This window comes from Hyperoodon ampullatus (genome assembly GCF_949752795.1).
Source record: "Hyperoodon ampullatus genome assembly, chromosome: 18".
NCBI lineage: Eukaryota > Metazoa > Chordata > Mammalia > Artiodactyla > Ziphiidae > Hyperoodon > Hyperoodon ampullatus.
In genome coordinates, this window is record NC_136931.1 from 14,045,301 (window position 1) to 14,622,016 (window position 576,716).

The 576,716-nt window shown below is 41.1% G+C and overlaps 4 protein-coding genes and 1 pseudogene across 6 annotated transcripts; all 5 read right to left on the bottom strand.

Moving 5' to 3' along the window:
* Positions 1 to 25,049: 25,049 nt before the first annotated feature.
* On the bottom strand, positions 25,050 to 25,897 carry LOC307065883 (E3 ubiquitin-protein ligase SIAH1-like; the record flags this gene model as incomplete). The annotated part of the gene is given in 2 exon segments (XM_079722882.1): positions 25,050 to 25,633; positions 25,636 to 25,897. Coding segments are annotated over 2 exon segments (846 nt in total).
* Positions 25,898 to 28,074: 2,177 nt separating this feature from the next.
* On the bottom strand, positions 28,075 to 28,985 carry LOC307066786 (TBC1 domain family member 14-like; annotated as a pseudogene). Its single transcript has one exon. The product of its transcript is annotated as a TBC1 domain family member 14-like (transcript).
* Positions 28,986 to 65,697: 36,712 nt separating this feature from the next.
* LOC307066229 (protein VAC14 homolog) lies at positions 65,698 to 88,329 on the bottom strand. 2 transcript variants are annotated; one of them, XR_013811365.1, is made up of 7 exons: positions 87,983 to 88,329; positions 71,662 to 71,812; positions 70,945 to 71,052; positions 70,280 to 70,389; positions 69,890 to 69,996; positions 66,687 to 66,849; positions 65,698 to 65,918 (listed from the first exon to the last, which is right to left on the bottom strand). XR_013811365.1 is itself a non-coding variant. In XM_079723331.1 (6 exons), exons 2-6 carry the CDS (start codon positions 71,752 to 71,754, stop codon positions 66,821 to 66,823), a joined length of 447 nt encoding a protein of 148 aa, XP_079579457.1. In that variant the 5' UTR covers positions 71,755 to 71,812; positions 87,983 to 88,329; the 3' UTR covers positions 66,455 to 66,820. The 2 variants fall into 2 exon arrangements, 1 of the variants encoding a protein (XP_079579457.1); XM_079723331.1 differs by lacking the exon at positions 65,698 to 65,918 and having other exon boundaries at positions 66,455 to 66,849.
* A 6,730-nt stretch (positions 88,330 to 95,059) lies between these two features.
* Positions 95,060 to 454,447, bottom strand: HYDIN (HYDIN axonemal central pair apparatus protein; the record flags this gene model as incomplete). The annotated part of the gene is made up of 85 exons (XM_079723315.1): positions 95,060 to 95,758; positions 97,355 to 97,579; positions 107,053 to 107,283; positions 111,489 to 111,639; positions 112,484 to 112,647; positions 113,504 to 113,716; positions 115,376 to 115,595; positions 116,379 to 116,656; positions 119,345 to 119,503; positions 121,266 to 121,464; positions 123,339 to 123,508; positions 123,951 to 124,172; positions 124,634 to 124,841; positions 125,272 to 125,419; positions 128,146 to 128,311; positions 129,359 to 129,497; positions 129,969 to 130,181; positions 131,348 to 131,555; positions 132,309 to 132,406; positions 134,969 to 135,129; positions 138,169 to 138,387; positions 140,422 to 140,564; positions 142,553 to 142,831; positions 143,058 to 143,160; positions 146,526 to 146,715; positions 146,828 to 146,979; positions 148,889 to 149,124; positions 149,845 to 150,049; positions 156,152 to 156,269; positions 158,107 to 158,345; positions 158,864 to 159,032; positions 160,653 to 160,752; positions 162,454 to 162,553; positions 166,620 to 166,805; positions 167,428 to 167,613; positions 167,718 to 167,877; positions 171,009 to 171,128; positions 172,004 to 172,186; positions 172,382 to 172,590; positions 174,473 to 174,694; positions 176,749 to 177,348; positions 179,737 to 179,895; positions 181,753 to 181,898; positions 184,275 to 184,458; positions 186,387 to 186,524; positions 197,315 to 197,532; positions 200,615 to 200,785; positions 203,687 to 203,860; positions 204,332 to 204,511; positions 207,058 to 207,226; positions 212,695 to 212,934; positions 217,115 to 217,264; positions 217,594 to 217,785; positions 217,936 to 218,063; positions 218,283 to 218,419; positions 218,845 to 218,972; positions 220,566 to 220,684; positions 222,377 to 222,554; positions 231,885 to 232,022; positions 234,235 to 234,444; positions 234,688 to 234,807; positions 236,674 to 236,731; positions 237,390 to 237,527; positions 268,448 to 268,761; positions 278,670 to 278,813; positions 283,393 to 283,536; positions 285,386 to 285,659; positions 288,763 to 289,001; positions 314,717 to 314,869; positions 316,260 to 316,424; positions 319,103 to 319,238; positions 321,428 to 321,528; positions 324,025 to 324,260; positions 331,330 to 331,397; positions 341,076 to 341,299; positions 352,075 to 352,193; positions 368,688 to 368,787; positions 385,283 to 385,466; positions 392,325 to 392,526; positions 411,364 to 411,488; positions 420,865 to 421,064; positions 435,863 to 435,997; positions 439,263 to 439,382; positions 452,389 to 452,514; positions 454,313 to 454,447. The coding sequence occupies 85 exons, from the start codon at positions 454,445 to 454,447 to the stop codon at positions 95,276 to 95,278; spliced, it is 15,294 nt and encodes a 5,097-aa protein (XP_079579441.1). The 3' UTR covers positions 95,060 to 95,275.
* An 80,811-nt stretch (positions 454,448 to 535,258) lies between these two features.
* Positions 535,259 to 537,559, bottom strand: CMTR2 (cap methyltransferase 2; the record flags this gene model as incomplete). Its single annotated transcript, XM_079723709.1, has 1 exon — positions 535,259 to 537,559. The coding sequence occupies one exon, from the start codon at positions 537,557 to 537,559 to the stop codon at positions 535,259 to 535,261; it is 2,301 nt and encodes a 766-aa protein (XP_079579835.1).
* Between the last annotated feature and the right edge of the window lie 39,157 nt (positions 537,560 to 576,716).

The following is a 576,716-nucleotide window of genomic DNA, read 5'->3' on the forward strand; positions in this document are numbered from 1 at the left end:
GAACTGATCAGGTAATTCCAGATTAACTAGTTAAAAGTCACATTCCTGGGAGAAGCTGAAACTACAATTAGGTTAGTTATTAAGTCTTGATTTGCTGACGTGGGTTTAGCACAAGTGACTCAGTTTGGGCTTTTCTTTTTTTTAACAATGTGAACATAACACTGGTGGTACTTTTTTCTGAGTGAAAAGCACTCACTTAAAGCTTATAACAGTTTTGAAAATGGAGTGTTATTCTCAATCCACAGATCAGAATCTATGGGACACAAGTGAGGGGTTATAGGTGGGTAGAATTCTGAGATGGCCCCTAAGAGTCCCTCCCTTTTGGGTATATGCCCTGTGCAAAACCCTCCCTTCAATTGTGATTGAGTCTTGTAAATATGATGGACTGTCATTCTAACAAGTATTACGTTATATAGAAGAGATTTTGCAGGTGTAATTGAGGTCCCTAATCATCTGACTGTGAGTTACTAAAAAGGGAGATTATTCTGAGTGGGTCTGAGCTAATCATGTGCGGACTTAAAAGCCATTAGAAGAGATTTTAAGCAGGAGGGAGATTCTCCTGCTGACCTTGAGAAGTCAACAGTAACAACAGTGAACTGTTTATGACAGGTCATTTGGTAAGGACCTGAGAATGGTCTCTAGTTGCTAAAAATGGTCCCCTGTTGTCAGTTGCCAAGAAAATGGGACTTCAAATGGCTGCAAGGAAATGAATTTTGTCAACAGACTGAGAGAGTTTGGAAGAGACTCTTTCCCCAGTTGACTCTCCAGATGAGGATGCAGCTGGCTGGTTCATTAGCAGGGGCTTTTGAAGATGGAATTTTAAGAAAAGGGTTGGCAGGTATCTAAACACATATAGATCTAAGCTTTCATAAATGCTTCTCTGCCTTAAGTCTAGAGGAAGAAATTCTTCTTGATGAGCCAGTAAGTTCTGCTGAAGTTTTCTTTTAGATTTTGGAGACAAGAATTTAACAACAACTTTGTGGTTTGTTACAAGATGTGTTTCAAAGCTGTAAGTTTTTTTTTTCTAAGAACTACTTGTCTGTAGAAAGCCTTATTTCTCCCCCATCATTTCAGCGTTTACTTTTTCATAAATGAGACCTCTGTGAGACCATCAGCATTGAATGAGATACACATTGAACCATGTTCGGCATCTGGTTTCAATTATTTTAGATTCAAGGGATGATCTAAGAAACGAGGAGCCTCAGCTGAATTAGTTTGATTCTTCTAACGGTTTGGACTCAAAGCACCTGCCCATTTTCCCATCCGCCTTCAGATTTAGGGGAGATTAAGAACTTAAGGTAGAGAATCTTTGAGACTGTTACAGAAAATTTAAAAAATTCAGGTCTTTGTTCGTTAACCGGTCAGATGGAATTTGGGGGTCAGAAAGAACTAGAATGGTAAATTTAATTGCAACTCAAGTTGCACCCAATATTTAAAGACTACTAAATGTGCATGATACAGTAAAAATTCACACGGTAAGAAATTACTAAATGTCTAGAAATCCAAATTTTCACCTTTTTCTGTTTTTAGTACCCGCTCCCCGGGTGACAAAGTGGTCTCAAGTTTCCGTTACCCCTCCTTACCCAACAAGGGGTGGTGGTACTACACGCTTACCTTGGGGAAACAACTTTCCCTTTATAACTGGACAGGAAAATCGTTTGGTGACAGAGAAGGCTAAAGGAAACGGAGGCCGGTGGCGTGACCGTAGCACAGGCCCGCGGTTACTCTTGAGGAGACGGCCTCAGCCCCAAACCACCCGGACCACCTACACCTAACAGGACCGCTTTTCCCGCCGAGTCTCGCCCTCTGGCCAGTGTCACTACAGCCCGCCCACCCGAAGCCGTCGTCGTGGTAACGCTGTTTGGTCCCACCCCATCCCTTCGCCCCGCCCACCGCCTTGTATATTAGTAGTCAGCCGGGCTTCGATTGGCCCATCCGTCCTTCACTCTGGGAGAGGTTCCGGTCTGCGGGACTCTGGAACTCGTATTTGAATTTGTGGCGCCGGGAGTTCGTGAGGTGAGGAAAGGAGCTGGGCGTCTTCCTGGAGCCGACCAACTCTGTGGTGAGTGACCCTGAGGGGAGAAGGACGATAAGGGCGGCCGAAGTGCAGGGACGCTGAGTCAAACAACCTCCCTCCCTGAGGCAGCCCCTTTCCTCGCAGCCTCTAGGTTCTTCTCTCACGTAGTTTTCCTCGCGAGACAACTTTCTCACGTAGTTGTCTCAGAGACAACGCTCCCGCCCCTCTTCTGTCGCCCCTGGAGGGAGGCTTCTCCTGACGCTCCCTTTTCCTTTTCTTTCGCGAACGGTGTCTCTCAGTTCCTTCCCTCCCCAGCAGCAACCCTCAGACCCTGCCGTGCTTACACCTCCCGCAAGCGTACTTGACTCCCCCCGACCTCTTTCGTAATTATATCCGGCTCTCCATCACCAACACTGTCAGAAACTTTCTGCCTGCCCTTGACAGTGTGGAAAAGACTCCTGAGCAACTTGAAGCGCGGTATAAAGCGCTACAGAAATGTAAGCTCTTGTCCCAGTTGTTGACTCTGAATGAGGATGGATTCATATCGAAAAAAGGACTATTTTGTTCCTGGTCGGACCCTGTTGAGACATACTTTTCGTATTGGCGTTATGAATACTGTCTAGACCTTAAAACAGAACAAAGCCAATAGGTCTGTTGGAGTACAAACTTTGAGGCTTGATCCAAAACATAAAAACAACCACTGGTAGAAAAGACTTCTTTTCATTAATTTCTGTGTTTATTATGATCTGACTCCCCCCCACCCAGCCCCCACGTACTGAATTTCAAATTGAGGTCAGAACCATTTAAGGAGTTTTACAGTGTAAACGGACATCTTTTCCTATGTCCCCTGTGTTACTATGAAAATCTACTTTCTTTCCAGTTTGATAATTCAACTTCATATTCTGGATGTCCAGCCTCTGGAAACAGAGGTTCTTAACCTGGGTGTGTGTGTGTGTCATAGTCCCCTTGAAGAACCAAGAAAACCTTGGAGTTTTTTACAGAATATGACGCATAGAAATTTTATACCAATTTCAGGGAGTTTTAAAGTCCACTTTGAAGTACGGATATCCGAAGGACCTCAGTCCAGTTCTAGAGGTTTATTTCTATTTTTTAAAAAAGTATAAGTAGTTAAACAGCCAAAGTAGCTAAGTGTTTTACTTCTAAAAAACGGCCGTCATTTAATTTGAGTTGTTTTAAGATATGTAGTTCTCAAGGAAGTGGGGGTTGAGAAGGCTGAAGCAGTTGTGTTAGTGTTGCCAAACCAAACTTGGATTTGCTCCACCGTGCACAGTAAAGCCAATCTACTGACACTGGGCTGTGGTGAAGGAAAAAAAGTGCAGCATTTATTGCAGGCACCAAACAAGCAGTCAAGGTAGGTAATGCTCAAAAGGCCCAAATTCGCTGATGGCTTTCAGGGAAAGGTTTTTAAAGACAGGATGAGAGAGAGGGTTGCCGGGTGTATGATCAGCTCATGGACATTCTTCTAATTGGTTGTTGGTGAGGTAATTAGGAGTCGATATCATGAAATCTTCTGGTTCCAGCTGGTCTGGGTCAGCATGCGGTTAACTTCTTCCACCTGGTGTGGGTTTCAGCATCTGCAAAAGAGCGCGAAGGATATGGCTCAGAACATTATGTATAGCCCTTAAGGAGGAACTAAAGGTCCTTGATTTTGTTTTATGGCTGAACTATTATTATTTTGTCTTGCTTGATTGTCTTCCTTTGTTTCTGTGTCTTCTCACTTCTGATTAAATTTTGTTCTTTGGGACTTGGGGAAGGCCTGGGAGGCTAAAGCTTTTCTGCAAACTAGAGGCAGGTGGAGGACATGGGGGAGAGGAGAATCTGTGCTGGGAAGGCCCCATAGGATCCTACTCAGATACATTAGTAGCATAGCTTCAAAATGAGCACTGAGTTAAGAATTTTAGAGAAGACACTGAAATGCTTTTTAAAGTTATAGGAAGGTCATTCACAGCTGAGGGTGTGGGCACACAGGCATACAAGAAGAAAATTGATAAGATTTTGTATCTTTTTGAGTTAACATAACAAGTAGGAAAATTCTTGTTTTATTTCAGAGTTCAATTTGATATTCAATTTTTACACGTTTTATTGGAGTATAGTAGATTTAGTTTCAGGTGTACAGCAAAGTGAATCAGGTATACATATAAAAATTGTTGATCAACAGGGAGTTAAAATAATTTATGTGGCTTAATTTTTTGGATGTTTTATATTAAAATAATTTTTATTGTGAAAAATAATGCGTCCTGAATATAATTTATATTGTCAAGCATTATTTTTTTTTAATTAGAACTTTAGTTCACCTGAAAGTGTGTGTATGATGTGATAAATAGCTTTTACTAAAACTCTTTCATTGTTCCGTTGCTGTTTAGAAAACCATGGCTCATGGGCCAAATTTGGCTCACCATCTGTTTTTGTAAATAAAATTCTGTTGGAACACAGGCACATCCATTTGTTTACTTGTTGTCTGGCTGTTTTTGTGCTACAACGTCAGAGTTGAGTAGTTGTGACAGAGACTGACTATACGGGCTTCAAAGCTTAATATATTACTGTCTAGCCCTTAACAGAAAAACTTTGCCAACCCCTGAAATATGACATCCTTTCCTCACCAATTGGATAATGTCATGTTCCCATATAGTTTCAATATATATGTGTTTGTTTTTGACCTTTTCTAGTCTATTGCATGTGTCTAGCTCTGCACATATAGCAGCGTTTTAATTACTTTAGCACTAAAATAAGACAGTATCCAATAGGTTAACTGCTTCCCTTACTCCCTATACCAAGTTGTTCTTTGCCTTATTTATTCTTGGCCCTTGGATCCTTCATGCTATTTTTTAAATTTTATTTTATTTTTATTTATTTATTTTTGGTCGCATTGGGTCTTCGTTGCTGCGCGCGGGCTTTCTCTATTTGCCGTGAGCGGGGGCTACTCTTTGTTGTGGTGCTCCGGTTTCTCATTGCGGTTGCTTCTCTTGTTGCAGAGCACGGGCTCTAGGCACATGGGCTTCAGTAGTTGTGGCACGTGGGCTCAGTAGTGGCTCGGGAGCTCTAGAGAGAAGGCTCAGTAGTTGTGGCGCATGGGCTTAGTTGCTCTGCGGGATGTAGGATCTTCCTGGAGCAGGGCTTGAACCTGTGTCCCCTACATTGGCAGGTGGATTCTTAACCACTGCGCCACCAGGGAAGTCCCCTTCATACTAACTTTTATGATCAGCTTATTAAATACCATGAGAAATCTTTTGGGGGTTTCAATAAGAATTGCTTTGAATATACACGTTAATTTGGGAAGCGTTGTCATCTTTACAATATTCAGTCTTTCCATCCGTGAACATAGTGTATCCTGATTTTTTTCATGTGTTTTATTTTTTATTTTATTTTATTTTTGGCCATGGGGCATGTGGGATCTTAGTTCAAACCCACGCCCCCTGCAGTGGAAGTGCAGCGTCTTAACCACTGGACCACCAGGGAAGTCCCTGTTTTCATATCTTTTAATGTGATATTAAGATTGTTTAGAGTGTTCATAAGGGAGATTGGTCTTGGTTTTGCTTTCTTGTGATTGTCTGGTTTTAGAATTAAGACAGTGTCTGACTTCTTTAAATGACCTGAGATGTGTTGTATTCTTCTCTATTTCTTGAAAGATTTTGTATAGGTTTGGTATTTTTTTGTTAAATATTCGATAGAAAACACCAATGCATCCATCTAGACCTGGCACTTTATTTGTGAGGCGGTTTTAATGAAATTTAAAAAATGAGAGTAAATTCTATTTGCCTATAACTTACCATTTCTGGTACTTTATTTCTTCTTGTAGATTCAAGTTTTCATCAGTATGAAAAACTTCCTTTCACATTGCTTATGGTATGGCTTGTTGGTAATGAATTCTCTTAGTGTTTTTTTTTTTTTTTTTTTTTTTTTTTTTGCGGTACGCAGGCCTCTCACCGCTGTGGCCTCTCCCGTCGCGGAGCACAGGCTCCGGACGCGCAGGCTCAGCGGCCATGGCTCACAGGCCCAGCCGCTCCGCGGCATGTGGGATCCTCCCGGACCGGGGCACGAACCCGCGTCCCCTGCATTGGCAGGCGGACTCTCAACCACTGCGCCACCAGGGAATCCCTGTTAGTGTTTTTTAACTTGAAAATGTTTTTAGTTAATATATATTCTTTTAAAGGTGTGACTCATGTCTTGTATTATGGCCGACTTGGCCCTTGCCTTCCTTACCTCTGTCACATCCAGTTCCTTGCCTAGACGTTTGGAATCTTGTCTCTTCTTCCACATCTTCCAAAGCATCAATCCCACTACTCCACTCCTCTTTAGAGTCAACTCTGACCTCAGCCTCACTTGGGGCTTAAGGTTAAGTTTTTTGAGAACAGTGGGAGTAGCGGCATGTGACCATAGAAGGAGGGGCCTGAGAACTGGACCCAAAATGACAATCAGTTTTGGACAGGGAAACGTAGGAGATGAGTAGGAAAAGACAGACGAAGAAACAGAACACATGGGAGAAGCACCTGAGGGCATTTGTGTGCACCCAAAAGAAAATGTGCGAGAATGTACCTGCAAAATTAATCTTAAAGGAACCACGTTTTGTGCCAAAAAAAATACTAATTCCCTATGTGACCTCAGGCAATTTTTTTCCTGTCTAAAGCATAAGCTTCTCCTTAAGATGAAGGGGTAAACCAAGTTGATTTCTGAGAACCTTCCAGAGCTAAGATGCTGTGACAGTGACCTGTGGGTCACAGAATTGATGCGAGTGAATGGACTGCCTTTAATGAGTCTAAACCCTCAGCCCAGGGAGCAGAGATCCAGGGATGAACTGGAGGGTAGGGAAATGGAGGAGAGAGGAACTTGAGTACAAAACTTTGTGTACATGTGCACTGCTCTGGCAAAGGGTCCAGAACTATCAGCGGGGTCGGTGGCTCAAAGGGTCTGAAGATCTGGATCTTGGAGACTTTTCTGTTTTGGAAACTGCATGGATCCGAGACCACCAAACCCAGCCCTCACCTTCCCTTCCAGCTCCCAGCAAGTCAAAATCTATTGATCCAGGGAGAGAGGAGGTTTTTAGTTAGATGTTTGGAGTCATTCTTATCTTTGTTCTCCTGTATTTAATGTCTTTTATTTTTTTTCCTGGCTGCTGCTTTTTTAAAAAAGTCGGTTTTATTGAGGCTTAATTTACATATGGTAAAATTCACTCTTTTTAGGAATATAGTTCTTAGAGTTTTGATAAATGTAAACAGTTGTAAACTACCACCATAATCAAGATACAGAGTATTTCTGTAAGTTTATAAAGTTCTCTCATGCTCCTTTATCAATTCTCAGACCCCATACCTATCCTCTAGCAATTGCTGATCTGTTATCTGCCACTATAGGTTTGCATTTTGAGAACATTATGTTAATGGAATTCTGTATGCCTTTTATGTCTGGCTTCTTTAACTTAGCATAATGCATTTAAGATTCATCCATGTTGTTGCATGTATCAGTAGTTTATTCCTTCTTATGTGTGAGTAGTACTCCATTATACATATGTACCATAATCTGTTTATCCATTAGCCAGTTAATGCACATTTGGGTTGTTTCCAGGCTTTGGCTATTAGCAATAAAGCTGCTGTAACCATTTGCCTACAGGTCGTAAATCTTTATTTTTGCTGGGTGACCACCTAGGAATGAAACTACTAGGTCATATGATAAGTGTATGTTTAACATCCTAAAATACTGCCAATCTTTTTTCCAAAGTAGCTATTCCATTTGTTTTCCTATCCGCAGCACATGACAGTTCTAGTTATTCTACATTCACATCAGCTCTTGATGATGTTAGTAGTTTAAATTTAACTATTCCATTCCATTCTATCAGTGTATATTGATGTTTCACTGTAGTTTTTTTTTGTTTTTTTTTTTGTGGTACACGGGCCTCTCACTGTTGTGGCCTCTCCCTTTGCGGAGCACAGCCTCCGGACGCGCAGGCTCAATGGCCATGGCTCACGGGCCCAGCCGCTCCGCGGCATATGGGATCCTGCCGGACCAGGGCACGAACCCGTGTCCCTTACATCGGCAGGTGGACTCCCAACCACTGCGCCACCAGGGAAGCCCTCACTGTAGTTTAAAAAAAAGTTTTTTTAAAAAAATTTTGGCTCTGCTGGGTCTCTGTTGTGGCACAAGGGCTTCTCTAGTTGCAGCACGCAGGCTTAGTTGCCCCCCGGCATGTGGGATCTTAGTTCCCCAACCAGGTATCAAATCCACGTCCCCTGCATTGGAAGGCGGATTCTTAACCACTGGACCACAAGGGAATTCCCTCATTGTAGTTTTAATTGCATTTCTCTGAGGACCAATGGTGTAGAGCATCTTTCATGTATTTATTTTCTATATATATATCTTCTTTGGTGGAGCATTATTAAACTCTTTTGCCTATTTTTTGGATAGCTTTATTGTGTTATAATTAACTACAGCAAATTACATATAATTAAATCATAGTTTTTTTTTTTTTTTTTTGCGGTACGCGGGCCTCTCACTGTTGTGGCCTCTCCCGTTGCGGAGCACAGGCTCCGGATGCGCAGGCTCAGCGGCCATGGCTCACGGGCCCAGCCGCTCCGCGGCATATGGGATCCTCCCAGACCGGGGCACGAACCCGTATCCCCTGCATCGGCAGGCGGACTCTCAACCACTGCGCCACCAGGGAGGCCCTAAATCATAGTTTGATATGTTTTGGCCTATGGATACACCCATTAAATCATCACTACAATCAAATTAATGTACATGCTACAACATGGATGGACCTTGAAGATGTATGCTTAGCGAAAGAAGCCAGTCACAAAAGGCCACGTACTGTATGAGTCTGTTTACATAAAATATCCAGAATAGGCAATCCATAGAGACAGAATGTAAATTAGTGGTTGCCAGGCACTGGGACAGGGGAGAACGGGGAGTGGGTATGGGTTTTTGTTTTTTTTTTGAGTAGACATGGGGTTTTGGGGGGGATGATGAAAATATTTGGAATTAGATACTTGTGATGGCTGCATAGGTTGTGAATATTCTAAAAAACTACTGAACTGTGCAGTTTAAAAGGCAATTTTTATGGTATATGAATTATATCTTAATAAGGCTGTTCAAAGAAAGGGAAAAAACTACTAGTTGTGATCCATTTATGGGTTATTCAAACAACATTGTTTATAACTGCAAATACATGGAAACTAACTTAATGTCCATCAGTAGACGAATGAGTATAGAAAATGGTTGCATACTCTCAGAATGAAAAAGTGAAGAAGGTATTAAAATAATGAAGTGAAATATGTATCAGTATGATGAACCTCACAGGCATAGTTTCAGCAAAAAAAAAAAGATCGCAGAGTAATCTCTAACAGGTATAATACCAAATTAAAGTTTAAAAATATGTTGTAGAACACAATCTAATTTATTAAAAGTATAAAATTGAACATGGGGATCATAAACATCAGTTTCCAGGTAGTAATTAGTTGTGGAGATAACTAGTGGCATTTACTTGTAGTGGAGGAGGGGAAGAGAAGAAGGATGTCATTAAGGAAGAATTTGTAGTGTGTTTAAGCTATATTTGGCAATGTGTTACTTCTTAAGCTGTATGATAGGTATATAGGAGTTAGTTTTACTTGATTTTTACTTTTAGAATATTTCAAATAATTTTTATAAGAAAATACAAAGGACACAACAAAATGGAGGTAGAACCTGGAAGGAATAAATAAGGTAAAATTTTTCTCCTTACAAAAGAGCACAGGGACTTCCCTGGCAGTCCAGTGGTTAAGACTGCATGCTTCCAGTGCAGGGGACGCGGGTTCAATCCCTGGTCGGGGAACTAAGATCCAGCATGCGTGGCCAAAAAAATAAAATAAAATGAAATAAAATAAGCCCTGACGACTCTCAAAAAAAAAAAAAACACAATAGCAAATGTACCACTGAGGATAGATAACAACCAATTGAGAAAAGGATGTTGGGGGAAGACTGATTTGCATTCATGAAGTCGTAATCATATAACTTCTTTTAGAGAAGTTGTGGTTTCCTTTGGAAATACTACACCAAGCAAAAATGTAAAGCATGATGACCTGAACGCAATTTCACTAATGCATATTTTGTAAAGTGGTTCTGCTCTCAGAAGTCAATCAAGTAGTCTTGGAGGAAAACAAGGATGTGGGGTGTGAGGAAAAGCCATAAGGAGATCTTTCTTACATGGCAGAGGAGCTCAGTTAAAAGGTAATCACCTAATCAGGAGGTCCCATGAAAAACAGATAACACAGCTGAAACGAGGGTAAATTGAATGGTTTCTAGTTGGTTTATTGGTATCAGTCCCTATTCTGGTTTTAGGGAATTATAGAGACTTGATCCCTGTCCTCAAGGAGGATAGGAATTTATTCTAACTACACCATCAAGCCTGTTACCTGGAAAGAGAAATTTTTGTAGAGAGGGCTTTATAGGAGGTATAAGTTCAGAGTGCTAGGGTCATTTAAAAAGCACTACTCACAGAGAAATGAAGCAAACAGGAGGCCCAAGGGGCTTCCAGAAACCCAGACCTGCAGAATATGGATAGAAATTATTAGAACTCTGTACAGCTTCTTAAATTTAGAGACAGTCTCTGGTGTGGGTTGAATTGTGTCCTTCCCCACCCCCCCGCCCCAAAACATGTTTAAGTCTTTGACCCTTGTTATTTGTGAATATGATTTTATTTGGAAATAAGGTTTTTGAAGATTTTATCCAAGTTAAGATGAGGTCATCCTGGATTAGGGTAGGTCCTGATCCGGTGTCTGGTATCTTTATAAGAGAAAGAAGAAGGAGATTTAAATACAGAGACACAGAGAGCACATATACTGAGGGAAGATTCTGGCCATGTGATGATGGAAACAGATTGGAATTACGCAGCTGCAAACCAAAGAACACAAAGGATTTTCGGCAACCACTAGAAACTAAGAAGAGGGAAAGAGGGAGCCTTCTCTCAAGTCCTCAGAGGGAGCATGGCCCTGCTGCTACTTTGATTTCAGAATTCTAATCTCCAGAACTGAGAGAGGATAAATTTCTGTTGTTTTAAACCTCTCAGTTTATATGGTAATTTGTCACTGCTGTCCTAATACATTCTTCATCTTCATTACTTTTGCTAGGCACTGCCTGGTTCCCTACAGCAATTAGCAATAAAATACTTTAAAATGCAAATGACTACTGTGCTTGCTTGGTGAGACATAACTTAAAAGAAAAACACTGGGTAGGTAAGATTTTTTGTTTTTGCATAATGGAGGAAAAGATAACCTAAAATACCCTCTCCTACAAACATATATATATATATATATATAAAAGTATATATATATATATATAAAAGTAAAGTCCCCAGGGTCCAGAAACAAAGTGCTGGAAGAAAAGAGCAATAAGCCTGCAGGCTGGTCAAACTGCTATACTGAGAGCAAGGAGATACAGGTCTCAGTAATCAAGAGGCTTGAGTTTTATTTTTTTAAATTAATTTATGTTTGGCTGCATTGGGTCTTTGTTGCTGTGCATGGGCTTTCTCTAGCTGCGGCAAGCGGTGGCTTCTCTTGTTGCGGAGCACGGGCTCTAGGGGCGCGGGCTTCAGTAGTTGTGGCTCGTGGGCTCTAGAGTGCAGGCTCAGTAGTTGGGGGTGCATGGGCTTAGTTGCTCCGCGGCATGTGGGATCTTTCTGGACCAGGAATTGAACCTGTGTCCCCTGCATTGGCAGGCGGATTCTTAACCACTGTGCCACCAGGGAAGTCCCGAGGCTTGAGTTTTAGAGGCATACAGCCTCAAGAGATGAGGTCTTGGGGTCCTGAAGAGTCAAGTGGTTAGAAATCAGATCCCTGCAATTGGCCCTTCTTTATTTAATATAATTACTAATATATTAACAATTAAAAATATGTTGATTTGATATTTACCATCTTATTATTTGTCTCATTTTTTTCTTTTTTGCTTTCTGTTGAATTGATTTTTTAAATAATTTCATTTCCCGCCTCTGTTCTATATTCTTGATTTATCAAATCTATCATTGCCTTACATTTACTCTCATGTTTTCATATTTTGCTATTATTTTATATTTTAATTTTCTAGATATTTAAAATACCCTAAGACGTTATTGTTACTGTAGATTTACCTTTTTTTGTGACTTTCCATTCCTTCCTCTCCTAGCTTCCATTGGTGGGATCATTTTCCTTCTGCCCGAACAATGCCCTTCAGTATTTATTTGAATATGGATTTGTTGAGGACAGATTCTCATAATTTTTCATATATCTGAAAACAGTCTTCATTTCACCTCCATTGATGAAGGGTAGTTTTGTCAGTTATGGATTGATTGATTGTTTGGTTTTCCCATCCCTTTGAGGGTGTAATTCCATTGTCTTCTGGTCTCTACTGTTTTTCCTTAGAAGTTAGCTATCAGACTTCTACACTTTTAAAAGGAACTTACCTCTTTGACTCCGTTTAAGACTTTCTCTTTTTGATTTTCAGTAGTTTTAATATGGTGTGCCTAGGCTTATATATTTTTTTATAATGCATACTGTTTATCCTTTTGTAGGGTTGAATCATGGCTTGATATATTTTTACCGGTTTTGTAAAATTCTTGATCAGTTCTTCTCAGACATAGGTTCTTCCCCATTCTCTCCCTTTACCCCAGAAAGTTCTCTGGTGCCATTTTCAGTCATTTTCTATCCCTTCCCCTCCAACCCTAGGCAATGACTAATGTGCTTCTTGACTTTATAGATTTGTTTTGACTTTCTCTAATGTCATATAAATGAAATTATACAGTATGTACTGTTTTGTATCTGGTTTCTTAGTATTATGTTTTTGATGTTAACTCCTATTTTAGTGTGCATCAGTATTGGTATTTCTATGGAATGAAATTCTTTTTTTTTGCTGCGCCACATGGCTTACGGGTTATTAGTTCTCCACCCAGGGATGGAACCTGTGCCCCCTGCAGTGGAAGCACAGAGTCCTAACCACTGGACCACCAAGGAATTCCCTGGTGTTTCTGTATCTATGTTTATATATTATAATTTGTTTATCCATTCGTATGTTGATTGACATTTGGATTGTTTCCAGTTTGAAGCCATTATAAATAAAGCTGCTGTGAACATTGGTATGCAATCTTTGGGTTAAGTACCTAGGAAGTGGAATTGCTGGATCACACAGTAATTGTTTGTTCAATTTTATAAGAAACTGTCAAACTGTTTTCCAAAGTATTTATATGATTTTATGTTTGCTTCAGGAATGTATGAGAGTTGCAATTCTCCATATCCTTGTCAACACTTAGAACTATTAATTATTTGAATTTTAACTGTTCTAGTGGATATTTGTATCTCTTTGTGGTTTTAATTTGTACTTTACTGGTGTCTAATGACATTGACCATGTTTTTATGTGTTCATTGGGTATTCAGGTAGTGTTCAGGATGTGTCTATCCAAATCTTTTGCCAATTTAAGAACTGGCTTGTCTTCTTTTTATTGAGATATAAAAGTTCCTTATATATGCTGTATAAAAGTACTTGGTCAATTACACATGTTCAGGATATCTTCTAGTCTGAGACTTGCATTTTCATTGTTTAATGATGTCTGTTCTAGAGGAGAAGTTTTTAATTTTGATGATGTCCAGTATATCCATTTATAATTTCATGATTGATGCATTTTGTGTCCTAAGAAATCTTTGTCTACTTCAAGGTCACAAAGATTTTCTTTCTGGGATTTATAGTTTCAGATTTTGTATTTAGATCTCTGATCTATTTTGTGTTAATTTTTGTGTGAGGGGAGGGTTAAGATTCACTTTCTCCATATGGATATCCAATGCTTCTAGTACCATTTTTACCTCTCCGAACTGAATTACCATTGATTCTGGTAAGGAAGGAGTACCACCTTTTTGAACAACCCTTCTGTGGTAACAGTTATAATCTATCGAAAAGATGGAAGTTTAACTACTTGAATAAAATGGAGAACAACCAAAAGCAGGCAGAAACTGGAGGAGTATCTGTTTGGAAAAGGGGAATGGCACTGCATGAATTTCCCATGTGTATCACATTTATTACTCCAATATGCAGGCCAAGCTAAAACTTAAATAGGATTTTCGAGAGCAGGATTTGGGGTGACTTCAGCAGCTGGAAAGTGAGTAAGGAAATGACAGAATCACAAAGGGGAGCTCTAAATTTTGTTTATAAACTCACCCATAACATCACCTGACTTCTGAACTGGGCATGCATGAGACTGTTTTCAGGCAGTCCAGGTAAATCCAAAAGACCTGAACAGATACTTCAGCTGTTGCCCGTTAAAGGAAAAACAGTTTGGTGTTTGACTTCAGCTGAGTTAACTGCTTGTTGCAATAGAAATATCAGTGTTATTCAGAGAACCACAAAATAATGCAGAATCTCTACAAATCATTCAGAATGCCCAAGATATAGTCAAAAAAATCTAGACATACAAGGAAATAGGAAAATGTGAATTTTGTCCAAGAGAAAAGGCAATAAATGGAATCTGACCTCAACACGATTGAGACATTGAATTAGAACATAAGGATTTTTTATGCCTTTTTTTTTTTTTTGGCCGTGTGACATGTGGTATCTTAGTTCCCTGCCCAGGGATTGAACCTGTGCCCCCTGCAGTGGAAGCGTGGGATCTTAACCACTGGACGGCCAGAGAAGTCCCTAGAACATAAGGATTTTAAAGCAAACATCATAAGTCTGCTCAATAATATAAAGGGAAATTTGTTGTAATAAATTAAGAAATAGGAAATCTCACCAGAGAAGTAGAAACTATTTTTAAGAAGTGGTGTGGGACTTCCCTGGTGGCGCAGTGGTTAAGAACCTGCCTGCCAATGCAGGGCACACGGGTTCGAGCCCTGGTCCAGGAAGATCCCACATGCCGTGGAGCAGCTAAGCCCGTGCACCACAACTACTGAGCCTGCACTCTAGAGCCGGCGAGCCACAACTACTGAAGCCTGTGCACCTAGAGCCCATGCTCTGCAACAAGAGAAGCCACCGCAATGAGAAGCCTGCACACCACAACGAAGAGTAGCCCCCGCTCAACGGCAACTAGAGAAAGCCTGCGCTCAGCAACAAAGACCAACTCAGGCAAAGATAGATAAATAAATAAATTTATTTTAAAAAAAGTGGTGGTGGGGAATTCTAGAGTTGAAAAAAACAGCACCCCCCACCCCCCAAATCAGTAGATGGGCTTAACAGCAGATTTGCATAACAGGAGAGTTCATGAACTTGGAGACAGACCAATAGAAATATCCAACATGAAGACAACAGAAAAAAGACTAATCAAAAGTGAACAGATGGGAACTATACTCACTATTTTGTATAAGAGAAAAGAATCTGAAAAAGAATAATATACATACATGTATATGTGTATATATATCTGAATCACTGTGCTATACACCTGAAACTAACATGACATTGTAAATCAACTATACTCCAATTAAAAAGTGAACAGAGCCTCAGTGACACATGGAACAATATCAAGATATCTAATATACACCTAATTTGAGTGCCAGAAGAAGAGGCTGAAAGAGAGGGGCAAAACAATAATAAGAATATGAAGAGACAATGAAAATTTACTAAATGAGGTGAAAGACATAAATTTACAGAGTGCAACGAAAAGCAGGACAAATACAAAGAAAATGACAGCGAGGCTTGAGATTGTAGTCAAACTGTTTGAAAACCAAGATTAAGAAAAAAATATTGAAAGCATCTAGGGTAAAATGACACATTACTTATAGAACAGAACAGTATGAATTAGCATTCATTTTTCTCATAAACAGCAGAGGCCAGAAACCAAAGGAATGATGTCTTTAAAGTATTGAGAGGAAAAAAAAAAAAAACCAAACCAAACCCTTGTTAAACCTTCATTCTCTCTTCAGCAAAAATATCTTTTGAGAATGAAGGTCAAATAAAGCATGCTTTATTTATTTATTTTTTTGGCGGCACCACATAGCATATGGGATCTTAGTTCCCTGACCAGGGATCGAACCCGTGCCCCCTGCAGGGTAAGTGCAGAGTCTTAACCACTGGACCACCAGGGAAGTCCCTAAATAAAGCATGTTTTAGATAAGTAAAAACTTAGAGAATTTTCTGCCTTCAGGTCTTCACTATAAGGAATGCTGAAGGAAGTTCTAAAATACCTTGGCACCTTTCTTGAAAATCAATCAACCTAATGTGCATTATTCTATTCCTGGACTCACTGTTCTGCTGATTTATATGGCTATCCCTTATGCTGCTACCATATACTGTTTTGAAGTTAGGTATAATAATTCTCTAAGTCTGTAATACTTAATATCTAGTAGTGTCCCTCTTTTATTTTATTTATTATTAGTCATCCCTTTTATACATATCAGTGTATACATGTCAATCCCTCTCTCCCAATTCATCACACCACCACCGCCACCCGCCGCTGCTTTTCCCCCCTTGGTGTCCATACATTTGTTTTCTACATCTGTGTCTCAATTTCTGCCCTGCAAACCGGTTCATCTGTACCATTTTTCTAGGTTCCACATATATGTGTTAATATATGATATTTGTTTTTCCCTTTCTGACTTACTTCACTCTGTATGACAGTCTCTAGATTCATCCACATCTCTACAAATGACCCAATTTCATTCCTTTTTATGGCTGATTAATATTCCATTGTATATATGTACCACATCTTCTTTATCCATTTGTCTGTCGATGGGCATTTAGGTTGCTTCCATGACCTGGCTATTGTAAATAGTGCTGCAATGAACACTGGGGGGCATGTGTCTTTTTGAATTATGGTTTTCTCTGGGTATATGCCCAGTAGTGGGATTGCTGGGTCATACGGTAATTCTATTTTTAGTTTTTTAAGGAATCTCCATACTGTTCTCCACAGTGGCCGTGTCAATTGACATTCCCACCAACAGTGCAAGAGGGTTCCCTTTTCTCCACACCCTCTCCAGCATTTGTTGTTTGTAGATTTCCTGATGATGTCCATTCTAACTGGTGTGAGGTGAGACCTCATTGTAGTTTTGATTTGCATTTCTCTAATAATTAGTGATGTTGAACAGCTTTTCATGTGCTTCTTGGCCATCTGTATGTCTTCTTTGGAGAAATGTCTGTTTAGGTCTTCTGCCCATTTTTTCATTGGATTGTTTGTTTTTTTAATATTGAGCTGCATGAGTTGTTTGTATATTTTGGAGATTAATCCTTTGTCCGTTGATTCGTTTGCAATATTTTCTCCCATTCTGAGGGTTGTCTTTTCGTCTTGTCTGTAGTTTCCTTTGCTTTGCAAAAGCTTTTAAGTTTCATTAGGTCCCGTTTATTCTTGTTTTTATTTCTGTTACTGTAGGAGGTGGATCAAAAAAGATCTTGCTGGGCTTCCCTGGTGGCGCAGTGGTTGAGAGTCCGCCTGCCGACGCAGGGGCCACGGGTTCGTGCCCCGGTCCGGGAAGATCCCACATGCCGCAGAGCGGCTAGGCCCGTGAGCCATGGCCACCGAGCCTGCGTGTCCGGAGCCTGTGCTCCGCAACGGGAGAGGCCACAACAGCGAGAGGCCCGTGTACCGCAAAAAAAAAAAAAAAAAAAAAAAAAAAGATCTTGCTGTGATTTATGTCAGAGTGTTTTTCCTATGTTTTCCTCTAAGAGTTTTAGAGTGTCCAGTCTTACATTTAGGTCTCTAATCCATTTTGAGTTTATTTTTGTGTATGGTGTTAGGGAGTGTTCTACATGTTTTACATGTAGCTGTCCAGTTTTCCCAGCACCTCTTATTGAAGAGACTGTCTTTTCTCCATTGTATATCCTTGCCTCCTTTGTCATAGATTAGTTGACCACAGGTGCGTGGGTTTATCTCTGGGCTTTCTGTCCTGTTCCATTGATCTATGTTTCTGTTTTTGTGCCAGTACCATATTGTTTTGATTACTGTAGCTTTGTAGTATAGTCTGAAGTCAGGGAGTCTGATTCCTCCAGCTCCGTTTTTTTCCCCTCAAGATTGCTTTGGCTATTTGGGGTCTTTTGTGTCTCCATACAAATTTTAAGATTTTTTTGTTCTACTTCTGTAAATAATGCCATTAGTAATTTGATAGGGATTGCATTGAATCTGTAGATTGCTTTGGGTAGTATAGTCATTTTCACAATATTGATTCTTCCAATCCAAGAACATGGTATATCTCTCCATCTGTTGGTATAATCTTTAATTTCTTTCAACAGGGTCTTACAGTTTTCTGCATACAGGTCTTTTGTCTCCTTAGGTAGGTTTATTCCTAGGTATTTTATTCTTTGTGTTGGCAATGGTAAATGGGAGTGTTTCCTTAATTTGTCTTTCAGATATTTCATCATTAGTGTATAGGAATGCAAGAGATTTCTGTGCATTATTTTGTATCCTGCAACTTTACCAGATTCATTGATTAGCTCTAGTAGTTTTCTGGTGGCATCTTTAGGATTCCCTATGTATAGTATCATGTCATCTGCAAACAGTGACAGTTTTCCTTCTTCTTTTCCGATTTGTATTCCTTTTATTTCTTTTTCTTCTCTGTTTGCCGTGGCTAGGGCTTCCAAAACTATGTTGAATAATAGTGGTGAGAGTGGACATCCTTGTCTTGTTCCTGATCTTAGAGGAAATGCTTTCAGTTTTTCACCATTGAGAATGAAGTTTGCTGTGGGTTTGTCACATACGATCTTTATTATGTTGAGGTAAGTTCCCTCTGTGCCCACTTTCTGGAGAGTTTTATCATAAATGAGTGTTGAATTTTGTCAAAAGCTTTTTCTGCATCTATTGAGATGATCATATGGTTTTTAATTCTTCAATTTGTTAATACGGTGTATCACATTGATTGATTTGCATATATTGAAGAATCCCTGCATCCCTGGGATAAATCCCACTTGATCATGGTGTATGATCCTTTTAGAGTGTTGTTGGATTCTGTTTGCTAGTATTTTGTTGAGGATTTTTTTGTCTATATTCATCAGTGATATTGGTCTGTAATTTTCTTTTTTTGTAGCGTCTTTGTCTGGTTTTGGTATCAGGGTAATGGTGGCCTCATAGAATGAGTTCGGGAGTGTTCCTTCCTCTGCAATTTTTTGGAAGAGTTTGAGAAGGTTGGGTGTTAGCTCTTCTGTAAATGTTTGATAGAATTCACCTGTGAAGCCATCTGGTCCTGGACTTTTGTTTGTTGGAAGATATTTAATCACAGTTTCAATTTCATTACTTGTGATTGGTCTGTTTCTTCCTGGTTCAGTCTTGGAAGGTTATACCGTTCTAAGAATTTGTCCATTTCTTCCAGGTTGTCCATTTTATTGGCATACAGTTGCTTGTAGTAGTCTCTTACTATGCTTTGTATTTCTGCGGTGTCTGTTGTAACTTCTTCTCTTTCATTTCTAGTTTTATTGATTTGAGTCCTCTCACTCTTTTTCTTGATGAGTCTGGCTAATGGTTTATCAATTTTGTTTATCTTCTCAAAGAACCAGTTTTTAGTTTTACTGACCTTTGCTATTGTTTTCTTTGTTTCTAGTTCATTTATTTCTGCTCTGATCTTTATGATTTCTTTCCTTCTGCTTACTTTGGGTTTTGTTTGTTCTTCTTTCTCTAGTTCCTTTAGGTGTAAGTTTAGATTGTTTATTTGAGATTTTTCTTGTTTCTTGAGGTAGGATTGTATAGCTATAAACTTCCCTCTTAGCACTGCTTTTGTTGCATCCCATAGGTTTTGGATCGTCGTGTTTTCATTGTCATTTGTCTCTAGGTATTTTTTGATTTCCTGTTTTATTTCTTCAGTGGTCTCTTGGTTATTTACTAACGTATTGTTTAGCTTCCGTGTGTTTGTGTTTTTTACGTTTTTTTTCCACTGTAAGTGATTTCTAATCTCATAGCGTTGTGGTCAGAAAAGATGCTTGATATGATTTCAATTTTCTTAAATTTACTGAGGCTTGATTTGTGACCCAAGATGTGACCTATCCTGGAGAATGTTCTGTGTGCACTTGAGAAAAAAGTGTAATCTGCTGTTTTTGGATGGAATGTCGTATAAATATCAATTAAATATTATCTGGTCTGTTGTGTCATTGAAAGCCTATGTTTCCTTATTAATTTTCTGTTTGTATGATCTGTCCATTGGTGTAAGTGAGGTGTTAAAGTCTCCTGCTATTATTGTGTTACTGTCAAGTTCCTCTTTTATAGCTGTTAGCAGTTGCCTTATGTATTGAGGTGCTTCTATGTTGGGTGCATATATATTTATAATTGTTATATCTTCTTCTTGGATTGATCCCTGATCATTATGTAGTGTCCTTCCTTGTCTCTTTTAACATTCTTTATTTTAAAGTCTATTTTATCTGATATGAGTATTGCTACTCCAGCTTTCTATCGATTTCCATTTGCATGGAATATCTTTTTCCATCCCCTCACTTTCAGTCTGTATGTGTCCCTAGGTCTGAATCTCTTGTAGATAGCATATATATGGGTCTTGTTTTTGTATGCATTCAGTGAACCTGTGTCTTTTGCTTGGAGCATTGAATCCATTCACTTTTAAGGTAATTATCAATATGTATGTTCCTATTACCATTTTCTTTATTGTTTTGGGTTTGTTTTTGTAGGTCCTTTTATTCTCTTGTGTTTCCCACTTAGAGAAGTTCCTTTAACATTTGTTGTAGAGCTGGTTTGGTGGTGCTGAATTCTCTTAGCTTTTGCTTGTCTGTAAAGCTTTTGATTTCTCCATCAAATCTGAATGAGATCCTTGCCAGGTAGAGTAATCTTGGTTGTAGGTTCTTCTCTTTCATCACTTTAAGTATATCATGCCACTCCCTTCTGGCTTGTAGAGTTTCTGCTGAGAAATCAGCTGTTAACCTTATGGGAGTTCCCTTGTATGTTATTTGTCATTTTTCCCTTGCTGCTTTCAATAATTTTTCTTTGTTTTTAATTTTTGTCAATTTGATTTGTATGTGTCTCGTCGTGTTTATCCTTGTGTTTATCCTGTATGGGACTCTGCACTTCCTGAACTTGGGTGGCTATTTCCTTTCCCATGTTAGGGAAGTTTTCGACTATAATCTCTTCAAATATTTTCTCGGGTCCTTTCTCTCTCTCTTCTCCTTCTGGGACCCCTATCATGCGAATGTTGTTGCGGTTAACGTTGTCCCAGAAGTTTATTAGGTTGTCTTCATTTCTTTTCATTCTTTTTCCTTTATTCTGTTCCGCAGCAGTGAATTCCACCATCCTGTCTTCCAGGTCTCTTATCCGTTCTCTGCCTCAGTTATTCTGCTATTGTTTCCTTCTCGTGTATTTTTCATTTCATTATTGTATTGTTCATCTCTGTTTGTTCTTTAATTCTTGTAGATCTTTGTTAAACACTTCTTTCATCTTCTCGATCTTTGCCTCCATTCTTTTTCCAACGTCCTGGATCATCTTCACTATCATTATTCTGAATTCTTTTTCTTGAAGGTTGCCTATCTCCACTTCATTTAGTTGTTTTTCTGGGGTTTTATCTTGTTCCTTCATCTGGTACATAGCCCTCTGCCTTTTCATCTTGTCTGTCTTTCTGTGAATGTGGTTTTTGTTCCACAGGCTGCAGGATTGTAGTTCTTCTTGCTTCTGCTGTCTGCCCTCTGGTGGATGAGACTATCTAGGAGGCTTGTGCAAGTTTCCTGATGGGAGGGACTGGTGGTGGGTACAGTTGGGTGTTGCTCTGGTGGGCAGAGCTCAGTAAAACTTTATCCACTTGTCTGCTGATGGGTGGGCCTGGGTTCTCTTCCTGTTGGTTGTTTGGCCTGAGGCGACCCAACACTGGAGCCTACCCAGGCTCTTTGGTGGGGCTAATGGCGACTCTGGGAGGGCTCATGCCAAGGAGTACTTCCCGTAACTTCTGCTGCCAGTGTCCTCATCGTCACGGTGAGACACAGCTACCCTCCGCCTCTGCAGGAGAGCCTCCAACGTTATCAGGTGCGTCTGGTTCAGTCTCCTCTGGGGTCACTGCTCCTTCCCCTCGGTCCCGATGTGCACACTACTTTGTGTGTGCCCTCCAAGAGTGGAGTCTCTGTTTCCCCCAGTCCTGTCAAAGTCCTGCAATCAAATCCCACTAGTCTTCAAAGTCTGATACTCTAGGAATTTCTCCTCCTGTTGCCGGACCCCCAGGTTGGGAAGCCTGACGTGAGGCTCAGAACCTTCACTCCAGCGGGTGTGCTCCTGTGGTATAAGTGTTCTCCAGTTTGTGAGTCACCCATCCATCAGTTATGGGTTTTGATTTTATTCTGATTGCGCCCCTCCTACCGTCTCACCGTGGCTTCTCCTTTGTCTTTGGATGTGGGGTATCTTTTTTCGTGAGTTCCAGGGTCTTCCTGTCGATGATTGTTCAGCAGTTAGTTGTGATTGTGGTGTTCTCACAAGAGTGAAAGCATGTCCTTCAACTCCACCATCTAGATCCTTTCAGTGTCACTCTTAGCTTCTTATGTTTCTCTAAGGCACCTTTGTGACTGTGGGCCCTTTTCCCATGTAAGTTTTAGAATCAACGTGTCAATTTCTACAAAAACCTGTTTGGGAGTACCCTGAATCTGTGTTAGACCAAAAAATTGGTAATTATCTCAGTAAGAAATATGATTTTTTCAGTCATGTGGTATCTTCTTTCATTTATTTGCATCATCTTTAAATTCTCTAGGTAGCGTTTTGTAGTTTTTCTTGTATAGGTCTTGCAGAAATTTTGTTAAACTCGTCCCAGAGTAGGTCATATTTCTTGACAATATTGCAAATTTTGTTTTCCTTTAATTTTTTGCTAATTGCTAGTATTTAAGAATGCTTTCGATTTTTGTATATTAATTTAAAATTCTGTGACCTTGCTAAAATTCACTTGGTTTACATTTACAATAATTTATCTGTGGGCTTCCCTGGTGGCGCAGTGGGATGCAGGGGACACGGGTTCGTGTCCCGGTCTGGGAAGATCCCAAATGCCACGGAGCGGCTAGGCCCGTGAGCAATGGCCGCTGAGCCTGCGCGTCCAGAGCCTGTGCTCCACAACGGGAGAGGCCACAACACTGAGAGGCCCACGTACTGCAAAAAAAAAAAAAAAAATTTATCTGTGATGTTCTACTTCTTTCTTTCCTATATGTATGTCTTTTATCTATCTATTTATCTATCTATCTATCTACCTTTATTGCATCATCTTGGACCTCCAGTATGATGTTTAATAGAAGTGATGGTACATCTTTGCCTTATTCCTGATCTTGGGGATAAAATGTTCAGTCTGTCTCCATTAAGTATGATGAAAGCTACAGCTTTTTCATAGTTGTTCTTCATCAGGTTGAGGAAATTCCCTTTCATTCCCTATTTTGCTGAGTTTTCATCACTAAGAGATGTTGAATTCTGTTGAGTGGTTTTTCTGTATCAGTTGAGGTTATATGATTTTCTTCTTTATTCCATTAATATGGAGAATTACGTTGATTTTTAACTCTGAAGCCTACTTTGCATAGCTGGAATAAACTCCATTATTATTTGTTGTTATTACTATAATCATTTTTATATTGCCAAGTTAGATTTCCTAATGTTTTGTTAAGAATGTTTGTGTCTAATTTTGGGAGAATATTATGGTTCTTTGATTTTCTTTTCCCCTGTAGTGGTTTTGTATGATTTTGGTATTGTTGGTGTCATAAAATGAGATGGAAAGTGTTTCTTCCTTTTTATTTAAAAAAAAAAGTCTGTGAGGAGTTAATGCTACTTCTTCCTTAATGTTTGGTAATATTAACTGAGTGGAACATACAGAGTTTCCATATACCCTGTGTTTCCACATATGCACAGCCTCCTCACTGTCAACATCCTGCACCCAGAGTACATTTGCTTTGATTGATGAACCTACATTGACACATCATTATCACTCAAAGTCCATAGTTTACAGTTTGTGTTCACTCTTTTTTTTTAAGTTATTTTTGATGTGGACCGTTTTTAAAGTCTTTATTGAATTTGTTACAATATTTTTTTAATTTGCCAGATATTCTTTTAGTGAGAATTATAAAAGACCAAAAACATTTTTTTTTGCAAACTGCCTCTTTTTTTTTTTAAACAAATGACTTGCTTTTAATTACAAATACTGTGTGAGACAATGCCTTCTTTTGCAAAACCAATAAATACAAGAACAAATTTTAAACATATGTGATTTGTCCAAGATATTTGGGGGGAGGAGGAGAGCCTGATTTCTTTTTCCAGTATTTAAAAAAAAAAAAATCAGTACTCCCTAACCTCACAAAGAATAAGCTTGAAGGTATGACTCAACTGGAGAAAAGAGAGAGAGAGAGAGAGAGAGATCACTTTATAACTGCTTTAAATATCTTCTGATAATTCTTCCGATGTTACCTTTCCTTTCTGAAACTCATACTTCACAAAATAGTTGAATTTAAAATATTCCTAATGAACTGATTAATGGGGGAAAAATGTATTGAACACATGTATAAATTTTACCATAAACAATTATGCATATCAAAAAGACACTAACTTTAAAAAGGTACAAAAAAAAGTGAGGAAAAACCTGAATTACAGAAAAGAAAGTCAAATTTATTTAATGAAAAACTAGAATTAATAAAAATTAGCAAATACACACAAAAAAATATACACACACAGCAGCACTATTTATTGACTCACATAGGGGAAAAGCAGTGGTCCAAGACCACTCAACATGGCTTGTCAGTTAAAGGAAAAAAAAACCCCAAACACACACACACACACACGCACACACACACACACACACTCATGCACGCACACACACACACACAAAAAAACAAAAAAACAAGAACCCAATATTTTTTAACAGTACACTCAATCTACAACAAACACAAATTCAGAATTATTTTACAATGCTTCCTTTCTTAATACAAAAGATGCCCTTCTTGGGTGTATATATATATATTTTTTTTCAGTGGTTTACTGTTGACTTATTTTTAAATATATTAGTGTTAGTACATGCAACTGTTTCCTGTATTTAACAGCCTTTCCTTTCATTTACCTTCATGTGTCTAGCTTCCACCTACCAAAAGCTTCTGGTTGGTAGGCAGACAGGTACCTTATTCTCTGTGAAACTGAATGCAACGGTGTTAAACACTGGCCAGAAAATGTTTGATTGCCATTTCAACACATGGAAATAGTTACATTGATGCCTAAATATCCATTTTCTGCAAAAAGCTGTGCAATGCTGGTGTCAAAGACTAGGCAGTCACTATTCATAATGGCTGTTGCAATTCCCTCATGAATAGATCGAGGAGTGGCTTCCCAAGTCAGTCGCCGCCTATGACCATTTAGCTCAAGTCGATAAGCAAAATTTTCAGCTTGCTTGCGTGTTCCTATCAGCTGTACAATTGCAAAGAATTGCTGGTGACCATCGTATTTTTCCTGTTTCTCCAAGACTAACATGAAGTGAAAGCCAAAACAGGACTGCATCATCACCCAGACAACAGCTCCAGGAAGATTAATGTCTGGAGCAAGGAAAACTATATCCTCTCCCTGTAGGGTTGTAATAGACTTATGCTGATGCATCAGATGCGGCATTACAGCATCCAAAGAGCCTTGCCATTTACAGGAAGCACCAGGGCACGGACAGGAATAAGGCCTTAACTCACAGAGCTCTTTGTGGTTTGCTTTTTCTGTGTGTGGCAGAGTTATTTCACATCCAGAAGAGGCATATTTACAAGGGAAAAGTACTGAATTGGCCACCTCTCCATAGCCAAGTTGCGAATGGATCCCAACAGGCCCCGGCAAGTTGGACAACATGTGAGCTTTGGGCGACAGTTGCTACAAACAAGATGGCCACTCTGACACTGAAGAATGGGTGGTAACACATAGTCAAAGCAGACCAGACACTCAAAAAGACTTGCCAAGTCATTGTTGGACGCAGTTGTGCCAGTCAGGGCAGGTACCCTCTGGGATGGTGTACACTTTGAGGTTCCAGTAGGTAATGCTGTTGCAGTCTGACGGCTCATTTACAACATTGGGGGTGAGGGATAGAGCCAACAGGTAAAGAACTCTTTACAAAGAACTCTTTGTACCCTAGAGTTCACCAGTGTTGCTGAAGCATTCATCAGTACAGTGATAAACATTATTTAAGAAATAAATGCCATCTCCGCCATGTTGGCCGCACACCCCAGGACCCTTCACAACAAAGACCGGCACCTGGGCTCAGGGCGCGCCGGGCGCCTCCCCTAGCCGGGCCGGGCGGCGAGGAGGCCCTTTGTTACAATATTGCTTCTATTTTATGTTTTGGTTTTTTGGCCAGGAGGCATGTAGCTTCCTGACCAGGGATCAAATCCACACCCCCTGCATTGGAAGGTGAAGTCTTAACCATTGGACTGCCAGGGAAGTCCTGGTGTTCACTCTTGGTGTTTTGTATTTCATGGGTTTTGACACAAGGATAATGACATGTATTCACCATTTTAGTATCATACAGAATAGTTTCACTGCCTAAAAATCCTCTGTGCTCTGCTGATTCATCCCTCTCACCCCATCCCCCAACCTCTGGCAACTTCTGATCTTTTTATTGTCTTCATAGTTTTACCTCTGCAGAATATCATATGGTTGAAATCATATAGTATGTAGCCTTTTCACATTGGTTTCTTTCACTTAGTAATATGCATTTAAGGTTTCAACATGAGCTGTCATGCTATGAAAAGACATTTCGTTTAAGCCTTGAATAAAATTTCATTGTATTGATGTACCACAGTTCATCTGTCCACCTGCTGAAGAGCATCTTGCTTGCTTCCAAGTTTTGGCAATTGTGTATCAAGCTGCTATGAGCATCCATGTGCAGGTTTCTGTGTGGATGTGAGTTTTCAGTTCCTTTGGGTAAATATCAAGGAGCACAATTGCTGGGTCTTATGGTAAGAGTATTTTAGTTTTGTAAAAAAAAAAAAACCTGCCGAAGTATCTTCCAAAGTTGCTGTAGTATTTTGCATTTCTACCAGCAATGAATGAAAGTTCCTGTTGCTCCACATCTACACCAGCATTTGGTATTATTAATGTTTTGGATTTTTGGCATTCTTATAGGTGTATAGTGATTTCTAATTGTTTCCATTTGCAATTCCCTAATGCATTATGATGTTAAGCTTCTTCTCATGCTTTTGTGCCATCTGTTTATTTTCTTTGGTGAGATATCTGTTAAGATCTTTTGCCTGTCTATTAATGGGTTCCTTTTTTTTATTGAGTTTTAAGAGTTATGTTCAACAACTGTCTCTGGTTGGTTTTGATAGATTGTCTTGGGGGGAGACCACTTTTTGTACTAGTGAGCTCTGAGTAAGTTCAATAATGACAGCCTTACATGTGAAGTCTTTCATGTCCAATAATGACCCTTCTCTGGGAACTCCAACTTCTTGGACTGCCAGACTTGGTTGTGGCTGTTGTTTTTCAAGATTCCTGTGCACCTGGGGATGGGCAGATGTGCACAGGGAAATTAAAATGCCACAAAGCTCATTGTTCTTACTGAGATTCAGCTGTTTTCCTTGAATAATCATTCCCTAGATTGCTGCAAGTCTTTGGTTAATTTCTAGCATTTTGAGAAAGTTGATTTTGACAGTTTTTGCTAGTGTTCTCATTGCTTTTATGGAGGAAAGTGTTTTCAGAGCTTTTTACTCTGAGATTTTCAATGATGTCCACTGTCCTTTTGTGAGCAGTAACCTAAATTTGTAAGTTAGTGTTTTGAGACCTGGAAGAAATTCCTTGCCTGTAGAACAGGAGGACAAGAGCTCAATTAAATGACCAGGGAAAGTAATATGCTATATGCATATCATGTCAGTTTATAATATATCTTATAGGTGCTGGATCTAGATGAGTCAAATTTTGCTCAGTGAATAGTGAGTAGTTAAATCTTATCACCATATAACATGTAATGCTTTGTATCGCCAGCCCAGCACCCCCGCCAGCAGCCACTTCATGGCCTGATGTCTGTACTGTTCCACAGTGACACCAGCGCTTGTGGCCTCAGCTATGAGCTCTCACCTCCAAAACCTTGTTCCCAGCGAGAATTCAGCGGCGTCGGGGTTTGGGACAGAAGCAACAAACGCCGAGAGTCCCAAAGGCTCGCTTCCAAGATTTGTCTACGGTGCAGACAAATCGGCTTTATTTAAGGGACTGAGCCTCGTTTCAGATGATGTTCGGACTTTACCTTCTAGAAGTAAGCCTTTTGTCTCCAATCAATTAGGTAGATGTTTGGAGTTAAGTTGTTTTTCTTGAGATGAGCAAATAATTTTGGCAAATTTCCTTCAACAAATACCTCAAACACAGCAGAATAAGTCAACATAAGGCCGTGGTCCACTTGGAAAAAAGCCATTTGACAGGGTTTATTCAGAAGTTTAGAAAAAGCAATGAAGGCATCTACAGTAAGTTCAAGATCAACACGGCTGCTATGAAGGCCATGCCCTGAACATAACCCACATCCTGTTGGTAACAAGTGTAAGCTCCCAAAATGCTGTGTTGTGATACGGGCCACCTTGCTGGAAAATGCAGAGATTAGGGAATGTTGTGGAAATGTCTAGTTTAATAAACTCCAGACTGGCTTCTCTGTCTGCTGCTGAAAAACCAGCATCTTCATTCTCCACTTCAGAGCCTCCCGTGCTAAAGGACCACCACTGCTCCTTGGCTTGGGCAAGACAGATGTCAAAGAGCTCCTGGATGATGTTTAACTCGTTGCCAATGGCTAAGCTCCAGACTTTGCCTCTCACACTGGGAGGGATTCCCTGCCACCATAAATCTCTAACTTTTCCTAGAGTACTGTTTCCCACTTAGGCAAAATCTCATTATTCCAAGTGAGGACGGCATTTCCGATACTTCTAATCTGCATCTTTCTTCCATCTGCTTTTTCCTTCTCTGGGCTTCTTTCAACTCTCATTTTTTGGCCTGAACCACCATTTCTTCATACTGTTTCCTGTGTTTCTGAGCTTTTTCAGCTAGCTTTGCTGAGAGATTTTCTGGTCTGTCTTCCAGGATGAGTGTGGTGGTAGAGAGAGGCTCAAAGTCAATATTCTTCCTCACATTCTGCTTTGGTGAGGGTGGCCTGCTAGGTCGTCCAGGCTTGTTTTCATATTCCAAGAATGCCGAAGGGCTCAGAGGCGAGCGGCCGGCGCCTCCAGGCCCGAGTCAGCGAGTGAGTGGGACTCCATGGTGGGACCTTGGGCTTGGCTCCGGTGGCTGGTTGGGGCGAGGAATTACTATTTAAATCACAATCTAATATCCTTTTCCACCTGAAACTTTTTGCCATCTGAAATATCTCTTGATAGAAAAGGTATGTATCTTGTTTCTTTCTTTTCCCTGAATATTTTATAAATAGTGTTATATTTAAGATTACTATCAGGTTTTCATTTGAATTTCCTGAATGTATAGCAGGGACTTTTTTTTTTTTTTTTTTTTGCGGTATGCGGACCTCTCACTGTTGTGGCCTCTCCCGTTGCGGAGAACAGGCTCTGGACGCACAGGCTCAGCGGCCATGGCTCATGGGCCTATCCGCTCTGCGGCATGTGGGATCTTCCCAGACCGGGGCATGAATCCATGTCCCCTGCATCAGTAGGCGGACTCTCAACCACTGTGCCACCAGGGAAGCCCTAGCAGGGACATTTGATCCTTTATTACTAGATATTTTTTTTCTTTCTAGTTGTTGCTGCATATGGAGTATTATGGGGAGAGAAGAGGGGAGGATTGATTTGTGAAAGATAGGTTGTCGTGGCTAGACAAGTCATGTGTAGGTCAAGTTGTTTGAGGGTGACCTGCTAATGTTGTAGAAAGATTTCATTGTCGTTTTATGTTTTATTGAATTAAATTATACACACAGGGTAAATGAAAGGTGTAATGAAGTTGGTTTTGTGGTGTTTCATTCAATGTGATGGACATTTTATAAGTACACTGAAAATATTGGGAGAGGATTTTAAATCTGTCTACTTTTTATCATCTATGAATTTTACACAGAACTACAATATAGTTAATCATTTAAAATTCTAGATTTGTTTTGCTCTGTTGAATTTGATTGAGTTATATTTAGATTTAAAAGTTAGAATGGGGCTTCCCTGGTGGCGCAGTGGTTAAGAATCCTCCTGCAAATGCAGGGGACACGGGTTTGAGCCCTGGCCTGGGAAGATCCCATATGCCACGGAGCGTGTGTATATATATATATCCAGATCAAGATGTAAAACATTTTCAGAGATTTCCCTGGCGTTCCAGTGGTTAAGAATCCACGCTTCCAATGCAGGGGGCGTGCCCTGGTCGGGAAACTAAGATCCCACATGCCACCATATTTGCAAATGAAGCAACTGACAAGGGCTTAATTTCCAAAATATACAAACAGCTCATACAGCTCAATAACAAAAAAACAACCCAATTGAAAAATGGGCAGAAGACCTAAATAGACATTTCTCCAAAGAAGACATACAGATGGCCAACAGGCATATGAAAAAATGCTCAACATTGCTAATGATTAGAAAATGCAAATCAAAACTACAGTGAGGTGTCTATCACCTCACACCTGCCAGAATGGCCATCATCAAAAAATCTACAAAGAATGAATGCTGGAGAGGGTGTGGGGAAAAGGGAACCCTCCTACACTGTTGGTGGGAATGTAAATTATTGCAGCCACTATGGAGAACAGTATGGAAGTTCCTTGAAAAACTAAACATAGAGCTACCATATGATCCAGCAATCCCACTCCTGGGGCATATATCCGGAGAAAACCATACTTAGAAAACATACATGCACCACAGTATTCATTGCAGCACTATTTACAATAGCCAATACATGGAAGCAACCTAAGTATCCATCAACAGATGAATGGAAAAAGAAGATGTGGTATATATGTACAATGGAATATTACTCAGCCATAAAAACACGAAATAATGCCATTTACAGCAACATGGATGGATGTAAAGATATCACACTAGCGTGAAGTGAGTCAGAGAAAGACAAATAGCATATGTTATCACTTATATGTGGAATCTTAAAAAGTGATACAAATGAGCTTATCTACAAAACAGAAACAGACTCAGACAGAAAACAAACTTATGGTTATCAAGTGGGAAAGCGGGAAGAGGGATAAATTAGGAGTTGGGGATTAACAGATACATGCTGCTATATATAAAATAGATAAACAAGGACCTACTGTAGAGTAAGGGAACTATATTCAATGTTTTATAACAACCTATAATGGAAAAGAATCTGAAAAAGAATATATATATATATATAAAGAATATATATATGTAAAGAATATATATACGTAAAGAATATATATACATAACTGAATCACTTTGCTGTGAAACTAACACAATATTGTATATCAACTATACTTCAATTAAAAAAAGACCTGTAGTACCAAGAAACAAAGAAAAAAATTTTTTTCAACTACTGTATATTTACTTCATATAAATGTCTTGTGAACATTTTACATCATGAGTTTAAATTTTCTGTTCTGTGGAGATATTTTTACACTTTAAAAATTATTTTAAACATATTAAACATGGTTATTATATAATCTGTGTTTGATAATTCCAAAAAATGAACTCGTAGGTTTGTTTTTGCTGGTTTCTTCCATGATGCATAGTTTGTTCCACCAGATAACATTTGTGTTCATTGCAGTCTGGCTTTTTTCAGTGTGACTAGTCGCATACAACTAAAAAAAATTTTTTTATTGGAGTTTGCTTTACAATGTTGTGTTAGTTTCTGCTGTACAATGCAGTGAATCAGCTATATGTATACCTATATTCCCTCCCTCTTTGACCTCCCTCTCCCCACCCCATCCCACCCAACTAGGTCGTCAGAGATCACCGGGCTGCGCTTCCTGTGCTTTATAGCTTGTTCCCACTAGCTATCTATTTTACGCATGGTAGTGTATACATGCCCATCCTAATCTCCCAATTCATCCGACCATCCCCTTCCCACCCTGTGTCCACATGTCCGTTCTCTATGTCTATGTCTACCTCTCTATTCCTGCCCTCCAAATAGGTTCATCTGTACCATTTTTCTAGATTCCACATATATGCGTTAATATATGATATTTGTTTTTCACTTTCTGGCTTACTTCACTCTGTATGACAGACTCTATGTCCATCAACATCTCTACAAATGACCCAATTTCGTTCCTTTTTATGGCTGAGTAATATTCCATTGTATATATGTACCACATCTTCTTTATCCATTCATCTGTTGATGGACATTTAGGTTGTTTCCATGTCCTGGCTATTGTAAATAGTGCTGCAGTGAATATTGTGGTACATGTCTCCTTTTGAATTATGGTTTTCTCAGGGTACATGCCCAGCAGTGGGATTGCTGGGTCATATGGTAGTTCCATTTTTAGTTTTTTAAGGACCCTCCATACTGTTCTCCATAGTGGCTGTATCAATTTACATTCCCACCAATACTGCAGGAGGGTTCCCTTTACTCCACACCCTCTCCAGCATTTATTGTTTGTAGATTTTTTGATGATGGCCATTCTGACTGGTGTGAGGTGATACCTCACTGCAGATTTGATTTGCATTTCTCTAATAATTAGTGATGTTGAGCATCTTTTCATGTGCCTCTTGGCCATCTGGATCTCTTCTTTGGTGAAATGTCTATTTAGGTTTTACACCCATTTTTTGATTGGGTTGTTTTCTTGATATTGAGCTGCATGAACTGTTTGTATATTTTGGAGATTAATTCGTTGTCTGTAGCTTCGTTTGCAAATATTTTCTCCCATTCTGAGGGTTGTCTTTTCGTCTTCTTTATGGTTTCCTTTGCTGTGCAGAAGCTTTTAAGTTTAATTAGGTCCCATTTGTTTACTTTGTTTTTATTTTCATTACTCTAGGAGGTGGTCAAAAAAGGTCTTGCTGTAATTTATGTCAAAGAGTGTTCTTCCTATGTTTTCCTCCAAGAGTTTTATAGTGTCCGGTCTTATATTTAGGTCTTTCATCTATTTTGAGTTTAATTCTGTGTATGGTATTAGGGGGTGTTCTGATTTCATTCTTTTACATGTAGCTGTCCAGTTTTTCCAGAAACACCTATTGAAGAGACTGTCCTTTCTCCATTATATGTTCTTGCCTCCTTTGCCATAAACGAGGTGACGATAGGTGCATGGGTTTATCTCTGGGCCTTCTCTTGTACCTTTGATCTATATTTCCGTTTTTAAAAAAAATAATTTTATTTATTATTTTTGGCTGCGTTGGGTCTTTGTTGCTGTGTGTGGGTTTCTCTAGTTGCGACGAGCGGGGCTACTCTTCATTGTGGTGTGCGGGCTTCTCATTGCGGTGGCTTCTCTTGTTGTGGAGCACAGGTTTTAGGCATGCGGGCTTCAGTAGTTGCAGCACATGGGCTCAGTAGTTGTGGCACGCGGGCCGTAGAGTGTGTGGGCTTCAGTAGTTGTGGTGTTTGGGCTCAGTAGTTGCAGGTGCACAGGCTCTGTGGCACGTGGCCTTCAGTAGTTGTGGCACATGGGCTCAGTAGTAGTGGCTCACAGGCTCTAGAGTGCAGGTTCAGTAGCTGTGGCGCATGGGCTTAGTTGCTCTGCAGCTTGGGGGATCTTCCTGGACTAGGGATCGAACCCGTGTCCCCTGCATTGGCAGGTGGATTCTTAACCACTGCACCACCAGGGAGGTCCCATATATTTCTGTTTTTGTGCCACTACCATACTGTCTTCATTACTGTAGCTTTGTAGTATAGTCTGAAGTCTGGGAGCCTGATTCCTCCAGCTCCGTTTTTCTTTCTCAAGATTGCTTTGGCTATTCGGGTCTTTTTTGTTTCCATACAAATTGTAAAATTTTTTGTTCTAATTCTGTGAAGAATGCCATTGGTAATTTGATAGGGATTGCACTGACTTTGTAGACTGCTTTGGGTAGTATAGTCATTTTCACAATATTGATTCTTCCAATCCAAGAACATGGTCTGTTTCTCTGTCTGTGTCATCTTTGATTTCTTTCATCAGTGTTTTATAGTTTCTGAGTACAGGTCTTTTGCATCCTTAGGTAGGTTTATTCCTAGGTATTTTATTCTTTTTGTTACGATGGTAAATGGGATTGTTTCCTTAATTTCTCTTAGTGTATAGGAATGCAAGAGACTTCTGCACGTTAATTTTGTGTCCTGCCACCTTACCAAATTCACTGATTTGTTCTCATCATCTTCTGGTGGCATCTTTAGGATTTCCTAGGTATAGTGTCATGCCCTCAGCAAACAGTGACAGTTTTACTTCTTCTTTTCCAATTTGTATTCTTTTTATTTCTTTTTCTTCTCTAATTGCCATGGCTAGGACTTCCAAAACTATGTTGAATAAGCATGGCCAGAGTGGACATTCTTGTCTTGTTCCTGATCTTAGAGATTTCCTCTAAGATTTCCTTTCAGTTTTTCACCATTGAGAATGAAGTTTGCTGTGGGTTTGTCATATATGGCCTTTGTTATGTTGAGGTAGGTTCCCTCTGTGCCCATCTTCTGGAGAGTTTTTATCATAAATGGGGGTTGAATTTTGTCAAAAGCTTTTTCTGCATCTATTGAGATCATATGTTTTTTATTTAATTCGTTAATGTGGTGTATCACATTGATTGATTTGCATATATTGAAGAATCCTTGCATTCCTGGGATAAATCCCACTTGATCGTGGTGTATAATCCTTTTACTATGTTGTTGGATTCTGTTTGCTAGTATTTTGTTGAGGATTTTTGCGTCTATGTTCATCAGTGATATTGGTCTGTAATTTTCTTTTTTTGTGATACCTTTGTCTGGTTTTGGTATCAGTGTGATGGTGGCCTCGTAGAATGAATTTGGGAGTGTTCTGCCCTCTGCAATGTTTTCTAAGAGTTTGAGAAGGATAGGTGTTAGCTCTTCTCTAATGTTTGATAGAATTCGCCTGTGAAGCCATCTGCCTGGACTTTGTTGGAAGATTTTTTTTTTTTTTTTTCCTGTACGCGGGCCTCTCACCCCTGTGGCCTCTCCTGCTGGGGAGCACAGGCTCCAGACGTGCAGGCTCAGCGGCCATGGTTCACGGGCCCAGCCACTCCGTGGCGTGTGGGATCCTCCCGGACCGGGGTGCGAACCCACGTCCCCTGCATCGGCAGGCAGACTCCCAACCACTGCGCCACCAGGGAAGCCCTGTTGGAAGATTTTTAATTACAGTTTCAATTTCATTACTTGCTATATGTCTGTTTATATTTTCTAATTTTTCCTGGTTCGGTCTTGGAAAATTGTACCTTTCCAAGAATTTGTCAATTTCTTTGAGGTTGTCTGTTTTATTGGCATATAGTTGTTTGTAGCAGTCTCTTACAATCCTTTGTATTTCTGTGGTGTCAGTTTTGATTTATCCTTTTTCATTTCTAATTTTATTGGTTTACGTCCTCTCCCTTTTTTTCTTGATGACTCTGGCTAAAGGTTTATCAATTTTGTTTATCTTTTCAAAGAACCAGCTTTCAGTTTTATTGATCTTTGCTATCGTTTCCTTCATTTACTTCTGCTCTGATCTTTATGATTTCTTTCCTTCTACTGACTTTGGGTTTTCTTTGTTCTTCTTTCTCTAGTTGCTTTAGGTGTAAGCTTAGATTGTTCATTTGAGATTTTTCTTATTTCTTTTTTTTTGCGGTACGTGGGCCTCTCACTGCTGTGGCCTCTCTCGCTGTGGAGCACAGGCTCCGGACGCGCAGGCTCAACGGCCGTGGCCCATGGGCCCAGCTGCTCCGCCCCACGTGGGACCCTCCCGAACTGGGGCACGAACCCGCGTCCCCTGAATTGGCAGGCGGACTCTCAACCACTGCACCACCAGGGAAGCCTGAGATTTTTCTTATTTCTTGAGGTGAGAATGAATTGCTATAAACTTCCCTCTTAGAACCGCTTTTTCTGCATCCCATAGGTTTGGGGTCATTGTGTTTTCATTGTCATTTGTTTCTGTGTATTTTTTTTTTTTGTTTATTCTTTGGTTTCTTCAGTGATCTCTTGGTTACCTAGTAGTGCACTATTTAGCCTCCATGTATTTGTGTTTTTTACAGGTTTTTTTCCCTTTCATTTATTTCTAATCTCATAGCATTGTGGTTAGAAAGGATGCTTGATATGATTTCAATTTTCTTAAATTTACTGAGGCTTGATTTGTGACCCAAGATGTGATCTATCCTGAAGAATGTTCTCTGTGCACTTGAGAATAAAGCGTATTCTGCCATTTTCGGGTGGATGTCCTATAAATATCAGTTAAGTCTATCTGGTCCATTGTGTCATTTAAAGCTTGTGTTTCCTTATTTTCTGTTTGGATGATCTGTCCATTGGTGTAAGTGGGGTGTTAAAGTTCCCTACTATTATTGTGTTACTGTCGATTTCTCCTTTTATGATTGTTAGCATTTGCCTTATATGTTGTGGTACTCCTATGTTGGGTGCATAATTATTTATAATTGTTATATCTTCTTCTTGGATTGATCCTGTGATCATTAGGTAGTGTTGTTCCTTATCTCTTGTAACTGTCTTTATTTTAAAATGTATTTTATCTGATACGAGTATTACTAGTCCAGCTTTCCTTTGATTTCCATTTGTGTGGAATATCTTTTTCCATCCCCTCACTTTCAGTCTGTATGTGTCCCTAGGTCTGAAGTGGGTCTGTTGTAGACAGCATATATATGGGTATTGTTTTTGTATCCATTCAGCCAGTCTGTGTCTTTTGGTTGGGGCATTTGATCCATTTACATTCAAGGTTATTATTATTATTATTAATTTTTTTTTTTTTGCTGTACACGGGCCTCTCACTGTTGTGGCTTCTCCCGTTGTGGAGCACAGGCTCTGGACGCGCAGGCTCAGCGGCCATGGCTCACGGGCCCTGCCGCTCCGCGGCATGTGAGATCCTCCGGACCGGAGCACAAACCTGTGTCCCCTGCACCGGCAGGCGGACTCTCAACCACTGCGCCACCAGGGAAGCCCTCAAGGTTATTATTGAAATGTATGTTCCTATCACCATTTTCTTAATTGTTTTGGGTTTGTTTTTGTGGGTCTTTTTCTTCTCTTGTGTTTCCCACCTAGAGAAATTCCTTTAGCATTTGTTGTAAATATGATTTGGTGGTGCTGAATTCTCTTAGCTTTTGCTAGTCTGTAAAGCTTTTGATTTTTCCATTGAATCTGGATGAGATCCTTGCTGGGTAGAGTAATCTTGGTTGTAGGTTTTTCTCCTTCATCACTTTAAGTATATCCTGCCACTCCCTTCTGGCTTGCAGAATTTCTGCTGAAAAATCAGCTGATAACGTTATGGGGATTTCCTTGTATGTTATTTGTTGCTTTTCCCTTGCTGCTTTTAATATTTTTTCTTTGAATTGAATTTTTGTTAGTTTGATTAATATGTGTCTCGGTGTGTTTCTCCTTGTGTTTCTCCTGTATGGGACTCTGCACTTCCTGGACTTAGGTGGCTGTTTCCTTTCCCATGTTAGGGAAGTTTTTGACTATAATTTCTTTAAATATTTTCTCAGACTCTTTCTCTTCTTCTTCTGGGACCCCTATAATTTAACTGTTGGTGTCTTTAATGTTGTCCCAGAGGTCTCTGAGACTGTCCTCATTTCTTTTCATTCTTTTTTCTGTTCTCTTGTGCAGCAGTTATTTCCACCATTCTGTCCTCCAGCTCACTACTTGTTCTTCTGCCTCAGTTATTCTGTTATTGATTCCTTCTACTGTATTTTTCATTTCATTTATTGTGTTGTTCATCTCTGTTTGTTTGTTCTTTAGTTCTTCTAGATGTTTGTTAAATACTCCTTGTATTTTCTCAATCCATGCCGCAATTCTATTTCCAAGATTCTGGATCATCTTTACTGTCATTACTCTGAATTCTTTTTCAGGTAGATTGCCTATTTCCTCTTCATTTATTTGGTCTTGCAGGTTTTTACCTTGCCTTTTCATCTGTGACATATTTTTTTGTCATTTCATTTTCTTTTTTTTTTTTTTGATGGGTGGGATTGTGTTCCTGTCTTACTGGCTGTTTGGCCTGAGTCTTCCAGCACTGGAATTTGTAGGCTGTTGGGTAGAGCCACGTCTTGGTGCCAAGGCGAGGACCTCCAGGAGACCTCACTCCGATGAATATTTCTTGGGGTCTGAGGTTCTCTGTTAGTCCAGTGGTTCTGACTCAGAGTTCCCACCACAGGAGCGTAGGCCTGAACACCAGCTCTTGAACCAAGATCCCACAAGCTGCGTAGGGGGAAAGAAGAGCAGAACAATAATAAAGAGTAAAAACTGGGGCTTCCCTGGTGGCGCAGTGGTTGAGAGTCCGCCTGCCGATGCAGGGGACACGGGTTCGTGCCCCGGTCCGGGAGGATCCCACATGCCGCGGAGCGGCTGGGCCCGTGAGCCATGGCCGCTGAGCCTGCGTGTCCGGAGCCTGTGCTCCCCAACGGGAGAGGCCGCAGCAGTGAGAGGCCTGCGTACTGCAAAAAAAAAAAAAAAAAAAAAAAAAAAAGTAAAAACTAAGATTAGAAAACTAATAGATATGTTAGAAAAAATAAAAATATAAGTGAAACAACAACCTTTTACTAAAAGGTAAAATAGAATCACAATAGCAAAAAAAAAAAAAAAAAAAAGACAGAAAAGGCCTTGGCTGTGGGGGATGGGGCTTAGGCAGGGGTGGGATTTAGGTAGGAGGCAGCCCTATGATTAGGATCCACAGGGCCAGAAAAGGCCCCAGGGGTGGGGCGTGGGGTGGGGGCAGGGCTTAGGCTCAGTGCCTCACCCAGGCGACCCACCCAGGAGAGGCCCAGGAGTGCCTGTGGCCCAGGAGGGTGGAGCACCAGGTCTGGGACCCCAGCAGGCTCCCTGGGCCCGAGTAGGCAGGGGAAACTAGTCTCCCCTGATCCTCCGATCCCGGCGGGCCCCTCCCCCTCACCTTTTCTATTCTTTCCCCCTCCCCACCCATGCCCCTAGGACCCACGGGGCTGTAGGGGGCCCTGGAGGGTGAAGGAAGGGATTGCAGCAGGCTTTCCAGGGCCCTGAGTGTGCAGGGGTGGGGTGGGGAAATGCCCACTGTGCCTCCCCTGATCCTCTGATCCCAGAGGTCCCCTCCACCTCCACCTCTCCTATTCTTCCCACCCCTCCCTCCTACGCCCCAAGGACCAGTGCAGCTGTAGGGGGCATTGGAGGGGGAGGACCCAGCCTGGGAGCCCAGCAGGCTTCCCGGGGCCGATTAGGCAGGGGAAATGCTAGCTGCACTGCCCCCTGATCCTCTAAGCCACCAAGGGTCCCTCCAGATGTGGGAACCCCTCTCCTCTCCCAGCCACCCCTCAGGGGCACCGGTCCTGTCTGGCCTCCACTTCTCCTCCCCCCTCAGTCCCTGCTATGTCCTACTGGGTAGCTCGGGGATTCCTCCCATATCCTCGGGCGTGGAGGACCTCCACCAGTGTCCCGTAGGTGCCCTAGCTGTGGGGAGATGCAAACTCTGTATCCTCCCACTCTGCCATCTTGACTCCACCCTTCCAGTCACATACAACTTTATATTCATTTATTTATTTGGACCCATTTGGGTGATGTGAATTTGGTGTGTATATTTATTTGACTGCTAGGTTATGTTTACAACTTGTGTTTTATGTTTTCCTCTGTTTTGCTCATTGCCAAGATAGATTTTGTTACAGTCCCTTAAGCCCAGACTCCTGGATTACCATTACTTTGTGGGCCTAACTCTTTGATTTCCCAGCTTCATGGGAGGAGAGCCTCTTGTTAGACTCTTAGATGGTGTTTGTGTTTGTTTTCTATCCTTCATTCCAAACCAGATCTGTACATTTTAACTTTGGTCAAAATGGTTGACCAAATATCCTTAGGGCAAAAGCAGATTTAGCACTAAATTCTGATTTCCCAGTTTTCTTTAGATTTTATATGAATAATTTCTTACTATTTTTATCGACTGGGATGCTTTTAAGATGTTTTTGTATATTACCTTGCATTTTTAGTTGCTTTCAGTGATGGAGTTGGTTCAGATGCTCTGGTTCTCTGCTTTGCCTGAAACAATTTTCTGTTTGATAATAAAATTTTGGAAAGCCATTCGTATGAACTTTCTTCTCTTAACATTTTCCTCCCACTACACACCCACATACCCACACCCGAACTCACACCTTTAAAAGGAGTTAGATTCTTGTACTTTAAAAAAAAAAAAATCTTTTGATGTTCCTACTACCTGGTTTCTTTTATAAATTTATTTATTCATTTATTTATTTTTGGCTGAGTTGGGTCTTTGTTGCTGTGCGCAGGCTTTCTCTAGTTGCAGCGAGTGGGAGCTACTCTTTGTTGCGGTACGTGGGCTTCTTATTTTGGTGGCTTCTCTTGTTGCAGAGCACGGGCTCTAGGCACGTGGACATCAGTAGCTGTGGCTCAAAGGGTCTAGAGCGCAGGCTCAGTAGTTGTGGCGGACAGGCTTAGGTGCTCCGCGGCATGTGGGATCTTCCCAGACCAGGGCTCGAACCTGTGTCTCCTGCATTGGCAGGCAGATTCTTAACCACTGTACCACCAGGGAAGCCCAGAGTCTTATACTTTTAAAACTTTACTTTTAGGGAAAAGGTTTATGAAGTGCATCTGGTGTTGTCTGTAAAGTTGAGTTTTATTTTTTGGTGCAAGACTATAATTATTATTGGTAACATTCTTTAGACTCTATGAGGCCCTTAAATAGTTTGCAAAAGGTAGACATTTAGGCTGCAATCAACATATCTGCGATATTGGTGTAATTCTAAGAATTTACTCAAGTCATATTTTCTTTAACAGTGAAAAATAAGTAAATGTTTAGCATGAAAAGCAGGAACAGTCTCCCTTTCTATTTTTGTTCCACCCTTAGCTCTATTTGCTGAATGGTTAGAAATTTGGTAAATTGATGGAAGTGTTTTATGAGTTTGTATACTCATGTGATTAAGTTTTATAAGTAGTTTTGGAATTTATTTTATCTTTCTTTTTTTGAATTTTAATTTATTTTATTATACAGCAGGTTCTTATTAGTTATCCATTTTATACATATTAGTATATATATGTCAATCCCAATCTCCCAGTTCATCACACCACCACCACCTCCCTCCACCACTTTCCCCACTTTTTGTCCATACGTTTGATCTGTACATCTGTGTCTCAATTTCTGCCCTGCCAACCAGTTCATCTGTACCATTTTTCTAGGTTCCACATATATGCGTTGATGTATGATATTTGTTTTTCTCTTTCTGACTTACTTCACTCTGTGTGAGAGTCTCTAGATTCATCCATGTCTCTACAAATGACCCAGTTTCATTCCTTTTTATGGCTGAGTAATATTCCATTGTATATATGTACCACATCTTCTTTATCCATTCGTCTGTCGATGGGCAACTAGGTTGCTTCCACGTCCTGGCTGTTGTAAATAGAGCTGCAGTGAACCTTGTGGTACATGACTCTTTTTGAAATACAGTTTTCTCAGGGTATATGCCCAGTATTGGGATTGCTGGGTCATATGGTAGTTCTATTTTTAGTTTTTAAAGAACCTCCATACTGTTCTCCATAGTGGCTGTATTAATTTACATTTCCACCAGCAGTGCAAGAGGGTTCCCTTTTCTCCACACCCTCTCCAGCATTTATTGTTTGTAGATTTTCTGATGATGCCCATTCTAACTGTGTGAGGTGAGACCTCATTGTAGTTTTGATTTGCATTTCTCTACTAATTAGTGATGTTGAGCAGCTTTTCATGTGCTTCCTGGCCATCTGTATGTTCTCTTTGGAGAAATGTCTATTTAGGTCTTCTGCCCATTTTTTCATTGGGTTGTTTGTTTTTTTAATATTGAGCTGCATGAGTTGTTTATATATTTTGGAGATTAATCCTTTGTCCGTTGATTCATTTGAAAATATTTTCTCCCATTTTAACGCTTGTCTTTTTGTCTTGTTTGTAGTTTCCTCTGCTTTGCAAAAGCTTTTACGTTTCATTGGATCCCATTTTTGTTTTGTTTTGTTTTATTTCCATTACTCTAGGAACTGGATCAAAAAAGATCTTGCTGTGATATATGTCAAAGAGTGTTCTTCCTATGTTTTCCTCTAAGAGTTTTATAGTGTCTGGTCTTACATTTAGGTCTCTAACCCATTTTGAGTTTATTTTTGTGTATGGTGTTAGGGAGTGTTCTAATTTCATTCTTTTACATGCAGCTGTCCAGTTTCCCAAGCACCACTTATTGAAGAGACTGTCTTTTCTCCATTGTATATCCTTGCCTCCTTTGTCATAGATTAGTTGACCACAGGTGGTTGGGTTTATCTCTGGGCTTTCTATCCTGTTCCACTGATCTATATTTCTGTTTTTACGCCAGTACCATATTGTCTTCATTACTGTAGCTTTGTAGTATAGTCTGAAGTCAGGGAGCCTGATTCCTCCAGCTGTGTTTTTTTCCCTCAAGAATGCTTTGCCTGTTTGGGGTCTTTTGTGTCTCCATACAAATTTTAAGATTTTTTGTTCTAGTTCGTGACAAAATGCCATTGGTAATTTGATAAGGATTGCATTGAATCTGTAGATTGCTTTGGGTAGTATAGTCATTTTCACAATATTGATTCTTCCAATCCAAGAGCATGATATATCTCTCCATCTGTTTGTATCATCTTTAATTTCTTTCATCAGTGTCTTATAGTTTTCTGCATACAGGTCTTTTGTCTCCTTAGGTAGGTTTATTCCTAGGTATTTTATTCTTTATGTTGCAGTGGTAAATGGGAGTGTTTCCTTAATTTCTCTTTCAGATATTTCATCATTAGTGTATAGGAATGCAAGAGATTTCTGTGCATTATTTTGTATCCTGCAACTTTACCAAATTCATTGATTAGCTCTAGTAGTTTTCTGGTAGCATCTTTAGGATTCCCTATGTATCGTATCATGTCATCTGCAAACAGTGACAGTTTTACTTCTTCTTTTCCGATTTGTATTCTTTTTATTTCTTTTTCTTCTCTAATTGCCATGGCTAGGGCTTCCAAAACTATGTTGAATAATAGTGGTGAGAGTGGACATCCTTGTCTTGTTCCTGATCTTAGAGGAAATGCTTTCAGTTTTTCACCACTGAGAGTGAAGTTTGCTGTGGGTTTGTCATATATGGCCTTTATTATGTTGAGGTAGGTTCCCTCTATGCCCACTTTCTGGAGAGTTTTTATCATAAATGGGGGTTGAATTTTGTCAAAAGGGTTTCCTGCATCTATTGAGATGATCATATGATTTTTCTTCTTCAATTTGTTAATATGGTATATCACATTGATTTGCGTATATTGAAGAATCCTTACATCCCTGGGATAAATCCCGCTTCATCATGGTGTATGATCCTTTTCATGTGTTGTTGGATTCTGTTTGGTAGTATTCTGTTGAAAATTTTTGCATCTATATTCATCAGTGATATTGGTCTGTAATTTTCTCTTTTTGTCGTATCTTTTTCTGGTTTTGGTATCAGGGTGATGGTGGCCTCATAGAATGAGTTTGGGAGTGTTCCTTCCTCTGCAATTTTTTGGAAGAGTTTGAGAAGGATGGGTGTTAGCTCTTCTCTAAATGTCTGATAGAATTCGCCTGTGAGTCCATCTGGTCCTGGGCTTTTGTTTGTTGGAAGATTTTTAATCATAGTTTCAATATCAGTGCTTGTGATTGGTGTGTTTATATTTTCTATTTCTTCCTGGTTCAGTCTCAGGAGGTTGTGCTTTTCTAAGAATTTGTCCATTTCTTCCAGGTTGTCCATTTTATTGGCATATAGTTGTTTGTAGTAATCTCTTATGATTCTTTGTCTCTGCTGTATCCATTGTTACCCTTTTTCATTTTTAATTCTATTGCTTTGAGTCTTCTTATTTTTCTTGATCAATCTGGCTAATGGTTTAAGAGTTTTGTTTATCTTTTCAAAGAACCACCTTTAAGTTTTATTGATCTTAGCTATTGTTTCCTTCATTTCTTTTTCATTTATTTCTGATGTGATCTTTATGATTTCTTTCCTTCTGCTAACTTTGGGGTTGTTTTGTTCTTCTTTCTCTAATAGCTTTAGGTGTAAGGTTAGCTTGTTTATTTGAGATGTTTCTTGTTTCTTGAGGTAGGATTGTATTGCTTTAAACTTCCCTCTTAGAAATGCCTTGGTTGTATCCCATAGGTTTTGGGTTGTCATGTTTTCATTCTCATCTGTTTCTAGGTATTTTTTGATTTTCTCTTTGATTTCTTCAGTGATTTCTTGGTTATTTAGTAGTGTATTGTGTAGCCTCCATGTATTTGTGTTTTTTACAGTTTTTTCCCTGTAATTGATTTCTAATCTCTTAGCATTGTGGTCAGAAAAAATGCTTGATATGATATCAGTTTTCTTAAATTTACTGAGGCTTGATTTGTGACCCAAGATGTGATCTACCCTGGAGAATGTTCCGTGCGCACTTGAGAAGAAAGTGTAATCTGCTGTTTTTGGATGGAATGTCCTATAAGTATCAATTAAATCTATGTGGTCTATTGTGTCATTTAAAGCTTGCGTTTTCTTATTAATTTTCTGTTTGTATGATCTGTCCATTGGTGTAAGTGAGGTATTAACGTGCCCACTACTATTGTGTTAGTGTCGATTTCCTCTTGTATAGCTGTTAGCAGTTGTCTTATGTATTGAGGTGCTCCTGTGTTGGGTGCATGTATATTTATAATTGTTACATTTTCTTGGCTTGATTCCTTGATCATTATGTAGTGTCCTTCCTTGTCTCTTGTAACATTCTTTATTTTAAATTTTATGTTATCTGATATTAGTAATGCTACTCCAGCTTTCTTTTGATTTCCATTTGCATGGAATATCTTTTTCTATCCCCTCACTTTCAGTCTGTATGTGCCCCTAGGTCTGAAGTGGGTCTCTTGTAGACAGCATATATATGGGTCTTGTTTTTGTATCCATTCAGTGAGCCTATGTCTTTTTGTTGGAGCATTTAATCCATTCACGTTTAAGGTAATTATCAATATGTATGTTCCTGTTACCCTTTTCTTTATTGTAATGGTTTGTTTTTGTAGGTCCTTTTCTTCTCTTGTGCTTCCCACTTAGGGAAGTTCCTTTAGCATTTGTAGAACTGGTTTGGTGGTGCTGAATTCTCTTAGCTTTTGCTTGTCTGTAAAGCTTTTGATATCTCCATCTAATCTGAATGAGATCCTTGCTGGGTAGAGTAATCTTGGTTGTAGGTTCTTCCCTTTCATCACATTAAATATGTATGCTACTCCCTTCTGGCTTGTAGAGTTTCTGCTGAGAAATCAGCTGTTAACCTTATGGGAGTTCCCTTGTATGTTATTTGTCATTTTTCCCTTGCTGCTTTCAATAATTTTTCATTGTCTTCAATTTTTGTCAGTTTGATTTGTATGTGTCTTGGCGTGTTTCTCGTTGGGTTTATCCTGCCTGGGACTCTCTGTGCTTCCTGGACTTGGGTGCCTATTTCCTTTCCCATGTTAGGGAAGTTTTGACTATAATCTCTTCAAATATTTTCTCTGGTCCTTTCTCTCTCTCTTCTCCTTCTGGGACTGCTATAATGCGAATGTTGTTGCGTTTAATGTTGTCCCAGAGGTCTCTTAGGCTGTCTTCATTTCTTTTCATTCTTTTTCCTTTATTCTGTTCCATGGCAGTGAATTCCACCATCCTTTCTTCCAGGTCACTTATCTGTTCTTCTGCCTCAGTTATTCTGCTATTGATTCCTTCTAGTGTACTTTTCATTTCAGTTATTGTGTTGTTTATCTCTGTTTGTTCTTTAATTCTTCTAGGTGTTCGTTAAACATTTCTTGCATCTTCTCGATCTTTGCCTCCATTCTTTTTCCGATGTCCTGGATCATCTTCACTATCATTATTCTGAATTCTTTTTCTGGAAAGTTGCCTATCTCCACTTCATTTAGTTGTTTTTCTGGGGTTTTTTGTTCTTGTTCCTTCATCTGGTACATAGCCCTCTCTGCCTTTTCATCTTGTCTATCTTTCTGTGAATGTGGTTTTTGCTCCACAGGCTGCAGGATTGTATAGTTCTTCTTGCTTCTGCTGTCCGCCCTCTGGTGGATGAGGCTATCTAAGAGGCTTATGCAAGTTTCCTGATGGGAGGGACTGGTGGTGGGTACAGCTGGGTGTTGCTCTGGTGGGCAGAGCTCAGTAAAACTTTATCCACTTGTCTGCTGATGGGTGGGGCTGATGGGTGGGGCTGGGTTCCCTCCCTGTTGGTTGTTTGGCTTGAGGCGACCCAATACTGGAGCCTACCTGGGCTCTTTGGTGGGGCTAATGGCAGACTCTGGGAGGGCTCACGCCAAGGAGTACTTCCCAGAACTTCTGCCGCCAGTGTCCTTGTCCTCACGGTGACCCACAGCCACCCCCTGACTCTGCAGGAGACCCTCCAACAGCAGCAGGTAGGTGTGGTTCAGTCTCCTATTGAATCACTGCTCCTTCCTCTGGTTCGCATTGTGCACACTACTTTGTGTGTGCCCTCCAAGAGTGTAGTCTGTTTCCCCCAGTCCTGTCGGTGTCCTGCAATTAAATCCTACTAGACTTCAAAGTCTGATTCTCTAGGAATTCTTCCTACCATTGCTGGGCCTCCAGGTTGGGAAGCCTGACGTGGGGCTCAGAACCTTCCCTCCAGTGAGTGGACTTCTGTGGTTATATGTGTTCTCCAGTTTGTGAGTCACCCACCCAGCAGTTATGGGATTTGATTTTATTGTGATTGCACCCCTTCTACCACCTCATTGTGGCTTCTCCTTTGTCTTTGGATGTGGGGTATCTTTTTTGGTGAGTTCCAGTGTCTTCCTGTCGAAGATTGTTCAGCAGTTAGTTGTGATCTATATGTAGTATTGATAAAAGTAAAACCTTTTGACATTATTATGTGCCATGTTCTGTGCTAAAGTCCTTTCTATGGCTCAAAGAAGTTATATAACTTGGTCAAACAATAAGTAAGTTGCTAGGTTGGGATTCAGAGGTTGGTTGTGTGACTGCCAGCTATTGTGGTATTCTAACCCTTTTCATATGTTATTTATTTGTTCTAGGTGGTTTTACCCCCATTTTACAAATGAGGAGCCTGAATTCAGAGTCAGTACTTTGCCCATTGACACATAGGGAAGGAGTGACAGAGCTGGCTGTGTTAGACTTCAAAGTATATTTTCTACTACATACTACTAGTTATTTTTCCTTTATACTTTTCAACACATCTCCTGGTTTTTGTTAGAAATTTTGGAATTGGAATTTGTCTTGTGATTTTCCCTTATGATTTTGGAGAGAAGCATGTTGAATAGATAATTGGAGTAGGTATCAGGAGACTTGAATTCCTATATTATCTCTGATTCTGGCCATATGACATTGGACAAATCAGCTTTTTAGGTCTTATTTATAAAATCAGGGGATTGGATTGGATGATTTTAAAGGTTTCCTCGAACTCTAAAATCTAATTTAACTCTATTTTGACTTAATTTTTATACTTGTTCTTTTTAGCACAGATAGAATTTTTTTTTTTTTTTTTTTTTTTTTTTTGCGGTACGCGGGCCTCTCACTGCTGTGGCCTCTCCCGTTGCGGAGCACAGCCTCCAGACGCACAGGCTCAGCGGCCATGGCTCACGGGCCCAGCCGCTCCGCGGCATGCGGGATCCTCCCAGACCGGGGCACGAACCCGCGTCCCCTGCATCGGCAGGCGGACTCTCAACCACTGCGCCGCCAGGGAAGCCCACAGATAGAATTTTACCACCTATATTTTCACATATTAAATATTATATTTTATTAAAGTTAGGGGTCAAGGAGCTCTTGTATTCTTTATTTGCACTATTGTATCCAATGTTGAAATTCAATAATGGGAAGAAATTCCATATAAAGTAGTAATTAGGACTTCCCTGGTGGCACAGTGGTTAAGAATCCGCCTGCCAGTGCAGGGGATATGGGTTTGAGCCCTGGTCAGGGAAGATCTCACAGGCCATGGAGCAGCTAAGCCCATGTGCCACAACTACTGAGCCCACATTCCACAACTACTGAAGCCTGCGTGCCTAGAGCCCGTGCTCCGCAACAAGAGAGGGCACCGCAATAAGAAGCCTGCACACAGCAACGAAGAGTAGCCTACGCTCGCCAGAACTAGAGAATGCCCGCTCAGAGCAACGAAGACCCAACACAGCCATAAATAAATAAACAAACAGCAACAAAGATGCAACACAGCCATAAATGAACAAACAAACATAAATAATAAGAAAAAAGAAGTAATTAGTCTCATATAAGGACACTCTTTCTTTTAAACTATTCAAGATTGTCTTAGTTTTTACAGTCAGAAAGAGAGGCCACTGCAATGAGAAGCCCGTGCATGGCAAGAAAAAGTAGCCCCCACTCGCCACAACTAGAGAAAGCCCGCATGCAGCCACAAAGACCCAACACAGCCATAAATAAATACATAAATAAGGAAGGAAGGAAGGAAGAAAGGCAGGAAGGAAAAAAAGAAGTAATTAATCTCATATAAGGATACTCTTTTTAAAAACTATTCAAGATTCTTAGTTTTTACAGTCAGAAAGTATAATCCTGGAAATTTTAATATTATAAAAGGAAATAAATTATTTAAAATAGAAAATGTGTCCACCAAAGAAGACAGGAATGGGTGACTGCCACTTTCAAAGCACTTGCAAGTTCTTACCTGTACAATATACTAATAACAATTATAGTAATAAGTAACATTTGTTGAGAATTAATTTTATGCTTCATATTGTACTAAGTATTGGATTGGCCAAAAAGTTCATTCGGGGTTTTCCATAACATGTTAGGTAACATCTTATATATAATTAATATTATATATACATTGCATCATTTAGTACTCATGAACACCATATGATGTAGGTACTATTATTGCTCCCATTTTACATAGTAGGAAAAAGAGAATTAATGAGGTCAAGCAATTTCTCCTAAAGCTACATTGTTTATAAGTCATGAAACTGAGTTTTGAACCTATAGAGTGCCAGAGTTTGTCCTCATATTTACAAAATGGAGCGTAATTGTAAGAAGTGACCAATTCTAATGCTTGTCAACACATGAAACTTTTTGGGAAAGAGTGGGTCTGATGATTTGTGATGAATGGTAGTTTCCATGTTCTCAGATTTGATCACTGCCAGTTACATATTTTATTGATATAGTCATAAAACAAGTAATAACTTTTGGATAATTTTATAACAGCACTTATCTTCCAAAGAGTTAATAAATTTCTTATAAGTTATAGGAAACATTCTTTGGAGTTTGGGATGTAGATTGGTGTGTGGGGGGTGTATGCACACAAGCACACACATGTGCATGGATTGGTAGCTGTACATCAGGGTAGCTAATCATCCCAGTTTGCCTAGGCTTGGGTTTCTAGATCATGGAACTTTCAGTGCTAAAACTAGGAACCTTGCAAAAACAAGTTAATAGGCAATTATGTATCTTCATATACTTGTGTGTGTGTGTGTGTGCATCTAAAGTAATGGTAGTGGAGCTACAAGGAATTCAGATCTTGCAGAGCATAAAACAGCTCTGAATTCAGTGCCTAGACTGTTACCTGTTTTATTAGCAGAAAGCTCCGCCTCCTATGTTTTCCCCGTTTCAGATAACCTTTTCTTGTCATGAAGAAATTAATTTCTTTGTTGGAATCATTGCAAGTAAACTTGATAGCAGTAGTGTTATTGAGGCAGCTTAGTGATTTACTAAGTACAGCCTCTTCATAAAAGGTGAAGCAGAAATAAATTTATTGATCATTACCAGGATTTCAATAACCTGTTGAACTACCTGATTTTTTCCCCTTCTCATAAAGCCCACTATTTTTATTTCTCTTTATACCTTTGCGTTAGTTGTTTCTTTTGAAAACATTTTTACGTGTATTTTCACATCATGTAAACAGTTTTTTATGTGTATTTGGTTTTTTCTAGAGTATAGTTTGAATGTCTAAAAAGCTGTTATTAGATTAAACTGCATGAAATTGCCAAGATTTGACTGTTTTTGACCTCTAGCAATGGCATCTTCGTATGGATCAACTAATAGTTAATTCATCTTTTCGTCATTTGAAAATATTAGGCTACTAACTTAAGTCTAAGCAGCATATTCCATTGAAACCCTGGTTAATGTTATGGAGGAACTGAAATGAACTTTGGCTTATGACTCTGTGCTGCCCATTTGCTGCAAATACATTTTACAAAGTATAGCTCATGTGGAAGAACTGAGCATTGCACAGCCATTAGTAGTATTAGAGATTTAAAAATTTATTTTAACCAAAGGTTAAGACCAAATTTAATGACTGTTCTTTCTCTTTTTTAAAAAATTGGAGTATAATTGCTTTACAGTGTTGTGTTTAGTTTCTGTTGTACAGTGAAGTGAATCAGCTATATGTATACATATATCCCCTCCCTCTTTGACCTCCCCCCGCCCCCCATCCTACCCATCTAGGTCATCACTAGATGTGGTAGTCTATATACTACACCTGGTAGTATATATATGTCAAAGCTACTCTCCCAATTCATCCCACCCTCCCCTTCCCCCTCTGTGTCCACATGGCTATTCTCTACATCTGTGTTTCTATTCCTGCCCTGCAAATAGGTTCATCTGTACCATTTATCTGTATTCCACATATATGCGTTAATATACAATATTTGTTTTTCTCTTTTTGGCTTACTTCACTCTGTATGACAGACTCTAGGTCCATCCATATCTCTACAAATGACCCAATTTCATTTCTTTTTATGGCTGAGTAATATTCCATCGTATATATGTACCACATCTTTATTCATTCATCTGTCAATGGATATTTAGGTTGTTTCCATATCCTAGCTATTGTAAATGGTGCTGCAGTGAACATTGGGGTACATATGTCTTTTTGAATTATGCTTTTCTCAGGGTATATACCCAGTAGTGGGATTGCTGGATCATATGGTAATTCTACTTTTAGTTTTTTAAGGAGCCTCCATACTGTTCTCCACAGTGGCTGTATCAATTTACATTCCCACCAACAGTGCAAGAGGGTTCCCTTTTGTCCCCATCCTCTCCAGCATTTACTGTTTGTAGATTTTTTGATGATGCCCATTCTGACCTGTGTGAGGTGATACCTCATTGTAGTTTTGATTTGCATTTCTCTAATAATTAGTGGTGTTGAGCAGCTTTTCATGTGCTTCTTGGCCATCTGTATGTCTTCTCTGGTGAAATGTCTATTTAAGAGTTCCGCCCATTTTTTGATTGGGTTGTTTGTTTTTTTGATATTGCATTGCATGAGCTGTTTGTATATTTTGGAGATTAATCCTTTGTCCATTGTTTTGTTTGCAAATATTTTCTTCTATTCTTTGGGTTGTCTTTCCGTCTTGTTTATGGTTTCCTTTGCTGTGCAAAAGCTTTTAAGTTTAATTAGATCCCATTTGTTTATTTTTGTCTTTATTTTCATTACTCTAGGAGGTGGGTCATAAAAGATCTGGCTGTGATTTATGTCAGAGTGTTTTTCCTATGTTTTCCTCTAAGAGTTTTATAGTGTCCGGTCTTACATTTAGGTCTTTAATCCATTTTGAGTTTATTTTTGTGTATGGTGTTAGGGAGTGTCCTAATTTCATTCTTTTATATGTAGCTGTCCAGTTTTCCCAGCACCACTTATTGAAGAGGCTGTCTCTTCTCCACTGTATATTCTTGCCTCCTTTGTCGTAGATTAAGTGACCATAGCTGCGTGGGTATATCTCTGGGCTTTCTATCCTGTACCATTGATCTATATTTCTGTTTTTATGCCAGTACCATACTGTCTTGATTACTGTAGCTTTGTAGTATAGTCTGAAGTCTGGAAGACTGATTCCTCCAGCTCCATTTTTTTTCCTCAAGATTGCTTTGGCTATTCAGGGTCTTTGGCTATCGTAAAATTTTTGGTTCTAATTCTGTGAAAATGCCATTGGTAATTTAATAGTGATTGCATTGAACCTGTAGATAGCTTTGGACAGTATAGTCTCATTTTCACAATATTGATTCTTCCAATCCAGGAGCATGGTATATCTGTCCATCTGTTTGTGTCTTCTTTGATTTCTTTCATCAGTGTTTTATAGTCTTCTGAGTAGTCTTTTGCCTCTGTAGGTAGGTTTATTCCTAGGTATTTTATTCTTTTTGTTGCCATCGTAAATGTGATTGTTTCCTTAATTTCCCTTTCTGATTTTTCGTTGTTAGTGTATAGGAATGCAAGAGATTTCTATGCCTTAATTTTGTATTCTGCAACCTCACCAAATTCATTGATTAGTTCTAGTAATTTTCTGGTGGCATCTTTAGGATTTTCTAGGTATTGTATCATGTCATCTGCAGACAGTGATAGCTTTACTTCTTCTTTTCCAATTTGTATTCCTTTTATTTCTTTTTCTTCTCTGATTTCCATGGCTAGGACTTCCAAAACTATTTTGAATAATAATGGCCAGAGTGGACATCCTTGTTTTGTTCCCGATCTTAGAGGAAATGCTTTCACTTTCAGTTTTTTACCATTGAGAATGATGTTTGCTATGGGTTTGTCATATATGGCCTTTATTATGTTGAGGTAGTTTCCCTCTCTGCCCACTTTCTGGAGAGTTTTTATCATAAATGGGTGTTGAATTTTGTCAAAAGCTTTTTCTGCATCTACTGAGATGATTATTTGGCTTTTATTCTTTAATTTGTTAATATGGTGTATCACGTTGATTGATTTGCATATATTGAAGAATCCTTGCATCCCTGGGGTAAATCCCACTTGATTACGGTGTATGGTCTTTTTAATGTGTTGTTGGATTCTGTTTGCTAGTATTTTGTTGAGGATTTTTGGGTCTATGTTCATCAGTGATATTGGCCTTTAATTTTCTTTTTTTGTGATATCTTTGTCTGGTTTTTTGGTGTCAGAGTGATGCCGGCTGCATATAATGAGTTCAGAAGTGTTCCTTCTTCTGTAATTATTTGGAATAGTTTGAGAAGGATAGGTACTAAATCTTCTCTAAATGTTTGGTAGAATTCACCTGTGAAGCCATCTAGTCCTGGACTTTGTTTGTTGGGAGTTTTTTTTTTTTTTTTAAACATCTTTATTGGAGTATAATTGCTTTACAATGGTGTGTTAGTTTCTGCTTTATAACAAAGTGAATCAGCTATACATATACATATATCCTCATATTTCCTCCCTTTTGCATCTCCCTCCCATCCTCCCTATCCCACCCCTCTAGGTGGTAACAAAGCATCAAGCTGATCTCCCTGTGCTATGCAGCTGCTTCCCACTAGCTAGCTATTTTACATTTGGTAGTGTATATATGTCAGTGCTACTCTCTTACTTCGTCCCAGCTTGCCCTCCCTCCTTCCCATGTCCTCAAGTCCATTCTCTATGTCTGCGTCTTTATTCCTGTCCTGCCCCTAGGTTCATCAGAACCATTTTTTTTTTTTTTTTAGATTCCATATATATGTGTTAGCATACGGTATTTGTTTTTCTCTTTCTGACTTAATTCACTCTGTATGACAGTCTCTAGGTCCACTCACTTCGCTACTGTTGGGAGTTTTAAAATTACTGATTCAATTCCATTACTGGTGATTGATCTGTTCATATTTTCTATTTCTTTCTGGTTCAGTCTTTTTTCCTGAGGTAGGCTTGTATTGCTTTAAACTTCCCACTTAGAAATGCTTTTGCTGTGTTCCATAGGTTTTGGATTGTTGTGTTTTTGTTTTCATTTGTCTCCAGGTATTTTTTGATTTCCTCCTTGATTTCTTCAGTGATCCAGTGGTTTTTTAGTAGCATATTGTTTAGCCTCTACCTGTTTGTGGTTTTTTGTTTGTTTGTTTGTTTTTTCTTGTAGTTGATTTCTACGTTGTGGTCGGGAACGTGCTTGATACGATTTCAATTTTCTTCAATTTACTGAGGCTGGTTTTGTGGCCTAGCATGTGATCTATCCCAGAGAATGTTCCATGTGCACTTGAAAAGAATGTGTATTCTGCTGCTTTCAGATGGAATGCTGTATAAATATCAATCAGGTCCATCTGGTCTAACGTGTCACTTAAGGTCAGTGTTTCCTTATTGATTTTCTGGCTGGATGATTTGTTCATTGATGTAAGTGGGGTGTTGAAATCCCCTACTATTATCGTGTTACTGTTAATTTTGCCTTTTATGTCTGTTAGCATTTTCCTTATATATTTAGGTGCTCATACGTTGGGTGCATGTGTATTTACAATTTTTATATCTTCTTCTTGGGTTGATCCGTTGATCATTATGTAGTGTCTTTCTTTGTCTCTTGTAACATTCTTTATTTTAAAGCTTATTTTGTCTGATATAAGTATTGCTACTCTGGCTTTCTTTTGATTTCCATTTGCATGGAATACTTTTTTCCATCCTCTCACTTTCAGTCTCTGTGTGTCTTTAGATCTGAAGTGAGTCTCTTGTAGGTAGCATATATATGGGTCTTGTTTTAGTATCCATTCAGCCAGTCTGTGTCTTTTGATTGGAGCATTTAGTCAGTTTACATTTAAGGTAATTATATGTGTGTTCTTATTGCCATTTTATTAATTGCTTGGGGGTTATTTTCGTAGCTCATTGTTTCCCCCTTTCTTTTGTTGTCTTGTGAGTTGATGACTCTATTCAATGTTATGTTTACATTCCTTTTTCTTTTTTGTATGTATATCTTTTATGGATTTTTGGCTTTTGGTTACCATGACGTTTTTATGTAGCAGCCTTTATATATATGTGATTGTTTTGAGTTGCTGATCTCTTAATTTCAAATGTATTTTTAAAAACCCCCTGCATTTGTACTCTCTTCTCACAATTACTGTTTTTGATATCATATTTTACATAGAATTGTTTTGTGTGTCTCTTCACTACTTATCGTGAATATAGATGATTTTACTACTTTTGTCTTTTAATCTTCCTGCTAGGGACTTTGCTGGTGGTGAGGTACACTTGTAACATATAATATTGTACATCAACTATACTTCAATATAAAAATTAAGGGGACTTCCCTGGTGATACAGTGGTTAAGAATCCTCCTGCCAATGCAGGGGACACGGGTTTGAGCCCTGGTCTGGGAAGATCCCACATGCTGTGGAGCAACTAAGCCCATGCACCACAACTACTGAGCCTATGTGCCATAACTACTGAAGCCCACCGGCCTAGAGCCTGTGCTCCACAACAAGAGAAGCCACCGCAATAAGAAGCCTGCGCACTGCAACGAAGAGTAGCCCCTGCTCGCTGCAACTAGAGAAAGCCCACCCACATGCAGCAACGAAGACCCAACGCAGCCATAAAAAAAAACAAAAAACAAAAACAAAAAACAACAACAAAAAATCTTCCTTCTGAATTTGTGCATGGGTGATTTTTTTAAACCTTTATTGTATGTTTGCCTTTACCATTGAGCCTTTTTATTTTGTAATTTTCTTTTTTTAAAAAAATTATTTTACTTTATTTTTGGCTGCATTGGGTCTTTGTTGCTGTGCATGGGCTTTCTCTAGTTGCGGCGAGCAGGGGCTATTCTTTGTTGTGTGTGGGTTTCTCATTGTGGTGGATTCTCTTGTTGCAGAGCATGGGTTTTAGGCGTGCGGGCTTCAGTAGTTGTGGCACGTGGGCTCAGTAGTTGTGGCGCATGGACGGGCTTAGTTGCTCTGCGGCATGTGGGATCTTCCCGGAGCAGGGCTCAAACCTGTGTCCCCTGCATTGGCAGGTGGATTCTTAATCACTGCGCTACCAGGGAAGTCCCACATTTTGTAATTTTCTTGTTTCTAGTTGTGTTCTTTTCTTTTTTGCCTAGAGAAGTTTCTTTCTTTTTAAAAAAAAAACATTTATTTATTTGGTTGCACCAGGTCTTATTTGCGGCAGACAGCCTCCTTAGTTGTGGCTCGTGGACTCCTTAGTTGTAGTACGTGGGCTCCTTACTTGCGGCATGCGGGCTCCTTAGTTGTGGCATGCAAACTCTTAGTTGCAGCATGCATGTGGGATCTAGTTCCTTGACCAGGGACTGAACCCGGGCCCCCTGCATTGGGAGTGTGGAGTCTTATCCACTGCACCACCAGGGAAGTCCCTTTTAAAATTTTTATTTATTTATTTTTTATTTTTGGCTGTGTCGGGTCTTAGTTGTGGTGTGAAGGCCCTTTGTTGTGGTGTGTGGGCTTCTCTCTAGTTGTGGCACCTGGGTTTTCTGTCTCTAGTTGTGGTTTGCAGACACCAGAGCGCGTGGGCTTTGTAGTTGTAGCACGTGGGCTCCAGAGTGCATGGGATCTGTGGTTTGCGGTACGTGGGCTCTCTAGTTGAGGTGCGTGGGCTCAGTAGTTGCCCCACGGCATGTGGGATATTACTTCTCCGACCAGTGATCAAGCCCATGTCCCCTGCATTGGAAAGCGGATTCTTTACCACTGGACCACCAGGGAAGTCCCTAGAGAAGATTCTTTAACATTTGTTGTAAAGTTGGTTTAGTGGTGCTGAAATCTTTCAGCTTTTGCTTGTCCTAAAGCTTTTGATTTCTCCATCAAATCGGAACAAGAGCCTTGCTGGGTACAGTATTTTGGCTGTAGGTTTTTCCCTTTCATCAGTTTAGATACATCATGCCACTCCCTTCTTTCCTGCAGAGTTTCTGCTAAAAAATCACTTGATAGCCTTATGGGAGTTCCCTTGTATATTCTTTGTTGCTTTTCTGTTATTGCTTTTAATATTCTCTTTTATCTTTAATTTTTGTCACTGTAATTCCACTGTGTCTTGATATGTTCCTCTTTGGGTTCATCCTTTATGGGACTCTCTGCACTTCCTGGACTTGGGTGACTGTCCTTTCCCAGGTTAGGAAAGATTTCAGCTATTATGTCTTCAAATATGTTCTCAGCCCCTTTCTCTCTCTCTTCTCCTTCTTGTACCTCTATAATATGAATATTTTGCACTTGATATTGTCCCAGAGGTCTCTTAAACTGTCTTCATTTCTTTTCGTTCTTTTTTCTTTTCTCTGTTCGGCGTCAGGGAATTCCACTACTCTTGTCTTCCAGGTCACTGGTATGTTCCTCTGTGTCATTTAGTATACTGTTGATTCCTTCTAGTGTAGTTTTCATTTGTTTTATTGTGAGCTTTTTCTCTGGTTGTTCTTTATATTTTCTAACGCTTTGTTAAAAACTTCTAACTTCTCCCTCTGTGCATCCATTCTTCTCCCGAGTTCTTTAATCAACTTTACAGTCATTACCCTGAATTCTTTCTTGGGTAGATTGCCTATCTTCACTTTACTTTTTTCTTCTTCTGGGGTCTTATCTTGTTCCTTTGTCTGGAAGGTGTTCTTCTGCTGCCTCATTTTGCCTAGGTTGCTGTTTGTATTGTAATGTATCTGGTAGGTTAGTTATGGTTTCCTGACCTTGGAGAAGTAGGCTTCTCTAGGATACATCTTGTATGTCCCAGCAGTGTGTTCCCCAGTTGTTACCCAAGCTATATGCTCTTGGGGTTCCCCCTTTGAGGGCTGTGTGGGCCCTTCTGTTGTGGTGGGCTGACTATATGGGTGTCTGGTAGGCTTGGTTGGCCCCTAGCCCTGCTGGTTGCCAGGCCCTGCCTTGTGCAGAGGATGCCGGCTGCTGGTTACCAGGGCCTGGTCCAAAGCAGCTGACTGCAGAACCCCAGGGGGCCCTGGGGCTAGTGCTGGCTCACTGGTGGGCAGAGTCAGGGTCCAGAAGACTCTGGGGCTGTTGCCCGCCTATTGGTGGGTGAAGCCATGGCTTGGGGTTAGTGCTGAACTACTGGCAGGCAGAGCTGAGTCCTACAGTCTGATTGCAGGGCCCTGGGATCCCAGAGCTGGTGTCACACAGCTCATGGGGGGAGACCAGTTCCTGACACAGATGGGTTAGGGTCCAGGGTGTCCCAAAGCCTGTGTTGACCTGCTAGTGGACATGACTAAGGCCCAGCTGGTCCTAGGGTGGGGTCTGTCCTTCTGTGGGTAGGTGGTGTCTGCAGCCTGCAGGACTGTGGTTTCCTTGTGTCTGGTGTCTGACCCGTGGTGAGTGAGGCTGGTCTAGAGGCTTGTGCAGGCTTCCTGGAGGGCTAGGCCGGTGCCTGCCCACTGGTGGGTGGAGCTGTGCCTTGGCCCTCTGGTGGGCAGGGCCGAGTCTAGAGGCATGTCTAGAGGTGGCTGTGGGCTTAGGAAGTCTTTAGACAACCTTTCTGCTGATGGATGGCTCTGTGTCCGCCCGTCATCCCCCAGTTAGTTATCGGCTTGAGTCATCCCAGCATTAGCACCTACAGGATGTTGGGTGGAGCCAGGACTTGGCATTAATGAGTTAGAGGGAGGATCCCACGGTGGCACCTGCACACACGAGTGTCCATGCAGTAGAGAGCTCCTAAGAATGCTGCTGCCAGTGTCTGTGTCCCCAGGGTGAGCTGCAGCTCCCCCCCGCCTCTCTGAGAGGCTCTTCAAGACAAGCAGGCTCCTATCAAATTATTGATTTTGCCCTGGGTCCTGGTGTGTGTGAGATTTTGTGTGTGCCCTTTAAGAGTGAAGTCTCTATTTCCCCCAGTCCTGTGGGACTCCTGAAATTAAGCCCTGCTGACCTTCAAAGCCAAATGCTCTGGGGGCTCATCTTTCTGGTCCAGGACCCCCAGGGTGGGGAGCCCAGTGTGGGGCTCAGAACTCTCATTCCTGCGGGAGAACCTCTGCTCTATAATTATTCTCCAGTGTGTGGGTCACCCACCCTGGGGGTACGGGACTTGATTATATCACAAGTCTGCCCCTCTGACCTGTCTTGTGTGGGTCCTTCTTTATGTCTTTAGTTGTAGAGGCTCTTTTCTGGTAGGTTCTGGTCTTTTGCATCGATGGCTGTTCTGCAGATAATTGTGATTCTGGGGTGCTTGTGAGAGGTGAGCTCTCAGGGTCTTTCCACTCCTCCATCTTCGCCCATCTCCCATGTATTCTATTTATAATACGAAAAACACCCTGGATACTGACATAGTCTTTGCTGCTCCTCTGGTCTTTGTAGCCTCTTCAACGCAGCAGTCTGACTGGCCTTTTTACAACACAAAGTTACATCACTCTTCTCCCTCGGCCATTGCAGAGGAGAAGCTCTGGCTCCTACAGTGGCCTATGGGACCTATACAACATGCCCCTTTGCCTTATTTGGCGTTTTCTGCTACTTGCCTCCCTCTGACAGGGCTCTGCTCCAGCACACAGGCCTCAGTTGTTCATATTTAAGAGGAAGCAAATTATGTGATACTGTACTCTACAGTGTGGGTCATATATATTGATCTTTTCTTCTTGGATGATCAGGTTCTTCATATACAAGTACGCATACCATGATATGGGAATCAACTGTATTGCATGGAATCGTATGACAGAGTGTGGTGGACTTGTGGTTCAGTGGCTAACCCAGTATATAAGCACAGTTATACCCACGGATTAGGGTTGCAACCTCAGTTATTTCTGTTACTCTGAGAATGGACAGTGATCTCTTATAATTCTCAAGTAGAAAAGTAACTAACCATTTTGTCTAAGCCCTTATAAGGTAAGTATTTCATCTCAAGGTTGAAAGAACCCCTGTTTATGGGCTCAGATAATGGTATTTTATTAATTTAACTAAACTGCTTTAATGTATCAGTTTCAGGGAAGTGTTTTCTTTGAAATGAAAAGACTTGATCACTCACTCAAAGGGGGCATTGGCGGCTATTCAGTTGATCATTTTCATATCAACTATAGGAAAGCTTCAAGCCAAACCTTGCCTGGCCTTCTAATTTGTAAGCATAGCTACCTAGTGACCTCTGACATGCAGGTTTTCCTCTGCTATGGTATTTGGATAAAGGGGATGTCATTGCTCTTGAGAAAGAGGATGCAGGTGAAAAGAAGTGCAGAGAGCTCATTTAGTAACATTGTACAGATCAGGGGAGTCACTATTAGGCACGGTAATAGTTACAACTATAAAACAGAGCAAAAATTCTTTGAATTTAATATGAGAATCTTGATACAAGGAGGCATGAATCTTACATAGGCTTTGTGGCACATGGAATGATTCAGGGCATATAGAGAATCAGCACACAATACAGAATAAGGGTGACAAAACACGAGCATCTAAAACAGGATCAGGATGGGAACATTCCTTTCATCCATACTTACTCTTGAGTAAAGAGCAGAGGGAGTTAACATTGGAATCACATTCTATGTTATTTATAATTTATGGAATAAATTTGTTGTATATGTTGTATGTATATACTGATTGATTAGTAAACTAAGAAACAGGAAAGAGGTGGGAAGTTGTGACTTTTCCAAGAGCAGAATCTATAAAAAGCTAGAGTAGAGGAAAGAAGGAGGAAAGTAGTAGACATGAAGGAAGGATCTTCATTAAGATCATAAATTGCATAAGATGCCCCCCGGCCCCATTTCATCCTAGTATTTAATCAGATCCTCCTCTCATTGCCTTCTCTTTGTGACCCGGTTTTCTTTTAACAACTTTATTGAGATATAATTCAATACCATACAATTCACTCATTTAAAATGTACAGTGCAATGATTTTTTTGTTATTCACGGAGTTGTGCAACCATCACCACAATCAATTTTAGAACATTTTTTTCTTAATTAATTAATTAATTAATTTAGGGCTGTGTTGGGGCTTCGTTTCTGTGCGAGGGCTTTCTCTAGTTGTGGCAAGCGGGGTCCACTCTTCATCGCGGTGCGCGGGCCTCTCACTATTGCGACCTCTCTTGTTGCGGAGCACAGGCTCCAGACGCGCAGGCTCAGTAGTTGTGGCTCACGGGCCTAGTTGCTCCGCGGCATGTGGGATCTTCCAAGACCAGGGCTCGAACCCGTGTCCCCTGCATTAGCAGGCAGATTCTCAACCACTGCACCACCAGGGAAGCCCTAGAACATTTTTTATTTTCCCAAAAGGAAACCCCATACTCATTATCAGTCACTCTCTATTCTCCCCGAATATCCCAGCCCTAGGCAACCACGTGATCCAAGTTTTACAAGTTGTTGATTTGAAATTCTCTGCTGCCTTCCAAGGACATTCTACTTCAAACCATTTGATTGATCACACAGGTACAGTCAGAAAACTAATCTCTTTGTTGATATGTCTTGTAAATCAAAGAGAGTGACATATAACTGCATTCTTAGATATATCTCATTATATACAGCTTCTTAATCATGATTTTCAAGTTTTTTTTTTATATCATAGATATAGACCTGTTAAATATACCCTCAAACTCAACCCCTGACTGATCCTATAAGTAAGCTGTAGGGGAAGCTAAAGTGTCCTCAGTAAGTTGCCTTGCACATATGGAACCAGAATAAGGAGGCTAGTTACATGGTTCAAACATGGAGTGGCACCATTCTCTTAGTCAGAATGTGGTAGGCAGAATAATGCCCCCACCAACCCCCGTAGATACCTGTGTCCTAATCCCTACAACCTGTTACCTTATACAGCAGAGAGGACTTTGCAGATGTGATTAAGTTAAAGTCCTTGAGATGGGGAGATTAGATTGGACACGCCTAGATAATCCATCATAAACCCACATTTCTTTATAATGGGAGAACCTTTCTGTGGTGAACGGGTGATGGGATTATGGAAGAACAAGGGATAGGGCAGTATGGGAAGAGCTCAACCCACCACTGGTGGCTTTGAAGATGGTGGCGAGGGGCCATGTGCCAAGAAGTGCTGGTGGCCTCTAGCAGCTGGAAAAGGCAAGGACGTAGATTCTCTCCTAGAGTTCTCAGAAGGGAATACAGCCCTGCTGACACCTTGATCTTAGACCAGTGAGACTCATGTCAGACTTCTGACCTATAAAACTGTACAACAATAAATCTGTATTGTTTTAAGCCACTAAATTTGTGGAAATTGGTTACAGCAGCAATGAAAACCTAAAACACAGACCTCTAGGTTTCTTATAATATGGATCTAGGCAGTAAGCCTTGGGCAAGCACACCTTCTCCTAGAACAGTGCAGGTGGGCCTTGCCCATGTTTGCCTCAGTGGCTCTTCTTTCTTTGTATCTCAGGTGTCTTCCTCGAAGCCCTTTCTTGAATGACTTATTTATTAAAATGCATTTAATGAGAACATAGACTTAAGAGTTAGGTGGGCCTGGGTTAAATTCTGGCTCTGCCATTTTACTAGCTGGGTAACCTTGGACAGGTGACAATATTCTAAGCCTTGGTTTTTATGAACAAAGTGAGAATAATAATACCTACCCTTTGGGGATGTTTGGAGGATAAAATGAGATAATATATGTAAAATGGCACAATGCTTGATAAAGAGTGAGCCCCTAATACATGATAGCTGTTACTGTCTTCTCCTAAAGGCTAGAAGGAATTTGCCAATAGCATGCATTCTAACACTTGCTCAGGTACAAATATATTAAGAACTATTCGTACAGCTGTTGTGTTTCAGTGACTGTGCCACAGGATTCTGTTCATAGCCCTAAGTGTCCTGATATTGAGCCTTTTAACTGAAAAAGGCTTACTTTTGGAAACTTCAATGAGTAAGTTAAAACCACCTTTGGTTTATAGTGCAATATGTAACATCTTTTAATATTTCCTTTCTTCTTCAAGCCAAGGTGAAATAGAATGCATTAAAGAAAACCTGCAATTGTTTCTACAGTTTAAAAAAAAAATCCTAATGACTGGAATAATTTCTTCACTTTAAATCCCTACTGCCCAGCAAATGGCTGACACATAGTAGGCAGCAATAAGTGTTTATTGAACTGAACTAACCTGGCCTCTAAGCACTTAATTCTTTCACAACCTGTTTTATCTCGTTTGTTGCTAGTCTAATGTAGGCCTGGTTTTTGGGCCTTGCCTATTAACAGCAGTTTTTTGTTTTTGTTTTTTTGCGGTACGCGGGCCTCTCACTGTTGTGGCCTCTCCCGTTGCGGAGCACAGGCTTCGGACGCGCAGGCTCAGCAGCCATGGCTCACGGGCCCAGCCGCTCCGCGGCTTGTGGGATCTTCCCGGACCGGGACATGAACCCGTGTCCCCTGCATCGGCAGGCGGACTCTCAACCACTGCGCCACCAGGGAAGCCCTAACAGCAGTTTTGAATGGCTCTTTTTGCTCCTGTCTTTTCCCTCTTGATCTTCCACAGTACCACCAAACTAGGCAATGACTGTTGTACAGTATATCCTCTTCTATTTAATCTTCTTTATCTTTGTCCCATTACATACTCCTAATAGCCATATTTTAAACTCAATGTTTCCCCACTTTTTATGGCATGGTACACTTAGAAAATGATGATATTTGTGTGGTACACTGGGGTAGGAAGCAAGCCATCTTATGACTGGAGGTTTTGGATTCTAAGGGCTGAGTCACCCTCTCAGTACAGCTGTCACCTAATTTGGGCACACCAGTATGCCTTGGTATACTTATTGGGAAGCTCTGCTTAATCTAGCATTTCAGACTGGCTGCAGTTGGAATTCATTCTTTCTTTTACATAGATATTTAATGAGCACTGTTTGTGTCCACGCTAAGCTCTAGGGGAAAGGAATTGAGAGCACTGTATCAGGTATTCTTCTACATGAGCCCTCAGTTCCAGGCAGACACATCTGTGTACTGGCCTCCAAATGGGCCTTCAGTATTCCTCTCATACATTTGCTTATGTCTTTTTTGTTTTTGAATAACCTGTATTTCCTTTGTCATCTCTGAAACTTCCTCCTGTCTTCTCCATGATGCTGTCCCTAATACAGTTAAAATATGCCAGTTTTGTTTGTTGTATTTTATTACATTATTAACTCATTCAAGTTTGGTGCCCTCTGTAAAGCCTGTGTTCTTTGTATTAATTCTTATTCACTTACTTTCTATTTGTCAGTATTTTCCCTTTATAAATGTTCCTATTGTTCTTATCATGATATGTATCCTGCTCACTCTTCCTACAACTTTGTATCATATAAATTCTGAGGAATATTTAATACTGTTACAATAAATATAAAATAATATTCATTGTGCATATATATTTATCAGGTAATAGCAAATGTTTTTTGTGCTCTTATTTGGACCAGGCATTATTCTAATAGCTTTATGTATATTTAACGTATTTAGTCTTCACAGCAGCCCTATAAATATAAAATATTTTTACATCTCCATCTTACAGATGAGGAAGTTTGAGGCACAGGTTAGTTAAGTAACTTGCCAAAAGTTGTACACTATTAAGTATCAACGCCAGGATTGAAATGTAATCAGTTACAGTGGGCAGTGTTGACAATGAGCCCATACTAATAAAACATTCTGTAATACTGTGCTGCAGAAAAGCCAAGTTATGTATGTATGAGCAGTCCAGTATGTATTTAATACTAAACATGCCCACTAAGGTGAGTTAGGCTATATTACAGGAAGAAAGAGAAGTTGTAGTCATAAGAAATATACAATCTAGAGAGTATGATAACATGTAATCAGCAAATGGTCAGTGATATAGAAATCAATAGTTAATAAGAATATTATTTATGGAGCATCGACTGTATGTGCCAAGAAATGAACTGAGTACTTTGCATATTATCCCATCGAAGTGTTATCGTAACACTATTGAGTAGTTGCTATCAACTCTATTTTATAGATGAGGGAAAAGAGGGACTTCCCTGGTGGTGCAGTGGTTAAGAATCCGCCTTCCAGTGCAGGGGACATGGGTTCTATCCCTGGTCAGGGAACTAGATCCCACATGCATGCCGCAACTAAGAGTTCCCATGCCACAACTAAGGAGCACATGTGCCGCAACTAAAGGAGCCGGTGAGCTGCAACTAAGACCTGGTGCAACCAAAATAAATCTCAAATAGGTAACCTGCCCAAAAGTTACTGAGCTGGGAAGTGGTGGAGCTGAGGCTGGAATCTGGGCCCATCTGCCCTGTTTTCTTTTCACTGTGCTGTCCTCCTGCCTCTCTGATGGTAGGTGCCCTGGCAGAAGGGCAGGAGAGACACAGGCGAGCCACTGTTAGAATGTAGTTAGAGCTGTGCTTCACTTTGGAAAACAGTACTGTGATAATGGTACGTTTTTTCTTCAAATTAGAATTTGAGGAAGGAATATAACCAATATTCTGGAATAAACCCAGTAAAAGTATTCGTTTTTGTTAAACCATTACCTTGTTGTGATCTTGGCTAAGCTTCTTTCTCTTTTTGTACTTCAGCTCTATCTTTTATAACATATATGTGGTTAATAGGTATCTATTTATATCCAAAGATGTTTTATGATGTTAGGAGTACTGTTCAAACTCTGGAAGTAAGTAGTAAGTACTACACAAATACTAAGTTTTAGTTCTTAGTCTGAGTATTGACATTTGATACCACCATGTTTTCCCTTTATAGCATCACACCTTTACTTCTTTTTTTTTTCATTCCTAGGCAATATGCACATAGTTTATCAACATGATCACAGTCTTTAGAGAAGCTAAAGTTTTAAAGGGGTACATTTTTTACCATGCTTTATAGTATTGTCCTGCCCATTTCTTTTAGAATACAAACCAATTCAAAATGCCCTACAGAGCATTTTAAATTTACAGAGCCTGTGGAACACTGCCCATTTTTGCAAATGGAAGGTCAGAAACAGTTACTTGCTATACAGCAATCTCCACACAGGCAGCATCTGCATCTCGGTCATATTTGTATTTCCCAAGAGGCTTTGCATGGTGGGGGGGAGTGCTTAATAAATATTGGTTGAATAATTGAGTTGTTGTTTTCTACCTTTCTTTAACCTTCACAGTTCAATTTGTTCGCTTAAAAGAACTTCTCATCACAATTTCTGAAAGCTTAAACACTAAGGTTTGTGTTTATGTAGGTATGTAAAATGACAATTAATTAAAAAATGCTGTTTTATGTTTTAGCTAGTGAAAAATGATGGCCTCTCTTTTATGACTTCTATAAACCAGTAAGAGATCTGAGCACCCAAAGGCTTATGTTATTGTTTAAAGATTCTTTTGAATTTTCTAAAAAACATTAGAAAAAAAACCCCTCACAATTGTGCAGAAAGTCTGTTTTATTTTTATTTTTTATAAATTTATTTATTTTTGGTTGTGTTGGGCCTTTGTTGCTGTGTGTGGGCTTTCTCTAGTTGCAGCGATCAGGGGCTACTCTTTGTTGCGGTGCGCGGGCTTCTCACTGCGGTGGCTTCTCTTGTGGAGCACAGGCTCTAGGTGCGTGGGCTTCTGTAGTTGTGGCACGTCGGCTTCAGTAGTTGTGGTGTGTGGACTTAGCTGCTCCGCAGTATGTGGGATCTTCCTGGACCAGGGATCAAACCCGTGTCCCCTGCATTGGTAGGCAGATTCTTAACCACTGCACCACCAGGAAAGTACCCTTAATTTTTTCATTGAAGTATAGTTGATGTACAATATTATGTTACAGGTGTAAAATATAGTGATTCACAATTTTTAAAGGTTAATGCTCCATTTATAGTTATTATGAAATATTGACTATACTCCCTCTGTTGTAAAATACATCCTTGTAGCTTATTTATTTTAGACCTGATAGTTCGTACCTCTTAATTCCCCACCCCTATCTCGCCCCTCTCCCCACCTCCACTGGTAACCACTTGTTTGCTCTCTGTATCTGTGAGTCTATTTCTTTGTTATATTCACTAGTTCATTGTATTTTTTAGATTCCACATATAAGTGATATCATAGTGTTTGTCTTTCTCTGACTTATTTCACTTAGCGAAATACCCTCCAGGTCCATCCCTCTTGCTGCAAGTGGCAAGTTTTCATTCTTGTTTTACAGCTGAGTAGTACTCCACTGTATATATACACACCACATCTTTATACATTCATCTGTTTTTTTAAATTTTTTATTTTATATTGGAGTATAGTTGATTAACAATGTTGTGTTAGTTTCAGGTGTACAGCAAACTGATTCAGTTATACATATACATGTATCTATTCTTTTTAAAATTCTTTTCCCATTTAGGTTATTACAGAATATTGAGCAGAGTTCCCTGTGGTATACAGCACACCTTTACTTTGCTATGTCTTTTTTTTCCCTCCTGACACTGACAAAGAGATTTGTTCATAGAGAACTCACTCTGAAGATGACATTATATCTCAATGGCTTAGGCTCCATATGCAGTTTCTTCTCTGTCTTTAATTAAACTTGTTTTTTTCAGTGCTGTAGCTGGGAGCACTGTGTTGACACAACTCATTCTTGTACAGAACAGATTAAAATGTCAGTGTTCCAATGTTCTCATCTGTGAGAAAAAGAAAATACTTGGGATATTTTATTTATAACTTTTAAAAGACTCCTCTGTGAAGAAAGATAACTTGTAGGCTGGAAAACCATTTGACAGTTAAAAGGACAGAACTCTAATATTAGTCTAACAAAAAAGGGGGAAAAAGACTGAAAGTTTACTAAAACTCTTTTCTAGGGATTTAGAACACATCTTTCTATTTCCTTCTTAATTTTCACTTAATTGTATCTTTTAATTCCCTAGTGTTCTGCTTAATCCTTCTAGATGCTGTGTATGCAGAATATTGACAGTTTCCGCAAAAGACAGTTAGTCAGTCATTGCAGTAAACGCACATATCATGTGGAAGGAGGGCTACTAGTCAAGGGAAATGGAGTTGGCGTATTGAGCCTTTAACCTTCATATCATAAGTCTGAATGTATCTGTTTTTACAATGGAGTCATTAATATTTGTTAGCTAGTTACTGGTGAATAGGTCCGCAAATTCACCTTGCTACAGCTTGAGACTCTTTTCTGCCTATCAGGTGTTCACAGGATATAAGCTACATCAGTTAACGCTGGGTGCTGTGCAAATTTTAGAAGTCACAGTAAAGAGACAGGCTTGCTGCAAATTGATAAGGTAGGGACTTAATAAGAGGAGCCAATATTAATGGAACACTTGCATGCATCTAGAATATTTAAAAGTGTCTCTATGTATTGATGTATTGACTGTCTAATCTGCACAGCTCTATGAATAGGTGATATTATCTTCGCTGTACAGATGGGAAACGGAGGCCTGCAAATGTAAAGTAACTTGTCCAAGGCAACACAAGAAATGGAGAAGCTGGATTTGAATCCAGGGAGTCTGGTTCTGCAGCCTATTCTATTAGAGAGTTTCTGAAAGTTTATTAACTCTTGATATTGTACGGTTTGGGAGCTTTTACTCTCTGGTGATGTTGCCTGAGTGGCGTCCTGAAAAGTAGGAGCTTGCTGTGGCTCCCCCCTGTCCCTTTTCTTTTCTCCTCCATTACTTGCTGAGTCCCATTAATTCTAGACAACATCTCTCAAATTTGTCCCATTTTTCCTATCACACTGCTGCTACCTTAGTTCAGGCATCTTTGGGACATAGCAGCAATCTCCCGATGTCCCTCCTGTCTCCATTCTAACTAAGTGTCTCCCTGTCCACCCCCGCAACTGATTATCCGCATTGATCCTATAGTAAATCTTTATAAGAAACCAATCTGATCAGGTCCTTCACAGGATTAAATGTAAAATAATACCTAGTTACAGGCATATATCACATTTTACTCATCCATTCACCAGTTGATAGACGTTCGGGTGGCTTCTACTTTGTGGCTATTACGAATAACGTTGTTATGAACATTCACGTAAAAGGTTTTGTGTGGACATAGGTTTTCATTTCTCCTGGATATATACCTAGGAGTGGAGTTGCTGGGTCAGATGTTTTTTTGAGGAGCTGCCAGCCTGTTTTCCAAAGCAGCTGTCCCACTTTACGTTCCCACCAGCAGTGTATAAGGTTTCTAGTTACCCCACGCTCTTGCCAACATGTTATTTTCCTTTTTATTTTATTTGATACTTGCCATTGATACTAATACTAATGGATGTAAAGTGGTATCTTTACGTCCACTAGTATTAGTGGCTAAGGATGTTGAGCATCTTTTTATGTGCTTTTTGGCCATCTGTATATCTTCTCTGGAGAAATGTTTATTCAGATCTCATTTTTAAAAACTGAGTTTACTGGAGTAATGAGAGTTCTTTATATATTCTAGATACAAGTCCCATATCAGATATATGATTTATAAATATTCTCTTCCCTTTTGTGGAATTGTCTTTTCACTTTCTTGATAGTGTCTTTTGCTTTTTTCCTTCTATTTCTTGGCTATGAAGTGTGGCATGCGGGATCTTAGTTCCTGGACCAGGGATCAAACCCGTGCCCCCTGCAGTGGAAGCATGGTGTCTTAACCACTGGACCACCAGGGAAGTCCCTTGATAGTGTCTTTTGAAGCATAAAACTTTTAAATTTTGATGAATCCCCAAATACCTGTTTTTTCCTTTTGTTCCATGTGCTTTTGCTGTCATATTTTAGAAGCCATTGCTCAACCGAAAGTCATAAAGATTTACCCCTAAATAGAATTATATAGTTCTAAATATAGTACTTAGGCTTGTGATCTATTTGGACTTTTTCTTTGTGTGTGTATGGTGTCAGGAGGGGGTCCAACTTCATTTTTCTGCATGCAGGTATCCTGTTGTTCCAGCGCTATTTGTTGAAAAGACTAATTTCCCCCACTGAATTGTTTCGGCACCTCTTAAGAAAAATATCTGACCACAAATGTAAAGGTTTATTTATGGATTCTCAGTTCTATTTGATCTATCCATCTATTACTGTAGCTCTGTAGTAAGTTCTGAAATTGGGACGTATGAATTTTCCAATTTTTTTCCTCTTTTGAAAGGTAGTTTTGCCTATTCTGGATCCTTTGCACTTCCATATGAATTTTAGGATCTGAAACATTTCTGAAAAAAAATGCAGCTGTTATTTTGATATCGACTGAATTGAATATGGAGATCAATTTGGGAAGTATTGTCATCTTAAGTCATCTAATCCATAAATGTGGGATGTCTTTACGTTTATGTTGGTATTCTCTAATTTTTCAATGTTTTGTAGTTTACATTCTATAAGAATTGAACACTTTTGCCTAAGTTGTGGGACTGTATTTCATTTTGGTATCTGTTTTTCTAAATTATATACACAAGCATCATATATTGTTTATACAGTAAAAAGTTATGCCATAAGGAGAACACTGTTAGTATTACTATGGATTGCTAAATCATGAATTAGGATATATAGTAAGGTCCCCCATTTTTAATTCCTGAACTTGGTTAGTTATGCCTTTGTTAGAGAATTGGAATCTCTCCCACAAGGACCCACCACTCCAGGACCCACTGTCACACTGATTCACACTCCCACGAGGACTCTCTCTGAGATGGGGAGACAGAAAGGTGCTTCTGAGGAGGTGGTGGCGGCCTTGGGGCCTTTACACACTCACCTGTGGTCTGGCAGTGGATCACCAGGATGTTGGCCATCTCAGCAAACTTAACACTGGAGGGGTTCTTTTTAATTTCCTTCAAGAATTCTGCAAGGACCACCTCACACCTACCAATGAGCAAAGGAGAAAGGAGACAGCTCATGCAGCCAGAGCCAGAGGAGCCTCCACCAGTGCCATTTCTGCTGTGCTCTGTGGGACACACTTGTCAGATGGACATTTTTCAGAGGCTGGGGGTGGATGATCTCCTAGCTCCTCAAAGCAGGAAGCACACGAGCCAGGAAGAGGACGGTGAATTTCGTGTTCTCCGCCGCCGCCGGTCTGTTGGGTGTGGGGTACGCGTACGCGCCGAGGGGCCCCTGCAGCCGCCCGCCCCTCCCCATCTCCACTCACATTTTCCGAATCTCTTTGCCGTTGTCACCCAGGATCTGGAAGAGTCCATCCAGGATCTCCGGCAAATAATCCAGCAGGTTAATGTCTGGCACGGACTCCAGAACCAGGATCTGCCCCAGGGGAGGAAACCATCAGGGAAAGTCACCAGCCAGAGAACCTGCATCTCCTCGCCCATCCTCTGGACTGGCCAGCGAGAAGGGGCCCTGCTGAGGCACTTTCCACGGCACTGTGGGTGTCCCATGGGGGAGGGGGTGCTAGTAGCTGTTGTTTCTGTTCAATGGGCAGGGGAAATGGGCAATTTAACCCCAGGGCAGTTCAGATGCCCGGGGACGGGGCGGGGGGTGTGGGAGGGAACCCATGGAAAAGGTGGGCAAGGCTAGAAGAGGTGTGACAGCTGGAGGAGCACAGCTGGCTTCAAAGGTAAATCTGGGTGTTTCCGGAGACAAGGAAGGAACCACATCCTCTTCAGAGGCAAACGTGATGGGCTTTGGGGGCAGAGCTGAATAAATGTGTGTTCGGATTATCTGGTGTCACTGGCTCCTAGAGGGATAACAATGAGGCATCCCCGCAGCCACAGGAAGTGCCCAGGTGAGCCAGAGAGCAGACCTCACTCAACTAGAGGCTCCTTACGGCTGGAGAAGGAGTGTCGCGGGGCCGGACCTTACCCAGGAGATGATGAACTGCCGGGCGTACTGGTTGTTGGAATAAATCCTCTCCCGCAACAAGGGGATGAAGCCCACCAGGTCGAACTTGTTGCTCTCCGTCACGATGTCCTGTGGGTCAAAGGCATGAGAGCCGCCTGCTGGGGGCGGGGCTGCCTGACCTGGCTGAATCCCTGGCCCGGGCTGGCTCCAGGGGTCAGGTGGACACAGAGGAAGATGACGGAGCCTGAGTCAGGCAGGAGAGGCCCCCGGAGCATCCCTCCTCACACAGGCCAAAGGACCAGCAAAAAGGATGCACTGAAAGCAGGAATCAGGGTCGAGAGAACTAATCAAAAGGCAAAACCCTGCATCTCTGTGGTCTGGATCGAATGCCCTGGTGAGCTGAGCATAAACTGCCCCTGTCACTGGGGGCAGGGTGGGGTCAGCATGAGGGGACATTAGGGTGACAGAATGGTTCTGTATTTTGATCCTGCTGTAGACATAACTCTGTACTCTCATCATAGAGCTGTATACTATTCCATTAACTGCAAGTGAAAAAATTTTTTTTAATTACGAAGAGCATCAAGACCCAGGGTGCAAGGCTGCAGAGCCAGCCTTGTGGTCTGAGATGTGGAGAGGATGGCAATAAAGAAATCACAAGTCTGCAACACCCTGCTGGGGCTCGGGGGTCAGGGTCAACGCCCTGGCTGGTGTGTACGTCCCTCCAGGAGAAGGGCTCACCTTGCCCAGCACGATGGAGCAGGCGGCCAGGCTGATGAGGCCCCCTTTCCGGCTGTGCGGGTGCTGGGACAAGGCAAACTCCTGAGACAGCATCTGGATCACATGCCTGATCTGCACGGTGTTGTTCTGGGCCACGAACTCCCGAACCAGCCTGGAGAGGGAGCAGAGAGGGGCTGCAGGACCAGCGGGATCAGGCTGCTCCTGCTGCTGCCGGCTCTGGGGCCCGGGGCTGGGGTGAGGGAGGGAGATGACCTGTTTAGAAAGAGGAATTGGGAGTCAGGCATCTCAGGGCAGGGCTTTCCCAGTTCTGCTGCTGACTGGGAGGCGTTGGCTGGGTCACAATCCTTTCCCTTTTCTGGGTCTCCGTTTCCCTTTGTCTACGACGGAATGAAGAACAGTGAGCAATCTCACTTCTGGGAATCTGAGAGAATGCAAGTGAATGTCCTGCTGGGGCCCCAAAACTGTAGTGATCCACCATCTTCATTCAGTACTTGCTCAGTGTTGCAAGCAGTTCATACACCCAAGTGGTCCTCTGTGTCTGTGTCATTGTTTCTAGGGATCCACAAACAAACAAGTATGTGTAGCAACATGACACAAGCAACACCACAGAAGCAAGAACGCCGCAGGTAAGTCTCCCTGGGCTGACGGGGAAGCGCCATCTGAGTCAAATCTTAGTACCATTAACAGGCCTTTTCCAGTAAAGAAAGGAAGGCAGGGAACCTCAGGCACAGGGAAAAGCCCGGCTAAAGGCGGGGCCCCGAGAAGACACGGTGCATTTAGGGAGGGTGAGGAGTCTGGTGTGGGGAAGGGGTGGCTGGGGACAGTCGCGCCGGTGAAAGGTTTCCAGCAAGGGGGTGACATATTTATGTCTACGTTTTGACCAGAGAGGCTGCCCCGGGTGGGGGTGGCCTGGTTTGACAGAGGGAGACTGAAACATCTCCAAGGGAGAACACCGCAGCTATCAGGGTCAGGAAGGGGACCTGAAATACGGCTGAGGCAGTGGGAAGCAGCGGGGAGAGGGGAGAGGGCAGGAAGGGTAGAGACGCCTGCAAGGTGCCCACCTGGGGGCTGATGCTAGCAGGGAGAGGGTCTGAGGGAGGCAGCGCCTGTGCTCACCCTGGGGGGATGCCCCCAAGGCAGGCCCCGCCCGAGTGGGGGCGAGCACAGGGAGGCCCAGCTCCGTCAGGCACCAGGGTCTCCTTTCAGAGCCCAGTGGACGTGAAGACACTCTGCCCTGCGGAGGCTCACAGCGTCTCTGCGGTGAGAAGCCTCATGTGGGCAAATGGTGGCGTGAGGGGCCCAGACAACCACTGGGGAGCTGCGGCCTGGGGGTCAGGGACATCCTCCCAGGAGTGGGAACCGAGCTGGGCCTCGGAGGAGGCAGGGACCCTGAGAGAAGGAAGCAGGTGTTCCGGGCAGGAGGAAATGTGTGGGCAAAGGCAAGGAGAGAAAAATAGCCAAATGTGCCTGGGGTCCAGAGAACAGGAGGAAATCAACTGGGATGAGCTGGCCTGGCAGCTCAGGTTCAGGAGAAGGGATCTCACGTCATGGGTAACGGGGAAGCTGTTTACGGGTTTTGAAGAGATGGTGAAAGGGTGTTTTAAGAAGCCCTGAGATGGGGCTTCCCTGGTGGCGCAGTGGTTGAGAGTCCGCCTGCCGATGCAGGGGACGCGGGTTCGTGCCCAGGTCTGGGAGGATCCCACATGCTGCGGAGCGGCTGGGCCTGTGAGCCATGGCTGCTGAGCCTGCGCGTCCGGAGCCTGTGCTCTGCAACGGGAGAGGCCACAACAGTGAGAGGCCCGCATACCACAAAAAAAAAAAAAAAAAAAAAAGAAGCCCTGAGATGGATGGGAAGGGGGAGACGGTCCCATCATCAGCTGGGAGGGACTAGGACCCGAGTAGCAGCTGAAGGTGTGACGAGGGAGGCCTAGAGATCACAGACTTGTCAGAGTAGCTGCCTGGACTCATTGCCTAACTGCTCTGTGCCCATCACAGCAGGTACACGGCTCACCGACGGCATAAATGGGGGTCTCAAGCGGCTCAAAGAATTTTAAGGACAGTCAAGTCCAAAAGGTATTAATTAGTTTGTGTGGTTCCAGCTCAGTGTCAGGAACCTGCTAGTAATTAGTGCTGTTTAAATAAACGTGCTGTCCTGTGAGGCTGTGACCACTCCTGTAAAAAGGCTGTTCAATGGGGATTACAGGGCTTGATAAAGATTCAATCCCGCAAGTCGTAGGGGGCATCTATCTATTCTGTGCCTGGGACTGTGGCCACAGGTGAATCAAACAGGCCTGACTCCTGAGCTGGCGGATGTGGGAGCAGAAACAGGGATTCCAGGAAGGGGCTGCGCAGATGGTCTGTGAGGGGCCTCTTGCTTTGATCTTTATAGGGTGTGATTCCACCAAGCCCACCCCAGGGGGCTGAGGGCTGTGGATGAACCAAGGGCCTGGGGGGGGGGAAGCTAGTTCCATAAGTGCCCCCTCCCTTAGCAGTGTAATAAAGCGCAGCAAGGATGGCTCTACACAAACCCGTTGTTTTCTCAAACAGGACAAACCAGCCAGACGAGGCCCAGTGATGTTTCAGAGCGCTCTGACTATTACGACAGACACAGCCTCTTGAGAAAAGCCCTGCAGGTGTGCCAGAGAACAGCCAGAGCATTGGTGGTTCAGTGGTAGAATTCTCGCCTGCCACGCGGGAGGCCCGGGTTCGATTCCCGGCCAATGCAGTGCTGCTTTTTGGCCTCTTCCTGGCAAGCTCCCCCAGACATCCTGCTGCAGGATCCAGCTCCTCAATCACGCCCAGCCTGCAGCAGCCAAGGGTGCTGCGAACCTCTGAGCACACTTCCTTGCTTCGTGAGCATGAACAGCAGCTGGCTTCTCCACAGAGGCACCCCTGGCTGTGGGACCCTTCACCCCGTAAGGGGACTCCTGCTGCACCCCCTCAGCCTTGGCCCGTCTCCAGCAGGAAGCTGTGCTGAAGCCTGTGAGCTGTAAAACAGCTCAACACACCACGTGAACGTGGGATGGGAGGACCCACACTTCAGAGAGGAGGAAGTCCCCAGCGTCTCAGTGGGCTTTTTGCTACTGAGAAGGAACGACTTGAGCTCTACTTCCTGTCCTGACGTCTGAAGGCAAATCAACTTCTCACGCAAACACATAACGCACACACACACACACGCACACACACCCTCCTCCTGCCTTCTCTCCTGCTCTGGAGCCTAAGCCTCTGCCGTTGCAGCTGTGCTGATGTGGCCTTCCATTCTGTGAATCAGTGTACAGACAAGGGGACTGGGGTTAAAGGGAGGTGCTCACACAGCTGCTCACAGCTGGAGCATTGGTGGTTCAGTGGTAGAATTCTCGCCTGCCACGCGGGAGGCCCGGGTTCGATTCCCGGCCAATGCAGCAGCAAACTTTTTTTTTATCATCCTAAGAGACTGGATTTGACATTTCACACTGCCCACAGCATTGGTGATACAGTCTGAGAAACCTAGAATGACTTTTTTCTAGCTTGAGTTTTCCACGCCTGTTTCCTAAATTCCACAGAGACCTAGATCTTGTGTCCCCTTGTTCTTGAGGAGTCCAGGATGTGGGGATCACCAAAGCCGCTGAAAGCAGCTGTGCCTCCCCTCCTGCCCAGACAGGCAGCCCGGGGACTCTGACTGCAATGCCCCTGGGGAAGCCAGGCCGTGTGTGTTTCTGCTCCGTCCGTGTTAGAGCAGCCCTGAGAGTGGGAGTAATGACATTCATGAGGCTCCAGCAGGGCAGCAAAGAAGACCCAGCCCTGCTAGCAGCACAGTCCGCCCTGGAACCACCTCCTCGCCTGTCTCCTTGTTTCAGGTCACAAACGGTCCCTGAGCCACCGGAAAGGGCCCTCCTCCCCACCTCCCCACTTGAGAGTCGGCAAAGGGGACGCATTCCCTGCCCCTGAGGGGCTCTCTGCCAGAATCCCGTGGAGGGGAAACAAGAGAGGCCTCAAGGACTTTCATGCAAAACAGAGAAAAAAAATCTGGTGAGGACAGTGCAAGGTAAGGAGGGGTCAGGCGAGAAAGAGCACAACCGGCAGCTTTCGTGGGGAGGGAGTTAGGTGTGGCTTCACGAGGGTCAGCTTTTGCAAGGGGTTCTGAAGGATCAGTAGGTGTTCATTCAGGGTGAGGAAGCCCAGACAGAGGGAACAGCATGAACCAAGGCTCAGAGGAAGGACAGAGGCCCTTGGATTGGCAGCACAAAGCACACAGGTGGAGCAGACGTGGGTGACAGGGCCAGAGAGGCTGTGCCCACTCACGTGCTTGGCAAAGGAAGTGGCCGTGAGCAGCCACGGAAGGTACGAGTGATCTGCAGTGGTGGGTGGTAGGATTTGAACAGCGTTTAGGGAACTCTGAGGACTGCAAAGGCTGACAGAGACCAAACGGTGGGAGAGCACGAGGAATGGGGCACTAACGTCGGGTGACAGCGGACAAGTGTGACAGGGTCTCCTGAAGGGGGAGGAGGTGGGCAAGGGGTATATCTGTGTTCAGAACCCCCCGACATTCCCGTTCGCTCTACACCAGCTGCAAGGTCCCCCCACCCCGAATCTTACCAGGACGCAACTCAGGGCACCCCAGGCCACTACTAATACAATGGCCCTTTCAGTTCCCGAGGGCCTGGAACCCCAAGTCTCTATCTGCTCTTGGAGGAAGAATATTATCAGTGTCCAGGAGAGCGAGACAATGACCAACGGTGGTTGCCTGTGGAGGGGAACCCTGAGAACATGTTCTCACCAAAACCATCAGTTCTTAGAGCACTGGGCCTGGCCCTGTGGGTCACCCCGGGGCCACAGCAGGAAGACCTGTCCCACGAACCGAGCCCACGCTCTCTACCTGACAGTCAGGGTGATCAAGACAGGGCCGGCTGACCCCTGCAGTCTCACTGCTCAGCTGCCCAGCACAACTTTCCTCTCCAGTAAGGGCTTCTTACTGGGCCCTGCTATGCTGCTCCTTGGACACTTCCTGTCCATTCCACTCCATGGGGAAGCTCCCGCTCCCGTCCACATCCTAGCCAGCCTTCAAAGTCCAGTTCACATCCAACCCCCTGCTTTTCCCGACCATCCCAGGAAGGACCACTCCTCCTCTGCACGCTGAAGGACTCGGCGACCCTGCAGTCTGTGCCCAGCACTGCACCATCGAGTGTCACGGGTTCTTTCTCACGTGTTTCATGTTTCTAGCTCCACAGCTCCAGGCCAGAGTCCCTGAGGATAGACTGGTGCCACGATTCTCTGCCTCTTGAGCGCCAGCCCTCTTCCCGCGTCTAGAGCTCCCCACACAGTAAGTGAGGAATCAGTAAGCATCTGCCCAGGGACCCACCTGTGCCGGTGGGCGGGGCCGCAGGGCAAGCTGTAGGGAAACACGGGCAAAGCCCCACGCTGCCGTACTGGTGACAAGGGGTGGCCTGCTCATCTAGACCTAACCTGTTGGGTAAATCAGAATTGTACTTGGACCGGCCTAACCCCTAGTTTACAATTCAAGTTAGGAGGGACAGAGGGCACCACTACCAGGATCTCAAACGCACACTGAGAAGGACCAGGTCCCCAGGGCGTGGCTGGGGACAGATGCCGATGCCAGGATGTGACTTGACATGCGTTTGCCTAGGGGTGAACCAACCCCTTGGGGGTGCCCCAAATAGTCCCCGTCAGCAGGACCTGGTCTCTCCACAGGGCACAGGCAGAGAGAAAAAGCAACTACAAAGGGAAGCAGAGGAAGTGAAGTTTGAAATCCGGGCGCCCCCAGTTCCAGGCTAGTGTCTCTTCAAAAGAACACCCCGTCTCCTCTTTCATCTCCACGTTGTGAGCCACAGCTGGGGGATCTCAACTAGTTCTGAAGTTAATATTTGGCCCAGAAACTTATGATCACAAATCCCAGTGACCTTTGCTGACATTAGGGTCACATGCATCACTGTTCTATGTCCCAGAGAAGAGATTTGCTTCATTCCTCTAAAAACTCTGGCTGACGAAGTATCCTCTAGAGATTGCTCAGAGCCTCCATTCTCAACTAGTCAGAGGTGTCGCAGGATGGCAAGAACAGCCATTCCCAGGAGGCACAATGCCCAGTGCTGGCCAGCTCCAAGCTCTCTACACTGCTCTCAACTTCACAAAGTGCCACACCGACTACCTTGTCCCTGACTGAGAAGGAGCCACAGACAGGCCAGGACGCATTTGGAATTGTCTTTCTCCCAAGGAGAACTTATGGCCACGTCTCAGCAACACAACTGAGACAGGAAGGGGGCAGGGCACAACCTTTACAAGAATGACATAGCCATTGAGGACACGACATAAACTGGTTAGAACCAACTAGGTCCAAGATGGCAGCTGATTGACTTCCACTAACCTTGAGCCTCAGTACAGGCTCACTGTAACACATCAGCAAGCTAAATGACACACGCACAGGTGCCATGTCAATTCCGAGGCGGACAGTAAAAGGCCAAAAGGGGGTGGTGGCTCCATTCTTGGAATAAGCCTCTCACACGTGAGCCTATGAAGTTACCCACCCCTATAAAAACTGACACCCTGGGGCCTCTTCTCACCTCTCTCACCTTCTGAGATGGCCCACACTCTGTCTATGGAGTGTGTATCTCCCTGAATAAACCTTTCACTTTACTATGGCTCGCTCTTGAATTCTTTCCTGCACGAAGACAAGAACCCACATTCGGCGGCCATCCCAGGGACTCGTCTGAGACCTGGGATGTGACCATCCTCTTGCGCCCCACTTTCTTTCTTGCAGCAAAACCACAGCCCCGCACTGGGCCCCTCGGCCTCTGTAACGCAGCTCGGGGACAACCACGGGGAGGACTGGGGAGCTGACCACTTCCCACGAACACACTCTTAAGTATTCCAGGGGGTGGTTATTCCTCACAGCAACGTCCTTCTGTAGTTATTATCATCTCATCATTTAGATTTGAAACAGAGCTTCAGGGAAACCATGTCCCTTTCTTGAGGTCACAGAGGATCTGAACCTTGGCACCTACAAAGCCCAGGCCCCCTCAACTGTACACCAGTTCCCCTCACCCATCTTCTTAAAAGCATGTCAGCTGCAAAGTGCACGCATCCAATTACAGAGGGTACTTCCCTCGTGCAGAACTCAGGCCCCAACTGAAGTGCAGCTTTCTCCATGCCTTTTCGCCACTGTCTAGTATTAGAGGTCTCTGAAGCATTCCTCCATCACACACGCGTGTACATACAGATGAGGTACATACCTGAGATGTTGAAATGAAGGTCTAGGGGTGGTCTTCTACCATTAAGGCAGGAAAGAAGTAACCACTTGCTGAGCACTTACTACATGCTGGGTAATGTGGTGGATGCTTTACACGTGTTATCTCATTTAAACCTTAAAATAAGCCACGGAGCTAGGTACTATAATACCCATTTTACAGATGGGGGAAACTGAGGCTCAGAGATGTTAATGAAACACACAACATCACACAACTTATGGATGGTAGGTGCAGAAATCAAACCTTGATTTTTCTGACACCAGGTCTGAAATCTACCACGTTACATTATCCCCTCTTCAAACATCAAAGCTCCCACCTGTTGGATGCCTACTGGGTGCCAGGCACTTTACATGCATTATTTCATTTAACCCAACCTCATTTTATTTGTTGATGTCCAAATGGCCTGGCCAGGAGGTGGCAGAGGTTTCAGCCACTGCACGCACATTTCTGTGTCTTTAGCGGAGACAGCCTTGGCTGTGAGTTTGCACTGTTTTTAGAGGATTACATAAGATAATGCATGCAATGTGTTCTGCACTGCATATACTCCTGTAACAGTATTAGTGCACAGTCACAATCAGACAAACTGTGATCTTAAACACACCATACAAGATCATATTCCTTCATTAACCGCCGACTGAGAACCTGCTTTGCTCCTGGCTCCAAGTAGGACAGAAAGATAATCCAGAGTTGTGTTTATTCCTGTGCTGTAAAAATTTCAGCCTGGACTTTGGGCTGCCTTTTTTACCCTGGCAAGTCCAATGATCCACCTCAGTTCTCTATGTGACATTGCTGTAATTGGGCAACATATCCAGGCAGTGATTTCGCAAACAGAAGCTGGCGGGCAAACATCTCCTCCATCTGCTTTGCTGAGTATTTAAGTAACCTGGTTTCCACTTGCTCACTACTCCCCAATAACTGAATAGGAAAAGCAGAACATCTGCCTCTGAGGAAAGGCTCAAGAGCTTCTGAAAAGGCCCAAGAGTGAGTTAAGTAACAAAATATACTGAGCATCCACTGGGTATAATCAGTGGAAAAACTGTAAAGAAGAAACGAGTCCGAGACAGCAGGAGGCACGTTTGGATCTCAGGTGACAGTAACTGTGACCACTGAATAAGCACTTTCCTCACACTGTAACACAACCTACAGGTACTCTTATTTTTTTTAAATTGAGATATTATTCACATGCCATAAATTCACGTGTACAATTCAGTGGGTTTTAGTATGTTCACAAAGTTGAGCGACTGTCGCCACAATCAGTTTTACAACATTTTCATCATCCCACAAAGATTACCTCATTAGTAGTCACTACCCATATCCCCCAATCCCCTTCCCTAAGCCCTAGGCAACCACTAATCTACTTCCTGTCTCTGTGGATTTGCCTATTCTAGGCATTTCATATAAGTGAAATCATACAATACATGGCCTTTTGTGACTGGCTTCTTTCACTCAGCATGTTTTCAATGTGCATTTTTTTCTTTTAAGATGAGTTAACTGAGGCACAGAGAGGTTAAACCCAAGGTCACAAACTCAAATGCTTACAGGGGCCAAGAGACACAAGTGAGAAGGCCAAGGGAGTAAGACAGGCTGTGCTGAACTTGTCAACACAGGAAGCAAACTGGGGAGCCCAAGTCTTGGCTGGGGTAGGAGGTTGGACCCCTGGGCCCCTTGATCTGCTGTTTGGGAATGTGGGCCCCACAGAGCCACATCTTCCCATTCCTTAAGAGAACCCAGAAACTCGAATTTTACTATGAAATTTGTCAGTTTAAAAGACCCTGGGATCCAGGCCAAACCAAACAGGTCTGTTGGCCGGACACAGCCCCTGGATGCCAGTCTGTGATCCCTGAATGAAGCAATTTGCTGAGGTCCCACTGCTGGTAAAGAGCAGAGCTGTGTGGAATTCTGATCCACACTGTAAAAATTACCTTAAGCCAGTGGGTAATAAATAGTGTCTCCCTACAGAAGTGGTAGGCTCCAAAGAGCTAGGTCAAACTCAGCAGTTCAACCTTGATCTGATCACAAAGCCCCAGGGTTCCTTTAAGAGATGCCAGAAACCTGAAATTCACTGTGAAATTTCTCAATTTAAAATACCCTTCAGGGGCTTCCCTGGTTAAGAATCTGCCTGCCAGTGCAGGGGACACGGGTTCGACCCCTGGCCCAGGAAGATCCCACATGCTGCGGAGCAGCTAAGCCCGTGAGCCACAACTACTGAGCTTGCGCTCTAGAGCCTGTGAGCCACAACTACTGAAGCCTGTGCGCCTAGAGCCTGTGCTCCGCAACAAGAGAAGCCACCACAATGAGAAACACGCACACCACAACGAAGAGTAGCCCCTGCTTACTGCAATTAGAGAAAGCCTGCGCACAGCAACGAAGACCCAACACAGCCAAAAATAAATAAATAAAATAAATAAAAAAATTAAATACCCTGTAAAAAGTCAGCAGAAGGAAGGAAATAATAAAGATCAGAGAGGAAATAAATAAAATAGAAATTTTAAAAAAATTCTAAAAATCAATAAAACTAAGAGCTGGTTATTTGAAAGGTTAAACAAGATTGAGAAACAGGGAACCCTCCTACACTGTTGGTGGGACTGTAAATTGGTAAACCACTATGGAGAACAGTATGGAGACTCCTTTAAAATCTTAAAATAGAACTACCATATGATCCAGCAATCTCACTCCTGGGCATATATCCAGAGAAAACCATAATCTGAAAGGATATATGCACCCCAGTGTACAGTGCAGCACTATGCACAATAGCCAAGGCATGGAAGCAACCTAAATGTCCATCAACAGAGAGATGGATAAAGAAGATGTGGTACATATACACAATGGAATATTACTCGGCCATAAAAAACAGCAAAATAATACCATTTGCAGCAACATGTCTGGACCTAGATAGAGATTATTATACTAAGTGAAGTAAGTCAGACAGATAAAGAAAATTTCATGTGATATCATTCATATGTGGAATTTAATCTAAAAAAAGATACAGGGCTTCCCTGGTGGCGCGGTGGTTGAGAGTCCGCCTGCCGATGCAGGGGACGGGGGTTCGTGCCCCGGTCCGGGAAGATGCCACGTGCCGCGGAGCGGCTGGGCCCGTGAGCCATGGCCGCTGGGCCTGCACGTCCGGAGCCTGTGCTCCGCGGTGGGAGAGGCCACAACAGTGAGAGGCCCGCGTACCGCAAAAAAAAAAAAAAAAAAAAAAAAAAGATACAAATGATCTTATTTACAAAACAGAAACAGACTTATAGATATCAAAAACAAACTTATGGTTACCAAAGGGGAAACATGGTGGGGAGGGATAAATCAGGAGCTTGGGATGAACACACGCACATATAAGATAGATGACCAATGGGGACCTACAGTACACCACAGGGAACTCTACTCAATATTCTGTGATAAGCTATATGAGAAAAGAATCTGAAATAGAATGAAGATGTGTATATGTATAACTGAATCACTTTGCTGTACACCTGAAACTAACACAACTGTATATCAACTATACTCCAATAAAAATTTTTTTAATAAATTTATTTTATTTATTTATTTTTGGCTGAGTTTGGGTCTTCATTGCTGTGTGTGGGCTTACTCTAGTTGTGGTGAGCAGGGGCTACACTTCATTGTGGTGCGCGGGCTTCTCATTGTCGTGGCTTCTCTTGTTGCGGAGCACGGGCTCTAGGCGCACGGGCTTCAGTAGTTGTGGCTCGTGGGCTCTAGAGCGCAGGCTCAATAGTTGTGGTGCATGGGCTTAGTTGCTCTGCAGCATGTGGGATCTTCCCAGACAGGGCTCGAACCTGTGTCCCCTACACTGGCAGGTGGATTCCTAACCACTGCACCACCAGGGAAGTCCCAATAAAATTTTTTTTAAAAGATGCTCAAAATCGCTAATTATTAGAGAAATTCAAATCAAAAGTACAATGAGGTACCACCTCACAGCAGTCAGAATGGCCATGATTAAAAACTACAAATAACAAATTCTGGAGAGGGTGTGGAAATAAGGTAACCCTCCTGCACTGTTGGTGGGAATGTAAGTTGGTGCAGCCACTGTGGAAAAACAGTATGGAGGTTCTCAGAAAACTGAAAATAGAACTACCATATGATCCAGCAATCCCATTCCTTGGCATATATCCAGACAAAACTCTAATCTGCACCCATATGTTCATAGCAGCACTATTCACAATAGCCAAGACATGGAAACAACCTAAATGTCCATCGACAGATGAACGGATAAAGATGTGGTACATATATACCATGGGATAATAGCCATAAAAAAGAATGAAATAATGCCATTTGCAGCAACATGGATGCAACTAGAGATTATCATACTAAGTGAGGTCAGAAAGAGAAAGACAAATACCATATGATATCACTTATATGTGGAATCTGAAATATGACACAATGAACCTATCTACAAAACGGAAAGAGACTCAGGGACACAGAGAACAGACTTGTGGTTGCCAAGGGGGAGGGGGTGGGGGAGGGATGGAGTGGGAGGTTGGGATTAGCAGATGTAAACTATTATATATGAAATGGATACACAACAAGGTCCTACTGTACAGTGCAGAGAACTATATTCAGTATCCTATGATAAACCATAGGGTATTTTTAAAAAAGAATATTTAAAAAATATTCTTAAAATATTAAAAACAAAGAATGTATATTTATGTCTAACTGAATCACTTTGCTGCACAGCAGAAATGAACACAACACTGTATGTAAATCAACTACACTTCAATAAAATCAATTAAAAAAAAAGCAACAACCCCACCCCCAAAATAAAACAAACAAAAAAAGACAATAGCAAAATCACGCTTACCTCAAACAATGAAAACATGCCAACCCTTCCACAAGAGAGGCAGGAAAAAATATATTATTAAAAAAATACCCTGGGATCCAGGCCAAACCAAACAGGTCTGCCGGCAGGACACGGCCCCTGGCTGCCAGTCTGTGACCCCTGGATGAAGCAATCTGCTGGGTGGAATTCTGACGCACACTCCAAAATCTGCCTGAAGTCACTTGGTAATAAACAGTGTCTCCCTGCAGAGGTGGCAGGCTCCAAAAGGCCAGGTCAAACTCAGCAGTTCAACCCTGATCTGATCACAGAGCCCCAGGGATCCCGGCTCCCCACGCCACCCTCCCCACCCTGCCTTCCCCAGCAGGCAGGGACTCATCCCTCAGGAGCTCTGATCCTGGAGCCCCTCCTTGGGCTTCGGGGTTCTCAGGGCGCAGGGCCTGGGCACGTCCATTTGCTGGCTTTGGGAACTCAAAGTTCAGGAACACCAGAGACTTGCCAGTGAGCCCACCCGGGGTCACCACGAAGGGCACCATCTTTCCCAGCCTGCAGTGAGGGCCCTGTCACCGCAGTGAGGGAGCACCCACCACACTTATCAGAGCGCCTGCTGGCATTTCTCCCCCACCCTAGACTCTCCCAGAGAGCAGGGCCTGGGGTCTCACCATCCCTGTCCTCGGGACTCATCAGGGACTATAACCCCTGACACCCAGGGCCCGCAAAACCTGCCACAGCCATTCTAAAATCTTAGCCTCAGGGCCTTATCCTTGAGAAAGCTGTGTGGGTGTGTTGGAGCCAGGCTGTGGGGTAAAGCCTCTCCAGGACTGTGCACAACAGGCTCACATATTTAGCCATCAGATCCTGGTCACCTAACACAGCCTGGTCTTGAGAGTCTAGAGTCTGGGGTCCTTCAGTCGAGCCAAGCATCCGTCTCTGCGTTTTTAGTGTCTGAGGCCTGTCATCAAGATAAAACACCCTCCTCTTATTAGGAATTTTAATCCCTCACTCCAGCACCCCATGCAGTACTGGTTCTGCCACCCGAGCAGATGGTATCCAGAAAACAGAAAGTGGCAGTTAAAACTACCATGGGGGTGTTCAAGTATGAAACTTATTAAGTATATGTTCCGCTTTCAGAAGGGAAAACGATTCATGTAGTGGGGAAGCCTTTTGAGACAGAAGAACCTGAGTTTTTAGATCCAGGTTCTAGCTGTGAAACCTTGGGATGATTCCTTACCCTCAAGGAGCCTCTGTTTCCTCATCTGTGAAATGGGGTAACACTACCTAGCTCATAGGGCAGCTGCGCAAAATAAATGAGATGAGGGATGTACAAGGGCCAAATCTTCCTCCCCCCCAAATAGGGCAGACAGCGTTTTACACGTGATCACTTTTTGAAATGATCAGTGGTATGGACTGAATTGTTCCACCCTGCCCCCTAATTCATACAACCCTGGTGGCAGTATTTGGAGATAGGGCCTATAGGGAAGTAATTAAGGTTAAATAAGGTCATATAGGTGTGGCCCTGATCCAATAGGATCAGTGTCCTTATAAGCAGAGACACTAGAAAGCTCTCAGGTGAAGCACGAGTAAGTCCCTGTCCCTGATATCAAACAGGACACTCCTCATCCCAAACATGTCTGAAGAAGACTCCAAACTGAGTGTAGTCCTCTAGTCCAGTGCTTCTCCAACGCTAATGTGCACCAGGGATCATGTTAAATATGCAGATTCTGATCCATAGGTTTGGGGTGAGGCTGGAGAATCTGTTCCTAACAAGCCCCCAGGGGGTCCTGATGCTGCTGCTCTGCGGGCTACACTTTTGGGTAGCAAGGTCCTTAGACTGCAATGTTATTTCCCCACCAAAAATGTATGAACATTCATTCATTTAGATGCCAACCGTCAAATGCTGCCAGGCACTGTGCTAAGTGCTGAAGATAAATAAAACAGGGTCTCTGCTCTTAAGGAGTTTATAGTCCAGTGAAGGCCCTAAGGGGTTTCCCTGATTCCACAAGCCAAGGGCAATGTCAAACACAAAACGAACCCCATTAAAGACAAAGCCCTTCCAGAATAGCCTGCAGAGTGAGAGCACTTACACAAGATGTGTTGGAGGCAACAATAATGCTGAGATGAACACCTCTATTCAAGGACTCAACCGATGACTCAAGCTATAAATAAAACTGAACATTCCTGGGAAACAGAGCGGGTGATGGACAAAACAGGTGTCACTAGCGTCAGCTGATAAAACCACGGATATGGAGCCAAGTCTATACATCAGCTCTGGGTCTCCTACTCATTATAGCAATACTTATCATTACGACTTGCTGGCACTGGCGAGAGTCAGGGTAGCCACCACTAGTGGTGGGAAAAGAGAGCATTCTAGAAAGTGGTGCTTGATGAGAGAAGCAGCTAGGTGGTTCTGGACACACTGGATGTTAAAGCTGAATGGGAGGGTACTCTTAGCAAAATCCAAACCCTTTAGCCAAAGAGGAAACTAAAACCCAAAGCAGTTAAAGCAGTGGTTCTCAACCGGGGTGACTGTCCATTCCCACGGGACATTAGGCAGTTTGTCTGGAGACATTTTTGATTGTACAATTGATAGAAAGCTACTGGTGTCTAGTGGGTAAAGATCAGGGATGCTGCTAAAAACCCTATAATGCACAGGACAGCCCACCACAACCAAGAATTATCTGTCCAAAAATATCAGTAGTGCTGAGGTTAAGAAACCCTGAGTTAAGGAATTTGCTGGAGGTCAAAGAATGAGTGTCACACAACAGACTAGATTAGAGCTGTACAAAGCATTCTGCAGTGATGGAAATGTTCTAAAATCTGCACTGTCCATTATGGCAGCTGACAGCCACATGTGGCTACTGAACATGTCAGATATGGGTAGTGTGACTGAAGAACTCGATTTAAATTTTTAATTTTGTCTTTAATAATTTAAATGTAAACATCCAAGCATGGCCAGTGGCTACCCTATTGGACAGGGCAGGACTACAGTCCGTATTTCCTGACGCCCAGACTGGCATTCTTTCAGTTTCACAGCCTGCTCTTTTCCACTCCTCCGAAATTACCCACCCACCAGACTTTATCACAAAGATTTGGCTGGAAAAAATACAAAAGTAAAATAACAGCAGACAAATCTTAATAAAATGTTCACAAACATCTTGTTTTGTAGATTGCGAAAAAAGCAAAATGTCAGGTCATGGTTACACATACGGTTGTCCCCCGTCATCCGAGGTTTCAGTTACCAGTGGTCAACCGCAGGTCCAAAATATTAAATGGAAAATTCCAGAAATAAACAATTTCTAAGTTTTAAACTATATGCTGTTCTGAGTTGAAATCTATTGCTGTCCCACCAGGACATGAATCATCCCTTCCTCCAGCACATCTATGCTGTATATGATATCTACCCATTTAGTAGGGTTATCAGATCAACTGTCAGTATCGCGGTGCTTATGTTCAAACAGCCCTTATTTTACTTAATAATGGCCCTAAAGTGCAAGGCTAGTGATGCTGGCCATTGGGATATTCTCTTACTGTGCCTAATTTATAAATTAAACTTTATCATACATATGTATGTATAGGAAAAAACAGTATATATAGAGTTTGCTACCATGCAAGGTTTCAGGCATCCACTGGGTGTCTGGGGACGTATCTCCCACAGATAAGAGGGTCCTACTGAACACGTAATGAGACTGCAGAAACAAGAAAGGTCAAATTATTCCTACTTCCGCTTGCAGGGAAGCGTGATATGACAGAGGTAAAACAAACAACTCTCTGAGCCTTGAGGTTTTGGACCTGATTTCTCCACTTGGTCAACTAACTATCCCTTTCACTTCTCAGAAGCTGGGTAAGAAATGAGGCAGGTCAACATCCTTAGCAAATTCTCACGCTTCCCATCTCCCTCGCATCAGAGGCCAGTCTCTGATTTGCTCGTTTTGATAGAGACCACACTGAGGACGCACCATGTGCCAGGCACTGTGTTAAGCACCAGATATACGTTATGGCGCTTCATTCTCACCGCAGCCCTAAGCAGCACACATACATTACGTCGCTTCATTCTCACGGCAGCCCTTTGGGGCATCAGTAGGTTAAAGAACTTGGCCCAAGTCACATAGTTAGAAGCAAAGCTGGGACTGCCAATCTCCTGCTCTTAAGCACGGCCCTAAGGGCCTGAAACCTGGAGTAGCAACACTGGCTGCAAAGGCGTGAGGAGCTGCCCGGAGGAGCGGGACCCCTGCAGAGCCAGGACAGAGTCCCGGCTCCGCTCTCCACGCCCATCCCGGGTGCCCGCGGCTCTTACCTGTCTATCTCCAGCGCTGCCACCTTCAGCTTTCGCAGAGCTTGTCGTTGAGGGCGCGCATGGTGTTGGGCGTGAGCGGCGCGAAATCCTTCTCGGGGTTCATGGTGGCAGCTCGGGGTGACCCCCGGAGCCCCGCGACTCCTCAGCCTGCGGCAGCCCGGGCCGCGCCGGGGCTAGGGGAGTCTGCGGCTCCGCGCTGCCTCCGGCGCCGGCTCATGGACCACGCCGCCCCGGGCCGCCTGTCTCGCTCCGCCGCCGCGCGCCGCCTCGGAACCGGGGCCGGGTCCCCGTCTCCGCACACCTACCCTCGACTGCCCAACCGGTCCGGAGTCCCACTTGGGGCCCGCACTGCAGTTCTCAAAGGGCAGCAGCCATGTTACTTGGATCAGGTGACTCTGCAGCAGCTTCCGCCTTCCGCCGCTAGGACCCGCCCCTCTCCAGCCACGCCCCCGCACGCACCTGCAGGGGATTTGGCCACGCCCCACAAGGCTTCACCTTCTCCCCTCACACTCCAGCTTTCGACCCCAACAGTCTGAGTCTGGTTTGAGACCTGCTTAATGGGGCCTGTATTACATGCAGTCAACTGCCCGCACGTCGTAGGCTTGGCACTTGGTGGGCTTCTGTAGATGTTCGTGAGAACGAAGGGGCTCCTGGAGCCTGACTCGCTTAGGATAATTTATTCTATACTTACTGAATCTGCTAGTTCATTCACTACTTAGTCACCAGTCAATATCTCATATGCCAAAGTTTCCCGCATTGGAGTAACACCATCTTGATTTTCGCTATGTCCTAGCCACTTGTACTGTTATTTTAAAAGTACTTTCTAATCAACTCACTTAAGAAAAATCTTAAATTCGTTCTTTAGCCTTGCTTATGCCTTAAAATCATGGGCTTGAGTAGTGACATATTTTTCTAAAACATATAAATTTCAATTAAAAACAGAACTATCTGCCTACCATCTAAAATCTCAGGTACCAACAGTGGCTGTCACCCCACCATTTGGGACTCAGGATGTGTTTATTATGCTCTGATACCTTGGAGGGCTGGGTTACAGACAGCAGAAGCCCCAAATGTGTTGATTGCAGGTCTCCAGGTGGATCCACTATAAAGCGGCCCCTCCAAGTGCTTTGAAGTTTCACACTAAATGGTGGAACAGAAGTTGAAGCTGTGTGATAAAAACTTTAAAAGCACTTTATGGATGCAGTGTGGCTAAAGATACAGTAACAGGGAGATGCATCAGAGTTCCTTATCATAAGCTTCCATAGTGGACAGGGATTTAGGACAAAGCTATAATACCATAGTGGAACTCAATGAGGATTAATATTGTTAAAAAACAAAATTCAGCTGAGTAAATTTGAGGATCTAATTGGCTTTATTCAACAATTCATGACTCTGGCAGCATCCCATCTAGCAGACAGGAGCTTCAAGGAGCTCAACAAAATGGAAGGCTTTTATAGGCAGAAGGGGGTGGCAGCTAGGAATGAAGTAGATTGTTTCAGGCATGTCACCTTCCTTTGGGGAAGGGGGGTGTTTATCATGCAGATTACTTCACCAGAGCTGATCAGGTAATTCCAGATTAACTAGTTAAAGGTCATATTGCTGGGAGAAGCTGAAACTACAAGTAGGTTAGATATTAAGTCTTGGTTTGCTGATGTGGGTTTAGCACAAGTGAATCAATTTGGGGCCTGTTTCTTTTTTTTAACAATATGAAATAACACTGGTCGTACTTTTTTCTAATGAGTGAAAAGCAGTCATGTAAAGCTTACAACAGTCTTGAAAATGGAGTGTTATCCTCAGTCAACAGATCAGAATCTATGGGACACAAGTGAGGGGCTATGGCTCATAGAATTAGAAGATGGTCCCTAAGAGTCCCACGCTTTTTGCTGTACACCCTGTGCAATCCCCTCCCTTCAACTGTGATTGTCTTGTAAATATGATGGACTGTCATTCTAACAATTGTCATGTTATATAGCAGAAGATATTTTGCAGATCTAATCAATGTCCCTAATCAGTTGACTTTGAGTTACTAAAAAGGGAGATTATCCTGGGTGGGCCTGACCTAATCAGCAGAGGCCTTAAAAGAAGTTAGGAGAGATTTTATTTTTTTTATTTTTATTTTTTTTGCGGTACGCGGGCCTCTCACTGCTGTGGCCTCTCCCGTGGCGGAGCAAAGGCTCCGGACGCGCAGGCCCAGCGGCCATGGCCCACGGGCCCAGCCGCTCCGCGGCATGTGGGATCCTCCCGGACCGGGACACGAACCCGCGTCCCCTGCATCGGCAGGCGGACCCCCAACCACTGCGCCACCAGGGAAGCCCAGGAGAGATTTTAAATGGGAGAGATATTCTCCTGCTGGCCCTGAGGAGTCGATAATAACAACAATGAACTGTCTATGATGGATCACTTGGTAAGGACCTGAGAGTGGTCTTTTGTTGCTAAAATTGGTCCCCTGTTGTCAGTTGCCAAGAAAATGATACGTCAGTGAAATGGCTGCCAGGAAATGAATATTGTCAACACACTGAGGGAGTTTGGAAGATAATCTTTCCCCAGTTGAGCCTCCAGATGAGGATGTAGCTGGCTGGCATGTTGATTTCAGCCTTTGGGAGCCTGAGCCAAGAACCCAATTTGGTACCTTTTGGACTCCTGACCCATGGCAACTGAGATAAGACATTTGTGTTGTTTTAAGCTGCTAGATTTGTGATAATCTGTTATGCAGCCATAGAAAACAAATACAGGAGCTATCCCCACACTCAGCAAGTCATGGAGGAATTGGGTCTAGAAAAATCTGTGGAAAATGTGCTTTCCTTTACTGGTGGGGTTTTCACAGCTTTTAAAACCCTGGCCAACACAATCTGACAAATGAAGGTGGGTGCACCAACAACCTGAAAACTGCCCCAAATACAGATTCATCTCCAGAAGAAAATGTATTGCTTAATAGCTTCCTCCCCTTACCTTGATACCAAGTAGCACTGATAAGGACATTTCTAAATGTCTTGCAAAGTTTATGTCTTTAGAATTCTGATGATGGTTGAGGTAAAACAATGCAAAAAAAATCAATGGGAATGATTTGGATCTATTTCTCTAGTGTGTATTTATTTCCACTAGATCCATATCTAATATAATATTTCATCTGTTTCTTTTGCTGTTTGGTTTGGCTTTTTCTTAAGGGTGAACTGAATTTCCCATGGGTCATAATGTGATACAATTTTTTAATAATTGAAACAGTAAGGAAATGTTTTTTTACCAGAAGGAACTCTTTTCTCCTGAAATCACATTCTGGCCTAGGTTGCTAAGAAACCAGTTTTTCATTCAAGGCCGAAACCAATGCTTTGTCCTACCTTTAGTTCAGAAGTTCCTGAAAATAACTGTTATTTTTTTTTCTGACATCTTGGAAAATGTTAGCTAGTTAAGGTTATTTATGCATAATTGGACTGGCGTTGGCACTGAGAATAAAGCCCAAGGGCCACCATTGCCTGCTCCATGTGCTCACTTCTCCTCTGTCCGTGGTGGCCAGGCCTGCCGTGCTCAGACTCTTCCAGACTAGTGGATAATTAGTATGTCTGGTTGCACAGTGGCCATCAATTCACAGTTATAACTCATCTGCACATATGTGTGATGAGGCCTGGTTGGTGTTACATAACTTATGGGCATTGTTGCAAGAGGGTGCTGGTGACACTGTAAGAAACTGAACCCGAATCTTGAATTGCACAAAGCAGTTTCTCCAACAGCAGTGTGATTTTGCTGGAGTGTCAGGGCAACATGTTGAGGGTATGAGAGGTTTGGGAGATCCCAAACTTGGGATTTCTTCAGATCCAGCAGGCCCTCATGACGTCACAGTATAATCACCTCTGACCTGAGGCAGGACTCACCCAAAGAAGTGGTTAGACTTAGGATGCCACACTCACCAGGGCCTCTGTGTCGAACAGTGTCAGGGGGCCTCATTCACATTGTTTTCCGTGTACAATGATCTCTGGAATGGTGCCACCTGGGCCCTGATATTTTCTGAACACCCCCCAGTGAGATGTCTCCCGGTTTCCTTTGCTGAGAATGCATTCTTTCAAATGTAACTTCCACTAGCTTTCGTCAGGATGCTTGTTTTCACCAAGCCTCCCCTTCAGCTCTCTGTTGAGCGACATTCTAAACTTGCCAATGTGAAACGATTTTGTCATTGCCTTTTTTGAGGCCAAGAAAACATATGAACCACCTATAGGAAAGCGATGTACCTCATCTCAAGTCATCCTGGAAGGGGGTTCATGCTGGGGCAGGGTCTGAGCTGGGTGCTTGGTCCCAGGGAGGCCGGTCTGCCTCCTCACTCCAGGCCTGAGGCTTGGGCTCTAGACTCAGTGGCTTGGGGGGAGCTGGAGCGGGGCTGAAGGAGGGGAGTTGCCCCTGGCCACCTAAAGGCACCATTTTGCAGGTGGTGACACTGGGAAGTGGCCAGTTTCTGTAGCAGCCAGTGTCTGGGGTGGTGGCTGGAGCCCTGCAGCCTCAAGGGAACATATCTGAGTCCTGACCTTCACAGTTAAAGGAATCTTTTTTTTAAAATTAATTAATTAATTTTTGGCTGCCTGGGGTCTATTGTTGCTGCACACGGGATTTCTCTAGTTGCGGTGAGTGGGGGCTACTTTTCATTGCGGTGTGTGGGCTTCTCATTGCGGTGGCTTCTCTTGTTGTGGAGCACAGACTTCTAGGTGAGCGGGCTTCAGTAGTTGTGGCTCACGGGCTCAGCAGTTGTGGCTTGTGGCCTCTAGAGCGCAGGCTCAGTAGTTGTGGCAAACAGGCTTAGTTGCTCCGTGGCATGTGGGATCTTACCAGACGAGGGCTCGAACTCGTGTCCCCTGCATTGGCAGGTGGATTCCCAACCACTGCGTCACCAGGGAAGTCCCAGTTAGAGGAATCTTGAGTCTCATCACGCTCCGACTGTGACCGTGGGTGCTTTAGCCAACTTCTACACGGCTTCCTCCGTCTTTCCTGCAGTCTTAACGATTGTTTATCATACTAGGTTTAGAAGTGTTGAAAAGGTACCCGTTTAGAAGAAGGTGGTGGTGGGCCAATTGCTCCCCTCCCCCCAGCTCTGCCTCTGGGGAGTGGGTGGGACGAGGGACTTTGCGGGGCGGGCAACCATTTCAGTCACTTCGGCTGAAAGCAGAGTTGGAGAGACTCCTCTCCAGGGCTCTAATGAAGAGCGTTAGGGCTGTGGATTCAGCAAAGTCTCAAGTTCTGCTGGCGCCGTTAAAGCAGTACTCTGCATTGCAGTGTGCACACAGACCCCCTGGAGGTGTCATTAAAATGCAGATTCTGACTCAGTAGGTCTGGGGCCGGGCCTGAGAGCCTGCATTCCTAGCAAGGTCCCATGTGATGCCGATGTGAGGCAGTGGCTTCAGATCAGCAGCAAACATCGCCCAGGACTTGACAGAAATGAGAATTCTCGGGCCCGCCCAAACCTACTAAATCAGGCCCTCTGAGGGTGGCCCAGCAGTCTGTGGTTTAGCAAGTCCTTGGGGCGATTCTGATAGATACTAAATTTGAGAACCGGCGGTTTCTTCAGACTCCGTGTATTTGCCGGCTAGAGGACCAGCTCGTTGGGCTCTGTGCCCTCTCAGTTTGCTGCTTAGTGTGTTGTTTGCTCGTTTAATCACTGGGCGTATCTGTCATCTTGTTCTTTGTCTTTATTCCTATCAGCAGGGCCTTTAGTGGCTACAAAAATGAACTGTTAAGTGTGCGTCTGCAGATGCTTTAGGACAGGCTTCATTTGGTACTAGCTGTGTGTCAAGTGTAATGGGCTGAGGGGCGGCGGGAGGTAGAAAGAGATGGATGAATCTGTCCATTAAACACACACCACTGTAAAGCAATTATACTCCAATAAAGATGTTAAAAAAAAAGGATATGTGCATCAGAAAAAAAAAAAAAACACCTCTAGTAGCTATAAGGTCTTGTTAAAACACAGGTTGCTGGGCCACAACCCTGGAGTTTCTGACTCAATAGGTCTGGGATGGGCCCTGAGAATTTGCATTTTTAATAAATTCCCAGGCAATGCTGGGGCTGCAGGTCCAGGGATCATTTTTGAGCGCTACCTCTTTGGAGCATCCATTCCCAAATGGCCATCTTCTTTTATGCCTCCATCTTCTCTTGCGGGTGGGCTGGAGGGGATGAGAAGAGGGCAGGAGGTGGACGCCGGGGACCCTCAGGCATAGGTGAGTGCGTGCATTTGTGCAGAAGCAAGTCCACTCCAGGGCCAGTCTTTAACCACCTTTATTTCAACAGGCGGTGCCAACAGGTAAGTGGCTCTACTAATACCACTGCAGGCCCCGGGGGAGAGTCTGCACATGCCCGCTTCTCCTTGGAGGTGGGGCTTCCACGGTGCTTTCCTTCTGAAGAAAGGCGCCAACTTAGAACGTCACCCGTTATGCGCGCACAAAATGGCTGCAGTTTAAAATATATGACACTGGGACGTGGTCCTCTCTCTAGAAGTAGATTCCTGACTGGTTGCACCATTAATGGCCAGGTGGGTTTTGATCTGTAGCACTGGTTCTCAACACTGCCACACAAGCTGAAAAGAAATGATGCCATGTCCCTCCCCAGACGGATTAAATCAGTATTTGGGGAGGTGGGGTCTGGACCAGAATTAGGTGGAGAATCACTGCTCCATAGGCTGAGGGCTGTGCTCAGGGCTGGGGGTGGGGAACTGGGGTGTCTATTAGCATCCCTCCAGGACCTGGCCTTCAGCAAGAACTTTCAGAGACGGAGGGAGCATCCCGACCTCTGTTCCTGTAATAACTGTCCTAATGTGTCTGCTCATTGCTTTGAAAGTAGTGACTTATTTGACTTTTATGCGAAAGCAGAATAAGATACCACGTCCAAGTAGAGTCATGGCTTTAAAAAGCCATGGGTTTTAAAAAGAAACTGTGGGGCCCCAGAGTCATACACTGCTAAGTGCTGTATGATGGAAGGTCGTGAGTGTAAGACCTGTGTCATCTTATTAAACATGAGCATTATTACATAGTGCTTGGGCTTTGGAGATATATTAAGAAACTAAATGAAGAGACTTGCCCTTGCCAAGTAAAATATAGCTCTGTTTCTTGTAGTTACCATGTTTAATATGGAATATCTATATTTCATACAGATATCTGGAATTCATATAATGCAGAAATAGGTGCCCCTGTAACTGAATTGGAGGATAAAACAGTACCTTTAGAATCCTGATGATTTTCTCTATTCTTCGCAGGGCTAGAACAACACGTAGGTATGAAGGCTGAGGAGATGGCTTTTCCATGATGCCACGGGCCCTGGTTCCCACTACGGGGTGATCCCCTTCAGGTAATAAACCCATTTAATTCCAGTGTCGCTGCCTTCGCCGGGAGGGCAGGCTACAATCAGCTTGCTGGTGATGGGTGTTTTGCTACCTGATGGGTTTCCTCCAAAGTGGACCGTGATGTTGTTGGTCTTCTTGGGCTTCACGGAGTCTACGGCGCGGACGGAGAAGGCCGGGTTCTCCACCGTGAAGGACAAGGTGACCGGGTGGAAGAAGACGTTCTTGAAGGGGATGACTATGTTGTCCCCGGCTCGGATCAGAAAGGGGCCTTGCGGCTTGGGGGGCAGGGCCACTCCGAAGAGGGGGATGATGTACTCGCCGCCCACGAGCGATGAGAGGCTCAGGAGGCCCTTGCTCTCGCCCAGGCGGCTGGGCTCGAAGTACACCTCCACACTCACCTCGGTGCCGCCCTGCACCCCGGGCGCCGCGTAGATGAACTTTTCCGTGTGGAAGTCTGGACAGTCGGTCTGAAAGGAGAACAAACGCACTCGGCTCATCCAGGACCCTGAAGAGCAAACCAGCAGTTCAGGTCCATCCCCAGCCCTCCACCCTCCGACATGAGCAACCTACGCTTGCGTGAGGACGGGCAGGTTATACAAAAGCTGTGCCCTTAAAACTCCCTTGAAGAGTAGGTGTTACTAGTTTATCCCTGTTTTACTACAAAGAAACCAAGGCCAAGAGGTGTTAAATAGACACACAGCGGGACGATATGGGTGGCAGGCCTGGGCGCTGCTCCCCCGTATCCCTTGCTTCTTTCCTTCCACTGCCCCTGGAGGACCAGAGATTCTGGCTCCTTGTGGACGGGTGGGACTAGTTCTGGACCATAAGTTGCAAGTAGAAGTGCAAGGTGTCCCTTCCACACTAGAGCATTTATTTGCCAGAGCAAGTCCCTCTGGGGTCTTTTCACCCCTCTGCTGCTAGGACTGGAAACATCTGAGATAGTGGTTGCCCCTCAGCCTGGATCCCCGAGTGGCTGTGATGAGCAGAGTCCCCTGCTGACCTTCCCTGGATAGAGAAGCACGAACGGGAGGCAAACCTTTGTTGTTTTAAGCCACTGAGATGCTGGGGCTGTTTGTTACTACAGAATAACCAGGCTTCTCCTGACGGATGGGTATGATCAAGAGCCTATGCCTCTTTAAAAATCGTGAATCACTACGTTGTACACCTGAAACTTATAAAATCCTGTACATCAACTTACCGCAGTTAAAAATAGAGCCTATGCCTTGTGACCATGGCCATGGGACTCTGATGATAACTGGGCACATGGCCACCCAGTGTAAGGCTACACTCCTAGCTCCCCTTGTTGCTGGGTGTGGTCACATGAAGTTTTCTTCAATGGAATGTGAGTGGAAGTGATGTATGCAGCTTCCCCGTTTTCCCCTGGTAGCTGGCTGCAATGTGGATGTCACAGTAAACCATCTTGGTCTGTGTGCACCGAAGCAACTCCCCACAGAGGGAAGAGCGTCAGGAAAGAACATTCTGGGTGCCTGATGTCATGGAGCTGCCATTCCAGCCCAAACTGCTTACGCCCACACTGCTATCTGAGAGAGGAATAAACTACTACTTTGTTGGTTTGCGGGGCTTTCTGTTTCAGTAGTTAATCCTATATTCACACTGATTTAATAGGTAACATATATGGAGCGCTTACCATGGGCCAGGATTAGTTTTATATACCTATTTAAAACTCCTGACAGCTATCCTGTGAGAGTGTTAGTAAACTATTCATACAAAGAGTAAACGGTGAAGCCAGGATTCACATCCAGGTCTGTTGGATTCCACAGCCAATACTCATGATCACTAAGCTCTATTGTCTCACTGTACTGACCACTGAGTATGTTGTGGGAAGCAAAACTCCCCCTACCCCAACCCCAGTTTGTTATGCTAGAAAGTCTGTGAGGAAGAACCCAGGCCTGGTACTTTTTGTTTCTAGCTGGCAGTTTCCAACTAGATAAAGCACCTGAGTCTGAGTTTCACATTTCTGCACCCACCGTGTCCCCCTCCCATTATTTTGGAGCCCAGACTTCTGGAAAGCGAGGGCAGAGGGTGAGGCAGGGGCTGCTCACCCTGCAGTAGTATTCTGTCTTCTGCCGGGCGTAATTGGTGAACTTGGCAAAGATGCTCTGGCCACTGCCGAGAACAGCCTGGAAGTGGACAGGCTTTTCAGGCAGTGCTGGCGTGGTCTTCAAACTGAGCTCATATGGGTAGTAACCCAAATCACTGTTGTACAGTGTTAGTTTCCCGAAGGTTTCTCCAGCTTTCAAGGGCTGGAATTCAAATGAGAACGTGCCCTGCAAGAGAAGACGAAGGCTCCTGTGACACTGAATGTCTGACCCATCCTCTGCCCCCCGGTGACCTCGCAGCAGGTTGGTAGCAGATGCTCATACTGACCTTGAGCCTGGGGAACCTCTGTCCAAACCAGCCCACTTTTCCTCCCCTGGACCCCTTCTACCTTTCCCTAGTCTGGGTATTTCTATATCTGGACTCTCTTTGAATCTAAAAATAGGTACTGGATCCTCTCTTCAGAAGCATAATTATGGAGATGGGGGTGGGTGGGCTGGAGGAGCAGGAGTGGGCTGAAGGTCAGGCAGTTCTTTCTTTGCTCATAGCCCATCTCTGAACAGTTTCCTGGGTTCTATCATCATTTGGGGGAGGCCTTCTCCTTCCTCTATTATCATCCAAAGCAAAACAAAACAAGAACCAAGGAGTACTGCTTATAATAGCAAAACAAGGGAAACAATTCAAATGTATTAGCAGTAAGAGATTGGGTAAATAAAGTATTCTTTATTCACATCAGTGGAATATTACGTAGCCATTACAAAGGAAGAGGCAAAGCTCTAAGCGTTGAAATAAAAGGTGTTGGTAATATTTTAAGTGGAAGAAAGAAGGTTCTAGAAATGTATATAAAGCTCTAGAAATGTATATGAGCTTATTTTTGTGGAGAAGATTATATGTCTATGTATGTACAGAAAAGAGACAAGGGTATGTCGAATTGTTACCAGTAGTTATCTTAGGTTGGGGGAAATGGGACTGTGGGGACTTTTACTTTCTATTTCATGTACTTTTGTAGGGTTAAAATTTTGTTTTTATCATGAGTAGGTTCTTTTTTTTTTTTTTAACTACTTCTGGGCTTCTCTGGTGGCACAGTGGTTAAGAATCTGCCTGCCAATGCAGGGGACATGCTTTGAGCCCTGGTCTGGGAAGGTCCCACACGCCACGGAGCAGCTAAGCCCGTGAGCCACAACTACTGAAGCCCGTGTACCTAGAGCCCGTGTTCCACAACAAGAGAAGCCACTGCAATGAGAAGCCCATGCACTGCAACGAAGTGTAGCCCCCGCTCGCCACAACTAGAGAAAGTCCGCGTGCAGCAATGAAGACCCAACACAGCCAAAAATAAAATAAATTTATAAAAAAAAAAAAAGAAAACTACTTCTTCCTGAACAATAAAATAAAGAGGATATCACTAAAATTATTGTAGATGTTTAACAGAGAATACAGTACAAAAATTTACATGATCTTACCACAATTAAAAAAATTTGGATGAAAACGGACAAATGTATAAACAAATATAAATTACAGAAACAGACTCAAAAAGATAAAGAAAACCCATATAGTCCTATAACCATTAAAGATATTTAATCAATAGTAAAACAAAAAATTTCCCTTAACAAAATTCCAGATCACAAAGCTTTACTTTTAAATTCTACCAATCTAATATTCCACAAGTTCTTCCAGAGAAAAGAAAAAGAGGAAACCTACCTCAACTAACATAATCTTGACATCAGAATCCAACAAGGAGAAAGGAAAATTGGATGCTAGTTTCTCTACTGAACACATATACAAAATGTCTAATAAAAATGTTATCCAACTGATCCAGCAACATATAAAAAAGAGAATACTACATGACTAAGTTGGGCTTATTCCATGAATGAAAAGTTGGTTTAACCCTGGAAAAACCAATCAGTTGCCACATTAACAAATTAAAAGGAAAACAATCAAATGAGCATCTCAATAGATGCAGTAAAAGTATTTGATAAAACTCAACATCCATTCATAGTGTTTTTTAAAAAGCTCTTAGCAAACTAGGAATAGAAGGAGATATCCTTAATCTGATAAAGGGTACCTATAAGAAACCCAAAACAAATATCATAATAAATGGTGAAACTTTGAAAGCTTTCCCTTCAAGGTCAGGAACAAGACAATGCCTTCTGTTGCCTTTCTGGTCAACATTGTTCTGGAGGTCCTAGATAGCCCTGTAAGGCATGAAAAAGTACTTAAAGGAAAAGGTTTAGAACAGAAGAAACAAAATTGTAATTACTTAAAGATGACATGATTGTACATGTACAAAATACAAGAATCTACAATTTAAATTATTATTAAGTGAATTTTATTTATAAGATGTTTGGGTAAAAGGTGATATACAAAAATCAGTTATATTTCTAAATGATTGCAACAAATATTTAGAATATGAAATTTTAAAAAGATGCTATTTATAATAGCATCAAAATATACAAAACCTAGAAATAAATCTAACAAAAGATGAGTAAAGCCTCTACATAGAAAACAAAAAACATATTATTGAGAGAAATTAAAGAAGACTTAATGGAGATTTGCTCATGGGTTGGAAATCTCAATACTATAAAGATTCAAATTCTCCCCTATGACAGACAGGCTCCAAGATGGCCCCCAGTAACCCCTACTTCCTGGTATTCACACCCTTGTATAGTCCTCTCCCACACTGAACCAGGTTGGTCTATGTGACCACAAGTATGTGGCAGAAGAGATGGCGTGTCACTTCTGAGATTAAGAGGAAAAGACTGTGGTTTCTGTCTTGTGCACCCTCTTTCTTCTTTGCTGCCTCACTTTCTTTTATTTTTTTAATTTTTAATTTTTTTGGCTGCGTTGGGTCTTCGTTGCTGCGCACGGGCTTTCTCTGGTTGCGGTGAGCGGGGGCTACTCTTCGTTGTGGTGAGCGGGCTTCTTATTGCGGTGGCTTCTCTTGCTGCAGAGCATGGGCTCTAGGCAGGCAGGCTTCAGTAGTTGTGGTACGTGGGCTCAGTAGTTGTGGCACACGGGCTCAGTAGTTGTTGTGCATGGGCCTAGTCGCTCTGTGGCATGTGGGATCTTCCCGGCCCAGGATTAAACCTGTGTCCCCTGCATTGGCAGGCGGATTCTTAACCACTGTGCCACCAGGGAAGTCCTCTCACTTTCTTTTAGATCGCTCACTCTATGGTACGTGAGCTGCCTCGTTGAAAGCAGCTCGCAGGAGAGGCCACATGGTGAGGAACTGAAGCCTCCAGCTAACAGCCAGCAAGGACCTAGGACCTTTCCAGCAACCAACCACATGAATGAGTTTGGAAGCAGATTATCCAGCCCCAGTCAAGCCTAGGGATGCCTAGAGTCCTGGATGACAACTGACATCCTCATGAAAGCCCCTGAGCCAAAACCACCTGGTTAGGTGGCTGCTTTTAGATTCCTGATCCTCAGAAACTGTGTAGGTAATAAATGTCTGTTGTTTTAAGTTGCTGAGTTTTGGAATAATTTGTTGTGGATCAACAGAAAACTTATACATTCTTTTTTTTCCCTTCTGCACCACGCAGCTTGTGGGATCTTAATTCCCCAACCAGGGATTGAACCCAGGCCCTTGACAGTGAAAGCGTGGAGTTTTAACCACTGGACCACCAGGGAATACCCCAGAAAACTTATACATTCTTAAAATAATCTATAGACTTAATTTAATCCCAATCAAAATCCCAAGAGTCTTTTTTTTTAAAGGAACTTGACAAGCTGATTTAAATATATATATGGAAATGCAAAGGGCCAAAAATGCAATGCTATTCTTGCCAAGGTACTCTTGAAAAAAAAGAATATAAGAGATTATTAAGTCTTAATATAAAGTTAGAGTGATTGCTTGCTTGGCCATATATCAAACTATACTAAAAAACTGTAATAATTAGGATGCCGTGGTATTGGTACAAGTTCAGAAATTGAGTCATTATTATATTATAGGAAACCTAGAACAGATTCATGCATATATGGACATTTGATTTATTTCACAAATGGCCGTGTAAATCAGTGCGGAAAAGACGGTCTTTGTAGTAACACAGTCTGAGATGATTTATATTCACTTGGAGAAAAAGGAAACTTGACTGTTGCCTCACATCATACATAAAAACAAGTTCCAGGTTTTGAGCAAGATGATAGCAGCAGCCGCTGCACAGCCTTCCCAAATCCCCCACAAGACACTCAGACCAACCAGCTTAACGACAACATCTATAACATAACTAAGTGAAAAGATAAGCTACCAACACCAAAAGATGGGGGAGTGGGGCTGATTACTCACAGCCATGAGACCGGTGTGAGTAAGCCACTGTCTGGGAGGAGTGAGGGAGACAGCAAAGGAACATCAGTCTGAGAGCCAGGGAATCACCCTAGATTGAGGGTCCCACTCAACCTGGGAAACTTGACAGGACAACTGACAACAGCAGCCTAAGCTGGAAGGATGATCTCAGGCTCTAGTTTATCGCTAACTGCAAACATGCCACAATAAGATTGGGTGACGTGGAGCAGCTTAAAACCAAGTTACTTAAACTCCCTTCTAAGACAAAACCTTGTGCCAAGAGAAACCTCTGAGAGTAGAATCTGTTTGACTGTGACTGAGACACTGAGGGCAAAGGAAAGATAAAGCTCAGATAAAGGTGGGGAGAAAAAAGAAAAAAAACCCTAAACAGTACAAAGCTGTATTTTAAAAAATATTTGTGGTAACAACAGAAGAGAGCATCTTAGTTATGTGAAGCTACAAAAGGTATCCAGGGCCACCTTTTCCTTCTAAAAGCATGGAAAAAGATAGAATGCACAACAGAAAAGGAATAAAAAAGGTGAATGATGAGCAGAATAATATTGCTATAGACAATGAAGACATGCCAGGAAGAGATCACTACAAAACAAAGAGAAAAAGAAAACACAGAACAGATAAGATAAACAGAAAGTACAGATTTGCATGTACACCTGAATACGTCACTATTTACACTCAATATAAATGGTGTGAATGCTCAAGTGAAAAGGAAGCCTTGCTAGACTGGGTTAAAAAACCAAATCCATCTCATCTGTACACTGTTTATAAGAGACACATTTAGATTATACGGATAGAGAAAGATTGAAAGTATGATGATTAAAAAACCCCCACACCATGCAAATGCTAACCAAAAGAAACCTATATTAATATTAGACAAAATAGATTTTAAGGCAAAAAGTGTTACTACAGACAAAGAAGATCACTTTATAATGAAAAGAGTTTCAAGCCACCAGAAAGACATTATAATTTTTATTTAACTAGTAATAAAGCTTCACAGTATATACATAAAGCAAAACATGATAGAACTACAAAGATAAATAGACAGATCCACAATCATAGTAGTATATGTTAATATCCTCTCCTAAAACTGATCAAACAAGCAGACAAAACTATCAGTAAGGCTAAAGAAAACTGAGCAACAAAACAGCAAACACATTCTTTTCAAAAAGAGATGGAGGATTTAAAAAAAAGACTATATTGGGGGCTTCCCTGGTGGCGCAGTGGTTGAGAGTCCGCCTGCCGATGCAGGGGACACAGGCTCGTGCCCCGGTCCGGGAAGATCCCACAAGCCGCGGGGCGGCTGGGTCCGTGAGCCATGGCCGCTGGGCCTGTGCGTCCGGAGCCTGTGCTCCGCAACGGGAGAGGCCACAGCAGTAAGAGGCCCGCGTACCACCAAAAAAAAAAAAAGAAAAAAAAAAAGACTATATTGGGCAATAGAGCATGTCTAAAAAAATTCTAGAGTACTGAAATAATATGGAATATATTCTCTGACCACAAAATAATTTTTAAAAGTGGTAACTAGAAAAATCCACATCTTTGGAAATTAAGAAACTTCTAATAAACCAGGAGTCAAAAAAGAAGTATTAATAATAGTGAAAATTAGAATACTTTTGAACTTAATGATAAAAAATACTACATATAAATATAAATACTTGTATGCTGCAGCTAAAGCAGTACTTAGAGGGAGATTTATAATCTTAAGTGCGTATACTAGAAAATAAAGAAGACTACAAGTTAATTCCCTAAGCGTTTATCTTTGAGATTAGTTAAAGCAACACTAACCCAAAGGAAGCAGAAGGAAGGGAATAACAAAGATAAGAGTGGAAATCAATCAACTAGAAAGCAACCATACAATAGAGTGTAACAACAAAGCCCAAAGATGTTTTTTGGGGAGAAAAAAAAAAAGTTGAGAAACCTCTAGCAAGGTTTGATCAAGAAACAAAGAGAGAAGGCACAATAACCAATATTAGAAATGAAAAGGGGACGTCACATAAAAAAGGTAATAAGATTCGTGCTGTGAGACCTAAAGTTCTTATGAGGTTGTCTAAAATGAAAAGACACGTCAGCCGGGCCTCTGGTAGCTCCCTGTGTGCTAAATGTGTCAGTGACAGGATCAAACATGCTCTCCTTATTGAGGAGAAGAAAATCGTTGAGAAAGTATTGAAGGCAAAAGCACAGAGTCAGAAAGCTAAATTAAAAATGAAGCTTTTTTTGACAGTCTCTTCAATAAGTGGTGCTGGGAAAACTGGACAGCTACATGTAAAAGAATGAAATCAGAACACCTCCTAGCACCATACACAAAAATAAACTCAAAATGGATTAAAGACCTAAAAGTAAGGCTGGACACTATAAAACTCTTAGAGGAAAACATAGGCAGAACACTCTTTGACATAAATCACAGCAAGATCTTTTCTGACCCACCTCCTAGAGTAGTGAAAATAAAAACAAAAATAAACAAATGGGACCTAATTAAACTTAAAAGCTTTTGCACAGCAAAGGAAACCATAAACAAAACGAGAAGACAACCCTCAGAATGGGAGAAAATATTTGCAAGCAAAGCAACCGACAAGGGATTAATCTCCAAAATACACAAACAGCTCATGCAGCTCAATATCAAGAAAAACAAACAACTCAATTGAAGAATGGGTGGAAGACCTAAATAGACATTTCTCCAAAGAAGACATACAGATGGCCAACAAACACACAAAAAGATGCTCAACATCACTAATTACTAGAGAAATCCAAATCACAACTACAATGAGGTATGACCTCACGCTGGTCAGAATGGCCATTATCAAACACTCTACAAACAATAAATGCTGGAGAGGGTGTGGAGAAAAGGGAACCCTCCTGCACTGTTGGTGGGGATGTAAATTGATACAGCCACTATGGAGAACAGTATGGAGGTTCCTTAGAAAACTAAAAATAGAGCTACCATATGATCCAGCAATCCCACTTCTAGGCATATACCCAGAGAAAACCATTCAAAAAGACACATGCACCCCAATGTGCATTGCAGCACTATTAACAATAGCCAGGACATGGAAGCAACCTAAATGTCTATCAACAGAAGAATGGATAAAGAAGATGCGGTACATATATACAATGGAATATTACTCAGCCATAAAAAGGAATGGAATTGTGCAATTTGCAGAGAAATGGATGGACCTAGAGAATGAGTGAAGTAAGTCAGAAAGAGGAAAACAAATATCATATAATATCACTTATTTGTGGAATCTGGAAAAATGATACAGATGAACTTATTTGCAAAGCAGAAATAGAGACACAGATGTAGAGAACGGATGTATGGATACCAGAGGGGGGTGGTGGGATGAATTGGGAGGTTGGGATTGACATATATACACTACTATGTATACGATAGATAATTAATGAGAACCTACGGTATAGCACAGGGAACTCTGCTTGATGCTCTGTGGTGACCTAAATGGGAAGGGAATCCAAAAAAGAGGGGATATACGTATACGTATAGCTAATTCACTTTACTGTACAGCAGAAACTAACACAACATTGTAAAGCAACTATACTCCAATAAAAATTAATTTTTAAAAAATGAGGCCTTTTTGAGTACCAAAGAAAATCAAAAAAACAAAAAAAAGGTAATGAGGATAGTAACAACGTTATACCAATATTTTCACTATATCGATGAAATGAAAGTGCTCTTATTACTGACTCAAGAAGAAACAGAACATCTAAATAGTCCAATAACCCACTGAAAGAATTAAATCAGTAGTAGACAATCTTCCCATAAAGAAAACACCAGTCCTCAGTGGCTTCACCGGTGAGTTCAAAGAAGACATAATTTCAATCTTTTATAAACTCTTTCACAGAATTGAGAAAGCGAGCAAATTAGCAAAAGTGACACCCAAACTGGACAAAGAGTATGAGGAAGGAAAACTGTGGTCCATTCTCATTCATGAACACAGAGGCAAATCTCCTACACAGACTATTACCCAACTAAAATCAATCTGTATGTAAAAAGGGAGTTATCAGTTTATTAGGAGTCTATCAGATCGGTAAACTTTAAAAAATTCTGACAATACCAAGGGTTGGTGAACTCGCACTGCTGATTGGCAGTTATCTACTGATTGGAAGTTAGAGGCAGGCACACCCTATGACCCAGGGATTCCACACCTGGGTGTACACTGTGGAGAAATACAGGTGCTTGTGCATCAAGAGGGCGCTTGTGCAAAAGAACCATAGCAGCATTTTCCACAAGAGCCAAATGTTGAAACCAACACAAATGTCTGGCCATAGTAGGATGGATATCTAATTTGTGGTCTAGTCATTTAGGATAGTCTACAGCGGTGAGGATGAATGAACCTCCGCTGTGGGCAACGGCACGGAGGACCGTCACAATTCACAACTCTGAGCGAAAGAAATAACACATTACAGAATGTATATAGTATGGTTTCTTTTGCATAAAGTTCAAAAACAGGCAAAACTAAACTATATTGCTTAAAAGCAAGACATGATCATTACAAAATAAGGATAGTGGCAACTTTTAGGAGTGAGGGAGAGAGGGATGTCTGGGGAGGTGGCAAGTTTTTATTTCTTGGCCTGGGTATTGGTTTAACAGATATTTATTTCATAAGTTTTTGTTTAAACAAACATGTTTGCATGCATATACATGTTTATATGTACACATACATATATGTATATGTATGTTTTATATACTTTTCTGTATAGTTCACAGTGAAAAATATAAAAATACAATAAAATAAAGGGCATGGAGACTCTCTCTGAAGAACAAAACAGACAACTAGATTCTGAAAGTGAAGGAAGAGACAGAGTGGGAGGGCAGGGAACAGGCCAGGTGGGTTGAAGTTGGGGCAACAGAAGAGATTTTGATGGAATCCGGACAGTGAGAGTTTGGAGTGACAAACTGATGAAAAGAGCATTTATCTTCCCACCAGTTAATAACTCTGGACCATGTCTGCCCAACCACTGTCAAAGCCTTCTTGTGCCACCTCCCTGAAGTGGTCTGCGCATAAACAAGCCCACAGACACATGTGTGTGTTGTACACTTGATACACTATTACGTGTCCCTTGCTGTCCTTTTCACCACATATATTCTATGTGACTTATGTAATCAGGAAAAACAAGAAGAATATTTTAAATTTGAGCAAGGCAAACAAACACATAATAGAGACAAGTCCCTTTTCCATGCCTGAACCAAAGCTCTATGTGGCCCTGGCTTATGCGAGGACTTGGGCAGCAGAGGAAAGGAGAGAACAGGAGCGTGGTCGATCCGTTGACCATCCCCTGCCCTCCCGACCACCGCCAAGGCTGGCCCAACTAAGGGATGCAGAACGTGGATCCAGAGGCCCCCTGGGCGGAGCCTCCAGCACGGATAAGGGGGCGGGGAGCCCCTGGCAGGCAGGGCCATACCTCAGAGTTGGCTGGCACCACAAACTGGGAGGGCAGGCTGATGTCGGGCACCCTGCATTCCGTGGAGAAGGTCACCGAGTAGGGCAGGGGGTTCTCCACCTTGATGGAGGCCGATGTGCTCTGCCGGACAGGGCTCACCATCTCGATGGTTTTGATGATGCCTGAAGGGATGACCCTGAAACTCACCGTGTAGTATAGGAACTCGCTGGTCACCTCGTTTCGGAAGATCACCTGGGTTCACAGAGAGAGTGGAAGGAAGTGGGGCAGAGTGGAGGGGTTAGCCCAGGGTCCTCCGCCGTCTACACGGTCCTTCTCCCTGTTCGCAGTGTGTGGACGCATGAAGCACAGGGACCAGGCTGACACAGGCCCTCCCAGCCCCTGTGAACCCTGCCAGCCAGCCCTTCTCTTCAGGTATTCCGCTCTGGCTTCTCCCAGGTGAGAGGGCATGAAGGAGCCTGGGTTGCTTTAGGAGAGGCTAGAGCAGCACCGTCTAGTGCTGAAGATGAAGGTGTCCCCAGTGGGGACAGCTGAGTGGCCCTGGAGAACAAGCAAGACCTCAAGAGGTTCATGTTGGGGTGGGCTTCACTCCAATTCCTGCTGCTGCTGGAATAGTTAATAATATTAATAATAATGATAATGATAATGATAGCATCTAACACTTGATTACTGTGTACTAGGCACTGGAAGTACTTATTTAATTCATACAGTTTGCAGGCAACATGACTATTCCCCTCACCGGTTTTTCTAAACATGAGCAAACGGGCTTTAGCAAGTTATTCTCTTGCCCAGGGTCACCTGCAGAGTAGTATCAGAACCAGGATTTGAACCCAGGTTGGCCTGACTCCAGAGCTCACACTTGTAACTGCAGTGCATCGTCCCCTCACCCCTGTGTCTGACCTGTTGATAAGCTGCTCCCCTTTTTCAGTTCTTTCCCTGGATGACTGATGATGTTGAGCATTTTCTCATGCGCTTCTTGGTCACTCACATATTTACTTCTGTGACGCAGAGTCTACTCCAGTTTTTTGCTTTTTTTAATACCTTGAGTTGTTTATCTTATTACAATAGGTGGTAATAGTTCTTTACATACCTGCCTTTTTACTTTCAATCTCTTCCTGTCTTTAAATTTAGAGTGCTCTGATACCCTCTGTATTTTAATTGGCGTGTTTAGTCTTTTACATTTAAAGCAATCATTTATGTGTTTGCGTTGAAGTCGGCCCTTTTGCTATTTCTTTTCCATTTGTCTCTTATTTTTTCATTTCTTGCTTGCTACTTTCCTGCCTTCTTTTGGATCAATGTGTAGTCTTTTGTAATATATTTTATTTCCTCTACTGGCTTCTTACCTATATTTTTAAATAATAGATTTTTAGTAGTTGCTCTAGAGCTGACAACACAGCAGTCAGGAAATTGTCCCAAGCCAGAGAGGACAATCACAGGACTCATTTCATAAGTTTCTCTTCTCTCTGATGGATTGCAGTATTGTGCTGCCTGTTGTCCGATGCCTAAGAAGAGTTACCTCAGATATTTTGTCCAGTTTTATGGTTGCTTATGGTGAGGGTCTAGTTACTCCAACGTAACTGGAAGCAAAAGTATTTTTGACTTTTAAAACACTTTTAGGTTGTTGTTGTTCATTTCAGTATATATGTTACTGTAAAGAGATCCTGTGATCTGGGTTTGTTGTCATTTTTACCCAAAATTTTACTTGTATTTTATTTTTTATTTTTTAAAAATAAATTAATTTATTTATTTATATTTTTGGCTGCGTTGGGTCTTCACTGCTGTGCATGGGCTTTCTCTAGTTGCGGCGAGCCGGGGCTACCCTTCGTTGTAGTGCACAGGCTTCTTATTGCAGTGGCTTCTCTTGTTGCAGAGCACGGGCTCTAGGCGCAGAGACTCTAGAGCACAGGCTCAGTAGTTGTGGTGCATGGGCTTAGTTGCTCCGCGGCATGTGGGTTCTTCCTGGACCAGGGATCAATCCCGTGTCCTCTGCATCGGCAGGCGGATTCTTAACCACTGCGCCACCAGGGAAGTCCCTTCACTTGTATTTTAATAAATATATTTGCTGGTATTTTTCTGTTCATACCTACAGTTTACAAACAGCTCTAATTCTCTCCCTACCCTTCTCTATGAATGAGAAAATCTCTTATCTCCCCAGTTGCTTCCAAACGAAAGAAAATTTTTTTCATTGCCTTAGTTTATCCCTCCCCTTGCTATTTCCTATATTGAGGTCATATGAAATATTAATTTCAGATTTCTTTTCAACAATTATTTGAAATTACCTATCAATTTAATTTTGATTCTTTGTTCATTGTATCCTTGTACTTTCCTCTTGGATTCATTTACAAGAGGAATCATTTTGCTAATTAGAATTAATGTTTCATATTTTCCACTGTATCTGTTAACATAAATTGTCTACAAATTAAAAAAAGAAAAAATTTTAATTTTGTAGCACTTCTTTCAGATAGGGATTGTGTATATGGGTTGGTTACTTTGAGTCTTTGCATGTTTAAAAGTGTCTTTATTTTGCTCTCATGATAGTCTTGTCTGGAAAAAGCATTCGAAATTGAAAGTCATTCTTAACAGTTTGAATAGCTTACCCTATTGCTTTTGGTATTCAGTGTCACCACGAGAAATCTGATGTTATTGTGAATATTACTTCCATCTATTTTCTCTAGAATTATTTAGGACTTTCTCTTTTATCCCAGTTTTCTGAAATTTTGTTCTCATGTACTTAGATGTGAGTCTGTTTTTCATTCACCTTGGTTGGCAACTTGGTGGGTTCCTTCAGTTAGAAGACTCAGACTTTGTCAAATAGCTCTGGACATTTTTTTCTTCAGTTATTTCGTAGAGTATTTTCTTCCTTTTGTTATCTTGTGTTTCTGTTTCAGGAGCTCCTATTAGATGGGTATTAGAACTTCTTGATATATATTTTATGTCTCATATTTCCTTTCAGCTTTACTGAGATACAATTCACATGCTATACAATTCACCCATTTAAAGTGTATAATTTAGTGCTTTTTTAATATATTCACAAAGTGATCCAACCATCCCCACGCTCAATTTTAGAACATTTTCACCACCCCCAAAAGAAGCCCTGTCCCCAGTAACAATCATTCCCACTTCCCCCTAATCCATCCCTTATAGTCCTATGCACCACTAGTCTGCTTTCTGTTCCTATAGATTTGCCTATTCTGGACATTTCATTTCAACAAAATCATATAATATGTGGCCATTTGTGACTGACTTCGTTCACTTAGCATAATGTTTTCAGCGTTCATTTCAGTGTTGCATGAATCAGTACTTTGTTCCCATTACTTTTTATTGCCAAATAAGATTCCATTGTATTTATCCATTCACTAGTTGATGGAAATTTAGGTTGTTTCCATTTTTTGGCTTTTATGGATAATGATGCTATGAACATTTATGTACAGGTTTTTGTGTGGACATATGTTTTCACCTATTTTGGGTATAAATGGCTGAATTCTATGGTAGCTCTATGTGTATCCATTTGGGGAACTGCCTGTCTTCTAGAGCAGCTGCACTACTTACACTCCCACCAGCACTGCATGAAGGATTCAGGTTCTGCACACCCTTGCCAGTACTTGTTATTATTTCCTTTTATTCTTGACGTTTCTTTGCACTCACATGCCATTTTTTTCACTTTAAAATCTTTCCCTAGGTGGTTCCATCCTCCATCTTGGCTTCAAGTACTACCTGTAAGTGGATAATTCCTCTATAATTCTCTTCAGCCCTGACATCTCAGTGAGCCTCTGACCCATATGCTCCTTTTCTTTACAGCACTTAGGCCATTTTATAATTATGCATTCATAGTGCAATTATTTGATGAATGTCCATCTCCCTCCACTGGACTGTGTGCTCCAGGAGAACAGAGACTGTGCCTATTTTTGATCATCGCTGCATTACCAGCACATAGTATATAGCATATGGCACATGTGCTCAAGAGATGCTTGTTCAATTGACGAATGAATTAGGACAAACAGCTCACGTGTGAAAGACCCTGAGGAGTCTTAGAGTCGATGGCTCTAAGTTGAATCCTGGCTCTGATGTTACTAGCTGTGTCAAGGGCTCAGCATGATGCTGGACACTCTGTAAGCCCTCAGAAAAGGGATCTTTTGTTATTATTTTTGTGGTCTGGTGTTTGCTGGTCCACTGTTACCTACTGCTTAAAGATTTTCAAGATTCTGCCACCGTGAAGGCTTGGAATGGACCTACACGTTGGCTGGCTAGCCCTGCAATCTGGTCTCATCTTGAAGAGTCTGGGAATCCTGAATGCCTTTGCCTGGTCCCTCTAAATGGTCAGCCTAACAGGATAACGCTATGCTGGCTGTGAGAGGGCATCTTCACTCCCAACACGGGGATCATCAGCCTCAGGGTCAAACCTCCGGGGTCCCAGGGCAGTGCCTTTAACATGTGGATACCTTTGCTGTGTACAGTCCCTCCTTGTGGGAAAAGAAGTTCAGCTTGTAGTCTTTCTTGGAGGCAGACAGCACATCAATGTAATCAAGACCCTTTAAGGTGACACTTAGGTCGGGCTTCTCCGGTTTCAACATTTCCACAATGACCCGGAATCTGGGGGAGCACAGGGGTGCAAGAAGAGAGGACAGACAAAATGAGACAGTTTGCCCAAAGGGAAGAAGGCAAGGTGCCATCTCCACTCTTGATTTCATGGAAAGCACACGGGTCCAGGGTTCTAGTCTCCACTCTGTCACTAACAATAACAGTAACTACCATTTACTAACTGCCTATTCTGTGCCAGAACTGAGTCGGTGCACCACACGTGTTACATTACAGGCTTTTAGTCCTCACAGTGCCTGTTGGAGGTACCTCGCGTTATCCTCTCCATCTTACTAGGGAAGAAACTGAGGCTGAGAGAAGGAAGATGACAGCTCGGTTAACAATGCCTAGTTATTGGCAGAACTAGCATTTCAGCTGGGGTCTGGGCCTTCATCCACTATGCTGAGCAGGCAGTTCTCTTCTCCCAGCCTTTGGCTTCTTTTCCATAAAAGAAGGGGACCAGGCTGGTTGGCCTCAAGCTCCTCTAGGTCTTCTGTTCTTCTCCACTCTCACTGCAAGTACAAGATCCAAGGGACGTCCTTCTCTGGCCAGTGGCTTAGGTGATAAGACAGGGCTTTCAATAATAACAACCACGATTATCGTTTTGATAATAATAATGACAGCTAACATTTACTGAGCACTTATTTTGTGCCAGGCTCTGTTCTAGGAGATTTTCAAGTTATCAGCTGCTCATAGAGAGTGCTGAACAGGAGACTCTCTCTGGGGCTCAGTTACGCAATGCCTGGCCACTGCACAGAGCTTTGACTCTTTGGCCCACACTGTCCTCTGGGGGCCCTGACCAGGGGAGGCGCTAGGCTCGACGGTGCGAGTCCTCCCCCCGTCTCCCCCACTCCCTCACCTCTGGGGCTTGTTCAGCCAGTTGGTGATTTGCAGGAGCTCAGTGTAGGGCGTCTTACATGGCACTTCACGGTAGATATTGGCCACGGCTTTGGGGAGCTCGGAAGTCCCATGCAGTTCATACAGCCAGCCGGTCCCATCTGGGAGGGGGAAGAAGAGGGTGCCCTAAGAGAAGAAGAAATGTGGTCAGAATGACACAGAGGGTCCTTTATTAGCCACCTCTCAGGCATGGCAGTAGCACAGGATTAATGGAGGCTCTGCAAATAAGCATAACACTTTTGGAAAGCAGCTTGGGAATATGTTCCCCAGAGTCATAAAAATGTTCATGTATTTGAACCAGGGATCCCAGCCCAAGGAACTCACCGAAGAAAAACCCCTACAGCAGAAAAAGTTACATATATACATACACGTGTATATTAGAACTACTTATATTGATGAAAATTTAGAGATAACTTAAACATCCAATAACTGGGGATGTTAAATAAATTATGGAACTGTCATTCAATGAAATATTAGTCAGTCGTTAAAAATGATTATCACAAAGATTACATAGTTAAATAGAAAAGTGCTCATGATATAATGTAAAGTAAAAGTAAACAGGATGCAAAACTGAGGATGCTGTGATGGCAGCTATGGCTGTATTTGAATAAGGATTGGTAGCGAAGACAGAAGAAAACAGTTCTTTTTGGGGAGGGGAGGTGGAAGACTGTGGCTTCTTTTCTTTTTTTGATTTTTATTACAGTCACTATGATGCTATCTGTTCACTTAAACTAAGTATTAATTGCTCGATGCTTAGTTGAGGACTCCATTTTAGAACTGAGCCCCTGGTTCCAAGAGAATCCCCTCAACATGAAAATACACGGACGAAAAGGGAAGTTTTGGACTTGATAAGCTTTGGACATGATTCCTCGTGGATCCAATATCATTTGTGGGGTCCCCTCTTGTCTTAACATTCTCTCTCACACAACTCCTCCCTCCAACCATGCCAGGAAAACAGTGGGGGAGGTGGGGCTCAACCTACCTGATGCTTGCGGTTCTCCACATTCAAGGTGCGGGGCCGGTAGGTAATCTCATAGGGCTTGTTTTGCTGATGGGGCTCCAGGGAGATGAACTCGGGCCCCTCCCAGTGCTCGCCTTCAAAGATGGGGTGCAGATTCCAGGTCTGGTTGGTGCGGTTTGAAAGCATGATGGTCTGTGTGTGCTTGGAGCGTACCTGGCAGGTGAAATTCACCAGCTGGAAGAAAACAGGCACCTTAAGCAGGCAGTGGAATTTACAAATCTGGAGTTCAAGGAAAGGTTCAGGCCATATATATATATAGATATCTATATCTATATCTGTAGATATATAGATATATATATATTTGGGTGTTGTCAGTATAGCAATGTTTTTTTCAGGCCAAGAAACTGCATGAAATTATCAAGAAGTAAGTGTATTTAGGAAAAAAAGAAGGAACTTCAGGACTAATTCCTGACTGGCATGTTCCAATGTTAAGAAAAATCAGAAGAGGAGACGAGAAGAAGCAGCTAATAAGGTGGGAGGAAAACCAGGAGAGGGTGGTACCCTGGAGGCCATGTAACGAAGGAAGTGCGTGAAAGAGGAGGGGCTTGTTCAAGGTGTCAAATGCTATCGACAGGTCAAGTAAGATGAGCGGTGAGAACTAGCCATTGAGCTTAGTAACATGGACAATGTCGCATTGGTGTGAAGAGAGTCAAAGAGATCACCAGTGGGACAAGAATAGAGTTTAGCAAGAGACCCACACATATATTATCAATTGGTTTCTGACCAAAGTACAAAGGCAGTTCAGTGGAGAAAGGATAATCGATTAAATAAATGCTGCTGGAACAACTGGATATCCATGTACAAAAAAATGAATTTTGATTCATGTCTTACACTACATACAAAAATGAACTCTAAACAGACTGAAGGTCTAAATTTAAAACTTGTGTCCTGGATATACAGAGAGCTCTCAAAACTCAATAGTAAGAAAACAAACAACCCAAAGAAAAATAGAAGATCTGAACAGACACTTCAACAAAGAAGATATATGGATGGCAAATAAGTACCTGAAAAGATGCTTAACATCATTAGTCATTAGGAAAATGCAAATTAAAAACCACAATGAGATATCACCATGTACCTGTTAGAACGACTAAAATTTTAAAAAACTGACCATATCAAGTATTGGCAGGGATGCGGCACAGTGGAAATGTCAGACGTGGCTGATGGGAATGTAAAATGACACAATCACTTTGGAAAACAATTTGGTAGGTTCTTAAAAAGGTAAACATATACCTACCCTATGACCCAGACATTCCACTCTTACATACTTATCCAAGAAAATGAAAGCATATATTCTTGCCAAGACTTGTACATACACATTTATAGCATATTGCATGATTCCATTTATATAACACTGTTGAAACAACAGGAGATGGAGATCAGGTGTCTATGACCATAAGCAGTGTTGCCAGGAACTATCAGGTTTCCACTGTTAGGTTTCCAGGAACAGGGCTAGCAGAGGATTAACCCAAGCCCATTTTTTAACCATAGAGAAAGTGAAAGGTGTTCACCCCTTACTTACAGAGCTTATGACAGAATCTGATCTAGCCAGAGATGTCAATACAACTTTCCCTGTGAATGAGATGCTTGAGTTGAGAGCTGAAGAATAAATAGGAATTAACTAGATGAAGAGGGGGAAATGAATATATCAGCGGTGGGAACAGCATGTGCGAAGGCCCTGTGGTGGGAGGGAGCAGGTCTACATGTTTGATGTGGGCACCAAGGACTGTTTGAACAGGGCCACTTGTTTCTAGAAGGCCTGACTGAGTTCTCCTGTGGGGCTTGCTGGGCCCACTCTGGCCACTGGCCCGTCTGTGGGCAGCACCTACTGACCTCTTTTACCGAAGGTGGTCCCACGCAGACTCCAGACAGGGTTAGGCTCAGAGGACTGCCACCCTGGATGAAGCAGAGCAAGTTTTTATGGAGGGTCTCCTTGTCCACCTCAGTAGGATGGTAAGTCACTTCGAAAGAAACCTCCATGCCTGCGGTGATATAGCCCTCTTCCGGGCTGATGGAGAAATGAGGCTCAAATTTTCTGGCATCCCATTTAAACCTTTTCCAAGACAAAAGGACACAAAGTAGTTTACTAATATCCTTGGGGTGTCCTCAATCCTGCTGAGACAAGAGATTTTGCCTGTGCTTTTAGCTGGGAGGTTCATCCCCTCGTGCACTCCCTGGGGCCTGAGAGGAGGAAGACTACTGGGCAAAGCAGAGGCAGGTGGGACAAAGGCCAGGTCATTCCTGGGTGGGATCTCTAGGCTCTCCCTTGGGGCTGAGCAGGGTGGGAAGTGGCACACTGGGGGGCACGTGCATGAACACGCTTACACATGTACCCGAGGTCACACAGCTAGGATGTGGCCGGGCCGGGACTGGAACCCTCCCGAGACTGTGGCCATAACCGCTCCCTGCACTGCCTGTCAGGTCTGATCAGGGGGTGGAGATGATCCCTTCACATGAGAGTTGCCCCTATTCTTGGTGGCCCTGGGATCCAATGGCCCTGTGTGGTCACCCCTTCTGTGGTCTGGCACTTGGTCCAGGTAGGAGACAGAGGGTGGATGGTGCAGACCAGTGATTCCAGTGCCAAGGCTGCCATACCACAGCCTCAGGGCACTGTTCAACTGAGGTCGGTGTGAAGGGTGCCCCCTGCAGGTGTGTGGTGCGCAGCGGGCACGGCTATGGCAGCATTCCCCAAGTAGTGCCTGGGTGGGTCCCTGCTGGCAAGTCATATAACCACTTTGAGCCTCAACTTCATCTGTGCAATGGGGACAATATATTAACCACTTTAGAGGGTCCTGGGATAGTTAAATGGGAATCCAGGCCCAGAGGGCTCTCCTACCTCGCACCCACGTCGCCCGTGTTCAACATGAGGACGCGACGCGTGGCTTGTGTCTGACACACGACTGGTCCGAAGGGAAGATGCTCCTGGTCCAGGGAGATCTCCAGGGCCTGGCAGCAGCCGCTGAGGAGGAAGAGGGGCCGCAGGAGCCCCATGCACTCCATGAACACCTCTTCGGAGAAGGGAGGGACACGCTTCTTTGGGGCGAAGTTGACTTCCAGCTTCCGGACCTCTTTGGGCTTCAGAGTGATGTTGCGGAATGGTGTCAAGGTGATGACCTGGATAAAATGACAGCGAGTCTCAGAAGCTGAGGGTCGGGTGCCCCTGAGGCTCCATTTCTGGGGGTCATGCTGCTGGGACCGTATCAGGCCAGGTGTAATATCATTCTGCTCTCTCACCAGCTGTGTCACCTGTGGTGAGTTACTGAAACTTTCTGTGATTTACTCTACGGTGAAGATCCAGATCGCCGTACAAAATGTGTGGCACGTAACAGGCATTCAATCAGTGTTAATTCTCTTTCCAACCCCTTGCAAATAACCCCTGTTCTCCGGTGGAGGAAACAGTAAGAGCAAGTAGAAAAGACTCAGCGCTCTGGTGGTTTTCAAGGCGCGCTCCCTGGGCTCCCTGTATCACATTTCCCAGTGTGCTGGTTAAAAGGTAGACTCTTGGGTCCTGCCCCAGCCCAAGAGAACCAGTCACCTTGGGAGAGCTTGGAAACTGCATCTGGGGACTCATGTGTTCTGAAGTTTGAGAACCACTGTTAGAACTTGAATATAAGGGGCTGCTCTCTCCTCTTGGTCCTGGTAAAAATCAAATCAAAATCAGCTTGAAGGAAGTCAAGCCCTTTTCATCCTCGAGCTCCCTTTGGTACGGAGTGCTGAGCAGTCACCAGGAAGTGGACTGTGGCGGGCAGGGAGGGGTGGGTGGGTGGGGGAGTGACATAATGGCTGAGAATCACAATAGGAAAGTGACCTTAGAGATTTCTCAAAACACAATGATGGAAGTGACCTCCCGGGGTGACAGTGCTGGTTCAGGCCATTCTGGCAGCGTTTGTCTCAGCACCTCAAGAGGCAGAACTGGTGCAGCTGAACTGTGAGGGGCCCTGACCCACTGGAATGAGGACTTTACTTTGGATTAATGAGGAAAGGGAAGCAGCAAGTTTTCCCTCTTTCTCTGGATGGCAAAGTGGGTGATGTGGGGTCCGGGGACGAGATGCCCACTGGGTGTCCTGCTTTGGTTGACCTCTCACAGCCAGTGTTCCTGTATCCTGCAATCCTCAGACAGTCCACAACACTCCTACCACATTGAATCACACCTAGGATTCCAAAAGCATCAACCCCTTTGAGCCTATATAATCTTGCCTGCCAGAAGCACTCCTCCTCAACCTGTCTGCCTGGGAGATACCTCTTCATCCTGTAAAACTCAGTTCAGTCCTCTCTCCACTGTGAGACCTTCTGTAGCCCACCGAGCCCTCCTCTGAGCAGCCCTGGTCCTGAATCACACCCTGCTTCTGCAGCTTCTAGGCTTTCCTGGGACTGTTCATGTGTCTGTGACCCCAAAAGATTGTGAACTCCACCAGACCAAAGTCTATGTCATATTCACCTTACTATGGACTGAATTGTGTCGTCCCAAGTCCATATGTGAGTAGTATTTGGAGATGGGGCCTTTGGGAGGTAATTGGCTTAGAATGAGGTCATGAGAGTGGGACCCTAATGATGAGATTAGCGCCTTATAAAAAGGGACACCGGAGAGCTGGAGCTTGCTGTCTCTCTGACATGTGGGGACACAGTAAGAAGGTGGTCGTCTGCAAGCCAGGAGGAGCGTCCTCACCAGAAACTGCCTATGTTGGCACCCTGATGTCAGACTTCCAGCCTCCAGAACTGTAAGAAAATAAATGTCTGTTGTTTAAGCCACCCAGTCTGTGGTGTTTTGTTATGGCAGCCCAAGCTAAGGCACACCTTTATATTTCCAGCATGTAGCACGGATTTACTGAGTAAATGTAAGAATGAATTGAATGAAGGAATGGATATAGTCCACCCTCAAAACGAAATACACCTGGTCCATTTTCAAAGGGCCACCCAAACACTGTAAGATGGGTAGATGGCAGCCAGGACTGTAGCTTCTCTATTTAGGGAGCTCGAGGACATGGATTTGGCAACAAGCATGCTTCTTTCACACAGCGGATTGAAGTGTAAAGAGGGACAAGCTTTTGGGGGCAGATGAGTGATGTATATCGAAACATACTCTTCCTTTTGGTCCAAGAAGCCCACTCCTAGGAGTATGTATTAAGCAGAGAGTCATGGATTCACAAAGAGTTTTGTTTACATGGATATTACAATGCTGCTTATAAAATAAAAAATCAGGAACACCTGAAATGAGCAGAAACAGAGGATTGGTCCATCTGCATAATGGAGATATAGAGGAACAAATGATACTGAATGTTTAGGAGCTATTTCAAGTTGGGATAAGCAGGTTTCAAAACAATCTGAACATTAATATTTTATTTTAAAAATGTGTAGGAAAAACAGGGGAAAGATAGGTACCAAAATGTTAAGTGATTATTTCTGGGTATGCGATTATAGGCGAAATGTTCTGCTTTGTGATTTTCCGTATTTTTCAAATTTTCTGCTGTGATGATATACATATATTCATTAGAGCCCAGATCTTCTGAGTCCATCAAGGGCAGTTCTCTTTCTACATCACTGTTGCCCTCTAGAGGCATGTAACCTCTCCAAGCCTTGGTTTCCTTACATGTAAAATGAGAATAATAGAAGCACCACCCTACACTGTTTCTGTGAGGATGACCAGAGGCAGCACAGGAGGAGCTCTCAGAACTGCCTGGCACACTGAAGGTGCATGAGAACCGTGAGGTGTCAGTGTTGCTACCACGGTCATCCCTGTCATCGGGGCGGGGGGTGGGGGGAGGGATGGGGCGTGAAGATGCCACTAGGGGCCCGAGCACCAACCTTGGGTTCCTGGAGTTCTGGAATCGAGAACAGCACTGACAGGTTAAATGTGAGCTGGGCTTGGCTGTTGCTCATGACGGAAATCGTTTTCTTCACCACTTGTCCAGGCAGGACAGCTCCTAACTTCACAATCTTATTGGCTGGATCGAGAACTAAAATCTGTGGGATAAGAAAGAGGGCAGGGAAGGAGGGTTCATCAGTTAATGAGAAAAAGAAATACGATACGTGTACCCTGGTGAGGCAAGGCTGGGTCCCTCTCTGTGTCCCTCATTCTTCACATTGGATGGGCATTTGCCCACTCAACAAACATTTATGTGCTTAAAATGCCCACTAAACAACTTGTTGCACAATCACATAATTACGGCTGGGTTCAGAGATGTTAGGAAGGAAAAGCTCAGGGTACAAGGGGCTGAGCCAGCCTGGGGGTGAGGGAGGCTTCCCTGAGGAAGGCATGTTCCTACTGAGAGCTAAAGGAAGGGTGGGATCCTGTGGGTTTGCATCAGGGTGGTGTGGGGCTGGATCCCGAGGGAGGAGACACGCTGTGGCGAGGCCCTGAGCTGGAGGGAGTGGACTGGTCAGGCCCGTGGCTGGGAGTGAGGGGGAGACACGGGAAGACAGTTCGGAGAGGGGTCAGGTTTTCTTCTGGGAGAAGTGGGAAGCCAGTGCAGCCTGGAGTGGCCCCATCAAGTGTGTATCTTGGGAGGGTGCTCTGGCTCACTCCTCTGTGGAGACGGACTGGAAGAGGGCAGGAGAGAGAGCCTTGAGGAGTGAGAGGTGATGGCGGCAGCGGAGGTGGGAGAAGCAGGTACATTTCAAAGTCCGCATCTAAAGTACTGATCAAAATGCTGGCCTGGATCAGGCCAAGGTCAGGCTGGGCCTTGTCCTCCAGGATGACGTGGCCCACACGAATAGCACCCACTGGTCACTGTCATTTGACCAGTCACTAAACTGCACCCCTCCCCTACACACTCCTTCTATCCTGCCCATATGTTTCCATTTTGTGCACAAAGGCGAGGGTCTCCAGTCCCTCCCTGTGAACTCCTGGAGGTGAGAGAACATGCTTAAGTCTCCTCTGCAGGATTTCTGCAAAGCACCTGACACAATGGGTGCTGAACGAGTGGTGAAAGAATGAACACTCGAATGAATCAATGACATCAGAAGAGATCCCATCACGGGCTCAGGTGCAGACACACCAGGTGGCCTGGTCCTGCTGCTCTCTGGCTTGATGGGAAGGCTGCCGGGAATACACCCCTCCCATTTTCTCTTGGTTGCTGAAATGCCCCATGCCTTGCCGAGGATCTTGGAAGGTCTTCAGTTTTCCAAAACTTCCTATTAAATGCAAATACTCCCACCAGACAGACACCTTAAACGTTAACCAGACACTGGGAGGAAAGGGATTAGCAGCAGGACCGGACCATTCCCTTCCTATGAGGAGCACCTGGTTAGAAGGAAGGCCCTCAGTCAAATAGGATCCTGGGAGGTGTGGCTGGCTGGAGAATGTCAGTCTGTGTGGTGTTTAGGAAAGATGTCCCATAACTGAAAGGTACGTCTGCATACAGAGCTTAAAACAAGTCTCACCTCATAACCTGAAAACACTACACGCCCTAATGTGGGACGAAAAGGACATGCTTGGGATGCTGCATCGGATAGTCTCAAACTTCTCCAAGAAAGAGAGTGTTTCTCCAGTGATCTCCTGTGATTACTTGTATCCTTTGATACAGTAAAGTTTGGTATTGAATGAGATCTATGTGATTCACTTGGGTCTGATCTGACGATTCACTCCTTGGTGGGACTGGCTGACCCCCTGACAGAGCAGCTTGGGGGCAGGAGACTTTGAAGGGGTGGCAGGTGGGCTCAGGCGGGCAAAGAAGGGCAAGAAGGAGGGGGGCCAAGCCCGAGGATCTCCCCAACTGGCTCTTACCTTCATGTCAGTGCCTTTCCCTTTGATTTCAACTACTTGTTGTGAGAGCCCATTGATTTCAAAGGGGATGAGTTCTCGATAATGGATACTTTCTCGAGGATAAAAGATGATGGGAATCTCCAATGTCTTTCCTGGCTTCACCACATCAACTCGGAAGTTCACCTCGAGGTGGCTGGTGTTGGTGTACAAACACTCTAAGCTGGAGAAGATCAGGAGGAAGGTGTGTAAGCTCTCGGATGCCTGACCCAGAGGGGGAGATTTTGTCCCTTGTTTCTCTGAGCTGGATCCACTGCTGGATGTCCTGCCCAGTTGTCTTGGAGTCCAAATGTAAGGGCTGGAAGGGACTTCAGCAGGGATCCAGCCCGTGGTCTCCTGGGCACCGTCGAGTTACTTCCCCCAGATCACATCCAGAGATCCTGGCAGAGCCAGGCCTCCAATGCAAAGTCTCATGACCTTTTGCCCAGTGCTCTTTTCACTTTCTTTATCCTCTCTTCCTTGATAATGCAGCTCACGGTTTTGTACCCTTTCATAAGAAGGAAGGGCTTCCTGAAGTAACTGGGTGGTAAAGCACAGTGCGGAGGAGTATGTGTCCAGAGTCAGACAGACAGGAGTGTGGATCCGGGCTCTAGCCCTACCTAGCCATGTGACCTGAGAACAGTTTACTCAGCCCATTTGGGTCTCTGTTTCCTCCTCTGTAAAATGCGGGTAGTGATGGCTACCTCATAAAGTTGTTGTGAGGAGTAAATGAGATAAAGTGACTAAATCAGTCACTAGACAGGGCACAGAGGAAACATTCCATAAAGGTGAGCTATTATTATTATTGCTAATTGCTCAATTAGAAGGGACCTTCACAGATCATGTCCACCCTCCTTCACTTGTGGGTAGGAAGCACGTAGACCTCCATTACAGCTCCTCCTCATCTGCCTTCCGGGTATTTAGAGAAGGACTCTAGCTAAGGCAATAAAATAGAGCGCAATGCCTTAAACAAAGTAAGACTCAGATTAAATTAAATCAGGCAAGGAGGAGTGTAGGTAATAAGATTTTAAATTAGTATTTAAAATTACATGACACTTGTAATTTAACATTCAGGAGAATCATCATCATCATCACCAGCACCATCACCACCATCACCGCCACAACAGTAGCAGCAGATTAAAAAAACGGAGCATTTCCTATGTTCCGGGCACTGTTCTAAGTACTCCCTCTAAAGGAACTAATTTAATCCTTCTAATAGCCCTATGGGGAGGTACGACTATCCCCCGCTTCAGGCAAGGAGACAAAGGCACAGAGAGTTTAAAAATTTTGCCCAAGGTCACATAGCTAGGGAAGTGCTGGGATTTGAACCTAGACCTGTGCTGTGTGATATGGTAACCACTAGACACATGTGGCTCTTAAAGTTAAAATTAATTAAAATAAAATAAAATAAAATAAAATAAAGTTCTGTTCTGCAGTGGCACTAGCCACATTTCAAGTGCTCCACAGCCACGTGCAGCTATAGGCTACTGTACTGGACAGTGCAGATATACATAATTTCTGACACTGAAGAAAGTTCAATTGCAGAGTACTAATCTGGAGAACTTTGGATAAACATAGGTCTCTGGGCCAGTTTTGTTTTCTTAGGTCTGGAATAGGGCCCAGAAACCTGGACCGGAACATTCTACACAGGGATGGCACAGAGAGGCTGGATTTGAATCAGAAGGCTCAGGCTCAGTTTAGATCTGCCCTTTACTGCAAGGTCACTGGCCTGAGAAATTAACTTTTTAACTCTCCAAACCTCAGTTCCCACATCTATTACATGCGGAAAATAAACGGAAGCCATCAAACCTCTTGTCAGGTCATTCGGCATTGCCCTCCTCATTTCCAGAAGAGGATTTTTTTTTAGCAGAGTAGCTCATGGCTATCCAAGTATGAGTGTTAGCGGTGGGGAAAGGAGACTCAGGATTCATGCCCACCTGTGTTTGAGGCTTTCCCATAATCCTTCCTTTTCTGTCCTGGCAGGACCTCACCTGTGTGGAGGCTGTAGGACCCACAGGAGTGGCAGAATCATCTGGAAGCTCTGGGAAGTCTGCTTACCTCATAGACGTCTCTTCCTTGTTGGTGACAACTAGGATTTGTTTGTATGGGGGCATCCCAGCTTGGTAGATGAAGCAGGTCCCAAAGTTGTAGCTGGTGAAGGAGAAATGGACGGCTGGGCTCACGGCACAGCCTGAGATGCTGCACAAAAATGTTGAACCGTGGCTGATCTGTGGGAAGGGAATGGCAGGTGGAGTGTGATTAGAAGTGAGAGGAAAGGGCCCTTACGCCCTCAGGTGAAGGAGGGAAACAGTCGAGCGCTTAAAACAAATTCAGGTCTCAGGGCTCCACCTGCAGAGATTCTGATGAACAGTTTACATATCTAAGGAAAGCAAGGTGGACTACTCTGCAACTGGGCCTGACACTGGCTCTCGCTTTGCTCCTGCAGCGATGATTCAGCTTGAAGGCGGAGGGGTGTGCAGAGACTGCCAGTCCTTACCCAACATCTGCCTCCCAGGGCCTCCTCATTAGCAGGACTCTGGCTGCCAATGTGCCTGGGAAGCATGCTTGACTTCCCATCCTTCCTTGCAGCTAAGGGTGGCCATCAGACATAGTTCTCAAGACAGAATGCTGTGAATGCATTCAGTGTCGGACAATGTTAAATGGTCTCACCTTGATTTTGAGTTCCAGGCCCTTCAAGACACATTTCTTAAATGGCTGGAAAGACAGGGAGGCGTGTGCACTCTGCCCCACATCCACACTGCCATCCATGGGTGAAAATTCCAAGTACTGCAGCAGGGACTTGGGGCCGGATAGCTCTGCCTGGAAGCTGACATTGAACTTTCCGGTGTTGATAAAGCTGAATTCACACTGGACACGTTCATTCAACTCCACCTGAGAAAGAACAGAGTTGAATGTTGAGTGAATGCAAACCATGGTTCCCTGCTGTGGGGTCAGGATATGCTACATGTTGGGGGAAAATACCCTTTGGGAAATAGTGATGGCAGATGATGTTCGTGAGTCGAGTATCATTAGCTCAGAGAGTCCAGCAAGAGCTACTAAGTGAGCAGAGTGAGATGACGATTTAATTCTTAGATCTCACTTGGTAGCAAAACATCCTTCTGTAGGTTTAAGACAAGCATTTCCCCCTTCTCTCCCATCTCTCCACCCTCTGAAGAGTAAAATAAGCTTTCACATCAAAACCATACACATTCTGGGGGTGGAGCTGCTCCTGGCATGTTTCTGTTCTCCTGGTCTCCCCGGCATTTGAAACAGAGCTTCAGCTACTACTCACTTGAACTGCTTTTCCCAGCCAGTGTGGAAACAGAGAGAGCGAGGCCCTCTCACATCTTTACCTCATGGAAGTTGAGAGCGGTGGTCTGGTTGGGAGTCAAGAGAGTGGTGGTGCCAGTCTTGTCCTTGCACTTGACCTCTACATTCATAGAGTAGCCCTCAGCCTTGACATTTAAGGTCAGAGGGTGGGCTTTCTTTTTCACATTGCAGATCAAATTGAAGTTCACTTCTCCTTCCTGCTTTGGTGTGAAGAAAATATCAATTGGAAACCTGGTTGGGGAAGAAGACAGCAGATGAGATAACTAGACCAACCTGTTAAAGAAGGTTGACTACTAAACTACTATACACTAGGAGGAAAAGGCATCCTAACTCCAAATCACGATGAATTTTGAAGATTTGCCAGGCACGGCAGGCCACTGCTTTATGGATTTGCAAACACAGTGGACAGCAAGGAAAAGAATATAAACAGAAGAAAATACTGAGAACAAGAGCTTAAAGTTCCCCGTGCTCTACGATTCACGAGGAAAATTCACAACAGGGAATAAGTAGGAGAGAGATGGACTTGTAATGTCTAAGTTTTCGAGTGGGGAGCGACCTCAGGGACGGGGCACCCGAAGGGAAACCAATTCTCCTGGCTGGCGGGCCTGGGACCCTGCCATGCTGGGCGAGTGCAGTCCTGGGGGCCTTCCTTTCTGTTTACCTGGACAGCGGTGGGACCCAGCCTTCCATGGGACATACGAGCAGGCTGTTGCTGAAACCTTCAGAATAGCGGGAGGTGTCCTGGAAGGCAAAATGGAACCTCTTCTCCTCCTGGTTGGTGATCTTCACGGTCTCCCTGGACTCTCTGCCTGGGGTGGGGGAGGAAACACCGCCCTCAGGGAGGCCTCGTGCCAGCTCCTGACCCACCTCAGGAGGCACGAGGAAGCCTTCGCAGAAGAGGCTCCGCGGCTTCCTTCCCTTCCTCTTCCCAGCTCCTCGGCCTTTGGCCTCCTCTCTTCCTTGTTTTTGCTCTACAAGGCTCCTTCCTCCCAAAGGGACTCTATCTCTTCCTTCTAGAACTTTACCCCATCAACTGCCTGTTCCTCTTGGGTGGCTGCTCTGCCTGGGTCACAGCTCTCCTGGGATCCTCCTTGTTCCTTCAGACCCAATGCCTTCCTGCTTTTGTTAATGGGGGCTGGTAGGCCCCTCAGCTCTGCCCCTATCTCTGCAAACAACCCCTGCATCGGACTCTTTCGAATTAGGCTTTGGGTCTGTCACGAGTGTGCTGACAGGGCCCTGACTAATACATCTCCTACCACTGTTTTGCTTTTTCTTACTTTCCTTGACTATTGTAGAGCATTTATTTTTCCACATGAACTTTAGAATCATTTTTTCCAACTCCCCCCTCACCTCAATCATTTTGGAACTAAGGTTGCCAGATTTAGCAAATAATTTTTTAGTGTAAGTATGTCCCAAATATTGCATATTGCATGGCATTCTGAACTATTATTCAGTGTTATCTGAAATTCAGATTTAACTGTGCATCCTGTATTTTACCTGACAACCCTAGTTGGGATTTTAATTGAAACTCAATTAAATTTGCATTTAATTTTGGGAGAATTGACAAATGTTCAGATCTTGTTTGGGGGCATTTTAATAAGATTTTATAGTTTTATTCATATAGGTCCTGTGCTTTTCTCGTTACATTTATCCTTAGCTATCATACAGGTCTTATGAATGGAATTTTTTGTTTGTTTCTAGGTGCTTACTGCTAAAAGGAAGAGAAACCACTGATTTTTGCACACGTCTTGCATCCAGCCATTCCTACATTATCTTGTTGATTCTAGTAGTTTTGCTTTTCTCTAGAGTCTCTTGAGGTTATCTATGTATGAAGTCATCAGCAACAGCAAAATGAGATAATTTTGCCTCTTTTTTCCCCAATGTTTATGTCAATTATTTAATTTTCTTGTTTTACTGTATTTGCTAAAATCACTAAGAAAGTGTTCAATAATGACGGTGATAATGAACATCCTTGCCTAATTCCTGATTTTAATTGAAGTGACTTTAGTAGTTTATTACCAGATAATATCTGCCCCTTGATTTTGGTTAATCTTCTTTATTTATGTTTTTCCCTCTATTCCTATTTTACTATTAGAGCTTTTGTTGAGAATGTCTGCTGAATTTTAGCAATGACTTTTTTTTTTTTTTTTTTTTTTTTGTGGTATGCAGGCCTCTCACTGTTGTGGCCTCTCCCGTTGCGGAGCACAGGCTCCAGACGCGCAGGCTCAGCCGCCATGGCTCATAGGCCCAGCTGCTCCATGGCATGTGGGATCTTCCCGGACCGGGGCACGAACCCGTGTCCCCTGCATTGGCAGGCGGACTCTCAACCACTGCGCCACCAGGGAAGCCCCAGCAATGACTTTTCAGTATAAATCAGTATGATCACCTGGTTCTTCTTTAATCTGTTGATGTAACAATTATATTGAAATGCACCATCATTGCATTCCTAGATTAAACCCTGTTTCTCTTATTATTCTTATGCTACATTTCTCATTTATTTGTTCAAAACCTTACTAAATGCCACAATCTCCTCCTATCTGTTTATATGTATCAGTATAAGAAATGTATGGAAGTAAGACACATCATATTGTTAACACTGGTTTCCTTTGACAGAAAGGAAAGGATGAGATAGAATGGGGGGAATGATATTACATTTTTCCTTATACAACACCACATTGATTGACGTATAAAGAATATTACTTTTATAAATAATAAAATCTAATGAATTACTAAAAAAATCCTCTGACTTTAGTTGTATTTTACACACACACACACACACACACACACAAAAGATCACATCCATGTGATAGATTCACAGTGTTATAAGGGACTTGCTAATCACTTCCTTTATGTCCTTCAAGTCTCACCTCAAATGTCACCTTCCCACTGCCCACTAGCATTCCTTGTTCCCCTACCCTGCTTTATTCTTCTCTGGAACACTTATCAACATCTGACACGCTATACATTTTGCTTTTTCGTGTTTGGTAGTCTGCTTCCTGCTACTAGAATGTAACCATCATGACGGTTGGGACTTGGGCTTTGTCCATCGCATTCCCAGCTCACAGAAGAGTGCCTGGCTCACACAGGGGGCTCAGTAATATTTGTTGAGCTGGATAGAAGTGTGAAAGGGTGGCAGAGAAATGTGATCACTTTGGCACAGAAGAAGAAGCAAACAGATACAGCCATAATCTGGGGGCACATGCAAGCAGGATGGGGCTGATGTGGGGATCTGGAAATAAACATCGTCAGTCCAGGCCCCAGAGGAATCTTCCAAGTAGGCTCTGCAGCAAGCCTCCTAAATTTCCTTAGGTTATTGGTGTGTGGGTTTAGAAGACACTTGATGGAAATTAGATTGAGAGGTTGAATATTTTGTGGCCTTGTGAATAGTGATAGAGGCCCTCTGACACGCTTCTAGAAGGCACCAGGAAGAGCTCCCCGCCCATGTCTGCTCCTGCAGCACACTGCTGGGTTGGTCCCACGCCCCTCCCCCACAGGTCATGCCAATTCTAAATATAAACCAACAGGGCAGCCTTACCAATGAGGAGACAACTGAAGTTGAGATGTGACTTGTCCAGACTGATGAGAGGGTCAGTGGCTTTGCCTACCAGCAGGAAAGGGACTGTGATGTTGTGTTCGGGGATTAAGAAAGTCCAGAATGCTTCCGAGATGTCCAGATGGAAAGGTGTGAACTGGAAGATAATCTGAGAAGACAGTTTGGAGCATAGCAGTTAGAGGCACTTCTGTGTGTTTACTCCATGTGCCCTTAGAGGCTTGCCAGCCCTGGAGTTATGCTGGCTGACATTACCAGGTCATCACTTCCTTTCTACCCTCTTTGTAAGGGCACATAAGTTTAGCTGTACCAGCAACATCAATCTCTATTTGCCCAGCCCACCAAGTATTTCTAGAGGGGTCTACCCCACTCACAGGCTCTGCTGGCTAGGCTGCCATATTTCATGCCATGTCTTTGGATGGCATGTGAAAATGGAAAGATTCAAGGTAGAAGCTTGTAATTTGGGCTTTTTCTGAAAAGTCTGGGAGAACTGGCAATGCTGAGCCCACTGCTCTGTATGTTGACCTTCCAGAGAAGCACTGTGGCCAGCCAGCCCTGGTGCCCATCATTCCCTATCACTGTCCCCTTGGCCTGCGTCATCCATTTGTATGGTCTTCCTGAAGGCAACTGAATTCGGAATTTCCGTTTCATGGATTAATTTCTGCCTCCAAGACTCTCTGTGGAATTTACAGGACATAGGGCCCACGGATCTGTTTTGGCCAGCAAGTTCGTATTTCTTTAAGTCTGTCCCTCTGCTCTAAATCACTGTGTGGACATTAGGACTAAACCATGGAACATGACTCCACTTTTCTGTTTTGCCCTTTGGCCTGACCAAGTAAAAATACATCTGTGTCCTTTCATTGCTGTCAGTCCCTTGGACAAAAATAACTCTTTACTTCTTATTCTTGTATGAGTCCTAGTAGAGTCCCCAGGCATTGGTGTCCAACTCTCCTTTCCTTGCTTTAATAATCTCAATTTTTAAAACTTCTGTTTCTCCACGGCCAACCAAGAGAGCTCGGGTTTGTCTTGTCCATGAGGACTGCCTAACACATAGAGTAGCCACTCAAGAAACACCTGTTGATGGACACACCCTTAGGCTGTTCTCCCTAACTGTACCCATGCTCTACCTCAGACCTGCTATGCAGAGGGGCATAGAATTAATAAAGTCCTGGGTCAAGCGGTCCCCATTCATACACACCTCAGCTTTCTTTTCAGGGAGGATGAGGCCCTTTTCTGTAAGGCATGTGAAGGCTGGAGGGTTCTGGAGACTTTCAATTTCTTCAGAGACCCAGCAGAAGGAGTAGGTGCTATTGGTCGGGTTCAGTATTGTAAAAGTCCTGGCCGAGGGGGGAAGAATCGATAGCAGAGAGTGAGAGAGGGGCTTGAAGATTAAGAGAAACTTTCCTAGACTGTTCCCTAGCACACTTCCTTTATGTGGGAATCAGAACTGTTCTGAGCACTTCGTTACTGCAGAAACAAAAACTGCATCTCACTTGGGGATCCCAAGTGTGGCTAGAGTTCTGGACTTTGGAATAATAATGACACCAAGGGCTCTTCTGTCCCAGTGATCCTCTGTGGTCAAGGCAGTGGTCAGGGATCCTATTTTTATGTCTTCCAAGTTTTCCAGAGTGTCAAAACTAGGGAGACAGAAGTCAGCTTCCTCACGGAAGCAGTTCTCTAAAGTCAAACCCCAGGATAGCAAGCATGCTTCTACGTGTCAGTCTAGCTTGCTACTCTGAATGCCTCCTCTGAGTTTTTAGAAGGACTGACGGATATGAACTCAACTAGTGCAAACCTAAAGGACTCACCGGAGATTCTTCCCTCCTATGCCCACGCTGGTGAACTCAATCACCCGGGTGTTTGGATCCAGAGCCCCACCACTAGGCCCTCGGAGAGCTGGGTTGCGCCGATGACCGCTGATGTAGTCCGAGTCTTTCAGGTCAAAATGGCAGAAGGGCAGGGAGCTCCGCCCTTTTGCTGACAGGACTGGGCCTTGCTCTCCAGGTGGCAGGTTAGGAATCCTGAGAGGATAAGGTTATTTTGATCTATTTTTAACTTTTTAATCGATTTTTGCTTTCGTGGTTGAAAATGAATATGACACCCCCAGAATGTGAACTCCATGAGAGCAGAGGCTGGGTCTGTCTCGGTCAACAATATAACCTCAGTGCCTTGAACAGTACATGATACATAGTAGGTGGTCACTAAGTTGTGGAGTGGATGGATGCATGAATGGGCAGAGTATGAGGGGCCTGAATTCTGGTTCCTTCTGTGTACCTTACTATGGCCTCATGTTATTTCCTTTGCCAATGGTGAGAAAACCTCCCTGCTGTAAGGTCAGCACAGAGTCTTTCCCTCTGGGCTCTTTCATAGGCATCTAGTGGGATACGAAAAAGGACTCAGACATCCTTAAAAAACTACCCTGAGCTCCTTGGAGAAAGTACACTAGTTGTGAGCAGACCTCGAGCCCCAGCACCAAGCTTAGGTGGCCCAGGTGTGGGAAAGGTCCCTGCAGTGTGATTGCAGGGTGTCTATAGGTCTTATTGTTCACATAGGTCTCTGCCACCCTATGCCATGGGTCACAGACTTCCTCTAAGGTAGGTGTTCTCCATGGAGCTGGCCGGGGAGTGGGTACCACATCAGGGACTTTTGTTACCAGATGTTACTGGATTGACTCTCCTCTAACTGGACCTGGGTCCCATCTGCCCCTCGTTTACTATGTACCAGGTCCACCTCCTCCATCGCCACCACCATCTAATGTTTATCGTACTTATTGCGTGCCAAGCACTGTTCTAAGCTCTTCACTTGAATTAGCTCATTTAGTCTTCACAACTCTACAAGGTGGGTATTGTCATTTGCATTTTACATAGGAGGAAACTGAGTCTCAGAAAAGGTACAAGAAAGCTTTCCCAAGTTCATGCTTGCCCCAGGACTGGAACCCAGCTGGCTGCCCACCATCCTGTTGCCCAGAGGAATCCTGTACGTGGCCGGGAAGGGGAGGTGGGTGGGAGGCAGGGTCTACAGAGGGTTGATGAGCTATACCAAAGACTGGATTCTCCTTGTTCTCCAAAGGGAAATGTGGTAACGTGGGGCTGAGGAGGGGTCTGGGGCTGGAAAGAATGGTGGGCGTGGTGGGACAGAAGAGGGGCTACGAGCTGCAGCGCTTTGTGCTGGGAGATCATCTCCTTACTGGCAGAAAAGATGGCTCTCGAAGTCTCCAGCCTCCATTGGGGAGAATTTCACTTTGAGCTTCTGAGTCTTCCCCACGGGCACCATGCCCGAGACGGGCTCCACAGAGAAGGGTGGCAGGGAAGCTTTGTTCCAATGGTCCATGGCACTGTCCAGGGTGCTGCCCGTGTGCAGCATGCCCTGGCTAAGCTGGTCATTTTGGGAGAAACCTGGGGGCAGATAGAGCGCGAGTGATATTCTGCACCTGCAGTGGGAGGGCAGGTGTAAGGCAGCCCACTCACAGGCCCTGGGCACCCTCTGTGGGCTCACCTCTGCTAGCGGGTATACTTTGGGCCCCGGGGCCTAAAGAATGGGCTCCCATCTCTCACACGAGACTCATGAAAAATACCTCCATTAATTACATCAAGTTTTCATGTTTGTTTCCTTTTGGCTCAAGGGGGTGGGTAAAGTAGATGTCTGTGGGTCATGTGCCTCAAGAATAATGGGCTGTGAACATAATTTTTGGAGAATCATTGCTTTAAAGCAGGGGTTCATAATCTGGGGGCCCATGGAAAAGGGCTCATTAGCAAGGTCTGGGAATCTCCAAGTTGAAAGAGAATTAACGGATAATTGCCCACTAAGTGTTGGGCTCTTTTTAAAGTGCAAATTGGGCATGGGTGTGTATTTTCCTGGGGAGACAGTTCATAGCTTTCATCAGTTTCTCCAAGAGTCTGTAATCTTCTAGAAGGTTAAGATCTAAAAGAAAAGATGCCTAGGGATCTGTGTGGGCCCCAGGAAGGCAGATCTCAGCTCTTGAGTCTCTCAGGCCCTTTTGGCTCTGCAGGTGCCAGGAGGCCTCTGCTCTGCTTCTCCTTTGCTTCTCAGGGGGCCGTTGGAGCAGTGCTTGCATCTCCATGAACAAGGCTCCTGTACTAACTGGGGACCCAGTTCAAGCCCTGGGTTTTACCCGTCACCGCATTTACCTTGGTGATCTGGCATTGCAAAGCTGACAGCCTTTGCCGTCTCTTCTGAGATCCAGCTGAATTCCAGCTGCACGTTTCCTGAATTAATCAGTTCAAACCTGAAAACAGATCAGGGAATGGAAGTGAGAAATGTGCTTCAGATTTTTGTCCTGTCTGCACATCATCTGTACTGTTAACTTTTTTAAGTCAAGTCATTTCGTTTCTTAAATATTTCTTCAAAGACAAGTTTTAAGCAATTTTATCTGAAATCATGCATGCGATATACTAGTTATATTTCCTTCTAAAATACACACACAAATATATATATAGCCATTAAAAGTAAAAGTATGCAGATGTTTAGCACTTAAATCATCTTGCATACTACCGGCAGCCTGTGCAATGAGCTCTCAGCCTGCATCAAGGTAATCCTGAAAAATTCCCATGAGAGAGGAAACAAACTCTATTTCACAAGACAGCACCTCCCTCACGTGCAAATTCTAAAGCCTCTCCTTTCCTGAATCACTTTCCACCAGAAACAATGTCCTTGTGGTCAGAAACCCTTTGACTCCTGCCTCAGATGCCTTCTCTGGCTGAGACACATACTTGTCACAAATTCTCAATTAGTGGAGACTTTTCTTGTCTCAAGTTTCCCTGCTCTAAGACAAGAACTGGGAGATAGAGGCTTTTTCTGGAATCACGATTAAACTTGGTCACAGTCACAGCAAGAGGATGAGGCCTTGATGTAAGAAAATGGTTGTGCAAGAGAAAGAAACACACATGCTCTTCCCAGTTTTAGGGGAGAAGTAGGAGCTGAGAGTTGCGGGGGCGGGGGCAGTAGGTCTAAAGGTGGGGTTTAGGGGTTAGATTCCCATTATCCGGTCCAGGTAGACCATGTAGCTGTGCCTGAAGTCAAGTGCTTTGGCCTCAGGGGCTTGTGTGAATTTATGAATTGTGTGAATTTATGAGCACTGGTCTTTATCCTAAAGCAAATTTTTATAAAGAGGAGAAATCTCAGTGGCACAGAATACTTTTAGTAAAACGTATTCTTGGTTTAGGTCCAGGAGTGAACAAATGCTCTGTAAAGGGCCAGAGAGTAAGGTTTTTGGCTTTGTGTGCCAGAGATTTCCGCAGCAACTGCTCCCTCTGCTGTGGAAGTGCAGAAGCAGCCGTGGACGATAATAAACAGACGGGCACAGTTGTGTATCCACATAACTGTATCTATAAAAATAAGCAGGGCTTCCCTGGTGGCGCAGTGGTCGAGAGTCCGCCTGCCGATGCAGGGGACACGGGTTCGTGCCCCGGTCCGGGAAGATCCCACATGCCGCGGAGTGGCTGGGCCCGTGAGCCATGGCCGCTGAGCCTGCGCGTCCGGAGCCTGTGCTCCGCAACGGGAGAGGCCACAACAGTGAGAGGCCGCATACCAAAAAAAAAAAAAAAAAAAAAAAAAAAAAATAAGCAGCTGGCTGGGTTTGGTCCATGGGCCAGAGTTTGCCAACCCCTGCTGTAGGTGAAATGGCCTTCAGCAGAAGATCCCACTTCCTGCTTCCTACCTTTTGGTTCTATAATAATTTGAGCGGACGCCTTAAGTGCCACAAATGCAGAATGAGTTGAACAAGTTAATTACTAATTTTTACAATGCAGAGATGTCAGTGGCTTACACTTTTGTGTTTGCAGTTCTCAAAGAATAGTCACAGGCTTTCTCTCTGTCTGTGTTGCTCTCTCTGCCTGAAGGCCCTTTTTCTCACTTCCTCACCTGGCCACCTCCTATTTCTCCTCCAAAGTTCAGCTGGGCCACCACTTTGTCCGGGAAGCCTTCCCAGACACTTGTCTCTCCCCATATCTTGGTCTGCTTTAGGTACGCTTCCTGCAAACTCAGAGCACTGTACTGCAACCATCAATTGAACTACTTTCACCCATTTCCCCCAACACCCACTATGAGCTCTTTGAGAGCAGGACCCACAGCATCCTTGTATCACCTGAGTGTGGTTAAAGGGTTAACATAACCCTTTCTCCTTCTAAGGACAATTTCGACTTTGAATTAATTTTCTAGTTCTGCTTCCGTGAAAGCCTGATAAGAGAAATGTCAGCCATACTATTAGACAACTTTGTTTATAGTAAAAATGACCCCTGATTGGTAAGTTGCTTTGGGCGGGACTGGGAGGAATCATGACTCCCTGGAGGGAGGCCATAGCACTGGGGTTCTCTGAGTGTAGTGACTCTTGTAACTGGGCATGTCCCTTGCAGGGATCCTGGAAGCTATAGCCATGGAGTGGTTAGGAGAAATGTTGGCTTCTGTTGGTCACGGCCTTCTAAGCTAAGATGGACCCCACGCCCGCTAGCGTAGGTATCGTCCAAGCTGTCACCTGGGGCAGGGGCAACAGGAATAGTTCCTGGGTGGTGATACAGGCTGTTGCAAGGACTGTTCCCACCGAAGCCCATTGCCTGATGCCACCTTCCCGGTAAGACTGTGTTTCCAGGTCTACATCTTGATTTCCAAGTGTGAACTTCAATAGTTTTGTGGGTCTGAATGTTTCATTGGACCTACAAAGACCCTCTGGTGCGCAGATGTGATGTCTGGTCTATGCTGTTGTGGACACTGAATAAATGTTTGATGAAGGAGCCAGTGAATGATGGAGAGAAAGAACTTCTCTGAGAGTGTCAGGAGGCTTTTGATGACTCACTCAAACACTCGGGTCTGGGGAACCAGTGTCTCCTTAAAGTGCACGTCGCTCGTCTGGCACTTGTATGAAGCGAAATTCACATTGGCACTGATCTGCAGCTGCAGTTCTTGGTAGTTTTCTTCTAGTACTGAGTAAGCAGGCTCAGGATCCGTCTCTATCACCTGTAACAAAGGCAGCCGTGTCCTCAGTGATGCAGAGCCACCTGCCTCACAGGAATAATGGGGAGATAAAACAGTGCTTCCTTCTACCCAGGCAAATGAGAACCAACTCACAGACTCAAGTTCCAGAAGAAATGATGAGGCCAAACCTATAATCTAGAAACAATAAATGCTGGAGAGGGTGTGGAGAAAAGGGAACACTCTTGCACTGCTGGTGGGAATGTGAATTGGTACAGCCACTATGGAGAACAGTATGGAGGTTCCTTAAAAAACTACAAATAGAACTACCATATGACCCAGTAATCCCACTACTGGGCATATACCCTGAGAAAACCATAATTCAAAAAGAGTCATGTACCAAAATGTTCATTGCAGCTCTATTTACAATAGCCAGGAGATGGAAACAACCTAAGTGTCCATCATCGGATGAATGGATAAAGAAGATGTGGCACATATATACAATGGAATATTACTCAGCCATAAAAAGAAATGAAATTGAGCTATTTGTAATGAGGTGGATGGACCTAGAGTCTGTCATACAGAGTGAAGTAAGTCAGAAAGAGAAAGACAAATATCGTATGCTAACACATATATATGGAATTTAAGAAAAAAAAATGTCATGAAGAACCTAGGGGTAAGACAGGAATAAAGACACAGACCTACTAGAGAATGGACTTGAGGATACGGGGAGGGGGAAGGGTAAGCTGGGACGAAGTGAGAGAGTGGCATGGACATATATATACTACCAAACATAAAATAGATAGCTAGTGGGAAGCAGCCGCATAGCACAGGGAGATCAGCTCGGTGCTTTATGACCACCTAGAGGGGTGGGATAGGGAAGGTGGGAGGGAGACGCAAGAGGGAGGGGATATGGGAACATATGTATATGTATAACTGATTCACTTTGTTATAAAGCAGAAACTAGCACACCATTGTAAAGCAATTATACTTCAATAAAGATGTATAAAAAAAAAGAAATAGGAAAGGAAGAAATTGAACAACAAGAAATTACTGAGAGCATCACGACTGCACAGGCATGAGTTCTGGAGTCAGATACCTCCAAGAAGGTAGAATAAAGGAAATCATAAAGGTAGGAATAGATATTCATGAAACAGAAAATAAATCTAAAACAGAGAGGACCAATGAAACTAAAAGCTGTTTATTTGAAAAGATTTAGAAAACCTGTGGTGAGAATGATCAAGAAGAAAAAAAGAGAAAATACACATAACAAATATCATAAATGAAAAGGGAGATATCACCATCCATCCTACAGATATTTAAACAGACGATAAGAAAATACTGTGAATAATTTTATGAAGATGCATATGAAAACTTAGTTGAAGGGGAAATTCCTAGAAAAATAATTTAATAAAATGGACTCAAAAACAAATTAAAAAAACTAAAGAGTCTTATTACTATTAAAGAAAATGAATGGTAGTAAAAAAAAATCTTTAAAAAGACCTAAATAGATATACCTTGCTAATGGAAAGGATGAATTAATGTTATAAAATTATCAATCCTTCCTAAACTGATTTATAGATACAATCCAATTCCAATCAAGTTTCCAACAGGGTTTTCACAGTACTTGTTTAAATGGATTCAAAAATTATTTAGAAAAATAAAGGGCCAAGAATAAGCAAAATACTTCAGAATAAAACAGTATGGAGATAATCATGAAAAGATTCATTAAAGTCAAAATATGAGCGATAAATATGGCAAGCACATTTGCAGACAAGGACAGGAATAAAAGAGATTATCAAAAATAAAATGACTAATACTCTTATTTTTCCAAGATAATGCTCAAGTGCTTTCCAAAGTGGGCTGTACCAATTTATACTCCTACTAGCAAAGAGACACTTTGGAAATGCTTGGGCATTTTCTTGGAAAGCTGAGCATTCACACATCCTGTGACTCAGCAATTCCACTTCCTGTGACTCAGTTTAGGAATATAAACTCTTGCAAATGAACACCGTGTGACATGAACTATAATGCTCACAGAAACACTGTCCACAGTAGCAAACCCCAACTAATTTTCAAAAGAAGAATGGGTAAATAATAATGCAATTCTGTATAGCAGTGGCATGGGTGTGCTACAGCCGCCTGCAACAATACAGAGGACCACACGCAATGACCTTTAAAAAAAATAAAGTTAAACACTACACCTAAACAATATGCCTTTTAGAATGCATACATTAATTTAAAAAAGAAATAAAAACAAAAATCAAGGGAATGAGATCCCAAGGTAGTGACCACGTCTTAGAGAGAGGCAGAATATGATGGCTGAGAACCACCCAGGTAACCCTGGTTATACTTCCTGTGTTGGGTGTGGGTTCGTCCCTGTTTATTATATTATTAAAAAGAAACCAACAAAGGGATAATTAAAGGAGGGGCACGCATGGACCAAAGATGAGATTCTGACGCAAACAAGAGATTATAATTAACTTAATTCTGGACACTGAGGGAAAAAGGAAGTAGCTAAAAGACTAGCCATGAGGTTTCTGAAGAAGAAAAAGGTGGGAGGATTTGCTCAACTACAAACTAGATATCAAGACTTAAATGGGAGGGACTTCCCTGGTGGTCCAGTGGCTAAGACTCTGAGCTCCCAGTGCAGGGGGCCTGGGTTCGATCCCTGGTCAGGGAACTAGATCCCGCACACCACAAATGAAGATCCTGCATGCTGCAACTGAAGATCCCACAAGCCACAACGAAGATCCCGCATGCATGCGGCAACAAAGATCCTGCATGCTGCAACTAAGACCCGGTGCAGCCAAATAAATAAATAAATTAATTAATTAATTAAAAAAAAAGACTTCAATGAGAGCTCTACCAATTAAGGTGTGTGGTTTGTGTGGTCCATGTAGTGCGGATGGCAAGTGGCTTGCTTGGAAGTTCAGTTCACTGCTTTGGAAACCCAGGTCAGGTGGAACAGGGACCATTTCCTTTTTCCACGAAAGAAGGAAATGATGAAACACTGAGCTTGAGGGCAGGAGGCATCCAAGCACGGCAGGCTTGGCCCGACTGGGGCTTGGTGTACCTACTCACTTTTCGTTTTGTAGTGAAAGTCCCGGGCGTGTTTCTGAGCACGTCCACCCACTGGACCGTGCGCATGCGGTCGTCCCAGTCGGGGACCTGGTCTGCAGGGAGCTGAAACATGATCTTGGAGAGCTTGCACTTGATCCCCATCTTCTTCAGGTTGACGGGCACGTCTGACTTCACGGTCACCGCTATGTCCTTGGCACAGCCAGGGTGGAGGTGGCCCGCCTGGGGAAGAGCCTTGCGTTAGTATTTTGGGGAGTTCAATCCTGAGGACTTCTGATGCCTCATGGTGCCACTCTAGGGGCAGGGTCAAAAGTCTTGGCAAAAAAATAACGCATCATTCAAGCCCGTATATGTAGACCATCTTAAATATGTACAAGATGTTCTTAGAAATTTAATCATAAAAACAAGCAGCTAATATTTACCAAACTGCTACATGCTTCAGGCACTATGCTAAACCTTCACAAAATTCTACTAACCCCCACGACAGCCCTATGGGATGTACAGCTATCACCCCTATTTGATAGACAAGGAAACTTGTAACTTGCTCAAGGTCATACCATTAATGTTAGAAGAACTGGATTCAGACCCAGGCAGTATGGCTCCAGGTACCACACTCTTAACCACCTGTACTTCTCAACCATATGACCTATACAAATTATGGACAGATGTACACAGTACCTTAGCAGTTCTCAGAGTGCGATCTACTGACCCTTGGGGGCCCCAAGATCTTTTCAGGAGTTCACAAGGTCAAAACTATTTTCATCATAATACTAAGATGACATTTGACTTTTTCATTCTCATTTTCTTGTGAGTATATAATGGAGCTTCCTAGAGGTTACATGACATACGATACTGCATCAGATTGAATGCAGAAGCAAATATGAGAATCCAGCTCTCTTCTACTAGGCCAAATATTAAAGGGACTTGTAGAAATGTAGAACACTGCTACTCTTCTCGCACAATTTTGTTTTGGAAAATAAAGCCGTTTTCATAAAAATATGGTATTTATATTAACATGTAATGGGTTTGTTATTATATTTTAAATGAACAAATACATGTTTTTAAAGATTCTCAGTGTTAACTTCTAATGTGGTAAATATTGATAGACATAACCCACATAAACAAAAGCTCTTTGAGGGTCCTCAGTAATGTTTAAGAGTATTAAGGAGTCCTGAGACCAAAAAGGCTGAGATTTGCTGAAGTGTTCCAGATATATGGGAAATCCAATTTGGTTTGTAGAATAAAATCATTTGTGATTGAACATGCATAAATGCACATACACATACCCAAATACATACTATATATAGTCCTATATATATAGTCCTTTCCTGTTTCTAATAGATAAGAAACCCCTCCTCCTCTGGAAAGTAAAGGGAGAAGAAAGTTTAATACTTCCCAAGGCTACAACTATGTGTGTGTGTGTATGTGTACACACGTGGGTGTATACCCGAGTGTGTGCCCGTGGCTGTGTAAATGGACCATAAGAAGCTTATCTCTACCTTCTTTGACTATCACTTCATATCTCTCCAGGAAGCAAAACACTTCTTCCTGATAGCACCCTAATTTAAAGGTGAAAAAGTGGGTCCCCAACCCTCCTCGCTCTAACCCCCTAGAGTTCTGTGCTTGAACAAACTCAGTGGCTGAAACAGAGCAAGAGGCCATGGATACATCCAGTGTCCTGGGAACTCAGAAGTGAACGTCTATGAAAAACAAGTGCTGGCCAGAGGTGAGGCTCTGCTGCCACGTGGTCCTAGGCCTTGTTCGAGGTCGAGCTTTGGTTAGCAATTCATAAAACGTGTGCTGTGAGACACTCAAAGAAGGAGTTAGAAAATTCCAGGTAAAACAAAGTTGACTAGGTTTTAATATGCTGAAGGGCATCTAGAATCTGTAGGAGAAAGATGTAACATTTTCTAAATCTCTGTTGTCCACAAAACCGCCACCCCCATTTTAGCTTTTGATGAAGCACATTTGCAGGACAAATGCTCCAAACACACACCATGGGGGACACAGGTCTACACTTGGGGATGGGAAGACTGGGATCCGTCTTCATCCATGGAGGTCTCCATGGAATTCCTCAACATCAGTCTTGGTGACCTCATTCTCTGCTCTTAGGCCAGAGGGGACATTTCTGGTACCAGGTCGGAGTGAGGGATGCATCCATCCCATCCTATGTATCTGTGGGAATGGGCTGACAATCAAACTGGGGTTGGCTTAGGCCTAAGGGAGTGCAGAAAACAAGGACTGGTTTTCACTTACCTGTGGGGAGAAAGAAACTGTGGCTAAAAGGGGCCATTCGAACCGTATCACATTCACTTGGCTGTGATTAGTGATTGTGAAGCTCACGTTATAGCTGTTTCCAACGTGGCAGTCCCCAAACTGGATGTGGTTCACCAGAGCAGCTAGGGGACAGAAGCAGGGGGCAGTGAGTCCCCTCTTGCCTCCTCTGCAGGCTCACTTCCCCATGGAGGCAGCTCCTGAAAGACATTGTGCCTCACCCTCATGCAACCCCACCTTCCTTGGATGGTTATACTGGAAACGCCTGGAGTCCTTCGCCAGCAAGCTTTCTCTCCTATAGGGGAGTCTACTTATCCACCCACCCACCCACCCACTCTGGCCCTCACCTCCATTTGTACAAAGGAAAACATAGCTCCCCACTGCCCGCCCGCCAACTCCATTTGTTTGGTGAAACAGTAATATTAAGGGCTGGAATTGCCACACAGAATACAGAAGTCCCCATTAAATCTGAATTACAAGTAAATGATGAGTAATTTTTAGTATAAGTACGTCCCATGCAAAATTTTGGGACACAAATATACTAAAAATTATAGTCTATTTAAAATTCAAATTTAATATCTAAAATTCAAATGTAATGGGGACTGCTGTGTCCTGATTTTCTAAATCTGGTAACCCTATTATAAGTATGAGATCTGATTTCTGAACTAGGGTTCACTGCTGGCTCCTGCTTGACCCCTGATAAGAAAGATGCCACCCTGTAGCTACAAACAGAGGTGAACACCAGATACAAGAGAAGCACTGATTTTTTTTTTTTTTTTTTTTCTTGCGGTGTGTGGGCCTCTCACTGTTGTGGCCTCTCCCGTTGCGGAGCACAGGCTCCAGACGTGCAGGCTCAGTGGCCATGGCTTACGGGCCCAGCCACTCCGCAGTATGTGGGATCTTCCCAGACCGGGGCACGAACCCGTGTCCCCTGCATCGGCAGGTGGACTCTCAACCACTGCGCCACCAGGCAAGCCCAGGAGCACTGATTTTAACCCATGTTGTATGGACTGCCTAGGGCTACATTCCAGGACTATAATTAAACTCCTAGAGAAACTGTGAGACTGTGTTTATAACTCACTTCATAGCAGTCAGCCACACAATTAGGGTGTTTAGCAAATGGTTTTTTATAATAATGAAGAAGTAAATATTTTCCTACCCAAAGAATATAATTGGGCTTCCCTGGTGGAGCAGTGGTTGAGAGTCTGCTTGCTGATGCAGGGGACACGGGTTCCTGCCCCGGTCTGGGAGGATCCTACATACCGTGGAGCGGCTGGGCCCGTAAGCCATGGCCGCTGAGCCTGCACGTCTGGAGCCTGTGCTCCGCAACAGGAGAGGCCACAACAGTGAGAGGCCCACACACCGCAAAAAAAAAAAAAAGAAAAAAGAAAACAAAGAATATAATCAACCAAATGAAGCCACAGTGCTTGATAAACTGCAGAGCAGCATGTCTTAAGCTCTAATGTTCACACAGATCACCTGGGGATCTTGTTAAACTGCAAATTCTGATTCAGTAGGTCTGAGGTGCTAGGAAGGCATCTGAAATTCCCATTTCTAACAACTCCCAGGTGATGCTGATGCTGTAGGTTCTCAGACAGCGCATTGAGTAGTGAGGCTGCAGAGAACGGTCTTCTAGAGATGGCACAAACCTACACCTTCTCTAATTAAACCAGCCTGCCATTTCTCTTAGAATGTCTAGGGTACATGATACAGATGAAACAGAGGATGCCAGTGCGAGCCAGCTAAAAGATACAGACAGGGAAAACTACAGAGAGACATGTATTCACTTTTTAGTTAATCTGGAATTTGAATTTCTCTTATTAGCTAAATTGGAATTTGAGCTCAAAGAATAAGCTCCCTAAGGGACAGGCTCTCTTATTAATTACTCTTTGGAACTCCAGGCACATGCACACTGATGCTCAACAACTGTTCTTTGAGGGAACACATGGATGAATGCAGTGATTGAGTCAGGCATGAAGGAGCATACAGTAACAAAGAGGAGATTCAGTCCTAAATTCCCAGGAAGCTAGCCAACCTGTTATTTAAATTTCATTCTTATTTAAAATGAATCACAAGCCAACAGGTGTCAACACCTCACTGCTGCTTCTCTCACCTGCCACAAAGTCTTCCATCGTGTTTTCCTCGATGATCTCAGAGATATCTGAGGCCTCCTGGCTGGAGGAAGCCACCAGCCCGTGGATGTTGTCCAAGGTGATGTCATCCTCGTAGCCCTCTCCCACCATGTGGATGACCGTCTCCTCGTACTGGTTGTTGATTACTGACAAGTGGATGATGCCTGCCATTCTCCCAACCTTCTGGGCGTGGAAAACAACATCAAATTCAGCTGTGTCTCCAGGAGGAACAACCAGGGAGGCTGTGTGAGCCTTCTTTGCTGCAACGAGAAGAGAGAGACATGATCTAGAACCAGATTAAAGGAAGACGTATCCATAAAGACCTGGACTCAAGGGAAAGCAGCCCTCACGTGGGAATGAGCCTCACCTAGAGAGGCCACTGGTGATGAGACTGGGCATCTGACTCTGGCTGGGTACACGTTAGTCCTCTAACAAAAGAGCTCCTGGGACCCATTGCTCTCTAGAAGATATACTTGCCCTACTTACCTTTTGCTTGTGGTTTGTTTTCCTCTATGATGTAGATGTAGGAGGTGGATGGCTTCCCCTTCAGGGAGAAGACTCCTAGTTGGTCCTGCAGGTCAACATGCAACTGGCATAAGGGAAATAAGATTGAGTGTTAAGCTTACAGGCTGCTCATGAGTTCTGAATTGAAGTGAGATACTGTGCTGTTGGGGGAGTACCCCAAAAAATCATTGAACCTAGTGCTCACTTTTTCGAGTTTCTTACTAAGAGAGACATAATAAATATTATACCTGGAGCGGACAAACAAAAATTTAGCTCAGTCCTTGCTATTCAAATAAGGAACCAGAGGTCCAGAGAGTATAGGTGACTTTCCGGATTACCCAGTCAAAACGGGGTTGCCAAGGTCTCTGTTATTGACAGAGGCAGTTGTGAAATATACACTAGACTAGTAAAATGGAAATGAATATTCATCATTCTATGAGGGCTTGCATGAATGTGAGTTCCTAAAAACCAGTATCTTCTAGGTACTAACACATAAGTTGCCTGATAGTGTCATGCTGAGCGTCCTACCAAGATAAGAAGAAAACCAAGGTGGACATCTGACTTACTTGGAGAAAAGGGATGCTTTACAGCCCACTGGGAGCCATGTAGCTGATTAAAAAAACCTAAAGCCATATATCATATTTTATGTATGAGGAACCAGCAGACATTTTTAGAAGATAGTAATGCTGGCACCATCATGAATAAGATTGAACAATATAAAAAATGAGGCACGAAGAAGAAATAGTGACATCACATAGAAGCTTCTGAGATAAAAAAATATATATTTAGAAATAAACTTAATAAGAAACTATACAGAGGAAACATATGAAAAAATATTGACATAAAAGGAGATGTAATAAATGGGTTGGAATCCTAAATGTTGTCCCTGGTGGAGAGCCTAAATACTCTAAAAGTAGAAATTCCCCCCTAAATAATTCATAGGAATCCCAATAGGATTTTGTGAGGAACATTATAAAATGATGTCTAAAGTTCATCTGAGAGACTGTTAAAAAATCATTAAGAAAGATTAGAAAAACAGGGAATGGGTGCTAATACATTTTATAAAGCTACAATAATGGAAACCATGCAGGGTAATGGTAAACTAGGTAATGTGGACTCAAGACAATAAAGAAATGCAAAACAAAACCCAAACAAACAGCACCCCCCCACCCCCACCCCCCGCGACTTCAGAAGCATCACAGAGCTAAGAAGATAATGAAAAGTAACCAGACCAACGTCTGGGATGTCTAGAGAGGCCAGCCTAGCCTTCTGGGCTGTTTTTGACCTGGGGCATTTGCCAGTCGGGAAGAGGCAGATGGGAGGCTGAACTGTGCTTTTCTGATGGTCTCTTGGTGTTAAGAGGGCAAAAGTCCTGTGAGGGGTGGGAGTGTTTTCTTTGCTCTAGACTAGGACCCCAAAGGTCTGCACAGTAAGACAAAAGTTAGGCTGGATATAAAGCAGCTCTCCCAAGGATAGCAATCCTGCTCAGAGTTATCTGTCTAACACAGAAAATCTCAAGCCCTAAAACCAGTTTAAGGTGATCCTGCATTTCTAGTGCCCCCAAGTGCTAGGCAGAAGCAAATGAAAATTGTCTCTGAAGAAAAATACATCCTTAGCCTAATTATTTCTAAATTAACTTTTCAAATATAATACAACACATGATCAAAAATAACCAGGCACATGAGGAGACAAGACAACATGGGCAAAAATGAACAGAAGCAGCAGATATCAGAATTAGACCCACTGGGGCTTCAGATTTTGGAATTATCAGGTATAGACTGCAAAATGGCTGTGATTACTGTGTTCAAGAAATAAAAGTCTGACAATTTTGGGATGAAACTAGAAATCATAAAAACTGGTTGTGCAGATTTGAAAAACAATCTAATAAAAATTCTAGAACTGAAAAATATAATAACTCAAGAGCTGAATGGAAGGTTAATAGAAAACTAGATATAGCCAAAGGGAGAGTTAATGAACTGAAGGCAGGACAAAAGAAATCATGCAAAATGAAGCCCAGAGAAAAATGGATGGAAAATATAGTGAGATTGTGAGACATAGAGGAGAGGATATAATGAGAAGACCTTCCATACATTGACGTGGCTTCCCAGAAGGAGAGACGAGACAGAATGGAATAGAAACAGTATTTGAAAACACATATAGGAATTTTCCAAAACTGACTCAAAACATCAACTGCGGAGTCCAGAAGCCTGGTGAATTCCAAGAAAAATCAATTAAAAGAAATCCATACCTAGACACATCATAGTAAAACTGCAGAAAACAAATACAAAGGTACAAAGCCAGGGGAAAAAGACTGCCTTAGAGGAACATTTTTGACTTATAAGCTGACACCTCAGCCATAACAATGGAAACCAGAATACACTGGAATAATATCTCCCATTTGCTGAAAGAAAACAACTGCCAACCCAGAGTTCTACAGCCAGCAACATTTACGTTAAAAATAAAGGATAAATTGAGATTTTCAAATAAAAACTGAGAGAATTCACCACTAGCAGACTTGCATTAAGGAAATATTGAAGAGTATTCTTCAGTAGGTAGAAAAAGGATCTCAGATGGTAGGTTGGAGATGCAGAAATGGAGAGCAATAAAAATGCTAACTTCTGGGTGAATCTAAATGAGTCCTAACCACATCAACAACAACAACAACAGTAATAATGTCTTGTAGAATCCAAAGCCCTCCACAAACTGTCCCCTCACTGTACCCTTCTATTTTTATCTCTCACTGTTCTTCAACCTATACCCTATGCTCTCACAAAGCTGGTGCTTACTAGTTCCTATTTGTACCTTATAATTTTTTTTTTTTTTTTGCTTCTGTGCCTTTGTCTTTGCAGTTTTCTTTCTTTGCCTAGGCTTCACTCACTGCAATGCCCACTTACTGAAACCCAGCTATATCCTTTGACGCCCAGCTCAAATGTCATTTTATAGTGAAATTTTCCTGGATTCCCCTAGATGGGAGTAGATTACTTTCAAAAGTCCTACAGTTCTTTGTATAACATTTACACAATTTATCACTCTTTTTTTTTGTAAAATAAAAACATAATTGCTGAACCAAAAGTCCCTTCTGACGTTATATCTCTCACCCCTGATGAAGTTTCTTTCTTTTTTCCTTATTACAAATGCAATGTTCATTACAGAAAAAAAGTGAAAAAATAAGGAAGACACTCAGAACACCCATAATCCTACCTACTCAGCTTGGTATATTATCATTGCTCACTGCCTTGCACAGTAATTATCAGTGTACTATGTATCAGTGTACTATGTAATCAGACCACGCCTAATTCCCCTCTGCATGTCCCATGTCTTACCCAGGTTAACGTATGAGGAACATCAAAGAAGTCCTCACAAGTTAGGGATGGCAGAAACCCCAATGTCAGAGGTCTTGCTTCTGAATGATTCTCCCTTTTCACCCCATGCTTCACCCTCCAGCAGTACCTTGGCAGGGATGGTGCCACTGTTCTTGAGGACAAGAGGCAGTGTCTCTGAATGACCAAGCAGAAGCCTCTTAAAGAGGAGCAAGGGGTTTCCATATTGGTTATGGAGAATCGGCCGCACAACGGTCACTCGAGGGAGGTTCCCCTCTCCAACAATATCAAACATGAGGCTTCGATTCTTGGCCAGGTTGCTGCAGGGAACAGAAAGATCAAGGCCTGTCAGTCTAGCATGGCAGGAATGACATTTCACAGAGAGTGTGGCCTGCTGCCCTGCTGGAGGCGGGGGAGCTGGGGAGCCGGTACCTGGGCAAGCCGTCCAAGGTGGCCTCAAAGATACACTGGTAGGTCTGCATGGCCTGTGGGGTGAAGGACACCGTGGCAAAGGCATGCGAGTGGCTGGCAACACACATCTTGTTGGGTTCCACTTCAAAGATGTCAGTGATGCGGGCAAAGATCTGGATGGGGGCGGGAGGAAGCAGGGATCGGTGTGTGTGCCACTTTGCATTTGCACAAGGCTTGCTGCTCACCTCTACAAGCCCTGCTGTGACATCTCCCTCCTCTAAGCTCTGCAGTAGGCATGTCCCACTGCTTGCACAGTCATGATCCCGGAAGGAGCGGCCTGGGTACTCAGGGACCCACCCCTGAGCAATAATTGGCCAGACCTGTGATCTTGGACTCAAACAGATGAACTAAACCATATCTCAGATAGTCAGATCCCCTGGCCACCCCACCACCCCACCCACACAAATAAATTAAGATGCCAGAGACCCCTGGTGGTTGCTGACGTGGGGCTGAGCTGGAAGCCAGACTAGAGAAAGGAGCAATGGAGACACCACGTGTGAGAAACACATGGCTCTTGGCAGTTGGGGAGCCACAGCTGGTCTTCTGAAAGCTGAATTTCGGGTGACAGTTCCAGTCCCACAGACCTCTGGCTACATGCTGTGTTCTGCCCTGTGTGTGAGGTCTCGGATTCACTGAAGCAAACCTTGCTATGTTGGGGCCATCCTGAGTGGGTTTCTGCTCCTTCTAACTCCAAGAGCTTTGGCTAGAACCACCTTCTGCAGCATTTTCTCTGCTCCTGTCTTAGGGCAGTGTCTGGGGAAGACTGTAGGGACTGTAGGGACCCCTGGAACGGCCTCAAAAGGATTTTTTATTCTCATGGGAGGCAGGTGGGATTCAAGACTGACTATTCCTTCTTGTTCTTAAGCTGAGAGCATAAGGTTTCTTTTCTCTTTCCAAGGAATAATCTGCAAATTAAGGAGGAAGATGACAACATAATGCCTGCAAATCCCTGTTAAAAACCGATCTTTGTTTAGAAATCAGGCTTGCTCACTTTTTACGTTTTTAGAACAGAATAGGGAGAAAGCTGCCCTTTCCTGTCCCAAAAAGGTCAGAAAGTGATAATAGTCTCTCAACCCGTGTCCCTCTGCGGTGACAGTCCCCCGGAAATGCACACTACTTTCGGCTCTAGACTAGACTAGCCCTCTCGGCCATCTCCCTACCACCATCAGACATGAGAACAATACCAACTCTGGGGCACAAGGGCCGCCTGGGCCGAGATTCTATCATCCGGCAGAGAACTGATGTGGCTGAGCTGACACTAGGCAGTGTTTGCAGTACACTGACTAGAAGTTACGGGTGAGTGAAACCCACTGACTCAGCCCTCTCTTTTGGTACCCTGAATTTTCTGTTCCACTGCGAGGGAAAAGGGTCTTAGTATGGTCGGACTCAGACAGGGAAGGCAGTTTTGGTCTGGCAGACCCCGAGATGGACACTTATTATTTACCTTGCACGTAGATGAAGCTTGGCTTTAAACCAAGCCTTATATCCCTAGGCTCTGGGACCTAGGGGAAGAATTTAGCATTTCTGAGCCTCAATTTCCCCAACTATAAAATGGGGATAATAATACAAAATCTGATACTACAAACTTCTGAGGATGAAATGAGATAATAAATAAAAATCACTTAGCACAGTGCTCAGCATACAGCAGGAGGTCAATAAATGCTCACCATTTCACCTTACACTTATAGTCTGACACCCCCCAACTCTCCCTCGCCAGACCAACATGCCACCTGAGCAGGCTTCATGACCCGATCTTTGGCTCTCCCCACAGTGCTTTGTCCTGTAGACACAGGAGTGTTTGATGGAGGAGTGTGCTGCTCCGTTGTGTGAACCAGTTTATCACAGAGGTACCCAGAGGAGACGCCCACTGGGATAAACATATGTCCCCTCATATGACTTCCAGGGGGCCTGAGAGCCAGATAATCCCCATTCACAATACAGGCTCCAGAGCAGGGGTTTCCAGGAGCTCTTGCCCTGGCTTTATGCCAACCATGGTGGGCCAGGGCCACTGGGGCTACTCACCTTGTTGGAGATGGGCTTAACCACAATGTTTACGTCACAGGCGATCTTTCCCACGTTGGAGATCTTGAAGCGAGCCTTGGCCTGATGGCCCACCAGGACATTGCAGAAGATGAACTTGTTCTCATCCTCCACAAACAGGCCCCCGCTCTCTATGGTCTGCAGGATGCTGTACAGGTTGGCGCTGGTACAGAGTTGGTGCTCCTCAAATATCAAGGTGGTGTTGTCGGTCACGAAAGCTGGGGAGTGGAGGGAAGACTGTGAGGTGAAGGCTGAGAGCTCGATTCCTGCTCTCTGTAATTCCTAATTTGGAGGTTTAGACTCCAGCAAAGGACAATTATAGAGGGGAATTCACACAAGAAGGTGTGAGGGATGGGACAAATTCTGTCTTCTCTTCCTCTTTTGGACTGCTTTTGCTGGTCTCCAGACTCCAACCACCTTTTCCTTCCAATGGTAAGCAGGATAAGGTCCGGGGTGAGCTGAGGAAGGGAGGAGGCATTTGGCCCACTTTGGTGAGAGGCTGCAGGGGACCTACAGCCAGCGCAAGAGGAGCTGTCTCCGTGCTTCACCTGAGATCTTTCTGGGTTAAAGTTGTAATACACTCAGTCATTGACCACTGTTCTCTGTGCATATGTTACAGGGAGTGGCCTGGCCATGAGCAGGATTCAGTGTTTCTGGGTTCTGTGCCATATCCCATTGCACCATGATTCCCAGGTAACACTATCCATCTGAGAATCCCAGACCAAACTCAGGAAGACCAGGAGTTTAAAGCTGCACATCCCCTTCTAGGTGTGCACGCCCTTAAGTCTATAAGGAAAAATACGACTGAAGACACCAGAGGAAGATCTAAGGTCCCAAAGGAAGCCCAGCCACGTCTATTAGGCATCTGCAAGGGAGGGGGGTGCTACAGAGGAAGGAAGGTCTTGTAAGGGGTGCTGTCCCATCTGAGTGCCCAGTACCTGGCTGACAGGCTTCGGCCAACAGGCTGTACGGAATGCCAGCGGGCTGGTCTCTTGGGTCTCGGTCAGAGATATCAATCGCTATACATTCCTCACATCTTCCCACAGGGTCAGCCACACAGTCAACGGTCACGACCTGCATTCCTCCGGAAGGGATGGAGCCACACCCAGGGTACACGGTGAACATGCCGTGGGTGAAGCGAGCCTGCAGGAAGGGTGGGAGGGGCAGGAGGGGTAGAGGCAGCGTGGGTGGCAGAGTCTGAGCCCTTCCACCAGAGTCATGAGATGGTGTCAAGAGGGACTGGATGGGGGCGGGGCTCTCCCCACAGGCTCTCTCTGGGCCCAGCTCTTCTCCTGGAGGCAGGGAGAGTCTGGGGGGGTCTTCAGGGACGGGCTCTCTCGGCACTTCTTTCTATGCACATTCCTTCTGAACAGTCATGGTTAAGTGGGGGTCTAAGGGAACAGACACATTCTACATAGTACAACACTTACCCAGATGGGAAACAGGGGTTAGGATTATGGACTTTTGAGTCAGATGCTCCTGGGTTTGAATCGCAGCCCTGCTGCGTATTAACTGTTTGACCTTGGACAAGTGACTTCCCTGAGTCTTATTTTATCAGTAAAATGAAGCTAAAGACTTTACCCTGAGATCACCGGAGGCTTCAATAAAAGAATGTGTATGAAGCAATTAGCAAAGCATCTGGCACAGAATCTGTGCTCAAAACATGGGGTGTTGGGCCTCCCTGGTGGCGCAGTGGTTGAGAGTCCGCCTGCCGATGCAGGGGATACGGGTTCGTGCCCCGGTCTGGGAGGATCCCATATGCCGCGGAGCGGCTGGGCCCGTGAGCCATGGCTGCTGAGCCTGCGCGTCCGGAGCCTGTGCTCCGCAGCGGGAGAGGCCACAGCAGTGAGAGGCCCGCATACCACAAAAAAAAAAAAAAAAAAAAAAAAAAAAAAAAAAAAAAAAAAAAAAAAAAAAACATGGGGTGTTATCATGCACTTCTCTGGTTCTTAGGAGCTTCCTTCCTTTCTTATTTTTTTGCCCTCAGGCTTATTGACATATCATTGACATATAACATTGTATAAGTTTAAGGTGTATAACATGATGATTTGATACCGTATATATTACAAAATGATTACTTCAATGACTTTTAACAGCTACCAGGAACAGCAGGATTTCATTCCTCCATCTTTCTGGAGCCCCTCCCTCCATACACACCTTAATTGTAGTGTTCACCATGTTGCTTGTCAATTGCTTATCTACCCTCTGCCTTTTATAAGTGTTTAAAATATTTCCTCTACATCCTTCTAGAACCATATCAGACGATGTTATAACTTTTTCTTTGATAAACGTAATTTAGAAAATTCAAGAGGAGAAGGAAAGTCTATTGAATTGACCCACATAATTGCTTGCCATGTTTTTTCTTCCTTCTTGGTGCTCCATGATTCCTTCTTTTATTGTTTACTTTTTGTTTAGAGAACTTACTTTAGCCATTCTTTTAGGAGAGATCTGCTGGTGACAAATGATTTTAGTTTTCCTTCATCTGAGAATATTTTGATTTTCCATTCATTTCTGAGGGACACCTTTGCTGGATATAAGATTCTGGGTTCACAGTGATTTGCTTTCCGCACTTGCAAAATGTTGTGCCATTTCCTTTTGGCTCCTATGGTTTTTGGTAAGAAATCTGCTGTCACTAAATAGTTTCCCCCCCTATATGTAAGTATGTAAGGAGCCAGTCCTCCCCCATTGCTTTCAAGATTTTTTGTCTTTAGTTTTTAGAAATTTGACTATGATGTGTGTTGCTGTGGATTTCTTTGGGTTTGTGCTGTTTGAGATTTTCCCAGATTCTTGTATTTGTAGGTTTAAATATTTTGCCAAATGTGGGACGCTTTTAGCCATTTTTTTCCTTGAGTACCTTTTCAACCCTACCTATTTCTTTTTCTTTTCTTTTCTCTCCTTTGTATTTATTTATTTGTTTTTTTGGTGTCGTGATCTTTATTTATTTGTGGATTTACGTTATTAGTAATGTTTTAAGACAAACATGAATTTCCATTCTTTGAAAACAAAACAGCTTTGTAGAGGTTTATTCTGAATTATTTTACACAAAATAAAAATAAGGAAATATTTTTGTACATTCACATGATAGGACAGTTCATAGGAATCAAAATTATATTTATGAAAGGTTTTAATGACTTAGGAAAATGCTTATGAGAAAGGTAGGTGAAAAAATACTATAAAGTTATTAATATATTACCTCAATTATGCACATATGCCAAATATTATCAGTAACTAACTCAGGGTGATGGGATTAGGCTTTGTTTATGCTTCTTTCTATCAATATTTACTTTTCAACTAGAGTAAGAAAAGACTATTTTCCTTTTATAACAACACTAAAAAAACACTAAATGAATGAAATAGATAATCAACAAGGACACACTGCATAGCACAGGAAACTCCACTCAATACTCTCCAATAACCTACATGGGAAAAGAATCCGAAAAAGAACAGACACACGTGTATGTACAACCAAATCACCTTGCGCACACCAAAACTAACACAACACTGCAAATCAACCATACTCCAATATTAAACAAAACAAAACAAAACGAAACACTAAATGAGAGATTCACGAGGAAAAGCCTCCATCTATGGTTGCTTTCCATTTATCCAAAGAGATGAGATGGAGGAGGCAATGTACCAGGTTTATTCAGGCTGATCAGTCCCACCAAATGGAAGAGAGGCAGCGTGCTCAACTCTCCCCAAATATGCCTTCCTAGTTTGGCTCCTAACCCTTCTCCAAAGAATCTCACTCCTTCTTTCTCTCCTTTCAATATCCCCTACCCTGACCCCACCATCACCACAAATTCCATCAGACTTTTCTCCAGGGTAGAATTAGCTAGTCCACCATTGCTCAATGACCAGTTATCATTTTTCTTCACTTGCATATGCTTTTAAAATAGCGTATTATACATCCTCCGTATTATATATACATATATCCTACAAGGACATTATAACACCCTTAAACTAAGTGGAGACTTTGTAACAGAGTTTGGGCTGAACCCTCTGCTCCACTTGCTTGCATGCCAGCTGTGTTCTTTCCTTACTTCTCTGGTGAAGTAGTAGCCAGAATGTAAACAGCCATCCACGAGCACCTCCTCCTTACCCTACCTGTGTCTATACAGGGACTTTCTGACCTTATTCTCTCAAATGCACTAATGTCGTATATTTCTAATAACATAGCATACAAATTTTTACATTATTATAGCTCTACAAACACTGTAACCCAATAAAGCTTATTTCTTGAACTATTAAGCAACTAAGCAGTGTAATTACTAATACATTTCCCTCTTTAATACAGTACACTTTCTTTCTGGAGGTAAGAGTGGAGAAGTACAGCAGAGAGGAAGGAAGGAAGAAAAGAAGAAAGAGGAAGAGGAGGAACCATGGAGAGCGTCCTGAAGTTGTAACTACTTCGGGAAAGTAGCATAAAATAAAGCCTCTCAAAAGTGACATAAAAAATAGAATGCTTCTATTCTCTTTGTGTCACTCATCACCCAGTAGTCCTGGGAGGCCCTGAACTACAGGGTACGAACCCCTGCTTGAAGCAAAATAAGAAAGAGTATTGCTACACCTTCTGATAAATTTTAATTAGTGCTGTTCATCATATATTTTTAGCTCTTTTTTTGGACACATGCTTATTACATTAAACCATGTGACTTCTTTAGTCAATGAATTGTGAGCGGAAGTAAAGGGTGTCACTTTCAAGAGGTAATTTTAAGAGACAATGTATAATTTATCACACTTTCCGTCTGCCATGGCAACCCAAAAGCCTGGGTCTGAGTGTACGGGCAACCCAGCGCAGTGTCCTCCTTCCTCTCCCATAGACATTAGTGAGAAATATTGAATAGAATTTTGTTGTTTAAAGCTATGATAACTTTTAGGGTTGCCTGTTACCATGACAATAACAGACCCTGACTGATACTTATACCGGTTTAAGTTAATAGCAAATGCTGGCTTGCTCCGCAGCCCTACCTATTTCTTACCTCTTTCTGGAACTCTGATGACAGGGTTGTTAGATTTTTTGTTATAGTTCCACAGGTCCCTGAGGGTCTGTTCATTTTTTTCCCATTAGACTAAACGGACTTTCAGTAGACTCAAAACAGTCTATTTTCTCTTTTTCTTTAGATTGGGCATCCTAAGACACCTAAGATTGGACACCTCTTGTAAAGATGTCAACATCCTAATCCCTGGAACCTGTGAATATATTACCTTACATGGCAAAGGGACTTTGTTGATATGATTGAATTAAGAACCTTGAGATAGGGATAGTATCCTGTACTATCCTTGGCCCAATGTAATCACAAGAGTCCTTAGAAATGGAAGAAGCAGACATAAGAGAGTTAGAGGGAGATGTGACTATGGAAGAGGCTGGAGTAATGTGATGTGAGAAGGACCTGATCCACCATTGTTGGTTTTGAAGATGGAGGAAGGGAATCATGAACCAAGGAATGCAGGTATCCTCTAGAACATGGAAAAGGGAAGAAAGTGGATTCTCTCCTAAAGTCTCTAGAAAAGAATGCAGGTATCTTGCCAATACCTTGACTTTAACACAGTGAGACCTGTGTCAGACTTCTGACCTACAGAACAATTTAAACAAGAGAAACAATTTGTATTGCTTTAAGCTACTAAGTTTGAGGTAATGTGTTATGGGAGCAATAGGAAACAGACACAGGAATTTCTATTTTTCTGGCTTCAAGTTCACTGAGTCTTTCGTTTCCTCCATTCTGTTGTTGAATCCATCCACTGAATTATAAATTTTGGTGATTCATTTTTTTCAATTCCAAAATTTCCATTTGGTTCTTCTTTATATTTTCTCTTTCTTTGCTGAGACTTACTATATTTTTATTTCTTCCAAGCATATTTGTAATGGCTTTTTGAAGCATTATGTTGGTTGCTTTAACATCTTTGTCAGATAATTCTAACATCTTGGTCATCTCTGTGTCGGCATCTGTTGCTTATCTATTTTCACTTAGTTTGAGATCTTCCAGGTTCTTGGTATGCTGAGTGATTTTCAGTTGAAACCTGGACATTTTGGGTATTATATTGATGAGACTCTGGATCTTCTTTAACTTCTGTTTGAGCTGGCTTTCTCTGACACCACTCTGGCAGGGGAGGGGGGAAACACTGCCTTGTTAGCCAGGTGGGGATAGTAGTCCAGATTCTCCACTTGGACTTCTTAGGGTGGGAGTTCCAGTTCCCCACTAGTCTTTGACTAATAATTTCCCTTGTGGGGAGGGGTAAGAGTGTCTCATTACTGTTCTGCTGATTCCATGGGGTAGGAGGTCCCCTGGGGGGATGAGAAGGTTGTCTCATTACCACTGGGTTGGAGTGGAAGTCAAGGCTCCCCATGTGGTGTTGCCATTGACAATGGTGGAGGTGATGGTGGGTAATGAATGTCTGGCTCCCTACTGAGTGTTCTTGGACATCACTTTGGCAGGGGCTCAGGGCACTTCATTATAGCCTGGATTGAGGGAGAAGTCTAGGCTCCCCACTGGCCTTTGCTTGAAATATGTGAGGTAGGACCACAGATTTCTCTGTCATGTTTGACTGTAATATTACGGTTCTTATCTGAAAGTTTTCTGTCTTGCTAGGCTACCTTTTCTTGGTCCTTTGGCTAGTGGGAGAAGGCTTTTGTTGGGGCCTTTTTTGGTCTGTGCTTGTTGATGTTTCTGGATTGCTGGTTCCCTCAGCACCTGATCTAGGGTATATGAAGCAAAAAGAAATCTCAGGGAACTCATCACTGTGATGTCTACTGGGTCCCAAGGACCCTAGCTGGTGTGATTTTTTTCTCTCCATTTTTCAGTCTTCTATGTTTGTTTCATACATAATGTCCATGGTTTTTAGTCGTACTTAGTTGGAAGACTAGGGAGAAAGATGTCTACTTCACCTTACCAGATGTAAAAGTCTTCAAATCTCCTTTTATTTAAGCCAATCTGAATGGGCTTCTATTTCATATCAACAAATGATTCTTGATTGAAATACTTATGAAAAGTAGAAACTAATTTTAAAGCAATGAGGAGCCAATGAAGGTTTTAAAGCAAAAGAGGATATCCAAATTAAAAGCCATAACTCCTTATTTCAAGATGAAAGTGATATTTCACTATAACTATTTAATATTCCTGCCATAGTAGGAATATTCAAAATTCAAATCCTGCTATCCTAGGGAGGTATTTGTTGCTAGAACTAGTAGGCAGGTTTCTGTTGCTAGAACACGGGGTTTCTGTGAAAAAGGAAAAGGGTGCTCACCTGGTTTGTGACATTTGCATCTTTCTGAGCAGAGTCAGAGAACTTGGTTGCCTTAGAAGGTCCAGTCCTGTAGAAGCTTTCGCTTTCCTGGGATCTTGCACGTCTAACATGGCTGACACTGATTAAAGAAGCAAGAGTATACCCTCAGGTTAGGGTGGTCACTAAATACCACCTGCCTGTCTGCTTGCAAGATCCCTTCTCCTTGAAATGGAGGAAAGGGCCTTTCCTTGCCCAAGAGGGCATCGGGGAGCATAGTCAGCTTACTCATTATCAGCCAAACTCATTTAACAGTTGTGAAAAAAGTATGCAGAAATTATACGTATTAAATATGATTCATAAGGACATTAAGGATTACGGCAAGTAAATAATAATTTTAAATGTTTACTTGAGTTCACTGGAAAGTTGTGTGTGGAACTTATTTGTAGACCTCAAATCTTTTATCACTTAAAAAGCGCAATGGCAAATAGATTAAATTCTGTCCCTCTTCTTCACGTTTAGAGTCACAGTGTTTTTAAGACTTAGTGTAAACAATAACACAAACACAGGTTTTGGTAGGTGTTCACTTCACTCGAAACTAGTTTACCCAATAATTGGTTTTTTAGAGGCCAGTTCACCTAAAATACTCAAATGTATTTGAGGTACAATTTTAAACTTTTGAGAGTTTTATATATTTGAGCATTCACTTGCTTAATGACCAGAACAACTGGAGTTTGAATGCTTTGCATGAATTTGTGTATGCTAAGATGAAAAATAAATTAAAATTAAAACCAATTTAAAGCAAAACAAAATTATAATATCTATAAATAAACATTATTATATTATAAAATAAGTAATAAAAAATTAGGTTGAAATTAGATTTGGAAGAAAGAGACTTTAGACAGTTTAATTAAAAATGTCTTGGGCTTCCCTGGTGGCGCAGTGGTTGAGAGTCCGCCTGCCGATGCAGGGGACACAGGTTCGTGCCCCGGTCCGGGAAGATCCCACGTGCCGCGGAGCGGCTGGGCCCGTGAGCCATGGCTGCTGAGCCTGTGCATCCGGAGCCTGTGCTCCGCAACGGGAGAGGCCACAAGAGGGAGAGGCCCGCGTACCGCAAAAAAAAAAAAAAAAAAAAGTCTTAATATGTTCAAACTTTGCCAAAATGGAAGAGAAGATCGACAAAAATATAAAACAATTACAAACAATGTAAAGCTGTATGTCTGATTTAAAACAATTAATTAGAAAGTCAATCTTAAATTACTAATTATTTAGAAAGTCAATTCATTTGAAAGTCAAGACAAAGTACCTGGGAACTGGTAAAAAACCATCCCTAATTTGTCAAAAAAAATATGACAAATAAAAGCCAAAAGCACTCAGAAAGGTAAATTGTTTTGATTAATTGATTGACAGCCACCTTTTGAAGAATACAGAGTTTTACTGTTGGAACAATTATTAAGTTAGCTGTTGTAATAAAGTGTCTTCATGGGGAGAAGGTAAAAACAGTCCCAGGAAAGAAGGCCTCACCAGGCTTTCTCTAGTCCAAATTTCCAGGGTACCCTTTGCCATCCCCCATCATGAAGCACAGCTATGATTTCTTTTGATTTAGCTTGCTGTTATAAATCCTACAGAATGACAGACAGGACAATGACTTACTGGTAAGTAATGTAGCACACTAGGAGCACCAGGACAACAGACACAATCCCATGCAGAAGATTTTACATTTGTTCAATTAAAATGTATCATATATTGGACAGCAGTTGGAAAGCATGTGAAGTTTGGGGTCAGACATGTGGGTTCAGAACTGAGATCCACTGATGATTTCTTCCATAATCTTGGATGAGTCACTTCTAAACCTTAGTAACCTTACCCACAAAAGGGGATTGGGGGTGAATTTAGATAAACTATATGAAAGCTTATTGTAAAATATAAAGCACTAATTAACCAGGGAATGGTGTGAGTTAAGAAAATACTTGTCTTACACTTTCTTTTGATGGAGGGAGCTCTCCCCTGTCAGCCTATAAAGGGTGTATTTGAAATCGATTACACCTTGATTTTCTATGGTGAAGGAGGAGCTTTTACGCGTGCCACAGATCAAAGCCCCGAAGTTGATGATGGAGGAGGGGCTGATGTTGTATTTGGAGAACACGGCATTCACAGAAAACTTAATTGGGATGCTGGCAAGGATTTCACCTTCTTCTGACATATTGGGCTCAATAATCTAGAAAGGGAAAAAGGATTGGGAAGATGTCAGCCACCACCACAACTCCAGAATTTCCATGACTGTCCACTTCATTCCATATTTTCTTCATTGACATGAAGCCAGGTTCTCTATATCATTCTCTTTATATTTTTGCATCATCAATACAAGTAAATGCTAACATAAAACTTACCGTGTACCAGCCATGGGTCAACATGAACCACGTGTGCCTCCCATTTTCACTTCCCTTCTCTTCTTTTGCACTTGAAACTCAGTTTCCCTATCTCTGGTCCGGTCTCTTCTGAAGACCAGGGGCCACATTTCTGCTCTGGGGTTGTCAATTTCTGATGACTCTGCATACCTCCCACACGACCTACCCGTGCCTGTAGTTCCCTAAGCCCTGGTGTATCTTCTCTGGCTGCCACCAGGTCAGCACTCCCTTTCCCCTCCTGGAGCATGGGTTAGACAGTGTATGCTTCCTTTCGGCGTGAGTCCCACGAGCCTGCCACCGTGTGAGTCCTCCCTTTGAGCTCGCTTACCTGACAGCGCAGAACTGGCTGGTGCTCGATCTTCACTTCCTTTTTTGCATGGAAGAGCACCTGGACATTTGTGGGTTTTTCCGTTGTGGTCAGTGAGCCCTTCTTGGGTTGGACTGAGATCATGGAACTTATATTGGTTGCTGAAATCCCTAAGGAGTCCACAGAAAAGCTGAGAGACAAGAATAAAAAGTCAGTTTTAGTCATTATCTAGGGAACCCAAGACACTAGAGATGAGACTCTAGACTGTTAAGTGCCTGCCATGTCCCCAGCCCTGTTTAACCACTATGCGTAGCAGTGTTCACTGTGCTTTGTACTCTGTGACCACCCCTCCTTAGCCAGGACTGACCAGGCCAAGCATTGGTGCTTGAGGCAAAGACAGCCATCTCTAGCCTGCGGTTAAGAGGGGTCCTTGCAGGAGAGCTGTGTCTAACAGGAACACGTGATGCTGGATAAGGACCAACTAAATCAATTCATTTCTCTCCCTCCCTGTCTCTCTGTCTCCCTTCCTTCCTCCCTCCCCGCTCCGAGACTGAATGCAGCACACATAGAGGCAACAGGGATGCAGAAGCCAGAGGATCTAAGGAAGGAGAGAAAGGGCGGGGGCAGAGGTCATGCAACAGAGGTGTTCAGAAGTGAGGCCACAGCCCAGTGCAGCTGAGGTGGGGGGTCACAGAGAAAAGCTGACTCATGAGATGCCGGGGGACTGGAGCTGGAGCAAGAAACTGAAGCTGAGGCGAGACACCTGGAGTTGCCGTGGGGACCCACATGTTATCCCCAGTGGGGTCCAGGAGACCTGGCCCTTCGTTGCTATGTGCATGGTGCCTGTGCTTCCTCACTGCCCTGCACATCCCTTCAGTGAACCCTGATCACTTACTCTAACCCGAGGGTGACTCTGTTCCATGAAGCCTAAAAGAGGAGAGCTGACGCCCTGTCATAATCGAAAACAAAACTCACAACGGGCAGGATTCCATTCAGCACTAATTCCAAAGTGACTTTGGCTTTCTTCTAGGTTTGTTTAGCTTTTATTTATATTTATTTATTTCAATTTAGGGTTCTAAGGAACGGTAGTATTGAGGTGGGACTGCTCTAATTTCGGCAATCTTTGAACTAAAGCGAAATTATCATGAATACACTGAATGCCTCCAAGTCTGCCAGGGGGAAGTTCCTTTATCAACTCTGAATTCTTCTGGGGGAAGGATGACCTTCCATAAAATCGATTGGCCACAGGTGCTGGTACTGCCTGAGGGACCTCCTCCCTCCCTGCACCCAGCGTCACTCTTTCCTCTCCGAGGAATCTCCCTTATTTAGTGTTTCAGTTTTAATCTCAAGGATGAGCACAAGCTGGAGCTCTATTCCACCGGGCCGCCACTTGGAGTCTATAATACAGTAGTTCTTAAAATTTAAAAAGAAAACTGGAAAATCCCTAGGTCTTAACATGAAATCCTACGTAGACCGCCAACTTATGAAACAGAGAGGAGCTGAGAGGAGGGCAGGATGGCTTAAGGCCAGGGCCGCCATCTCCGGTCTCTCACTCCACCTCTAAGACCATACCTCACCCCAGTATCTCCTCTTCCCAACCTCCCCCTGAGGCTCTCCCCCAACCCCCAGACCCCTGTGGCTCCAGGCTGTAGAGCAGTTGGGATTCTATTCATCTGAAGCCAAGAGAAGCTAACAGCAGAGATGGTTCTTGTGATTTCCCTGATCGACTTTTTAAAAAAACCTCTCAGGAAACACACTTCTTGCCATGAGTGGATGTGGATGACCACGTGCTGGATGATTTTTAGGTTACCTGAACATGACCTCGTATTTCCCACGGTTCTTCAGTTGCAGGGGCTGCTTCACCTCCTCCATGACCCTCACAATCCCAAAATCGAGGCCTCCTTCAGCTCCTGCAGAAGCCAGGGGCCGGGGTGGGGAAGGGTGGGAAGAGTGGGCATGGCAGTGAGAAGCAGGGGAGCTTCCGGTTGACGTTCACACGGAAAATCCATGGCGACAATTTCAGAGAATCTGTTTTCTGAAAACACCCTGCCTAGAAAAGCCTCTTGTAATTGAGCCTTAGTAAACAGACAACAGACACTGCTCTTGCGCCCAGTTCAATGGAGTGGCTCCCTCTGGCTTCTATCCTAGGACCACTGTTCTTCCTTTCATGTCTCTCATTAGCTAAAACTCCCAGTGTTGAAAAAGATTTTTGAATCATCTGTATAATATTCAGAATTGGGATATAACGTATACATCTGTATTGTTATACTTTGCATTACGTCATAAACATTTCCCCAAACAATTAAAAACTCCCCATGAGTGTGATTTTATTTATTTATTTTTTTTTTGGCGGTATGCGGGCCTCTCACTGTTGTGGCCTCTCCTGTTGCGGAGCACAGGCTCCGGACACGCAGGCTCAGCAGCCATGGCTCACGGGCCCAGCCGCTCCGCGGTATGTGGAATCTTCCCGGACCGGGGCATGAACCTGTGTCCCCTGCATCGGCAGGCGGACTCTCAACCACTGCGCCACCAGGGAAGCCCCATAAGTGTGATTTTAATGGCTGTATAATATACCATAATACAGCTGTTTCATAATTTACAATATTATTCCTACAATAATAATATTCCATTATAGATAGACATTTAGGGTATTCCTAATCTTCCATTATTATAAATAATGCTGCAGTAAGTGTTGTTGTACATAAGACTAATGACATCCAGGCAAATATATAGCTTTAACATTCTATGAGTCTTGCTGAGTAGGAGACCTGTCGGAGGAAGGAGGGCCCTAACCTGGGTGTTGGCGCAGTGTGGTAGGCAGAATAATGCCCTGTACCACCCCCACTCCATCCCCTGCAAGATGTCCACGTCCTAGTCCCTGGATCCTGTAAATATGCTAGCCTACATGGCAAAGGGGAACTACGGTATTAGATGGAATTAAGATTGCTAATCATCTGACTTTAAAATAATGGAGATTATACTCGATTCTCTGGGTGGGCCCCAAGTAATCACAAAGGTCCTTAAAAGTAGAAAAGGGAGACAGAAGTGGGAGAACCAGAGAGATGGCAGCGTGAGAAGGACCTGACCCAACATTGCTGGCTTTGAAGATGGAGGAAGGAGACCATGAGCTGAGGGACGTGTGTGGCTTCCAGAAGGTGGAGAAGGCAAGGAAACGGGTTCACCCCCAGAGACTCCAGAAGGGGACGCAGCCCTGCCAACACTTAGCTTTTAGCCCAGTGAGATCCATTTTGGACTGCTGACCTAAAGAACTGTAAGATAATAAATATGTATTGTTTTAAGCCATAACGTTTGTGGTAATTTGTTAGGGCAGTGGTAGAAAAGCAACACAGGCAGGCAGATAAGAGCTCACTCTCAGATGACTGTTCAGAAGAGAGCTCTGCAAATTTTATATTTTGACCACGGCTTGTTGTCTCCAGTTGGAGAAATTAAGATTCATAGTAACACTGCTAACATCACTTGAACTTGCATGATTACTATTTACCTAAATTCCACCTCTCTCCCCAACAACCACTGATCTTCCTCTACACAAGAAACATACTGCCTAAAAGATGTGACCTCGAAACACCCTTCCCTTGAAGGGGTCAACAGACCTTTGGGGAAGGTGATGTCCAAGGCAACGTCGTAGGACTCTGCAAAGATCAGGATGTTTTCAATCTGAACAACACCAACGAGGTTGTCTGCGTCTAAAACCTGTCGGGGTAAGAGAAATTCTTTTGTAAAAGCAAGAGCCACAAGGTGCTTGGAGCCTGAACTATGGAACATGCTGGAGGAATCGTGAAGAAGGGGCTATGGTAAGGAACATTTCTGAAATGTATTCAGCTTTTGTTTTCACTGAGCATTTGGTATAGGATGAGTGTTCTTCCTAACACCCTTTGGGGAAGGTTGGTGTAGACAATCAATACAAGGATGGGGAAATGGGACTGCATTTTCCAACCTGTCCACTTACTGGGTTTCAATTATTTGCACGATTGTCACTACCTTACTGAAGTTTGGGTTGTGAGTATACATTGCAGGAAAGTGTTCTTTGAACTTTCAAGTCAAATAAACCTGAAGAGCATTTTTCTGACAGTTGAAATGAAAAACTTTTATATTCTAAATTGTCCTTGCTTTACTAATTTTATAAATCTGAACCGTTCTGTTCTTTGTCTCTGATTCAACCTATGAGTCAGATTTTTCATATGAAATAAGTGCTAGATTTTTCACACAAAATAAGCGTTTAATGTTTCTCTTTTGGAAATTTCAGATTTAAAAAAAACGAACATCATTACTATTGGAAATGTTTAAAAAAAAAAAAAGCAAGACTCCTAGCCTCCAGTGCCACCCTGTCCCTTCTGCTGTCATCCCTCATGGTAGCACCTCCCTCACTGTCCTGAAGAACATCTGAACTGGTATCAGCTCTCAGCTGGATCCAACTGTTGACTCTTGAGACTAATGATGGGCAATAAAGGGTCTGTGTGTCAAGGGGAAGAGCCACTGGGCAGTGGGTGTGGCCCTCCTGCATCCGCCTGGACACCACCTGCCTCTCTGCTGAAGCCTCAATTTGAAAAACTAAGTCACCAGCTCCCCATTGCTTGTGTTTTAGGTGCCAACGGGGAAATATGTAGCTGTCACCAAAAAAGTTTTAATGCAGAGTTTCCATCTTATCTTTCATCAAGCATTTTGCCAGTGTTTCACAGAGCAAACCTGACTGCTTAAGTTGACCTTCTTTCTTTTGATGCTCAAACTCTGACGGAGATGACAAGAAGGGCTGGCAGCAGGAGGGAAAAATAAGACAAAGAACTTGGTTTATCAGATCCAGAATTTATATAGTTCTTTCCTACTGATAGATACCAAGTACCCAGAGCATTCTATTTCCTTTGCTTCCCTGCTTGGGGGTGGGGGGCAATTAAATTTTGTAATTGAGGAAAATAAGAAGGAAAATTTAAGAGGTGCAAAAATCAATTAGAGTTCACCACAGCGCTTTTCAAAGGGACCAGAAAGCAAGGCATTTCCTCGTGTAGATGTTGAAGGAATGTAACCTGGGGAAGGGAAGCCTTAGACCACTTTGGGGGCCTGAGGGGAGATCCACTATGTCTGCTTTGGTTGGAACATATAGGAATGTGATGTCAGTTGTTAAATTACACAAATGTTTCCATACCAGTTGATAAACAGCTGTCATGATGACTTCTCCAAGTGTCCCCTTGATGCTTGCCTCCTGCACCCTCACGCTTCATCATGGGAAGCCCTGGGCTCCCCATGATCCATTAACTAAAGGATGAAGCTGACACAGCTGGGACCCTACACCTGCTGTGTGGCCTGGATTCATTGTGCAGAGACCCCTGTCTGTGTAGAGACTGGTATTAAAAATGCTGACTGTCACCTCTGGGATTCATATACATTTGTGGATTGAACGAATCTATCAATATCTGTTTTCAGCTATATGAAGGGCTGTCAGGGGTAGGTGATAAGACAGATTAATTAGATCCATTGACTGGCCCCCAAAAGTAGAAACACGATTAATGTGTGTAAATTACAGGGAGAAATCTGAGTGCAACCCAACAAGGCATTAACAGTCAGACATGTTCAAAGGAAGATCAGGCTACTCGGAGATACTTGGTAAGTCTTCTATCCCTGGGGGTATTCAAAGAGAAGCTTGGGTGACTTCTTGCTTGTTGCATTATCAGCTCAGGCATCAAAAGTCAGTGACATTCATTCATTCAACAGATTTTACTGAGTGCCTTTTATTATTTTTATTTATTTATTTATTTATTTGCAGTACGCGGGCCTCTCACTGTTGTGGCCTCTCCCGTTGAGGAGCCCAGGCTCCGGACACGCAGGCTCAGCAGCCATGGCTCACGGGCCCAGCCACTCCGTGGCATGTGGGATCCTCCCGGACTGGGGCACGAACCCGTGTCCCCTGCATCGGCAGGCGGACTCTCAACCACTGCGCCACCAGGGAAGCCCACTGAGTGCCTTTTACATCCAGGCCTGTGCTAGACACTGGGGATATGATAGGGTAGTGAGTTGAATCATGGCCTCCAAAAGGTATGTCCATGTCTTAACCCCTGGAACCTGTGAATGTGACTTCATCTGGAAAAAGAGTCTTTGCAGATGTGATTAAGTTAAAGATCTCTAGACGAGATCATCTTGGATTATCCAGGTGGGCCCTAAATTCAGTGACAGTGTCCTTATAAGAGACGGAAGAGGAGAAGACACAGACAGAGGGAAAGGCCATGGGAAGACTGAGGCAGAGATTGGAGTGATGCAGCCACAAGCCAAGGAACATCTGGAGCCACCAGAAGCTGGAAGAGGCAAGGAAGGGTTATTCTCTAGAGCCTTTAGAGGGAGCACGGCCTTGCAGATACCTTGCTTTTGAATTTCTGGTCTCCAGAACTGTGAGAGAATAAATGCCTGTTGTTTCAAGCCACTCATTTGTGGTCATTTGTTACAGCAGCCCTAGGAAACTAATACAGATGATGAGCAATTCAGGCAAGATCTTGCTCAGTGGAGTTCACATAAGGAAGTTAAGAAAGAAACAGGATAATGTCCGAATGGGGTGGGTGCTCTGAAGGACTGGAGACAGGGTGAGCGATTGCACATGATGAGGTTTCCTCAGTGGGATGATTAGGAAAAGCCAGCTGAGGCAGTGCTGTTGAGCAGACCCTAAGACAGAAGCCAATCCCCACAGAGCATAGGGACAACCTTCCTGGCAGGGGTGCTGCAAGGTCAGGGCCCTGAGGCAGGAAAAACCTGATGTGGATACAGAGGCAGGCAGGTACTCAGAAGTAGTTGAGGACCCTGGGCTTTATTCTTAGTACAATGGGAAGACAGCCCAGTGCTTTAGGAAGGAGTGACCTGATTTTTTTTTAAATTTATTTATTTTTATTAGTTTCTGCTTTATAACAAAGTGAATCAGTCATACATATACATCTGTTCCCACATCCTTTCCCTCTCGCGTCTCCCTCCCTCCCACCCTCCCCATCCCACCCCTCCAGGCGGTCACAAAGCACGGATCTGATCTCCCTGTGCTATGCGGCTGCTTCCCACTATCTATCTACCTTACGTTTGGTAGTGTATATATGTCTATGCCTCTGTCTCGCTTTGTCACAGCTTACCCTTAGGAGTGACCTGATTTGACTGACATTGTAAAGATCCCTCTGGACACCTGCGGGGAGTGGGAAGAGGGAAGCTGGCTAGGAAGCCTCTGCGGAAGTCCAGGTGAGCGACACAGCAAGCGGCCTGCACGAGGGTGGTGGTGGCAGTGGAGACAGGGAAGGGCATGGGCAGGAGATACACTGGGAGACAGAAGTGACAAGACTTGTTGGAGGACTGGGATGGAGGGGGAGGCCAACAGGAAAACGGAGGAATCAAGGGTGACTCCTGGGTGTCTGCTGGGAGCAACTGGGTGGAGGCTGATGTTTCCTGAGTTAGGACTCTGAGGGGTGACCGGGTTTGGGGGTCTTAAATCAGAGATCTAATGCTTCTCGAGGAAAAGTAACACCATTCGTTCATTCATTTACTCACTCATCCACTCTGCACTGATTGAGTACTCTGTTCTTGCCACTGGGAAATCAGCCATGAACAAGACTGCCTTTATGGAGCTGACAGTTGTAAGCAGAGCAGGATATTGTGGGTTGGGGGGTGTCAAACAGGGATCAGATGGGAGCGTGTAACACAGAGACCTGGCTTGGTGGGTATGTGTGTCGGTGTGTGTGTGTCAGGGAACCCAGTGTGTACATAGTTTGGTGACCAAGTCTGAAGATGTATGAAGCCTTACCTCCAACCGAATCGCCTTCTTGATGTTGATGGGTTTGGAGGGTTGGAAGTGCACTTGTAGGCTATGCTCAGCCTTGGGGGCTATGGTCCCCTGCATCGCGGACACGGTGAAGTCTTCACCCAGGTGCTCCAGGCTGGTGATCCTCCAGGCCAGGGGCAGTAGTGTGATGTTGCGGAGAAGAACTACCTTGAAGTCTTTCCTGCAGAGACCAAGAGAAATTTTGCCAGTTTCCAATGATTTTGATTTATTATGGCAGGTCAGAAAAAGCACGTCTGGTTATTCTACTACTGCTTGTTCACTAATAAGTATTTATCAGGGAATGGGGCCTACCTGTGATGATCAAGGAATGCAGGATACAATATCAATATTCTCTCCCAGCTTCCTCAGAAATAAACATTTTCTATTTAGAGTAATACAATTCCAGTGAATGAATATGTAAGTTCTAGGTTTGGTCTAGTGTTCTGTGTTTGTCCTCTAATTTCTAGAACCAAGATTCTTAACCTTTTAGGGTAATGGACTAAAAATCTGGAAAAAGGTAGTCCTTCTTCTGAGAAAAATGCAAATATGCACACACTTTGGCAGTTGATCTTAGGGGAGTCCTTAACCATTTTGAAGTCCATTCACTGAACCCAAGGTGACAACCTGTGAACTCAGAGGGTTACTAACTATGCTGATTTGCACAGGACCAGAAGTTTCCCAGGATGCAGGACTTCGAATACTAAAACCAGGCAAGTCCCAAGCAAATCAGGATGAGCTGGTCACCTTAGAACTAAAAGTTCTTTAAATGTCATTCTGGTCCTGGTATCACCCAGAACTCTGACCTGTGCAGCAAGAGCCGGTCAAAATGCAATTGTCTGGGGTCCAGCTCCAGTTCTGGGCGGACCCCCTGGCAGCTTAATTTGAAGACGGCTGGCTTGGGGTTCTCCTTGATGCAGCAGACAATGCTGTCTTCAAAGACACCAACTGCGGTAGGGTAGGCCCAAACGTTCAGCTTCTAATGGGAGAGTCAAAACAAAGTACGTTTACACCGAGGATACCAATCCCTCAAATTTCCCAAGAAAGCCTTGCCCTGGTAGACTTGTATCCATGTGACTGTACCTGCTTCTCACTGGGTTTCAGAATCATGTTGACAGGCTCCAGGAAGTAGGTGTTTGCTTTGACATCGTTCTGAAAACAGAAGGACACGTCCACGACCATTGGGGAACTGTTCAGGATTGTCAGTGTCTCCATGTTTCCCGGGAACAAGGATGACTTGTACCTGGAAACAAACAAAAATTAGGGATGGGGATGTGAGGATTGGCTGAGAATTCAGGTGGAAAAGGAGATTGTGAGGCATAAGGCAATTTCAAAGGATAATGTGGCTACACAGAGGCAGTGTCATGGAGGCTAGGAACACAAGCTTTGTAGTTGTGAAGACTTAGAGCTGTGATGTGACCAGCCCCCGCTCCCATCCCAAGCCTTGGTCTCCTCATCTCTAAGATGGGATGATAATGTCCCTTAGGATTTTCATGACTATTAAATGAAATAGTGCACCTAACGCTCTGAGGACGGCTGCAGATATCAAATACCCAATAAATGGTAGTTATTACTATTGCAAAGATTTCTGACTGAAAAATCTGTAGCTCTCTCCTTCCCAGTGCTTATATTTCCAGGAGAGATGATAATCTGAGTAACCTGTTATTTCAAATCTGTCTTAGAGATGACCTCATTTACCACCTTCTCCTACACCTGCGCAGGATGCTACTGTTCCGACACGGATTGTAACTGTTCACTGTTACAAGGTTGTTTCTGTTCCCTTAGTGCCTTAGGGAGAGATCCATGGGGTGGAGCACTGTAAGCACTGGAAGCTGCCCAGTTAATGGTACCAAACAGAAAAGGAACCACAGAGGCACAAGGAAGATTAAGGAACACACACATCGTAGGAGGTCACAGCACAGGTCAGGAAAGCAGGGCACCATAGTACCCACTGGTGCCCAGAAACAGTCTGAAAAGCTCTCTGGACAGGCTAGGATGGAGGAGGGAAGGAGAGGGCATTGCAGAGACGAAAACAAAGTCCGAGAGACGGAGCAATCTCTGTGTAACCGCCAGAGTGGTGGCGGCCTCCACACCTCGCTGGTGATCACCACCACTGAGCACTCTGCTAAAAGTTCCATGTGTACTAACCAGTTCAGTCTTCCCAAAACTGTGCAGTAGGTGCTATTATTTTCCCACTTTGCAGATGAGGACATTGAGGCTCAGTAGGACTTAAAAGAATAGATGGATAGGGCTTCCCTGGTGGCATGGTGGTTGAGAATCTGCCTGCCAATGCAGGGGACACGGGTTGGAGCCCTGGTCTGGGAAGATCCCACATGCCGCGGAGCAACTAAGCCCGTGCACCACAACGACTGAACCTGCGCTCTAGAGCCCACGAGCCACAACTACTGAGCCTGCGTGCCGCAACTACTGAAGTCCACGTGCCTAGAGCCTGTGCTCCGCAACAAGAGAAGCCACCACAATGAGAAGCCCGCGCACTGCAACGAAGAGTAGCCCCCGCTTGCCGCAACTAGAGAAAGCCCACACGCAGCAATGAAGACCCAACGCAGCCAAAAAAATAATAAATAAATAAAATAAATTAATTAAAAAAAAAGAATAGATGAATAATACTTGTTTCTGGACCACTGTAATCGCCCTCCTGGATCCCCGCTGTCTGGCCCCATATCCTGGTTAATTCCAGTGCTGTTCTGAATACATGCCTCTCTGAATGGCCATCATTTCCCTGAATCTGACCTCCAGGCTGCTCTGTACATCATGTCCATCAACCTGACTCCCACTCCTTCTCTCGCCTAAGTCCTTCTACTGGGCTTTGAAGATCCTCTCCATCAACAGTCGACACCCTTCACCTTCACTTACTAGTTCAGCACCTTAGGAAATAAACTGGCGGTTATGAAGGGAATGGAGAACTAAGTTGGCTCATTAGTTTCACCAAGTAGGCATAGAGATAATCATTCTCTACTTATCACAATAAATGCTAGACTGAATTAAGACATGGTTGAGACCCTGGTTCTATTTTTGGTCTCACCTCCCTGCCTATACACTAAAAAACTTATATATAACTGAAAAAACTAGTATTACTAAATATTTCTGATCACTGACCTTACCTGGGCCCCCAGTTCTACCTTATAATCTTAATCTATTTCTCTAATATTCTCCTTCTCCCACTTTGCACAAAACCTGTTTCATACCTTCTCCATTTTCTCAACATTTTAAACTTCCTTCCACTTGCCTCACTGTTAGGGATGACCTCACATCATTCATCATGGAGAAAACAGTTGCGTGGGAACCTCCTCACCATGCCAGCCAAATCTGTAAACCTACCTGCACCTGAAGCCGTCTCACCTCCCTCCAACCTAGCATGAGATGATGGTCCCTCTTCCTGGCAAAGGCCATCATCTCCACATCTCGTTGTGGTGTTTCAGGGAGCTGCACCACTGTTGGCCTTTATGTGCTCTGGAAACTCTAGCCGCTTCCTCGCTACTTCCCCTTGACATCCAAACATCGTAAGAACAACAGCGAACGAACAGCCTTCCCTGCACTCCACGTCTCCCTCCCGTCCTCAACTCCCTCTATCTCCCTTCACAGTCAAGCTTTCCCAAAGAGCTATCTCCACACTCTGTCTCCATTCTCTCACCTCCCATTAACTCCTCAACTCATGTTACCTGGGCTTCATCCTCAGAAATCCCCCGCAAAGGGCTCTTGCTGAGCCTCCTGTGACTTCCGTGTTGTTGAACCCTGTGGATGCTGATGGTCTCATCTTTCCGCCCTCTCTGCCACAATCTACATAGCTGACCACACTCTCTTCTCATGGCTCCTCCGTAACACCACCCTTTCTCGGTTTCCACCAATAACTCTGGCCCTCTTTCTTATCTTCTTTGCTGGCCTCTCCTCTTGTGAGTGGTGGAGTCCTTTGAGGCTCCAACCATGGTCCTTCTCTCCTTATTGTGTCCTCTCATCTTAGGTGACCTCATCGACACCTGTGGCTTTTGTTGTCTTGAAGATAGACTCTCCTCTGAGAACCAAAACTGTATAGGCTATGCCCTGCTTTACGTGGCTACTGGCTGTATCTCCCAAGCATCTCAAACTTAACATATCCCAAAGTGCACACTTGACCCTACCTTCCCCTACGAAAACCTGGTCTTCTTCCAGGCTTCCCCATCTGGGAAAATGGCACCCCCATTAATTTGGGACCTTAGCAGAAACTTGGGGCACAAGAACCCAGTTCTCCTGATTTGTGGTTCTGGGCTAACTGAGGCAATGTTAGTAAAAGCTACGTCTCCATAGGAACCCTGCTTGTACTATTCATGAGTCCATCCCAGGGGTGTGAAATCTTCTTTGAAATAATGGAACACTTACTTATCTCTTGATTTTCCACAAAGCAGTGGCCCGAAGTCAAACCTCTCCAGGCTCACAATATACTTCTTAAAGATGACCTCATTTGCCTTCATGTCCCTCTTCTGCTGAGGGAAGACCACTCTGAACACAGGGGAGGAAGAGGAGAGGAGAGCTGTCTGAATTGCCTCCACATGATGTATACATGAACCCAACACTCCTTGTTCAGCAAAGGGTCCAGGTGTCTGGAGACAGAACGACTCTTAATTTGAGAACATTTATCGAGCCTTTATTCCTGTACCCTCCCATCCCCAACCTCGAGTGAAGATAGTACAGTTTGAACTTGAGAAAAAAGATTCCCAGTGGTGTCTTTTACTGCTGATGATGGGTGAGCTGGATCCTTTATCAGCTGATGGGGTTGATGATGGAGCTGAGCAGGATTTCCTGTTCTAGTGTGCCCAGCTAGAAAAAGTCCTGAGAAACCCTATGGAAAACTAGTTCTGGTGGATCTTAACCAGCTTCTGAATTCTCTGTCCAACGTGGTCCCTTGGTGAGAACTGCAAAAAAGCTCCTCTCGGTGGACAAGCTATAAAAGGCCCCACTAGCTTGCTCAGTCAGGTACCTTTATGTGGTGCATAAGGGACTCAGTGTCTGGTAGCTCAGGGAAAAATCTCTTGCCTGTGGAGATTCACACATATATGGATATTATAGGATAAAAAGTCCCACAGTAAACATAAAATCTGTTTACATTTACTATATAGTTAAATAAGCAAACTAACTTATCACAGGAAGACTTTCCCCCCCTCTTCACTCCTATTAGCTTTCTCTTTATTTCAGTCTCATGGTACCATATCATTCCTGTGACTTAGTCAATGTCCAGGACTTTGGAGCCCAATACAAGAGGCCTGAGATGCTGTCCCAGTTCCACATTTGTATTAAGAGCCACCTTGTTCAGGGCACCATGGGGGAAACGAAAATGTATCTGTCAACCTTTTCTTTTCAAAACAAAGTACACTTACTTTGGGTCTTCGCAAATGTATGGGTAAGTGCAGACACCTCGGCAATAAAGCTGGTATTGGCGGTGAGTTCCAAGGATCTCAAAGTTAAACGTTTGGTCAAAGATCCCAAGATCATTGGAAGAGAAGTGCACTCGCAATGTCACCTCACCATTGGCTGGTACGATCCACCGGAAATGGTTCAGCCTGAAAATGACCACACGGGCTTTTAAAGTGAGAACGCTTCCTTTGGGCCAAGAGAAGACAGGATTGGTGCCTGGGAGGAGTCCGGTCCTGCTGGGGTTATAGGCATGACCACCCTGTTCCCATCTGGTGCTGTGACAGCCACACCCTCCATCTGGGGCTTCAGCCTTCCCCTCCCTGGGCTGCTCGGAGGCCCACCTGGGGAATTTCTCCTGTGAATGTTGCCCAGAGAAGTTGTTCTGCTTTACGTCCGACAGGGGAGCAATGGTTCCAGAGGTTCCCCCAGAAAGGCCCTTCCTGTTGGAGGCCATGCGACGTTTCTCCTTCTGAGTCTCGCGGGTCTGATCTGTTTTTTCTTTACTTTTCTGTCTGCTCCCCTTAGATGAGGTGGTTTGCTCCTCCTGGGTCTTAATTAAAAATGAGCACCGGGTCTTAAACATTCATCTTATGAACACAGGAGCAGGAGACAGAGACACCCATGCCATATGCCTGCAGTCTGCAGTGACCGCGCTGCAGGTTCAGGAGGCTGGAGGCTGCCTAGAGCAGCAGGGCCCAGCCTGTGACACTAGGGTACAAGGGAAGAGGTAGAGTGGAGAGAGTCTAGTGCTTTCCTTGGCACCTCATTCCCTGAGAAGGAGGCCAGAACTCCAGAGGACGTTTGAAGCTGGCAGGGAGTATGTTCCTATATTGCATTTTGTTGTCGCATTTCCTTAATATCTTTTAATCTAGACCCCTCACTCCCTCCCAATCACACTGACTTTTGGCAGAGACCAGATCTGTATTCTTACAGAATATTCCATAGTCTGCACATTTTCTAAGTATTCTCAGAGTGTCATTTAACTTATTCCTTTATTTCCCGCATTTCATGTAAACTGAAAATTAGATTTAAAAGCTTGATTAGATTCAGAGATGATGCTGTGTACACCACACTCCATCACGATGGGAGACAAATAATGTCAGGCTGACTCCTGATTACAGACGCAAAGTGCGTTTGTGTGGCTGCAGCGGTGCCCGCCAGATCTTGGCCATGGCAAAGTGGACCGTCCCCTTTGCAACCAGCCGGTCACCTGTGGGGTGATGCTCTGGCTCAGAGTGAGAGTCTTGTTCCCTGACAAAGCAGCACTGTGGGTATCCACTGGCGCTCCTTAATCAATTATGTCCTTGGGTACACCAGTACTTTTTAAATTCTACCATTCCTCCTATAATTTTAGCTGCCATTCTTCTAGAAAGAAGCGATTTCCTTCATCAGTTGGAGATGAACTAGAGTTCCTCCTAAAACCGGAAGTTAAAGAAGGCTAAACTCTTTTCTCTTAATGGTCAATTTTCAGAAGGGAGGTTGGTGTAATAGTCACCTCTGATGGTGGCAATATTTTCTTCTTCATCTTTTTTATTGGACTCTGCTCAAGTAAGGCCTGCCCACTAATGCTGTGACCTCAGATGTTGATTTCCTACTTACTTATTAAACTGAAGTTTGGGGCTCTCTGTTACCTAACTGAGCTGTAGGCGGGGCCTACAGGTGACTTTATTTGCTTCTGATTTTATTTGTTTTTTGCTGACATGCATGGTTTATATGAAGGAGGTTGTGTGGGGAGATTCAAATTTTGGGCCCCCATACTCCTCTGGGAATAAAAAGCCCCTCCATAATTTTTAATATCCATGCATTCTGCATATTATCAGTGAAATCTATTTTTCCTTTGTGATTTATTCCACTAATTGTATATGTAATATATATTTTCTACTTTTACATGATTTCATTTTGATCGCTTATATTTTTAATCCAGGTGGAATTAATCTTACTGTATTGTGTCAGGCAAGGAGATTAAAAAGCAACTTTACCCAAAATATCCAATCTTCCCCATATAATTTAATAACCTGTCCTTTCTCTAATGGTGCGTGTTGCCTTAACTTGTATCTGTTGATTCTTGTATTCTTATGCACTGTGTGAATTACCTTGGCTTCACAATACATTCTGATATCTCTTTAAAAGAGAGAGTTTTGCTGCTTACTTTTTCTTGCAGATGAGCTGCAGAGTGATTCGACAAGTTCCCTAAACCATCCACAGGAATTGCAAAGGTTGGAAGGTAAGAATCGGTCATTTTCAGTCTCTTCTTAGGGGAGTAGGAAGAGTCAGACCTGGGGAAGGTGCAGCTTAGGGAGGCTCAGGCGGAATCCCCAGAGAGTAGAGGGAAACACCCCAGTGAGCACGACACCCAACACTGCTTTTTCTGGCCACGTGGAGGGCCCGACTGAACTCCCGCCAAGGTCAGGAGGACAAGCTGCTCCCTTTACCTTTGAGGAGCCTGGGGTGGCTGAAAGCTCTGCTTCTGCTTCCACTTCTCTTTTCTCCTCCATCAGGGAGAGCTCTTTGGACGGTGGAGTTACAAACACGAAATGCTTCAGGATTTCTGTCATGGCCAAAGGCAGCCGCTTCACAGGGTAGGAGATGAGTGAGAATAAGGTAGGCGGCGGGATGGGTGGTCCAGAGGAACCCAGGCCCAAGAGGTCTAGGATCTAAAGGAAAAGCCCAAGATTAATTTCCTGTGCAGAGGGTGGGCTACCCCTAACTGCCTCCCTGAGTGAGCACAGGTTGCTCAGACTCTCCCTCCTTTCTCTCAACTTTCTGATGCCCTGTGATGGGCTTGGGTCAGGGACAGCATGTAAAGGGTCTCTGACACAGCTCTGCAGGTCCTTCCAGATCCCCACGCCCCCAGACCCGGCTGGGGCTCTTGCTGTGGGCTGTGGGCTCCCTCTCTTATCATAACCCTCGTCATTTTATTATAACTGCCTGTCTTTGCAACTGGACTGTAAAGCCCATTAGGACCAGAACCAGGGCGATACAGCACATGGCCTAGCACACAGTAGGCACTCAAAAACAATCTCTGTTTAAAGAGACCAGCTCCTAAGGTTCTGATGTCTATAGCATAGAGTTGTTTCATTTATTTTCAGATCCCCTGTTAATTTTTCTTTTACCTTTTAGTGTTCTCTCTTTCCAAAGGTGAAAGAGAGTTAGGGCTGGAGCAGGTCATATACAGAAAAGAAAAAAAAAACCCACCAAAGATTCTGGGAATGGGGTAAAAGATGGGAATGAAGAGAGAAGTAAAAAAAGAGACTTGAGAGAGAGACAACTTATCCCTATAGCATTTTCCCATTCTACTCTGATATTTGATAAATGAGAGCATTCTCCAGAGCAGATGGCTTGAAAATCTAGTAGTAACTTCCTTCTCAGCTTGTAAAACCCTCCGAATAAGGATGCTATCCCCGATTAATTGTTGTCATCACAACAATTAGGCCATCTGAGTGCCCATTCTATGGACTAAATGGGCTATTAGGCCTAGCAAGTAACTACCTTCATGTAATCTTGTGTTTCTAATTCTCTGGGTCAGACAGCAGAAGACACTTCCTGACTAACATGTAGCTAGAGTTAACTCCCAGGATTTAGAACATCTGTGAGGAAAGGGATGAATAATTTGTACCACTTATTAAATTAACAGAGGCAGGGAGTTCTTTAAGCTACAGTCTGACCTAGGACTCCTCTCTGGCTCCACTCCCTACCTTTTAAGGTTGCATCTAATTTCTGATAAAAACTAAACCAGAGGGACTTCCCTGGTGGCACAGTGCTTAAGAATCCACCTGCCAATGCAGGGGACACGGGTTCGAGCCCTGGTCTGGGAAGATCTCACATGCCGCGGAGCAACGAAGCCCATGTGCCGCAACTACAGAGCCTGCACTCTAGCACCCGCAAGCCACAACTACTGAGCCTGTGTGCCACAGCTACCGAAGCCCATGTGCCTAGAGCCCGTACTCCACAATAAGAGAAGCCACCGCAATGAGAAGCCCGCGCACCACAACGAAGACCCAACACAGTTAAAAAAAAAAAAAAAACTTATTAAAAACAGAAACAAAAACAAAAAAACTAAACTAGAGGTGGGCAAACTGTGGCCCTCTAGTGAAATCTCACTTGCTACCTGCTTTTGTAAATCAAGTTGTATTGGAACAGAGTCACGCCCATTCATTTACATATTGTTGGGGGTCAGGACAGAGACTGTATGACCTGCAGCCTTAAATATTTGCTTTCTGGTGTTTCACAGAAAAAGTCTGTCCCTGGACAAAAGGCTATCATAACCATCCCTTCCAAACCACTGCCAAAGGGGCTTCTAGATATGCAATGGTTTTGTTTCTAGCAAGAAAAAGCTGTCTGGTAGCATAATTTCTGTCACTGGGGGAAGCCTGTGGGAAAGAAATTTTAGAATAGTAGAGCCACTTGCGTCACCCCAAAGTATACCTGCCTTGCCAACCCCTAACACAGGATTGTCAATGTTAAAAATCAACTTTACAGGTGGCTTTTTACGAGGTTAGATGGAATAGTTGAGATCTGTGGAACTCTGTATGGATGTTTCACCACATAGAAAAAGGTCCTTTTAGGCATTATTGTCTTATATCCAAAGGGGCATCGGAGATTAATGGAATAAAAATAATGGGATACGGATTTTGTGTTGAAAGCAACACTTTTACGAGGATTAGCACCGCACAGCTCCCTGGCTCCCATCCTGGAGAAGAGCCCGTACCTGCTCCTCTTTGGGAAGCCTGTCATTCTCCAGGGCCTGCTTCCAGCGCGAGCCTTTGGAGTCGGGCATCTGGATGTGTATGAAGGGCACACCGAGATCCTTCTTCCCTTCGTGGCCCTCCTCCTTGCCCTCGCCGTCGCCGTCGCCGCGCTCCTCCTGAGCGCGGAGCTTCTCTAGCCGCTCCCTCTCGGCCCTCGCCCGCTCCAGGCGCTCCCTCTCCCGGTCCTTGCGGCCTCGGCGCCCACCCGACGACGGAACCTGGCGCTGGTCGGTTCCGTCCTCACGGCTCGCATCCTCGGCCGCGGTATGATGCAGCAGAACTCCTTCCTTCCGGTCCCAGTGCGTGAGGATGTTCTGGATATCCTTCAGAGACAACTCATAGGTCTTAAACCTCTGGGCCATGTCCTTGTCAGTGTCCTTCGGGAAGTCCCCTTCGCTGTCCTCTTGTTCCTGGGCAAGAGGAAACCCAAGCATGTTGATATCTGACAGCTGGTTCTTCTTCTTGTTCAATTCTTCCTTCTCCGCAGCCACCTGCTCCCTAACAGAGGCTTTTCTTTCTTTTGCGTCATTCTTCAGCTCTAGTTTGGAAGAAGTAAGAACCTAGGAGGCAAAACACATAAATTATTCTTAAAAGAGTTCTTTAAGGGAGAGCAAATCGCATAAAGAAGAGCAAGAGGGTGTTTAGTTTTGTAAGAAGGGCTCATACAATCCCAGGCACCTCGCATTCACACTAGGGCTGTGCCTAAGAAAAGCCTGGGGGCCTTTCTCAAAATATCCGCTCTGTGGTCCTTCCTTGTCATACAGCTGGCTGGGGCCTGGCATTATGCACTTGGTAAAAGGTGCACAGCAACTGTGATGTGCACTTGTGGTTGAGAGCTGCTGTTCTGAAGTATCAGCGGGAAAGGATCCCCAAAATGATCCTCTGTTCGGGAGAGGCCAGAGCGTAGAGGTCCAATCCTGGTCGCACTGCTTGCTAGCTGTGTGATCTTGAGTGAGCAATTAACATCTCTGTCCTATCTGTATAATGTTGACAGTAATATTAATAAGTACCTCAGAGGACTACTGAAGATTAAATGTGTGAATACATGTAAAAAGCTTATAAGAGCGTCAATCCCAGTTCCTCCCACCGCACCCCTCTCCCCTTTGGTATCCATACATTTGTTCTCTACACCGGTGTCTATATTTCTGCTTGGTAAATAAGGTCATCTGTACCATTTTTCTAAATTCACATATATATGTTAATATATGATATTTGTTTTTCTCTTTTTGACTTACTTCACTCTGTCTGACTCTCTCTAATGGACACATATACACTATTGATACTATGTATAAAATAGACAACTGATGGGAACATATGGTATAGCACTGGGAACTCTACTTATGCACTGTGGTGTCCTAAATGGGATGGAAATCCCAAAGGGAAGGGATATATGTATATGCATGGCTGATTCGTTTTGCTGTGCAGTAGAAGCTAACACAACATTGTAAAGCAACTATACTCCAGTAAAAATAATTTTAAAAAAAGCTTATAATAGTGTCTGCCACAGAGTAAAGGGTCTGTTAATGTCAAGTTATTAAAATTATATAGGTTATGTGTATAATCAGTATTGTTGGGAACAGGTGAGGGTCTAGAATCTGGCTGCACTCCAGCCTTTTAAACAAACCTGCATTTATATAATGAAGCTGGCATAGAGGAACCAACCTTATTCTCTTTCTTACTGCCCTTTTAAACCTGCTTTGTGGGCTCTGATTTTCTCTTCTCCAATGAACTCCTCTGGGAGGCTTCACAGGCTTTTGGGTCATTCTTTGATGACATAAAGTCCAGTTCAGTCTAATGATCACTGTCTGCAGTACAGCCCAGTGACAGCTCTGTTCCTGCCTGAGTTCAGGCTTGGAGGCAGCGGCCCAGGTTGGCTACTCACCTCACTGCACTGCATCAACTCCTCCTCCACTTGTCCCTCTCTACAGCCTTGAGAGAACCGCTGGCAAGGCTGTCTGCCGGCGGGGGTGGCTCACCTTAGTTGTGTAGGGAGGGGAGGGGCTTGGCGCCTACTGTATTATTCCCCATCTGTAGGTCACTGCCGAGACACTGAGAGTTCTGTTTGGACACCCTGTTCTAAGCAGAAGTGGATTTTGCGTGGACGAATAGGCCTGCTGAGGGGAGGACTTGTACCTGGAAGGTTGCGGGAGTCTGAACTCCAGGTCTGCTTGTTTTTTGTGCTTGTTTTGGTGCCGAAGTTCTGTGCACTCAGACCCTGCTCCTTCCTGAGCTCTACCTGATGGGGATCCCTTGACACTGAGTCCTTTGCCCTTATGTCTACCTCCTGGGATCAGTCTGCACCTCATCTGGGAGTCTGGCTTTAGTTTCACCCTCAGAACTCCCGATGCTGGAACGGCCGCTGTGCACACCAGCTAGCCACACCCCTCGGCCACCAGCGCCATCCTGGGCATAGCTCTGGCCGTTCTGCCCTTCCCGTAACACGGAGGGCAGAGACGTGACAGCTGAGCTTGGCAGGCTGATAAACGCAAGGACAGCTTATGCTGGAGCATCTCCCTTGACTGTTGTCAAGGATCAGCCCTTGGTTGAACACACTGACTTGGTGGCTCACTGGAGGCAACTCTTTCCTACTAGCCTATTTAGCACCATCCAGGGGACTGTAGGGGACAGTGGAAAAAGCCAGGTCTGTGCTCACGCACGACCGGTATGGCTTTATCCTGTTCAACCTCAGATGGGGTTCATGTCTATGAACCTCCGAGGGAGAGCATGATGCAAAAGGGCAGGATTATGTGAAGCATAAGACAGCACTGGACACAGAGTCAGTGATCAACAAATGTTGGTCCCTCTCCTCCTACCTTCTGCACCACCACAACATCTACACAGTCTTGGGTCAGTTTTTTAGAGGGGAAGTGTGCTGGGTTGACTGGCCGGTTGCAGTGGTGGACCACTCTGTGCCTGCCTTTTGCTAAGGGACAAGTGAGGGTTGCTACCTGCCGACTTGGTATCTGAGATTTCTTCATGGGCTGCTCCTCCTTTACGGGTCCCTGCTTTGGCTTTTTGTTCCTCCGTTTTAGCTCATCTTCTTCCTTCTGCCGCTCAAGCTCCTGCTGTAGCTTCTTTTCCTGCATCTCCTTTGCCAGTCTCTCCAGCTCCCTTCATCAAGCCAGGCAGAGAAAACAGAGTCCAGAGGCCCTCCTGCCCGAGCCCCTCCCCTGCCTGGGATCACGTGGTGGGAGAACATGGGGCAGAGCTTTCTCGGGCACAAAAAGAAGGAACAAAGAAAGCTGGGTATACAGGAAGGAAGGAAGAAGGAAGGGAGGGAAGAGAAGGAAAGAAGGAAAGAAAGGAGGAAAGGATGGCTCACATCTAGCTTTGAATGGTCATTCAGCAAAACTGATAATTGAAGCTCAACTAAGAGGAATTCTCAACTAATCTGTATTTCTATTCCAAACTCCTTTCATAGGAGAGTGAGGCAAGGGCTGGAAATAAGCTTGATGTTAGCACTTTTAAAAAGCAACTTCCAAAGATCATTCTGATACCGGTACAGATGAGGCCCAGCTTCCTTCCTACACTCATGTCGTAGGTTTAGATAAGAAGAAATGGTGTTTTTAAAAGCAGTCCCCACCCTGGCTAGCTCAGAGCCATGGTGCTGGAGCTGAAGGCCACATTCCTCTCTTTCCTTCTCTTTCTTTCCTTTCCAGCTATGGATTCAAACGTGTTTGCCCTGCTGCTCATGGCAGAGAGGGCACCAAGCCTGGGCACCAAGTACAAACAAGGGTGTAGGGGATAGCATTTCTGAAGATATGAAATCCATGTATTTTCATCTCTGGAAATCCCTAGCTGTTCCCGGCTGCTGTGGCTCTCTGTCCACTGAAGCTGACTCATCATGACTTCATTACTTCGTGTGTGTGTGTGTGTGTGTGTGATACAAACAAGTCACTGCTGACCTCGGAGGATCAGATTTGCATTTCCTAAGTCCACTGTGAGATGAACGCCTGAAAGTAATGACCTGGATGAGAAAGAAAAGCGACTCCTTTGAAATCCCAAAGCTGGGATTTTCAGACCTCTGGAGGACTGGGCACGTTTACAGTAGACCATGCAGGAGAAGGGATGAGGGCATATGTACTGCATACTGCAGAGGACATAAAAGCTCTTTTGGGGCCAGTGGGAGGAGTCTGGAGGTGGAGGGAGCGGACAGAAGGGGGTTAAGTGGTAGGCAAGCATCCTGGCCTTCCCCCTCCAATGTCGGAATCCTAAGGAGGGGTGGGAAACAGACCCCCCCCTTGGCATGTTTGAAGATCTGAGGGCAGAAAGGACGTATTTCTCGCTGCCCACCTCTATCTGAGATGGCCTGAGATAGTGGCCTAAGTCTCTTGGGTGGTGTGGAGGGGATCCAGTCGTTCCTGTTTGGTCCCCAGGGATAGGCACAGAAGGTGGCTGAGAGGACTGGCTTGGGAGCCTGCCCAGGGTCTCTGGTAAACTGCCCAGGCTGAGGATCAAGTGAGAGAGGCGGTCAGACCTCAGGGAATGGACAGCACCACCAAAGGCCAAGATGGAAGCCAGGGAAGGAGGAGAAATGGCTGAGTTATGCAAGGGCAACCACCATGCCCATGTCACAAGAATGTCCCCTGGGTCACCAGCTGTGGATACCTGAGCACAGAAGTTGATGAGCCACAGTTGTCACGGGGAGCCAGCAGGAGCCCCAGGACAGCACAGGGGCCAGAAGCCCCTCCCCTCATCACATTACATAACCTTTCCCTGAGTCCCAGCTGTCCCCAAGAAAGAAGGAAAGAGAGGAGAATGGAGACCTGGCAAGGCTGCAGCAACCAGCACCCTGGATGTGCAAGATATGTGTTTCTGCTCTCAGCAATTCGCCCTCCCGGGTCTCCTGTGGCCATTGCTCCCCCGCTCCTCCATCCCGATGACCTCGGTGTCTGGGGTAGGACGTGCGCCTGACAGAAGCTGCTCCCTGGGGCTGCGCTTCCGTTCTGACAAGCCCCTGACACTGACCTTCTCTTCCTCTCCTGGAGGGCCTGCTGGACCTCTCGATTGAACACTCTTTTCTCCTCCTCCGTCAAGGCATCATATTCTTCCTCATCCATGTTTTGCAGACGCTCCTTCTCTCTCTGAAGCGCTTCCCTGCGTTTGTGCTCTGTCGGGGGAACAAACAGGAAGGTGGGGAAAACTCACTCAGCAGCTTTGGCTGCAGGGTCCCCCTGTGGTTTAGCTCTCAGCCTAAACAGGCTGCGGAGGGTGTGTGACAGTGAGAGGTGGCTGGTGCCACAGGCAGCATTCCTAATCGCTGGTGCAGTTTCCTGCATTCACACAGTTCCCAAATTGGTTTCCATCTGTGGCAGGCTGAATAGAGGCCCCAAAGAGGTCCCCGTCCTAATACCCAGAACCTGTGAATATGCTACCTTACATGGCAGAAAGGACTCTGCAGATGTGATTATATTAAGGACCTTGAGTTGGGGAGATTATCCTGGATTATCTGAGTGGGCCTAATACAATCACAGAGACCCACTAGAGGGAGGCAGGAGGGTCAGGCCCAAAGAAGATGTGACAAAGAAGCAGAGGGAGAGAAGTAGATGTGACAGTGGAGGCAGGGGTCAGAGAGCTGCGAGGCAGGGACCAGGAGCCAAGAAATACAGGTGGCCTCTAGAAGCTGGAAAAGGCAAGGGAAAGGATTCTCCCCTAGAGCCTCCAAAGGAATGTGGCTCTACTGACACCTCAATTTTAGGACTTCTGACCTCCAGAACTGTAAGATAATAAATAAATAAAACTGTAAGATAATAAATAACTGTAAGATAATAAAACTGTAAGATAATAATAAAACTGTAAGATAATAAATCTGATAATAAAACTGTAAGATAATAAATAAAGATAATAAATAAATAAGATAATAATAAACAGAGATTTATTACTTACTTCACCAAGTTTGAAGTAATTTGTTATAGGAGCAAGAGTAACATACCACCCACTGACTTTACCTATTATTAACATATGCCACCAAAGTGCTCAGGGCGAAACAACCACCTGCAGACCAAGGGGAACCACCTTCCACACCCTACAGGTCCTGAAGTGTGGTTCACACTCGGCACGAAGGCACTGAGCTTCTTCTGCACCCTCACCAGCACCACATTCTCACCTGACATTTCTGTAAGGTTGAGCTTTGGGCTCGGAGATCTACATCCTGAGTTCTTTCTCTGACACTTACTGAGGGATAGTAACAGGTCAGAATGATAATTCCTCCTTCATAGGGCTGTTGTGGAGATCATATAAGCAATCGTGTAAGGCACCTAGCCCAGCGCCTGGCACATTCATAAATGTTCAAAAAAATTAGATTTTAATATAATAATATTGCTACTGTACGCTCCCTCAGTATTTTAAAAAATGATTCAGGGAATAGGAGCCCATATGGCAACTGTGAAAAACTAAAACTTCAATCTACAGATGATTGAGAAAATGAAAAGAGATACTTTTTTCCAAAAGTTGATCACTGAAGGGAAACGAGCTTTCTGGAAAACTAGGAATCTAGATGTTGAAATACTGCTGAGAGATGCCTGGTCGTTCTTTCTAATTTTTCTCTGCATGAGAATAAAAGGAAGCAATCTTTGAGTTCTGTTTAAGAACTAAGAGAGCTCAGTGTTTGCAAATGTTTCCTTAAATGGAAAAGCATTATGATTGGTGTAGATTGTTCTAGAAGAGAGAAGTAAGGCTGAGTTAGGTAGGGCAGTGATGCGGCCAGCTGGGTCTGCTTTTGACTCAACCGGGAACTTAAGCTAACATTACTTTCTTTGTGTGTGTGTATGTATTTTTCAATCGTTGAAAATTTTTTCCACACCACTGATGTAATGACAAAAAAGAAAAGCGTTCAGAGTTACACAGACCTTACTGATTTGCAATGTGACCTTACACAAGACTTTGGATACCTCTGAGCTTCATTTTCCTCATCTGTAGAATTGGGGCAGCAATCTTCATAGGGTTGTTGTGAGGATTAAATGACCCAAAGTGTCATTTAAAGACATTTACAGTGTACACCATGTCTGCTGCAGTGCCTGGTACACAGTAGGCTAAAATGTAGAAATTGTTTCATAAAGTGATTGGCACCTCTGGTCTTACAGGAAATGCACAGTTGACTTAAACAAAACTGACAAGCTAATGCGTCAACTGAGTCAGGATGGGACCTGTGATCGGGTCCCCTCAGCTAGGCTGTAATTACAGAGAAGATGAAGGGATGCAGTGTGATGTCGGGGGAAAGAGGAAGGGGCCTGCAGTCAGAAGATCTGGGTTCATCCTTCCTTCTATAATCTCTCAACAGATCACTTGTGTCTCAGTTTGCTCACATGCAAAGTAGAAATAAGAACTCCCAGCCACCTTCCAGGGCAGAGGTGGGGTGCCAATGAGATGGCAAATGTAATAGTTTCATGTAAACCATGGCATGGAAGGACTGTAAAAAGCCTAGAGCTCTGTTTAAAGGAAAGACCTGTAGGGCTTGGGACGGACGCCTAGGAGGGTATGGGCTTGCCTTCTTGCTCCTTTTTGGCCTTCTCCTGTGCCTTCATGGCTGCATAATCTTGGGCCACGTTGATGACATAGATATGCTCCCGGGTGCCAATGGCCTTCAGCAGGCAGAGGAGAGCCGCAGCCGCATTGCGAGCAAAGAGCGTCTCCAGGCTGTCAAACACCACTCCTCGGTAGCAGTCACTCAGCTGAAACCAGAGAGCAGAGACAGTTACTGTGGCCACAAGATCATCTGTTCTCTAAGGAGAAAAGTTGCTTGTTCTTTTGTTGGTGCTTTTACTGGTGCTGCAACTGGTTCTGCAGACCTAACGGGTCCGGATGAAAATCCCATTCAACTGCCCGTCCACCTGCTAGACTCCAGGGGCTGTAATTAAATAAGAGAGAAAAATAAAAACATTTTAGCAGTCATGAAAGATCTTTTTTTTTTTTTTTTTTTTTTTTGCGGTACGCGGGCCTCTCACTGTTGTGGCCTCTCCCGTTGCGGAGCACAGGCTCCGGACGCGCAGGCTCAGCGGCCATGGCTCACGAACCTAGCCGCTCTGCGGCATGTGGGATCTTCCCGGACCGGGGCACGAACCCGTGCCCCCTGCATCGGCAGGCGGACTCTCAACCACTACGCCACCAGGGAAGCCCATCATGAAAGATCTTTACCATACATATTTGTAGAGTAAAGGATTTATTCTGTCTCTATAGAGATAAAGAAAACAAACTAAATGTTAAAGCGAGGGTCTGGGAAGATCCATGAAGTACAGGGAAGGAAGATGCAAAGGAAAGGTGTCCCCATGCAGCAGGAGCAGCTGTAGCAGATGCGCCATTTGTATCTTCCTTAGTGGTATTCCTGCCTTGGAGTGTAATGGTTTTGATAACATTAACTATTGTGGAACAGCCTTGGCTGTGCTGCAGTGTTACTTAAAGTGTAGTGCACAGACTAGCCACCATTGGCTAGGAACTGATTACTACCAGTTTTTGACGAGACAAGAATCTTGTGTCAGAAAATCAACTACTACAATCAGTAAATAAACTATTTTGTTTAGCTGTTTTTTTTTTTTTTTTTTTGCCTTGTAGGAAGACTTTGTCAATAAAGGAAGCAGTGCAAGCTCTGCATCTCATCAGAGGCCAGTACTTTGAGTAGCACAGCTCTCCTGGCTTACTTTGGGCTTTACCAATGATTCTCAGCCTTTATCTGGGTTCACAAAACACCTGCACACTTACTAGACCACTTAGCTCAAATCACCTGAGAGCAACAGTACCTTTAATGCAGTAGCGAGTTCAAACCTTAACAAGAATCATTTCTGGTGATGACATTCCTCCTCTTCCGGGAACCTCAAGTCTAATTTTGTTATATTTAAATGCGCAATTAATAGTGTGGCCCATTTTCAAAAACCAAAGCAAACACAGAACTCTAGGACACGGTGAACAATTTAGTTCTCTGTAAACCATAAGCAGCAAACCCTCCCAAATCCTGCAGATCTAGTTTTCTTTTAACTGTACACCACTTATGAAAAATCAAAACAAAAAGAAATAGTTATTGTGTTTCTGATTTTAACAGCAATATATCATTATAAAATAATTCAGAAATGTATGAAGATTATAAACCTATAATCTTGCTATTCAAAGATAACCACAGTTAACATGTACTTTAAGTGTTTTTACTATGTGTATGATATACATTTGTAAATTTTTTAGAGAAATATAATTGTGCTTTACACACTATTTCATAATCTGCTTTTTTCAGTTAATAACGTATTGAAAACTTACCTTTACCACAATTAACATAGCTCCAAATTCTAACTTTTCATGGCTCCACGTTATAATTTTTAACATACCACTGTAGGGCTGTACCATGAGTCTGTCTTTGTGTGTGTGTGTTTTGAAGGCGCTACCTTCTGCCCACTGGTCCTTTAAGGTGAGCGGCTTCAGGCACAGACTGAGCCAGGGTCAGAGACTGACAAGGGCTGTGTCAAAAGGACAAAAGAGGGTGAAGAAACCCATCTTTCCTCTCCAAGACCCCTGGGTTCTGAGCTGCTGTGGGTGGGTGATGGCTCAGAATCTCAGCTCACAGCATGGGGACGATGTGTAAGCCCTGCAATCTCTGTGCAGGTGGGTGTGGACGTACCTGAATACGCTCGGCCAGGATCTGAGTGAAGAGCTCCTCAGGGAGCACGCAGCTCACAAGCCCGGTATCACCTCCAATACTGGCGCTGAGGCTGAGCCAGCGCTGCGCGGGTCCTGAGGGGAGAGGGCTGGAGGAAATCTGTTCAGAGAAAGAAGGATCAGGAGTTAGAACCCAGCTTGGTGTTCCAACAACTCGTACACTTACGAGCCATGTTACCTCGGAAAAATCATCTCATCTCTCTGGGTCTCATTTCCTCATCTGTAAAATGGGGATTGCACTGTAAAATGGAAGATTCCTATCTCACTTAAAGAACTGCTGTAACCTTCAAGCAGGAACACTGTGGAAGGTGCTTTATATGTGTACCGAACAGCAAACATTTGTTCATGCATTCAACAAATATTTATTGACCACTTTTGATGCACCAGGGACCCCTCTAGTACCAGGGATACAACCACAAACAAGGTTGGCAGTGTTGCTGCCCACATGGTCCTTGTGTTCAAATGCGGGGTGGGAGACAGAAAAGGAGCACATGAATATACAAATCACTGATATAATATCAGATAGTGATGAGTGCAAGGAAGAAAACAATCAGTTAAGGGAATAAAGAACCATGACAGGGTTTAACAATGGCTATTTAGAGACCAGATCCTGAGAGACGGGTCTTTCTGAAAGGGAACAGCAAGGTCCCTCATCATGAGTGTGCTGTGGGTGTGTGGGAAGCACACAGGAGCACAGGGCGACTGCAGCTGAGTGAGCAATGGGGAAGATGGTCAGGCTTAAAGTCGAAGATACAGTCAGGCCAGGACATGCAGGGCTTGTAGGACGGTAAGGAATTTGGATTTTATTCCAAGTATTATGGGAAGTTGTTGGCATGTTTGAGGCAGATAAATGATCCTGTTTTGCTTTTTAAAAGACCACTCTACCTGCACAAGGTAACAAGAGTGAAGCAGGAAGATTAGTCAGTTAGATATCTCTGTGGTCGAGGCAGCAGATGATGGCGGCAGGGACAAGGACAGTCATGGTGGAAGTGGCTGATACAGGGTATATTCTGGAAGTAGAGCCAATAGGATTTGGGATGGGATATGAAAGAAAGAGAGGCATCAAGCATGACTCCTTGAGATTTGACCTGTGCAAGCTGGAAAGTGGTGAAGTTATTTATTAAGACAGGAAAGACTGAAGGAAGAACATTTGCCTTCTCTTTTTTTTTGGTGGGGGGGGCAAGTAAGTGTCAATTTTTGGACATATAAATTTTGAGACATCTCGAAGCCATTCAGTAGAGATATTTAATGTGAGTTTGGATATATGAACCTGAGCGTGGGGAGACATTAGGGCTGGAGATAGAAATTTAAGAGTCATAAGGATACTGCAAATATATTTAAGAAATGAAGTGGATGAGATCATCTATAAAGAAAAGAGTAGATAACTTAGTCCTAGCCTACTCTGAAAACCTAGGAATCTGGAGGAGATGGAGAAACTGGAGGAGTGGAGGGAGTCATTAATGAGGTAGATGGGAAAGTAGAAGCGTATGGTGTTCTGAAATCCAAGTAAAGAGAGCGTTTCCAGGAGGAGGGGGTTATCAGCTGCCAAAGAGGTCACGTGAGGTGAGGACAGAAAACTGGCCACTGGATTGGACAAGATGAATGCCAATGACCTTGAGAAGAGTAGCCAGTGGAGTGGTGAGGACAAAGGCTCACTGGAATAGGTGGAAGAGAGGATGGTGGTGAGGACAAGGAGGCAATCATCCAGCACCCCTTTGGAGGAATAGCTATGGAGAGGAGCTGAGAGATGAGGTAATACCAGTAGGGGGATCTGGGGCTGTGGGAAAGTATTTTAAAGATGGGAGGTACTAGAGCATGCATAGACGATGATAGGAAGGATTCAACAGACAGGGGAGCAAAAACAAATGAGAGAGAGGACACAACTGCAGGGATTGAGCCCGAGAATGAGAGAGAAGGGATGGAGTCCTGTGCCCATGTACAGGGGTAGGCTTTGGATGAGAGCAGGGGCAGTTACTCAGGTGCAGGGAAGGCATAGCACCAGGTGAGAATGAAGGCGGGCTGGTAGGTTTGGTGGTGGGAGGATAAGGTGGTTGTCTTCTGGTTGTTGCTGTGCCCTCCAAGAAGTCAGAAGAGAGATCAGTAGCTGAGAATGAGAAAGAGGAAAGTGTCTCAGAGGTTTGGAGAGTGGTAATGGCAATAACACAGCTATCTTGAAGACATGGAGGGCAAATGTACTAGGGCAGATCTGAGGGTCCACTTGAGATTTGTGGTCTTAAATTTATTTATTTAAATTTAATTTATTTTTTTATACAGCAGGTTCTTATTAGTCACCAATTTTATATACATCAGTGTATACATGTCAATCCCAATCGCCCAATTCATCACACCACCACCCCCACCCCCCTGCCACTTTCTACCCTTGGTGTCCATATGTTTGTTCTCTACATCTGTGTCTCAATTTCTGCCCTGCAAACCGGTTCATCTGTACCATGTTCTAGGTTCCACATATATGCATTAATATACGATATTTGTTTTTCTCTTTCTGACTTACTTCACTCTGTATGACAGTCTCTAGATCCATCCACGTCTCAACAAATGACCCAATTTCGTTCCTTTTTATGGGTGAGTAATATTCCATTGTATATATGTACCACATCTTCTTTATCCATTCATCTGTCGATGGGCATTCAGGTTGCTTCCATGACCTGGCTATTGTAAATAGTGCTGCAATGAACACTGGGGTGCATGTGCCTTTTTGAATTATGGTTTTCTCCAGGTATATGCCCGGTAGTGGGATTGCTGGATCATATGGTAATTCTATTTTTAGTTTGTTAAGGAACCTCCATACTGTTCTCCATAGTGGCTGTATCAATTGACATTCCCACCAACAGTGCAGGAGGGTTCCCTTTTCTCCACACCCTCTCCAGCATTTGTTGTTTGTAGATTTTCTGATGATGCCCATTCTAAGTGGTGTGAGGTAATACCTCATTGTAGTTTGGATTTGCATTTCTCTAATAATTAGTGATGTTGAGCAGCTTTTCATGTGCCTCTTGGCCATCTGTATGTCTTCTTTAGAGAAATCTCTATTTAGGTCTTCTGCCCATTTTTGGATTGGGTTGTTTTATTAATATTGATCTGCATGAGCTGTTTATATATTTTGGAGATTAATCCCTTGTCCGTTGATTTGTTTCCAAATATTTTCTCCCATCCTGAGGGTTGTCTTTTCTTCTTGTTTATGGTTTCCTTTGCTGTGCAAAAGCTTTGAAGTTTCATTAGGTCCCATTTATTTATTTTTGCTTTTATTTCCATCACTCTAGGAGGTGGATCAAAAAAGACCTTGCTGTGATTTATGTCAAAGAGTGTTCTTCCTATGTTTTCCTCTAAGAGTTTTATAGTGTCTGGTCTTACATTTAGGTCTCTAATCCATTTTGAGTTTATTTTTGTGTATGGTGTTTGTGTATGGGAGTGTTCTAATTTTATTCCTTTACATGTAGCTGTCCAGTTTTCCCAGCACCACTTACTGAAGAGACTGTCTTTTCTCCATTGTATATCCTTGCCTCCTTTGTCATAGGTTAGTTGACCATAGGTGCATGGGTTTATCTTTGGGCTTTCCATCCTGTTCCATTGATCTATGTCTGTTTTTGTGCCAGTACCATATTGTCTTGATTACTGTAGCTTATAGTATAGTCTGAAGTCAGGGAGTCTGATTCCTCCAGCTCCGTTTTTTTCCCTCCAGACTGCTTTGGCTATTCGGGGTCTTTTGTGTCTCCACACAAATTTTAAGATTTTTTTGTTCTAGTTCTGAAAAAAAATGCCATTGGTAATTTGATAGGGATTGCATTGGATCTGTAGATTGCTTTGGGTAGTAGAGTCATTTTCACAATATTGATTCTTCCAATCCAAGAACATGGTATATCTCTCCATCTGTTGGTATCATCTTTAATTTGTTTCATCAGTGTCGTATAGTTTTCTGCATACAGGTCTTTTGTCTCCCTAGGTAGGTTTATTCCTAGGTATTTTATTCTTTTTGTTGCAATGGTAAATGGGAGTGCTTCCTTAATTTCTCTTTCAGATTTTTCATCATTAGTGTATAGGAATGCAAGAGATTTCTGTGCATTAATTTTGTATCCTGCAACTTTACCAAATTCATTGATTAGCTCTAGTGGTTTTCTGGTGGCATCTTTAGGATTCTCTATGTATAGTATCATGTCATCTGCAGACAGTGACAGTTTTACTTCTTCTTTTCCAATTTGTATTCCTTTTATTTCTTTTTCTCCTCTGATTGCCGTGGCTAGGACTTCCAAAACTATGTTGCATAATAGTGGCGAGAGTGGAAATCTGGTCTTGTTCCTGATCTTAGAGGAAATGCTTTCAGTTTTTCCCATTGGAGAATGATGTTTGCTGTGGGTTTGTCGTATATGGCCTTTATTATGTTGAGGTGGGTTCCCTCTATGCCCACTTTCTGGAGAGTTTTTATCATAAATGGGTGTTGAATTTTGTCAAAAGCTTTTTCTGCATCTATTGGGATGATCATATGGTTTTTATTCTTCAATTTGTTAATATGGTGTATGATGTTGATTGATTTGTGTATATTGATGAATCCTTGCATCCCTGGGATAAATCCCACTTGATCATGGTGTATGATCCTTTTAATGTATTGTTGAATTCTGTTTGCTCGTATTTTGTTGAGGATTTTTGCATCTATATTCATCAGTGATATTGGTCTGTAATTTTCTTTTTTTGTAGTATCTTTGCCTGGTTTTGGTATCAGGGTGATGGTGGCCTCATAGAATGAGTTTGGGAGTGTTCCTTCCTCTGCAATTTTCCTTCCTCTCAATTTTGGAAGAGTTTGAGAAGGATGGGTGTTAGCTCTTCTCTAAATGTCTGATAGAATTCACCTGTGAAGCCATCTGGTCCTGAACTTTTGTTTGTTGGAAGATTTTTCATCACAGTTTCAATTTCATTACTTGTGATTGGTTTGTTCATATTTTCTTTTTCTTCCTGGTTCAATCTTGGAAGGTTATACCTTTCTAAGAATTTGTTCATTTCTTCCAGGTTGTCCACTTATTGGCATAGACTTGCTTGTAGTAGTCTCTTAGGATGCTTTGTAGTTCTGCAGTGTCTGTTGTAACTTCTCCTTTTTCATTTCTAATTTTATTGATTTGAGTCCTCTCCCTCTCTTTCTTGATGAGTCTGGCTAATGGTTTATAAATTTTGTTTATCTTCTCAAAGAACCAGCTTTTAGTTTTATTGATCTTTGTTATTGTTTTCTTTGTTTCTACTTCATTTACTTCTGATCAGATCCTTATGATTTATTTCATTCTGCTTACTTTGGGTTTTGTTTGTTCTTCTTTCTCTAGTTCCTTTAGGTGTAAGGTTAGATTGTTTATTTGAGATTTTTCTTGTTTCTTGAGGTAGGCTTGTATAGTTATAAACTTCCCTCTTAGAACTGCTTTTGCTGCATCCAATAGGTTTTGAGTCGTCGTGTTTTCATTGGCATTTGTCTCTAGGTATTTTTTGATTTCCTCTTTGATTTCTTCAGTGATTTCTTGGTTATTTAGTAGCGTATTGTTTAGCCTCCATGTGTTTGCTTTTTTTACCTTTTTTTCCTTGTAATTCATTTCTAATCTCATAGCGTTGTGGTCAGAAAAGATGCTTGATATGATTTCAATTTTCTTAAATTTACTGAGGCTTGATTTGTGACCCAAGATGTGATCTATCCTGGAGAATGTTCCATGCACACTTGAGAAGAAAGTGTAATCTGCTGTATTTGGATGGAAGGTCCTATAAATAACAATTAAATCTATCTGGTCTATTGTGTCATTTAAAGCTTCTGTTTCCTTATTTATTTTCATTTTGGATGATCTGTCCATTGGTGTAAGTGAGGTGTTAAAGTGCCCCACTATTACTGTGTTACTGCCGACTTCCTCTTTTATAGCTGTTAGCAGTTGCCTTATGTATTGAGGTGCTCCTATGTTGGGTGCATACATATTTATAATTGTTATATCTTCTTCTTGGATTGATCCCTTGATCATTATGTAGTGTCCTTCCTTGTCTCTTGTAACATTCTTTATTTTAAAGTCTATTTTATCTGATATGAGTATTGCTACTCCAGTTTTCTTTTGATTTCCAGTTGCATGGAATATCTTTTTCCATCCCCTCACTTTCAGTCTGTATGTGTCTCTAGGTCTGAAGTTGGTCTCTTGTAGACAGCATATATATATATCTATATATATATATATATCTATCTATATATATATATCTATATATATATATATATATATGGTTCTTGTTTTTGTATCCATTCAGCAAGACTGTGTCTTTTGGTTGGAGCATTTAATCCATTCACGCTTAAGGTAATTATCGATATGTATGTTCCTATGACCATTTTCTTCATTGTTTTGGGTTTGTTTTTGTAGGTCCTTTTCTTCTCTTGTGTTTTCCACTTAGAGAAGTTCCTTTAGCATTTGTTGTAGAGCTGGTTTGGTGGTGCTGAATTCTCTTAGCTTTTCCTTGTCTGTAAGGCTTTTCATTTCTCCATCGATTCTGAATGAGATCCTTGCCAGGTAGAGTAATCTTGGTTGTAGGTTCTTCCCTTTCATCACTTTAAGTATATCATGCCCTCCCTTCGGGCTTGTAGAGTTTCTGCTGAGAACTCAGCTGTTAACCTTATGGGAGTTCCCTTGTATGTTATTTGTCATTTTTCCCTTGCTGCTTTCAATAATTTTTCTTAGTCTTTAATTTTTGCCAGTTTGATTACTATGTGTCTCGGTGTGTTTCTCCTTGGGTTTATCCTGTGTGGGACTCTCTGAGCTTCCTGGACTTGGTGGCTATTTCCTTTCCCATGTTAGGGAAGTTTTCGACTATAATCTCTTCACATATTTTCTCTGGTCCTTTTTCTCTCTCTTGTCCTTCTGGGACCCCTATAATGAGAATGTTGTTGCGTTTAATGTTGTCCTAGAGGTCTCTTAGGCTTTCCTCATTTCTTTTCATTCTTTTTTCTTTATTCTGTTCTGCAGCAGTGAATTCCACCATTCTGTCTTCCAGGTCACTTATCCGTTCTTCTGCCTCAGTTATTCTGCTATTGATCCCTTCTAGTGTAGTTTTCATTTCAGTTATTGTATTGTTCATCTGTTTGTTTGTTCTTTAATTCTTCTAGGTCTTTGTTAAACATTTCTTGCATCTTCTCGATCTTTGCCTCCATTCTTTTTCCGAGGTCCTGGATCATCTTCACTATCATTATTCTGAATTCTTTTCCTGGAAGGTTGCCTATCTCCACTTTATTTAGTTGTTTTTCTGGGGTTTTATCTTGTTCCTTCATCTGGTACATAGCCCTCTGCCTTTTCATCTTGTCTATCATTCTGTGAATGTGGTTTTTGTTCCACAGGCTGCAGGATTGTAGTTCTTCTTGCTTCTGCTGCCTGCCCTTTTGTGGATGAGGCTATCTAAGAGGCTTATGCACGTTTCCTGATGGGAGGGACTGGTGGTGGGTAGAGCTGACTGTTGCTCTGGTGGGCGGAGCTCAGTAAAACTTTAATCCACTTGTTTGCTGATGGGTGGGGCTGGGTTCCCTCCCTGTTGGTTGTTTGGCCTGAGGCGACCCAACACTGGAGCCTACCCAGACTCTTTGGTGGGGCTAATGGCGGACTCTGGGAGGGCTCACGCCAAGAAATACTTCCCAGAACTTCTGCTGCCAGTGTCCTTGTCCTCAGTGTGAGCCACATCCAGCCCCCACCTCTGCAGAAGACCCTCTGACACCAGCAGGTAGGTCTGGTTCAGTCTCCCATGGGGTCACTGCTCCTTCCCCTGGGTCCCGATGCACACACTACTTTGTGTGTGCCCCCCAAGAGTGGAGTCTCTGCTTCCCCCAGTTCTGTCGAAGTCCTGCAATCAAATCCCTGTGGCCTTCAAAGTCTGATTCTCTAGGAATTCTTCCTTCCGTTGCTGGACCCCCAGGTTGGGAAGCCTGACGTGGGGCTCAGAACCTTCACTCCAGTGGGTGGACTTCTGGGGTATATTGTTCTCCAGTCTGTGAGTCACCCACCCAGCAGTTATGGGATTTGATTTTACTGTGATTGTGCCCCTTCTACCGTCTCATTGTGGCTTCTCCTTTGTCTTTGGATGTGAGGTATCATTTTGGTGAGTTCCAGTGTCTTCCTGTCGATGACTGTCCAGCAGCTAGTTGTGATTCTGGTGTTCTCGCAAGAGGGAGTGAGAGCATGTCCTTCTACTCCGCCAATCCCTGTGGTCTTAAATTTAAATTAAGACCATTCAGGAAAGATGAAAGTTTTCTCTAGCTACGTTCAACTGCCCTACATGGAGGAGGTGGAGAATTGAGAGTACGACGAAGGGGAAAGGAAAAGGGAGCACCTATAGTGATGGACCATGAATCCAAACTGAGTAAGAAAGGAAATAAAGGGGTCGGTCGGCAGTGAAGATGTGAATTGGAGGTTTCGTTGGGACCCATTATTTACCAGAATAAGTCATCCGGAAAGTTAGAAGATGGTTGTCAAAAAGTAGGATGTGTGATGTAGAGATCACGAGTCTACAGGTCACAGTGAATAAGGTCTAGAACACGACCATGGTAGTGAGTAGCTGAGTAGGCTGTGGAATTGAAGAGTCAGGGTGTTGGATTAAATATTCAAAAGATTAGGATTTCAAACTGGTGTTTTCCTGGAACAAGGTGATTTATAAATAAATGACCTTATATTACAGGTCATTTCTTCATCATATGACATAGTACACATTTCTTCCCATTTGCACCATGACTAAAATTTTCTTCATTGAAGAGTTCATGCTTTAGGAGAGCTTCAAGAAAACCAAACAGCCATCTCTAGGAAAAGCACTCTGACAAGGCGACAGCTGTCCAAACCACTTGATCCTGTAACACTGGAGCAATGCTGGCAGACACATGTGCAGTGCGGGCGGGGGAAGGTCTTTGAACTCTGATTTCTACTGTGATATTGAACAGGTTTTAAGTTGCTATTTAGATAGGAGTCAGAATTGGGATTTTCTGCTGCCTTTGATATGTTCTAAAAAGCTTCACTTTACTATCCAGATTGGCAGAAACAAACCAAAGAAAATCATTTCCCATGATACCCTATTTAATAGAAATATATGGGTTCAGTTCATCCATAAACGTCTAAGTAAAGAATATTATATTAGGTCTTGGAGAAGAGGATTAAAAGGATGATGCTCCAAAAGAAACTGAGTCAACGGTTCCAGTTTTCAAGGTGCTAGAAGAACATGCCACTGAAGTGAAGATCATGTGACATCATCTGGCATAAATCCCACCCATGGATGCCCCATCCAACCAGCATACCTCCTCTTACACGAAGACCTTCACCTCCACTCTGTCCACACGCCTCATCCGGTGCTCCACCATCTACTTGCCCCACCAACCCTCCATTCACCTGCCCCATCCAACACGTGTGATTCTCCTCTCTGCTCCATTCACCTCAGCAACCTTCTCTGAAATGTCTACCTCTCCCGTTCCTCCTATACAGCACTCTCAGACTGAAGCAAGACCCACAGACCCTTTTACTCTTCCTATTTCTCCCATTCTATTGTCCTTCTTTCAATTCTTTCTCTACCTAGGCCAGATTTCCTATACTGATGTGACTCTCAACTCCCTTGACCCTTGTTCCAAGCACACCCCCACACCTGCAATGATGACAACTTCTCTCTCTGCCTCTGAATAAGGGCTGCCAGGGGTTGCTTAGGGAAATCTTACAACCGTGAAGTTATGGCTTCACATCTTGCCTGGGCCATCAGCACTCTCAACTATCTTTTCTTTTGTCCACCACCAATTTCTGGTTCTGTCTTCGCAGTGGACACATCAGTGCTTTCTTTACTGTTCTTCTCAAGCATGCTATGCAACCAAACTTCCTCAACACTGCCCGCAAAGACCATGCATCCTGCATACATCTTAGGGCCATTCAGCAAGACCTTCTCCAGCCTCCATTTTCCACCCCGCTACCCCTACAAGTAGCTGTATCTATTTTCACCTTTATTGACTCTAGAGGAAGATGGCTCCCAACTCCCTCAACTATGCTTAATCCTGCCCTCCCTGTTTCCTCCTGGAATCTCATTCCCTCTTGGGTAGATCATCACCTTATACTTCTCCAGGAGCTATCTTAATAGACCGCCTTGTGCCTCCACCTCCTTTCAGAGAACGAACTCATTGACTCTGGGTTTGCTCCTCTAATGACTACTTGATCTTTTTTCCCTTTTTTTCAAATATCTTAGAAGGCTATACTCATTTGACTCGGCTTTCCCACTCACAACTCATCAGCCACCTGTCTCTCACTGCACCACCCACTGTCTCTGACTTCAGCACCTGCTATTCATCTCACCTGCTGAGATTGTTTTTGAAGTCCCTCGGCATGTGACTGAAACTCTCTGGCTTCTTCATGACTTTCCAAGACTCCCCTGCAGCTCTCCCACAACTTACATTCATGGTTCCATCCTTCACATGCCTTTAGTAGTAGTTTGAGCCATATGAAATTGCTGCAATAGAGTTCCTGAGTGGTTGAATATTGGCAGTTTCATATGGTTCAACCTAATTCTTTTTACACACCTCTTTTATCACCAATCTCTTTTTTATTACATATATTTGAGTGTGTGGTTATCACCCTTATCAGACTCTTAGTGCAGCTTGAGTAAAAGAATTTTGCTTTATTTATCTTCACTTTGCCAGCACCCAACCCAATACCTATAACAATAAAGGCACTTGTTTCACACCTGCTAAATGAACACTCCGTTCAGGAGTGGTACAGGGACAGTACTTAGGCCTGACTGGCAAGGGCACCTGTAGGAATGAAGTTGTGCTAACCTGGATGCAAGATGCTGAGGAAGAGGAGAAAAAAGAGAAGAGGGGGAACAGGGAGGAAAAATCCCAACCTTCCTTCCGGGAGCCCTGATTTGTACCTGTGGTGTTTCGGACGAGTGCTGGTGATGCTGCTTCTGAGACACAGAGCTGTGGCTGTCTGCTTTGCCTTTGGTGATGAGCACGCTCCCACGCACAGGCTTGGCAGGTTTAATTTCGGGAGTTACCAGAGTAGATTCTGAAGTTAACTTCCCCAGGGTCTCACTGCTCAGTCGTATCTGTCCCACGGCATTTTGGCTCAAAGCAGCAGCCTCCTGGGCTACACAGAGAGAGAGGGTTTATATTAAAAGTCACCTTAGGATAATAAGGAAATAATAGCGAGGATGGCAAGTTGAAACGTAGTGTGATTCTTTTGAAGACTACAAAGCCATCTCCACCTGCAGCTGGCTTAGCAGGGCTGAGAGAAGAGGTTCCACCCACTGAGGATGGATGATGATGACGGGTGTGTGCAGAGCCTGGCCTGGAGCCCCGGGCTCTTCACTGCTCATCTTCCCAGGGGATCCCACGATACTCTCCCCCACTTTCTCTTCCAACCCAGAGGGTAATCATTTCTGAAACTGCTGGTACACTACAGGCCTGACTGCCCTGGAAACCTACCACAATGATTACTGTGTTGTTTTACAGTCTTTTATTCTTACTACATCTTCAAAACCCAGCATGTATTGTATACTGACAGCACATCTCAGTTCGGGCTAGGCACATTTCAAGGGGCCGGTGGGTCCTGAGTGGGACAGACAGGTTTAGACTGGTCACTTCCACTTCAGTACAGCCTGCTGACTCCAGAGCAAACAGCAAATACAGGTCTGGGTTTAACCCCATCACTGAGAGGGTTTTCTCCAAAGTCGCCAGTGACCTCCGAACTGTGAACTACAGCGGCCCTCTTCTCAGGGCTCATTCTATCTGAACCTTCAGCCACCTCCGATTATATTCACTTACTGATTTAACACATTTTTACCAGTCTTTACTCTGTGTCTACTATGTGCCAAGCACTAGTCTAGATGCCGGGAATACATTAGTGACGAAAACTAACACAAATCTCTGCCGTCCGAAGCTCACATTCTTGGCCGGGGTGGGGGTGGCGTGGAGGACGCAGACAATAAGTAAATAAATAGTCTGTTAACTAGGGGTAAGGGCTATGAGGAAAATAAAGCGGGAAGGGTTCCCCCAGACTCCAACCAGGGCTCCGGAGAGACGCGAAAGTCCTTCTGGCCCCCTCCCGCCTGTAGCTCTCCTGACTGCCCACCCTTCTGACCCCCACTCTGCCTTCTCCACCTCCCCTGGCTTCTCCCCGTGCCCCCACCTCCTCCTAAAATGTAAAGTGTTCCCTAAGTTCCCATCCTGGCCTATCCATCCCTCTCTTCTCTTTCTGGAACTTTCTGGGCTGATTTCCTCTACTCCAGCGGCTGCACCCCTCACCTTGTTGAGGAAGTCTCCCCCAGTTATTAAGCCTTTAGCTTGACATTACTTTCTCAGGGAGCTCAAATTCATGATTTGTCACGGGATGTCAACACAGCTCCAAAGACTTCTGTGAAATGCAGTTTATTTGACAGAAAAGGAAACAAAAAATCTAAGAGAACTGGAATTGTGATGCAGCCTGGGGTTCCCACCAAATGGTATCAGAATATGCCACCCCAAAATATGACTACAGGGGTTCAGGATATGCCACCTCAAAATGTGCTGCTTTGGCATATTGGTTATTTTGAGCTGTAGGCTCAAAAAACAGTAAATGCAGGGAGTGGCTTTCCTTGACCTCCCCTTATTTGCTTAAAGACAGAACCTCCAAAAGAAGCTCCACTGTCACAAGTCCCCTTCCAGAGAGTTTCATCAACTAGGGAGATGGACTCTTATCAAAGGAGAGGAGACTCAAATCCATACCACACCAGAGAGACTTTATCACAAACAGCCACACCTCCCACCCTTTCTTGTAAGGGTCCCTCATCTTTCCTAAAAACCATTTACCCTCCCCTAAGAGGACTACGTCCCCCTTCCCTTTCCCTATTAAGGTGGTATTTACTTCTGAATTCTAAAGCCATCCATTTTCCCCCGAGTATCTCCCACGGTACAATGAAGTATACATGTTAATAAACTTGTTTGTTTTTCTCTTGTTAATGTGTCTTTTATTACAGGGGGGCTCAGCCAAGAACTCAGAAGAGTGAAGATTATTCTTTCTCCCCTAGACCACTAAAGAGCTGTTTCTCTTATCTTCCCAGCAAAGAATCTTCCATCTCTCTAAGCATCCCATGCAGAGGTATCAAGGGGAGGGGACACCCCTGAAAGCCCCAGCCAGTTTTATCATCTAGCAGGCATGGGACACTATCAGGAATGAAGGCATGCTGTTCTAAGTATTTATATAAAGAAGATTCTACTCTGAGCAGGTATTCTGCTTTATATATGATAGATTTCCCCACTGAGCAGCCACCCTCCTGCCCAGAGGATCCGGGAGAGCCAGGATTCTTAACCTCTGGTAGGTAAGGCCTCACTACTATGGGGTTTAAAAACTCAATTAATTTTCCTTTCCAGTAAACTTTCTCCTCCTCCCATGTTCCCTGTCTTGGTAAATGACATTGCTCTCTTCCTGGTTTCTGTGACCAGAAATCTTGGTGTGAACATCCTGAATGCCTCCCCCTCCTTCAATTCCCTGCCATGCAGGCGGCTATCAGGTCAGCCAGCCCAGCCCCACTCATATTCAGCTTCACCTCTCTTCCATTACAAGACATCACTAGAGCTCCTTTCCTACTGCAACTTTCGGACCATTTCTCCCATAGGGTGAAAACTGCCCAACTCCTCTTTTCCTTCAAAATAAAATCGAAATTCCTAATCTTGGCATTAAGTTCAACTATGATTGGCCTTAACCTGCCTTCCCACCTTTAATTTACTGTCAGCTTCCCTGCTTTCTTGGTGTGGAATGTCCTTATCTTCATCTTTGCCTGTCAACATTCTCCTCCTCCTTCAAAGCCCACTTCCATGAAAACTTCCCCAAATCATGCTTCTTGGAACTCAACTATCCCAAAGTTGGTCTTTCACAGAAGCTGGTAGTTCTGTTACATTATTTTCCTCTGCTCTGAAGGAGCACATGTCTGCTCCCCTCCAGGGGTCACTCCCAAAGGTGTGGGCCACGTCTCTTCCGTCACCCTGCTCCCTGCAGTGCCAAGTGCATTGGGCAGCCAGGAGAGCCACAGGAGTCTGGTGGAGAGAATTCTCTGGGCTGCTAACTGGCAGCATGTTATAAGTCAGCCTTCAATGGGACTGTGGAGAAAAGCTCGGTGGGGGAAACTGAGAAGGTGCATTACCAGTGGGGTAAGGGCCACTTGGCCACAAAGAGTCGGGGAAATGGCTCTCACCAGACTCCTCTTCCTTCATGGACTGCTCTATGGCGGCCCTGATGCAGAGCTCACGGGCCCGGATCCCTGCGATGTTGCTGCCATCGGAGATGGCTTCCAGCACGATGGAGTCCAAGTTCAGGCAGGCTGCACTGTAGTACTTGGCTATGCTGACTGCGGTGGCTGACTTTCCTATTAAAAAAGGTCAGGAGGTTGAATTTCACAGCTCTCATTTCCTCAGTGTCCTAGACAGAAGAAGCTTCTATAACAGAGGCTACTGGAAAGTGATCTCTCCAAGGTCTCTACCTCTAAGTCTCTTGTGTGGCCAGAGGTGGCAGCAGAAAAGAGAGGCAAGACCTGAGCCAGGAGTTAGGACCGTGGATTCTCGTCCTAATTCTACCCCTGATGAGCTGTGTGCTATGGCAACCCACATCCCCTCTGGATTTTCTCCTCGGCTTAAAAAGTGATTCTATCAGATGAGCTTTAAAAATCTTGTAGCTCTTACTGTTTCTGATTCTAATGGGAAGAGACTTTTTTGGTTTAAAGAATAACTTGTGTTGATTTTTTTTCTCATTCACAATACCTGCTTATTAAAAAGAAAGCAGAATATTTAGAAATAACAGCAGGGACAAAAGAAATTTGATCTTCCAGAGAGATTACAGTTAGCATATGGCTGCTAAGTATGCATATGTAACTATTTTATTTGTATTTCTTATAAAAAAAGAATGGGTTATGTGGTAGGTTGAATAACGCCTCCCCCGCTCAGATGTCCACGTCCCAATCCCTGGAACCTGTGAATATGTTACCTTATATGTTAAAGGGACTTCGCAGGTATGATTAAGAATCTTGATGTTGGAGATTGCCCTGGATTATGTGGGTGGGCCCAATGTGATAACAAGGGTCCTTATAAGAGAAGCAGGATACTCAGAGTAAGAACAGGTGATGCAATGATGAAAGCAAAGAGAGAGACAGAGAGTGAGAGAGAGACGAGACAGACAGACAGACAGACTACAAGATGCTATGATGCTGGTTTTGAAGATGGAGGAAGGGGCCATGAGCCAAGGAATGCAGATAATATTTCTAGAAGCAAGAAAAGGCAAGGAAATGGATTCTCCTCTATAGCCTCGAGAAAGGATGCAGCCCTGTTGACCCATTTTAGACTTCTGACCTCCAGAATTCTAAGAAAGTAAATTTGCATTTTTTAAAGTCACTAAATTTGTAGTTATTTGTTACAGTAGCAATAGGATATTAATACAGATAACAAATTGTAAGCATGGCATTTTTTTCTCACTTAAAAAAATGATATATATCATGAGCATTTTTCTATTCATTCAATACACTTCTACAGTACTTTTTTATTGTGATAGTATACATACAAAACTTACCATTTTAACTGTTTTTAAGTGTACAGCTCAGCTGCTAAGGATATTCACATTGTTGTGCAACCATCACCACCATCCATCTCCAGCACATTTTCATCTTCCCAAGTGGAAACTCTTTACCCATTAAACAATAACCTCTCATTCCTCCCTTTTCTCAGCCCCTGGAAACCACCATTCTACTTCATGTCTCTATGAATATGACTACTCTAGGTACCTTATATAAATGGAAGCATATAGTAGTTGTTCTTTTATGTCTTGCTTATTTCACTTAGCATAATGTCTTCAAGGTTCATCTATGTTGTAGCATGTGTGAGGATTTCCTTCCTTTTGTGGGTGAAAAATATCCCATTATACCACATTTAGTTTATCCACTCATCCATCAATGGATACTTGGGCTGTTTCTACCTTCTCGTTATTGTGAATAATGCTGCTATGAAAATGGGTGTACAAGACACTGTTTTTAATGGCGATATAATTCACTGCATGAATGTACTATGGCTTAATTAACTAGTCCCGTATATTGAATGCTTCAAGTGCTCCCAAATTTTTAGTATGGTCAACAATGTTGCAGTGAACACTCATGCAGTTAATCTTTGTCAAGGTGATTATTTTCCTAAGATAAGTTTTTTAGAAGTAATACTGCCAGGCCAAGGAGTCTGCACATATTCTTCCCCTCTCTTCCTTTTTTAAAAAAAATATTGACATATGTCGTGAATTTTAAATTTTATTTATTTATTTATTTATGGCTGTGTTGGGTCTTCGTTTCTGTGCGAGGGCTTTCTCTAGTTGTGGCAAGCGGGGGCCACTCTTCATCACGGTGCGCAGGCCTCTCACTATCGCGGCCTCTCTTGTTGCAGAGCACAGGCTCCAAACGCACAGGCTCAGTAATTGTACGCTCAGGCTCAGTAATTGTGGTTCACGGGCCCAGCTGCTCCGTGGCATGTGGGATCTTCCCAGACCGGGGCTCGAGCCCGTGTCCCCGGCATTGGCAGGCAGATTCTCAACCACTGCACCACCAGGGAAGGCCCCCCCCCACCTTTTAAAATAACTTAATGTCTTGGATTTTTCTTTAATATTTTAATGTTATTAAGTTATTGAAAGAATGCAAGCTCCAACAATTCAGAGATGTATTAATTAATGAGGTGTCCCCGCTCTTTCTCTAACTCCGTATCTCTGAAGTTGGCAATTTAACAATTTGGGGATAATCCTTTGGTATATAAATTTCAAACAGAAGAGTCTTTTACTGCCTCAAAAATTACACATGCAGGACTTCCCTGGTGGTGCAGTGCTTAAGAATACACCTACCAGTGAAGGGGACACGGGTTCAAGCCCTGGTCCGGGAAGATCTCACATGCTGTGGAGCAACTAAGCCCGTGTGCCACAACTGCTGAGCCTGAGCTCTAGAGCATGCAAGCCACTACTACTGAGCCCACGTGCCACAATTGCTGAAGCCCTTGCACCTAGAGCCCGCGCTCTGCAACAAGAGAAGCCACCGCAATGAAAAGCCCACGCACCACAACAGAGAGCAGCCCCCACTAGCCGCAACTAGAGATAGCCCGCATGCAGCAACGAAGATCCAACGCAGCCAAAAACAAATAAATTAATTTAAAAAATAAATTAAAAAAAAAACAAAAGGCATCACCCAGAGGTAAAAAAAAAAAAAAAATTACATGTGCAAACTTCACCATAAACCCCTCAGGGCTGTGCATACCTGACAAGGGCGTCCCATGGATGATGATGGCGATGCCTTTCTGGTTCTTGGCCCTGCAGCCTTCTGCAGAAATGTCAATGCCCAGGTGGCGAGCAATGGCCTTGCTCACTGGGTTGTTCTCTACTTCCCCAACCTCCTCTGGAAAGTGGCTGTCAATGCTCTGAATCTTGTCAGCTGCAAATTAAATATACATGTGCGTGTGTGTGCATGCACATACATGCGGACACACCCAGAACTCACCTGGGTTCTGAAGGAAGTGGGTACGACTTTTTCTTAGTAAACGTCCTATTTTAAAATGACAAACATAATCTGCTGCAGGTGTTGCCTCACTCCCCCTGTAGTGTATGAAAGTGCCCGTTTTGGCTAATTATCTGTCCATAGCTACTACAACTGAAAATACAGATACTCTTTGACTCTTAATCCCACTTTGGGGAATCTCTTCTGCTGAAAAATAATATTGCAAACTAGCTGAATATGCAACAGTAAGGGAAATGACTAAATAAATGATGGCATATTCATATTGTAGAATTAATATATAATAGTGCTAGAAAGATGCATTTTATGGAGAAAGGTGAAAGGCACTGAACAGCCTTCCCACTTTTGCTTAGAGAGAACAGGTACCCAAACATTAAAATGCTTGGTTACTTTGAAACATGATTTTTTCCAGGCTTTCTTCATCCTCCTCTTCATGTGGGTAGGTCTTGGACTTGACCATTGGGATATGCCGCTCTTCCAGGTTGGATGTGACAGAGATCCCTCGGCTAAGCGAGGTCCTCTTCGTGCTGGCAGAGGTTCCCTGTTCTGACAAGGGACCATCGTCCTCTTCTGCCAGGGAGCAAAGGATGGAAACGCACAGGAAGAGTTGGGAGGAGGACAAGGGAGACAGGGCAGAAAAGGGAAGAGAGACAAAGAGGAGAATCACTGAACTGGTTACCATCACCCTGGACTATCTGACCCAAATAAACAAGAACTGCAGTCAGTCTGCTGTTAAATTTCTCTGCCCAGAGTGTTTCTACATTTTAACATTAAAAAAATTTACCAAAATTATACATTTGGTTTAGAAAATTTGGGAAATTCAAAAGAGCAAAAATGACAAAATTTAGCTACAGAAAGAAATATAGATAGACAAAGAAATGGTGATAGAGGAACAGCAGCTTCATTTTATGATACCAGTATAGGAGAGAGGCAACCTCTCAGACTTTTAATTTTTCAAAACTGAAGTTGGGATCATACTATACACATACCAATTTGTAGCCTGCTTTCCCCCTTAATTTATCATGAACATTTCTCCATGTCATTGTTGAGCACATCTACTACTTTATCTGCCCCGCACCCTCCTCAATGCCCCTATTCCACAGAGTTTCAGTGGGTGCATTGGGCTGTCATTGTACAAGGTGACCCAGCTCTACCCTGGAGCCAAGACACCTTCGTTTAATTTAGAATTTGAGTCAGAGAGGTTGTAGCTCTCCTGGGAATGGCAATAACATGACTTGTAGCCGCTGGCCTTCCCTGGACGTGGCCTGGAAGCAGGGAAGGAGGTGTACTCTGTGACAGCAGAGTAAGCAGATGCTCAGAGAGGTGCTGGTGAGAAGCAGAGGGAGTGCCTCCCTGGACTTCTACTGACCCTCAGGTCCTGGCTCTAGATCACCTTTCCATGGGCCAAATGGAAAAATGAACCCACAACCAAGGCGTGTAGGACAGGGATGAGAGCGATGGGCCCTTCTCAGCTCTCACTAAGTCCTTTTTACACTGCAGCCCCTCGTGACTCTCTGCCTCAGGCCACTAGGCAGTCCTGAGTTTAAATGTCTATCCCCCCACCCCTCCCTGACTTTGAGCTCTCAAAGGCAGGGGCTGAATCCATTGATCTTTCTTCCAGCACTTCAGCTCAGTGCTTGGAACGTAGTGGGTGCTTGTTATGGGCTGAACTGGTTCCCATAAAGTTCATTTGCTGAAGTCCTAAGCACCACCCCCGTGCCACACTCCACCCCCTGCCCCAGTATGCCAGAATGTGACTATTTGAAGTTAGGGCCTTTCAAGAGGTACTTAAGTTAAAATGAGTGTCCTAAGCCATCCACAGTCCAATATCACTGGTGTTCTTGTAGGAAGAGATTAGGACACAGACACACAGAGGGAAGTCCTTGTGAACACACAGGGGGAAGACAGGCATCTACAAGCCAAGGAGGGAGGTTCAGTAGAAAACAATTCCACCAACACCTTGATCCTGGATTTCTAGCCTCCAGAATTAGGAGAAAATAAGTTTTGCTTGGTTAAGCCCCCCAATCTGTGGTATTTGCAGTGGCAGTTCTAGTGAACTAATATGCTCAATAAATACAACCAGGAGACTGGGTGGACAGGCAGCCTTCTTCTCTCATCTTCTCCTTTTAGGGCAGATTAGTGTTCTCCGACTACCTTCTGTCTTGAGAGACAAGACAGGTCCAAGGGCAGGAGAAATGGACTTCATTCATTCATTCATTCACTCTTACAGAAACATTTATCAGGCACTATGATGTATCAGGTGCTGGTCCATGCACTGGGTTTACATTGGGGAATACATGATCACTGCCTTTATGGGGGCTTGTCTAGAGGGGAGACAAGTGTGAATAAAATACATGTGATGACTATTATGCAGAAGAAGAGAGCAAGTAAGAACAGGGAGGGCAAATTTTCAGGATGAGGGCACAGGGAAGCAGATAAGTGAGCACCCCAACAAGCTACACGATCCCATAGGTCTCCCCGGAACCTTGATGCTCAGGTGCACACAATGGGGGATCCTGGGTGGATGATGGATAACTCTGGGGTGCTGGGCAAGAAAGGGCAAGACTGTAAGAGCACAGTCCAGCTTTGTGATTGAGTTTTGGCCTTGAGGACCATCGAGGGTCTTTCCTCATGTGAACTCCCACCCCTACCTCTCGTAGGGCACCAATATCTACCGTGCATGATGGACTACCTTGCATCACCTAGGCACAGATGTGGAGGCTGTGGAGTGGAGTGGTTACTGTCGTGGACTCCAGAGTCAGAGAGACCTGGGCTTGAGTCCTGATTCTGCCACTTAAATCTGTGGACCTGGCCTCTCAGTGCTTCCTCTCTCATCTGTACGTGTGAAGCCCTCAGCACAGGGCTTGGTATCTAGCAAGTGTCCTTCTATATCTGAATTAGCTGTTTTTAAGTCTTAACTCCCCACCAGACTCTAGTGAGAGCAGAATGTGTCCCCATCTCCGCATCCCTACAATGGGGACAACAGGACCATTTTGCAAGGGTTAGAAATGAAATCCATAAGGTGCTCAGTAACTGGTTCGTCTCCCAGCAGAGATAATTCAAAGAAGCCAGGGCAGTGGCTGGAGCCGCGGGCTCCAGAACTGTTGAGTTCTCACCGTTCTCCTGCGCCAGACTCTCCAGATATTTCACCTTCATCTGCTCCTCTTTTGACCGCTTCATCTCCTTAAAGTATTCATACACCTCGGGGGGCAGCTTTTCCCCCGGAAGGCGGGGAGGCAGCAGCAGGGAGTTGTAGGAGTCGTAGCCCTTCAGCGTTCGCAAGATCTGCTCAAGGAGAATGGGAACGGCTGTTGGCCCCACTGGAAGTTTCCTCCCAGCAGTCCCAGGTGGGTCTGCCATCCATCTCATAAAAACCCTGGCCCTGACCAAGGCTGGGGTGTATACAAATACTTTCTGGATCTCAAAGGGTAGGGTCCTTTGCAGAGGTCTAAAGTGTAAGGCTGGGCCCTGGATCTGTGGGGATATAGAATTTTTATTTTGCCTCATTTGTGCCTGGGCATTTCCCATGTGGAAAAGAATTTTCTCCTTGTTTTTTTTTTTTTTTTTTTTTTTTTTGCGGTACGCGGGCCTCTCACTGTTGAGGCCTCTCCCGTTGCGGAGCACAGGCTCTGGACGCGCAGGCTCAGTGGCCATGGCTCACGGGCCTAGCCGCTCAGCGGCATGTGGGATCTTCCCGGACCGGGGCACGAACCCGTGTCCCCTCCATCGGCAGGCGGACTCTCAACCACTGCGCCACCAGGGAAGCCCCTCTCCTTGTTTTATACATAACATATACTGGGTTCTTTTTTTGTTGTTGTTGTTGTTTTCCATTGACAAAAGTACAGAACTCAATTATCCACTTTGAGTGACATGTTATTGAAAAATATTGTGGTTAGCAATATTGTCTTGGTAAGGTGGTTGTCTCATAAATAGAGGATCCAGAGAAAAACAGGCAAAATGGCTGTTTAGGTATGTGTATGTGTGTGTGTGTGTATATTTGAGAGAGAGACAGACAGAGAGGGATGTATGTTAGGCTTGTCAGATGAAGTACAAGGTGCCTAGTTAAATTTAAATTTCAGATAAAAAAATGAATAATTTTTAAAATATAAATGTGTCCCATATTGTTTATCTGGAATTCAAATTTAATTGTGGCAACCTGTTTTTCTTTCTGCTAAATCCAGCAACACTAGTGTGTATATATATTTATAAAAGACAGTAAAATCAACTCCTAGAAAGCAATTACTTCCTATGCAACCTAATTTACTGGTGTGAAACAACCCAATCCAAAAATGGGCTGAAGACCTAAATAGACATTTCTCCAAAGAAGATATACTGGTTGCCAACAAACACACGAAAGAATGCTCAACATCACTAATCATTAGAGAAATGCAAATCAAAACTACAATGAGATATCATCTCACACCAGTCAGAATGGCCATCATCAAAAAATCTAGAAACAATAAATGCTGGAGAGGGTGTGGAGAAAAGGGAACACTCTTGCACTGCTGGTGGGAATGTGAATTGGTACAGCCACTATGGAGAACGGTATGGAGGTTCCTTAAAAAACTACAAATAGAACTACCATATGACCCAGCAATCCCACTACTGGGCATATACCCTGGGAAAACCATAATTCAAAAAGAGTCATGTACCACAATGTTCACTGCAGCTCTATTTACAATAGCCCAGAGATGGAAACAACCTAAGTGTCCATCATCGGATGAATGGATAAAGAAGATGTGGCATATATATACAATGGAATATTACTCAGCCATAAAAAGAAACGAAATTGAGCTATTTGTAATGAGGCGGATGGACCTAAAGTCTGTCATACAGAGTGAAGTAAGTCAGAAAGAGAAAGACAAATACCGTATGCTAACACATATATATGGAATTTAAGAAAAAAAAAGTCATGAAGAACCTAGGGGTAACACAGGAATAAAGACACAGACCTACTAGAGAATGGACTTGAGGATATGGGGAGAGGGAAGGGTAAGCTGTGACAAAGTGAGAGAGAGGCATGGACATATATACAATACCAAACGTAAGATAGCTAGCTAGTGGTAAGTAGCCGCATAGCACAGGGAGATCAGATCGGTGCTTTGTGACCGCCTGGAGGGGTGGGATAGGGAGGGTGGGAGGGAAGGAGACGCAAGAGGGAAGGGATATGGGAACAGATGTATATGTATAACTGATTCACTTTGTTATAAAGCAGAAACTAACACACCATTGTGAAGCAATTATACTCCAATAAAGTTGTAAAAAAAAAATCAGTTAGGTAACCCTTCTCCAAGATCACCAATTTTAGTTGTTTGAAAACCAATATTAATGAGCTTACTCTAAAATTTATATGGAAGAACAAAGGGCTAAGAATAGTTGAAACGCTAATGAAGAAAAACAGAGAGGACTGTCCTACCAGATATCAGGAATTATTAAGTTGGAGCAATAGACAGGGTGGTGTTGATGCTGAACAGAGAAATTGACCAATGAAATGGAGGTGAGAGCTTAGAATAGACCCACGTGTATATGGAGCTTTGACACAGGACAGAGGTGGCATGGCAGATCAGTGGGGAAAGGAAGGACTATTCCAAAGGCTGGCTTATGTAGAGACACAAAGGCCTGGCCAACTTGCTTCAACTGAGGCAACTGTAAACAGCCAGCCCAGCTGCAGAGTGTCCTGTGGGATCAGCTGAAGTCTCTGTGCAATGTCATCACAGTTTACCTTCTCTGTCTGCCTAGGTCTAATGTTCCTTATCCTTTACAGGTGTCGTCCCTGAGAGTACTCTCTGATAAACCTTCTGCATGCAAATCTCAGAGTCTTGGATTCTTTCCACTGACCCTGACCCACAGCAGAGGATGCTGTGCCAACACAAGCCATTGAACATCTAATAAATACCTAATGAAAAGACTCGAATCCAGAGGGACAGAATCCAAACCGGGCAGAGCACAAACACTGGATGTAAAGAAGAAAGAAGATTCAAAGGCCAAGTTGGTGGAGAGTCCAGAGGAAGCAGACCATCTTAGCTAAGCCATTCCCAAATTCCTGACCCAGAGCAAACATGAGATGACAAATGTTTATTGTTTTATGTTACTAAGCTTGGGAGTAATTTATTTTGCAGCAATAAATAGCTAATATAACATCAGACTTCACGAACAGCAAGACCTTATGAGAAAACAATGGAGCAATGAATTTAAGATATACGAGTGCAGAAAATGTGAGCCAAGGATACTATATCCAATCAAACCGATCTTCAAGAACAAAAGCCAAGGAAAAACAGTTACGAACACATGAATACTCAGGAAATATTGTTCCCACGGTCTCTTCCTGAGGAATCCACTAGAGAATGATCTTCTGACAACCCAGTAGCGAATGGAGAAGCTTCATCACAAGGACTGGTGTTGAGCATTAAATATGTTCAAGCGTAGAACTAAGACTAAATGATGGAAATTACATTCTGACATCTTAATACTGTTAAGCTCTGACACTATAGATTTAATACAAGAAGCAAAACATGGAGTAAGTGTACATGAGATGATTACCCAGTAGGCATTAACTGGAAGTAAAGAAATATCATTTTAAATTAGAGGGTGGTGAGGAGAGGTAAAAAATTTTTAGCTAATTTCATTATTGCTCATAGTAGGGAACTAAGAGGCAGTTTCTAAAAAGTAGGGTACTAAGGGTATTAGATAAAGGCACAGCTTATACAGATCAGCCTCAAGGTAGGACAGCAGGGTAGAGATAGTAAAAATGGACCTGGATAGATCAATGGAAAAGAACAGAGATTCCAGAAGTAGACCCAAATAAACATAGTCAACTGATCTTTCCTAAAGGAACAAATGCAATACAATGGAGCAAAGAGTTTTTTTCAACAAATAATGCTGGAATTGGACATCCACCAGCAAAAAAATAAATCTGAGTGGATCTTATCTTCATAAAAATTAACTCAAATGAATTGTAGACCTAAATAAAAAACATAAAACTATAAAATTTCCAGAAGATAGCATAACAGAAAATTTAGATGACCTAGAGTATGGTGATGACTTTTTAGACACAACTCCAAAGGCACAGTCTATGAAAAAAATAATTGATAAGCTGGACTTCATTAAAATGAAAAACTTCTGCTCTGCAAAAGATAATGTCAAGAGAATGAAAAGACAAGCCACAGACTGGGAGAAAACATTTGAAAAAGACACATCTGATAAAGGATTATTATTCAAAATATGTAAAGAACTCTTAAAGCTCAACAATAAGGAAACAAATAACTCGATTAAAAATTGGGCCAAAGACCGTAACAGATACCTCACCAAAGAAAATATACAGATGGCAAATAGGCGTATGAATGGATATTCCACATTATATATGCCTTCAAGGAAATGCAAATTAAAACAACAATGAGATACCACTACACACCTATTAGAACAGCCAAAATCCAAAACCCTGACAATATCAAAAGCTAGTGAGGATAAGGAGCAACAGGAACTCTCATTTACTGCTAGTAGGAATGCAAAATGTTACAGCCATTTTGGAAGACAGTTTGACAGTTTCTTACAAAACTAAACATACTCTTACCACAGAATCCATCAATCATACTCCTTGGCATTTACCTAAAGAGTTGAAAACTTATGTTCACACAAAAACCTGCACACAGATGTTTATAGCAGCTTTATTCATAATTGCCAAAACTTGGAAACAACCAAGATGTCTTTCAGTAGGTGAATGGATAAATAAACTGTAGTATTTCCAGACAATGGAATATCATTCAGCACTAAAAAGAAATGAGCTATCAAGCCATGAAAAGACATGGAGGAACCTTAAACACATATTACTAAGTGAAAGAAGCCAATCTGAACATCTACATACTCTATGATTCCAACTATATGGCATTCTGGAAAAGGCAAAACTACAGAGACAGTAAAAAAAGATTAATGGTTGCCAGGGGTTGGGAGGAGGGAGGGATGAATATGTGGAGCACAGAGGATATTTAGGGCAATGAAAATACTTTGTATGACACTATAATGATTGATACATGTTGTTATACATTTGTCTAAACCCATAGAATGCACCAAGAGTGAACTGTAATGTAAACTATGGACTTTGGGTGATTATGATGTCACATAGGTTCATCAACTGTAAAAAATATTCCATTCTAGTGAGGGATGTTGATAATGGGGGAGGCTATGCATGTGTGGGGGCAGGGGTTATATGAAAAATTTCTGCATCTTCCCCTCAATTTTGCTGTGAATCTAAAACTGCTCTAAAGAATAAAGTTTAAAAAAATGGACAAGGAGGAGCAATTGTAAAATACACAAGCCAGAACAAACAGGAAAAAAAGAGACAGATTTAAGCCCTAACATGATTACATTAAATGTAAATGGTCTAAATACACCAATTAAAGACAAAGACTGCCAGAGTGTATTAAAAAGATGACCCAAATATATGCTGTCTACAAGAAACTCATTTCAAATATAATGACTATGGCATACATTCTTTACTGTTTGAATTTTAACATGAGCATATTAGTTTTTAAATTAGTTGTTTCAAATGTATAATGAGACCACAAAGAAGAACGAATTCTGCTTAGGGCAAGGGAAGTAGGTCAGGAAAGACTGCAAAGTGATCTTTAAATTGACAGGGAAGGGTTCATAGGAAGAAGGAGCAAAGGTGAGGAGGAAGTTGTCCAGGCAGAGAGAAGAGTACCTGGCAGGGTCCACCATGTGTAGGAAAATGGAGTTTGGTTTTGGTCTCTGCTCACCTTCTCTTCTACAAGATATTGCTGGTCAAATTCTAAGGAGTAAAACTCAATGGGGAAGCTGCAGGGATTCTTCACCACCACCTCGGCCTCATCTCCAGGTGCATAAGGCAGCAGTGGCCCCAGCTCCAGAACTGAGGGACTAAATTCCAAGCATGGCTCTAGACCTTGCCCCTGTGCCAGTAGAGTAAGCTTTTGAGCACTCTGGGCAATCTGGAACACCAAGGTTTGGCTGTAGAATTTCTGGAAAATATAAAAGCAAAACAAGCAACTAAATTTTTTTCTGTTATGTGACATGTAAAACTGATAACCACTGGGGGACAAAATTGATCCTGTTTAGATTAAGAGAGAAAACTTTTCTTATAAAATTTCATGAGAGCAATTTATATTAGAGTGTTAATACTCGGTATCTAGCATGCCAGGCACTGTACCAAGTGCTTCATCACAGTCCCGTGAACGCTGTTCTCATACCCCTCAGATCTTCCAATGTGCTCAGATGTCCCACTGCCACTATCTGCACCTCTGGGTCTGTACCTCTGGGCTCTCATTTCATGGGCCCTGCTGCCCATGGGTAGGGCAGGGCAAGGCAAAAGTGTCAGAGAAGTAACACCTTCTGGGGACAATTCTTAACCAATGACTCTCAGGAGTTACTGTATAAAGACTCCTGAGAGGGATAATTCTGAAATGTGCATTTTGTATATTTTCTCCAAGTTTCCAGTAGGATTAAGATCCAGTGTCCAGGACTTCCCTGGTGGCACAGTGGTTAAGAATCTGCCTGCCAATGCAGGGGACATGGGTTTGAGCCCTGGTCTGGGAAGATCCCACATGCCGTGGAGCAACTAAGCCCATGTGCCACAACTACTGAGCCTGCAAGCCGCAACTATTGAGCCCACATGCCACAACTACTGAAGCCCATGCAACTAAAGGCTATGCTCCTCAACAAGAGAAGCCACCACAACAAGAAGCCTGTGCACCGCAACAAAGAGTAGCCCCCGCTAGCCACAACTAGAGAAAGTCCGCATGCAGCAACGAAGACCCAACGCAGCCAAAAATCAATAAATCAATCCAGTGTCCAAGGTAGCTGGGTCATTCACACACCCTATTAGCTGCCTTCCTTTTCCTTATAACCTTCTACTTCTCTTTTAGTATTCCCTACACTTCCTAAAGAATCTGCTTGCACTCAAATTCTTGACTCCAGGTCTGTTTCTTGGAGAATCTAAATGATCATATTTCCATTATTTAAAGATACAGTTAAGCAGCTAGTCAGAGATGATCAGCTAGCACAATCAGTTCATCTGATACAATTAGAATCCAAATACCAGTTGATAATGATATCAATTATCCTAATCTGGTTTCAGTTAGGAACCTATTAAAATGCATATTCACAGGCCCATTCCTAGAGATCCTGACTTGGTAGGGGCGGGGTAAGGCTGGGGATTCTGTAGTTTTAACCAGATGCCCAGGTTGTTCTGAAACTGTTGGGCTCATGGCTTGGGTCTAGAAAGCATGATTGGCTGAGTGATTTGGAGAGCTCTTAACTACCTTAGCTCAGAGGGAAGGAAAATCAGATGGGAAGAATGTGTAAGGACATAGATACAAGTTCAGAAAAATACCTGTTGTTGGAGATAGTAAGAGAACAAATTATTGGCTAAGAAGGTTTTCTATATAGTTATGGGTTTAGCACCTTATGTGATCCAAACTTCTATATTTTAACTGCTTTTTAGGGAAATATTTCTTACTTTTTTTTTTTTTTTGGCTGCATCGGGTCTTTGTTGCTGCATGTGGGCTTTCTCTAGTAGCGATGAGCAGGGGCTACTCTTCATTGTGGTGCATGGGCTTCTCATTGCGGTGGCTTCTCTTGCTGCGGAGCACTGGCTCTAGGTGCGTGGGTTCAGTAGTTGTGGCTCATGGGCTCTAGAGCGCAGGCTCGGTAGTTGTGGTGCATAGGCTTAGTTTCTCCATGGCATGTGGGATCTTCCCAGACCAGGGATTGAACCCATGTCCCCTGAACTGGCAGGCGGATTCTTAACCACTACACCACCAGGGAAGTCCCAGGGAAATATTTCTAAAACATTTCATTCATCTCCTTGTTTTCTAACACAAAGTATTCTGAACACATGTTATAATGTCTAGGAGTTGTTAATGTGGACATCAGTGTTTCTCTGTGCTGCTGATGCTGGTGAAGATATAGGTATGGACTGTATGGGTTGCAAGGTTAACCAGTTCCTTGTATACAGCCAATAAATTTCTCTCCCAAACTCTAATTTGAAAAGATACATGCACCTCAATGTTCATAGCAGTACTGTTTACAACAGCCAAGACATGGAAGCAACCTAAATGTCCATCAACAGAAGAATGGATAAAGAAGATGTGGTATATATGTACAATGGAGTAAAAAAGAATGGAATAATACCATTTGCAGCAACATGGATAGACCTAGAGATTATCATACTAAGTGAAGTAAGCCAGACAGAGAAAGACAAATATCATATGATATTGCTTATATGTGGAATCTAAAAAAGTGATACAAGTGAACTTATTTACAAAACAGAAATAAACTCAGGCATAGAAAACAAACTTATGGTTACCAAAGGGGATAGTGGGGCGGTGGGGGGGAGAGATAAATTAGGAGTTTGGGATTAATATATACACACTACTATATATAAAATAGGTAAACAACAAGGACCTACTGTATAGCATAGGGAACTATACTCAATATTTTGTAATAACCTACAATGGAAAAGAGTCTGAAAAAAAATTCATTGTAAATTAACTATATTTCAGTAAAAAATGATACTTAAAAAATTCCTATCCCATTTGGTGAAAACATTTTATTAATTTTTTTTTTTTTTTTTTTTTTTTTTTTTTTTTTTTGCGGTAGGCGGGCCTCTCACTGTTGTGGCCTCTCCCCTTGCGGAGCACAGGCTCCGGAGCACAGGCTCAGTGGCCATGGCTCACGGGCCCAGCCGCTCCGCGGCATGTGGGATCTTCCCAGACCGGGGCACGAACCCGTGTCCCCTGCATCGGCAGGCGGACTCTCAACCACTGCGCCACCAGGGAAGCCCCATTTTATTAATTTTGACCAATGCTAACTCAACATTTATGGAACTGCCCAAACAAATCTTTTTTTTTTTTTTTTTACTATATTTACTGATATTTTTTTCAGTAAAACATCCAAAATCTTGAGTAAACCTGCTGGCAGTCTTAAGACTCTCTAAGAATGACAAACACATTAGTTTTCTTTTCTTTTAAAAGGGTTGGGGAGATTTTGATAATGATAGAAACAGGGACTCTATTTTAGAATCAGATAAGAAGTCATTCTCTTTTCTTTCTTCTCATTGTAGATTCTGAAGCATTTCCTCAAAGCTGTTACCAGGAAAATGGGAGTTAACCATGGGTATTTTATAAAACTCACATCGATTTCTTCTTTTAAAAAAATAAAGAAAAACATCTCCCAAATGCCTTAGGCTTTCAGCAAAAGTTTCTACAGTGTAACCTCTTGAGATCCTCTCTGGTTCTAGGATTTTTATTATTTTTTTACTGTATTCTTTGTCAGGAGTAGCTTTGTGCTCATGGTGTTTGCAAAAGAAACACTTGTGAGGCCCAGGGAGTATGTCTACCAGGAAGTACTTATTATTATCACAACTACTGATGATAATAGTAAATAGATATTGAGACACTACATATAGAGCAGTATGCTATGCATTTTATTCACATTAATTCATTTAATCTTCAAAATGACCCTTAGGAGGTAGCTAATGCAGGTTGATAATGTCTTACCTGAAACCCTAGGGGCCAGATGCTTTCAAATTCAGAGTTTTAAAAAGGTAGACCCAGAGCATATACCCTATGTTACATAGTAACCTTAGCAGTGTCCCCTGTAATCAAACACATTAATATTTCTGCAGTTGCAGTGTTTGAGTCTGCAAACCAAGGGGGATAAATAAAGGTTAAGTAGTCTCATGTCAGTTCAGATTAGGTTTTTCTGCCAAATGAGTTTGGGTCTGAAACTTAAAAAAAATTTTCCCCAGTTTTTAGAACTTATTGGATTTTGGAATTGCAATAAGGGATTTTGGACATGTGATATTATTATTTTTCATTTTATCGATGAGCAAACTGAGGTTTAGTGAGGCTGAATAATTTGCCCAAAGCCATGCAGCCTCTAAGTGCAGAGGCAGAAGGCCACTGAGCCAGGTCTGTTGGTAAAAGTTAAAGTGTTCGAGAGATCTGCTGATTCCAGAGCTGGTGCTCCTAACCACCAGGACGCAGCTCCTGCGTGAACCAGAGCACTGAATGTCATAATCAGAATAGTGAGGGACAGGTCACTCAAAGTTTCCTTGGAGACCCAATCAAGCATGGACTTCGAGTACAGCTCAAAGAGATCCAGAGAGTCTGAATGAGACTACATTTCTTTAAAGCTCACCTCTTCTTTGGGCATGAATTTCACTTGCATGTTGGACCTCTCACCAGGATCCAAGACCCCAGAAGTGGGCTGAATCTCAAAGATCCGTGTCTTTGGCTTTAATTCAGCACATAGTTTCCGTCTTAAGAACTTTGGCATGTGTTTCTCCAGCTGGTAAATAAATAGTAGACAATTAGACCATTTTCTTTGGAAAATGCTTCCACCCTCCACCCACTCAATCTATGTTTACTGATTACTTCCCAGGTGTCAGGGGATGTGTGGCTACCCAGGGCACAGAGATAAATAAGACATTCGTGAGATAGCATGGCCTGATAGTCCTTGAGTGCTGGGCTGAGGGCCTACATTTTATTCAGGGGGCAATGGTTGTCACTGAAAGTCTTTGAGCAGAAGGGTGAAATGAAGAGAGTGAAGGATTAGAATTATAAATCTGACTTAAATGGAGATGGAAAAAAGGGGACCATGGGCCACAATTCATTTACCTTGCTAACTTGCTTATGGGTGTGGATAAACCATTCACAAGGGACTTGGAGGTGATTAGAAAGCTGAATAGTTTCCACGAGGCACTGTCCACACTGAATTGTGGCAAACTCCACTTTTCCACAAGACAGTGTCATACTGGGAATGGTCACCTTGGCTTGGAGACAGATGTGAACTGTTGGCCCTCCAACCACCTAGAGTGGGCATAAAATTGTTGTTACCACGTAGCACGGGTTTGGAGGAAGAATCACGGCTCTGAAATAGTAACTGGATCATCACAGGGGTGATCAGCAAGCAGAGCTGGAAGTTGGGGAGGATCAGCTGGGCCTAGTGATGTATCTTACCTTGATGGGCAGAATGACCTTTTTGTTTCCAACAGAAAGACTGGCCCCTTGTGCATCAAATCTCACTTCAAATGTTTCCGTTTCACAGTAAGGCAGATTCTTCACACGATCTAGCTCAATACTGAAGCCTGGACCAAGACAGACAAAATTTCTTTGTGGAAAAGAAAAGTAGGAATCAAGAGCTGCTCTAGATACAGCCCATCGGAGGCAGGATGACCACTCAAAGTGTCAATTAACGGCCCAACAATCCTTTCAGCTGATCCCAGAAGAAGCACTCCAGGACAGTACAGATGGGCATCGTGTTAGAAATGACAGAGTGCAACAGGAAGGGTCTCCAGCCTGGTTACCTGTGTTGTGAAGGACACGCTTTTCTGCATGGAAGGACACTGGGAAGTGACTGGTGTTGGTGATCTTGATGATGTGGGTTCGGACGTCACCAAGGATGATGTAGCCAAAGTCTAGGATATATTCTGGCAGCTGGACTCTGAAATGGTTAACAAGGTCTTCTTACCACTCACATTTCCAAAAGTGCGAGAGTGTGAGGCTCTCTTCCACCTCCTCTGCACAATCCTATTCTCTGGAGTAGAGAACCACCACTCTCCAGAATGGAGACTAGGAACAAGACACTTCCCCCAGAAGACCACATTGCTGCTTTAGCCATCATCTCTAAACACATTCAGTGCTGGTCCTTAAGGACCTGAAACTGGCCCATCTATTAGACAAGGTGGGAGGTTTCTGACTAAGAGGCAGAGACCTGCCTGGTTGGCTGGCTGCTAGAGAATGGCAGACATGTAAGGTGAGTGGATTTCATCCCTACATAGTTGATCATTAATTCAGGGAGCACTCTGGTGGAGGGCACCGCTGGCTCTGCTACGCTCTGAAACAAACACGACATGGAAGGGCGCTCACTTGATCGGTTTGCGGTGACTCCGATGGCAGAAGTTGTCCATGGAACCAAGGTCAATTGATTTCTGATGTTCTGTGGCATAGTCTTGGACTACAAGCCGTTCTACTTCCATCTGGAGTTGAGCATTTAACTGGAGCAAGAGAGAAGAGCAAGTAAGCAAATTCTTTGAGAACATGCATTCTCAACGGGGGCAATACCACCCCTAAGGGGGTGAAAGTTGCTTCATGGAGGGGAGAGTGAGAAAATCTTAGATATTACAATGGCTTGTGGCCCTCCAAAGGGCCACAGTAAATAAACAGATATACAGTATATCTGTGGTGTTAAAATTTTTGTTGGGGTTTAAGGTGGTTAAATAAACTGTACATCTGTGCCATGGAGTATTACTGAGCAATGGAGTAAGGAATGAACTATTTATATTGATGGATCTCAAGGGCATTATGCTGAATGAAAAAAAATAATCTCAAAAGGTTACATACTGTATGATCCCATTTACATAACTCTTCTATACTCATAACAAGATTATAGAGATGGAGAACTATAGTGGTTGCCAGGGGGAAGGGGTGGGGACATTGGGGATGGCTATAAAGGAGAAGCATGTAAAGGCAAAAACAAATTTAAAATAAGAGACTCAAGGGAGTTCCCTGGTGACCTAGTGGTTAGGATTCCGGGCTTTCACTGCTGCGGCCCTGGTTCAATCCCTGGTCAGGAACTGAGATCCTGTAAGCCATGAGGTGTGGCAAAAAAAAGAAAGAGGCTCAATTCTCCCTGTTGAAAATAAGGGTAGAGGCTTCTTCCAGCTTCATTTTCAAGAAAACTTGTAAGTTCTTTCTCTGTCTCTTGGAAATATATATAAATCTTTTCATAGGCTAAGACTTTTTATCAGCTTCACAACCCAGGAACATCTTCCTTAAGGACCTGGGAACCATCTCTTTGACATGTCATCATCAAGGAAGATAGAGCCTCATCTCCTATCCTCCCATTTCTGTGGGAGGATAGGAGCCCAACTTCAGAGGACCCTGTCATAAAAACACAAAAGGTTTGTTTTCCCTTTGGGTAAAGCCAATTAGCTAACACAGGTGGTCACCCCAATTACCATGTAAATTTAGCAGAACTAAGTGTGACAAATGGTGCTGTCAAGTCCTCTTACTTGAGGACTAGTTATAGTTTTTACTTAAGGACTAGTTACTGTTTACCTTGAGAACATGTATATAATAGGTTGTATCTGCTTGGCTCTATGAAAGACTGAGATTTATTTCTGTCTTTGCAATCTCCTAGCAGACTGACAGAGACACGGAGCACTTTCTGCTCTAATGCTTATCAATAATAAAGTTGGATTCTTTCTCTTCCACCTTTGTGGGTTGGAAAGAGATTTTTGATTATAATTCTATTTACCCAGCAAGCACAAGGGATACTTACGGAGATGGAACACTTCTGTATCTTAATTGTGGTGGTGGATACACAAAACTACACGTGAAAAAATTGGGTTAGAACCACACACAGACGCAGATATGCATATATACAGAGACATGCAGACATGCAGAGAGACAGACCCACGAGTACATATAAAACTGATGAAATCTGAATAAGCTCTATGGCTTATACCAATGTCAATTTCCTGGTTTTGATACTGTTCTATAGTTATGCAAGATGTTACCACTGGGAAAAACATTTTTTTGCAGCTTCCTGTGAATCTACTTCCTGTGCAGAGTGAAGCCAATCTTACCTCAGAAGATTCATCCTCAGGCACTTCCTCAGGTCTCTCTAAGTGGTCAAACATATCATATTTGTTTTTTTCTAGTTTTTTTCTGGCCTGATTTAAGAAGATTTCATACTTCTCACATCCTGTGGGGGTTGGAAGGAGAAGGAAATCTGAATGGCTAGAAATATATGAATTATGCCTAAAACACAGACTCTAAGCTCAGGGTAAATAAAGTGAGAAGGGAAGTGAACTTTGTGAAACTTAGCCTGCCATGTTTTCTCTGCTTCAGAGGATAATTTGTGAATGAGTAGAATCTGTAAAAGAGAACTCACTGAGTTTTATGAGATTATGCTTTCGTGGGCTACCAACTGTTCCTCAAGAACTTAATGACAGTAACATCCTGAGTCACTCATAGGGTGACCAACTGGATGCTAGCTTACTTGATATTTTTCCAGTTCTAGCACTGATGGCTGCACCACTTGGGAAACCCCTCCATGCTGGACAAACCCAGATGGATGGTCACCCTTTAGGTTGGTCTTCATGTTTATTAATTCTCTGTTAACAAAAAGAATATATTTGGTTCAAGTTGCTTGAACTACGATGAAATAAGCTACAGTCCCCTGAATCAGGCAGGCTGGGCAACGGGGGGAGAGATTTCACCAGTTCACCAGTAAGCCAGTGCAAATTCAAATGCTTGAGGGGCAAGGTAAGCAAAGTAATTAAAGTGCCTTCTATGAAACCATAGGAAGTGCTGGGACTGTGGTGAACTGGAGTACAGAAGACCCAACTAGTATTCAGATTTAAAGTATTTTAAAGCCCTGTATTGGGCAAACATGTCTACTGCCATCATGAGGCCAGCTGGGCACCCAGTTTTCAACCGTGTGGCAAAGGCTTTTCTTCTTGACGATTATATGTAGAGTTGGACTAACCTCCGGCTGGCTGGAACTCTAGATACTAGAGTGTAACGTGGTCTTAGATTTATCAATATTTGTGTTCATATTATCAGGGAGCAGACAATTAGGATTTAATGCATGATCATTAACAGGTGTTAGTGACTCTGGGGAGTGGGGTAGGAGGAAAGGCTGAGGTGGGAGGGCTTAGTCTGAAGCTGCTTAGGGAATGTAGCTTTCAAAGAGCTTGAAGAGGGCTCATGAAGAAGAGTGAGAAGTTTCTCTTGACTCTTCATCCTGTAGTCCATGTCAGGAAGAAAGAGCCAGAGTCAGTCTGTGGCTAAAAGAGCTGCTGAGTTGAGCTTCAGGATCTGCCAAGACAGAAATATTCTGGTACAGAGGGATGGCTCTGGGTGCCAGATGTTACCCAGAAAAGCCTTGGCTAAGGACGTGGGCAGACAATTAATAAGTTTAAATTAGCCTCCAAACTGTACTGCCAGCATAAGGGGTCGGAACCTTAGCTGCCTTTCTGTACAGTTTATATTGATATTTTGAGAATTGTATTCCTTGCAGTACAATCAGCCTTTGCCTTCTCAATGGCCATCTGTGAGTGACAACTCAGTGAGAGAGTGTAGCTGGAAGGAACATGTGATGGAGGAAAAGGCTTTTGGAAGCACAATGTCCTGATCCCTCTTTAAGTAATTTAATGATGGTAAAATTGGCCAGGAGTCTTAATTTGGAACTACCATGGACCCTATCTTGTCTTACTCATCTCAGGTCACCAAGTCAATTTCAACTCGACGTTTTTTTGCAATTCACGAATAACACAAAAGGGAACTTGTGAGGACTGCCAAACAAATAATGCGAGTTGCCATCAACCTTATAATAAGCAGCTAAAACACATCTTGTCATCCAGTGGGGAAATACTATAGAGGGTAGAAGTACCTTTGAGGTTCCTGGGGAGATCGATGCAGATTCGGGGAAAGATTCCCTCTCCACTCAGAGTAATGTTTTCTGGGTCCAAGTGGGCAATCTGTATCTGGAAGCTCCTTTGAAAGATCTCAGGTACTCCAGGTAAGTAGTAAACCTTCAACACCTGCTCTTTATGGGAACCGATAAAACCCTATACAGCAGAAAGACCGGAGAGAATTTTAAGATTTACGTAAAATTTACATAAAATTTATGTAAAATTTACAATGGACTCTTGCTTCTGGCAGTTTGATGGACTAGATAATCCCAAGGGCCTAGTGTGCTATATTGTCCACTCACATTCCTCCTCCAAGATTCATTCCTATGAAGGTACGAGAAAATGACAAACAACAGAAAAATAGGCAGCATATGTGGGCATGCATTTCATAAAAGAGGAAACAGAATGGCAAACAAACAGTAAAGCTGCTTATCCTTATAAGTAATCAGGGAAATGCAAATTAAGGTCATAATGAAAAAAATTTTAAACCATAAGATTGGCAAAGTTTGCCAAATTTGGTAAGACTATGCATCAAAAGAAACTCACATTTCAACACATCTGGTGGGAATGTCATGGGAAAAATCACTGTGAAAACTGCTTTAGTGGAGATAGCTTCAAGATGGTGGAGGAGTAAGATGTGGAGATCACCTTCCTCCCCACAAATACATCAAAAAGACATCTACGTGAGGAACAGCTCCTACAGAACACCTACTGAATGCTGGCAGAAGACCTCAGACTTCCCAAAGGCAAGAAACTCCCCACGTACCTGGGTAGGGCAAAAGAAAAAAGAAAAACAGAGACAAAAGAATAGGGACGGGACCTGCACCTCTGGGAGGGAGCTGTGAAGGAGAAGTTTCCACACACTAGGAAGCCCCTTCACTGGCGGAGATGGTGGGTGGGCAGGGGGAAGCTTTGGAGCCACGGAGAAGACCGCAGGTGCAGAGGGCAAAGTGGAGAGATTCCCGCACAGAGGATCGCAGCCGACCAGCGCTCACCAGCCTGAGAAGCTTGTCTGCTCTCCCGCCGGGGCAGGTGGGGGCTGGGAGCTGAGGCTCCGGCTTTGGAGTTCAGACCCCAGGGAGAGGACTGGGCTTGGCTGCCTGAACACAGCCTGAAGGGGGCTAGTGTGCCACAGCTAGCCGGGAGGGAGTCCAGGAAAAGGTCTGGACCTGCCTAAGAGGCAAGAGACCATTGTCTTGGGGTGCTCGAGGAGAGGGGATTCAGAGCACCGCCTAAATGGGCTCCAGAGACGGGCGCGAGCCGTGGCTATCAGCGCGGACCCCAGAGACGGGCATGAGACGCTAAGGCTGCTGCTGCAGCCACCAAGAAGCCTGTTGCAAGCACAGGTCACTATCCACACCTCCCCTCCTGGGAGCCTGTGCAGCCCGCCACTGCCAGGGTCCCATGATCCAGGGACAACTTGACCAGGAGAACACACATCGTGCCTCGGGCTGGTGCAATGTCACGCTGGCCTCTGCTGCTGCAGGCTCGCCCCGCATTCTGTACCCCTCCCTCCCCTGGTCTGAGTGAGCCAAAGCTCCCTACTCCACTGCTCCTTTAACCCCCTCCTGTCTGGGTGAAGAACAGACGCCCTCAAGCAACCTACATGCAGAGGCGGGGCCGAATCCAAAGCTGAACCCCAGGAGTTGTGCGAACAAACAAGAGAAAGGGAAATCTCTCCCAGCAGCCTCAGGAGCAGTGGATTAAATCTCCACAATCAACTTGATGTACCCTGCATCTGTGGAATACCTGAATAGACAACGAATCATCCCAAATTGAGGTGGTGGACTTTGGAAGCAACTGTAGACTTGGGGTTTGCTTTCTTCATCTAAGTTGTTTTTGGTTTTATGTTTATCTTAGTTTAGTATTTAGAGCTTATTATCATTGGTAGATTTGTTTATTGATTTGGTTGCTCTCTTCCTTTATTTTTTTTAATATATATATTTTTCCTTTTTCTCCTTTTGTGAGTGTGTACGTGTATGCTTCTTTGTGTGATTTTGTCTGTATAGCTTTGCTTTTACCATTTGTCCTAGGGTTCTGTCTGTCCGTTTTTTTTTTGTTTGTTTTTTAGTATAGTTTTTAGCACTTGTTATCATTGTTGGATTTGTTTTTTGGTTTGGTTGCTCTCTTCTTTCTTTCTTTTTTTTGTACTTAAAAAATAATAATATATTTTTTATTTTATTTTTCTTTCTTTCTTCCTTTCTTTTTTTTCCTCCCTTTTCTTCTGAGCCGTGTGGCTGACAGGGTCTTGGTGCTCCGGCCGGGTGTCAGGCCTGAGCCTCTGAGGTAGGAGAGCCGAGTTCAGGACATTGGTCCACCACAGACCTCCTGGCCCCAAATAATATCAAACGGCAAAAGCTCTCTCAGAGATCTCCATCTCAACGCTAAGACCCAGCTCCACTCAATGACCAGCAAGCTACAGTGCTGGACACTCTATGCCAAACAACTAGCAACACAGGAACACAACCCCACCCATTAGCAGAGAGGCTGCCTAAAATCATAATAAGGGAACAGACACCCCAAAAAATACCACCGGAGGCAGTCCTACCTACCAGAAAGACAAGATTCAGCCTCATCCACCAGAACACAGGCACCAGTCCCCTCCACCAGGAAGCCTACATGACCCACTAAACCAACCTTAGCCACTGGGGGTAGACACCAAAAACAACGGGAACTATGAACCTGCAGGCTGCGAAAAGGAGACCTCCAAACATAGTAAGTTAGGCAAAATGAGAAGACAGAGAAACACACAGCACATGAAGGAGCAAGGTAAAAACCCACCAGACCAAACAAATGAAGAGGAAATAGATAGTCTACCTGAAAAAGAATTCAGAGTAATGATAGTAAAGATGATCCAAAATCTTGGAAATAGAATGGAGAAAATACAAGAAACGTTTAACAAGGACTTAGAATAACTAAAGAGCAAACAAACAATGATGAACAACACAATAAACGAAATTTAAAATTCTCTAGAAGGAATCAATAGCAGAATAACTGAAGCAAAGAACAGATAAGTGACCTGGAAGATAAAATAGTGGAAATAACTACCACAGAGCAGAATAAAGAAAAAAGAATGAAAAGAATTGAGGACAGTCTCAGAGACCTCTGGGACAACATTAAATGCACCAATTCGAATTATAGGGGTCCCAGAAGAGGAAGAGAAAAAAGAAAGGGACTGAGAAAATATCTGAAGAGACTAGAGCTCAAAACTTCCCTAATATGGGAAAGGAACTAGTCAATCAAGTTCTGGAAGCACAGAGAGTCCCATACAGGATAAATCCAATGAGAAACATGCCAAGACACATATTAATCAAACTACCAAAAATTAAATACAAAGAAAAAAGTGTTAAAAGCAGCAAGGGAAAAACAGCAAATAACATACGAGGAATCCCCATGAGGTTAACAGCTGATCTTTCAGCAGAAACTCTGCAAGCCAGAAGGGAGTGGCAGGACATATTTAAAGTGATGAAAGGGAAAAACCTACAACCAAGATCACTCTACTCAGCAAGGATCTCATGCAGATTTGACGGAGATTTTAAAACCTTTACAGACAAGCAAAAGCTAAGAGAATTCAGCACCACCAAACCAGCTTTACAACAAATGCTAAAGGACCTTCTCTAGGCAGGAAACACAAGAGAAGGAAAACACCTACAATAACAAACCCAAAACAATTAAGAAAATGGTAATAGGAACATACATATTGATAACTACCTTAAATGTAAAAGGATTAATTAAATGCTCCAACCAAAAGACACAGACTGGCTGAATGGATACAAAAACAAGACCTGTACATATGCCATATGCTGTCTACAAGAGACCCACTTCAGACCTAGGGACACATACAGACTGAAAGTGAGGGGATGGAAAAAGATATTCCATGCAAATGGAAATCAAAAGAAAGCTGAAGTAGCAATTCTCACATCAGACAAAATAGACTTTAAAATAAAGGCTATCACAAGAGACAAAGAAGGACACTACAGAATGTTCAAGGGATCAATCCAAGAAGATATAACAACTGTAAATATTTATGCAGCCAACATAGGAGCACCTCAATACATAAGGCAAATGCTAACAACCATAAAAGGGGAAATTGACAGTAACACAATCATAGTAGGGGACTTTAACACCCCTTTCAACAATGGACAGATCATCCAAACTGAAAACAAATAAGGAAACACAAGTTTTAAATGATACATTAAACAAGATGGACTTAACTGATATTTACAGGGATAAATTGGGAGACTGGGATTGACATATACATACTACTATATATAAAATAGATACTAACACAGACCTATTGTATAGCACAGGGAACTCTACTCAGTACTCTGTAATGGCCTATATGGAAAAGAATCTAAAAAAGAGTGGATATATGTATATGTATAACTGAATCACTTTGCTGTACACCTGAAACTAACAACATTGTAAATCAACTATACCCCAATAAAAAAATTTTTTTTTAATTCCAAAAAGGAGCCAACATTGAAAAAAAAAAAAAAACTAGGGAAAAATGCTAGTATAGGTTCAAGCTATTTAGAAGTGTTTTAAAAGTCATTTTTGAAGGGGCCTCATAATTTTGAACATATTTTATTGTTTTTTGATGTTACAAGTAATATATATTCTTTGAAGAAAAACTAGAGCATGAAGACAAGAAAAAATTTCATGAAGATCACTAGTGCTTACTACTGACACATAAATAATGATTAACACTGATTGGTGGATATCAATCCATATTTTATTTAAATACACATACACACCCACACACACCCTGGGGGTCCATGAGCCCACTAGTGTTAATAAACTTACCTCCAACCCTCAAAGTGCCTGTGACAGTTAAAAATCACTGCCATCATTTCTATGAGAAGCCATTGCCTAATTCACTTGCTTCTCTTGGCCTCCACTCTCTCACTTCCTTACATGCTATCTGCTTCACTGAACAGAACTGAGCCTTGTCACCAAATTTCACAATACACTCACTCACATGAAGCATTTTATGAAATTTTGCACATTTTATGGAATGTGTGAGTGTGAGTGTGTATGTGGGGAGTGTTATAAAGGTGGAGTCAAATTGCAGTGTGCAGTGTTTCCCAGGATTCACCCTCCCGCCCTCATTCTCTCTTCTCCTCACCCCTCTCTTGAGCAATCCACAAAATTCTCTTGTTTCCTACAAAATTCTCTTTCTTCCTGCACTCAGTGCCCTGGAGGGTAGTAGGGTGGGTCTCAGCTTTTATCTTGAGCAGTAATAATGTATTTTTCCAATAACCAATAGTTCTCTCATGTTATTCTGGTGGAAAATTTTTCTCCATCTAGTTACATGTTCAAGCATTCATGTACACTGCAGGACTCTGTAAACATTTGTTTTCATTATAAGAATCTGGCCTTATAGCAGGAAATCTGGTAAATACAGAAAGGGAAAAACATACAGAGAAAAAAATCCCATTCGGAACCATAAAAACAACGTCCAGTTCAAAAGAAGGGGGAAGTGCAAAAAAGAGTTAACATAGCAGTCCTAAAACTGCTACTCTTAGAAAGGCCTGCTTGCAAAGTTGGTAAGAATGGCTCACTGTGCCTCAACTTTTTTGTGCAAACAACTATGGTTTATGTTGAACATCTGTTTTCTTTCTGGGAGACTGGAATTTTGGTATGCGCCAGGCAGAGGATGTCTGTGTTACTGAGCCCCACTGGCACTGAGTCTCCAGTGGGCTTCTGTGGTAGCTCTCATATTGTGTAGTCACAGCTCATTGCTGGGGGATTAGGAGCATCTTGCGTGACTCCACTGGGAGAGAATTCTTGGATGCCTGCACCCGGTTTCTTCTGAACTTTGCTCCATGTGCTTTTTCCCTTTGCTGATTTTACTTTGTATTCTTTGGCTGGAATAAATCACAGTCACCAGTACAACTTATTGGTGAGTCCCCCTAGAAAATCATTAAACCTGGGGGATGATCCTGGGGACCCATGACACAGGGATGATTCTGAGGAATAAGAGCAAATATATTCTATGAGTTCCTATAAGAAAGAAGAAAAAATAACATAATATCTAGTCCATGGTCTCAATGAGATTCAAGAAGCCACTGTGTGTAAACAGCAGGAGCAGAGAGTCAGGGACAGGGAGTAACCCCAAACCAGGAAAAAGTATATGGGGATGAAAAATCCTCCTACTTCTGGTTCTGCAAATGCTGGTGACTGCACTGTTATAGCTCCCTCTCATGTTACAAGTGTAAGGATATTCTGTATAAGGCACAACAACAACAAAGGCAACAATAAAACTCTCTTTCAATATATAGTGAGCTTGAAAGAAAATAGATCCTCTGATGTGAAAAAGAAACAGAGGGAACCTAGCCAGTGTGGTTAAGTTCAGAGCCTTTACTTGGTGACCACGGGTGACATCAGACCCAACTACAGTCCCTACCACCCAAGGACTGAAATAGAGGGATGCAGCCTGGACCCATGTGAGGTGGGCACACAGGACAGATCCCTGCATGAGGATGGAGCCATGAAGGGCGGCCACTCCTGTTATTTCTCTGCACTTCAGGGAAGAATCAAGGAAGCTTGTATCTCTCTGGGATCCTAGGTGGGGAAAATATGTATCCCATGGGATACAGAATGCTCAAGCCTGTATCATGCATATGCGTGGAGTCTTCACGTACACTGACAGATCACTGTGGTTAATCCAGGTCAAAACATTAACTCAAGTAAAGCAACTATACTCCAATAAGAAAGAAAACAAACAAAGCATTAACTCAAAATCTGACCCCTGGGCTTCCCTGGTGGCGCAGTGGTTGAGAATCTGCCTGCTAATGCAGGGGACACGGGTTTGAGCCCTGGTCTGGGAGGATCCCACATGCCATGGAGCAACTAGGCCCGTGAGCCACAACTACTGAGCCTGCGCGTCTGGAGCCTGTGCTCCACAACAAGAGAGGCCGCGACAGGGAGAGGCCCACGCATCATGATGAAGAGTGGCCCCCGCTTGCCACAACTAGAGAAAGCCCTCACACAGAAACGAAGACCCAACACAGCCAAAAAAATAAATAAACAAATGTGGGGGTTAAAAAAAAAAACCTGACCCCTTGGAGTACCTGGCCAAAACAACTGCAACACTACTGTAGCACCACCCTGCAATCCAGGGTGAATGAGGCTGTCACAGAGAAAACGGTCTCAGTGGAAGATGATCCCAAGTCAAAAATTACATATCATACAGGGAAAGCATTGATAATGAAAGAGAGTTAACAGTCACACAAATAGGAATAATGGCATCCCTAATAACTCAATTAGAATAACTTAAAAGAATCTACAAAATGATTAGTGATAAATGAAGAAATTAAAATCCCAGTGAAAGAGGTGAATAACAGGTGGAATTTTTGACATGAAAAATATGATCACTGAAATTAGGAACGCAGAGTAGGGTTAGGAATGCAGAGTATAAACAGTAGATCATACTCAGTTGAAAAGAAAATTAATTAACTGAAAGAGCTGAGGTAATTATCTTGAATGCAGTTTAGAGAGATAAAGAGTAAAGAGATACACATGTGACATATAGGTTTAGAAACACGGACAAAATGAGAAGGTCCAACATATGTCTAAAAGTTGCTTTAGCAGAAAAGACTGGAGAAAATAGGGGAGAAGCAATACTTGAAGATATAATAAATGAAAGACATATCCTCAGACTGAAGGAGTGAACCCACAGCCAAAGAAAAAGATATACTTGTTATTAATATGAAGTGTATAGAACTGAACCACAATAAAAACACAACATACCAAACCTTGTGAAAGATAGCTAATAAGGTACTTCGAAAGACACAATATTAATACCAAACAAAGAAGAATTCAAAGTAAAAAGCATTAAAAGGGAAGAAAGTGGCAATTTAAAATAGATAAAATATACAGTGCAGGATGAACACTTAATAGTCATTAAATCTTGTGTGTTAAATAAGATAGAAATGAAAATGGATAAAACAAAAATGTGTATATTTTTTATATACCATTTTTAGTCTTTTATATACTAAAACCCTTTATAAACCATTCTTAGTCTTAGAAAACTTTTTATATACCATTCTTAGTCTTAGAATAATTAAACAGAAAAAGGGATACAAGATTTGAATAATATAATTTAATAGAAGTTAATTTAATAAAGATTCATCATAATCTGCATTCTATAGTCCAGACAACATTGTTTCCAAACATTCATTGGTATTAAAAAATCATTTTAGACCACTAAAATATATTAACAAACTAATAAAAGTAGGAATTGAGAAGGTCATATTACCTGGCCATGATATGAAAAACTCAGTATTAACTTCACATTAATAAGAGTTTAAATAACAAAAAGAAAAAGCTGAGTCATTTGGAAATTTGAAAAAGAGAAAAATATACTTTAAAATTACACTTGTAGATAAAACTACAATTCTAGACAACTTAGAAAATAATTAAAATTATAATGGTTGATATTAAAATGTATAAAATATGCTAACTTAACTTCCTTTTTTCAATCTATAATTTTCTTTAAAATTATGAGATGGAGCTAAAGGTGTACTCAGGCAAATGTGTACTCACATTTTTTCATTATTAATTAAGAAAGAAAGAAAAGTAGGCATTCAACTTAGGAAGAATATAAAAGTAAAATTCAAAAGAATATCTAAGATAAATTGGAAAAAGAAGAATTAAAAGGGAGTTGACTTAATAGACATTAAGATGTATTTTAAAGCTATAACGCTTAAAATAGTATATTATGGATGTAGGTACAGGCAAACAGATCAATAAAGAATAGAGAAACTAGCAATAGACCCAAATATATGTGATAATTTAGGGGAAGAATAGACTCTATCATCCAAGATGACAGCACTTTTATCTTTGGATTGTAAGATGATGAACAATTTTAATTTCATTCTTTATCCTTTTTCGTATCTTTCAATTTTTCTATAACAATTATGTATTATTTTCATGATGAGATAAGCTCGACAAAAATTCCTTAAAACTGTTAGATTAACATAATATGTACAAGGAACCATCTCTTCCATTTGTTCTAAAACCAATATGGCTCACTGCAGTCTACTGGTGTTTTCACTACTTCTAACAGAAAGCTGCTTTTATTTGTTGTAGTCAGAGTAGAGGAGGCCCTCGGCTTCAAGGAATTACAAGGGAAGTGTGAGGACATAAGTGGAAAGAAACTATTCTTATAATCATGAAAAAAAAATCCATGGGATTGTATATCTTGTTCACTGTTTAACCCCTGGTGCCTGAACAGTGCCTGGCTAATGGAGGACACACTAAATAGTTTTTTAATGAATGAAGGAAGGGCTTGGATATATTTATTTTTCTTGTCTCTGAGAGCTTGTTAGTTTTAATTAAAAAAAAAATCACACCCATAATCTTGGCGTGAATGTTTAGCATAATCTCAGCCCCTGGGGTATGGCTTGCAGGTTTGGGTTTGGGCCCCTCCTACCATCATCAGGTGGCCGTCATGGGTTGGGGTGGGGATGGGCTACTTACTGAGAGAGGCTGGATGAGTGGCACTCCCGGCAGAAGGCTGTCTGGCGAAGACTGGGGGTCAGTCAGAACGCTGAACTCAAAGCCAACTTTCCCAGTGTTCTTGAGTGTGATTTCACTCTCTGTGACATGGTCGAACAGCTCGAGAGGAGAAGAAGCAGAAGAGTGACTCCTCTGTCACCCACCCTCTGGGATGCTGCTGTCATCCTGACAAAGGCAGGTAGACAGCATGCCCCACAGACACGGATTTCATTTTCCATGAGGTAGATGCTGGCCAATCCACATTTCAGTATCACAACCAGGTGCCTACTGGGTGGGAGGAGCACTAGACCCTGGAGACTGGCTCTGTCTTAGGTCTTCTAACAACTAATTTAGTTTAGTACGGCTGTGGGGTGAGCATTTCACCTCCCCGAACCTCTGTTTCTTCATCACAAAGAATTCATATTAGAGGATCTTAAAGTAAGCTTTTTTATATTACGAAGATTTGTTTTTTTAGATAAGATTTGAGTTCAGAATTTTCTGGAATGAATTTTTCTATTTTTATGGAGAGACAGGGGAGTAATAGGCCAGCCATATTCTTTTTCCTGAGATTTTGCTTACATAATTCAGAGGGTCCAATAACCACAAACTGAAGCCACTTTGGGGGCTCTTAGGACAAAGTAGGGGAAGAACTAGTTGCTACAAAGGAAGCACTCTGAGCTGAGCCAAAACCAATTGCCCAGAAGACCCTGGAGATAAGGCGTGAAAGAAAATTCTATTTGGTCAAAGTAACGCACAAGGTGTCAATAGGTGTTAGGTGAATTTGATTTTAGGCACAATCTTTAACCTGTAAACATATATGTACACACACAATTCAGTAATAATACTGAATAATAAAAAAATAATAATGCAGTGGCTATATAATGGGGTGTCTAATTCCCATTCATATTTGGTAGGAGATATGGTATCTGAGTACATAACACAAATTCTAACTGGGGAGAGAAGATGTACAGACATAGAATTAACTGACAGTTATTCCAAAGCAAGATTTAGAAAGTACATTATATTATGGCAAAGACTCTAAGTGACAAGAGAATGTAGTGTAAGAGGAAGATAACTGAGGGATGGAGTTGAGCTGGGTCTTAGAGTATGTGTGACTTTGGAGTTGGCAGAGCGGAGGAAGAGATAGATAATATAATAGGAAAAATGGAAGCAGAAAGGGCTGGGCTGCATTAGGGCCAGTGGGCAAACCAGCTTGTCCATAAATGAATGAGCAGTTTATAATGGGAAATTATGAGAAACAAAGTTTAATACATAAGGAGCATCAGTTAATAGAGGGGCTTAGGATACCCTTGCTCAGGTGGAGGAACCTGGCTCTGATCCACAGAGTGACTCATGATTGAAGGCCTTCTCTGACTCAGGCACAGTACTGACCAGACACTTTACTTAAGTAACCATAACCATCTGGTGAAATAGGAATTGCTGCCCCATTCCCATTTTAGAGATGAGGGATACTGAGGCTTGGAGAGATTAGGGGATGTGCCCAAGGTCATAGTCAGTAGGGAGTAAAAGTAGGATAACATCCCAGTTCTTCTGACTACAAAACAATGCTCTTTTCTCTATGCAATCATTTTTGCTCTTTTCCCAAGGTAAGTTTGGGAAAATCTACCTGGCAATGATATTTAGATCAGTTTTTGATAGAAGCCAGAAATGCACTGTAATCCCTTGTTTCCATGGGTCCGTGGACCAGCAGCATCAACATCACCTGGGAACTTGTCAGAAATGCAGACTCTCAGGCTCCACCCTGGACCTACTGAATCAGAATCTGCACTTGAACAAGATTCCCAGGTGATTCGTATGCACATCACAGTTTGAGAAGAACTGCTGTAATAATTTAGGCATGGCTTGAGATCCTGCAGTGTGATAATCGCAGTGGTGATGGGAAAGCAAAACCAACTCAGAGGAATTATGCTTGATGAATTAGCAAACCCCGGGGCCTGTAAGGATGTGGGGAGCTGAAAGACAGACTGCAGTGGAAAATTCCTTGGAGGTCGTAAACTCAAGGGACTGAGAAGGGAGTAGTCCTATTGAAAGAAACAAAGAAGGTGGAATGGGCTTTTGGACTGAGAATAAAGATGCAAATTTTAGTGTCTAACATGCAGAATTTGAGGAGACAATGAGAAAAACAAGTGAAAGTGTCTGGCAAATGGTTGGCAGTGGGGGGATGATCAGGCTTAGGAAGCAGCTTAGGGGTCAAGGGTAGGGGTGATGGTGAGACTATGCTGACTGGGGTTCCAGGAGAGATGAGAGCACAAAGACTATGACCGATGTTTAAGGCAAACCCAGAAAATCTCCTCCCGATGGCTGGCAATACCTGTAATCCACAGTTAATGTCCTTGGTGTCAAAGGAATAGTTGACCAGGGAGGCCTCTCCCCTTAGTATTATCTCATAGGTGGGCCCTCCTTCCACTTCACACAGAGCTTTAGCCTGTGCAATGATGTCACAGTGTCCATAGAAGGTGAACGATATCTGGCGGCTACTGTGTGGCTGTAGCACTCCACAGAGAGGCAAAATATCAAACACCTGCAAAGAAAGTCATTCCATATGAGAGTCTGCAAAGGGCGAGCTAAAGTTCAGCCAATTTACAGATTGATTCTTGACTTTACCTTGTTTGACTCCATGAAAGGTGACTAGCCTAGCACCCTGAAAGTACATGATGATAAGGCAGTAACAGTGCTTGGGCAAATTTAAATTTCTAACTTGGGGCAGGGGCTCAGTAAGAAGAATTGTATCAGATGACTCTAGGGCCCATGAGGTGTTACTTACTTCTTCTATCCCAATGGAAAACATTTCATCCCGTTCAAAGATCCATGGCGATTCCTGAAACTCCGCCTGGCTCTGGTTTGTGTCTATTCTTTCTGTTTCAGCAGAGTTCATTTTTAATCCCTGGGAATTAGAGGTGTGAGGAAAAACTTGCAAACATTCATAATTTGTCATCAATGTGCTCCTCCCCCTCGCTGATAGAAAAAGGAAGTATGTTGTATATATATTTAAAATAGCACGTTTTTTTCTCCTACGGAGAGAACTGGGGAGGTGTCCAAGATGTATGTACAAGGATGTTTACTTCAGTGTTTTCTGTAATAGCAAAACTTTGGAAGTAAACTAAATACCTGTCACTAGGGGATCACTTTAAATGAAGTGTGTGTGGTACTGCTATCCATGGAGGATGATGCAGTGTGTATTTATAAACCAGGGATGATGCGCACAACGTATTACTGAGTAAAAAAGCAGTTCCATTTATGTAATATTACACAGGCCTATGTATCACACCTGCAAGTGTGAGCGTGTATAAATTCACTCAGAGATCTGCATATGCAAACAGAGATATCTGGGAGGTTATTTGCTGAAAGTTTTCTATGAATGGTGGGATTTTGAGAATTTTTGCTTTCATTTTTCTGTATTCTTGAATTTTCTAGGATATCTTTCAAAATATATACAAAAGAAAAGAATTAACACTTAAAAGACAAGTGTTTTATATGCACACACATACTTATTCTAAAAAATGTGGAAAATACAGAAAGCTTCAAAGAAAGAAATACAAATCAATCATCAGATTATTCTGCAGATATATATGTCAGTGTGTATAGTGTGAGTATATATGTATATATATTTGTATTCTGATTTTTTCAGTTAACATTATAGCATGAATGATACCCTCCCATATGACTAAATATTCTTTACAAGCATCATTTAAAATACTTTAAAAAACAGAACATGTAGTATTTTTTACTTAATATATCAGAGATTGCTCCAAATCAGTAAAGAGAGAACTTTTTCATTTTCTAAAAAGGATTTCATAGTGCTGCCTTGTGCAGATGTAATTTATTCGACCAGTCTCCTACTGGGGGAATTAAGTCATTCCCAATTTTTCTTGCTTTTACCAACAAAGCTGCAGTGTACAAAGATAGTTACATGTCTTTATGTAAATGTAAAGGTCTATCTGGAGAATAATATTCTAGCAGAGGAATTGTGCATTTTAAATTTTGATACACCTGCCAGATTGCATGTCACAGAGGCTACACCAATTCATACTCCTACCTATGAAGTGTGAAAATGCTTGCTTTCCCTGACTCTGCCAATACTGCGACAAACCTTATTTAAAAGATTGCATATTATCATGGACATACATATTATCATGGACATAATTTTCCTAATTTTTTGCTATTTCTAAACTGTTTTAACATACATCTTTGTACATACATCTTTGTATTTCTGATGATTTCCTTAGGCCATCATTCTAGAAGGAGAATTTAAGAGTATGAATTTGTAAACTCTCAGTCTCCTCTTTGTTTTTACTATGGAAGACAGTTCTCCTCTATCTAGGGGCTGGGAAGAGCACAAGATTGCCAAGGTTAGAGGTAAATGGCTTTTCCATTACAGAGAAAATCTATTTGCTGAGGTGTCTGGGTTCTCACTGAGGTGTTGGTTCTGTGGGTGTTTGGTTGGGAAGGAACCCGGATAAAGATGTGCAGCCCACCCGCCCCAGGGAAAGGAAACCATACATCTGAGATGGCCATGATGGACACCTGTGCTTTTTTTTTTTTTTTTTTTTTTTTTTGCAGTACGCAGGCCTCTCACTGCTGTGGCCTCTCCCATTGTGGAGCACAGGCTCCAGACGCGCAGGCCCAGTGGCCATGGTTCACGGGCCCAGCCGCTCTGCGGCACGTGGGATCTTCCCAGACCGGGGAACGAACCCGTGTCCCCTGCATCGGCAGGCGGACTCTCAACCACTGCGCCACCGGGGAAGCCCACCTGTGCTTTTTTGGTCTCTCTTTCTTCAGATCCAACTTCTTCATCCACAAGGATAGTCCTGGGGAGTTTAATGAAAATGTGGAGAATCACTCATTTGACAACCATCACAACACAGTTTTCAGCTGCATGATGGCCCTGTCTTCATCTCCGCTCTACAGTGCCCCAAAGAATAAGTGGGGTTCTCATTCAAGGGACACGTTTCTCAAGGGTCAGCTGGTCAGTGCTGTTACTACCTGCCCCCAAACGTGCAGTTTAGGGCATCAAACGTGTCCATTTTCCATAGGCCCCAACCCTTCTTTTCCTGGGCTATCAAGCCCTTGTCTGACTTACAGAAAGTTCTCAGAAGCTCTGGCAGTTCTTCAGACAACTTGGGTGTGTCCCCAGGGCTGGAACATTTTATTGTGAGAATATAACACATAGCCAATTGTCATATCCTTTTCTGCTTTCTACCCTTGACCTGATCCTGGCTTGGCAGATGGAGAGGGCAACATGATCAGAAGGGCTCAGTCCCTCAAGACTCAGGAGGCTATGATCCCCTGAGAGCAGAGATGACTTTCAACTCTGTATTCCAGATGCCCCCTCCAGGGCCTAACACAGAGAAGGCACTCATTAAACTGCTGGATGAATACATGAAAGACAAGTTTGAGAATGTAAGTCAGTGTAGAGAAAAGAATGCTATTTAAAGAAATCCATTCTGGCTTTGCCTTTGCACTTACTTAACAAAATCACTCAGATCCATCTCGGGGGACTCTATTGCTGGGACTGCTGCCGAGCTGACAGATGCCGAGGTTACTGGGATGGATTCCACCTGGGACAGGGGGGCACTGTAGGGCTTCCTTGGCCACGTCACAAACCTACAGAGGCATGGGGATGGAGGGAAAGAGTCACATCAGCTGTAGCAGGTCAGTGCCTGGGTAGGCTCTTGGTTTCTAAGGCCAAACTCCAAATCCTAGACGAGGCAGGTTGAGAAGGGACTGCCCTACACGCTCTCTTGTATTTACCTTCTTCAAATCATAACTGACGTTTCATTTTTTCCAAAAGTTTGCTGACCACCCCCTCGCAGTCTGGGTCCAGTGTCTTTCCTCTGAGAACCCACGGCCCCCGGGTTTCCCCTCTCACGCTTGTTTTTCCCCTTCCTGCTAGACTGTGAGACCCCTGAGGACTTGTATCTAATACACCATCTAACGCAGTGCCTGGCCTGCAGGGGGCACTCAGCATGGCTAGGAATGAATGAGTCACCAGGGCTCCTGCTCCCAGATAACCAGAAAGCAGGATGAGGATGCGAGGCACTCGCTCTCGGGTCCTGTTAGTGAGGGCTCAGCCTTTGTGGGACCCTGCCTCCCATCATGCTTGCTCTGGGCGCCTGGACTGCTCCACCCTGGTCCTGGCCCTGCATTTGCTTTGCTGCCACTCCGATTCTCAGAGCAGAGGGCCGAGGGGGAAATTGGTGACTGCACCAGCTGGTGCTGAAGCCCTTATGTCCAGGTTTCACTGAATTGACGTCATAAAGGTCAAAGTGGTGGGGTTGCCCCCATTCTTCCTATTTCCCCAGGGTGCATGTGGCTTTTTAGGGATTCCTCCCCTCCCCCATCTCAGGCCCCTTATATTAATTTCAACCCAATTTCACTTTGATATTCATTCTTTTTTTTTTTTTTTTTTTTTTGCGGTGCGATACCTCTCACTGTTGTGGCCTCTCCCGTTGCGGAGCACAGGCTCTGGACGTGCAGGCTCAGCAGCCATGGCTCACGGGCCCAGCTGCTCTGTGGCGTGTGGGATCTTCCCGGACCGGGGCACAAACCCGTGTCCCCTGCATCGTCAGGCAGACTCTCAACCACTGAGCCACCAGGGAAGCCCTGATATTCATTCTTGCCCCACATGCTCTCTACTTTTTCTCAGAGGCTCAGCAGAAATGTTATCTATTATATGAAGGTCCCACCACTCTCCCATCTTCCCATTTGAAGAACTTTTTCCTCCCTCTGAAGTTTCACAGCATTTCATGTGCACATCTTTTAGGATACTGTCCACTGTCTACCACGTACCTGAGTACCACTACCGGGTGTTCAACTACCAACTTCATGATTTCTGCCCTGTTGAGTATCATTTAATAAATCTATTTTATTGAGGTATAATTAACATACGCTCATTTTAAACATACAGTTTGATGAGTTTTTGCAAATACATATATACCAGTGTAACCACTACCATATTAACATACAGAACACTTAAAAAGTTTATCATCAGGCTTCCCTCATGGCACAGTGGTTAAAAGTCCACCTGACAATGCAGGGGACATGGGTTCGAACCCTTGTCCAGGAAGATCCCACATGCCATGGAGCAACTAAGCCCGAGCATGACAACTACTGAGCCTGCGCTCTAGAGATCGCGAGCCACAACTACTGAAGCCCGGGTACCTGGAGCCCATGCTCCACAACAAGAGAAGCCACCGTGATGAGAAGCCTGCGCGCTGCAACGAAGAGCAGCCCCCACTCACCACAACTAGAGAAAGCCCGCGTGCAGCAACAAAGACCCAACACAGCCAAAAATAAATAAAATAAATAAATAAATAAAAAACATTAAAAAAAGAGCAATTTATTTGAAAAAAAAAGTTTATCATCTTAAAAAGTTCCATTGTAGTTGGAGGAATCAGACTCCCTGACTTCAGACTATACTACAAAGCTACAGTAATCAAGACAATATGGTACTGGCATAAAAACAGAAATATAGATCAATGGAACAGGATAGAGAGCCCAGAGATAAACCCATGCACCTACGGTCAACTAATCTATGACAAAGGAGGCAAGGATATACAATGGAGAAAAGACAGTCTCTTCAATAAGTGGTGCTGGGAAAACTGGACAGCTACATGTAAAAGAATGAAATTAGAACACTCCCTAACACCATACACAAAAATAAACTCAAAATGGATTAGAGACCTAAATGTTAGACTGGGCACTATAAAACTCTTAGAGGAAAACATAGGAAGAACACTCTTTGACATAAATCACAGCAAGATCTTTTTTGATCCACCTCCTAGAATAATGGAAATAAAAAAAAAAAAACAAATGGGACCTAATGAAACTTCAAAGCTTTTGCACAGTAAAGGAAACCATAAACAAGACGAAAAGACAACCCTCAGAATGGGAGAAAATATTTGGAAACGAATCAATGGACAAAGGATTAATCTCTAAAATATATAAACAGCTCATGCAGCTCAATATTAAAAAAACAACCCAATCAAAAAATGGGCGGAAGACCTAAATAGACATTTCTCCAAAGAAGACATACAGATGGCCAAGAGGTACATGAAAAGCTGCTCAACATCACTAACTGTTAGAGAAATGCAAATCAAAACTACAATGAGGTCTCACCCCACACCAGTTAGAATGGGCATCATCAGAAAATCTACAAACAACAAATGCTGGAGAGGGTGTGGAGAAGAGGGAACCCTCTTGCCCTGTTGGTGGGAATGTAAATTGATGCAGCCACTATGGAGAACAGTATGGAGGTTCCTTAAAAAACTAAAAATAGAATTACCGTATGATCCAGCAATCCCACTACTGGGCATATACCCAGAGAAAACCATAATTCAAAAAGACACATGCACCCCAATGTTCATTCCAGCACTATTTACAATAGCCAGGTCATGGAAGCAACCTAAATGCCCATCGACAGACGAATGGATAAGGAAGATGTGGTACATAGATACAATGGAATATTACTCAGCCATAAAAAGGAACGAAATTGGGTCATTTGTAGAGACGTGGATGGATCTAGAGACTGTCATACAGAGTGAAGTAAGTCAGAAAGAGAAAAACAAATATCGTATATTAATGCATATATGTGGCATCTAGAAAAATGGTACAGATGAACCGGTTTGCAGGGCAGAAATAGAGACACAGATGTAGAGAACAAACGTATGGACACCAAGGGGGGAAAGCAGTGGGGGGTGGGGGTGTGATGAATTGGGCAATTGGGATTGACATGTATACACTGATGTGTATAAAATTGATGACTAATAAGAACCTCCTGTATAAAAAAATAAAATTAAATTAAAAAAATAAAATAAACACACACACACACACACACAAAGTTCCCTTGTGCCCCTACCAGTCAATTCCTCCCCCTCCCCCACCCCTGGCTCCAGACAAACACTCATCTGCTTTCTATCACTATAGATTAAGCTATGCCTACAGTTTCATATAAGTGGAATCCTAAGTATGTACTCTTTTGTGTTTGACTTCTTTTGCTCAGTACAGTATTTTTGAGAATCATCTATATTGTAGCAAAGAGCAGTAGTCTCTTCTTTTTTTTTTTTTAACACTGAGCAGTATTCCATAGTATGGATGATGACTAGTGTGTTTAACGATCTTCTTGTTGATGGACACCTTGGCTTTTTCCAGCTTTTAATAATATGAATAAAGTTGCTAAGAACAATTGTGTAGAAGTCTTTGTGTGGACATATGTTTTCATTCCTCTTAGGTGAATTCTGAGGAAGGGAAATGTTGGATTGTATAGTATTTGTATAACATTATAGGAAACTGTCAGTTTTCCAAAGTGGCTTTACACCAATTTACACTACCACCCACAGTGATGAGAGTTCCGGTTGGTCCACATCCTCACCCACACTTGGTATTCAGTCTTTTAAATTATAACTATTCAAATGATTATGTAGTGATAGCACATTGTGGTGTTAATCAGTAGGCTTATTTTAAAGGAAAATTTTATATCATTACTATAAATTAAAAGCCAATTTTATCTACCATATTTAGGAAAATCAATATGATAGGAAAAATTAATGTTATTATTTTCTTGCCCGGTGAAGACTCTGTGCTGACTCCCGCTTGCTCTTTTTAAGAAGTGAGATCCGTTCAGCTTCCCCTTGGGGAATCACTGGGCCAGCACCATCTAAGAACTGTGAGCTCTTGGAGGGCAGGGTCCAAGGTATTCCCTCTTTACAGCTCACATAGGCCAGGGTCTTATACATAGGGCATGAGCTCAATATCTGAGCATCTGATTGAATGGATGGATGGATGGCTGAATGAGAACAGGTAAGCAGCACGCAGGGTAATTCGGCTATTCTGCACCTCCACCTCCACCCCATCCCCACCTGGGATGGCCTCAGAGAAGAGTAGAAAAGCTCTTTTCATCTTCTCGCACAAACTTCCATTTGGCTTCTTCCAGGTCAGGTGCCTCTAGTTCACATCATCTTAGGCTGAAATCACACCATTCTGGGCAGAGGACACAGGGGCTGGGTGCTGGGAAGCTCATTAAAGATTCCTGAACCTCATCCTTGTGTAAATTCTGATTTGGCAGGTCTCAAGTAGGGCCCAGGAGTTAGGTTTTTAACAGTCTTCCCAGGTAATTCTACTGCACAGCCAAATTTAGGACCCGCCATGGGTAGGAAGGGCCAGAGGACAGCTAAGGGCTGGAGCTGGTAATTAATGTGGGGCATTCACTCAGCCTTACCAGCTCGGGACACAGAATATCAGCAGAGGATGATTCGGAGCACTTATTAAATCACCCCAGGGCAGCAGAGACACCTGGGGAGACTCTGCCAGATCACTGCCCCACATAACAGCACTCTCATCCAACATTTGCACCCCCCTGGGATGTTGTGCTGAAGGAAAAAAAAAAAGCACATGGGGAATATCTGAAAAAGGAAAAATACTAAGCTGTAGAGTGTCTTCAGACTGGAGGAAAAACAACACCTCAGTTGACAGTGATACCTGGACAATGGGGAAGCGAGAGGTCTTTTGGAAACAAAGGAAACCAGTAAAGTAGCCCAGCTGCTAATAGGCGGCAGACAGCGAAACCTTCACCATAACGAAGGCTTTAACTTATCAGTAAAATGGAAAACCTGCTCCAAAGAACTGAAATAGAATGTTGGTAGAGTTTTTTGGATCAGATTTTATTTTACTCTCAGGAACAGATGATTACTTTCCTGTTATGCTAACCCAAACGGGATTAGATTCAGTTATTTTTAAAAGAATGCGTAGCAAACACGGAAAATCAATACTGCTCCAGTTCCAGAGCTGCCCATATCAGAATCACAGGAGGAGCCAGCAAAGAAACCCTCCCTTAAGCTGTGACAGAACTGCGTGAATGTCAGACACACTGCCCATCAGTCACACTGGTTTGGGCTCAGCAGTTACCCTCCCCATAGTTTATTTTCAATTCTTGGGTAAGGATCAATACAATCTTTTGTGTTACAAATTAAAAGAAGTCCACCACTCTTGTTTCCTGGTCTCCCTTCACTGGAAGCAGTGTTGCACCAAAATAAAACCCCAAAGAACAGGTTTGTGTTTCAGTTAATGTTGTGTGTTGTGTTTCAGACCACACTTGGAGATGGAATGGTGTATGTCGCACATCTGCTGAATTCTCTGCAGTGCAGCCAAAATCTCAAAAAAAGGCGGGGGCAGCCTTGTAGTAAACACTTTTAATTCGTTGATTCATTGCACCTGGATTCTGGGAGTATCCATACAGAGGGTGCAAATGGCAGCTGGCTGGATTAAAAAGGTCCTTCAGGTGTGTTTAGTTTGGCTCATATGTTGTTTAATATTTTTTTGAAATTACTGACAGCAGCAGATGCTGTTGGTGCACAGACTAGGTCCCCTTCACTAAGACGACGTACCCATCCCCTAGGTGCTCTGGGTGTTGGCTGCACCTTTCTCTGGAGCACTGCCCTGGCTCAGCAGGAGCTGCCTCACCCACCCTGAGCTGCCTGGGAGCTGTTTTTCACCCCCTACAGTCTGAGTAACTTGAGTCTCAGCTACTCCGTGTGTCCCACCAACTTCCACCTCAGCACGGGTGGCCAGTTGGAAGCATTCTGGGACATAATAAAGGGCTAAGGCAGGCTGTCTTCCATGTGTGTATGCCTGCAGTTCGCTCCTCTTGTTCATGTGGCAGAGCTGGAACGTGCTGATGGGGAAGGCACTGAGCCAGTCCCATCTGTTTCATCTGTCATTTGCTTCCCAGTGTGGGAAGATCAGTAAGTGTAAGACCACAAATATGGAAAAGTGGCTGGAACTTTGTGTTTGTGCTCAGAGAGGCTTAAGAATTTGCCTACTTTTAACATGATTTAAAGTGATGATTATAATCTGCCCCCTTTAGAAGCGGGAACTGGGGGGCCTATCTAATCTGGAGGAGGCTTATGATGTGTAGAGTCAGAGGAAGGGAGGGAGGGGAAAGAGGTAGAGAGAGAGGGGTTTAAGAGAATTAGAGAAGCAGAGGTTAGATAGCTGAGAGGAAGAATGGCAATGTAAAAAACCACCTGATAAGATCTAACAAGTAAAGATGTGTGGTTTGCTTAATGTGGCACACAGATTAAAAATTAAAAGCAATGGAAGTAGGAGGTGTAACTGTAGGAGAAAATATCTTGACAATGAAATCAGTCATACTGAATAGCACACATTCATAACCTTGAACTGCTGAAACTCAAACTGGACCTCTGAACCATGCTAAGACCATTGATAGGAGACCAGTGGCTGCTGTGGGTCATTTTCTCATTTTGGTATCCAAATAGGGGGAGGGTGGGGAGCAGGAGGCTTGACCCTGAAGGGCCTTGTAAGCCTCACTAAGGGGTTGGCTTTATCCTCAGGGAAATGGAGAGTCTTCCCAAAGGTTTTAAACGGGGAAGTGAAATGATCTGAAAGTTCACTTGGGCTGCAGAAGGGAGCATGGATTACAAGGGGACAACCCTAGAATGACCAACTCTGAACCATGCTGTAAACAGCGATGGAAAGCATAACCTAATGGGATGTTCTCTGTTTTTTTATGATTAAAAAAAAAAATCAGGAAGCCAACATAGAAAACAGTGTTAGAAATCCAGAAAAAAGATAATGGCAGCCTTGGTCAAGGAGGTCAAAGGGGAGATGGAGATGGAGTGGGAAGTTCCAGTGCATATTAGCAGGTGGAATGGCAGGACCATGGCCCTGGGGTGAGGAGCCCATCCTGAGAGACCACAGCCCAAGGTCTATCCCCACGACCGCCACCTCCCCAGACTGTCCATGAGCAAGGCTGAGTGGCTGGCTAGCCAGAAGGGATGGAAATAAGAGAACAGTGGAGCAGAGAGTAGGGGCCACCACCATCACTCGGTCGCCTATGCTCCCCCTACATTTGCTGTTTGTGCTTTTCAACCTCTCGTGCCCAATGCCAGGAGGAAGAGGTGTGTGAAAACAGTAAAAATAAAGTGGCAGGAGGAGGACTGGCACCTCTCCTGCCCCTGTGGCTGCTATAGGCCCCTGTCCTGCCATGCCTGCCTCCACTGCTGGAGGGCCCTGACTCCCACCTACCGCTTCTCTAGTCTTCTTCTCCATCCTCCTCCTCCACCTCATCACTGTCAACATCACTGTCATCACCATCATCTGCTTCCATTTGGCACGCACACACTTCCTCACATGGAAAGCAGCCTGCCTTAGCTCTTTATTACATCCCAGAATGCTTCCAACTGGCCACCCGTACTGGAAGTTGGTGGGATATAACTGAGCAGCTGAGACTCAAGTTACTCAGATTGTAGGGGGTGAAAACCGTATTTTTAAAGGTTCTCAAAAGGAGATGCAGTTGGAGCTTTTAGAACAATGGTTCTCACTGCAGCTGTCCATTGGAACCACCTGTGGAACGTTAAGAACAACTTCCCAACGTCCAAAACTATAAGAAATAAATGTTTACTGTTTTAAGCCACCCAGTCTCTGGTATTTGTTATAGCAGCCAGAACAGACTAAGACAGGCCCTAATAAAGTAACTGCAGCCAACAATTATTCATTACTTACTCTCTACCAGGTATTATATTAAGCACTTACTAAGGACTGCCTAGTTAAATCTTCACCACAGCTTGATGAGGTAGGTCCTATGATGGTCTCAGTCTTCAGATGACAAAACTCAGAAAGCAAGTAAGTGGCTGAGCTAAGTTAGCCTGGCTCCAAATCTCATGCTCTTAACAGCTTTATTGGACAGTCTACCTGGTCAACAAGAGAAGGCTTCTTGGTTACTTCATGCCATGCCATGCCCAAGGCAGTGACTCATAAAGTAGTTTTTTTTCATCCTAAAAGTAATTGGAAGCCACAACATAAGGAACACACAATGTATTGTCTAGAAGCTTTCTTTGGAAGAAAAGGGGCCCATCCTGATTGTATCTAGATAAGGAAAAGCAAGACACAGTCGACCTTGTCCCTGAAGTGACTTCCTACAGAGAGTTTTGCTGCAAGGTGAGTAGTAGAGGGATGTGCCCAGAATTTACCTTGAAGCTCTCCAGAGGGATTTCCGTGAGAAATGACCACTTTTATAAAAGTTCCAGAAGGTGTCTCCACTGCTACATGCTCTTAGAAAGGCTGCCGAACAGGTGGGCTGTGAAATCTCCCTTATAATCAGCTTCAAAGCTCTTCAGAAATATTTTCAAAACAGGACAGTTTTTAAAGTCAATTTCTTTTAAAGTCTGGCCTTCAGTAGACAGAGCTAGCTTTGGGGGGGGATTAATTAATACAAACATGTGGATAAATCAGATCACTATACAAAGCAAGCAGACATCATCCTAACTCAGGTTCAGATATGCACTGATAACTTTCCACTGATTTCTTTAGAAGCCAGCTTAGTTCACAGTGAATATCTAAAAGCCGGATGCCCTCCACTGAATTCTGAGACATTGGGAAGATGCCTTAAAAAGAATGAATCTTATAATAAGGTAACTAGAGTTCTTCTATAATAACATAAAAGCCGTATAAGAAGTTTTATAACACTCAAAATTGAAATGAAAAACAGCCCAATTCATTTCTCTAGGGGGTAACAAATATCTCAGGAAATTGGACTAAACAGAACTGCAAATAGAAGCAGACTACATTATCCCTGACATGGTGATCACTTTTAAGTTCAATATGAAGAGAGTGAAAGGTCTGCCTCTTCTTGGATTTAAGTCACTTGCAGGCTCACTACAAAGACAGGAACTTGTTTCTGGAAGCTCAGACTTGAGACATGGTGTGCAGCCCTCCCACTAGTCCCAGAGGCTAATTTGATCCCCTGGTCAGATAAATTAGCTGGCCTATCACAGCAGGAGAGGAGATTCTAGATGGATGGGCTATGGGAGGCCTGGGTGATGGAGGGCCTGGGGGGCTTCCAGGGGCATCAGCATGGAGGATAAGCAGGTCTGCTGGGGGTCAACTTCACACTGCTCTCTTTCATAAGGGGCTTCAAATTTACCAATAAGGTTACATTTATAATGGGGGTGATAAGACGTGGATGTTCAATTCATTATTATTCTTAAGCTATGCACATGTGTTATACACACTTTTGCCTGTATGATGTAATTTCACAATAAAACAAGAGTGGATGTCAAGGAACACTGTGGAGTGAGAAAGGGCCTCAACTAGGTAATGAAATCATCACTGAACTTCCAGAGAGGCAGTTTCAGCTAAGTGAGGGGCCAAAAGCCAGCTTAAGACAAATTAGGGAGTGAAAGGGGTAACTAGTGTATTGTTTTCTTCTGTTTCCTTGTACAGAGATGGTGATGATGCAAGAGGATTAAGAGAAGGGCTATCAAAGATGCAGAGCACTTGTACCAGGGGCAAAGGTCTAGAGAGCTTGGTGGTAGTAAGAGAGAAGGGAAGTTATTGATGGAGAGAAGCATGATGGAAAGTCTGGCCTTGAAAAGCAGCAGATGTTGGGGGGAAGGAGATGAGATGATGAAAGCAGGAGCCTGAAGAAAAGCAGTCTCTGGTGTGGGCCAGGGGAAACCAGAGGGAAGCAAGCTGCCTAGCAGAGTGTGGTGGGAATCTGGGAGGGAGGGATGGCGAGAGCTACATCCTCTGAGTAAGAGGATGGCTAGGAGCTGAAAGGAAGGACCGATCCAGGAAACACCTGTGAGGAAAAACTGGTGGGATGTACCAACCAACTGGGTACTGAGGAGAGAAGAAGAACCTATGAAAGATGACACAAAACCAGACAGGCTAGGGGGCTGGGCACAGCCTTGGGATTGTTCATGATCAACTACCAGTGAGTGACACATTGCTTTCCAAAGTGATTGTGTCAGTTTACCCGCCCACTAGCAATGTATGTGCTTCCAACTTCCACACCCTCAACATTTGATACAGTCGTGTTTAATTTTATCTAATTTTGTGGGTGTGCAATGGTGTCTAGTTGTTGTTTTAATTTCCATTTTCAAGATTACTAATGAGATGGAACATCTTTTTATATCCTTATTGGCCATTCATATTTCCTCTTCTGTGAAACAACCACTCGTTTCCTCCCATTTAAAAATTGAATTACATGTTTTTTCCTTCAAAGGCATACTTTATGTATTATGTACTCTAATAATTTGAAGGTAATGTGTATGCTGAAACCTTCTTTCAGTTTGTGACTTGTCTTTTAATTCTTTTTATGGTGTCTTTTCATGAATAAAAGTTCTCAAATTTAAGGCAGAAATTATGAATAGTTTCTTCATGGTTTTGTGCTTTTATCTTGTTAAAGAAATTCCCCCTTATTCAGAGACCATCAAGGCATCATCCTACATTTTCTTCACATTTAAAAATTTGACTTTCACATTTATATCTTTAACCCATATGGAATTAATTTTTTGTATAGTGTGAGTTTAGGGATCCATTTAGGCTTTTTTTTTCTATATAGATACTGGATTGTCCCTAGATCATTCACTGAATATGTCATTCCTTCTCCTTTGTTTTACAGTTTCATCTCTGTTATGTTTCCATACATGCATGGGTCTGTTTCTGGACTCTGTTCTGTTCTTTAGTCCATTTGCCCATCTGTGCACCAATACCACACTTTTAACATTATTATATTTTCACAATAATGTGATATTCAGTAGAGAAAGACCTCCCAGTCTGGAGGGGCCTGACTAGTCTCATCCCTTTGTTCTTTCATATATAGTTTAGAATCAACATGTTGGGATTTTGATTAGAAGTGCATTGAAGCTATAGATAATTTTGGGGACAAATAACATCTTTAAAAAATTGAGTCTTTTAAATCAAAGAACATAGTATGTCTCACTTTTATTTAGGTCTTCTTTAATGATTTTTAATAAAATTACTTTATACATAGAGATTTTTGCAGTTTTTTGTTAGATTTATTCCTAAATACATTTAAAAATTTGCATTCTCTTTTTTATTTGTTGCTGCTACACAGAAATGCAATTGGCCTTTATAGCTCATACTCTTCCATCATCCTCACTAAATTCTTTTGCTAATTCTAATAACTGCTTGTAGATTATTTGAGTTTTCTATATAGATAATCATAACATGGCAGTTTCATTTCTTCCTTCCAAATCTAGTCCCTTTTATTTATTTTTGTATCTTCCTCCAATAGCTAGGCTCTTTAGTAAATTGTTGAATAGAAAGCAACTTTGTATTGTTTGTGATTTTCAAGAAAACAATTTTAACATCTATTGTTTTCTCCAGTTCTCCTTGATTGAGTTGAGGAATTTTCCCATGAAGAGTTGTTTAGCTTTATTAAATGTTTTTTCCTTAATCTATTTAGAGGACAATATATATATATATATATATTTTAAATGTGGTAAATTAAATGATTATATTTTCTTATCTTGAACCAACCTTGCATTCCTGGAGTAAGCCCAACTTGGTCATGATAGCCCATCTTTGTATCCTTTGCTGGACTCAGTTTGCTAGTATTCTGGTGGATATTTTGCATTTCCTATTTTTAAACTAATGAGTAAGAATGACATGAAATATTTATGTCTCAGACCTGGCTTAATTGGTCTTAGATTAGTTTCAAAACTAATTAGATTAGTTTCAAACAATGAGTTGAGTAATATTTTCTTCTATTTCTCAGAAGAGTTGTGTAAGTTTGCAAAGGAAACTACTGACAAAATGAAAAGACAGCCTACTGAATGGGGGAAAAATTTGCAAATGATATCACCGATAAGGGGTTAATATTCAAAATATATAAACAGATCATACAACCCAACATAAAAAAAAACCCAATTTAAAAATGGGCAGAGAGACCTTTAAGATGGTGGAGGAGTTAGCTCTGGCTGGTGACTGGCCTGTGCCTCTGAGGTGGGAGAGCTGAGTTCAGGATATTGGTCCACAAGTGACCTCCTGGCTCTACATAATATCAAATGACAAAAGCTCTCCTAGAGATCTCCATCTCAATGCTAAAACCCACCTCCACTCAATGACCAACAAGCTACAGTGCTGGACACCCTATGCCAAACAACTAGCAAGACAGGAACACAAGTCCACCCATTAGCAGAGAGGCTGCCTAAAATCATAATAAGGGCACAGACACCACAAAACAAACCATTGGATGCCATCCTGCCCACCAGAAAGACAAGATCCATCCTCACCCACCAGAACACAGGGACCAGTCCCCTCCACCAGGAAGCCTACAAAACCCACTGAACTACCCTTAGCCACTGGTGGCAGACACCAAAAACAATGGGAACTATGAACCTGCAGCCCGTGAAAAGAAGACCCCAAACACAGTAAGTTAAGCAAAATGAGAAGACAGAGAAACACACAGCAGGTGATGGAGCAAGGTAAAAACCCACCAGACCAAACAAATGAAGAGTAAATAGCCAGTCTACCTGAAAAAGAATTTTTTAATGATAGTAATGATAGAGTAATGATATCTAATGATAGCGAGTAATGATATCATTACAGAGTAATGATAGTAAAGATGATCCAAAATCTTGGAAATAGAATGGAGAAATACAACGTTTAACAAGGAACTAGAAGATTTAAAGAGCAAACAAACAATGATGAACAACACAATAAATGAAACTAAAAATTCTCTAGAAGGAATCAATAGCAGAATAACTGAGGCAGAAGAACAGATAAGTGACCTGGAAGATAAAATAGTGGAAATAACTACCACAGAGCAGAATAAAGAAAAAAGAATGAAAAGAATTGAGGACAGTCTCAGAGACCTCTGGGACAACATTAAATGCACCAACATTCGAATTATAGGGGTTGCAGAAGAAGAAGAGAAAAAGAAAGGGAGCGAGAAAATATTTGAAGATATTAGAGTTGAAAACTTCCCTAATATGGGAAAGGAACTAGTGAATCAAGTCCAGGAAGCACAGAGAGTCCCATACAGGATAAATCCAAAGAGAAACACATCAAGACACATATTATTCAAACTACCAAAAATTAAATACAAAGAAAAAATGTTAAAAGCAGCAAGGGAAAAGCAACAAATAACATACAAGGGAATCCCCTTAAGGTTAACGGCTGATCTTTCAGCAGAAACTCTGTGAGCCAGAAGGGAGGGGTAGGACATATTTAAAGTGATGAAAGGGAAAAACCTACAACCAAGATCACTCTACCCAGCAAGGATCTCATGCAGATTTGACGGAGAAATTAAAACCTTTACAGACAAGCAAAAGCTAAGAGAATTCAGCACCACCAAACCAGCTTTACAGTAAATGCTGAAGGAACTTCTCTAGGCAGGAAACACAAGAGAAGGAAAACACCTACAATAACAAACCCAAAACAATTAAGAAAATGGTAATAGGAACACACATATCGATAACTACTGTAAATATAAATGGATTAAATGCTCCAACCTAAAGACGTAGACTAGCTGAACGGATACAAAAACAAGACCCGTATATATGCTGTCTACAAGAGACCCACATCAGATCTAGGGACACATATAGACTGAAAGTGAGGGCACGGAAAGAGATATTCCATGCAAATGGAAATCAAAAGAAAGCTGGAGCAGCAATTCTCATATCAGACAAAATAGACTTTAAAATAAAGACTATTACAAGAGACAAAGTAGGACACTACAGAATGATCAAGGGATCAATCCAACAAGATATAAAAATTGTAAATATTTATGCACCCAACATAGGAGCACCTCAATACAAAAGGCAAATGCTAACAGCCATAAAAGGGGAAATCGACAGTAACACAGTAATAGTAGGGGACTTTAACACCCCACTTTCACCAATGGACAGATCATCCAAAATGAAATTAAATAAGGAAACAAAACCTTTAAATGATACATTAAACAAGATGGACTTAACTGATATTTATAGGACATTCCATCCAAAAACAACAGAGTACACTTTCTTCTCAAGTGCTCATGGAACATTCTCCAGGATAGATCATATCTTGGGTCACATATCAAGCCTCGGTAAATTTAAGAAAATCGAAATTGTATCAAGTATCTTTTCCGACCACAACACTATGAGACTAGATATCAATTACAGGAAATAGTCTGTGAAAAATACAAACACATGGAGGCTAAACAATACACTACACTACTAAAATAACCAAGAGATAACTGAAGAAATCAAAGAGGAAATCAAAAAATACCTAGAAACAGGGCTTCCCTGGTGGCGCAGTGGTTGAGAGTCCGCCTGCCGCTGCAGGGGACGTGGGTTCATGCCCCGGTCCGGGAGGATCCCACATGCCACAGAGCGGCTGGGCCCGTGAGCCATGGCTGCTGAGCCTGCGCGTCCGGAGCCTGTGCTCTGCAACAGGAGAGGCCACAACAGTGAGAGGCCTGCGTACCGCAAAAAACAAAACAAAACAAACAAACAAAAAACAAAAAAAAAACCCTAGAAACAAATGACAATGAAAACACGATGACCCGAAACCTAAGGGATGCAGCAAAAGCAGTTCTAAGAGGGAAGTTTATACCAACACAATCCTACCTCAAGAAACAAGAAACATCTCAAATAAACAACCTAACCTTACACCTAAAGCAATTAGAGAAGAAGAAAAAGAAAAACCCAAAGTCAGCAGAAGGAAAGAAATCATAAAGACCAGATCAGAAATAAATGAAAAAGAAATGAAGGAAACAATAGCTAAGATCAATAAAACGAAAAGCTGGTTCTTTGAGAAGATAAACAAAATTGATAAACCATTAGCCAGACCCATCAAGAAAAAAAGGGAGAAGACTCAAATCAACAGAATTAGAAATGAAAAAGGAGAAGTAACAACTGACACTGCAGAAATACAAAGGATCATGAGAGACTACTACAAGCAACTCTATGCCAATAAAATGGACAACCTGGAAGAAATGGACAAATTCTCAGAAAAGCACAACCTTCCGAGACTGAACCAGGAAGAAATAGAAAATATAAACAGACCAATCACAAGCACTGAAATTGAAACTGTGATTAAAAATCTTCCAACAAACAAAAGCCCAGGACCAGATGGCTTCACAGGAAAATTCTAAACATGAAAACATTTAGAGAAGAGCTAACACCTATCCTTCTCAAACTCTTCCAAAATATAGCAGAGGGAGGAACACTCCCAAACTCATTCTATGAGGCCACCATCACCCTGATACCAAACCAGACAAAGACATTACATAAAAAGGAAACTACAGGCCAATAACACTGATGAATAAAGATGCAAAAATCCTCAACAAAATACTAGCAAACAGAATCCAACAGCACATGAAAAGGATCATACACCATGATCAAGTGGGGTTTATCCCAGGATGCAAGGATTCTTCAATATATGCAAATCGATCAATGTGATACACCATATTAACAAATTGAAGGAGAAAAACCACATGATCATCTCAACAGATGCAGAGAAAGCTTTCGACAAAATTCAATACCATTTATGATAAAAACCCTCCAGAAAGTGGGCATAGAGGGAACTTACCTCAACATAATAAAGGCCATATACGACAAACCCACAGCCAACATCATTCTCAATGGTGAAAAACTGAGACCATTTCCACTAAGATCAGGAACAAGACAAGGTTACCCACTCTCACCACTATTATTCAACATAGTTTTGGAAGTTTTAGCCACAGCAATCAGAGAAGAAAAATAAATAAAAGAAATCCAAATTGGAAAAGAAGAAGTAAAGCTGTCACTGTTTGCAGATGACATGATACTATACATAGAGAATCCTAAAGATGCTACCAGAAAACTACTAGAGCTAATTAATGAATTTGGTAAAGTAGCAGGATACAAAATGAATGCACAGAAATCTCTTCCATTCCTATACAGTAATGATGAAAAATCTGAAAGAGAAATTAAGGAAACACTCCCATTTAGCATTGCAACAAAAAGAATAAAAAAGCTAGGAATAAACCTACCTAAGGAGGGAAAAGACCTGTACTCGGAAAACTACAAGATAGTGATGAAAGAAATTAAAGACGATACAATCAGATGGAGAGATATACCATGTTCTTGGATTGGAAAAATCAACATTCTGAAAATGACTATATTACCCAAAGTAATGTACAGATTCAGTGCAATTCTTATCAAACTACCAATTGTATTTTTCACAGAACTAGAACAAAAAATTTCACAATTTGTATGGAAACACAAATGACCCTGAATAGCCAGAGCAATCTTGAGAAAGAAAAACGGAGCTGGAGGATTCAAGCTCCCTGACTTCAGACTATACTACAAAGCTACAGCAATCAAGACAATATGGTACTGGCACACAAACAGAAATATAGATTAATGGAACAGGATAGAAAGCCCAAAGACAAACGCACACACATAGAGTCACCTTATTTTTGATAGAGGAGGCAAGAATATGCAATGGAGAAGACAGCCTCTTCAATAAGTGGTGCTGGGAAAACTGGACAGCTACATGTAAAAGAATGAAATTAGAACACTCCCTAACACCATACACAAAAATAAACTCAAAATGGGTTAGAGCCCTAAATGTAAGACTGGACACTATAAAACTCTTAGAGGAAAACATAGGCAGAACACTCTATGACATAAATCACAGCAAGGTCCTTTTGGACCCACCTCCTAGAGAGAGGGAAATAAAAACAAACATAAAGAAATGGGACCTAATGAAACGTAAAAGTTTTTGCACAGCAAAGGAAAACATAAACAAGACGAAAAGACAACCCTCAGAATGGGAGAAAATATTTGCAAATGAAGCAACTGGCAAAGGATTAATCTCCAAAATTTACAAGCAGCTCATGAAGCTCAAAATAAAAAACAAACAAACAACCCAATCCAAAAATGGGCAGGAGACCTAAATAGACATTTCTCCAGAGAAGATATATAGATGGTCAACAAACACATGAAAGGATGCTCAACATCACTAATCATCAGAGAAATGCAAATCAAAACTACAATGAGGTATCACCTCCCACCAGTCAGAATGGCCATCATCAGAAAATCTACAAACAATAAATGCTGGAGAGGGTGTGGAGAATAGGGAATCCTCTTGCACTGCTGGTGGGAATGTAAATTGATACAGCCACTATGGAGAACAGTATGGAGGTTCCTTAAAAAAACTAAAAATAGAAGTACTATACGATCCAGCAATCCCACTACTGGGCATATACCCTGAGAAAACCATAATTCAAAAAGAGTCATGTACCACAATGTTCATTGTAGCTCTATTTACAATAGCCAGGACATAGAAGCAACCTAAGTGTCCATCGACTGATGAATGGATAAAGAAGATGTGGCACATATATACAGTGGAATATTACCCAGCCATAAAAAGAAACGAAATTGAGTTATTTCTACTGAGGTGGATGGACTTAGAGTCTGTCATACAGAGTGAAGTAAGTCAGAAAGAGAGAAACAAATACTGTATGCTAACACATATATATGGAATAAAAAAAAAAGGTTCTGAGGAACCTAGGGGGAGGACAGGAATAAAGATGCAGATGTAGAGAATGCATTTGAGGACACAAGCAGGGGGAGGGGTAACCTGGGACGAAGTGAGAGAGTGGCATGGACATATATACACTACCAAATGTAAAATAGATAGCTAGTGGGAAGCAGCCACATAGCACAGGGAGATCAGCTCGGTGCTTTGTGACCACCTAGAAGGGTGGGATAGGGAGGGTGGGAGTGAGAGGCAGGAGGGAGGAGATATGGAGATCTATGTATATGTATAGCTGATTCACTTTGTTATAAAGCAGAAACTAACACAACATTGTAAAGCAATTATACTCCAATAAAGGTATTAAAAAAAAAAGGGCAGAATACCTGAATAGATGTTTTTTCCAAAGAAGACATGCAGATGGCCAACAGGCACATGAAAAGATGCTCAACATCACTAGGGAAATTCAAATCAAAACCACAATGAGATATCACCTCACACCTGTCAGAATGGTTATCATTAAAAAAGAACACAAATAACAAATGTTGGAAAGGATGTGAAGAAAAGGGAACCTTCAAATACTGTTGGTGGGAACATAAATTGGTGCAGCCACTGCAAAAAACAGTATGGAGGTTTCTCAAGAAATTAAAAATAGAACTATCATGTGACCTAGCAATTCCATTCCTGGGTATATATAGAAAAAAAAACCCATTAATTTGAAAAGATACATGTATCCCAATGTTCATAGCAGCATTATTTATAATTGCCAATATATGGAAGCAACCTAAGTGTCCATCAACAGATGAGTGGATAAAGATGTGGTATATATGTACAGTGGACTATTACTCAGCCATAGAAAAGGAAGGACATTTTGCTATTTGCAACAACATGGATGGACTTGGAGAACATTATGCTACATGAAGTAAGTCACACAGAGAAAGACAAATGCTGTATGACATCACATATATGGAATGTAAAGAATACAACAAACTAGTGAATATAACAAAAAAGAAACAGACTCACAGATGTACAGAACAAATTAGAGGTTACCAGTGGGGAGAGGGAAGAGGGGAGGGGCAATATTGGGGTAGGGGATTAAGAGGTAGAAACTATTATGTTATCAAATAAGAACAAAAAAATAACAAAAATAAGAAACTGTTATAAAATAAGCTAAAAGGATATATTGTACAACATGGAAAATATAGCTAGTATTTTATAATAACTATAAATGGAGTATAACCTTTAAAATTGTGAATCACTATATTATACGCCTGTAACTTACACAATAATGTACATTAACTATACTCCAATAAAAAATAAGTAATATAAAAAAAAGAATTTGTGTAAGTTTGGAATAATTATTTGTTCCTTGAATACTTGGAAAAACTTGCCTTTGTCTATCAGAACTAGTGTTTTATTATAGAAGGACTTGAAGCTATTTATTCAATTTCTTCAGTGATTAAAAGACCATTTGGATTATTTTTAACATCTTTATTGGAGTATAATTGCTTTACAATGGTGTGTTACTTTCTGCTTTATAACAAAGTGAATCAGCTATACATATACATATATCCCCATATCTCTTCCCTCTTACGTCTCCCTCCCTCCCACCCTCCCTACCCCGCCCTTCTAGGTGGTCACAAAGCACCAAGCTGATCTCTCTGTGCTATGCAGTTGCTTCCCACTAGCTATCAGTTTTACATTTGGTAGTGTATATATGTCCATGCCACTTGGGATAAAGATGCAGACCTACTAGAGAATGGACTTGAGGACACAGGGAGCGGGAAGGGTAAGCTGGGATTTCTTTTTTTTTTTTTAAGTTAGTTTTGATAAGTTGTATTTTTCTAAGATTTTATTCATTTTATCCAATTTTTCAAATTTTTGCCATAAAGTTACTCATGAAAATTTCATCTTTTTAATATCTGCTGCAACTGTAGTTATATCATTTGTGTATTCCTAGTTATGGTTGTGCCTTTTTTTTTTCTTTATCAGTCTTGCCTGAATTTGTTAATTTTATTAACAGTCTCTTCAAATAGTCGACTCCTGGCTTTGTTGATTCTTTGTATTTTATTTAATTTTCTCTTTCATTAGTTTCTGGCCATACATTCAATATTTCCTTCTGTCTATTTTCTTTGGCTATATTTGTTTATTTACTTACCCAACTTTTATAGCTGTGAATGTTCAACTCAATTTTCAGCCTCCTTTCTTTTGTAACATAGCATCTAAAGTAGGGCTTGTCAATGGTAGCACTATCAATATTTTGAATGGATAATTCTTTGTTGTTGGGGGCTGTCCTGTGTATTGAAAAATACTTAGTAGCATCCCTGGCCTCTACCCACTAGATGCCAGTAGCTCCCCCTGGTTATGATGATGCTGATGCCAATAATAATAATAATAATAATAATAAATCTCCAGACATTGCCAAATGTCCCCTGGGGGGCAAAATTGCCTTCAGTTGGGAACCACAGATTTAAGACTACAGATTTTCATTTAAGACCACTTTAGCTTCTGCTGGGAAAACTGGACAGCTACATGTAAAAGAATGAAATTAGAACATTCTCTAACACCATACTCAAAAATAAACTCAAAGTGGATCAAAGACCTAAATGTTAAGGCCGGACACTATAAAACTCTTAGAAGAAAACATAGGCAGGACGCACTCTCTGACATAAATCACAGCAATATCCTTTTGCACACACCTCCTAGAGTAACGAAAATAAAAACAAAAGTAAACAAATGGGAGTTTATTAAACTTAAAAGCAAAGGAAACCATAAACAAAGCGAAAAGACAACCCACAGAATGGGAGAAAATATTTGACAACAAAGTGACCAACAAGGGATTAATCTCCAAAATATACAAACAGCTCATGCAGTTTGTATGTCAAAAAAACAAACAATCCAATCAAAAAATGGGCAGGAGATCTAAATAGACATTTCTCCAAAGAAGACATACAGATGGCCAAAAAAAGCACATGAAAAGATGCTCAACATCACTAATTATTAGAGAAATGCAAATCAAAACTACAGTGAGGTATCATCTCACACCAGTCAGAATGGTCATCATCAAAAAGTCTACAAACAATAAATGCTGGAGACGGTGTGGAGGAAAGGGAACCCTCCTACACTGTCGGTGGGAATGTAAATTGGTACAACCACTATGGAGAACAGTATGGAGGTTCCTTAAAAAACTAAAAATAGAACTACTGAACTTCCCTGGTCTACAGTGGTTAAGAATCCGCCTGCCAATGCAGGGGACACGGGTTCAAGTCCTGGTCCAGGAAGATCCCACATGCCACAGAGCAACTAAGCCCCGTGCACCACAACTACTGAGACTGTGCTCCAGAGCCCATGAGCCACAAATGCTGAGCCCACGTGCCACAACTACTGAAGCCTGCACACCTAAAGCCCGTGCTCCACAACAAGAGAAGCCACCGCAATGAGAAGCCCGCACGCTGCAACAAAGAGCAGCCGACGCTCGCCACAACTAGAGAAAGCCTGTGCGCAGCAACGAAGACCCAACACAGCCAAAAGTAAATAAAATAAATAAATTTATTTTTTAAAAAGTATATGCCAATAGAGGATTATAAAATGACCAAATAAATTCATAATTAAAAATAAATAAATAAAAATAGAACTACTATATGATATAGCAGTCCCACTCCTAGGCATATATCTGGAGAAAACCGTATTTCGAAAAGATACGTGCACCCCAATGTTCACTGCAGCACTACTTACAATAGCCAAGACATGGAAGCAGCCTAAATATCCATCAACAGAGGATTGGATAAAGAAGATGTGGTACATATACACAATGGAATATTACTCAGCCATAAAAAAGAACAAAATAATGCCATTTGCAACAACATGGATGGACCCAGAGATTATCATACTAAGTGAAGTCAGAGAAAGATATATCATATGATATCACTCATATGTGGTATCTAATTTTTAAAAATGATACAAATGAACTCATTTACAAAACAGAAATAGACTTACAGATATTGAAACCAAACTTATGGCTACCAAAGGGGAAGCATGGGGTGGGGGGGAGGGATAAACCGGGAGCTTGGGATTAACATACACAAACTAGTATACATAAGATAGATAACCAACAAGGACCTGCTGTATAGCACAGGGAACTCTACTCAATATTTTGTGATAGCCTATATGAGAAAAGAATCTGAAAAAGAATGAAAATATGTATATGTATAACTGAATCACTTTGCTGTATACCTGAAACTAACACAACATTGTAAATCAACTATAATCCAATAAAATTTTTTAAAAGTCCACTTCAGCTTCATTACCACTGATTTTTTTCATCGTCATTCAATCTTAAGTATTTCCTGATTTTCATTGTGATTTTTTTCACCCATAGGTTATTCAGAAGTGTATTTTAAAATGTCTATGTTCTTCTTTACTTGTTTATTTTTAAATATATATTTGTTATTGATTTCTAACATAACAGATTTGTTGAGATTTGCTTTAAGCCCTAGTATACGGTAATTTTTCATAAGTGTTCCATAGGGTTGGAAGAGTTTTTTCTTAATGGGGTGTTCTACATATATTATATGGAGCCTGTTAATTGTGTTCGAACTGTCTGTAGGAGAGCTGTCCAACAGAATTTTCTACGGTGACTGACATGGCCTGTATCTGTGCTGTTCAATACAACAGCCGCAAGCCACACGTGGTTACTGGACACTTAAAATGTGGCTAGTGTGACTAAGGAGCTACATTTTTAATTTAAAAAGTTAAAAAAAAATTTAAATAGCTACGTGAGGTTTGGTGGCTACTACATGCGGCAATGTAAGCTATAGAGTCTTGCTGATTTTCTGTCTGCTCGAGAGAGTGTTATTAAAGATAGGGGATTTGATTTGCTTTATGTATTTTGAAGTTATGTTTTGAGATGTATGAAGTTTAGGATTATTATATCTTTCTGATGAACTGACCTAGTAACCTGCTTGACCTCTGGTAATGCTTTTTTGTTTTAAAGTCCATTTTTGGTTACGAGGGGGGAAAGGTGGGGGAGGGATAAACTGGGAGACTGGGATTGACATATACGCACTACGATATAGAAAACAGATAACTAAAAAGGACCTACTGTATAGCACAGGGAACTCTACTCAGTACTCTGTAATAACCTATATGGGAAAAGAATCTAAAAAAGATTATATATGTATATATATATATATGTGTGTATAACTGATTCACTTTGCTGTACAGCAGAAAATAACACAACATTGTAAATCAACTATACTCTGATAAAAATTTTTTAAAAAATGAAGTCTATTTTAACTGATGTTTCATAGCTTCCTCAGAACTCCCTCCATTATATGCCTGTTCTATCTTTTCCCATCCTTTTATATTACTGTATCCTTATTTTTCAGGTATCCCTTTTTAAAATAATTGTGAGTAAAATCCAAAAGCACAATCATTTTCTTAGTTTTATTTACAGTGATTTCAATTACTGATACATTTGGATTTATTTTATCATCTTATTTTGTAATTTTTATTTATTTATTTCTGTGTATCTTTTCCATGTCACCCCTTCCCCTAATTTTTTATTTACTTTGGATTGACTACATTTTTCCCCTTCACTTTTTTTCTTCTAGTAATAAAATACTTTTACTTCTTTTCTTTACTTAAATTTATGTTAAAAGCTTACCTTTTCCCTCTTCTGGAACAACTCAAAGACCTAAAATCTTTCATTTCTCCCCTTCCATACTATATAGTATTTCAGTCCTATATTAATATTTTACATGATTATTTTATGTAGTTAATGGTATTTTAATTTTACCCATAATATACCATTTTCTTGGTTCAGAAATCCTCCTTGCAACTCAGACATATGGCTGAGATAATTTTCCTTCTTCCTTAAGTATACCCAGTGCAAGTGCCTTTAATGAGCCTGCTCCCCCTTTGATAATGACCTCTTGCAGTTCTGTTAGTCTAAGGACTACCATTTCTGTTGACTCTGGTCCATGGTAGCCCATGTCACTCTCTCTAACTCACTTACTTTAAACCCTTCCATGGCTTTTCACTACATTTTGAAAAAAATCAAACTCCTCAGCATGGCCTACAACACCGGACCTGACCTGGCCCTGCAGAATTTTCCAGTCATATTGCTACCATTTCCCTGACTCATGGGCTTCTGATACCATGACCTTTTTACTCTTCAAATGTTTATTCACATATTTACTGATTTAATTTTTTTTTAATTAAAGACTGTTATGTGTTGAATCGGTCCCCTTTGAAATACTATGTTGAAGTTCTAACCCCCAGTACTTCTGCACTACTGCTCAGTGAATATTCTTAAGGTCAACTTCTCCTCAACCCTCAGCCATACATGATTCAGAAGAGCAGGTCACATAACACCTTGAGTTGGTAAGGGAGGCCACAGAGGTTCTGGTTAAGACTCTCATCCCTTGTCCCTTCAGGCCTCTGCTACCTTTCTTAATCTCATCTAGACTAATCCTTTAGGTGTGCTGTCTACTTCCTGGCAGCATCAGCTTATGGTGATTTGTTACAGCAGCAATAGGAAACTAATACAGGCGAGGGGGATAGCCCCTGTTTGCACTGGATTCATTCTTTGGGCTGTTAAACTGTCATTCTGGCTCAAGTACAAGCAGGGGGAGAGTTAGGGAAGAAAGGGGGTGGGAGGGGCATAAGAACTTGACTTGGCACTTTGCCTGAGGCCAGCTGTGGCCACTTCTGTTCCCTCTTTTGACCCTTTTTGCTCCCTCATCAGAACTGCTTTCCCTCTAGACCCCAGGCTCCACGCTCGCTTTTGTCTCTTATCCAAACTTCTCTGGGAGGTGGAAAAAAAAACAACAACTGCAGAAGCTTGAAGGATTCTGAGAGGTGCAGGGCCTGTGGGGAAGACAGAGGGATATTTATTGAACGGACAGAAGCTCAAGCTAGCAAGAGACACCTGCGGCCCTCAGACCCCGTAAGGCCTCTCTGTGTCCTGAAATGGCTTCTGACTGATTTCAGGAGATGTTTTCAAGCCACCTCTGGGATTCTGCTTCTCAGATAGGTCCTGTATTAGCATTACAGGGGTGCCAATCCACTCAATTTCCTCAATAAAGGAATGGCCGTAACACCTGACACTTACTGAGCATTTATTATGTGACACACAGATCCAAGAGCTCTGCAGTAGGGGCTGAGACAATCCTCACCACATCCGTATGTGGGAGATGCCATTATGATCACCCTCATTTCAGGCAAGGAAGCCGAGGCTCAGGGACCCTCAGCCATCCACCAAGGTCACATGGGGCAGGTGGCTGAGTAGAAGGCTGCCTTAGAGGCTAGGCTCTTGGCACACTGAGCAGCCCTGGAAGGCTGGGATGCAAGGATGCCCACTGCCTGACCCATGGGATTCAATAAAATTATTTTTTTTGAAAGAAATATAAAGAACCATGTTTTATTTTCCCCCTAAACATTTCTGTTTTCTTGATTGGACCCTTGGGCAAAGCAGGGGCCAGTCCTTGATCATGGGTCTGGGCTTACCTGGCTGCAGGGATGAGTGGTGGGGAAGACAGAGGGCACTCTGGGCCTGGCCCTCCTGACCACACAAGGACTGTGGCCTTTGAGGGCCTGGCTTCAGCCTTGATGAATGTAGCCTGGTACAGGAAAGGAATTTTCTAACCTCCAGAAGGAAAAGGCGCTGAGTCCATCACGTTGGTGTCTAAGGACCCTATGGTTCCAACACTTTAGGATCCTGGGGAGTGCTTCACTTAGCAGCACTTGGTGGGAAGGAATGGAGAAGAAGGGACCCTTTGAGACCTGAAAACAGCCACCAAGTTCAGATTTTTCTTTCATGTGTCATCTCAAAGACACATGCACTTTATAAACATTTAGTGCTCACAGCAAGTCTTTTCGGTTTCTGCATTATCCCCATTTTACAGATAAGTAAACCAGGGCACGGGGTCATGTGTTTAGAACAGGGCTGGGATTCTAACCAGCCATGTCCGATTCCACAGCCCAGGACCTCAACTACCACTGATACCATGTCTTTAAAAAGTTCCACTTTCAAAGCAAGAGAAATTGAGGGGTGATGAAGAGACAGACAGAAGCATCCAGGCGATAAGGACCCTCCACCCCACTTCCAGCCCTTCCACCCTCCTCTTCCAATCACAATATTGGACAACTGATGCTCATCACAAAAAAATCAGTGTGAGAACAACACATGTTCCTTTGCTGTCAGGCTGGGCTCCCTTAGGCTCTTGTATTTGGTTTATTTATAATCTGATTTGGAAGCAAAAAGGCAAAGCTGTCCTTGGGGACCATGCGGCCCACATGCTCCAAGTTCTAACATCGCCTCAGCTTGCAGCTCTGAGTCTGGGCATAGACGCCAGCTGAGCCAGCATCTGCTTGATTCTCTCTGGTCTCTTAAAAGCAAAGCCTGGTGTCAGTGTCGGCTTCCCTGTGCTCCCCTTTCACACAGATGCCACAAAACATCGTGCTCTTATCCGGGTAAGCAGTTAGGCCAAAGAAAGGGCACGTTTCTGCAGTGCTGCTGTGCCAGCAGCCATGCCCAGCCCTGATATGTCCTCCCAGCTTCCTCATTACTTGCGTACGCGTGAGCGCATGGACTGTTATCTATCAAACTCAGTCTAGAACACTGTCATGCACGTGGACTCGCAAGGATGAGTGGGTTTCTAAGGCAATGACTGGCTTAGGGAGTGCTTACCTAACACGCTTGCCCACTTTACTTCTCTCTTTGTTCTTATGTATGACATGAGGGCCAACTTGGAACCAAAAATATGCTCAAACAAGAGAGATGCTTTGAATGTCTGAGTCAGAATTCCCTACAAAATCACACACACACACACACACACTCATTCCCAAATGCACAGACATGCATGTACACATGCATGTGCACACACATGCTCCCACATGTGCACGCACACACACACGTGTGATGTATACGTGTTGTGACAGGCAGGAATGTTGAGAGTCTAGGCCTCCTCATATCCTGCCTAATAAAAGAAGAAGAAAACTTCTTTTATGCTTTTGTTTCTTTTACTAGTTAGAAGAATTCTAAGGCTTAGAAGAATTCTGATTGGAAAAGAAAGGTTCGTGTTGGTATATCTAATAAAAGTGACCTTTAGCCAATGAGTGGTTCATGTTTTTCTGACAGGCTGCACAGACAGAGCCTGTCTAGACAGCAAGTGGCATTGTTTTTTCTCTTCAAGGTGATATTTATGCCTTGAACCTTTCCATTTGGCAGGTGCCAGGAAGCCAACAGAAAAGAATGTTAAACCAGTTATGAAATGACTCTCCTCTCACTACAAACACCAGGGGCAGGGAGAGCAGTTGATTAACTAGAAAATACCTTTTGAGGACTGTGCTATGGACTGTGCTGGGCTCTGGGATCCAGAGGCAACAGAACAGATGTGCTCCCTAGTCTCATGGGGATTAAGCGCCAGCTAGGAAGTTGACCATTAGCCATAGTTGCAAATGTGATGAGTCACCAAGGAGATAGGCTACTGGTGCCTATAACAGGGGACCTTGGGTAGGGCAGGGTCTCGGAGAAGGCTTCCTGGGGAAGGAGGTTTAAGCTGAAGACTTAGTGAGGCAGCAGGGCTAACTAGGTGAGGAGAGGGGAGAGCTCCCAGCAGAGAGAGGGCAGTTAGACAGCAAACCACCACTGGGCAGGAAAGAGGCCGGCATGGTGGGTAAATAGAAAGAAGTCAGTGTGGTAAGGGGAGGGCAAAGTGAGAAGAAGCTGGAGAGGAATTCAGGGGCAGCACAGGGGCAGCTGAGCCTTGAAGAACACAGTGAGTATTTTGTACTTTATCCCAAGAAGCATGGGTGTCCTTCAATGCTGAAAACCAGGGCAGTGACATGCTCATCGCTTGTCTGCTGAAGGGGTGATGGACTGTGGCACAGGAGTGGAGGCAGAGAGCCCAGTCAGGGGCTGTCACAATGGTCCAGGCAGGAGCAATCGGGGTTTCAACTAGGGTAACAACCGTGGAGATGGGAATGAGAGGTTTCTAGAAGATGGAATAGGTAGAACTTGGTGATGGATTTGATGCGTGGGGTAAGGGAGAGGAGGGAATCTGGATGCCTCTCAGGACAGTGATGTCATTTACTGGAACAAGGGCCCTGTAGGAGAGGCAGGGAGGGGGCAGGGGAGAACCTGAGACTGGAGTGGGGTACGCTGGACACAAGTCACCTGCGAGACATCCAGGAGGAGACGTCAAGAAGGTGATGGACTTAGAACTCCGAGGGGTCTTGGTGGAGATACGCATTCAGAAGCCTCTGCAACCGGGGCTAAGTGAAGCTGTCGGTGAATGCAACTCCAGGAAGAGCAGACGGCCTAGGAGGGAGCCCTGCATCCTACAACTCCAGCAGAGCTGCTGCTGGCCGAGAGCTGAGAAGTAGTCAGTCGAGGGGACAAGAGGAAAAGCAGGAGAGTACGGTGCTACTCAAGCCATGAAAGGAATGTGTTTCAGGAAGGAGGGGTTGAACAACTGTGCTGAATGCTGCTAAGGGTTATCTTTCTGAAAAAACCCGACTCTGTCACTCTCCTGATTACAAATCCCACCACTGCCTCCAAGAAAGAGTCTAAGTGCCTTATCATGGAATACCAGGCCTCTCACACACTGCTGCCAACCTACCTGCCCAGCCTCGCCTCCCCGGACTGCCCCCCATTGATGAAGTCTGCACTGTGGCTGCACTGACGGGTCCCCTGTGGACACTGATGGGGCGTGCCACCTGCCTCTCCCGCATTCCTTCTCCTATATTGCAGTTTTTTGCCTGGAGATCTGCCTCACTCCCACCCCTTCAGTCCATGTGGTTCTGAGGTCATCACTGCAGCATTTGGTGTGGGGCACACGGCCAGGCCAATGCTAATCAAGAGCTTCACCCTCCCCTGATGGTGACCAGTGAGGGGAGGGGACAGGAAAGGTGATTAAGATGGTCCCATCAGAGTGCATCTTCTGGAAGTTCTGGGACCAAGGCTCATGTTCCTTTCCAGTGGCTCAGAATCTGCACAGACATGGCCCCAGGAGTGCTGGCAACACTTGGTGACCACGGGAGAAAAGGTGATCCGAGAACGCGGCTAACTCATGACAGAGAGCAGAGCTGAGACAGGGACCCTGGCTCCAGTAACATCGTTTGAGTCCTTGCTTTAAGCCAGGCCAGAAGCCAGAATGAACTTGGACTTTTGAGTTGTGGGAACCAGTGAATGAACTTTGCTTTTCATTTTCTTTTTTTTTAGAAAAATATTTTTTAAAAATTTATTTGTTTTTTGGCTGCGTTGGGTTGTCATTGCTGTGTGCAGGCTTTCTCTAGTTGTGGTGAGCGGGGGCTACTCTTCGTTGCAGTGTGTGGCCTTCTCATTGCAGTGGCTTCTCTTGTTGTGGAGCACAGGCTCTAGGCGCGTGGGCTCAGTAGTTGTGGCTCGCGGGCCCTAGAGCGCAGGCTCAGTAGTTGTGGCTCACGGGCTTAGTTGCTCTGCGGCATGTGGGATCTTCCCAGACCAGGGCTCAAACGCGTGTCCCCTGCATTGGCAGGCAGATTCTTAACCACTGCACCACCAGGGAAGTCCCTGCTTTTCACTTTTACTTAGGGCCAGGTTTCTTGTCACTTGCAACAGAATCCATGAATCCGAACTTATATACATGCTATTCCTGTTACTGAGAGTGTTTCCCTGCTTCTCCATCTGGAGCATTTAACTGTGCCTCTCAGTGCAGCCTTCTCTGACTCCTGCGAGCACTCATTCCCCCGGCATCCCTCAGAGGCTGGCACTATCATGTGTCATGGCTTACACATTTGTTTCCCCAACAGCCTCAGTCCAGCTATCATGTCTTACTCATTTTTGTATCCCTGATACCTCACCCATTATCTGCTGCATAAGAGCCACTTATCAAATGGTTTCTGAGTGACTCTCTGAATGAATGAATCAATCAATGAATCAATGAATGAACAAATGAAATATAAGCAGAGGCTCAGTATCAAGGTATTAGAAGATAAAGAAGAAAGGAAAAAAATGGTTAAATGAGTGCTTAAGCCAATGAAAATTAAGTGTATCATCTCCAGTACTGGCCAAGAACATTTTCAAAATGTCATCATTTTAATTATGGAAATGGCCTCTCGAAAATAAAAAGATAAATAAAGCATGTCCCTTGCTCCCAGATAGAAAAAACTCATTTAGCTGTGTTCCATCAGAATAACTTCACACAATCTGGTGTTCGAAACTCATTAAGTCAGGTTGGCTGATTTTTCCATAATTATTTTAAACGTTCACCATCTACAGAATTTCATCCCAAACCTGAACAGTCATTGGCACCTAACGAGCAGGCTCCATCACTCAGGCCCAGAACCGGCTTCGGTGCTACACTGGATCATCATCAGATGTTTATGGAAGACATCCAGAGCAAGCCATAGTTACCATGGAAACAGGCACAGGAAAGGAAAGGATGGCTATCATACACAAGATGAGGATTGTGTACAGGAAGCATCGACCAGCCAAGAAATAACATGAGACTTTCCCAGTTAAGAATGGCCGTTCAAAATTCAGGTGTTGAAAACCGAGCTGTCCAAACATCCAATAAGGAAATATGCACAAGCCCATTCATCCTGGCCAACAACATGGCTTTTGACCCACATGAAACTGTTACTGAGGCTTGACTGAAATAGGCTGTTCCTAGTTCTTTAAGGGAGTGTTTTCCAAATTAAGGTGGCTTTAGCTTCTAACTGAACAGGAAAGACACTTCTAAACCCAAATATTGTAAAGACGGCTTTTCCCTTCCGGCACTCACCACCTCCCACTATTTTGTACATAAGTATATATCTATATACCTACGTACATATATGGGCCATAATGGAACCCACTGAAATATGCAGAAGGTAGAGCTCAGGGCAGCACACATCTCATGTATCATCCTGCTCAATTCATGCTTTGGGTTTGAAATGCTTATTAAGGAAACTCTATGAAGACTATTTTTAGTGATAAATTTCTAATGATCCAACCACTAGATTCAAAATTAGAGCAGGCTTAGGGATATCACTTTGTTAATTTGGTGGCAATTGGGGCTTTCAGAGATGTTTTATCTGCTTTTCCTGTTTGGAAACCTAGGATGGACCATGGCTCTTTGTTCCTTCTGTCAATGATTAGCTGTTGGAAGTGAAAGTATTCATGAAAGACCAGTACTCTGAATACAGGAAACCAAGTGCAAAGCCCGAAGGAGAAAAAAAATGAAGAGCAGGGGAGAGCTCTGCAGGATTGCCACGCTAGTTGGTACCTTATCTGATTTTCCTCATCATCCACCAGGAAGAACCAGCGAAACTTCACAACCAGGGGGCTGCAGTTGGTGACTGTGATGTAGTGGATCACCTCAGTATCGTTCAGGATACAGCCAAAATCTAGCTCCATGGTCTCAAAGGTGAGGTTGGGGTAATTCACTTCTCCACGCAGGTGCAGGCTGTCCACTTGAGGGTGCTCCACATACTTGATTTCTAGAACTTCTTCTGCCACCCAGGTATTCAAATCGTTTTTATAGGAAGGGTTGAATTTGACCAGCAGGTCTTTTTCTTCACCCATCTCCAGTTTAATAGGCTACAAACAAGATAATGGGGAATTACCAACATCCATACTGTGCATTTCCAACCTGATACATGAAATAGGACAACTAAAGTTATATATATATATATATATATATATATATATATATATACACACACACACACACATACATATACATACAGACACACAGATTAGTAGGAAATACGTATATATACACTTTATCCATAACTATGTATCCACACTTTACATAGTTAAACAGCTAGTATATCGCTATCGATATCTATATCTACCCATATCTATCTATCTCTATGCACTTACACACATATATATTTTTTAATAGTTGAAAATGAAAGCAAGAAAAATTTGAAGAAAAATGATTAGAAAAAAGAGATGATAAGCATTGTGAGGTTGTAAGGATTGAGGAGTTGTAAAAGGAAAATCTGCAATGAATAACTATTACGAAATATTCTTAACTGAAAATAAATTAGATTGTAAAACGCTCTTCCTAGATAAGTGGGAAAAGTTCTTTGCTTAAGAAAAATTTAAAAAGGCTTTCTAAAGGACCCCATGGTGGAGGGGCTCTGTAGAGGGTGACCCAGAAAGGGATGGATTAGGTAATTTAATTTCTTTTCTAACGTCTCCAATTCTAACTCTTCAGCATAGTGGTATCCACTTTCCGCTGTTTTCTATTCAACTTAAAATGACACTCCAGAGCCGTACAGAGTTTGTTCGGTAGATTGTGTTTGTTCTTTTCTCTCTTTGATTCAAATCCCCATGTGTTCCTTGATGCCAAGGCTACAGAAACACCTTCCCATAGAAAGCCTGGCTCTGAGTTGGCTTTTTTAGGAATCGCTTAATCCCCACATTTAATCGGCACGAAAGCCACCTCCTGGTTTTGCAGAAAGTGCCCTGAGGCAGTCAGGAAGAATGCCCACAGCAACAAATCTGTTTACAGGGCACTTTCCTCTTCACTGAGTTTGAAGGTTCAGGTATTTAACTGTGCACTTCAGTGACACGATCAGATGGTTTCAGTTGATAAAGCCAATCACCGGATTCAAGAGTCAGAGAGAGGGTAATGACTCCTCAGTTGGCTAATCCCCTCTGAAAGGCCCGCTGGCCACTTGGCCCAGGTGGCTTGCCACAATTTAGAAGTCATTCTTGTAGACCATGGTATCTGCAGCACTAGGCATTGCAATGCTTGGTGTTTAAATATCTTGGAGATTGACTTAAACACTTTTTCCCCCAGAGAAATGACTTTGCTGTTTTGTGGAAATGATACATATCCACAAAATTTTATATTATATACAAAAGCACAAAGAAGAAGTTAGAAATTCATTCAAAACTTCACAAGATATTATTTCTCAGAGTTCACATTTGGTAAAACATTACTCCAAACGTGACAGATAAATAAAATTTTACAAAAATGGAATTAGACTAATTTATTTTAAAAAATCATGTTTGAAATAAAAAAAAAAACTGAAGAAAATTTCTTATACAAGAGATATTAATTGTAAGATCGTGGACTCTGAAGCCAGACTGCTTGGGTTCAAATCCTCGCTCTGCCAGATACTAGCTCTGTGAACTTGGGCAAACTTGCTTGGCCTTCCTAGCCCCCAGTTTCTCCATCTGTAAAACAGGGGCAATAATAGTACCTAGCTTTTTTTAAGAGGATGAAATGAGTTAATATATTTGTGATGCGTTCAGAGCAGTGCCTAGCACATAGTGTATGGTATATAAATGCCAATTACTACTACAATCCCTTTATGATCAAGAGAATTGATCAAAAACTGTGGAGAAGTCCAAGGTTAGTCTAAAATCCTCCCTTGGTGGGTCTCTTCTTTACTGCTTAGAAGCCATAGAATTCTTTGGACATCAATAAGACTGGTAACTTCACTAAGGTATGTCTCCCTGTTGAATATTCTATATCATTGTGTCCCAGGACAAGGTGTGGCCTTATTTTTTTTTTTAATATTTCATTTTTATTTTTGAATAGATAGGACAATGAAAAGCATGTTACCCTTGTGCCCATCTCCCCTCCCCTCAAGCCAACTGTTCCCCTCCCCTGAGGTAACCAAGGTTACAAAATTATCTTATCTGTCCTTGTATGAATATAAAGATAATGCATGAATATAAACCCACGTTCATATATGTGTTATTGTTTACACATAGGCACTCCTGTTCTGTACTTTCCTTTTTCCACTGGGGGATAATTAATCAGTGCATATGGAGTTGCCTCACTCTTTTTAACAACTGCATTTTACTCCATCATTGAATTCTGCCATCATTTATTTAACCAATCTCCTATTGATAGATATTAGCTCCCAGTCTTTTGTTCTTATAATCAATGTTGCAATGAATATCCTTGTATATTGTGTCTATGTCTATAGGATAAATTCATAGGAGTGGAATGACTAGGTCAAAGGGTAGGGGCATTTAAAATGTTGATGGCATCAGGAAACTTGCAAAAGCCTCTTAGATACCCTCATCCACCAGAGGGCAGACAGCAGAAGCAAGAAGAACTACAATCCTGCAGCCTGTGGAACAAAAACCACATTCACAAAAAGACAGACAAGATGAAAAGGCAGAGGGCTATGTACCAGATGAAGGAACAAGATAAAACCCCAGAAAAACAACTAAATGAAGTGGAGATAGGCAACCTCCCAGAAAAAGAATTCAGAATAATGATAGTGAAGATGATCCAGGACCTCGGAAAAAGAATGGAGGCAAAGATCAAGAAGATGCAAGAAATGTTTAACAAAGACCTAGAAGAATTAAAGAACAAACAAAAAGAGATGAACAATACAATAACTGAAATGAAAATACACTAGAAGGAATCAATAGCAGAATAACTGAGGCAGAAGAACGGATAAGTGACCTGGAAGACAGAATGGTGGAATTCACTGCTGCAGAACAGAATAAAGAAAAAAGAATGAAAAGAAATGAGGAAAGCCTAAGAGACCTCTAGGACAACATTAAACGCAACAACATTCTCATTATAGGGGTCCCAGAAGGACAAGAGAGAGAAAAAGGACCAGAGAAAATATGTGAAGAGATTATAGTCGAAAACTTCCCTAACATGGGAAAGGAAATAGCCACCTAAGTCCAGGAAGCAAAGAGAGTCCCATACAGGATAAACCCAAGGAGAAACATGCCAAGACACATAGTAATCAAACTGGCAAAAATTAAAGACAAAGAAAAATTATTGAAAGCAGCAAGGGAAAAACGACAAATAACATACAAGGGAACTCTCATAAGGTTAACAGCTGATTTCTCAGCAGAAACTCTACAAGCCAGAAGGGAGGGCATGATATACTTAAAGTGATGAAAGGGAAGAACCTACAACCAAGATTACTCTACCCGGCAAGGATCTCATTCAGATTCGATGCAGAAATCAAAAGCTTTACAGACAAGCAACAGTTAAGAGAATTCAGCACCACCAAACCAGCTCTACAACAAATGCTAAAGGAACTTCTCTCTAAGGGGGAAACACAAGAGAAGAAAAGGACCTACAAAAACAAACCCAAAACAATTAAGAAAATGGTCATAGGGACATAAATATCGATAATTACCTTAAACGTGAATGGATTAAATGCTCCAACCAAAAGACACAGTCTTGCTGAATGGATACCAAAACACGACCCATATATATGCTGTCTACAAGAGACCAACTTCAGACCTAGGGACACATACAGACTGAAAGTGAGGGGATGGAAAAAGATATTCCATGCAAATGGAAATCAAAAGAAAGCTGGAGTAGCAATACTCATATCAGATAAAATAGACTTTAAAATAAAGAATATTACAAGAGACAAGGAAGGACACTACATAATGATCAAGGGATCAATCCAAGAAGAAGATATAACAATTATAAATATATATGCACCCAACACAGGAGCACCTCAATACATAAGGCAACTGCTAACAGCTATAAAAGAGGAAATCGACGGTAACACAATAATAGTGGGGGACTTTAACACCTCACTTACACCAATGGACAGATCATCCAAAATGAAAATAAATAAGGAAACAGAAGCTTTAAATGACACAATAGACCAGATAGATTTAATTGATATTTATAGGACATTCCATCCAAAAACAGCAGATTACACTTTCTTCTCAAGTGCGCACAGAACATTCTCCAGGATAGATCACATCTTGGGTCACAAATCAAGCCTCAGTAAATTTAAGAAAACTGAAATCATATCAAGCATCTTTTCTGACCACAATGTTATGAGATTAGAAATCAATTACAGGGGAAAAAAACTTAAAAAACACAAACACATGGAGGCTAAACAATACGTTATTAATAACCAAGAGATCACTGAAGAAATCAAAGAAGAAATTAAAAAATACCTAGAGACACATGACAATGAAAACACGATGATCCAAAACCTATGGGATGCAGCAAAAGCAGTTCTAAGAGGGAAGTTTATAGCTATACAAGCCTACCTCACGAAACAAGAAAAATCTCAAATAAACAATATAACCTTACACCTAAAGGAACTAGAGAAAGAAGAAACAAAACCCAAAGTTAGCAGAAGGACAGAAATCATAAAGATCAGAGCAGAAATAAATGAACTAGAAACAAAGAAAACAATAGCAAAGATCAATAAAACTAAAAGCTGGTTCTTTGAGAAGATAAACAAAATTGATAAAACATTAGCCACACTCATCAAGAAAAAGAGGGAGAGGACTCAAATCAACAAAATGAGAAATGAAAAAGGAGAAGTTACAACAGACACTGCAGAAATACAAAGCATACTCGGAGACTACTACAAGGAACTCTATGCCAATAAAATGGAAAACCTGGAAGAAATGGACAAATGCTTAGAAAGGTAAAACCTTCCAAGACTGAACCAGGAAGAAATAGAAAATATGAACAGACCAATCACAAGTAATGAAATTGAAACTGTGGTTTAAAATCTTCCAACAAACAAAAGTTGAGGATCAGATGGCTTCACAGGTGAATTCTATCAAACATTTAGAGAAGAGCTAACACCCATCCTTCTCAAACTCTTCCAAAAATTTGCAGAGGAAGGAACACTCCCAAACTCATTCTATGAGGCCACCATCACTCTGATACCAAAACCACACAAAGATACTACAAAAAAAGAAAATAACAGACCAATATCACTTATGAATATAGACGAAAAAATCCTCAACAAAATACTAGCAAACAGAATCCAACAACACATTAAAAGGATCATACACCATGATCAAGTGGGATTTATCCCAGGGATGCAAGGATTCTTCAATATACACAAATCAATCAACATCATACACCATATTAACAAATTGAAGAATAAAAACCATATGATCATCCCAATAGATGCAGAAAAAGCTTTTGACAAAATTCAACACCGATTTATGATAAAAACTCTCCAGAAAGTGGGCATAGAGGGAACCTACCTCAACATAATAAAGGCCATATCCAAAAAACCCACAGCAAACATCATTCTCAAATGTGAAAAACTGAAAGCATTTCCTCTAAGATCAGGAACAAGACAAGGTTGTCCACTCTCGCCAGTATTATTCAACATAGTTTTGGAAGTCCTAGCCATGGCAATCAGAGGAGAAAAAGAAATAAAAGGAATACAAATTAGAAAAGAAGAAGTAAAACTGTCACTGTCTGCAGATGACATGATACTATACATAGAGAATCCTAAAGATGCACCAGAAAACCACCAGAGCTAATCAATGAATTTTGTAAAGTTGCAGGATACAAAATTAATGCACAGAAATCTCTTGCATTCCTATACACTAATGATGAAAAATCTGAAAGAGAAATTAAGGAAGCACTCCCATTTACCACTGCAACAAAAAGAATAAAATACCTAGGAATAAACCTACCTAGGGAGACAAAAGACCTGTATGCAGAAAACTATAAGACACTGATGCAAGAAATTAAAGATGATACCAACAGATGGAGAGATATACCATGTTCTTGGATTGGAAGAATCAATATTGTGAAAATGACTATATTACCCAAAGCAATCTACAGATTCAATGCAATCCCTATCAAATTAAAAATGGCATTTTTTACAGAACTAGAACAGAAAATCTTAAAATTTGTATGGAGACACAAAAGACCCCGAATAGCTAAAGCGGTCTTGAGGGATAAAAACGGAGCTGGAGGAATCAGACTCCCTGACTTCAGACTATACTACAAAGCTACAGTAATCAAGACAATATGGTATGGGCACAAAAACAGGAATACAGATCAATAGAACAGGATAGAAAGCCCAGAGATAAACCCACGCACCTATGGTCAACTAATCTATGACAAAGGAGCCAAGGGCATACAATGAAGAAAAGACAGTCTCTTCAATAAGTGATGCTGGGAAAACTGGACAGCTACGTGTAAAAGAATGAAATTAGAACACTCCCTAACACCATACACAAAAATAAACTCAAAATGGGTTAGAGCCCTAAATGTAAGACCGAACACTATAAAACTCTTAGAGGAAAACACAGGAAGAACACTCTTTGACATAAATCACAGCCAGATCTTTTTTGAGCCACCTCCTAGAGTAATGGAAATAAAAACAAAAATAAACACATGGGACCTAATGAAACTTAAACGCTTTTGCACAGTAAAGGAAATCATAAACAAGAAGAAAAGACAACCCTCAGGATGGGAGAAAATATTTAGAAATGAATCAACGGACAAAGGATTAATCTCCAAAATATATAAACAGCTTATGCAGCTCACTATTAAAAAAACAAACAACCCAATCCAAAAATGGGCAGAAGACCTAAAGAGATATTTCTCCAAAGAAGACATACAGATGGCCAAGAGGCACATGAAAAGCTGCTCAACATCACTAATTATTAGAGAAATGCAAATCAAAACTACAATGAGGGGGGGCCTCCCTGGTGGCGCAGTGGTTGGGAGTCCGCCTGCTGATGCGGGGGATACGGGTTCGTGCCCCGGTCCGGGAGGATCCCATATGCCGCGGAGCGGCTGGGCCCGTGGGCCGTGGCCGCTGAGCCTGCGCATCCGGAGCCTGCGCATCCGGAGCCTGTGCTCCGCAACGGGAGAGGCCACAGCAGTGAGAGGCCCGCGTACCAGAAAAAAAAAAAAAAAAAAAACTACAATGAGGTGTCACCTCACACCAGTTAGAATGGGCATCATCAGAAAATCTATAAACAACAAAGGCTGGAGAGGGTGTGGAGGAAAGGGAACCCTCCTGCACTGTTGGTGGGAATGTAAATTGATACAGCCACTATGGAGAACAGTATGGAGGTTCCTTAAAAAACTAAAAATAGAATTACCGTATGATCCAGCAATCCCACTACTGGGCACATACCCAGAGAAAACTATAATTCAAAAAGACACATGCACCCCATTGTTCATTGCAGCACTATTTACAATAGGCAGGTCATGGAAGCAACCTAAATGCCCATCGACAGATGAATGGATAAAGAAGATGTGGTACATATATACAATGGAATATTTACTCAGCCATAAAAAGGAACGAAATTGGGTCATTTGTTGAGACGTGGATGGATCTAGAGACTGTCATACAGAGTGAAGTAAGTCAGAAAGAGAAGAACAAATATCGTATATTAACGCATATGTGGAACCTAGAAAAATGGTACAGATGATCCAGTTTGCAGGGCAGAAGTTGAGACACAGATTTAGAGAACAAACGTATAGACACCAAGGGGGGAAAGCTGTGGGGGGCTGGGGGGGGTGGTTTGATGAATTGGGCGATTGGGATTGACGTGTATACACTGATGTGTATAAAACTGATGACTAAAAGAAAAAAAATGTTGACAGCTACTGCCATACTATCTTCCAATGTACACTTCCCCAATACCTTAGGGGATGCCTGTTTCCACATGCCCTCCCTAACAGAGAGCATTATCCAATTTTTGCTCTTTGCCAATCTTATAGGAAAAAAATGTGTTTCATAGTAATTTTAATTTGCATTTCTTCCAACATGAGTAAAGTTGGGCATATTCTCATATATTTAAAAGCTATTTTCTTTTTCTTTTTGTGAACTCTCTGCTCATTTCCTTTGCCTATTTTTCTATTTGGTTGTTGGTATTTTTCCTGTTGATTTGTAGAAGTTCTTTATTTTTAAAATTATATGTATGCTTTTTATTAAAGTTATATGTGCAAGTAATATAAAAGGTCAAAATGTACTACAAGATTTATTACAAGAAACAGTAGTTCCTGACCCACCCTGGCATCCCAACAATCCTGAGGCCACAACTGCTCAATTCTTGTAGCACAGCAGGTCTATGGAACAGTTTTTTTGGGCAGAGAGGGGACGACCAGGCGATGGACACAACTCAGACACCGGGGATTATTCTGGGGTATCGACACTGACACAAGAAACATTAAGTTTCCCTGAACGTTTTGATGAGTTGCTCTGGGGAAGAGCATTTATCTTTATGTCTTGGGATAACAGCCAGCTGCCCAAGTCTTTTGAGTGGGGTCAGCGGGGACAGCTGTCTGGTGCACACAGAATCCCTCTGTTTTCAGCCCCCTGCTCCACTCGTTGCCTCTAAGCCCAGGCTACTTGGGCTGAATGACTCCCACTTCTTTGCAGCCTCACTGGTGAATTTTCTATGCTTCAGGTCTTTGTGCCTTTTTGTCTACCCACTCCCTTCCTCATTCTACTAGAATTTGTTTAAATCTCTCATTATTTGGTTATACGCTCCTCTTCCCCTTTTATTTTATTGCTCTGGGTGTCTTTCCTGTTGAACATTTCTACTTTTATTAAGATTTCAGGAGGGACAAGAGTGGGTCTAACCTCCCACCCAGACAGAAAGCTGCTCATACCTGAATTTTCATTTTCTCATCCATTTGTTTTCCCCTGCTCTTGAGTTCACTCTTCATCTCCTCTTTGAACACTTGTATCTTGTCCTTGAGCTCTTGTTAAAGACAGGTCCTATCACCTGTCATATTTCTCTGAGACTGTAGAGAACTCCCTGTTTGTACTGTGGGTTTTCTTCCTTGCACAGGTTCCCTTGCAGGAGGTTTTCATCTGCCTCTTGCTTATGATCATCTCCTCCTTTTATTTCTCTGTTCAAAGATCTGAGCTATTTTTTCCCCCCAAATCATGTCTGAATGAGGCCCACTAAAGAATCAGTGAGGAAGGAGCGGCAGAGAAGGGGGGCGGTGCAGCACTGTCTGCAACACGCTCTCACCCAGTGGCTCTGTCCCCCACCTTCCACAAAGATCCGTCTCCCCGAGTGTGGCTCATGGCAGATGTCCTTAAGTCCCAGGCTCCCTCTTCTGAGATCCTGCGATTGCTGCCTGCCCTCACTTCCTCCTCTATGTCACTTCTCCATTAGCTCTCTCCCTGGACTGGGAGGCCGAACACCATGGGGTGAGGGGCTGGTCTCTCCTTCAATCCTCCTTCCCTACGGCTCTGCAGTGCCACCTGCCCCTGGGTCCAGCCATTCCCACTGGTGTCCTCATGCCCGGCCAAGGATCACGGGGATGATCTTGTGGGAATGTTCAGAGAACACTGCATCCTGCCCCAGACTGGTGGCCAGGGGAGCTCACAGCCTCCTGCTTCAGCCTGGTTCACATTTCTCACCATCTGGAGATGGGCTGGCTGGTTTAGGGTTGGCGCTTTGAGTTTTGGTCAAATTTGAGTTTTAGTCAGACTTGAGGGGGATTAAAAGATCTTTCCTCTCATTAGTGGGAAGTCACTGTTTTCTAAAGTTGAGCTTCGTTATAATGGGCAGGAAGAAAAGGGTCGTAATAATGAGCAAGAAGCTCTCACATTGTTAATAATGGTTTTCCTACCAGTTGATATCAGAATTTATTGATATTATGACTCATTTTAGATTTTTCCTCTCTGTTTCCTGGATTCTTTATATTTTTCTCAACTGAAATTAGGCAGCGTACCAATACTATTCTCTTCTTTTATCACACGCACAGCACCCCCTAGGAGTTAGGACACCCTCTGTCCAGTTACCTCAGGAATTGAGGGCAGTGGGGATTTATCAGCCTTGCAGATAAAGAAGGGTCCACTTGTTGAGAGCAACACGTTCACAGGCAGGGTGGAAATGTTCTTCATGACCAAGGGCTGGTAATCAGGTTCCAGGATAGTGTTAGGTTTCTGCAAAAAAGAGAAAAGAGGAAACAAACCAACTTATGGTAAATACAGTAAGCCTTTAGCAACAAATGTCTGATATTCATTGTTAACAGCAGAATTAGCATTCTCTCTATTTATATCTATAGATGTATGGATTTATATTATATCTATCTGTCATCTATCTATCAAGATATAGATAATATATATCTATGTATTACATAGGTTCACTTCTCAGTAGTCCACCATACATTCCAAATGATTTATCTAAATCTCTACAAGGGATTAATATAGATGTAGATATAGGTATAGATATTTTCTATGTATCTATGTATCTATTTCACTAGAAGAGATCCTACTTAAGCCAGAAAACAGATTAGATTTTCTTACTTTCGTGTTGCCTGGTTTAAAAAACCTTATATAAGCCATGCCTCTGGGTAGAACTGTTGCTACAGAAGTTTCCACAGCATCATAAAACAAAGTTTAATAAATTAGTGATATCTTATGGAAGAACCCATGTATCATTACAATGAATAAAACATTTTTTCCTTACACAATATTTTTTTCATGCTTAAAATATCCAATTTGCAAATATACTTATCTTGCTATATTGACAAACGCTCATAACTATTTCCTGTAAATTTTCTTAATAACACTGGGAGAGTTGATTTAGAAGCATCGTTCACTCTGTTAGATCAAATTTCATTTTTCAGCTGGAGAAAGCATCATAAATGGATCTTAAGCTGGAAGTTTCCGGTCAGACTGGATTTTTCTCACTCTGACATTGGGATCCACATTGTTCATTGTGTGCCTTGGAAAGGGGGTCCTTTAATATCCGTAGGAAGTGACTGGAAACCTCAGTCTCTGGCCTCCAAAAAGAATCTCTCTCCCATTCCCTGGCTCTTCCAACAACTCTAGCCTATTTTTTCCAGGCCTATTTGTTCTGATTTGCTTTTCTCCCTGTTCCAATTTCAGTTAAGTCCTCCTGATTCCATGTTTTGCTCTGCCTCTGCCTCTGCCTCTGCCTCTGCTTCTTTGTCCAGCATAGTCTTTCTTCCACTGTGGTTCCTGGAGCCACTGGCTCTGAGCAAGCTTGGGTGACCAGTGTCCATGGTGTCTTAGTCAGTTCAAATATCACAGACTGAGTGGTTTAAACAACAGCCATTGACGTCTCATAGTTCTGGAGGCTGGGAAGTCCAAGATCAAGGTGCCAGCACATCCAGTGTCTGGTGAGAGCCCACTTCTTGGTTTGTAGATAGCTGTCTTCTCACTGTGTCCTCACATGCCTGAGAGAAAGATCACCTCTCTTGTCTCTTCTTATAAGGGCTCTAATCCCATTCATGAGGGCTCCACCTCCACGACCTTATCCCTTCCCAAAGCCCCCACTTACAACATGATCATATAAGGAATTAGGGCTTTGGTGTATGAATTTTGGGGGGACACAAACATTCAGTCCATAAAGTTGGCTTGAGCCACCTGCCTCGGTTGTACCTCATTAGCCCCTTGTGCACTCCCAAAGTTCTTTTGGAGGTTCGGTCTGGCACTTACCACGAGAAGCTGCCACTGTTCCCCTCCCTCTAACATGGTAATATAGGTACTGGGTTCACCTTGCACTTGCAGATTTCATACTACAGTTTGGGGAGGGATGAAGCAGCACTTTCGACCTTCCCCCCAGGCTGCTGTGTCACTGCAGGTAGCTTTGAAGTGAAGAAGCCACACTCGGTTGGTTTTGGCAAGAGGCCATTTAGGGGTTAGTGATGAGAAAGAGTCGATGGACAGAGAACCCGTTCTATTTTAAAATGACCCTTTCTCTCTGGCTTGTCTCACCAAATATCATGAGACAGGATTTGCTTCTGGACTTCATGAAGCAAACTGACTGCTAGTTTCAATTGACCTTTTCAATTCCACAGAGATGTGGTTTCATCTCTGTGGCTTATGAATGGTACAATAGTTATACAGCAGATCAAATCTGAGGAAATGGTTATAGAAAAATTCTTCCCATAGGCAGGCTTGGTATCGTTAAAGTCTCAGGTACTAATCAGATACACTGCCCTGAGCCAAAAACAAGGAGACAGAATGGATAATTGGGTGTACCAAGACAGGTCTCCTGCACACCCTGGGTAATGAAGTCGCATTTCTTCATTGTCCCTGATATGGAGTAAAATGTGAGCAGGAAATGAACAATGAAAAATGCAGTAGTAGGACAGATTTCAAACTTGTGATATTTGGGAGGAAGGAGAGAAGGGCAAAAACAAATAGGGCGTAATGACTCAATTCATTTTTTAAATTCAACAAGTCACCGTCATATTCAAAATATTTGCTATTTTATTCTAGTGATAAATTCAAACAGTAGACATTTAAACAAGAATATGCTTTAAAAAAAAACAAACCAAGGCTAAAGGATATAAACAGAGGAACACTACCCACACATTTTTATGAATGTTTGTGTACTTTGGAAAAAAAATCTAATAGGAAACTAAGCTGCACATTTATCGTATACTGTAATGTCTTGCACAGAATAGCTATTCAATAAATCTTCACTGAATGTTCTCTGAATGGCTACATTTAGAGAGAATATGATGCAACCAAATTTGGCACAGCTGTTGCCAGTAAATATCTTTCCTGATTACTTGAAAAAGGAAGAATTTAAAACAGCAATGAAAGCTTAATAACTGCAGAAGGAATTCTGGTAGTATTTTCTTTTTATATGTCTCATGGAGATTGTCACAGTTAGTTTAGCATCCTGTAACTGAAACCTTTATCCTACTTCAGTGTCTACATTCCCCACCAGTTTGTTAGGTTAGGGTTTTTGCTGTGTCTTTACTGCCTAATACACTGCAGGTGCTCAAAAATTATTTGTTGATTTGAATTGAGCTTGTACATCTCACCTCCCGTACTAGCCTATAAGTTCCCTTATTCATCTCCTGGCAGAGCACCTTATCCATGGTGGGTGTTCAACAGATATTTATTTAATATGAACAATATATATAGAATGCACCAGAACAAATGGTCTTGAACATTCTCTTGCTAGCCTCCGTTAACAGAAGGAACCCTGGTTTGTTCCCCCATGACCGGTTAGGCACTGCCACACCCAGTCCTTTCATGTGACAGCATAGATCACACCATGGGATCTTCCTTAACGCTTGGTCTTCCCAGTTGGTTGTGAAGTTCGTCAGGGTGGGACTATTCTCACTGTTGTATCTCTATGACGTGACAGTGCCTGGCACATGGTAGGTGTTGATAAATACTCCACTCCGCAGCCAGCGTGACTGTTTCAGTGAATACATTTGACCATGTCACTCCCTTCCCTGAAGCCCTCCAATGGTCACCCCAAACAAAACCCGAAATTCACAACATGTGTCCCAGTCACGCCACACACACCTGGCCCCTGCCCACTTCTCTAGATAGACTTCATTGGCATTCTTGGCATTCTTGGCATAGTCTCTGTCTGAGGTGGCCCTTCAGGTTTTATGCTGACCAAGCTCTTTCGTGACTCAGGCGCTTTGCATGTGTTGTTCCCTACTTCTCTCTCCCCACCTTGTCACCAGACAGACTTCTATTTTTGTCCTTCCAGTCCCAACTTGAGGCATTTGCTCAAGGAAGCCATCTATGACCTCACGTACAAATAAGGTCATGTCTCCTGATACATACTCTCACTGCACGTTATACCTCTTCTTCATAGCGCTGTTTAGAATTATAATTTAAACAATTAAATTTTAATAGTTTGTTGACAGTTTGTAACCTCAACCAGTCTCTTAGCTGTGACTATGTCAGATTTTTAGCACCCACACAGCCCTTGACCCAGAGGAAATGTTCCACACATACCTGTCCTGAACAGTAAATAATTCTCTGCTGGAAACCTGCCTAGGACTAGGTCAAGTCCTGCTGTGATATCTCCCCTCCTCTTCACCACCCAGCCCACTGCCCTGAGCAGCAGGCATCCCCATCTCTCCCCTGTTCTGGGCCTCCCCCACTTACCATTCACATTTAACGGCACATAAAGTTATAGACAGTTATGGGCATATACATCAAAGAATGTGAATCAAATAGTTTAAGCTGATTATTCCCAAGCAGTGTTAGGTGATCTACAAAATAGCTTAACTTGTGTTTCAGTTTCCTCCTGTGTAACATGGGAAAGAGAAGCTCCTGCACAGACTGCTGTGAGGGACAAATGGGAAAATGTATGTAATGAACATGGCTCAATGCCCAGAACGTACCAATCAATAGTGGTAGCTATTCTTACTGGTTAATGTAATTATCAATAATTCTTCTCCAACCATTTCTATACTGTGATGTTTATTTTACCTAGCTAGAGTAAAATGATGGACTGAAATGCATTTTCAGTGCACTGGAATACCCCTTCACTTTGGTCTTATATACATCGGGAATGATCGAAGTAGAATTTCTATGGCAATTCACTTTTCAAAAGAATGGAGGTTTAGATTCAGAATTTTTAGTTGAATGTGTATTGGCCTCTGAAGCTTAAAAAACATTGGCTGGGTGTGGGTGTAACAGGATTCCCATTAATTTAGCTTCCGAAATGAAAGCGTGAACATGCGCACCCCTAGCTGGAGCGCCCCGCCCTCCCCAACACAGGCCCACTGACCTTCTCCAGTCGGTATACGAGCTGCTTGGTGGAGAGCTGGATGAACGGTGCCACGAACTCACAGATGATGTTCACCGTCATCACCAGGCTCTTCCCCTTTTGTGTCCCGATGATGGCGTGGCACACCAGCTTTTCTTTGACTATCTGCAGACAAGATATACCAGCGTTTGTGGAACCTCTATAGCTTGGAAGACCTAATTCTCAACAATCGGCAAAATGATTCTCAACTACCTGCCTGGAGACACCAGGGAGGAGCACATTTTTCTGAGCAGTGCGTGTCAGGGATGGGTCTCTGTCACACAAAGTCTGATTGGTTAGATGTGTCCAGGATGGGTCCTGTGTCTACTGCTGACTGTCCCTGAGGACACAATCAATTTACATTCAGCTCATCTAGTATACATATGGAAGATTTATCAGGGCTGTTAGGGACTGGATACACAAAACAGTGATGGAAGATGCAGATAAAAATCCTTCATGGGCTATCACTGTACTGTACACCTGAAACTAACACGACATTGTAAATCAACTACAGTTGAAAAAAAAATACTCATAGGCTTAGAATTCAATGGTAGTTACACACAATTTCTTATCAAGGTAGTTGGAAGCTGGCTGGAAAAATTTTGCCTTTCACATTTGAATATTTAAAAATCGTGTACGGTAATTAACACTTCTTTGGACCCAAGAGCCTTAGATTTTTATAGAGTAGAAAGGACCCAAAGTGAATTTATAACATGAATAGCCTTTATTGAAGACTGCTCAGGTGTCAGATGTTAATGATTCAAGTCTCTTCTCAATTATGTAGCAGAACTTGGGATACAGGGGAGCTTTTAGTAAAGCTACAACTGAATTTAGAACCCCAGCAGCTCAGATTTAATGCCTTTAAAATACAGTCAACTCTTGAGAACAACACTGTAAACATGCCTGCAACAGACTGTCAGTGTCTTGAGATGAGGGCCTGCATTCTATTCATCCTTGCACCCTTGCTGCCTTGCACGGTGTGTGTCATGTGGTACATACTCAGTGAAAGTTGGCTGAACCCCTCAGTAACAGAGAGAAAGAACATGTTATACACTCCATAATGGGAAATAACCTTCTTTTTAAAACTGAGGATGAGTTTTTCCTGAAAATGTTCTGTGAAGAAACAATGTAAGTGAAGCAAAGTGCCATCCGTGACCCTCGTGGAGCTAAGCAGGGAACCAGCTTTCCCACCTCGTCTGCTGGGAGGCAATTTCTTACTGTCTCCTGTTTTCATGAGGAGAAAGTTCAGCATCACATCCTAATTTGGTGACACCAGCAGGAGCTCAGGTAACCATCATTTCTCATTCACAAAGTCTGACTTTGTGAAGAGGCTTGTAAGTGATTTCAGAAGTCTTTCTTTTAGGTTTTTAATGGTTTCCAGCGTCCATGAGGGAATAGGAATAAACAGACACATGGTTGGATCTGCCTAAATATCTTAAGCAGAATGGTGATAACGTGAATAAGAGCAGAACATCAGAGTTGCTGAAGATAAATGCAGCTCTTTCATTGATACATAAAAAGATGATGATTATAAATGTGATGTTGTTGAGTCAAGCTGAGAGGGAAGGAACTAAGGATATCCCAATACCTGGACAGGAGAGGCAGCCGAGAGTGTCTATAAAAACATTTTCTTAAAAATATTAAGTGAATACTGCTAAGTATTAATCAGAGGCTTAGCTTTGGCTGAACAGTGGATGTCCCTCTACCAGAGACTTGCTGGTTCTGTTGACTCTGGGGATGAGAACCTGCTTTAAACAGTATTTTAAGATTGGGTTCATGGTAGCTGTAGAAACAAACAGAAAACTCAGCAGAGCTGAACCCTGAATGCAATGGGTGCTGCCATGGTAACTCAGTGCTGTATGCAATCCTTGAGAAACCACAGCCTTTCTTCAGATAAATGTCAAGGGACTCTCCTAAGAAATAGAGCAAAGATTTATTTAGGAGAATAATAGCTTCTAAATGTGTGTCCTCTTACCCTGGGAGTGGCAGAATAGCCTTCAAGTCTCACGTCAATCGTCTGGCCTGGGTACAGCTCCATCCTGATGGGGTGGAGTTGAAACACGGGGCTTTGAGGATCTATGGGTGCCTGGGAGCACTGGGATTGGCACTGGCTCTTAGCACGCCCTTTCTTAGCCAGTCTCTTCTTACCCAGCTTTTCTTGGGGACAAAAATCTTCATTCATCCAGAACAACTTTTGGACCCGACGTCCCTTGTTGGTCAACTTGAAGCGGTAATAACAGGTGTCCAGGCTGGAAAAGAGGAGGCAAGGATTGAGAGGATTCAACTTTGGGTTGTTCCGTTCAGCTCTACAGCCTTGGGATTTACTCCTCCAGAAGTGTTTAAAAAGTGAGCAACAAAATAGCCATTATTATTATTTTTTTAATGTAGGAAGGCTAAATGGTGATACTGCTAGGAACTACTAGGACAAGGTAACATCTACTCATTGGATCATTAGACTTGAGTCAGTGACTTGAGTCTGGTCCCTGAGTTGCCATCACCAGGAAAGGGGCCGTGGGGAAGTGGCCCTACCCATCCCCAGTCTTTCTCAGCAGGTTAAGCTGCCACGTAACACACAGATACAGTTCATGTGAAAATCACTTCAATTTACAAGAAATGGTACTGAGAAGTGAAAGCAAAATAGCTACTGAAGGAGAAGTATATTTCAAATTGTGTTGAGTAAATTTCTAGTAACTAGTTAAATGTCTTGTGATGGACTCAATTTGAAGGGAACTTTAAAGAGGAACAACACATATCCTCTAAACCTTACCAAGGGTCAAGTGGACTATAATGCATCAGAACACCACCTGGATCGGTCATTTATCTCAGACTAATGTGCTTTAAAGATGCTACTACTCATGCACGCATGCATGCATTCATTCATCTATTCCGCAAATATTTACTAACGACCTCTTTATTGTCTGTCTCTTTGCTAGACACCGAAATTTCTAAGATCTTGGAGGTGGTTCAAATGTGTTTTTGTTTGAGTTTTTTTTTATTATTATTGATTTATAAGCTTACTTTAAAATATTCTTTTCAGGGAAAAAACTCATCTCAGGACTTTTAAAATTTATTTTTTATTTTTTGGGGCTTTGAGTTTTCATCCCATCTGTCCCTCCTTTGGAAAGACACCATGTCTAATAAGCAAGTTGAAGCTTGATAAATAATAAGGAGTGTTTGCCAGTTGTCAGGTATAACCATTATTAGCTAAATATATGTCCAATGGGGCATGCTCATTGGAGTCTTCACTTTGTAGTTTGACTTCAGGGCTAAATGTAGGTTTGGGGGAAAATAATAAATAACATATACTATTTTATAAACTAGGCAGGGTCTCTGTCACTTATTCACAGTGTATCTTTCAGTCATCATAGCACCCTAGTAATAATAAGCATATTGATTAATTTTATTGATGAAGAAACAGAAGCTCTGAAAATTTAAAGGAGTTGTCCAAAAATATGCCATCAGAAGAGGTGGCATATGGGTATTTCTTTAGATCCCTGTGCCCCAAAATTTGGCAAACTTTTCCTGTAAAGGACTGAATAATAAATATTTTACACCTTTTGGGACACATGGTCCATCACAACTACTCAACTCTCCACTGTAGTGTGAAAGAAGCTGTAGACAATATATGTACATGAATGGGCGTGGCTGTCTTCCAATAACACTTTGTTTATAGAAACAGGCAATGGGCTGCGGTTTTCCCACCCCTGCTTTTGATGATTCTTCTGGAGACTGCCGGCATCAAGATTTTATGTCAAAAAGAACAATAGGGTTTAGGCAGAGCAGAAATTGGCAGCTAAAAGATACAGGTTGCTTCTATATTCGTTGAAAACTATCAGCTATCCCTCCAATTCTAGGCAAGTGTCAGAATATCCTTTGGGGCCATTTGACACTATTTGTAGATTAAGGAGAACACGTAATTAAGTCTGGTTTGCAGTATATTGTTTTCTGTAATTATATTTGAATGCACTTAACAAATAAATTTGGAAACAGGAATGGTATGCAATGACCAAATGCCCTACCATATGGTCAATGGATAGGAGAGGAGCATTTTTTGTATCTAGTTGACACAAAAACTGTAACTGGATGCCTCTCTGAAAACATATGCAATTAACTCACTTGCCTATTACTTAATTCCTACTGGTTTATGGTATTTTCAATTAAGTGCCATATTTTGTAGATGGAGCAGAGGAAAGGAGGTATGGATGGGTTTGTGGGGAGGGTTCCTAACAGTATTTTGTCAGGTACATCTCTAAACACAGTGTGTCCATCTTGGTTTCAGGGCCTTAGGCCAGAAGGCAGGAGCATCCCCTTGAGATCTGTTCACAGCACTGAAACAAACAGGCACCAATTCAGCTGGCTCCTGAGTGTCAACTAGTGACAATGCATGACTCTTCTGAGGAACCATAAACAAACCATCACACATGTCCTACATGGTTAGTATTCAAACCCCATACATTTTTAGAGTCACATTTAGATCGTTCTGCTCAGAGATGTCTATACTGTACCACCTTTTATTTAAATATTTAGACTCTCTAGCTTTTCCTGAGTGATCAGGTGGAGCCAACTACAACCACCTCAGTTGTTGGTGCTACGGTGGGGAGGCAAGCAGAGAACATATACGAAAAAAAAATTACTGGCTTTGCAATACCTGGTAAGATACATTTGCTATATATATATATATATATATGTATATATATATATATAATTTTTAAAAATATTTATTTATTTATTTGGCTGCGCCGGGTCTTTAGTTGCAGCACGTGGGATCTTCGTTGCCACATACGGGATCTTTAGTTGTGGCACATGGGCTCTTAGTTGCGGCATGCATGCAGGATCTAGTTTCCTGACCAGGGATCGAACCGGGGCCTCCTGCATTGGGAGTGTGGAGTCTTAACTGCTGAACCAGCAGGGAAGTCCCTGCAATATATTTTTACCTTCCTAGTTATACTCTACTTAGGTTATCACTAAGATCCATTTGTATTTTCTACATTCATGGAGAGGAATTAACAATATATTGGAATCAAAGAAGAGAAATCATGTTCAAGATTCTGAATTTGTCACAGAGAAGCCACTGTAAGTTTTAGAGATGAATATACTTCCTGTGAACCATCTCTTCTCTAGTGTAGAGGGACACAGCTTGGAGAATGTAACCAAACTATGACTAGGAAATGTCTTCTTGTGGCTGATGAACCCATCTGGAGGGGGAAAAGTGAAGATAGGGAAGGGAGGGGGCTGACGAGGCTAGTTCTGTTTACTTAAAAATAATTTTCCAAAGTAGGAGTGATGCTCAGCTTATAGAATATATGTGATATATGTGATATGTATAAAACTTGGTCCATGATATTTCCTTACCTAAAATGTGCTCCCAAATTGAGTTCTGGTGCAAAGGGCTTATCTGAAACAATGGTGGAGCCAATTCCTGAAGCCTGGACAGGTATCCGGTAGGTGTTGCTATTTTCAATGTCCAAAATGACTGTGTCTTTGAATGTCAGTATGTCATTCAGGTTGGCAGTCAGTGTCAGTTCAACATCACTTTCTGGGGGAACTGTGCCTTCCTTGGGTTCAACCATCCAGAGGGACGTTTTGTGTGCCTGTAACACAAGACTACAAGTTAACAGTGAAGATATTCTTGGCTTTTCATTTTGCACATGTCAAAGCCCTCTATACTTCAAATGCCTGGCACTGCAGAACTCAACATCAGAGACAAACATTATTTTTTTGAATCAAAGCAGCTGGGTGTTTGTTGGCTTTTCTTTTTTTTTCTTCAAAAAGCAATATGATTCTGAAGAGCAAACCTACAATTCTACTTTTGAATGCTCTGTGAAGATTCTTTACATCTCTTTCTTAAGATGACAGCCCAGTTCTCTAACAAGCTTACACTAATTATCTGCTCTAATCTCCAAATTCTGAGATACCAACAGAAGGTACAACATCCTTCCTGGAATTTGGAAGTTTTAAAAGAAATGTTTTTCAAATGCAAAGTTTCCATGATGTTATAGTAGGGATGAACAGCTTTCATTAATAAACACAATATAGGAAGTCATCTTGGTTTCTATTATTTCATAATAATCAATAGAATTTCATTTGCTAAAACTCCAAACTTATTTTGAAATGTGTGATAGGACTAAATTATAGAGTTGGAAGTGACTCCCACCAACCTGTTCCCTTTAACTGCTTAGATCCTCATAGCTCACTCTCTTTCCTCCCGAAGGTCTTTGACCAAACAATACCTCTCAATGAAGCCTACTCTGACCATCACATTTTAAGTTGCAAGCCTTCCCCCCAGTACTCCTGATCCCCTTTACCCTGCTCTATATTTTCCCCTGAGCATTCACCATCTTCTGACATTGTGCATGATTGATTTATCATGCTTCTGTCTCTTTGCACTACCATATAAGCTCTCCAAAGAAGGGATTTTTGTCTTTTTTGTTATTGTTGTTCACTGATACATCCCCAGGATCTATAACTATGCCTGGTACATAGTAGATGCTTAATAAATATTTGTTAAATGAATTAATATATCTTCCTTTTAATCAAATCCTTTGATGTTAGAGATCTTATTTATCATCTAAGGTAACTTATCCCTGGTTTTAATAACTCAAACTATTTGATATGTCTTCCTTATATTAAATAGAGATACATTTGTTTGTTTGTTTTTGACCTTCCAAACACTGGTATTTGGTCCACTCCCTTGGAGCTAAATAGAATAAATCAAATCTCCCTCTTTTGTTCAACAGCCCTTCAAATTCTACAACCAGCTTTAGAAGAAAACCTCATATGGCTCCAAAATAAGTTGAAAGTTTGGTTAAAGTGTCAAATAATAAAAAATGACTCATGCTATAAGCATCTTATTTAATTTAAAAATATAAATTCTGTTTCTTTGGTGGTAATCTATTTTCCCAGGCTGCTTCTAAGATTTTTATCCTTGTATTTGATTGATTATAGTGCAGGTTCACTACAATGTCTCTAGTTATGTGTTTGTTTGTATATCCTGCTTGGAATTTGCTACACTTCCAGAATCTGTGGTTTGATATCTTTATTTCTGAAAAATTCTCAGCCATTATGTTTATAGATATTGTGTCTGCCTCATTCCTTCTCCTTTCCTTGTATTACTCCATTACACATGGGTATGACTTTCCTAGTGTGTCCTCTCTGTCTCAGCCTTCATCTGCATTTTCCATTCTTTCTCTGCCTGTGCTTCATTTTGGATGATTTCCTCTGAGCTATCTTCCAGTTCATTATTCTTCCTTCAGCTGTGTGTAATTCACTGTTAAATACATTTATTATGTTATTAATTTCAGCGTTTTTTGTGTGTTTTTGAATTCAGGTTTTATTATTTACTTTTCTTTTTATACATTTTTCAGCGTTTTGAGATTTTTTAAAATTCTGATTATGACATTCGACTTATTAGCTACTTTTCCTAGTCCTTCTTAGTCAACTGTAAATTTGATAAGCAAATTGTTCTTAGGATTTTTCAATACATATAGCAAATACACGTTCAGTGGTTCTAAGGTCCAGGTGTTGTGGGAGACACAAAAATGTCCAAAGCACCATTCCTGCCCCCAAGAAGCTGATAGTAATGACATTCAGAGAGACCACCATGTAAACAACAAAAATGCAAGTCAGAAGGAGGCTGGGGTGAAAGTGCCTCAGGGAAATCTAAAGAACAAGGTGCATTTCTGGAGCAGAAGATATTGAAATTCTTTGACTGTATGACAAATTTCCAGACACATTTTCTTTTCTGTCTAAATGTGAAATTGAGCATAATTATCAGGTAGTGTGATCTGATCCCTAACTATATATATATTTATTTATTTATTTTAGTTAGTTACTTACTTACTTAATTAATTAATTGGCTGCATTGGGTCTTCGTTGCCGCGTGCGGGCTTTCTCTAGTTGCGGTGAATGGGGGCTACTCTTTGTTGCGGTATGCGGGCTTCTCATTGCAGTGGCTTCTCTTGTTGCAGAGCATGGGCTCTAGGATCCAGGGCTTCAGTAGTTGCAGCATGTGGGCTCAGTAGTTGTAGCGCACGGGCTTGGTTGCTCCACGGCATGTGGGATCTTCCTGAACCAGGGCTTGAACCCATGTCCGCTGCATTGGCAGACAGATTCTTAACCACTGCACCACCAGGGAAGTCCCCCTAACTATATTATACTATTGCTTAATAAAATTCAAATTTATTCTACTCTAATTTTATATATAAACAATTATCTCAAAATTAACACAAAGCACCATATCCCTATTTTGATTGCTGTATCATTTAAATCATTTCTAACAGTCCTGTTTTGAGGAAGAAATTACTCAGAAATATTTATATGGATAAATATTCATAGAAAATATTTAATGATGACTAACAATGCACTGGGAAAAGGCTGAAAAAAGAATTGATATAGAGATCATTTCAAAACTTCCAGGATAATAATGGAGAGGCAAAGCCAAACTCTCCACTTCATGGAGGAAGAGTTTGATCACTCCCTTGTGAATCTTTCTTGGCTCCCTGTACTCTTCTGAGTAGGGAAGATTAGCATAAGCCCTCTAAAGAAAAGCACATAGAAGAAAACAACAACTTAAAAACAAATGTAAAATATACTCTATGGGCTGGATTTGAGAGGGCACTCCAGTCCAGAATTATCCTGCCTCTATTTAGTTTCTATGGTGTATTTCTCCTAGCAAGTGTAAAACACATGTAGCTCTATGAGGGCTTAGGTACAATGTAAAGCTGTGGATCAGAAACTTCCTGACAACCATAGATTGGGTTTGGAATAGAGTTGCACTGCTTGATGATGGTTGTAAATAAGAAGAATGTATGTTGCAATTTGCAGGCAAGAGTTAGAAATTTCAGCCAGGCAGAATCTCACAGGATGGCAGTGTTTTGGAATGTCACCAAAATCCAGGTCTGGCCCCAAAGCAGATTCAGAGACCAGATTTGGTCAGTGGGCCCTGAACGGTCACTCTCTTGGGGACAGGCTCACAGGCACTTAAATAAGGAGAATCAAGATTTAAACTCAAATGCCAATTTCCCAATTCACAACTGAGGAAAATTCTATCCCATAGACCACAATGTTAATTATATTTCCTCCTGGTTTGAAAGTCTGCATGGGAACTAATAAATACATTGCATTTTAAAATTCAAATAAATTAAACAAAGCACAGAAGAACAGTTCTCAAGATTATAAATTGTTTATAAAGAGGATGTAGATGAATGATGATATGGAAATTTTATTTTAATTTTGGTATTAATGGAAATTATAGGTTTAACTCTAAGTCCAGAGGCCTGTTATTATTCATAACCTTTTTATATGGGTCATCTCTAGAGACACAGATATAAAAGAAAACAATTAAACATTAAACACCACACTAGTTAAACTAGGTCTGAGATAGATATTTGTATGAGAATTATCTCTATTCAGAGGACACTTGCCAAAAGAAATGTTGATGCTTGTATGACTCAAATTGTTTTTCCAAAATTTCTCTCTAACTTTTCTACTCACAGTAAATTAGCCCTAGTGGAATACTAAAATATTAAGAAAACAGTAAGCAAAGTCTGTCTTTCCAGAACATTAACCTGTATTTGTATGTAATTTTATCTTAAAATATTAGTAACAAAAAGATAATAATCCTCATAAATTCAATTTGGGGGACTATAGATCAATTATTACTGGCAAGAGAAACTACAAGATTGAATGTCACTGTATTTTGCTCGTGTTTATGTTCAAAGAAATAACTTCTTTGCATCTTAATTTATCCACTTTTCAAAAACAGTCTGTGATAGCCCAGTCACAGCAATGTAGGGTTCTTCTGGCATGCACTTCAAAACTCTTATATGTGTAACTGATTCACTTTGCTGTATAGCAGAAACTAACACAACATTGTAAATCAACTATATTCCAATAAAATTTTTTTTTAAATAGATAACTAACAAGGACCTACTGTATAGCACAGGGAACTATACTCAACATTATGTAATAACGTGCATGGGAAAAGAACCTGACAAAGAATGAATGAATGAATGAATGAATGAATGAATGAATAAATAAATAAATAAATAACTGAATCGCTGTGCTGTATACCTGAAACTTACATGATACTGTAAATCAACTATACTTTTTTTTTTTTTTTTTTTTTTTTTTTTTTTTTTGCGGTACGCGGGCCTCTCACTGCTGTGGCCTCTCCCGCTGCGGAGCACAGGCTCCGGACGCGCAGGCCCAGCGGCCATGGCTCACGGGCCCAGCCGCTCCGCGGCATATGGGATCCTCCCAGACCGGGACACGAACCCGTATCCCCTGCATCGGCAGGCGGACTCTCAACCACTGCGCCACCAGGGAGGCCCAAATCAACTATACTTTAATAAAAAAAATTAGAAACAAAAAACAAAACTCATAGCCTCGACCCATTTCCCAGTTCCAAAGCCACTGTCACATTTGTAGGCATCTGTTACAGCAGTACCCACTCTCAGCACCAATATCTGTCTTAGTCAGCTGGGACTGCTATAACAAAGTACCGCAGACTGACTGGGTGGCTTATAAACTACAGAGATTTGTTTCTCACAATTCCAGAGGCTCTGAGTCTGAGATCAGAGTGCCAGCATGGTTGAGTTCTGCTGAGAGCCCTCTTTCAGACTGAAGACTGTTGCCTTTTCCTTGTATCCTCACATGGAAGAGAGGAGAGCAGAGGAAGCAAGCTATCTTCTGACCCTTAGCAGGGCACTAACCCCATCATGAGGACTCTACCCTTGTGACCTCATCTAATCCTAATTACCTCCCGAAGGCCTCACCTCCTAACACCATCACATTGGAGGGTAGGGTTTCAGCGTATGAATTTTGGAGGAATACAAACATTCAGTTCCTGACATTCTGCCCCAGGCCCCCCAAATTCATGCCCTTCGCATACGCAAAATATATCCAGTTCATCTAAACAGCTCCCAAAGCACATAACTTGTTTGGTTTCACAGGTTCACAGTTAGAGAGGAATTTTACTTCAGGATGAATGTACCTTGAGTCTCACTCATACCTGATTTAACTGATATTTAGATGAGACGCTAGAGTTGATACTGGAATAAGTTAAGACTGTTGGGACTGTTGGGATGGAATGAAGGTATTTTGCACGTGAGAAGGACATCAATCTGGAGGGGCCAGGATGGAATGTTATGAACTGAATGTTTGTGTTTCTCCCAAATTAATGTTGAAACCCAATTCTCAATGTGATGGTACCAGGAGGTGAGGCCTTTGGGAGGTAATGAGGGTTAGGTGAGGTCACGAGGCGGAGCCCTCCTGAACGGGATTAGTATCCTTGTTAAGAGTCAGGAAAGACTCACTTCCTCTGCTCTGCTCTCTGTCATGTGAGGACACAGTGAGAAGTTATCAGTCTTCAGTCTGATGCAGCCTAGTGGTACTTTGTTCTAGCAGACTGAACTAAGACACAGTCCCAAAGTGAAAATACTAATATCCTCTAACATATGAACCATAGAAAATAACACAAAAGTGAGTTCTAAAGAGCTATAAATGCAAATACAACTTCCTATAGACATTTTTAAGTGAGTCATTATAGCATCATTTCATTGGAGTTTTTATTACAGTAAATAGGAATCTCTGACATATCATTTTCAGTCTGACCTACATAATCAAAGTAATACATGGAAATAGATTTCCCATGCTTGAGTAACTAGCCCTTCTCCTTACTTAGAACTATCTGTCTTACTTTCAGTTTTTTTTTATTCTAGGCTTTTATTTTGTCAAAGATTTCTCTCTTTAATGAAAAAATCAGTAAGATAATAAAGCTGGTTCCAAGGAGAATACAGAGACTGGTTTATATAGCCAGTGAAAGAAAAAAAATGCTGAAATACAATTGCTAAGTTAGATATTTGTTTAATTTCCTATAGAACAATAAAACACAACATTTGATGTAATCTTTTGCATTTCTACAAGTCTTTTAGAATTTAAATTTTAATGTCCTGATTGACTTTGAAAGACGTACAGTAATCTTTTTAGGCTATTATTTTAGATAAAGTAATGCCAGCTGCTATAATGGAAAGATCCCTGATACTCAATGGCTTAATAAAACAGAAGCTTATTTCTGGCTCACATGCATTCCAGTTGGTGGCAGGAGTGAGGATGGGCTTCTGTTCCGTTCAGGCCTTCAAGGGCCCCAGCTAAACAGATACCGACATGTTTATTAATTCATGGCTTCTAAGCCAGTGTGGACATTGACATCTGCCTGGCCAATAAGAGAATGGAGGGTCATAGGCCAAGGTTTTATGCACAAGCCTGGAAGTGGCACACATCACTTCCGCTCACTTCCACTGGCCAGAGCTCAGTCACGCAGCCACACCTAACTCCAAAGGAGGCTGGGAAATGTCATCTGTTCTGGCCCGAGAGTAAAGGAGGACAGGCGTGGTGAACTGCTAGCTACTCTCTGCTATAGCTACCTTGTTGGTTCAGTATACTGTCACATCCTCAGGTGTTCCCCCAACTCAGATTTTGGAAGGTGAAGAGTTCACTCTATCAGAACACAGGAGTAGGAGTATAATTTGGTATTTCAACTTCTATGGGAATTGCAGGCCTGGAGTTCCTATCTGTCTGCTGTTAGGACAAATGGAGGGGCAGCTAGAAGATAAAATAAAAATGTTCTAGGCAGGATCATCTCATTCTGTTGGCCCTTCTTCCCAAATATATGGCCTTTGAACACTCTACATAGTTTTACTCATTTATGAGGCTCAGCTTACAATCAAAACATAAATCAATGCCATTTTTGTCCTTCTTTTATCAAAGAACAAATGCCTTTCAGAGGAGGGTACTGTCAATGTCAGCTTTCCTGTTCTAACCATTTATTTTCCTCGTCTAGCCAGTAGCACAGGTCAACCCTCTGTCTACAATAAAGAGAGGGTGTCACCAGCCTAAGTGCTATTTCAAGTCAAGGGACATTAGTTTTCGATGGATGGGTACTATTTCTATTCTGATTCCTGCTGACACGGGTTGGCTGTTCTGGAAAGAAGACCTGAAGTTGCTCTCCAGGGCTGAAGTGGTAAGTTTTCTTTTTGATGAAGCTTATTAGTCAATGTTTGGCATAAAACCAGGCAGCAAAGTACATCCTAGAATCCAAGAACAAGGCACATCAAAATGCCAGCTGCTGGGACTTTCCTGGTGGTCCAGTGGCTAAGACTCCACACTCCCAATGCAGGGGGCCCGGGTTCGATCCCTGGTCATGGAACTAGATCCCACATGCCGCAACTAAGAGTTCGTATGTTGCAACTAAAGATCCCACATGCCACAACTACAAGATCCCACATGCGGCAACTAAAGATCTCGCATGCTGCAACTAAAAAAAAAGATCCCGCACGTGGCAACGGAGATCCCATGTGCTGCAACTAAGACCCGGTGAAGCCAAATAAATATATATTTTAAAAAATAATAATAAAAAAATAAAATAAAATGCCAGCTGCTAAGGTACTGGACTATCCTTACCAAAAGTCAGGCTCTAAACCACTCTCACCTTGTGTCTCTTTGGTATTTGGCTTTTAGGGGTATCCTTTGTTTTTAGGGAGGACTTGGCCTATGTGACATTTTATGTTAGATTAGATGGCAAATTTGACTAAAGGAGGGATGGATGAATGATAATCATAGCTATGGAGAACATGTGGTAACCCTTTCAAAATAACAATACAGCAAGACAACGACTGATAGGTTAGGAAGGAAGGCTCTAAAGGAAAAGAGACATTGTGGTTTGAGTCCCAGATCTGCCACATTCCAGCTGTTGGACATTGGGCATGTCACTTAACTGTGTCCAGCCTCAGCTTTCCCACCTGCAGCTCATGATACTGACTGCACCTTCTGCATAGAGTTGATGGTTAAATGAGGTGATGCACATAAAACTCAGAATAGTGTCTGGCACACAGAAAGTCTCCATAAATGACAGCTATTGTCATCATTTTACCAAGAGCTGAAATGTCCCACATGACACAATTATGGGCTCAATAGTATTTGTCCCTGAAATATATTACAAAACGGAGACAGTAAGGATGGATGCTAAGAAAGCATTTAACATACAATACTCTTGCCAGAAGAGAAGCATCTCATAAGGGTTTACAGTACGCAGAAGTATAAGATGGCTACTCCTACTCCATCTCCTGGTGTCCAGTTATCTTCTCCTAGTTATTAAATCAAACACTAGTCTAGGCGCTGCTGTGAGGGGATTTTGCAGACGGAGAGATTACCCTAGCGTTCCTGACTTATGCCGGAACACCGAGCCCTTAGAAGGGATTGGACTCTTCCTAATGAGGAGATTCCAAGCATGTGAGGGTCTATGGAAGGGGTACATGGTGGGGAACTGTGGGGGGCTTGACAGCTGACAGCAGTCCCTGGCTGACAGCTAGCAAGAAAATGGGGCCTCAGTTATTCAATTGCGAGAAAACAAACTTTGCCAAACCTGAGGGGGCCTAGAAGTGGATCTTTCCCTAGTCAAGCCTCCAGAAGGGAATGCAGCTCAGTCAGCATCTCGATCTCAGCCTTCTGAGATCCTGAAGGCAGGATCCAGCCAAGTCATGTCTGGACTTCTGACCCATGGAAACTGAGGTAATACATTTGTATTGTATTAAGCCACTAAGTTTGTAGTAATTGTTTATATAGCAATAGAAAACTAATACAGGGTTCCAAAGATGAAAAAAATTAGCTTTCCTAAGCCTTCTACCAAAATTTCAGCAACAGCTGCCTCTGTTTTTTCTATGAATTGGGGCTAAAATGCCTGAGTCATTCCAGCAGCCCATGAACAACACATACAGGAGGTTGGTATGTGCATGTGCATATGACTGTGCAAAGGATGGAAAAATTGTGATCTTTTGCAATTCAGAATTCCATGCCCACTGGTGATAAGTGTTAAACCCTCCTCCTTAGATATGAGGGTACACATATCTAAGGCTAACATTTGCTTTTTATTTGACAATAGGGCATTAGCACACTTCTTGGGCAGTGATCAGGTCCCAAGGTAAAACAGTCAGAGCTTTTATAAATTACCCTATCATGTACTTAATATTTGCCATAAAAGACAAAAGTGTTTGCACATGTCGTTTCAACAGTAAACGAGAGCGAATACACTCAGGCAGACCTCCTACCTGCAGTGCTAATGACTATGAAGCTTGAAGAAAACAGCACTGTGCACTTTTCTCTAAAATGACTCGCTTGCCAGTTGAAACCTGCAGGAATTTCCTTCCATGGAATGAGAGGACACAAATAACAACAGGAACCACGGTGCAGAGTAAGGGATTTCTATGGATTTATACTATTATCTCAGCAGATGATCATTTCTTTGTGGAACAAGAACAATGAACAGTCACTGAGGCCTTTCTCTTTTTTGTCCTCTAAATGGTATCTGTAGTCATATGGTTCCCTGCCCTGAAGTGAGTCACTTTGCTGCTTAAAATAATTAACTGAACGTTAGGAGATGAAGTACAAAAGAAATGATGCCGGAGCTTTATAAGAGAAGCAGAGAGGGTCATGATTAAAAGAGGGGGCTTTAAAGTCACATGGAGACCTGTCGGTCAACTGTGGACTCTGCCCATTTGTAGCCAGGTGGCTTTGTATTCATTTTTAAAATCTAGGTTTCAGTTTTCTCATCTGTTAAATGTATTCCTTGAAGATGAAATAAAATGGCTGCCAAGCACCTAGTACTTTGTCCACCACAAAGTAAATACTCAATAATTGGTGGTTATTATTAGCGTTATCATTCCAAACTTCACGTCCAGTTCTCCTTCCTGCTTGCACCCTCCCCAGTCTAGTTGACAGGAATCTCTTTCACAGGCCTGATCCTATGCCTCTCTTGTTGGAGATTCTGGATGGCTCTCCAATGTCTGGACCAGTGGTGCTGAATTTTTTTCCCCTTTGAGAAAGCTATGGAACCCCTCCATAGAACAAGTACACACACACACACACACACACACACACACACACACACACACATACACACACACCACACATATCCCAAACTTTACATATAGTTTCCAGGGTTCATGGACCCCCAAACATGGTGGGTGTTTGTCATCTTTTCTGTTTGAAACAAAGGCAGCCTGCAATCAAGACTGGTACACCAGATAAGAACCTATGGTCTGCAGGATTGGTTCCAAATCCTTCATTAGAGGGCCCCAATGCACTTTTCCAGGCTTACTTCCCAGGAACTGTCAATTTCCCACACACACCCTCGGTTTCAGCCACACAAGATCTTGCCGAGTGTGCTGTACATCACCACTGCACTTAACCATGCTGTTCTCTGGAAATGTACACCCCACTTCCCTGTCCTTCTCCTCCTTATGCCTCAAGTCTCCATTCAAACGTGCCTACCTATGAACATTTTTAATTTTATGGAAGAATTAGCCACTTCCTCCTCTGTGCTTATATATAACATAGCACACTGTAATACTGTGTTATTTTTGCATCCATTTCTTTTTTTGAAACTGTAAGCTCTTCGAAGAAAGAGATCATTTTTATGATTTTATGAAGAAAGATCATTTTTATGTCTCTCCCTTCAGCTAGCACAGTTAGTCCCAGGCATGAGGAAGATGCTCAAAAATATTTATTTATTGGTCAATAAATATATGAAAAATGTTCAGCATCACCAGTAAGCCAAAGAAACACAAACTTAACTAACGATACAACACTTTTTTTCCTCTGCCAGTTTTGTAAAACAAACAAAATGTTAGCAAGGGAGAGGGTGACATTCTTTAACACTGATGGGGGTAGGGTGGGTAGGATATAAACTGGTACAAACTTTCTGAGAGATAATATCAAAAGATGTATCAAGACTCTTAGTTATGTTCATGCCATTTGACCCAGCAATTGCATTTCTAGGTATTCAGTCTAAGGAAATAGTTAAAGATGGGAGCAGCAATTAAGATGTGAGCACTGTTTACAGTGGTGAAAAACTGGAAACCACCTAGAAGTAGGGGATTAGTTAGTTAAACAACTGTCCTGGAGCCAAATGATGCAATAAAGTCAGTCACTGAAAATGATCTGAACAGGAATACTCCTTAATAATTCATATCAAAACTGACTATACTACATTGTTGAATGAAAATAGCTGGTAATGAAATAGTATTATTTGATGGTGGGGGGTAGGAATACACAGTCAGACACACAAACACAGTAAAGTTTTGGAAGATGTACACCAAAGATTTTATAGTGGTTATCTGCAGGGTGGCATACAGTGATTTTTCTCTCTATCCTTATAGAATAAACAGAAGTTAAGGAAATGTTATTTGTGTAACAAGAAGACACACGTATATTTCTTGAATAAATAACTAATTCTAAAAGGATATGATCACTCTTCTCTTTAGAGAGCATTTAATTTTAACTCTGTTTGCTCTCTTGCTTCAGATTTATTCCCAGTTTCTTTCCTTCTTAGAAGCTTTTTCTTTAAAAATAAATAATACACGTTACAGTGTTAAATTCAAATGGATTCAAGGGTAATGAGTCTCTCTCTCTCTCATGCCTGTGCATGATCACTAGCTACCATCCCCAGAGGCAGCCACTGTTTGCTGTTTTCTGCCTGGCTTTTCAGAGAAACTTTATAAGTAAAATTAGACATATATGTATTTATATTATTGCATATATACTTTTCTCGCATACATGGGAGCATACTTATACACTCTGTCCTGAAGCATGACTTAAATTTTAAAATTTTATTTGTATGAAATGTATACACAATTTCTGAAGTTAAATGGTTCTAGAAAAGTTATATTGTGAGAATTTGGTAACGTTGCAGGATATAAAATTAATACACAGAAATCTCTTGCATTCCTATACACTAACAATGAAAGATCAGAAAGAGAAATTAAGGAAACAATCCCATTTACCACTGCAACAAAAAGAATAAAATAGCTAGGAATAAACCTACCTAAGGAGGGTAAAGACCTGTACTCAGAAAACTAAGATACTGATGAAAGAAATCAAAGATAACACAAACAGATGGAGAGATATACCATGTTCTTGGATCAGAAGAATCAATATTGTGAAAATGACTATACTACCCAAAGCAATCTACAGATTCAATGCAATCCCTATCAAATTAAAAATGGCATTTTCCACAGAATTAGAACAAAAAATTTTACAATTTATATGGAAACACAAAAGACCCTGAATAGCCAAAGCAATCTTGAGAAAGAAAAACGGAGCTGGAGGAATCAGGCTACCAGACTTCAGACTACACTACAAAGCTACAGTAATCAAGAGAGTATGGTACAGGAACAAAAACAGAAATATAGATCAATGGAAAAGGATAGAAAGCCCAGATATAAACCCACACACCTATGGTTACCTAATCTATGACAAAGGAGGCAAGGATATACAATGGAGAAAAGACAGCTTCTTCAATAAGTGGTGCTGGGGAAACTGGACAGCTACATGTAAAAGAATGAAATTAGAACACTCCCTAACACCATACACAAAAATAAACTCAAAACAGATCAAAGACCTAAATGTAAGGCCAGACACTATAAAACTATTAGAGGAGAACATAGGCAGAACACTCTTTGACATAAATCACAGTAAGATCTTTTTTGACTCACCTCCTAGAGTAATGAAAATAAAAACAAAAATAAACAAATGGGATCTAATTAAACTTAAAAGTTTTGTGCAGCAAAGGAAGCCATAAACAAAACAAGAAGACAACCCTCAGAATGCGAGAAAATATTTCAAATGAAGGAACCGACAAAGGATTAATCTCAAAAATATACAAGCAGCTCATGCAGCTCAATATCAAAAAAACAAACAACCCAATTCAAAAATGTGCAGAAGACCTGAATAGACATTTCTCCAAAGAAGATATACTGGTTGCCAACAAACACACGAAAGAATGCTCAACATCACTAATCATTAGAGAAATGCAAATCAAAACTACAATGAGGTATCACCTCACACCGGTCAGAATGGCCATCATCAAAAAATCTACAAACAGTAAATGCTGGAGAGGGTGTGGAGAAAAGGGAACCCTCCTACACTGTTGATGGGAATATAAATTGGTACAGCCACTATGCAGAACAGTATGGATGTTCTTTTAAAAACTAACACAGAGCTACCATATGACCCAACAATCCCACTCCTAGGCATATATCCAGAGAAAACCGTAATTCGAAAGGATGCATGTGCCCTGATGTTCACTGCAGCACTCTTTACAATAGCCAGGACATGGAAGCAACCTAAATGTCCATCAACAGAGGAATGGATAAAGAAGATGTGTTACATAGATACAATGGAATATTACTCAGCCATAAAAAGGAACGAAATAGTGCCATTTGCACAGACATGGATGGACCTAGAGATTGTCATACACAGTGAAGTAAGTCAGAGACAGAAAAACAAATATAATATTGCTTACATGTGGAATCTAGAAAAATGATACAGAGGAACTTATTGGCAAAACAGAAATAGAGTCACAGATGTAGAGAATAAACTTATGGTTACCAAGGGGGGGAAGAGGGGGTGGGATGAATTGGGAGATTGGGATTGACATATATACACTACCACGTTAAAAATAGATAACTAATGAGAACCTACTGTGTAGCACAGGGAACTCTTCTCCATGATCTGTGGTGACCTAAACGGGAAGGGAATCTCAAAAAGAGTGGGTATGTGCATATGTATAACTGATTCACTTTGCTGTACAGCAGAAACTAACACAACATTGTAAAGCAACTATACTCCAATAAAAATTAATTAAACAATATTTTTAAGAAGGTATACTGTGAAAAACACTTTTCTCTTGAACCCACTCTCCCACCCTTCTCATTCTCATTCTCACTGTTGCACATTAAAGAGGGCAACCCCTTTAATTTTTAGCATTTTCTTTTGGTGTTTACCTTCACATCTGTAAGTAATCTACTGCTACTTCTTAATTTTTCAGTTTGAGCCTTATCCATTTGCTTCTACGGAAGATAACGATAGCTTTTTTCCTCTCCCTCTCTCTGTGCATTTGTTTTACCAACTCTTCTACATTTTCATTTTGGGTAGTTTCATCTGACGGTTCACTTCCACAGTTTTCATCTATATGTATTACACAGTTAAACCCATCTATTGAGCTCCTAATTTCAATTGTATTTTTTAGGTCTTCAATTCCCATTTGTTCTCTTTTATACTTTCTAGATCTCTACCAAAATTTTAAATCTTGCCTTTTATTTCCTTCAGTGTATTGTAGTTTTATATTAATTTGTCTCCTGTATGCCTGGTAATTTTTAAATTAACTGTTTGACGTTGTATATGAAAACTGTAGAGATACTTTGAGGCTTAAAACAATGTTGTCTTCCTCTGGTGAGACTATATATTTGCTTCTAGGAAAGATGTTGGGGAAAACCAGCAATCCCGGAACTCCTTTATATAGGCAGAGATTAAAATGATTTAAAATGATGGTCTGTACTAGCTTACTTTTGTTCCCAGAATGTAGCTTTTCCTAGTACTAACCAAAAGTTTGGGAGTCTTACTAAGTCCATTCTTCTCCAATTTTTCTCTCTCTAGCCTGACCTGATTCCAATGTTTATCTTCTTAGACCAGTGAGCTTTCTGAAAGCTCCTTTCAGTTTTTCAGCCTCTTCTGGTACTATATAGGAAAAGCAGTCACAAACACTGGACGTATATTTCTCAATTTCCTTTTTCTTTTGGGTTGTCATTGGCTTTGTTTGCTCCGTCATTCCCTTAAACTTATGATTTTTCGTATCTTGCCCAGCTTTTCTCCCTGTTCTTAGAGGGAAGTAGTTCAGAATGATACATTGAATTGAAAGGGCTTGGTCTGAGCTTGGTATGCTGAGAGTTCCGGTTGGTCAAGCAATTGCCCTACCTCTTAATTTCCCCATTTGTGGGGAAAAAAAAAGTCAGAATCTTAAGGCCAGCAGACTTTGATTGTATGAGGGAGGCGGGTATCTGTAATTTACACAGCTCTTAAGTATTATGTAGCAACAATTTTTAAAAATTTTTATTTTATATTGGAGCATAGTTGATTAACAATGTTGTGTTAGTTTCAGGTGTACAGCAAAGTGATTCAGTTATACATATACATGTATCTATTCTTTTTTCAACAATCTTTTAAGGCTACAAGGAGGTATCTTTGAACAAGGACAATAATGTTCTTTCTGATAGTTACTGCCTTCTCAAGACAGATTAAAAAATTTTTTAATTAAAAAATTTACAAAATTTTTAAAAATAAATTTTTAAGATAAAAAAGTTTAAAAAGACAGTGAAAAGTGTCATGTCAAACACAAGTCATGATGATAGTTAAATAAAAAGAAATAGGACTGCTCTGAGCACATAGGCATGATTTTCACAGTGCCAGGAAGCATTTGTACAAATACATGAATAAATAAGCCCCAAGGACCTAAAGAATTAGAAAGCTAATGAACCTGAAATTTCTAAAGTAAGTTATTTGCTAATAAACTTTTTTTCTTTGATGTGGAAGAACACATATGGATTCATCAATAAAAATGTTTTATATTTTATAAGATGGCTTCACTGTCAAAAATTATAGAAACAAGTGAAGAGTAAGGAAAAAGGCAGCATTAGAGTTCCCATTTGACAGAGCATTGTACTACATAGATCAGTTAAATTTGAAACCTTGGGGCCTCTCTGAGTGTGCCTTATTTCTTTTTCTTTCTTACTTAAGAAAAATATAAAAGATCTTAAGATACAGTGTCCTAAAAATTTAAGTCTTTCCATAAGCCATTTCACCTAGATCTTCTTGTCTGTCAACATTAATAATCAAAGTTACCATCTATTGAATGCTGAATGCTTATTTTTTACCAGGTACTTTCTACATAGATTATCATGTTTAATCTTCTAGATGCCACTATTAGTTCCATTTAAAGAGAAGGAACCAAAGGCTCTGAAAGATTAGATAACGTGCCCAGAATTAGTGCATGCAGAGTTAAGGCTTGATTCCAGATCTGTTTGAATACAGTACCTATACTGTCGATAGTACAGAATACTACTTCAGCACTGACACACTTAACCACTCTTTGTTGAGTGACTACCATATGTAAGATAACTGTGCATGACACAGATAATGTTGTCCTCCCCTCCCAGACACACCCCAGTTTAATGTCCTAACACCTCAGAGGATTTTTTTCTTCCAAAGCATGAAACAATGCTGCATACAACTTCATCGCAACTGACATTTAAAAAAATACCCCAAGTGTCATCCTATGGAGAGCTCTACTATGTTATATATGCCTCTCCAGTCTCTTTCCTTTTACTTGAGACAGGGAAGATGAAATGGGACTAAGGAAGAATATGATCTGCTCCCTGATCAACATCATATAATACTGACATATGTGTGTTGGGGATTTCATACCATTAATAAACTTTTACACCATGCATCTCTTCTTGTCTTTTCTCATTATATAGAAGTGTTTATTTCATTTTGTACTAGCTTATTATTGAAGAAGGACTGTCTACTGTCAGTGCACAAACAGGCAGAATAAATTCTTTAGTTGATAATGACAATGATAGGCATCCCCTAAAAGTGACATGAGTTGGTGTCTTAGTCAATGTGGGCTGCTATAACAGAATACTATACTGGGTGGTTTATTAACAACAGAAATTCATTTCTCACAGTTCTGGTGGATGGTAGTCTGAGATCAGAGTGTCAACACGATCAGGTTCTGGCGTGAGCGAGCTCTCTTCTGGGTTGCAGACAACCATTTTTCTCATTGTATCCTCACGTGATGGAGAGGGTGAGAAAGCTCTCTGGGGTCTCTTTTATGAGGGTACTAATCTCATTCATGAGGACTCTACTTTCATGACTTAATTACCTCCCAAAGGTCTCATCTCTTAATACCATCACTTGGGGGGTTAGGATTTCAATATATGAATTTGGGGGGCAGGGCACAAACATTTAGTCCACTGCAGTTGGGTTGATGATGATGATGGTAATGGGGAAGAAGTTATAGATTTTTATGGAGGAAGGAAATTAGAACTTGAAAAAAAAAGCACATTTGATCCATCTGAAGGAAGTTTTGTCTTAATCTCCCTCTGTGGTGACAAGTATTAACTGTATGCCTGAATAATAATTAATTAACATAAACAATTTGCTAAAGCTAATTAAGAGCTGGAATAGGCAGAATGAAGATGGAAAGGCTTACAAAGCATGCAGGAAACCAAGACATTTTTCTGTTATTTTCTGGCTAGCTCTTTAGTGACAAGGAAATCAAATCTCCTTTCATTTTGGCTCTAGCTTATACTGGAACTAATCATATTCAATCAGTAGAGCTGTCGCTCTAAATTCAGGGAAGGTGCTGACCCATCATGTTACATAACATTCAATCAATAGCTTTCCTTCTCTCAGTGCGGTTTATAATCAATATGACCTATTGGAATCTGTCTTTTGAGTTTCACATTTAGCTATGCCAAAGTAAAAGAGGTCTCAAGTGAGGGTGGGGGTGAGAGGCTTACAGCTCTCTGTCAAGTACAAACCTTTGCTTCTGGAAGTTTCTTGATATCACTGCCACTGGTATCCTCTTGTCACTGAATGAGTTCACTTGGTATGGCTTAGGAAAAGCACAGTCTATTCTGGAATGGCTATGACTTTTATGTGGTGAAAGAAAAGATGCCCACCATGATAAACTAGAATGTTATTCTCTTCTTATTTCCTTATTACTGTGAATTTATTTTATAGATTTTTCACAATTAAGGCTAAGACATAAGAACTCTTCTTTCTCATGCCAGCTGAAGATACATTTCATCATCCTTTTGTCAGTGCTCACCGATAATACATAAAGCACTATAAAAAGTAGTTAAGAGGACTGACAATAGATCAATGAGTTTAAGCTTTAAAACATGTCTTTTACTCTAACACACAGAAAAAAAGAGATAGTGTTTTGAAAAATGAAAAGCCAGGCATAGTTTTTTCCATATCTTGGCAACTGTAAACAATGCTGCTGTGAACACCAGGGTGTGTGTATTTTTTTGAATTAGTGTTTATGTTTTTTTCAGAGATATACCCAGGAGTGGAATTGCTGGGTCACATGGTAGTTCTATTTTTAGTTTTTAAAAAAAAAACTTCCATACTGTTTTCCACAGTGGCTGCACCAGTTTACAGTCTCACCAACAGTGTACAAGGGTTCCCTTTTCTCCAATCCTTGCCAGCATTTGTTATTTGGGACTTTCTGATGATAACAATTCTGACAGGTGTGAGGTGATAACTCTTTGTGGTTTAGATTTGAATTTTCCTGATGATTAGCGACGTTGAGCATCTTTTCATGTGCCTGTTGGCCATCTGCATTTCCTCTTTGGAAAAACGTCTGTTCAGTTCTTCGGCCCATTTTTCAATTGTGCTTTTTTTTGATGTTGAGTTGTATGAGCTGTTTATATATGTTGGATATTAATCTCTTATCAATCCTACCATTTGCAAATATTTTCTCCCATTCAGTAGGTTGTCTTTTTGATTTGATGCTGGTTTCCAGGCATAGTTGTACTCAAAAACAAGGTAAACATCATATGGGCCAGAAGTGGAAGAGAAACAATAACCTTCTAGTAAAGGAAGCTCAAGGGAGAAAAACGGAAACCAAAAAGATCTTCCAGGAGGTAAAGGATAAGGGTCAAGGTCACAAGCTAAGAGAGCTTCCTTGTATTTGAAAGAAGGCTAAACAAAGCTGTGATGTTCCTGAGGCTACAGTCTACACACAGGCTTGTGCTAGTGGTGGTGGACATTGTGGTGGTGAAATAGAGACTGTCATGTAGACAGGCTCCAGGCCAAGCCACTGCCCAGTGTGATGACTGAATCTACATCCCCATGGAAAAAAGGCTCAACGCTTGATTCTGAACTAGTGATTTGCTCAGGGTGAAGACAAATGGAAAAAATGCTAGACAGGGAGATAAGAGCACTGAGAATGACAGAGAAAATACCCCACACCTGATTAATTTATCATTTAAAATTCCAAATGCAACCTCAAACAATTGGTTAATGAATTCATTCTTGAGCATCAATAGAGCTAAATGAAATTGATTAGAAAATGTGCCGAGACCCTTGTAGAGGTGCAGGATAGGATAATATATATAAAACAAGGATTATGAAACAAAAACATGGAGATATGAATCGAGAATTGTAGATATGAATAACCAATTATAAATCTTGGAATTGAAAAGTACAGTCACTGAAATTAAATTTAAAAAGTAAGGATTCCCAGGTGGTGCAGTGGTTAAGAACCCAGCTGCCAATGCAGGGGACATGGGTTCAAGACCTGTTCTGGGAAGATCCCACATGTTACGGTGCAACTAAGTCCGTGCACCACAACTATTGAGCCTGCACTCTAGAGCCCGCGAACCACAACTACTGAGCCCACGTGCTGCAGCTACTGAAGCCCGCACGTCCTAGAGCCCGTGATCTGCAACAAGAGAAGCCACCACAATGAGAAGCCCGCGCACCGCAATGAAGAGTAGCCCCCGCTCGCCACAACTAGAGAAAGCCCGCATGCAGCAACGAAGACCCAACGCAGCCTAAATAAATAAATGTATTTTAAAAAACTATATTAAAAAATGTAAGTAGATAAGATGAACTTGATTTGACAAAAGCAAAAACAGAATTTGGAAACTGGAACATACCACTGAGGAGGCACCACAGAGAGATGAAGAGATGAAAGATATGGATGGAAATAAAAATAAGCTTGTAGAATTGCACAGAAACATTTGTGTGTGTGTGTGTGTGTGTGTGTGTGTGCGCACGCATGCATATTTGTGTATTTTTTTCCTTAGAGTAGAAAATAGAAGGACTGGTAGAGAAGAAACATTTGAAGAGATGATGGCAAAAACTTTCCAGTATTTAAGGATCAAATCTTCAGATACAGTAAAGAGAAATTTAAGAAAATAAAAAATGAAAACACAATCTTAAAAGCAACTAGTGAGAAAGACAAATTACCAATAAAGGAATAATAATCAGACTAACGCAGAATTTTATCAGCAACAATTGGTGCCAGAGATCAATGTACAAAGGAAAAAAAACCTTGTCAAATAGATTCTTATACTCAGCTAAACTAGCATGCAAGACTGAAGGTGAAATCAAGATATAGTCAAATATACATAAACTATGAAACCTCTAGCATAGAACTTAAAGGGATATAATTCAGCCAGAAGAAATACAAACCAAGAAGGAAGCAGAGAGATACAAGAAATAAAAGAAGAATAAAGAGAAATTCACGAACTATTTTGATAACTAGTGAGTAGTTACTGAATGACAAAATTTAGCAACTTCGTGGAAAGAAGAGAAGATCCAAAATTCTACACAATAATTACAAATGACAGATGTGAAGAAAGGTTAAGAGATAATAAATGTGTGATAGGGTCCTTTTCTTATTCTTGAGGAGGACCAAGATACTGATTTCTTTCATTACTGTTAGAAAAAGATAACATCTATTTGTTAGGGTTAACAACAAATTAAATAAATAAATAAAATCTATAGCCTCCAAACAAGTATGAGAAAAATGTACATAAGATAGCAGTGGTTGGAGGGGGGCTTGGAGAAAATTTATCAATCCAGTACAAAGCAGAAAAGGAGAAAACTAAAGAAGAAAACAGTATAGTGTATAGGAAAGACATGGTAGAAGTAAGTCCATATATTTCAATAATCATAATAAATTTTAAAAGGTTAGTCTTGGTATGGTTGGTTGAATAATAGCCCTCCAAAGATGTCCATATCCTAATCCCTGATATCTGTGAATATGTTGTTTTACATGTCAAAAGGGACTTTCAGATATGATTAAGGATCTTGAGATGAAGAGATTATCTTGGATTATTGGTGTGGTCCCAATGTAACCACAAAGTTCCTTATAAGAAGGAGGCAAGAGGGTCACAGTCAGAGAAGAAGTAAGAATGGAAACAGAGGTCAGAGAGCAAAGATGTTATGCTGCTGCTGGCTTTGAAGGTGTAGGAAGGAGCCATGAGCCAAGGTACACAGGTGGCCTCCAAAACTGGCAGAGGCAAGGTGGTAGATTCTCCTCCAGAGTCTCAAAAAGGCACACAGCCTTACAGACACATTTTAGACTACCGACCTTCAGAATTGTAAGATAACAAATTTGTTACAGCAGCAATAGAAAACTAATATACTCATCAATTAAAAGACAGACTCTATCATTAGCTTTTAAAAAATTGTCATGTGGGGCCTCCCTGGTGGCGCAGTGGTTGAGAGTCCGCCTGCCGATGCAGGGGATACGGGTTCGTGCCCCAGTCTGGGAGGATCCCATATGCCGCGGAGCGGCTGGGCCCGTGAGCCATGGCTGCTGAGCCTGCGCATCCGGAGCCTGTGCCCCGCAACGGGAGAGGCCACAACAGTGAGAGGCCCGCGTACCACAAAAAGAAAAAAAAAAAAAAAAAAAAAAAAAAATTGTCATGTGGTGTTTTAAGAGAGTCTAAACAAATCAGCACACAAAACAAACCAATACATACCAAAAAATCCTGAAAATTAGGGAATGAAAAAGATATACCATGCAAATGCTAACTAAAAGAAAGCTGATGTAGCATTATCTCTATCACGCAAAACAGAATATAAGTCAAAAAGCATAAATAGGGGCTAAAATGGACAACTTACTATGAAAAAAGGAATAATATATTGTGATATATGTCATGAATTTATATGCACCTACCAACACAGCTTTTAAATATATGGAGTGAAAGTTGACATAATTACAAGGAGAAATGGAAAAGTGGGAGATTTTGATAAAATTATATCAGAAACTGTTATATCATACAAATAATTAAGGCAGTAAAATATTTGAACAATACAATACGTAAGCTTGATTTAATACAAACATGTGTCAGGAATTCAAAGCAGAGACCCTTGTCACTTGAAGGAGACAGGCATATAAATAAGTAAATATGAAAAGGGGGGTCCCTACTTACACAAGAAAATAACCCAATGGCTTAGGATCAGAAGGAGATGTGAAAGCCTGATGATTCCCTTGATGCCACATCACTGTGCATTTCTACGGCAAATGACCAAAAAAATGTTTAAAAAGAACTGCTTGAATGAGACATCAGAATTACTGCTTCCTGGATCCTGGAAACTCTATAAAGACCTAACTGCAAGGGGCTCTCTTGCAGATCACAGAGGCAAAGGACACTGTGAAGATGTTTTAGTGCCAGCTGAATCCCAAGGTGTCACTGACACCTGTATGCAAGTTCTCAAGTTAACCGTACACCTGAGGTTGAATTAGAGCCAAGACTAAATGAAAAAGAATTCCAAATGCTTCCAAACAAGTGCTGAGCAATGCACTTGCTCCACCTAGCAAGGGGCACCCATGCAAAGAAGGCATCTATCTTCCAGCCCAGGGCTGAGGTCCCAGGGGCCAGGAACCATATCCTCATCCTCATTTCTGCTGTCATCCGGACAGAGCGACTCTATCTTCCCGAAGGAGCGCCGTGTGCACAAGCAGAGCCCACACACTCTTGCCAAAAGGGTCTTTCTATGCTTTGCTCTCACATTCTGATATTTTTTACCCCACGCAAACCAGAGGTGACTTACTCTATTGTTTGGAGTCCTTCACCTTAATCCAAGTAAGTTGGCCCATTCAAAACCTCAAGGGGAGGCCGATATTTCAAACATTCCAAAGCAAAGCATGACAGAAGGCTGGCAGTGGGTGCCGCATCTGGGGAGGGTGGGCTTTTTGACTGGCAGTCAAAAGAGGGGAGAGAATGACCCCTCCTTTTAGGGCACCCAGCAGAAAAGAGAAGAACTTCCAGACCTGGATTTGCAGTGATGACATAAGAAATGAAGACTGTGCCCTTGGCCCTACTTATTTCTGAGTGAGCAAGAAATTAAATGCAATAATTATCTGACCACGACTTAAGGGGGTACTGAGCGCTGGGGTCAGGGAACAAACAACTATTAACTGAAACTCTTTCCTAATGTTTAGTGATTTCTGTAAGGATGAATTTGTAGATTCAGTATGGTTTATCAAGTTGAAATTTAATAAATGGTATTTCAATTTCTTTCTCCACTGTAGTTAATTTCTAAGTTAGTGTAATTTAATTTCTATGATATTAACACACATAGTATTTACTAGGAAATCCATCAAAAATCCCAGCCAAAATATGAAAGGAGTTTAATTTTCACCTATGAGAAATACAGTTGAAATTACTTTTATGCTATAAAGGTAATCAACTCAATAAACGCCAGTTTTCCAAGAGGAGACTGTGCGAAGAACTTCACACTTTTGTCGCCTTGGAACTGGAGCTTGCTGTTTTAAGATGATATTAAACAATCAAAAGATGGAATCATGAAAACCTTTATGGAAAAGAAAAAGTCCCATTTTAACAACCAGATGGGTCATTCAATATGTATACTATATTAGTAAAAAACAACAGATCCTTCATGTGCTTTTGTTTCTTAAAATGTACCAAAAGTTGCCACAAATTGTGAAATCTGGAGATATCTGAAAATGAAAGGGGAGGCAGTGAGGAAGGGAATCCTTGCTGTATTTGTATGTAAGCATTCTTGTGGTTTCTGCCCATCTCCTTCCTCTGTAATCCACTGCAACACTCTCATGCCCCCCTCATCATCTCAGACAGGTTGGCTGACTCCTCCTACCCACTGTGAACTCTGCACATACAAAACTGGACCGGAAGCCACATTTCCTAGGCAATACCCCATGCTTCCACCAAACACACCAACTGCGACTCAATGGATAAAGACTAGAGAAGGTGTCCTTTTCTGTAGGATTTTTCTTTAAACATTATTCATTATACAAGATCAACAAGGCACTAGATCAAGAGTGGGCTTGTGTCTGAATCGCATGTTCAAAAGAGCAGTGACTGTATCGGAAATCACTATCTTTACAAGGAGTAATGACAAATGATAATAATAATGATAATGATAAATGGCTCCTAGTTGGGACCAATGACTCTGAGGAGCCATTACAAGTCCATAGAAAATTATGATCCTATTCCCTCTGATATTTTATAAAGTTAACAATAATTGATTCTTCAGAAATATCTGACATGGGCTTCCCTGGTGGCACAGTGGTTGAGAATCTGCCTGCCAATGCAGGCGACACGGGTTTGAGCCCTGGTCTGGGAAGATCCCACATGCCGCGGAGCAACTAGGCCCATGAGCCACAACTACTGAGCCTGCGCGTCTGGAGCTTGTGCTCCGCAACAAGAGAGGCCGCAACAGTGAGAGGCCCGCGCACCGCGATGAAGAGTGGCCCCTGCTCGCCGCAACTAGAGAAAGCCCTCACACAGAAACGAAGACCCAACACAGCCAAAAGCAAGCAAATAAATAAATAAATAAAATTAAAAAAAAAAAAAGAAATATCTGACAAATGCTGAAACCAAATGTTAGCACTCATTCAAATGTCAATTAATTTGGAAATAGGAGAAAGGCTATACTATTTTAAATTTTATATTTAAATTTAGAAAACTTCTTCTAATATCAAGAATAGTTTCAATTACTGGATTAGAAATTCCTAAATTCTGCAAAAAATTGGTATCTCTGTTTAAAAAATTAGCTTATAGAAGACTAGCGGATCTAAGTGTCATTATAAAATACACAGAAATAAGATAGACTCAATTCTAGAACCAATTTATATATATTTTTCTATCTATCTTTGTTTTGCTGTGTTCTTTAATTTCTACTTTTGGCAACTACCATCTTGTTGTATTTCCTACATTCTTATAAACTACATTAAAATACTGCCAGAAGGAAGAGAGAATAAAAATAGAATAAGCACACTAACAAATCTGTAGCCAAATGGCTTAAAATTAAATACAAGGAAGCATTTTCAGTTACAGAGACATTTAAAAAGTGTTTTCTGGAAGTGCGGGGCTGAGCTCAGGAACACTTCAGTAAGGAGATCTCTGAAGCACCTCCCTGAACTGGGATTATAGTCAATACATTGGCTTGTTTACCAAGCTACATGTATATTGTGTTTCTAAATCAACAAAAAGATTATAATAAAGAGGAAGTGGGGATGAGAATAACATGGTTTAATGCAGTTGAACCATTTAAATCTCTGCTTCTGGTGATCATTTTCAAAGGCATGTTGCTAAAATAAGGCCACTGCCTATTAAGATATAGGCAGAGCTGGGCTTCCCTGGTGGCGCAGCGGTTGAGAGTCAGCCTGCCGATGCAGGGGACACAGGTTCGTGCCCAGGTCCGGGAAGATTCCACATGCCGCGGAGCAACTAGGCCCATGAGCCACAACTACTGAGCCTGCGCGTCTGGAGCTTGTGCTCCGCAACAAGAGAGGCCGCAACAGTGAGAGGCCCAAGTACCGCAAAAAAAAAAAAAAAAAAAAAAAAAAAAAAAAGGTATAGGCAGAGCTGTGTCTTCAGTGACAGTTCCACAATCTACTCACCATGCATGCCTTGAATAATGCGGGGATTAAGGACTGGTTAGACAGGTTGAGAATCCTGAGGGAGTCCTTCAGGACGTAGATGTTGCCAAAATCAACCTGAGTGGGATGTACATAGATAACTGGGCCTTCTCCAATGCTCCTTAAGTGACATACCTGCGTTCCATGTAAGAGAAAGAACACAGGAATGGCTGAAAATGGCTGGCCTTTAAAATCAAATTAAAACAGAAGCTTTTACGCATCCCTTTATAAAAAGCAGGGACATAAAAGGGTGCTTATTAGAACTGACATCCCTTCTCCCTGGTACTCTGTGGTCAAAGGTCACAGGGATGGCCATGCTGATCAGACCTGGAATTCCTCCCTTAAAAGAATGATCCACTTCCCTGGGTCAGTCCAGAGCCGTGCACCCGAGGGGAAACCAGAATAATGGTCCTTGATATGCCACTCAGCACTACAGCCTCAAGAACACTTAAGAGGTTAAGGACCAGCACTTCAGAGTTGGATGTGGCTGGACTGAGTCTCAGTTCTGTTGTTGTATTAGCAACACGATAGGGCCATCCACTGCTCAAAGTTGTGCAGGCTGGGGATTGAAACCCACCTTGCTCTCCTCCCCTTGCCCTGTGCCCTTGGCCAGGCACCGTGTCTGCCCAAGGAAGGGGGTCTTTCTCTTTCATAAAGTGCTTGCTGCTCAGCAAGCTACCCTCTCATGTGCTGCATCTGTGCAGGGCAGGCACACTGTAGGCTAGAAGGGTACCTGGACTGTGGCACCTTTCAGTTGGCCTGCCTTAGTGATGTTGCTTTATAAGTCAGGTGGCTTACATATGGCATCTTATATGGAAGACATAAAAGCAAAATCTGGGTTTATTATACTCTCTGAGCAATCAGAATCACTTCAAACAAATGTATGTTGACATCACCCAGCTTCCAAGTAAACCCGATGTCTAGGAATTCACAGTCTGTTGGGCAACTTCCTTCAAGATTCATCCTTCGATTCAGCTCAAGCAGCAGAGAGATTTCCATGTCTCCCTCTTCCCAGGCTTGGAGAAAGACTAAGACTTTCAGTAGGCTAATTTGGGATGTAAGTCCAATTATAGAATATGTAATAGCATATAGTTGTATATATATCCAATAATCTACAGGAAAAGATCTGGTGAGCAGTGAGTAAAACCAATCTCAGAGCCCACATGTAGCAAGCTAGGGATACCCAGCTTTGTACTAGGAACAACTGAGGAGGGTGTTAAACATACAGCTGTGCTGGTCCTCTTCCCTCAGAGATTCTGATTTAATAGGTCTGGAGAGGGGTCAAGTGTGTCTGTATGTGTGAGAAAAATCAATTGCTATAAAGCACCACTTTTAGATGTAACCACAGACAGATTCCCGAAGTAACAGCCCTGGTATTTTACCACTGCAAAGTGAAAATGAAAAACTCTAGAACTACCAACAACTAGAAGATATGCAAATATGTTGAGTGCCTTACATACGAAGGCTGGAATGTCCGGCAAGAAGTATGGCAATTATAACTACAATTCTGAAAATTGGCTCTCACCATAGGGGGGTCCTGGCTCCCGAAGGTCGAGATGTAAACTGTGGACCTGTACTCCCCAAGGACTTGGGTCTCCAGGGCCAGAGGTATGTGAACGGTGCTGTTGGGGGGGATGACCCCACAGGGGGTGGGACTAGACAGCAACACAGCTGGTGCATCCTGATATACCTGGTGGGACAGAGAAGCCAGAAGGATAAGCAAGCCCCAGGCTCAGTATGAAATCAACAGCACGTTAGATCATTTTGAAACAAGCGTTGTCCTGAGTCTGTGGAGGGCTTTTAGAATTGAATCATCATTAAAGCAAGTGAATGGGGATGAGCACCCCAATTCAGTCAGAAGGAACCTTGGCTAAGTGAGGTGTGCATAAGGCCCCAAATGCAAAGTGCGCAACCCAGCAAAGTGCAGAAATCATCCACAATGTGAGTTAGTTCAGGGCAACAGCTTCCCATGGCCAAATTTCTTAAACTGGCTTTCCGCACCTTCATGCTTTATTCCCCATCCACTTCACCCCTTTGCGCTTCATTGGTAGAGGCCACTGGCACTTCCTGAACACATGACACTGTTTCCACCTCCAACCCTTTGCACTTGTGGTTACTCTTCCTGGAATGCCCACACCCTCTGACCTGCCTGCACACTCATCCTTACACCCCCAGGGATGCCCAGTGCCCCAGAGTCTGGGCGCTTGCTCTGCCCTAAGGGAGCAGCCCGCAGTCCCTTTCCTCAGCACGCGCTATCAACGCGTCCATCTTCTCCAAGGACTGTAAACTTCTTTGGGCACGACCTGGGTCTCTCCTCAATGTGTGCCCACTCTCCGGCCCAAAACCCATGCTCAGTACACGTTTGTTTGTTTTTGGTTTGTTTTTTAAATATTTATTTACTTGGCTGTGCCGCGTCTTAGTTGTGGCATGCAGGACCTTTTTAGTTGTGGCATGCAGGATCTAGTTCCTGACCAGGGATCTAACCCTGGCCCCCTGCATTGGGAGCACAGAGTCTTAACCACTGGACCACCAGGGAAGCCCCAGTACATGTTTTTTAAATGGGGAAACAGTTAGGTGAATGAATGAAGGAAAGTTGTCCACTGTTTACGAACGTACATTCCTAAGAACCCTGTTCTGCAGCATATTACTAAGCCTTTATGCAACAACAACAAATAAAACTTTAAAAATCCCTAAAAATCCCATGGTCAAATAAGTTTGAGTAACTGGGAAACACTTCTCAGAGCGCCGGCTCCTGGAAGGAAGGCCAGAGCGTGCCGGTTTCACTAGTCCGGGACACCCCGTGGTCTTTTCGCACCTGGTCTGGTCCAGCTTGGCCTAATCTAACTCAGCCTCCCTCAGCAGCAGTGCTCCGCCCAGCCTTCCTGGACCCCGAGGCCAAAGGAAAATCAGTAATACTGATTCCACCTTTGTCTAACATTTTGATATCTTACTTATCATGGATTTTTTGTATTAGCTGTGGTTTCTTCAAGTGTAGCATGAAAACATTATCTATCTTGATTACTGAGTGTTTTGGCTCTCCCCTAAATTTTGCGCTTGAGGCAAGTACCTCACCCTTTTCCCAGCCCAGCTGTGCACAAACAGCTTCCCTATCACCCTGGGTGACTCAGGCTCTGCTCTGAGTTCTTGAGGTGACCGTGCATTGTGCAGGGCGAGCCTGTTCAGCTGTTGAACACTTGAAAGTTAGAAAAGTTGTCTCCTGTCACCCCCATTCTTGGCTTCTGGTTTTGTCTGAGAGACGCCCACAGAATGACTCGAATTCCCTTTTTTACAAAGTAGACCTTTGACTAGTGGGAACTATTTCATCCCAGCTAATTATCTGTTCCAGATTAGACTTTGTGCTTGCTCCTCATATGACTTGGATTTCCAGATGACAGAGACTGACATTCTCGTTACTCCAAACACGATTCTTTTTTTTTTATTTAAGTTTCCATTAAAAAATACCCTGTCAAGATCTGAAGACAACATTCCAGCACTGCTTTGATGTGTGGCTCTCTCCTTCCTTTAGCTGTGGAACATTGTGTTTCTCCAATGCAGCCTAAACCTGCCTTGGTTCTGTGGCCTCAACATCGGTCTTTTGGAAGGCCAATGGCACTATCCATTGCACCATGGAGTCACCTCACTGGTCTTTTAACTTATTTTGAACTTACAGCCAAATGAAACCCCCATTTGATTTTTTGCATATATTTTTATTAGAGTACTACTTACAGAAATGAATTTTAAACCCAAATTCATCCTTGGTAAAGTGCACCTCATTAGTCACCTTTCATTACTCTAGTCTATACAGATCTTTTTGAATCTTTTTTCCATCTGTGTTTAATGGCTTAGTCTCCCACCTAGCTAGGTGTAATGGCATGTGGGCAGATCCATTTCATAAAACATTAAGAAACAGTTCCTCCTTTCTCCTTCCTATATTATCTCTAGCCTTCTGGTCAAACAAGTTCACTTATAAATATTGCATTACCATATCTTAGTGATTCTGTTCAAGTCACAGCCATAGACATAAATGGAAACTTCTAGCTCCGCCTCATTTCCCATGCATGGTTAATGCACAGGCAATAATTTGCAAGTGCAACTTCTGAATGTTGCCCTAATTGACCCTTTCCCCTCTTTATAGAAGGCAATTTCCCTGGGAAATTAACAACTGTTTCCACCTGCAGCTGCTCACTCATACAGGTGGCAATCCAGCTGTAGCTTTATAACCCCGTCTCCAGGTTATCCCATGGTTAAAAATTAGAATTACACACGGTCATGTGCTCAGAAATATGGCTCTTTCAAAGGTCTTCTCTTTCTCACTGAAGGAACCCAACTGAAGAAAAATCAACACTTAAAAAAGATAGAGTAACTCACCTGAGGCAGGACCTGATAGCATCCTGGGAGGTCGTCATGATTGACAAGCTGGATTGTTTTCTCATATGGATACTTCAGGAAGCAGCGCCCAAAGTTCACCTCTGTATTAACCACGCGGAGAGTAGGTACAATACACCTGCTCAAAGGAAGGAGTCCATTAAAGAATTCAAAAGGATGGAGAGCTTGTTTACATATGGAGGACACAGTCCCAAGTTAAACACATTTGTCACTGTCACACAGTAGTTTTCCTCTAATAACTACATTAATCATTTTCAAATCTTCTCTCCTGTCATCCCTCTCCCTAATAAGCCCCCAATCACCACTTTTTAATCAAAAAAGGGCTAGAAGCAGGACTCCTTAAACACTGTCTTCTGTGGGTAATGACTAACATTTCCATTGTTTTTCATATTTGGCCTTCCTTTGGCAAAGAGACCCCACAGCACAAATTCCTTAGGGTTGTGGATCTGTTTCCATGACAAACAGGGCCAATGCCACCAGCATGAGGTCCTGACTAGCTGTGACACTTTGGACCAGTCAGAGTCCCCTGAGGACTAGCAACAGCTCACACCATCTAAATAATGGTAATAATTCTAATTCCTATGCAGAACAGCTGCCTTGGATCAGTAGGCTCAGGCAGCTGCTCGACCCAAAACTGGCACTGTGACAGTGGTGCTCAGTGCGGAGGGGGTGTGATGGGGGAGAGGGAGGGAGGAATGGAAGGCCTGTGTGTGCAGCTGGCCTATTATTAGGTGACTTGGGTTTTATTTTGTGTCTGTTAAGTCTCGAAGTCTGCCCTGCCCTACTGCACTATCACAATATAGTGCAATGGTGAGGAGTGCTAGCATTTGAATCTGTCAGAGCCAGGTTCAAGTACTGACCTTACCAAGTGCAGCCTTGAACAAGCCGCTCTCCCTCCCAGAGTCCCATTCTGCTCATAGGTAAAATGAAGGTAATTTTAGAGATTGATGTTGAGCAGTTCCTACAGACTGCACCAAAAGCAGTGACATGAAAGAGAGTCTTGTTGACCTCAAAGTTTGGGTTTAGCACAAGATGAGTGTTCATTTTTAGCTAGAATGGAAGTTGTCAGTTGACGCAATGATTTTGGTAAAGCTTATCCTTTACTACTTGAAACACTGTGGCTGAGAGGACTGATAGTATTCGACTGGGTCACAGAGAATACATGGTAGGAAACCCATAGCCTCCTAGAACCCCCATCCCCTTTTTCTTAAAAATTCAGGATTTTCTACTGAGAGCTGCAGGGAAAGGGGGCTGGAAAGTATCAGAATAAACCCACATAGAAAATACATGCAAGACTAGACAAAAAGTCAAACTTTGGGATAGAGAGGACCAGATGAAAGAGTTTTCACTGTTTTTAAACAAACCATTAGGTCTCTGGAGGGAATACTAAGCAGAATTTGACCTTATTTTAGGGCCGCCCTTTGACTTCACTCAAACCCAAGACACAGGAAATGGTGCCAGTTATGATGGCCCCACCAACCAGCTCGGCTGCACATTCTTTAAGGTGCATCTTCCTAAGATTCATGGAAGTCCTAAATTCTAGGGATTGGAATATTGTCAGAGTTTTAATAAGTACCTTTCTCTATTTCCTTCAGATGGTATTTTCATACACACTCGCAAGTTCCAGATCTCGATATTTGTTTGCTTTGGCAAGAGTGTGGCCAATGATTTTATTTAGGATCACTGTCATCATCAGTAAGTGTCATACCACCCTCAGAAAGACTGTAACTTAGTTGAGGGGACACAGTCCACAAATGGCAGAGCCAGGATCTTAACCTGACTCCAGAGCCCACTGCTGCCTCTATTAAAATGGAGAGACAAGTTGGTGATGGTTCTGAGGGGTTTATGATGTTAGCGAGGGCCGCATTGTGGGGGCCGCCTGCAGCCTCCCTTAAAGTCATAATGACAGAGTCCAGGAGCAGGATCTTCCACTGCAGGGCTGCAAGCCTCACCCTTTCAGCTGCAGAACTCTGGGGTACTATCTTTAAAGATAAAAATAAAAAAACAGCAACTGTTCACCTCTTCCTGCTAAAACCTCGTCAGTTATACACACGGCAAATCAGACCCATTAAAGAGCACTGTTATTCTTAACACTGCAAAACACACGCACCCCTCCTCTTATCTCCACCAAAGGTGCATTTGCTGCTCTAAAGCTTTGTCACTCAAATATCAGATTTAGCTTCCTCTCCCAGGCAAGCAGAACAAACGCAGTGTGAACTGGTTGTAGGCGTGCTGCCTTCTGGAGAAAGAGCCCATTACTGGCGGCTCAGGGAAGACTGGGGAAGAGAAAGCAGGTGAGTGCAATACCTTGCTGTAATTAAGAGCGCCAGCACTTCTTCCCCGATGCCCTCCACGTCTACCACCAGGGCCAGCTCATATTTCTGCACAGTGTTGGAGCATAAGGTCACCTGGAAAGAACAAGGTGAAACACTGCTCTTCTCAAAGGCCAGCTCTCCCTCTGCACAGGGGAGACAGGGGTCAAGGGAGGACCACATTGATGAGTGCAGTTTCTAGGTACTTTATTAGGGGACGTATGGCAGGTTACATGTTTAGTTAAACAAGCTATGTTTCGGGGTTACTGCATGCTGAGTTCTTTTCAAAGGCCAGGTTAGAAACCACCAGATGGCTTTCGGTACAATAGGTTTGCTGATTTCCAAGGGGTTCGTATCAAAGGAGTCATACACCTGCATGACGGGAAACAGGGCCCTGAAGGATATGCAACATCAAACAAACTTTAATTACTGCAATTTAAATTGATCTCTATGACTCTGAGCTATATAAATTACGAAAATTCAATACACCAATAAAACACTACAGCTAGATTTCTCTTATGGCAAAATAAATGTCAGTTATAGAAATGACATAAGAAATCAACTAGATAGCGTTTTTTTTTTTTTTAACCAAAATCTTGTCGTTCCTCTCCACCTCCCATATTCATTATTAGAGAAGAAAATAAGAAGCTCCAAAGAAAAGGTTAATCCAAGGACAGCATCTGGCCAGTATATTTTACCCTATGTTTTTATTTACTGTTGTGAAACTTGACATTTAGGCTGTTGAAGCCTTATTGCAATTTTTAATTGTCTTAAAATGATTTGTACTGGAAGAGGTACTTGTAAGTGTAGAAAACAGCTTCTGGCGTAGGTTACAGCTTTTCTATCTATAAATTATGCATCAGGTACTAATTAAAATTTCTTTGGTTGGAAAGGGAATTGTTGGATGCAAATTTAAGTCCACACAGACGTGGTTAAAGTGCAGATCAGGAGGGAAAACTGAGGCTTGGAGAAAGCTTTTCAAAATACAAAGGAAAAATAAAGCAAAGAGGGGGTCATTGATTTGGAAGGAAAACTTGTCAGATTTGGAGACAAGCAGCTGCCCCAGTGCACAGATTCCTGGAGTGACTCTAACCCTTGTTTATGTCTCTGAGCTATGGTTAGAACAAGTGGTTCTGGCAGAAGGCTCCTAGATAGATGCTCTGTCTTCTAAAATCTTCCTGTACTAATCTGGGAGAAGCCCCCAAAAAGGGGGGGGGAATGGTAGGTAATATGTAAGCAAAGCATTACTAAGTAAAAAATAAATTAACTCATTGCAGCTGCACTTCTTCCTGGGCAAGTCACAGTTAGCAACTGCTCTGATCTGAATGACTGTGTCCCCACCTCTGGCCCCAAATTCACATGCTGAAATCTTAACTCGCAATGTGACGGTATTAGGAGGTGAGGCCCTTGGGAGGTGATGAGGTCATGAGGGTGGAGCCCTCGTGAGCAGGATGAGCGCCTTTATAAAACAGGCCCCCGAGAGCTCCCTTGCCCCTTCATCATGTGAGGATACAAGAAGACGTCGGCAGTCTGCCACCTGAAAAAGGGCCTTCACCAGAACCCTACCATGCTGGCACCCTGACCTCGGACTTCCAGCTTGCAGATTTTAAAGAATAAATTTCTGATGTTTACAAGCTACCCAGTCTCTGGTATTTTGTAGTAGCAGCCCAAACAGACTGAGAGAGCAACACTGGGAAATTACAACGATGTGTGAGATCAAACCTCACTGGATCCGTGGAGAAGCCCTTAGAAGAGCTGAAAACTCCCAGAATAGATTTAGGATGAGTAGATTCATGGTGAGATATTATGAAGCATTAAAAGCAAATCTGGGGGATAAAACCATAGCTGAATTAAATATTCAAAGGTAATGACTAAAGAGAAAACTATAACCTTAGCTATGAAGTCTTATTTTTTTCTTTTTCCAGAAAAGATCAAATCATTTAAATTTAGCAGCCTTCAGTATTGCTAGACCTAACTGTTTGGAGAAGCAAAAGTAAGTGAGGGAAGACAGCTAAAATCTTTCTCAGTTAGCTGTGAAATAATTCTGCTGGTGGCACCGTGAGGCCGTAAGCAAAGCATCACACTGTGGACCTTAATATAAAGCACTGTTAGGAATATCACATCCACATTCGCCATGAAGCCCAGATTCAGATTAAAAATATGAATAAACTGGATATCATCTGTGGCATAAATCTGGATACTTAGTGGTATGAATGATGTGAGTCTAACGCAGGACCTAATTATCAACGAGTTATTAAATATTTTTATGTTAGTACTGATAGGTGTACTATCTGTTTAGAGCAGTGGTTTCAGCAGAAATTGCTAGAATCCACTGTTATGGTAAAGGCAATGCATTTAGATTGATGGAAACCCACTGGAGCAGTGTCAGCGCTTTTGCCCAATATATTTGATCTGGTTTCTTTTGCTACAGTAGTTTATTTCCTTATAGACATAGACTCACTTTTCTATGTGAATTAGAGGCACTCCCTCCCATTGACACTGGGCATATAAAGCAAACTCTAGATGTGGTCCCAATAACTATTTGACAGTTCAGCTGCTTGGCCACATGTGCTGGAAGGCTGTGCACTTTACCCTGATAGCAGCAAATCCTTGGGAGCGAATGGTGCCACAGTCGGGGGTGATGGTGAATTCCTTTGGTCTCATTACAGGTATTTCATCCTTGTTCCAATATGATTTTTTGTTGTCTGAATACTGCTCACAACTTGAAATGCTTTTATGGCCAACACCATCCCCAGGCACACGCAGTTTGAAGGTCATGGGGACCAAGGAGGTGTTATTGAGGGAACATATCAAGGTATGAGGAAACCCTGGAAAAAAAAATGTAAGGTGAGAAATAAAAGCCCCACAAGAGCTTCCCTTTAACTTCAACCTCCCCTTGCACTGCCAAACCTCTTAAATGAATTGTCTATGCACTTCAACACTACTTGCTTAATTCCAACTCTCCCCAGTATTGTTTTCAGTTGCACAATCAATAAATGCATTTCACTCATTCATTCATTCAGTGAATACTTACTATGCATTTACTATGTAACAACAATAGACATGAAACAAACCGCTCCATCAACATCCAGACCCCTCTCTAGAGGCAGTCTCTATAATCAGTTTGCTGAGTAATATTCTAGAAACACATTGTGCAATTAATTTTCACATAGAAATACAGATTTTTTCCCAAAGAACAGAGTTATATTTTCTCTTTTTATTTGCCAGTGTGTGAAGGGAGAAGCCTCTGCAGTTTTGCCTGCTGTGTGACCCAGAGCCTGCCAAGACATTATATAATTCATCCTAGACTTGTCTGAGGCTCATGTTCTCAGGGTCGATGACACAAAATAGAATAATAGCCTCTCCTGAGGGAGACTTTACGATCTACTTTTGAGCCAGCCAGAGACTAATACATCGGCTTTCACCTCCCTTAGACAAAGCTGCTTTTTAATGTTATTTCTAGCCCTCCTACATTCAGTTCAGGGAGACTCATGTTCCTTTCCTAGAGATGTGGATCCTACTTGCCTGGTAAACAATAAACTGAACTCTGATTTTGGATTCCCTAGGTGGCCAATGTATCTGCTACCATTTTCAAAACAAGAATGATCTACACCCATTAAGAGAACAAATATGCATATTTCTACTGGATGTAAACACTTCTCTTTCTATGTTGATCACTACTGTGATAAAATACAATCGGACTCCTGGAGTAATCACTGCAGTACTGCTGGGGATATTTTGAACCCATCTACTTCACCCCATGTCTGAGCTTTTGTCTACACATTAGGACTGTTGGAAGAAACACATTCATGTCTCCTTTGTGATTCTGCACCTGCCTATCTACTTGGAAGAGATCTTTTATGGAAAAAGAACTGTCTGATTAAGGGCACTTGAAAGATTATTCTTGGAAATTCCAGAGGTATTTCTAGAAAGTCAGTTTCACAATCATGTAATTGCCACATTTGACTTTTCTGAACTTTCCCAACAATGACTCTTGTTTTACCTGACCATTTATGGGATAAATACTGTTCAAACATAGGGTGTATTATGGAAGTGGATCCTATAAAGATTCAGACAGGTCTTTCCAAACCATTGCCCAGACTACTTCCCTGAAGCTAGAAGTTTTTCTGAGAATAAAGCCAACTACAACCTCCTAACTAGAACAATTCCTTGTACAACTACTTGTAATATCCCATATTGCTTATCCAGGAGCCTGAAGAAAGGGATATTATTTTATTAAAGCCTGAAGGCTCATTAACACAAATGTTATTCCTAGGTTTCTGGTTGCACCAAATCTGAATTACTACCCTATCTGTAGTCCAACTGAATGCAAGTAATTTACAGTGTAGACCTCTATACTCCCTTCTTTAGCACCTAGTACATAAAAAAAAAAAACAAAAAAAAAAAACCAACAACACGTATGTGCCTTTTCTTGGAATAATTAACAACATGCTTGGCCAGAATGCCTCAAAGATACAAAGAGATACCTTCATGCCTCTCCTGGTACTTAAATAATGATTTAAAAGATGATAGTCTCATTGATTCTCATTCAGTATGTGTATTGTCACCTGACCTGGAAAGCCCCTAAAAAGAAACTAAACTTAAGGAAACTAGGGGCAAAAGATCACAAGGCTGCAAAGGAAAAATTCCATTTCTGACAAAAGGTGGTACATTATTTGGAACATTATCTCTCTACTAAGAATGGACCCTAGCTGAGTGTTAAACTGATTCAGCAATACTCAAGACCAAAAATTAAATTACAATTGATAAGACTTTTTGGGATTCACGGGCTATTTTAGACAATGGATTCCTAATTTTTCTAGTAAAATAAAAATCTCCACAAAGCAAAGGGAAATGTGTTATCAGAACATTGTGCAAAACAGATGGTACTTCTGTAGCTGTCTACAGAAATAATTCACAATATGGGAGATCAATAAGCACAATTTGCACAATCCATTCTGAACATAAAAAATTCAGACTTAGAAAACAAACATTACCTAAAATTGGGATCCTCTGTTCGTGTTAATGGCCTCTGGCACACCAACTATGACGTGCCCCAAAGTATGAGCTGGTCTTTGACAAAAATCTTATACCACAGGTCCCATCATAAAAGAGATGAGATAATTTCTGAGTAAGAGTTGATAGGAAAATTTCTCCTCTGTAACTGGGGATGTGGCTGGCTTCTGCCTTACATTCTGCTATCATATTCCAGGAAAACTGTGCAGGGAGTTGTGGGTCTAAATCATACTCCAAAGAACCTTTCAAATACAGATGGGCTGTGCAGAAATTATACAGTTAAAATATGTTGTTGTAATTGTCTGTAAATTCTTGAGATGGATTTGAGCCTTCCTATACAGAAAGGTCGCTGCCATAAATGTGACTAAGACATTGTACTCTATAACTTTCCCACCTAGGGAATACCAGCCTTACATAGAAGAGTTATAAAGAATCTTACAGTGTGTTAACCATGTGATAAAAAAAAATTCACAATTACAATCCTTGGGAAATGTAGAACACAAAAATAGTATTTTTGATCTTAAACTGGCCAAGTTCTCTGAGGCTCTTGGAGTTCTTTGGTGAAGAGTTTTACCTTTGGTTCTAATGTCCATCAGACCAGGTTAGCTCCCTCTAGAACTCAGACTATTCACCCTAGGAAGTAATAACTAGAAGACCCATGGGATTACAAGTCTTTTATCAATCTGAATCAAGCTTGCTTAATACAGACATAACTAAACATTGTCAAGAACCAGCTCATCTATAAGTTCAAGAAATCTTCCCAAAAAACTCACCCTCAGAAACTCTCCCTCTTTCAACCTCAAAAATCAAAAAAAATATATCAATAGTCTTCTTCAGAGCCTTCTAACTGACCCTGCAGTTAATTAAGAGGTGAGCCTTTGGGTAAAAAGACGCCCAAAGAAACTGAATTACTGGCTGAAGACGTAGAAAATGACTCTTACTGGAGATCTTAAATGGAAGTTTGCTAAAAAAAAAAAAAAAAAAAAAAAAACTTCCAGAAATTGATGACCTTCAGCGACAGATTGCTATTCCAAGCTCCTGGGAACAAGCAGACTCTCCATGAAACAGAAAGACTCTGCTCAAGAGTGATGGAACAAGACTTTGCTACATACCAGGCATTACTGATTCTCATACTTTCCTTTGTATACTTTCCTTCTTTATCATTCTGCCATATTATTCTCTATTTACTTTCAAAAAGTCATAACAACTCTGATATCCCCTATTGTGTCTCCCTTACTGTTAATGATAATTTATTCGGGTCTAGGCTTTGCCCATGCCTACTATAATATCTTCTGCCAACCTTTCTAAGAACTTTCTATGATCACGACAATTAAGCTTTGGCTCTGACTCTCCACTTTACACTCTACTAAAGTCAATTTAAATACTTCCCCTTGAGTAAAATACTGCTAGTTCATACCTGGCCATGGAAGAGACAACTATCATGTATATTTTTTGATGCTTATATTTATTTATCCCAACAACTCTAACCTCAAACCCTAACTTCTCTGTCCAAATTATCCAATGGTCAAGTTCACTGAAAGCCTGGAGCCTTCCAAACTCCTTATTCTCATTCAGCAAATTCTTGTGCCTCCTGAAAAATAGTGACTTTGCAGATACTTATCCTGCCCCTTTTGGTCTATCACCTGGCATAATATCAGTTATGACTTGGTCCATTTTATTCTTTGACCAATCTGAGGAGTTATCAAAGCCTCAGTGTTCCTTCAGGGACAATCACCACCCAAATTCTGTAATTTAATTCTCTCATGATACTGTAGCTTCAGTCAAACTAATTAATTATTAGACAAGTCATGCAACATCCAATCAAAACCTTCACAGCCATACTTTAAATATTTTAGATGCCAACCAACAGTACTATTACCTCTCACCTACTTTATGGTATTTATAATATCCTAACATCATTGATCCCCACAGACCCTGATGCCAAATCTAGATCTTCATCTCTAAGCAAGTAAATGCCATGTCTCCAACACTAGCCTGTAACAGATGCCTCTTCAGGAATGGGGCTTCTTGCCAATATGGGGACAATACTACCAACTTTAGTTAGCTTAATGTACTCCCCAGCTCTACAACAGTCTCTGAAGACCTCGTTTAACTCCACACAATACATTTGTCATCCTGAAATAACTAAAAAAGTCCTCCAATTTCTGGCTGACTCCTGTAACAGTTGATTTCTCTTTTGAATCTGGAATTAACTATATACACTTCTTAGAGTATAGTTTCAAATAAATAACTCTCCTAAGAACCATGTTTCTTTGTGATAGGAGGCCAATCTACCTGGAGAAATAAGTGATACTTTGTGTTGGAGTCATGAGGACTTTAGTTCCAACTCTGGAATTTGAAAATATAACATAAGACAATTTTGAAAGATTATTACAAAACTGCCCCTAACTTTGGCCATTACAGTGAAGAATCCAGAAGCACAGCAAAGTAGCTTGAATTTACTGAACCCGGTGTTTTGAAAACCTTAGATTTCCTATTGGCAAGAAAAAGGGTATGTTTTTATTAACATTTCCTGTCACAATGCAGAGAAGATTAAGGAATCCATATCCAAACTAAAAGAAAACGCAACTTGGGTTTTGAAGGTGGACTCAGGAGGGTAAGTTCTCATATCTCAGACTTGGGAAATCTTGGGTCATGGCTCTGTAGTGTCTTCTAGTCTCTTATATCATAAGAGTCTAGCTGCTGTATCATCAAATAGTTCAGTAAGATATGATACAAAAGGAAAATAAACTATTTCTAATTTTCACCTAAGCTAGTTACCAAAACTTCTAGCTGGACCAACTATGAGGAACAGCTGTTGATTATTATCTCTATAGCGAAAGGAAACTATGAATAAATTACCCAGTGATGGCCTTTCCTGTATCCTTAGGGATAAGAGAGGACCAAATGGAAGACTGTTACTGGAAAAACCTACCTAGCCTTGGAGCATGCATACATGGTTTTACCCACTGTGTGACCCAGGGCTTGCCAATATCAAATACAGCATTTTGAGTAAATCAGTGGCATCTTGGGGATATACATTTGCCATATTCCATGGAAATGTACTATTAGGGGCTTTGATGTTTTAAAATGTTTGGATTCTAGATAAAAGCATTTCAGAGATTCATGGGGTTCAATAATTGGCTTATCATTGGCACAGTATTTACATTAACATGTCAGAGCTGAGCAATAGGGCACATTCTAGACAATAAGTCAGTGGAGATTTCTTGGAGTAACTGATTTGAGGTGCTTATTTTGACTTGTTTTTTCCCTCCAGGGCATACGACACAGGGCACATCTTCCAAATGTACTTGGACTGGACTTTGTGTTTAAATGCCTGTGGAAGGGTATGCTGCTGTGGGCACCAGGTGCTCAGAGCTCTCCATGGACTCAGTCTGAAGTGTTTGGAGTACACTGCATAGGTCTCTGGGTACACAAACTCCCCTCTTATTGTGCATCAGTCACAGTTACCCTTAAGTTGTAGGTCACTTGCATTTTCCTTCAAAAGAGTCTATCATTCAAATATGCTCTACAAATCTGTAACATCTCTCCAGCCATTTTCACATTCTATATGAACAGACATTCAACTTCATTTATATAGATTTTCCTATGGTATGTGCCTTACCCAATATAATGTAGATCAGGGTGGGAGCATTGTATAAATAAATATATTCTGAGTTTTAGAAACTTTCATAACACCCAAATGTTAAAGCAACTGATAAAGGCATTATGAATCAGCTTTTTCTAGAGAACTATTTTTCCCCAAGTTAGACAGGCCTACTTGAAATGAAGCAAGAGAACTGAAAGTCAAAATGGGAAAGAATAGAGCAAAATGGAAAGAATTATGGAATAAAGATTTAGACTAGGGTTTCTCAATTTTTTAAAGTCATCACCTCCTAAAAAGAACCACTGTGATAAATTAATTTTATATCAAGTCAAATCAGTTAATTAAATATGATTTAAATTAGACAATTTCTACCTAACAAGAGAAATTAAATACTAAGGAATAAGATTTTGTTGGGCAGGGTGGAACTTTGAAGAAACACAAACCATTGTTATGTCTAAGTTTTTTCAATACCCAAGAGCCAATTTTTGCCTCTCTGGGGGCAACTCTCAACACCCAAGTTGACAGTATATGATTTAGACAGATCTCAATTGAAATACTAATTCTGCCACTGCTGTGTGAACTTTGGGAGTTATTAAACTGTTCCAATGCTCAGTTCATCCAACTCTAAAATGGGGACCTTAAAGAGTGCCTTCCCCTAGGATTGCTAAAACGTTTAAATGTAGTACCGCATGTAATTACTTAGCAGTAATTGGACTACAAGAAAGAACCAATTAATGGGTAATTTTGCTGCCACTGCTGTTATTTTCACTTTTATTATTGGGGAAGTTTAGATGGGAGAAAATGACTCAGGGAAGCAATTGAGTAAAAAGACTATACAAACATATAGAAGAATCATCAATTTGGAGTGATAAAACACCTGAATTAAACCACCACTGAGCTCACTTTAAACCTGAGAGCATCTTTGTGGAAAGGTTGCTGTGTAGCCAAAGTGGCAAATCAGAATCTGCATATAAACAGAATGTTCAGAATGTTAAGACAGTAGAATAAAGCATAAAGCTTTCTGTTGTTCCACTGCAGGAAGAGGGGGGACAGCCATGGCCTGACAACTACTAGTATCCAGGAGACATGGCTATAACATTCACCTATAAACTAGGAAACAGCACCAAAATTCTGCAGAGGAAGAACAATTCTAAACCCTCTTAGCTATTACCCACACAAAATGGTAAGAGAAGTTCTTTGTAAACTTTCCTCCTTCCATGTGGAGGGAAAAGTAATTCTTCTCAATTTCTAATTTAAAATGGAAAAGTACTCACCAAAGGAAACATCACCAAAATGCAGAGCAGGAACATTAAAATGGAAGGTAGGTCCAATGACACAGCCCCTGGAAGGAGGAATACAAGTTAAGGGAGTGGAAAGGGAATCCAGTGAATTCAAGGTAACAATCAAGAAGTGGGTAGAGGTAAGTACTGAAAACCATAATTTAGCATTAAATCAATTACAGCATCATCTAGGACTTAAGGAAACTGTGAGATGATGGTCTATCCCAATGGTTCTGAAAATTCCTTTTCCACTCTCAAACCTTTGGGTTTTAGCAAATGATGCTATGGTTAACTTACCACCATATTGCTATCAGTGATGAGGCATAGACACATCACTGAACTAATGGCACAAAATGTTAATGTGGATGAGACACATATCATGAAAATTTATTAACTCAGGCAAGAAAAAATTATAGGTCTAATCATATAATAGACATCAAAGACTATCAATGATACCAGTATTCCTTGGCCCACACTTTTAAAAAACTGTTTTAATCCAGTTCCTACCACCAACTAGCTGTGATCTTGGCCAATCACTTTACCTCTGTAGGCCTCAGTTTCTTTTCCTAACGTACAAAAGAGAAGACTGGAACAGGTGGCCTTTAAGGACTCTTTAACTGTTGCTGTTCTGTTTCCCTCTCATACAAGGCTCATGATCTTGGAGTGACACTCCAGCTTAAAATAAGCAATAGAGAGATTCTACAGCTTCTAACTGACTTCACGTGTGGTAGATAGCAAATGGTCCCCAAAGATGTCTATGTGCTAATCCCCACAATCTGTGAATATATTAGGTTACATGGCAAACGGTAATTAAGGTGGCAGAAGGAATTAAGTTTGCTAATTAACTGATCTTAAGATAAGGGGATTAGCCTGAATTATCCAGGTGGGCTCAATGTAACCACAAATGTCTTTAAAATTAGAACACGGGGGCAGAAGAGGAGGTAGGAGTGAGGCAATGTGAGAAGGACTCAACCAGCCTTTGCTGGCTTTGAAGATAGAGGAGGCAGACCATGAGCCAAAGACCATGGGCAGCTTCAAGAAGCTGAACAAGGTTAGGAGATGGATTCTCCCCTAGAGCTTCCAGAAAGAAACACAGCCCTGGCCAACACCTTGATTTTAGAGCAATAAGACCCGTGTTGGACTTTAGATCTATAGAACTGTAAAGTAATAAATCTGTATTGTTTTAAGCTACTATGTTTGTAGTAATTTATTACAGCAGCAATAGAAAACCAATATATCAGATATTTGTTTATTCTTGTCTTTCTCCATGGTCCATGTCCCTAAAATCTCTAGACCAAAGGTAAGAACTGAAATAATTCCCCATCTATGTGCCAAGCTTTTAAAAGTTATAGACACACAAATACCAGAAACCCCACTGAGCACGAGCCTCCTAATTCACCCAGATCCTGATGTTGGTGATGTAGGTGTGTCACACCATGCTGAATGCACTTGGTGCCCTAGTGATACTTTCGGCTGCTAGAGATCTGATTATAATGTGGTGAGAGGCTGTTGAAAGCCTGGGAGGAGAGATGACAACAAAGACTCAATGCACCAAGTTTCAATTCTAAAAGCCTTTCCCAGGACCATCTATTCTATTTCATGCTAATGATCCAAAGTGGTTTCAAAAGGAGCAGCTGGTACCTAGCAAGGAATTAGGATCCAGCTGAGATAAATCAAAGGAGCCTACAGATTAGATACTTGACTTGTAAAAGAAGTTTTGGCAGGGCCAAAGTAACAAATAGATCAAAAGTGTCTGAAAAGCACAAAAGCCTAAAGAAATAAGAAAGATCACAAAACTGCACAAAGCAGTCATTTAATCAGTGTAGAAGTAGAAAAAAACCAGAGTTAAATCACATTTGTTCAAAGGCACATGTAACTAGGGGAACTGCAGCTGAATACCAACTGGACTTAGATACTGTCACATTCATTCAATCAGGGATCTTGAACATTGGGACAGTCTCTGCCAAGATGGTGCCCTCCATCAATGCAATGGTCTGTTAAAATTAGAATTTTAAAGACTAAGAGAGTGATTGAATTATGATGTTATGTGAAACGGGTTGAATGCGAAACATGCTACAGTTAAACTGTATAAAGTCACATATGTAAAAATAGGAGGGAACAAAACTGTTCATGGGTAATTTAAAAAATCACATTAACTTTACAGTGCTGTTTATCCAACCACTTAAAATACTGTGTCATGCAGCTGGAGAAATCAATAGAAACAGTAACTGTTCTGATCTTTCAAGGCATACTAGCCAAAATTATGTGGTACTAAGGAAAGAAGATTACCCAACAATAAAAGAATAAGAAACAAAATTACAGAATCCACAATATTAACTTTATAGAGACTTCTTGGACCATAAGGCCCAAGAAAGAGTTCCTGGCAAAGTCGTAAGTAAAATCAGTATTACTGTGTGGAGCTGGAAATAAATAATAAATTATACGTGTATTTCACGCTTTATCATTAGACATTTATTTGTGACACTAGATATTTGCCAAGTTTTCAAAATTATTGTTTGTGGTTTGAAGTGCTAGAACACTTTGGACAAATGCAATTTAGACAAGAGTATTTCTCTTAGCAATTTGTGATTAGTTTTAGGATGAACATAAGCATTCTTTCCACAGTCAGACTTTCCTTTCCTTTGAAAGAAACAAGGAATGAACATCCAAAATAAGAAAGTGGCATGGGAGTGGTGTGAATGGTAAGGTGCAAAGGATAAAACAAGAGACTTAACCTCCACAGAGCACCTGGAGTATTAACTAGTCCAAGTTTACTTGTAAGTTCCTAGGAGATTCCTAAATCCTATTATTCACAGTGGAAAAACCAAGCAGACCCTAACCTATTGCTAGTGACATGCATTACTAGTTTGGGATCTTCAGGAGAAGAGATCAGAGGTTTAAAAAATTCACCCATGAAATGAATGAATTATAGGCTCCTGGAAATTAAAAAAAATAACAGCCTCATTGAAATATAAGTCACATGCTATACAATTCAACCATTTAAAGTGTGTAAGTCAATGGTTTTTGTATAGTATTCACATATATGTGCAACCACCACCTGGATTAACTTTAGAACATTCCTGTCACCTCAAAAAGAAACCCCATACCCTTTAACTATCACCCTCTATCTCCCACCTCCACCCCTGGCCCTAAGCAACCACTAATCTACTTCCTATCCATATACAGATTCACTCTCTCTGGACATTTCACATAAATGGAATCATACAATATATGGTCTTCTGTGACTGGCTTCTTTCACTTGTCATTGCATTTTCAAGGTTCATTCATTGTACCATGTTGTAGCATGTACATCCTTTCTTTCTTTTTTCATTCCTTTTTATGGTCTTAATAACATTCCATTGTGTGGATAGACCACAGTTTGTTTATCCATTCATCAGTTGGTAGACACTTGGATTTTTTGGCCACTATGAATAATGCTGTAATAAACATTCATGTACAAGTTTTCGTATGGATTTATATTTTCATTTTTCTTGAGTATGTATCTAGGAATAGAATTGCTGGGTCATATGGTAACTCAACGTTTACTTGAGAAAACCTGTCAGACTGTTTTCCAAAGTGGCTGTACATTTTACATTCCCATCATCAGTGTATGAAGGTTCTGACTTCTCTACATTCTCTCCAACACTTGTTATTTTCCATTTTTTAAATTATAGTCATCCACGTAGGTGTGAAGTTCTATCTCATTATGGTTTCGATTTGCATCTCCCTGATGATTAATGACGTTGAGAGTCTTTTCATGTTATTAATCACTTGTATATCTTCTTTAGAGAAATGTCTGCTCAGATGGTTTGTCCAATTTTTGATTGGTTGCCTTTTTATTACTGAGTGTAAATGTTCTCTATATATCTTAGATATAAGTCCCTTTTCAGATATATGATTTACAAATACTTTCTCCCATATCGTGGTTTGTTTTTTCACTTTCTTAATAGTATCCCTTAAGGCACAAAAATTTTAAATTTTGATAAAGTCTAATTTATTTATTTTTTCTTTGATTGCTTATACTTAGGTGTCATCTTTAAGAAACCTTTGCCTAATCCAAGGTCATGCATATTTGCACTTATGTTTTATTTAAACAGTTGTATAGTTTTAGTTGTTACATTTGGGTCTTTGGCCCAAATGTTATGTTAATTTTGTATATGGTCTGAGGTTTGGGGGGGGTCCAACTTTATCCTTTTGCATGTGGATATCCAGTTGTTCCAGCAACATCCGTTGAAAAAACTATCCTTAATCCCACTGAATTGTCTTGATACTCTTTTTTTTTAAATTTTTTAAATTAGTTTCTGCTTTATAACAAAGTGAATCAGTTATACATATACATCTGTTCCCATATCCCTTCCCTCTTGCGTCTCCCTCCCTCCCACCCTCCCTATCCCACCCCTCCAGGCGGTCACAAAGCACCGAGCTGATCTCCCTGTGCTATGCGGCTGCTTCTCACTATCTATCTACCTTACGTGTGGTACTGTATATATGTTCATGCCTCTCTCTCGCTTTGTCACAGCTTACCCTTCCCCCTCCCCATATCCTCAAGTCCATTCTCAAGTAGGTCTGTGTCTTTATTCCTGTTTTACCCCTAGGTTCTTCATGACATTTTTTTTTCTTAAATTCCATATATATGTGTTAGCATATGGTATTTGTCTTTCTCTTTCTGACTTACTTCACTCTGTATGACAGACTCTAGGTCTATCTACCTCATTACAAATAGCTCAATTTCATTTCTTTTTATGGCTGAGTAATATTCCATTGTATATATGTGCCACATCTTCTTTATCCATTCATCCGATGATGGACACTTAGGTTGCTTCCATCTCCGGGCTATTGTGAATAGAGCTGCAATGAACATTTTGGTACATGTCTCTTTTTGAATTATGGTTTTCTCAGGGTATATACACCTAGTAGTGGGATTGCTGGGTCATATGGTAGTTCTATTTGTACTTTTTTAAGGAACCTCCATACTGTTCTCCATAGTGGCTGTACCAATTCACATTCCCACCAGCAGTGCAAGAGTGTTCCCTTTTTGTCTTGATACTCTTGATAAAAATAAATTGACCATAATTGTGTGAATTTATTTTTGGACTCTCAATTCTATGCCATTGATCTATATGTCTATCTTTATGCCAGTACAACACATTCTTGATAACTGTATCAAAACTATAGTAAGTTTTGAACTGGGAAGTGTTAAGTCCTCCAAATTTGTTCTTATTGTTTTAAATTGTTTTGGCTATTCTGGGTTTCTTGCATTTCCATATAAAGTTTAGTATCAGCTCATCAATTACCACAGAAAGGGCAGCTGAAATTTTGACAGAACCATGTTGAATCTATACATCATTTTGGGAAATACTGCCATCTTAGGTTAACATTAAGTCTTCCAATCCATGAAAACAGATGTCTTTTCACTTATTTAGGTCTTCTTTTAAATTCCCTTCAATGATGTTCTGTAGTTTTCAGTGTTCAAGTCTTACACTTTTTTTTGTTAAATTTATTCCCATCTTTATTTTTTTTGAACCTATTGTAAATGGAATTTTCTTAATTTCATTTTTGAATTTTCATTGCTACTGTCTAGAAATACAATTGATTTTTGTACATTGATTCTATATCCTGCAATTTTTCTGAACTCACTCGTTAGCTCTATAGTTTTTTGGTGGATTCTTTAGGATATTCTATATATAATATCATGTCATCTGCAAAGAGAGATAGTTTTACTTCTTCCTTTCCAACCTGAATGCCTTTTCTTTTTCTTGCCTAACTGCCTTGGATAGAACCTCCAGTACAATGTTGAGCAGAAACAACTTTCAGTTTTATTAATTTTCTCTATTGTTTTTCTTTATTTCATTAATTTCCACTCTAATCTTTATTACTTCCTTCCTTGTGCTTGCTTTGGATTTAGTTAGCTCTTCTTTTTCAAGCTTCTTAAGGTAGCAATTTAGGTTACTGATTTGAAATCTTTCTTCTTTTTAAATACAGGCACTTACAGCTATCAGTTTCCCTCTAAGTGCTACTTTTACCACATCTCATAAGTTTTGGTATATTGTGTCTTGTTTTCATTTATCTCAAAGTATTTTAAAATTTCTGTTTTAATTTCTTCTTTAACCTATTGGTAATTTAGGAGTGTTTTTTAATTTCCACATATTTGTAAATTCTCCAGATTTCCTTCTATTTTTGATTTTTCATTCATTTCTTTCTAGTTGAAGAACACACTCTCTATGATTCAAATTATTTAAAATTTATTGAGACTTGTTTTATGGCTTAACACATGGTGTATTCTGGAAAATGTTCCAAGTGCACTTGCTGGGTTCTACAGGTATCTGTTAGGTCCAGTTGGTTTACGGTATTGTTCAGCTCTTCTATTTCCTTTATGATGTTCTGCCTAGTTGTTCTATCCATTATTGAAAGTAGGGTAGTGACATCTCCGACTACTACTGTTCAATTACCTATTTCTCTCTTCAGTTCTGTAAGCTTTTGCTTCATGTATTTTGGGGCTCTGCTGTTAAGTGTACCGATGTTTATAACTGTTATATCTTCTTGATGGACTGTTATTGTAAAATGTTCTTCTTTGCCTTTATAACAATTTTTGTTCTAAAGTTTATTTAGATATTGGTATAGCCACTCCAGCTTTCTTTTTTTTTTTTTTTTGTGGTACGCAGGCCTCTCACTGTTGTGGCGTCTCCCGTTGCGGAGCACAGGCTCTGGACGCGCAGGCTCAGAGGTCCAGCTGTTCCGCGGCATGTGGGATCTTCCCGGACTGGGGCACGATCCCGTGTCCCCTGCGTCGGCAGACAGACTCTCAACCATTGCGCCACCAGGGAAGCCCCCCAGCTTTCTTTTGGTTAGTGTTTGTAGGGTATCTTTTTCCATCCGTTTAAAAAAGTTTGAACCTATTCATACTTTCAGATCTAAAGTGCGTCTCTTGTAGACAGCATATAGTCAAATCATATTTTGTATGTGTGTTTTTAAAGTCTATTCTGCTAATCTCTGCCTTTTAAGTTAATTGTGAAATATATTTATAGTTAATATAACTAATGATAAGTTAGGATTCCTTCGTCCTTTTCTCTGTTTGTTTTCTACATGTCTTAATGTTTTCTCAGTTCCTCTATTCTTTCACTATTGCCTTCCTTTGAGTTAAATGGATATTTTCTAGTATAGCCTTTTAATTCCCTTGTCATTATTAGGAAATAATTTAGGAAATGGGCAATCACATCCTGAATTTGGATAAATAATTCACAGAGTCACAGGGTAAGACAATAGGATTCATGCAACAGGAATGTCTACCAAACCCAAATTCACCAGTCACTGCACCTAATATACAACCTTGCAGGTAGGAGGTGCTCATTAAGAGTTTATTAAACAAATATCCAAAATACATGGGGTTTTTTTCCTAAATAGAGTAGCAATGTGTGCATGTTGATAGTTAGATACAACATTAATTATTAGGCTAAACTTAAAATGTGGAATGACTGGATGAAATTGGGATGGGCTTTTTTATCCAACTTGAAGGACAGTTAGCCTGTCTCAGCCAGCAGTTTGATTTTTCTTTGTCTGCATGAAAAGTAAAATTATGGTCTTTTAACATCCTATTCTTTCTTGCCTATAGATAGGACAATTTTCCTTTTATCTTAAATGTTTATAAGAGCAGAGTTTTAAGATTTTTATCTTTCCCACTTTTGTATGGAGGCCTATGATGCTGGATGTTGTGGAGGATACTCATGATTCTGAACAATATTTCCTGGTGCCAAGAAGTCAGAAAGCCTTGATTCAGTTGGGGGCTTTCAAGAGCTGATCTTCTGGAACTTAACAAGGGGGCTAAGGGGCCAGATGATCTCTGAATGATAGACAAGGTTGCACTTGCAAGTTTGCTCTTCCTGCTTCTCCAGATAACTACCTCCACTGTTTGTAATGAGATGTGAATTGTTATGGAGGTGGGAGGTGGGTTAAAGTTTATATAATGGGAAAAAGTACTCCTGTTCTCATATTCTGCACATCCCTGAAGGAGGTAAATCTTGGGCCAGGATAACCATGATACATCTTCTTAAGAGTCACTGTTATTCAAATATCTGGAAAGCTACTCCAATTTTTTCTTTTAGCACAAACACAGATGCATTATGGAAAAGAATGTAAATGCATTGTGAATGTTTCAGATAAGTCTTGAGATCTTTTAAAGAGTTTATGACTGTGGTAGGCTGTCTTAGCCACGCCACAGAACACCTGAGGCATATGCACTCACTCTCCTTAATTGTTAGGGGTTGTATTCATTTGCTAGGACTGTCATAAAGTATCAGAGACTCGATGGCTTAAACAACAGAAATTTATTTCCTCACAGTTCTGTAGGCTGGAAGTCCAAGATCAGTGTGTTGGCAGGGTTGGCTTCTTCTGAGGAACTTCCTCCTTAGCTTGTAGATGGCTACCTTCTCCCTATGTCTTCCCACAGTCTTTTCCTGTTTGTGTATCTGTCCTAATGTCCTCTTCTTACAAGGACACTATTCTTATTAGATTAGGGCCCACCCATATGACCTCATTTTACCTTAATTACTTCTTTAAAAGTCTTATCTCCAAATGCAGTCACATTCTGAAGCACTGAGTGTTAGGACTTCAACATATGAATTTTGGGAGGATGTAATTCACCCTAGAACAGAGATACTTAGGTGGAAGAATTGAGAACAAATGGTAATCGCCTTGGAGTCAATCTTAAGATTCTAAATTTCCAGTAGATATCACAAGATCAATAAATTTTCCCAGGACCCTTCAGGCCTAGGAAATATGTCTGTCTCTTTTCTATGTTATCTCCAGGCCACAAGGGAGACCTCAGCTGTAGATGGAGTGAGGTCCTGCTAGGCTACTGAACCATAATAAAAGAGACTACCATGGTAATGAACAACCTGTTGCTGTGGGAATCTAAATAGAATCTGCAATCTATTCTGAAGATATGATCTTTTTAAGCACCAGGAACTAAAGTTATAGATCTGCCCAATGCATTGGTCACAGAGAACTTCTTTCTAAAACCTGAGGACAAACAAAGCAGCTAGAGAAGACATCTAGCACAAAAGCTGCAAGTGTCTAGCCTTGACTGACTGACACTATAAGTAGACTTTTATAATTCCTGGAGACATTAAAGGTTAAGAGCACTTAAAGAATTTCCTTAAAATAAAAACAAGAGATGCAGGTTTAGAGAAACTGATAACAGTTAGAGCTTAATTATAAGAGATGATTTTATCCAGGTGTTAATAACCTACTTTCCCTAAACATACTAAAACAGAGAGTAAGTAGAAACTAATATAATGTTTAAGTTCTTATTTTATAAGGTTAGAGCTTACAGAAAAACTAGATTCCAAAATACCATCTGCATCCATACTACAGTAATAAGTTAAACATGTTCACTAGAGAAATACTGGTGGAAATTTAAAACACCCCACTATGTTGATGTGGTCATATCAACAAAGACAGTTATGGACATTCAAGACATGATCTAGTTTTGGTTTTTTAAAGTAAGTTTATGAAAGGATTTTATTTTTACATTTTACTTCTGTGCCTGGATTTTAAAAAGTAAACAGTAGGGAATCAAATTGTTGCTACTTTCAGACAGGTATCAATATTGTTAACAAAAAAATAAATAAATATTTTGGCAACCTAGTAATTCTCCATTAATGTGTAAAGTGCTCTAGTTTTGAAGTTTAAGAAAGCATTAGGTAAAAACTTCAGTTTCCACGTTACCTGTAGAAGTAACTTACATAATGGTCAATTTCACAGGCTCTGGTGATCCATTGACATTGACCAGGAACTCTTCTTCAAAGTGTCCCAGGATGGGAGAACTGAAGGAGATCTGAACAGCCTGGACTCCACTTGGTTCGATGATGCCTTCCTTGGGACTGAAAACAAAGCAGGTCCCCATAGCCGAAGTTGGACAGATCATGTTGAAGAGGGCATCAATGCTGCCTTTGTTGGATAGTACTGCCTATATCAAAAAGACAAGAATGAAAAGGTAGGCAATGGGCCTCCAATTTATTTTCATATAAGCACCAACACAGAAACAGCTGCAGGAAGTAGAACCACAGAAAAACTCCAGGGGAAAAATAAGCAGTCTTCTGTCTTGAATGTTTGAAGACAGGAATCCCAAGACAGAAAGTAATTTTGTGTTTTTATCTCCTCTTTAAAATAGAATTAGTCATATGCATTATATTCATGCTATAAAGATTGATCATAATCACATCTATTGAAGAAGAACCTTAAAAGACCTTTTATTAAAATTCTATCTCTGAAGTAACCAAGGGAAGGTAGGTCTTTCTCTTATACACATGAGAAGGCTGGGATTAAGTGGCATGCTGAAAAATAAAAAGCAAGTTAGAATAGAGGATCAAGAAATATCTAAGCCTATGTTTATAACGTAGCTTGAAGAATGTAGAAAGAGCTATTATTGTGGATTCCAGATTGCAAGGATTCTCTTTGTACCATTAGATTTCATCCTATTGTGATATTTTCATCTCAAACTGTAATGGATGGATAACTGTTTTGGGATACTTATGTAAGCCATTGTTTTACTACAGAAAAGTTTTTTGTTCATTTCTCTGGTTTTGGTTTTTTTTTTTGGCTGCGCAGTGCTGTGTGAGGCATCTTAATTCCCCAGCCAGAGATGGAATGCGTGTCCCCCCGACAGTGGAAGCATGGAGTCTTAACCACTGGACCGCCAGGGAGCTCCCATGCAGAAAAGTTTTATTCCTATATACTAATGTTTTGGAAACAAGTCATTGCCCATATTTGATTGCACATGAGGTGTGTGTACAAAGCTCATGCCTGGCATTCAGAGGTCTCCACAGGTGGCTCCGTCTACCACTCCCACTGTCACTTTCCACAAGTCCGTCCATGAACTTGTACTATAGCCACACAGTCCTATTCCTCGGCTTCTAGAACACAATCTCTATTCCTTGCCAATACTTACACCTGAATAGGTGGACAGTCATTCTCTCTACTTAGAAAGTGCCTTCAACCTACATCAAGGCACTGGAGGAAAAAAAGAGGAGATGATGAAGAAAGATTCAGAAAAGTATGGGGGGCATGGCAGGAACCGAGAAAGCCAAGAGGGAACTTCCAAAAGGGGTTGAATGGGGATAGAGGTTAAGGAGAATAAGCTTTGAGAAAATTCTATAGATTTTAAATTTTTAATTAGAGGCCACCCCTGCCCTTGAAGAAGAAAGTAATCTGAATAGAGTGTGACTGTAGAATCCAGAGTACAAATGTTTAGGGAGCGAGTAGGTGCAGAGGAAATAGTGGTTGACTATTCTAGATTCCTGTTTTGAGAACATTAGTGGTAAAAAAGAGAAAATGAGGGTGGCAAAGCTGCAGGAAGGTATGGTAGGTGAGACCTAGTCTACTTATACTGTTAAATGAGATAATGCACACTTAAGGCCCAGCCTAGATGTTTGTTTTTGTAATAAGAAAAGGAGACTAGGTAACCAAGGTAATAGGGTCTGGGTGGATGTAGGGGATCCACTAGATCAGGGTGCCTCCTCAGGAGCAGAGAAGAAGAAATCAAGAGCATAAGTAGGATACAGTCAGGGGCTCTTGCAAAGGAAGACAACCACTCCTGCCAAGAGAAGATGGATGATGTATCAAAAGAGGTACATAACTAAGTGTTACTTGATATGTTGTTCAGCTTTTTACATTTATTTCCCATCTCCCTCATCCTATGTTCCCTGGTCATAGGAGTTATGCTTCATCCTTTATTCCTTTTAAAAAGACCATGTAGAAAAGTGAGTATGACCAGGGTCTCAGAAGCCAAATGCTTGGGTTCAAATCCCAGCTTTTCCACTGACTTGACTAGCTGTGTGACCTTGTAGAACCTGCTTGGCTTCTCTGTGCCCGTTTCCCCATCTGTAAAATGTAAGTATTACTGAGAAACCAGGGAACCTGGGCAACAGCCGTAGTTGCCGCCTGGGGCCAAGCACCACAGTGCATCTTGTTCGCCGTGTAGCTGACAGGGTCTTGGTGCTCCGGCTGGGTGTCAGGCCTGTGCCTCTAAGATGGGAGAGCCGAGTTCAGGACACTGGTCCACCAGAAAGCTCCCAGCTCCACATAATATCAAACAGCAAAAGCTCTTCCAGAGATCTCCATCTCAATGCTAAGACCCAACTCCACTCAACGACCAGCAAGCTACAGTGCTGGACAACCTATGCCAAACAACTAGCAAGTCAGGAACATAACCCCAACCATTAACAGAGAGGCTGCCTAAAATCATAATAAGGGCAGACACCCCAAAACACACCACCAGATGCGGTCCTGCCCACCAGAAAGACAAGATCCAGCCTCATCGACCAGAATACAGGCACAAGTCCCCTGCACCAGGAAGCCTACACATCCCACTGAACCAACCTTAGCCACTGGGGGTAGACACCAAAAACAACGGGAACTACGAACCTGCAGCCTGCAAAAAGGAGACCCCAAACACAGTAAGTTAAGCAAAATGAGAAGACACAGAAATACACTGCATATGAAGGAGCAAGGTAAAAACCCACCAGACCAAACAAATGAAGAGGAAATAGGCAGTCAACCTGAAAAAGAATTCAGAGTAATGATGGTAAAGATGATCCAAAATCTTGGAAATAGAATGGAGAAAACACAAGAAACGTTTAACAAAGAACTAGAAGAACTAAAGAGCAAACAAACAATGATGAGCAACACAGTAAATGAAATTAAAAATTCTCTAGAAGGAATCAATAGCAGAATAACTGAGGCAGAAGAACAGATAAGTGACCTGGAATATAAAATAGTGGAAATAACTACCACAGGGCAGAATAAAGAAAAAAGAATGAAAAGAATTGAGGACAGTCTCAGAGACCTCTGGGACAACATTAAATGCACCAATTCGAATTATAGGGGCTGCAGAAGAAGAAGAGAAAAAGAAAGGGAGCGAGAAAATATTTGAAGATATTAGAGTTGAAAACTTCCCTAATATGGGAAAGGAACTAGTCAATCAAGTCCTGGAAGCACAGAGAGTCCCATACAGGATAAATCCAAAGAGAAACATGCCAAGACACATATTAATCAAACTACCAAAAATTAAATACAAAGAAAAAATATTAAAAGCAGCAAGGGAAAAACAACAAATAACATACAAGGGAATCCCCATAAGGTTAACAGCTGATCTTTCAGCAGAAACTCTGCAAACGAGAAGGGAGTGGCAGGACATATTTAAAGTGATGAAAGGGAAAAACCTACAACCAATATTACTCTACCCAACAAGGATCTCATGCAGATTTGACGGAGATTTTAAAACCTTTACAGACAAGCAAAAGCTAAGAGAATTCAGCACCACTAAACCAGCTTTACAACAAATGCTAAAGGAACTTCTCTAGGCAGGAAACACAAGAGAAGGAAAAGACCTACAATAACAAACCCAAAACAATTAAGAAAATGGTACTAGGAACATACATATCAATAAAAACCTTAAATGTAAAAGGATTAAATGCTCCAACCAAAAGACATAGACTGGCTGAATGGATACAAAAACAAGACCTGTATATATGCTGTCTACAAGAGACCCACTTCAGACCTAGAGACACATACAGACTGAAAGTGAGGGGATGGAAAAAGATATTCCATGCAAATGGAAATCAAAAGAAAGCTGGAGTAGCAATTCTCATATCAGACAAAAGAGACTTTAAAATAAAGGCTATTACAAGAGACAAAGGAGGACACTACTGAATGTTCAAGGGATCAATCCAAGAAGATATAACAACTGTAAATATTTATGCAGCCAACATAGGAGCACCTCAATACATAAGGCAAATGCTAACAACCATAAAAGGGGAAATCAACAATAACACAATCATAGTAGGGGAGTTTAACACCCCACTTTAAACAATGGACAGATCATCCAAATTGAAAATAAATAAGGAAACACAAGTTTTAAATGATACATTAAACAAGATGGACTTAATTGATATTTATAGGACATTCCATCCCAAAACAACAGAATACAGTTTCTTCTCAAGTGCTCATGGAACATTCTCCAGGATAGATCATATCTTGGGTCACAAATCAAGGCCTGGTAAATTTAAGAAAACTGAAGTCATATCAAATATCATTTCCGACCACAATGCTATGAGACTAGATACCAATTACCAGAAAAAAATCTGTAAAAAATACAAACACATGGAGGCTAAACAATACACTACTAAATAACCAAGAGATCACTAAAAAAATCAAAGAGGAAATAAAAAAATACCTAGGAAGAAATGACAATGAAAACACAACGACCCAAGACCTATGGGATGCAGCAAAAGCAGTTCTAAAAGGGAAGTTTATAGCAATACAATCCTACCTCAAGAAACAAGAAACATCTCAAACAACCTAAACTTACACCTAAAGCAATTAGAGAAATAAGAACAAAAAAGCTCCAAAGTTAGCAGAAGGAAAGAAATCATAAAGATCAGATCAGAAATAAATGAAAAAGAAATGAAGGACATAATAGCAAAGATCAATAAAACTAAAAGCTGGTTCTTTGAGAAGACAAACAAAATTGATAAACCATTAGCCAGACTCATCAAGAAAAAAAGGGAGAAGACTCAAATCAACAGAATTAGAAATGAAAAAGGAGAAGCAACAACTGACACTGCAGAAATACAAAGGATCATGAGAGGTTACTACAAGGAACTTATATGCCAATAAAATGGACAACCTGGAAGAAATGGACAAATTCTTAGATAAGCACAACCTTCCGAGACTGAACCAGGAAGATATAGAAAATATAAACAGACCAAACACAAGCACTGAAATTGAGACTGTGATTAAAAATCTTTCAACAAACAAAAGCCCAGGACCAGATGGCTTCACAGGCGAATTCTAGCAAACATTTATAGAAGAGTTAACACCTCTCCATCTCAACTTATTCCAAAATATAGCAGGGGGAAGAACACTCCAAACTCATTCTACGAGGCCACCATCACCCTGATAACAAAACCAGATACAGATGTCACAAAGAAAGAAAACTACAGGCCAATATCACTGATGAACACAGATGCAAGAATCCTCAACAAAATACTAGCAAACGGAAGCCAGCAGCACACTAAAAGGATCATACACCATGATCAACTGGGGTTTATCCCAGGATGCAAGGATTCTTTAATATATGCAAATCAATCAATGTGATACACCATATTAACAAACTGAAGGATAAAAACCGTATGATCATCTCAATAGATGCAGAGAAAGCTTTCGACAAAATTCAACACTGATTTATGATAAAAACTCTCCACAAAGCAGGCAAAGAGGGAACTTACCTCAACCTAATAAAGGCCATATATGACAAACCCACAGCCAACACTGTTCTCAATGGTGAATAACTGAAACCATTTCCACTAAGATCAGGAACAAGACAAGGTTACCCACTCTCACCACTATTATTCAACATAGTTTTGGAAGTTTTAGCCACAGCAATCAGAGAAGAAAAAGAAATAAAAGCAATCCAAATCGGAAAAGAAGAAGTAAAGCTGTTACTGTTGCAGATGACATGATACTCTACATAGAGAATCCTAAAGACACTACTAGAAAACTACTAGAGCTAATCAACAAAACTGGTAAAGTAGCAGGATACAAAACGAATGCACAGAAATCTCTTGCATTCCTATACACCAATGATGAAAAATCTGAAAGAGAAACTATGGAAACACTCCCATTTACCACTGCAACAAAAAGAATAAAATACCTAGGAATAAACCTACCTAAGGAGACAAAAGACCTGTATGCAGAAAACTATAAGACACTGATGAAAGAAATTAAAGATGATACAAACAGATGGAGAGATACACCACGTTCCTGGATTGGAAGAATCAACATTGTGAAAATGACTATACTACCCAAAGCCATCTACAGATTCAATGCAATCCCTATCAAACTACCAATGGCATTTTTCACAGAACTAGAACAAAAAACTTCACAATTTGTATGGAAACACAAAAGACCCCGAATAGCCAAAGCAATCTTCAGAAAGGAAAATGGAGCTGGAGGAATCAGCTTCCCTGACTTCAGACTATACTACAAAGCTACAGTAATCAAGACAGTATGGTACAGGCAGAAAAACAGAAATACAGATCAATGGAACAGGATAGAAAGCCCAGAGATAAACCCACACACATATGGTGACCTTATCTTTGATAAAGGAGGCAAAAATATAGAATGGAGAAAAGATAGCCTCTTCAATAAGTGGTGCTGGGAAAACTGGACAGCTACATGTAAGGAATGAAATTAGAACACTCCCTAACACCATACACAAAAATAAACTCAAAATGCATTAGAGACCTAAATATAAGGCAAGACACTATAAAACTCTTAGAGGAAAACATCGGCAGAACACTCTATGATATAAATCACAGCAAGATCCTTTTTGACCCACCTCCTAGAGAAATGGAAATAAAAACAGAAATAAATAAATGGGACCTAATGAAACTTAAAAGCTTTTGCACAGCAAAGGAAACCATAAACAAGATGAAAAGACAACCCTCAGAATGGGAGAAAATATTTGCAAACAAAGCAACTGACAAAGTATTAATCTCCAAAATTTACAAGCAGCTCATGATTCTCAATATCAAAAAAACAAACAACTAATCCAAAAAATGGGCAGAAGACCTAAAGAGACATTTCTCCAAAGGAGATATACAGATTGTCAACAAACACATGAAAGGATGCTCAACATCACTAATCATCAGAGAAATGCAAATCAAAACTACAATAAGGTATCACCTCACACCAGTCAGAATGGCCATCATCAAAAAATCTACAAACAATAAAGTCTGGAGAGGGTGTGGAATAAGGGAACCCTCTTGCACTGTTGGTGGGAATGTAAATTGATACGGCCACTATGGAGAACAGTATGGAGGTTCCTTAAAAAACTAAAAATAGAATGTTCAGAAGTAAGTCAGAAAGAGAAAAACAAATACTGTATGCTAACACATATATATGGAATCCAAAAAAAAATGTTCTGAAGAACCTAGGGGCAGGACAGGAATAAAGACGCAGATGTAGAGAATGGACTTGAGGACACAGGGAGGGGGAAGGGTAAGCTGGGACAAAGTAAGAGAGTAGCACTGACATATATACACTACCAAATGTAAAATAGAGTGACATGGACATATATACTCTACCAAATGTAAAATAGATAGCTAGTGGGAACAGCCGCATAGCACAGGGAGATCAGCTCAGTGCTTTGTGACCATCTAGAGGGGTGGGATAGGGAGAGTGGGAGGGAGACGCAAGAGGGAGGAGATATGGGGATATATGTATATGTACAGCTGATTCACTTTGTTATGAAGCAGAAACTAACACACCATTGTAAAGCAATTATACTGCAATAAAGATGTTTAAAAAAATGTTAAGTATTACTAACTTCTCAGATTGCTGTGAAAATGACATTTATTAAATTGCATAACTTTTAGAATAGTCCATGGCAAAGACTGCTCATAAAAGACAGTGATTGCTATTTATGTCCCCAGTGCTAGGCAGAATGCATTTAAGATTTACCTGTGCTTAAGAAGCAACTGATATGCACTAGTGATAAGTTGAAGGCAACTCAAAGGTGTTAATGGTAACTCGAAGGACACTTGTTCTTCTCTCTGAGCTGGTGCATGGATTGCCTTTTTTCTTGTTTTACCCAGATCTTCTATAACGTGCCAGTTCCTCTATTTTTGAGAATATGCATTTCATTCTTCTCCCCCTGACAAAGCAGCAACTACTTATGTATACGGAATCCAGCAAATTGTTTGACAATACAGTTCTGACACCTTTTGATTACTAGTAATGCCCTTACCCTTGCAGTCCAACTCCTTGGAGAGGGGAAAATTTATAGAACTTCACCTCTCATTTGTTTTCCTTCTAATTACACTGGGGAATAGCATATACTCTTGGGGGTTAGTCTTCATGTATCTGCTAAGCTCAGCAATGACTAACAGCAATAGCTAGTTACTCAAATTTGTTTCAAGTAGGTAATGTAATAAATTGAAAGAGATATGCAATGAGGCATCAGCATTAAATACGCAGAGAGTGCAAAATATTCCCATAAGAAGCACCTTACCAAGTCCTTCTCTGCCACTGCACAGCTCTCAAAACTGTCCAGTCTGATGCAGCACCTCATTTAACACTTACTTAGCTGGCTGTGGTTTGCTTTACTGTTCAATTATGGGAGGGTGGGAAGTGATGGTCTCAAGCACACTTCTGTTAAAATATGTAAGAAATGATTATTACATTCAGAGAAATCCTATCCATTTTGTAACAGGGAAGAGCAAAATCTGACTCCATGTTGGATCCATTTCTTTTATTTAACCTTTGCTTTTCATTGCTTTTGTTATTATAATCATACATAATGGCTTGCCTCAGGGCACCCTGCCCCTCTGCCTGAATGTTAAACTAAAGTGCCTTTGTTCAGCTCACAGGGAGAAAACCTGACCCTGCCCACCTGTGGATGGCTGCAGAAAAGAGGAAATTAACACATCCCCTCCCCGATGCTGGCCAAGCCCGGAGATATTTTGCAAAACGAATGGCCTTTTTACTTAACTTCCTCACCTCCTCCCCTTCTCTGTTCTATAAAAGAAACTGGCCTCCAGACCCCAATAAGATGTTTTTTTGCAGACACTAGTCTGCCATCTTCTCAGTCTATCGGCTTTCTGAATAAAGTCACTATTCCTTGCCTCAACACCTTGTCTCCCAATTTATTGCCTTGTTGTGTAGCCAGCAGAGCGAGATTGAACTCAATAACAATTCTGCATCAGAACTAAAGGTTCTTTTCCGATGTGGCATCCGTAAGACACAGTCTGTAAGATGTGAGGGAAATTTGCACTGGATAAAGTACAGGCAGAATATCAATTTAATAAGAACAATTTAATTTAATAAGAACTCTTATACCTTTTTTTCCCTCCCTAAGTGACCATTTTTTCAGAATGCAATACAGGACAATGCAACATAGTAGCTGTGCCACTTTTCACTTTATATTAGTCATGTGAGTGATTACTTCATTTAAGTTATGCTCTTATGTATATTCCATCTCATCTTATGTATATTCCATGACATTAACATCTCTATTTACCTTTAAATCATCCCATTTGGCCCATCATTAAGTCTAATGAATGTGAGGACAAATGACACAGCAGGAAGCTCTCAACATCAATTGGGCACTTACCTCCCATGCTTAGGCTGAGCTGAATTGGTTGTAGACCAGATTTGCCCATAATGAGAGCCCAAGGGATTGAAAAGCCAGCAAAGGGCTTTCTCTTCCCACACAATGTAGGGCCCTAGTACCCCGGGGCTCACTAACATTTACAGGCTGTGTGACCTTGCCAAGTTACTTAACAAATGTGGCAGAGTCAGGTTGGCCATTCCCTGAACCCATATCCTCTTCCTCCTGTGCCTATAGCTAGACTACATTTCCCAGCCAGTGTTGCAGTTACAGACCCTAATAGGATATGAACAAAAGCGATACATGCCACCTCCATTACTACCTCCTATAAAGACCTCTCATGTGCATCTCTCCATGCCTTTCTCCTACTGCCAGTGTGATACATGTGAGACTACAATCTTGCAACTCAGATGTTAGGGGTGGGAGAGCCATGAGATAGAATGAGGCTGAGTTCTTGATCTTCTGCGGGAGGAGAGCCATCTGCTGATGACCAAGCTTGTCTGGGACTTTATGTTAGGAACAAAATAGATATATTATTGTATTTGTTTGTTACAGTATGTAGCTTTACCTTAACTAGTAAAACTTCTCTAAGCCCCAGCTTCCTCAGCTATAAAATGGGGATAGTCAGTGTGCCTTCTTCATAGGGTTTTTGTGAGGACCAAGTGAACTAATGCATATGTGCTCAACACACATGAAGGGTGAGGATGTTGACTGAATTAACCACTATGTGCCTCATATTTCTCATGTGTAAAAACAGGTACAGTAAAACCCACCACTCATGGTTCTGTAAGAGTTAGAAATCACACACACATACGTAGGCATGCACACATAATAAGGCATGGAACTTGACACCTATTTGTCACTCATTAAATAAATGCTTTTATTGTTACCTCTATAGAAATATAAACACTTACAATTTAGGATTCTTTCTACAATAAACTTTCAATGGTTATAGTTTGATATAGTGTAAACAAGTGTCCTGGATATGAATTTAGTGATGAAGTGACACTGAAGTAACTTTGATCCTCATGAACCCATGGGTACATCATGTAAAAAATCATTTTCTATTTAACTGGAAAGACAAAGCAGGGAGATCTCTTCCAGAAATCAGGATGATTGGTTTTTAAATCAGAGAAAATTAATTAAAATTTTAAATTAGAGAAACTTCTGAAGTGTGAAAACAGCTATCCTCATTAGGACATTCTGGAAAATGTAAAAGGTTCTCTATCCTCTGACCTGTAGGATTTATGTTGTCAGAGAACAAGCATTAAATAGATGGGGAGATGTATTTATGGTGTCCCCCTTTGCAATTTACAAAATGATGATGATAAAACCAATTAACTTATGACTTTGATGCTTTTTATAAAGCTAGAGAGGCTGAAAAGGATGGAAAAAGTTGCTTCCCTCAATAAGGCTGGGAGGGAGGAGGAGAAGTTCCATCATTTGGGGTCTGAATAGGTATGAGTCATGGAAAAAATGTGATGTCACAAATTTTCTATCAATAAAAACACACACATAAAACAAAAAAAGCCAAGTACTTTTGAGTCTCAATGAACAATTCTAGTGCTTACCTCATAACAATGTACAGATCCAACAAAAACTTTTCCAATATCCAGCAACTCAAAGTTGAAGTGAATCTTTGGTCCCATTCCTTCCCCTTTGATTCGGAGGGGCAGACGGATCTCTCGGCCTATAAAAACAATTCAGACTTTATTACCCTCAGTGATGCTTTATTACCCCAGATTACCCACAACCTCTTATTAATGTAAGCAGTCAAGATTATTGCAACAACTCCCTACAATGGACTGAGGGAGTGTAATTTAACCAATGCTGAAGATTTAGCTTACCTTTAAGAAACAAGAATACTGGTTAGTTTCTTAACTTTAGGGGAAAGCTTATATTGCAATCTAGGCTGACATTTTAGCAGAAAAAAACAATTTAAAAAATTTAACCCAATCTTAACTGTATCCTTAAGTTTTTTATAAAGGAAAATAATTTCTCTAAATCAGAGAAGAATGACATAAGATGAGCGCTGCCACGGGCTCCAAGAGACCTTGTTCACACTGATCTTTCCTAGATTTAGGAAGAGCCAGGGCATTAAGGGATCTGAGTCTAGGAGTCTTACCTGACCCTCACTTTGCAGCTTCTTTCATACAGAGGAAATGGAATCCACTAAACAGTATCCTTTACTACACAGCCACAATGCACCCAGGGTCAATACAGAGCACAAACCTTTAAAGTACTGACTGCTTTTGTTTCCCTTTTAAAATGGGGTATGTATCTGCATCTGATAATACATGATCATTATAAAAATATTAAAAGGAAAGTAGAAATTTTATCATAATTCTACCACCCAAAGATAACTACTGTTAGCATTTTGGTGCCAATCCTTCCACATTTAATCATATTTAAGAATTGTTAAGGTAAATGAGAGCATATGCTATAAATTATATTTAGCTTGCTTTTTTTCACTTAACAATACATCTGGAACATTTTTACGTATCATCACCTAAAGACGTAGTAAATATTTTTAACCAGTCCTTCTTATTGGATATTTAAGTGGCTTCCAAATTTTCATTACAACAAATTACAATGTAATTAATATCCTTTAATAGATTTATGATCAATTTTCCTATGTTTTCTTTAAGCACTTTGAAGATACCATTCTATTGTTTCTTGTCTTCCACCATTTCTGTTGAGAGCTCAGTTTATAGTCTTACTGCTCATTTGAGATAATACGTCTTTTCCTCTGACTGCGTTAAGATTTTCCTTTTGTCTTTGTTTTTCAGCAGTTTTACTATAATGTTCCCAAGTGTGGTTTGCATTTATCCTTCTTGGGGTTTATTGCACTTTTTGAATCTGTGGATGATGTATTTCATTAAATTTGGAAATTTTTTTAGTCATTATTTCTTCAAATATTACTTATGCTCAATTTTCCCATTTATATATATATATGTGTGTGTGTATATATATACACACACACATATATATATGAGCTTTTTACCACATTCCACTTAGTTCTTATGTTCTTTTCTGCTTTTTGTCCCTATATGCTTTAGTGTGGCTATTTTCTTTGATTTATCTAATTTCTAGTTTACAAAATCTACCTCTAGGCATACCTAACAGGCTATTAAATTCATCTACTGAGTTCTTAATTTGTCATCATAACTTTTCCATGCTAGACTTCCTATTGGATTTTTTTGTAGTTTCCAGGTCTCTGCTCAATATTATCTTTAGTAAGAACATTTAAAAAAATCTGTGTCTGGAAATTCTATCACCTGGCTCTCTATGGGTTTGTTCCTATTGTTTATCTTGGTGTTCTATCAGACTGTGTTACCTCCTCATATACTTGGTTATTTCTGATTGAGTGCTGATCAGTGTATATAAAAAACTGTAGATTTAATTTGAAACACTAAGATGTTATCTTCTTCCAGGTTCTGGCTGGTGACTAGGGGATATTAGAGAGCCCAGATAACCTAATCTAACCACTGGCAGTAAGATTCTGTGAAGGAATTAAGCCCTGCAGCAAATCACTGGAGTGACTATTTTCTCAATTCTCCCAAGAAGGGTGTGTAGCTAGTACTATCCTACATATAGAAGAGAAGTTAATTTCTCATATATAAGAGATACCTTAGAACATTAGGGATCAAATACTTTTGGAACCCCAGTGGAGAACTGTCTTAATCAAATCTATGCTTGAAAAATGATCCAAAGCTGAGCTCTAGTTCTTATAAGGACTTACTTTTAGTCTTATTTCTAGTCCCTACTTTACTGGGTCCCACCCTCAAGCATGGGGGATTTCTAGGGCCCTTTCTCCTTGGGCAGCCCATGAACTCCTATGTTTTCTTCCTTAACTTTGCTTAATTTTTCAGTCTCTGCAGTATCTCCCAAAAAGTCAGTGTCACTAAGGATAAAGAGGCCCCCCAAATCTGATTGATTCGGTTTCTTTCTTCTCCTGGATCTTGGCCCCCAAATTCTTCACTGTCCTGGCAGCTCTCTTTTGCTTTCTAACAAGTTTAAAAAATATATTTTGTCTCGTTCTTTTATTCTTTTATTTGCTCTGTGTGTGTGTGTGTTTGTGTATGCGAGAGAGAGAGAGAGAGAGAGAGAGAGAGAGAGAGAGAGAGAGAGAGAGGGAGTTAAATTACCCAGCCCACCACTATAGGAAGTAGAATGCCAGAAGAAAAGGATACACATTTGACAGTTTGACAGCTATGGTCATATTGTCCTTTAGAATGGTTGTACTAATTTACACAAAAACATCAACAGTTTTAATGGCTTCTGTCTTTCCATGTTCTCCCTCAAAAATCAACACTCGAAAATATTTGATAATTTAATAGGTTTTCCTTAAATTTGCACCACTAAAATTTCAAGTTATTTAGGGGAAAATTATGTATTTGCTCTGTGTGTAACATTTTGAACATTCAAAATTATTTTGATGCTCTGTTAGATGTAATTTTCAGTATTAGAGCAAATACACTTTGAACAACCAAGTGATATTATTGGTTGTTATTAATAATATTAATTTATTATCGTAATAATGCCTTGTGACATTTTATGTTCCACTGTCTTCTATTGTTATTCAGTGTCTGTATCTTTAATGCTTCCTCTCCATGACTGTCCTTTTAAAGACAAGAATACTTGTCTCTGGGTCCCCTCTAGTGCTTGGCAACACAGTGGTCATTAGGCAAGTATTGCTTTGATTACAAGAAACAAGAGCAATCTTAGCAATATTTGGAACAGCTCATTTATTCAAAGGGTTCTCCCAATCCATGTGGTCCCTGGAAAAGAAGTTCCTCTAAAGATCAGTGTTGGTTTGACAACACTCTAGAGCATCAGTAAAATTCTCAGAGAGCCCAAACCTTATCACCCTACTCCATTATTTTAGAGTTTTAATCTTCAAACCTGTTTTGAAGGCAATGATTTGTATTCCTTGGTCAAGAGAAAAGTATTTTGACAGAGATCCAACTTTCAGAACGGCAAAGAAAGAGAATTGCAAATACATTGTGGAATAAACTGCAAGACTATTTATAACTGTCAGGCTTAAAGCTTTCCCAATCTGTTATCTTGACTGCCTTTTTTAATAAAAAAAAAAAAGAGAGAAAAGGAGATGTGTTGTACAAAAGCAGTGAGCCAATGTTTCTTTGGGACTTATTAATTACTTCAAAGGAAACTTCCTTATTTGTAGCTAGCCATTTCCCTAACCCAGGACAGAATAGGAGTAAAGTAATACCCAGGCTTGTGTTTGTAAGAGTTAGTCTATATTTTAGTGTTACATTACAAATGCTATGTTTCCACAAGATTTTTTAAGCAGGGATTTTGGCAAAAGGCAGCAAGATGAACAAGCTTGAAAGAACTAGTAAGCTCTAAGGTCAGATTCCTTATTAGAAGAGCAAAATATTAAAATGTTTTTAAAATAGGGAAGCTTCTCATCTATGATTACAGTGTTCTGGTTTCACACATGAGAAGCAGGGAGATGTATTATAGAACCCCTTTCACAGCCCTAAAATCTGTGAATACAATAGATTATATTGCATTAAATACCAGAAAATGTAACCATGGGCTTTCAAAAATTTGCCATCTAAGATATATATATTAGATGTTCAATATGATACTTGAGCTCCATTCCTGTGCAGTAAGACAAGAAAAAGGGGGAGGATGTATAAATAGGAAGAACAAATGGTCATAATTCACAGATTTTATCACTACCAACCTGAAAAATCCTAAAGAACCTATAAATCCTTTTTTAAATTAATAAGATAAAGAATGATGGTTACCAAATCAAATACCAAAGTCAACTGCATTTCTATACACAGCAAGAGTCAAAAAATTAATTTTCAAGATATTAATTTTATAATAGCAACAACAATATAAAGTACCTAGAAATAAATCTAACAAAATATACTTAAGACTTTCAAGGAACAAATTGTAAAACTTTACTGAAAGATATTAGGAAAGATCTAAATAAATGGAGAACTAGGTTATGTTCTTGAAATGGGAGACTCAATATTATAAAATTGTCAATTTTCCTCCAACTGATCTATATAATTTTAATGCTCTACTAAACAAAATGCCAGCAGGTAAAATTTGGAGGAATTTGATGGTTCATTATAAAATTTAAGTGTAAAATCAAAGGGCCAGTAACAACCAAGATGTTACTAAAGAAAAATAAATTGAGGGGACTTGCCCTTTCATATATTAAAGTCTGTTGTAAATCTATTGTAATTAAGATAGTGTGGTATTGGGGCAGAAAGTGCAAAGTGACTAAGGAAACAGAATACAGAACTCAGAATAAATGCACACATATGCAAATTTGACTTTTGACAGAGCAGGTGTTGAAAATCAGTATGGAAAAGTGGACCACACAGTATAAAGAGCTAAAACAACTGGGCATCCACATAGGATCTGTGGTAGGCTGAATAATGGCCCACAAAGATATCCATGTCCTAATTCCTGTAACCTATAAGTACTATTTGATATGGCAAAAAAGGTGAATATTATATGACAAAAGATGTGATTAAGTTAAGAATTTTTAGTTGGGGATATTATGCTGGATTATCTTGATTACCGTAGCTTAAAGTTGTCTTGAAATCAGGTCATAGTAGTCTTCCAATTTTATTCTTCTATTCCAAAGTTGTTATTCTAAATTCTTTGCATTTCCATAGGAATTTTAGAATGAGCTTGTCAATTTCTACCAAGAAAAAGCTGTTTGGATTTTTATTTGAATTGCATTGAATCTATAGATGAATTTTGGGGGAAAATGACATCTTAATACTTAATTTACCCACCTATTAACAAGGTACAGTTCTCCATTTATTTAGGTTTTTAATTTCTCTCAGCAATGTTTTATAGTCTTCAGTGTATAGGTCTTCCACATCTTTTGTCAAATTTATCTTTAAGTAGTTCATATTTCTTAATGCTATTGTATTATAAGTAATATTGCTTTTTAAAAATTCAATTTCCATTGTTCATTGTCTAGAAACACAATTGATTTCTCTGTATATAAATCTTGTATCCTGCAACCTTGTTACACACTTAATTTTCAGTCCTTGTTAAAATATTCTTTAGCACTATGTCCACAGATTTTAATTCAAAAAACAGAGATGAAACCCAAGAACCTACATTTTTAATGAGCAGCCAGAGTGACTCTACGCAGATTCTCTAAGGATATTACCTCAAGAAAGATATGAACACTGTTAACTACACTAACTTCTGACAACAGGGCAGGGTAAGCTGACTCAGCACATCCTTCCACTTCAAATACAAAAAAAATTATTAAAAGTATGACAAACATATAGTTTTAATACTTATCAAAGCCCAAAAGAAAGAAAGGAAAATACCAGGTGCTAGAAATAAAAAGGGAACTCGGAGATTTTTAAAGTACATACAGCCTTATGGTCTAATGGCTTCAGTTTAAACACTCTCACAGAAATAGGGCATATGGCTTTGTTCCTATCTGGGAATGTGGAACTGAACTTAGATCCCTGCATAAATCTAGGACCTTGGAAAGGATGCCTCTTTCCAAAAAGGAAACTAGAAAAATTCTACCTGTTGGTCTAAGGGAGCAGTGATGAAGCTTGTCCTCTACCTTGTGATCTGAATAGGGGAAAAAGGCTCCTATGAGAAATCAAAGTCCCATGTATAGGTATGGGATCCAAATTTATATTACATTATAGGTGAAAGAATCAGAAGGTGTGAAAATAAAAGTTGTAAAGTCTTGAAGAAATAAAAAATTGTTCTGAAGGAACACCTCCATGATCCAGTACCCATACTGTCTTAGTCTGTTTGGGTTGCTGTAATAAAATACCACAGACTGGGTGGCTTAAACAACAAACATTTATTTCTCACAGTTCTGGAGGCCGGGAAGTCCAAGATCAAGGTGCTGGCAGATTCAATGTCTGGTGAGAGCCCTCTTCCTGCTTCACAGATGCTGTCTTCTCACTCACATGGAAGAACGGGCAATGGAGCTTTCCGGGGTCTCTTTTATAAAGGGCACTAACCACATTCATGAAGGCTCTGACCTCTACCTAATCACCTCCAAAGTTTCCACCTCCAAATACCATCACATTGAGTATTATGTTTCAAAATATGAATTTTGGGGCAAGGGGGCAGGGACACAAACATTCATTCCATAGCACATGCTAAAGATGAGCTAACAACACAAACATTTCAAGCCATCTGAAGAATCAACTCAATATGAGGAAAATCAGTGGTTACTGAAAACATGCAAATTAGTACCTCAAGAGTTTGAGGTAATAGAAAAGTCTTAAATAAACTCTAACATAGCATTCTCCAAATCTTTAAAGAGGTAAATGAAGAAAGAGAAACCATTTGAATGAGACAAAAATGGAAGTATTAAAACCAAATAGAACTTCTAAAACTGAAAAATCAAGTTGATGAAATAAAAACTGAATAGATAAATACACCAGAGTAGAAATAGCTGAAGAAACAATTAGTCAACTAGAAGAAAGATCTTGGGGAAAAAAGCCAGAATGTATCATACAGAGACGAAGAAATCAAAAATATAAAGGAGATATATATATATATATATATATACACTACCAAACGTAAGGTAGATAGCTAGCTAGTGGGAAGCAGCCGTATAGCACAGGGAGATCAGCTCGGTGCTTTGTGACCGCCTGGAGGGGTGGGATAGGGAGGGTGGGAGGGAGACGCAAAAGGGAGGGGATATGGGAACATATGTATATGTATAACTGATTAAATTTGTTATAAAGCAAAAATAAAAATAAAAAATAAAGAATAATTAAAAATATATATATATAAAGGAGAAGTTAAAAGACTCTGCAATTCCATGGGAAAGACATATATCTAAAAGAATTTACAGAAGGAAAAAACTGAGATAATGAGATGAAAACAACACTGAAGAGATAATTGCTGAGAATTTTCCAGAATTGATGAAAGGTTCTTAAAGAAGCATATCAAGTAGGATAAAGGCAAATCCATCTCAGTGAAACTGTAGAACACCAAAGCATAAAGTAATTCTTAATATCAATCTGACAGAAAGACAGATAACCTAAAGAAATTAAAATTAGACTGCAGTAGATTTCTCATCTCAACAATTCAGTCCATTGTTCATGCTATGAGGAAGCAAGCAGCCACGTGGAGAGGCCACTGATAGGTTCCAGCAAACAGAACCTGGTGAGGTCCCTGCCAACAGCCAGGATCAAGTGCCAGACATATAGGTGGATGAGCTAAAAAATGAAATCAGCTTCTACCTTCAAGTGTGTCCAGCTGTCTTCATGTGGTGCAAAGAGAGTTGTCCTTGCTGAATCCTGAATCACAGATCTGTGTGCAAAATAAGTGATTGCTAGTTGTTTGAAGCCACTAAATTTAGGATGGTTTGTTATGCATCAAAAGATAAATAGAACAAAGTGACTTAAGCAAATTAGGGCTTTTATTTTGCTCACAGAGGACACTGGGAAATAAGGATTTGGGGGAGGGTAGGATTTAGGGGATTAGGACATGCTGCTGTTGCTGCTGCTGCTGATGGTATGGTTGAAAAGAAAAATAAATATTGATTTGATGGCTACTTTCTCTTCATGTTCATAAACCATACATACAACTATATTTTACTATAAGTTTTAATGTTTTAATATATGGTGGAGCTAGTCCTCCCACAATATTCTTGTTGAATTTTCTAGGCAACCCTACTTCATTTATTTCTTCCATAAGAATTTTAGAATCAATCCAATTAAAAAAAAAACAACCGGGCCTCCCTGGTGGCGCAGTGGTTGGGAGTCTGCCTGCCGATGCAGGGGACACAGATTCGTGCCCCGGTCTGGGAGCATCCCACATGCCGCGGAGCGGCTGGGCCCGTGAGCCATGGCCGCTGAGCCTGCGCGTCCAGAGCCTGTGCTCCGCAATGGGAGAGGCCACAACAGTGAGAGGCCCGCGTACCGCAAAAAAAAAAAAAAAAAAAACAACCTTACTGATATTACCATTGGGATCACATTGCATTTACAGGGAGAACTGACCTATTTATAATGTTGATTTTCCTGACCAAAAACATGGGCGTTTCTATTTGTTCAAGTTTTCCTAAATTGGGGTACGTATAAAAGACATTGGTATATTATTCCCTGTATTTTTCTTTATGTTTGAAATATTTGATAACTGAAAATGTAATTTAAAGTAAATGTAATCTAAAGTAGTTGATCAAGAAAATAATTTCTCATTCATAGGACTAAGATACTTTATATTATCAGGTTGCAATCTGATGAGTTTTGAGAAGGACAGCTTACAAATATGTAGAGTATTACTCACTTATTACTCTGAAAATCCAAAAATGTTTTTAATGATTGGAGTGATTTAGCTTTTCCTTTCCTAAATCTCCATTCTTTAGTTTAATTAGGATTAAAAATTAAGCCTAAAGGATAAGGCTTAAGATTAAGGATAAAATCAAAAGCCTCAAATTGTGCTAAAAATTCAGATGTTTCTCTTATGATGCACAGAATGAAAATGGACAATAAGGTTCATCTTAATTGGGTCTTTAAAGGAAGCGGGTATGTCTGGAGTCATTTCCAACATGCTGCTTTTCTGCATTTGACTCTGAAGCACCCATTAACGAGGTTATCTAGCAATATATTTCACAATTAAAATCAGAAAGTGTTACTTCCTTTGAAGTTCCCATATGGTGATCCAAACCAAATATGTGTAGTTTCCCTTTGAGTTTTTTTTTTTAAGGCAATCTTCATGATTAAATTAGGTATTTACACATTCCGTTGGCAAGTCAAGTTACATGAAAGATCAGTTTTGAGACCTAGATCAAACTATCAGCAAGTTTTTATAAATATCTAACATACAGGTTTAACTACTTCTAAGAAAATACGAAAATTTTAAATGAAGAAAAAATTCAGTTTCAGATTAACTGAAAAGACTTTAATGATGTTGTATTTGCCATATTCATGTCTGAGCAGATCACTCCCCTGCTTAGAGCCCTTCAGTGATTCCTTACTCACTCTGGGTGAAGTCCAAGGTTCTTAGTCGGGCAGTCAAGGGCAGCCCTCCAAGAACTGGTTCCCACCTACTACACCAGCCTCCAGCTTCATTTCCTGCCCCCGCCTGTCCCCTCCCAAGTTTCTCTGTCTCTCTCTGTTTCACACCCCAGGAACTTGCAGTTATTTGTCATTTCATGCTCATGGTATATTTTTACATAGTGTTTCTCTATGTGTTTTCACAAGTGTTTCCCTGCTTCTCGTGCCCAGCCCCTCCTTTTTTTCACTTGACTAACATATTTCAAGACTGAGCTGTGTGTCCTGTATTCTTTTCAACTATTATCATTCATTCACTGTATGGCATTACATAACTTTTGATTTATGTGTCACTTTCCCCCCACTCAATTCTATGCCTTTCTGAGGGCAGGAACTGTGTTTCTGTGCATCTCTGTACTCATGGTGCCTAGATATAAAAGCTTTCAAAAGAAGAAAAGGCTGTAGTTGGAGATGTGGGTTAAATTTCATGCATCCCAAGTGGCCTCCTCAAAACCAATGACACTGGCCTTCCCTGCTACTTCCTGTCTCTGAACATACATTCACACAATGGAACACTATACAACAATGAAAATGAAATGCAACTAGAGCTACAAGCAACAACATGGATGAGACATGCAGATTGATTCCAATTATGTACATTCCAAAGGCAGGCAGTACTAAATTGTAATGTTTAGTTATACACACATGGGAGTATAAACTATAAATGAAAGCAAGGAAATAATAATCATGAAGGACAGAATGGTGATTATCTCAGGGAGAGGTTGGGGTGAAGGGAGTGTGATTGGGAAGGAATACACAGGGGGGCTTATTGAGGCTGGAAATATTCTATTATTGATCTTGGTGGCAATTACATCATGCTTGCCTATAATTATTTGTTATACTGTACATGTGCGTGTATTAGTTCCCTATTGCTGCTAGAACAAATTACCACAAATGTAGTGGCTTAATATACAAACTTACTGTCTTAAAAGTTCTAGAGGTCCAAATACAAAATGGGTCTCACTGGGCTAAAATCAAGGTGTTGGCAGGGCTGCGTTCCTTTCTGGATGGTCTAGGAGAAAATCCATTTTCTTACCTTTTCCTTTCCTAGAGGCTGCTTGAATTCTTTGGCCCTCTAGCTTCAAAGCCAGAAATGGCTGGTAGAGTCTTTCTCATAGGGCATCATTCCGACACTGAGACTGATCCTTCTGCCTCCCTCTTGAACATTTAAGGACCCTTGTGATTATTATTGAGCCACCCAGGACATTGTCCTTATCTTAAGGTAAGCTCATTAGTAACCTAAATTCCATTTTCTGCCCTAATTCCCCTTTGCCATGCAATGTAACATATCCACAGTAACATATCCACAGATGCTGGGGACATGGACATCCTGGGGAGGCAATTACTCTGCCTACCATAGCACACGTTATGTACATTTCTGAATCTGTGTTCTATTTCTCAGTGTCAAAAGGTAAGAAGTCAAATTGTGGTATGTAAATACAAAGAATTCCTATACAACCATGAAAAAGAATGGTCCCTTTTTATTTAGTGTTTTGGAATAATCTCTAAGAAATATTTAAAAAGCAGTGTTAGAACTACTGTGTAAAGTATGCTGTCATTTATGTAAAAAGGTATGAGGAAAAGAATATCTATAGGTATTTGCTTTTATATGCTCAAAGCATATAGGAAAACAAAAGCAAAGCAAAACAAAATGAGGGAAGGAGCTTTTCTATTTGCCTAAGAAGTATTTCTTAGTGGCCTAAAACCAGGAGGTTTTACCAACCTTTGAAGATAATAGTAAGGAATCAGCACCAGCCCTTGAAAAGACACAGAATTGCACAGAATTTACAGGGAAGACAATATGGAATTACTATGTAAACAAAACCCTTCCCTGGCAATCGTATCTTTTAATAAACCACTATCAGTGGATGTGAATTCTGTGGCAGAATTCAGAACTGCAAAGGAAACAATAGATAAATGCAATTAGTTATGTAATGTTTGGGAACCTCCTGGAGAGCAGCCAGCCCCCTGGAATATGGCCATCCCAGGGGAGCCATTGTTGGGAGGGAGGTCCCAGCACCTGTGACGTGGGGGCCACTGGACCATTTCCAGCCTATGTCTGAACACTGATATACCAACATTTCCTGCAGATCCATTAAGAAGCCTGGGGAAGGGGCTTCCCTGGTGGCACAGTGGTTAAGAATCTGCCTGCCAGTGCAGGGGACACAGGTTTGAGCCCTGGTCCAGGAAAATCCCACATGCCATGGAGCAACTAAGCCCATGCACCACAACTACTGAGCCTGCGCTCTAGAGCCTGCGAGCCACAACTACCAAGCCCATGTACCACAACTACTGAAGCTCGCACGCCTAGAGCCCGTGCTCCGCAACAAGAGAAGCCACCGCAATGAGAAGCCTGCGCACAGCAACGAAGAGTAGCCCCCGCTCACCTCAGCTAGAGAAAGCCCGCACACAGCAACGAAGACCCAACACAGCCAAAAATAAATATAAATCAAATAAATAAATTTATTTAAAAAAAAAAAAAAAAAGAAGTCCGGGGTAGATGATGCTGGTCTGAAGTGCGAAAACAGACCTGTCAATCCAGAAACTCCTAGTCCATTCTTCATTCATTCTAGGGCCATCTTGAGAATCTAGCACCCATGGGCAAGGGAGAGAGCAGATCAAACTAGGATTCATTCACTCTTTCATTTTTTTCATTTATTTGCTCATTCATTTAATCAGTATTTATTGAATGGCTTTATCTTCCTAGTGCTAACAGCTTAAGACACAGAGTATGATTTCAACATATAAATTTTTAAAACAGGTAAAACTACACTATTTTGCTTAGGGATGAATACATAGGTGGCAAAATTATATATGAAAACAAGAAAATGACTATCATAAAAGTCAAGGTGATGGTTACAGCCAGGGAAGGTGCAGGAAATATCATCAGGAAGGGATACACACCTGGGGTGGGTGGAGGGTGGCAGAGTCTTGGGTTAAGCAGCCCCCTGTAGACTGCCTGACTCCTTTACACAAAGAGAAAAGTAACTGAATATATATGGACTGAAAACAGTCCATATATATGGAATGAAAACAAGATACTGCAGAATAGTGGAATTTTTGCACTTGGGGATACTAATGATTGTGTACTCTTATTACTCTCCCCCCAAGTTTAAAATCAACACGGTTATATTCCTGGGAGACCTATACATTAAACAGCAGATGTAAGTAGCACTAGCTACCCTGAAAATTAAACCCATTTTCTTATTCTTTTTTTTTTTTTTTTTTTTTTTTTCGCGGTACGCGGGCCTCTCACTGTTGTGGCCTCTCCCGTTGCGGAGCACAGGCTCCGGACGCACAGGCTCAGCGGCCATGGCTCACGGGCCCAGCTGCTCCGCGGCATGTGGGATCTTCCCGGACCGGGGCACGAACCCGTGTCCCCTGCATCGGCAGGCGGACCCTCAACCACTGCGCCACCAGGGAAGCCCCCATTTTCTTATTCTTTTTTTTTTTTTTTTTTTTTTTTTTTTTTTGCGGTACGCGGGCCTCTCACTGTCGTGGCCTCTCCCGCTGTGGAGCACAGGCTCCGGATGCGCAGGCTCAGCGGCCATGGCTCACAGGCCCAGCCGCTCCGCGGCATGTGGGATCTTCCCGGACCGGGGCACGAACCCGTGTCCCCTGCATCGGCAGGCGGACCCTCAACCACTGCGCCACCAGGGAAGCCCCCATTTTCTTATTCTTATATACAAACAGATAACCACAGACCAGAAGACATTGGAAGTAACCCTATGAATGCATACCTGCTACCCTGGATTTTTCTGACTAATAAATGTCAGTATTTCTCTGGGCATCCTTATTTAATTGCTTTAAATGGCATTTAATATTATTTATTATTCATGTTTGAGGATTAAAATCTTGTTGTTTGACAACAGATAATCAATCCTGTAGGTCTAACTTTGGAATGTTAAGATTTCCAGAAGAATAAAATGAAAAGAAAGAAAAAGGAGGAAAGTATGTAAAAAAAAATTTTCCCAGAGCTGGAAGGGACACATGAGTAACCAGACTCAAATGGCCCACAGAAAGCTGAAGAAAACCAACTAGAAAAACTCACTCTTGGACACAGCTTCATGACATTTCAGACCCCAAGTACAAAAAAAGGACAAAAACAAAAACCCTAGAAAATATGAGAGAGAAATACCAGGCCACCTATAAAGGAAGAAGAATTGGGTGGCCTTCAAACTTCTGGATTTTTACAATAAAGTTGGCACTATGGCTTCGAAGTTCTGAGGAGAAATTATTTTGAACCTAGAATTCTACAGTCAGCTAAACTCTCAAGTTGGTATGGAGGCAGAACAAGACATTTTCTTGCATGCAAGGGTCAAAGTTTCCCACCTAGATACATTTTTTCTGAGGAAGTTACTTGAGTAAAGTGAGAGTCAAAAGATATAATGGAACACACATGGAAATTAAAGAAAAATTCCTGGATAAAAACTGTGCAGGAGGTAACTGATCTAAACTAGAATAAAAAGCTGGTGGGCTCTGAGGAAATGTCTTCAAGGAGAAGAGCATGAATTCTGAAATTAGATAGGAATAAAGAAATGAGGAATTAGAAACCACAGGGGGGGAAAATACCAAAAGCTGTACAAAAGAGTCAAGTCAATTATGAAGTAAGCTAAAACAAGGTATAGTTATGAAAAAGTGGTGGACAGTAAAGAAAGAGAATCTACAAGATACAGACCTTAAGGACATTCTTTTAGTGACTAAGGGTCAGAACACTCAACCAACAGAATATAAAATGTAATCTCAGAATACAATTTGACCCTTCAGTGTATAAAATTTATATAGACAAAATGGAAGACTTGAATGTGGTTATCAACCATGACAATACAAAGTAGAATAACTCACAGAAGAGGGAGAAATAGGGTTAACTGCAGTGGGCAGGTTAGGGGTTCCAATATCTTTATACATCCAGAGATACTGTAGAGCTGATGGACCCAAAACTATAGTTTAAAGTATATAAATAAAAGTTATTTAAGGCTATAAATAAAACTCATAAAATAAAATAAATATAATAAAAATAATTGGGTTGCCAGGGGCTAAGGTGGGGGATAGAATTGCCTGTAAAGGGGCATGAGGAAACTTTATGGGGTGATGGAGATACTCTATACTTGCTTTTGGTGGTGGTTACATCACTGTTTAGGTTTGCCAAAGTTCACAGAACTGTACACCAAAAAAGGGTGTATTTCATTGCATGTAAATTATAAACCTATAAGCCCAGGAAGGGGTAAGAGGAGACAGAGGTGAACTAAATCTTCATCTTTCATATTGAGGACTCAAAAGTTGTATATAAAATTGATAAATCAACAAACAGCCATATAAGCATAGAATCAGCAAGGGAAATTACCACCACAAGAAACACGTAAAAGTACTTCTTGGAAGCAGTATTGGAGAAATAGACTGTTATTTAGCTTCATAATATTACTATATGCATGTTTTACTTATTTACTGGCATCAGCTTTTTAAAAAATTCTGAAACATTTAAAAAATACAGTAAAGTCTCCAGAGTAGTGCAAAGAACTTCTATACATTCTTTGCCCAATTATCCCCTTTGTAGCAAAGGATCCAATCCACGCTCACAGGTTGCACCCAGATGTCATGTCTCCCAGGTCTCCTTCAATCTGGAGCAGTTGTACAGTCTTTTCTTCTTAAATTTTTTGATATTTTTTGAAGATTACAAGCCGGTCATCTCATTTTGTCCTTCAATTTGGGTTAGTCTGATGCTTGCTTGTTATTAGACCCAAGGTAGGTATTTTGGTCCTAATATCATTGAAGACATGCTGTGCTTTCTTTGCATCCTAGCAGGTGATACACGACATTGATTTGCTCTATTTGCTAGTATTAACTAAGATGACATCTACCAGTTAATTTTCTTCTCTTTATGATTAGTAAGTATTTTGAGGGAGAATATTTTGAGACTATGTTAAAGCCTGTTCCACACCTCCCTTTCACCTATTAGTTTTTAAGCCATTGGTGGTTTTCACCAGAAATGGTTATTACTATGATTGCCAAATGGTAAATTTTATTGAGTAGATTCATAGATTCCTGTTTATTCAATTGATTGTAATCTATTAGTGTCATTATTTATTTTGATTCTCGACTTGTTCCAAATTTGGTCAGGGAGAGTCTCTTTGCTGGCTCTGTGTCATTTTGACATATCTGTCTTTCTTTAAGCATTTCCTTATTTTCCAGCACAAAAGGATATTCCAGGCTCACCTGCTCTTTCTCTGCCTCAGTTCTAGAATCAAGCAATTCTTCAAGGTTCCTTTTGAGTGGAGGGTGGGATTTAGAAACCAAGCATTGGGTGCTAGCTGTGCTCATTGCTATTAGGGTCTCAAAGCTTCCATGATATCTCAATGAACATAGCTAGGAATTAAGCATATGTATGTACATACACATATACATATATTTACATTTATATTTATTTCTATATCCATGCATATCAGCAACCCTGAGTTCACAGTGATAACTCCAATTCCATTCCAATACCAAAGGGCTCATCTTAGGCTTCCTCCTTCCCATATTTGTATCTCCTCCCTCCAAGAGTGAAAAATACTGGCTCTTGTTATCCTCAATATATTTACTTTTTTGCTTAACTCCTCTATATGTATCGAACCTCCTGAAGCCATCAGGTTGTCACCCTACTATTACACCCTCCTTGTGGCTCTGGCCACTGCCAGGCTGCCTTTCCATCTCACCTGGCATGCATTATTATGATAAAAACTTAAAAAGGAAAATATTAAGTAGCCAAATACTATAAAAAGAACAAAATATAACATTGTGATATAATACTGTGAGAATTGGTGTCAAGTAATATTCTTACTGCTCTAAAAATCAAAGGGTAACCCAGACCCATGGTTTCCCATCCCCACCCACCACACCACAATTGTAATGTACTTCAAAGTTTGATCTGTACTAGAAAGAAGTGTGACATGCCTAGCTTGACTCCATCATTCCCCTATTGATATCATACACTGCACATAGCCAGAACATTCTCCCTCTCTCTCCCTCTCTCTCTCCCTCTCTCCCTCTCCCTCTCTCTCTCTCTCTCTCTCACACACACACACACACATACACTTTATCACTTTATGCTCTAGGCACTTGGTAACCTGAGTTTACCACACAGAAGAAGTCTTTACCTGAAATGTCACAGTAAACAGTCTGCTGGTAGGGTTTGGCTTCCCGAGGGTTAAAGTACACAGTGATTTCAGCTGATGAATTGGGCCAGACATCACCTTCCTAAAAACGTGAAACAATCATTAAAAAACAATATGATGGAGGGAATGCACTGCTTTTAAATGCTGTTGTTGTAACTCCAGGAAATTTGAAGGAAATATTTTGACAACAAATAAAAGAAAGCACAATTTTACCCAACAGATAGGAAATTTCTACTACTTGTTAAGAGGTGGTACAAATTGGAAACAAGCTTCAAAGATCATTTCAGTGAGTTCATGAATATATAATTAGTTACTAAAGGAAACTAGGGTGCTTAGGGCATTTTTAAAATTTGTGGATTCAATTAACATTCATTGTATGCCACTGTGTGTCCAGCATTGGGCTTCAGAGATGAAGAAAGGTATGGTCTAAGATTGCATGGAGCTCACACCTCAGAGGGATGATAAAAATGTACACAAATATCTTGAAATATACATGATAAGTGCTGTGCCTTATCTATATAAGGTCCAGAAAGGCCACAGGGAAAGAAGTATCTAACTCACTTGATGGAGAAACCATTCCAAACTTTTGAGTGACAGCATAAGGAAATACTCTTATTCTGTGAAAACGGCAATGGCCCGAGGCAGAACAATGGCCAGATCAAACTCTGGTTCTGATCCAGTGTGATATTACTTCTCATTTTAACTCAAACTACTCAAAAGTCACAATAAGAAAACCAAGTTTTGAAATTGTAATGCAACATACCACATATCAGAATCCCCTTGAGATATCCTCTGAAAAATATTTTTGTACTAACCATGTAACTTTTCAGGGCTGTAAAAGGAGATGCTATAGCACCTGCCTCAAAGGGTTTCCTAAGGTCCGACGAGGGATCATGCAGGTCAAATGCTTTCTGACCCACATTCAGTACACAGTAAGAGCTCAGCAAATAACTGTTTGCTATGACTGATGTTATTCTTATGCCACTTGGAAAGACTAAGATGAAAGTATCAGAAAAATTAGGGGGAAAATGTGTTTTTTTCCTATGGTTTTTGTAAATAAGGCCAAGAACGTCAGTGATAAGCACATCCAAAAATGTATAAATGATCCTACCAACTAAATAGAAAACTAAGGAAAGGCAACTTGATAAATAATTAGGATCTAGTTTCAGACAGTCCCACATGCATGTTCTATTTCCAGTTTGGCTGGAACTGAACATAGTGCTGGAGTAAAGAATCAAGCAGAGAGCAAAGTCGTTTAAAATGCAGACGTCAAACAAGATGGGGAAAACAGAAAACTAGAGCCAATGTGGGTTTGCTTACGAAGGTAACAGCCTAGTGAGCGTGCTTCTCAGGCAACGTCGCCCTGCTTCAGAAGCATGAAGGGCACAGAGCCTCCAAGAAGCAGCAGTGAGGGGGACTTCCCTGGTGGCCCAGTGGTTAAGACTCTGCACTCCCAATGCAGGGGGCCTGGGTTCGATCCCTGGTCAGGAAACAAGATCCCACATGCTGTAACGAAGATCCCGCACGTGGCAACAAAGATCCTGTGTGCCGCAACTAAGACCTGGCACAGCCAAATAAATAAATAAATATTAAAAAAAAAAAAAGAAGTAGTAGCAGTGAGGGCTGTGGGTGTCATGTGGGTCCCAGGAGCTCTCACTTCCACATCAGCCCACTAGAATGAAGGCTCCATGAGGGTGGGTGCTGCTCTATCTCCAGCACCTAAACCAGAAGTGGCTCATAGTAAGTGTTCAACGTATTTATTGAACCATTCGTATCACTCAGTTTGCACACTGTGTAGTTATTGGCAAATGCCTATTCATCTTTGCAGTCTACTTCTGCCATTTTCTCCTCAACTGGAACCACAAAAGTCATACAATTTTAGAGGTGACACGGACTTTTGAGATCCTGCAGGGCATAGGGAAGTCCAAAGCACTTTTGCTTATTTGCACATTTCACCGTGGCGCTTTTCCAAACCTTGAAACGGGTATCTGTTTTATTCTGATAAACAGCGACTGCCTGGCCCATTTTGATTTGTGGGGGTTTCTAGTGATATGGAGTGCTATGAACACTCGTGGCCAGAATGAGCAGAGAGGCCAGGCAGAAAAAGTGGCTGATCCATTCACTGGTGTATCAGTGGGTAGTCCATCTCAGAATGTCTAAAGACCTGGCCTTACTGCTAACCCATGAGACAAATGTATTCCCCTGCTGGGTTTAGGCTCTGCTTTGTTTAGAAGTGTAGAATGGACACAGCTAACCTGTTCCTATCCAAACTGACCACTGGGGCCATCTTGGATCCCTAGAAAACCTCTGCTAGAAAAGTCTCACCAGAGTGGTAAGAAATGCCCCAAAAAGGATATGCTGGGAATCAGATAAGCTCAGTACATGTGTGAAAATTCAAGGGCCTTACGGTTTGAGCTGGGCCAGACCACTTTCAAACACAAGAAAATCCAGGGTCCATGTGCATACAAGAAGGCAACAAACTTAAGTTCTATCCCAGAAGCACTCTTGCACATCCCATCATCAAAGAAGTCTGATTATCAGACTGGTGGGTTGGAAAACTGTGGGACAGACATGCTACAGAGAAACAACCAGAACCTCCAAGAGGAGGGAGCAGTGGATCCAGGAGCGGACTGATATGGAGCCCCCTGGAGGCTGAGAAGCCCTTCCTCCATGGCGTTCTTCAGACTGGGAGAATGGGACTGTGGGTGCCGTGCTTTCTTATCCTGGGCTGCAGCTGTTTTGTTGTGCTTAAGACGTAGTAATTTATGGCTTTTACTGAGCCCCCGGAGACAATTCAAGGACAAATCCTATGCTAAAACCTCTCCTGAGCTTGTATCAGGTAATGTGCATTAAGAGGGCTGAGTGTTTCTATAAAAACCGAAGTGTGGTCATTCAGTTTCCTCCCACAGAGGGATGTTTTCAATATTAGGTCATTTGAAGGAGTTAGGAACATGCAGAAGGACACTTTTATTTTTCAGTTGGGATTAAAATAAAAGTTAAGGAACTTCAATTTCTTTACAGCAAAAACTCACTATAGCATTTTCTACCAAATCAGAGAGAGCAAACTCCAGTAGCAGGCAATCAGCCTAAGGTGACCCCACTGCTACTTATATATCTTTGATACATTTCATATTACTTTTCCCACACTTCTGAAGTTAACTTCCATGTCATTTATGTCTCTGAAAATAATTTTTCTTTCTTTATTGCTCAGTTCTAAAGTTTCTTTCTGAAAGCCAAAACATTCAGAATGTTCCCTACTGGCTCTGACATCAATATCCTTTCCTCCCAGTCCTGTGAAACCAGCCTCATCGTACAGAACCCCCCTGCTGTTCTGCTTTCCTTCCATATATGACTCCTTTCCCATCACTGTCCATTTTCCTGCTCCAAATGAGAGATGAGTATGGAGAATATAATCTGTAAATGACCATTATCTTGTTTGTTGAAAATAATTGTCCAAATGGCCTTCAGTTTTACTGTAATTATCTTCCTTCTTGGTCTTAATGTTTTGTTTTTCCCTCAGACCCATGACTGCCTTTCACTTATTAATCAAGTGACCTGCTAGAAGGAATCAACTTTGAATTTTCAGGTCTAAAGTTAATTCCCACGTTTGCAGTTTTTGCCCCAATATTAAATATTTCTGGAAATGGAATTTCTGGAACATGAACAACCAAGTGACTCGAAAGGGACAGTTCTGAGACTTTCTGAAAGCTGTCTTTGAACATGTCACCACTGGTTCATGATAGGTCATTAATACGATCATGAGAAAGGTGTCTATTAAAATGATCTCCTTAAAAATTATATGGGCAATGATTAAACAGGCTCTTTAAAAATTCTCTGGGCTTCCCTGGTGGCGCAGTGGTTGAGAGTCCGCCTGCCAATGCAAGGGACACGAGTTCGTGCCCCGATCTGGGAAGATCCCACATGCCACGGAGCGGCTAGGCCCTTGAGCCATGGCCGCTGAGCCTGCGCGTCCGGAGCCTGTGTTCTGCAACGGGAGAGGCCACAACAGTGAGAGGCCCGCATACCGCAAAAAAAAAAAAAAAAAAAAAAAAAACTCTACTGAAAATCTTTAAATAAAAATATTTTAAAAATCACCTTTCTTCCCCCCACCCATTACGCATCTCCTTCCTTCCTTCCAGTGAAGAATTATTTCTGAAAATTTTGCAAAATCAAAACCCAAAGTGCTAGAACTGTTTATCTGGAAAGTAGTTTACAACATGACTCAAGGCCTAAATTTATCATATAAAATAGCTGCATTTTAATTCCCAACTTACATTTAGAAGAGTAATCTAAACGTTTGCCCACTCAAATGTTCTACTTTCCGATCATACTCTCTAATTTGACAAGAGATTAGACACAATACAAGACTGAACTGTATATAACTCCAAACTATAATATTTGCAGCCATTAACTGAGAGCTCATGTTCCCAGCACTGTGTTAAAATGCTGATATACATTATCTAGTTCAATCTTTACAACCTCGTGAAATAGTACTATCCCCATTTTAAAGATGAGAAAACCAAGGCACGGGGAAGTTAAGTATCTCACCCAAGGCCACATCAATAGTAAGTGGCAGAGCTGGGATTCTATAATACTTTGTTCTTTAACTTCCTGAACCCTACTGCAATTATAACAAAATGTCAGGTCTCACCTTTCTCATATTGTTTTTTAAAAATGCCAGGAGAAATTTAAAAACACTACAACCGACAATCAGGCTTCATTGAAGCCAGCATGACCTGGTGTTCCTGTCTAGTGAACATACTAGGACACTCTTCGTACTCAAACATTCAGGTAACTTGGAAGGTGACTCACAGGAAGTTCTTGTGGATGATACAGTCAACATTAGTATGTTGCAGCTCTTGAGAAATGCACTGGAGGATCTTTATCAAGCTATCCTGGTGGGGTAGGGTACAGCCAGCTCAGAACAAGCTCAGTGAATAATGACTTCAAAAGCAGCTATAATGTGTAATGAGTTCCATCATGTTCCACCAAAATGGAAATATTCTTGACTATATAATCAAATATTTTCAGCTATCTTATCATATTTAAGAAAAATTTAAAGAATTTCTCTTGGGAAATAAAAACATCCTCTTAAAGTCAAATTTCTATCAATCAATAAGAGAAAAAAATAAAAGCACTGATTAGAAGCTATAATCTGTGTCACTACCCACAATTGCTCTTGTAGCACCTTTCAGATCAATGGGAGGCTCTCTATTGTCACTTGGGGCAAAGAGAAGTGTCTCAAAGAGATATAGGGGAAAAATAGAAGCTAAAAATCTGAAGGTAAACTATCCTAATTATCATGGAGAGAAAAGATTGAATTGGCACATGGCATGCAAGGAGATTTTTCTCGTCCAGTATATCTCCTAGGACTAGAAACTGTGAATTTAGTAAAGTTTTGATTCTTAAAATAATGACCAGAAAAGTTTCTAAGAGAGGGGTTTAAGATTTGGCCATCTGTCAGAGAAAGTTTCACAAACGGTGTGTTCTATCTTGGGTGAGATACCCCAACCCAGGTATGGTGAAAATTCCGGTGGGGTTTTGCAGAGCTGAGGTAGTTGCACATGATGCTCATGCCTTTCTCTGGAGACAGCAGACATGCGTCTCTTCCAACAACGAAGGGTCTTAATTTATTTAATGAGCCGTAAGGAACCTTGCTGTTTCTAAGACTTCCCTAGGCCTCCCTCCACCTCCACTGGTTCTCTAATCTGAGCACAAAGATCTGAGAGGACAAACAATAATAAAGGGAGGGTGAAGAATGGGAAAACCACACCGACAGAAGAGCTGTGACTTGTCAAGGACAGTTTGCTCTCAGCAGATCCCTGTCCTCCTTTCTCCTTTCCGGTGTCCTTTTCCAAGGAGTCAGCGCCCACATGTTTGCAACGTGACTCACGACTAGGGGTACAAGAAGTGGAAGAGGTTGCAGTAAAAAGCTAGGTCTCTCCTCTTTGGTGGCCACCTGGGCTCCCACCCAACCTGGTTCTGCTGAGCTCACATGCTATGCCGATTGGGAAAAAATAAACTAAATTTGAGCTGTGCTTTCAAAGTCTGAATTGCTGAACCACATGCTTTCCGCAGGCTTAGGTGATGACAAAGCATAGTTTACTGTTACTTACATGGTAATAAAGAAATTATCAACTTTCTCTCCCTTTTTAAGGCTTAGTTACGTTAACCTGAAGCTTCCCTAGGGATTCTGGATGAAGGAGCAGAAATGTCTTCCCTGCTCACTGATGTCAGTCGGCCAATCATTTAGGGCCAGTTTGGGCAGAGATCTTTAAATTCGCAGACCCTTATTTCTGAGAAAATATCAAGCGTTCAACATTCAGAAAACTGCTGCATCTTAAAAGTGTGACCTCAGCCAGCAGTACCAGAGTTCAGGAACAAGGCTAGCACACCTATGCTGTGATTTCTCAGAGGACTCCTAGATGCCCATGGAAACCGAAAGCTTAATTCTCTCTTTTGCCCTGTAACATTCTTCTGCCTCTCGATTCTCGCAATTGTGTTTTTTATCTCTGACTCTCTCTCCCTCAGGGTACCCAAGAGACCTAAGCAGAGGAAATAACAGAATGAGACTGTCAAAATTCTGTACAGCCAAAGTCCATCTAGTAAAATAGAATATTGTATTTCTGAAGGTAGTCAATTCCACTTGTTTTTCTGGAAGGCACAAAACATGCCTAATAGACTAAATTTCACAATTCTTTTCCAAAGGGGGAAGAAAACTATATGGATGCAAGTGGCTTGAGAAATGATCAGTATTCTGTAGAACTTACTACCTTCCCTAGGTCAGGAATAAATGGGAAATTTTAGGTTAATTACATTAATATTTCAAGACATTATCAAAAGAATGGACATGAGGAACTTGATAAAAATAGTAGTAATACAGCACATGCTTTAATGACTAGAACAACAATTATGGTTACTATTAGAATATCAATAAACTACCAAGTAAAAAAAATTCCTTCCAGCCCATTTTCTTGTATCTGCCCAGGAATGCCTTCTCCCTGGGTCTTTGCCCACCCCCTTCATCTTCAATGAACACGTCTGAGGTCTCTCAAAAGACAAACTCCCACTTCTGCACTCTGTGACCACATCAGTACCAAAGATGCCCCAGCATAACTCCTCAAGGTTCTTCCAACAGACCCCATGGCAATGGTAGGCAATGAGCATGATGGGAAGACAGTGGAATTAACCAGTGGCCAAGTGGTGGTAGAACAGAGTAAGAACTTGAAGTTCTAGAGTTTTGGATTAGACATTCTTACAGCATTGAGTCAAACTACTTCTCACATGATCACATAAATAAAATGTGATTTAAATTCAAACCCATCACCACTTTTTGACAATTTAAGGACAGTGACTGATCTCTTAATCTTGAATCTACTTGCTTTAAATTGAAAGAGCCTCTAAAATAGGAACAGTGTTCCCATAAAACACTCAATACACAGAGAACACAATAAGGGCTAAACTAAACTTTGTTTTGGCTGACGCATTTAAAGAACCAGATATATAGACATAGATCTGAGAATATAAGCATATCATTTCTTACTTCCTTTCAGACCCTAAGGTAACATGGGGGGTTTTTTTGTTTGTTTTTTGTTTACTTTTTAAGTTTACCTCAGTTGAAGACAATATCCTTCCTGGTGGACACAGAGGCTGAAGGGCCCATCAGAAAGCAAGGTAGTCTCTAAACCCCTGCATCAACCTTCAATTTTATTTTTATTTTTTGAACAGGACGTCAATTAGAGATTGACTGTTAGATCAGTAGGTGGCACTGCTTGGTTTTAATCATCTCTGCTTCTACTATGAACTCAGCTCGTATCAAGAAGCTAATTAAAAGGAATCACATCCTAATAAAAAAACTAATTGCTGATGCATAGCTCAACTGTCAGAAATTAAATAGTGGCTATTTGGCATAACTGATCTTCTATGTGAGCAAGATTCAGAAGATCCTTCAGTAGAAAATGGTGATGAACAAGGCATAATAGGGTAGAAAGACATGTAGGATAGGCTGGCGAATCCTCAGCTGTCTGGTTCTCCTCTTGGCCATCCTTCTCTGTGAATTCACAGCCTCTCCTCTCTTTGCAGGGCCTCTAAAGATGAGCACCTGGGGGCTGTCCTGGGCCCACTGCAAGTTTCGTTCTTTGCTCTGCTCTTAAAATTTCCATCCGCTTTTCACACCTTCCATGAAGACCCCTAAAGGATACTCACCTCCAGTCCTGATTCCCATCCCACAAGTACTGTAATTCCAAAATTATTTGGACATCTAGTGTCGTCTCAAATTCAACATGTTCAGAACCAAAAGCATCATCATTAATTGATTTCCATTTGTTTGTTCCTTCCTTCCTTCCTTCATCCACCCATTAATTGGTACTGTGTTAGGCCTGGGATACAGATAAGGATAAGGCACTCCCTGATGTTGACAATCTCAGAGTCTGTTCTCAAACTGGAGAATCATAACCTACTAGCTAAAAAGGATCAACATTCCCAAATATCCTTATTTTGTGTAAAAGGCAACTGATGCCAAAGGAGATCAAATTGCTTGTTTAAGGCCACATTCGCCATTGGCAAAGCTAGGAGTTAAACCCAGGACTCCTGACTTGCTAATTCCTATCAAAGACATCGTAATTCTCCTAGTCACTCTAGTTCAGATCTGAGAAGACATATGATTCCTCACCATGTCTCGCCATCAATGGCCAGTCAGTCAAAAAGCACTCTAGTGTCTTTCTTTTGAGCATCTCTCACATCTGCCATTTCCTTTGCTTTCCGACCATCACTAGGCTGTTCCAGGTCAGTGTCACCCTCACACATTACCCTTCACTTGCCTGCAGAGATGTTCAGTTTCCCTGACCCTCCCTGCACTAGTGAATTTCCCCTGCCTGACCTGCACTACCCATCCCACCCTCTAACCATCCTCTTCCAATTTGATCCACAAGCTGATGCTATGATATCTTTCTAAAACACCCCGAACACATCCTGTTCCTGATCCAAACCTTACAGTGAGTCTCAGATACCCTCAGCACCAGTTACCAAACTAGGATCCACACAACACTGACTCCGGTGGATACTGTGTGGGAAAAGGGGTCTCTCGTCCTGGGGAAATACTGTTTGCACTTTTCCCTTTGAGATTCACCTCCTCTTGAACCAGTATTTCCCAAACTTATTTAAGCACAAAATTCCCCTTTGCAAGGAGCACACACTGCCACCCCTCAGATCCAGTATTTACAGAAAACATAATGTGGGAGACAGTCGGCTATAATGTAATGGGTTGCCAGGGCAGCCCAGATATGCCAACTCTCCTTCTCAGTCTCATTTCTTATATTCTCCATGACCACCTGCTCCAGAAAAATCCATCATTTCATTGTTGTTTAATACGCTATGAACCTATTATTAAAAGTTTCCCCTTTCTTTGTTTTCAAAATTTCTCCAATTGGAAACATCCTTCTTCTTCTTTTCTATTTAATTAAATCTTACCCTTCCTCCAACATTCAGTTCAGATCTCATCTCTTCTATAAACCCTTTCCCAACTCTATCATCCAAAAATACTACAGAATTTATTTACCTGTATCATAAAACCAAAATCTCAATAGTGGAAAATACCCATAGTTCACATTGGAGTCAAGAAGCTAATGAAATTACAGAATTTTCCCATCAAATACCTTCAAAAGTAATTTACAAGGTAAGATTATATTATACTCACAAGAACTGTATTTCTATAAAACTATCAGGATCTTTAAGTAGGAAAAAAGGAAATTTAACATCAATAAATATATCAGTATAACTGACACTGAGTTCTGTTATTCTGACCAGAAAAACACTAAGGATGACACTAGGAAAAATTCATGCCTTCATTTTTCATTTTGCAAAAATGATCAAGTATCAGCTAATGAATACTAACATGAGAAGAAAACCTGAATACTGTACAGAAAAGACAAAATTATTACAGATGCCATAAACATCACTTATGTACTAAGCAAATATTATCCCCTTCCTGGGTTTTTTTTTCCACATAATATAAATGAAATTAGTCTCATTTATTTAAAAAGGTATCATTTCTGTGTATCATTATTCTACAAAATGTTTTTCTTCCTAATAGTGAAAAAATGCCTTGTGATAAGAATGCCCAATTCAGTTCCTATCTAGAATTCAAAAGGAATCATATTAAGTGCCACGTTTTGTTTGTTTTTTGCGATACGCGGGCCTCTCACTGCTGTGGCCTCTGCCGCTGCAGAGCACAGGCTCCGGACGCGCAGGCCCAGCAGCCCCGGCTCACGGGCCAAGCTGCTCCGCGGCATGTGGGATCCTCCCGGACCGAGGCACGAACCAGCATCCCCTGCATCGGCAGGCGGACCCTCAACCACTGGGCCACCAGGGAAGCCCTAAGTGCCACGTTTTAACACATATATCTGCAGCAAGAAGCTTTGGGTTTCATGCATGAGAAGAAACCTGAGGTAAGCCCAGTCTTCCTACTTCTGAATTTGAAATATACAAGCCTTACCTGCAGGCCTCCCACCTCCCTCTCACCACCAATGTTTGCCATCCCAGAGTCACCCACTCCCAGAAGGCTATGAGAAAAGGACAGCGGTCATCAGCCTGGATTCTCCATACCAGCTAGGAAGAATCTTGGACTGCCTACACTCTGGACCTTACCAGCCATGTCTAAGATTGCCATGACTGATTGCTCCTCCCTGCCTCTGCCTCACTCAGCAACTTACTTGCTTGGACTTGTCATGCCTTCCTGATCTTTTCAGCATCTTTGGGCATGACCTACTTTTATAGGTGCATGTTCTGTCCTTCCAAGACTGTATGCTCACCTTGATTTAACCTCTTTCTGGGCTAACTCATTATATCTGAAGATCCCTTTGCTCAATTGAGCCCTGGATAGTCTTCTGACATGAGAGAAGATTCAGCCTCAAGCCACATCTCCAACCTTGTTTTCCTACATGAACCCTTTACTTCAAGCAAACTGATCCACTAATGGAGCCCTGAATGAACCATGCCATGCACACCCCCAATTTTGTTTTCCAAAAGTTCCATCCTGCAAGACCCGGTTCAAGGCTCTGCTCTCAAAAAGCCTACTCTAACTTCTTAGCCTATGATAATCACCTCAGCCTCTGAACTAGTGTCCTGACTGTCTGTCTTTACCTGTGATTCACACAGCAAGTCCCACTAAATACTAGTTCCAAAGGATATCTCCAAGGGGAAGGCTCCCTCTTAAGAGATTTATAATGCTCATTATAATATGAAAGACTTTTATAAGTCTAACAGCAAATAAACCTTTCAAGCAATATTGAACCCAGTGTTTCTCAAACTTATTTAGCCATGGACTCCCTTTTCTATGTTATATACTGTAATAATTTGGAAATACAGCATTAGGGAAAACTGGTATGTACAGGTCAATGGCACTTCTCACAAGTGACTTTTTATTCTAATGTGTCCTTGTGCCCACGTCTTCTCTCCAACAGGTTTGAATGGCAGCTCTAACTAGCTGTGGGTTTTCTCAACTCCTATTGCTGTGTTTACCCTCACAGAACCCTATGCTTGCTAAGTTTAAGGTAATGTACAGTGCCTAGCAGATAGTAAACACAGAAGATGTTGGTTGGTTACTTTAATTTTGAGGCAGTGGGGCGGAGTGGTCAGGAGTTTGGTCTGTGAAAGAAGCACATAAATATATAAAGCAAATATTAACAGACATAAGGGAAAGAATTTACAATGATAATAGTAGGGGACTTTAACACCCCACTTATATCAATGAACAAATCATCCAGACAGAAAATCAATAAAGAAACCGTGACCTTAAATGACACATGAAACCAGCTGGACTTAATAGATACCTACAGGACATTCCACTCAAAAACAGCCGAATATACATTCTTTTCAAGTGCACATGGAACATTGTCCAGAATAAATCACATGCTAGGCCACAAAACAAGTCTCAACAAATTTAAGAGATAGAAATTATATCAAGTATCTTGTCCAACTGCAACAGTATGAAACTAGAAATCAATCACAGGAAGAAAAATGGGTAAAACACAAACACATGGAGACTAAACAAAATGCTACTAAAAATCAATGGATCAATGAAGAAATCAAAAAGGAAAGCAAAAATACACCAAAATGAATGACAATAAAAGCACAACTTTCCAAAATCTATGGGACACAGCAAAAGCAGTTCTAAAAGGGACACTTACAGCGATACAGTCCTACCTCAAGAAACAAAAATTTCAAGTAAACAACATAACCCACTATCTAAAGGAATTAGAAAAACAACGAAGCCCAAAATCAGCAGAAGGAAGGAAATAATAAATATAAGAGAGGAAGTAAATAAAATAGAGACCAAAAAAAGAAAAAAAAAAAAACAATAGAAAAGATCAGTGAAACCAAGATAAATAAAACTGATAAGCCTTTAGCCAGGCTCATTAAGAGAAAAAGAGACAGAACCCAAATAAACAAAATAAGAAATGAAAGAGGAGAAATTACAACTGATATCACAGAAATACAAACAATCATAAGAGAATATTATGAATGGTCATATGCCAACAAATTGGACAACCTAGAAAAAATGGATAAATTCCCAGAAACATACTATCCTCCAAGACTGAATCAGGAAAAAACAGATAATCTGAACATACCAATTACTAGTATTGAAATTGAATCAGTAATCAAAAAACGGCTAAGAGAAAAAAGTCCCGGACTGCCCAGCTTCACAGGGGAATTCTACTAAACATATAAAGAAGAGTTAACACTTATCCTTCTCAAACTAATACAAAAAATTGAACAGCAGGGAACACCCCCAAACTCATTCTATGAGTCCATTTCCCTGATACCAAAACCAGACAAAGATACTACCAAAAAAAGAGAAGATTACAGGCCAATATCTCTGATGGATACAGATGCAAAAATCTTCAACAAAATATTAGCAAGCCAAATTCAATATATAAAAAGGATCATACATCATGATCAAGTGGGATTTATTCCAGGGATGCAGGGATGGTTCAATATACACAAATCAATTGCTGTGATATGCCACATTAACAAAACAAATGGTAAAAATCATATGATTGTCTCTCAATAGGTGCAGAAAAAGCATTCAACAAAATTCAATACCCATTCATGATAAAACTCTCAACCAAGTTGGTATAAAGGGAACATATGCCAACATAATAAAGGCCATTTACAATAAATACACAGCTAATATAATACTCAATGGTGAAAAGCTAAAAGCTATTTCTCTAAAATCAGGAACAAGACAAGGATGCCCACTCTTGACAATTCTATTTAACATAGTATTGGAAGTCCTAGCCACAGCAATCATACAGGAAGAGGAAACAAAAGCATCTAAATTGGAAGGGAAAAAATGAAACTGTCAGTATTTGCAGATGACATGATACTATATAGAGAGAACCATAAAGTCTCCAACAAAAAACTACTAGAGCTAATAAATGAACTCAGTAATGTCGCAGAATATAAGATTAATATGCAGAAACCTGTAGATTCTCTATACACTAATAATGAACTATTAGAAAGAGAAAACAAGAAAACAATCCCATTTACAATTGCATTAAAAAGAATAAAATACCTAGGAATAAACTTAACCAAGGAGTTGAAAGACCTGTACTCTGAAAACTATAAGACACTGATGAATGAAATAGAAGATGACACAAATAACTGCAAAGATATCCCACATTCATGGATTGGAATAATTAATACTGTTAAAATGTCCATACTACCCAAAACAATCTACAGATTTAATATAATCCCTATCGAAATACCCATGACATTTTTCAAAGAACTAGAACGAGTAAACCTAAAATTTGTATGGGACCACAAAAGACCCCCTAATAGCCAAAGCAATCTTGAGAAAAAAAAAACAAAGCTGGAGGTATCAGGCTCCCTGACCTCAGACTATACTACAAAGCTACAGTAATCAAAACAGTGTGGTACTAGGCTTCCCTGGTGGCGCAGTGGTTGGGAGTCTGCCTGCCAATGCAGGGGACACGGGTTCATGCCCTGGTTTGGGGGGATCCCACATGCCGCGGAGCGGCTGGGCCCGTGAGCCGTGGCTGCTGGGCCTGCGCGTCCGGAGCCTGTGCTCCGCAGCGGGAGAGGCCACAGCAGTGAGGGGCCCGCGTATCGCAAAAAAAAAAAAAAAAAAAAAAAAAGAGTGTGGTACTGGTACAAAAGCAGACACATAGATCAACTGAACAGAATAGACAGCCCAGAAGTAAACCCACACACATATGGTCAATTAATCTATGACAAAGGAGGCAAAAATATACAATGGGGGAAAGACAGTCTCTTCAATAAGCAGTGCTGGGAAAACTGGACAGCTACATGTAAAAGAGTGAAATTAAAAGACTTCCTTACACCATGTAAACTCAAAATGAATTAGAGACCTAAAGGTAAGACCTGAAACCATAAAACTCCTAGAAGAGAACATAGGGAGAACACTCTTTGACATAAATCATAGCAATATTTTTTTTAATCTGTCTCCTAAGGCAAAAGAAATAAAAGCAAAAAATAAACAAATGGGACCTAATGAAACTTAAAAGCTTTTGCATAGCAAAGGAAACCATCAACAAAATGAAGAGACAACCTATTGAATGAAGAAAACATTTGCAAATGGCATGACAAATAAGGAGTTAATATCCAAAATATATAAACAACTCATAGAACTCAATATCAAAAAAACCAAACAATCTGATTAAAAATGGGCAGAAGGGGCTTCCCTGGTGACGCAGTGGTTGAGAGTCCACCTGCTGATGCAGGGGACATGGGTTTGTGCCCCGGTCCAGGAAGATCCCACATGCCGCGGAGCAGCTAGGCCAGTGAGCCGTGGCCGCTGGGCCTGCGTGTCTGGAACCTGTGCTCCGCAACGGGAGAGGCCACAACAATGAGAGGCCCGCGTATCACACACACACACACACAAAAATGGGCAGAAGACCTGAACAGACATTTTTCCAAGGAAGACATACAGATGGCTAACAGGCACATGAAAAGATGCTCATCATCACTAATTATTAGAGAAATGCAAATCAAAAAATAAAGAAACAATGAGATATCACCTCACACCTGTCAGAATGGCTATCATCACAAAGCCTACATATTACAAATGTTAGAGAGGATGTGGAGAAAAGGAAACCCTTGTACATTATTGGTGGAAATATAAACTGAAGCTGCCACTATGGAAAACAGTATGGAGGTTCCTCAGAACACGAAAAATAGAACTACTGTATGATCCAGCAATTCCACTCCTGGGTACATAATCCGAAAAAAAGGAAAACACTAATTCGAAAAGATACTTGCACCTCAATATTCAAAGCAGCATTATTTACAATAGTCAAGATATGGAAGCAACCTAAATGTCCATCAATAGATGAAAAGATAAAGAAGATGTGATACACACACACACACACACACACACACACACACACACACACTGAGATATTACTTTGCCATAAAAAAGAATGAAATTCAGCCATGTGCAACAAGTGTATGGACCTAAAGAGCATTATGCTTAGTGAAATAGGTCAGATGGAGAAAGACAAATACTATCTGTTATCATCTAAAAGATAAAACAAACAAATGTAAACAGCAAAACAGACTCATAGATATAGAAAACAAACTAGTGTATACCAATGGGCAGAGAAAAGGGGGAGAGGCAAGATAGGGTTATGAAATTAAGAGATACAAACTACTATGTATAAAAAAGATAAGCAACAAGGATATATTGTATAGCACAGGGGATAATAGTCATTATTTTGTAATAACTTTAAATGGAGTATAATCTATAAAAATATCAAATCACTACGTTGTACACCTAAAAAAAAACGTTTAGTCTGTGGAATCAGACAGATCCTGTTCTAACTCTGGCTCAGCTCTCACTAGACAGACATTGAGGTCAAGGACTATGTCTGTTTTGTTCATCGATGCCTGGTACATACGCAGTGCCTGGTACAGAACATGCACTCAATAAGTATTTATTGAGTGAATTAAGGACAAAGCAGTTTTCAACCCGAGTGATTTCGCTCACCAGAGGACATCTGACATCTGGACAGAGTTTGGGTTGTCACGACTAGCATCCGATGGGTAAAAGTCAGGGCTGCTATTAAATATGCTACAATGTACAGGACAAAGAATTATCCAGCCCCAAATGTCAATAGCGCAGAGGTTGAGAAACCCTGCTCTAGAGTGAGGCTAATCAGGGATAAATTTCTAACTACTGACACTAATCATTTGGGCTCGAGTAAGTTATCAAATTTCTCTAAGTCTTAAATTCCTCATCTGTAGAATGGGGGACTGATTACAACTGATAATGTATATACAAACAAGATAAAGTATGTAATATATATGAAGTGTTTAACAGTGACTGGTGCATATAAAGTGTGACCTATAAATGTAACCTCTGAGTGTTCTTATTGTTAATCTTCATTCACTGTCTCATAACGACGATGAGGCTCCTCAGATGGAATCTTTATGCTCCTGGAACTCACCACATCAATCTCAGAGTGAGTAATCCCATCAAATTAAGCCCTGCATCCCACTACATTTACTGTAAGGTCAGACTGTATTTATGTGCTTACCAGAGGCTCAACACTGAAAATGTTATTCAAGAAGAGCATGCTATCTGCCTGAACCAGCTTTCTCTTGTTCTCAAAGGTGCGAGACAGAATGGAAAGACGCTGTTGGAGTGAAGGATCAATAATGCACTCCTTAAGAAACCCATCGGTCTCATTCTTTTCCTCTTTGATAAGATCATCACAGACCCTAAAAAAAAAGCAAGAAACATGAGATTCATTTTGATACTCCCATGAAGAACATTGTAAAGGGCTCCCCACCAGCCCATCCTCTTGGGAACAGTCTTACCCATGACCTTGGGGTGGTCCTTCCTTACCCTGAATCTATAATATACCAGCTGAGTGACCGTGCACTTTAACCTCTCAAGAACCTCAGCTCGCTTCCTTCAAGAAGTGCTCCCAGGCTTCCTGTCCTACTCAATGCACATTTGCTTACTCCTGAGCCCTTAGTATATTTGGACAAATATTTTCTTTTAGGTAATTGTGTTTTCCAGGCTGCTTTTTCAATATTTAACATATACCCTGCCTCTCACACTTTAAGTGCAATTTCATTTCTTCTACACTTGCTTAGCTTGAACTCCTTCCTAGCTGTTATTACCTAGAGAACAGAATCTGGAGCCAGCAAGGCCTAGAGCTTTTTCTTTTTTTTTTAAGAATACGATTTGATGAGGTTTTTTTTTTTAATTTTTGTATTTATTTATGGCTGTGTTGGCTCTTTGTTTCTGTGCGAGGGCTTTCTCTAGTTGCGGCAAGTGGGGGCCACTCCTCATCGCAGTGCGCAGGCCTCTCACTATCGTGGCCTCTCTTGTTGCGGAGCACAGGCTCCAGACGCGCAGGCTCAGTAATTGTGGCTCACAGGGCTAGTCGCTCCGCGGCATGTGGGATCTTCCCAGACCAGGGCTCGAACCTGTGTCCCCTGCATTGGCAGGCAGACTCTCAACCACTGCACCACCAGGGAAGCCCCTAGAGCTTTTTTTTATTTTTGTTTTTTAATTAATTTATTTATTTTTGGCTGTATTGGGTCTTTGTTGCTGGGCGCGGGCTTTCTCTAGCTGCAGCGAGCGGGGGCTACTCTTTGTCACAGTGTGCGGGCTTCTCATTGCGGTGGCATCTCTTGTTCTGGAGCATGGGTTCTAGGTGCACGGGCTTCAGTAGTTGTGGCACGCGGGCTCAGGAGTTGTGGCTCGCGGGCTGTAGAGCGCAGGCTCAGTAGTTGTGGCACATGGGCTTAGCTGCTCCGCAGCATGTGGGATCTTCCTGGACCAGGGCTCAAACCAGTGTCCCCTGCATTGGCAGGTGGATTCTTAACCACTGCGCCACCAGGGAAGTCCCAATGCCTAGGTTTTGGTACTGACTGTACTATCTATTTACTCACTCTGTGACTTCAGGAGTTACTTAAATCCTCTAAGCCTCAGTGCCTTCATCAATAAAATGGAAAGGACAGGAGCTCCTCCATCATAAAGATATGTTGAGAATTAAATGTGATCAAGGACCTGGTGTAGTTCCTGGGACAGAGCAATTGTTCAATAAATGCCAGTTTTCTCCCTGTATCAACTGCAGGCAATTACCAAGCTGTCAAGCTTATAAAATGCTCAGACTACACCTGGAGACATGTCCTTTTTTCTCTCTCTTTCTAGATCTTCATATCCCTTGTGATAAGTCAGAAAAGCAGCCTTCCCGACATTCTACTCATTACTCAGGCTATGCTCACATTACTCCTGGTGTCTGTTACTTCACCTGAACTTTGAAGACTGAATTTCATCTCCTCCCAGGATACATGACCATTTTCCCAGCATTTTACTGGTATTACCAGTGGTGAGAGATAAATTATTTAGTAATGTGAGTACTGACTGAGAGGCTAGGGTCACTGAATTCCAGTCCCAGCTCTAACTATTTTCTAAATGACTTCACACAAACCACATGCTCAGCAGTGTCAAATAACTCTTTTTAAAATAACTTTAGTGTTCAGGATCCTTTGGTCACATAGCATAAAGAAGTCAAAGAAATAGGTTCAGTATGTTCTGGTCCCAAGGAAGAAAGCATTCTGTGCTCCCTTTTTATTGCTAGATGGGAAGCAGTGTACAAGGTAACCAGAGCAGCTGTCCTTTTATATTGCTGGGCAGGGCAGGGCAAATTAAAGACAGCTCAGTCCACAGAAAGAAAAGAAAGGAAACCATGTATTCCTGCAAGTGGAATTTATTGATATCTATTCCTTAGGAATAAATTCTCAAAAAAAAAAAACAATCATGGATGTAAATAAAGAGCAACAAAGAGGTTCATCAAAGTTCTAGCAATAATGCTAAAAAAAGTGGGTAAATTTGATGTAATGGATTGAAGTATTGGTTAAATAAATAATGGGAGTCATATACATTACATTTACTTAGGGGGGTTAATGGAAAGGGGGTGTGGGGATAAAATGCTTTATGTGGACCAAGGATGATAATGCTCTATGAATTGAGGAGTATGATTAACTCAGCCCTTACACCAGAAAACAAAAGAGGACGAAGCAAAAATTCCCAAATGATGCTCTTCTCCCACGCTGTTGGGGCTCTTGAATCAGTGACAGCTGTATAATGCACGGGGAGGCGGGGGGGACACCAGATGTCACCCTCTTTGCCCTCTATGCAGAATTAGAGCCATGGCTGAGAGTCTAAGAAGGGAACGTGTAATACCACCTTAAGCTGGGCTGACTCCAACAAGGACTTCTATATACCTCAGTCTATTGTTTTGCCATCTTGTTGTGCTGATACTCATGGTCTCTTACACTCAGAGGTGATTCTGTTTTACAGACCAAGAGGCCCCTCATCAGAGAGTGTAATATCACACCAACCTTCTCTTTCAGTAAAACCATGGATTTAACCCATTTTGCAAATGGTCTGCTAGCCCGAATACCCATCACCTTCAGGCATCAACTACAGTCCAGCTAATGGACTATACTCAATGGGGAACACTTGTGTCTCAAGTACAGTAGCATTGAACTAGTACTGCCCCTCATCTTGAGTTCCTAGAGACCTGCACCCTGCTCCTTTACAACACCCCCAAGAGGTGATAACTGGATGCTGAGGAGATTAAAAACTAAGAACCTTGGCCATCATGGTTGGCAGAAATGCTCCCATGTCCAAACCTGGCAAGGAAAGGATGGAGCCATCCACCTTCAGATGGACTGTGTGACCCTGGACACACAGCAACTCTGTGATGCCTGTTATAAAAGGAGGCCTAGAGGTCCTCTTCCTGTTTATCAGGTACCACTCAAGTCTTCAGATTCTTTTATGATTAGGAAAGGGAAGGGCTCCCCAACCACAACTGAGATTAAGTTGGAGCCTGGGTGGCAGGCTCAAAGCTCAAATAAAACTGATTTATTTAGAGAAACATGTCATTTCCAACACTGGAATGTTCTGGAACACATCCATGCTGATCACTTTGTGGGGGGGCTCGATCGAGGATTCTACAGTTCTTGCACAGAGCAGATCTAGAATTAGAGCAGTTGCTATTGAGACAATGGCCATGACCTTGATGGAGAAATAGGGAGCAGAAATCCTCAAATGCCCATGCTGAGTCTCTGAATATAATAAACTGTGATGAAAATGAGGATGAAAGAACCTTGTAGGATGTTTTATAAACCCTCAGGCCAAGACAGAAGAAGTAAGGAGGAAAGAATTCAGCACCAGTTTTTGAAGAGATTAATTTCTGCAACTCCCAGAAAAGTATCAGGAGAGACCTAAAAGATAAGTTTTAAAGGTTCTTATATCTGATTCCTAAGAGAGACCTAAAAGATAATTTTTAAAGGTTCTTATATCTGATTCCTAAGGTTTAAAAAAAAATTGAAAAAAATTTTAAGCCCAGAACTACTTCCTAGGGGAAGTAACATCTTCATTGTCAGAGTCTGGAGCCTGAGATTAGCCCGAGGTCCCCAAATCTGGACATGTGTCCTAAGGTTTGTACCAACGTGTTTTGGTAGGCAGAGAGGAAGTCATCCTTCCTAGAATGGAAATTATAAACTGCCAGAAAGGAATAGGGCTCAGTAGGGCTGAAATTCCCCCACTGGGAGAAGAGACGTCCAAGTCTTTGCTCAGGAACATCATCAAGAGGCTGGAGAACAAGAAACCATGATGGCTGGAATAGGGTCTTGAGGACATCCATAATACTAAAGCAATTAGAATTCTTGAAACCACCATGGAGCAACCCCTGTAGCTGAATGCCTTGGGATGAGTTTTAAGCCATGTTATAACTGGAAAGCAGTGGGCAGGCTCTTGAGTCTCACTTAAAAATATACACTGAAGTTTTAAAATCTTAGGTCATTTGGGTGCTGCAAAGGGAAACTTTAATCTCTCAAAGTATACATGAGCCCATTTAGATCATCTCTGTTCCAAGTTCAGGACAAATGTGGACCTTTTGTTCTACACGTTAACTACAGAGGCTGCTGAAGGAAGAGGAGAAAAGGAAGAGGTTGCTCACCATTAGGAGCAAGAGAGTCAAACATTAAAAAGATTATTCCAGGGGGGCTTCCCTGGTGGCGCAGTGGTTGAGAGTCTGCCTGCCAATGCAGGGGACACAGGTTCGTGCCCCGGTCCGGGAAGATCCCACATGCCACGGAGCGGCTGGGCCTGTGAGCCATGGCCGCTGAGCCTGCGCGTCCGGATCCTGTGCTCCGCAACGGGAGAGGCCACAGCAGTGAGAGGCCCACGTACCACACACACAAAAAGAGATTATTCCAGGGATTCCTGCACTGGCCTTGCTGGGGAACTCAAGAGAGAGTTTATACCATTAGCTAAAGAGCTCACTGCTGCTTCTCAGTGATGAGCAAACCTCTGCCCACAAGAAAGCTATCCAAGAACATTCTGCTTTATCTGCCACTGATGTGAGCCTAAGAGACAACCTAAGGGTTTGTGACAGGGAGGAGGAGAGGGCCTCCACCCACAGCAAGAGCACAGCCACCCACCAAAGGGGCAGCTATCCAAAGACAGGAACCAAATGTTCAGTAAAGAGCAAACCTCTTTCTTTGCTTTACTTTCTGAAAGGATGGGCGTTTCATGGCTGGTTACATCCAGGACAAGAATCCATGGCTAATAATATGAAACTTGTGGCATGCTTGGGAATGTACCAAGAAACAAGAGAGGCATGGGAGAGAAGACACACCTGGTCAAATAAGAGATTAGGCATCTGGCCCTAAGAGAGGGGTAGGGAGAGGGGTGGGACAGAATATTCAATAGACTCTTCACTTAGATCAACCAATCCAGTTTGCAGAAACATGAGTTATGTCGCCGTGTGTCACCCACACACAGCAAGGTATTCTTTTTAGCCATCTGAAGTCACTCTTCAACTTCATTGTTTAAGGGAGGGGCATGATCCAAGATGATAAAATTGGGCTTCCAATTATGGTTATGAAAGTGCTCTTCAATACTGTTCCCTTGCTACAAAAAAATGCTAGGGGAACTAACAGAAAGAGCAAGAGAGACAGTGAAAGAAAGACAATGCAAGAGAAAAGGAAGAATAAGACTCAAGGATGATATTAGAAATAGAGCCATGAGTGTTGGAGGAGGTGAAGTGGGGGGGGGTGAAAGCCCATCCACGTGTGTTTGAAATTATATTCTCTATACCTTAAGCATTTCTGATAGCAACTGGTTTGAATCTTCCCTGAGTTTCACTGTTGAAATTAACTTCCGTAAATACTTTTTGGACATAGGCATGGCATCAATCACGTGCAATACATTTGGTCAAACACAAAGACACAGTTGAAATTAAAGCTGGCTTTCCCTCTGATAGTATATACTCATTCTCCCCAAAAGATTATGCCCACAGCACTAGTAGGATATTGGAACACTACTTTTATTGCTGTTTCTTTATTTGTACCTGCTCTCCTATCTTATCTTTAAACATGCCTGGACCATTCTGATTGTTGGTACATACGTGTCAGCTGAAGAATCAGGACAGATGAAACCGTGGATGAGTAGTCTCCTCTTGCCTTTTTAAACTACTGGTATCTATACCATGAGGCAAAATGAAGTTTTTAGGCAGGAAAGTCTTTTCTTTTCTTACTTTTTAAAGATGGCACAGTGGCAATCTGGTGATTAAAGCTCATTGTCTGAATGATAAAGCTTCTGGTCCACTGTGTCCTATCACTGTCACAGCTCCTTCTGATTCAATTAGGGACAGCACACTGGGGGATTTCTGCCTGGTTTCCCTAGACCTAAGACTTTTATTTTTATCACATACTAACTTGGTTTTAAACAAAGCTTTGAAGCTTCCCAGGGCTAATCTTTAATGAAGATGGAGAGGCAAATAAAAAAGGCTGAAATAAATTCCAATGAAAGCAGCAAAAGAGCTAATTCAGGGAAGATGGAAGGAGATAAAATTGCAAATGGAATTAAAGGAATCAAGGATAGAGTCAGTAAAAAGAAATATTCAAAATTTAACAGTGATGAGATTAATTAAAACAGTTTGGTTTTCCATTTTATTAGTTCTCTCCACTGCCTGAAGTATCATTTTAAAAAGCAGTAGATTAAAGATACCAACAAGAAATCACTATTAAATTATATGGTTAGCAGAGATTGAGAATGCTACTAAAACTGAAAATATAAAAGCCATTATATCTAAGCCCTCTTTTTCCCCATTCTTCATATTTTCTGAAAGTACCTTTTCACTGAAGAAAAAAAAAAAAAACGCCACATTGATCCCAATCCACTTTTTAGAAACCCTATGAAAAGTGATCGATCTAGTTAGGGTTATGAAAAGAAATAAAGACATGTAGATTAGTTTTGAGAGAATAGTGAAGAATGATGTATTTGATCTTTAAAATCCAGGAGTTTAGCTACTGATAAATTATAACTGGGATAAGATTAACTGAGGATGGACAAGGCTGTGTTCCACACAGCTCAGCTCCAGTTCTTTAAATGAAAAAGGGAGCATTGTACACTGGACCCAAGTTATAATAAACTTGACACTGAGTGAGTTAGAAACTTACCACAAAAGTCACAGAATTTTCATAACTAAGTTTCATGTTCCCCCAAATTATATAGATAGCGTATAGATAGTGATTTTTCTTACAAACCTATACTTTTCTCGGTCTTCCTCTTCCTTGGTAGCAAATATCTTCCATTGGAAATGGGCAATGATGTTACTGCGGTTGTGAATAGTTAGAGTTCGCTGATTGGCCAGAGATAGGTAAGTTTTCTCAAGGATCAAGGAATTCTTGTCCAGCCTTATATTCACGTCTATAGCAGCTCCATACAGAGATATAAACACTTTTTCACCTAGAAATTAACGAAGTATAAATACACTTTGAGATTTATTCTAGAACTATGCTACTAGGCTATTTTTTCCCCAAGGTGACATTAGGGAATATAGCACAAGCATTAGACATTTCATACTACCTCCCCCAACTCCCCGCATCAGTCAGAGATCAGACATGATCAGAAACCTGAAATGTTATGTTTGGTACAGTTATAGAGAAAAACTATCTTGCTTGGTTATTGTAAAAAATGCATAAAATATGAATTGTCGTGGTGAGTGCTACCAGTCTCTTTCTTCTTTGTAGTAGTTTAAAATCCAACAACCTGACCATGAGGGCACCTGAGTTGTAGAATTATAACTATTAGCCTCATCTTTATTGCAAGCATGAGCTGGATTTCTTAAATTAACTGCACCCAGTACATCTGGGAAGAGCTGCTCAACATGAGAGGATCTAAGTCCAAACAAAGGGGATCAGGAAGGAAGCATTAATAACTTCATTAATAGAAAACCGAATATTTAAAAGGAACCACATCCCTAGGGAGGGCGGGAGGGAGACGCTAGAGGGAGGGAATATAGGGATATATGCATAGATATAGCTGATTCACTTTGTTATACAGCAGAAATTACCACAACATTGTAAAGCAATTATACTCCAAAAAGATGTTAAAAATAATAATAATAAATGGCACTTTAAACTCAAAGAAAAAAAAAAAGGGAACCACATTCCTAAACAACAGCAATTAAAACAAAACAACACTATCTCTGGAGAGTGGTTACATAGAAAGAAAAACATAGAAAGACAAAAGTTATGTTTAAATTTTTTATTTTTTTAATGTTAAGAACACCTTTATTCAGCATAGTAATTTAAGTCCTTGACTTCATTCAGGATGCACCAATTGCCTTGATTCTAGGTATATAAATGAGGCCCCTGGGACTTCCAAGAAGACACAAAGCTACAAACTATATTCTATATGATCTCTGCATGTCACAGCAGGTGCTTCAGTCTGACGTCAAAGTAGAAAAAGGAAATACTTAAATATCATCAATGTTCTGTTGATCTGTGCTGCTACCATTTTAATCAGAACCAGAAAGTCTAATCACTTGGACTTTATTTTTTAGCAAATATTTCTGCTATATTCATGACTATATGAACTGAGCACCACTTAGTAAATTGATAACCCTTTACACAGTACAAATGTTTTCTAGGCCCAATCACTTTGAACACAGCAAAATCTTCCCCAAAGTTTAAATAAAAAGTAAGTATCTAGGGGACTTCCCTGGTGGCGCAGTGGTTAAGAATCCACCTGCCAATGCAGAGGACATGGGTTCAAGCCCTGGTCTGGGAAGATCCCTCATGCCACAGAGCAACTAAGCCTGTGCACCACAACTACTGAGCCTGAGCTCTAGAGCCTGCGAGCCACAACCACTGAGCCCACGTGCCACAACTACTGAAGCCCGCATGCCTAGAGCCCGTGCTCCGCAACAAGAGAAGCCACCGCAATGAGAAGCCTGCGCACCACAATGAAGAACAGCCCCCGCTTGCCGCAACTAGAGAAAGCCCGTGCACAGCACCGAAAACCCAATGTAGCCAATAAATAAATAAATATATATATTTTAAAGTAAGTATCTAGGCATTTTAAATTTTTATTAAAAAATATGTACATGAAGTAAAAACTTTAAGTACTATAAGAGCATATACCATGAAAAGAAAACATCTTCCTCTCCTTCACTCAATCCCAGGCCTGCTTTTTAGAGGTAAGAATTGTTAATATTTTCATGTACTTCCTTCCCAAATAAAGGTATGCACTCTCGTCAACTTTTAAGCTTTTTCATGTGTTAAATTTAACAGTCTGATGAGCGAAAACTTGCTGCTTTAAATTGCATATTCTTAATTACAGATGATGTTAAACATTTTTTCATGTATTAATTGATTTTATACACACACACACGTGTGTGTGTTATATCGTTCTTTGATCATTCATCAAAGAAGCTATCATTCTTGTGGGGTCAAGTGAGATAGAAATCAAAGCCCTAAGCCTACCAACCAAAGGGGGAGGTTAAGGCAAAAAAAGGGATGTCCCCACAATAAGCTGCTCCTCAAAGGACTGTGCCCTCAAAATGAGGGTAAATGGGAAGTAGACTAGCCCTAGTTCAGAGTTAAATATTATGCTGGCATTACCTAAGTCTTTCAGAGAACTTTGAGCCTTGAATTTGGTGGTCATGGACTAGTTTTGCCTTCAGAAACCTGGAAAAAGGAACCCACTTCTCTTTGGAGTAAGGTACCTGCACCCAAAGTTTCAAATTGTTCAACATTTTTTTTTAAAAAGCCAAACATAACCAGGCATGCAAAGAAACAAAACTCCATATGTTAGAACCTGCATATACAAGAAAAACAGAAGCAGACCCACAAAGAATCAGATACTAGAACCAACTATGCTTAGTAGTTTAAAGAAACAAAGGATGAACCTGAAGATCTATCCAAGGAATAGGAAATTTTAAAAAGATCTAGAAAATCTGAAAAAGAGCTACGCTCTAGGCTCTAATAGAAATAAAATAAAACAACCAAAATTTTTTTAAAACTCTAAGAATATACTCAATAAGATGTTATCAATTTTCTGAAAAAATAGTGAAATGGCTCAGAAAATACAAAAGGCAATATGAAGAATTAAAAATAAATGGAGGGGCTTCCCTGTTGGCGCAGTGGTTGAGAGTCCGCCTGCCGATGCAGGGGACATGGGTTCGTGTCCCGGTCTGGGAGGATCCCGCATGCTGCGGGGCGGCTGGGCCCGTGAGCCATGGTCGCTGAGCCTGCGCGTCCGGAGTCTGTGCTCCGCAACGGGAGAGGCCACAGCAGTGAGAGGCCCGCGTACCACAAAAAAAATAATAATAATAAAATAAAATAAAATAAATGGAAATGCAAAATGAATGGGTAAAAGATGAGGCAGATTAAGTGAGAAAGTGTAGAAGTGTTTAACTGAAAGCTCAGAAGAAAAGGAAAGAGATAATGAAGCAAAGACAGTATTTCAAGAGATGATGGTTAAGAGTTTTCCAGGATTGATTAACGACATCAGTTTACAATTCAAAAAGTGCAATGAACATCAACTGGGATAAATTAAAAGAAATTCATACATAAATATATTGCAGTGAAACTAAAGAAAATCAAAGACAAAGAGAAAATACTAAAAGCAGCCAGAGGGAAAAAGATTATCTTCAGAGGACCCATGGTTAGGATTACAGCTAACTTTTCAACTGAAATAATGGAAACTAAAAAAACAATAGGATGGCTTCTTCAAAATTATGAAGGGGAAAACAATGCCAACTAAGAATTCTATAGTGTTTCAGCATTTTTTTGGTCTACAAATGTCTTTGTTTTTGTCTTCACTTTTAAAGGATATTTTCAATGGGTAAAGGATTCTGAATTAGTCTTTTTTCTTTTCAGCACTTGCATAATGCCATTTTACTATCATCTGGCTTCCATAATTTCAGCTGAAAAGTTTGCCATCAGTATTATCAGTGTTCCTTTTAAGGTAATGTGTCTTTCTTTCTCTAGCTACTTTTATGATATTCCCTTTGCTTTGGTTTTCAGCAGTATTTGTATCACTAAGGGTTTGCTGAGCTTTGTTTAATTAAATGGATTTGTTAATCCATTAAACCATGGATTAATGTCATTCATCATTTTTGGAAAATTCTTAGCCATTATCTCTTAAATATCTTTTTACCCCATTCTTTACCCTACTTCTAAGACTCAAATTAAATGTATGTTGACCTTTTGACTGTGTCCCATGTGGCTTTTTCTGTTTTGTTTCTCCCTACTGCATCTCATCCCCATTCTTCTTTGTTTCTCTCTGTGCTTCAGTTTGGGTATTTCCTGTTGACCTGTCTTCAGGTTCACTAATCCTGTCTTCTGCTCTGTCTATTCTACTGGTAAACTAACATGATTATTTTTTAATTTCCAATATTGTATTTTCAGTATAACATTGTTATCAAAACCTGACAAAGATAAAATAACTAGGCCAAGATATAGGCCGATTACACTTACAGATATTAATGTAAAATCCTAAATAAAAAATTAGCAATCATAACTCATGAGCACATTAAAAGAATTAGACTTCACAATCAAGTGGACATTATTTCAGGAGTGTGAAGATGGCTCACTATTAGAAACCCTACTGATATAGAATATATCTAAGAAGAAAAATTATATGATCTTCTCCATTGATGCTGAAAGGAATTTGACAAAATTCAAAATATATTTTTTATTTAAAAACTCAATAAAATAGGAACTGATAGAATTAAAACATAGTATAAGTAATTAAGACAGCATAAAGAGACAGGTCAATGGAATAGAATAAAAAGTCAAAAAAGACCCAAATACACATTGGAATTCATTATATTATAAAGGCAGCATCTTGAATCATTGGTGTATTGACAAACTTTGTTTTTTAAAAAATGGCTGTTGGAACAACTTGGTAACCATATGGAAAAATATACCTCACATTTAACATCAGATAAAGCCAAGTGAATAAAATATTTAAATGTTCAATATGAAACTGCAAAAGTAGAAGAGTACACAGAAAAACTTCTTCATTGCTTTCAGGGGGAAAGTTTTCTCACTGGGGCTCAAAATCCAGATCCCTCCTAAAAAATTAAGAAATTTGATTACATAAAAATGAAAAAAGAAATTCTGCATGGCACAAAAAGTCATAAGCAAAAACAAAAGAAAACTAGGTAAAATACTTAATTCATATCTTAGACAAGGAGACTAAATCACCCTTACATAAATAGCTCTTAGAAATCAGTAAGACAATCCAATAGAAGAATGGGATAGAGTTGCAAAAAAAGAAATATAAAGGCCCCCTATATGTATTAAAAGATGCTCAATTTGAGCATCAACTCATAATAAAAGAAACACAACTAAAGATGTATTTATATACCGTTTCCCCCCATCAGACTGTAAAACAAAAGTTTTAGATCATAATTTATAGTCAAGACTGTGGGGAGAAGGCACTCTTATACACCCTGTGGGAATGCAAAATGGTACTATTCTTCCCCAGTCCATGGAGTGAATTTGGTGGCACAGATCAAAATATCTATCAAAATTATAAAACTATCCTATGGCCCACTTCTAGGAATTTATCCTATAGATAAGTCAGAACACGATGAAGGTTATTCATTACAGCATTGTTCTTAATAACAATAGAGTGGAAAAGGCCAGAGCACTCATCAAGAGAAGGCTGGTTACATAATCTGTGCTACACCTAGAAGCAGAATACTGTGCAGGTATAAGAAAGTACCCAGTAATATGGAAAGATCCCCAATATATATGATTAAGTGTAAAAAGCAAGGTTTAGAACAATTTACATAGTATGTTATTTTTGTGTAAGGTGGGAAAGTAAGAATATACATTCATGTTTGCATCTATTTGTATAAAAGCACTAGAAAGATATACAAGAAAGCAATAAAATGAAGGAAGGGTCAGGTGAATGAGGTAGGATGGAAATAGCACCTTTCAATATATACCTTTAAAATATTGCTTTAATTTTTGACCATATGATTACATTACTCATCCAAAACTTTAATGTTAAAAGGACTATAGGGCATCCAGAAAACATGTGAAGGTGCTAGACAGCACTAGTAATGAGAGAAATGAAATAAATAAAAATAGAATAAAATACCATTTCATAACCATCAGATTAACCAATATCAAAGCGTTTGACAATGCTGTTTTGGCAGTATATTGGCAAGCACATAGAAAAATAAGAATTTTCATATACTACTGATGGAAATACAGATTGGTACAACCACTTGACCAATCAATTTAGTATCCAGTAAAGCTCAAGATACATTTGCCTTATAACTCAGCAATTTCACTTGTAGCTCTTTATCCCTAAGGACAATCTCACACAGCTACACAGGACATATAAAAAGACACCCACTGCAGCATGGTTTGTAATTGCAAAAAACTAGGAACATCCTAATATTTAATAGGAGAAGAGATAAATTACAGTATTTTCACATGCTGGAGCGTGTCACATTAGTTAAAATGAATCACAGCTATATACCCACGTGTTAAAATCCTTAAAACATAATGTTGAATGAAAAACTCAAGATGGGAAATGGTATATACAGTATAATACGATTTATGTGAAGTTTAAAACTATTCAAGACAATGGTATGTATTGTTTATGGATAAGTAAATATGTAGGAATGGCATTAAAATGCACCCAATACAGCTCCCCTGAGGATTAATACATGGGAGTTAAATCAGGAAAGAATAACAAAGTGACTCCAAATCTATAATCAATTTAGTTATCCATAAAATAAAACATCAGAAAGAAACGTATATAGCAAAATGTTGAGATGTGTTAAGATACAATGGTTGTTGATTACCTTATTTCTGTGCTTTTGCACGTATTTGAAATATTTCATTGTTTAAAAAACTAATCAAGGAAAAGGATTCAAGGGCTTACTTATTTCATAAAAATCTAGGGGTCAGAGAGACTAATGTCTTCAATTTGAGTTGCACACTGCAAAACGTTCCTTCCCAGAAATATAACAAGAGCCACTGTCTTCTTTTCAAGAACCATTTAATATTGATTTTTTCACTACTATCTTCCAAAAGTCATCAGGTCACAAAGTGAAGGAAGCAATAACTCTTGTCTTCCCCCATAGCTATTGAAGAACTTGCTTTTCACACCCACTTTCATGAAGACAATCTTAAATAGGGTCCCTCTCCCCCGCTATTTAGACGACTGACAGGATGGAAAGGGTATTATGCCTGCGAGAATGGATGAAGTTGCTGTGCCTCATCATTAGTATTTTCTGTGCCCTTGAAGTGCCAGTTACCACTACAGTTTCTTTTCAGTTTCTGAGGTTGAATTCTGCAGTCCCTGTAGATGAGGTTAGCCACAGTCATTTATTATGTTTTAGTAAAGACACATTTTGTGGAAGGTCTCATTACTTCTTGCAAGTTTTGCTACTATCAGTCAAGCAAAAACAAATATGAACAAAACTAATTTTACCCAGAAAATGTGAAGCTAGCTATATACACAATACATTTCATACTGTGGTTTCAGTTATTTTCAGACAACGGAGGACACAGTAAATAAAATATATGAGTAGAGCCATAGATTCTCTAGGGAACTAGCAAGTTGATGCAAAGAGTGTTTCTCATCTCCCGGTCACAGCAGGGTCAAATTCACCACTCAAGTGAATTGCTAAATCAAACTTCTTTGGAAGTGCTCCTTCTCTAAAGGGTTCAGGAAACCAATTAAGCAACTTGACTGGGCTTAGCCAGCACACCAGTGGCAATGCCAAAATCGGTATTCTTAATCTGCACAGAAAGCGGTTTAGGATTATAGAAAGCATGCTGGCCTCAGAGGGGGCCAAAGACCTGTACTTCGGTGTATAGTCATTTAAACCTCTGGGCCTCAGTTTACTCACCTCTACAATGAAGGGAGTTACAGAGATGGGCTCTAATGTCCCTTTAAGTACTAACACCTAATAACTTGAGAGTCTTCACTTGTTATGTAATTTTCGAAAACATTCCACCTCCCTAAACAATCTCTGACCATCAGTATATCCTAACTTTTGCCATTCCCTATCCTAAACTGTTGAATAAGAGACAAAGAAAAGAAAACTAGGTCAAGGAATATTTGCATTGGCTCTAAAGCCATTTTAAAAACATTTGGGTCTTTTACGACAACTACGTTTTGCTAGATTTTGTAATTATAATGGCACATGTTTGTAATTCATTATAATAATCGCACAATTGACACAAAGCTCATACAGGCAAATTTGCATGGGTATATTCAGATACATATTATTTAACAGTTTCAACTGCAAGATATCATATCATGCTCAATTACTATATTATATTTTGGTACTTGTTTATTAGCCTTTAGGAGGAAAAAAAGAATTTCTTCACGGTTTATTAGAGTAAAATATATAATTGACCATAAAGCTGCTCTGTGAAGTACTAATGTTATGATTGCTTGTATATTTAATAATAATACATCATCACACCTTTGGGGAAAAGAGCCTATTTGCCAACTTCTGATCCTGGAATTGAAATATCTCCCCTTCAGTAAGAGACCTAATACTTTAAAAAAAATACTGAATAAGTACATTAGCTCTATTTCCTAATTATACCAGTAGTTAGTGTCACCTCTAAGTGACAGCAACTTCACCTGGTATTAAAGAAAAAACACTGCTATGCTCCTACTTCTAGTGCTCATTCAAGTAACCGAAATTTCAGTAAGAATGTCTTTTTTTAAAGCCTATTCTAAATACTAATATTTCCTTGAACTCTTAGATTATATAAAGTTTCTCAATACCCGGTTGAAAAGTGTAAAACTTAAGCAACTAACCATTTATTTGTCTCTTAATAGTCAATATTTTCACCTCTCAGTTTTAATGAAATGATAGATCTAATTTACTCGTTCTGATTTTGTTTTAGTTTGGTTTTTGTTTTGTTTCACTGTTATCAACGTAGCCTTGAGAAATTGTATTCTTAATCTCTTCTGGACAGATTAGTTTGTAAAAGGTACCAAGTTACTTCAGCTCTTTCTCTGAAAGTTTTAGACTATAATAAAAAGGTAACTAAATCATTCCTGGGGTAAAATCGATTGCTTGAATAAGCTTGATTTTACTACAGAAGGGCATACACAGGAGGAAAGGAGGGGAGAGTTCTGGTTTAGGAAAATGCTAATGAGTAAAGTATTAGATATTGGTGAAATTTACACTTGACCTCCTTAATTACTAGAGCACCGGTTCAAACTCTGGTTGTCAAGAAAGCAAAATCTCCCAGCTGCAATTAATCAAGAAGATAGCCAGTGGAGAACCAGCAATGGAAGGGCATAAACACAACTGTTAGAAATGTGATTGAGTACTTCCTGCTGAGGAGTATCAATGTTCCTCCTTCTGGAACATTGAAGAAGTATGAAGAAAAACCGATGCTAAATTTCCCTCCTCAAATCAATTCATACCTCAAACAGCTGCAGGAAGTTCAGTAAGATGCTTATTTAGTGAAATGAGAAGCCAATGGTCAAGGCTGCTTGGAAAAGCTCTGTGATTAACTGGGTTTAGGTAGTCATTAATGTTTTTCACTAATGAAAGGTTATAGGTCCTGGTCATTGATAAGGCACAATAAAGATGAAAGCATATCCTTATCAGCCGTTCATTTCATGTAAGGAAAAATGCTACAAGACAGTTTACCTCTATCTGCAATCTTTAGAAAATGACTTTATTCATAAATCAAATGTGACACCAGCACCTCAGGGTATGGAAATCAACTTTTCCATGCATGATTAAATTTTAATACACAATGTACTCATTTCCTTTAGCACGGGACTATAAATGTAAGTATGGGTGTCAATCCAAATATTTCCATAAAAGTAAAATCCAGATTGAGGGCCACTGGGAGAACGTAGCTGCATTTCAAAGTCAACAGATTAAGGGAGTAAAAATGCACATGTCGTAATACGAGAGATTAGGGAGATGATCCACTATAGAGGAAAAAGCACTACACGTGAGTTGAGAGTCTGAGTGTGGGTTCTTTTTTTTTTTTAATTTTTTTTTTTTTGGCTACGTTGGGTCTTTGTTGCTGTGCACAGGCTTTCTCTAGTTGTGGCAAGCAGGGGCTACTCTTCATTGTGGTGTGCGGGCTTCTCATTGCAGTGGCCTCTCTTGTTGCACAGCACGGGCTCTAGGTGTGCGGGCTTCAGTAGTTGTGGCACACCAGCTCTAGAGCGCAGGCTCAGTAGTTGTGGCGCATGGGCTTAGTTGCTCCACGGCATGTGGGATCTTCCTGGAGCAGGGCTAGAAGCCATATCCCCTGCATTGGCAGGCAGATTCTTAACCACTGAACCACCAGGGAAGTCCCTGAGCGTGGGTTCTAACTGTGCTTCTGACTAGTTATATGAGTCATGGGCAAACCACTTAATTTCTTAGGGCTTCAGTTTTACACATGCAAACAAATCTAAGGACTAGTTTATCACTGAAGTCTTCTTTCAAGTTTTAATTCTATTGATCCATGGGCAATCTAAGTCTGTTGGTCTCAAAACTGAACCAAGTAAAATATTTTGACATTATACCCCCAACATATATAAACTTGTTTGTTTATAAATTATACCCATATACTAGAATAGCCACATGTCAATTGTATTAAAAATACAACCAAAAATATTAAAAAAGGATGATGATAATATTTTAAAGATAATTTATTTGATCAATTTACCAACAATTAATTATTTTAGTGAGAGCTAAAACATTGACTAACCTTCATTCTTTTTTAAACTCCTGGTTTAAAATGTTGTGATATAATCATCTGAAAAGGTAATTCTAAGGCCACAAATTTTTCCAATACTTCATTTTAGGGGCTGACATAAACAAAAAATGATACCTCACGAAGACATGGAGATCCAGATGGAAGAAATATATCACTGACTGAGTTTATTAACACTCATATTTTTTCACTTTCATCCACTAGTAACACTAATAACACAAAGGCCTTTGTTGAAATTCAGCTAATAATTTTCCCATAAAGGTAACAGTTACTTCACAGTCAAACAGAAGATTCAAACTCAAATATATCAGAAATTGAATTCAACATAAAAGGACTGAAGAGTACTACTAAAAGACAAAGATTCTCAGACCGGATTAAAAAACAACCTGGTGATACTTCCAAGTGTCACACTTTAAATATGAGGACACCGAAAAGTTGAAAGAAAAAGGATGAATAGAATATACTACGTACACACTAATCAAAAGAAAGCTGCTGTACTAAACAAATAACAGATCAAGCAGTCTTTGATGTCAGAAATCTTATAAATGATTGAGAAACATTTCATAATGATAAAATAGTTAATTCAACAGTAAGTTATAACAAACCTAAATGTATATACACCAAGCATCATAGCCTCAAAACATATTAAATGAAAACTGGTATCACCAAAAAAGAGAAATAGAAAATTCACAATCATAGTTGTGGATTTTAATGACATCTTCCAATAACTAATAAAATAAGAAGAAAAACATTAGTAGAGATACAGACTGAACAATATGATTATTAACAAACTTGACCTAATTGATATTTGAGGAACTTGTACTCTTTTCAAGTACACAGGGCTCATTTACCAAAATGGAACACATTCTGGGCTATAATGTAAGTCTCAACTATTTTCAAAGATAGAAATCATACAGAATTTGTTTTCTGTCACTAGTGGAACTCAACTGGAAATCAATAACAAAAAGAAAACTAGAAAAATTCCCAAATGTTTAAATACTAAGCAACTCATTGCTAAGTAGCCCATGGATCAAAGAAGAAGTAAAAATGGAAATTCTAAAATACTGTCAATTATGCGTTAATGTAAATGAAACATATAAAAACATATGGGCTGAAGATACAGTCAGGTTTGGAGGAAAATTTATTGACTTAAATGCATATATTAGAAAAGATGAAAGGTTAAAAATCAGTGCTCTAAGCATCTCTCCTAAGGTTTAGAAAAAGTACAACAAATTAAACCTACAGAAAGTAGAAGGAATGAAATAATAAAGAGTAGAAATCAATGATATTGAAAAGAAATGAACAATAGAGAAAATCATCAAAAGTTGGTTCTCTGGGCTTCCCTGGTGGCGCAGTGGTTGAGAGTCTGCCTGCCATTGCAGGGGATACGGGTTCGTGCCCCGGTCCGGGAAGATCCCACATGCCGTGGGGCAGCTGGGCCTGTGAGCCATGGCCGCTGAGCCTGCGCATCCGGAGCCTGTGCTCCGCAACAGGAGAGACCACAGCAGTGAGAGGCCCACGTACCGCAAAAAAAAAAAAAAAGTTGGTTCTCTGAATAAAGCCCTAACAATACAGATCAAGAAATTAAAAGATACAAATTACCAATATCAATAATGAAAGCGGAGATATCACTATAAGTCCTAAAGACATTACACAGATTATAGTTATTATAAACAAATTTTATGCCAGCAAATTTAAAATTTTAGATTAAATGGGAAAATTCTTTGAAAAAGTTTACCAAAAATTATATAAGAAAAAATAGAAACATCTCAGTAGATCTATATCTACTAAAGAAACTGAATCCATTTTTAAAAGGTTCTAGACCCGAATGGCTTGAACAATCAATTTTTCAATCATTTAAGGAAGAAATAACATGAATCTTAAAAAAATTTTTTCCAGAGAGAGTTTTAAAAGAGAATAATTCTCAACTTGTTTTATGAGACCAATTTGTTTTTTCAGACCAAAGACAAAGGCATTTCATGAAAACAAAATTACAGGCAGGCCAATCTTTCTCATGAATTTGGATGCCAAACTTTCAAAGAAAATATTAGCAAATCTAATCCAGGGATTTATTAAAATGATAATGGTTAAAACTTACATTTATCCCAGAATATAGCAGGGATTTAGTATTTGAAATTCAATCTGTGCATTACAAGAATAAAAGTGAACTAATGCATAATCATCTCAACAAAAGCAGAAGTAATTGATAAAATTCAAAACACATTCAAGATTTAAAGTCTCAGAAACCTAGAGACAGAAGGGAATTCACTTAATCTGATAAAGATTATCCACTAAAGTCATCATACTAATTCATGAAACACTGAGCACTTCCCCTCTGAGACTGAGAACAAGAAAATGATGTTCATTCACTATCATCATTTCCATTGATCACTGTACTGAAGGCCTAGCCTATGCAAGAAATAATAAGAAACAAAAGGCTAAAAATTTAAAAAGAACTATGATTATTTGCAGATGACTGATTGTATATAAACAAAATCCAATATCATCTACAGATAAATCATGAGCTAATAAGTAAATTTATCAAGCTCTGTAGATAAATGATCAACATACAAAATTCAATATTTTGATATTCACAAAAACTTAAAAAATAAAATTAGAAAAAAACACACTAGTTATAAAAGAAAAAAATGACAAACTGTATTTCATCAAAATTAAATTACTTTGCTAATGAAAAGACCCTGTTAAGAAATTAGAAAGATAATCCACTGATTGTGAGAAAATATTAACAATAATAATTTCTGAAAGACTTGTATGGAGAATATACAAAAACTACAGGCCAATAACAAAATGATAAATAACCCAATAAAGATTGGGCAAAAACCTTGAATACACACCTGAGAGTAGAAGATAAAAATAGAAGAAGCACATGAAAAGTTACTCAACATTACAAGTCGTTAGGGAAATGCAAATTTAAACCAGAAGAGATACCACTTCACTTCCACTAGAATGACTCAAATTAAAACAAAACAAATGAACAAACACAACAAAACAGAAATAGACTCAAAGGTACAGAGAACAAACTGGTGGTTGCCAGAGGGGAGGGGACAGATGGGCAAAACAGGGACAGAGGATTAAAAGGTACAAACCTCCAGCTATAAAGTCAAGGTCACAGCTCATGCAGCTCAGTATCAAAAAAACGAACAACCCAATCAAAAACATGGGTGGAAGAACTAAATAGATGTCTCCAAAGAAGATATACAGATGGCCAACAAACACACGAAAAGATGCTCAACATCACTAATAATTAGAGAAATGCAAATCAAAACTACGATAAGGTATCACCTCACACTGGTCAGAATGGCCATCATCAAAATATCTACAAACAATAAATGCTGGAGAGGGTGTGGAGAAAAGGGAACCCTCCTACACAGTTGGTGGGAATGCAAATAGATACAGCCACTATGGAGAACAGTATGGAGGTTCCTTAAAAAACTAAAAATAAAACTACCATATGACCCAGCAATCCCACTACTGGGCATATACCCTGAAAAAAACGTAATTCAAAAAGACACATGCACCCTATGTTCATTGCAGCACTATTTATAATAGCCAGGACATGGAAGCAAACTAAATGTCCATTGACAGATGAATGGATAAAGATGTGGTATATATATACAATGGACTATTATTCAGCCATAAAAAGGAATGAAATTGGGTCATTTGTAGAGATGTGGATGGACCTAGAGTCTGTCATACAGAGTGAAGTAAGTCAGAAAGAGAAAAACAAATATCGTATAATATTGCTTATATGTGGAATCCAGAAAAACGATACGGATGAACTTATTTGCAAAACAGATATAGAGACACAGACGTAGAGAACAGACGTATGGATATGGGGGGGCAGGGGGGATGAATTGGGAGAATGGGATTGACATATACACACTACTACGTATAAAATAGATAACTAATGAGAACCTACTATGTAGTACAGGGAACTCTACTCAATGCTCTGTGGTGACCTAAATGGGAAGGAAATCCAAAAAAGAGGGGATATATGTATACGTATAGCATATGTATACATATACCATATGTATACGTATAGTTGATTCACTATACATAGCAGGAACTAACACAACATTGTAAACAAACTATATTCCAATAAAAATTAATTTAAAAAATAAAAATAAAAAAGCCAATGTCACAGGGATTAATGTACAATATAGTGAATATAGTCAATAATACTGTAATAACTTTGTATGGTGACAGACGGTCACATGACTTACCATGGTGATCATTTTGCAATACATAAAAATATCAAATCACTATGTTGTACACCTGAAACTAATATTAATATTGTAAGTCAATTATACTTCAATTTTTAAAAAAACACTTACATGACCAAGAGCTGGTGAGTATGTGGAGTAACTGGAACCCTTAAACATTGCTGGCGAGAATGTAAAATGCTTCAACCACTTTAGAAAACTTTTTGGAAGTTTCTTATAAAGTTAAGCATATAACTACTCTAAGATCCAGCAATTCTACTCCCAAATATTTACCCAAGAGAAATAAACGCATACTACACACACACACACACACACACACACACACACAACTTGTACAATAATTGTTATTAAAGCTTTATTCATAATAGCCCAAAACGTCAAACAATTCAGTTACATTAACAGAAGAATGGATAAACTACGTATAACCAAACAGTGGAATACTGCTCAGGCGTAAAAAGGGAATTGCCAACACAATTCACACAACAATACAAATAAATTTGAAAAACATTATGTTGGATGAAAGAAACCAGACACAAAAGAGTATATACTGTATGAGTACATTTATCTGAACTCCAAGAACAAGCAAAACTAATATAAGATGATAGAAATCAGAATCTCTGGGATGGCGGATGGAGGGATTGACTGGAAAGGGGCATGAGGGAACTTTGTGAGGTGACAGATGTTTTATATCTTGAATGTGTTACACAGGTATTTACATTTGTCAAAATGAATCAAATTGTACATTTAAGATCTGTGCATCTTATACCTAAATCATACCTCAATTTAAAAAGTAATAGAAGAATCACTTACAGGATCCTCAAAGATGAATGAATATATAGGAATAAATCTAATCAAAATGTTCAAGACTTATACCCAGAAAACTGCTGCTGAGAGAAATTAAATAAAACCTAACTACATGCAGGGATAAACTGTGTTTGTGATATACAGAAAGGATTGCAAACTAGTGGGAAAGGATGAACTGCTGCATAAGTATTGCTGAATAATATGAAAAAAGACATATATTAAAAGCAGCTTTAAGTAGCACATTAAACTGGAGATTGAAATAACTAAAATACTCAATAAAACATTTTTCAAACTACTTTAAAACTGATCACTAACCTGATAGGAAAATAAGGACATTAAAGCAAAGTGAAGAATACCAGGAAATAATCTAGTGCCAAGGTTGTCTTTTGCCCTAGTGGATTTTGTTAACCCTTGAACTTCTTTTTTTTTTTTTTTTTTTTTATTAGTTTCTGCTTTATAACAAAGTGAATCAGTCATACATATACTTCTGTTTTAACTATTGCATTGGGTGCCTAGGACAGGACATAAAGTCCAGGGCCTGCCCAAAGTAACGATGCTAAACCCAGAAACTACAAAACACAAAGAGGCATAAGATAATGATGGGGTTCAGAACGCACTACCACAAAATATGGCACCTTGGCATATTAAATATTTCAAGCTGAAGGAACATAAGAAATGGCAGGTGCAAGAGGGATTTTCTTAACTTCCCCTGAAGCAGGTCACAGATCCGCCACGTGAGAGGTGCCCTCCAAGACCAGGTAGAAAGAAGCATGTGTATCTTCAAATATAGAGGAACATCAAGAGGAGCCTGAATAAACAGGCCTTACTGTTTGCTACCCTTAGCTCATGTCATTTTTTTGTCCTATCACGTTTTCCCACAACTCTCCATCCTTCATTGAACCAGCATAAAGGAATTCAGATTTTACTACTTCTTCAGATCTTTATTTCCTTATGAAGCTTCCCATATCATGTAAAACTTACATTAAATAAATTTTTATGTTCTTCTCTTGTTAATCTGTCTTTTGTTACAGGGGCCCCATCTTAAAAACCTAAATGGGTAGAGGAAAAAGACATTTTTCCTCCTCTACAGATACCATGATTGAAAAACCATAAGAAACAACACACAGCAAAATAAATAAATAGATGAGCAGACTTAATATGTTTGAATTACCACGTACACAATATAAATATGTTTAATATATTTAAGAAATAAAAGGGAAATATGAAAAATGAAAGAGTAGACAGCAATCAGATTTGACAAGAACCAAATAAAACTTTCAGAAATTAAAATAATTATAATAATTGAAAAATTAAAACTCAGCAGGTGAGTCTTCGCTGAAGAGGGAATTATTGAATGGGACAATGGATAGGAAGAAAGTATCCAGAGAAGTCTACAAAAAAATGGAAAACATAAAATAGAGGTTAAAAGTAATAAATAACAGACTAATAGTAGAGTAAGTAATAGAATAATAAAGTAGTTGGAATTCCAGAATAAGATAAAAGAATGGAGACGAGTCAATAACCCACATGGAGAAAAAAAAAAAGAAACATGGTCCGCACCTGACACATATGGAAAAATGAAATCAAAGACAAATCATTAACTTAAACTAGCAGCTAAAACTACTGCCCTTCTAAAAGTAAACACAGGAGAACATATTCATGATCTTGGAAAAGGCAAAGATTTCTTAGCAAGAAGGCAAAAAGCATTCATCTTGAAAGAAAAAAGGGCTTCCCTGGTGATGCAGTGGTTAAGAATCCACCTGCCAATGCAGGGGACAGAGGTTTGAGCCTTGGTCCGGGAAGATCCCACATGCCGCGGGGCAACTAAGCCCGTGCGCCACAACTACTGAGCCCGCGTGCCACAACTACTGAAGCCCGCGTGCCTAGAGTCCGTGCTCTGCAACAAGAGAAGCCACTGCAGTGAGAAGCCAGCCCCCGCTCGCCACAACTAGAGGAAGCCCACATGCAGCAACAAAGACCCAATGCAGCCAAAAATAAATAAAATTTAAAAAGTTATTGCATTTAAAAAAGATGATAATACAGATTTCATAAAAATTAAAAATGTCAGCTCATCAAGAAATGTCATTAAGGAAATGAAAAGGCAATCTACAGACTGGTAGAGAAAATTAACAACACATATACTTGACAAATGACTAGTATTCAGAATAACAAGTTGTAAAGTACTCTTACAAATTAATGATAAAAGGAAAAACAACTCAAAAATGAGAAGACTTCAACACTTAATTTTAAAAGATATATGAAAAGCCAGCAAGCACATGAAAAGGTGTTCAACATCATTAATCATTAGAGAAATAAAAATTAAAACCACTAGAAGACATCACTTTATACAACCAGTATACCTAAAATGAACAATACAACACTATGGGTAGGAGAGGGTGTGAAGCAAATGGAACTCCCAAGCTTTTCTGGTGGGAGTGTAAAATGGCACTACTTTGAAAAACTGACATCCCTGGTGGGTTATGTACTGTGCTTTTAATCTTCCACTGTTGGGTTACATGGGCCCAAACTTCCCCCTTTTGCTTAAGCTAGTCCAGGTTAGGTTTTTCTTACTAGCAGCCAGTGAATTGTGGACAACACTAAAAGATAAATATAGATTGTGCCACTGATTATGAATTGTTGTTATGCTGGGCAGTGTGGAGCCAGGACCACTTAACCACACGTCCTTATGCAAGGGCTTGATGGATCCTGCTCAGATAAGCATCCACAAACTCAGCAACTCTGAACTATGACCTAGGTATCATTTGTTGCTTTTTCCCTGACTGTGCACTTCTGTTTTCTCCCTACAGTGCCCTTCTGATGCAGACAATCTGGGTCAATCAACACAAATGGGTAAAAAAGAAGTGAGAAGGAAATGAGAAAAATCATGAAATAATAAATAGTAGTGATAAATATTAATTTGAAAACCAACTTCAGAGACTTGCGTAACGTACATGCAGTCTACATGACCATAGATTAAATATTTGAAAAAACAATAAGTGAATTTTCATTACTATCCTGGGTGGGGCCTTCAAGAAAATGCTAGCAGCAATAGACAAAGTCCTAGGTTTAAGTAAGACATTTGTATATTCTAAGGATTAAAGTAACCGGATCTTACACCCAGTTAGAGGACACACACAAGACCATTCTGAACTCGGGTTTGTATTTTTTAAATGTTAGACAAATGCAGCAGGAAATGGAAAACCCATGTGTTATTATGTTACCTTCAAGTTTCCATTTACATATAAATAATCTCAATCTACCAGTGTAACTTCTGGGTATGGGTTTCTTCCATTCCTTCTGAGCCCTATATTTCTCAGGCTTTCAAGCACAGGAAAAACTGGTAGGTGGGATTTATATGTGGCTCAGCATCATTTCTGCTGGAGGCATTCAGTCTTTAGTTCTTTACCTTGTGGGTCTTAGCTTACTCTAATGCAGCCAAAATAACCATTTCCTGTTTTGCCTCATCATGTTTTCCATCTGACCTTTCTTAAAATGTAGAACTTTTAACAAAGAATAATACATACCTGTGTCGTAATACACAATAAGCTTTTCGCTGTGATTGCCCACGGTTTGTGGCTCAAAATCCACTTCCAGTTGCATGGACTCTCCTACATTAAGAGTTGCAACAGATGGCTCTATAGAGAAGGGCCTGCAACACACATGGAGACACATCATCAGAACACATTCCTATATGTACACATATAGCTGATTCACTTCCTTGTACAGCAGAAACTAATGCAACATTGTAAAGCAATTATACTCCAATTTAAAAAAAAAAAAAAAAGAACACATTCCCGACTAGTGGGAGGGGGAAGGGGAGAGGAGACGTGAGTTCCAGTTCTGCAGGCAACACACACCGGACACCACAATTCAGTGATTCAGAAGTATACTTTCCCCTTAATGTGAAAGAACTTTAGTATTAATATTAAAATAACAGTTATAGAACAACAAATGTAAGAAAAACTTAAATGATGTATAATATTCTTGTTTGTATCCTTGCCATTTAGCCTTTCTTTTAACATTCACTGAGTGATTCCAGTAAAGGACAGACTTATAACATGTACGCAAATACTGTAATTTGCAAAAGAACAGTACCTTCAAAGGGATAAAAATCAAGTTTTGCGAGAGTTCAGCGAAGAGAGGGTTTTATGACGGAAAAACATACCAGAGCCTCAAGAGGAAAATGATCACACAATCACATGAGGATAAGGTGAGGGCAGTCTAACAAAGGGTCTTTTTAAAATGGGGGAACGGGCGTAGGGAAACTACAAGAGATGATGCAATTGCCCAGGGTTGTTCACAGTAGAACTGTTACCACCTCTAGGCCCAAAGAGCCAAGGAGAAGGAGTGGTTTTGAAACCCACCAGAGTCCTAAGAGAAGGCTGCCTTATGAGGCTCAAAGGGCTTTAGTTAAGAGAGACAGTCAGCCCAGGAGTCCTCACACATAGGCACTAGGGGGAAAAGTGTCTTGACCTCACATCCTTTGCCTGATTGCCTGCTGGGACTCCCACTGGCTGAACCCAACCAGAAGCCAAAGGCATGGGAGCCTATTAACCTCTGACATATAGGTTAGCCTCCTGGGTGAGAGTAAGCTGAAGAAGGGTGGAGAGCATTTGGAAAGGCAAACTGGGGACATCTGTGTCTTGAAAATAGAATTTGGGCATGCAGACCTTATGGGGAGGTAGGGTGGATCTGGGAACAGGAAACAGTTGACTTTAATTGTCCTGGAAAGGAAGAGTAAGAGAGAAGCTGGATCTGATCTCATGAAGTACCTTAAATAACTTACAGAGCTCTTCCTTCTAAACAGGAAACCCAGCCCTTTTAATTATTTTCATGGTCCATTTCACTTCTTTAAATTGCCAGTTTTTCAAAGTAATGTGTTGGACAACGTATCTGGCAGGCTAAGCTGTTTCTGATTATTTACTTCTATCGCAACTGTTTTTAGTCTTCAGTCCTTAAACCTTCCCTTAGATAATGAACTTAATTTCAGAAAACCTAACCTTTCTTCTATGAGGGTACGGAGCTTACAGCATGGGTAGCACTTGCTGGTAACTGAAATTATCACTGCAGGACCTCGAGTGCTTCCTACCATGGGCAATTGTTTATTTTCTCTGGTGCCCTCTATTTGGATTGCCCTCTCCTTTCACTACTTTCCCATTCCTTCGTCTGTCCTTTTCCCACACCTTCAGCACCGAACCTCCAATGAACTCCAGGCACTGTTGTAGGGGCACCATGAGGTAGTAGTTACTAGCCTGGAGCCAACTGAATACGTTCAAAACCCAGATCAGCCATGAGCTTGGGTAAGTCACTGAACATTCAGTTTCCTCATCTGTAAAATGAGGATAAAGACAGCACCTATTTCACACGGCTGTAGTGAGGATTAAAGGAGTTGATAGAGGTAAAGTGTGTAGAATAATGTCTGGCATGTAGGAAATGCTAAACAAATGTTTATTATTATTTTTGTTAGTGCTATTGTTATCTCCCTCATTGGCAGCCAGAGGATGATCTTGGGTATTCAGGTGAGTTCAGGTTGTTATCATCCTCCTCTCAAGCCTTCACACTGCTCTAGAGACATTGTAAAAAATCACACACAGGACATAACACATCAATCTCTTGTTCAAACACCTTCAGTGGCCCCCATAATCTATGTAATAAAGTTCAAAGTCCTCGACATTTGAGGTCCCACACAATCTACTCCCAACTAGTTTTGGCCTTCTCATGAAACAGATACATCTGTCCAAATACATTATACACCTGTCACATTCCATGTCAGACTGGGGTGGGACGGGATGGGAGGGCTTTAGTCTCTACACCCATAACCTTCCCCAGCACTGCACCTCCTCTTCCTTCCAACCAGACAGTGCCCCCTACATAGACATTCCAGAACTGCTTGGGTCAGATAGGAACATTCACTGTTTTCCATGTCATACTCCTTCCAAAGTCACCCATCATAGCCTAGACTCAAAGTTACCTTTTAAATAGAACCTTTCCTGATTCTCTCTCTTATTGATAATGTCTTCTTCCTCTCAGAGGCTATAACTTTATTTTTTTATTTTTATTTATTTTTTTTTTTTGCGGTACATGGGCCTCTCACTGTTGTGGCCTCTCCCATTGCGGAGCACAGGCTCCGGACGCACAGGCTCAGCAGCCATGGCTCACGGGCCTAGCCGCTCCGCGGCATGTGGGATCCTCCCAGACCAGGGCACAAACCCATGTCCCCTGCATTGGCAGGCGGACTCTCAACCACTGCACCACCAGGGAAGCCCTATAACTTTATTTTTACTTCTTACTTTAGCTCACCTTGTACAATAATAAGTTTTCATGCCTGTCTCGCCCAATAGCTAGAGACTCTTGAGATGAAAGGAAAGAGAAAGCAAACAAAATTTCATCAGCACATACTCTATGCTGGGTACTGCAGTAGGCACTTTACATATATCAAGTCTTTTAATCCTCACAAAATCTTGAGAAAGTAGGTCTTGTTATTTGCATTTTAGATATGAGAAAGCAGATGCTCTAAAAGGGCAGGCAACTGGCCCAAAGCTACCCAGCTAGGTAGTGGTAGAGCAGGGATGGAAGTCTGCCTTCAAGTTTTTTCTGTCTCCCCAAACCATCCCTGAATGTGGAAGCCACCTGGTTAGATTCATCTTTGTGTCTCTTACTACCCCGTGCATAGCTCTTTACTCATAGGAGCCTCTCAAAAGAGGCTGTTAAGTTGAATTATAATCAACTTTTAAAGGGAAATTTAAAATATCTCTAATCTTTACTTAATCTTTATAACAACTTGGTAGAACAGAAAAGGAGCAGACTTTTGGTATCTCAAACATCTCTGCTTGATGGGAGATGAAGGTGAGTCTCACCGTCTTTAAAGTTCTTTTCTTCCTTATGGCCTCAGGAAGAATCTGAAGAATTGAGAACTGGCCCCAGTTTCCTGGCTTTGGGAACAGCATTGTAACATTCTCTTCTACCTCCGCTTCCTCAGTTCCTAATGTTTTTCTCCCTACACTGTGCTTTCATTTTTTTCCCCAAACATTTCTTAGTAGTAAAATAACAGTTTTGAAATGAATTGGATAGTATTACATTACAGAACGTAAGCTAATTTTCTATGGACAAAGGGACTCGTCTTAGGACCTCCAGAAATCCTAATTCCATACAGTGGTAACAGATTCTTCCCTTTTGTGTTAATTGTTGGGTTTATATTACACTAAACTTCTTCAGTGGTTAGAAAATCACCTGGGATAGCCATTGCTACTTAGAGATGCCTAAGCTTTCTCTATAAATCAGACATTAATTGGATAGAGTGTGTTAAGTTCTGGTGCTTAAACATTGTCTATAATTTGATTGTGTATTCATTTTACTAGAGGCAGACAGGCTGAAAAGGCTAGGGAATACCAAGTACCAGAAAATGATCTTACAGAGAGGTAAAAGGTGCTGTTCCTCCAGGGTATAAATATGCCTCTGTCTACCAGAATGTCTGGTTTTGATATCACATTCTCATTAATATCAAATACTTGATTAGGGAGGGAACTCGGGTTTGTGTAAAATCGTGAGCCACAAGAAACATTTTGAGTTCTTGTTCAATCCACTATGAACTGCTCTTAAGAACTAGAACTATTCCATTCAAATGATTCAATATTTTAGCAGAGGGCTTCCCTGGTGGCGCAGTGGTTGAGAGTCCGCCTGCCGATGCAGGGGACACGGGTTCGTGCCCCGGTCCGGGAGGATCCCACATGCCACGGAGCGGCTGGGCCCGTGAGCCATGGCCGCTGGGCCTGTGTGTCCGGAGCCTGTGCTCCACAACGGGAGAGGCCACAGCGGTGAGAGGCCCGCGTACCGCAAAAAAAAAAAAAAAAAAAAAATTTTAGCAGAAGACTAAATACTGGTTCTATTATACTAAACATTGAATATAAAATTAGTATTTTTCCTTCAGATAATCTTTCTTATTAACTGATTCCTAAATTGAGATTTTAGATTTTGAAAGTGCTCCTTAATTCTTTCTATTTCACCTTCCAAAATTAATCCTACTTCAATAGTCAAAGTTATTCTGGTACCTACTCGAGTTTTAGGTCAAATCTGTAATAAAGTTGAAGAGTAATTGTTTATGTTCTCTGTATACTTTATAGCACATTGAGGCTCCTTTTATTAGTGTAAAAAACACTATGCCTCTTTTATAGTACTTGGAGCATGTTTTTTTATTTTAAATTATTGTAGAGGTTTATAGTTGTAGCTCTGCTGTTGTGATATATTGTTGGTTGGGCATCCTATAAACATTTATTGAGCACTTATTTATTCTAGACACTTTGCTAGATGCTGGGGACATACAAATGAAAAGAGATACAATCCTTGCATTTGAGAAGGTCATATTCTAATGGGAGCAACAGACGCATAAAGTTTTATTTTTTATAATTTGTATGAACCTGACCACTTATAAACTTTACCATTAATTAAATCATTATTTCAATGAAAAGAATATGATTTGTTTTTTAAACAATTTCCTGTGAGATATTATTTCTAACTGTATAATGACTATAAAAGCAGCAAGACCAAGAGTATAGACCCTATTTTTTGTTGTTGTTGTTGTTTTTTTTGTGTTTTTTTTTTTGTGGTACGCGGGCCTCTCACTGTTGTGGCCTCTCTCATTGTGGAGCACAGGCTCCGGACGCGCAGGCTCAGCGGCCATTGCTCACGGGCCCAGCCGCTCCGCGGCATGTGGGATCTTCCCAGACCGGGGCACGAACCCGTGTCCCCTGCATCGGCAGGCGGACTCTCAACCACTGTGCCACCAGGGAAGCCCCGACCCTATGTTTTTAACTCCAAATTATCAAACTACATATACTGCTCCACTATGTCTATTGACAATCATGTTGTCAATGAAAGAGTGGTCCTCAGCCCTGTCTGGGCAACACAATCACCTGTGCATTTTTCAGAATGGATACTCGTCAGGGGATCCCCCCCAGACATTCTGATTCAATAAAATGTGACCACAAATTCAACTGCATTCTTTCTCATTGTAGTCGTTAGGGTTTTCAGTTGCAAACAATGGAAACCAATTCTGGCTAACTTAGACAGAAAAGGGATTTACTGGAAGGATTTGAGGTAGCTCACAGAATTGACATCATGGTTGGAATACATGCATTTTGTGGAAAGAACATAAAAGTACCATTTTGTGCAGAGTCTAAACAGGAAAACAAAAATAAACAGGAAATTTAATTGAAAGACTTGGTTACACAGAAGATGAAAGCTATGAAAAGCCCAACTTAAGATGGTGAGATAGCTCAGGGACTGGTAATAGCAGTAAGCCATTTCCACCACTGGGCTGGAGACAAAAGGAGAGGAGGAAGTATTAGCAGATCCTGGGGACCTGGCAGAAGTTGGAACCATGGCAGGTCTGTCTGACAGGAGCTAGAACCACAGAGGAGATACAGCTGCTTGCTGGGGACTCTACTGAAGTTAGAGAGGGAGGAAGAGAAATACTCTGACTTCTTCCTACTCTCCAACCTCCTTCTAGTGCCCCCCACTGGTCAAACCCAGGTGGAATCCAGCAGGTCGTGGAGGCTAGAGGGGCTAACACAGCCCAACATAGATACTGAGCAAAGCCTGGGAAGGGCAAGGAATGGATCTTGAGGTAAACAAGGCCAGAACTGGTCCATGTTTTGTTTTAATCCAAGTTTTGCTATTAACTTACTGGGGGAACTTGGCTAAGTAATTTACCTTCTCAGACCTTACTTCTTTCATCTGTAAAATGGGAATGTTGGACTAGAGTTCCTAATGTCATTATGATTGCTGGCTAGTCCTTGAGTTAGCTCACCATTTTACCTTAGAAGTGTTTCTACATTGGGAAAAGATGATTCACATTCACAGTTACATGGATACAAAAGTTTTAGATCTTTTCCCGCAACTTCACACTATTAAATCTTTGATTTTGTTTCACTTTACATGAATGTATTGCCAATTAGTTTTTAAGATTCAGCCAAACAGTTCAGGAAGATGAGCTGCCTGTGCTTGTTTTTCCACCTTAGGTGGACTCTCTTTTTCACTGGAACAATACCAATGTCACAGGAAGTTTTTAATGTGTATTATGGATGGTGGTTATGAAAGTTCTTTTTTTTTTTTTTTTTAACCAAAAGAGATTGGTTCTTTCTAAGTCATGGTGAGCCAGTTGAACAACTTGCTCTCTTCCCTTCAATCAAAATATGAGTCTCACCACGAAATGACAAACAAAGCCTTTATAAGCACTTTGACAATGTCAGGAGACACTGATTTTCAAAAGAATTTTTCCTTTGCCTCTGACGGTTGATTTATCTAAAGTGGGTCAGAGTCCTGCTTCCACCCAGGATGTAGAGAGCTGAAAAGAGTGTTTCTTTTACCCTAACAACAACAACAAAAAAAACAGGTAAACAACAAAATCACAATTTTTCTCAAACCCGTTAGAGAGCTGAGATTGCAGGGCAAACAAAAATGGACAATCCCCTGCCCCTAAAGAAGACAAGACATGTGCAGAGTATTTCACCTGTGTCACACAGAACATTCCTACAAGCAGAAGAAATGGTGAGAGAGGATGGAGAAAAGAAATATTTGAAGAGATAATGGCTGATGTTTTCCAAAAATAATGACAGATCCAATAAGCTCAGAGAACTTCATGCAGGATTGAAACGAAAACCAAATAAAAGCAAAATAAGATCCTTAAACCAAAAAACAACCAAAAACAAAATCCACATCTAGACACATCACGTTCAAACTGCTAAAAACCAAATATAAAGACAAAATCTTGAAGGCAGCCCAAGAAAAAGACATAATTACCTACAGAAGAACAAAGCTAGGAATTACAGCAGACTTCTCATTAGAAAAATGTAAGCCAAAAGACAATGAAGTGACATCTTTAAAGTACTAAAAAAAAAAGTATATATAACTGCCATTTCAGAATTCTATACTGTAGAGAAAAAATTTTTCAAAAAATGAAGGCAAAATATTTTTTCAAGTAGACAAAAACTGAGATAATATCCACTAGATCTGTGCTATAAGAAATATTAAAGTAGTTTTTCAGCCAGGAAAAAATGATAACAAACAGAAACTTGAATCTACATGAAATGGTTTAGAGCTAGTGATGCTCCTGGGACACATGTAAGAATAAACACAAATTCCCTCCTGAGGGATGTGCCTCAACCCACATTATGGCATCCCTGCTACCTACAATATGGCAGACCAAGTAACCCGAAAACTCTTCCACCTAGAAAGTCTGGATAAAATATAACTTACATAAATGTGTAGCTGAGCGTGCCAAAAAAAAAAGGGGGGGGGGGAAAATCCACAGGATTCAAAAACAAGAGGAAATAAGAACCAGAGCAGTAAGCCACTGAGCCCTTGAAGCCTGGGTTTTAACAGCCCTGCTAATAGCAGCAGGATACAAGGTCTTGGGATGGTTAAGTCAGGGCACTGGTAACAAAATCCCCATATAAACCTGGGAAACTTCAAAGGTTACCAAAACATTCTCCCATTAGCACAAGAAAGATGTCTATCGTGGTTTAGAATGAGGGAAACAAGGATTCTCTAGGGAATTCATACTTTGGACATGTGTATTCTACCAGTTTGGGGTTTACATATGCATGATCAGTCCAGGAACCCCTAAGCCAAGAAATTACCAGAGAGGCAGTCTATGTAGTCTAACCTTTGGGAACCAGGCAGAAGTAAATGCTAATCCTTACTGGAGAGACGTGTCCTTAAACTAGAGATTGTCCTTAAACTAGCAAAGGATTCCACAGATAAAGCCCTTATGAAAATGATCCAGCTCAATATCTGTCTTATTTTTAAAAAGTCATAGAAAAAGAACTTGACCTTCTGTCTCCTGTGTTCCCAAGCTGGCCATTCTTGTTATGGCCCTGCTAATCAGCCAGCATCTTCATGTCCCATAACAACCATTCTTCCCCATCTTATAAGAGAGATCATTGAGGGCGAGGATTGTCCCATAATATTTATATTGTCCCATAATGTCTACTACACTATAGCTACACCATAAATTATCAGATTAAAATCAAACAGCTTCACTTACTAGCTATGTGCTCTTGAGCAAGTTATACAACCTCTCTATTGCTCAGCTTTCTCATCTGCAAAGCCAGCAATAGCAGGTTGAGTTCTTCTCATATCTCATCACTCCAAACTCTTCTTCTGCCTCCTTCTATTTTTAAAGATGTTTGTGATTACACTTGGCCCACCCAGATAATCCAGGATAATCTGCCCATTTTAAGGTCAGCTGATTAACAACCTTAATTACATCTACAACCCTAGTCCCCTTTGTCATGTAACACTACACATTTACAGGTTCAGGGGATTAGGACATGCACATATTTGAGAAGCCATTATTCTGCCCACCACACTGGCAGTAGGTCATTTAAAGAAACAATAAAAGAAGAAACACTCACTATACAGTACTTGCTATATACCAACAGTTTATGTTTATTAATTCATCTATTCCTCACAACAACCCCATAAGGTGGCTACTTTCCCCCATTTTTCAGATAAGAAGATTGTGGGTGGCCTCTAAAGCTGGATAAGGCAAAGAAATGGATCCTCCCATCAAGCCTCCAGAAAAGAACACAGCTCGGCCAACACTGGGATGTTAGCCCAGTGAGGATTCTGATCTACTGAAATGTCGGATAATAAATTTGTGTTGTTTTAAGCCATGAAGTTTGTGGTAATTTATTACAATAGGAGTAGAAAACTAATACAGCCAGTTATAAAAGTCTCAGTCACAACAAATATGTTTATTAATATAGTCCCATGAGCCATCTGCTATGCTAAATAGAAAGTCTATTATCCAGCATTTCAGAAAACCACCCATACCCAAACAGGTAACCTTGAATTTTGGGTTCCTCATGGGATGAAGAAGTCTGCCCCACATCATTGAGGTTTCCCGTCCTTGCAAGGGAAGACTGTAATAAGCAGTTGCATCTTGACTGCTATTCTAGGAAACTACATGTGCTGACTAGATTTAGTTATAATCAATCAAAAACAAAAGCTGAAGGAATGCATACCTATGAGTTTTGATGTGAAACACAGCATCTTTGTTGCCAATGTTTCGTACCAGCAGAATCTTCTGAGTGCTGTATTTGACAGGGCAAGTAGAAAAATTCAGCTTGTCAGGAAAATCTAGGATGGCTCGTGCACCTCTAGCTTTGATGGGCACAATAAACTTTTCTCTTTCAGTGACACAGGTCAACATATGGGCATAATCCTACAAGAGAAGGGTACAATCATTACTTGTGGAAACACCAACATGACCAAGGTAACTGCAAGAAACATGGCTGTATGCCAAGCATCTTGAAAAACAACTTAATATATATATATATTCTATGAAACATTCTCAAGACAATTATGGATGTACCTTCAACGAGATACTCTTTTCTAAGAAAAAGAGAACAGTTCAAGTATTAAAACCTACAAGCCAATAGAGAAGCTTATGCTTCTTGTGTTTCCTGGATACTAGGGAGGTGGAATGCGGGACAGTTGAGGCTCATTCTTCTTTAGATCAGAGGAGGTTCACACCAGTAACTTCACGTCCTCCTTCTAAACCCTACCTACTTATCCTTCAAGCCATGTGTTAGACTGAGAGCTCCAAATAATGGTCTCTCTATGACCACACTCTTTGAAATATGACTGTGCAGCTTCTCCATCATGAGTGGAGTCTATTTCTTTACCCTGTGCTTTGACCAATGGAAGGTGGCAGAAGTTATGCACGCCAGTTCCAAGCTAAGGCCTCAAGAAGCTTTGGGCATTTCCATTCTTGCTCTTGAAACTCTGCCATGTAAACAAGCCTGGTCTAGCCTACGGCAGGATGGGAGCCCAGATGTCCCATGCTAGACCAGCCTACTGCCCCACATATGTGAGAGAGCCCAGCCAAGTTAAGCAGAGTTGCCTACCCAACTCATGAGTGGGCCCAGTCAAGATTAGCTAAACCATAGTCTTGTGAGCCATAATATCCATAATTGAATTTGGGAGTGGTCTGTCATTATGCAACAATAGCTAACTTATTCAAAGCCCATTTTAAACCTCACCTCTTGTGCAAAGCCATTACTGACCATTCCAAACAAAAATGCTGAGGCCCTAGGCATCCATCGTCCCCAGTCTTGAGTCTAAATGCAACAGAAATGCTGAATTAAGTCACCCTTTATCTCCTCTCAAAAGATAGGAAAATGGAAGTCTCATCCTCAGTGCAACAAAGAAAAAGTTAAAAGTAAACCATCACCAAGAAGCAAACCTAAATGTGAAAGGAAAGCATTACGGTCTCCTCAAGAATAGGCTCAGGGGGCTTCCCTGGTGGCTCAGTGGTTAAGAATCCGCCTGCCAATGCAGGGGACACAGGTTTGAGCCCTGGTCCAGGAAGATCCCACATGCCGTGGAGCAATGAAGCTCGTGCGCCACAACTACTGAGCCCACGTGCCACAACTACTGAAGCCCGTGTTCCTAAAGTCCATGATCCACAACAAGAGAAGCCACAACAATGAGAAGCCCACGCACAGCCACAAAGAGTAGCCCCCGCTCCCCACAAGTAGGGAAAGCCTGCGCGCAGCAACGAAGACCCAATGCAGCCAAAAATAAATAAATTAAATAAAATAAAAAAGAATAGGCTCGGAAGTCACTGTGAAAGGAATTTGTTATCTAAAACAGGCTCATTTTCCTTCATTTTAAGTTTCCCCATCATTTTAGTGTGTGTTTTGGCTGCAAGGCAATCTTTATAAGTATGAAGGCCTCTTGGAACTTAAGTTTCCTTTTGGTAATCATGCAGTAAATGGTTTTCAGTGGTGGAGGTTTAAAACCTCTCTTTGGACTTCAGGCACAGAGCAGGAATGGGAATGTCTGACATACTGACTGACATTTAGACCTGGCCATGCACTCAATTTCATGAAACCCACAGGACAAGTAGAAAGCAGTGGTATCCCCAATTAGTTTATTCATCCAACCATGTTTATTAAGTGTCCAGGTGCCAGGCACTGAGCTGGGTCTGGGTATGCAACTGAGTAGTAAACATGGACGTGGATCGCTTCGAGCTTACATAGTGACGGAAGAGACAGTGAGCAGGTAAATAAAGCATATCTAATGTACAAAGTAATATATACACAAATATATTAAATAAATATAAAGAGAAAATACCCAGGAATGTTCCCACAACAGAGCTTTACACCTGCAGTCTCTCTGCCTCCCTGAACCCCAAACTCATACCCAGCAGCCGGATCAACATCTCACTGGATACAAACTTACCATGGCCCAAAGCAAAGCTGCTGACTAATGCCACTGCATGCAACTGTGCATAAAGATACCCTACTAAGGGAAGGAACGGAGCCTGAAATCCAGTCCACTCTGCTGGCTCCAACTGAATCGGCCTATAGGGGCAGCCTTTTCCTCATGCCCACAAAGGCTCCACAATGCCAACTGAGGTCCTGCTCATGACCTTCCTTCCACCCTAAATCTGTCCCCTCACTGCCTCTCCATCTTGGTACATGAATCTCCATCCTTCCACTGGCCTGGATTTAATATCCTGGCATGAGGCATCCTTTATCACTCTGTTTCTCAATTTCTTAGTAAATCTTGTAGGACTGACCTTCAAAATATATCCAGACCACAAACACGTCTCACTACTTCCACCCTGCCACCCTGACCCTAGCCACTCCAATCTTTCCTGGGCTGACTGGACTCTATTTCAACCCTTGCTCCCTAAAGTCTATTTTCCACACAAGGGCCAGAGGGATCCAGTTAAAATATAAGTCAGTGCAGGAGGCTCTTCCATTCAAAATCTCCCAAGCAGAGAGCTGGGGGGCTCTGAGTGCTATGGCCTGGCACCCCTGTCATTTCTCTGGCCACACCTCCCCCCTCCCCAGCTTGCGTCTCTGCTCCAGCTACAGGTTTCCTTGCTGTCTCTTGAGTATTCTAGAGATGCTCTCCCTTCAGAGCCTTCAAACTCGATGCTCGTTCCATCCAGAACATGCTTTCCTGTAATTATTCACATTGCTTGCTCCCTCACTTCCTTCAGGACTTTGCACAATGTCCATTTTCTCCCTGAGGCCTCCCCTGATTGCCCTATTGTAAACTTAACTCTCCCTCTCCTGTCCCATCACTCCCTAGCCCTTCGTTTGCTTTAGTTTTCCCAAAGCCATCTAACATATTATATATGTTACCTATTTATTGAGTCTATTGTATGCCTCCCCCCGTATCTCCATGTCAACAGGGATTCTGCCCATCGTATTGACTTCACATATCCAGCTCCTAGAACAGGGCGTGGTACTTAGTAAACATTCAACAAATATTTGCTAAAGACAGGCAAATGAGTACTATAATGCTGAGTGAAGAGAAATAAAGCATAAGGGAATAAAGAGTGAGTGGGAAAAGGCCTCTATGAGGAGGTGACATTCCAGCAGAAATCTAAGTGAAAGGAGAAATGATGCCATGGGGGTGGGTGGTAATCTGGGCGAAGCATGATTCAGAGACTGTGGCCATAGGGGAATAATGTAAGGAGAGGTTAGAGATGCAGCAAAGAGGCTGTGGGAAGCCAGATCACACAGGAGCTTGTAAGCCATTGTTAGGACCTGAGGATGGCCAAAAACATTAATGATGCTGAAAGCGGATCATGATGTACCTGATTTATGTTTTAGAAAAACTAGTAGCTGCTATGTAGGCAACGAACTGTAAGGAGGCTAAGATGAAAAGAGGGTGGCCAGTTAGGCAGCCACTGCAGTAGTCCAGGCAAGAGATGAAACTGACCTGGCCTAGTAAAATAAATGCTTAGCCTAGAGCTTGGCGAGTAGTTAAGTACTCAATAAATGTTAGTTGTCATTACTAAAATGTTGCATAAAATACAATGTTTTGTGTAAGGCACGTAGGAAAACTCAATTTGTGTACTTGTTGTTAGGATAATAATGATAATCCTGGTAATAATGATAATAATGGAACAAGATAATTTCAAAAAACAACAAGGACTTTGAAGAAAATAAAACATGGTAAAGTGATAATATGGGAAGTGGCTGCTTTAGGTTAGAACAACCAAGGAGGCCTCCCTGAGGAGGTGGCCTTCGAATAGAGACCTGAATATCCAAAGCATCCAGTCAGGCAAGATATAGGAATGGAGCGCTCCTGGCAAGGAGAGGTGCAAACATGAAAATCCTAAGGTAGGAGCAAGTAATAACAATTAATGGACAGTATTCATGAAATTTATTTAAATTGAGTTGTTGGGCTCTTAGCTCTTCAAGTGATTCTGGTTTCTGCATGGTAATGCCAGGCTCAAAAATTATGCCATTCAGATAAAAGAAAGTACAAATTACACGAAGCATACTTGATCCTAGAAAACTCCATAGAATTCAACAAAACAGTCTAGTGTGATTACATCAGAAACCTAAAGAGATAAGTACTGTTTTCATTTTTTCTTAGGAGATCAAACCCAGCAAGCAAAGGTTTTGTTGGGAATTAGAAACTGGAAAGCTGCTGGCACATGTGGAAACTTAATATTAACTGAGGCTTTGAGAGAAAGAACAAAAGATGCTGCTGAATCCACAATGAGAGGGGATCTCTAGGTAATTTATTCTATGTTTACATATTCTCTGCCTTGTTCTATAAGGAATTGAAGACAGCTGAAAATAATTTAGGAGGCTAACTGAAATATTCAAATTTCCCAATGAGGAAGATTTGAAGTTTGATCAGAATTATATATTTTTTTCATAATCAAGTCATATAAAAGAATATGAAGAAATTCTTTAAACTCCTTAAAAATGTATTCTAATCTCTGAAGCTCTGTACTTAATATGACTATATTAGATTATATAATATACAATTATATACTGCTCTACTGGCTTAGAATTCATTCAGATGTTATGACTTGGGAGGCTCTGTCAGCCTGCAAGCTAAGCAATTACTTCAGTTGATGTGCTTCCTTCCTCTGTACTTAAATTCAGAGCAATCAGGTCACCATTCAGAGCCAAAATATTTATTCCAAACTCTCTCCCGTCTACTGTGAGACTTAGCTATGAATTACTTTATATCCTAAAATGTTATTCTATATAACAATGGTCTCCAGATGAAATTTCCTATCCATTTTTTTTCTGTCCATTAGCCTTCCTTCCAACCTGCCTATCCTCCAAACTTAAAAAAAAAAAAAAAAAGCAGTGGAATATGCAAGTGGCAGATTTGACTCTGAGAAGTGAAAAGAATGAATCTTGGTTTTATATTAGCTCCACGATAGAAAGCAAACGTGGCAATAATTCTGTCCTTTAACATCTCAGGCAAAGGAAGATGATGTCTTCTACTGCAGCAAACGACTCCCCAGGCATTCAAGGGCAAGCACAGCCAGTGTGCTTAAGCCCTCACAATCCTCTTTCTCCCTTTTCTCCACTCCTAAACTTGGTGGAATGGCTAACACAGAGTAAAACCAGATTTGATTAGGACTCAGCACATTTAATACTCACTGTCCCTGAAAAACGTTATAAATTCCCTAACCAGTTAAAAGTACTTATTTTATAGTATCTTCTCAATCTGAAATTCACCTCTCTAAAGGGAAGAATTAGTTCTCAAGTCCTAATCAGTTTAAAACCAAGACTGATCAGGTCTCTCGGGCCTTATCCTCTACCACTCTGACTCTTCATATGATTTACCTGGGGTCTCAGCTTCCTAGGGGCATCTACACTTCTCCACCTATTAAAAAGGAATGACCTCTGATCTTTGGCTTGTAAAGAGACCCGAGGACTTCCAAATTTATTTTGACCATTTTTATCATTAGTATACAACGATCACGTGGTTACTTCAGGATTCATGTACAAATCACCCACTTAAGGTAATTAATTTCCTGTTTAGCTTTTTTGCTTTCTAAGTTACCTTAAATCTACCAATCAACCTGTATCTATACCCATATACTCTGCCTTCATTCCTGTTCTTATCTAAGACCAAACCCTTTCCTTGCATACTAGATTTCAATCCTTCTCACTTACCTTAGGATTTTCCTGAAGCATCAATTTTCCCTCTTTACTGAACATTCACAGCTTATAACAGTGCTTAAATAACTTAAACATCAGCTTACAACAATGCTTAAATAGCCTCATCTTAAATATTAAATAAACTACCCTCAATCTCAACATCTGCCCCATTTTTCCAATTACCCTTTACAGCAAAACTCCTCAAAGGTGTTATTTAGACTCAATATTACCACCTCCTCACTTTCCCTTCTCTCTTTTACCCACCCCATCAGACTTCTCTACCCAATATTCCACAGAAACTGTTCTCACCAAGGTCACTAATGACTTTGCCAAATCTAATGGCTAAGTCCACATCCTTGTTTTATTCTACTTTTATAGCTTTGGACACAGTTGATCTCTCCTTCTTTTTTTAAAATACTTTATCCCCCCGGACTCCAGAGCACTGCCGTCTCCCGGCTTTCCTCCTACTTCGCAACTACCCCTTCTTAGTGTCACCCTCTGTTGGCATCTCCTCGCTTTCCACCCTCTTCTTTATCTCCACTCACTCCCAGCATCATCTCCTCCACCCTTGGTGGTAAGTAGCATCATTACACTATGACTTTTAAATATTTGTCTGTAGACCCAACATTTCCCCTTTATTGCGGACAATTGTGTCCAACTGCTTCCTTGATATCTCCACTTGGATGTCTAAAGGGAAGTTCAAACTTAACATATAAAAAAACAGAGCTCCTGAGTCCCTACCTCACTCCTACCCAGCCTCGTTAACCTGTTTTTCTTCCACTTTCCATATCTCAGCAAATGGTGGCACCATTCGGTCAGCTGCTGGCCAAAATACTATGAGAAACTAGACTCCTGTTTCTTCACTCCCTTTATCTAATTCATCAGCAAACCCTGACAGCTCTGCCATAAAAATATATATCCTTCGTCCACCTACTTCTCATCACCTCACTGTTACCACCCTCGTCCAAATCATCCTCATCTTTTCTTCAAAGGCAAACTATTATAATAGGCTCTTGTCTCTATATTCATCAGGGTTCAGTTCTGCTATATATAACAGGGAACAGAAGAAAATAAGAGCAACTTAAACTAGGCAGCTAGAAGTTTATTTCTCTCCTAGAAAGTCCAGAGGTAGTTGGGCCAGGTTGGTATGGTGACTCCACAGTGTCATGAGAGGCACAAATTCCTAAATTCCTGCTCCACCAGTCGAGCACAGGGTCCATCCCCAATGTCGCTGGATGGGGCAGAGTGATTCCTGGGATGCCAGCTATTCTCACAGCCAAGCTGCAGGCAGGAGAAGGCATAATAGATCACTTTCCACTGTGTCAGCTTCCGTCAAGTACATGCGTTTGGAAGTCCTGCTCGCATCGCACAGGCCAACATTTAGACAACATGCAGCTGCAAAGCAGGCTGGGGAAATGCAACATTTTGTTTCAGGCAGCAACAAATCCAATCAAAATATGTGATTCTCTTACCAATGAGGAAAGAGAAAATGGATGTTAAGAGTAGACAACTAGCCATTATGCCTCACACCCTCTTCAGTCTATTCTCCACACAGCAACCAGAGTGATCTTAAAAATGTAAGCCAGATACGTCATTCCTAATCAAAACTCACCAGGGCAGATAAAGGGAAAGAAACAAGCATTTATCCTATATTTCCTGTATGAACTGTACCTCAGGATCCTTATTAACTCATTACAAAAATAAAGTGTAACAACAGCCATTTTGTGCCTCTTGATGTGATGCAATAGGAAATACCACGTTACCTACGAATTCTGGCCCCTCCAAATCAAACATGAATCTAAACAAGGCTCTAGACCTAATTACCAGTCTATAGGAAACAGAGGGGATGGAGGATCATTCTATGGAATCTGGTGGAGTTGCACTCAGTACCTTGTTGGGATCCCAATTTAAGCAAATCAACTTACACATATACATGTGATTGATTTAAGCAACTTAAAATGCATATATATCATTGATTTATGTGACATTTATATACATATATACACACACCTCTACATATACATATATGTTTTAATATTACTCAACTGGGGAGATGGGAGTACTGACTAGATATCTGATGATATTAAGGAGTTACTGTCATTTTTTAGGTGTGATAATGGTACTGTGGTTACGTTAACTTTTAGAAAGGACCTTATCATTTAGAGACAAACAATGAAGTATTTACAATGAAATGACGTATGGGACTTGCTGCAAAATCCTCTGAGGCAGGGGATAGGATGATGAAGCAAGATTGGTCATGCACTGATAGCTTGAAAATCTGGGTGACGACAGTTCACTATATCAATCTCTATATTTTTACATATGGGTGAAAGCTTCCATAATAGAAATATTTTAAATAACTTATGGTGGCTTCCTATTCTACTTTGCATGATTTCTAAGACCCTTCATGGTCTTACCGTCTATAAACCTTGTCTCCTACCATTTTCCCAGCAGCTTCCTCTGCTCCAGCCACACCGGCCTTGCACTTCCCTGACCTGTTGCCAGACATACTTCTGTCACAGGGCCTTTGTAAGTGCTGTTCCTGCTCCCACACAAGTATCTTCCCAGTTTAGCTCTCTGCCCAAATGTTACCTCATCAGAGAAGTCTCCCCTGATCTTCCTACTGAAAGGAAACAGTCCCCATTCTCTATCACTCTCTGTTCTCTATCATGTCAATATCTGACATTAAATGGTCTGTTTGCTTATTCATTGTGGAACATAAGTTCCATGAAGGCCAAGCTTCTTTTATTCTCCACTGGATCCTGGCTGACAGCACTGGGCCTGGTGCAGAGTGAGTGAAATGACATTCATTTTAATATCTTTATTTGGATACTACATTATCAAGAGTTCTTCATAAAGAGAATGCCTGAGATCCTCATTAGCCATATTATAAAATGATATTTGTCGAATCCAGAAAGCTAGAAAGTAGTGATGTGACTCACTGAAGATATGAAACAAAATGGGAAGAAACACCTTTAAATAAGCCTTCTTAGATATCTTTCTCCTGGTTGAAATAATGGGAAAAAAAGTTAACATCTAATACATTCATGGCACAAAAAGATATTTGAGCCCCCTTTTTATATGCCTTTGCTTTTATCGTCTTCAGGCCATCCTCAAGTTGAAGAAACTACCTTATATTTTCTTGAGATTAACTTATTTATCTTACTTGGCAAATATTTACTGCACACTTCCTGTATGTTAGGCCCCGTACTAGGCCTAACCTGGATTACAGGGGAAACCCAGAAAGAACTAGGGAGGGCGAATGCTAGGCAGGAAGAAAACTAAATTCCTATCATTATTTCTGTCAACAAGAATCACTGATTGTAGAAAATCTTATGACATCTATACTTTAATTCAAAGTGCTGGCACTATAGTTCATTAATGTTACACACCTGGGTAACAAATTATGTTAACGTTTTTCTACTCTTCTTGGGCCATGTTCTTTAAATTTCATAGTAACAAATCAAGAAAACTATTTTGACAACAAACTAGATATTTTCTCAAAACATAACGGAGCAATAAGATTACATCACTTCATATTTTCTTCAGACCACTGCTGCTATTTCCAGATGCCAACACTATTACAAAGAGATGCTTTCTTAAGTCCAAGGAAGTACCAAGTTTTGCTTTCCTACATAAGCCTAATATTTTTTATACTCCTTTTAATAGTAAAGATACAGATTTAAGAGGTCAAGAAAAATGCCAGTCTCCAGAATTTTATAGTGTTATGATAACACTGATTACTATATTTCTACCGTCTATGACATGTATACTAGGATTATTAGATAAGTAACATATCCAATCTTTTTCTTTTTCAAGTCCATGTGAAAAGAAGAGATAAGGAAAGCCAAAATGAATTTCCTGCACCTGTTATCTGGGTATTTGGCATTCTAAACAAGTTAAATCTCCAGGAAGCTAGATTAATAGATGACAGGAAAAAATGTAAATTGCATTATCATCTTTGACATGCTAATATACATGGGTGCTGAAAATCCAATTGAAAGGGGACTGGCTTATTAAACTGTGGCATGCTTCGATTTACATATCTCACCCTCCAGGTGTGAGGAGGGTAAATGAGAATGGAGTGTGTTCAGATCAGCAGGGGATAAGGAGAAAAATACATATGCACACTGGCTTTCAATTTGGCCAACTGGAGAAAAAGTGACACAGTGAAAAGACTGACTTTTATTCTTCCTGAAATAAATCTGGCTCTAGTAGTCCTCTGCTACATTCTGGAGCAGCACTAAAGACAGCACAACTAACCCTAGCTTGTCATTCTGTGCATGGCCCTGTTGGTTTTCCAACAGTAAGAGTGAATGCAGATGCCCAGACGACTGGAAAACTACTGGGATGGAGCCTTGCTGATGGTGCAAGGGTGGCAGGATCTTTGTAGAAAAAGGGAACCAAAACTAGCAGCAGGAGCTTCCCCAAAACCCACCACCAGTCTTAGACAGTCAGCAGAAGGAGAAATCACTAAGTCCTTAGAAAAACGTATTCTGTCAATTATTTCATAGCTTAGAGCCCAATCCAACACAAAATCCTAATGTGTCCAAAATTAGATAAGTTTCTCACAGGTAGCCATTATACTCACTCTCTCTCTCCTCATACATGCATGTAACCATTGATAACTTTCAAATACTTAGAAGAAGAAACAGTAAAACAACACTTTTTTTTTTTTTTTTTGCGGTACGCGGGCCTCTCACTGTTGTGTCCTCTCCCGTTGTGGAGCACAGCCTCCGGACGCGCAGGCTCAGCGGCCACGGCTCACGGGCTCAGCCTCTCCGCAGCATGTGGGATCCTCCCGGACCGGGGCACAAACCCGTGTCCCCTGCATCGGCAGGCGGACTCTCAACCACTGCGCCACCAGGGAAGCCCGTACACTTATTTTTTTAAATTAAGGCTTTCCCCATAGGCCATAGGCAATGTTGGTGAAATGGAATGCTAAGAGGGAATAAAAAAACTAGGAGTCTTTTGGTCTTGTTTATGGTTTCCTTTGCTGTGCAAAAGCTTTTAAGTTTCATTAGGTCCCATTTGTTTATTTTTGTTTTTATTTCCATTTATCTAGGAGGTGGGTCAAAAAGGATCTTGCTGTGATTTATGTCAGAGTATTCTGCCTGTTTTTCTCTAAGAGTCTGATAGTTTCTGGCCTTACATTTAGGTCTTTAATCCATTTTGAGCTTATTTTTGTGTATGGTGTTAGGGAGTGATCTAATCTCATACTTTTACATGTCACTGTCCAGTTTTCCCAGCACCACCTATTGAAGAGGCTGTCTTTTCTCCACTGTACATTCATGCCTCCTTTATCAAAGATAAGGTGACCATATGTGCGTGGGTTTATCTCTGGGCTTTCTATCCTGTTCCATTGATCTTTCTGTTTTTGTGCCAGTACCATACTGTCTTGATTACTCAGAATGGGAGAAAATATTTGCAAATGAAGGAACTCACAAAGGATTAATCTCCAAAATTTATAAGCAGCTCATGCAGCTCAATAACAAAAAAACAAACAACCCAATCCAAAAATGGGCAGAAGACCTAAATAGACATTTCTCCAAAGAAGATATACAGATTGCCAACAAACACATGAAAGAATGCTCAACATCATTAATCATTAGAGAAATGCAAATCAAAACTACAATGAGATATCATCTCACACCAGTCAGAATGGCCATCATCAAAAAATCTAGAAACAATAAATGCTGGAGAGGGTGTGGAGAAAAGGGAACACTCTTGCACTGCTGGTGGGAATGTGAATTGGTACAGCCACTATGGAGAACAGTATGGAGGTTCCTTAAAAAACTAAAAATAGAACTACCATATGACCCAGCAATCCCACTACTGGGCATATACCCTGAGAAAACCATAATTCAAAAAGAGTCATGTACCAAAATGTTCATTGCAGCTCTATTTACAATAGCCCAGAGATGGAAACAACCTGAGTGTCCATCATCGGATGAATGGATAAAGAAGATGTGGCACATATATACAATGGAATATTACTCAGCCATAAAAAGAAACGAAATTGAGCTATTTGTAATGAGGTGGACAGACCTAGAGTCTGTCATACAGAGTGAAGTAAGTCAGAAAGAGAAAGACAGATACCGTATGCTAACACATATATATGGAATTTAAGAAAAAAAAAAAGTCATGAAGAACCTAGGGGTAAAACAGGAATAAAGATACAGACCTACTTGAGAATGGACTTGAGGATATGGGGAGGGGGAAGGGTAAGCTGTGACAAAGCGAGAGAGAGGCATGGACATATATACACTACCAAACGTAAGGTAGATAGATAGTGAGAAGCAGCCGCATAGCACAGGGAGATCAGCTCGGTGCTTTGTGACCGCCTGGAGGGGTGGGATAGGGAGGGTGGGAGGGAGGGAGACGCAAGAGGGAAGGGATATGGGAACAGATGTATATGTATAACTGATTCACTTTGTTATAAAGCAGAAACTAACACACCATTGTGAAGCAATTATACTCCAATAAAGTTTAAAAAAAAAAAAAAAAAAAAAACTAGGAGTGGGCTTCCCTGCTGGCGCAGTGGTTAAGAATCCGCCTGCCAATGCAGGGGACACGGGTTCTAGCCCTGCTCCAGGAAGATCCCACATGCTGCGGAGCAACTGAGCCCGTGCGCCACAACTACTGAGCCTGCGCTCTAGAGCCCGCGAGCCACAACAACTGAGTCCGCGTGCCACAGCTATTGAAGCCCGTGTGCCTAGAACCCGTACTCCGCAACAAGAGAAGCCACCACAATGAGAAGCAACGAAGAGTAGCCCCCGCTCACTGCAACTAGAGAAAGCCGAAGACCCAACACAGCCAAAAATAAATTAATAAAATGAATTTATTAAAAAAAAAAACTAGGAGTAAGATAAGCTTCCACGAAATATAGCCAAGTAATAATCCTCAATGGGAATGCTGGCATTTCATACTTAAAGTAAGTACAAACTCACCTAAAATATATTTCAGTTATTTATTTGCTGTATAGATAAGCAGTAATAAAATCTCTCTCCCTTTGCTTTTAACATTTGATGAGGTAAAAATTTAAATATACACAAATAAAACAGAATAGTATAACAAATCCCATGTATCCATCACCCAGATTCAACAGTTGTTAACATTCTGTCACTTTGGTTTCATCTGTACCTCCATCCATTCACCTTTCTATTGTTATTATACTTTAAAAGTTTTTAAGGTAAAGTTTAGATATTTTGGAGTGCACAAATACTAAATATACAATTCTGATGAATGAATTCATCCATGTAACCCACACATCTATCATGACATAGAACACTCCACCTCTTCAGAAACTTCTGTGTATCTCTCTCTCAGCCAGACTACCTACAGGTAGAATAATACTTATTCAACAGAAGATACTTTTTTCTCCAGCACAGAAAAAAATTAAGGAAAGCCAACTCCTCAAATCCAGCAAGCTTAATATTTCAAGCTGCACAAAAGCTTATTATATTCAGCTTTTATAATTAATTGACAGTGTAGGAAAATTTGACACCCAAACTAAATCCAAGTACTGTTCTCTTCACAGAGAGTATTCAGATATAGAGTCTGGAGAAAAAAATAAGGACTTCAATAACGTGTAACAAAAAGCACTACTTCTGGAACTATTTATCTTTCTGTTTATTTCAATAATACCCCAAACAAAATGATAAGTTCATAAACACAGCCCAAGAAACAAACAGTAATACTACAGAGTGGGAAAATAATAACAGCAGTATAATAGTAATGAAATTTCTAACCACTTGCTCCAGTGATATATGCTTGGCAGACCACATTAAATTCTCTATCCCTGCTCTCCAGAAAAGCAGAAACAGTAGCACCAGCACCAGGAATACTGGTAATGACATTTACAACAGCTAATAAGTATTAGTGATGGAGAAGCAGGGATTCAAAGCTAGTTCTCTGTGTCTCCATTACGCTCTTTTGATTCCAACCATAACGGCACAATACAGATAAGCAAACACACTATTTAACATTACATATAACCTGACATTTTGTTATGCCTATTTTAGCCTTGTTTTTTGTCCTCACTCTTTCAGTCATGCTGGTAAAAGCCCTTTCCTCCTCCACACAAGTCCCCACTTTGGCCCTTACAGAGGAAAACTCAACCCACAATTCTGCAGTCTTGGAGAAGGGCTGGGGAGAAGCCTCCTCCCTCAGTTGCCCAAGCTAGTTTTTCCTTCCAGAAGTAACTGGAATTTATACAACTGAGGAGAGCCTGAGAATAGGCTAGATTCCTGACAGCTGTGGTGGTGCTGGAGGGAAATGGCCTCTTTTTGAACTCAGGCTCTTTCTAGCCGGTCTGTGTGCAGACAAGGATAAGCAGACAGGGCAGGTCTCTGCTTTTGGCTCTAGCCTCTCCACCTGTGCTTAGGAAGAGCTACTGGTGAGATCACCCGTTCACCGAGGACTGGTTATTTACCGGTCATTAAGGAGCAGAATATGGCCTCAGGTCCTGGCCATATTCTTTGCCATTAATGAGGCTGATACTGTGATCAATATTGGATCTTAGGACACTTTCCTAAACTAGTTAGAGTGTGGGGAGGAGGGATGCAACTAACAAGAATCCCAAACTTCCAAGAAGGCATAATCTCTACCCTTTGTCTCAGCTCATTGTACTTGGACCACATCTTTTCCTTTTTGGTGTCTCTCTAGCTGTACAGTCCAACATAAATATGCTGAAGTAGGTTCCATGGGAGCATCCAGAAGGATTACCCTTCTTTACACTCTGGCTACTTGCAGCTCATATAAGCCCTCATCACTGTTTGACAATTCTCTCTGTATTTCCAGTGGTGCACCATCCCCTCTTCTCATCCACCCTCACCATTCCTCTCCTCACCACCACCACCAGCAATACCACCATCAACACCACCACCACCGATACCATCAACGACACCAACAACACTGTCGATGACACAGCTACCACCACCACCACGCCAACACCACAACCAATACCACTAACACCACCACCAACAATACCAACACCAACACCACCTCCTCGAATGCTCAGAATTGCAAACTGCTAGTGACAAGCATTCAACCAGTTTGTTGCCAGCGCTGCTGTTACCTTGTTCTCCTCTGGAGTAAAAAGGATTCGGAAAACGGATGGCACTCCTGGTGCTACTTTGTGGCTAATATCTTTGGGGCTGATTACTTTAAAGTAAGGTGAACTTTCCTCAACAACTTTCACCATCCTTGGAACCTGCAAGAAAAACACAATAATGGGCACTGTACATGTGAAAGCAGAAGAAAAAGGACAGGCCTTGCAGTTAAACGTGAAATCTCCATCTACTACTTACTAGCCATGTGACTTTGGTTAGGTTTGAACTTTCGTTTCCTCAAGTGTAAAAGGAGATGACAGATCTTACCTTTATTACCCCAGTACCTCACACAAAGTAAGCACTCAGTGTACTTTAGCTTTAATTTTTATTAACATTATTATTATTACTCAATTTAATTGTTATTGCAAATCTTTATTTTATTATTTAAATGTGACTATTTTCGAAGACTAACTGCTTGATCATCTAAAACCCCACCCACACGGTGGAGTTGCACTGGACTTCCCAATATTTGAGAACTGCTCTGGGAGAAGAAATCACACTTACTGCACTCTTGCTATGGATCATCCACTGTACATGAGATGCCACTTGATCCTCACAATAACCTTTGAGCTTCATTACAATTCATTCTACAGATGAGGAAACAGACACTTGCCCTAAGTGCTACAGCTTTACCAAGCAATGGTGTTCCGAATCAAGTCCTGGCCTAACTCCACCTCCCCTCCCTATAGGACTGTCCTACCTAAACACCACTGTGAAGCAAGAACACAGAGGGCAGTACAATCCCCAAGGCCAGTCTCAGAGCAGCTTCAAACAGTCCCATCCTTTTAAAGTCTTATTCCTCTGCTCTGCTTGCCTCATCCAGAGTACATATTTCTATCTCAGATAGCCCCAAGCAGTAAAAGAAATGTAACTGTGAGAAGGCGGGTGGTCAAGGGTGGAGGTTCTAGGGACACAGGAATGGGAGAGGATTGTTTTTTTAAAAACTCAAAGGGGGCAGAAGAAAGTTAACTATAGTTAAGTATGTCCTAGGAGTCTCAGGTGAAATATGAGGAAACAGGAACTCCCACAACCTCTCAAAGCTGAAACCCAGATGCAGAAGGGAAGAAGAAATGCAGAGAGAATTCAGACAGATCTCAAGACTAGAGAGTGGGGAGGTAAGAAAGAGATGTGTACAAATCTGGTAGGAATAGAATTGGCTTTGCTGGTAAGAGAAATGTGCAGTGGTGTTTATGATGTGTTGAATGATGCCATATAAGCTTGCTGGGAATACTTTAGTAAGAGCCTAACTGTGGATTAAAAACTAGAAAGGAAAACAACAGCAACACTAATAATAATAAGAAGAAGAATAGTAACATTGCTTTAGTGCTTATTATAGGACAGACACTGAGCTGAGTACTTTACATCCATTATCTCATTTAATATTCCAAACAACCTATTGAAATGGGTGCTATTCTTATCCCCATAGCTTGGAGAAGTGAAGTGACTTGCCCAAAGTCTACAGCTGGGAGACAGTTCACCTAGAATCTGAACCCAGATTAGTCTGACTCTGGAGTCTGGGTGCTTATAATTGTACCCCAAGTGAATTGTGTTGTGGCTTGTAGAGTGTTCATGGCTTACTTTCAACTTGTGTGTTTGAGAGAGGTAGAGAAACAAAGACCAAACAGGCTCTGTCTTTTGCACTCCATGGCAGTCAGGAAGCAAATAAAAGGTAAACGACACAGAAAGCATTTCTCAGTGCCCCAAATGTATCTCAGTGGTTCCTTGCATATCCATGAACCAGGAAGTAGAGAAGCAGGCTTACATCAGCCACCTCGTATGGAGGTCCTGGGAGTAACTCACCAAGAACAAGCCCTAGCCTACAGAAGCCTAGCCTACAGAATCTGTCTGCTTGTTGATAGCTGAACTTTCCTTAGATGAGGACCTTCCTTTCATGGGATCCAATACTCTAGCAGCATCTTACCAAGAAGTGTGGGTTTTATCCATGAGAACTGAATGCCCTTTGGCAGACAAGACTCACACATGCCTCTTATCCTTGACGTGCTCATATACACTCAGTGACAATCACTTCTTGCTTATGGCTGGGGAGGAGTACCCAAAGTACCCTTTGCACTAGCTCCTCTCTGCCTTTAATAGCCTAAAAAAACTTGAACGAGAGTCAAAAAGTAATGGAGAAAGGGAAAACGAGAACTCGAAGTGAGAAACTAAATTGGTTGGCAGCCCTGCATGAAAAGAGAGAGTCCTAATGTCTATGTAACTCACCTCTTCCTGAGGTCTAGGAACATAACCCTGAACACCTCGGGGTTTTTTTCTTCTCTCTGCGTACCCTTTAGCTTCCATCCCATGAGCTTCTCTTGCTAACACGCTTTCAGCTAAGAACTAAATGTTCCATTTTCTCCGAAGTCTGACTTTGCTGCCACTAAATCACCTCCTTGATCTCTCAAAGGCATCACTGATTCCTTTAATGAGCTACTGTACTGAATATAACTGCAAGTCTTCCCATTTGCCTTGAATTCTTGCATAGTCTTCACTTATTTTCCCTACTTTATTATAGCTAGAATTTTTGTCTCAACATTCTAAGACTCCCATAAGTATTTCTACTTGTCCTTAACACCTGATGCTTAGTATCTAACACCTTCCTTCCTACCTGATTACTTTTCACACTTAACTGTGCTTCATGCTGACCTTCTGCATTATTTTTCCTTTCATTATTGTTACATGTCAAGGAAATCTTCAGTCATTTAATACTCTTTCTTGAAATATACCCTAATATATCTCTGAAAGAAAAGGCATAAGGATGGAGAAGAAATCCTCAGTTGCAACCGCAAAGAAACAAGGTACAGACAGTGGGAGAAGCCATGCAAAACTATCTGTAGACAAAATCTGAAGGCTATCTAAGGTAGAAGGGAGGAGATGGAAAAGAGAAAAGGGGATCTTCTTTTTTGTTTTGTTTTTTTTAATACAATTAGCAGAATCTAAATGCATTGGCTCAACAACTGCAATTCATATGAGTAGAGTTGATACCTTCAATTGAGGAAATAGTGGCTCTAACATGGCATATGTAAACACGAACAGTAATCATCTTGTATTAAATGAAAACCTAGCCCAAATGGTCACTCATGAGAACTTCATGACACTGATCTAGCCAATCCCTTATTCAACAAAATGTCAGTGCACACACTGGGAGTTTACCATTTGTGGGGTACTGCCCTGGGACTGAGCATTTAGCAACATACCAACCAACATAGTCTTGTCTTCATTAAGCTTATAGTCAAAGGGCATGTTTTTATCTGTTTTCCTAGGCCTATCAAGTTAAAGAGCTTATCTAAGACCCTACAGGATCCCATTTTATCTAATCCCTTCTTATATATCCATGAAAGGTACAGTCATCCCAGCAAACGTACTCACTATGTCATTGTTCCTCAAAACCAGTGGAACTTCATAGACTTCACAGGGAGTGTAGTTCTGAAATACAATTTCTGATGGAAAGGGTTGGAATAAGGCCTGATCCAGGTCAATTCCTAGAAACTGCTGAAAGAATAAATTAATCATATAGTCATACAATGGCAGAAACGACTGGGGAAGATAAGAAATTACTACATATACCTATGAATATTAATACCAAGAACAAAGGAAACATTCAAAAAGGGGTAAGTACTATAAACACTGTTATAATCAGTAAGGTTACTGTCATCAACTTCTTTAATACAAAAGAAAGTAGGTTTTGGTCCTCAATTAAAAAAATAGGCTAGTTAGAACAACAACTCAAAACTTCCATTTCCAGTAATGGTGAATAAGGTAATTTGAACCAATTCCCCTATGAGAATAAGAAGAAAAGCTGTATCAACAAAAACCTGTTTGGAGGCACTGAGGGATTAACAAGACAGCATTATCGAATGTTAAAACTGAATTATCTCAAGCTAGTAGCTTATGTAGCATCCAACACGTTTTGAGTATTGTCATGTTTCCCTTAAAAATTCAGAATACCCTATGGTGCCCTGTTGAGTTCACGGTTGTATCCTGGGAGCACCTCAGCAGAGAGTTTGGAAATTGAAGATGTAAGTATCCACCTCAATAATTTAGAACAACAATAGCAAACATAAAAAACACATTAGGGCTTCCCTGGCGGCACAGTGGTTGAGAGTCCGCCTACCAATGGAGGGGACACAAGTTCGTGCCCAGGTCTGGGAAGATCCCACATGCCATGGAGCGGCTGGGCCCGTGAGCCATGGCCGCTGAGCCTGCGTGTCCAGAGCCTGTGCTCCGCAACGGGAGAGGCCACAACAGTGAAAGGCCCACGTACCGCAAAAAAAAAAAAAAAAAAATTAAAACCCAAACAAAAAAACAAAAATGACATAACAAAAACAGCAGAAATTAATGAAATACAAAGTAACTGTCCCAAAGAATCAACAAAGCCAAAAGTTGAGTCTTTAAAGACTAATAAAAATAATAAAATACCTGAGTCTGATCAAGAAAAGAAGACAGAGCCAATTATAAAAGAGCCAATTATAAAAAAAAGAAAATAGGAACATTACTACAGAACCCAAACTAAGTAAAATGATAACAAATGCGAAAATTTAGATTAAAATTATAAATTCCTAGAAAAATACAATTCGTAAAAACTAGCACAAAAAGAAATAGAAAATATGAAGTGTTCCCTAACTATTAGAGAAATTGAATCTGTAAAGTAAAAACTTTTCATGGATAAAACTCTGGCCCAAATAGCTCTACAAGCAAATTCTGGCAAACATTTAAAGAAAATACAACTTGGGGCTTCCCTGGTGGCACATTGGTTAAGAATCCACCTGCCAATGCAGAGGACACGGGTTCGAGCCCTGGTCCAGGAAGATCCCATATGCCGCGGAGCAACTAAGCCCGTGCGCCACAACTACTGAGCCTGCACTCTACAGCCCATGAGCCACAACTACTGAAGCCCGTGTGCCACAACTACTGAAGCCCACGTGCTCTAGAGCCCATGCTCCGCAACAAGAGAAGTCACCACAGTGAGGAGTCCATGCACCACAATGAAGAGTAGCCCCCACTCGCCACAACTAAAGAAAGCCCACGTGCAGCAACAAAGACCCAACACAGCCAAAAATAAATTAATTAATTAATTTTAAAAAAAGTGTGGCACTGTCATTTAAAGAAAATACAACTCAAACATTATAGAAACTCTCCCAAAGGAAAGAAAAACAAAAAATTAGGGGTGGCCAAATCAAGATGACAGAATAGAAGGATGAGGAGCTTACTTCCTCTCACAAATACATCAAAAATACATCTACATGTGGAATAATTCTCACAGAATACCTGCTCAGTGCTGGCACAAGATCTCATAAAACTAAAATTGCAAGAAAGATTACTACATAACCAGGTAGGATGAAAGAAAAAAAATAAATGAATCAGGACAGGACCTGCGCCCCTGGGAGGGAGCTGTGAAAGAAGAAAGGTTCCCTCATCCTGGGAAGTCCCTTCACTGGCATGGTGATGAGCTGGGACAGAAAGGGAGCTTCAGAGGCTCAGAGGAGAGTGCAGCAGTCAGTTTGCAACAGGCAGAACAGAGAGAGCACAGAGCAAAAGCAGTCCTAAAGGGAAGTTCATAGCAATACAGGCCTTCCATTAAAAAACAAGAAAAATCTCAAATAAACAACCTAACCTACCACCTAAAAGAATCAGAAAAAGAAGAACAAACAAAACCTAAAGTTAGCAGAAAGAAGGAAATAATAAAGATCAGAGAGGCAATAAATAAAATAGAGATTTTTAAAAGTAGAAAAAAACCAATAAAACTAAGAGCTGTTTTATTTAAAGGATAAACAAAATCAACAAACCTCTGTTCAGGTTCACCAAGAAGAAAAGAGAAGACTCACATAAACAAAATAAGAAACGAAAGAGGAGAAATAACAACCAATACCAAAGAAATACAAAAAAACATAAGAGAATACTATGAACAATTATATGCCAACAAATTGGACAACCTAGAATAAATGGATAAGTTTCTAGAAACATACAGCCCACCAAAACTGAATCAAGAAGGAATAGATAATTTGAACAGACCAATCACTAGAGATGAAATAGAACCTGTAATTTAAAAACTCCCTGCAAACAAAAGTCCAGGACCAGATGGCTTCACTAGGGAATTCTACCAAACATACAAAGAACTTACACCAAAACTCTTATATCAAACTCTTCCAAAAGACTGAAGAGGAAAGAATACTCCCAAAGTCATCCCATGAAGCCACCATTGCCCTGATACCAAAACCAGACAAAGACAATACCAAAAAAGAAAATTACAAGTCAATTACAAACCAAATCTAACAACACATAAAAAAAGATCACACACCACGATCAAGTTGGATTCATCCCAGGGTCACAAGGATAAGCAAATCAATCAATGTGATATGCCACATCAACAAAAGAAAAGACAAAAACCACATGATCATCTCAATAGATGCAGAAAAAACATCTGATAAAATTCAACATCCATTCATGATAAAAAAAAACTCTTACCAAAGTGGGTATAGAGGGAACATATCTCAACATAATAAAAGCTATTTATGATAAACCCACAGCCAACATAATACTCAACAGTGAAAAGCCGAAAGCCTTCCCACTAAAACCTGGAACAAGACAAGGATGCTCACTGTCACCAACTCTATTCAACACAGTATTGGAAGGCCTAGCCATAGCAATCAGATAAGAAAAAGAAATAAAATTTGTCCGCATTGGAAGAAAAGAGGTAAAACTGTCATTATATGCAGATGACATGATACTATATACAGAAAACTCTAAAGACTACACACAAAAACTACTAGAACTGATAAGTAAATTCAGCAAGGTAGCAGGATACAAGATAAACATACAGAAATCTGCTGCATTTCTTTACACTAACAATGAAATACTGGAAAGGGAAAGTAAAAAACAATTCACTTTAAAATCACATATGGGCTTCCCTGGTGGCGCAGTAGATAAGAAACTGCCTGCCAATGCAGGGGACACAGGTTCGATCCCTGGTCCAGGAAGATCCCACATGCCATGGAGCAACTAAGCCCGTGCACCACAACTACTGAGCCTGCGCTCTAGAGCCTGTGAGCCACAACTACTGAAGACCACATGCCTAGAGCCCATGCTCCATAACAAGAGAAGCCACCACAATGAAAAGCCGACACACCACAACGAAGAGTAGCCCCCACTCGCTGCAACTAGAGAAAGCCCACACGCAATGAAGACCCAATGCAGCCAAAAATAAATAAATAAATAATGTTTTTAAAATCACATACAAAATACAAATAAACCTGATGAAGCAGATGAAAGGCATATGCTGAGAACTATAAAACATTTATAAAGGAAACTGAAGATGATTCAAAGAAATGGAAAGATAGCTCATGCTCTTGGACTGGAAGAATTAAACTGTTAAAATGCCCATACTACCCAAAGCAATCTACAGATTTAATGTGATCCCTATCAAATTACCTATGACATTTTTCACAGAACTAGATCAATTAATCCTAAAATTTATATGGAACCATAAAAGACCCAGAATTGCCAAAGCAATCCTGAGGAAAAAGAACAAAGCTAGAGGCATAACCCTACCAGACTTCAGACAATACTACAAAGCTACAGTAATCAAAACAGCAAGGTTTTGGCACAAAGACAGACCTATGGATCAATGGAACAGAACAGAGAGCTCAGAAATAAACCCACACACTTATGGTCAATTAATCTTTGACAAAGGAGGTAAGAATACACAATGGAGAAAAGACAGTCTCTTCAGCAAGCAGTGCTGGGAAAGCGGGACAGCCACATGTAAATCAATGAAGTTAGAACACACCCTCACACCATACACAAAAATAAACTCAAAATGGTTTAAAGACTTAAGCATAAGACATGACACCACAAAACTCCTAGAAGAGGGCTTCCCTGGTGGCGCAGTGGTTGAGAGTCCGCCTGCCGATGCAGGGGACGCGGGTTCGTGTCCCGGTCTGGGAGGATCCCACGTGCCGCGGAGCGGCTGGGCCCGTGGGCCATGGCCGCTGAGCCTGCGCGTCCGGAGCCTGTGCTCCGCAGCGGGAGAGGCCACGGCAGTGAGAGGCCCACGTACCGCAAAAAAAAAAAAAAAAAAAAAAACTCCTAGAAGAGACCATAGGAAAAACATTCTCTGACATAAATCATACCAATGTTTTCATAGGTCAGTCTCCCAAGGCAACAGAAATAAAAGCAAAAATAAACAAATGGGACCTAATCAAACTTATAAGCTTTTGCACAGCAAAGGAAACGATAAACAAAATGAAAAGACAACCTACAGACTGGGAGAAATTATCTGCAAATGATGCAGCAGACAAGGGCTTAATTTCCAAAATATACAAATAGCTCATATAACTCAATAACAAGAAAAGAAACAATCAAAGAATGGGCAGAAGACCTAAATAGACATTTCTCCAAAGAAGAAATACAGATGGCCAATAGGCACATGAAAAAATGCTCAACACCACTAATTATTAGAGAAATGCGAACCAAAACCACAATGAGTTACCACCTCACAGTGGTCAGAATGGCATCATTAAAAGTCGACAAATAACAAATGCTGGAGACGGTGTGGAGAAAAAGGAATCTTCTACACTGTTGGTGGGAATGTAAATTGGTGCAGCCACTGGGGAGAACAGTATGGAGGTTCTTTAAAAAAAAATAAAAACACATAGAGAATCCTAAAGATGCTACCAGAAAACTACTAGAGCTAATCAATGAATTTGGTAAAGTAGCAGGATACAAAATTAATGCACAGAAATCTCTGGCATTCCTATATACTAATGATGAAAAATCTGAAAGTGAAATCAAGGAAACACTCCCATTTACCACTGCAACAAAAAGAATAAGATATCTAGGAATAAACCTACCTAAGGAGACAAAAAACCTGTAAGCAGAAAGTTATAAGACACTGATGAAAGAAATTAAAGATGATACAAATAGATGGAGAGATGTACCATGTTCTTGGACTGGAAGAATCAACATTGTGAAAATGATGATACTACCCAAAGCAATCTACAGATTCAATGCAATCCCTATCAAACTACCACTGGCATTTTTCACAGAACTAGAACAAAAAATTTCACAATTTGTATGGAAGCACAAAAGACCCCGAATAGCCAAAGCAATCTTGAGAACGAAAAATGGAGCTGGAGGAATCAGGCTCCCTGACTTCAGACTGTACTACAAAGCTACAGTAATCAAGACAGTGTGGTACTGGCACAAAAACAGAAAGATAGATCAATGGAACAGGATAGAAAGCCCAGAGATAAACCCACGCACATATGGTCACCTTATCTTTGATAAAGGAGGCAGGAATGTACAGTGGAGAAAGGACAGTCTCTTCAATAAGTGGTGCTGGGAAAACTGGACAGGGACATGTAAAAGTATGAGATTAGATCACTCCCTAACACCATACACAAAAATAAGCTCAAAATGGATTAAAGACCTAAATGTAAGGCCAGACACTATCAAACTCTTAGAGGAAAACATAGGCAGAACACTCTATGACATAAATCACAGCAAGATCCTTTTTGACCCACCTCCTAGAGTAATGGAAATAAAGACAAAAATAAACACATGGGACCTAATGAAACGTAAAAGCTTTTGCACAGCAAAGGAAACCATAAACAAGACCAAAAGACAACCCTCAGAATGGGAGAAAATATTTGCAAATGAAGCAACTGACAAAGGATTAATCTCCAAAATTTATAAGCAGCTCATGCAGCTCAATTAACAAAAAAACAAACAACCCAATCCAAAAATGGGCAGAAGACCTAAATAGACATTTCTCCAAAGAAGATATACAGACTGCCAACAAACACATGAAAGGATGCTCAACATCTTTACTCATTAGAGAAATGCAAATCAAAACTACAATGAGATATCATCTCACACCAGTCAGAATGGCCATCATCAAAAAATCTAGAAACAATAAATGCTGGAGAGGGTGTGGAAAAAAGGGAACACTCTTGCACTGCTGGTGGGAATGTGAATTGGTACAGCCACTATGGAGAACGGTATGGAGGTTCCTTAAAAAACTAAAAATAGAACTACCATATGACCCAGCAATCCCACTACTGGGCATATACCCTGAGAAAACCATAATTCAAAAGGAGTCATGTACCAAAATGTTCATAGCAGCCCTATTTACAATAGCCCGGAGATGGAAACAACCTAAGTGTCCATCATTGGATGAATGGATAAAGAAGATGTGGCACATATATACAATGGAATATTACTCAGCCATAAAAAGAAACGAAATTGAGCTATTTGTAATGAGGTGGATGGACCTAGAGTCTGTCATACAGAGTGAAGTAAGTCAGAAAGAGAAAGACAAATACTGTATGCTGACACATATATATGGAATTTAAGAAAAAAAATGTCATGAAGAACATAGGGGTAAGACAGGAATAAAGACACAGATCTACTAGAGAATGGACTTGAGGATATGGGGAGGGGGAAGGGTAAGCTGTGACAAAGCGAAAGAGCAGCATGGACATATATACACTACCAAACGTAAGGTAGATAGCTAGTGGGAAGCAGCCGCATAGCACAGGGAGATCAGCTCGGTGCTTTGTGACCGCCTGGAGGGGTGGGATAGGGAGGGTGGGAGGGAGGGAGACGCAAAAGGGAGGGGATATGGGAACATATGTATATGTATAACTGATTAAATTTGTTAAATAAAAAAGTGTCTAAAAAATAAAAATCTAAAAACAGAGTTACCATATGATCCTGCAATCCCACTCCTAGGCATATATCTGGATAAAACTTTAATTTGAAAAGATACGTGCACCCCAATGTTCATAGCAGCTCTGTTTACAATAGCCAAGACATGGAAACAACCTAAATGTCCATTGACAGATGAATGGCTAAAGAAGACATGGTATATATACACAATGTAATACTACTCAGCCATAAAAAAGAATGAAATAATGCCATTTGTAGCAACATGAATGGACCTAGAGGTTATCATACTAAGTAAAGTAAGTGAGAAGGACAAATACCATATGATATCACTTATATGTGGAATCTAAAATATGACAGAAATGAACTTATTTATGAAACAGAAACAGACTCACAGACATAGAAAACAAACTTATGGTTACCAAAGGGGAAAGAGGGTGGGAAAGGGATAATTTAGGAGTTTGGGATTAGCAGATACAAGCTACTATATATAAAATAGATAAACAACAAGGTCCTACTGTATAGCACAGGGAACTATATTTAATATCCTATAGTAAACTACAATGAAAAAGAAAAACAAAAAATTAAATGTCTTCCATTTAATGATGATGTTGTTAGCATAAATTTCATATATCTGAGAAAGACAGTAGGAGACAGGAAAATTATAGGTCATGAACCATAGATCAAAAAAAAAAAAAAGGAAAACATTAGCAAACTGAAACCTACAATATATAAAAAGATAATACATGACCAAGTTGAGTCTATCTCAGAAATACAAGGTTATTTTAACACTAGAAGTTTTGATCAAGAAGAAACAAAACTGACATTTTCCCCAGAACAAAAACTTGTTTATTTAGAAAATTCAAAATAACCTATAGATAAATTAGAATTAACAAGTGATTTATCAAGGTCACTGAGTACAAGGCCAACATAAAAAATCAATTATATTTCTTTGTACTAGCAATGAACATTTAGGAAATGAAATTTATAAACAATACCATTTAAAATCACATCCTAAAACATAAAATACATAGGAATAAATCCAATGAAAGATGTGCAAGACCTTTACCTGGAAAAACTACAAACCATTATCAACAGAAATTAAAGAAGATCTACACTGAACTACTGACAATAGTGTGGAAAATACACAAATATGCATATTTATAGGAAGAGTCAATCATTTAGACAGGGTAAAAGAATCATAAGAATCCCTAACTTAGAACTCTGGGGAGAAGAAAAGGCTAACACAACTCAGTTACTCCTCCTCCCTTCCTCTCATTTCCCTTCCAAATAAACACATACATATGATCTGCTTTCATAAAGAGCTGCCCTTAGAATCATGGAGAATTCCTGCTGGTCTGCGACCCTACCGAGCCCCGCCTCAACATTAACTACCTGCAAACAGCAAGTCCAGGAAGAATTCCCTTCTTTATTTCAAAGATGAGTGATAATAATAATCACAATGACAAATAAAGCCAGCATCTATACAAAAACATTCAAGAAAAAAAAAAAGAAGAGAAGCAAAGAAAATGTCAAATATTCACCAGAAAAGCATTGCCATGAAATAATAAGAATCTTAATTACACCATTTCACCATAAACTCACAGAACATAATGGAAAAAAATCAGAGAGCACAAAGCAAATATTCAAGAGTGCAGGGAAGATTAAGCAATCAAAAGAGATGAAAAATTCATGTGTTCATTCAATAAATGCTAATTGAGTTTTTAATATTTTCCATATGTTGAGCATACAGTAGTGAACAAAGCCAATAAAGCCCCTGCCTCATGAAGTTGAAATGCTTAAGGAAATGGATAAAAAATAAAGAAACAGGGACTTCCCTGGTGGTCCAGGGGCTAAGACTCCACGCTCCCAATGCAGGAGGCCTGGGTTCGATCGCTGGTCAGGGAACTAGATCCTGTGTGCCGTAACTAAAGATCCCACACACGGCAACGAAAATCCCACGGGCCTCAACTAAGACTCAGCCAAGCCAAATAAATAACTAAATATTTTTTTTAAAAAAGAAATACATAATATGAAGTCAGGCAGTGATAAGGCTATGAAGAAAACCAAAGCAGGACAAGGAGACAGAGTGAATGGGGGATGGTTGCTCTTTATGATAGGTAGCCAAGGGATGGCCTCTCTGAGGAAATGATCTGAAGCAAGTCACGCAAAGATCTGAGAGAACAGCATTCCAGTTAGAAGGAATAACAAATGCAAAGGCCCTGGGGTGAGAATTATCCTTGAGTGTTTGAAGAGCAGCAAGAGGGGAGAGCAGTTAGAGGAGAATGACCTGGGGGAGAGAGGAAGGAAAAGACTGTGAAGGACTCAGGATCAGATGATGCAGGACCTTATAACTATGAGGGTAACAGGAAGCTACTAGGTGGTTTTCAACACAGAAGTAACATGTTCTGATTTACATTTTTAAAAACCACTCTTGGGACTTCTCTGGTGGCACAGTGGTGAAGAATCTGCCTGACAATGCAGGGGACACAGGTTCGAGCCCTGGTCCAGGAAGATCCTACGTGACACGGAGCAACTAAGCCCGTGCACCACAACTACTGACCCTGCAAGCCACAACTACTGAAGCCTGCGCACCTAGAGCCCGTGCTCTGCAACAAGAGAAGCCACCACAATGAGAAGCCTGCACAACGCAACGAAGAGTAGCCCCCGCTCACCACAACTAGAGAAAGCCTGCGTACAACGAAGACCCAACACAGCGATAAACAAACAAACAAATAAATAAATATTTAAATAAATAAATAATTAATAAAATAAAACCTACTCTTACTTCTTTTTTTTTTTTTTTTTTTTTTGGCAGTATGTGGGCCTCTCACTGTTGTGACCTCTCCCATTGTGGAGCACAGGCTCCAGACGCACAGGCTCAGCGGCCATGGCTCACGGGCCTAGGCGCTCCACGGCATGTGGATCTTCCAGGACCGGGGCACAAACCCATGTCCCCTGCATCGGCAAGTGGACTCTCAACCACTGCGCCACCAGGGAAGCCCCCACTCTTACTTCTTTGTGGAGAATTGATGATGGGGCAATAAGTTGGAAACGGAGGCTATTTCAGGAGTCTAGATGATGGTGGGTTGAACTGGGATGGTAGTGGTGGAGGTGGTGAGAAGTGGTTGGATTAAAGACATATTTGTGATTACTAGCCCTTGTTCTGGATTTCATATAAGACATGAGAAAAACAGAGGCATCAGAGATAACACCAAGGTTTTTGGCCTGAGAAAGTAGATAAATGGGGGTATTACATGGTGGAGGGAGGAAAGACAAAGAAGAAAGATCATGCCTTTAGGGAAAGAATGTAATGCAAAAATTAGCTCTTAAGGATTTTAAGTTTGAGCTGCCAATCACACATTGAGCTGAATATATGATCCAGAGTTCAGGGGCTAGGCCATAGCAGGAGATATAATTATGAAAGCAATCATTTAAAAGGTGAAATTTAAAGCCTTGTTCCTAGAAGGAGTCACCTAAGGAATGAGTTCAGAAGAGAAAGAAGTTTAAGGACCGAGTACTGGAGAACGCCAATGTTTAGTCAACAGGAACAGGAGAAAGATCCAACAAATAAGAAAAAAGCAACCAGTGAAGTAGGAAGAAATCCAAAGAAGAGTGATATCTGAGACACAAGTGAATTAAAAGGTACAAAAAAAGAAACTAACTATGTAAAATGCTGTGAGACAACCCAGGTGTGTTGAACTGGTCAAGCTTAAGAATGAATTTTAAGAGAAACACACACACACACAATGCAAAGTAAGGGATACAGAGGATAAGTTGATGACTGTAATTACAATGAAATGGGAATGAACAGAAAGTTTAAGATGGATTAGGGAGGAAATGCAAGGCGTAGAAGGGCAGACAAAGAAGATCCAGCATGTTCACAATTGATATTTCTAAAAAAAATAAAACCAAAAATGGCCTGAACAAATACTTGATAATTCAAGGAAAACTTTCTAGAAATAAAATAATGGTACATAGTGTCTTAGGAAAAATTTAGTCACATCCTAATAAAATCACTGGACATCAAATAAGAATAAACAATCTTTGGGCATACAAGCTAAAATATTAGGCTTCATACTTCTGCATATCATCATTTAAAGCCAGAAGGTAGTGAAGAAAATGCCAGCAAATCTCTTATGGGAAAAATGTGTGACCCAAGAATTTTACATCTAACAAATCTGCAGTTCACCTACAAAGGCAATAGGCAAATGTTATCAAACTTATAAAATCAAGGAAATATAGTTTCCATAATCTCTTCTTGAGGAAAGGAGAAGAGTATGACTATCAACCAAAAAACAAATGAAACTCCGGAAAATAAAGTAAAAAATAACCGACTGAGTTGACAGAGGACAGAGGCAAGAAGATGAGATGTGGTACACTAATTTCTTCATCCTTCATAGCAGGAATCAAAATACATTAAAACACACACACGAGCAGTACACACAGAACAATACACACAGTCTGGTCTTAGTGATGCTCTGGCAAAGGAGCAGTTAGCCCTTAATTAGGATGAATTAGCTTTGGAGAAAGCTGTGTTCCCTGCTCTCAAAGTTAGAGGGTGGTTATGGGAAAGAGAGGAAACAATGAATAACTAAAGCTAGAAGTGCTCAGAAGAAGAGCAAATTTTATGCATATCCTAGACAGGGGTGGCAATGGCATGCCAAGGAGAGCAAAAGAGCCTGAGGGACTCACTTGTCTTGTGGGAAATCACTCTGAAAAACCCTCAGGAATAGCTGGGAACCCTTTGAGAGGAGGCTAATCTCCAGCAGTTCAACTGATGGAGGCTCATACCATAATTTGCGCAAAAAGTGAAGCATATAATTCAAGAAATTAATTAAAATGTAGGAAATAAGAACTACTTTATAAACATATGCTCCTAAAGCCTGGAATGTATGGTTTACATGAGAATACAGAAACATGTTAAAATAGCTATTCTTTAGAGACTAAAAGGATACATTTGTTATTGGAAATGAGCCAGAATAGACAAAAATGCCTATTTTAATAAACAGTTCCTCCTTCTTCCTTTCTAGTTTTGACAGCTCAGGTAAGGAGGGATTTCTTACACTAGGGGGATAACCTAATTGGGCTTGGCTAATATAATTCTTGGGATTACTCCTAATCTGTAAACAATGGTGTCCAGAAGTAGCTAAGGAAGAAATGTGACTAGTCAAAAGTTAGTTGAGGACTTCCCTGGTGGTCCAGTGGGTAAGACTCCATGCTCCCAATGCAGGGGGCCCAGGTTCGATCCGTGGTTGGGGAACTAGATCCCACATGCATGCCACAACTAAGAGTCCACATGCCACAACTAAAGATCCTGCATGCCTCAACGAAGATCCCGCATGCCACAACTAAGACCCAGCACAGCCAAAAATAAACAATATATAAATATTTTAAAAAAGTTATTGTATTGTGTAATTCTTTTCGTATCAAATTATAGATATCAAGATCAACAGAGGTAGAAAAGGAATATATAAAACAAATCCGGGCTTCCTTGGTGGCGCAGTGGTTGAGAGTCTGCCTGCCAAGGCAGGGGACACGGGTTCGTGCCCTGGTCTGGGAGGATCCCACATGCCGCGGAGCGGCTGGGCCCGTGAGCCATGGCCGCTGAGCCTGCGCGTCTGGAGCCTGTGCTCTGCAACGGGAGAGGCCACAGCAGTGAGAGGCCCGTGTACCACAAAAAAAAAAATAATAATAATAAAAGTAAAACAAATGCAATAAGGGATTAGTTAGCCCAGGAACAGTAAGTACTGCTTAGTTCTTATTGTTCTAGAATAGTCACATTATTCCAGGACCTACTTTATATGCAAGTATGACACAAAGCAGCTACCTTTTGATGTGTTGTTTCTCTCATATCTAAAAGTTCAATGATCTGTGGTCGGCACATCACACGTGTATTAGCCAGTCTCTGCTCTGTGGTGAGGGACATTTCCTTCAGGAACTCTGAGGGAGTCAGCTAGAATTTAAAGCAACAGGAGCCAAAGATTCATAAATGGTAATACTGAAAAAGTGCTTTCATAAGTGCCAGTAATGAATAATTTGTGTTTGCAGCTTTCAGGGTAATTCTGGAATGCCACTAAGTTCCCCTATAAAATGTTTAAAATAAATAATACAAGTGAAGTACCCGTGCACTTCTGAGCTCTTTGCACAATAATTTGAAAGGATATGTGGTTGCTGTTTCCTTATGATTTTGAAGGAATCACACAAAAGAACCTGGGGTGGGGGAGAGGAAGGTCAAGAAATTGTACAGGAACATGTCTAAAGAGCTTAACATATATGCTCAGAAGAGCATAAAACTCTAGGTTTCTAAAATCACTTAAGGGCTTCAGAGCTAAGGAGGCTAATCCTCCTTGAAATATTTCTATTTCTCAAATGAAGTTACAACATGCAAGTAAAGCTTTTGGGTGTTTATCATGTTATATCATGTTAAAGAGAAATCTTATAAAGTAAAGGATCTGGGAAGTATGACTGTGCTGCTTAGGAACGAGTTTGAACTTTTTAGAAATCGTAAGAGCACATTTAGACCTTGTTTTAAAAGAGCTGTAAGTCAATCATCAGATCCAGCAGCCAGTCACATCCACATACCCAAACAAGAACACAAAATTCTTTAACACTTTCTACTGTTGTGAGAAAAAAATGTAACCTATCATTTAAATAAAATCATTTAAATAAACCAGCAAGGGCTTACCCAAGACCAATCACTATTAATTGTTGTTCTGGAATGTTCACTTTGTTCTAGGGCTACTTTATATGCAAAGAGATTATGATCACTGGCAGCAACATAATGCTTAAGTGTGTGCCAAGACTTCTTAAAACATTCAGGGGTATATAATTTAGCTGATTCATTTTGCCTTGGGTTAAAATCAATGCTCTTCAAATTCCCTACAAATTTAATTTTTGTGATTGAATCCATTTAAATGAAGGCATATTTCTAATATAGCTTCCAACTTAGTTTTTTAAGATTCTTTTTGATTGGAACACAGATTAGAACGTTAAAATGTTATGAGGTATCAGCTGTGTTGTGATTTAAATAAAAATAAACTCTTACAAGCAAAAAGTAAGGAGTTACTTTAAATCTGAAACAAGAACAATCACAAAAGAAAATGATGATAGATTTTATTTTTCTAATTGGAACATAACCTGAGACTAGTTTTTAAAATGCAGTGAACACAATGTTTAACACTTTAAATTGTTATTGATATTTCCATAGCATGTAGTTTATAATTCAATTCTCACCAAATCATTATAATTCATTAAAAATGTAATTGTTTCCTATCATAAAGGACAGAAAAAGTTATGCATTTTTCCTAGATATTATATAGTCATCATTTTAATGCACTATGTACTACAAATACACGAACAAAAATAACTCTTGCCAATCAACAGGTAATTGATTATATATGTTAAACCTATGAAATTCTGATATTTGACTGTTTTTGAACTACATAAATGACAGTCTCTTAAGGTTCTAGCTAATATTTAGAAAATCTTAATAATTTGCTTGCATAGTCTTAGTTCAACTGATTAACTTAAGCAATTTAATTTAAGCCTCTACTTTGATGTATATAATTTCAAAAATTTCCCAGGCTTTAAAAGGTAACTATGCTCTGCAGCAATCTACCCATGTTAACTAAACTGATATTATCAGCCAGTAATTCTGTTTGATATTCTGAGAATGTCAAGTAGCAACTGCCATTCTCCTGAGGAGAAAGACTGCATTAAGTATTTTACTCTGAAATTCTCTTATACATTACCATTCGATTTACTTCTTCTTCTGTAACCACCTTCGGACTCAGGGGTGGCAAAATCTTGCTTTGGAATCCTTTAAGCGTTCTGACTGACCCCATCTGAACAGCCCCCATGGACTCCTCAAGACTTCTACTTGTCATTTTTAGTTATTTCCTTTGTATACCTAAGAGTGGAAAAAAATAGTTTTAGAACAAATACAGTTAATTCCTGAATACAGGTCACATTTTTTGAAGCTTTTTCAAATATATGAAGGTTTAGAAAATACCGATTTTCAAAAATACATCCAATGCTTGGAACAAATGCCTTAACTGTAGGAGTCTATTCCATGAATCTGTCTAGATTTAGCCCTATCCCGAAGTCTAGGATCCCTTTTAGAAAAAGCAAGTGATTCTGGACTAAGCTCAGGGGAGACATGAAAACAGAAGCAGTTTCTATATTTTGGTACTTTTATCTTCTCCAGATAAATAAACAAAAACTGCTCAATAACTATACTTCATAGTTTGCTACTTTATCTGCTTATTTGACAATTCCCTCTCATGGCACCCTTCAAACACAATAAATATAAGGCTTCAGACCTTCACAGCTGGGCAGAGAATTGAAAAAGGCAGCATGAGATGATATGTGGAAAAAGAAGTTTGTGAAAAATTTTTTGAAGTTTATAGTAATAAACAAGGCATTAAACAGCCACCCAACACCTCCAAATCAAAGAAATATGACATCTCCCCTTTGCATATATTTCCTTATACTTCTAGCAGGACACCTGCAACTTTGCAAGTCCATTTATGACTAAGTAGGGATTTCTATTTTTAATAATAGCAGGCTAGGTTGTTCAACCCTGTGCAGGAAAAAAAAAAAAAAAGCTTGACTCAATGTCAAATAAAAAACCTTAAAATTGTTAAAAGTTCAAAAGACAATAAGGCACTACCAGACCAAAATGGAGGGGAAAGCAGTGCATAAAGGAAAATAGATATGATGAAAATGTAATAAGGTACACTGAAATAAAGCAGTAAAACACCCAAAGAAATGAATATGAAATTTTAAAATAAGAAAAAAGAACAGAGAAAGAAATGATTGAAACAGAAGACAGTGAAAGAAGTTCTAACATGCTATCATTGGAGCCCATGAAGAAGAAAAAGTACTGGAGGGAAATTAATATTTAAAGCCATAATCCAAGAAAAATTCCAGAAAAAAAAATAATGAAAGGGACTAGTAGGTACCCAGAAAAACGGACCCAAAATAATCAACTATGAGTCATATCTTAGAAGAACTACTAGGCTTTAAAGAATTTTAAAAATTAGCATCCAGGCAAAAAGTCAAAATAATGTACAAGGGCAAGAGAATTAGATGTCATTGGACTTTGTAAAAGCAAGCTATGCAGTGGGAAAACAGAAGAGCAGCATTTTTCAAAAACTTTACAAAGCATGAGCCAAGGATTTTACAAGGAACCAAGCCCTCCTTCAGTCACTGAGGCTACAGAAAAGGAGTTTTGAACATGCAAAAGCCCAGGGAATATTATACACATGTTCCCTTCCTGAAGAATATACTAGAGGATGGGCTTCATCCAACCAAAAGCTGACTGGGAAATTTCAGCAAAAGGACTGATGATGAGCACTTCATATATTTAATTGTACAAGTATTAAAATAATGTTGAAGACAAAAGGAGAAGAATAGAATTTAAACGTTATATTTTCTGACAAAGTAGAAAGGATGCAATTTTAAATGAAAAGAAAAAAGAAAGACAGCCGAAAAGTAGAAAAGATTAACAACTGTATAAGTACTAGGTAGGAATCAAACCATTTAATGAGATAGAATAAAGGAGAATTAAGGGAATTATGGTAGAAAGCCCCTATGATGGCAGTCAATGATACCTGTTTCCAAGCATTCATATATTTATATGATCCTCTCCCTTTGAGTGTGGGCTGTGCTTAGGTATTCTAACAAATATAATACAGCACAAGTGATGGATGTCACATCTGAGATCAGTTATAAAGAAAATTAGTTCCATCTTGGGCACTGCCTGGCTCTCTCGAATCACCAGTTACCACATTGTAAGGACACTCAGGAAACCTATAGCGAGGCCCATGTGGTGAGGAACCAAGCCTTGACAGCAATGACATGAGTGAGTTTGGCAGTGGATCTTCTGAGGCCTGCCAACAACCATGTGAATGAAAGCAGAGTTGCCAGCCCCAGTTGAGCCTTAAGATGACTGCAGTCTGGGCAACAGCTTGACAGGAGATGCATGAGAGACCCTGAGTAGGAAGCACCCAGCTAAGCCTCACCTAGATTCCTGACCTACAGAAACTGAGAAAACAAATATTCAGTGTTTTAAGCTATTAATCTGGGGGTAATTTGTTATACAGTAATAGATAACAATACAGGCACTATAAAGGGTTTATATACAAAGAAACTACTAAATATAAAGATAAACCTTCCTAAATACCAAAAGTAATTTTAGAAAAAGCAAAGAAGACATACTAAATAAAGACAAACAATAAATCATATACAATCACAGTATACAATATTCAATACACATAATTACTACAATGTAAAATAATATACTCAGTGTGATGTCACCAACATGGAATAGGTGGTTGCCAACTTCAATCCCCCTCACAAAAAGACCAACTAGCAACCATCCATAGACAAGACACCTTTGTGAAAATCCCAGAACCCAGGATGAGACTGAAGCATCCCCTTGGATCACAGAAACAGGGAAAAACCTCAAAAACATTTTGTTAAGTAAAATAAGCCAGTCACAAAAAACTACATATTGTATGAGTCTGTTCACATTAAGTGACCAGAAAAGGAAAATCTCTAGAGAGAAAGTAATAGATTAGTCGTTGCAAAGGGCTGGGAGAAATGAAGGAATAGAAGGGTGTTAACTAGAAGGTATGGGATTTCTTTCTGAGATGATGAAAATGTTTAAAATTGACTGGTGATGATTGCACGTCTTTGTGAATATACTAAAAACTGTGGATCGTATGTACACTTTAAATGGGTGAATTGTATCCGGAACTGAATGTGAATTATATCTCAATAAAGTTGTTAAAAATATATTTTAAAACATTTTGAAACATCAATTATTAGAAGTTGAAAAGTGAAACAAATAAACCTTGCTGTATATCAAATTGGTGTTGTAACACCAAACAGTTATTCCAACCAACTTTAAAACATGGTTTTTGACTATATATCTTCATTGTATAGTAGTCTTATCGTTGGTCATAATATTAATAATAATATTTTAAAAACAAGTAGCTACATCAATATTGTTAGGAACCAAGCATTTCAGCATTTTAAAAATATAAAAAAAGTTCTTATATTAAGAAACCCTATAATCTTAAATTTAAATAGAAAATCTGAGTTTTAGCTCATGATTATTCTCTCCTTTTAAATAACCTCCCTACTGAAAGACCCCAGAAGCAAAGAAAGCTAAGTAAGCAATGACAGTCCAGGGACATAATGTGGTCTTTAAACACCATTTCCCACTAAAAGAAACCATAACTCCTTAGAGAAATGGGTAATTCCAGGTCTGGGGCATGAAATGTATAAGATGAACTTGGAACATTCTATTATACTGTAAAATAAGTACATTATCAAAGGCTACTAGGATTGTATCTAAGGAGCCCAGAGCAAATTGAAGGAGTTTCCATTCACCAAAAACAGGATAATTTGGGGAAAACAAAAACAAAAACAAAAGTCTGTGATGGATTAGTCTTTAAAACTCGGAGTTCAGGGCTTCCCTGGTGGCGCAGTGGTTGAGAGTCCACCTGCCGATGCAGGGGACACGGGTTCGTGCCCCGGTCCGGGAAGATCCCACATGCCGCGGAGTGGCTAGGCCCATGAGCCATGGCTGCTGAGCCTGCACGTCTGGAGCCTGTGCTGCACAACGGGAGAGGTCACAACAGTGAGAGGCCCGTGTACCGCAAAAAAAACCCCAAAAACTCGGAGTTCAAAAGATACTAAAAAAAAAAATCGTTGGTCACCTTTGGAAGTTGCTAAGGCACCAGACTAATTATTTTGGAAATAATAACTAGGAAGAATCAACCATTTATTCTGTACCATTTTTGTAAAAATTGCATTGCAAGTTAACCAAATAGTTGATGACGGAAAATTATTCTTCATAGAAGAACTCCAGCTAATAAATGCAGAAGAAATGACAGAAAAATAATCACCATTTGCAGCCCCTAATGAAACGAAGGTTCATCGATGCTAAAACCATTAGGAAGGATGTTGCTGAATAACTTTATAATGGCTCAATCAGGCTAACAACACCTGAGCCCTCTAAATCAGTCTTAACACTAAAAGAGTGAAAACCAGACATATTATGTGCCTCCGGATGTGACGCAGTACACAGCACCACCTGTGCAGAACTATGAACAACAATATAAACCTAAATCTAATTAAGTTTCTAGACCTACCAGCTAGGTTGCAGGAGATAAGAAATGCAGGAACATGTGTATTCTGTAAGAATATAATTAAGCCAAATCTAGAATGTGGAAAATGTTATAGGAAAATGATCTACTTCGTTCAAGTAATAAAGAGCGTGTGTGTGCAAACATGAACACACGAGGGGGGGGAGAGGGAGAGAGAGAGAGAGGAAGGATAGTTATGAATTAAGAGAATCACTTCAATGATAATGATATAGGTAGATTATAAGCAAAAGGATGGAAGACGTATACCATGCAAAAGTTGATCAAAAGAAAGCCAGAAGGGCTACGGTAATATTAGATAAAGTTGACTTCAAATTAAAAAAAAAAAAAGATCAGGAACAAAGAAGGACATTATATAATGTAAAAGGGTGAATCTACCAAAAGCACATAGCAATCATAATTATAAGTGCACCAAACAACTTTTTAAATATGTGATTTGAGGGCTTCCCTGGTGGCACAGTGGTTGAGAGTCCGCCTGCCGATGCAGGGGACACGGGTTCATGCCCAGGTCCGGGAAGATCCCACATGCCGCGGAGCGGCTGGGCCCGTGAGCCATGGCCGCTGAGCCTGCGCGTCTGGAGCCTGTGCTCCGCAACGGGAGAGGCCACAGCAGTGAGAGGCCCATGTACCGCAAAAAAAAAAAAAAAAAATAGTGAAAATATCAAATGCTGGCAAGGATGCAGAGAAACTGGTTCTCTTATTGCTGATGGGAAAATAGTTTGACAGTTTCTTGGAAAAGTAAACCTATGACCCAACAATCATATTCTGGGGCATTTATCCCAGAGAAAACATATGCCCACACAAAAACCTGTGCATGATTATTCTTAGCAACTTAAAAAACCAAAGTGTCCCTCGGTAGGTGAATGGTGAAACTAACTGTAGTACATCCATACCATGGAATATTACCAGCAATAAAAAGAAGCAAACTATCAATAGACACAACAAATTGTGTGGATCTCAGGGAAAAAAAGAAGTGAAAAAAGACACTCTTAACAGCTCACATACTGTGTGATTCCATTTATATAATAGTCGCAAATGGCAAAATTACAGAGATAAAGAACAAATCAGGGGTTGCCAGTGGTTGGCAGGGTGTGGGGAAAAATGACTATAAAGGAGATGTTTGAGGTGACAGAATACACACAAAGAAGAAATAAAATGGGTAAAATCTTGAGGCTTACAAAGTTGGGATAAATAAGATGTAACCTGCTAACAGCAAGTTTTTCACTTCTTATAAGCTATGAGTTCAATTTCTACTGCTATCACTGAACCTAATAAATGAATTTTCTGTATCTTGATTGTGGTGGAAGTTATACAAATCTACATATGCAATAGGTTGACATAGAACTATACACATACATTGTACCAATGATGATTTTCTGGTTTTGATATTATACTATGGTTATATAAGATGTAACCACTGAGGGAAACAGGAGGTCAAAGGTATATGAAACCTCTCTGTACTTTCTTTGCAACTTCCTGTGAATGTATAATTATATTTTGTTTAGTTTTGCAAGAAAAAGACTGACAAAACTCATTATTTATGCTCATGCAGCTCAATATCAAAACAACAAACAACCCAATCCAAAAATGGGCAGAAGACCTAAACAGACATTTCTCCAAAGAAGATATACAGATTGCCAACAAACACATGAAAGGATGCTCAACATCACTAATCATTAGAGAAACTCAAATCAAAACCACAACGAGGTATCACCTCTCACCAGTCAGAATGGCCATCATCAGAAAATCTGATGATTTTCTGATTGATAATATCTCCGCAAGAGGGAGGAGATATGGGGATATATGTATACATATAGCAGATTCACTTTGTTATACAGCAGAAACTCACACAACATTGTAATGTAATTATACTCCAATAAAGATGTTAAAAAAAACTCATTATTTATGAAGATGTTGTGAAGATGGGCACTCTCATACACTACAGGTAGAATGTAAATCAGTAACTTCATTAGGCAATTTTTTTAAACTGTACATATCCTTTGATGTTGGAGAATTTACCCCAAGTATGAAAAGATGTATTCATAAGCTATGCTGTAACTTAAATTGACCACTCTATCTCAACAAAACAGAAACAGCATGTCCTTTTATCATACCAAAATACAGAGTGGTTATTGCATTAAAATCTGACTACCCAGGTATTTTTTATTAAAACTCATTTATTTCTGTAACTGATTTAAGTACTTTAAAAATCTTGACCACTTTCCTTTTTTGTTCCTGATAAATAGCACTATATTACAACTCCAGTCTATAGTATACTTGGATCATGCTTTTACAGCTCTGTATCTACAGTGGTTAAGGTATGTTTCCCTAAAACTCTGTTCACACTGCTCCTTCTGTCTGCAATGTCCTCTCTTTACCTCTGCACAGATTACTTCCTGATTCAAATGTCATTTCCTTATCGAATCTAATCCTACCAGCAGTAGTGATTGTTCAGCCTCTTTGACCTTCCAGTACCTTACTTTTTCCCTCTCTTGTGACATCTAAAACATTCTACTTTGCAATTATGTACGTGCTTATTCCAATCTTAATACAAGCTCCTTGAGGTAAAGACTGTAATGTATAGTGCCTTGTATATAATGGATGCTTGTGAATTTCTAATGAACCATCGCCTAGTAAATTAGACAGAGTCAATATTCAGGAGTGTCATGAAAAATGATAATCACCTAGCCCACTGCTCCAATATCTAACACAGGACTAAATCCATGCATTAATGTCCCTGGAATGCCTTGAGTCGTGTAATTCATGGGTTAACTTAACATCCTGCTTTTAAAGACCTCCCTCCAGTCAAAGTACGGTAAAAGAACCCATGACCCAAAGAACTTTTTAACTAAAGAGGTCTGGACAACAATACTTTTACTAGGGCATTTACTATCTCATCTAGGCATATCTCCAAATCTTCAGTTTCCATCTAGAATAAATTTTTATTTTTTAAAATTAACTTCACAAACCCATGGAATTATGTTTTAATTAAATAGTCATTATATTTCTTTCCACCCTCTGTTCCCCTACACAGCCTGCACACATACACGTACACATAACTCCTTGTTTTTCCTCATCCTCTGTTTCTTATCATCTTGGTTTTCACTGTCATTTTCTCAAACCAGTAGTTGGAGAATCACTCTCAACTCTCCTGCCTCCTCACGCCAGTGCTATCAGTCACTAGGTCCTGTCGGCCCTGCAAACATCTCTCTTATCCACATCCCCAAGCTCTGCTATTTTTTCCAGGACCGCAATAGTCTACCAACAGGGCTACCTGCCTTCAGTCTTTCAATTCTTACCAAATAAAATCTTTAAAATATATAGATTGCATCTTTTATTCTCCCTGATCCCCACTCCTTGTAAGTTCACACTTTCCCTGCCTGGTTCCCATCTGCTTTGCAGACTGACCCATGCTGCTCCACTGTGGCTCAAACCATGCCCCTCTATACTCACTTCCCTGCTGTCATCTCTTCTGTCTACTCACATTCTCATACTCACACACTGAGGATTCTGCCAACCGGGTCACTGTCCTCCCTTTATTCCCAACTCCTGCCATCATTCTGGATGACTGCAGCATCCATAGAGCCGGAAACCCATTCAAAACACTCACCTCCATTATACTTCAATCTGCATTCCCATGAATGCCCTTCCAGACCTTATCATCACCAGATACTGCTCTATATCTGAATAAAATCTTTAGTGTAAATATCCCACTCTCTGGAATGGTGGTTGTCAGGGGCTAGGGGGAGATACTAGTCAATGGGTACAAAGTTTCAAGTACTAAGAGGGCAAGAGTTAAGTGTTCTTGTCTGTCTCTCTCTCTCTCTCTCACACACACACACACATACACTAATAATAATAATAATAAAAAATAAGAGGGCCAGAGGAAACTTTTGGAGGTGATGGATAGGTCTATGGCATAGATTGTGGTAATGGTTTCATGGGTGTATACTTACCTCCATATGTATCAAGTAGTATACACTAATTATGTACAGATTTCTGTATGTTAAAAAAAATTCTTAGAAAAAAAAAAGAAAGAAAAGCCTCTCAATCTACCCAAAAGTCATAACAGGGGAAAATTTTGAACAGTAATTAAAATCACTGTGGACAATGAATAAATAAATAACTCATTCTCAAAGATTAAATGTACAAGAATTATAGCCAAGGTATATTAGAAGAAGAGCAAGTTTCAGAACAATACATATAATATGATTCCATTTCTGAAACAATACTAAGAAATAATGCACAGAAAAATACGGAAGAGTATATACTAAACTATTAACAATATATTTAAAATAACGAACACTAAAAATTATAAGAAACTATTAGAATAAGGGACTTCCACTTCCTAAGTGGATTTGTCTAAAGTGTTCGAACTATTTACAAAAAGCATGTACTACTTTTTATGTCTAAAAATAATAACAAACACTATGGTGGGGGGTGGAGCGGGCACCCTCTCTCCATAGGATCACTCTCTCATTCTGATACTCCCAATATACCTGGTTCCAGCATCCTATGCTCCTTCATCTCCTAGCCTCTCTATGACTCTCTCTACCCTCTCATGTCATCTTCCCTCTTCCCCCTCCAGCCTAGACCTCACAGTTGATCCTGTCCTCCAGTTTCTTAGTAATATCGTCAATGTCCTGATTCCAAGTCTTGCCATCACAGCCAGTAAAAGCCCAACACTGGGTCAGTCTAGCTGTTCAACTCTTCTCTCATACTAACAGGCCGTTAGGATTGCTGGAGAAAACCACACAATGGTCCAGATCATGTGACTGCAAATTCGGAGGCTCCAGCCTCCACTGGGGCCTCTACTTCCCGATCTCTTTCCCTTGTCAGCTCTCATCCCAACAACTATTTCAGTCCTTCTCTCTATTTCTCACGCCCCTGCCCATACCCTCCCTGCAGTTCTAGAGGATTTATGCCACCCAGATCCCTTCTGAGCTCCACTCCATTGACTCCAACGCCTACAAGATGTCTCCATTTGGGTGTCCACAAGCACCTCAAGCCCAGCATGCCCCCCAGGCCTGCTCTCTTCTGTATCCCTCTGTGAATGGAATCATGATTCACACAACTGCCCATGCCCAGAGTCACCTAGGACTTCTCTCTCCTCCTATCAATCATAAAATAACTAAATGTTTATGGAACACTTACTAGGTGCCGACAGTGTTCCAAACATTATAAGTATTCATTTAATCGCCACAACAACCCTAGATGTGGGTAGCATTACTCTCCCCATATCACGGATAAGGAAACAGAGGCACAGAGAGGGTAAGGAACCTGCTCCAGTTCCCACACTAGTAAAGGGAAGAAGTGGGAGGAGAACCAGTCACTCTGGTTCCAGAGTCCACACTCTTGATGGTGACATTATTCTGCCTCCACCTTGAGGATCTCCCTCCTGACATCTCACAAATCCATCTACTCCTTTTCATCCCTGCTGCCTTCCTTGGTTAATGTCACTCTCATGTCTTGCCTGGGTGACTGCAACAGCTTCTTAACTGACCTCCCTGACTCCAGAATTGTGTCCCCACTCCCACCCCACCCCCATAGCCTGGCCATTCTCTACCCTGCAGCCACAGTGACTATTCTAAAGGGAAAATCTGGTCATGTCATTTCCCTACCTAAAATTCTTTAGTCCAGAACACTCCGTAAGCTTCTCAGCACAACATCCATCCCAGGAACCTGCCCTTCTCGCACTTTATGCTCAACTCGCAATTCACAAAGTCTCAGGGGCTCACACTCCTCCAGACTTGTACGTAACACCTGGAATGCCTTTCTTCTCCCCTCTCCCCCCAACTAACTCCCATTTATCTTTCCAGACTCAGATGTGACCTCTTTCAGAAAGGCTTCCCTGACTACCCAAGGCTGCCCCTTCTTTATGAACTCACGGGTCCTCATGCTCACCCCATCATGGTTATTTATTCATCTCCCTCTGCCTTGAGACTGTAAGTTCCTTGAGCACAGGAATTTTGTGTTTCTTATCACTGTATTCCCCATATCCAGCACAGGGCCTCATACATATGCATATTTAATAAATGTTTGTAATTAATTAAATGACTTTCACAATCCCCAAATGTGCCAGGCTATTTCACACCTCTATACCTTTATAGACTCATACTTTCTTCTCACATCCCTATCCTTGTCTGCCTTGCAAACTTCTATTCATCCTACAAAACTCATCTCAAGCGTCCCCAGAAGTAAGGCTTTCCCTAATGCATTCAAAAAGTAACAATCACTTTGTCCTTTGCACATGCCTCTATTAATGAATGTAATACACTGTACAGCAGTTATTTGCTTACCAGCCTGCATCTACCTCCAGAATGTAAGCTTCTTTGCTGTACAGACCATGTGTGATTGGCACGTAGAAGGGGCTCAGTTAACATTCGTTGAATTGAATTTAATATTAAATTGCACTCAGTAAAAGAGAATTTTCACTAGGCTAAAACATTTCACAGAGGAACTATCTTCCTCTTTTTCCTTCATTTAAATGTCAACCTCCAGCTCCTTCTAGTGTTTCTACATAAAAGTCTAGTTAAATAAGTGTTCAGTATGTATGACAGAATATCTTCTTTCAGAGGAAAATATATTCCCACATAACTTAGGAAAGAGAACCTTGCTTGGGGTCTCTGATGAGGATGCAGTCAGAGATGGCAGCAAGGGCTACAGTCATCTGAAGGCTTGACTAGGGCTAGAAAATCCACTTCCAAGATGGCTCACACACACAGCTAGCAAGTTGTTCCTGGTTGTTGGTGGGACGCTTCAAGTTCCTCCCCTCATGGGCCTCTCAACAGGGATGCTTGAGTGTCCTCATGGCATGATGACTGGCTACTTTCAGAGCAAGCAGTCTGAGAGACCACGGGAGAAGCTGCAATGTAGTTTGTGGCCCAGCAGTCACACACCATCATTTATGCAAGATCTATTAGTCACACAGATCATCCCTATTCAATGTGGGAGAGGCCACACAGGGACGTAAATACCAGGAAGTGAGGATCATTGGAAGCCATCTACCACATCCACCTGATGTTTATTATGAGGATTAAATGAGATAATATTTGTAAAGTACTTCACTTCACACAGTACCTGGCATACAATCGTTCTTAGTGTTATTAGCAGAAAGTTTGGTTTAAAAAAACTGAGAAGATGGAAATTCCACTCAATTAAACCTTGCTTGCTGGAAATAAATAAGAGCATATGAAACTGTTCACATGTCTTCAAGTTCTGCTACTGATAAAGTGAGGGCAAGGGTAATTATACTCTGGGATGTTGATAAATATTTCTTTATCCCAAAGTACCATTTTAGCAGGAAAATAACAAAGAAAAAAATTACAGAAAATGCTCAAGTAAATGCAACTTGACTTTTGTTGTCAGTGAGAGGTTCTCTAGGCACTTGGAGTAAAAGGATTAATTTTCATATTTTAATCTTGCTCTTCTTCTGGTTTTCTAAGCTGTTATGCTCCTTGGTTTTCTATTTGTTTGATCTCTTTTAAATTGGATTACTTCAGATTTCATAGGTTTCCCATTGGCCTCTGCTCTTTTCTCCCTGAAATACTTCCTGAAAACAATCTGTCTCTGCAGAATGTGTGACATATATCTGAGGTGGATAAAAGAGAGACAAATTTCAGAAAGAATCCTCTTATTTGACCCAGGTTGAAGAAAAGAAAAATAAAGATGTATTTTGTATTTTGTTCTGGTCACCAATTCCAACATGCATGCGTGTTTGTGTGTGCATGTTTGTGGCAGGGGCAGGAGGGGTGTTCCCCAAAACAGCAAGTAATTTATCTACACGGAGATGGCATCAAATTACACAGGTTAAGTGTTCCACAGGTTAAGACTGCCCCCAAACTTCAAACACCAGTCACAAGCCCAGCTTGTTACCTGTGCTCTGACCCACTGGCTATAAATCAGAGGTTCCCAAGACCCCAGCCTCAGATTCAATTAATTTGCTACAGCGGCTCCCAGAACTCAGAGAAACATTTTATTCACTAGGTCACCAGTTTACCATAAAAGGATATAACTCAGCAACAACCAAATGGAAGAGATGCACAGGGCAAGGTAGGGGGAAGGGGAACAGAGCTTCCATGCCCTCTCCAGGGGCAACACTCTCCCCAGATCTCCATGGATGTATTCGTCAATCTAGAAACTCTCAGAACTCTATCCTTTTGGGTTTTTATGGAGGCTTCATTATATAGGCAAGATTGATTAAATTACTGGCCATAGGCAATTGATTCAACCTCCAGCCCCTCTCACTTAGGAGAGGTGGGGAGGGTGCACGAATGAAAGTTCCAACCCTCTAATCACACGGTTAGTTCTCCTGGCAACCAGCAACCCCATCCTGGGGGCTGTCCAAAAGTCACCTCATTAACATAACAGAAGACAACTTTATCGCTCTTGTCAGGAAATTCCAAGGGTTTTTTTTTTTTAATTTATTTACTCATTTAGTTAGTTATTTTTGGCTGCATTGGGTCTTTGTTGCTGCGTGCGGGCTTTCTTTTCTCTAGTTGCGGCTAGTTGCGGGGGCTACTCTTCATTGCAGTGCGCAGGCCTCTCATTGCGGTGGCTTCTCTTGTTGCCGAGCACGGGCTCTAGGCATGTGGGCTTCATTAGTTGTGGCACGTGGGCTCAGTAGTTGTGGCTCACGGACTCTAGAGCGCAGGCTCCGTAGTTGTGGCGCCCAATTCCAAGGGTTTTAGGAGCTCTGTGCCAGAACTGGGGGCAAAAACCAAATATATATTTCCTACAATTAAACACAATGTCACAAGATGCACAGTGAAAATTAATTTTGCCTAAGCCTCAAATTACAAAAACAACTGCTTCTCCAAAGGAAGATGCTAGGTGCTGGAAGCTTGTTTAAACTGTGGAAGGTTCCAGGCCAAACATAGGCAGGGAAAAAGTCAAACAGCCAACTGCAGGCCATTTAGGAAGAAGGTAACAACTGGAATGGAGAACCACACCTGCAGAAAGTGATTATTATTATTTGTGAGCCCCAATTCACATCATTTTCATGACATATCACAAAGCTACAAGTCTTATAGTTCCAAAATAGATTACTTTTCTCACATGGGAATTCAATTAACTTATTTTTCCATTTAATAAATAATAGAGGGAGCTTCCCTGGTGGCACAGTGGTTAAGAATCCACCTGCCAATGCAGGGGACACGGGTTCGAACCCTGGTCTGGGAAGATCCCACATGCCTCAGAGCAACTAAGCCCTTCCACCACAACTACTGAGCCTGCACTCTAGAGCCCACCTGTCACAACTACTGAGCCCACGCACCACAACTACTGAGTCCATGCACCGCAACTACTGAGACTGTGTGCTGCAACTACTGAAGCCCCCGCACCTAGAGCCAGTGCTCCGCGACAAGAGAAGCCACCACAATGAGAAGCCTGCACACTGCAACAAAGAGTAGCACCCGCTAGCTGTAACTAGAGAAAGCCTGTGTGCAGAAACGAAGACCCAATGCAGCCAAAAATAAAATTTTTAAAATACATAAATAAATGAGTGTCTACTATACGCAAAGCCACTGTATTAATTATAAGTAAAATCATATTGTTTTTGAGGAAAGAAGATGAAAGTTAGTAATAAACACCCAGAAATCAAACTCGATTTTGACTTTGACTTTGCCTGTCTGCCCACATTCAGGCTTTGTCACATCTCTAAGTGAAAAGCACTGCTGCAATCTGATTGAGTACGTGATAAATTCTCCTTTTAGTTTCACTGAGGTGGATAAAAGATAAAGTGATATGGTCTTTTAAAAGACTTTATTGTGAAATATTATATGCATGTAGAAAAGTGTCTCCAAAATGTACAGCTGAATTAATTATTACAAAGTGAACATCTGTGTAATGATCACCCAACTAAAGAAACAGAACACTGCCAGCACCCCCTCAAACCCCCTCTTAACCACTAAGCCCTCTCTCCCAACTAAAGGTAAGCACTGTCCTCACTTTTGTAGAAATCACCCCCTTGATTTTCATTTATAACCTAAGCATGTACCCCTAAACACTATAGTTTTGCCTGGCTTTTAACATTTAGAACAATGGAATCACACAGCATTTAATATTTTGTGTCTGGATTCTTTTGCTCTATTTATGTATCTGTTTTGTTGCATTTAGCTATAGTCTGTTCATTTTCATTTAAGTATAATAGTTCACTGTTTGAATATGCTATTATTTATTAATCCATTCTACTACTGGTTAACATTTGGGTTGGAAACAACCCAAATGAATAATGGGTTCACGAGGCTATCATGAATAATGCAGCTATGAACACCCTTGTATACGTCTGTGCACAAGGACCAGCAGCATATATATCTAGGATTGGAATTGCTGGATCACAGGGTATGCATATCTTAAACTATGGTAGATAATGCTAAACAGTTTTCCAAAGTTGCTGTGCCTATTTATACTCCCACCAGCAGTGTATGAGAGATCTGGCTGCCCCCTGACCTTGCTACCACTTGCTGTTGGCAACCTAAATTTCAGCTATCTGGTGGGTGTGTCATGATAGCTCACTGTGGTATTAATTTGCATTTCCTTGATTACTAATAAGATTAAGTACCTTTTCACATGTTTACTGGCCATTTGGATGTCTCTTTTGTAAAATGCCTTGTGAACTGTTCAGTTCTCTTGACTTTCTTCTGTTGGGTTGTCTTTTTCTTATTGATTGATGAAAGTCCTTCTGGATGCAAGCCCTTTGTTCAGTTACAGGTTTTTACAAATGTCTTGGCCCAGGCTTATTTTTTCATTTCATCTGGCTTCACGGGCTGACTTCTAGTTCATCCCTACTCCTTTGAGGCAGCCCTTTAAGGTCCAAACCCAAAAGGAAAGGATTCACCAGGCTCTCTGTATCCTTGCAGGCCCTGGGCACCAATCCTCATTGCATTAACCCACAAAGACTGCCCAGCCTCTTAGTCTCTCAGCTTCTTCCTTGGAATTTGCATGTGCTCTCAGGGGCACCAAGTTTGGGGCTCACTTCCCTGGGTTGCTGTTCCCCCAGGACCTGGTCTGATAGTTTTTTTTTTTTTAACATCTTTATTGGATGATAACTCTTCACTATTTGTTAGCCTTCTAGTGCCTTGAAGCAGGCCTTTGTTTATAATCTGTCCAGTTTTTCCAGTTGCCCTCAGCAGGAGGGTGGACCTATATTACCTAGTCTACCATTCTTAGAAGCAGATATCCTCATTTACTGAGCGTAGACGGTATAAGGGGAGAAATCCTAACCCAGGCCTAAAGAATTTTCCAAAAGTCCAACTTTTTTGAAACTTTGAAGATAAATTGCAAAAATTAGGCAAAATACAAATAGTGTCCAGGACTGGTAAAAGTCTACTTAGATGCTCAGATGTCTGTAATTACCTAGATAACCCATTCATGCCACTAATCTAAGATATACAGAGCTGATGTCTCAATATCATTTCATTTCAGGTAAAAGGTTGAGATACAATCACCGTTAGCTTAGATGGATACTTAGTGTGTTAACATTGAATAGCTACTTGCAGAACTTTAATGGCCAAAAGTAAACATTTTTGTCTATCAAGCAGCCAAGGGCATATTTTCCAGCCTCTTCTCACTTGAAGAACCCAAAAAAGCAAAAATTTTTGAAAAGGTATATTAAAATTGAGGCTCTCTGAGCTTTAGCTAGATCTTCTTTCAGAAAGTCTTGATCCATGTATGGATCTGGATTATGAGACTCACTTATCACAGACACCCGCAGATGACATAGTGAAATGCATAGCTCTTGTCTCTGGAACACTCAGCCTCTCCTTCCAAGTCCATTAGCCCTACTGGTACACTCTGTCCCCATTTTGTCTAGGTTCTCAGGCTTCCCCACTTCCTCTGATCAAACTACAGGGTTACTAAGAGGTAAAAATCTCTGAAACTCTCTCCTTCCATCCCACCCCCTTTCCCTTGCTTAGACTCATCCTACAGGTCTCAGTTGAAACAACACTGCCTCTAGAAAGCCTTTCCTGACCTCCCTGAAGGCTCCTTGTTATATGTTCCCATAGCAACTGCACTTTTCACATAATAAGTAAATTGTTTGTGTAACTAGATTTTTACGTCTGCCTTCTCCACCAGAGAGCAAATTCCATGAGTTCAGAAACCTCGACCATTGTGCTCACCACTAGTATATATGCCTAATATAGTGCCAGGCATGGAGCCAATAAATATTTGTTGAATGATTAATGGGAATCTGAATGACTGAATCATTTATTCTGTTTTCTTTCTCAAGGATATCTTCATTTTAAAAAAGAATCATTTGGCAGATATTTATTGATTTTTAATACCCTGCATCCATTCACCCTTCTTCTGGGATCAATATCATTTTTGCTTAGGAAAACACCCCACTCCTTACTCCAATCCGGGAGTGGCCTACCCCAATATCATACCTCCCTGGCCGTAGTGACTGGTTCAGGACAGGGCGAACGACCCCAGACAAACCAATCAGTCAATGAGGCTTAATTCTGACTTTACTGCAACTGCTGAAAAAGAGGCATGCTTTCTTTCCATTGAGGTTGCTGAGAAGTGAGATATGAGCTTAATTCTGCTGGCAGCCCTCTTGCACCCAATGAGGGGGGAAGCTGAGAACGAAGCCACACAAATAAAAGCAGTGCCAAGAGACTGAGTTCTGATGACATCATTTGAATCCTTAGATCCAGCCAGGAACTTTTGAGTTATCTGAGCCAGTTAATGTTCTTTGACACAAGTGTCATCTGAGCTGTATGCTGTGGCCACAGTCTCCTGACAAAGTGAATTCCTTATAAATAATTGCAGTCCATTTATTATTTGTAATGTATTACTATAGCATAAACAACTTGAGAGTTACATTTCCAGACCATAACTTGTAAAAGCAGTTTTTGACAGACTTCTTCATTTTGTCAGATATACTAATTTAAATACAGCAGATGAGCTATTTTAAATCCATGTTTGCCTTACTAAAATATAATAACTTCTAATTTATATGCCATTGATTCTGTTATCACCAGAGTCTAAAAACCAGTAGGCTTGCAAAAGCACAGTGAGAATGCTTTTGGTTTCTACAGTTATTACACATGATGAATGTTCATTTGGAGAATTTGCTTCAGTTCACACATGCACATACATCACTCAAGGTAATCTATTTTTATATGCGTATTAATGCTAGTTAATTCATATTATTTTCATTGCAGAATATTCATAAACAAATGCATATTTATGAATTTGCTGCAAGGAAGAAGTGATACTGAAATTACCACTTATTGATAACTAAAATCCCTTATTTTGGATCTAACCATTAAATCAATGAGGGCTTATTTTAATAACAACAGATGAAAGGGCTCACTCCTGCTGGTTTAGCAAAAATAAAAAACAATTTTTAAAAAAGTTACAGTCATACAGAGTGAAGTAAGTCAGAAAGAGAAAGACAAATACCATATGCTAACACATATATATGGAATCTAAGAAAAAAAAAATGTCATGAAGAACCTAGGGGTAAGACAGCAATAAAGACACAGACCTACTAGAGAATGGACTTGAGGATATGGGGAGGGGGAAGGGTAAGCTGTAACAAAGCGAGAGAGTGGCATGGACATATATACACTACCAAATGTAAAACAGATAGCTAGTGGGAAGCAGCCGCATAGCACAGGGAGATCAACTCGGTGCTTTGTGACCACCTAGTGGGGTGGGATAGGGAGGGTGGGAGGGAGGGAGACACAAGAGGGAAGAGATATGGGAACATATGTATATGTAGAACCGATTCACTTTGTTATAAAGCAGAAACTAACACACCATTGTAAAGCAATTATACTCCAATTAAGATGTAAAAAAAAAAAAGCTACAGTCTACCATTTCTTAGTGACTTCTTTGTGGAAGAAACGTAAGCAAAGGAAAATCTTGGGTGTATTAATTTCTTTTCTAACACAACAATCCCTAATTCAATTGTCCTCTCCTCTAGTGTGCTGTATCAGTTCCTCTAACCTATGGAATTTTCTTTTTGTGTGTGTGTGTGTGTGTGTGTGTGTGTGACTTTTTTTTAATTGTATAATTCATTTATACAGAGGAATCATTTGGATTTAACTATTTACAGTCTTTTTCAATTTTCATTTCCACTGGCCAAATATAGTTCACGTAATAGTCAACATTTCTATGGAATTTTCTAACATGAGAAAATATCTTCTCATATGAGTATAAAGGGTTTGTGGATCCCCTTATAGTGGATTATTTTCTCAAATCTGTTTATCTTACTTGTATTCAAGAATGCGTACTCAATTAGGAACACTCTTTAACAGTATTTAACGCTTTTTAACAATCTGTTTTTGTAAAGGATTTCTTTGGGTTGTCCAGTATAATTCCCCCCTCCCATTCTCTGTCTTCCTATAAGAACCCACTGCCCTGTCCAGAAGGGGTAAGCAGACCTGGCCAATCATAGTATCCTGTTCTCCTATACTGATTGTTCTTGGGTATGAACATGTGACCCTAATAATGCCAACTGGAATTCTTCCCTTGAATGATAGCTGAACACTGGGAAAGAGAAGTTCTTTCTTTGGACCTTCTAGGTTGAAAATGAATTTAAAGATATCAGCAGGCATCTTCCCCACCACATGGAGCAAGCTTTCTGAAGAACAAAGCCATGGAGGTAAAAGCAGGAATGTGAGCAGGATGGATGGATGACAGGAGGCAAGAAAGATGAATATCAGTGAATCATAATCATACTGACAGTAGTTCTAAACCTTGAGGCCCTGGTACCTGCAGCTCATCTTTTGACCCTATGAGCCATCCTAGTGTCTTAGTGTCCCAACTACATGATCTAATAAATTTCTTATTTTGTTTAAGCAGTACTGAAGTTGGAAGTAATATTCTGTCACTTGAAATCTAACACTCTCTAATGATAACTGTTATATTTTTAGGAATCATACATTTACCTGAAAATTTTTCCTAGAGTTTAGGAGGAAGATTTGCAAACAACTACTATGCAAAGGCATAAGTTGTTATTTCCAAAGCAAGTTGAAAATGCCTCATTTCTATTAGGGGAGAATAAGTTTATACATTTTGTATTTACATATAATGTAAAGACATTCATTTGCACCATCAGATGTTCTATAAATCTGGAAATCATGAAAAATCACTGCATGTTTGGATTAGGTAACCCAGGACAGGTAATTCCATATACAAATTATTCTGCTCTTACCAAGTCCACATTTGAATATGATTAGCACATAGCAAGGTCTCTGCAGAAGCTCACATGGATCCAAATATTCCGGTCATCCAGAATGTGCGAGTCCAGAAGAGAAGACTGAAACTACTTCATTTTCAGACTTTAAAGATGAAAGTCTATAGAGGGCTACAGAGAAAATCCTTTACAGAAAACTGACACATTTTGCATCATTTTTTTCCAAGTACTACCAACTTAGATTTATTAGCAAACATTATCTAAAAGTGATCTCATTTGTTAACCAAATCCTTCTGACAAAACTAATGACTGGGAGTCAGAGTTCCTTTCATAGAATCTCTTTAATAAAGCCAGACATTCACATAAGAGCAAATGTGGATTTACACAATGACCTTTGCATGGTTCCAACTGACATGAGTGAAGAAAGGGACCAGTGCTTTCATCAATCTCCACCGGCCATTAGGCATGTGGCAAACCCCAGAAGAAACTGAACACCAACCATGCCTGACCCTGCTCAAGTGAGTGCTTTCAACACTGATCACTGTCTCATACACCCTTACTGGCAGCTATTTCTTAAATGCTGCATGTCTACCTTTTATTAAAATGTCAAATGTCAAATGGAATTCTTTTAATTCATATTGGATGGCTGTCAAAACAGAATTCAGTAATGAAAACCAATGACAGATATTGGTTACAAACTAAAACACTGTACTTGAGCTGTCTAGCATGTAACAGGGCCATTTTTCTTCTTTCAGTTATCACACTGCTAAATGTTGACTAGGAAATTCTGACTGTGGTGCCTTCACAGGGTTTGGCCAGATGAATTCCCATTACAAGTATGAAAAACATCTGTATCCAGCCTATATCTCTAATAAGGACAACAAAAAATTTTCTCCTAAAATTAAAGAGGACCTCCATTTCCATTAACAGCAGGTAACAGTTACATGAACCAACAAGTCATGTGAACACAACTAAAAATTCCAGGTGAAAAAAAATTTTTTTTAATCTCCTTAAAAGTATTAAAGAGCTTTCAAGATAGTCAGAATTACCAGACCAAAATCTAAAGGAAATCAAACACCAGAGAAGTCAGCAAAGCACTAGAACCCATAGCCACTTTTGCCCTACAGCATTTGCTAGTCCAGAAAAATCTGGGCTTTGGTTTAGGTGGCCTTGCTGAGCAAAGAGATAGAAGTTAATGATTAGAGTCCACTCAAGATGGGAAGTATAATGAGAGATCTTTTTCACTTTAGGCTGGGGCCCAGAGTTAAGACTGGCCACTCCATCACCATCCCCAGAAAGCCACAGTAAAATTTGTCATGGTGCTAATCAGAGAAAGAGAATAAAAAGAAAAAGAAGGGGGAAAAATACCCCAAAAGGTGGGGTCACTTCTGACTCAAATTTGCAGCCCAGTTCCCTACCACTTAAACCATCTACAGAACTTCAAGCCATGAGCTAGGTTTACTGTAGTCCCAGACTAACAAATCCCGAGGTGTCTGGCAGAAGCAAATATAAATCTCCTATGGAGGAAGGCACCACCCTACCAGACCTCAAAAAATAAAAGTCCCTACAAATAATATTTCAAAGATAATGAGGAACAAAAACAAGCAAACACACAAGAAAACAAGACACCATGAGCAAAATTAACAGAAACTACAGACAGGAGAAAGATCATCAAAGATTTCATAGAGGGGACTTAATGGATACAGACTATAAAATAACTATGCTTACTGGGTTTGAAGTACTAACAGATAAGCCTGAAGATCTCTTCAGGACACAGGAATCTATAACCAAAAAACGATACAGCGGCTTTGCCAGGTGGCGCATTGGTTAAGAATCCGCCTGCCAATGCAGGGGACACAGGTTTGAGCCCTGGGCTGGGTAGATCCCACATGCTGCGGAGCAACTAAGCCTGTGCGCCACAACTACTGAGCCTGCGCTCTAGAGCCCGCGAGCCACAACTACTGAGCCCACGTGCCACAACTACTGAAGCCCGCGTGCCTAGAGCCCATGCTTTGCAACAAGAGGAGCCACCACAATGAGATGCCCGCGTACCGCAATGAAGAGTAGCCCCCGCTTGCCGCAACTAGAGAAAAGCCCGCACACAGCAACAAAGACCGAACACAGCCAAAAATAAATAAAAATAAATTTTTAAAAAATGATACAGCAATTCTGTAAAAACAGACACTTCAAAAATGTTAATGTCCTGAAAAGCAAAAACCAACAAAACCCCCCAAAATGTCAAGGGAACTGTTCTACACTAAAGGAGACTACAAAGCTTAAAAATTCAATAAAGCATATGATCCTTGACTGGATCCTGAATTTAATGTAAAACAAACAAACAAACAACAAGGGGCATTATTGAAAACTGGGGGAAATATGAATATGGAATATATTAGATAATACTGTATCAATTTTAAGTTTATGGGCTGTGAAAACACTATCGTGATTATGTGAAAGAATGTTCTTCTTCTTAGGAAATACCTGCTAATGTATTTAAAGGAGCAGTGTCATGATATCTCCCTTCTGGAAGTTATAAACTTGCTCTCAAGTAGTTTAAAGAAAAGAGAGAGAGGAGAAAAAAAATGAATCAAAAGCAAACATGGCAGAATGTTAACAACTGATGACTCTAAGTAAAGGATATTTAGGTACTATTATTTCAAGCTTTCTTTCGATTCGGAAATATTTTTTTTACATTTTTATTGGACTATAACTGCTTTAGAATGGTGTGTTAGTTTCTGCTTTATAACAAAGTGAATCAGCTATACATATACATATATCCCCATATATCTTCCCTCTTGCGTCTCCCTCCCTCCCACCCTCCCTATCCCATCCTTCTAGCTGGTCACAAAGCACGGAGCTGATCTCCCTGTGCTATACGACTGCTTCCCACTAGCTATCTATTTTACATTTGGTAGTGTATATATGTCCATATATACACTACCACTCTCTCACTTTGTCCCAGCTTACCGTTCCCCCTCCCCGTATCCTCAAGTCCATTCTCTAGTAGGTCTGCGTCTTTATTCCTGTCTTGCCCCTAGGTTCTTCATGACTTTTTTTTCTTTTAGATTCCATATATGTGTGTTAGCATATGGTATTTGTTTTTCTCTTTCTGACTTACCTCACTCTGTATGACAGACTCTAGGTCCATCCACCTCACTACAAATAACTCAATTTCGTTTCTTTTTATGGCTGAGTAATATTCCATTGTATATATGTGCCACATCTTCTTTATCCATTCATCTGTCGATGGACACTTAGGTTGCTTCCAACTCCTGGCTATTGTAAATAGAGCTGCAATGGACATTGTGGTACATGACTCTCTTTGAATTATGGTTTTCTCAGGGTATATGCCCAGTAGTGGGATTGTTGGGTCGTATGGTAGTTCTATTTTTAGTTTTTTAAGAAGCCTCCATACTGTTCTCCATAGATGCTGTATCAATTTACACTTCCACCAACAGTGTATGAGGGTTCCCTTTTCTCCACACCCTCTCCAGCATTTATTGTTTATAGATTTTTTGATGATGGCCATTCTGACTGGTGTGAGATGATATCGCATTGTAGTTTTGATTTGCATTTCTCTAATGATTAATGATGTTGCGCATCCTTTCATGTGTTTGTTGACAATCCGTATATCTTCTTTGGAGAAATGTCTATTTAGGTCTTCTGCCCATTTTTGGATTGGGTTGTTTGTTTTTTTGATATTGAGCTGCATGAGCTGCTTGTAAATACTGGAGATTAATCCTTTGTCAGTTGCTTCATTTGCAAATATTTTCTCCCATTCTGAGGGTTGTCTTTTCATCTTGTTTATGGTTTCCTTTGCTGTGCAAAAGCTTTTAAGTTTCATTGGGTCCCATTAGTTTATTTTTGTTTTTATTTCCATCTCTCTAGGAGGTGGGTCAAAAAGGATCTTGCTGTGATTTATATCATAGAGTGTTCTGCCTATGTTTTCCTCTAAGAGTTTGATAGTGTCTGGCCTTACATTTAGGTCTTTAATCCATTTTGAGTTTATTTTTGTGTATGGTGTTAGGGAGTGTTTTAATTTCATTCCTTTACATGGAGCTGTCCAGTTTTCCCAGCACCACTTATTGAAGAGGCTGTCTTTTCTCCATTGTATATTCTTGCCTCCTTTATCAAAGATAAGGTGACCATATGTGCGTGGGTTTATCTCTGGGCTTTCTATCTTGTTCCATTGATCTATATTTCTGTTTCTGTGCCAGTACCACCATACTGTCTTGATAACTGTAGCACTGTAGTATATAGTCTGAAGTCCAGGAGCCTGAATCCTCCAGCTCCGTTTTTCTTTCTCAAGATTGCTTTGGCTATTTGGGGTCATTTGTGTTTCCATACAAATTGTGAAATTTTTTGTTGTAGTTCTGTGAAAAATGTCAGTGGTAGTTTGATAGGGATTGCACTGAATCTGTAGATTGCTTTGGGTAGTAGAGTCATTTTCACAATGTTGATTCTTCCAATCCAAGAACATGGTATACCTCTCCATCTATTTGTATCATCTTTAATTTCTTTCATCAGTGTCTTATAGTTTCCTGCATACAGGTCTTTTGTCTCCTTAGGTAGGTTTATTCCTAGGTATTTTATTCTTTTTGTTGCAGTGGTAAATGGGAGTGTTTTCTTAATTTCACTTTCAGATTTTTCATCATTACTGTATAGGAATGCAAGACATTTCTGTGCATTAATTTTGTACCCTGCTTCTTTACCAAATTCATTGATTAGCTCTAGTAGTTTTCTGGTAGCATCTTTAGGATTCTCTATGTATAGTATCATGTCATCTGCAAACAGTGACAGCTTTACTTCTTCTTTTCTGATTTGGATTCCTTTCTTGTTCTTCTCTGATTGTTGTGGCTAAAACTTCCAAAACTGTTGAATAATAGTGGTGAGAGTGGGCAAACTTGTCTTGTTCCTGATCTTAGTGTAAATGGTTTCAGTTTTTCACCACTGAGGACGATGTTGGCTGTGGGTTTGTTATACATGGCCTTTATTAGGTTGAGGTAAGTTCCCTCTATGCCTACTTTCTGGAGGGTTTTTATCATAAATGGGTGTTGAATTTTGTAGAAAGCTTTTTCTGCTTCTATTGAGATAATCATATGGTTTTTCTACTTCAATTTGTTAATACAGTGTATCACATTGATTGATTTGCATATATTGAAGAATCCTTGCATTCCTGAGATAAACCCCACTTGATCATGGTGTATGATCCTTTTCATGTGCTGTTGGATTCTGTTTGCTAATATTTTGTTGAGGATTTTTGCATCTATGTTCATCAGTGGTATTGGTCTGTAGTTTTCTTTTTTTGTGACATCTTTGTCTGGTTTTGGTATCAGGGTGATGGTGGCCTCGTACAATGAGTTTGGGAGTGTTCCTCGCTCTGCTATATTTTGGAAGAGTTTTAGAAGGATAGGTGTTAGCTCTTCTCTAAATGTCTGATAGAATTCGCCTGTGAAGCCATCTGGTCCTGGGCTTTTGTTTGTTGGAAGATTTTTAATCACAGTTTCAATTTCAGTGCTTGTGATTGGTCTGTTCATATTTTCTATTTCTTCCTGGTTCAGTCTCAGAAGGCTGTGCATTTCTAAGAATTTGTCCATTTCTTCCAGGTTGTCCATTTTATTGGCATAGAGTTGCTTGTGGTAATCTCTCATGATCCTTTGTATTTCTGCAGTGTCAGTTGTTACCTCCCCTTTTTCATTTCTAATTCTATTGATTTGAGTCTTCTCCCTTTTTTCTTGATGAGTCCGGCTAATGGTTTAACAATTTTGTTTATCTTCTCAAAGAACCAGCTTTTAGTTTTATTGATCTTTGCTATCATTTCCTTCATTTCTTTTTCATTTATTTCTGATCTGATCTTCATGATTTCTTTCCTTCTGCTAACTTTGGGGGTTTTTGTTCTCTCTCTAATTGCTTTAGGTGTAAGGTTAGGTTGTTTATTTGAGATGTTTCTTGTTTCTTAAGGTAGGACGGTATTGCTATAAACTGCTCTCTTAGAACAGCTTTTGCTGCAGCCCATAGGTTTTGGGTTGTCACGTTTTAACTGTCATTTGTTTCCAGGTACTTTTTGATTTCCTCTTTGATTTCTTCAGTGATCTCTTGGTTATTAAGCAGTGTATTGTTTAGCCTCCATGTGTTTGTATTTTTTACAGATTTTTTTCCTGTAATCGATATCTAGTCTCATGGTGTTGTGGTCGGAAAAGATACTTGATACAATTTCAATTTTCTTAAATTTACCGAGGCTTGATATGTGACCCAAGATATGATCTATCCTGGAGAATGTTCCATGAGCACTTGAGAAGAAAGTGTACTCTGTTGTTTTTGGATGGAATGTCCTATAAATATCAATTAAGCCCATTTTGTTTAATATATCATTTAAAGCTTGTGTTTCCTTATTTATTTTCATTTTGGATGGTCTGTCCATTGGTGAAAGTGGGGTGTTAAAGTCCCCTACTATGATTGTGTTACTTGTCGATTTCCCCTTTATGGCTGTTAGCATTTGCCTTTTGTATTGAGGTGCTCCTATGTTGGGTGCATAAATATTTACCATTGTTATGTCTTCTTCTTGGATTGATCCCTTGATCATTATGTAGTGTCTTTCTTTGTCTCTTGTAATAGTCTTTTTTTTTGCGGTACGCTGGCCTCTCACTGCCGTGGCCTCCCCCACTGTGGAGCACAGGCTCTGGACGCACAAGCCCAGCGGCCATGGCTCACAGGCCCAGCTGCTCCGCGGTATGTTGGATCCTCCCGGACCAGGGCACGAACCCGCGCCCCCCGCATCAGCAGGCGAACTCCGAACCACTGCGCCACCAGGGAAGCCCTAGTCTTTGTTTTAAAGTCCATTTTGTCTGATAGGAAAATTGCTACTCCAGCTTTCTTTTGATTTCCATTTGCATGGAATATCTTTTCCCATCCCCTCACTTTCAGTCTGTATGTGTCCCTAGGTCTGAAGTGGGTCTTTTGTAGACAGAATATATACGGGTCTTCTTTCTGTATCCATTCAGCCAGTCTATGTCTTTTGGTTGGAGCATTTAATCCATTTACATTTAAGGTAATTATCGATATGTATGTTCCTAATACCCTTTTCTTAATTGTTTTGAGTTTGTTATTGTAGGTCTTTCCTTCTCCTGTGTTGCCTGCCTAGAGAAGTTCCTTTAGCATTTGTTGTAAAGCTGGTTTGGTTGTGAATACTCTTAGCTTTTGCTTGGCTGTAAAGCTTTTAATTTCTCCATCAAATTTGAATGAGAGGGCTTCCCTGGTGGCGCAGTGGTTGAGAGTCCGCCTGTCGATGCAGGGGGCACGGGTTTGTGCCCCGGTCTGGGAAGATCCCACATGCTGCGGAGCGGCTGGGTCCATGAGCCGTGGCCGCTGAGCCTGCGCGCCCGGAGCCTGTGCTCTGCAACGGGAGAGGCCACAACAATGAGAGGCCCGCATACCAAAAAAAAAATATTTGAATGAGATTCTTGCTGGATAGAGTTATCTTGGTTGTAGGTTTTTCCCTTTCATCACTTTAAATATGTCCTGCCACTCCCTTCTGGCTTGCAGAGTTTCTGCTGAAAGATCAGCTGTTAACCTCATGGGGATTCCTCGTATGTTATTTGTTGTTTTTCCCTTGCTGCTTTTAATATTTTTTCTTTGTATTTAATTTTTGATAGTTTGATTAATATGTGTCTCAGCGTGTTTCTCCTTGGATTTATCCTGTATGGGACTCTCTGTGCTTCCTGGACTTGAGTAACTATTTCCTTTCCCATATTAGGGAAGTTTTCAACTATAATCTCTTCAAATATTTTCTCAGTCCCTTTCTTTTTCTCTTCTTCTGCTGGGACCCCTATAATTCAAATGTTGGTGTGTTTAATATCGTCCCAGAGGTCTCTGAGACTATCCTCAAGTCTTTTCATTCTTTTTTCTTTATTCTGCTCTGTAGTAGTTATTTCCACTATTTTATCTTCCAGGTCACTTATCCGTTCTTCTGCCTCAGTTATTCTGCTATTGATTCCTTCTATAGGATTTTTAATTTCATTTATTGTGTTGTTCATCATTATTTGTTTGCTCTTAGTTCTTCTAAGTCCTTGTTAACTGTTTCTTGTCTTTTCTCCATTCTATTTCCAAGATTTTGGATCATCTTTACTATCATTACTCTGAATTCTTTTTCAGGTAGACTGCCTATTTCCTCTTCATTTGTTTGGTCTGGTGGGTTTTTACCTTGCTCCTTCATCTGCAGTGTGTTTCTCTGTCTTCTCATTTTGCTTAACTTACTGTGTTTGGGGTCTCCATTTTGCAGGCTGCAGGTTTGTAGTTCCTGTTGTTTTTGGTGTCTGCCCCCAGTGGCTAAGGTTAGTTCAGTGGGTTGTGTAGGCTCCCTGGTGGAGGGGACTAGCGCCTGTGTTCTGGTCGATGAGGGTGGATCTTGTTTTTCTGGTGAGCAGGTTCACGTCTGGTGGTGTGTTTTGGGGTGTCTGTGACCTTATTATGATTTTAGGCAGCCTCTCTGCTAATGGGTGTGGTTTTGTTCCTGTCTTGCCAGTTGTTTGGCATAGGGTGTCCAGCACTGTAGCTTGCTGGTCATTGAGTGTAGCTGGGTCTTGGCGTTGAGATGGAGATCTCCGGGAGATTTTCGCCGTTTGATATTACGTGGAGCTGGGAGGTCTCTGGTGGACCAATGTCCTGAACTTGGCTCTCCCATCTCAGAGGCACAGCCCTGATGCCTGGCTGGAGCACCAAGAGCCTGTCAATCCACATTTTCTCCACATGGAGAAAAGAGAGAAAGAAATAAAGAAAGAAAAAGATAAAATAAAATAAAATAGAAAGTTATTAAAATAAAAAACAAAAAATAATTATTAAAAAAATTTTTTAAGTAATTAAAAAAAAAGAAAGAACAACCAAACCAAAAACAAATTCACCAATGATAACAAGCACTGAAAACTATACTAACAAAGAAAAACAAACAAAAAACCAGACAGACAGAACCCTAGGACAAATGGTAAAAGCAAACCTATACAGACAAAATCACACACAGAAGCATACGCATACACACTCACAAAAAGAGAAAAAGGGGAAAAATATATATATATGTCGTTGCTCCCAAAGTCCACCTCGTTAATTTGGGTTGATTTGTTGTCTATTCAGGTATTCCACAGATGCGGGGTACATCAAGTTGACTGTGGAGATTTAATCCGCTGCTCCTGAGGCTGCTGGGAGAGATTTCCCTTTCTCTTTGTTCGCACAGCTCCTGGGATTCAACTTTGGATTTGGCCCTGCCTCTGCGTGTAGGTCACCTGAGGGCATTTGTTCTTTGCTCAGACAGGATGGGGTTAAAGGAGCAGCTGATTCGGGGGCTCTGGCTCACTCAGACGGTGGGGAGGGAGGGGTACAGAGTGCAGGGCGAGCCTGCGGCAGCAGAGCCCAACATGACATTGCACCAACCTGAGGCACGCCGTGCATTCTCCTGGGGAAGTTGTCCCTGGATCACGGGACCCTGGCAGTGGCGGGCTGCACAGGCTCCTGGGAGGGGAGGTGTGGACAGTGATGTGTGCTTGCACACAGGCTTCTTGGTGGTTGCAGCAGCAGCCTTAGCATCTCATGCCCAGCTCTGGGGTCCGCGCTGATAGCCGCGGCTCGCGCCCGTCTCTGGAGCTCCTTTAAGCGGCGCTCTTAATCCCCTCTCCTCATGCACCAGGAAACAAAGAGACAAGAAAACGTCTCTTGCCTCTTTGGCAGTTCCAGACCTTTTCCCGGACTCCCTCCCCGCTAGCTGTGGCACACTGATCCCCTTCAGGCTGTGTTCATGCAGCCAACCCCAGTCCTCTCCCTGGGGTCTGACCTGCGAAGAAGCCGGAGCCTCAGCTCCCAGCCCCCACCCGCCCCGGCGGGTGATCAGACAAGCCTCTTGGGCTGGTGACTCCTGGTCGGCACCAATCCTCTGTGCAGGAATCTCTCCGCTTTGCCCTCCGCACCCCTGTGGCTGTGCTCTCCTCCATGGCTCCGAAGCTTCCCCCCTCCGCCACTGGCAGTCTCTGCCCGCAAAGGGGCTTCCTAGTGTGTGGAAACCTTTCCTCCTTCACAGCTCCCTCCCACTGATGCAGGTCCCGTCCCTATTCTTTTTTCTCTGTTTTTTCTTTTTCTTTTGCCCTACCCAGGTACGTGGGGAGTTTCTTGCCTTTTGGGAGGTCTGAGGTCTTCTGCCAGCATTCAGTAGGTGTTCTGTAGGAGTTGTTCTACATGTAGATGTATTTCTGATGTATTTGTGGGGAGGAAGGTGATCTACATGTCTTACTCTTCTGCCATCTTGAAGCTCCTCCCCCAGGAATTTTTAAGAACAGAATGTTGTAAGGGGGAAGTTGTAAAGAAGATTTCAAAAGATCCAAATAGAACATCTAGCAATGAAAGATACAGTAACTAAATTTAGAAATTTCTTGGGTATACAAGTGACTTAAGAGAGAGAGGAGAGAGATCTGATGTCACTGGAGCCCTGAGAGAAAAGAGGTGAGTCAGAGGCAATATCTAAAGATCGACAGCTGAGGGCTTCCCTGGTGGCGCAGAGGTTGAGAGTCCGCCTGCCGATGCAGGGGACACGGGTTCGTGCCCTGGTCTGGGAGGATCCCACATGCCGCGGAGCGGCTGGGCCCGTGAGCCATGGCCGCTGAGCCTGCGCGTCCGGAGCCTGTGCTCCGCAACGGGAGAGGCCACAACAGTGAGAGGCCCGCATACCACAAAAAAAAAAAAAAAAAAAAAAGAACGACAGCTGAGAATTTTACTGAAATGTTGAAAAAGAACAATATATAGATTCAATAAGTCCAACAAATCCCAAGCTTGATAGATGGGGGAAAAATCCATATCTAGACTCATCTTAGAGATGGTAAAGAAAACCAAAAATAAACAGATAAATCATTAAAAAGGCCATTAAAAAAGACATTATCTTCAAAGAAGCCATGGTTCAACTGAGAGCTAATTTCTCAATATAATGGAAGACAGAAAATGGTAGAATGATGCATTCAAATGTGCTGGAAGAAAAAACTGCCATCTATTAATTCTGAAAGAAAAAACTGCCATCTTTTAATTCTATAACCAGCAAAAATATCTTTCAAGAGTAAGAGGAGATTAAAGACAATTTTGGACAAACAAATGTGGGAAGATTCACCAGAGCAAAACTACTTCACACTTAGTTAATTGGCATTGACTGTGAATTTAACCAACACTGATATTTTAGATTCTGCTCTCCAGTATTCTGCTATTGTCTCAAACAATCCATCCAATAAGTCACAAGAATAATGAACTATTGCTGAAAATGATTTTGAAGTGGTTCATACACAAATTACCCCATTTGAAGTCTCAATGATGATCCAAGTTGTCATTCATACAAGTTCATGAATACTAAATCCACACTGATGTACGACTTTTCCAAAATGAGAAACCAAAATAATTTGAACTCAGCAGGGATATCATTTGTCCCTGACTCATAATAATATGTCTGTCCTATGGCTCTGTATTCATTACTTTACAAATAGAAACATCATTAGCCATACATAAATTTCTCTTCTAAGCGAAACAAAACAAAACAAAAATCCATGAGTGGTGACCTCAAACTGAACTGGTTAAATTTAGGGACTCATTTGTAAAGGTCAGTGTCCTTTACTGCAAATCCACTTCTTATGCAGATGAGAAGTTTAACCTGCCCTACAGGCGCTGGGCATAATTAGCCAGCTGCACCCTCATAATAAGGTGCAGATGGTTAATTACACCAGCAAATAACTGCTTACTTGTGGGCACAAAAGCCTGTACCTAAAAATCATTGAACGTATACTTGGGCGTATTTATGCTCTTGCAAACAAAACACTTATTTCCAAGGTTTCATCTGTGAGCAGACCACCACGGGCTCCAACTCCACTGCTCTAGGGGAGACCCATTAACAGTGCTGAGGTCTGGGTCAAGGAAGGGACACTGGCCACAAAGCCATATATCAACTAGTGAAATATATCATGGGGTGCTGACTCCTTGTTGAAAAATCTCCTAAAGTTAATTTGTTGTAATAGGGATCTTAAATAAGGTAGAATTTGGTTTCCCTAGGGCCCAAAGTAAATTCTATATTCTTTAGATTAAAAACTCTGAAATGAGAGAATTTTTTTCTCCACAAGCAAACGTCAACATTAGTTGTCTGACAAAGAAAACAAGGACAAATTATCCTGTGCCCTTGAGGAATTTCATGGGCTAGCTGAGCTCCCAGGATTTAGAAAACCATATTGGAAACAACACAACCAATGGTTGTTAGAGATTGTTCCAAAGATCCCATTTAAAAACGTATTCTATTAATCCCCATATGGCAAGAATAGGACTTGGGAAGAAGGCAGAGAGGGGTAACTACTTCCTAAAACCCAAGTTTGGAAGTTCTCTGCCAGCTTTAATGTTCTCAGTTTGCAGAGGTCAAGCTGTCAGGGCTGGGGAAGAGAATGCTAATCTACTTGAATCTGCACAGAACCTTTTCTCTGAGGAACCCACAGAGTGTGTGATTCTATTCAGTTTAATTGTATGTTGGGGAAGAGGAAAAGCTGCTTGCCATGATTTTAATTGCTAAGAACACACTATCTTTTTAGGAACCATCTGTGTAATTGTAATTACAAACAGCGATGCAAAAACAAAAATGATTAACAAGTACAAAACTTCCCTACCACTAACAGTTTTAACATAACAAGCCATGTTGTGAAAGGGTATGTCGCCTTTTTCCTCTCTGCAATATTTCATGATTTAGCAACTGACAGCCTACCATTTATTACAGAATCTCATTCTGGTGGAGCTAAAGTTATTAATTAGTATTCTTAGATTACATTTCTCTGTTATTCCTTTTTTATTAAACTTTAATTCCCTCTGAGAGTGACAGGGTATATCAGAAATGAAATACCTAAGGCTCCTGTTTTCTACCTCCTGCTAAAATCTTTGAGGTTTCATATAATAGGCATCACCTATAATTAATTACCAGGGACATTCCAAAGTACTGCAAGACTAATTTTTTGGCTTTCATAAACACAAATTTCTGCCTTCTTGGTTTTGAAATGTGCTTACCACGCTGTTATTCTTTTAAAAGCCACAAGTATTGGTAATTGTTCTGAGGCATGAATAAAAATAGCTTAACCTTGAAATTTATTCTACTTAAGGATTTTTCAAAGCCATTGCCGTAAACTTGGGTGGATTGTTTAAAATAAAAACAAGCATCAACAACATAGTACAGAACACAGAATTAGGCAAAGTTTTTTAACTTGGACTTACAATAGTAGTTTAAAGAAATAAAATGAGACAGATGCAGTGAGATTATAATGTTACTAAAGCAATTTAAATCCTCAAAGATGTAGAAAGCCTGACTACACAGCTTTTAAAATTAAATTGCAGTTAGAGGCATTTTGTGATATGCCAATTCCTCACTTATGCTCTGCCCAACACGAATCCATGATTTTTGCCTTATTACAAGCCTAGTTCCCCTTTGCAAGGTATTTTATATGAAGAACAGCCAAATGCTAAGTGCCTCTGCAGTGTTAATGAGGAAATAGATCTTGGGAGAAATTATGTGAGAGAAAGAAACTGCCTTCAGAAAACGGCTGTTTCTTCACTTTTAACAATAGCAACTGTGATGAAGCGTACCACAGTGCCCTGCATTCTGAAATGTGCTGTCCTAAACCAGTGATCTTTAACCTTTGAGGTCCAAGTCCCATTGGGAATCAGTTAAAAGCTATGAACACTGTCCCTCAAAAGATGAACATAAACATAAAATCTAAAATCTAAACATAAACATAAACCCAGAGTCAAGCATCTCTACTCTACACGGATCTCTAAGTGTACCAGTTAAAACATGGTTTCAAAACTCACAGGCTATGTGGGCTTCTGATGAGTTTTCATCTTCTAAATATTTTTGATGTTAACGTGGAAAAACATTCTCAAAGCTATTTTGAAGCTTGTGAAACTATACCACTAATTAATAAGAGATGATAACTTCCCCTCTACTTTGTGATTACATGAATCATTCTCACACACAAGCCAGAGGTATTGTTGTGCCTTCCCCCGAATAATTCTAAGTTTGCTCATACACAAAATGTGAAATAAAATGTAAAACTAAATCTATAAAATTCCAAGAAGAAAACACAGAAGAAAATCTGTGGTAAATTCTTTACCTTGGGTTAGGCAAAGAATTCTAGACAGCATAATCCATAAGAGAAAAAAATAATAAACTGGACTTCATCAAAATTTAAAACTTTTGACTCCAAAAGGCAACTCAATAAGAAGACAACTGAATAAGACACGGGCAAAAGATATGAACAGAAACTTCACCAAAAAAGAGATAGAATAATCCATAAGCTCATGTTGTTCAACATCATTAGTCATCAGGGAAATGCAAATTTGAAACAGAATGAGAAACCATTACACATCTACAAGAATAACTAAAATTAACAAAACTCTCACCTGCTGGCAAGGATGTGGAGCAGATTAAACTCTCATTACTATGCTGGGAAATGCAAAAGGCTACAGTTACTGTAGAAAACAGTTTGGCAGTTTCTTATAAAAGTAAACATACCATAGAACCTAGCAATCCCACTCCCAGGTATTTATCCAAAAATTATAATAACATATGTTGATACAAAGACCTGTCTGTGAATGTTTACTGAAGCTTTATTTATTTATAATCACCAAGTACTGGAAGCAATCCAAATGCCCATCAACTGGTGGTACATCCATTCAGTTGGATAGTACTCAGTAATAATAAGGAATGAACTACAGTTACATATAACAACATGGATAAATCTCAAAAGCAACAGGTTAAATAAAACAAGCTAGACAAAAGCTCTGTGTATTTTATGATTCCATGTATATGATATTCTGGGAAACACACAAAACGAGTTAGATCATTGGTTGCCAGGGGCTGGAGGTGGGGAAAGGGATTGATTGACTACAACCAGCAACAAGAAAACTTTTTCAGCTAATGGAATCATTCCATACATTTATATGGATACATGACTATATATTTTTCAAAACTCATGGAACTGTACATCTAAAAGGGATGAATTTTGGAAAAGTATCTATTCAGATCCTCTGCCCATTTTTTGATATCACTTATATGTGGAATCTAAAAAAAGGCTACAAAGGAACGTATCTACAAAACAGAAATAGAGTTACAGATGTAGAAAATAAACTTATGGTTACTGGAGGGTAAGGGATAAACTGGAAGACTGGGAGTGACATGTACATACTACAATATATAAAAGAGATGGCTAATGGGGACCTGCTGTGTAGTGCATGGAACTCTATTCAGTGCTCTGTGGTGGCCTATATGGGAGGAGAGTCTAGAAAAGAGTGGATATATGTATATGTATGGCAGATACATTTTGCTGTACACCTGAAGCTAGCACAACACTATAAATCAACTATACCTCAATAAAAATTTTTTTTAAAAAGATCCTCTGCCCATTTTTAATTGGTTTGTTTGTTTGATGTTGAGTTGTATGAGTTCTTTGTATATTTTGATATTAATTCCATATCAGATATATCATTTGCAAATACCTTCTACCATTCTGTAGGCAGCCTTTTTGTTTTGTTGATAGTTTCCTTCACTGTACAAAAGCTTTTTAGTTTAAACTAGCTTTATTTAGTTTGTAGGTCAATTATACTTCAAAAACAAACAAAGAAACAAACTCAGAAAAAGAGATCAGACTTGTGGTTACCAGAGGTGAGGAGTGGGGGGAGGGGGAACTGGATGAAGGCAGTCAAAAGGTACAAACTTCCAGCTGTAAGATAAGTAAGTTCCAGGGATGTAATGTACAACATGACAAATATAATTAACACTGCTGTATGTTATATATGAAAGTTGTTCAAACATATGGACACCAAGGGGGGAAAGCTGGGGTGGAGCGGTTGAATTGGGAGATTGGGATTGACATATATACACTACTATGTATAAAATAGATAACTAATAAAAAAAAAGTTGTTAAGAAAATAAACCCTGAGTTCTCATCACAAGTAAAACAAATTTTTATATTTCTTCAATTTTGTATCTACATGAGATGATGGATGATGATTAAACTTACTGTGATAATCATTTAACTATGTATATAAGTCAAATCATTATGCTGTACACCTTAAACTTATACAGTGCTGTATGTCAATTATATCTCAATAAAACTGGAAGAAAAAAATAAAAGAGGTGAATTTTACAGTATGTAAGTTACACATCATAAACCTGACTTTTTAAAAATAGCTAAGAACATACTGGGAGAAAATATTAATTTAAACTATATCTCAATATATTATCAATATCTCAAAGTATCAATACCCACAGTATGTACAATACCCCTACAAATCAATATAAAAAGGACAGTCAAATTTAAACTGGGCAAAGAGAGGCAACCCACAGAAGATCAATTATCAATAGTCAATAATCATAAATTGCTTGATCTCACTAGTAAGCTGGAAAATGTAAATTACAACAAAGTGGAAAACATTATTTTCCCGTAAGAAAGACAACGTTTTAAGAGACTGATAATATCAAGTGTTGATGCCTATGCAGGGCAAGTACAATCTCTACAATAAGACCTCAAGAGAGTTACATCAATGCGGATGATGGAACTTCAGTTTATTCATATTTAACTAAATCAAAAGACAAAAAAATAACCTTTAAAATAGTTGGGTGGGCTTCCCTGGTGGCGCAGTGGTTGGGAGTCCGCCTGCTGATGCAGGGGACACGGGTTTGTGACCCGGTCCGGGAGGATCCCACGTGCCGTGGAGCGGCTGGGCCCGTGAGCCATGGCTGCTGGGCCTGCGCATCCGGAGCCTGTGCTCCCCAACGGGAGAGGCCACGGCAGTGAGAGGCCCGCGTACCACACACACACACACACACACACACAAAATAGTTGGGTGATTGTCTTTGCTGTTCCAGTCAGTGGGCTGTAGAATGAGGTGAGATGGTAGTCCTGAAAATGCTAGTGTGTCAATTTCAAGAATGCTTAAAAGTCAGTCCAGTGCAGACTGGGGAGACCGAGAAGGATGCATGAATGATTCCAAGGCTTTAACAGCCCCCCAAGCAAAGAGTGATGTCCAGGTAGCCACGTAAACGGTGACAGCCTCGTCAACATTCTCAAGGAAGAAACTCAAGAATGAAATGAGGGCCACAGAAAAATTTAGATGACAATGCCATAATGGAACAGATTAATTTATCCTTCCACTAATTTATGGTGACAAAAAGGAAAGGTCTATAAATTAGAACTGTGTGAAATGTGTTTAAATGTTCCCAGAATTAAAGCTTTTCAATGATTCAATTTCTGAATGAGGTTGCTCAGAGGTGATTTAAAGAATTTTCCAGGGATATTTTTGACTGCGTTCAACTTTGACGTTAGCACTGGCTCCAAACCTAATACAGTAAAACATGACTCCACTATATAAGTTCATCAAGGGCACAGATCCTGTCTTAACATTTTTTTCCTGCAAACACCTAGGTTACTACTAAACATGAAGTAGGATCTCAATTACTTTAAGGAGTAAAGAAAAGGAGAGTGGGAAAGAATCATCTTGATAAAATACATACTGTTTGAAGTATTCTGAAGTGAAAAGGCCAAGACCCAATACAGGCAGGGAGCAAGAAACCTAAGCTAAACAGGTGAGCACACGTAGAGGACAGGACACCAGGTGGTCAGCATAGGTGGTGGTTAAGAGTCATACCAACAGCCCTGATCATGGAACACTTTCTGAACCTAGACGGCTGAACTCTAAAGGGCAGTTGTTAATCATCACAGTCACTTCACAGGTGTGGCTACTGAAACAAGACCACACAGGTAAAGCATATCTGAGGGTATACTAGCCATGCATTTGATCCTCACAGTCATCCTGAGAAAAGAGGAGGAGGCAGAGGAGGGGAGCATGGCACCCCATTTTCCTGGTAAGGAAATACAGAAAATGACTTGCCCAAGGCCTCACGGCTAATTAGAAGTTAGAAGGAAGGTGAACTCCTCAGTCTCTGTCCAGGGTGATGCCTGCCCCTACCCAAACAGGTAGTCTGGCTGGGGAAGCCCAAGGACAGAAATTTGAGGTTCCGCTATTTTAATGGAGGTGAGGAGAAAGGGCCAGAGGAGGCTGGGGAGGGATGGGATCTGGAAAACTTGGTGAACCCCTGGGACAAACGGCTGGAACACGAGGGGACGCCCCAGCCAGCCCCCAGGCCCCTCATACCGTGACCCCACAATCACTGCGAGGACCCCCCGACCCCGTTCAACCCCCACCCCCTGTCCATTCCGCGCCCCGTTCCCCACCAAGACCCCGCGTCCAACTCACAGACGCAGCAGCAAGGGCTTCCCCACCCGGCTCCAAGCGGCGGGCTCTCCTCCGGTGCAGCCTGTTCGCACAGCTGTTGCCATCCGTTGCCGCAGCAACCACGGAGCGCCGCACAGCTTAGCAAGCCGCTCGATGATTGGAGAAGGCAAGCGTCCGTAGCAACCGCCAGAAATACTTGGAACGCATTGGGTTTCTAGAAATTCTTCGGACACCCTCTCTCCCCAAAGGCACCCTTCACCAGGCACCTGTCCTAGTTCTTTAAATACATCATGCATTATCTTATTTAACATTTTTCTGCCGGTGTTGCTGTGAGGGTCCTCATTTCTACAGGAATTTTTAACTTAAGGGTACTTTTACCTCTTCAGGAGGTCTGTGAACCATTAAGTTACACGCAAAAACGTATGTCCATTTACCCAGTAGGATGCTCCATAACTGTAGAGTCTTAAAGGAGCCAGAACCAGAAACCAGGTTACCGGATGCCCAAGAAAGTCCAAAAGAATAACTGCTGTATGCATTTACCCCCATCTTCCTTCTCAGAGACTTAAGATAAAAAATAGTGCCGTTCTTCCCAGACTCCATTGAGACTGTGGCCTCATTCAAATGAGACACCACCTTGAGACACCACCCAAAGGCTTTAACTCTTGACCTTTATTCATTCATTCAATAAATTATCTATTGATCACTAATTATGGGTCGTACATTTACCATAGAGACACTTTTCTAGCCACTGGAAGATAGAAAGTGTCAAGACAGAGTCGCTAATTTCTTAGAGCTCTCCTTATGGCGTGGGAGACAACAGATGAACAGACAAGATCATTTCAGAATACGGTAATAAACAAAATTTGGGACATGGAGAGTGTCTAAAGTGATGAGCCCTTTAGAAAGGATGGTCAGGGAAGTTCACACTGAGGAGATGGTATTTGAGCTGAGACATGAGAAGACAACACCTATACAAGAGCAAGGAAGACAGCAACACAGGCAGAGGAAACAGAAAGTTAAAATAAATGAATATGGGGTGTTAGAGAAAAGGAAAGGCCGCTATGGCTGAAAAGGAGAGAGCCTGTAGGGCTGTGGTAAGATGCAGTCAGATGGCCCCTCCCCTAGCTCTCTGAAGGCGTGGCTACTTCTCCCTACTCCCTTGCTCTCCTGCCCCCTAGTTACACCCGATCACATAACCCTCGTTATTTCCTTCTCAGTCCTTGTTACATTTTATTGACTGTGAGCTCCATGAAGGCAAAGACTGTGTCTACATTGTTCAAGAGGGTATCCCAGCACCTAAAATAACTAGCCCAGCATGGACACTAAATAAGTATCTGATGACTACATGAATCTTCATTTTACAATACTAGCGACTGGGATAGATGGTGAGGTCAAGACAAAGACACCTGTGCCTTCATAGAGCTTAAATGCTCATGGAATAAATGACTTACAAACTACGTGGGCAAACTAAATGTGTGCAGACTTGAATGATTTAGACCTTCAGTGCTGTGGGAAGCTGTTGAACAATTTCCTTGACAATTTCTTCATTTAATATATTTCAATTTCACAAATTTGAACACCTACTATATACCAAGCACTGTGGTGTAGGTAGGAGGTGTATACAGTAGCAATGACAAGGCAAGGACAACACCAGTCTTGCCTGTAGAGCTTACAGTCTACTGCCATGCTGTCCATTACAGTAGCCACTAGACACCTGTGACCACTGGCCACTTGATATGTGGTTGGCCTGAATTGGAATGTGGGGCAAGCATAAACTCTGGATTTCAAAGACTGCAAAATGAGAATGTAAAATATCTCAATAATTTTCAACACTGATTTCATGTTGAAATGATAACATTTTGGATATAATGGATTAAATAAGATTATTATTAAAATTAATCTCACTTGTTCCTTTTTTTAATCTGCTAGAAAACAGTAAATTACATATGTGGCTTGCATTATTTTTCTATTAGACAGCACTGGTCTAGTGAGAGCTTAATGCTAGTTGACTAAACAAGTGCTATCTTATTACAGATGTTAAAATAGACTTTTCAGTGGAGGCACAGTAGGTAGCAAATTTCAAATAGAGGAACTAGACCAAGAACTTACAAAGAAAACAGGATAGACAACTCTTAGGCCTTTCACACATGGAGTGTATAAAAGAGGCAAGAATAGGTGATTAAGGAGGATTTCTTCAAAAGAGACCTGAGCTGTGAGCCCCGCTTCCTAAACTCTAGTCCAAGAAAATAGGAGTTTGAGGGCACCACTCAGTAAGTTTAAGCTACTAGGGGGCACAGTGGGCTTGTGTCTGAATCCCACCTAATTGTTCTAAAGAGCAAGACATGAGTGGACTAGCAGGCAGACAGCAGAGCAAAGGAAGAATTGCTTGGTTGGGAACAACCCATCACCTTCCCCCAGGGTTTATCAAGGGTAAAAAATGCATGAGTGCTTTCTATGGTGCTACAGATTTCTCTTGAGAAATGTGTAGGGTTATTCTGGGTCCTTTCTAAGAGAGAAATTGGTGAGACAAAGACACCACAGTGCAGGGAAGCTAATGGTACTGTCAGGTTCCTAGGGGCCAAGGAAAAGCAAAGATCCAGCTAAAACAGAGATGCATTTGACCCCCACTAAGAGAACTGCAGGGTACAGATGCCCAGTGATGAGGGTCAGTTTTCTGACTCTTGAAAGTGCCCCACAAGAGGAAGTATTCTAATCACAGCAGTATCAGACAAGTAACAACTTCCTTAATGCCTTTTCCTCTCTTCCCTCCTCCTAATCTAATCCCAGAGGAGCCAGGAAACAGTTAGTTACCCAACTCGGGGCACAGGTATAGCAGCTGGCAATAAACCCAATTAGAAGACAACAGGAAAGAAAGCAGAAAGTGATGATGCTTTCATTCCCCAACTGCAGGTTTCCTGCTTGCAGCAGGCCCAAACTAAAAAAGGAGGGAGCCCTAATTTTAAGTTAAAAGTTTTGATTATCACCTTGGACAGAACATATTGAGACTGTGTTCTGACACCCAAGAGGGTCCATAAAAGTCTTGGCACCTGACTGAGTTAACCCAGAGGCTGGAAAGCAATCTGCCCCACAGAGACATTTTAAAGAGAGACTAGAAGAAAAAAAATAAGCTGCTTTATGACTGCGGCCCACAAGTCATGCTTGCTTGACTTTCGGGTTACATAACAAATATGAGACAGGCTATATAGGCAGCAACATGTGTTATACTTGAAGAGTACAGAACAGCAGAAGATGTATAAAGTTAAGGTTTAAAGTGCATACTATCATAGGAAAATAGATTATCTAGTCACATAGCACCTCAGCCTCAGACCTAAGACTAGCATCTAAGCCCCCATCCCCAGAGGCCTTGCCAGGACTGCTGAGACCTGAAGCCAGTGACCATGGCCGCTACTCCCTCAGGGCCCATTTGCAGCTGGTGCACAAAGATGGAAGCCTACTTTGTTCTCAGTGCCAGAGAGACGGGCATGCAGGCAAACACAGGGAAAAACAAACAAACAAAAAATATCCAGAAATGGATATCCAACTGAACGCTAATTATGATATTAAAAAGTAGATCAAATTTAGGAATCATTTTTGTTAACTTACATGTCCCTTCAACCAAAAAGGCTAACAGGAAGTATGAAGACCTCCATTCCTAAGCTACCTGACCCCCAAAGAAACTCACATTTGGATCGGATATGAGAGGTGAGGCCAGGGCCTTGTCCTTTCCAAGGTGTGAGCAGATAATTGGGTCAATGAGCAGACAAGACTGTGAAGACAGAGACTTCTTCAGACTTCAGAATGAAGTATGCCAGTAACCCTAAAGGCCCCAAGACACCAAGCCCACCTCAGCAATCCTGGTCCATGGGACCCATGCAGAGGAGGGCGCTGGGCAAGAAGCTGAGAGGCAGATACCCAGAAATCAGGGACTCACCATGGTAAAGAGCCTTAGAGCTCAATGTGTATAAAATTCTTAGAACATAGTAGTTGCTCAATACATGAGCAGTAATTTTCTTACTAGTATGAGATGACTCCAGTTCTGAACTTATTCCTTGTGTGGAGATTGCTACTTAACCTCTCTGTGCTTCATGCCGCTCCCACATCTATAAAATAGGGGCAACCACCCCACAGAACTGTTGAAGATTAAATAAGATAATAACATAAACCAAGGGCCTAACAAATGAAAGCTATCATTCTTGCTAATATTGTCACCATCCTTCAGTCCCGTCTTCTTTTTGACATCACCTCTCAATAGTCATCCAGTGCTAGAGACAGAATGTTTGTGTCATTACTCAAAATTCAAAATTCACTAATCCCCAGTGTGATGGTATTAGGAGGTGGGCCTTTGAGAGGTGATTAGGTCATGAAGGTGAAGCCTTCATGAATGGGATTAATGCCTTTGTAAAAAGAGACCTCAGCAAGTTCCCTCACCCCTTCCTCCATGTGAGGAGGAAGTGAGAAGAAACGCCATCTTCTCACTGTGAGGACACAGTGAAGTGTCCTCACACAGTGAAATGTCTTTCCTTATGAACAAGGAAGTGGGCTCTCACCAGACACTGAACCTGCCAGTACCTTGATCTTGGACTTCACAGCCTCCAGAACCATGAAAAATGAATGTCTATTGTTTAAGCCACCCAGTCTCTGGTGTTTTTGTTATAGCAGCTCAAATGAACTAAGACACTCAGTCTCTGTTGAAACTCCTGCTCTTCATTCTCCCATTTACCAAGCTTTGACTGAGAACTCACTAAGCACTAAACATTATGTTAGGTACTGAGTATACCCAGAAAATAAAATGCAGTCCCTACTCTCAACAGGCTCAGAGTCTTTTTTAGGATGCTTACTTCTCACATTTTCTCAAACCTAAGATCAAGCATCATGCCAATCCATTTCTGAAGAGGTAAAATTTTTTTGAAATCTCTTCCTGAATTAACCCAGAATGTGACTCCCAATAATAGTTTCTCTTTTACATGACAATCCTTCCAGTTTAAAAACCACCCACCATAGCCTTCCAAATACTCCATTTTTCAGACTAACCTGCCTAAGTCCCATAAGCAGTTTCTCATGTGGTATGATTTCTAGCCCCTTTACATCCTAGTCATGCTTCATAGGACAAATGCCATTGGGCCAATGTCCTCCTTCATCATTGCTCAAAATGGAACACACGGTTCTTTCAAGTGCTGTGAGTAGTGTGTAGAGTGGAATTATTGTAAGCAAAAATTTTACTTCTTCACACTCTGGGACAGTGAGGTAAATAAACCTTCTCCTGATTTACATTAAAAAATCTAATCAGCCTCATTTTGTGAGTAGCCACCATCAGAATTTCCTGTTGATGTTGGGTGGGGTGTCATAAATCACTGCCTTAAGAAGGCTGAAGGTCTGCCAAAATTGAGACTCACTTCCCCTCCCTTCTGCTATTTGGCCTTTGTCAAGGCTCCTGGCTGCAGATTAGAGAAATCTACTCTGACTAGCATAAACAAATAGGAGAATCTGTTGAAGAATTCAACTAAGTCATAGAACCTGAGGGCGGCTGGACTTCCTGGGCAACAGGAACCAAGGAGTGGAAAGTTAAGCCAAAGTAGGGCTGGTTCCTCTGTCTACATATCTCTCTCTGGGCCCAAACATCCCTTTGTTTCTGCTTCTCTCTCTACATCTATGTCATTTTTCTCCTTTACCGTAGACCTATCTTTCTCTACTTTTCCACCCAAATCTTACAAAATAGTCATCCCAGTGCCCCACGTATCCATTCTCTCAGTTCACATGCATCTCTAAGTCTCTAAGTGTGGTGGGTTAATGGTGGCTCCAAAAACGATGTGTCTGTGTCCCAAAACCCAGATCCTGTAAATATTATTTAGAAAAAGGGTGTTTGCAGCTGTAATTAAGAGTCTTAAGATATCATGAATTACCCAGGTGGACCCTAAATCCACTGACCTTGTAAGAGACAGAACAGGAGAAGACACAGACACATAAAGGGCAAACAGCAATGAGACCACAAAGGCAACATTTGAAGAGATATGGCCAAGGAAGCCAAGGACTGCCAACAACCACCAGAAATTGGAAGAGGCAAGGAAGGATTCTCCCCCAGAGCCTCCAAAGCAAGTGCAGCCCTGCCTATGCCTTGATTTCAGACTTCTGGCCTCCAGACTGTGAGAGAATAAATTTCTATCATTGGAAGCCACACAGTTGGTGGTGATTTGTTGCAGCAGCCTTAAGAAACAAGAACACTAGGTTTTCATTCCAAATTCTTGGGAGAGAAAATCTGACTGGTTTAGGCTGACTCATGGACAAAAACATATCCCCTGCGCCCATTCACTTCTGCCAGAGAGATGAGTCACAGTGGATGAACACGGCTGCCAGGGCCACTCCGGTGTGGAGGGTGGTTGTCAGTTCTCAAGAAAGTGAAGGTGGGCTGGGCAGAGTCCCCAGAAGCCATCTACTACATGGGAGTTCTTCAAACATCCAGGCGCCAGACTTCATTTTTCAGACCTTTCCTCCACATCCTGTTCGTTTACCATTTATGGATCAGCTCTCTTTGCCTCTAATTTTTCACTTCTTCATCTCTTCACATCTTCCCACTTATTCCCAACTGCCCTGCCACCACTCCATCTCGAGCCAGCATCATATCTTGCCTTGGTCTACTGCCACAGTTCCCTTTTTGCCCCCTAGGGAAATTATCGCCCCTGTTGAAAATGCACACTGTAAGGAGAGAAAGGATATTTCTGCTCTCACAAAACCTATATTCTAGCACGAGAAGTTGGATAAAAAATAAACAAACAAGTAAAAGTATCAGATGGGAAAAGCACTTGAAATAATAAAATAGGATGTGCTGATGGAGAATGACTGAGGTGATGGGCCAGAGGCCTCTCTGAAGAGGTGACCTCAGTGGTAAGATCTGAATGACACCAGCGGCAGCCAGGCATCTTCAAAGGAGGAGCCTCTAGTGTGGCGGCCCTCTGCTGGGCACCAGCTGGATGAGAGGCAGCAGAAGGGCTGAGCACGGTGAGCTCGGGTGACACCGCCATAGCCATCAGAGCGTGGTTTTCAAGACTGAGTGATACAGCAGAGGAAAACACTTGGAAATAGTAAATTACTGAATGAATGGGAGGGATTATTATGTGCAAAGTGCTGCTTTGAGGCACTATGGGCAGGAAATGACTAAGCCCTGGCCTCTGCTGTCAAAAGAGTTGTTTTTGAAAAACGGCTAAAGAAGCTGGATTCTGGGAAAAGGTTGAAACAACCAAAGATATGACATATCTATCTACATAGATAGATAGAACTAGACGAGAGAGAAAGATTAGAAGTAAATAAATGGTACCCAACATTTCTGAAGTGCTTACTGTGTGCTTCTGTGCAGAGTGCTTTACACATGAATCCTCACGACCCCATGGGGTTATTCTCTTCATTTCACAAGTGAGGAACAGAAGCTCACAAAGCATAAGTGACTTGCCCCAAATCACACAGGCAGTAAGTGGCAGGACTTAGGTCTGTCTGACTTGAGTCTAAGGTCTTAACCAAGATGACACAACTCCCAGTTTCCCCACCTGGTTCTTTGTGGCACTCCATCTTCCATGCCTGCCCCTCTGATATCAGTGATTTATATTTATTCAATTTGTAGAACTGAACTTCTCCTGCTAGGACATCAAACTCAGCTCAACAATTAAAGACTAATTACAATTCTATTACAGGAACAAAAACTGTCCACACCATGTTTAATTACCCACTGTTTTGCTTGTAGGGGGAAAATATATCTTATCGCAGGCCCTAAGGATGACCTCATGTCCTTAGTCAATAGAGTCAATGTCTGGGTTGGAAGAGAGTTTAAAATCAGATTTTGTTCTGTCTTGGACTTCCTAAAAATGCAAATCCAAGAACAGCTAATGGGAATATACCGCCAGTGATTAACTGTCAAGAGGAGCCCCAGAGAGAAACACTTGTCAAGAGAAGACACCAGACACTTGCTGTGTCTGTTGGCCTTGAGACACAATTTAAAGAATAGTAGATGTGAACACCCAGGATCTGGGATTGATTCATGATATGAAAGTGTCATGCAGCTCTGGAACCAAAATTATGTGGTAGAGAAGACCTACAGTTTAAAAGAGGTGGAGCCAGAGCTAGTGTGTGAAAAATTCTTCCAGTCATCAGGCCTGCACAATTAACTGTCGGCAGAGGATCTGGTTCTTGTCAATATCCCGGCAAAGTAAAAATCATCTCCTATTAGGAAAATACTTGATAATGCAGTTATACAATTATAGATGCTCTATGTTTTTTCTCCTTTTTTTTGACGAAAATCTCACAAAATAGAATCCCTGTGTTTGTAGGGCCCAAAGGTGTAGCAGTACCACAAAGAGTGAATATGTCTATTTGTGAGGTAGCAGACAAATACATGCAACTATCAATAATAAATACACCAATTTACATCAACCATGCTAGAGAAAAAAAAAAACTGAACTATCTATTCACTCTAGAAAATGATACTATAAAGTCACTGGGAGAGAAGGCACATAGACATGCAAATATTAATGTGTAAGACATCACAAAATAGCACTGTAATAACCTACATTATTACATTCAACGAATACAAGGGTGGTTAAGAAGGGCAAGACCATCATTGGCTGCAGCTGTGAGTAAAGCTTCAGGAGAGGTTGAACTAAAGTGGCCATTGAAGGACCGGTAAAATTCTGATTCACTTATTAATATGCCTCTGATGGATTCATCAAATATTGTATTGAATCTTCACTCTAGAACAGATCATGCCAGTCACTGGGGGGCCACTGAAAGCTCACAACCCCATCATCTATCCATTTAACATATTCACAGCTATTCATGAGTATGTACTCCATGCCAGGCACTGGTGATGCTGCTGTGAATGAGCAAGAGCCCTAGAGAGCAGAGGAAAAGGAGGGGTGAGGCTTCCATATGGGGGCCACAACATCCCCATAAACAGCTCGTCAGGGCTTCACCACGGTGAAGATGACAAATTCTGAGATAAAACTTAAGTCTTAGATACTTGGAACAAAAGAATTGAAAGCAACAGAGCCAGAACTACATACCGGAGAAAATGGAGATGGGCTATAACTTTGATTTTAGAGGGAAAGGGTTGCAACAAATCTCATACTCTCTTTTCTGGCAAAATGAGGAAGGATCTGTGAAATGCCCAGATGACCTAGAAGAGAAGAAAGAAAGGTTTGATTTGAGTCCCTATAATAATTTTGCTCTGATAATTATATCCTGTTACAGAAATGGAGAGGAATATATAAGAACTCATCCATTCATTCATTTAAGCACAAATTTCTCAAACACCTATATATTCAAGACTGTATCAACTGTGTCAGATACTAGGGATAAGAGAGGAAAATTCTCAGTTGTTCATTTTCCGGCTAGACTAAACATAAAAGGGTACAACCTCCATGATAATGACATGGGAAGGGGGTCAGCAGGAAGCAGACACTGAGCCAGTGGTCTTTCATTAGCTGTCCAGGCTGAATGTTAGGAGGAAACAAGCAAGTCCAATTTGAAAGTACCCCATTGCCCTTGTCTTCTCATTAGACCAACTCTGAGGCTTCAGAGAGTCCTCAGCCCCAGGCCTCATTAGAAAAGCAGATGGACATATCAGAGGGGTTAATGGCAGCCAAGGATGACCCCAATATGATTTGGTCCTAGCTGCTGACCCTCTAGAGATGGTTATGACTTTGAAAACTGAGGGCAACAACTTTTGGTGGCGAATGAACAACAAGGTAAAATCTAAAATTATGCTAGAATTTAAGAAAATCATCCCCGACAGAGAAAGAAAAAAAAAAGGAGAAATAAAAACTAAAATAGAGTAGTAGCAACATGGCTACTTATACAATCAAATATTGCCCACTTGCACTAATAAAGGTAGTCGTGGCATGGATAATACACCAAGAAGGAGTACTTCAAAATATTCTTAGCTATCTACTAATGAGGGCAAAATTGGGAACCTAGCAGAGGAACATGGCTGATACATACATGGGTGGATAGTGCTGTGTGTGTGTGTGTGTGTGTGTGTGTGTGTGTGTGTGTGTGTGTATTTCTTGAGAGCCAAAATGAAGATGAGGACATAAAGTCGAAGTCCACACGGACAGAGTGGAATTATATGATGTGTTCTGTCCATGTGTTCTCCCTATTCCTCACCAACTGTCTTGGTCTGCCAGTGTCTGCACCTTACCACCTAAACTCTTAATACACTGCCTTTACCTCTGCAGCTGGCAACACAGAGTTATCGAAGTCATGTGAGATTGAAGCACTCTATACTGTGGATAAATGGGATTTCCAAAGAGTGCAAAAACACCAGTTGCGGCTCTTATCAGATGAGCAGCGGATGTTTCCCATCCCAAAATAACAGTTCTTGTTCCACTCTCAGGAAAACAATTTCATTATTTAGGAGCTCAGGAAATAAAAAATTTCCAAATCAGTGGTGACGATATCTGCACAGTCTCTGCCTTTTCCCCATAACACAGCTTCACTGAGCTGTTAACAGTTCAATATGCATAACTATGCAAAGAGAGCATTGGTCTTCCTGACTTATTAAGCCAATGACTTATCCAAAGTCTTGCTTGTAAGCACTCTCGGACCCGTGGTTCCTGCTCTCCCGACTCTTGTTTCCGCACCTCTGTTAGCCCTTCTCTTTGTCTAGTGTTGGGCACGAAAATGGTCCCTGGTCTAGACTGCCTTATGCATTCCTCACCAGGCTGCCCAAGAGACTTCACAAATTGCTTGTGCACTTTAAACTTTAATAATGAAGACTGTGGACTTATATGAATAATTCGCAGATGGAATTTGAAAGCCAATTTCTTTTGCTCATTAAAATTTAGGACAGTCATATTATACAAACAAGCACAATAGACTCATTTCACATCTTGTGACATGGACAACTGGCTCTCCTAGGCAAGAAGGAATTCAATTTACATTTAAATGCTATTCCCGGAGTATGACAAAAGCTCTCTGCATTAAAGTTTGAAGTACTTGAGGTTTTAGCCAGTGAATTTTAGAAAGTGTTTGTGATTGAAGTGCAAAACAATGAGTGAAGAAGCTAATACCTTGATTGCAGCCTGTGAGAAACCCTGAGCCAGGGGAGCTGGGATTCCTGCCCCACAGAAACTGTGAGGTAATAGATGCTGCTGTTTTAAGCCACTAAAAAAAGGAAAATGAGTGGATGCTTTGTTAAACACCTACACACACTTCTGGGAAAGTGTATTTTATTTTCTCCTCACCTTCTTTTCCCCTCTCATCTTTTCTAACTTGATAGAAACTATGCAGCAAGTGGACTGGTCCTATTCATACCAGACTTTAAGCCATGGGTAGCTCTTTTTCCCAGATAAAGCCATGACTGGGAGAGGTACACATCCCCAGTGAGGTGTACACATCACTCATGTGCACGTGAGCACACACACACACACACACCCCACACACATGCTCACATCATTTCATTTACTCTTCTGGGGGAAAAATTACCTTAAGAAAACACCCATTTATTTTTGAGATAAATTAATTCCCCAAAACCAATAAATACAGAGTAAGGGAACTAATATTTACTATGGCAAACAAGGTCATTTGGCACTAGCACCAGAAGAGCCTTGAATTCCACATCTAGAAATTTAAACATTATTGGGTGTGAGGAACCATTCTGAGATTTCTGAAGATGGAGCTGACGTAAACCAACAGTTAACTGACAGTAACAGGAATAATGAAGTGGAGAGGAAAGGAAATGTAATCAGGGAGACTAGTTAGAGAACAATGGTTATACCTTGTGGAAAAAACAGCACAGAATAAACCAGAGACAGTGTGAATGAGAGAAGGGGGAAAGCACAGAGCTACGGGGGCAGAAGCACCTTAGTAACTGATGGCTAGTCGGATGGAGGATGGAGAAGAAAGAGTAGATGCAGTTTCTAGTCTGCATGACTGTGTGTGTGACGATGCCATTAATCGAGATAGGAAATACAGAAGGGAACACAAGTTTGAGGACAGGGAAGGGTAATTATATGCTCACATTTTTTAAAGTTTGCTTATACTATTGACATGACATGATGAAAATGACACTTTACCTCTGTGATCTTCCTCCCCAAAACCCATAACCCCAGTCTAACATGAGAAAAAACATCAAATTCCAATAGAGGGACATACTACAATACACATGACCAGTGCTTCTCAAAGTTGTCAAGATCATCCAAAACAAAGTCTGAGAAACTGTCACAACAGAGAGAAGCCCACATAAACAGGATTACTAAATGTAATGTGTTATCCTGGGTAGCATGTTGGAACAGAAAATGACATTACGTGAAAACTAAGAAAATCTGGGCTTTCCTCGTGGCACAGTGGTTGAGAGTCCGCCTGCCGATGCAGGGGACACAGGTTCGTGCCCTGGTCCTGGAAGATCCCACATGCCGCAGAGCGGCTGGGCCTATGAGCCATGGCCGCTGAGCCTGCGTGTCCAGAGCCTGTGCTCCGCAAAGGGAGAGGCCACAACAGTGAGAGGCCCGCGTACCGCAAAAAAAAAAACTAAGAAAATCTGAGTAAGTGATACACTTTAGTTAACTGTTCTAAAAAATACAATCTGTTTTTTTAAAGTTTGCTTATTAAAGCTTTTCTTTTAAAATTAATTAATTTATTTATTTATGGCTGCATTGGGTCTTCCTTGCTGCACGCAGGCTTTCTCTAGTTGTGGCCAGCAGGGGCTACTCTTCGTTGTGCTGTTTGGGCTTCTCATTGCAGTGGCTTCTCTTGTTGTGGAGCACAGGCTCTAGGCACACAGGTCTCAGTAGTTGTGGCATGTGGGCTCAGTAGTTGTGGCACATGGGCTCTAGAGCGCAGGCTCAGTAGTTGTGGCTCATGGGCTTAGCTGCAACACGGCATGTGGGATCCTCCCGGCCCAGGGCTTGAACCTGTGTCCCCTGCACTGGCAGGCGGACTCCCAACCACTGCACCACCAGGGAGGTCCCTTATTAAAGCTTTTGATATCTGCTAACCCATCATGGTAGCTGGGGGCACAGGGAACTAATAAGTTCTTGTTCCCCACCCACAAATACTCCATTACATTAGAACTCATCCCTGCTAACTCTGTCACCTCCCCACCACCCACCTGAATGAGAAAATTGACATGGAGGAAAGCAACTCATTGCCTACCCTTAAAACCTAGAGTTTCTGGTACTTATGTTGAAATTAAGAAGGGGAACATATGGGTGAGATAGCAATGTGACAGCAGAGGGGAAAGCTGACCTGAGAAGAGCATTTTGTTTTCCAGTGACTGCGTCAGGGCTGTAAACACTATGATCACATACCTCAAAGCTCTGTGCTTTCGGATTTCATCCAACAAATGTTTACTTAGACAAGCTGTGTACTGTGAGGTGCTAGGGATATGGGGAGGAATACACCACAGCTCCTGCCCATAAGACGCCCACAGTCTACACTAGAGACAGGATGGCAAATGATTACAGTACATGGTTAGAGCAGAGATGTTATGTGTTAAAATGCAAAAAAAAAAAAAATCATTTTGGGAGTGGCTAAGGAGTTAACAGTGACTTCCTTTTATCTAGGAAGGTGGTCAGGGAGGGCCATGTCAAAGACTGAGCTTTGAACTGGGGCTTCAGAGATAAGTAGGTTCAGACTTCCCTGGTGGTCCAGTGGTTAAGATGCCACACTTCCCATGCAGGGGATGTGGGTTTGATCCCTGGTTGGAGAACTAAGATCCCACATGGCGCACAGCACGGCCAAATAAAAAAAGATAAGTAGGCTCATGCCATGTTAAGTGGGAGGATTTAGCATTTGCAAAGACATGGCAACATTCAACTGCACAGTGTACTTGGGGAAGTGGTAGCCAGAGTTTCAGGTATGGACTTACTACCTGCGGGCTGTGAGGAAGGTCAATCAGGGAGGAGAAAGGCTAGAGTTAGGGAGACCAGGTAAGAAGCTACTGTAATGATTCCAGCTGGAGATGATGAAACTCTACACTCAGGAAGAAATATAAAAAATGCCCCAACTCTCCTACCTTCTCACTCTTCCATCAACACATTCAAGCAAAAGAACCTGAGTCCCCGATGTCTTCTGCTCTTGGCAATTCAGGAAGGCCTGGCATCTGTTTCTTGGCTAGAGGTTGCCAGTGTTCAGGCCTCCTCTCGTTAAGAGAACCATGGGGTGCAGGCCTGTGCCTGTTTCAGAATTCACCAAGGAATTCCACACACACCCATCTGCTAAGTAACGCTTCCTTTCTCCCCAGTACAAGTCCTCTCAGCTCTGGCTGTTAAAAGGGGGCCATGCTCAATGCCTGCCTGGGAGCACTTTGGCATAACTTCAAAAGCTGCAGAGATTTCTATGCATCTTTTTTGTTTCCAGGAAGATGTGGTCAAAGCCATGGAAATGCAGGCTTCTTTTTCCCTTGAAGGTGGATGAAAATAACCTATGGCAGATACTTTGCTTAAAAGTCAAATGGCCTCATGAAACCTCAGGGTTTGGTCTCAAATTCTCATTGTTTTCGTCAGTTGATATAGCTCAAAGAACTCAAGCTCTGTAACCAGGAGCAGCAGTTCCTGTTAGGATGTAGGCCCTGCAGCTTTGCTTTCCTGGTTGTTGCTGAAGAGAGGCACGTGGTGGGATGGTGAAGGGCACAGACTCTGTAGCACACAGACTTGGCTTGGCATCCTGGCTCCACCACATACCAGCGATATGACCTTAGTCAACTGGTTTACCTCTCCATACCTGTTTCCCCATTTGTAAAAATGGACCCAATAAGAGTACCCACTATGAAGGCTGTTGTGAGGATTAAACATTAAACATTATACTCTAGGTGAAGCACAGCCTGGCACATGGTAATTAAAGTTAGCTGGTAGATGCCTCTTGCAGGGCCCACCTGTACCAGCTTCACCCTGTGCCTCTGGGTGTGTTACACTAAAGCAGCACACACACAAAGTACCTGCTGCTTGTACAGCTAGAGGTTAGGGGTAGTGGTACATACTAGTTAAGGGTTGGAATTCAACTGCCAGGGTTTGAATCCCAGCTACTCCTCTTCCTAGTTGTGTGGTCTTAGGCAATAACTTACCCTCTCTGTGCTCAGTTTTCTCACCTGTAAAATGGAAGTAATAACAATAACTACCTCACAGAGTTACTGTGAGGCGCAAATGAGATTCATACATAGTGCTACACATAGTTAAGAGTTCATTCATTCTCACTGCCATGTACTAGACCATTTTGCAAATATTCTATGATTTATTTATCCATTCTACTCTTGATGGAGATTTCAGTTGTTTCCATTTGGGGGCTATTGTAAGTAGTGCTGCTATGAAAATTCTTGTACATGTCTTTTGGTGCAACTATGTATACAATTCTGGGTCAAGTGGAATTTCTGGGTCAGAGGGTATCAGTTTTAGCAGATTGTGCCAATCAGCTTTCCAAAGTGGTTGTTCCAATTTAAATCCCTGCTAGCAGTGTATGAGAGTTCAGTTGCTCCACGTCCTCACTGACATTTGGTATTTTCTGACATTTTCATTTTAGATATTCTAGTGGATTTGTAGCACTATCACATTGTAGTGTCAATTTGCATTTCCCTGGTTGAACACCTTTCTGTGTGTGCATTAAACACCATGTCTAGCATATAGTAAGTATGCAACTACTACTACTACTATTCTTCTTCTTCTTCTCTGGTCACCAAAGCACAACTTTTCAAATAGGGACCTGGACAGAGACTTCTAGAAGTTTCTAGACATTTTATACTCTCTTGACCCACCTTTTATATCTCCCATGTGTGCCCTTCCCCATGTCTCCCACTTCTCTTGGTTAATTTCCCTATTAATAACACTCCGTGACTCTCCCACAGTTCAGGCATACTGAATAAGAGGAACTAGAAACCAGGCGAGACTTCTGACCTCCACCCCAAACAGGTTCCCATCCCTGCTCAGGTGTGTAATCTCCAAGAAGAGCAAAACAATCCTCACTCAGAGGCTCTAGACCACCCAGAATCTCATCCATCTGACCTCACTTCCCTCTAGACCCTTCCTGATGAATGGTTTTGACAACTTCCTCATTATTACTGCCTCTGGTCCAAGCCAGAATTGAATCTTTAATGCCTTCCTTTAGGAAAGATGCATCACTTGATTTTTAAGATGCACAGTCAATTCCCCCTCGAATAGCCAGTACCCTGAGGGGTTTGTTAATGCATAAAGCCACATACCTCTGAGGAAAATTCCATGATGTTCCTAAAACAAGAAGACAGTTAAGCTCTATCCTCAGTTTAGTCCTTCCTGGTAAGGTCCAGGAGAGAAGAAAAAAAATGGCATTGTATAATTGGGGGTAGAGTTGCATCTTACAAGATCTTAGGAAAGAGGAAAAAAGGAAGGCAGCTTTATAATCCCAAATCAGGTCAAAAATTTTTGCCCATGTTTGTATAAAATATTCTTCATTATATAATGTAATGGACACAATTTTATTCCCTAAGTAGCTGGGTAAAGACTTCCTCTTAGATGAGACCCACCTTTCTTGAAAAAAATTTCTTGGTGTACCCTACGAAATAAAATGTGGGACCCCTGCCACCAAGGACCTTGAGAGTCAGAAATACTCTGGATAAGGCAAGAGAACAAATTTGCTGCTTTGTTGAAGAGAATAGAAAGAAAGAGACGGATGCTAAAATGCTAAAGACATGGTTAAAGGCCGCTCCGTGTAATATTTGACCCTTTAAGTCTTCAGGAAAGGTGCTTACTTCTTTAAATGCATGGTGCCAAGTGAATCTTTTGTGGAAATCCATGAAGGAACTGAGATTTGGATGCAGGTTCTCCCAGGGTAGAATTGAGAAAGCCTGAATAGAGGAGTCACAACAAGGAGGCAGAAAAAATTAAGCAAGGGCTCTGGACTCAGTCAAGCTCAGAGTAACCAACTTGTGATTTGTGTAGGATTTTTCCAATGTTAGCATTGGAAAGCTCGCATTCCAGGAACCCCTTCTGTCCCAAGCAAACTCTAATCAGGCTGGAAAATTGAGGATTTGAATTAAGTTTACCAAAATTTCCTAAGGCCAGGGAGGTCCCAGTTGACAACTAAATTATAACTAAAATAGCACATATAGTGTTCAGCTTTTGTTCTCTAAGTATGACTTCTTCTTATACAAAAACATATACACAGAAACACAAATACCGAAAGTGTACACTAAAATTAAAATCATATCTCCTGACAAGCTAAATCCCCTTTCTGATCAGTAATTTAAGTTTTTCACCATGGTTTACTTAAGAGTTTGCATTCCTTTGTGCATGGAGAAAGATCCACAGCTTTGCCTCAGCTCCTGCTTAAACCCCCCAAATCAGCTGCCTTTCCATTGGAAGACCTTCATTCTGATCCTGTACTTTTGCGAGGGAGAGAATAAGCAGCAGAGCAAGAGGCTCCTCTCTGGGACTCCTCTCATCCCCATTTTTCTTCCCCCAACATGTATGCATGAAATGTGGAAGAACTAACCTAGGAAGGAATTGTTTGTTTTCAAAAATCTGGGCCCTGAGCTAAGATTAATTATGTTTTCAATAAGTTTAACTCAGATTTTCAATTTTTGTAGTCTTAGAAACCAGGAGAAATAATTTATTAAGAATGTGATCTCATGTCTAAACATTTACTCAGTCCATGGACTCCTAAACTACAGTACAAATTCCAAGAGTCAAATCAGAACTACACTTCAGGCTAATGGGATTAGAATAAAGCAGTATAATCTAGGTGTGTTTTAAAGCAAGGCATGCCTGGATTTTAATTACAAACCTGGTAGGAACTGGCAGTCTGGCCTTGGTTCTATTCTCTGAGAATGAGGGGTATGAGAGAATGAAAGGAATCAAGAATTTGGGCCTGAACGTTTGTAGCAAATCGGATGAACCCAGAGGTTATCATATTAAATGAAGTTAAGTCAGAGAGAGAAAGACAAAAATCGTATGATATCACTTATACGTGGGTTCTAAAATATGATACAAATGAACTTATTTACAAAACAGAAACAAACTCACAGACATAAAGAACAAATTTATGGTTGCCAAAGGGGAAAGCGGGGGAGGGATAAATTAGGAGTTTAGGATTAAAGGACACAAACTACTATATATTAAATAGATAAGTAACAAGGTCCTACTGCATAGCATAGGGAACTATATTCAGTATCTTGTAATAAACTATAATGGAAAAGAATATGAAATAGAATATATATATGTATAATTGAATCACTTTGTTGTGCACCAGAAACTAACACAACATTGTAAATTAACTACACTTCAATTAAAAAAAAAAAAGAAAGAATTTGGGTCTGAAGAACTAAAAGGATGAGGTAGTAGCCAATTGAGATGGCTGTAGATAGAGCAAGTTTAGGAGGAAAGATCAAGAGTTCCATATAGGATATGTTGAGGAGAAAGTTCTAGATTGGAAATATAAGTTTAGGACTCGCTGACAAACAGCGAGGTATTTAAAAGCTGTGACCAAATAACATCACCAAGGAAGTGATGGCAGAGACAGAAATGTCTGTATGTCCACGGGTACGCCTCAGGGGTTAGCTGACCAATATTCCCTCCACGCTCCCTCTCCCCGTGCGCCTATGCTCAGTCAATCCACCACAGCAGAAGGTTTGGTGCTCCTCCATGAGAAGCCAGCAGTGCTGTAGGACAAAGAATCTCAGGCTTGGAGATAAAAGATGGACTCGGGCTCAGATCTGCCACCCAAGTGTACTGTCTTAGGCAAATCACTTAATTTTGATGAGCCTCTGTTTCTTCACCTGTAAATTGGAGATAACATTATCTCCCTGTAGAATATCTGTGAGTGTTAAATAAGTTGAATAAAAATACTTTGTAAGATGCTTTACATGCTACAAACTAGTATCATTTATCTCATAATCTCTGATAACTGAAGGAAGAAAATGCTGTGCTTCTGTTAGTGATTACATATAAAGTTTAGGATGGTATCTACCCATGTTTAAAATGCATAACCCTTTTAAACATATCTTTTACCCTTATCAACATTCAAAATATACATACCCTTTGATGCAGCAATTCCAACTATCCTACAGAATATAGCTGCACAAGCGTAAAGATTAATGTGTTAGGCTCTAGTAATAATAATAAGATATTAGAAATAATATATATCAGTAATGGGTTGGGTAAATAAATCATGGTACATTCATACAGTGGAATACTAGTTGTTAAATGTAATGAGAAAATATATGTGTACTGACATGAAAAGATGCCCATGATATTTATGTAAAATAATAGCAAGCAAGTTGCAGACAATATGTACAGTATAATCCAACTTGTTTTACATGTCTATGTATTCATATTACACATTTTGATACACACATAGCAAAAGAGACTAGAAGGACATGGGCCGCACTGTTGAGAGCAGTCACAGGGTCACTGAGTGTGGCTGAGGAGCTCATGGCCCTCTGAGGAATATGAATGGCAGGAACTGGAGAGAATTACTTTCACTTTCTCCTTTTGATACTTCGGAATTCTTTGAAGTTTTATAACAAACGAAAGCTATCTTAAAGACATACCATAAACCAATCCCTGTACCCTGAGGTCCTTAAGAGGGTGGGTGCATATTTCCAAGTCCAGAAGAATGTCTCTGTTGGGTTCCTGGTTATATTTCAATTCGGCAAGCCACAGCTTTCCTTCCCACCAAGGCATAGGGTAACATAGTGGAAGCAGTCCATTGAGGGGAAAACATAGGCCCCAAAGTAGGGCTACTTTGGGAAGGAAAAAGAAAATGCAAATATATTCTGAAAACAGATGGTGTCTGGAAGAGAACGTGTGTTTGGCAACAAGAAGGGAAAATCACAGGGGGAGGAGAGAAAAGCAGTAAAAGAGAAACAGCCAAAGGAGGTGGTAATTAAGTATGAAGCTGAAGATTTCCAAGGGATTTTTCAGCTTTGGCAAAAGTTAGGCCTCTGGACAATTCTGCTGAAGTGAGTAGACATTGCTTTACATTTCTTTTATTTATTAAAAGTATTCCAAGAGAGCAGTAGCTCTGAACCCTGATATCCTGAAACTAGTTTGTCACCAATGTTTCAAGTATTAAATTTTTCACATAACGTACTTTTAGTCACAGTTAAAGAGGCCCCAAAGTTAGCCCTCTCACTCAGTGGCATCCTAATATGCTTCCTGGGGTGGGAGACAAAGGGTGGAGTCACTGCTAATGTTGAGGGAGTTGTGTATAACCCACAGGCTACCTGTCTCACCATCTCCTAACACTGTTCCTATTCTTCTCTGGGCTCTGGAAGTCCCCACGGGTCACTGGTGGGACAGGCGGGGCAAGCATACGTTGGGAGATTTGTGACAATCAAGAGTCATGCCACATCCCACCTCATTTATAGTATGAACTAAGGCACAAGCATCTGAAATGTCCAACAACAAAGAGATTAATTGATGAATTATTTTGCACTAAATTGCTTGCTATTGCAGCTGCTCAGAATGTCAAAGGGCAACTAGGAACTATGACCGTTCCAGCAGGGAACAGCTGTGGGAGCCAGAGGCCAGCTCCCCTATCAGTGAGGAAAGGAAGTCCTTATGTCTGTATTGACCCCTCCTGTCATACCAGTGACGGTTCACAGACAGGATTACAAAGGATAGGTTTTGCACTTGGTCCTAAATAATCTTTTAATGTCACAAAAAGCTGAGCCACAGCCAAGAATACATTATGACGTCTCAAATTATCAGTTCTATCTTTGGGATACGATGTATTCCATGCATCAAACTGAAGGTCAAGAGATGAGTCTTCTCCTCCAGACATGGTCAAAACCTTTCTGGGTCTTATAAAATGGGGCTTGGAATACAAGTTTACTCTAGCAGGGAGCTTTTGGATTGCATGAACTCTAGACATTGGATATAGAGGCCTGAGATTCCACACCAAGCTCAAGTTTAACCGCAAATTATATATATACATATATATGTGCATATATATGTATGTATGTACATATAGTATATGCATATGTATGTTGCCCAGGGACTCAGTTTTGGACAAATTAGGTTTGAGATGTCTATTAAACATCCAAACAGAGATGTCAAATAGGTGATTGAATATATGGTCCTAGAGTTAAGGAGAATGGTCTAGGCTGGAGACATATATTTGGGCATTGTGGTAGGCAGAACAATGTTCTCCCAAGGGTGTCCATGACCTAGTCTTCAGAACCTGTGAATATATTACCTTACATGGCAAAAAACTTTGCAGATGTGATTAAGGGTATGGACCTTGAGGTGGGGAGATTATCCTGGATTATATGAGTGAGCCTAATCTTATCAGATGGGACCTTAAAATCAGAGAATTCTTCTCAGCTGTGGTGAGAGAGAGTTGATGAAGGAAGAAAGTTCAGGGAGATATGATGTTGCTAAGGAATGTAAGGAATGTAGGAGGCCTCTAGAAGCTGGAAAAGATGAAGAAACGAATTCTCCCTTAGAGATTCCAGAAAGGAATACAGCCCTGCTGACAGGCTGTTGTAGCCCAGTGAGACTGTGTCAAACTTCTAACCTAAAAAGCTGTGAAATAATAAATTAGTGTTGGTTTAAGCCACTAAGTTTGTGGTAATTTGTTACAACAGCAAGGGAAAACTAATGCCAGCACCATAAATGTATAGATGGTATTTAAATCCATATGAATGGGATAAATAGAGACAGAAAAGATAAGAGGTCTTGGGAATGAGCTTTGGTAAATTTGAATATTAAGTCAGGGAAATGAGAAAGACCCAACCGGGATGACAGAAGAGGAGTGGACATGAGGTAGAACAAGAAAGTGGTATTCTAGAAGCCAAATGAAGAGTCTGCATCACCTGCTGCTGAAGGGTCAGGTAAAATGAGGGCAGAATTAGCAAACAAGACAGACAGAATAGGGAGAGCACACGTGCTCAGGCCAGTTGATACACGAAGGAAAAGAGTGAACCCTGGTCCTCAGCACTCAAGCCACAATGATGGGAGAGACACAAGAATGGTACCCACTCAGAATGCGGACTTTTTCATATACAGGGACTCTAGTCACCAGCAAACATGGCCCAGCTACAATCCTGGGACATTTCCAAACAGATCAGCACTCTTTCCCTGTGGGGGAGGGAAGGTGTGAAAGTCAGTAGCAAGAGGAGAGAGGAGCAAGAAGACTTTCAACTTTCCTTTACAGACCTACACTATGGTCTCTCCTTTTACCGTATGATGTAGTCTGAGCCGTCCAAGGCGCTAACTTGTTAAACAGCATATACCCTAAGTCCAAGGAAGTTAACATAATATCTCAAGAGCAGGAAATAGTTTTTTCTTAGGAAAAAAACATGAGATCATCAAAATAAAAATACACAACCTTCCAGGACCTGACATTCCACGTCAGTCATAGCTTCAGACGACCTTTTATGTTTCGCCTTTCTTCACCTCAAAACTCATGTTAGGTAATCATCTACAAACGAACGACTGAAATCATGCATGGAGGACCTTGTGGCCTGAGACAAATATAGCCCATGTAACACTGCCTCACACTGACTTATAATGATTTGTTTAGGTGTTTGTCTTCCCCACTAGACTTACAAGTCCTCAAAGAGGTGAGGACTGTGCCCTTTCATCACTGAATAGTAAAACCAATAATCCATTAACTTTCCATTCGTTGAACTAGTAATATGTGTCAGACACAATGCTAATTATTTTCAGGCATTTGATCTTCACACAAGCCTATAAGATGGGTATTACTTACTCCATTTCTCAGATAAGAAGCTGGAGATTCAGAGAGGTGAAGAAACTTACTTAATAGTCAAACTAAGTCAGAGAGTAGCAGAGCTGTCCAATGCCAAATTCTTGCTGAATAATGCTGCCTCTAAAGACGTTCATGTCCTAATTCCTGGGACCCCTTATATGGAAAATATGACTTTGCAGATGTGATTAAATTAAGGGTTTTAAGGTGAGGAGATGATGCTGGACTATCCTGGGCTCAATGTTTTCACAAGAATCCTTATAAGAGGGAGTAGGAGATATGTTGAATAGTAGGAGATGTCACAGCAGAAGCAGGAGTTGAAGTGGTTCGAGGTAGGAGCCATGAACCAAGGAATGCAGGCAGCCTCTAGAAGCTGGAAAAGGCGAGGAAACAGACTTCCCCCTAGAGCCTCTAGAAGGACACAGACCTGCCAATACCTTGATTTTAGATTTCTGACCTTCAGAGCAGGAAGATAATAAATTTGTGTGGTTTAAGTCACTACATTTGTGGTAATTTGTTACAGTAGCAATAGGCAACTGATACAGTGTCCCTTGCCTCTGTCCTTGTTTGTCCTTACATTCCCATGACCTAAGGGAGTCAATGGATGTTTGCTGGGTGAATACGAAGGAGGAAGAGATTTTCCTCTAAGGCTTCTCCCACCTGGCCCAACCTGAACTCCTGACCAGGAGAATACAGCCTTCCTCAAAGAGAGGCACGCAGAAGCAGCCAAAGTATATCTGGGGTGATACTATGTGTTTTCCTAATTGCTAAGTCGAATGGATATGCTAGTTGAAGCATGAATCTCATTCTATGCCAGTCGGCGCGCCCTTGGAAGACATGACAAAATGCAACCTTAATTTACAGCTGTGAGCCACAGGGCTGAAGGAAGGCAGAAGGATGGGGGGAATTGGATAATTTTATGTTCTACTTCCTATAACAGTACATTAAACATCGCAATGATTCCGTTGAAATTATAAGCAGCATTAGTAAAAGGACGAACAGAAATCATACTTTATAATCTAATTCCATTATAAAAATTATTTCATAGCAAATTAGAGCAATGAATACACTTGTACATACAGCAAATGCACATAATTCTACCTTCCGCTTTCTCTGAGACCACTCCATTCTTTAAACAAGGAAGATGATATCTTCTCTATTAGTATCAATAAGGAGACAGTTTTCCAAATTAATAAATTCAAAACACCCCATAGCTTAGCTCCTTAAGAAACAAAGAGCTGGAAGACTGAACACAGTTTAGATTTCACAAGTGGCTCATCGTGCCATGAAGGATTTTTTCCCCTTTCTGTATCCCAGTTTCTCAAGCCAGGTTAAAATCCTACACTTGGTAAAAACTTTAAAACAGCTTTTGATCTTTTAAGAACAAGTATTAACATAAGCAGAACTAAACCAAAGCAAAAACTAAAAGCAATTGTTTAGAACTGAATCTCAAATTCACATACACTTGTATTCCATAATCCATTTGTAGTCGACATAGAAAGTAAAATAAATTATTGGGTAGATCTAAGGTAAAATCAGTCACTGCCCTCGGTCTAGACCTTCTGATTGGATTGGCAATTCCCATGGTGTTCCCAGTTTGCCTGGTTTTGCAGCCAAGGTTCCCAGGGGTCCTGAGTGCCTTTGGAATCTGAATAAATCACACATACTAGGGGTCCACTGAGAACACCAGAAACTCAATTTATTTGTGATCTGAGACAAGATTTTATTGCTTCTCAGATTAATAGTTAAAAATGTTTTGCTTTCTACCTCAGGGGTATTAGTTTGATATATGAGACAGGGAGATTATTAAATCTTCAGTGCCTTCCAAAGATGTAAATTAAACCACAGCATCTCCTCATAGCCACCTCCTCTGTATGAGCTGGAGATTTATTAACTTGTCACTCTTGCATGCTCATCAAAACAAACAGCACCATGATTAATTACACCTGTTTATTTAAGGGTACCTGTCATACCAACTTTTCGTGGACAGGATATTACAATCTCCTGATTTCTTGACAGAACTATAGCTAAGGACTTTTAGAGGGGAGGAGAGAATCGCTGTCCTCTCCTAATCATTTCCATAAATACATTTGAAAGAAAGGTGGCCTATATGCAACTGCATAATGTTCTTTTTATTTTAAATGAAGCTGCACTTCATTTGATTTCCCCTGCCTGTTCACAGACATCACATTGGCTAATTCTGTTCATCTGGACATCTTTCGAACACTTGAAGAGGTCCAGCACTAAATGCACATAAAACTCTAAAATTCTCTTTTCAGTTCTGTCACTCACAATTCAATTGAACAAATACAATATTTAGTAGGTCCCTTCCATGTGGCAAGCAGCAAGTGTGAATTTATTCATTCATTTCTTCATCCAATATTTATTTAATGTCTTTCATGTGCCAGTAATGGTGCTAGGTATACCATTCACTGTTCAAAACAGTAAACAGTCCTTGGTCCCTTAGAGTTTATAACCTTGCTACCCACTTCCTGAGGCATTTGTCTCTCCAAATTATGAAAACAGGAGAGAATGGAGGGACAGTGAGAACCTGGATAAAGGGAAGAATAGCAGAGCGTATCCTTAAGGTAAGGTTGCACAAAATAGACACTGAATTGAACCAGGATTAATAAGACATCTGCAAGGTTCATTCCCTCCTCCTGGTCCAGTGTGGGTCTGCAGGACTGAACTACATTGAAACCATGGCATTTCACCTCTTAGTTTTCTCCCTGTACCTGTCATATCACAGATTATCTGGTTTGCTAAATAATCACTGAAGCACAGGAAGTTTTCAAATGAAATTTTAGGCAGGGCTGCCTGACCTCTGATCTGCCACAAGAAAATTTCACCTTTAGCACTTTAAATTTTAGGATAGTTACCTTTTTTTTTTTTAAAGAAATAGATTCCTGATTATATTCCTGTCTCTCTTTTTAAAAGTTTTTATTGGAAATTGACAAAAAATACAATAAAGATGAGATAATAAAATAATTTCCTATCACTTAGCTTCAGTAATTATCAATATTTTGTCATTCTCATTTTTAACTACCACATTTCTCTCACCCTTCACCTTTATTTGTGTTTTTGAGCATTTTAAAATAAATTCCCACTATCATATCATTTTACCTCCAAATACATCAGAATTTATCTATAACAAATAAGACTTTTTAAAAACATAACTATATCATTGTAATACTTAACCAAATAACAATAATTTTTTAACATCTTCTAATACCTAAGCCCATGTTCAAATGTCCCTGACTGTTGAAAAAAAAATTGTTTTGGATTGAAACAGGATCCAAACAAAGTCTACACATTGGATTTGGTTGATGTCTTTCATTTACACTTTTTCTCCCCATGTCCTTTTGAATATTACCAAAATTACCTTCAGTATTTGATTTTTATCCAAAATAAATCCATCCAAACTTATGTTCCTAGTGAAACCTCATTATGTAATATTTTCAAGGACAGGCTGATCATACAATTTATCATCCAAATGAAGAAACTCTTGAATGTAAGGGGGATGCTATTAATAATTATATTGGTGTAAATCAGGACAAAGAGTCATCCTACCAGTAGAGATATTGGGGGGTAAAAAGAAGGATCGGGTTTTGGGTTTTGGGTTTCTGCTTGGCTATTGAGAGCTGGAAAAGACCTTATAACAGAAAAAAAAAGTTGAACAAACTGCTAGTTAATGACTTTTCCTGGATCCATCACAGAGCTGAAGTTGAAGAAATGCCAACTAGCCCCAAATCTGAGAGACAAATGCCTACAGGGAGACATGAAATGCAAGCACTTGTTTACTCGGGGCACTTGAACACTGATAAGAAGAATTCACCTAGAATTGTTAAGAAATTGGTGAAGGCTGAGTACTGGCTGGTGACAGAGTATGGAGCTCTAAAGGCTGCAGATAAAGGGGACTTCACACCACTCACCGGCCTCTCTCTCTGCAGATTCCGGATACTCACAAAAAATGATGGCAAGAGTCCTGAGAAAGCACTCCTCACGGTACAGGCTTAGGGGAGTGGAAGAGCAGCTGCTGCAGGAAGGGCATGGAGCCCTGCCCAGATCCTTCTTCTCTATCTCCCCTATTAAAAAAAAAAAAAATTACCAGTAATGTGGTGTACAAAAAAATCAAGAGGGAAAAAAAAAAAAAAAAAAAAGCAAGAGAAAGAACCCACAATGTCAAGAGACAAAACAATCAACAGAACCAGACTCATATGACACAGAAATTGGTGCTATCAGATAGGGAATTTAAAATAACTATGAAAAATATGTCAAAGGCTCCAGTGGAAAAATTAGACAACACTCATTGTCAAATGAGGAATTTCAGTGGAGAGAAACTATAAGAAAAAAAAAATGGAGAGGCTAGATAAAAAACCCCACAGTAATAGAGATCAAGACTGTTATTGAGAAGCTCATTAGTAGACTTAACAAAGCTAAGGGAAGAATCAGTGAACTTGATAAACATACAAACTGAACAACAAGGAAAAAAATATTAAAAAATAAAAACAGAATATAGCATCCAGGAACTGTAAGACAACAACAAATGATCTAATAGATTTTCAATTAGAATTCCAGAAGGAAAAAAAGACAGAGACTGTGATAAAATAAATAGCTGAAGGGATAATTGCTAAGAATTTCCAAAATTAATGGCATATATCAAACCACAGATCTAAACCACCAACCAAGATAAATACCCAAGCAAGATGGAGACATATCAAATTCAACCTCTGAAAACACAGAACAAAGAGAAAATCTTGAAGGCAAAGGGGAAAAAAAGACACATTACTAAAGAGAAATAATGTAACAATTATAACAGCCATCTTGTTAGAAACCATGCACCTAAAAGACAATAGTGTGACATTTTTAAAGGACCGGACAAGAGTGACATCATCAAGACGGTGGAGTAGGAGACCCCCCCCCCTACACACAAAAAATAACAATTAGACACCTATCCATGAATAAAATTAGCTCTGGGAGAGCTCAGGAGTCCACTTAAGAAGCTTCAGCAACACAATGGAGCCAAAAAACTGAAAATAACCACAAAAAAACGGTAGGAAGAATAGTTTCATTTTGTCTGTATCATCCCATCCCCCAGGCTGGCACTGCTCAGTGCTATAAGAGGAAACTCCTCAGCCTGAAGTTTCCCTCATCAGTGAAAGGAAAGTGGGGTGGGCAACCAGCTTCCCCAGCCTTTCGGAGCACTGCACGAAGAACCCACTTCAGTTTCACCCTGCCCCGAGACCAGCAAGGCTGAGACACCTAGAGATGGCTAGGAACAGAGAAGGGCAGGAGCTACCAGTATCAGTCCTGAAGCACGAGCAAATGTGGCTCCCAGCAGCCGGCTCTGCAGAGGACCACAGAAGTCTTCACTGCTGAGGACCACAACAGCCCTTGTGGACGCTGTAGACTGCCTCTCTAGCTTTTATCACTGAAGGTCTCATTGCAGATCCCAGCAGACTGCTCGCAGAGAACCCTAACAGCTTTTGCTGCTGAGGAAACCAACAGTAAGCATACTCACTGCAGGCCCCCTCAGCAGAGATTCTGCTGCTGAGATTTTCACCTCACAGGTTTTCATGTTCAAAGACACCATCTGCACAAGTCCCTCCCCACCAAAGCCCAGGATCCACACTGACTACCAGTCAGTCTCTGCAGCCTAGGTCCCCAAAACTGATCCCCATTGCTGTGCATGCACCCATGGCCAGTTACTGCAGCCACAAGAGTACACAGAGACAGCCAAGGCCCCCTCAGCAGCTTGTGGACCCAGAGATGGCCCTGATTCCTGTCACTGGCCTGTACTGCTACATGGGCCTGAAGCAAGCCCCTGCAAGTGTATGCCTGTAAGCGTATGCCTGCAAGCTGGCTGCCCCAGCTCCTATCACTAGCCTCCACTGCCTTGCACTCACCTAAGGCTTGCCCCTTTAGTCAAACGAGTACATACCAACAGCCAGGGTCTCCACAGCTGTTCGTGCAGCCACAGCAGTTGGCCCTGGCCCCTGCTGCTGGCTCTGGCCTTTGCCACTGCACAGGTGTCTGCAGCCAGCCCCTGCCACCATGCAGGCACCTGCAGCTGCCCCCACAACCAAGTATGTGTATACCCTGACTCCAACTACCACTACCAAGTGCCCTGGTCCCTAGCCACTGGACCTAGAGGCACCACTGAGGACCAGGAGCCCTTGCAGCCACTGTGGACCCCTGCAGCTCTTTCCAAGGATCATGCAATTGTCAATGTTGTGGATCCCAGGCGCCTGAGCTAACAAGACACCATGTACTCCTGGACCCAGAACCACAACACACCCTCACACTTGGTGCCCCACACCACTAGACTTAGAATCACAAAATGCTCCAGTATGCCACCACCCAAAGGTGAAGGTCTTTCCTTACCAAAGTCAGTCCATAAAGTTTGGAAGAGGTGACTGATCCTTCACATGTGCAGATGCCTACACAAGGCTACAAGGATTATGGAGAATCAGGGAAACATGACACCACCAAAGCAACACAGTAAACTTCCAGTAATTGACCCCAAAGAAATAGAGATCCACAGATTACCCAAAAAAGAATTCAAAATAATTGTTCTAAAGATGGTCAGACTGCTACAAGAGACTATGGACACACATCTTAATGAAATTGGGAAAATAATATAAGAGCAAAACGAGAATTTCAACAAAGAGATAGAATATATAAATAAAAACCAAACAGAAACTTTGGAGGTGAAGAATTCAACAACTGCACTGAAGAATTCAATAAAGAGCTTCAACAGCAGACTCGATCAAGTGGAAGAAAAAAATAATCAGTGAGCTTGAAGACAGATTATTTTAAATGATCCAGTCAGAAGAGTAGAAAGAAAAAATAATGAAAGGAAATGAAGAAACCCTAAGGGAGTTAAGGGGCACCAAAATCACCATCATCATCATCATCTATGCATTATGGAAGTCCCAGAATGAGAAGAGAGGGAGATAGGGGCAAAAAGCTTATTTAAAGGAATAATGAATAAAAATTTCCCATATCTGGGGAGAGATTTAGACATCAAGATCATGAAGCTCAGAGGTCCCCAAACAAATTCAACCCAAAGAGATCTTCTCCAAGACACATTATAATAAAACTGCAAAAAATAAAAATAAAAAAAGAGCACATCTTGTAAGTAGCAAGAGAAGGAAGCTTGGCACTTACAAGAGAACTCCCACAAGACTATCACTGAATATCTCAGCAGAAACCTTGCAGTCCAAGAGAGAATGTGATGTGATTATATATTCAAACTTCCAAAAGAAAAAAAAAAACAAACCTGCCAACCAAGAAAACTTTACCAGACTAAGTTGTCCCTCAGAAAAGAATGAGAGATATTTACACACTCAACAAAGAGCACCTAAATATATAAAGCAAATATTAACAGACATAAAGGGAGAAATAGATAGCAATACAAGAATAATAGGGGACTCTAATACTCCATTTTCACTAATGAATAGATCATTCAGACAGAAAATCAAAAGTAAACACTGACCTTTAATAACACGTTATACTAGAAGGACTTATCAAATATATCCAGAACATTCCATGCAAAAACAACAGAATACACATTCTTCTCAAGTGCACATGGAACATTCTCCAGGATAGATTACATGTTAGCCACAAAACAAGTATTAATAAATTTAAGAAGACAGAAATCATATCAAGCAACTTCTCCAACCACAATGGTATGCAACTAGAAATCAATTATAAGAAGAAAACTAGAAAATTCACAAATATGGAGAGATTAAACAACATGCTACTGAACAACCAGTGAGTTAAAAAAAGAAATTAAACAAGGAATCAAAATATACCTTAAGGCAAATAAAAATGGAAATGCAACATACCAAAACATGGGATGCCACAAAAGCAGTTCTAAGAGGGAAGTTCATAGCAATAAATGCCTATCTCAAGAAATAAGAAAATCTCAAATAAATAATCTAACTTTATACCTCAAGCAACTAGAAAAAGAGGAAGAAATGAAGCCCAAAGTTAGTAGAAGGAAGGGAATAACAAAGACCAGAGTGGAAATAAATGAAATAGAGACTAAAAACACAATAGAAAAGATCAATGAAATCAAGAGCTGGTTTTTGAAAAGATAAAATTGATAAACCTTTAGCTAGACTCATCAAGATAAAAAACGAGAGGACTCAAATAAATAAAATCAGAAATAAAAGAGGAGACGTTACAACTGATATCACAGAAATACAAAGGATTATAAGAGACTACTATAAACAATTGTACACCAACAAATTAAACAATGTAGAAGAAATAGGTAAATTCCTAAAAATACTACCAAGACTGAATCACAAAAATAGAAAATCTGGACAGATTACTAGTAAGGAAATTGAATGAGTAATCAAAAACATTCTAGTAAACAAAAGTCCAGGACCAAACGGCTTCACTAGTGATTTTTACCAAACATTTAAAGAAGAAATAATACCAGTCCTCAAACTCTTCCAAAAAAATAGAACAGAAACACTTCCAAACTCATTTTATGAGGGCAACATTACCCTGATACCAAACCAGACAAGAATGCCACAAGAAAATTATAGGCCAATATCCCTGATAATCATAGGTGCAAAAACCTCAATAAACCAAATTCAATAATACATTAAAAGTGATCATACACCATGATCAAGTAGGATTTATTCCAGGGATGCAAAGATGGTTCAACATCTGCAAATCGAGCAATGTGATACACCACACTCACAAAATGGATAAAAAATCATATGATCATCTCATAGATGATCACAAAACCATGGGAAGATATCACCTCCCACCTATCATAATGGCTGTTATCAAAAAGACAACAAAATACAAGTGTTGGAAAGGATGTGGAGATAAGGGAACCCTCGTGCACTGTTGGTGAGATTGTAAATTGGTGCAGCCACTATGGAGTTTCCTCAAAAAATTAAAAATAGAACTGCCATATGATCCAGCAATTTCCCTTCAGGGTATATACCTGAAGAAAACAGAAACACTATTTCAAAAAGATATATGTATTCACTCCAATGTTCATTGCAGCATTATTTAGAATAGCCAAGATATGGAAGCAAGCTAAGTGTCCATCAACAGATGAATGGAAAAAGAATATGTGGTATATATATACAATGGAATATTACTAAGCCATTAAAAAACCTTGCCATTTGAGACAACATGCATGGAGCTAGAGGGTATTAAATAAGCTAAGTGAAGTAAGTCAGAGAAAAACAAATACCTAATGATCTCAGCTCTATGTGGAATCTAAAATAACAAAACAAACAAAACAAAATGAAAACAGACTCATAGATACAGAGAACAAACAGGTGGTTGCCAGAAATAGAAGTGAGGGTGAAATAGGTATAGGGGATTAAAAAGTATAAACCTCGGGCTTCCCTGGTGGCGCAGTGGTTGAGAGTCCGCCTGCCGATGCAGGGGACACGGGTTCGTGCCCCGGTCTGGGAAGATCCCACGTGCCGCGGAGCGGCTGGGCCCGTGAGCCATGGCCGCTGGGCCTGTGCGTCCGGAGCCTGTGCTCCGCAACGGGAGAGGCCACAACAGTGAGAGGCCCACATAACGCAAAAAAAAAAAAAAAAAAAAAAAAAAAAAAAAAAAAAAAAAAAGTATAAACCTCCAGTTATATAATAAATAAGTCATGAGGATGTAATATACAGCATAAGGAATATGGTCAATAATATTGTGATAACTTTGCATATGGACAGATAGTTACAGGACTAGACTTATTGTGGTGATCATTTCATAGTGTATGCAAATGTAAAGTCATTATGTAATACACCTGAAACTAACATATTATACATTAAATATATTTCAATTTTAAAAAAAGAAAGAAAAAGAAAATGCAGTATGCATTATGCAATATTATTCACCCATAAAAAAGGAAGGAAATCCTGCCATTTGTGACAACATGGATGGACCCTGAGAGCATTGTGCTAACTGAAATAAGTCAGACAAAGAAAGACAGATACCGTATGATCTTACTTACCGTAGAATATAAAAAATTAAAATTTAAAAAGTGAGATCATGGATACAGAGAATAGGTTGGTGGTTGGCAGAGGTGGAGGTTAATACATATACAGTTGACCCTTGAACAAGTCAGGGATTAGGGGCACCAATGCTCGATGCAGTCATATATTCAAGTATAACTTTATATTCAGCCTTCATTATACACAGTTCCACATCCACGGATTCAACCAACTACGGACAGTATAGTGTATGTATATTATACACATTTAGTGAAAGAAATCCACATGAAAGTGAACCTGCACAGTTCAAACCCATGTTGGTCAAGAGTCAACTGTCTGTAGTTAAAAATACTCTACTGAATACTTGAAAGTTGCTGGGAGAGTAGATCTTCAAAGTTCTCAGCATGAGAAATAGAAAATTTGTAACTTATGTATGTTGATGAATGTTAACCAGTCTTATTGTGGTGATCATTTTGCAATATATACATATACTGAACCATTATGTTGTATACCTGAAACTAATACAATGTTATATGTCAATTTTTAAAAAATAAAGCAGAAATTGATGAGTTAGAAACAGAAAAAAACAAAAAGTAAACCAAAAAACTGGTTCTTTGAAAATTAATCAACAAAATAGAAATAGTTAACGTGATTTTTAAAAGAAAGTACAAACACACAAAAGAAACTAACTCAAAACAGGAAATTTTTTTAAATCATGAGACTACCCTGTAGAATTTTATGGAAAAAAAGAATTTAATAAAATTTAGATGAAATAAGTAACACTCTAAGTAAATATACCAAAACTGACACGAATAGAAACAAAAGCCCTAAACAAATGAATTTTGTAAAAAGAAATAAAGGAAATCATAAATGAGTTCCCCTGCCAAAGACACACCAAGCTCAGCTTGTTTCACAAAGCAGTCTACCAAAGCTTAAAGATCAGATGATGCAAATGCTATTTACACTCCTTCAGCGCACAGGGGAAAAAAAGAAAACATCCAAATTATTTTTGTAAAGCAAATATAAAATTGATTCCAAAACCAGATAAATACTGCTCAATAAAACTATAGACCAATTTCACTTATAAATATTAATGCAAATATTGTAACTACTATTAGCAAACAGAATCCAATAATCTATCAAGATCAAGCAGTGCTTATTTCAGAAATGTAAGAGGAGTTCAATATTAAGAAATCCATTAATACAACTAATCATATTAAGAGAGCTAAAGAGAAAAATATGCTTATCTTCACAGATTTAAAAAAATGGAAAAATGAACACTCATTTATGTTTTTAAAAGCCTCAAAAATAGGAACACCTCATTAATATAAATAAAAATAATGAAATAAATTTTTAAAAACTCAGCAGCTGATATAATGGGGAAACACCAGAGCTCCAGTTCTCAAAGTGTGGTATGTGGACCCAACCAAGACATTATTTCCCCTTTTCACTATGTTACTAGTGAATGCTATGCAAAAGCAGTGGGCAAAATTGCTGGTGTCTTAGCACAAATCATGGTAGTGGCAACAAACTATACTAGTAGTCATTCTTCATCACACATATCGTAGTGGGGGGAGGGGAAGCCATTTTTACCTATGAATACCTTTGATGAAGTAGTAAACATGAGGAATTTTATTGTCTCAACCCTTGAGTATGTCTTTAATATTCTAGGTGAAGTAATGGGTACTACACATGAAGCACTTCTGCTGCATATCCAAGTAGGATGGCTGTCTCCAGGAAGCATTTGTGTGACTGAGTTGTAAACCGAAGTGGTGCATTTTTCATGGAACACCATTTTCACTTTAAAGCACAACCAGCAGACAAACTATAGTTATTCAGACTTGAGTATTTTTGACAGATATTTTCTCAAAAATTGATAAAGTGAGCTGTCACTTCAAGGAAAACAACTGACAATATTTGCTGCCATGATAAAATTCAAGCACTCAAGTGAAAATCAGAATTTTAGAAAAGTTTTGTCCACCACCATGAGCGTGACAGCTTCTCAGTACTTAGATTTCTCTGATGAGATTAATGGGGATGTTTAAAAATGTGATTTATTTTTGATACCATATAATCAAATGTGTCAACATTTGCAAGATGTACAAAATTCAATGAACTGATAATTTCCAAATGACAAATTCATGGTGTTACAAAACCACACGTGGGTAAGTGACCCTCTCAAAGTCCAAGACAGACCAGTGGACGTTAGTGTAACAGAGTATAAAATATTATTAATATAGTTTAAGATTCTTCACTGCAACCAACTTTTAAGAAACTATTACCTGTCACATTCTAGAGTAGCATCAAAGAATATCCATAATCACATAAAGAGGTTGTTAAATACTCCTCCATTTCTCAACCACATAGCCATGTGAGGCCAGATTTTAAGTACTTCAATCAAAACAGTGTGTCACAACAGACTGAATGTAAGAACAGATATGAGATTCTAGCCATCTTCTATTATAAAGACAAAAAAGAGAAGATTTGCAAAAATGTAAACAATGCCATGCTTCTCACTAAATTTTGTTTTGAAAGTTATTTTTCATAAAAAATATTTACATTGACATAACGGTTTTATCATTATTTTCGAATTAACAAACAAAATTTTTCTCAGTTTTAATTTCTGATATGGAAAATATCAACAGATAAACTCCCATAAACTAAAGTTCTTTGGATTCCTCAATAATTTTTAAGAGTGTAAAGGGGTCTTGACACCAAAAATCTTGAGAACCACAGCACTGCAGACATTTCCACTAAGGTCAGGATGACATCAGGTCTGGGCAGAAAATATAAAAGATGAAACTGGCACATGCTGTGCCAGAAAGTATCAAAGACTGAATTATGTAAAAAATGACATAGTATCAACTTGAAGGAGTCTCTCTCCCACACACCCATGCCAAATAGGATAATTCAAGCATCAAGTGAGAACCATAATTGTAATTGATTAAGATACATCAAATACATAACCACCCATGAGGTCCTAAAGATAGTTTAAATAAACAACTATAAAAAAAATTTTTGTCACTCCATGAGGTTGCTAAGACACCAACTTACTTATCTGAAAACTGATAAAGTGTTTTTTAAAATTAAGCATTTATAAGACCAGAAACCATAAAACTCCTAGAAGAAAATATAGGCAGAACACTCTTTGATATAAACTGTAGCAATATATATTTTTGGATCTGTCTCCTACTGCAAAGGAAACAAAAACAAACAAATGGGACCTAATTAAACTTAAAAGCTTTTACACAGCAAAGGAAACCATCAACAAAATAAAAAACCTACTGAATGGGAGAAGATATTTGCAAATGATATGACCAATAAGGGATTAATATCTGAAATATGTAACTCAATACCAAAAAAAAACAACCAACCTAATTTTAAAATGGGCATAAGATCTGAACAGGCATTTTTCCAAAGACATACAGAGGGCCAACAGGCACATGGAAGGACGCTCAACATGGCTAATCATCAGAGAAACTCAAATCAAAACCACAACGAGATCTCAGGTACCTCACATCTGTCAGAATGGCTCTCATCAAAACGACAACATGTTACAAATGTTGGCAAGGACGTGGAGAAAAGGGAACCATTGTACATTGTTGGTGGGAATGTAAATTGGTGTAGACACTATGAAAAACAGTATGGAGCGTTCTCAAAAACTAAATATAGAACTATCATGTGATCCATCAATTCCACTCCTAGGTATTTATCTGAAGAAAACAAAAACACTAATTCAAAAATATGCATGCACCCCAAAGTCCATAGCAGCATTATTTACAATAGCCAAGATATGGAAGCAACCTAAGTGCCCATACGAGTGGATAAAGAAGATGTGGCATACATATACAATGGAATACTACTCAGCCATAAAAAAGAATGAAATTTTGCCATTTGCAGCAACATGGATGAACCTAGAGAATATTATGCTTAGTGAAATAAGTCAGGCAGAGAAAGACAAATACCGAATGTTATCATTTATATGTGGACTCTAAAATTAAACTAGTGAATATAATAAAAAAGAAACGGAGTGACAGATAGAGAACGAACTAGTGGTTACCAGTGGGGAAAGGAAAGAGGGGAGGGGGAAATAGGGGTAGGGGATTAAGAGATACAGACTACTATGTACAAAATAAATAAGCTACAAGGATATATTGTACAGCACAGGGAATATAGCCAATAGTTTATAATAACTATAAATGGAGTATAAACTATAAAAATTCTGAATCACTATGTTGTATACCTGAAACTAAAACAATATTGTAAATCAACTATACCTCAATAAAAAAATTAAAATTTTAAAATATTAAGCATTTCTCCAGCTTTTTCTGAACAAATGGCTTCAGGAAGAAACAAATAGTTGATGACCTCAAGAACATATTATAAAGTCCAATTAGCACAGAAAAAATGTGGTCAGAAAACCACTAATTTGCAACCCCTAATAGAGCTAAAAATCAATATTCAATAGAAGCTAATGCTATTAAGTGAAAGGTTGATAGAAAACTTAGTAGTGTAAAAATAAAATTGATATCTGAATCTCTGACTAACCCTAATGTCACTGAGAGGGGGCAACCAGCCATTTTGTGCTTTTTGGCATGACAGAAAAGGAAGTACACAACACCACTTATGAAGTACCCTTGCCAAAAGCAATCAATCTCTAGATCTAATTACTATTTTATAGACAATGTGTGGCATACATACAAGTTAAAAGATAAAATAATCAGCCAAATCCAGAATGTGGAAAACTACAGGACAGTTAAATTAGCATGGAAAAGAAAATGTTGGGAGAGGGACTCAATAGATGGAGAGACTTTGGAGACATATTAAGTAAATGCAATTTGCGAGCCTTATTTGGATCCTTATTTGAATCAACTGTAAAAAGCCATTTTTGAGACAATCTGGAAAAATTAAACACAGACTAAGTATTGGATGATATTTTGTTAGGTGTGATATCTGTTAGAGATATTTCATGAATTTGCTTCAAAATACTCCAAAAAAAAAAGTGGAGGATAAAATTAGTTCAGAAAAATGTGGATAGTTATTATGGTAACTGGGTGAGGGTATGGGGGGCTGTTATCTAATTTTAATGTTGTATATGTTTGAAAGTTTTCTATAATAAAAACACAAAATCAAATAGTATTCTATAGATACCTATACTGACAATATGAGATACAAAATAAGTATATGTCATAGTGCCTTGCCCTTGAGTTTATAATTCTGGCAAGAAAATGAGAGAATGAAGAAAAAAAAGAAAGAACAATGTAAGTAATGCTCAAATGGAATATAATCTTTAAAAATTCTCAACTATGTTTTACACCTGAAACTTATATATATATATATATATATATAGTACTGCAAATAAAATGTTCCAGAGAGCAGAAAAATCAATCAAAAAATTTCAAATTGAATGACCCAAGCAGTAAGTGAAATAAAAACAGCTCCAGGACGAGATTAACATTACTTGAGTTACAGGATAGTTGCAGGAATTATGTTTACTCTAACAAAATAAAAAAAGAAATTCATTAGGATATCTGTGCTTCTTCTGAATTTTCTCAGCTAGTCTAGTATAAAAACTAAATTTTCAGTCCTGGAGTTCACTGGAAACAGAATAGAACTCCCAAAAGTCCAGACAGTAAAAGCACATCTGTCATGCCCAGTAAATTAATTTGGTGTTGATGCACACAATCTTAAATCCGAAATCCTTAAAGAGAAAAAAGATGTAGATATACATGTAAACAAAATAGGTTTATCCACAGATATGTAGACTTTTCAAAATAAAAGTATCTTTTTAGCATAGTGTACATAGAGAAAAAGAACAAATGTGTTCTCTACAAATGTGTTCCTTAACTATATCATAACAAATTTAAGCCACAAATCAACAATGTGGTTGCAATATTAAATATTATTAAATCCCTGGTAATAGGCTCAACTGATGCTCCTGCACTTGGTATAAATGAACACAGAATGATTACACCTAGTTAATCTATTAAGACACTCTGTAAAAACACAACGGTCAAGATCTTGAGAAAATTAGAAAAACACTATTATGGGTACAATTTGTAAATGAGTACGCAACCTATATATGAACATAAGCAGATTACCCTTTTAAATAAAATTTTCAATTGAGTGAAATTAAATGCAAACCTATGCTCAGTGACAGATAATTTCTAAATATTTTCACTAGTAAAGAACAGTTGGCATCTTCCATAACTGTGGCTATTAAGTAGCTTCACCTCTTCCCAAAACATTCCAGTATAAACTTGTACTTATCCAAAGATAAATTACCTTCATTTTCTGTATTGACCAAAACTAAGAAAAAACAAATAACAGAATGGGGGGGGGGCAGGGGAATCCCTTCTTATTCAAACATTTTATATAAACTATTTTATATAAACTAAAGAATGCACTGATTGGAAGCACAAAATAATAAATAACTTATTACAAATTTATTAAGGATTATTGTTTTAATTACATGCCCTAAAACATGCCAACATATCATAAGTGACTATATGCAGTATCAAGTTTTTAGTTTTTTGCTACTTGGCCATTAGGCCAACCGGAAAAACATTTACCATCCAAATAGAAATTTATTAGGAAATATAGAAATTTTTGTTTTATACTTAGTTCTACTAAGATCATCCAGAAATAAGTTTTAATCTAACTTAAAAAAAAAAAAGGTGGGGAGGCCTATTATCAAATAATTGAGTCTCTCTTTTCAATAGTAACTATGTTGTAAACAAATTTTCAGCCAGGCCTTGCCTATCTGTACCATCTAAGTATAATAATTTTTCATCGTTTTAATAAAGGATAATATCTATATTAAGTCTGTTTTGTTTAAATTGTATTAAACAGATTACAAAGGAAATTTAAGACGTAATTGTACCAGTGTAATTAGTAAATGTTTTTATTTTTTTAGAACATAAAAATTAACAGAAAACCTCTCATGCTTTGGTTAAAATCTTTGTAAGGAGGTACTGGTTTTATAAAAAGTAATAATCATTTACTGCTTGAGACAATTTAAAAAACTGAAACAAAACTAAAAATCTCCTTTTTCGTACTTTTACCTTCAAAAGCAAAAATACACTAAATGAAATATGTTGCCCTTTTTAAAAAATCAATGAAAAGTATTAAGTATTTAAACATAGAAAATAAGATTCTGATTGGGTTTATAATCAATATTTTCATTTCTAAAAATGTGAGGTATTGGGCTTCCCTGGTGGCGCAGTGGTTGAGAGTCCGCCTGCCGATGCAGGGGACACGGGTTCGTGCCCCGGTCCGGGAAGATCCCACATGCCGCGGAGCGGCTGGGCCCGTGCGCCATGGCCGCTGAGCCTGCATGTCCGGAGCCTGTGCTCCGCAACGGGAGAGGCCACAACAGTGAGAGGCCCGCGTACCGCAAAAAAAAAAAAAAAAAAAAAAAGTGAAAAAAAAAATGTGAGGTATTAACTGATTTCATATACCCATACCACATACCACAGTACCACAACTAATGTTAAAACTATTCAATTAATGATCTCATCTGGAAATAAAAGATAAGGTTTAAATATTTAAAAGACCCAGTATTCTCATCAAAGATAAGTAAAATAACAAAAGCATAATAAACATGTTTTTTCCAACTATCCTAATATCTTGCTTCTTTCATTACACTCCAAGATCTTTGGAGTAGAAAAAAATTTTTAATGCAAATCTTTTTAAACAAAGTAACTAAAGATAGAGAAAGTCCACAAATTTGGATTTTAAATTTATTCAGAAAAGATACTTTTAACACATCTAAATATTTACGTGACATTAGGATAATATATAAAAGCCCTCACTAAAATACAAAACTGACTTCTCTTAGGGCGAACAAAAATCAGTACTGAAGAAAGTAAATGTTTAAGACCGCTTTCTCTAAGCTTGTTAGGAAACACATTTATGACGTTTAAATTTTCTGGCTGTTAAAAATTCCTTTCAAAAGCATCACAATTGGGACTTCCATGGTGGTGCAGTGGTTAAGAATCCGTCTGCCAATGCAGGGGACTCGGGTTTGATCCCTGGTCCGGGAAGATCACACATGCCGCGGAGCAACTAAGGCTGCGCGCCACAACTTCTGAGCTAGCGTTCTAGAGCCGGTGAGCCTCAACTACTGAGCCTGCGTGCCACAACTACTGAAGCCCACGCACCTAGAGCCTGTGCTCCGCAACAAGAGAAGCCACCGCAATGAGAAGCCCGCACATTGCAACAAAGAGTAGAGCCCCCTCGCCACAACTAGAGAAAGCTCGCACGAAGGAATGAAGACCCAACACAGCCATAAATAAATAAATAAATAAACAGCATCACAATTAAGTTAAAAATCTCAAAATCTACTAAAAAGAATTTTTTTAAGAATAGTAACTAACTTGATAAACTATACAAATCATCTCTCATCTTATGGTCCTCTATTTTTTTATTCATTTTTCAGACAGCATTTTTCCTTCCCTTTTTCTTAAAGAGAAATTCTTATAAATTATTGGTAGCCGTCAGCTACATCCGGTTCAATATGAACCTTCCTCAAGTTGTATCTCACCTCTAGAGCAAATCTGAATCCAATAAACCAGATGAACAGCAACTGATCCCAAACACTGGATTAAAAACCAAAATACACTCTAACATACACCAAGTATGTTACATATTCCAAAACAGGTTAATGTTAAAAACAACTAAGCATTCAATACTTATTTGAGGGGCTTAAAAGAAAGTGTTAGTACCAGAACCTGGACCTAGGCTTTCAACTTCATTTTAATCAAATAGTTAAAACAAGTAAAAACAAACTGAGTCATTGTACTGGACCAAATCAACCAAGGCATAAAGACTATTAAGCGCAAAATGGTTTCCCAAGAGTGGTTTTTGATTCTCTCTTGGTAAGCAATTTTTCTACCAGACTTCTACCATTATACAACTATAAAAGCTTCCATAAAGTCACAAGAAGAAAATCACATTTCTTTCAGAAATCTACCTCTAGTACTCCACACCCTCCCTGACAAGAAGTACATCTACCCTCTTCCTCCCTCCCTTAAGTATTCAATTTCTTTCCTGAAGCAGAGCTTCCATAAATATTGCAATATTAAGGACTAAATTTTAATGAATACAAATCAGAGGAAATAAAGGAACATTAACTCCCATTCAAACCTTCCTTTAAAAAAAATGTGTTTCCAAGTTATATTTTTAACTTCCCCCATGATTCTCTTTAAAAAACTGAACACAAAATCTCTCTGCTAATGACTTTATTCATAAATCTATAATGGAACTCAAAATAGCAAAGAACATGAAAAAACTCAGGTTAATATTTGTCAACCAAATACATCAAAGAATATATTTACTTTTCATATAACTAACAAAAATGTCTAAAATGCACGTGACAATACACATACTCTTCACTTTGCAGAATTTCAAAGTAACAAAGATCTGCTTAATTCAGTTGGCCAGAATAGCCCATTTATACTAACAAATACATATAATTCAAAAGAAATCAAATGTAATTGATAAAGTAACGATCTCATGGTTAATCTTCTGGTAAAGTGCTACTTTCATACTGAAAAAAAGAATGAAAATTAGAAAATTTTTAATGTTATACCATCATTCTGAAAGTGTTAAAATTTCTCTTCAGTACTCACTACATTCACCACATTCACATGTCCACATTATGAGACCATAAACATTACTTTGCAATTTTAAAAAATCTTTTTGTTCACAGATTATTTCCCAGAAGTTAAAAATTACACACCATTGCTAAGTGAAACGTTTCATTCATATAGGAGTGTTTTAGACACAATAATTTTTCATTTTTTTAAACATGATCTTTGGTTCAAAGCTGTCTTGATATCCTTTCTAGTTGGATGGTTGTGGTTAAGTAAAATATTTATAAAACAGCACAGTAGCTTCATTTGAACCACAGAAGTAAACTGGATCGACGGCCTAAAGGCAATGAATGGCATGTATCAAGATGTCTGGCATGATGAATTCCACATATCCATAACTGACATGGTCAGTATTAAAGGAAATCAGTGTTGCTGAGTAGTGGCTCACCTCCTTTCATCAAAGACGTCTATCAATTCATTAACAGTATTAGCCACTGAGAGAAAATTAGTTGGAAAAAAATCTAATCTGAATGAAGGCACACAGGTGCAAATCTTAAGCAGATAAATAAGACCAACTGCATAAACTGCATATGCAAGCATGGGTGTGTCCACCCCATGCTCATACACACTTCTCATGTTTGAGGTTGAATATCATCACTGCATATATTCTACCACATAGAAAACTCTATGTCTGTGAGTGTATATACCCTAGAGGTCAGAACTAGCTGATGGCTTTCCAGAAAAAATGAAACTTTAAATGATGCAAAAGTTGGCCTTTCCTCAAAATAAAAGGTTTTAAATTAATACAAAGGGATGCAATACCAATGGAAACTGCAAGATGCCATGAAGTTAAATCTCAGAAAGGACAAGTTCAACTTCATAACTGAAGGCTGCTGATGATTTCTTCTCTCTCTCCTTGAATAATCAAATGCAAATGCCTTTTAGCAATGGTAGCATTCAAATCCCACAAAAAATCAAGTAGTGTGCCCTTAAGGAGCACCTCCATTGGCACAAACTGTAAAACCTGCTGGGGTGCATCTGAGTTAACCAAAGCGCTCAACAATTCATTCACATTCTGCAGATACTGGAAAACTGGGTTTGGAAGGTCTTGATAACCAACACAAAGCAGGACTGCACAAGTCTTCAGGGGCTCGGAAGATGTGGGACAAGAAAACGTGATGAATCTAAAACAGCTGTGAAGTACAAAGATCAAACCAGCCATAAATCTTGTAAAACAAGAAAGTACAGGCAAAATCATAGTATCTCCTGTATGAAGCTGCTGCAATGAATGTAGAAGGCAGTCCAAAAATAACTGCTGGTAAGCTGGGTCTCCATCATGAAGCAATGAACAGCTAAAAGTCATGTGTTCAGCTGACTCCAAGAGTTGAACTTCCAATGGTATATGTGTTTTGACATGTTGGAGAGCTGGAAAACCCACAAGCAGGCACTTTACTTGGTTGCTGGGTTCTACATCCTGCTCATCCTGAAGGCATTTTGTAAGGCTAAACAACTCAGAAAATACCAATTCTTCAGAAAAAACGTGACAAGAACAACAATACTGCTGTTTTGGCCTAAACTTGGAATCCAAATTCAAGGCTCCTCCCAATGACTTTTCAATTGCTTCATTAAGAGCCTTTAAAATTTCACCATCACAGAAAGGAGAACTGTTTACCCTTGGCAGTTTCTTTCCCTGTAAAATCTGCCATAAGTGACACTCAAGATTGGAAGCTGTCCCTTCTAAAAGAGCACTTTGCCCAGGATGATATGCAGCATGTTCTTCAGCCCAACTATTAAAGTACCCTTTGGCCACCTTATCTTTCCATGAAAGGCTTTCCAGCATTTTCCTTTCATTGTAGGTTTTAAAATATCTGTTCCTCTGCCCAAACCATTTTGTATTTGTACTACAACCAATATTAGATTTTTTCACTAGCCAATTATTTCTGGAAAGAGGCTTCAATTGAAACTTTTGCATGAAATACTGAACAGCATAGTCCCTTAAACTATTCAGCTTTGCTTGTTCCCCTTCTCCCATGCACTCAAACAGACGAATGTTCTCAGAAATAGTCTCTAGCTGGTATTTATGAAAGAACACACAACATTCTTCATGTCTTTTAAGAAAAGATTCGGGAATCATGTGATGGGGAAAGAGAGCTTTCCTGGTCATTTCAGGCCCAAAATTCAGCACCATCTTAGATAAAAGAGGATAGACTGCCTCTCTTCCCTTATAGTAGAGACATACCACATAGACTTCTGAGTTTCCTGCCTTGCTGGTAGCAGGTTTGAAAACATGGACTTTGTCAAAAGAACAGTTTAGCAGGTACATCAGGTTTATGGAACAATGTTCAAACAAAGTAAACATCTTCAGAACAAAAGAGCCACCACTTCCAAGAGTCATCAGAGCAGTGACAGCTTCACAGTAATGCAAAGAAGAGACTAAAGCTTCTTGTTCACCTGGGTTTCCTTGGCAATCAAAACTTCCATCTGCAGTGATCAAGTGAACGGTAGCCATGCTGCTTATGAAATTCTGAAGTCCAGTCAGATATTTCAAGGTCATGATATCGCCGGTGTTATCTGGACCAAAGTACCAGCAACGCAAGGTATTTGCAATAAGTCGGTCATCCATAATCATCATAAGATTGTCATTTGCTTCATGGTATGGATTCAAAGTATTAGCCACCCAACTCCAATCACAGGGGAATCGATGGGATTTTAAGTAGTGATTGAGACTAGCTATAAAAGCTCCAGGAGCTTCACAAAGGTGTAGAGAATTCAGTTTTCCATTCTGAAAAGCTTCCTGTGGAATAAGTGGAAAGCTACACAAAATTTCATGAAACTTACACCAGGCTTGAGTACAAAGTTCAGCGTTCACAGATTTCCTCACATGAGAAATTATTTTCCCAGCTTTATTAGTGAAAGCCGTGTGCTCATGCCACTCATCCAATTTCTTATCACTCAGTAGGTTTTTCACTTCGTTTAGGGAGCTCTTCAAATCAAGAAACACATTGAATTCCGTGTGGTCAGAGGTGAAAATCTCACTGGAATCTGGTAACTGCCACTCATTATTAAGTGGCTTGCCATAAGAAAAGTTCTTGGCAAAGAGTTCAAAAATATCAGCAAGAACATCTGGGCTGAATGTCTCAGGACTTGAACCCAGTGGGAGCTTTCTGCACTTACTCATTTTCAAATTAAATTAAAATCTAGAAAAAGAAAACACACAATTAAATGAATCAAATTTATTAATGAGTGAAATCTCATCCACAGCAAACTGGATCACAATCACGACAACCCACAAAAAATGGGAAGACTAATGTCAGCACAATTCATTACATGATGAGGCGATCTGGAATGAAGAATAAAGGCTTTGCTATCCGATAGACCTGGGCTCAAACCCCAGCACTGCCATTTACAGCTTAGTAAGTGGCTGTGGGCAAATAACTCCACATCTCAGTTTCTTATTTAAAAAATTGAGGTATCATTTTTTTTAGATGAGGATAAAACATGCTAGCATATAAAAAGCATATACCAGAGAATATTCATCAGCAAATGGCAGCTCTTATTACCAAAATAATGCACCTAGCTCCTCTCCAAAGTTCTCCTCTACCCATCACTGAGACACTGCCCACAGGGCCCCAAACACTTACTTAGACTAAGATGCATCCCTGAACATGACCTTTGATCAAACTCTAACAAGTGATTTTTAGCTTTTTTTTAGCTCCCTCCAAATCTCACTTCCTTCCAGGAGAGGTTCCTGCACCTGAACCCAGCACTGGTCCTGTTACCAGACCTCTCTGCCACCACCCACTTACTAACCTACGAAGATTGCCAAATATGTCCTCTGTCCAGATCTCACTCTCTTGCTAAATCACACACTTGGGTGGTACCAAATCGCCTTTACAGGCTACCAGCAAACACTCATCACCATATTGCTTGTCAACTGTGGTGTACCTGACAGGTTAGCCTCCTGATCAATGTTGAAACTGACCTATAGTTCACCCTGGCATGTCTCTAAACTACAGATTCCTGCTTTATATGGTTGGTCAGACAGCTCCATGCTTGTATCATAAAATATTATTTTTTTGTCACAAAAACTTAATACACTTTGATAGAATAATTTTAAACTGAAGAAATATCCTTAATGAATATACAAATTACAAATAGTAACCCTACATTCTGTGTTCTAACACTGCCTAAGAAACCAAAAACATCTGTCCAATGGAAAGGGATAGGGGTACAAGAGAAAGAAGCAAGGCTTAATGGCATAGTGTTGGAAAAGTTCTAAATTCCAACAGATACAGCAATGAGTATTACACGGTACTCGTTGGCACAATGTTAATCAACAGGTGCTTCAGTTCATGACTACTGCATTTACTTTGCATATTCAATACATTCTACACCAGTCTGAAGATTAAAATGGGAGATAGAGGTGAGCGAGCAATACAATAAACACAATAACAGCCAGAAGACTGTATTCTATTAGCATTTGTACTCTTAACACACTTTTTTCATCCTTCTACATTTTGTTTAAATTATTTACAAGTCTGTCTACTCTACTAGCTTGTAAACTTCTTAAGGTAACAAGTATCTTCTTAGCCATTTCTGTTTGCCACCATATATTTACACATTGCACAAAAATTGTGGATAATAGTCACAGTTACCCATTAATATATTTTTCTTACCTTAGATTTTTTTTAACTGTTAGAAGCTATATTTAGACAAACTTCTGAAAGATGGCAAAAAGGAGGCATTCACTAAAATCCTAAATAAAAGTAAATGAAAGTTTACTACCACAAGTTATTCTGTCCTAATTCACCCTTTGCTAACTGGAAACTACAACTTTTAGATTTCAACTATATTCTATTTTGGAAAAAGTCCGATTTTAGTCATTAACTTCACATACTAATTAATGGTTGTAGGTAAGCTCTGAAATCTTACTTAAGCTAATAGGTAATTATTTTCACAGGAAAACAACTAAAGTGATTCAAACACTCCATTGTTCTTCCTGACTATACTTGTGGAACACAGACCAAAATTATATATTATATATTTATATATAAATTGTATATTATATTGAATAATGTTCAGGTCAATAATCCACAAATTATCCAAACATTGTTTCCTATTATCAAATTCCCAGAATCCAACTGCTTCTCACCCACCTCCAGCTGTCAGCCTCCTGATTGCAGACACTGTCAACCCTCTCCTGGATTACTCCCATAGCCTTCTCACTGGTCTCTTTGCTTCCACCCTAGCCTCCTACATTCTATTCTGAAACATACCCACCACAGTAACTTTGTAAGACCTAAGTTAGATTGTATCCCTGCTCTGCTCAAAACTGGGCTGCAGTGGCTCCCCATCTCAAAGTAAGGGCCAAAGTCTTTACAGTAGCTTACAAGGCCCTTGAAGATGTCTGTCCTCCACCCCCACTCTGTCTCTAACCTAATTTCCTAGTACGACCCCTCCTACTAATTGTGTTCCAGCCACACAGGCTCTCTTGCTGCTCAGGTAAGACCTCAGACACACTGCAAGGGGGAAGTCTATGCACGAGTTAATCCCTCCGCCTGGAATGCTCTTCCCTCATATATCTGCATAGTTACTTCCGCTACCTCCTTCAAGAATTTACTCAAGTGTCACTTTCTCTGTGAAGCCTACCCTGACTTCCTAATTTAAAATTGCGTCTTGCATTACCAATGGTAAAGTAAAGGTAAGAACCTTGCTGTATTTTTTTTTTCTTTTTTCCATGGCACTCTTTTCCGTCTAACACATAATTTACCTATTTATGTTTACTGTTTACTGTCTTCCCAAAACTACAACCTAAGCTCCACATGGCAGGGATCTTTGTTTTCTTTACTCACTTATCATTCCAAGAAGTTAGAACAGTAAGCACTCAGTACACAGTAAGCACTCAATAAGTATTTATCGAATAATTGAAGGGATATCAGATTAGCACAAAAGGCACTCCTCTGGTTCTGAACATCTTAACAATGCACTTCAATGTCACTCTAGCACCGCAATGCTTAACAACAAAAATGCTTGTGGTTTACAGGATATAAGGGAAAAGTTTCCAGTATGTGTTCCTCTGTCCCTCTCATTAAGCACTCCAAAGAGCTTTGTAGCATTATAATTCTGCTACGAGGGTCAGTATTACCATTCTTGTTTTGCAGAGTCGAGTAGGAAGTCATGTAGACCCCCTGCTCAAAGCCACGAAGGGAATTCCCCACGAAGGAAATCCCCGCAAAATTCGCCGGCCTAACACAAAACCCCCAAGACCTCACATACAATTGTTACTCCTCCAACCAACACTTAAACGAAAGAGTTTTAGAAGTGTTTCCGCCAACTCCTCCTCCTCCTAGCAACGGTGAAAATAATGCCAGCGCTTTACTTTGGGCGAGGAGCACCCAAGACCTAGTTTCCTCTGGTGGAAGTGAGTCCCAAGCTCCATTCGAGCGGCCCGGTCCCTGACCCGGAGGAACTTCAGTTCCAGCCCCTGCCTAACCCACTGGAAAGTCGAAGGAAGACCCGGGCTCGGAACCACGGCCTGGATTACCTTCGCTCACGCCCACCTCAGCCCCCAGAGTCTAGAGAGGCTGCGCTTCACTCCCTCTCCTCACTCGAAGAGGGCATTCTCCACTTCCGCTCGTGGGGATGATTTCCGGGAGCGTCGCTCCTTCAGGCCTTCTGTGTCCCCGACACAGGGAAGGGAGGTGGCGCGCCAGGAGGCCGGGAAGGAGGCAGGGACCCGCCCTCCTTACTCTACTGCGGCAGGACACGCGGGGCAGAAGCACTCCTCCAGGCCGCGCCGCCGCCAAAAGTCTGCAGACAGCGGCCCGATAGCCCTGACACACGCTCTACGCATGCGCCTCAAGGCCCGGCTGGCGTCACACGTCAACGTTACGCATGCCGGCGACTCTCGCAGCGCCGAGACCTCGGCTCTCTAGGTTTCGTTTCTCCGCGGGTGCAGAAGCTGGGAAACTCCAGCCTCCTCCCCAAGGCTGCTATGGCAACTGCGCGCACAGACCGAGCGTCCTTTGGCCCCGCCCCCTCGATAGTGGAGGCGTGGGATGGGGCGTGGCCAACCTGTCCGGGACACGCTGGCCCCGCCCACTTGGGCCCTGTAAGGCAGAGGTTTTCTTTTGCCGTTGGGTAGAATTGAACTCCTAGTACTGCTTGACTTCAAACTGGTGCTCAGAAGAACATGAGAAAAGCCGAGCTAGGGAAACTACGAAATAACACTCTGTTATCATAACATACATATATTTATAAACCAATAAGAAAAGATAACCTCAGAAGAAAAATGGGAGACTTGAACAGGCCATCCAAAAACAGTAAAATAGCCAATAAGGATATAGTACAAAGCTGTTTAACTTTAAAAAAAATAATTAGAAATGTTTTCTTTTCACTCAACTTAGCAAAGATTTTAAAAGATCGATAATGGCAACTTTTGGTGAAAATGTGGAGAAACAGGTTTACATACTGTGAGGGAGAGTGAAAATTGGTACTACCTTACAGAAGGCAAACTTTAAAATGGCCTTGCACCTTAGCCCAGCTATTCCCACTTCTAGCAATTTATCTTTAGAAAACAAACAACTGGCACTCACTTTGGACAAAATGTTTATTACAGCACCTTAATGACATCAATAACAAAACCTGGTTACTCCCTAAATGTCTGTTATAAGGAAATTAAATTCTTTATGGTACATCCATATAATGAAATACTATGCAGCCATTAATAGGCCATATGTGCCAACAGTATTGTGTGAAAATAGAATACAGAACTGTGTGTAGAGTTTGATCCATTTATGTAATATATATGCACACATATATATGTATATATACACACATATATGTATGTGTGTATATATGTCTATATATGTATACGTATATATATGTGTGCATGTGTATATATATATATACATTTTTTACAAGTCTTCCAGGACATGCATCAGTGGAGAAAAAAGTATTTTCAAAAAAATGGACATTTGGATATCAATATGGAAAAAACTTTATTTGGACTCTTACCTCACATAATAAAAATAGATTTCATTTGGATTGCCAATCTACATTTTACATTTTAAGGATCAAACAATAACTCTTTTAGCAGAAAATATAAGAGGACACCTTCGTAACCTTGAAATAGGCAAAAAGTTTTATAACAGGATGGAAAAAGCACTAATTATAAGGAAAAAATATATAAATTGAACTACATTAAAATTAAGAATGTTGGGCTTCCCTGGTGGTGCAGTGGTTGAGAGTCCACCTGCTGATGCGGGGGACGCGGGTTCGTGCCCTGGTACGGGAGGATCCCGCATGCCGCGGAGCGGCTGGGCCCATGAGCCATAGCTGCTGAGCCTGCGCGTCCGGAGCCTGTGCTCCGCAATGAGAGAGGCGACAACAGTGAGAAGCCCGCGTACCGCAAAAAAAAATAATACTAATAAATTAAGAATGTTTATTCATCATAAGACAGCACTGAGAGTGAAGAGGCAACCTATAGAGTGAGAGAAGATATTTACCATACGAATATGTGACAAAGGACTTGTATCCAGAGTATATAACTCCTACAAATAAATGAGAAAAGATGTCCCAGTGGAAAAATGGGCAAAGACCAGAACAAAAACTTCAAAAAGATGGTATCCAGAAGGCCAATAAACATATGAAAAGATGCTTAACCTCATGTTTTGGGGAAAATGTAAAAAAAACCAAAATGAAATACAATTACACATCTACTAGCTAAAATGAAACACTGAAAATATAATTGTTGGAGAGTTTGAGGGGCGACCAATGGAAAGCTGTTTGTAAGAAAAAGAGCTTCCAAGATCTTCCAAACTCACGGGTTGTTTGCCTTTTTCAATTTTTTCGAGGTATAATATATACAGTCAAATGTTCAGATCTTAAGTGTTCTACTCAACCACTTTTGCCAAAGGCCTATTAAATATTCCAGAAAGTTCCCTCGAGCCCCTTCCCAATCTCCCACCCCCAAGAAGCAACCATTAATCTGCTTTCTAACACTATAGTTTAGTTTTGTCTGTTCTAGAATGTCATATAAATTCTATCATTACAGTTTATAATTTTTAGTTTCCAGCCCCTTTCTATTCAGTGTAATTTTTTTTTATATTGTAGGGGAGAAAAAGAATCTTTCTCTTCTACCCTTCTAGGTTCTTGGCTGGGGCTCTGTAACAAAAGATACATTGACGAAAGAAAGGCATATAAATTTATTAATGTTTTTGTGACATGGAAGCCTTCACAGGGAAATGAAGATATGAAGAAACTGTTTTTATACTAGGATTTTGGGTTTGTTTGTTTGTTTTAATAAATTTATTTATTTAGGCTGCATTGGGTCTTCGTTGCTGTGCTCGGGCTTTCTCTAGTTGCGGTGCACGGGCTTCTCATTGCAGTGGCTTCTCTTGTTGCAGAGCACGGGCTCTAGGCGTGGGGGCTCCAGTAGTTGTGGCACATGGGCTTTGTTGCTCCGTGGCATGTGGGACCTTCCCGGACCAGGGCTCAAACCCATGTCCCCTGCCTTGGCAAGCAGATTCTTAACCACTGTACAACCAGGGAAGTCCTATAATAGGTTTTTATACTAGGACCTGAGTGTTTTTATATAGGTTTGATGAGAAGTGGAAAGTCGTGGGAAAATGTGACAAATAAGTATGAGCTAAGAGTGGCAAACTGGGAGAAACTGAGCAAGGTGTGTTCATTTAAATTCCTGTTGGAGTCCTTCCATCTTTGGAGATAAGGATGTTTCTTTCCTCCAGGCATAGGGAGGGCATCTCTCACACAAGGTTCTTATGACCTGCTTCAGAGCAAGGTCAGACAGTCTTTCCTGCACCTACTATTTCTTAAATTCCTTTAGCTTAAAATATTCAGTATGCCAAGACACCATATTTGGTGGTAGTGTGTTCTGAACCCTAACAACATTCATCCACGTTGTCTTCTGTATCTGTAGTTTGTTCCTTTTTATTGATAAGTAGTATGCCATTATATGGATAGACCACAGTTTAATTATCTATTCTCCTACTGATGGACATCTGAGTTCTGTTTCCAGTTTGAGGCTATTATGAATAAACCTGCTGTAAGCATTCCAGTACAAGACATTTTGGTGAGCATATGTTTTCTTTACTCTTGGGTAAATACCTAGCCATCATATGGCTGTGTAATGAAGTAGATCACGGTTTCTCAACCTTAGCATTATTGTCATTTTGAGAATCACCAAGGGAGATGTACGTGGAACTCTTCAAGCAACCCCCAAACAGTTTTCTAAAGTGCTCGCACCATTTTACATCTCTACCCACAGTATGTGAGCATTCTGGTTGCTTCACATCCTCACCAAATTTTGGTGTTGTGAATCTTTTTTATTTTAGCTATTGGTGGGAATTGGTTGCTTTTTACATCTGATTCTTAATAAATAGTCATTAAAAACTAAAAGCTGTGGATATTGTTCTTTCATGGGACCAAAGACTAGATAAAGGATATGTAATCTCTTAAACACAATCACTATGTTCCCCACAGTTTATAAATATTATCAGGAATATTCCAAATAACAAAGCTTATAGTGAGCCTGTCTTTACTAAAATAATCACATTAACATTTTTTGAGTACATAATATGTGCTAAGCACTGAAAACTGCCATTTTTCATTTCCTCGTCTCAACAGCTCTATGAGGTCAATATATGTATTGTCCCCCCCCTTTTTTTTTTTGCGGTACGTGGGCCTCTCCCTGCTGTGGCCTCTCCCGCCGCGGAGCACAGGCTCCTGACGCACAGGCCCAGCGGCCACGGCCCACGGGTCCAGCCGCTCCGTGGCACGCGGGATCCTCCCAGACCAGGGCACGAACCTGCGTTCCCTGCATCGGCAGGCGGACCCCCAACTACTGCGCCACCAAGGAAGCCCCTGTCCCCATTTATAAACAGGGAAATCAAGGACCAAAGTGATTAAGCAATTTGCTGAAGGTCATGCAGTCAGTCAGTAGTGGAGTCAAGGTTCGGACCTAGGTCTGCCTGACTTCAAGGCCAATCTGTTCTGCAGAGAATTCCTAGAAATTTCCTCCAGTAATTTAAAAACAACTTTATAGTCCACATTCATGGCCAGAAATGCTTACAGTAGGCCAGTAATTTAATTTAAAAAAATAGATGAGTTTTATTCATTTTGTCCTAAAAGCAGGAAGGTAGATTGTCGCAAAGTTTTTGGAAAAGATGAAATATAATGAATGAATGAAATTAGTATTTAAAACTTTGAAAAGTTCAAAGAAAATAACCAGGCCCTGCACTAATGTATTTGCAAATTCGTATTAAAATGCAGTTATGTGAATGCATTTAGTTTCAACTTTTTAAAATATATTTTGATGATCATACACAGTACCTGAGTGGAAGCTAGCTACAATTAGTTATGCTTCCCAGTTCCTGTGTGTTCCTTATATTCAACTGTCATGACTACAACATAAGTAGCATCCAAGAATTAAAACAACTGGCTCCCTGGCCTCTACTATGATTATAATTCTCTGTCAAAGCAAACAAAAACTAAACTGCTTCTGTGATCATTTATCACCAATCAATTTGCTGAGTCTCTAATTACATCCTCAGATTCTGTGAGGCGACAATGTACAAATCGTGGTTCCAAAACCCCAGAGGGAGTTTTCTGGGGTGATGGAAATGCTCTATATCTTGATAGGGGATTTAGGTTAAGAGGTATATGTATCTGTCAAAACTCACCAAATGGTACAATTCAGATTAGCATTTCACTAAATATAAATTCTGCTTTAAAAAAAAAAAAGAGCCACAAACAAATATTGAGCTCTAGGTTAACCATTTGCATGCTGAAATGTTCAGGGGAGAAGTATACTACATCTGTCCCTTACTTTGAAATGCGCTACACATAAGATGGGTTGATGGATGGATAAAAGGACGGATCAATGATAAAGTGAGTATAGCAAAATGTGCATGACTGTAGAATCTAGGTGGTGGACACGTGGCTGTTCCCTATGTAATTCTTTCAGCTTTTCTCTTTTGAAATTTTTCATAATAAAATATTGGGGGAAATAAACAGAGATTCACAGCATGAAAGGCAAAAATGGCATCTCTTTCCACTAAAAAACAAATACGTACATACAATGAGTAGCTAGTACTTCCCATTAAGGCAGTAAAGAGAGCCTCTAAGTGAGCTTTAGGTGAACAGCTTCGACTTGGTGAAGACCAGGTGAATGTCTTTATGGCTCAGTCATTTGACCCACTTATCTGACAGTGAACAGCATTCAGGCTTGGTTTTGACCATTACACAATCTTAAACTGTTCCTATTCTTTGTCACATACTGTTCTGCTTCCTCTCTTCCTTCCACATGGAATGGACTTGTTGTTCAAAGGCAGCAAACTAAGGGAACACTGACACTGAAATTTCAGAAGTCAATAAAGGTTATAAACATGATAAGTCTTCCAATTTCCCTCCTGATGATCTTCCCCTAGATCTTTAAATTGTATTCTGATCAAAATTCTCATGCGGCACCTTAAACTGTCAAAATACAGTGTTAAAAAGAGAAAATATAGTAAAAATTATAACCGATTTGTCTATTCAGCCATTGGTTAGAACTTGTACATGGTGGTATTTGTGGAAAAGTGCTTGAAAACAGCAGCCTATAGTCTATTTTTTTTTCTTACTGTTTGGAAACTAAACAAAAATGATTAAAGCAAATCAACTAATTTTTAAGCATAAATGCAAGAATTTTAAATATCTGATCATTAAAGCAGTTTTTGTCTATCTTTGGTGCTGTAAACATAGCTAAACTTCATTTTGCATTTTAAAATACATTCAGGACTAAAACTAAATATGAAATGTCTTCCATAAAATTTATTTTTTAACAATTTGTTTTTTTTCTCATATAGTTAAAGTTAACTAAACAGAGTGAGTCACTTGCTAAAGGAAGAAAAGTCAAAATGTGTTTTTATATGTTATGAATAGCATTCAAGATTATATTTAAATGAACTTTAAAACAAGATTTATAATAGTCATTGATAATCTGCTGACCTAAAGTATGTTTTTACTTAAAATTAATTCTTTATTTTATTTTTGTAGAAATGACCAAAATGACTTTTTTTTTTTTAATGTAAGGGTTTAAGAGAGGATATATATTACCATGAGATGGTCTCAGGTAGTTAAAAAAAAAATTGGTTGGGAAACACTGACATGTGGAATAGAATACAATACATGGCCCACCCTCGAAGCATTAAGCAATTCACTGCAGACACAAGATGTTAAAAAATAAATAACATTATACAACTAAGTACTATATTGTACAGTATAGGTTAAGTGTTGTAGGAGTCTAAAGAAAGGGGGAACTAGTAGGGAAAAGATGGGGAAAGAGACTTTAATTTTTCCCTTAAAAGGATGCTATTACTTGGGAAGAGGGAAAATAACAGGTGAAAAAACAGGGAAGAGGAAGGATAATTGCAGAAAAGGGACGGAAAGTTAATAAGATTAAAATGCTATATAGGTGGTATCTTAGTTCAGGCTGCTATAACAAAATACCATTGACTGGGAATCTTAACCAATGGAAATTTGTTTCTCACGGTACTGGAGGCTGGGAAGTCTAAGATCAAGGTGTGGGCAGATTTGGTTCCTGGTGAGGGATCTCTTCCTGGCTTGCAGAGGGCTGCCTTCTCACTGTGTCCTCAAAAGGCAGAGAGAGAGTGAGCAAGCTCTCTGGTCTCTTCTTATAAGGGCACTAATCCCATCATGGGGACCCCCCTCTCATGAACTCATCTAAACCTAATTACCTCCCAAAGGCCCCACCTCCAAATACCATCACATTGAGTGGGAGGGCTTCAACATATGAATTTTGTGGGGACACAATTCAGCACACAGCAGGTAGTGAAGAACCAGAGTATACAGGACCATTGAAGCCAGACTGAGGTGCCAGAATCTGCAGCAATAGAACATGGTCAAGAAGAAAAGAAATAACTAAGTCTGGTTCTTAGAGAGTTAGGGATGGTAGAGGAATAGCCAAGCAGAAATATCCTGGAGGGAGTTTGAAATCAATGGGTGGCTGAAGTTCAGGTGAGAAAATTGAACTGAGGTAACACTCAACCCTGTGAATTTTTAAGTACTTTGTTATTATTATTAACATTCATTATGATACTTGATTCAGAAGTGAAATCCATACCAAAAGTTGTTAAAAGCACTAGCCCTGGGGATTCTTTCTGTTAATAGCTCACCTAACACTGTCCCTCCTTGGGCTCAATATGGCTTCTCTTTTTGAATGGTTAAGCATATCAGCTCTAGCATCTATGCGCCTAGATAAAAATCTTCATCTACTAGCTCTGTGACCTTGGGCAAGAAAGATCTCCAAGGGTCTCACTGAGGATTAACAAATGAATGTAAAGTGCTTAGTACAGGGTTTTTGCACTTAGCCCGTATCTGACAAATGTTAGCTGCTCCTGAAAAATGTCTATTCTGGAAGATAGGATGCTAAATTCAGGCCCTCCTTGCAGAGTGTTCCTTCTTTTGCTGTTTCTTTTTTTAATTCAAAATCCTTAATAGAGCAGGAGAGGAAAGGAGGGAGGGAGACTAAGGAAGAGAAAGGGAAAACTGAGAAGACAATTGAGACCAAATTATCTCACATCTGTCACTGAGAAGCTGTCAGATGTGTCTGCTTTCTGTCTTCAACAATTTGGGCAGGTTTCAAAGAACAGAAAGAGGACCAGCTGTAAAATGAATGAGCAAACGAATCAACATGGCTGCATCTCAAAAACAGTGTAGAATGATAAAGGCAAGTGGCAGAAGTTTTACATTGCTTTACCATTTGTGTAATGTTTAAAAACACACGTAACAATTCTGTCTAATCTTTATTGATACAAGCATAGTAAAAATATAAAAACACAGATGAGGAAGATGCACACTATAACTTCCAGAGAGTGGTAAGCTCTGGGAAGATAGAAGGGATGGGAAAGAAGCACAAAACGGACCTCAACTGTACCTGTAATGTTTTTATTCCTTTTATTAAGCACTGAAGCAGTGGCAAAATATTAGCACTTTAAAAATCTAGGTAATAGATACATGGGTGTTATATTATTCTCATTACTTCTTTGAATGTCTGAAATATTCCCTAAAATTTTTAAACATAAAAAAGAGGACGGGGGCTTCCCTGGTGGCGCAGTGGTTGAGAGTCCGCCTGCCGATGCAGGGGACACGGGTTTGTGCCCCGGTCCGGGAAGATCCCACATGCCGCGGAGCGGCTGGGCCCGTGAGCCATGGCCGCTGAGCCTGCGCGTCCGGAGCCTGTGCTCCGCAACGGGAGAGGCCCATGTATTGCAAAAAAAAAAAAAAAAAAAAAAGAGGACAATCTGCCTCATTCTTAAATCCATTCAAACTCCCACACACTGTAGAAATCCAGTTGTTCAGCTAAATCACATGTATGAATGCTTTTCAGGAATGAGTCTGCTTCTCAGATTCAATTTGAAAAGACTATAGTGAATCTATTAAAAATAGGTTATGTTTTGTGTCATGTTTATATTACCAAAAGAGATTTCAAATTCTGATATCTGGGTTGAATTACACATACTACCATATTATTGAGTTTTTCTTTCATTTTATTTTATTAACAGTTGATAGTAAGACCACATTACAATTTGGGGGTGCTTAGTAATTAACAGATTGGTTGTGTATGCCCTAAGATTGTGTATACCTTAAGACTGTGTATACCTTTTTTTTTTTTTGCGGTACGCGGGCCTCTCACTGCTGTGGCCTCTCCCGTTGCCGAGCACAGGCTCCGGACGTGCAGGCTCAGCGGCCATGGCTCACAGGCCCAGCCGCTCTGTGGCATGTGGGATCTTCCTGGACTGGGGCACGAACCCGTGTCCCCCGCATCGGCAGGCGGACTCTCAACCACTGCGCCACCAGGGAAGCCCCTGTGTATACCTTAAGAGTGTGTATACCTTAAGATCACCAATAGGTTTCATCACAGGGACAAACCCTGATTGATGGTGGCTGCCTAGAGTGCTGTGTTGAGCCAATTGTGAAACCATATCTGGGCTCCACTGGACAGGCAACGATCAGCTAGGGAGGTATGTCAAGGGCAGGGTGGTACCAGTGTCCCACTGATACTCCTGACACTTTCCTGATTCTCCTTCTGCCTCTCTGTTTTTTCTCCATCTACCTTCACCTACCCCTTCTATCTTGGTGCTTCCAAGAATTTCCCCTCCTTCATTCCCCTTGATCTTCACTCAGCCTGCAAGTCCCTGGCTGATTTCATCTTCATCCACAGCAGCCCTACTTGCTGATGAGTTCCTCCTCTTCTGTTTACCTGTGAAGCCTTCCCAGGTCCATCTGGGCCAGGTGAGACACCCACCCTCCACTTTAATCCCCATGGCATGCACAGAGCATTTATCTCTCAGTATTCCAACTATTTGTTTGCCCATCTATCTCTGCTGTTGGGCTTTGAAAGAACAAGCCTGGGTCTTATTGATCTCTGCACTCTCAGCTTCTGGCACACAGTGAGCAATCAATAAATGTTTGTTAAATGAAAGAATGATTTAATGAATGGTGTCCTTATTTTGCAGAAAAGGAAACGGACTCAGAAGTTGGGGTTTTCTCAAGGTTATCGTTCCTCCAAAACATCCCCATCTTTCCTCTAGAACAGAGGTTGACAAACATTTTCTGTAAAAAAGCCAGATAGTAAATATTTTCAGCTTTGTGGGCCATAAGACCGCTGTCACAACCATTTAACTCTGATGTTGTAGCTGGAAAGCGAACATAGACATGGCTGTATTGAAATACAATTTTGTTACAAAAGCAGGCAGTAGGCCAGATTTGGCCCATGGGCCACAGCTTGGGGACCTTGCTGTAGAAGATGGTAAATAGACACTCCTATGTCTCTGGTTCCTTCACTGAACATCCTCTCTGCTTCAACCCACATTCCAGAATCCTGATTCCAGTGTTTCCATAGTCCCTGTTGGAGTTAGGTCGACAGTCCCTTCATACCTCCAAACCAAGGAGTTGAGGAAGGCTTATGAGAAAACTGGCTGCAAAGCTGGGATCAGAAGGGAGGAGAGGACCTTGGTGACAATGGCTCTCAAGAGACCTAGAAGAATCCAAGCCCAACTGAGCCACATCCTCCTTGATCACTTGTTTTGTTTTTGTATCCATTCAGCCAGTCTGTATCTTTTGGTTGGAGCATTTAATCCATGATCACTCATTTTTGAATCCCCTTAACATTTCGAAATGAAAAGAGGTCCATTTCTTTTTTTTTTTTTTTTTTTTTTTTTTTTTTTTTTTTGTGGTACGCGGGCCTCTCACTGCTGTGGCCTCTCCCGTTGCGGAGCACAGGCTCCGGATGCGCAGGCTCAGCAGCCATGGCTCACGGGCCCAGCCGCTCCGCGGCATATGGGATCCTCCCAGACCGGGGCACGAACCCGTATCCCCTGCATCGGCAGGCGGACTCTCAACCACTGCGCCACCAGGGAGGCCCAAGAGGTCCATTTCTTGGGTGCAGTGGACAAAGAAGAAAGTGGAACGAATAACCCCTTTCTATTCCCCCAACTCCCTTTCTGTGTTTCCAAATGACTAGCCTTTTTCTCTTCCAGAGACTACCTCAAACTTCTCCACTCTTCTCATATTTCCTACCTTATCATCCTCTCATTCACTGTCAGGGGATGACCTCATTTCCTCCTTCACAAAGGAAATAAAAGCCATCAGAAGAGAACTCCTTCAGAATTCTGCCACTCATCCCAAACTTATCTGTACCCACTCTCTATTCCTTTTTTCAAAAATTTATTATTTATTTATTTTTGGCTGCATTGGGTCTTCGTTGCTGCACGTGGGCTTTCTCTATTAGTGGCGAATGGGGGCTACTCTTTGTTGCGGTATGCAGGCTTATTGCGGTGGTTTCTCTTGTTGCAGAGCACAGGCTCTAGGGCACGCGGGCTTCAGTAGTTGTGGCACGTGAGCTCAGTAGTCGTGGCTCATGGGCTCTAAAGCACAGGGGCGGTAGTTGTGGTGCACGGGCTTAGTTGCTCCGCGGCATGTGGGATCTTCCCGAACCAGGGCTCGAACCTGTGTCCCCTGCATTGGCAGGCGGATTCTCAACCACTGCGCCACCAGGGAAGCCCCTCTCTCTATTCTTTAACTTTTTATTTTATATTGGAGTATAGTTGATTAACAATGTTGTGATAGTTTCAGGTGTACAGCAAGGTGATTCAGTTATACATATACATGTATCTATTCTTTTTAAAATTCTTTTCCCATTTAGGTTGTTACATAATATTGAGCAGGGTTCCCTGTGCTATACAGTAGGTCCTTGTTGGTTATCCATTTTAAATATAGCAGTGTGTTGCAGAAATACAAAAGATCATGAGAGATTACTATAAGCAACTCTATGCCAATAAAATGGACAACCTGGAAGAAATGGACAAATTCTTAGAAATGCACTACCTGCCAAGACTGACTCAGGAAGAAATAGAAAATATGAATAGACCAATCACAAGCACTGAAATTGAAACTGTGATTAAAAATCTTCCATCAAACAAAAGCCCAGGACCAGATGGCTTCACAGGCGAATTCTATCAAACATTTAGAGAAGAGCTAACACCCATCCTCCTCAAACTCTTCCAAACAATATCAGAGGAAGGAACACTCCCAAACTCATTCTACGAGGCCACCATCACCTTGATACCAAAACCAGGCAAGGATGTCACAAAGAAAGAAAACTACAGGCCAATATCACTGATGAACATAGATGCAAAAATCCTCAACAAAATACTAGCAAACAGAATCCAACAGCACATTAAAAGGATCATACACCATGATCAAGTGGGGTTTATTCCAGGAATGCAAGGATTCTTCAATATATGCAAATCAATCAATGTGATACACCATATTAACAAGCTGGAGGAGAAAAACCATATGATCATCTCAATAGATGCAGAGAAAGCTTTCGACAAAATTCAACACCCATTTATGATAAAAACCCTGCAGAAAGTAGGCATAGAGGGAACTTTCCTCAACATAATAAAGGCCACATATGACAAACCCACAGCCAACATTGTCCTCAGTGGTGAAAAACTGAAACCATTTCCACTAAGATCAGGAACAAGACAAGGCTGCCCACTCTCACCACTCTTATTCAACATAGTTTTGGAAATTTTAGCCACAGCAATCAGAGAAGAAAAGGAAATAAAAGGAATCCAAATTGGAAAAGAAGAAGTAAAGCTGTCACTGTTTGCAGATGACATGATACTATACATAGAGAATCCTAAAGATGCTACCGAAAAACTACTAGAGCTAATCAATGAATTTGGTAAAGTAGCAGGATACAAAATTAATGCACAGAAATCTCTGGCATTCCTGTACACTAATGATGAAAAATCTGAAAATGAAATCAAGAAAACACTCCCATTTACCATTGCAACAAAAAGAATAAAATATCTAGGAATAAACCTACCTAAGGAGACAAAAGACCTGTATGCAGAAAATTATAAGACACTGATGAAAGAAATTAAAGATGATACAAATAGATGGAGAGATATACCATGCTCCTGGATTGGAAGAATCAATATTGTGAAAATGACTCTACTACCCAAAGCAATCTACAGATTCAATGCAATCCCTATCAAACTACCACTGGCATTTTTCACAGAACTAGAACAAAAAATTTCAAAATTTGTTTGGAAAAACAAAAGACCCCAAATAGCCAAAGCAATCTTGAGAACGAAAAACGGAGCTGGAGGAATCAGGCTCCCTGACTTCAGACTATACTACAAAGCTACAGTAATTAAGACAGTGTGGTACTGGCATAAAAACAGAAAGATAGATCAGTGGATCAGGATAGAAAGCCCAGAGATAAACCCACGCACATATGGCCAACTTATCTTTGATAAAGGAGGCAGGAATATACAGTGGAGAAAGGACAGCCTCTTCAATAAGTGGTGCTGGGAAAACTGGACAGGGACATGTAAAAGTTTGAGATTAGATCATTCCCTAACACCATACACAAAAATAAGCTCAAAATGGATTAAAGACCTAAATGTAAGGCCAGAAACTATCAAACTCTTAGAGGAAAACATAGGTAGAACACTCTATGACATAAATCACAGCAAGATCCTTTTGGACCCACCTCCTAGAGAAATGGAACTAAAAACAAAGATAAACAAATGGGACCTAAGGAAACTTCAAAGCTTTTGCACAGCAAAGGAAACCATAAACAAGACCAAAAGACAACCCTCAGAATGGGAGAAAATATTTGCAAATGAAGCAACTGACAAAGGATTAATCTCCAAAATTTATAAACAGCTCATGCAGCTCAATAGCAAAAAAACAAACAACCCAATCCAAAAATGGGCAGAAGACTTAAATAGGCATTTCTCCAAAGAAGATATACAGACTGCCAACAAACACATGAAAGAATGCTCAACATCATTAATCATTAGAGAAATGCAAATCAAAACTACAATGAGATATCATCTCACACCAGTCAGAATGGCCATCATCAAGAAATCTAGAAACAATAAATGCTGGAGAGGGTGTGGAGAAAAGGGAACACTCTTGCACTGCTGGTGGGAATGTGAATTGGTACAGCCACTATGGAGAACAGTATGGAGGTTCCTTAAAAAACTAAAAATAGAACTACCATATGACCCAGCAATCCCACTACTAGGCATATACCCTGAGAAAACCATAATTCAAAAAGAGACATGTACCAAAATGTTCATTGCAGCTCTATTCACAATAGCCCGGAGCTGGAAACAACCTAAGTGTCCATCATTGGATGAATGGATAAAGAAGATGTGGCACATATATACAATGGAATATTACTCAGCCATAAAAAGAAACGAAACTGAGCTATTTGTAATGAGGTGGATAGACCTAGAGTCTGTCATACAGAGTGAAGTAAGTCAGAAAGAGAAAGAGAAATACCGTATGCTAACACATATATATGGAATTAAAAAAAAAAATGTCATGAAGAACCTAGGGGTAAAACGGGAATAAAGACACAGACCTACTTGAGAATGGACTTGAGGATATGGGGAGGGGGAAGGGTAAGCTGTGACAAAGCGAAAGAGAGGCATGGACATATATACACTACCAAATGTAAGGTAGATAGATAGTGGGAAGCAGCCGCAGAGCACAGGGAGATCAGCTCGGTGCTTTGTGACCGCCTGGAGGGGTGGGATGGGGAGGGTGGGAGGGAGGGAGATGCATGAGGGAAGGGATGTGGGAACAGATGTATATGTATGACTGATTCACTTTGTTATAAAGCAGAAACTAATAAAATAAATAAATAAAAAATAAATAAATAAATAAATAAATATAGGAGTGTGTACATGTCAATCCCAAACTGCCTAACTATCCCTTCCCCCCACCCTTCCCCCCTGCACTCTCTATTCTTCCTGCCATAATGCAATAGGTGTCTAAGACTAATCCCTCCTTCTCTCCTCTGTGTCCCGGGTCTTTTCACCTTCTCAGGGAACGTGATTCCATCAGTCATTTCTCTCTCCTGTATCTCTCTGTCTCTCTCTCTGAACTTCATCCCAAAGGCACAGAGGAGCCTCTCTCCTGGTTCCATCAACATTTACATATGCGTGTCTCTACCATCTTGAAAATAAGTCTCTCAATCTCATGACTTGCTCCAATCATTGTCCTATCTCTCCCCTACTTCCTTCATGGCCAAAGTTCTTGAAAGAGCTGTGTGATCATGGTTTTCAGTTCATCATCTCCCAGCAATTCTTCAACTCATGAAAAATGTTTCTCCTCTATCATATCCCTGAAACTCTCTCATTGAAGACCTGAAATAACCTTGTTTGTTGCTACATCCAACCTGGAATTCTTTGCCCTTATCTTTACTGAACTCCTGACACTATTCAACACTGTGGTCTTCCTTCTTCAAACATTCTCTTTCTTTGACTTTGGCAACAACCTCCTGGTTTTCCTCCTATGCTCAGTCTTCCTTAAGCTTCTCTGTAGGCTCCAGTACCGCTGTCTATGCATTAAATGTTGGTGTCCTCAGAGTTCTCCACTAGGCCTTCTATTCTACCCTCCTCAGTCTACATGCTCGCCTAGGATGTCTCATCAAATTTCCAGGCAATCCTTAAATAAGTTGAGGATTCTCAACACTACTTGTTCAACCCAGAGCTCACTGCTGAGGCTACAGCCAGCTGGCCAACTGCCTAACAGAATTAGAAATTATCCCTCTTCTCCTTTATTCACCACATCCAGTCCCATCTTTACAAAGCATTATCTTGACCCCACCATCCCAGCCAGCTACCTCCCCTTTTCTTCACCCCATATGCAACAGCGTTTCTTGAAAATTCTCTTAAGCTCTTCAATCAAGCTTACTACTATACAACGCCATTGAAACAGCTCTTGTCAAGATCACTCATGACTCCTGCATTGCTAAAGGCAGTGGACAATTTTCAAGTCTCATCTTACTTTGATCTCTCAGCAGCATTTGACACAGTTAATGACCTACTTTTCCTTAGTATCTATCCTTCACTTGGCTTTCCAGACACCACCTTCTTCTGGTTTACCTCCTTCCTCACTGACTCTCCTTCTCAGTCTTCTTTGCTCATTTCTCCTCTCCCTGACTCTTAACATTGGGGTTAACAAAGGCTCATTTCTTGGCCCTCTTCTCTACACTAATTCCCTGAGAGATCTTATCCAATCTCAAGCCATAAATGTCATCTCTAGATCTATGATTCCTAGATATATATATATCTTCAATCCAGACCTCTCTTCCAACCTCTATTCTCTTATATACAACTGCCTACACAACTTCTCCACTTAAATGCATCCTAGGCATCTCAGATCAAACCGAGATCCAATTCCAGTCCCAAACACCTCTTCTGCCCACAGACATGTCAATAGATGGGAACTCACTCTCCCAGCTGTACAGGCCCAAACCTTGGTCTCATCATATACAAGTTAACTCATTTCCTTTTACTATGCTTTCTCCATTTGTGTCTTTTTACCATGGTTTCAATAATTTTTTTTCAAGAGGGCTCCTAGGTGCAAAGTTTGAGCAAGCTTAAAAATGTCTCCTTTATTCTCAAAGGATATTTAGACTGTCTTTCCCTCATAACTTTGTAGAATTTGTTCCATGATCACCTGGTAATGAGTGTTGCATTAGTTCTTCTTTCCTGACCTCTCCATTCATCTTGTGATTTGTGGAATTTCATCACTGAAGTAGGTGTTTTTTTTTTTTTTCAAACTCTTTTCTTATTGAATTCATGTTCTTAGTTTCCTCTGTAGCTCAAAGCAATTGCAGGGAACTTTAGCTTCCTTGGATTTTTTGGGGTTTTTTTTTTTTTTTTTGGCATCTATTTTACGCCTGCTGTGCTCATTTAACTTTTTTTTTAACATCTTTATTGGAGTATAATTTCTTTACAACGTTGTGTTAGTTTCTGCTGTATAACAAAGTGAATCAGCTATATTCATACGTATATCCCCATATCCCCTCCCTCTTGCAACTCCCTCCCACCCTCCCTATCCCACCACTCTAGGCGGTGCAAAGCACAGAGCTGATCTCCCTGTGCTATGCAGCTGCTTCCCACTAGCTATCTATTTTACATTTGGTAGTATATATATGTCAATGTTACTCTCTCACTTCGTCCCAGCTTACCCTTCCCCCTCCCCGAGTCCTCAAGTAACTCTTTCATTTCAGTCACCTGCAGAATGCTCCCTTAGTTACCATGTTGCTTCATGTTGCTCATGCTTCAAATGTACAGCTCTACCCAGTTCTTCATTCTGCTTTGTAGAAAGATGATGACAACTTCTTAACCTTATCTAGGACCTTTTTTTCCCCCTTCCGGCTACATTTTGAGGCCAGGGAACTGTATTCTGTCCACTTTCCTATAGCCTGAGGGCAGGAACTTGGGAACGAGCTTGGCAAACTTCCTGCAGCCTTTGGTATAGGACTGGCCTTACCTTCTCTTCTAAGATTTTGTCAATGTCCAGGCTGGGGTACCCCCTTTCCATGAGGGTGGGGGGAGGAGCGGGTGCTCTCGGGCTTCATCTCAATTCCCTGACTCATCATGGAATCCTGGCAGATGATAACACCTGGGGACTTTTCCTGGCTCAGGAAAACCTGAGATCATAGGTGGAAACCTCTACTCTTGGAAGAGATTTCCTTGACTTTTCTCTAAGTTCCCTACTCCCAATTTTGTCAGCTTCTATTCAAATCAGGGGCATTGGTGGGAATTCTCAAGGTTTTGCACCTTCCTTCCTTTCTTTGTGTCACTCTCTGGGGAAAGGGGGATGTAAGGGCTGCACTAAGTCACACCAGAATCTGCTTTTCTTTTTGTTGGACGCTTTTCAGTTTATAGCATGAGGATAAGGTCTTTCCTTCTTTGGTTGTTGCTGGCAATTATTTTTAACTGGTTGATTTCACTGAGTGATGGGGGACAGTGATTCTGGAAGCAAAAAAAGTGTTGTTTTTAATTGTTTGGAGACTGGCCATTTCACTCTACCATCCTTAGGGACAGGGTTGGGTGGGGGAGGAGATGAAATGTGGTGAACTTACACAGACCCCTGCCTGGTGGCAGCAGCAGGCTCTTCTCAGGGAGCCTGGTATTTTTCTTTTTTCGAAGGATATCTGGCTACCACAACCCTCATTTACTCTTTCTGCTGCTCTGTGTTTTCTCAGCAAGGAGTAGTGTCACCCTTAACACGAAAATGGCTTCTATTGTACTTGACTTTAGAACAGCACAAGTGGGAGAACCAGGAAGCTGCTCCCCACTCAGCAGCCAGGCTCAGGAAGGAAGCGGCCCAGCAGTGTGAAGGAGTGCAGCTGAGAGCAGGCGGGCTGAGCCCCAGGCACTGTAACAAAGACACAGCATGACAGAAGGAGACGGGTGGGAAATCTGGGCTTGGGCAGTGGTCTTGGGATGGAGTGCGGGAAAAGATGGAGGTGAGGTGGGTGGGAGATCTGCAAATCTGACATCTCCCATCATCACACAAGGTCCACAGCTGCCAGTGGGAGAAAACCAGCATCCCCAAGGAGTAATGAACACATGGTAACTAAGCATTGGAGCTTCGAATTAGCGAGCAAATCCCAACAGAACTCTGACACAATGGGCTCTGGCCTCAGAAGGCAGAAACCTTTTAAGTGCCAATGATCATCCCCTTGCTCTTCATCTTAGGCTCTGTCTCGGTGATGGATTGCCACCCGCATAGTGCCCTGGCATTTCGAAGCACAAAATAATTGGCTACAGAAGGTTGTTGGCCGCCTTTGTGGGAAGGAAGCTGCAAAAACAAATTCTATCAACTCAAATATTTTTTGATATTTTGAATCGGAGAGCACAAATTCTGTTATTTGACTTCTCCACGATATGAAATTGTTCTTTACTATAAAACCAAAAAGAGTAAAATGAAAACAGCCCTCCATATTTAGCAGTTAAATAGCCATTTGCTTTAAAGAGATTTTTGGATGTTTTATGTTCCTCTCTATATCATCCCTGTAAAGGGCATAGAGTTCTCCACTTCTTTGAAGAAGAAACTGAAGCAACAATAACCCAAGAGTATAGAGTTAGCAGAGCTGGGAAAGCTTAGGAACAGTAGCTACACTTTATTGATATTGCTAATATTAGTTAATGAACGAATGAATATTAATATAGTTAAACTTAGTGCTGGCACTGGGTTACTCATTTAGTCCTCCCAACAACCAGATTATTACTATTATCTCTATTTTACAGAAGAGAATGTGACTTGAACAGGTTCAAGAGCTTGAACAAAACCACACAGCTAGCCCCTGGTGAAGTTAGGACAAGACATAGGTCATCTGACCTCAGAGCCTCTTCAATCGCCACGTGCCTGCCTAGTTATCTATTGCTGCATAACGAACTAGCCCAAAATTTACTAGCTTAGGGGTGGAACTTCCAGAATGGTGGAGGAAAACTTAGTGGCTTAAAACAACATCTGTTATCTTACGGTTTTTGTGGGTCGGGAATCGGAGCACAGCTGGGTGCCTCTGGCTCTGGATCCCTCCCAAGCCTATAATCAAGGTGTCAGCTGGCACTGCAGTCATCTCAAGGCTCGAGTGGGAAAGGATCTGCTTCCAAGCTCACGCCCATGCTTGCTGGCAGGATTCAGCTCCTTGCTGGCCCTTGGCCAGATGCCACCCCAAGTTCCTTGCCCCATGGACCTCTCCATAGGGCACAACGTGGCAGCTTGCTGTATCAGAGCAAATAAACAAGAACCAGAGAGAAAGAGTCTGAGCAAGATGGAAGTCCCAGTCTTTTGTAACCTAATTTTGGCACAGTCTGTTCATTAGAAGCAAGAGTCACTAGATCCAGCTCACATTTAAGGGGAGGGGGTTACACAGAGGATAATTCCTGTGGATGCCAGGAAGTAGTGATCATTGAGAGCCATTTCAGAAGCCACCTGTCACCGTGTCCTTCTCCAGTAACTGCGCCTCTCCCATCACTCACAGGGGCAGGCTAAATGGTATGATTGTATGTGACTGTGACCCCCTAGCCACAGTCCAGAGCTGGACACCTGACCCAAACCTGGCCAGTTAGATGCTTCCCCCCCCAGGAATTCAGAATTACAATCCAGAGACCCTGGCTGGTTTCTACTAGAGGCTTGAAATGGATTGAAATTAACAGGAGCTACGAGGCAGCCATCTTCGGCTGTGCTCCAAAATAAGCAGAGAGAGCCACATATGAGTGGGGTGGGGGGGAGGGGAGGAAGAAAGAGAGAGATGGACAGATAGACAATGCTTCCTCCCCTGGATTTGGAGAGGTACAATAAGAAGTTTAGGTTTCTGTCACGTGTAACCAGGGGTGATCGTCATAATACTTAACCACCGATAAGGCCCAAATGCCAACCAATCCAGAGGGAACTCACCATAAACATCTAGTGCAGCCCACTGCTGGACTCTGGGTGCTCATCAGCTCTTTGCCCCCGCCTCAGAGCTCACCTCTTTCCCACCTCGACCACACTGCTGCCCTCAGAGAGTGAGGCTGCAGGGAAGTGTGACCTAAGGACCTCAGGATCACCAGCGCAGGACCACGCAGCAGGTCACACAAACTGTAGCGCGATCACAGCTTTCCTCTGTAGCCCACTGGGGAGTCAGTATTGCTTTCCGACAACTCACAGATGAGTTTTTGTGATAATGTCAAGTGCGTTCACTGTGACCCCTGCAGTAACACACACAAGTGGCCTATCCAGGGATGGAAAGCTTCCATGTGATCTGTGTGAGAAGGGGCTAGATCCACTAGCGGGTTATGGGATTTGGGGAACGTGCCACTCCGTCTAAAACAGGACCATGGAGCTCCCTGATACACTCCAGGGACTGGGAACCCCTAGACTGTATGCACAGAGTGTTGTGGGTATTCACAGGTATGTAGGTAACATCAGGTACTCCAATGACATGATGAAGACAAGACAAAATGAAAGAGGCCAAGAGGTGCTGTTTAGGGAAAGGATTAGGTTTATTATGACCATTTTTTAAACTAAATCAACTGAGAGTCAGCAAAATCAGTGGATGCTCACCCAGCCTGATTCTGCTCAGGAACAAGGAGTAGACACCAGCATTCCTCTCTAGACTGGGAAGAATTTCCACCCTGACTCCTTGTCTCCCCACAATTTCCTTTCTCCATTAGGAATAAACGTCAGTGAGTGCCATCTGAAAGCCGGTGAGGAATTGATCACTGAAGGAAGTTTTGCCCTGAACATTAAACCAAAATCTGATTTCCCTTTGAGATCTCCTGTTGAGTTAAACCTTTGCATGACAGCTATACAGTCAGATGAGTCTTTTTCCTACATTAGATATTGTGGATGATTGTTCTGCTCCCTTGTCCAATGAAATATGGGGTAAATTGTTACAATTTGCAACAAAGACAGGTTTATGCCCCTGTCTCACAAATGAGCGTGGTGTGCACGTTCCTTTCTTAAAAAAATAAGGTATATACTTCGATGCACTGAAGTGGAGATCAATACTCATAATTATAAGCCATAACTCACAATACAAATTTTCCTTGAATCAGGAATTTTTCCCTAGAAGAGATTTTTCTTAAGGTATATGTTACTTTTATAATTAAAGGAAGGAGGAAAAAATATATATATATATGTAATCGTCATTTTTTTATCAGACTTTAGATGAATTAATTGCAAAATCCTGTCCTACATTACCAATTGGACGTGCAGCAACCACATGCTTCTATGTCAAGATGTCCTTTGGAGATTCATCATCATCAAGAGAAGAGTGCATGATATTTTCTGAGCACTCACTGTGTGCCAGGCACCACACTAAACACTAGGCATGCATCTGCTCACTGGAGCCTCACAGCAACCCTCCCAATAACTATTATTATCTCCATTTTACGGAAGAGGAAATTGAGTCATCAAAAGGTTCAGAAATTTGGGGCTTCCCTGGTGACGCAGTGGTTGAGAGTCCGCCTGCCAATGCAGGGGACACGGGTTCGTGCCCTTGTCTGGGAAGATCCCACATGCCGCGGAGCGGCTGGGCCCGTGAGCCATGGCCACTGAGCCTGCGCGTCTGGAGCCTGTGCTCCACAATGGGAGAGGCCACAACAGTGAGAGGCCCACATACCACAAAAAAAAAAAAAAAAAAAAAAAAAAAGGTTCAGAAATTTGACCAAAGGTGCATGTTTAGTAACTGGGAGAGCAGGGATTTGGAACCAGGTCTGTTTTATTCCAGTGTTTACTCTGAACCACTGTCTTTGATCCCTAAACTTGAGACTCTAAAAATATCAAGTTGCCTTAAGTATTTAGTAATATAGTTAGTAACCTTCCAAAATAGTCTCACCCAGCATCACCCCGCTCCCTCAACTGGCCTACGTAAAAAGTACCGTATCAGTTAGCTATTGCTGCAGAGTAAACTCTCCCCAAAACTAAGCAACATGAAACAGTACGTACTTGTGATTGCTCGAGTCTGTATGGGTCAGCTGAGCAGTTCTTCTGGTCTCTGCTAGACTTACTCACGTAACTGAGGTCAGCTGTGGGTCATGTAGGCAGTCCTGCTGACCTTAATTGGGCTCTCTCACACCACTGGGGTCTGTAGGTTACTGATGGCCTGGTCTTGATGGCCTCGTCTGGGACAACTGGCCTGTGCTCCATGTGGTCCTCACCCTCCAGCAGGCTAGTCCAGGCTTTTTCATACGACAGTGGCAGGGTTTCAAAAGCAAGCAAGAGATTGCAGAAGAGTGCAAGGCACCTGGAGGCCCTGGCTTGAAACTAAAAGATGCCACATTCTATGGCCCAAAGCAAGACATAAGGCGAGCCTGGAGTCAGAGTGGGCAGGGACTAGAAATTCTCACTGCAAAGGGTATGGATACAGGGAGTCATTAACTGGGGCCATTGATGCAATCAATCTTCCACAATGAATAGCTGTGGAAACAGTCAAACGCCTATTTTGACACCAGTAACAATACTGGTTGAATGCAGGGTATGTGTGGACTCTGTCACAACTGCTCTATTACAATTGCCCCTCATATGAAAGGAAATTGAGGCTTAAAGAAATGAAGAAACTTGCTCGCAATCCGACGCTTCTGCACAAAGGACATAGCCTTAGCTTGGCTGGCTCTCCAACCAGCTGGGCCCTGAGCCAGAGGCTCTGGTAGCTTCTTTTCTTAAAAAGCATAAAGGGCTTCCCTGGTGGCACAGTGGTTAAGAATCCGCCTGTCAATGCAGAGGACACAGGTTGGAGCCCTCGTCCTGGAAGATCCCACATGCCTGTGCGCCACAACTACTAAGCCTGCACTCTAGAGCCCAGAGCCACAACTACTAAATCCGTGTGCCACAACTACTGAAGCCCAGGTGCCTAGAGCCCGTGCTCCGCAACAAGAGAAGCCACTGCAATGAGAAGCCCGTGCACCACAACAAAGAGAAGCCCCCGCTCGCCGCAACTAGAGAAAGCCTGCGCGCAGCAACGAAGACCCAATGCAGCCACAGATATAAATAAATAAATAAATAAATAAATAATTTAAAAAAAAAAAAGCATAAAGATTGATCTGTATCTACCTGGTCCCAAATGTATTCAAGGGTTTAGTCCTTTGATTTTTCACCCTTTCAGTGGAGGGTCCTATGAAACTGATAGGACCTGAGAGCTCACGACTCTGAAGAAGCTTCCTTCTCGGTTTACTGCTTTGGCAGCTTTTGCTCTGATTCCAAAGTGTGTGTGGTGCCTGGTGGCATAATAGCCTTCTTTAGAATGGTAAACAAGATCAGTCTCAGCTATTGGATTTCATGTCCTGTAAGTACATTGGAGGAATGAACAGGGGCTAGGGATCAGGCACTTCGGAAGGCCTTTGTTTTTTCATCTGCAAATGATAAATATTTAACCTGACCCTGTCTCTCTCACAGAATATTTAGGAGGACCCAAGGAGGCAATGAGTGTGAGTATGCTTTACGAGGATAAAAGGTCTGGGGGTATGACACTGAGCAAAGGAGGGGAGGAAGCAGAATAGAACAGGAGACAAGAGGAAAGAGGGTAGAATAGGCTCTAGGAGAACAGAAAAGGTGGACTCCTCTACACAGAACCTGCCCACATAGGCTCAGTTTTAGGCTACAGAAACTCTAACCCAGACCCTTGTGTGAAAAGCAGACAACCCCTTACTCACAAGTAATACATTGGCTACTCTGCCCCCTGCTGACCATCATGTGTAAGAGCACAAACACTGAACAGCCAGTGAAAACAATGAACTTGGGTTTCAGAGACCACCAGACCGCACATGTACCAAGGAACCTATGAGGACTTTCTGCCTACTCAGCCCCAAGGCTGCTTATTAGGCCTAGTTCAGAATCTCCCCGCTCCCTTCTCCTTTCCCCCAGGGATCCAGAGAATCCGCATTTGTTCCTTTGCCTCAGGCATTGGTACCATCCACTCTCTAAGTTATGGCTGTAACATGGGACCCAGTCTTCCCAGCTTCTCTGTTCTTTGCAAAGACAAAGCCCACGGGTCATTATTTCTTTCCAGAGTTTTACTGCTAATCACCGTGGAGAAATGGCAGGCGGGGGTGGGGGGAGTGGAGAGGGATGCAATACAGCAAAAAATTCAACCATGCTATTAAAAAATGAAGGGACTTGCCCAAGGTCACAGAGTTTAGTAAGCAAGGGAGCTGGGATTTGAATGCAGGCTTTCTGGTTCCAACACCCACAAGCTTAACCATTAGGATACACTGCCCCTCACTACAAGTAATGAGACTGATCTTTGTGGCTTATGGGCTCTGGGACTTAGTTTGCATTTTAATCCCCATTCTGCCTTTCTGTCATTTGTCATCTGTGTGAACTTGGACAGTATACTTAAATTCTTGAAGCTTCAGTTTCCTCATCTGTAAAAAGAAAGTAGAATCTACCTTACATAATTATGACAACTATTAAATAAAATGATGCATATAAAGCACATTGCACAGAGCCTGGCAACACTAAGCACTTAACAAATGATCATTATCCTTTTTACATTTTTTCTACTGTACCGAATCCATTTACTGTTAGAAGAAACCTAACTTTTTTTACCCCCGGCTCTGCCATTAACTCACTCTATGATTGAGGAGTTATCACACATTTGGATCAAAGCAGAAGCCTCTTCCCTCTACTCCATGCTTCTCTGTTGCCACCTCCAATAGCCTATTTGTCTTAGACAGCTAGAGTAAACCTTTCAAAATAATATCAAATCACTTTGCTTCCCTGCTTAACACTTCCCAGTGGTTTCACAGTGCACAAAGAAGGACATCCAAAACACTTGCCGTGACTTGCAAAATCATGTGTGATATGACCCCTGCAGCGCCACCCCTTCCCTCACTGTGATCCAGTCACACTGGCCTTCCTTCTGTTCTTGAATATAACAACTTATTCCCACCTTGTGGTATTTGCCACAGTAGCAGCCAGAAAATTCTTCACTTTGACCTTTGCAAGGCTGACTCCTTGTCAACTCAGATCCCAATTCAAAAATTCATTCTAGAGGCATGTTCCCTTATTCCCATGGCCAACCCCTTTCCCAGTCACTGTCTCATTAGCTTGTTTTATCTTCTTCCCAGTATTCACCACTATCTGAAACTATCTTATTTATTTATTTGACTGGTTTTCCCTCTGTGTCACTCCATCAGAATGTAAACTACCGAAGAGCAAAGAAGGTAGTTAGAACTTTTCCTCTTTTGTTTACTACTGAGGCCCTGTAGTAACAGAAGCTCAGTGCCTGGCATCTAGTAGATCTTTAAGACATAGAGACTGAATTAATGAACAAATGAAGGAACTCAATTAGCCCAAGACCCATTTATGAAACAAGATCCCTTGGGTTTCGTGGTAATGAAATTTCTTTCTAGCTCTAAAATTCGAAGAACCTTGGAACATTATGGGGCCCTAAGCCAAGCATAGGGAATAGAGAGTGATCTGTCTGGATTGTGGAATTCTAGGAGATGTTACTGATAATTGATGTTTGCCCAATGGTGGGAACAAGGTTTTAATCATCTTCCATATAACTCAGTCACATTTTGTCCAAATGTCCCCAAAACTTCTCTCACTGTAATATTTCACAACCTTCTCTTAGGTTTAGCTTTATTATCTCTTCTGTATTCCTGTAATCACAACCCAGGACAAGCAAAAGGGCACTATCAGAAAAGATGGTGGTTGACACTGGCTGATAAGACCTTTGCCTCTAATCCAGAGATGTTTGTTGACTCTCAGAGTTCTCTCTTTTTTTTTTTTTTTTTGCGGGTACGTGGGCCTCTCACTGTTGTGGCCTCTCCCATTGTGGAGCACAGGCTCCGGACGCGCAGGCTCAGCAGCCATGGCTCACGGGCCCAGCTGCTCCTTGGCATATGGGATCTTCCCAGACCGGGGCACGAACCCGTGTCCTCTGCATCGCCGGGCGGACTCTCAACTACTGCGCCACCAGGGAAGCCCTCAGAGTTCTCATTTAATGAGTATTTTCTTTCAAGAATGTTCCATTTTACACCATCCAGGAACAAAGAAAACCCTTTACAGATGGACCTGGGCTGTATCCAACATCTTGGCACTAAAACTATCATGGTGATACTTACCTAGTCAAATTTATTTTATATATTTTAATTTATTAATTTATTTTTCGCCGTGCTGGGTCTTCATTGACACGCGCAGGCTTTCTCTAGTTGCGGGGGGGGGGGCTACTCATCATTGCGGTGCACGGGCTCCTCATTGCGGCGGCTTCTCTTGTTGCAGAGCGTGGGCTCTAGGCGCACGGGCTTCAGTAGTTGTGGTGCATGGGCTTAGTTGCTCCACGTCATGTGGGATCTTCCCGGACCAGGGCTTGAACCTGTGCCCCCCTGCACTGGCAGGCAGATTCTTAACCACTGCGCCACCAGGGAAGTCCTCCAGATCAATTTTTAAATTAATCAATTCAACAAACATGTATTCAGCACCTGCCATGTGCAGTCAAAGGGAGATCAAAAGAGATACCAGTACCTATTCTTATAAAGTATCCATTGATCAACCACCAAAACTATGTAAGGGCTACTTGTCAACTCTGATAAAGATGATGGCAAAACATTCTCAGGAATCCTGTATAGTAGGTAAGAGAATGCAGGCTGAGAACGGAACGATACTTACAGATGAAGAACAAAGGGTAAGAAATATTAACCGGAAATGTAGCTTTCTACATTTAACCTCTTTGAAACCACTGTCTTTTGAGACTTTGCTTGTTTATGCGGATCTAATCAGCATGTTTGTTTGGGAGTTGAGGAACCACAGGGGGCCAAGCCTATCAATTCTACACAGGGAAAACCCACTTCCTTAAAATCCTGATTGTCATCATGTGCTTGTCTCCTTGCACACATTAATTTGCGATCATCTCTGGGGAATGTAGGGAGCAGTCTGCAGAAACAGAAAATAGAAAGAGACAGGTGAGGTCTCAGGCAATGCACAAAGCCCCGTTAATAGGCAGTTCTGGAGGGGAGGAGATTACATCAGCTTCAATAGCAGATGAGCCTTGCCTCATTTTTCTTTGCTCATCTGACCAGGTACTCCATAAATGTCAGACAGAGGATGAGAAGAAGTAAACATGTTATTATGAAAAAAGAAGGGAGCCATCTGGTTCATGTCAGATGTCTGGACTGTAAAATATTGCCATGCCCAGGTGACCTTGGGGAAGCTTACACTGGTATAATACCGGCCATTTACGTAGCTATATTGAACTCTGGTTTGAGCTAGAGAGTGTATTTACCTCAATTGCAAATAGAGGTGCTCTTTGAACATGTGTGCTCTCTTCCTGCTCTCTTGAGTTGACTGTGTTCTTTGGCTGGGTTTTCTCTAAGCCAACATATAGCCATGTGGAAGGTATGTTTTGCTACAGGAGAGCCTGCTGTGTTTAGCAATCCCTCAAAACGTAAGAGAAGCAGTTCTCCAGATGGCAGGGTGCTTTAGGTTCAGAGGGATGTGTTCTTTGCCATCAGCAAGGCTTAGTCCTCGCTGTTGGCCAGTCACGCACTGAGCATCACGTGCAGCTGTGCACTGTGACAATCTGCCACAGATCTGGGCACTGGGCTAAGTACTGTTATTTGAATCTTCTGGGAAAAAGTAAATACTACACAGCAGAACTGAACTAAATTATTCAACTCCCATACTTACACATCTTAAGGAGAACATTTTATTAAAAATCTTTGAAGTCAGAGAGGTCTGGATTTAAATCTCCACTCCACCTCCTCGTAACTGTGTAACCTTGAGCAAGTTATGAAATCTCCTTGGAATCCACTTATTTATCTTTAAATGGAGATAAGAATGGTGTCAACCTCTTGCAAACACGTTATTACAAGGATGAAGGGAGATAATACATGCAAAGTGCTCTGAACTGTGGCTGACAGCTAACAAGGGCTGTTTTCGATGCACAGATTTCCACATTGATACATTCAGCTGTATAGTCAGAGAATATTTTTCAGGGTTGGAAAGAGGAGAAACTGAGCATAAAAGTGCATCTTCTGGTGGCTAGCTCAAGAGGTTTTAGGATGCCTTTTTTCACATACCAAATCTATTTGGTGGGCAGAAATCAATACTGTGGACAGGTCTGCCAACAGCAAATAGGGCAGAAGGTGCTGGCTTTGAACTTGGCCAGCCATACTGGTGTTTTTAAAACTGTGGATATAGCAAAATCAATACTAGAGGGCTGTGACCAGCAATTTTTAAAATAAAAGAATGGAATAAAAATGCACAGTGTTTTTGCACAGAGTATTATTTCATGAACTCGTGTGTGTGTATGTGTGTGTGTGTGCTGAGATTTATATATAAACACACACATATAAGTCAAAAGTTAGAAAACCACTGATCCACTTTTCTTTAGAGAAATACATTCTCAAAGTATTTCTAGCTTGACTATTGGTGTCTCCCTTTGGCTGAAGTCACAAATGTCATTTCTCCTGGTCTAGCCACAATGAATAAAGCAGCTCCAATGGTCCAGCAAGCCACATCTCTGGGGAACTTAAGTTAGCACTCCAAATATCAAAAACACTGAGTCAAAACTTCAGTCAGACATCTGGGGTTTGATCTACCTGATGCTAAATAACCAGGCAAATTCTTTTTCCCTGCAAGGCTGATAAATTGAAGAGTACTACCGAAAAGTTGGTTCATCAGTAGGAGTGCTTATGAACTGGGGCGCCCTCTACAGATGCATCTGCTTTAGAATACCAATCTGGGTAAGAACAACCCAGGAGAGACACTGGGAAGCTTGTCTTGGCCTGAGACCACAGAAAAGTTTCCTGGAAAACATCTTGCCAAATATCTCTTCTCACAAGTTACTCAGTAAAAGAGCTGAAGATGGGCCCAGTTTGCAGCCAAAGAAGCATGACAAAAATCAGGGCAAAACAACCCAGCATTCATGACCCAAGGAAACAATCTCACTTAAGAGGAATCACAGGGTTGGGAACGTCTGCCTGGTTCAGAGTAGGGAATCTAATGACTGTCAAGTCAATGAATGAATTAATGAACTAACAGCTTCCCAGAAAAAGATACAGGAGAATGGTGAACCTGACCTATGGACTACATATAACCTAGAGCTAGGCATACTCTTCTTTCCTCAGGATTTAGACCTAATGCATTCCACTAATGGCATGCAAAATAAGTGTAATTAATACATGGACAAACATTTACCAAACTGTAATGCTTATGTAATTTATCATACCGTATTGTTCCCTTCTATTTATGGCAAGTAATAATGGTAGTGAGATAAATTTTCCTTATAAAATAAATTATTTAAGCAAAAATAGGGGTCAGAATTTTTATTTATTTATTTATTTATTTATTTGGTTGCACCAGACCTTAGTTGCAGCAGGTGGGCTCCTTAGTTGTGGTATGCAAACTCTTAGTTGCAGCATGCATGTGGGATCTTACTTCCCTGACCAGGGATCAAACCCGGGCCCCCTGCATTGGGAGTGCAGCATCTTAACCACTACTCCACCGGGGAAGTCCCTGGATCAATTTTTTTAAGTTGTGTAGATAAGAGCGCAGGTGGTACAAAGCTGTGGTAGGAACCATTATGGCAACGTAAGAACACATGATGTTTAGGAAATACTGTGTTACACATGGTGAGCAAAGAACCTAAATTCAAGATCAAGACGTGAATCTTGGCTTCTTCTTGGTCTCTCTAAACATAGCAGCCCATCCTCTCTCCACTTTGGTGTCTACAGTCACTAAATAGGGTATGACAATGCTGGTAGCATTTACCCATTTGGTATGATGGGCGGCGGCACCTAAGCTCAGCCACAAAGTGGTACAGAAAACCTAAATATGACGGCAAATCGAGATCCCACGTCCTTCACACACAGTCCACTGAGCAGCTGTTGATGTTTACATGTTCTACACAGTTTGCCTTCGGCTGGATTCAATTCACTGACCTAGACATGAAAGACTGGCTGTGCCCCAGTTCTAAGTTTCTGAGTTGTGTTGTCCTGTCCCTCTGCTCTTACTGTTCCTATCAAAGTGGGCTCCAAAAGCCCGAAGAGGCTTCCTATAATACATTTTTTTCTGACTTTTTTCTTAAACGAGGTAGCTTTAAAAATGAAAGTAACACCCAGATAGCTAAATGCATGTTCATGCCTGCATTCTCTAGGTACACTTCAGTAATTTCACTAGACAGAAGGCATATTTCAGAGGAATTATTCTTAAGCAGTGATAGTTACAGGGCTAAAGTCCCAATTTGAATTTTTAAAAAGATCAAAGAGTAGCAAGGATGAAACAGTATCTCTTAAATGAGCACTGTCACTCTAGGTAATCCACAGGGTTGCTATAAAGCAAAAATTGCAAACCAACAGTGCATAGACTAGATCAGACCCATAGATGGGGGTGGGGGGAATGCTGGGGGCACAAAGAGGGAGGACAGGCAGGGGAGGATTTATTAGAATGAATTCCCTAAATCTTTAAATTGGGAGTTCTCACATTAAAATGTTAATTTCCACCTTCTTTTTGACAAAATACAAATATGTGACAACACTGGGCCTTGGGACCACATTCAGGTGGAATTCAGGAGTGGCTGTCCCCTTCAGGTGGGCCATGTACTTTCCAGTAAACCCGAGTCCCTGCTTATCCCTTTTGTGCTACACCCAACCCCTCTGCCTTCCTTATATTATCTGCCTGAGACCAGAGGACAGTGAAAGGTCACTGTCACTTTTCGCCATAAAATTGGCCTCCTCTGTCCAAAGGTGCTCAGGAAGGCGACTAAGTTTCATGAGGGCAGGCATTCACTGTGTCCATTTTCTATTGTATCCCTAGCATGTAACACATATCAGGTACTCTGTATGTTTCTGGGATGGATGGATGGATGGATGGAAGGCAGGAAGGCAGGAAGGCAGGAAAGAAGGAAGATCTTGGGCCCCTCATTGGAAAAGAGGAACCTATTAAGCACCTCAAAGTCATCAGAAACTATTGCCTTGTTTATGCGGCTCGGGAGAAGTATGGTGGCTCCGCAGCCCAACCACAGAAAGGGTTATCAGCTCACACTATATTCACTGTTCTAAAGACTCTTCCTCCTGAAGAGGAAAGAAGCGAATGAAGGAGAGAGAAGAGGGAATTTCCCAAAGATTTAAAAAAGAGTATATTGGCTAAGAACATGGACTTTGGTGTCAAAAGAACCTGGGTTTGAATCTTGGATCCGCCACTCACTAGCTGTTTGACCTTGGCTAAGTTGCTTGATTTCTCTGGCCCTCAGTTTTCTAATATTTTAAATGGGGATCATGTTTACCTTGTAGGGGTTTGTGAGTAACTGATTAGATGGTACATGGAAAGCAGTTAGCAGTTAGCAACTAGTAAAGTCTCAATAAACATTGTAGGTATTGGTCCTCACTTGCTACTGAATCATCGGTTTTTTCTTTTCACTGGATTATTCCCATAAGCATAAAACACACAGTAATAGATTTTATTTTTTAAAAAAAGGATAAGGTAAGAAAATGCTCAAAGGAAAAAAAATAATTGTGATGGGGAAATGTCAAAAAGACACAGGAGCCAAATGAAAGAGCTCTCAACGGTCGAAGCTGAAACAACTTCAGCAAAAAATAAAATAGTACTAGATTATAACACAAAGTATAAAGTAAAAATCCATGGGTCCATACTAATATACATGACTGAATGAATAAGTAAATAAGTAAGTAAATGAAGGAGACTAGCTAAAGGCAGAAGAATTTCAAATAATTTATGAAGATACTCTGCCCTCAAGGAGGTGAAGCATAGCATGTCTTAAGTTTAGACTGTGCAGAATGACTTCCTTTCAGAGAGTACAGCCTGGAAAGGGGGTAAAAGAGTGACTTTAGAGTAGAGAAGCCTGGAAAACACTCTTATTCAGATTATCAAGCTGAACATCAACATGATAAGTCTTGTTGATAGAATGTACTCTTGATGTGATATGATGAGAAGAGTACTTTCTTTTTTTAAAAAAAACATTTTTATTGGAGTATAATTGCTTTACAATGGTGTGTTAGTTTCTGCTGTATAACAAAGTGAATCAGCTATACATATAATCCCCGTATCTCCTCCGTCTTGCATCTCCCTCCCACCCTCCCTATCCCACCCCTCTACGTGGACACAAAGCACCAAGCTGATCTCCCTGTGCTATGTGGCTGCTTCCCACTAGCTATCTATTTTACATTTGGTAGTGTGGATATGTCCATGCCACTCTCTCACTTTGTCCCAGCTTACACTTCCCCTTCCCCATGTCCTCAAGTCCATTCTCTATGTCTGCATCTTTACTCCTGTCCTGCCCCTAGGTTCTTCAGAACATTTTTTTTTTTTTAGATTCCATGTATATGTGTTAGCATACGGTATTTGTTTTTCTATTTCTGACTTACTTTACTCTGTATGACAGTCTCTAGGTCCATCCACCTCACTACAAATAACTCAATTTCGTTTCTTTTTATGGCTGAGTAATATTCTATTGTAGATATGTGCCACATCTTCTTTATTCATTTATCTGTCGATGGACACTTAGGTTGCTTCCATGTCCTGGCTGTTGTAAACAGAGCTGCAATGAACATTGTGGTACATGACTTTTTTTGAATTATGGTTTTCTTAGGGTATATGCCCAGTAGTGGGATTGCTGGGTCATATGGTAGTTCTATTTTTAGTTTTTTGAGGAACCTCTATACTGTTCTCCATAGTGTCTGTATCAATTTACATTCCCACCAACAGTGCAAGAGGGTTTTTTCTCCACACCCTCTCCAGCATTTATTGTTTCTAGATTTGTTGATGATGGCCATTCTGACCAGTGTGAGATGATATCTCATTGTAGTTTTGATTTGCATTTCTCTAATGATTAATGATGTTGAGCATTCTTTCATGTGTTTGTTGGCAATCTGTATATCTTCTTTGGAGAAATGTCTATTTAGGTCTTCTGCCCATTTTTGGATTAGGTTGTTTGTTTTTTTGTTATTGAGCTGCATGAGCTGCTTGTATATTTTGGAGATTAATCCTTTGTCAGTTGCTTCATTTGCAAATATTTTCTCCCATTCTGAGGGTTGTCTTTTCATCTTGTTTATGGTTTCCTTTGCTGTGCAAAAGTTTTTAAGTTTCATTGGGTCCCATTTGTTTATTTTTGTTTTTATTTCCATTTCTCTAGGAGGTGGGTCAAAAAGGATCTTGCTGTGATGTATGTCATGGAGTGTTCTGCCTATGTTTTCCTCTAAGAGTTTGATAGTTTCTGGCCTTACATTTAGGTCTTTAATCCATTTTGAGTTTATTTTTGTGTACGGTGTTAGGGAGTGTTCTAACTTCATTCTTTTACATGTAGCTGTCCAGTTTTCCCAGCACCACTTACTGAAGAGGCTGTCTTTTCTCTATTGTATATTCTTGCCTCCTTTGTCATAGATTAGGTGACCATATGTATGTGGGTTTATCTCTGGGCTTTCTATCCTGTTGTATTGATCTATATTTCTGTTTTTGTGCCAGTACCATACTGTCTTGATTACTGTAGCTTTGGAGTATAGTCTGAAGTCAGGGAACCTGATTCCTCCAGCTCCATTTTTCTTTCTGAAGATTGCTTTGGCTATTCAGGGTCTTTTGTGTTTCCATATAAATTGTGAAATTTTTGTTCTAGTTCTGTGAAACATGCCATTGGTAGTTTGATAGGGATTGCATTGAATCTGTAGATTGCTTTGGGTAGTATCATCATTTTCACAATGTTGATCCTTCCAATCCAAGAACATGGTATATCTCTCCATCTGTGTGTATTGTCTTTAATTTCTTTCATCAGTATCTTATAGTTTTCTGTATACAGGTCTTTTGTCTCCTTAGGTATGTTTATTCCTAGGTATTTTATTCTTTTTGTTGCAGCAGTAAATGGGAGTGTTTCCTTAATTTCTCTTTCAGATTTTTCATCATTAGTATATAGGAATGCAAGAGATTTCTGGAGCATGTTATTTCTGAGGTCTTCCTCCAAAAAAACCACAGCCCTAATTATGAGGGGGAAAAAAAATCACACAAATCCTAATTGAGGGATATTCTACAAAATACTTGACCGGAACTCCTCACAACTTCCAAGTTCATAAAAAAGTTTTAAAAAAGAAAACAAGGAAATGCTGAAAAACTGTCACAGCCAAGAGAAGCCTAAGGACACATTACGGTTAATGTAGTATGATATCCTGGAATGGATCCCGGAACAGAAAAAGGACATTAGGTAAAAACCAAAGAGATCTGAATAATGGATGGACTTTTGTCAACAATAATGTATCAATATTGGTTCATTAATTGTGACAAACATATACCAATATACGTTAAGAATAGGGGAAACTGGGTGTGAAGTATATGGAAACTCTCTGTTATCTTTACCATTTTTCTATGTATCGAAAACTATTCTAACATTAAAAGTTTATTAAAAATTAAATTCCTGTCATAATAAAATTCAGTGTTTCTCATCTCAGTAAATGGAAATTCCATTTTTCCAGTTGCTCAGGCCAAAACTTTTGTTTTTTAAAATATTTATTTATTTACTTTGGCTACGTTGCATCTTCGTTGCCGCGCGCAGGCTTTCTCTAGTTGCAGCGAGCAGGGGCTACTCTTCGTTGTGGTGCGCCGGCTTCTCATTGCAGTGGCTTCTCTTGTTGTGGAACATGGGCTCTAGGCGCGCGGGCTTCAATAGTTGTGCCTTGCGGGCTCTAGGGTACAGACTCAGTAGTTGTGGTGCATGGGCTTAGTTGCTGCACGACATGTGGGATCTTCCTGGACCAGAGCTCGAACCAGTGTCCCCTGCGTTAGCTGGCAGATACTTAACCACTGCACCACCAGAGAAGTCCCCAGGCCACAACTTTTAGAGCCATCATTGAGCCCATTCCCTTTTTCCCATGCCATACCCAACATCAAAGCACGCCCCCATCTCAGAGCCTTTTCATTTGATAATCCATCTGCCTGGAACGCAATTCACTCTGACCACACAGCCTCCTCCTCCATATCCTTCTAGTTTCTGTTTAAACGTCAAATTCATCAGTGAGGCCTTCCCTGAAGAGGCCTGTAAGATAAAAGCACACCCAACCACTATGCCTTATCTCCCTCAAACTGACTTACTTTTCTTCATAGAATTCATCACCAGGAGGAAGAGAAAAGCACCCCTAACAGCCAAGAATTTACCTGGCACCATAAGCTGGGCCATGGTATTCTCTTGTTGACCATAAAGAGTTTCACAGGAAAACACCACCAGACAAGGCCACTCTGTGTCTGTGATGGCTCAAGAAAAAAACAAGCCCACTCCCTAATCATGTTTAAACACAGACAAAAATACGAACATGGTCCAAAACACAAAAAAGCCCAACCATCCCCATATTCTGGCTAATATGAGTGGTTGCTGCTGCTTTACCAACTACAGCTCTGGCTTTGCTCCATTCCTCTTGACTCCCGGATAAGAATTATGAAGATACTGTGGTAGACTGAATAATACGCCCCACCCAAGTGGTCCATATCCTAATCCC

Excerpts from the sequence above, each read along its gene's own strand:
- LOC307066229 (XM_079723331.1), bottom strand. The coding sequence starts at position 71,754 with ATGCTGTCTCAGGAGTTTGCCTTGTCCCAGCACCCGCACAGCCGGAAA. Across the intron at positions 71,053-71,661 it reads GCTCCATCGTGCTGGGCAAG|GACATCGTGACGGAGAGCAA; the intron begins GTGAGCCCTTCT and ends TTTGACCCACAG. Across the intron at positions 70,390-70,944 it reads GGCAGTTCATCATCTCCTGG|ATCCTGGTTCTGGAGTCCGT; the intron begins GTAAGGTCCGGC and ends CCCCTGGGGCAG.